At 38.5% G+C, this 553,829-nt stretch overlaps 2 protein-coding genes across 3 annotated transcripts; both read left to right on the forward strand.

Moving 5' to 3' along the window:
• The first annotated feature begins 54,888 nt into the window (after window positions 1-54,888).
• Window positions 54,889-56,331, forward strand: PRMT6 (protein arginine methyltransferase 6). Its single transcript, XM_007169498.3, has one exon. It carries the CDS (start codon window positions 55,068-55,070, stop codon window positions 56,193-56,195), a length of 1,128 nt encoding a protein of 375 aa, XP_007169560.1. The 5' UTR covers window positions 54,889-55,067; the 3' UTR covers window positions 56,196-56,331.
• Window positions 56,332-150,969: 94,638 nt separating this feature from the next.
• Window positions 150,970-485,230, forward strand: NTNG1 (netrin G1). 2 transcript variants are annotated; one of them, XM_057536007.1, is made up of 10 exons: window positions 150,970-151,064; window positions 158,357-159,114; window positions 325,322-325,962; window positions 395,486-395,658; window positions 407,362-407,388; window positions 416,689-416,754; window positions 419,085-419,144; window positions 426,946-427,113; window positions 432,618-432,752; window positions 483,970-485,230. In XM_057536007.1, the coding sequence occupies exons 2-10, from the start codon at window positions 158,869-158,871 to the stop codon at window positions 484,200-484,202; spliced, it is 1,749 nt and encodes a 582-aa protein (XP_057391990.1). In that variant the 5' UTR covers window positions 150,970-151,064; window positions 158,357-158,868; the 3' UTR covers window positions 484,203-485,230. The 2 variants fall into 2 exon arrangements, with proteins under 2 accessions (XP_057391990.1, XP_057392049.1); XM_057536066.1 differs by lacking the exons at window positions 416,689-416,754; window positions 419,085-419,144; window positions 426,946-427,113; window positions 432,618-432,752.
• The last annotated feature ends 68,599 nt before the right edge of the window (window positions 485,231-553,829 follow it).

Consider the following 553,829-nt stretch of genomic DNA (forward strand, 5'->3'; position numbering starts at 1 on the left):
GCCATGAATATTATGGTTAGTACCAATAAGAAGCCATTGAGAGATGTTAAAAAGGAGAATGAAATACTGACATTTTTGCTTTAGAAATGTCATTTTTGACTATGTCATGTGGAACAGATAAGGAGGGTAGGATTGGAGGCAAGGTGACAATAAGTTTAAAGGTTTTTCAATAGTAGATATATGAAGAAAGTGACAGTATAATTGATGAGGAAAATTTTAACAATATGACAAGACTTAGTCACTGTGTGTGTGGGACAGGGTGTGAAGGAAACAATGTAGGCAAGGATGATAACAGGTTTCTAATTTGGGGAAATAAAGAGTGGCATTGTCTCTAAACTGAGATAGGGAGCGCAAAATGAAGAGCTGGTTTGGGAGCAAAGATCATTTGCAGCCTCATTGAATCTGAAATGTCTTCAACACACCTAAGTGGAGAGATATCCAGTAGTCAGTGGACATATGAATTGGAAACTCAGGGATATATCTGACAATCATCAATACATACAGTGTACTTAAAACCATAAGAATACATGAGAAAGCCCTGGAAGAATGTGTATGGTTAGAAGAAAAGCTGGTAAACAAACCTCAAGAATACATGACTAAGAACTAAGGAGGAGGAAACTCATTTTTAATCATCTGATTCCTAAAGTCTTGCACTTAAAAACTACCACTATTTTGTTAAGCTACCAAAGACAGATATTATGTCTTATGTGCTTATGTTTGATTATTATTTTTAATTTATTATAAAATATGTCAGAGATTGCATGATTATACTATTTTTTTTATTTTATTTATTTATTTATTTTATTTTTGGCTGTGTTGGGTCTTCGTTTCTGTGCGAGGGCTTTCTCTAGTTGTGGCAAGCGGGGGCCACTCTTCATCGCGGTGCGCGGGCCTCTCACTATCGCGGCCTCTCTTGTTGCAGAGCACAGGCTCCAGACGCGCAGGCTCAGTAATTGTGGCTCACAGGCCCAGTTGCTCTGCGGCATGTGGGATCTTCCCAGACCAGGGCTCGAACCTGTGTCCCCTGCATTGGCAGGCAGAATCTCAACCGCTGCGCCACCAGGGAAGCCCGATTATACTATTTTTTATCCATTTTCCTGTCAAGTATATGTCTGCTATTACAAACCATGCCACTATGAACATTCTTGTACATGTCTCCTTGGGCACAAACACAAGACTTTCCTTAGGGTATATACATAGAAGTTGGGAACATAAGCAAAAGTTTCCTTAGGTTATATATCTAGATATAGAATTTCTAGGTCAAAGGTGTATTGGTCAGTGTTCAATTGTAGGAGACAGAAAAAAACAAGTATTTTAAGGAGAGAAGTATACAAAATAGAATATTAAGTGCTTGCAAAATCAATGAAGGGGCTAAAGGAGTGGGCTTCAGACCTCCAAAAATGACTCAGAACAAAGCCACCAAATGAACCCACCAGAAATACACCTTGGCTACAATCAGGAAGGTAGAAAGTCAGGAAGACACTACTGGAACTGTTGAGTTGAGGAATAAACCAGTACTGCTGTGATCCCAGGATCAAGAAACCGCAGCCTCTGAACTACAACTATCTGTCAACTCTGATGAAACTAGTGACCTGACATTCACTGTTACTACAAGAAAAACAAAAACAAAAACAATGTCTGTATGACTGCCTGCTGACCAAAACAGAAGTTCAGGAATTGCCCCCATATCATTTCTATTCTCTGAGTATTTCCCAACTGTATTTAATTGACAGAACCTAATGTGCTTCTGGTGTTCTAACTTCTTGATAGTCTGGGAAACATTGATTTTAGCTCTCAAACTTTAACAGAACAGCACAGTAGACCAACATGCGAAGGAATGCTGGGTCACCTTCATTGTATCCACCGCATAGCATCTGTGCATCTTATACTTGGCCACACACTGTGAAATAGATCTCTGTCTTAGTTTACTCTGGACGCCATGACAAAATAGATTCGGTGGTTTAAATGACAGAAATTTATGTTTCACAGTTCTGGAGGATGGGAATTCAAAGATCAGGGTGCTAGCGTATTTAGTTCCTGGAGTGAGAGCTCTCTTTCTGGCTTGCAGACAGCCCCCTTCTTGCTGTGACCTCATATAGCAGAGCTGTTGTATCTCCTCCTCTTCTTTTACGGACTCTAATCTCATCGTGGGACCTAGGGGATGGGGGAAGAGGGGGAATCCTCACCATCTCCTGTAAATCTAATTACCTCCAAAAAGCCCTACTTCTAAATACCATCACATTGGGGATTACAGCTAAAACATATGAATTTGGAGGAACACATTCAGTCCTTAACAATTTCCTGTGTGGTTTTGTCAATATGTATTCTCACCACTAGTGTATGAATGTGTCCACTGTTCAACATCCTCTCCTATGATTAGTATTTTCAAGGGTTATTCTTTTTTTCATTTTTATCAATGTAATAGGTACAAAACTGTATCTCATTCTGGTTTTAATTTGCATTTTTTGATTACTAGTTAGGCTGAACATACTTTCACTTGTTTGTTGGACATTTTAATTTCCTTTTAAGTTTAGATATCTTGTCTTTTTTTTATATTGAGGTGTTAATCTTTTTTGTAATGATTTATGGGAGGTCTTTGTAAATTCTGCATCCTAATCCTCTCCTGGCTATATGCATTGAAATTATCTTCTAGTATATTGTTTATACTTTTACTTTTCTGTTGTTACTTATGGCATGTCTTTGTGATATACTTTTTTACATTTTAATTTTTATGTAGTCAAATTTAATTTTTTTCTCTTTATAGTTTGTTCTCTTTGGGTTCTATTTATTATATTCCTTTCCTTAGAACTATTAAAAATATTTTAATAGTTCTAAATGTATAACCTTATAACTTCTTAAAGTTCTAAAGATTTAATTTGCACAGTAGGTTTTATTAATCTTCTGATATTAACTTGTGGGTATGGTGAGAGATAGGAATCTAATATATATTTTATTCCTTTTGGGTCATCATTGTTTGGGCACCATTTTTTCCAACTAGATCAACCTTTCCCTACTGTTGGAAATGCCACACCTGTCATATGTCAAGTTTCTGAGTCTGATTCTGAGATCTCTATTCTGTCAACTGGTCTATCCCAGTACTGCACAAAACTATCTTGATAGCTTGATAATTTTCCTTGCTTTAGAGTCTATTTTGTCTGATTTTTATATACTAGCTTCATTTGTTTAATAGTTGTCTGTTGTACATTTTTTATTCTTTCACTTCCATTTTTTCTGTGTATGTTTAAATATGTGTTCTTTAAAAAAAATAACATATAGCTAGATTTTTAAAAAATTCAATGTCTGACAATTTCTTTTACAGCTGTCATGTTAATCCATTCACATTTATTGTGATCATAGATGTTGCTGAACCCGAGTTTGTGTGCCTGATGTACAGCGAGGCCAAACAAACTGAAACTTTGGAGTTTGGAGCAGAGAAAGGTTTTTTGCAAGGACCAGGCAAGGAGAATGGGTGGCTTGTGCCCAAAAGAGTAGAACTCCCTAGTAGTTTTTGAAGAAGAGTTTTTAAAGGCAAAATTTGGGGTGGGGGCCAGGCCACAGGATGTGTGACCTTCTTCTGATTGGTTAGTGGTGAGGTAACAAGATGATGTCCCCAGAATCTCACTCTTCTGGTTCCAACCAGTCTGAGGTCTATTGCTTGTGGTCAACACGCAGTCACTATCCTTTACCTGGGTGGGGGTGGTCTGTAGAACAACTCAAAGATATGCATCAGATTGTTATCTATATCCCTTCAGGAGGAACTAGGAGCCCTATGACTCTATTGTCCTATTAACTGCTTGAACCTGCTTTTTGGAACTCAGGGAAGGCCTAAGAGACTAAAACCTTTCTTTTCTACAAACAAGAAACAGGGGACACAGAGGGGGTTTTGTACTCCGGAGAACCTTGCAGGGTCCTGCTCACTTTCGATGCCCTCCCCTTTTCTTTGATACTCCTCAATCTTGAGGGGAACAGGTGTGGGACAAAAAAGGGAATCATGTTTTGGATAGAGAGGTTAATTATAAACTCATCAGAGGAATTCAGTTTTAGGGGGACTCAGTTTCATAGATATATTTGGATATATCTATGTCTCACTTTATTCTTTCTATTTGTTTTATTTCTATATTTTGGTATTTTTCATTTCCTGCTTTCTTTTGGATTCATCAACTTTATTTTTTATTATAATTACAGTTATTCCATCCCCCTCCTTGTTTGGGAGTTATTCCCTCAATTTTTATTATATTAGTATTTACAATCCTCTTTAAGCAGATTAACATGTATAACTGATTATTAAAATGAGACTCTTTCTCTCCTGGAGTATCAGCTTAAACCACAAGACCACAACCAATAGATGCAAGTGTCCTCCATATGAAAAAACAAATAAGTTAGATCATTTGTGAATAACTTGCAAAGTTGGTGACCCAAAACTTGTTGTGCTACCTCATAGGCTACCTCCAGGCCATATGAGAGAACACTGAGGATACATGGGAGGTAGATTAGAATTGGAAAACTTATTGGAAGATGTCTTTGCAGTGTTTCTTTGCCCCATCTCCGCCAAGCCAAGAGAGATGGAATTGGGGGGTGCTCAGAGGAACACTTGGAAAAGTAACTTGTACTACTTGGAGTTTGGGGGTCACAAGGCTGCTGGAACCTGATTCCCTCCTGGAGACGTCTAAAGGTGGGTAGTGTGTGGATCCACCTTGACAGCAGGGCAAGTGGAGTGGGCTGTGGTGCAGCAAGCTGTCACTTGGCCTCCTGGATCTGTGGAGAACCAGACATGCACTGTTTTTAAGCAAACTTCTCTTACACAAGACACCCAAGAGTGACAAAGTACCCCGACAGAGAAAAATCTGTGTAGGATGAACTACCAGAAGGCAGAGCCTGGAGGCAGCAGCATAATCCACACATGGAGAGAGCTTTTCCCACATTAGGGCATGAGGAAGAGTTTCTCAATGAGGAGGGGTCCCTGAGAGACCCACAAAAAAGCCACATTAGAGAAAGAGCCAACATATATGTGTCTGTTAAACAGAAGGCCCAATACCTGAGTAAACATTGGAACCTGAAAAACACTTGAACTAAAATCTAAAATGTGCTAATAAATGTTTTATTACACTAAAAAACATCAATCACTCTAGCCAACATGAAAAATATGGCAAAGGTCATTGGAATCCAGTACTCCAACTATTTCTTGCTTTTGTCTTTCTTTGTCCTAGTTACCTTCTTAAGGGTGTACCCATAAGCTGTAAACATCAAATATTCTACAGATGATATGCAGGAAATTGTCTGTTTGTCAATATATTTGTAAAGGTTCTGTCAAGACACAGGACTTAAGTCTGAAAGCTTTATCTCCCTCTTACAAACTTTGGTCCCTCTCTCAGTAGAGGATTTGCTTGCCAGCCTGCACGTGGAACTTTCTCTGCCTGTTCCTGCTGTTTGACTCTTTAGTTTTTGGATCTAACACCTCTGTTCATTGCTCAGAAACAAGATCTTAATTGGCCAATTTACCCTATCATAATAAAGCTGATGTTGGGAAAGATTATTATAGCTGATAGCCAAGAGCTGACTGCATCTTTATTTTAATTATTAGTTTGATTGTGGGCTGCAAATACTGAATAAAATAAACAGGTAACTAAATAGATGCTTTTTTAAAAGCCCTCCATTTCCTCTGTATTTCTTAAATCACTAATGGATTCTTTGATTTTCAACATGAAGAATATCCAAAGAGCGGAGAACACATGATGCTCCCTACCGCTGCACACTTTTAGAAATTAAATATGTACCTCTGCATCATTTGGCTGAGTCACTGATGGAAGTGGGGGGGAGGAGAGTGCAAATTGTGTGGCCACCACTAGCAGCAGCCATTACCAGCCAGTCACCACCTCTGCCAAAGCTCTGTTTCTTCTTTAAGACTTTTTTCTGAAATCTGAAACTCAATTGACATTTGCTAAAGTGTAAAGCTTTCACTAAGCATTGGCTCAATTTTAGTGTGAAATCTAACTCTCCAAATTATGTGTGGATCTAGGCTAGATTCCAGCTTCTTATATTCTATCTCTATCCATCCTCAAGAATCTTCCTCACTACCACCATCTCCTTATGGGGGAAACCCGTTGGCTTGACTTATTCCTTCTTGTCTAATGTACAAGAGCCAGGTGGCCTTCTTCCCAGACTTAATCTATTTGCCAATTCTTTCTGTCATCTTTTGAAGAGGACAAAAATAGGGGAATCCTTTCTTCTTGCAACTTTGGAAATGTTTGGATTTTTTTTATAAGAAGGTCAGAGTGAAGATATCTGGGATCTCTAAATTTTCTGCCAATCTTCTGATTGTCCCTGTAATTAGTTGGAATCAAGTGCTACAACAGCAGTGCATCTTTGATTTTAAAACTAACAATGTAACTAGTTTTTGAAGTTTCACTTATATTTAAAACATTAAAGTTGAAAAAGAGCTCCAACCAAGTATAAACTAAAAAATTTTCAAAACTGTTTTTATTCTCCTAACTTGTGTGATTTGTAATGAGTGAAGATTAGAAAAAATTAAAAAGTTATTACTTTAAATTGTGCCTACCACCCAAGAACAGCATTAAAACAAAATAGACACAAAATGTCAGCATTAATTATGAGGCTGTGATTCTGACTGGTGACAATTTCAGGCAGGTATGTTAAACAAAAACAAAATGATTTTAATTTAAAAAATTATTTTTCCTTTTAAGTACAAATAAAATTTTACTTTATAAAAAAAGGGTAATGCTATGCAATTTTGAAACACAGCTGATATATATTTGGCACTTACTAAAACTTAAACTTTGTAATAAAGGAATAATTATTTGAGCTTTGAGGTTTTAAAAAAAGTTTTTTTAATGGAAGAGTAAAATACTAACACAATGAGGTTCTCCTCCCAGAAATTTGCTGGGAGATTTGATTGCCATCAACAAATCAAAGATTCAGTCAAAATCCCTCTTTCTGCTTCCAAAGAAAACAATTGTCTAAAATGTTTCTATAATTCTCAAATTGAGCTAATTGCTTCTCTGCTCTGTTTCGCTTATCTGACTGGGTCTGAGTCACACTTCCTCTTTTCCATTTTCCAAACCCTTAAGGCTGACTGGTGTTTCAGGCTAGGAGAGGCCATGCCACGGTAACAAAAAAGTCCTTCCTCAGGTCACAGGTCAGGACTGGCACAGTTCTCCATGTGGTAACTCAGAGATCTAGATGTCTTTCATCTTATAGCCATGTAATCCAGAACATGCAGGCTCTAAGGTCACCACAGCGGGAAGATACAAGGAAGAGGTGGCTTACGGGCTCTACATCCTGCAAGGGGTACACTCACACTTCATTGGCTAGAACCAACATATGCAAGGAAGGCTGGGAAGTGTGCATGGGCAGTAGGTAGGCGCTAACCATTTCTGACACATATGTGAACTTCTGCAACTATACTTCCTCTTCTTACCTGAGATTTTCTAATGCTACAGTTTTGCTCACTGTCAAAGAACAGTGTGTATGGGGGGATAGGGGGTGGCTTTATTCCAACCTTAGCATTTCTTGCTCTTGGAATACATTCAATTTCCCAGTAACTTGGTAAGACAGTTTTTAGTAAATGTTTATTCTTTCAGGATAATTTGGGTGGGGCTGAAGACAGGGATGGGGTAAGTATCTTGTCAGTAGAAGCCTGGCTGCCTCTTTTTGTCATGGACAAAGAGAATGACATGTGGGGTTCAGGCATAGAGGGGCTCTTTTAATTTATGTAAAGAGTTTGTCACGCGAGTCTAGCTCTATGGATGCGGGAAAGTTAAAAAAGACAAAGTCCTGATGTATCCATTCAGGATGCACCACTGTAAGTCTACTGCATGTTATTACTTGCCAACATATATTTTTCATGTTTTAATAAATCACGAAACTGCCTCTGACTCACTTGGAAAAAGTAGAAAATAGTTATCATGCTCTTTCAGAGAATGAATTCTCATCAGCCAGCCTAGCGACCAGCTTAAGCAGAAATGAATATGAAATTGCCAATACAGTACTGGAGGAAATGTGTACTGGTCTATTAAAAATGTCTTCACATCATGCAAGCAGCACACACAACCACCAATGGATGATATTCAGCCTGAGTTAAAATAGATGTCAGTCCAAAATGGAGAGAATACAGAGAGAAAAAAACAATAGCAACACAACAACAAAATGGCTACAAGGTGAGACCATGATATTCCCCAAGCAGGTTAGGCCAGGTGGTTCACCTATGCAGATAATCATCATTGGGGACTTTGGTTCACATCTAAAAGATGAGCAAATTGATAAAGAATAAATCATAGTGAGGAAGGCCCTCCTGCTACATGTAAGAGAACCCATGTAATCCACTGGGCTGCAGGAATCGCATTAAGTAACAACCCTGAAAGATGTTTCAAAATACACTATGGCATCTAGCTAGTTAGTTTAGTTTGGTTAGCACTGGAATTCTTAATGGCATCCAAAAGGATAAAGTGATTAAACACACACACACACACACACAAACAGGAAAGGTTATACATCTTAACTTAGTGGTTCTCAAGCAGGGGTGATTTTTCTCCCCTAGGGGACATTTGGAAATCTCTGGACACATTTTGGTTGTCAAAACTGTATGGATGCTCCTGGAATGTAGTGAGTAGAGGCCAAGACATCTGCTAAGCATCTTATGATGCGCAGGACAGCCTCCCATAGCAAAGAATTATCCCATTCAAAATTTCAGTAGTGCTACTGTTGAAAAATCCCGATGTATACATTAATAATGGTTTCTCTGGGTAATAGAATTAATAGTTATGGTTGTTTCTTCTTTGTGTTTTTCTATATTCTGGATTATTTACAGAAGTAGATGTTTGTTTTGTATTGTTTTGTTTTAATCAGGGTAAAAGACAATTCCATTTGGGAAAAAAGGAACAATTATTTTAACATATTTGAATTACTTTGAATGAATTTAAATCTAGAGACACTTTATTCAGAAAATCTTGGGAACATTAATTGTTATAGATAGATGACAGATAGCTAGATAAATAAATAGATTTCTATTATGTGACCTTCCAATTCTAATGAATTTGTATTGTCTCCACTCTTATAGCCTTTCCCCAACTTTTCAGAATTGCATTGTTATAATTCTAAAACTGAATTTCCGGGCTTCCCTGGTGGCACAGTGATTGAGAATCCGCCTGCCAATGCAGGGGACACGGGTTCGAGCCCTGGTCGGAGAAGATCCCACATGCCGCGGTGCAAATAAGCCCGTGCGCCACAACTGCTGAGCCTGCGCTCTAGAGTCCGTGAGCCACAACTGCTGAAGGCCGGGCCCCTAGAGCCGCTGCTCTGCAACAAGAGAAGCCACCACAATGAGAAGCCTGCACACTGCAACAAAGAGTAGCCCTCGCCCACCACAACTAGAGAAAAGCCCGTGCACAGCAACGAAGACCTAATGCAGCCAAAAATAAATAAATAAATTTATAAAAAATAAAAAAATAATAAAACTGAATTTCCTATTCATTATTCTTACAATAAGCCCACAATGTGGAAAGAATTCAAGTGTCAGATGGTGACTGGCTAGATCAGTAATTGGGAAAGACAATTCCTCATAACCTAACCGTCTCGAACATTGTAGGGTATCTATCATCTCTGTCCCCCAGCCACTAAAATGCTAATGGGGTCCCTTCCATTCAGTCATGTAACAATAAAAAATGCCCAAATACATTTCCAAATAAGCGAACCCGGCTGAGAACTGCTTGACTAGGTGGTTTCTGATGATTTCTTCCAATTTTATGAGTCTTTGATCTCCCACATACCAATAGAAAACCTCTCCTGATTCTTTCATTTCAATTAGACATGTTCCTCAAGTAGAGACATCAAGTTTCCCAGACTTCTCACATTGAAGGAATATCATTTAATAGATATACTTGGGTTTTGATAAATTAAACCAAAGTAAATTCAAGGGAAAAAACAATAGGTTATAACATAAAGGTCTAAGTGCAACCAGTGAACTAAATGTTTATTAATAATGTTGATTTAGTATGATTGCTAAGAGCATTTTCATAAATTTGACATTTCTCTTTACTGTTATTATCTTGAATTTCTGCCTGATTGCCTCTAATTTTCAAGTTCTAAAGTAATTGTTATAAATAGCCAAAATTTCCTAATCTCCATGACATATTTTCATACAATTGGTCAGGTACATTATTGTGCAGAGTTACTTTCAGCAATACTGCTATAGGATATAATAAATAAATTTTTTCTTCTCTCTGAGTAGAATACAGCATCTAAAACAAATTTCATATTTCAAAATTTTACTTTTTACAAAACATTAAGATAAGTTTTTATTCCATGAGGAGGATATATTTTTTAGATAAATTGTAACTGCATAGATATTTAATGACTTTGAATTTACTTTATTAAGGTACAATAAAATCCTTTCCAAGCTCATCTTTTTCACATGTCAGCTGACATGTAGGGGAAGCAGTGAAAGACAAAAGGAAATTTGAGCACCTAAATTGAGGAACTAGATGTATACTGAGCTGAGATTAGGAGGGGACCAGCTTAAGCTACAGTTTCAAGCAAAAGGGAAAGAAAAGAAATTGAGAAATGGTTCTTAAAAGAATGGACTAGGAAGCAATGAAGTGACTATTTAAGTCAATAGCAGTGGCACACTAGATTACTAGGAAGTTAATTTGGTTTTAATTCAAAAAGATTTGTGGTGTTAGGACTGAAGTCCACAGCTTTCGTAGAGGCATATAATTTAAATTCTTTTAAAGTTATAACATATAGGACAGAAGCTATGAATAATTTAAGAAAAAATTACTTTTTTCTTGGAATTAGAAACACTTTTACTGAGGACTGTACAGTAGCCTTTCTTTTTTTTAACTTTTTATTATGGGAAATTTCAAATATATACAATAGTAGAGCATTTGTATGATGAACTCTCATGTATGTATTATCTAATTTCAACCATTATCATCACAAGGCCAATCTTGCTCTTAGACTATGTTTTAATTTTGGCTAATGCCTATCTGACTGGATAAATTTAGGAGCAGCTTCCCCAGAAATCCTGAACATAGCCAGGATAATGTCTGGATTTTCTCTAAAGAATAACTTCAGAAAGATTAAGACTCCAGATAAAGACATCAAATTTCACACACCCATCTACTTTTTATTTCTCAAAAAACTCCACCAAAACGACAGCAAGTAGATTTTTTTTTTAGCATTATCCCACAGTAACTTGGGGCACGGGAACAAGGACAACAGCAATAAGGTTTGGAAGCTGGAACAGGTGGAAGAGGAGTACACAACTGAATCCTAAATGGGATCTTGGCAAAGCTGAAAGCTGATCCCACTTACATCTCTGAGTCTCTGAAGAGTTTTAGGAAAGGAAATCTCCAAATCCCGGAATGCCAACAGCCATCCTTCATCTCCACACAGGTGAATGGAGGATCATTCTCTGCAGAATCTGACCAACCTAAGGTAAAAACCCTAAAGACGGAGATGTCAGTGTCTTCACAACTAAACTGTTCAGCCACATCATCCTACAACAAAGCGCATAGATGGTTAACTTCCCTCATAGTTTCAGAGTTTCCAATCAGAGTTTTTCAACCCCCACTTTTGAATATGAAACAACTGAGTAGTACCAGACATCTGAGAAAAAACATCCAACATGAGAAACTGAGATCAAAATAATCAAACAGGAAAAACAGTTTGGAGTAAAAATGGATACAGAGTAAAGAGAATGCTTTAAAAAAAAAAAAAAAAAAAAGATCATCAATATCCTCAAAGAGTCAAAAAAAGGTATCAAAACCATGAAACAAAAATAGACTATTGGTTTTTTAATAAGCGTTTTTAGAGCAAAAAGAGAGTTATTGGAAATGAAAATAACATATGATAATAGATATGCAAAACTCAGACAACACTGAATAATACATAGGCCATAAATGGAAGCAAAAAACTTAAAAATAAAAAAATAAATGTGAAATAGGAGAAAAAAGATAAGAAAATGAGAGGATTAGTCTAGACGATCCAAACTCCAAATGATAGAAAGAAAAGAACAGAGAACACTGAGAGAAAAATCATCTGGGGAAATAATAAAAGAAAATTTCTCATAACTGATTGAGAAGCCCACCAAGTTCCAGCAAAAATGGCAAAAATAAAGCCATCCCACAGAACATTGCCATGAAATTTCCAAACACCAAGGACAAAGACAAGATCTTAAAAGTTTCTGGGGGAGGGGGAAGAAAGAGTTTATACACAAAGAAACAGGAATCAGAGTAGCCTTGGATTCTACACAGCAGTATTCCAGTAACTCACAGATTACTATATAGGGCAGCTCTGGATAAAATTCCCTAGTCTTAATAATATAAACACTGAAATCTGCTCCAACCAGAACTATAATATAGCTATTCTGAGAGGATGAGAGTTAGGTAGGATGAGAGAGAAAGAGAGAGCTATGGGAAGACAGAGTTAAACCTTCCTTTTCCATAGCAGGGAGTCAGTAGATAATGCCAAAAAACCGAAAAATCAAAAAGTAACAATATAAGCATGTTATTTAGAAACAGGAGGTTAATACCCCCCCACACACACACATACACACTCCAGATAGATAGAGAGATAGACAGAGAGATAGACAGATAGATAGATATTTAAAAAGATGTGAAAGTGATTTCTCTGAGGAGGGGAAAATGGATGAGGGAAGGAAGAGGAAGACTAATGTTTTTTCATATCAAATCTTACCTATTGTGAGGTGGATGGACCTAGAGTCTATCATGCAGAGTGAAGTAAGTCAGAAAGAGAAAAACAAATACCGTATGCTGACACATATATATGGAATCTAAAAAAAAAAAAAAAAAGGTTCTGAAGAACCTAGGGGCAGGACAGGAATAAAGACGCAGAGGTAGAGAATGGACTTGAGGACACCGGGAGGGGGAAGGGTAAGAAGTGAGAGAGTGGCATGGACATATATACACTACCAAATGTAAAATAGATAGCTAGTGGGAAGCAGCCACATAGCACAGGGAGATCAGCTCCGTGCTTTGTGACCACCTAGAGGGGTGGGATAGGGAGGGTGGGAGGGAGGGAGATGCAAGAGGGAGGGGATATGGGGATATATGTATATGTATAGCTGATTCACTTTGTTATACAGCAGAAACTAACACACCATTGTAAAGCAATTATACTCCAATAAAGATGTTAAAAAAAAAGAATGCAAAAATAAATAAATAAATGAATAATCTTACTTATTGAATTAATTTATTTGATTATTTGATTCTTAAAATTATTTGTTTACATTTGAGGCATCTATAATTTTGATTAAAATTTTTATACTGCAACATTAACTTAAAAAAATAAAGCCTTGTCCAATGTTTTTGTGTTACTCTAAGTTGATATTTGTGTAAATTTCATTTGGATATACTCCTCATATAATCAAAACACCCCGTTTTCTAACACTTCCAAGTAGCCAGCATTTCTCTGTGTGTGTGAGAAAGCTGCCACAAGGCTAATTTGAGAACAAGCTTTGACAAAAGTTATGAAAGTGAAACAAAACAACTGACCCACATAGTGTTCATTATGTCTACTGAGCACACAGATATTTAATTAGCTAAATGTGTTGACAAAGTAAGACCTTCCTGATGGCTCAACAGTTTTGCATCAGAAGATCCTACAAAACACTGAGATAGTTAAATTGTTGGATTGCTTACAGTCAGGTTCTTATATCTATGTATGTTCTGTCTCAGGAGTAGCTAAAGAGCAATACAGAGCTTTAAAAACCACTAACAGGCATTCATGAGATGATAATTTTCCGCCACTAGAGACTTAACATGAAAGGATAGCAGTGACCTGGCCACAACCCTACTCTGGGTTATGTGCTGAATAAGAAGCAGATATCTGAATGCTTTGTGGTTAAATCATGTCAAATCATTCACTTCCTCTACCTAATTTTTAAATTACCAACATATTGCTAGTAGATCTAACCATCTCCATGTGCACCAAGACCCACACCCTCATTCTCCCTGCCACATCACCGCCACCACCACCATAAAATACTAAAAATATAGACATTTGGAGATGAGTAAACTGTGATATAAGTCATAGGGAAAATAATGTATTGAAAAGCATGGCTGCTTCTACTCGGATCCCCCATTTTGGAATATGTCTGAGGTGATGTGAGAACAGTGTGTTTTTAAAAATAGATTAATGTTTTAATATTATTGAGTGCACATACTAAATCATAAATATGGACAGCGAAACTTCCTTCTACATACTTCAAAAGAAATGCAAAGATGTCTAGATGAGTTAAAAAGCAGGGCACAAAAGTAACGATAGAGGGCTTCGCTGGTGGCACAGTGGTTAAGAATCCGCCTGCCAATGCAGGGGACACGGGTTTGAGCCCTGGTCTGGGGAAATCCCACATGCTGCGGAGCAACTAAGCCCGTGCACCACAACTACTGAGACCGTGTGCTACAACTACTGAAGCCTGCGCGCCTAGAGCCCGTGCTCTGCAACAAGAGAAGCCACCGCAATGAGAAGCCCGCACACAGCAACGAAGACCCAATGCAGCCAAAAATAAATTAATTAATTAAATAAATAAATTTTTTTAAGTTATTAAAAAAAACAATAGAATACTTTATTATTTCTTTCACCAGACATTCCAATCATTAATGTTATACTGGAAAACATTAAACATCATCCTAAACTGATCTTTATGTTAATATTTAAGTTAATACAATCAAAATCACTTCAAATAGTTTATCATTTATGTAGTTCTCTTATGACTAGTTTAATCTCCTTTAATTTTTTAGACTATTGCAAGCTCTGAGCAATCAACAGTTAAAAAAAAAGAAATGAAATAAAGTTGTTTCAGAATGCATCCCTTTTAATTCTTTCATGGCTTGTTTTTCAAAAGGTAGTAAGCTATGTTCATCTAGTTAAGCTTCATTAGTTTACCATTTATCTGTGTGATAAAAGTCAGGCCTCTGGTTTAATGTATATTTCTAATTTCCTCATCATTTAGAAATTGTAACAGTCAGGGTTACAACTGGGGTGACCAAATTATCTGACACTGGATGGGGAGAGTTCTAGGTCTTTTTATTTCTTTAGGTTCAAGTAAACCAGGAATAGTCAAAGAACCCATACAGGCTCCAAAGAGTTTCACTTTCACTTGACAAATGCTCACAAACTAGTCTTTTCTATAATTTATTATGTAGTTCTGTCCAGATGTAGTAAGGGGAATACAGTTGATCAATAAAATATCTTTATTGATCACTTCTATAGATTATATCTATCCTCACCTGTTTTCCATTGTTCTAAGATTTCTGACAGAAGTTCAGCAATATCGTTTTCAAGTGTCCTGTTTCCTGAAATAAAATATGTCTGGATCAAGATACTTAAATAGTTTAGACTGCTGAAGACCTCAGAGACTACATAGAGGACATTTCAGAGGGGCAATGAAGCTAAATCATTATGCACAAACTCTTGTCAACCATTAGTTGAAGGCTTTTCACAAAGAGATTAACTCTCAATTTGTCTTGCCTGCTCCTCATAGGCTGAGAAGTCTTCATCTCTTCAAAAGAATTTGGGTTTTAATTCCCTTTCACTAATATTTGTTCTACTCTTTTTATTCAAGGTAAAGATAGTTTTTCTTAACAGAGAAGATAGAAGCAATATTGGTTCTGTTTCTTCAGCATTGGAACATACATTTCTCCTATTTTTGTTTTTCTTCCTTTAGTTCCTAAAACAGCCATTTAGGCTGTCTACAGCAATTTTCATAAACCTTAATTTATTCTCTATTTTATAGTTATTTGGTTTATTCATATTCATCCTTACCTGCTGCTCCTCAGTTCTTATTTTGCCAGGTTATTTCTAAATCTGACTTAATCTGAGAACACCCATCTTAGGTGGGTTTCCACTAGAAGACCTTGAGCAAGGTTATGCGTGACAGGTCTTCTTAGGAAGCACCCATAGGAGATGAACTAGATGAGGCAGGGAAAGGAAGTAATTCAATGCAAGGCATGTTAAAAAGCAGGATGCCACTGTGGACAACAGAGGATTAGTTCTGCTGAGAAACTTGGGAAACTTCATAGAGTCCACCTCAGAGGACCAAGAAAGCTCACTTAGTATGCACACTCTTGTCAACAATTAGTGAAGGCTTCTACCAAAGAAATTAATTCGAAAAATTGTCTGGGCTGCCTATTGCAGGCCAAGAACTCTCCACCTTCCTCAAAAAAAGTCTTAGGCAAAGAGTTGCAGGTATTTTCAGTAGGAAGCTCTTGGGTCAGGTCTGCAAGCATGGGAACTGTATGTGTTCGGTGGATATGGCAAGGATACTGACAGCATCTGCTTCTACACACCAAGATGACTAATACATCTCTTTATAAAACATCCATTTTTATTTTAATGAGATCATTCTCTATATCATTGTTAGAATGTGTTTTTGAAACTCCAAATCCTATTAAGCCATCCTCTATTATACCCTCAGATCACAGAAGCCCACTATATTTCTTTCCATTTTTGAAAGTCATATCTTTAGTGTTGATGGTAAACACCTGAGTGAGTCAATTACTCCTTTCTCTCATTACTCAAGCAGGATGATGCCACCACTTCATAGCTTCAGCTAGTGGACAAGGGTCTCAGTAGTCTCATCCTTAAGTAATATTAATATTTATTTGAATTATGATAATAGTAACATTTATTTATTAGGTTGCAAAGATCAAGGAAGTTAATATAAGTAAAATATTTACCATTGTTCTTATAAAATAGTAAAGACACTAGTGTTAGTTATTATATTATTATTACTATTATTATTATTATTAATTGCTGATTTCTCTAAACACTTCTTTAATTTCCACTTTTTCCTTCTTAATCAAAGTTACCCTGAAAAGTAGCCCCCTTCATTTTTAAAACATTCTAGGACAGGGTTTCTCAACTTCAGCACTATTAATTTTTGGAATTGGATTAATTTTTGAAGTGGGGAATTGTCCTATACATTGTAAGGTATTCAGCAATATCCTTGGCCTCTACTTACTATATTCCAGTAGCACCCTTGCCCCAAGCTATAGCAACTAAAAATGTCTTTGGACATAGTCAAATATCCACTGGGGTTGGGGATCAAATTGTTAGGAGAAAAATAGTACATGACATATAAAAAAGTAGTCAATAAATATTTGTTGAAAGAAAGGAAAAATGAAAAGAAAAAAAAAGAGTGAAGGAGGAAAGAGGGGAGAGGGGGGAAGAGGAGAGGGAAAGCAGGAGTCAAGGAGAAAAGAGAGAAAAAGAGAGGGATGTCCTGCAACAAATGGGAAGAATTTATCGTAAGTACTGACTTTCACTGAATGAAAATAACAGTAGATGATCTGACAGCTAAAGTCCCCCAATGCTGCTGCCATATATTGCCTCTATGCCAGTTTTATAATCAGATTCAGGGATATAAAACCCATGTTCTTGACCTGTGCATGCAGTCTTCTGTTACTTATATCATTTTCCCCTTTTACTCTTATCCAAATATTCTCCAATTTGCCTCAACCTTCAGGTTCATGAGTTTTTATGACAGGTGAATGTTGTCTTAACAAATGACAATACTTGATCTCTTCTGCTGAGAGCTCTATTATTTTTGAACATTCTACACCTGGCCGTATCCAACAGGGTAGCCACTAGCCAGTAGACTTAGTATGAAAAAGATAATATAAAAAAGCTGATTAATAATTTTTATTTGATTACCTGTTGAAATGATAGTATTTTGAATATATTGAGTTAAATAAAATATATTGCTAATATTAATTCACTTGTGTCTTTTTACTTTATTAATGTGTGCCCAGAATTAGCCAAATTGTGAAGTTGAGGGCACATTCCTCCAGACTGCCAACTGTGCCCGGGACTTCTGTACAAAGTGTGCCCAAGACTTCTGACATCAACTGCAAGGAGTTAGACTCCAACTAAAAAGTTAGAGGGAAAACTGCTCTCACTTCAAGCACTAACTGCAAGTTCAAGGGGTTTCCAAAACCACACTCGGTTTTGATAATTCACTAAAAGGAGTCACAGGACACACTGAAGGCTATTATACTCAGTCATTCTTTTACTATAGGGAATGGATACAAAATGAAATCAACATGAGAAGAGCGCAGAGTCCAGGACAGTTCCAAAAGCAAAGCTTCCATTGGCTGTTGTCACAGGATGTATGGCAATCCACACAGAGCACTGCCAACCAGAGGAGCTCACTCAAGCTTTGGTGTACAGAGTAGCCAGCCTCCACTCTGAGACTATGAGGTGTGGCTGGTCCCATGTTAAGATCGATGTGGCCAGCTCCCACCCTAAACAAAGACATAGATGGTATGACATCAGGTATTACATAGATAACTCCTACAAGCAAGGACAAAAGCTAAACCTCTCTTGGGGTAAAGCCAATGGAGTTACACTATTAATGTGACTACCAGACAATGTTAAATTACATATGTGGCTCATTTTATAGATCTATTAGACAGTACTTATCTGTATCTTCCCTTTACCAAAATTCTTGTCATCTATCCTATTATACTAAATCTCAGTAATATCATTAGATTCCTATAACTAAGCTGTGCCATCTTCTGTCATCTTAAGTTTTGGGTTTTGGGGGGTTTTTGGTTTGTTGTTTGTTTGTTTGTTTTTTCATTTTCAGTATGACCTATTGGAAACTTTCTCCACTGTTATTCCTCTTTCTAGGTTAGTTTAGGATAACTGAATATATTTACATGTTTTAGAATCCCTGATTTATTTTCAGCTGATCAACGTGACAGATCTCTTAGTAAAATAATTTTACCTTGGAGCTCTTTTTTTCCCATAATGAGCTCATTGTTTTGGCACTCTTAAACCATCATCTAGGAAAACGCTGACATCATCTAGCAACCAAGTTCTTAATTGAATATATTCTCCTTTCTCCTCCATGACGAAAGAGCAACCCAGTTCTTCACAGATCCTAGATATGCTCTCTAGGTTTTTCTCAGAAGTTTTATGCATCCTTTAAAAATAGTAAAATCAGAATCATGTTCAATAACTTTCACCAAGTCTCCTGTGTAACTGCCCCAAAGACAAAGTTCTCTTCCCAGTTAGCCATTTCAGGACCACATATAACTCTCTCTAGATCAATACTTTGTTGATTGGATATAAAATTTGGAGTTTATTCACCATTTATTCAATACCTGTGGTATGATATTAAGCAAGAGTGATAAAAAGACAAGAGAAAAATTTCTGCTGTCAATGAACTCTTAGTCTGTAATGGAAACCTGACCAAAAAAAAAAAAAAAAACCTACCATGGTCAATGCATTTTAAGATCATGACAGCAATCTGAAGACAGACCAAGAACTAAGCTGCTCAGTCTACAGACTGTGGATTCCCTGAGGCATTTATTTCACACTATTATTAATCTACACCTTGTCAGAAGAAAAAGAAAATTATTAGTTTTAATAAGACCTCAATTAAGAAATACCCATTCTTAAAGAATGTGTGCTGCAGCAATGGGTTAAAGCAACACAATTAGCTATGTCTTTGCAACTGGGATTTTTAAATCCTGGCTCTTATGAGGTGAAAATGGGCCATTAATTATATTTAGTTTTGGTTCATCTTCTTATATTACTCCATTCTGTCATGGGGCATATACCAATTAAAATGTATGCACGTTGTTTTTATGAACACATTAAGTGGAGATGACAATCACTAATGTAAAACCAAAACAACTAAGTTGTTCTGCTGTGTTTAGCTCTGGAGGTGGGCACTGTATGAGATTCTGCAGCTCAAGCAGTTCTGTTGATGGCTTCCTGTCCCTGGAAAAACCACTGAGGATGACTCTAATAGATGTTACATTTGCACATATGTTGTTGGTTGCCCCTTCCTTCACGCTTATTCTACCTTAGCTGCCTTTGCACATCTGTCATAATTTGGTGAATAATAGTAAATACTCTTATGCAATATGTGATGCTACAAGGCACAAACAACTGAAAATTCATTATGCAGTTGAGATTGGGGAAATAGTCACACAGTATCAGGGACCACCTCATTGTAGCCATCTTGGGCCAGATGAGGAGTTAAGAAAGCTGAGTCCTGACCTAATAATTCTCCTCCCTTACTGAAAATCTTATGGAAATTTCTTAACTTTTCTGCTTCAATCATTCATCTGAAGAGAACAGTTATATCTGTTTCGGTTACTTCAGAGTGATTATAAACAATAAGTGAAGGGTTTTTTAAAGTATGTTGAAAAGATTTTAGTCTCTCACAAGTCTGTACAAAAAACAGTTTCCTTAAGGTTTTATTGACCACAGCCTTGTTTTTAATTTCCTTAAATGAGATGGTTTTCCATACCACCACACAATAATCGGTGCCTTTCAGGGAACAGGTTTGAAATTTCTATTACTAGTTCATAGGCCTGAAGTTGTCTTCTGAAACAGAAGTCATAATGCTTTTATCACCCATCAAAGGATATTAAGGCAGCAGTTAAGAATCTTCTCAACTGTACATGATAATCAGGGAAATCTCAGAGATTTGGCTGCAAGTAGAGACCACAAATTGTTTCAGGAAACTTTTCATGTTTCTTCTTTCTTATCAACAGGTGGTTGTACTTTTTCCTTCATTACTAAAGCATTCCCTGACAAATAGCTATATTACCATCAAGTGGTAAAATAATCATCTTCTACCATTATTCAATGCCCATGGATGTGCTTTCTGTTGTTGACTCATTGCAAATTAACTCAATGGTGCTGAAATTAATCACCCAGACCTCTTTAACTTTATTTAGAAAAATAGGGACTCCTTGGCTTTCTGTCATTGGTACCATGAGGAACCCAACATAACTTTTACATCATTTATAGTTCTCTGTAATTGCCTTAATAGTTCTAATTAGTATACTGGATTTTGTTTTCTAGAGCTTGCATATTTTTAATGGTTTGCTCTCTTGTTAAATGGTCTAAATGACTTTCCATCAAGATTAACAGCCAACAGAGACAGACTGCATATCAATAAAAAGACTTCTAATCTCAGAATTATTTTCCCCATGATTTTAAGTTCAAATATTTAGTGTTGAGTTTTCACCAATTACAGGCAAATAAGCTGCATTAGTAGTGAAATCTCAAATCTCTTAAGAACATACTTTGTATGATTTTAAGATTAAATATTTAGAAGTGAACTTCCAGCAATCTAAGGTAAACGTGCTCTGTTAAAAATTAAAATGTCTAATGTTCGTTCAAGAGATACTTTTCAAATACAGTCAAAATATTAAATAATAATAATATACATAAAAGCGCTTCAAAGTGCTTTCATAAGCATTATTCATACTAATCAATCTTAAATGTTTCAATAAATGGTGGAATATACATCCTTTAAAGATTCTTATGTAGAGATAAATATTCTCTTTATGTTTCTTTTTAATGAACATTTTTACAGTTCTTTACAAACTGGGTAAAATGTGGTGGGAATTCTGATGATTTACTTCAAGGAAATCATTTGATTCCTTATGTTGCTACAGAAAAATAACAATAAAAAAGATCATGGAAGATATTCAATGGGAAGGAATCATACCATCTATCAAGATATGATATATGGTTACTTTGTTTTAAAAAAAGAAAAAGATAAATTGAAAGCTGCCCTCCATAGATCAGATATTTTGGGAAATAGTAAAGTAAAGGAAGAGAACCCAGAAGTGTTTATACATTAAAAACTCAACACACTCAACTGACAAATGTTTCTGGAGTGTTCATTAGGTGCCACGCTGTTTTAGATCTTGGAGATACATCAGTGAACAAAAAATAATCTCTAATAGACTGTAAATTATATTCTAGTGGAAGAGACAGCAATAAACAAATACATACATATAAAATAAAGTGTGAGGTAGTCCTATGTTCATGAACAAGAGGAAGATACAGGGCTGCAGAGAGGAGACACTCTTTTAGAAAGACCACCCAGAAAAGACCCAAGAAAATAAGAGATGAAAAGACATCTGACCGAAGTAAGGGAGAGAGACATGTGGATACTTGGGGTCAGTGCATTCTGGGACAAGGAAACTAGTGCCAATGCCCTCACGGCAGGGTGTTCAGCAGAGTCAAGGAACAGAATTGAGGTACCTGTCACTAGAACACAATGCAAAATCCCTCTTTTATTAGAGTTCATGTTACAGTGACTGTTAGATTTCCACACCCTGGTTTGAAATGCCTAGTGCCCAACACAATGCAAAAAGAGAAAAAGCTTTCAACAAAACGCATAAACACACTGAGTAAAAATCAATATGATCAATATGTGGACTACACTTATGTTAAGGGAAAAAAACACAACTGTGATTTATCAAACAAAAACAAAAGCACTGTTGATTTTTTCTGATGCCCTAGAAAGTTATTTAATTATATTTTCTCTGTCAAATTAAAAATCTAACTTACATTCCATATGAAAGTGAAAAAAATGCTTACAAATCCAATTACTCCTTGTGGGAAATTAGAATACAGACCTCACAATCAGATAAAACTGGACTTTCGTTCTTAATCTCCCTTAGGCATTATTAATAAAGATGTTCTCTTTTGAGGTATGTGTTTTATAATAACAGATAAAAGGCCCTCACTATATATTTTTGCCATTGGAATTTCCATAATCCTGGATTTTATGAAATTAAACCACTTTTATTTTGCTTTTTTAATATTTTAATTTACATAAGTGTTTGCCATTTCTATAATAATTTATACAAATTTATTCTGGCATGGGGGATGGGTAGATAGATAACTGCTAGATGGATTAAAGTATGTACGCATGAATTTTATGAATATATTAATTGGGAATGATAATTACTTATTCAAAACCAAAATAATTAAGATATTTTTATGTTTTCTGCTCTGGAGGTTAGTTTTTTTATGAGATTTTCTCTGTCATATAATCTAAACTATATTTAGCAGTAAAGTGAGAAAAAAACAAACAAACAAAAATCTACTACTTAAGAGTAGAGCATAGATATTATGTAATTCTGGCTCTGCCACTTACTAGCTGTGTGACTTAAGCAAGTTACTCAACTTCCCTGAGGCTTAGCATTCTCTTCTGTAAAACCAAAATAATAATTTCTTATTGTTTTAAGCATACACTATCAAAATCCATGGCACAGTACCAGGGATTTAATAAGGTGCTCAAAGATTAGTACCTATTTTATAAGTAGTAGTAGTAGTTTTTATTATCATCATTATTATTACTAATCAATTATGTCTAACTTTGTTGGTGGCAGTACAAACAGTCTATGTCCCAGGTGAAACTGTAATATGTACTTGACCCTGCCAGGATCTACTGGCTACTTTACAGAAAGACTTGCTCAATCTTGCACATATATATATATATATATATATATATATATATATATATATATATATATACACACTCCCTGATGGCTTTCAGGGGAGGGTTTTTTATTTTTATTTTTTATTTTTTTATTTTATGGCTGTGTTGGGTCTTCGTTTCTGTGCGAGGGCTTTCTCTAGTTGCGACGAGCGGGGGCCACTCTTCATCGCGGTGCGCGGGCCTCTCATTATCGCGGCCTCTCTTGTTGTGGAGCACAGGCTCCAGACGCACAGGCTCAGTAGCTGTGGCTCACGGGCCCAGTCGCTCCGCGGCACGCGGGATCTTCCCAGACCAGGGCCCAAACCCGTGTCTCCTGCATTGGCAGGCAGACTCTCAACCACTGCGCCACCAGGGAAGCCCCTTGCACTCTTAACTTACCATATGGCAGATGGCAATCTGTGATAACATGACTCCTGGGAGTTATGCTATGTTGCTACGTCATTGATAGTGAAAAACAATGACCAATACCTGCAGAATTATAAGCTCAGTGAAGGAAAATATGGAAAAGGTTGTTCTCACAACAGTTTGGTATAAGGATTCTATTATAACATAAAGGAAATTTTACTTAATTAATGTCCCCGCCCAGCCAGTGTTAGCTGTATACTTTTATGACCCACCTTTGAGAAAAATCACATTAACAAAATATATAATTATAAATTATATAACACTTCTTAAAGAACATTTATTAATCATAATAGCTTTAAAAACAATAATACATATATGTACAAAGCCGAGGATAGATATAGGAATTAAATATATGTTAAAGGTGGCATCTCAAATCCATGGGGGGAAAGATAGGCTGTCTGAAGAAAGTTTCTGAGCCAACTTGGTAACTGTCTAGAATAAAATGAAGTTGGTTCAGTACTTCACAGAGAAAAACAAGATAAATTTCCTGTTTTTCAGGAAGCAGCCCATACATTCAGTGTAACACTTCGCTTTCCCAGAGTCTCCAGGGCCATCAACATGGGGTCAAGACACAGCATATTCTGAATAAGATCACCCCCACTCCATTCAAGATCAAGAGACTAAAACAACACCTACTAGGGTTTCTAACTCCTTAATCAGAAACTCACCCTCCACCCCTCTCCAATTTAAACTCTTAAGTCCTGAAGAGGATCTCTGCCTTAAATACACTGAGGGACTTACTTCATCAGGTCCTTTATCCCTGTGTATGGCCATCACCACACTCTTAGTTAGAACAGCTACACTCTAATCACAACAAGAATCCCTACATTATCTTTTCTGTCTCATTTTCCCAAGCCATCGGATCGCTGAAATTTTTCCACTCTACTCTCTGAAATTCATGGTTCCATTATCAGCAAAATCATCTTCCCTTCACCTTCTTGAAATATGGCTCTCCCCTGTGGACACTACTTTCCCTGAAGCTCTTTCAAGTGGCAGCTGTTTATTGACCCCTAACCCCAGTGTCACTGAGCTGTAAATGAGGTAGATGTCAGCCTCGGTCCTCATTGCTGCTTTCAGACCATTCTTTCCCTAAAAAAAAAAAAAAAACAGCTTTGAATAGATCATCACCAGATTATGTCACTAAGTATTCCCTATTTTTGCTGACATATCAAATGTTCTGGACCATTTCCCCTAATTTCTCAAAAATTTCAGCCCCTGAGTCACTGTCTCGCTCTCCACAATACTACTCTTTCCTTCTTTTACAATGATTCAATAAACATGCTATAGTAGTTTGCTAGGACTGCCATAACAAAATACAAGAACTGGGTAGCTTAGTAAGTAGAAATTTATTTTCTCACAGTTCTGCAGGCTGAAAGTCCAAGATCAAGGTGCTTACAGATTGATTTCCTCCGAGACCTCTCTCTTGGCTTACAGATGGTCGCCCCTCTTGCTGCCCCTTTCACATGTTTTTTTCTCTATGCACAAACCTCTCTGATGTCTCTCTATGTCCTAATCTCCTATTTTTATAAGGACACCAGTCAGATTTGATTAGCGCCCACCCTGTTGACCTCATTTTAACTTAATTATCTCTTTAAAGAGCCTACATCCAAGTTTAGTCACATTCTGAGGTTCTAAGGGTTAGGGCTTCAATATATGAATTTTGGGGAAACACAGTTCAGCCCATAACACATGTGGATGATCCATTTTATACTCTGTCTTCTCCTTGCTTTCACCTCTTTTAATGATCCTGTCATTAAACATATATCCTTTAAATATATATGTCAAATTATGCCATTCACCCTATCTGAGCCACCCACGCTCAAGATTACACAGAAGCTTTGTTATAGCTGCAGCTCTTTTATTATCTCAATTTATTGCTTCCCATCCTCTGATGATTCCTCTTTCCAGCCTAATTCTAAAATATCTTGGTCTCAGTAATTCTTCAACCCCAGTAAAAAGGATACTATTACCTTTTCCCTGCCCTTCGATGTCCCGATTCCACTCTTCAACCTGCTCAAATTATTCAGTGCCTATACCCCTTCTCCCAGTTCATTGAACTAATTTGGAAATGCCATAACCCTGGTTAAATCCAACTCTCACCATTCTGTACCTACATTCTTAAAGCTGAACAAAACTAGTCTAACTTTAAATCCATGACCATGAACCTCAAGTGGGCCCTTAGTGCTACCAGCACACTTATGGTCCTTGTATATTCACTCCCCCACACTCCAAGATGACTGTAACACCTATTCTCTCTTCCCAACCTCCAACACTTCCTCACTCTTAAAGCCCTTGCTACTTACCTCACTGAGATAATTAAAGGTTCAAAAGATCCGGCACCATGATATCTATGTACCTGTGTCCATCTAGACCCAGGTAGAGTCTGTCTTCCTTCCTACTGGCATAGATAAACCATCCATCTTTATAATCTAAAGCCAGTCCCCCTACTTGTACACTAGGTCCCACCTCTCTCACCTAAGTGAGGACATTAGTTAGCATTTTCTGCCACTATCTCTTTTATCATCAAACTCTTGTTCCCTTCTGTACAATCTCCATCAGCATACACACAAGCTATTATTTATCCCAAATTAAAACAACAATAATTTTTTAAACTTTCTCTCAGCCTCACTTTCTCCACCAGCTACCATCTCATTTCTTTCCTCCTTCCTAACAAAATTCCTTGAGATTTCTCTAAACTGTCATTAATTTCTCTCTCTCCATCTCTTTTAAACCTACTCAGATCAGGTTTTCATCCCAACCACTTTATCAAAACTGCTCTTAACAAGGTCACCAAAGATTTCCATACTGCTAAATCTTGTGGTCAATTCTCAGTCTTCATCTTCCTTGATGACTACTATCAGCAACATTTGACGCATTATCTTTATTGGGGTTCAAGGATACTATACGTCTTTGTTTTCTTCCAAACTTAATGGTCATTCCTTGTCAATTTATTTTGCTAGTTCTTTCCCTTCTTCTCAAAATAGTAATAATGAAGTGCCCAGGTTAGAGTCCTTGATCTTCTTCTCTCTATGCTTATTCACTTGTCTCATCATCCAATCTCATTGTGCTTATTCAACATCACCACTCAGATGCCTGTTAAAAAACTAAAACAAAACAAGTCCATACTGAAAAAAAAAAAAAAACAAGTCCATACTGAACTTGAACAGATATTATATCTGTGCCCCACCACACAAAAATTTCTCCACCCATAGCATTTCCATTTAGGTTGATGATAACTCCAATCTTCCAAGGTCAGGAAAGTCATTAAGTCATCCTTATATCCTCTTTTTCTTGTCCTTGTATCCAATCCATGAGGAAATTCTGCTGGTAAATCCAACAGACTGTATCAATGTGACCACACTTCACCATCTCTGCTGTTCCTACCTTATTCTCAGGCTTCATCATATCTTTCTTGGAATTTTGCAGTAGATTTCTAACTGGTCTCTTTCTTTCCACCCCTGCTCTCCTGTAATCTATTCTCAACACAGCAGCCAAAGTTACCATTTTAAAACATATCATGTTTGTCACTCCTCCGCTCAAAACTCAGCAATGATCCCTCATTTCACTTAAAATAAAATCTAAATTCTTTATAAGGGTCTAGAGAGCTTTAGATGATCTGATCCCTGTTGTGTCTCTGGTTTCCTTTCCAACTATTCTCCTCATTCATTGTGCTCCAGTCTCATGGCTTCTTGCTCTTTCTCGGGCCTGCTCTTAACTTAGGGTCTCAATCTAGAATGTTCTTCTCCCAGAGATTTGCATGAAAGTCACTCACTTCCTTCCTGGCTTTACTCAGATGTTACCTTCTCAATGAGGTCTGCAACAATCACCTTATTTAAAATTGCAACTTATGCCTGCCACTTGGTATTCCAATTCCCCTTAACCAACTTTATCTTAATTTTAATAGCATTCATCACTTTCTGGCATACTATATAATTTATGTATTATGTTGTTTTGGGTTTTTTTTTTTGTTTTGGTTTGGTTTTTTTATATCTATCTCCTTCCCCTAGAGTGTAAACTCCACAATGGCAAGGATATTTGTCTTGATCAGTGATACATCCCAAGTACTTAAAATAGTTCCTAGTACATGAGAGACACTCAACAAATGTGTTCAATGAATGAATGAACAAATCAAACAAAAATTTAAATGTTAAAAAGACGAAATTATCAAATGCTGGAAGAAAATTGTATGTTGGGTGGGGGGTTGGTGGGTAGGTGGGGTGTATAGAAAAGTCCTTTCTATTGTATCTCAAAACCTTAGATCCATAAAAAGATAAATAAATTGAATAAATTAAAAACTAAAAAAACCTTTTGCCCAACAAGACACCCTAAGCTAAGACAAATCTCAAATCACTAGAAACAACCTTTATCTGTGATTTTCATATCACAGATAAAGGTTAATCCTTGTAATATATAAAGAGCTCCTAGAAATTGATAAGAAGAAAATCTAACTACCCAACAGAAAAATAGGTAAAGGCTAGGAACATACAATTCACACATAAATGGAAATAATAATGTCTTTTAACCATATGAAAAGATGCCCAACTGCTCTCATAATACAAATTAAAACTACCCTGGGATACTGTATTTACCCATCAGACTGATAAAATCCAAAAGCATTTTATGGATGAGCTCACAAATTGCTGCTGAAAGTATAAACTGGTATAACTTCTTTGGAAGGCAGTTTACCAATATCTGACAAAATCACAAGTGAATAGACCTCCTGACCTAATAATTCCATTTCTGGGAATTTATTCGATATGAATCTATTTGCATGTGTATGACATGAGGTCTGTAAAAGGTTACTTGTTGCAATACAGCATGCCCTAGTAAAATGTTAAAAACAAGACAAATGTTCATCAGTAAAACTTTGGTTAAAAAAATGATGATCTCTCCATCAAATGAAATACTATTCAATTGTATAACAGAATGTGGCACTCTATATTTTGATATGGTGGAAACTCCGAGATATAATATTAAGTGAATACTGCAACAAGCAGAACAATGGTATCTTGTGTTTAAAAAACAGAGTAATAAGAATATACATAAACATTGGCATTTGCTTACATGTATAAAAACAAACAGTAGAAGGATATATAAGAAATTAATCAAAGTAGTTGGAGTAAGGAGGTAGGGACTGAGAAAAAGAGAGGAAAAGGTAAGACTAAGACTTTTCATAGTGTATCTTTCTGCATTTTGTACATTATTTTTGAACTATGATATTGTATTATCTATCCTAATAACCACATGTTAAAAAATAGTTGCAGAAAAATCTCATAAGAAAATCATATCAGTACTACATCATTGAAATGCCAACTAACTTCATTTTATAAGCACCTTGACTAGACACTTTATGTATACCAAATATGAAAACAGAGAAAAAGAACATGTCTCCATTTTGACTCCAGGAAGGCTGTGGTGAGAGAGGAACAGGGACTGGTAAAGAATTCATTACTGTTATTTATTGCATACTGAAGGCCTGCAAACATGTCAGGAATCCAAATAAAACAAGGCAAGAAACAGTATTAGCATCAAAGACAACCACTGGCAGTGAGCAGTACCACTTGCAGAATGAATAAACAGGTGTATAGCCACTTAAAGTTTAATCTCCACATACTAGGAATGAACAGATAAATAAAAGAGAAGCCTTCCCACCGAGACCAAGAAAAATTGGACCACAGAGCAGTAACGCGGCACTGTTGTTGAAATAACAATCAAGATAGTGGGTGATGAAAACAGAAGGAAATCATAGAAACCGGAGGCAATCCTCCTTATATTTAGCATCTATTAGTTCCTTTCTATGTACAGTTCAAGGCCCTCAGATGAAGAGAGACCTCCATGCCAATGCTCCCTCCTTTGGGTCCAAAGGTGATGAGTACAGACAAGTAGGTTTCTCCCACTAATGACTCTAACAATAGTCTTCACCAAAATTTGAAAGATCAAAGGAGTGTAGCCAAATGAACTCAAAATAAAATTGAAGACATATGTAAGAATGAATGGAATTGGGAGTATTCTACCCAAAGAAAAGAAGGGTAAGAGAAAAGGTGAGTAGAATCAGCATCAACAAGAACACATTTGATTATCAACCATTTCAGACATTGGGAATCAGAGAATAAAAATAAAACACAAATACTCACCCCAGGGAGCTTAAGAGATAGGACAAACACATTAAAACCAAGTTTATAAACTTGTTGCTTGAGAGTCAATCCAGCACAGAAATATATTTTATTATAGAATGCTATGTCAATACGAAAAATGTTAGGCAATTTCATATAAAAATCTGGATTTTCAGCTTCTTTTCAAAAACTGGGGCACAGAGGATTGCCAAGTGTTGAAAGAAGGAACTGTTTCAGGTACACTTCAGGGATGTATTTTACACTGAGAAAAGAGGGAGCATCATGTGAGAGAAACAACCAGGGGCTTGGGGCCTACAAAGCTTAGAACAAGATGAAGTACAGTGTTGAGGCATGTATTAGTCAGCTTTGGATGCCATAACAAAATACCATGGGCTGGGTGGCTTAAACAACAGAAATTTATTTTCTTATAATTCTGGAGGCTGGAAGTCTGAGATCAGGGTGCCAGCATGGTCAGGTTCTGGTGAGGGCTCTTTTCCTGGCTTGTAGGCGGCCCCCTTCTTGCTGAGAACCCACAAGGGAGAGAGACAGCTATCTCTTCTCTCTCTCCCTCTTCTTATAAAGCCATTAATCCCATCATGAGAGCCCCACGACCCTCATGACCAAATCAAAGCCTATTTACCTCCTAGAGTCCCCATCTCCAACTACCATTACATGTGGGGCAGGGGTAAGGCTTCAACATACGAATCTGTGGGGCGGGGGTGGGGGACACAAACATTCTGTCCATACAAGAGGCCAAAGTAAACCATTTTCTGGGTAAGAAATGTGCATGTTAATGGAAGCCTGGTTAGAAGAGATATGATTTTTCAATTATCTCTTTTCACTCTTTTGTATTTTAAATTCAGTGTACTTAAAAGTCTTTCTCCACTCAAAACTTCACTCTCTAACTTACAAATATTACATCCCCAAAATCTCATCTTAAAATCCTTCTAGAAAAGGTAATGTATATTCCATTCCATACCAATTACAGACATAAAACCATGAGGTCAATTTCACAAAGAACATAATAAAATTTGTCTTGCTAATTTATATTTACCTTTCATGAAAAAATAAATATTTTTAGTGAGCAGAGATTTAGAATCTGGTCAATAAGTTGATATACAAAATTAATTAATTAATTTAGTGATGCTAAATACAGTCAAATGAGGTCACAAGTTTTACTTTAAAATTAATTACCTGTACACCTTCTTTAACAATACGGAAGCATTTCATTTATTTTTCAAAACAGCTGTTAACTACTTAATTTTTTTAAACATGCTGCTAAAAACCTTCTTTTGCCCATAAATTCACCATATTTACATTGCTATTATTCCCCACTTCAGCTCCTTCTTTTGAAAGCAGGTGGCTTGTGTTTCATAATTAGCAAATACTAAAATAGATCATCAAAACGCAACTTTGTCAAGCTCCTGAAAGAAAGAATTTATATCAGAAGATGGTAAAAGTCAGCTCTATACAGAGGTGTTGCTCTCTCATAACTTTGCATACCCAACTCTCCCTTCACAGGTCCTTACTGTCCTCATCCCTAAAGCTGGGTCTGGAACCAGGGTTAGCTCTGAAAATGCAGGAGAACAATTTGTCTTTCCTATGTTAGCCCAAAGAAGACCTCATAATCTATGTGAACCACTCTGTAGATTTGAGAGCCACTTATTTGCCATAGCTCTACCACTTACTAGCTCTTTGGCCACTTATTCTCTCTGAACTTCACTTCCTTAATCTTCAAAAGTGGCACAATAATAATGCCTGTTGCCTAGAATTATTATAAATTAAATTCTTAGTACAGTGTCCTACAAAAAGAAGGCACTCAATGCAGGTCAAAGAAAAGACAGATTACATGAATTTACTCTCTCTCCTTCCTGAAACCATACCATAATAGAGTTTTTGTTTTGTTTTTTTTGTTTTAAGACACAAAGCCACAAGGACAAAGAGAACGGAAGAACAGAGAAAGGTAAGAGAAGTTTAGAAGTCAGAAAAGTAAATGATAACTGACTAATGGTAACTGACAGCAGACCCAGGAAGGTAAAATGCAAAGCAGGTAATGAGGGAAGTGAGAAGCAACCCCATTTAACACATATAACTGTGCCCCCCACACCCCACCCCTGCTTAAGGTATAGGTGAAAATAAAGCCAAAATACGAAGATTGATTAAAGTCTTTTTAAGAACCAGTTATCTCACCATTATAAAACCACATCACCTGTGTGATGGTTTCTCCCCAGGAGACATTTACATCCTTAATGCTGAGACTTCAGGCTTCTTACCCTTGTACTTCACAAAAGTGGAAAGCCAGGCCTATAAATAACCTGTCAGGAGACTGGAAGAGCTTTCTCAGAAGAATCTGACCTCTACCTTGAAAGATAGGGACCAAAACAAACAAAAATGGAAAAGGCTTCTCAGAAGAAACAGAAACTATGCAGGAAGAAGAAATTTTCAAAATATTACTAAGACCCTCAGTAATATAATAAAAAATAATGCATCTATGAAAAAGAGAACAGAACTCTATAAAAAAAAAAAAAAAAAAGGGGCATCAGGAAACAAAAGAGAGCTTTCCGGTCTCCTCTCTAGACAATAAACACAGTAGTTAAAGCATGAGTATGCCCCTTGATAAAGATTTCCTAAATCAGCAATGCCACATATGAGTGTTTTGGGCTCTGACATCCAGGTTTCACATCCTTTCTTTATATGCATCCTCCCTAACTCCCTGTTCTGATTTAGATACCCCCTATCTGTGCATTCAACATGCCCTGTGCATACATCTTTCACAGCACATACACAATATACCTTAAATTCTGTTTGTTTGTCTATCTTCCATACGAGAGTGTGAAGTTTCTCCAGGGAAGGGACTGCATGTCACCAACACATAACATAGTCTCTGGCATATTAGTAGGTGCTCAATAAATTTTTTGATTGGATAGATAACTGGATGGGAGAACTGCTGTCACACCAGGTTGGTATGTCCCCAGGACTGATCATTCCAAAAGCTCATCATCAGTTTTGCTGGACTCCCATACTAAACTCAGACATGCCACCTAACAGAGAGAAAGAACCAGGAAAGTGTTTGAGTAGAGGAAGAAGGGATGAATGGGATCCTCCCTTCAGTAAAGAATGCCAATTTGAACAAATAATATCTAATTATACACAAAAAAACCCCAACTCTATGGAGCACCTACGGAATTATGCTTCCAGTTGCAAAGGCAACTACTCTATTACTATAGTAAAACTCCAAATAATCCATTTGTGTATTTCAAAATATTAACAGTGGTCATATTTGAAGTTATTTTCTTCTTTTTGATTCTGACTTTTCTGATGTTTTTTACAGTGCAAATGTATTACTTGGATAATAAAAATTAATTGTACATGCATAAAATATATAAAATAATATGAATTCAAATCAATGCTGAAATATATTTAAAAATTCTCACCTCTTTATGAAATGTACTTTGAACCAACAATGCATAGGATTCACTACATTTGCCCTGGCTCCTCTCAGATCTACAGAACAAATATCTATGCAAGTGAGACCCAGGCATGCATATTTCTTACAAGCTACACAGATGGTTCTGATGCTCAGGCGGGTCTGAGAGTCACCATTTATAGAACACATGAAGGCTCATTAGAGATGTATGATCTTAAGCCAAGAACTAGGACTCCACCAAGTAATTGCATTCAGTGACTTCACTCATAACTTGTAAGTGGGAAAGTAATCATTAGTTGAGTAAGAAGAGGGGTGGAAGGAGATACATAAAGAATAGGATTTCTTGGGGTGACTACTGAGCACCGTTTAATCCAGATTCAAAGTATCTATTAAGCGAAGACAACGGGTAAGATAGGATTTATCAGACTGATTTCAAGTTTATCTTGCTCTTCTATATTTCTAACTGCTAAGCAGTAATTTCTTAGAGGATTACCTCCGTTAAAAACCCATCCTCATCCTTTTTGCTAGCAATTCTTTCCAAAGTATATAAAAACCTATTTAAGTTTTTAAGAAGCTAGTTAATCAAATGAATATTTGAGTTCATTTGCTTGGTGTCCTTTGCTAAGAGTTGACACTCAAATAAGGGCTTATAGCACATGCATTTGAGCTACTAACCATGTCTGCTAACGATTTATCTTCCTTTTTTTTTTTTTCTAAACTGAAAAGCTAAAATTCTGTTAGCCTGTCACTTTATTTTTATTCACTATATTACATTCAAATAGCGTCACTATTATATTAATGTAAGAGATGATCTCTGTAATTGAATGTGAATACTATCACTTTGTACCCTTCTAGAGTTATTAATTTCTGTGTATTCATTGTATTTTCAAATATGGCTGCACAGTAAATAATACAACATAAAGAGGCTTTAACCTATTCCCAAAGCCTATGTATGACAAGGATATAAAGCCAGTGGTGTATTAACTTAAAAAATAGATCAACCTTATCTTGTAAAAATAAGATAAAAGGTAGTTCTGTCGGAGAGAAGATGGCGGAAGAGTAAGACGCGGAGATCACCTTCCTTCCCACAGATACAGTAGAAATACTCCTACACGTGGAACTGCTCCTACAGAACACCCACTGAACGCTGGCAGAAAACGTCCGACCTCCAAAAAGGCAAGAAACTCCCCCCGTACTTGGGTAGGGCAAAAGAAAAAAGAAATAACAGAGACAAAAGAATAGGGACGGCACCTGCACCAGTGGGAGGGAGCTGTGAAGGAGGAAAGGTTTCCACGCACTAGGAGCCCCTTCGCGGGCGGAGACTGCGGGGGGCGGAGGGGGGAAGCTTCAGAGCCACGGAGGAGAGCGCAGCCACAGAGGTGCGGAGGGCAAAGCGGAGAGGTTCCCGCACAGAGGCTCGGCGCCGAGCAGCACTCACCAGCCCGAGAGGCTTGTCTGCTCACCCGCCGGGGCGGGCGGGGCTGGGAGCTGAGGCTCGGGCTGCGGTCGGATCGCAGGGAGAGGACTGGGGCTGGCAGCGTGAACACAGCCTGGAGGGGTTAGCGCACCACAGCTAGCCGGGAGGGAGTCCGGGGAAAAAGTCTGCAGCTGCCAAAGAGGCAAGAGACTTTTTCTTGCCTCTTTGTTTCGCGGCAGGCAAGGAGAGGGGATTCAGAGCGCCGCCTAAACGAACTCCAGAGAAGGGCGCGAGCCGCGGCTATCAGCGCGGATCCCACAGCAACAGGGGCGCAGAGGGAAAATCGGAGAGACTCCCGCACAGAGGCTCGGCGCCGAGCGGCGCTCACCAGCCCGAGAGGCTTGTCTGCTCCCCCGCCGGGGCGGGCAGGGCTGGGAGCTGAGGCTCGGGCTGCGGTCGCATCGCAGGGAGAGGACTGGGGCTGGCGGCGTGAACACAGCCTGAAGGGGTTGGCGCACCACAGCTAGCCGGGAGGGAGACCGGGAAAAGGTCTGCAGCTGCCGAAGAGGCAAGAGACTTTTTCTTGCCTCTTTGTTCCGCGGCGCGCAAGGAGAGGGGATTCAGAGCGCCACCTAAACGAACTCCAGGGAAGGGCGCAAGCCACGGCGATCAGCGCGGACCCCAGAGACGGGCGTGAGACGCTGGGGCTGCTGCTGCCGCCTCCAAAAAGCCTGTGTGTGAGCACAGGTCACTCTCCACACCTCCCCTCCCGGGAGCCTGTGCAGCCCGCCACTGCCAGGGTCCCGGGATCCGGGGACAACATCCCCGGGAGAACGCACTGCACGCCTCAGGCTGGTGCAACGTCCCGGCCTCGGCCGCCGCAGGCTCGCCCCGCCTCCTCCGTACCGCTCCCTCCCCACGGCCTGGGTGAGCCAGAGCCCCCGAAGCAGCTGCTCCTTTAACCCCGTCCTGTCTGGGCGGGGAACAGACGCCCTCAGGCGACCTACACGCAGAGGCGGGTCCAAATCCAAAGCTGAACCCCGGGAGCTGTGCGAACAGGGAAGAGAAGGGGAAATCTCTCCCAGCAGCCTCAGAAGCAGCGGATTAAAGCTCCACAAACAACTTGACGTGCCTGCATCTGCTGAACACCTGAATAGACAACGAATCATCCCAAATTCAGGAGGGGGACTCTGGGAGCAGGAGATATTAATTTTTCCCCTTTTCCTTTTTTTTGTGAGTGTATATGTATATGCTTCTGGGTGAGATTTTGTCTGTATAGCTTTGCTTTACAATAGCTTTATTTTACTTCACTATATTATAGCCTCTTTCTTTCTTTCTTTCTATTTTTTCTCCCTTTTACTCTGAGCCGTGTGGACGAAAGGCTCTTGGTGCTCCAGCCAGGCATCAGGGCCGTGCCTCTGAGGTGGGAGAGCCAACTTCAGAACACTGGTCCACAAGAGACCTCCCAGCTCCACGTAATACAAAATGGCAAAAATCTCCTAGAGATCTCCATCTCAACATCAAGACCCAGCTTCACTCGACGACCAGCAAGCTACAGTGCTGGACATCCTATGCCAAACAACTAGCTAGACAGGAACACAACCCCATCCATTGGCAGAGAGGCTGCCTAAAATCATAATAAGGCCACAGACACCCCAAAATACACCAGCAGACGTGGACGTGCCCACCAGAAAGACAAGATCTAGCCTCATCCACCAGAACTCAGGCACTAGTTCCCTCCACCAGGAAGCCTACACAACCCACTGAACCAACCTTAGCCGCTGGGGACAGATACCAAAAACAACGGGAACTACGAACCTGCAGCCTGTGAAAAGGAGACCCCAAACACAGTAAGATAGGCAAAATGAGACGACAGAAAAACACACAGCAGATGAAGGAGCAGGCTCAAAACACACTGGACTTAACAAATGAAGAGGAAATAGGTAGTCTACCTGAAAAAGAATTCAGAATAATGATAGTAAGGATGATCCAAAATCTTGGAAACAGAATAGACAAAATGCAAGAAACATTTAACAAGGATGTAGAAGAACTAAAGAGGAACCAAGCAATGATGAAAAACACAATAAATGAAATTAAAAATACTCTAGATGGGATCAATAGTAGAATAACTGAGGCAGAAGAAAGGATAAGTGACCTGGAAGATAAAATGGTGGAAATAACTACTACAGAGCAGGATAAAGAAAAAAGAATGAAAAGAACTGAGGACAGTCTCAGGGACCTCTGGGACAACATTAAACGTGCCAACATTCGAATTATAGGGGTACCAGAAGAAGAAGAGAAAAAGAAAGGGACTGAGAAAATTTTTGAAGAGATTATAGTTGAAAACTTCCCTAATATGGGAAAGGAAATAGTTAATCAAGTCCTGGAAGCACAGAGAGTCCCATACAGGATAAACCCAAGGAGGAACACGCCAAGACACATATTAATCAAACTGTCAAAAATTAAATATAAGGAAAACATATTAAAGGCAGCAAGGGAAAAAAAAACAAATAACACACAAGGGAATCCCCATAAGGTTAACATCTGATCTCTCAGCAGAAACTCTGCAAGCCAGAAGGGAGTGGCAGGATATACTTAAAGTCATGAAGGAGAAAAACCTACAACCAAGATTACTCTACCCAGCAAGGATCTCATTCAGATTCGATGGAGAAATTAAAACCTTTACAGACAAGCAAAAGCTGAGAGAGTTCAGCACCACCAAACCAGCTTTACAACAAATGCTAAAGGAAATTCTCTAGGCAAGAAACACAAGAGAAGGAAAACACCTATAATAACAAACCCAATACATTTAAGAAAATGGGAATAGGAACATACATATCGATAATTACCTTGAATGTAAATGGATTAAATGCTCCCACCAAAAGACACAGGCTGGCTGAATGGATACAAAAACAAGACCCATACATATGCTGTCTACAAGAGACCCACTTCAGACCTAGGGACACATACAGACTGAAAGTGAGGGGATGGAAAAAGATATTCCATGCAAATGGAAATCAAAAGAAAGCTGGAGTAGCAATTCTCATATCAGACAAAATAGACTTTAAAATAAAGACTATTACAAGAGACAAAGAAGGACACTATATAATGATCAAGGGATCGATCCAAGAGGAAGGTATAACAATTGTAAATATTTATGCACCCCACATAGGAGCACCTCAATACATAAGGCAAATACAAACAGCCATGAAAGGGGAAATTGACAGCAACACAATCATAGTAGGGGACTTTAACACCCCACTTTCACCAATGGACAGATCATCCAAAATGAAAATAAATAAGGAAACACAAGCTTTAAATGATACATTAAACAATATGGACTTAATTGATATTTATAGGACATTCCACCCAAAAACAACAGAATACACATTTTTCTCAAGTGCTCATGGAACATTCTCCAGGATAGATCATATCTTGGGTCACAAATCAAGCCTTGGTAAATTTAAGAAAATTGAAATCATATCAAGTATCTTTTCCAACCACAACGCTATGAGACTAGATATCAATTACAGGAAAAGATCTGTAAAAAATACAAAAACATGGAGACTACACAATACATTACTTAATAACGAAGTGATTACTGAAGAAATCAAAGGGGAAATCAAAAAATACCTAGAAACAAATGACAATGGAGACACGACGACCCAAAACCTATGGGACACAGCAAAAGCAGTGCTAAGAGGGAAGTTTATAGCAATACAAGCCTACCTCAAGAAACAGGCAACATCTCGAATAAACAACCTAACCTTGCACCTAAAGCAATTAGAGAAAGAAGAACAAAAAAACCCCAAAGCCAGCAGAAGGAAAGAAATTATAAAGATCAGGTCAGAAATAAATGAAAAAGAAATGAAGGAAACAATAGCAAAAATCAATGAAACTAAAAGCTGGTTCTTTGAGAAGATAAACAAAATTGATAAACCATTAGCCAGACTCATCAAGAGAAAAAGGGAGAAGACTCAGATCAATAGAATTAGAAATGAAAAAGGAGAAGTAACCACTGACACTGCAGAAATACAAAAGATCATGAGAGATTACTACAAGCAACTATATGCCAATAAAATGGACAACCTGGAAGAAATGGACAGATTCTTAGAAATGCACAAACTGCCGAGACTGAACCAGGAAGAAATAGAAAATATGAACAGACCAATCACAAGCACTGAAATTGAAACTGTGATTAAAAACCTTCCAACAAACAAAAGCCCAGGACCAGATGGCTTCACAGGCGAATTCTATCAAACATTTAGAGAAGAGCTAACACCTATCCTTCTCAAACTCTTCCAAAATATAGCAGAGGGAGGAACACTCCCAAACTCATTCTACGAGGCCACCATCACCCTGATACCAAAACCAGACAAAGATGTCACAAAGAAAGAAAACTACAGGCCAATATCACTGATGAACATAGATGCAAAAATCCTCAACAAAATACTAGCAAACAGAATCCAACAGCACATTAAAAGGATCATACAACATGATCAAGTGGGGTTTATCCCAGGAATGCAAGGATTCTTCAATATATGCAAATCAATCAATGTGATACACCATATTAACAAATTGAAGGAGAAAAACCATATGATCATCTCAATAGATGCAGAGAAAGCTTTTGACAAAATTCAACACCCATTTGTGATAAAAGCCCTGCAGAAAGTAGGCATAGAGGGAACTTTCCTCAACATAATAAAGGCCATATATGACAAACCCACAGCCAACATTGTCCTCAATGGTGAAAAACTGAAACCATTTCCACTAAGATCAGGAACAAGACAAGGTTGCCCACTCTCACCACTATTATTCAACATAGTTCTGGAAGTCCTAGCCACAGCAATCAGGGAAGACAAAGAAATAAAAGGAATCCAAATCGGAAAAGAAGAAGTAAAGCTGTCACTATTTGCAGATGACATGATACTATACATAGAGAATCCTAAAGATGCTACCAGAAAACTCCTAGAGCTAATCAATGAATTTGGTAAAGTAGCAGGATACAAAATTAATGCACAGAAATCTCTTGCATTTCTATACACTAATGACGAAAAATCTGAAAGTGAAATTAAGAAAACACTCCCATTTACCATTGCAACAAAAAGAATAAAATATCTAGGAATAAACCTACCTAAGGAGACAAAAGACCTGTATGCAGAAAATTATAAGACACTGATGAAAGAAATTAAAGATGATACAAATAGATGGAGAGATATACCATGTTCCTGGATTGGAAGAATCAACATTGTGAAAATGTCTCTACTACCCAAAGCAATCTACAGATTCAATGCAATCCCTATCAAACTACCACTGGCATTTTTCACAGAACTAGAACAAAAAATTTCACAATTTGTATGGAAACACAAAAGACCCCGAATAGCCAAAGCAATCTTGAGAACGAAAAATGGAGCTGGGGGAATCAGGCTCCCTGACTTCAGACTATATTACAAAGCTTCAGTAATCAAGACAGTTTGGTATTGGCACAAAAACAGAAATATAGATCAATGGAACAGGATAGAAAGCCCAGAGATAAACCCACACACATATGGTCAACTTATCTTTGATAAAGGAGGCAAGCATATACAGTGGAGAAAAGACAGCCTCTTCAATAAGTGGTGCTGGGAAAATTGGACAGGAACATGTAAAAGTATGAAATTAGAACACTCCCTGACACCATGCACAAAAATAAACTCAAAATGGATTAAAGACCTAAGTGTAAGGGCAGACACTATCAAACTCTTAGAGGAAAACATAGGCAGAACACTCTATGACATACATCACAGCAAGATTCTTTTTGACCCAGCTCCCAGAGAAATGGAAATAAGAACACAAATAAACAAATGGGACCTAATGAAACTGAAAAGCTTTTGCACAGCAAAGGAAACCATAAACAAGACCAAAAGACAACCCTCAGAATGGGAGAAAATATTTGCAAATGAAGCAACTGACAAAGGATTAATCTCCAAGATTTACAAGCAGCTCATGCAGCTCAATAACAAAAAAATGAACAACCCAATCCAAAAATGGGCAGAAGATCTAAATAGACATTTCTCCAAAGAAGATATACAGATGGCCTACAGACACATGAAAGAATGCTCAACATCATTAATCATTAGAGAAATGCAAATCAAAACTACAATGAGATATCATCTCACACCGGTCAGAATGGCCATCATCAAAAAATCTAGAAACAATAAATGCTGGAGAGGGTGTGGAGGAAAGGGAACACTCTTGCACTGTTGGTGGGAATGTAAATTGATACAGCCACTATGGAGAACAGTATGGAGGTTCCTTAAAAAACTACAAATAGAACTACCATACGACCCAGCAATCCCACTACTGGGCATATACCCTGAGAAAACCATAGGTCAAAAAGAGTCATGTACCAAAATGTTCATTGCAGCTCTATTTACAATAGCCAGGACATGGAAGCAACCTAAATGTCCATCGACAGATGAATGGATAAAGCAGATGTGGCACATATATACAATGGAATATTACTCAGCCATAAAAAGAAATGAAATGGAGGTATTTGTAATGAGGTGGATGGAGTTAGAGTCTGTCATACAGAGTGAAGTAAGTCAGAAAGAGAAAAACAAATACAGTATGCTAACACATATATATGGAATCTAAGGGGAAAAAAAAAAAAAAAAAAAGGCCATGAAGAACCTAGTGGCAAGACGGGAATAAAGACACAGACCTACTAGAGAATGGACTTGAGGATATGGGGAGGGGGTGGGGTGAGATGTGACAGGGTAAGAGAGTGTCATGGACATATATACACTACCAAATGTAAAATAGATAGCTAGTGGGAAGCAGCCGCATAGCACAGGGAGATCAGCTCGGTGCTTTGTGACCACCTAGAGGCCTGGGATGGGGAGGGTGGGAGGGAGGGAGATGCAAGAGGGAAGAGAAATGGGAACATATTGTATATGTATAACAGATTCACTTTGTTATAAAGCAGATGCTAACACACTATTGTAAGGCAATTATACTTCAATAAAGATGTTTGAAAAAAAAAAAAAAAAAGGTAGTTCTGTCATTAAAGACAACCATGCTTGAGGCTGTAAACCATACTTGAGAATATAAAGACAAGCCTGGAAACATGTGTTAAATTTTGCTTCCTGTCCTTGAGGAAAGTCAACTCAATGGACATTTTTTTTTTTTTTTGCTACTTTATTTATTTATTTATTTATTTTTGGCTGTGTTGGGTCTTCGGTTCGTGCGAGGGCTTTCTCTAGTTGCGGCAAGTGGGGGCCACTCTTCATCGCGGTGCGGGGACCGCTCTTCATCGCGGTGCGCGGGCCTTTCACTATCGCGGCCCCTCCCGTTGCGGGGCACAGGCTCCAGACGCGCAGGCTCAGTAGTTGTGGCTCACGGGCCCAGCTGCTCCGTGGCATGTGGGATCTTCCCAGACCAGGGCTCGAACCCGTGTCCCCTGCATTAGCAGGCAGATTCTCAACCACTGCACCACCAGGGAAGCCTCAATGGACATTTTAAAAACAAAAAAACAGATTCAGTCATCCAGGTATTGCCTCATGTTGACTAGGCTGAGAAAGCATAAATTCAACAATAAAAACAACAATAATTATACTATCATTTTATAGCACTTTACAAAGAGTTTTAATATACATAAGTTGAAAATTAATTGAATTCTTAAGTATGGCCATTACGCTATCCAGATATCCTAAGGCATATAAGTGGAGAACCTAATGGTATTCATCCGAAGAGTAACACAGTAGGACCTCAAACCAGCAAGAAAATTCAGAGTGAAAATTAAATATCTGCAGAGCCATGTAGGGAAGATATTTGAATAATACAAGAATTATCCTCAAGTTTTTGAGAAAGGGACTCAGCATTATTTGCCAACCGTAGACAAACCTGGGTTAAAGGACTACCAAGTAGATTTTGAGCTCTTTGTATTGATGCTGGTCTGCACCCTCTGGAGTTTCCCCTGGTGAAATCTGAAACTGGCCCTGGCATACGGAGGGCAAAGAGAGACGGAAGAAAGAGGCAGACCACTGCAGATTGGCAAGCAGCAGGTTAAAAGGCATGGGAACTTATGTAAGAGGCTCGTCTTGGGCGGCCGCAAGATGCGTAGATCTCCACACCTGCCAGGCAGAATCTTAAGGTTTATATAGAGGCTTTAATGGGGTTCAGTCACATACACAGTCCAGATGGTCTCAACAATACTTTACTCTCTTAAGGCTTCATCCATGAAATGGCTCCGGCTATGGGAATGGTGGGCAAAATATACATTTCAAGGACAGGGGAAGGGTGAGGAGCCTTCAATTGCCCGAATCCAGCTTACAGGTCAACAGGTGGTCACATCCTCTCGATGACCTCCTCCAACACTCCATCCCTCGTAACGGGCTCTTACAATTTCACACACACCCCTCTTCTGCAATGTGTCCTGAGTGGTCAGCAAAGGGTTTCACCAGCAGGGAGGTGGCTCATTTGGCAGCTATCTGGCTGCACTGGAGGCAGATTCCACAGCAGCCACATGGGCACATGCAAGAGAAAACACGGAAAAGGTAATGTTTCTCAAAATAAGTAACAGTTTCTTCCACCAAGAGGCCCATGATCTGAACCACTGATTTATTAAATCCCATAGGCTGGAGGTCAGATCACTCGTAGCATTCACTTGTGTATTCATGTGATTTAATAAAGATGATGCCTTATCAGACTCATCAAGTATGAACACACAACATTCTATTTGGATAATGGCACAGGTGCCTCCTTTTCAGACTGTAATAATGTCCAAGGCCATCCAATTTAGGAGGACAGCATTTCTCATTAGAGAGATTTCATTGTTCAGTAAAGACAGGCTTTGCCGGCTATCATTTAAGGCTTGCTGGGTGAATTCAGTAAGGGTTTCTATGTGTGCTATAATATCCTCCAGGCCAACAAATGGAACAAAGACAGCAGCCAAGTGATTGTACCAGTGGAAAACAGAATGTGCCCATCTGACCTTGAGGAGAGGGGGTTTGACAATTTTTGTTACTTTGGGGTGGATTCTCCCCTGTACCCAGGGAAGACCTAGATAGAGCACAGTGGCCCAACCACCCAGGTGAAAGCCATGGCCAAAGATTTGCGCCACACAACCACTGGGTTCCCCAACAAATACCTGGGTGTCACAACCAATCATGCCAAACCAGTCACTATCCTTTCATGTGAGAGCATGACTACGCAGTTTTGGTGATATCCATTCCATATTCCTGGTACAATTGGGTTGGTTCTGTTTAGAGTGATTCATCTGTTCCCAACATAGGGGTGCCCGGGTTCAAATGTCCATGACCCAGGCTGAGCGACATGAACCCATCCCAAATCTGAGTGTAGCCACCCACGGCTCTAGTGGTGGTAGTTTTAGGACCCTTCTGGTCAGCAGAGTGATGGGCTGCCTGTGTAGTCTGATTGACAGAAAAAGAATACCCATGCCAAGTGTTACTGATGTTCAAGCCACAGGCCAGGTCTCTGGATCAAGTGTTGGTTGATACTTGATTGGTTGATCAAGTATTGCCAGATGAATTAAGAGTACTAGTCCTAACTTGTTCTACCTTAATATACTGCTTTAGGGCCTTCCAGTTCTCTCCCTGGAGTGGCAATGCCCACTATGGTAATCCTGATGAGCTAAAGAAGGGCAGCTTCCCACAATACCCAACAGTTGGATTGATTCCTTTGTCAGGCATACTAGTGGGCCCGCTGTAAAAAGGTATTTCCATTAGGTGTCCATCCTGTGGCCAGACTACAGAGTAGCAGCAGAAGCCTAAGGCCAAAATGACAGATATTTAGTAGAAACTTGTATGGGAAGATCTTCCCCTTTTAAGATTTACACTTGTGGCCTAATCCTCAGATGTTACTGTGACTGCAGCTTTAAGAATTTGACCTGGCTGTACGTACCATACCTGTTGGCCAGGGGAGGCAGCCCCGTCAGGCATGAGGAGATGGGCTTGGTGTGGGATGTGCCAGATCGGGACTCTCATTTTTCCCCCTCTTTCAATGGTACATGCTCCGTTCCAGGTATAGTATGTTTCAATAGGTCCAGCTTGCAGCAGGACAATAGGATCCCAGTGGAGATTGCGTAGTTCCTCCTCACCCAGAGGTATGAAGTAATTCACACATCCCAGTGGGACTTCCCATTGCCAAGGATAATGTCTTTCCCAGGCATGATGGAGCTTTATATTCTCAGCAGCACAGCACAAAAACCACATGAGAACCAAGGCAATAATTGTCTTCAAGACTTCCAAACCTTTATGGCATTGGGTATTTGGCAAGGATTCCCAATCTGGCGTATGGGGCAATAGGCCCTATAAGTTGATCATTCAAATGTATTAAAGCCTGGGATAGTACTTTACTCCACCAGACCAAGGCGGTTTTACCTATTAGTAATTTAATCTGCTGGTTTACTATCTCATTTTTGCTTTCTACCAACATAGCAGCTTGCAGGTTATAGGAGAGGTGGAACTTCCATTCAGTGTCATAGTGTTCTGCCTAGTCCTGCATATCATGACCTTTGAAATGTGACTATTCCATGGGAGTATCCATATATGGTACTCAGCTTCTCTGATCCCCTAATGGTTGCAGCCTGGTTTGCATGGTGACAGGGGAAAACTTGAGTTAGGCCAGATGTAGTGTCCACACAAACCAAGGCATATTTAGAACCCTCAGTCAGAGGAAGGGGGCCAATATAATCAAAATTTGCCAATCCCTCACCGTTTGGGAACTCCAGTGAATGGCTCCAAACTCTTTGGTAGTTGCCTTGGCTATTGTTTAGAACACACAGGACATGCTGTTAGTACATGAAACAAACCACTGTATTTCAAGGGCAATTGGGCATCCTTGACAATATGCCATCCCACCCAGGCACTAGAGTGGCCACTGTTTCTATGCACCCAACCTGCTGTATCTGCTGAAGGGTCAGTTGTTAGGGGTTATACCGGAGCAAGGGCATCAGCTTCCTGATTGCCAAGGGGGTGTCAGTGCCTTATGAGACAGGATGTGGAAGACAGTGAGGACTACTTCAGGCTCTTGCAGGCAAACCCAAATGCTCTCCATACATCCTGACCCCACAAGGGCTTATTCACAATCATCCACCCCTTGGCTTCCCATTGTCCAAGCCATAGACAGGGGTTGGCATACAGGGTGCTCCCCTGCTGCAAACAGGCATGCCATTAAGTCAACGTGGGAGTTTGAGCCATGGCAGAGGTGGGTCAATGGAACATATTCTCAACCTATCTCTTGAGAGAAAGGGAAGTTCTTACTAGGATATGCTGTTCCTTCATAGGAGGCTCTGCCTGGAGGAGTGCTGTGTACACTGCTAGGAGCTGTTGCTCTGTGGGGGGGTGGCTATCAGGTTTCTGTTCCCTTCTAGAGCTGGAACCAAAACCTAGGGGTACTCTCTTCTGTTGTTACTGCCACAGTGCCCAACCCATACCTTCCTAAATCACAGATACATCTAACAACTCAAATGGTAGCCCTGCTTGGAAGATGCCCAGCACTTTTATCTGTTTTATTAGTATTTTTGCCTTCTCAAAGGTGACTTGTTGCTCTGATCCCCAGTTCCACATGTGCCCTTTCTTTAGCAGGCAGTATAAGGGATGGAGGCAGTCAGCACAGTAGGGAGGAAAAGTCTTCCAAACCTCCCACATCTACAAAGGCTTGCATCGCATGCTCTTAAGGATTGGATAGGCTTGCATCTTGTCAATCAGAGCTTCTGGGACATTGCACATTTTACCTGACCATATGACTCCCAAAAAGTTTACGGTAGTGTCTGGGCCTTTAATTTTTTGAGGGTTCACCACCTGTCCTCTAGGTTGAGCCCTCCTACCTTTGCAAATGGCACGCTAAGTTCTCCAACTTCTTATCCTGCTCTCCCATCTTGTCTGCCAGCCCCGAAGCTAGCAGAGTAGTGGACAACCACACATCCTTCTCTAACCGCAGCTCTTCTTCCTGCTTTCTAACTCAAGCTTCAGCCTCTAGTTGGGCTTCAGTGGCCAGCAACCTGTCCACAGTAGAGGCCAGCCCCCTGCACGGCCATTCGCTCCACTTTTTTGCCACAGTAGCTGTACATTCTGTACACACACGCAGTCCACAATCATCTAACATATGGGCCACCCCTTCCCATACAGAGGTCGATGGCGAACTCTGGATTTCCCCTCGGGATGTCTCTTTTTCAAGGCTCATTTCTTTGGTCTCCTGGTTGGCTTACCAATTGTTGGTTCCTAAACCTGGGAGCTACCCTGGTGAAACCTGAAACTAGCCTCCTACACAGAGAGTGAGGAGAGACCAAAGAATCAGGCAGATCAATCCAAATTGGTCATTGGCAGGTTTAATAAGCAAGGGAATTCACATACAAGGCTTGTCTTAGGTGGCCGCAAGCTGAGTGGATCTCCACACCTGTCTGCCAAAATCTTAAACTTTATATAAAGGCTTTAATGGGGTTCAGTCATGTACACAGTACAGATGGTCTCAATCTTACTTTCTTAAAACTACGTCCTGGATATTGCTCTGACTATGGGAACAATGGGCAGAACATACATTCCAAGTGCAGGAGAGAGTATAAGGAGCCTCTGATTGCCCAAGTCCGGCTTATGGGTCAACAGTCAGTAAAGTCCTTTGAATGACCTCCTCCAACAATTGTGAGCTCCTTATGGTGAAAAAAGAGACTGCTTCCTCCTCTCTTTCTTAAAGCCCAGCACAGTGCTAGATATGTAGGAGCTCAACAATATTAAGTGAATAAACCAATTAATATTCTTTTTCTTTAAACTGAACTTCACTTTATTTTTTTCTTTTTATTGAAGTATAGTTGATTTACAATATTATTAAATCAATTAAGGTTCTTATATACAGTCAGTCTACTACAGCTTCACTTACAATTCCCACACCACAACTCTTCTGAGTAAAACACAAGCAGAGATTAGATAAAAATATGATGTCTAACTTGCTTTTTTCCTTTGATATATAGAAATAGAGAAGCTGCAGAACAGAGATGGAAGAAAGGAGAAGCTCAGGTACCTCCTCTATGCAAAGTCGTCCATAGGTATAGTATAGTATGATCCATTGTGGCTTTAGAGGGAGCTGAGAACTGAACACTATACAGCAATATAAATGAAGGAAGTACTGTTATGTGCAATCACATGGATCAATTTCAACACACATATATAGAGCAAAAGAATCTAGACCTATGACAAGTCAGCCTCTTTTTGCTTATTTTCTGATCTCTAAAGGGATTAATAATAATACCTACTACAGAGATTTTGTGAAAATCGAGTTGTCTCTGGTGCATAGAAAGCAGGAAATAAATGTTAATTGTCATCAAAATAATTAATATTGTGACTATATGTATGATGCTACACTAAATTGTGGGAAGATAAAGGAAATTGGTTCCTGCCTAAAAGGAGTTTACAATCGAGTAGAAAAGATAAATAAGTGATGGACATAACTGCTATGTGCCTTGGTTTTCCAAACTGTGAAAATAGGGATACTGATAACCACCTCATAGATTTTGAGAATTAGAGATTATTCCCTAAAATATAAACTCCATAAAAGCAGAGACTTTTGTCACTGAATGTTTTATGGTATTATCAGGATATTTCCCTTTGGGAAAGAGAAAAAGTACAGGACTGGAGGGACACAGGGACAGTTATGACACTGGTAAAGTTTTATGTCTTGATTTGGGTAGTGGTGCTATAATGATCATTCATTCTGTATGTATATTTGTATTAGTCAGCTTTGTTTTTTGCTGCAGTAACAAATAACACCAATATCTCAGTAGCTTGCAACAACAAAAGTTTTTTGTTTCTTGCTTCCATTACATGAGAGTTGCAGTCTACTGGGTTCATTTAGGCTCAGCTCACCTTGGCTTCATTCCAGGAGTCTTCTCTTCTTGGACCCAGACTGAAAAAGTAGCCACTACATACACTATATGCGGTATGATTTTTTTTTCACACGGCAGGGTTCAGAAACTCAAGGGTGACTAAGGCAAACTGTGCTGTATTAAAATCTTTGGCTCAGATATGGTGTACAGCTTGTTTAAAACTTTGTTTCTGATCTATATGATCTGGTCATCTCCCGATGCCATGAGCCATACCCATAGTTCTCTGAGACATAGAATAATTTTAAGATATTTTGCAATATCTATCAAACTTCAGTGGGAATACACCCTTGGTCTCTTTACCCGGAGCTATATTCTTCAGCTGAAAGCGTTATTTAACAGATGTAATTGAAATCCCAAATCAGTTGATTTTGAATTAATCAAAAAGGAGATTATCCTGGGGAGGTGAGAGGCAAGGAAATTATTTGGAATAGGACCCTCCCTGAGATAAAAAAGCTTCTTCTACTAGTCTTGAAGAAGTAAGCTGCAACTGTTGTGAGAGAGCCTGGGAAATGACCCTGTGGCAGGGAACTGCCAGCAGCTTCTAGGAGCTAAAATACCCTCCATCTGACAATCAGGAAAAGAGGGAAACCTCAGTCCTACGGCTGCAAGGAACAGCAACCACATGCCTGGGAGAGAATCCCAAGCTCCAGAAAGGACTAAAGCCAGGCAGACACCCTGATTACAACCTTGCAGAGGTTCTGGGGAGGCAGTGCCTGAACTCCTGACCCACAGACACCATGAGATAAAAAATGTTTGTTGTTTTAAGTTGCTAAATTTGTAGTAATTTGTTTTACAGCAGTAGGAAAAATAATAGACCTTCCATTCCATAATCTCTACATGGCCTCACGCTGGTCCTAGCAGTCTTCAGATTGTCTAGTGCAGTGGTTCTCAAATTTCAGTGTTCCTTGGAATCTCCTGAAGGACTGTTAGAATAAAGACTGCAGAACCCCAACCTCAGAAATTCTAATTCATTAGTTACAGAGTGGGGTTCATGACTGTGTGAGTCTAACAATGTCCCAGGTGATGCCGATACTGTTGGTCTAGAAACTCACTTTGAGCATCACAGGTCTACCATGACTACATTACTTGTATGCACTTTAAATGCCCTCAGTTGCAAAATGCTATGAGAACGTAAGCATCTGATACAAGCAAATGCTGGCTTCCTTTCATATTAAAGGTTTTCATAAAAGAAAAAAAAAAAGGAGAGAGGAAGATCTTATTAAATGTTATTCATTAACCGTAATACCTGATTTTCATTAAACTACCTGATTCTTATTACTCCTGGGGTAGGTGTGCAAATGCTTATTTCCATAGATGCACCAATACATTACTTTTCCCATATTATAATTTACGTTCCTGTTTTTCTGTACTATTTTCAATATAGTGGCCTGATTTATAGCAGAAATTGTTAAAATGTCATAACCAATGTTTACACTTGAAATTGTTAAAACGCCATATTCAATACACTAAGAGGGCTCAATAAATTTAAACTGAATCGCTAATTATGTATTAAATTCATAATATCCCTGTTGTCACTACTGAAACAATTCAATACACACATTTTTTAAAAGAATTACAACTACTTATAATAATATCATCAGGGAGCTATGAATTTGCTATTCATCTGTTTTAGTATTAGGTTTAATATTTGGGCCAACACACCATGGATCTAAAAGACACTACACACATCAAGAGAGTAACATATACCTAGGCTTTTTATGTTTGATGTTCCAATTTGTTTAAATACAAAAATCACCACCTTTTGTGTTCATTTTCTATAAAGGATTTTTTTTTGACAGAAGTGCCTCTTTCTATGCTGGCAGCTTCCAAGTAACTGCACCATGGCAAGAACTACATCATTTAATGAATATTCATGTCAAAGAGATATTTATAACATTGTTCGTCATTGTTCCTTTACCCTTTCCCAACACACACTTTGAGAATTATAATTAATTCTTGAAATTCTAAAGGAACTACCTTCAACTCTTATGCTAGGCTTTTTTTTTTTTTTGACATCTTTATTGGAGTATAATTGCTTTACCATGTTGTGTTTGTTTCTGCTGTATAACAAAGTGAATCAGCTATATGTATACATATATCCCCATATCTCCTCCCTCTGAAAAGACAACCCTCAGAATGGGAGAAAATATTTGCAAATGGAGCAACTGACAAAGGCTTAATCTCCAAAATTTACAAGCAGCTCATGCAGTTCAATATCAAAAGAAAAAACAACCCAATCCAAAAATGGGCAGAAGACCTAAATAGACATTTTTCCAAAGAAGATATACAGATTGGTAACAAACACATGAAAGGATGCTCAACATCACTAATCATTAGAGAAATGCAAATCAAAACTACAATGAGGTATCACCTCACACCAGTCAGAATAGCCATCAACAAAAAATCTACAAACAATAAATGCTGGAAGGGTGTGGAGAAAAGGGAACCCTCTTGCACTGTTGGTGGGAATGTAAATTGATACAGCCACTATGGAGGTTCCTTAAAAACCTGAAAATAGAACTACCATATGACCCAGCAATCCTACTACTGGGCATATGCCCTGAGAAAACCATAATTCACAAGGAGTCAAGTACTACAATGTTCATTGCAGCTCTATATACTAGGCTTTAAAACACATTTTTAAACAACAGACCTTCAAATTAAAGAGGAAAAGAAATTAGAAATAAGTATTTGTGGGAGGAAATCACATCAGGACCCAAGGTAAAATAATACAAGAAAGAAAGTTGATAGTTAAAAGCAGTATAATACTTTACTTAAGTAAAAACAGAAACAAAAACATAAGATTAATAGATAACATAATATTAATACAAAAATATAAGCTCTTTAGGGGTAAGGATTTTTGTCTTTTTGTTTATTGATATATCGCCTGTTTCTAGAATACTTAGTGCAGAGTAGAAGTCCAGAATGTTTGTTGAATAAATGAATGATTGGATAAATGCATGAATGTGTGTGATGCAGAAATCGACCATGGTTCTCACAGTCATACAGAACACATCTATGATCCTGTGTGTACTCAGGACTGCCAATCTGGAATGAGCAAATGGTTCAGATTCCAGCACAATATGCTAGATTCTTAATATAAAAGTGAGAAATAAAAAAATCTTGGTGTTCAAATATCCATTGTCTAGCATGGAAAAGCCAGATGTACAAATAGCTTTGGTACAACGGGATGAGTGAAAAAAGTTATATATAAGGATTATTGGGCCACAGAGTGGTTGAAAAAGCTACCAAAAAATGATAACATTTGAGGACTACCTAAAAAGATAAGTGAGAGGACAAAGCAGTACCATACTCAAAGCAAAGTTACAAAAATATCAAAGTTTACACTGTTTTTGGAGAATAACTTTTAACTGTAATCTGTAGCAAGAAATATATATATATATATATATATATATAGTATACTTAACTGAAACAAGTTTTATGAAGTAATACCTTTATTCATTTTATGTATTTGATATTTTCTATTCTATTTTTTTTTAATGCTGGTGAAGGTGTATTAAATCAATTTCAAGATCCATTTGAAAAACATTGGGTTTGCACATTGAATAGATGTGGTGAGTAGACCACTGGCATGAAAACACAAAGAACACTCTGCCGGCACAGCTCCAATTCTTCTCCCATCCGGGTGGTTAGCTGCTGAGATGCAATGCTTAGAGAAGGACTATGATCTGGTCCTCTTCTTACTCAAAACAACTCAGTGCGGTAGAAAAGACGAGTAAAGAAAGCGCTCTCTGTATCAAGCCAGAGTGCAGGAAAGGGAAGTGCCACAGGCCATTTTCTCTCTAATCTGGACATAAAATTAGGGCTTGCCATTATTCTATCTAAAAGGGTTATGAGAGTTTGGAAAGGAAATCATCTCACATCTGGGATTATCCTAAATTTGATCTATATCTGGATTTATCTCAGAGTTTACCAGAGTCAAATTGTCACACTGCACTACAAAAAGCAAAACTCTCTTCTCCTTCCCCTGTGAATAACGATTTAATTGTTTCCACAACAGGCTTCACTGAAGACTATTAAACACTCAATACATGTCAGGCTCTGTTCTAGTGCTAGGAACTACAATAGTGGGGAAACAAAAGTCCAAGTCTCCTGGAGTTTATATTTTACAAAAAACAAATAGACAAATTACATACACTCAGCTAATAATAAAAGCTATGAAGGAAATAAACAGTGTCTTGAGTTAGAAAATAGTATTTAAAGTAGCCAGGGAAGGACCTTCTTAGGCGGTAATATTTAAGTTGAGGCCTGACAGATGAGGAGCCACTGAAGTGCTAAGAAGAAAAACAGTTTTCCAGGTCCTGGAAGAGCATATGTAAAGACTTAAGACAGGAAAAAGGTGGAAGGCCTGTATATCTTGAGCCCAAGAGGGAGCTGGGAAGAGAAGTATGAGATAAGATGGGAAGTTACTTGAAGTTACTGGATTGTTTCAGTAACTGGAAGAAGAAGTTACTGGAGAATGACATGGCCCAATTTAGATTTTTAAAAACTCATTCTTGTAGCTCTGTGGAGAATGGATTAGACAGGAGTATGATTAGAAGTTGAGAGATCTCTTAGGAGACTGATTTCCATACAAGTAAAAATGGGAAATTAGACTAGGGTGTAGGCAGTGGATAAGGAGAAAAGAAGATGGACTCAGATATATTTTGGAAGTAGAACTAACAAAACTTATATTCAGATATTTCTTAAAAAATACCACAAGTCAGTGAATTGGAAATAGGGTAGAGGAGTCAATGCATTTAAAAGAGGGAGGAAAAGATTTTGAGGACAGAAAGAATGGGAGAAGTATACACTAATTAACAGTCTAGAAGTAATATATTGAAGCAGTCACATTTTCAACTCTAATCCCATGTCCTGCTCTGGGCCTCTATTTTCTTAAAACAAGATATCAAACTGGGCAGAGAGGAAATGCTCTGAGGATTTTTAGCCTTAAATGGTTGAGCCCAGGCCACCGAAAAAAGATAATTTACCCAATGAAAATAATGGAGCAAGATTTAACTAAAATCATTATGAACATTTCTCACTCTGGCTGCACAAATTCCCGGGGTAGCTTTTAAAACTGTATGTGCAAGCTCCACTGGAGTGGTTCTGATTTAATTAGTTTGAAGTGGGACACAGGCATAGGTATTTTTTAAAAGCTCCACAGAGGGTTCTTATGAGCAGCCAGAAAGCCCTGAGTTAGAAGTACAGCTGAGGATGTCAGGTCAATCAGCCTATTTCATTCAATGACAGATTAATAGAGAGAATGGGGTGAAGGAACTTTTCCCCCAGATAAGGAAAACAGGCTCATTGGTTTAAAAGACATAGTTTGAGACTACAAGAAAATAAAAGTCAATTTTCTTCGTGTGATTTTTTTAAGCTAGGAGAAAATTTTTTCTCACCTTACTTATGAAGAACACAGACACCCATATAGACATCACATGTATTTTAAAATGTATTTTATTTCTACTATGAACAACCAAGAGGGAAGAGATTAACAGCTGATAGTTGACTGAAAGGAAAATGAAAGAGGAAGAGGGGAGTACCAAGCTCGCCCAGACAAGGAGACACACAGGAAAAACTGAGTTGAAGCAGAGAAGTGATCACAGGGGATGAAGGATTCAGTTACCTCTGGGGGAAAAAAAATAATTGGTTACCAGAATACACCTGGCAATGCGTTTCACTGTATCACACCACTGTTGCTTTTCAACTGCTCCTTGGTTTGAACCTTTACAAGATTTAACTCTTGAATGAGCCACAGAATTACCAGAGCAGGACTAAGAGCCAAGTAACCATTCTGCTAAAATAGAGACCAGAAACTTAATTTTTCAACTGCATTGAAGATTCTTTGTTGCTGGTGAATGGGTAACTGAAGGCAAGAGTAGTTATATAGCTTGCCCTAATCATTCCATTAATTTGTGGTCTCACTGGAATCCGAACCAGGGTTTTACATTGTTGGGTTTTTACTTTGTTCCATTTACACCTTTGCATCCTAACTCCCCTGAAAACTTTGTTCCATTTACACCTTTGCATCCTAACTCCCCTGAAAACAGAGAAGAAAAACATGTAGTGCAATTTCCAAATCTCCACGTTTGGAGAGCTCTAAGAGTTGCAACTGTCCATATGAGGCGGTAGTGTATGAACGGTGCCACCCAGATAATTCTGTGTAATAAAAAATCTGGGAGTTGAGTAGACATGACAAAACATGGATTTATTAGTTTTAAGTGGGCGTGTCCACTTCAGGAAGGGAGTGAAAGCAAAAGAGAATCAAGGATCTAAGGGAAGGAGGAGGAACGTAAAGAATCATAGAATATGGGTGCGGGGTGGTAGGAGAGGGATTCCACGACACCAAAGCAGCAGGTAAAACAGCAAAGTACAGCTCAGAGAAATCTGGCGGGCACTTGCCCGGTGCCCCGCCAAAAGCGGGCGGCACGAGCGCGCACTACAAATACCAGAAGCCCCAGCTTCCTAGAGCTCGCGCCGCGTCGCGCAACGCATGCCGGGAGCCGGCCCGAGCCGCCAAGATGTCGCAGCCCAAGAGAAGAAAGCTTGAGTCGGGGGGCGGCGGCGAAGGAGGGGAGGGAACTGAAGAGGAAGATGGCGGAGAGCTGGAGGTGGCCCTGCCACGACCCCGGAGGACTAGGCGGGAGCGGGACCAGCTGTACTACCAGTGCTACTCGGATGTATCGGTCCACGAGGAGATGATTGCCGACCGCGTCCGCACCGATGCCTACCGCCTGGGCATCCTGCGGAACTGGGCAGCGCTGCGGGGCAAGACCGTGCTGGACGTGGGCGCGGGCACCGGCATTCTCAGCATCTTCTGTGCCCAGGCCGGGGCCCGGCGCGTGTACGCGGTGGAGGCCAGCGACATCTGGCAACAGGCCCGGGAAGTGGTGCGGCTCAACGGGCTGGAGGACCGAGTGCACGTCCTGCCGGGGCCGGTGGAGACGGTGGAGTTGCCGGAGCAGGTGGATGCCATCGTGAGCGAGTGGATGGGCTGCGGACTCCTGCACGAGTCCATGCTGAGCTCTGTGCTCCACGCGCGGACCAAGTGGCTGAAGGAGGGCGGTCTGCTACTGCCGGCTTCCGCCGAGCTGTTCGTGGCGCCCATCAGCGACCAGATGCTGGAGTTGCGCCTAAGCTTCTGGAGCCAGATGAAGCAGCTCTACGGTGTGGACATGAGCTGCCTGGAGAGCTTCGCCACGCGCTGCCTCATGGGCCACTCAGAAATCGTGGTGCAAGGCCTGTCCGGCGAGGATGTGCTGGCCCGGCCGCAGTGCTTTGCTCAGCTGGAGCTGGCCCGCGCCGGCCTGGAGCAGGAGCTGGAGGCGGGGGTGGGTGGGCGCTTCCGCTTCAGCTGCTACGGCTCGGCTCACATGCACGGCTTTGCCATCTGGTTCCAGGTGACCTTCCCCGGAGGGGACTCGGAGAAACCCCTGGTGCTGTCCACCTCGCCTTTTCACCCAGTCACGCACTGGAAGCAGGCACTCCTCTACCTGAACGAGCCTGTGCAAGTGGAGCAAGATACGGACGTTTCCGGAGAGATCACGCTGCTGCCCTCCCAGGACAACCACCGTCACCTACGCGTGCTGCTGCGCTACAAAGTGGGCGACCAGGAGGAAAAGACCAAAGACTTTGCCATGGAGGACTGAGCGTGGCCTTCTCTCCCAGCTACCTCCAGAGGCGGCCAGACCTGCGCGGTAGAGGCGGAGGGGGGTCGGAGGAGAAAGGGAAATCTCACGTGCAAGTAGGGGACATTATCTTCCGTCTCCCTTTCCCCTTAGGGCTCCTGGGGAGGGAGAATAACTTCAGTCTCCCTTCGAGGAGATTCTTCTGGCGATATTTATTAAAAAGTGATTTCGATCCCCCTCAACAACCGAAACAGCGTGTTTATTAATGGCACTTTAAGCCTCAAAAGCACGTGGTACCAAGCACTTGTATTTCTTTTGTTTCATGCAAAAAAGGGGGGGAAAAGGAAGAAAATGTCAGTTTGTGAAGGCTCCATGGACATCCCAGACACCTCACACCCTAAGTCTAAAACCAGGGAGGGGGTAAAGGGGTTTATAATTAGACTCCAGAAATCTCCCATATGACTAATATCTCTCCAGAGCCATATTCCCTCCCTTCCCAGGTGCCTCTAGGCTACGGTATTTCTTTCTCATTGTTTTTTTAAATAAATTTTACTACTGGTAACGTGGGAGAGGAGAATGAGGACAAAATTTAAATAGCACTTACTACTTCCTTAGGGTGCTAGAGTTGATGAACACCTTACTCCATTAAGTGAAGTTTTATTTCACTTAATGGAGTAAGGTGTTCATCAACTTTAGCACCCTAAGGAATTGTACAGCACACCTAAGAAATCTAGAAGGTACATTTAGGAGAAAAAGACCTGAAAGATGGTGAAGTAGTATGGATGTTTTAATTGTCTTTACTCTTAAGATTTAACCAAGAAAATGTTCCATAATAAAATTTTTGTGTACTTCTTTAAAATAAGCTGATACAGGAGGTTTCTTCTGACCCTGACCCAAGGGCTTATTTATCATCATGGGTGAATTATTTAAGCTTACTAAATTACGGAAAATATTTTCTCAGCTAGAAAATTAAACTCCCTCATTCAGAGGGATCATGTGATTTGGCCTACTTTGATCAAGTGAAAGTTTTTTAGTGTTTTTTGGGTTTTTTTTTCTTTTTAGCTCAGCTGAATGTGAAAGTTGTGAATTTAGGAAAATCATTTGTAATGAAGTGTGAATCATGTTATCAAATTTATTTTACCCATGTTTCCCTCCTTATCTCTGTGGCAAATAAAACATTGGCATTCGCTCTATTTTTATAGATGAAGTAAGTCTTGTGTACTGTTTGAGTTATAGATTTCACCTTTTTTAATATTGTTCTTAAAAACCGTGTTACAGCCCCTACAGAATATAGCTTAAGGATAATTCAACTATGCTTAATGTATGGTTTCTTCATACTAGTAGCTTTTGTATGCTAATAGAAAACAGGTGTGAAAAACTGGTCTTCTGAAGTACTCTAACGTAGTTGTGTTATTTTAACTGAGTTTTTTCCTTTATTCATTGCTTATTAAAATATTCAAGTATTACAACTAATTTTCTAAAATTTGGTATCAACACATGAGATCTACCATTATGAAGGGAAACATACATGTACAAAATCATCAACTTTACAAGATCCTTGAAGAGCAAGTAATACATTTATAGTTGTCACCATGTTGATGTTAGGATAGTTAACTCATGTAAATGGTACAGTCATAGCAAGCTAGGCCTGGTTTAAGGTAGAGGTATAAACTACTTATGTTAGGGTCAACTATATTTTAAGTTAAACATTTATTTATTTAGCATTTTAGTGTACAGTTTTGAGTAGATTTCTGGTGTTTGTTTTAACTTCCTATAACAATCCCTTTGCTGTATGGGTACAGTATTGCCAGTATAAGCACACAAAGGGAACACCAGTTAAAACTTTGGGTAACTGTAGAAGTAAAAGGTAAGTATTTCATAATTACACAGAATTTAAAATTCTTATTGTTACTGTTTCCCCAAAGTAAGATGGATTATCATAAAAATACAGCTAAAGCCATTAGTCATGTGGCAGCATAGCATCGTGGTTAAAATCTTGGACTCTGGAGCCAGACAGCTTATGCTGGAATCTAGGCTCCACCACTCTGTGTGACCGGGCAAAATACTTAACCTCTGTTTCTTCTCCAGTACTGCCATGCAAATGGTGTAACAATCATACCTGCCCTATAGAAATGTGAGGATACCATGAGTTAACACATGCAAGCACATAGTGCCTGGTACATAATAAGATCTCAATAACTTCTTGCTGTTGTAATTGCAGAAAAGTAATATGCAAACCTGGAGCAGCTGGACACATAGAAAATGTGATACAGAATAAATTAGTCAACATTTTGATTTTTTTACAGGTGTTGTTTGACAGTACGAGCATGGCCGTATATGACGAGCAATGTATGACACTGGACACCAGATGATCCAAAGGAGCCTAAGCCCTGAAGTGAGGATTCTTCCAGAAGGATGAGGTTGTGAGATGCACCAACACTCAGGCACTGTTCAAGCTCTGTATGAACTGGTACTGATTGCTTAGGGTCTTTTGGGTCACAGGAAGAAACTACCAGCCCTAAGGAGAGAAAAACATGGTGAAGTCCTACCTGCTTTCCTCAAAGAGCTTACATTTATTTAGCACTGTGAAACTTTCCAGATATTTTCATTAACTCACTGGACCAATGGACATTTTATTCAGTATACAATATAATAGTCATTGTGATAAGTGCTTAGGATATAAACCAGTAAAACATAGTTTCTCCTTCAAATAGGTATGTTCACAGGATAAACCAGAAAGTAAAATAAACAAAAAATAATGGGCAAAAGACTGGATGGTGTAGGTGTTAGGGAGAGCAGGTAATTATCTTCACCTTACATACTAGGAAAAAAGAGTTACACAGATTTTGAAGGATTTAGCCTTAGGTTATGTAACTAATTCTTGACAGTTTAACACAAGTCTTTCAATTCCTAGCCCACAAAAGACCCCTTAGATTAAGGAAGTCTCACTGGAGACCTGTCTCACAGGCCTCAAAGAGCCACCACCTTCAGTATATAGGATCTTCAGGTTGACAAATACTAGGCACTCACGAAGCATTCCCTGTTCCCATTTCCCTAACAGAGCTAATCAAATGTGGTACTTTCTGAGGCACCCCAGGAGACTGAATCCTCAACATAGTAGCAAAGGTAGACAAACTCTGCCATTCTACTTGGTACTTGATGCTGGACAGCAGAGAGACATCTGACCAGGTGGTCATTCATTTAATGATTTAATAAACACCAACTATCTAACAGTTAAGTAAGCAGATCCTACTCTCAAAAAACTGGGGTATGGTGGGGAGTAGAATTACCTACATCAATAATCTGCATTCATTCTTTAGCCTGGAAAGATTTCATTCCAACTAAATCTTACCCCTGCTGAAGCAAGGATAGGAAGCCAGCCCTCTTATCAATTTCATTCTTAAAATTTCGCCCAAGTGCAAAAATACTCCTTATCATCACATAGATTATGAGCTCCTCAGAGAAAAATTTCTCTATGGTGTTAGTTCCAAAAATAAATCTGTGTCCTCTATATAACTGGTTTGTTTCAGCTAACGGACACAATATTTTGGGTAGATGACTCTTCTCACACTGGCTACTAGAAAGTTGAGCCAAATTTATAGTTCACTTGCGGTTTTTTTTAGCTTTATATCTTGCTTCATTTCCATAACCCAGTTTTTTTTCTTGATTTATCCCTCTCAATAAATATTAATGTTTTGTTAGAATTTATGTATCTTTGTTCTCTTCTAACACTTTCTGGCCTTAAAATATTTTCCTACTTTTTGGAATACCTGCAATAGTTCTGAGGGTGAGGAGGTTGGAGAAAAGGCCAGAGGACCCTGATGTATGCCCCCTTTATTTTCTATGAAACGTGATGTCCAAAGTTGTTCATATGGATGGAAAGCTGATTGGATCCCATCCTTTTAGCCAACCTACAGCATTTTACACTTTGTAGAATCAAGATTTCTGAATGTGTGACAAACTCAGACATGTAGACAATCTTGAGGAAACCTTGAATATTCTGCAGCTCTTTGTAAGCCTAGAACAGGCCCTAATTGCATCTTAAACACAACCGTAGAGTTGTAGATTGCCAAACCCCTTCCAAAAGCGTGTGAAATAGTTTAAAGTGATGATAAAGAGGAAGGAAGGACATAATGAGACTATTTCTCATATATCATATGTGCTTGTAGGGAAAGATTTGAAACAAAGAATCTAAACCTAACTAAACACAAAGAGAATTTTCATAAAAATTAAGACGTCAACAGTAACATTGGAATTGTGCTCCTTGGAGAGCTTTGATAATTAAATTCATCATTATTGATAATTATAACTTTGGGGAAAGACTGGTGAGATTTCAGTTAGATAGCTTTTTAACTCTAAAAACGATCACTTAGAAATTTAGAATACATAGAACTGGGGGCAGGGGGGCAGAATTCCTCCTTCTCTTTCTATAGGCTGTCCCCTGCAAGGAAAGGAAGGACAGAAAAAAGAAAGTGAGATGGAAAGAAATCCTCCCCACACATTTTTAAATACTTTACAGGCATTCCTGCAGTCACATGATATATGTATTTGTAAAAACCTTCACATTCTGCAATATTATACACTAAAAATAACAAACTTATGGAAAAATTAGGTTGGGTGGACCATCACAACCTATGAAATTTTGTAACCAAGAGCACTAAGAACACTAATTCTAATAAAAATAGTAGCAGTTTAAAAAGATGTTAACCCTAATAAATAAACATTGCAGTAAATAAGACAGCTTGATGAAAGAGCATAAGGAAGAGTTACAGAGACAAAGCAAAATGCCCAAAGATGAGGAGAAGGCTTAATAAACCTTTCTAGGACGTAGAGCATGTGGCTGAACAGAGCCAAGAGGAAGAATGTAGGGTGTGTCATATTCCTCTTTGGCTAGCTACATTTACTTGTGTATGTGTACTCTGTGTTCTGTGTGTGCTACCTGGTGGTGTTAAATATTAATGATGGGAATGATCACGTATGAATCAATCAACTTCCACATTATGTTTGGACATTGTTCCTCTACTTACCAATATCATTTGAGTTCATTATTTTACAGAAACATACACTGTAGCAAAACATTTTGTCCTTTGATTTCCAGAAATTATAAAGTACTTCAAAATTCCATTGGGTTTATGGATCTTTTCAATGTGGGTTTTTTTAAAGGAAAATGGAATGGAGTGGAAGATTTACAGGTGGCTGTAACCACCCTTTAGCATGAATCTATTTATTTTATTATTTTGGTCACCAGGAAAGATTCAACAGGAAAGGGGAATAGAAATTCTGGCCTGTGTAGAGTGGAAGGAAAATAGTTGAGTATTCAGAAGGTGGTTAGATAGTGGGATTGAGGATAATCGGTATTTTTCTAGAGCCAAAGGTAGCATAAAAAACACCTTGGGGTCAAAGAGACCTGAAAGTTAGGAGAGAAGCGCATAAATAAAGGTTAGGATTCCCATGCATACACTTTGCCTACATCACAATATCCTTAGGGTAAGCTTTTCTGAAGTCATGGGCTCAGAACATAACTCAGATTATTTTGATCGATTACAAATAATTGCTTATTTTGATACCTGTCCTTAATCTCTCTTTTCAGCTTAGATTCTAAACTTATTCAAAGACTCTTCTATGTAAGAACTTCCTAATCGTCTCAAATTTATGAACAAACCCTTCCAACCTCCATTATCTCAAGTGATGTGCAGCTTAGTAATGGGTGGTATGGAGTGGGATGACATTAGACCTTTTTAAAAAAAACACTTGCAGCTTTGCTCTTGGTAAAACTTATATTTAAGAACAAAGTACAGAGTTTTAACTTTAACTTATATATGATGTTAGAGAAAGGATTAAGAACCCCAAATGGTAAAAAAATTCATTTTATGCATTCACTGGAACCAGACTTTTACCAGGAATTTCTATAAAGATAACAAACTCCTTATTTTAATGCAAACTCACTCTACCATTATTTATCATCTGGTGAATTATAAAAATAGGAAACCTTTAAATGGTTAAGTATATACAGTAAAAGAATTAAAAAGAGAGGATTTGGAAAATCCACAGATTAAATACACAGTCCCTGAAGAACTGAGAATTTACTCTAGTTAGAATAATTAGGGGAAAACAGAGAGAATGACAGCAATTACAACAAGGGGATTTTAATATGAAATGAAATTAGAAACTAGCAGGAAATGTACAGTTTGTAATAAACAGAATTCAATATTAGCTAGCTTTGCTTAAACCCCAACCAGGGGAATTTCATAGAGCCCATACATTATTATAAAATAGGTTCACATATAAATTAATTCCATGGTCTTGGGTCCAAGAAAAAATAGGCTTCAGGATGGTGCTCTATGTAGTTAGAAGACAGAACAATTGAGTTGCTCTAAGCAATAAGACAAGATTCTTAAAAGTAAAACTAGACCAATAAAGGATGTGGTCATTGCACCACCCCCATAAATAGTGATGTTATTTAAGACATTAAAATGATATATTATTCAGTGCTAAAATATGTGATATGGTTGTTAGGGAGATATAATTTTTCATTTTTTGATTCATTATCTGATTTATACCAGATGATAAAGCATTCATAGGGACACATAGTGAAAATAGCATATGCTGAAACTTTATGCCAAATGATGTTCTAATGCACCAGCTACACTTCTCAGCATGTAGAATGTTTTTATGCAATAATGGCATATTAATCATAGTATGCAAAGTCCCATTAAAATCAATGATGTATTAACTTTGTTTACTTCATATGAGTCATACATAATAAAATAATGTTCTGTAAAGAGTGGCTTTCATCCCAAGGAAAACTTCATATCATAAATTTTCATGTAAAAGAAACTTCTTTTGTCAGACATGCCACAGCATACATAGAGATAAATAGTCATGATACTTACATCAAGCATCTTTATTAATTTTTAAATAATTATTGAGTGCCTAACATGTGCTAGATGCACTTTAAGTACATTATTTTATTTACTCCTTGAAATAGCTCTGTAAAGTAGTTCTATTATCAATCCCATCTTACAGATGAGAAAACAAAGCATGAAGTTGGGTGAATTGCCCAAGGCCACATGGAGAGTAAGTGGCAGAGCTTGGAACTCATCACCTGAACTCTGAGCATCTAAACTACTACACTATATATCCTGTCCATGATGCCTGTGTCCTCAAGATTTAAGGTGACTTCAGTAGGCACTTAAAATAGACTCGTCATTGTCTTAGACTGGGATCTTGTAAAAGTGTTTATCAGGAAGTATTCCCAGAAAATGCTAGAAGGACAGCTGGGAAGCAGGACTAGGAAGGGAAGGAGATCTGGCTACCATGTGATATTAAGCCAAGTCCCAAGAAAGGGAACTTTGTCTCAATCCTGCAGAGATGCTCTGAAGACGGCATAGATTACACGTGCTGCTCCCTAATTAGGGACATGTGTGACCTGTGCTGTCTCCAGAGCATCTCTGCAACACTCAGACCTTCTCACCCATCAGACATTGGCTAATGACTGACCCTAGAGGGACATCAATTCCTAGGCATTTCCCAGCTCTCATGTGGGCAGGCATAACTGTTTCCACAGCCTAAGGGCAGTCCCCCAGCTAAGGGTCGACAGTGCAAAAGGTTAAGAGTCAAAGTTCTGGGGGAGCAGATGTACCCCCCAAAAAAAGGGAAAGGATACAAAGCCACAAAAAGTAGAATAAGTGGATTACTGATAGGGTATTGCTATTGTCATAAATATCCATTCTAAGATTCCTTTACATTCTAAATAGTTAAGACACATTTGTTTTATGTCCCTCTTTATCATCAGATTTTTTAAAACTGCATGAATAAAATACAAATATATTTAGAAGGAAAAAGTTGATCTCGCATTCCTCCTGGTTTAGAATGTATCTTTCTACTACGTAGACTCATACACATATTTAGGTAGTTTTTTTACAAATATGTAGACATATTATTCAAAAATTATTTTAGGTCGAAATATATATCCTGAATATTCCTTGAAGTCAAGACATGTACAAATAACTTATTAAGAGCAAATAAATATGTATGGTATACATAATCCGTAATTTATTCAACCAATTTTCTATTGATAAATAATTGTTTGCAATTCTTTGCTACTACAAATTATACTTACCCTTCTTTCTATTCTCTTCCTAAGTGATCTCATCCAGTCTCATTACTTTAAATAGTGTACCATCTATATGCTGATGACTTCCCAATTTATATTGTCATCCCTGACATTTCTACTGAGTTTCAGACTCATATATTCAACTGCTCAGTTGTCATCTCCACTTGGACAGAACAGGCATAACCTAACGTAACCAAGTATTTTATATATAATATATGTATATATATATATAATTATATACATAATTTTACCATATGTGTATATATCTCTAAACAGCATATTCTTAAGTTTTGCTTGTTTGTTTTTTCAGAACCGCTATATATGTATCGGATGTATTTTTTAAATAGCCAGAACCTCTCACTACCCTCTATCCAACTTTATCTTTAGTCAAGAGTTGATATGCTCCCTGAAAACATGATAACAGCATAGATCATCACATCAGATCATGATCATCGGTGAGTGTTTATTGAATGCTTATTATACGAGAGTACTATTTTTGGTTTTGGTATATCAAGAAGCATAGGACAAGGTCCCTATTCTGAAGGAGCTCTGTCTGAAATGGAGAACAAGCATCTCAACTTCTTAAAGACAACTAGTATGATAATATGATATACTTTCAATAACAAATGAATCACAGAGACAATTGCTATTATAAGAGTTCGGTCACTGCACAATGGGAGAATCAGAGCTTCTCGCTGAAAATGGAGGAATGGAACCATATCTTGCTGATTCACAATCATGGCAAGATCTTCCTGAGGGACTTTCCACCCAGAACATTCTTTCATTAGACTGCATGTTCCTCTCTCTCTCTCTCAGTTCTCTTCTCAAGTGTCAGCTCAGAGTAGCTTTCCTTGATTACCATGATGAAAAGAATCCTCTTTTCTACCACAGATACCATTTTCCCCTTGTTATCTGAAATTCAGTTGTTTACTTGTGTATAGTCTTTCTCACAACGTAAGATTCACAAGTGATGACATCTTGTCTGTCTCATTCATCATTGTCTATACATTGCCTAAAACATTATCTGGCACAAAGTAGGTATCCAATAAATATTTGTTGAGTAAAGGGACCTTGTGGAACTTACATTAGAGGACAGAGTAGCCATTCTAGGCAAGGACAATGGCTTGAGAAACAAGTGCTCCTTAGAGAGTTATTTGCAAACATGATCCATCAATGGCTTTCTACTGTCTACATGGAAATTTTAGTAATACCTGGGATACTGATAATAACACTAATGGACCGTGCAAATGATTCAGCTTGACACTATTAGAATAATTCCTAGCCAGTTTATAGCCATTGAGCCTTCTCCTAGGTCTCCCAATTTTTCCTGAGCACACAGAATAAAGCTTGTCAGAGGAAGTCGGTTGAATCTCTAGAAATAAGATTTTGCAAGGCATTAGACAAATGAAAGTGTTGATAGGACTTTCAGAATGACTGGCTTGTTTTTCAGGATTTCCATGAACAAAAGAGAAAGACTAAAATTTATGACAAAGAATGAAAATAAAACCAAGGTCTAATTTGTTAAAGATGATGAAAACTTTTTTTCCAACACTATATTTTGACAACAAGTTTAGTCAGATTTCTCCCCAACTACTGTTTGACGAGTGTCTGCCAGTCTTCTCTTCCCCACCAGGCCTGAGTGGACAAGATCCTACAACTGCCAAAAGGCCACTGAAGGAATTACAGACTGCTGTGCTCTTCATTCACTGTCATTACCCATGCTGCCCAGTCTGTGCCATGAGATCACCCCTGATCTTGTCCATTTGCATTAGCATGAGTCTGCATTTCTTCCTTTGAGGAAGGAAAGAAGCAGGATCTTCTCAATTACTGCTCTGAGTGGGTAAAGCTCATAAAAGATATGCTTTATGAGAGACTACAGTAAGAGGCAGCAACCACAGAGTGAGGCTACGTACCAATATATTTTGATAGGATTTTACTAAGAACCATTTTGAAAAAAATTCATCTATTTTAATAGTATTTTTTTTTATCAAGAAAGCAATGCAAGGTGATCACAGCAAATTTCAAACTGCAAGAAACATGAGAAAAAATAACATATTACCCATAGTTTCACCCCCTAGAGTATTTTCCATTACAACTTTTATGTATGCCTGTTTTTGAACTTTATAAAAATAGCATCCTGCTGTCTTCTGCAACTCTTAATTTACTTAATTGTCACACCACATGTTTTATCTTCCAAATAGCACTATTACCACTTGAAATTATTTTATTCATTTCTTTACTTCTATATTGATTTTCTCCAAATAAAAATCTACATTTTATAGAGAACAAAATTATTTTCTCTCTTATGCACTCAAGAAATTAATTAATAAATAAATGTCAGATTAATATCCTTATAAATATCACCTCATATACTGGTATTTTCATTTCTTTAGGATAGATTTCCCTAAGTATTTTGCTTATTTTCAATTCTAATAAATTCTGGTAGATTGCTTTATGAAAGGTTGTCATAATACAGATTCCCACCAAAAATATTTCAAAAAGTCTGTTTCTTGATACCCTCACTCACCTAGATTTTATTGATCTTTTTTTTTTAATCTTATGGGTAAAAATGCTAGCTTCTTATGTTTAATTTTATTACCCTAACTTCTAGCAGTTGAGAATCTTTCCTTATATTCATTGGTCCTTTGCATTTCATTTTCTGTGAATTTGCTATTTATTTTACCCATTTTCCTATTGAAGTTTACAGGTATTGGGAGGATCTTTGTTAATTAGGAGTAGTCTATCATATGTGTTATAATTCATTCATTTAATTTCCTTTACTTCATTAATTTTGGGTCACTCAGAACTTTTCCATTTTAATGAATCCAAATCTAGTAGTTTTGTAATTGCTTCTGAGTTTCTTTTCTGACTAAGAAGATTTTTCCTAATTGAAAGTTGGGGAAATGCTTCCAAATTATCTTTTATTTTCATTATTTAATTTAAAAATTTAGATATTTAATTCCTATTTAATTTGTGTTTTGTTTTTTTCCAACTTCAAGTAAGAATTGTTTTATTTTCAATGTAAAAGCATAGAATGCACTTAATGCTACCAGATTTCACTTTTAGCGTAAGTTGGATCAATGTTTTTCATAAAATTTCTCAGCATTTCAGAAGTATGAAAAAGTATAAGTTTAAAAATAGATTACATGGGAGAAAGAGGGAAAGCTATGTAAAAGAAAATGCATGGAGAACAGCAGTAGATAGATTTTCAACAAAAAGAAAGGGAGAGAGAGACAGTTTGGAAAGTCAAAAAATGCCCAGAAGATAGATACAGAAGAGTCAAAATGTCTGAGAAAGAAAAGAATCTAACAATATGACCAGCAGTGTAAGCAAAATTTATCATTATTAATACTTTAGATTCAAAAAGTATTGTTTTGTATCAGTTATTTTCCTGCCTAAGCCAACTCAGATGCAGTCTTTTTAATGATGGGTAATTGTTTCTAAGATAGTTTGACATACACTATTCTCTTAAATTAAAAGGTTAGTTATATTCTTAATGTTTGTATTTATTATTATTTATTCTCAATATTAATAAACATTTTATTTTTAAATGTACAATTTTTAATATTTTAAAATTTATTTTAAAATTTAAATATTAATTTATTTTAAAATTTATGAATACTGTTTTTGAACTTCAGATGTTTACAAATTTTTAAAAGTTTCAAGATAGCCCTGAAAAAAGAAAATATTAGATGATTGATCCAAATAATATGCAGTATTAATTTCCAGAAAGAAAACATTAAAATACAGCTGAATTCATGTTTAAATGGTATGGATAAATGCATCCTGTGGGCCTTATTTCTGCACACATAAAGGTTTCTTTCAGTGAGATTATAACCAAGAATGAAATTCTCCAAACAAAATGGGACAAGTATTTTATAGATACTGAGTCATTTGGGTTATGTTTCCAATGCCATTTTTTTAAATATATAGAAAAATTACTTTTTTATGATATCAGTTTTCTCTGTATTTGACTGGAATATTTTTGTCACTACAAGGAAGAATCCATGAGCAAATTTCCCCTAATGTGAAAGTTTCTTTCTAGGATTAAATTTGATCATCAAGGAATTTACCCATTGGGGTCCATTTTGCGTTCAACTAATTTGCCCTCTTAATCAAATATGCGTACATGTGCACACACACAGACTTTGTAGAAATACTTGAAACAGACCCAGAAGGTAACATCTGCTGGGTAAATGTGATTCCGTTCCTGAGAAACATGGTGGTACCATCCCAGTAAGCATCATGCAATTCCTGGCTCCTTTCCTTTGCTCATGCTGCCACCCTTGCCTGTCTAGAATGCCCATCTTGTCCCTTTTCCTTTGCATGTCCAACCTTTAAGATCCTGCTTCAGTTCCACCTCCCATTCTATTTCCTTTTCTTCCCTGATGGAAGGAATCTCTTCACAATCTCTCATTATACTTTACCTGCTTCACTCTTTGGGGTCTTACCTGTGTCTGCTTTCGTGTAGTTCTGTTGTCCTGGAGGGCAAAGAACTTGCCTTATTCATCTTTACATGCTGCACCTTGCCTAGGATATAGTAATTGATTGTTTTTATTCTATAACACTCTCTGTTTCTTCCTGTTCCTCACAAGGGAAGAGTGTTTTTGTACTTTAAGGCACAGTTCCTGGCTTAACTGATTTTAGAAAGGGCTTAGATGAACTTGGCATCCCATATGTTAGAAAATTCTATTACTAAAAGGAAATCAAAATACTGTATCCCAAAGAGAAGATGGTATATTTTTAATTGAACAATAACTTTGAGACTAAGTTCTGTCTGGCAAAAATATATATATATATCTATTTATAAAATAAAATTGAACATGTTACTGTTCCTCAAATAAAACCTTAACCAATTTACAACAAGTTTTACTGGGAAGAAATTCATCCAAAACTGCAATGCATATGCCAAGTTCTGCTATAATGTGTTAAAATTGCTTCAGTATAATGTTTGTGGTCCATCCGTATCTAATCTATCCATTTGAAATGTAACATTATTATAAAGTGTAATTATTTCCAGAAACCTTAAAATAGGAAGTGTTTTTAATTAGACATTTGTCTCACATTATATTAACTGTAGGTCACTTTATCTCAGAAATATTAGGCAATATTTTAACTAGATCTTGACAAAAATGCATTAAATCTATTTTTTAAAATGTTTTATTACTTGCAAGTTTCAGCCTGATGTGATTTGAAAATAGCCAAGTTATAAACCCCTGAAAATTGGAGTTTATAATGGAAATACTGACAGACCCTTAACTTTTAGAATGAATGTGCTGCTGTAATAACATTTGCTGTTGCCACCTGAGTCAGTGTTGCAACATGACTGGGGTGCTAGATGTGTTATTTCAAATATGAAACTGGTTGAATACTTGCTGAGATATTCTCCCATTTCTAAAATTTTAGAAAACTCATTTCTTGTTTTGGGAACTCCTTTTATCTCAAAAGTTATTGTAATGAACAAGATGGAGGCCCTATTTTTCTACTTCCTACAATATCTCCTTGGTTATCTCATCTTCCCCCATGGCTGGTTTGCACAAAGGCTTCCTGTTTCAGTATATTGCACCTCTATCCACCAGTTAGTTATTCAAACCAGAAAATTAGAGGTCAGTCTTAACTCATATGACATCTTTGGCACATTTGATTGGCTGTAAATACTGAGGGCTTTACTGCCAAAATATATTTTGAAACCTTTTGTTTTTTTAAATTTATTTTTGGCTGTGTCGGGTTTTAGTTGCGGCAGGCACGCGGGATCCTTGTTGAGGCGTGCGGTATCTTTCCTTGCAGTGCGCGGGCTCTTCGTTGTGGTGCGCGCGCTTCTCTCTAGCTGTGGTGCGCGGGTTTTCTCTTCTCTAGTTGTGGCGCACAGGGTCCAGGGCACGTGGGCTCTGTAGTTTGTGGCAAGCGGGCTTAGTTGCCCCGAGGCATGTGGGATCTTAGTTCCCTCACTAGGAATCAAACCCACGTCCCCTGCATTGCAAGGCAGATTCTTTACCACTGGTGAAGAAAAGTTCTTAATATTTATAGAATTACAGCAAATAAAGCAGTAGAAATGATAGAATGAGAAAATCATCATTTCGCAACCCACAATGAAATAATAGATCTCTGCAATGATTATCCATAGTTGCTAAAACCAGGGTGGGAGTGGTTAATGGAGAATTTTATATTGAAGGAATCAGGCTGACATGCTCAGAATCAAATGTACTAATCACTAAAATTGGGAAAACCAGTTACTATGTGTCTTAAAACATGATGAAAGCAACAGGAAGTTTACTTGCCTAAAATATTGAATCTGAATCTAGTCAGCCCTCTAGATTTCTGGAAAGTAAAGGGAATGAAGGAATAAGTTAACACCATGAAGAAGCAACCAACCACATCCAGAATCTGAGAAGTCTACAGAAAAACAGTGGCCTAATTTCTCCAACAAATCAATGTCGTATGAAAGGCAGTGATGATGGGGAGGGGTGGTTTTATAGACTAAAAGAGTCTTAAGAGACATAACAACTGAATGCAATATGAGTACCTAACTGGATCTGATTCAAGGGAACCATTTGTAAAAATCATATTTGAGGCAATAGGGAAATTCAAATATGAATTGTATCAAAAATATTAAGAAATTATTGTTTACTTTTTAGGTATGAAAATGGCAATGAGGTTATTTCAAAAAAATGTTCTTATCAGAGAAACATAACGAAGTATTTGTGGGTGAACTGGCATGATATATGGGTTTTGCTTTAAAATACTCCAGGAAAATAAAAGGAGAGATGAAAGAAGGAAGAAGATCAACATATACTGGTAAGTGTTTTAGCAGGGTGATGAGTACACAGGGTTCATTATGCTATTTCCTTTATTTTGTGTATATTTGAGATTTTCCCTAACAGATCATTTTTAGAAGGTCATTTAGGTTCTGCAGAAAAGAAAGACAATAACTTGGCAAAGGTGGCCATAGTGAAATACACATATTTGAGATATATTTAAATTAATAGGAATTGTTAATTAATTGGAGGAAGAGGTGAAGGAAAAAAGAGAAATCAATGGTGATTCCTTGGTTTTTGGTTTGAGAAACTGCATAAATAATAGTGCCATTTACTGAATTAGTTTAGACTACAGAGAAGCAGGTTTGGGGATGGATTAAAAACCCAATTTAATTTCAGACACTGAGACCTGTATTAGTTTTCTATGGGTGCTGTAACAAATTGCCACATACTTAGCATCTTAAAGCAACACAATGTATTATCTTAGAGTTCTGAAGGTTAGAAGTCTAAAATCAGTCTCACTAAGCTAAAGTCAAAGTGTCAGCAGGGCTGATTCCTTCCGGAGGCTCCAAGGGACAATCTGTTTCCTTTCCTTCTCCAGTTTCTAGAGGCTGTCCTCACTCCTTGGCTTCCTCTTTTCTCCTTCTGCCTCCATGGTCATATCACCTTCTCTGGCTTTCACCTTCTTTTCTCCCTTTTATAAGGACCCTTTTGATTACATTAGGCCTACCAGCATAATAATCCAGGATAAGATCCTTCATTTAGTCTCACCTGCAAAGTCCCTTTTGCCATGTAAGGTAACATATTCACAGTTCTGAGGATTAGGACATAGACGTTTTTGGGGGCCATTATTCAGCCCATCTCAAGGTCTAATATATCTGAAGTGCCTATTAGGTATCCTAGTAGAAAAGTTGGTTGGATAGTTAGATATGAATGTAGATGTCAAAAGAGGGAACTGAGAGTCTAAATTTGGAAGTCATAAGCATAGAGGTATGACTTAAAACCAAGTAATGTTTGAGTCTGAGGAATTCCAAGTTTAGAGGATGGACATCCCAGATGACTTGAGAGTGAAGAGTTCAGAAAGCTAGGCAAGCATTACAATCAGAAAGCTAGTTCATGTAGTATGGAGAACTGTGTTGATGTGGCTGAGAGGTCAAACATACGAAAAGTATTCATTGCATTTGACATCATAAATAAAATTAGTAAATTTTACAAGAGGAGTTCCAACTTAGCTGAAGTGAAGTGAGTTAAAGAATGAAATGGATCCAGTGAATAAAGACAATGTATTTGCAAAGCTTCACTGGGAAGAGCAGTGACATGTGAGGTTTAAAGGATGATTTGGGGTGAAAAAAGAGGTCTTTTCTCTTTTCTAAGAGAGGAGATAAGAGAACATGCTTGTTTGTTGATAGAAATGATCTAGTAGAAAGGGAAATATTGATAATGAAGGAGGAAAACAGAAGGAGGGAAATCCTTGAAAGGTGACAATGCGGTTCCACAACAAAGGAAGACTCTCATGGGAGAAGAGTACTTCTCTGGGTGTAAAGAAGGGAAGGCAGGCCAGATGCGCACAAGTAGAGGCTGGCAGGTCAGTTTATGGAGTTATCATGAGGCATATCTGCTTTGATAGCTCTCTTATCTTAGTCACGAGAGTTGCAAGTGGAGTGGGGGAGACTGTTGGTGAGGGAAGGTCTGAGAATTTTTCCACCAAGAGAAACTGTGAAATTCCTTTTAAAGGACCAATTTGCCCCTGACAAAAAAAGGGGAGCGGGATGGGAGGAAGCCTTCCCCTGGTGATAAGATGGATTTGGGGGGGGGCAGTTTCATAAGTCTGATATTTATAATCACATTATTTTAGTGTGATAATTAAATTATAGTCAAATATAATAAACTAACTGAATAGAAGAGAATATTTCCTTTGTGGTGATACAATAGGAGTTATGTTGGCTGCTTGAAATTCACCACTGCAGTATGGATTTAAATGTTCAACATCTTTTAATGAGTTGTTACAAAGTATACTTAAAAGTATGTAAAACTGCTAGACTCTCTCTGTAGCCCTAGATGAGCATTGTCCCTAAGCGGTGACATTAGTTAACATCCTAAAACCCCATAAAAGTAGCTGTTTTATCCCAATTAAAGTAGGACAGTCATTTCAACAGTCTTGCTTTCCAGACAGAATAGTATTTTGCCCATCCTCTCCCAAGCCATAAGCAAATGATATTTCAATGGCTGAAAGCTCAAGACTGCCTAGATTCAAATTCTTCTCACACAAGTATCAGAAAGGCAAAAATGTATTGTTCCTGGGCTAAAAATCCTTCACCTCCATCTTGAGGTTTAGGACTTTGGGTTGTAAGTGACAGCAATGAAGAGTTAGTGTATCTAAACTCTTTTGAGGGATATCAACCTTTGGGAGTATCTTTCAATGCAGAACCACAGTTTTATCATAGAACGGGTATGTGTCTCAGTCTGTTCCCTTTGGAAGGAATGAGAGGTATGAAATAGTTATCATAGAAAAAGAAATTACTTTACTGGGAAAGCATAACAGGATTGTTTGTTAAAATACAATCAGTTCTCAGAATGGAAGAAAATATTTTCAAATGAAGCAACTGACAAAGAATTAATGTCAAAAATTTACAAGCAGCTCATGCAGCTCAATATCAAAAAAACAAACAACCCAACCCAAAAATGGGCAGACCTAAATAGACATTTCTCCAAAGAAGATATACAGATTGCCAACAAACATATGAAAGGATGCTCAACATCACTAATCATTAGAGAAATGCAAATCAAAACTACAATGAGGTATCACCTCACATCAGTCAGAATGGCCATCATCAAAAAATCTACAAACAATAAATGCTGGAGAGGGTGTGGAGAAAAGGGAACCCTCTTGCACTGTTGTTGGGAATGTAAATTGATACAGCCACTATGGAGAACAGTATGGAGTTTCCTTAAAAAACTAAAAATAGAACTACCATATGACCCAGCAATCCCACTACTGGGCATATACCCTGAGAAAACCATAATTCAAAAAGAGTCATGTACCACAATGTTCACTGCAGCTCTATTTACAATAGCCAGGACATGGAAGCAAACCTAAGTGTCCATCAACAGATGAATGGATAAAGAAGATGTGGCACATATATACAATGGAATATTACTCAGCCATAAAAAGAAACAAAATTGAGTTATTTGTAGTGAGGTAGATGGACCTAGAGTCTGTCATACAGAGTGAAGTAAGTCAGAAAGAGAAAAACAAATACCGTATGCTAACACATATATATGGAATCTTAAAAAAAAAAAATGGTCATGAAGAACCTAGGGGCAGGACAGGAATAAAGAGGCAGATGTAGAGAATGGACTTGAGGACACAGGAGGGGGAAGGGTAAGCTGGGACGAAGTGAGAGAGTGGCATGGACATATATACACTACCAAATGTAAAATAGATAGCTAGTGGGAAGCAGCCACATACCACAGGGAGATCAGCTCAGTGCTTTGTGACCTCCTAGAGGGGTGGGATGAGGAGGGTGGGAGGGAGACACAAGAGGGAGGAGATATGGGGATATATGTATATGTATAGCTGATTCACTTTGTTATACAGCATAAACTAACACACCATTGTAAAGCAACTATACTCCAATAAAGATGTTAAAAAAATAAAAAAATAAAGATAGAGCCAAATGGATTTCCTGACAGAATAAAGGTGGTATGAGACAGAGGGAAAAAATAATAATAATAATACAGTCAGTTAGGTTGCAGTTTTCAAGAAACATTTTTTTTGCTTTAATTAGATTCACACAAATAATCTGCATTCTTGATTTGATCCAGGAAATAACTTGATTCAAGAGTATTAGCAAACTACCCCCTAAGGGATAAAAAGAATTATTTCTAGAAGAGGTTAATATCAACTACATATTGATTTTTTACTAGTTTTGTTTTAATAAGATAATACCTGGTTATATCTCTAAATTCTAGATGTGCTCTACTGTGGTTGCCTGTGTACCACAAATAACAACATTAATATTTTGCCTGTGAATAACACAAAGCTCTTCCATAAATTAAAAAAAAATAAATTATTCCTACAACATTTCCTTGAGAAGAAACCAAGTTTACTATTCCCATTTTTCTGGAAAAGAAAGTAAAGCATAAAGCACATTAAAAAGTACAATCCCCAAATCTATCAGGTGTCTTTGACTGACAATTTAATTATTATGCCACAAAATTTGAATGGTTAAGCGTAAAAATGTACAGTAAGTAGAGCATTTAGGAAATCATTGAATGGAAGCTCCAATTCCACCTGCTTTGTCTTTGAATTCACTTCAGCAAGACTCAATTCAGTTAAACAAGCAAGGATTGAAGTTCTCTACTATGATTAAAGCATCTAAACTTTGTAAGAAGGCAAAAATATCAATTAAATGATCATTTGCGACCTGGGCCCAAGACATACTAGGGTAATTCAGTAGGTAGTTGTGTTTTTAAATTAAAAATGATGGATTTCTATCTACGTTGATGCTGTTAGACTAAACATTTTTATTGCTATTGTTGTTGTCGTTTTGCTAGTGATAATGATGTCTCTGATTCATTGATTTTCAGTGCAACAGACAGAATTGTTCAAAATTCTTGTCTCATTCAAGAAAAAAATAACTGTAACTACATGTTTCATATTTGGTTCTAAATTGGGTAATCAGCAGTCATTACCTTCCCAGTGGGGTTCCTTCCTCCTATACTTCTTTTTATTTATTTTTTTAACATCATTATTGGAGTATAATTGCTTTACAATGGTGTGTTAGTTTCTGCTTTATAACAAAGTGAATCAGTTATACATATACATATGTCCCCATATCTCTTCCCTCTTGCGTTTCCCTCCCTCCCAAACTTCCTATTCCACCCCTCTATGTGGTCACAAAGCACCGAGCTGATCTCCCTGTGCTATGTGGCTGCTTCCCACTAGCCATCTATTTTATGTTTAGTAGTGTATATATGTCCATGCCACTCTCTCACTTTGTCCCAGCTTACCCTTCCCCTCCCCATATCCTCAGGTCCATTCTCTAGTAGGTCTGTGTCTTTATTCCCATCTTGCCACTAGGTTCTTCATGACCATTTTTTTTTTTTTTTTAGATTCCATATATAGATGTTAGCATACGGTATTTGTTTTTCTCTTTCTGACTTACTTCGCTCTGTTTGACAGACGCTAGGTCATCCCTCACTACAAATAACTCAATTTCGTTTCTTTTTATGGCTGAGTAATATTCCATTGTATATATGTGCCACATCTTCTTTATCCATTCATCTATCGATGGACACTTAGGTTGCTTCCATGTCCTGGCTATTGTAAATAGAGCTGCAGTGAACATTGTGGTACATGACTCTTTTTGAATTATGGTTTTCTCAGGGTATATGCCAAGTAGTGGGATTGCTGGGTCGTTTGGTTGTTCTATTTTTAGTTTTTTAAGGAACCTCCATACTGTTCTCCATAGTGGCTATACCAATTTATATTCCCACCAACAGTGCAAGAAGGTTCCCTTTTCTCCACATCCTCTCCAGCATTTATTGTTTGTAGATTTTTTGATGATGGCCATTCTGACCAGCGTGAGATGATATCTCATTATAGTTTTGATTTCCATTTCTCTAATGATTCATGATGTTGAGCATTCTTTCGTGTGTTTGTTGGCAATCTGTATATCTTCTTTGGAGAAATGTCTGTTTAGGTCTTCTGCCCATTTTTGGGTTGGGTTGTTTGTTTTTTTGATATTGAGCTGCATGAGCTGCTTGTAAATTTTTGACATTAATTCTTTGTCGGTTGCTTCATTTGAAAATATTTTCTCCCATTCTGAGGGTTGTCTTTTCATCTTGTTTATGGTTTCCTTTGCTGTGCAAAAGCTTTTAAGTTTCATTAGGTCCCATTTGTTTATTTTTGTTTTTATTTCCATTTCTCTAGGAGGTGGGTCAAGAATGATCTTGCTGTGATTTATGTCATACAGTGTTCTGCCTATGTTTTCCTCTAAGAGTTTGATAGTGTCTGGCCTTACATTTAGGTCTTTCATCCATTTTGAGCTTACTTCTGTGTGTGGTGTTAGGGAGTGTTCTAATTTCATTCTTTTACATGTAGCTGTCCAGTTTTCCCAGCACCACTTATTGAAGAGGCTGTCTTTCTCCACTGTATGTTCTGGCCTCCTTTATCAAAGATAAGGTGACCATTTGTGTGTGGGTTTATCTCTGGGCTTTCTATCTTGTTCCATTGATCTATGTTTCTGTTTTTGTGCCACTTCCATACTGTCTTGATTACTGTAGCTTTGTAGTATAGTCTGAAGTCAGGGAGCCTGATTCCTCCAGCTCTGTTTTTCTTTCTCACGATTGCTTTGGCTATTCTGGGTCTTTTGTGTTTCCATACAAATTGTGAAATTTTTTGTTCTAGTTCTGTGAAAAATGCCAGTGGTAGTTTGATAGGGATTGCATTGAATCTGTAGATTGCTTTGGATAGTATAGTCATTTTCACAGTGTTGATTCTTCCAATCCAATAACATGGTATATCTCTCATCTATTTGTATCATCTTTAATTTCTTTCATCAGTATCTTATAATTTTCTGCATACAGGTCTTTTGTCTCCTTATGTAGGTTTATTCTTAGATATTTAATTCTTTTTCTTGCATTGTTAAATGGGAGGGTTTTCTTAATTTCACTTTCAGATTTTTCATCATTAGTGTATAGGAATGCAAGAGATATCTGTGCATTAATTTTGTATCCTGCTACTTTAGCAAATTCATTGATTAGCTCTAGTACTTTTCTGGTAACATCTTTAGGATTTGTTATGTATAGTATCATGTCATCTGCAGACAGTGACAGTTTGACTTCTTCTTTTCCAATTTGGATTCCTTTTATTTCTTTTTCTTATCTGATTGCTGTGGCTAAAACTTCCGAAACTATGTTGAGTAATAGTGGTGAGAGTGGACAACCTTGTTTTGTTCCTGATCTTAGTGGAAATGGTTTCAGTTTTTTATCATTGAGAACGATGTTGGCTGTGGGTTTCTCATATATGGCCTTTATTATGTTGAGGAAATTTCCCTCTATGCCTACTTTCTGGAGGGTTTTTATCATAAATGGGTGTTGAATTTTGTCGAAGGCTTTCTCTGCATCTATTGAGATGATCATATGCTTTTTCTCCTTCAATTTGTTGGTATGGTGTATCACATTGATTGATTTGTGTATATTCAAGAATCCTTGCATTCCTGAGATAAACCCCACTTGATCATGGTGTATGATCCTTTTAATGTGCTGTTGGATTCTGTTTGCTAGTATTTTGTTGAGGATTTTTGCATCTATGTTCATCAGTAATATTGGCCTGTAGTTTTCTTTCTTTGTGACATCTTTGTCTGGTTTTGGTATCAGGGTGATGGTGGCCTTGTAGAATGAGTTTGGGAGTGTTCCTCCCTCTGCTATATTTTGGAAGAGTCTGAGAAGGATAGGTGTTAGCTCTTCTCTAAATGTTTGATAGAATTCACCTGTGAAGCCATCTGGTCCTGGGCTTTTGTTTGTTGGAAGATTTTTAATCACAGTTTCAATTTCAGTGCTTGTGATTGGTCTGTTCATATTTTCTATTTCTTCCTGGTTCAGTCTTGGTAGGTTGTGCATTTCTAAGAATCTGTCCATTTCTTCCAGGTTGTCCATTTTATTGGCATAGAGTTGCTTGTAGTAATCTCTCATGATCATTTGTATTTCTGCAGTGTCAGTGGTTACTTCTCCTTTTTCATTTCTAATTCTATTGATTTGAGTCTTCTCTCTTTTTCTCTTGATGAGTCTGGCTAATGGTTTATCAATTTTATTTATCTTTCAAAGAACCAGCTTTTAGTTTTATTGATCTTTGCTATCGTTTCCTGCATTTCTTTTTCATTTATTTCTGATCTGATCTTTATGATTTCTTTCCTTCTGCTAACTTTGGGGGTTTTTTGTTCTTCTTTCTCTAATTACTTTACGTGTAAGGTTAGGTTGTTTATTTGAGCTGTTTCTTGTTTCTTAAGTAGGAATGTATTACTATAAATTTCCCTCTTAGAACTGCTTTTGCTGCATCCCATAGGTTTTGGGTCATCTTGTTTTCATTGTCATTTGTTTCTAGCTATTTTTTGATTTCCTCTTTGATTTCTTCAGTGATCTCTTGGTTATTAAGTAGTGTATTGTTTAGCCTCCATATGTTTGTATTTTTTACAGATTTTTTCCTGTAATTGATATCTAGTCTCATAGCATTGTGGTCGGAAAAGATACTTGATACAATTTCAATTTTCTTAAATTTACCAAGGCTTGATTTGTGACCCAAGATATGATCTATCATGGAAAATGTTCCATGAGCACTTGAGAAGTGTAATCTGATGTTTTTGGATGGACTGTCCTATAAATATCAATTAAGTCCATCTTGTTTAATGTATCATTTAAAGCTTGTGTTTCCTTATTTATTTTCATTTTTGATGATCTCTCCATTGGTGTAAGTGGGAGGTTAAAGTCCCCTACTATGATTGTGTTACTGTCGATTTCCCCTTTTATGGCTGTTAGCATTTGCCTTATGTATTCAGGTGCTCCTATGTTGAGTGCATAAATATTTACAATTGTTATATCTTCTTCTTGGATTGATCCCTTGATCATTACGTAGTGTGCTTCTTTTTCTCTTGTAATAGTCTTTGTTTTAAAGTCTATTTTGTCTGATATGAGAATTGCTACTCCAGCTTTCTTTTGATTTCCATTTGTATGGAATATCTTTTTCCATCCCCTCACTTTCAGTCTGTATGTGTCCCTAGGTCTGAGGTGGGTCTCCTGTAGACAGCATATATATGAGTCTTCTTTTTGTATCCGTTCAGCCAGTCTATGTCTTTTGGTTGGAGTATTTAATCCATTTACTTTTAAGTTAATTATTGGTATGTATGTTCCTATTACCATTTTCTTAATTGTTTTCGGTTTGATATTGTAGGTCTTTTCCTTCTCTTGTGTTTCCTGCCTAGAGAAGTTCCTTTAGAATTTGTTGTAAAGCTGGTTTGGTGATGCTGAATTCTCTTAGCTTTTGCTTGTCTGTAAAAGTTTTCATTTCTCCATCAAATCTGAATGAGATCGTTGCTGGGTAGAGTAATCTTGGTTGTAGGTTTTTCTCCTTCATCACTTTAAATATGTCCTGCCACTCCCTTATGGTTTGCAGAGTTTCTGCTGAAAGATCAGCTGTTAACCTTATGGGGATTCCCTTGTATGTTATTTGTTGTTTTTCCCTTGCTGCTTTTAATATTTTTTCTTTGTATTTAATTTTTGATAGTTTGATTAATATGTGTCTTGGCGTGTTTCTCCTTGGATTTATCCTGTATGGGACTCTCTGTTCTTCCTGGACTTGATTAACTATTTCCTTTCCCATATTATGGAAGTTTTCAACTATAATCTCTTCAAATATTTTCTCAGTGCCTTTCTTTTTCTCTTCTTCTTCTGGGACCCCTATAATTCGAATGTTGGTGCATTTAATGTTGTCCCAGAGGTCTCTGAGACTGTCCTCAAAGGTCAGTTATCCGTTCTTCTGCCTCAGTTATTCTCCTATTGATCCCTTCTAGAGAATTTTTAGTTTCATTGATTGTGTTGTTCATCACTGTTTGCTCCTTAGTTCTTCTAGGTCCTTTTTAAACTTTTCTTGTATTTTTCTCCATTCTATTTCCAAGATTTTGGATCATCTTTACTATCATTGTTCTGAATTATTTTTCAGGTAGACTGCCTATTTCCTCTTCATTTGTTAGGTCTGGTGGGTTTTTACCTTTCTCCTTCATCTTCTGTGTGTTTCTCTGTCTTCTCATTTTGCTTAACTTACTGTGTTTGGGGTTTTGTTTTCGTAGGCTGCAGGTTCGTAGTTTCTGTTGTTTTTGGTGTCTGTCCCCAGTGGCTAAGGTTGATTCAGTGGGTTGTGTAGGCTTCCTGGTGGAGGCGACTAGTGCCTGTTTTCTGGTGGATGAGACTGGATCTTGTCTTTCTGGTGGGTAGGTCCACGTCTGGTGGTGTGTTTTGGGGTGTCTGTAGCCTTATTATGATTTTAGGCATAATAAAGAGGATTGTCCTACACTGGAGGAATATAAATGGATTGCTAATGGATTGTGTTGTGTTCCTGTCTTGCTAGTTGTTTGGCATAGGGTGTCCAACACTGTAGCTTGCTGGTCGTTGAGTGAAGCTGGGTCTTGGTGTTGAGATGGAGATCTCTGGGAGATTTTCATCGTTTGATATTACGTGGAGCTGGGAGGTCTCTTGTGGACCAGTGTCCTGAACTTGGCTCTCCCACCTCAGAGGCACAGCCCTGATGCCTGGCTGGAGCACCAAGAGCGTGTCATCCACACAGATCAGAATAAAAGGGAGAAAAAAAAAAAAGAAAGAAAGAAGAAGATAAAATGAAATAAAATAAAGTAAAATAAAATAAAGTTATTGAAATAAAAAATAATTATTAGGAAAAGAAATTTTTTTAAGTAATAAAAAAAAAAGAGAGAACGAAAGAAGAGAGCAACCAAACCAAAAACTCAATTCACCAGTGATAACAAGTGTTAAAAACTATACTAAAACAAAAACAAAAACAAAAACGGACAGACAGAACGCTAGGACAAATGGTAAAAGCAAAGCTATACAGACAAAATCACACACAGAAGCATACACATACACTCTCACAAAAAGAGAAAAAGGGAAAAATATGTATGTATCATTGCTCCCAAAGTTCACCTCCTCAATTTGGGATGATTCATTTTCTATTCAGGTATTCCACAGACACAGTGTACATCAAGATGTTTGCAGAGATTTAATCCGCTGCTCCTGAGGCTGCTAGGAGAGATTTCCCTTTCTCTTCTTTGTTTGCACAGCTACTGGGGTTCAGCTTTGGATTTGGACCCGCCTCTGCGTGTAGGTCGCCTGAGCGCGTCTGTTCTTCGCTCAGACAGGATGGGGTTAAAGGAGCAGCTGATTCGGGGGCTCCGACTCGCTCAGGCTGGGGGGAGGGAGGGGTACGGATTCAGGGCGAGCCTGCGGTGGCAGAGGCCGGCGTGACGTTGCACCAGCCTGAGGCGCGCTGTGCGTTCTCCCGGGGAAGTTGTCCCTGGATTACGGGACCCTGGCAGTGGCGGGCTGCACAGGCTCCCAGGAGAGGAGGTGGGGATAGTGACCTGTGCTCGCACACAGGCTTCTTGGTGGTTGCAGCAGCAGCCTTAGCATCTCATGCCCAAGTGTACATAATATCAACTAATAATTTTTACTGGAAATGTCTTCATTGTTTTGAGTTCCTACCATGTGCAAAGCATAGAGTTAAGTGGTTAAGGGCTAAGGATAAAACTGTGAACAAATCAGGAAAGGTCTCTGCCTTGCTGGGCAGCAAGTCCTTCCTGAAAAGGATCTGGGAAGGATATCTATCTTTGGGTCTACAAACACAAAAGTATACAAGTCTGTGTTCAAATATTACTTCATTGGAGACCTACCCAGACCACTCTATTAAAATAGTACTTCACCCCTCTACCTGATAGTATATTGTATAGAATAGCTATTAGTCTATTGTTTGCTTCCCCACCAGGACAAGGCACCATGGCAGCAAGGATGTTGTCTGGTTTACCACTTTATCATCAGGACTACAATCATGCCTATACGTAGCAAGCTCTCAATAAATATTTGTTGGATGAATGCATGAATAATTAAAGAATTGAGCTTGTTTGCATTTTTGTCTATTGTAGTCAAGTTTGGAAGGAACATTCTTATAATTTTTTTAGTCTAATTGTCTAACTTTCTTCAGATAAATTCTTAGAAGCAAACTGTTAGGTGTGAATATTTTTAAAGACTTTGATAGAATGCCAAGTTATTATTCTGAAAAGAAATTCGAATTTATATTCCTCCAGTGTAGGACAATCCTCTTTTCTTATAACTTTCCATTAAAGGGCATCATCAATTTTGTTAACTTGTATGAATTTTGTGGGTGGAAAAGATTGCAGTGGTGTTTTATTTTGAATTTATTTGTTTATTAGGTGGTGCTAGTTAGGCTAGTTTCATACAATTGTTGATTGATATTTCTTCTTCTTTTGAGAATTGTTGTTACAATTGGCTTATCCCATTATTCTGATCAGTTTTTACCTTTTTTCATGTTTTGTAAGAGTGCTTTATGTATTAGAAATACTTATCCTTTGTCACATGTGTTACAAAATATTTTTAACCACTGTATCATTTATTGTTCAGCCTTCTTTATTATGGGAATTTGGCAGTAAAACTTTTCATTTTTATGTCATCCAAACCATCAAAATTGTTCTTTAGAGTTTGCACCTGTGGTGGATTAAAAATTGCCAAAAATCCTTTGCAACGTCTCTCATCAAGAAGCAGGGTTTTCTTTGCCACTTCTTGGAACTAGCAGATCTTGTGAATTTCTATGACTAATAGAATGAGGCTGTAGTGACCTTGTGCAAATTTCTGAGGCAAACTCTCTGCAGCTTCTGCTTTTGCCTCTTTGAATCCCTGAGGCCACTATACTGTGAAGAAGTCCAGTCTAGCCATCTTGAAGATAAGAGAACAGTCATCCCATTTCCCCTAGCTGAACCCAGAGACCTTTGGACCCATGATCTGATCACAGCCACATGAGTTAATCCAGCCAAGATCAGCATAAGAACCACCTAGCTAGTCCACAGAATCATAAAAAATAATAAATCATTATGTAAATTCAGTAAGTTTTGGGGTAATTTTTTACACAGCAGTAAATAACTGATGCGATGGCTTTGGATTATCCTCAGCTAATTATTTTCCAGCTTATATTATAGAAATATATATCTAAATTTTATTTTAGTATATTATTTTAATTTTTACATTTTTATCTTCAAGTACAAATTATTTTTGATGCAACATATGAGGCAGTATTTCAACATAACTTTTTTTTACATCTTTATTGGAGTATAATTGCTTCACAATGTTGTGTTAGTTTCTGCCGTACAATGAAGTGAATCAGCTATATGTATACATATATCCCCATATCCCCTCTCTCTTGAGCCTCCCTCCCACCCTCTCTATCCCACCCCTCTAGGTTGTCAGAAAGCATCTCAACATAGCTATAAAATTGTCTCCAAATCATATATTGAATATCATATTTATCTCACTCATTTTTAATGCCACCATGCCAAAATTCCCAAAATTTGGATTTATTTGGTAACTGTCTAAGCTTTCCATTTTTCTATTTATTTATCACTGGTCCAGTATTACACTTTTAATAAATGCAGCTTTATATGTTTTTTTTTTTTTTTTGAAAAAGAACTTTTTTTAGAGCAGTTTGAGACTCATACTTAAATGAAAGGAAGGTACAGAGATTTCCCATATACTCCCTTCTCCCACACATGCATAGCCTCCCTATTACCAACATTCTCACCAGAACAGTACATCTATTATAATTGATGAACCTACATTGACAAATCATAATCACCCAAAGTTCATGGTCTGCATTACAGTTCACTCTTGGTTTTCTAAATTTTTTGGGTTTGGACAAACGGATAACGACAGGTAGCTATCATTAAAATATCATACAGAGTACTTTCACTGTCCTGAAAATCTTCTGGGCTCTACTTTTTCATCTTCTCTCTCCTACCCATGACTTTACAAAAATTGACCTTTTCATGTCTTTTCCAGAATGTCATATAGCTGAAATCATACAGTATGTAGAATTTTCAGATTGTTTTCTCTCACTTAGTAATATGCATTTAAGATTCCTTTATGTCATTTCTTGGCTTAACAGCTCATTTCTTTTTTAGCACCAAATAATATTTAATTGTCTGGATGTACCAAAGTTTATTAATCCATTCACCTACTGAAGGACATCTTGGTTATGTCCAAATTTTGGCAATTATGAATAAAAACAGCTATAAACATTCATGTGCAGGTTTTTATGAACATAAATTTCAGTTCCTCTAGGTAAATAGCAAGGAGCACAATTGCTCAATTGTATGGAAAGAATATGTTTAGTTTTGTAAGAAACTGCCAACTGTCTTCCAAAATAGCTGTAGCATTTTTCATTCCCATCAGTGATATGTATTAGAGTTTCTGTTGCTCCACATCCTCACTAACATTTGCTATTGTCAATGTTCCAGATTTTGGTCATTCTAATAGGTGTGTAGTGGTATCTCATTGTTGTTTTAATTTGCATTTCCCTAATGACATATTATGTGGAAAATCTTTTCATATGCTTATTTGCCATCTGTATATCTCCCTTGGTGAGGTGTCAATAAAGGTGTTTGACCCACTTTTTGATCAAATTGTTGGTTGTCTTATTGTTGAGCTTTAAGAGTTTTTTGTATATTTTGGATAACAGTCCTGTAAATATTTCCTCCTAGTCTGTGGCTCTTCTTATTCTCTTGACAGTGTCTTTTGTGGAGTAGAAGTTGTTATTTTAATGAAGTCTTGTTTATCAATTATTTATTTCATGGATTGTGTTTTTGGTGTTGTATCTAGAAAGCTATTGCCATATCCAAGGTCATCTAGGTTCTCTCTTGTGTTATCTTCTGGGAGTTTTATAGTTTTATGTTTTACATTTAGGTCTATGATACATTTTGAGTTAATTTTTGTGAAGAATGTAAGATCTGTAGCTAGATTCATTTGCTTTGCATGTGTGTCTAGGTGTTCCAGCACCATTTGTTGAAAAGACTATCTTTGCTTCATTGTATTGCTTTTGCTCTTTAATCAATGATCAGTTGACTAAATTTATGTGGGTCTGTTTTTAGGCTCTCTATTCTGTTTCACTGACCTGTTTGTCTGTTCTTTTGCCAATACCACACTATCTTGATTACTGTAGCTTCATATTAAGTCTTGAAGGTGGATAGTATCAGTCCTCTAACTTCGTTCTTCTTCAGTATAGTGTTGGCTATTTGGGGTCTTTAGCATCTCCATATAAACTCTAGAATCAGTTTGTTGATATCCAAAAAATAATTTGTTGGAATCTTGATTGAGATAGGATTAAATCTATAGAGCAAGTTGTATATATATGTCTTAACAAATCTAGTGGTTGTTAGAGTTTGCTCAGCTTAGGACCTTTTATCCTTCTTCTTCTTCTCCTTCATCTTCGTCTTCTTCGTCTTCTCCTTCCCCTTCTCCCCCTTCTTCTTTTCCTTCTCCTCTCCCCCTCCCCCTCCTCCTCCTCCTTCCCCCTCCTCCTCCTCCTCCCTCTGAGTCTTAAAATTAATGGTTCCTATGCTTTGTTTGGTGCAATCATGTGTCAGTCCCCAAACGTTTTCCTTTTAAGTCCAAAGAGTTTTAAATTCAAATAGTTTCAGATCAGGAGATTTCACTTAAAAATCTGGAATTTTGACTTGGACGATCTGGCAATACTGGCCTATAGTTCTCCTTGATAGCAGTCAATTCAGGTGAAGATGAATAGCAGGCATTTCTATCTCCAAGCCAGACCTCTTTTGCAAGCTATAGATCATACAACCAACTGTTTACTGACATTAACTCATCCATAGAAATTTCTTTTCTGGTTTCCACTATTGCTAAGGAGAAGTCAAGACAAACTTTTTTCATTCTTTTGCAAGTAACCTTCTTGCCTTCCTTGAATACCTGGAGGAATTTTTCTTTACAGAGCATACATGCTCAGCACTAAATCCCATGACACTCAATTTTTAATGAAAAGATTTCTTTATCATCTTTATCATGTTCAAGAAAAGATTTCCTTTATCATGATCTCTTTATCATCCCTACCTTCAGATTTGTTTCCAAAATAGGAAATGTTACTGGGATTTTTCCAGATTTACTTCACTAACTTTCTAAAACACTGAATCACTCCTTTTGGAAGAATTATTTAATGTTAACTTACAATGTCTACTTCCAGTTTTGTTCAGTTTATACTGTTTCTGAAAAATATTTCATGTAGTTTGTGTAATAAGTTTGAGACTAACCCCTAGTCTCAAGTTTCTTGCCTATTTTATTCATTTTGGTACATTTCAGCGGGCTGGGCCTTCTATTATTCCTACATCTTTCCTGGAAATGTCTTCATCAAATGTTTGATGTGCATATTACATGGTGTGTGGTTTATTAAACATCTTAATATTACTTTACGGCAAGAGGGCTTGCTTTATTTGCTTCAGACATTCCGTTTTCAAAGATAGGGAATATGCCACCTGTAAGCATTCAATAAAACTAATTACCTAGGAATTTATGAGCAATTTATTGATGGGCTTGCTACCTGAATAAATACTTCGTCTTCATGGTTATTCAATATAGTTATTTTGTCCCTTTATCTCTTCCTTAACGTACAAGTCAACAAACAATACACTTTTAATCTTGTATTTATCCTGAACATTCTAAGAACTCCTACTTAAAATTTTTTCTTTAATAGGTAGAGTGACTTTTCTGAGGTAGTTGTAAAGTATATCAGTCACAGGTATCTAGAGAAACAGAACCAACAGGATATATGTTTATAGATTTATCTTTATCTGCCTATCTCTCTCTCTATCTATCTATCATCTATAGAGAAAGAAAGAGAGAGGAGGGATTTATTTTAAGGAGTTGGCTCATGCAATTGTGGAGGCTCGGCAAGTCCAAAATCTAATGGGGTAAGCAGACAGGTTGGAGACTCAGGGAAGAGTTGCAGAATTCCTTCTTGCTTAGAGGGAGGTCAGCCTTTGTTCTGTTAAGGGCTGCAGCTGATTGAATGAGGCCCATTCACTTTATGGAAGGTATTTGACTTCACTTAAAGTCCACCAACTTAAATGTTGATCTCATCCTTAAAACACTTTCACAGAAAACATCCAGAATAGCGTTCAACCAGGTATCTGGCCACTGTGGCCCAACCAAGATGACACACAAAATTAGCCATCACAGAAGATACTTTTTAGAGGTGTTCATATTTATAAAAGTAGGTTACATGGCACATTTGGGTTATTGGAAAAGATCTATCCTTTGGTGAGCCGTCTATTTGTTTACTGTTAATGTGAACTGACTGGAATCATAGCTATTTTAAACCAGCATTATCACAACACATTACAGGAACTGCATATGCTGAAAAAAAACTGGGCAGTAAAACATATTAATGAAGAGTTATTGACAGCTTTTGTCCAGACGTGCATTTGCAAAAACAGTGAGTCCATATTTTTGCAACAGTCTTTCTTATCACAAGCCTGCATAGGCCATAGTATGTGTACAGTCTAAGCTCAGAAAAAACATGAGCTGAATATGCAAGTGTTGTTGCAGTGTTCACAGATAGCATCTGGATAAATAGATCCATATTTTGTTACAAATATACAGAAAGGAGGATGCATACTTTTGTGGCAAGCATTTGCTTGGCGTACTATAATATTTTTTGTTAAAATGCTTACTTTACATGCCTGGGGTTTTTTTTTCCCCAAAAGGAATAGAGGAAAATAAATATTTTTCTTCTAGAAATATTTAACTACTACATATTTCCGTCTTTATTCTTAATTCTTTTTTCAGTTTTGTTTTGTTTGGGGAGTAACTCCACAGATATAGAATATTTTCTAACCACATAACATTCTGCACTTAGCAGCAATACCTTGAAATATTCTTAATTTATTTCATAAATCTGCACTCAGGGATGAACAGCGCCATAACTTGGCACTGCATAAGTTAAATCACTAATTTCCCCTCTATGTAATACAATTATCCTCTAATTGACGGATATAAATTTCTACTTACTACCAATAGAATCACTACTGGTTCAGGTTTATTCACCATTTTTTGCAAAATAACTACAATTAAAAAAAAAAATTCATTTCTGTACTCATGCCACTTTTTGTCCTGAAAAAATGCTCATCTTTCTTTCAAGCCCTGCTTAAAACTATTCCTCTTTCCCCTAAAATAACCTCGGAGTGATTCTGCCTCTAATGGTTCCAGCTCAGGACCTCTCCCTTAGGGCTAGCAGATGTGCTGTGACATCGTATATGTGTGCAGTGGTGTGCACACAGGGTGGCATGACCATGTACAGAATTGTGTCATGAATGACAATTACTCTTGCCAGGCACTCAGAGTGAAGGTGGGTGTGTCATAAAAGAAAGATTTTTTTTAAGGCTCAGGAGATTCAACCAGTGTAGTCGCCGGGTGCTAACCCTGAGATGCTCTTGTTTGACTGAAAGCTGAGTGGATGGTGGACCAAGACTCAGCCTCTGGGAGGTCATTCAACATCTTATTCAGTAGTTCTTCATTATGTCCACCCATCAGGTTTTTACTTCTCTTCTCACTTCTTGAAAATTTTACTGGAATTAGTTCCTAAACTTTAGGCATCTCCTCTACTGACCACCCCATCTCCAAAAACACAAATGTGCTTCTCATCTCTGAAGTTCTTCCTGTGGTTCATGCCCCATGTATTCTGCCCTCACCACTTTAAATAGAAAAACAAGCTTATCTGAAACAGTCCCAGAATAACAAAGAAAAGGAGGAAAAACAAAAGTGTTAATTTCTCATATTAAAGAGATGAAATATTCTTGTTCTCTTACAATGTTTATGTAGGGAAATCAACATTGTAAGAGAACAAGAATCAGCTTATCTTCTCATCCCCTCTATTACCTGGTCAGGCAATGAGATTCTGGCAGGGTTGCCTGTTCTGAGCTCTGGATGGGGCAGTTTCTCTGAAAAAATGGTTTGGGCCAGAGGAGAAGGATGGCATCTCTCCCTACAGTGAGGAAGGGGCAGATGCAGTCTGCTCTCAATTCCTATTGGACTTATGTGCCATTATGAGAAACAGAGAGATGGAGGGAAAGGGAAAGGGATAGGTAGGAATGGAAGGAAGGAAGGGAGGGAGGGATGGAGGAAGGGAAGAAGGGAGGAAAAAAAGGAGGGAGGGGGGACTTCCCTGGTAGCGCAGTGGTTAAGAATCCACCTGTCAATGCAGGGGACATGGGTTTGATCCCTGATCCAGGAAGATCCCACATGCCGCGGAGCAACTAAGCCCGTGCACCACAACTACTGAGCCTGTGCTCTAGAGCCCGTGAGCCACAACTACTGAGCCTAAGTGCCACAATTACTGAAGCCTGCATGCCTAGAGCCCGTGCTCTGCAACAAGACAAGCCACCGCAATGAGAAGCCCACGCACCGCAACGGAAGCCCCACTCGCCGGAACTAGAGAAAGCCCGCGTGCAGCAACAAAGACCCAACCTAGCCAAAAATAAATTAATTAATTAATTTAAAAAAAGAATAAACTTATAAAAAAAAAAAAGGATGGAGGAAAGAAAGAAAAGAGAATAAAAGAAATGAAATAAAAACAGGAAGAAAATATTATGTATCCCAGGTTGAAGAATCCCTTTCTTTTCTTTGTGTCGGGAGATCTTGTACATTCTGAAGACTTCCACCCCAGGCAGTATTCTGATCATTCCCAAATCTCCATTACCAGCCTGTCAAGGACTATGAAGAGTTTGTGATTTTACCCTGTTTACAAGCTCACAAGTGAGCATACCAGTTTAATGGATGCTGGCAGAAGACTCTTGGATCAGAAACAAAGGACTTTAATACTCACAACACAACAAGGTGAGTATGCTTCATGTTCACGCCAGTTCCCTTTTCCCACCCAAATCCATGGGACACTGTTTAGAGGCCCAGGTGGATGCTGTGGGTGCAGTGGGTTTGCACTATAACTAAGAAACCCAAGCTTAGGAAACCCCAAACTTTTATAATGGGCTGCAAGCAAACCTGACCAAACTGTGCTCCAGGGGGGAGACATTTTCTCTATCATACTCTAAAGTTAAAAAACACGCCCTGTACTCCAGAGTGAGACACTGTCTCTAACTTCCAGGCTGTTCCCTATAACAACATCCTTGAAAAGATATTAAAAGCTGTCAATATCTCTGCCTTAAAAATACAGAAATGCTACAGATCCATGGAGAATGCTCTCCCAATAAAGCCCAGCTCTCTTGTCTGAATTCCAGGCTCACATATACAGCTTCTACCACCACCAGGATGTCAGAAAGGCATCGCAAACTCAGATTGCCAAGAGCAAACTCCCCCATTACTCTACTGCCCATTTCCTTTCTCCTTTAGTGAATAACAGCTAATTTAGCCCATCCTGAGCCCAGAGTCATCCTAGATGCTATTCTTCCTTCTCCCACTCCTGGCTAATCAGTTACCAAGTTCACTCGATTCAGTCTCATTCATATCTTTATACCCACCCACTCTCCTTCCTACTCATGGCCCTGTCTTAGCTCAGGTCCTTAACATCTCTCCCCTGGCTGTTAAAATCCTACTGGTATCCTATCATTCCAGGCCATTCCCCACACTCACATCAAGCAATTTTTAATGCTGTTGCCTATAAAATAAAATGTAAACTCCTATGTTACAGATGTTATTTGCATTCTGGCCCCCACCTGCCTTGCTTTCCAGCCTTTTCTCTCCTCTAATTGCATTTATTTATTTGACTGTCTGACTCCTTCTAATAAAATACAAACCCCTCAATTTCAGAGACTCTCACTTATGTGACTTTGATCCTTCCAAGAAGACAATGTACACTAAATAAATCTTTACTAGATAATTATTTATCTAGTCTAGTCACTGTATAGTCATTTATCTTTGTCTACTATGTACAAAGTTCTATAGATGTATACTTTTTATTTCTGATGTTGGTGTATTTCACTTAAATGTACAGACAATTTTGGACAGAAAAAACACAATTTTAGATCAACTATTTTGTTAAAACTTTAAAACCTTCAAGGCAAGAGATCATTTATTTTTCAACACCTCCCTTGCCAAAGGGGGTGTTCTGTAAATAATGTTTACTAGCCAACCAATTATTTTTACTTGCAAACTGACTATAAATATATGGGTTTTGTGACTGTTTTATAACTTAAATCAGGGTTTCTCAGTCTTGGCACTATTCACTTATCCTTGGCTGGATAATTCCTTGTTGTGGGGGCCATCTTATGCATTGTAGGATGTTTAGCAGCATTTCTGATTTCTACTCACTAGGTCCCAGTATACCTCCCCAATCCAATTTTGACACCCAAAATTGCCTCCAGACATTGCCAGATGTCCCTGCGGGACAAAAATGCCCCTGGTTTGTGAGTCACTGATTTAGTACCACTGCTTGGCACTTTTTATCTCTCTAAAAAGAATTCACATGGAGTGAAAATTGTGCACAGATTTCTCTAAAACCAATTTTTAAGAATTACTAGAAAAATACATTCCAGCAAGAAAACAGTTCATGGGAGTAAAAATGGGATAAGATGGCTCACAGAACATACATGTTAATAAATGAAATATTATTTATTATATAGACAAAACCAGTGAAGAGTATGATGCTTCAGAAACTATCTTGTGGTAAACCACATGGACCATATTAACCATGGCTGTCTTTCTTAAACCCCTAGAAAAGATTTATACCTTCTCCCCTTTTGTAGAGTAATCTAACTGTATATCTAGAGTGATGTTTTTTTCTTATTTAGAACATTGTTTTTCTTGACTCTTAAAATTCTTATGGCATTTTTATTGCCATAATCAATGTTTATTTATTGTAATGCTAATAAACGTTTGTGAGTTTGGTTGATCTTTTCCAGTAGGATGGTTCAAGAATAATTTTAACAATTGAAGTTTGCAAAGGGATTGTCATCATATTGTCTAATTTTTCTTGGTATTTTGAATAAACATCTTTAAATGTGCTGCGATATTATGCTCTAGAAAATGACTTGATTGTTCTGCAATAACAGCTTTTCATTTGGGTTATGAGTCTTAATATTCACTTACAGCATCAACTCTAGTAGTTTCAAATATGCCATTATGAGCCATTTGGAATTTTAAAAGCATTCATAAATAAATGCATAGCAGAATAGTTCCAATTTGTTGCATAAGTAATATAGATTTTAAAAATTAAAATAAAATAATATCAAAATGCATACACAGTTTGGTTAAATAGAGTAAGTGTATTTTGAGTCATTGAAATACATTCTTCATCATACTGAGTGAGGCTTTCAGAAGTGTTGCTTTTGCATTATGACAAATAGCAAATAGTACACTAGAATAACAAACGCCAGAAATAAAAGTGAAGATTTTAAATAAAAAGAGAATGTTACTTTACTTTTTTCATGAAGAGTGAAAATCTAAAACCTGTTGCCATTTGGTTTTTAAGAAGCCTAATTTATGAAGGGCATGAAGCAAAAAATATACAAAGGAATGAGAAATTTTTTATTACTTTTTATTCAGCATGCATAGTATTTGGAGAGAATCAAATTAGATCACATAGACTGAAAATTAATTGAGTATAGCAATTATAGCTACTATATCTTTAATTTCTTATATATTCAGAGACTTTATAACAGAAGAAATATCAAATACATTTATTTTCAAAAAAATGTCAATCCACCTCCCCTCCTCCCACAATTCAAAATACTGAAATCTGTGGGAACCACTCTGCTACTTCTCCTTGCCCAGATTTTCATGGTCCTTTTCAGGGTATGTAAATGCTTTACTTCTGTGCCAGGTGTGACCATGGAAATCTGTGTCCAGAATCTGAGCCTCCCTTGGCCTGGCCCTAGTATGCTGGTACAAATGGAAAACAAAACTCCTTTACTGGTATAGCAATTCCTGTGTCCTCCTAGGCTCAGAATCTGGCCTCCTTCATCATCCTCTCAGATGCTCACTTCCATTTCCTCCCCTTCCTGAGAAGCCCCATCTCCTTCTCTAACAAAAGCTTCAGATAGATCTTTAAAGTAGCTATTAATTATCACCGAAGCAAGAGAAGCAAAAACCAAGAGCCTTAGCTCCTCTTCCATTCTTTCTATTCTCTTCTAACAGTGCGAATAAATCAATATTTTAATAGGCTTATAAATTATATATATATATCCTCTACCCATATTTCTTTAATCCTCACAAAACTCTTGCAACACATATTGCCACTTCACAGACATAGAGTGACACTGAAAAAGTCTAGTTATCTTGTCCAAGGTCAAGAATAGTCAGAGCTGGGACTGAAGCCCAACTGTGTGATTCAAGGGCCTCAAACTCTGTAAAAGTTTCAGATGGAATGGAGGAGTCAATGAAGGACAAGGCACTATTACTGAATTTAACTGTAGATGACTACAGAACAATAATTTCAATCCAATGTTTGGTGTCTATGGTAGATAGAATAATGGCCCCACAAAGATGCCTATGTCCTAATCCCCTGAACCTGTCAATATGTTAAGTGACAAGGCAAAAGGGAATTAAGATTGCTAATAGAATTAAGATTGCTAATCAGCTGACCTAAGACAGGGAGATTATCCTGGATTATCCAGGCAGACCCAATGAAACTGTAAGAGTCCTTAAATGTGGACAAGGGAAGCAGAAGAGTGAATATGAGTGATGTGACATGAGAAGAACTCAACTGGCCATTGCTGGCTGTGATGATGGAAGGGAGCAACAAACCAAGGAATGCAGGCAGCCTTTAGAAGCTAGAAAAGGCAAGAAAAGAGAAGCTCTGCCAGAGTATCCAGAAAGGAATGCGGTTCTGCTGACTCTTTTACTTTGGCCCAGTGAACTCTACACTTCTGAACTCCATAACTGTAACTTAATACATCTGTGCTGTTTTTAACCACTAAGTTTGTGGTGATTTGTTACAGCAGCCATAGAAAACTGTTCTAGTATCTATATCAATTTTAAGTTTTTAAAACACTCTAACAATTAGCAAACAGTAAACCAGAAAAAGATCAAAGAAATCAGCATTCCATTATCATTAAGAAATTCTCAGCCCAAGGATATATTAAAAAATATAAATTCAAAGTTTTTTTTCCTTACATTTATTCAGGCTTATAATTATTCAATCAACAATGATTTCTGGGACAGCTATTATTGACTTGGTGTTGAAGAGATGGTGGGAGGCAAAATAGACCAAGTTTCTGTCCCTCGTAGATTTATGATCAGAATAGTCTCAAAAATTGATTCATTGGGTGTTCACTTTATATCCAAATCGGTCAAGTGGAATTTCAAAGAAGTTCACAGTCAAGTCAGCGGTGGATCAAGAGTAGATGACGTGGAGTCAGGCTCAGCCTCAGGCGTCTCTTTTGTTTCAAACCTGTTGACTGAAGAGCAGCCATGCTCTTCTTTGCTCTTTTCCAGAATCATTGTCCAATCTCTTCCTTCTTCCTCAAAACTCACCATGCAGTGGATTTGGTCTTGACAGCCTCTCCTCTTCCTTGCTGCCTCAGTTTTTCTTTAAACACTTTTACCACTAACCACTGAAGAAAAATAGGCAATTGCAATAACATCAACAACAAACGTAAGAGATCAGTTTTAAAGTCTACCATGTTCTTACCTCAGAGGCTTTGACTCATTTTCTGTAACTGAAAACATTCCCCTGTTTTTTCTTAGAGGTGTTCAGATGCTATCTTCAGTAACTGGAGATACAATTAAGGCCTAAATGTGGATTCTCGGTAGAACAAAGGCTACCCATTTGACCTCAAGTGTACATTTGTGTTTCTGAGGCTCTCCCATGAGATGACACCCAATTCACTAGGGTGCCCAATAATTACACCCTTTGGGCATTTCCCCTGTACCACACATCATTAAAGGGCAATTCTAGGAGGCCTATGTCAATAACGTTTTTTTTCAAACTTATTTTGACTACAATCTAGAGAAAGAAGTAAATTTCAATTTGTGATGTAGGCACTCATAATTGAAACAAAAGTTTCACAAAGAATACATATCCCTTATACTGAACAATGAACTCTGATTTTTTAAATTCTATTTCTTCTTCCTTTTTTTGATTGCTGGCTGAATCACAACCTGAAGCTTTCAAAACGCTGCAGTGAGCTATCATGAGGAATTGGTTACACAGTGTGACAAGTATAGCCATCACATCAGAAACTCTGGAGGTGAGTCCAGGCTCCAACACCTTCTTAGCTGGGTGAGTTAATTCTAGCTACTTAATGTCTCTGATTGTGCTTCCTGTTATCTAATTTGTGGTGGTTAATATTTCAGAAGAGAGTGGCTATGTCCCAAGGATTAAATAATATAATGTACAATGTTAGCTCTGTGAGGGCACACTTTTCATGTATTTTGTTCATTGGAGTGTGCAGTGGGGTACTAAAGTCAGCTCTCAGAGCTCACAAGAGTTGATTCTGTGCTTTTCCCAACTCCTCATTCAGTGACATCTGTTGCTAATTTGAAATCAACTATCACAGGAGAATTTACACCAGAGAAAACCGCAAGTGCCACCCATCAACCGGTTCCCCGCCCCAGCCATTATTAAATATTTACTAGCACATTCCTGCGTGTATTCCAAGCACCTAAAATAGTGCCTGATCCCGTGGCTCTTAGTAAATATTCATCAAATGGATAAATGCAAAGATGAATATAAAACATTTCATAACAACAACTGATATCACCATCAGGAAATATATGTTAATAGAATTGCCTTGGGGACTGCTCTGTTGAAAGAAGAGCCACCTAAGGAACTGCCCTTAAGGAAAATCTTGCCAATCAAATAAATGGTGCAGAATGGTCTTATTCCCTGTTCTGTCACTGCAGAGCCAATGAGTTGAACGGTGATTTTTTTTTTTTTTAAAGCCATTGTGATTTCCTTTGTAGCTTTCCCCTCTATTCTCACCTTTATCTCAGCTGCAAGTGACTAATTCCTAAAATGTCAAAAATCAAATTATGCTGCATAACAGACAAATCCTGTAAATAATTTGTATACATTTTCTTCCAATAGTGATGATGAAGAGGTGGGAAGTTTGCAACCCAATGTTAACACTTTAACTGAGAATGATGGAGAAATAAAGACCATTTCCATTAAGCAATGTATACTTTCTGATTAAAAATAAAACAGAAAATAACAACAAATATTTCCTTCCCACATATTGTCACCTTCACCAAGAACTTCTCTAAGTCTCCAGGGCAAGAGTGGGTGTCCCTCTCTTATGGGCTTCCATGGCATAATGGATGGGCTTGAGTGTATATACTGTATATTTATCACATACAGCACAATATAATTTCCTACAGTTACTTGTCTCCCCCAACGTGAGCAACTGCAGTTTAATGACTTTCTTTTGTTTACAATTTGACACTCAAAGTAATGATTGTAGCTTCCAGAATGCCTGGCGCATAATAGAAGTTAGTAGTGTTTACTAAATACATAGTCAAAATAATACACTCATGAGTTAATGAATAGTTCTTTTTATCTTAAAGATAAACACAAGAATTTGGAAAAACTAAACAATTAACAAAAAAATGATAATGAATGAAGTTTATTTTTTTGAGACCAAACCAATGCTTATTGCTCTTCAGATTTATGATGAGATGCCTGATGGACACTCACTATTTGGTTTCTCTTGCATGGCAGGAGGGAGGACAAGGATTCCATGTGGAAGTTAACTCTGGGGGAAAGCTCAAAGACAAATGAGTAGAAATGGGAATCTCTTCAACATTTATTGCATAGCCAATACTTCTACTAAACAGATACCAAGTTGAGTTGCTTTAGAATCTCTACTGAAGAATTATGTCTACTTGCTTAGATCTCAAGGATTCAGTAATATTTGACTATTTCTCATTCAGGAAGTAGTTATACCCATTTTTATCGTTTGAATACATTTCATTCAGGGATTGTTTATACTCCTTTATATTTAAACATAATTAGATATGATCAATAGAAAGTTCAATCATGTATATTCTCACCAACATGTAGAGATTAAATCACAAAACAAATAACTAAACAAAACATAACACTAAATTTCACACAGCTGAATTGGTTTACTTTCCCCTGCATTTGCTTGAATAGATGTTTAAAAAAGCATAATTTTCTGTGCCCCTTGGTTTCTGCCAAATCATAGCAGCCAATAGTCACAGTAAATCAATGCATATTCTTTCTCTAAGTCCTTTAGGTGCTTTTGAATTGTAATAAATGCAACTCTCTACTTCAGTGAGCTGGGCTGTGGTCCAAGAGAAAGGAAAATCTTGAATTTAGAATCTTGGCTTACCCACTGCTCAGCAAGATGTTCCAAATTCTGATGAAGATTCAACTAACCAATGCATGTAAATAATGAAACTGAGCTTGTTTTCATTGGACAAGACACACCATACTCAATTTGGGAGAGAATTTTCTTTTGTCTTGTTAGAGCTCAGGCTGTTGTGCCATTACTTGGACAAGCCTTTACCATGTACTATGTATCTTTGGATAGGTATTTCCTATTGTTGCTATGGTGATTTCTAAAATTTTTAATTCCAGATTCAGTAATATTTTGTGTAATAACTATGAACTTAGAAAATACAATATACTCTCTGGTATCGTTATATCCCCATCAGAAAGCTGAACCTAAAGATCACTTGGGCACATGGGCAGGGGATTCCATAAATAGGCCCAGGGTTTTATTTGTTGTTGTTGTTCTAAGAGTTTTTTTTCTACATACTAACAATTTTTATCAGAGATTTTTAGATCAATTGGTTTTTAATTTTCATTCATTTGATATAATAATTTTGGACTTGTGAAACATTGTACGAGACTTAGAAGTTTAATTATTATCTTAAAATTATAGTTCACATTCATAGAGATAATTAAACAGTAAATGCTTTATCATAAAACTCCCTATAATTTTTCCTATAAAAGAAAAACTTGGGGCTTTCCTGGTGGCGCAGTGGTTAAGAGCCCGCCTGCCAATGCAGGGGACACGGGTTCAAGCCCCGGTCTGGGAAGATCCCACATGCTGCGGATCAGCTAAGCCCGTGCACTGCAGCTACTGAGCCTGCGAGCCACAACTACTGAGCCCACCTACCACAACTACGGAAGCCCGCACGCCTAGGGCCCGTACTCCAGAACAAGAGAAGCCACTGCAATGAGAGGCCCGCGCACCACAACAGAGACCCAATGCAACCAAATATAAATAATAAATAAATAAATGTTTGAAAAAAAGAAAAACTTTCTCTCTTTGTGTTGAACTAGTAAGACAACTGATACAAAACTTAATTAAAGTTTAAAACATGATTAGAGGGCTTCCCTGGTGGCGCAGTGGTTGAGAATCTGCCTGCCAATGCAGGGGACACGGGTTCGAGCCCTGGTCTGGGAAGATCCCACATGCCACGGAGCAACTAGGCCCGTGAGCCACAACTACTGAGCCTGCGCGTCTGGAGCCTGTGCCCCGCAACAAGAGAGGCCACGACAGTGAAAGACCCGTGCACCGCAATGAAGAGTGGCCCCTGCTTGCCCCAACTAGAGAAAGCCCTCGCACAGAAACGAAGACCCAACACAGCCAAAAATAAATAAATAAATAAATTTATTTTTTTAAAAAAACAAAACATGATAGATATGTAGGGGTGGGGATGGTTGGAGAGGAAGGTGAGAACTGGATGTCAGTCTATGAAAACAAACACTTTCATTTCTAGTTTCAAAACACTATGCCCTGAGATTTATTTTAGAAGATAAAAAGAAAAAGAAGAACGGAGCCTGTTTTTTCAGTGGTTGTCTCTGATTCTTAGCAGCTAGTGAGGACAGAGTTAAAAAATCCTAAGGGGCAAGGACTGTGTTCTACTTTTTTCCTTCCCCTAGAATCTCTCATTCATCCATTTTTTGAATATTGATTGAGTGTCTGGCCCTCTTTTCAACACTGACAATACTGTTGTGCACTGTGGTTTCCAACAATGGCAGCAGCACTCTCTCCCGTCCCACAGGTGTTCCTACAATGTGACCTGGCTACTATTCTATCAGGAGGTGGAGTCTGATTTTTCTCCTCTTCAACTGGGCTGGTCTTAGAACTCGCTCATAACCAACAGAAGGCAGTAGAAATGAAAGTGCATGGATTTTGAGGTCAGTTCACCAAAAGCCATGCATCTTCTCCCTCGTTCTCTTGAAACTCTTGCTCTCAAGGAAGTCTGACTACCCTGAGGATGCCTGGTGGAGACACCGAGTGTAGGCATTCAGCCAACTGAGCTCAGTCTTCCTGCCATTCTCACCAAAACATCAGATGTTGAATGAAGCCATCTTGGATCTTCCAGATGAGCTGGTCTTAGTCAATGCTACAAAGAGCAGAAAACTGTCAAGACACACCCTGCTTAGATTTCTGACCTACAAAATTGTAACATAATAAAATGGTTATTGGTGTAATCCACTAGGTTTGGGAATTACTATGCACCAATATGTTATATGACTAATAATAATAATGGCTAGCATCTACTGAGCTCTTCTTATGTCTTAGGCACTTCTTTAATCCTCAGGTAAGTACTAACATTATCTCTGTTTACTGCAGAAGCCAAAATAAATGGGCTCAAGATCACAGAGCCTGGAAGAGATGAAGCTACAATTAAAATGCAAGACCTGTATTCTGAACTGCTATGATCTACGAAGTCCCTGCCCTCAAGGAGCTCATAATCCAGTGGAGAAATAGACTCATAAATAATTACAATAAAATATGACAAGTATCATAATATGCACTTCACAAGATGCCATGAGAATTTAGAAAAGAGAAAATATAATTATTTTCAGAGTGAGGAGGAGATGGGGAGAATACAAATGACTCAAAAAGACTTTGAAGAGGAAGTAGAATTTGATCATGTACAGATCTGGTGCTTGAGAGAGACAAGAGCATTGGCCTTCTTTCTTCTCTATCTCTCTCTCTTTCTCTCAGTGGCAGGTAAATAAGGCTGAAACAGGAAAGAGTAACAGGATGGAACAAAAAATTTGAGGAGGCAAGTCAGGAAAGGTTAACATGGACCATTTCATTCCATGCTAAAGCTTTTGTATTTTCTTCCTATAAGTGATAAGGAATCATTGGAGAAATTTTGATGAGGGAAGTAGCAAAAGAAAACTTGCATTTTCACAATATAATTCTGGTTGCAGTGTGGAAGATGAATTGAATTGAATTTAGAAATAGGTACTCAAATACATATTTTATATGAAATAATGTATTAATTTAAATTGTAATTTTGTTTCTCCCTCTCTTTCTCTACTGCCTTAGGCAATTTGCCTTATCATTCACCGCAAAACAATGCAGAATATACAAAGCAATACAAAAAAATTAGTAATAATGGTAACTAATATTTATTGAACACTTATTATGTGTGTTGTCATTTCATCCTAACAATAAACTACAATGTAAGTATTATTATTATCTCCTTTTTATAGAGGAGGAAACTGAGGCAGAGCTTATCCAAGATTATATAGCTATTTGGTAGCAGAGCTGGGCTTCAAGCCAAGGCAGTCCTGTTCCCACTGATAAAAGTTCTGAAGCAGAGTTCAGTGATGCCAGATCCCAAAGCAGGTATTTTCACCCCAATTTAGTAATAGGTGAATATGGGGTCATGGATAAGATACAAAACTATAAAGAGAAAGGGAACTTAGCCAAAACAAAAAGTTAAGGAAAGGTTTTCTGGAAATTATTATACATGAATGAATTTCAGAAGACGAATTTCTTTCTTTAAGCAGTCATTCATTTATTCATCAAATATTTTAGAGTGCCTATGGTGCCAGACACCCTGCCAAGAGAAAAAGATAATTATTCTTCCTACCTGCAACATAAGTTGTAGCATGGAAAGTTAATACACAAATAATCACAAGGTTAAAGAATGTTATAAAAGGAGAAGTACAGGGTTCCACATAAACTCGTCAAAAAGGGATCCTCACCTAATCTGGGAAGGTAAAGTTTAAACCAAGTGCCAAAGCGCACATAAGAGTTATTCAAGGGGGGACCTGGAGAAGATGGCGGAAGAGTAAGACGCGGAGATCACATTCCTTCCCATAGATACAGTAGAAATACATCTACACGTGGAACTGCTCCTACAAAACACCCACTGAACGCTGGCAGAAAACGTCCGACCTCCAAAAAGGCAAGAAACTCCCCCCGTACTTGGGTAGGGCAAAAGAAAAAAGAAATAACAGAGACAAAAGAATAGGGACGGCACCTGCACCAGTGGGAGGGAGCCGTGAAGGAGGAAAGGTTTCCACGCACTAGGAAGCCCCTTCGCGGGCAGAGACTGCGGGTGGCGGAGGGGGGAAGCTTCGGAGCCACGGAGGAGAGCGCAGCCACAGAGGTGCGGAGGGCAAAGCGGAGAGGTTCCCGCACAGAGGCTCGGCGCCGAGCAGCGCTCACCAGCCCGAGAGGCTTGTCTGCTTAGCCGCCGGGTCGGGCGGGGCTGGGAGCTGAGGCTCCGGCTTCAGTGGGATCGCAGGGAGAGGACTGGGGCTGGCAGCGTGAACACAGCCTGAAGGGGTTAGCGCACCACAGCTAGCCCGGAGGGAGTCCGGGAAAAAGTCTGCAGCTGCCGAAGAGGCAAGAGACTTTTTCTTGCCTCTTTGTTTCGCGGCGGGCAAGGAGAGGGGATTCAGAGCGCCGCCTAAACGAACTCCAGAGAAGGGCGCGAGCCGCGGCTATCAGCGCGGATCCCACACCAACAGGGGCGCAGAGGGAAAATCGGAGAGACTCCCGCACAGAGGCTCGGCGCCGAGCGGCGCTCACCAGCCCGAGAGGCTTGTCTGCTCACCCGCCGGGGCGGGCGGGGCTGGGAGCTGAGGCTCGGGCTGCGGTCGGATCGCAGGGAGAGGACTGAGGCTGGCGGCGTGAACACAGCCTGAAGGGGTTGGCGCACCACAGCTAGCCGGGAGGGAGACGGGGAAAAGGTCTGCAGCTCCCGAATAGGCAAGAGACATTTTCTTCCCTCTTTGTTTCGCTGCGCGCAAGGAGAGGGGATTCAGAGCGCCGCCTAAACGAACTCCAGAGAAGGGCGCAAGCCACGGCGATCAGCGCGGACCCCAGAGACGGGCGTGAGACGCTGGGGCTGCTGCCGCCGCCTCCAAAAAGCCTGTGTGTGAGCACAGGTCACTCTCCACACCTCCCCTCCCGGGAGCCTGTGCAGCCCGCCACTGCCAGGGTCCCGGGATCCGGGGACAACATCCCCGGGAGAACGCACTGCGCGCCTCAGGCTGGTGCAACGTCACGCCGGCCTCTGACGCTGCAGGCTCGCCCCGCCTCCTCCGTACCGCTCCCTCCCCGCGGCCTGGGTGAGCCAGAGCCCCCGAAGCAGCTGCTCCTTTAACCCCGTCCTGTCTGGGCGGGGAACAGACGCCCTCAGGCGACCTACACGCAGAGGCGGGTCCAAACCCAAAGCTGAACCCCAGGAGCTGTGCGAACAGGGAAGAGAAGGGGAAATCTCTCCCAGCAGCCTCAGAAGCAGCGGATTAAAGCTCCACAGACAACTTGACGTGCCTGCATCTGTTGAATACCTGAATAGACAACGAATCATCCCAAATTCAGGAGGGGGACTCTGGGAGCAGGAGATATTAATTTTTCCCCTTTTCCTTTTTTTGTGAGTGTATATGTATATGCTTCTGGGTGAGATTTTGTCTGTATAACTTTGCTTTACAATAGCTTTATTTTACTTCACTATATTATAGCCTCTTTCTTTCTTTCTTTCTATTTTTTCTCCCTCTTACTCTGAGCCGTGTGGACGAAAGGCTCTTGGTGCTCCAGCCAGGCATCAGGGCCGTGCCTCTGAGGTGGGAGAGCCAACTTCAGAACACTGGTCCACAAGAGACCTCCCAGCTCCACGTAATACCAAATGGCAAAAATCTCCCAGAGATCTCCATCTCAACATCAAGACCCAGCTTCACTCAACGACCAGCAAGCTACAGTGCTGGACACCCTATGCCAAACAACTAGCTAGACAGGAACACAACCCCATCCATTAGCAGAGAGGCTGCCTAAAATCAAAATAAGGCCACAGACACCCCAAAATACACCACCAGACGTGGAGGTGCCCACCAGAAAGACAAGATCTAGCCTCATCCACCAGAACTCAGGCACTAGTTCCCTCCACCAGGAAGCCTACACAACCCACTGAACCAACCTTAGCCACTGGGGACAGATACCAAAAACAACGGGAACTACGAACCTGCAGCCTGTGAAAAGGAGACCCCAAACACAGTAAGATAGGCAAAATGAGACGACAGAAAAACACACAGCAGATGAAGGAGCAGGCTCAAAACACACTGGACTTAACAAATGAAGAGGAAATAGGTAGTCTACCTGTCAAAGAATTCAGAATAATGATAGTAAGGATGATCCAAAATCTTGGAAATAGAATAGACAAAATGCAAGAAACATTTAACAAGGATGTAGAAGAACTAAAGAGGAACCAAGCAATGATGAAAAACACAATAAATGAAATTAAAAATACTCTAGATGGGATCAATAGTAGAATAACTGAGGCAGAAGAAAGGATAAGTGACCTGGAAGATAAAATGGTGGAAATAACTACTACAGAGCAGGATAAAGAAAAAAGAATGAAAAGAACTGAGGACAGTCTCAGGGACCTCTGGGACAACATTAAACGTGCCAACATTCGAATTATAGGGGTACCAGAAGAAGAAGAGAAAAAGAAAGGGACTGAGAAAATTTTTGAAGAGATTATAGTTGAAAACTTCCCTAATATGGGAAAGGAAATAGTTAATCAAGTCCTGGAAGCACAGAGAGTCCCATACAGGATAAACCCAAGGAGGAACACGCCAAGACACATATTAATCAAACTGTCAAAAATTAAATATAAGGAAAACATATTAAAGGCAGCAAGGGAAAAAAAACAAATAACACACAAGGGAATCCCCATAAGGTTAACATCTGATCTCTCAGCAGAAACTCTGCAAGCCAGAAGGGAGTGGCAGGATATACTTAAAGTCATGAAGGAGAAAAACCTACAACCAAGATTACTCTACCCAGCAAGGATCTCATTCAGATTCGATGGAGAAATTAAAACCTTTACAGACAAGCAAAAGCTGAGAGAGTTCAGCACCACCAAACCAGCTTTACAACAAATGCTAAAGGAAATTCTCTAGGCAAGAAACACAAGAGAAGGAAAACACCTACAATAACAAACCCAATACATTTAAGAAAATGGGAATAGGAACATACATATCGATAATTACCTTGAATGTAAATGGATTAAATGCTCCCACCAAAAGACACAGGCTGGCTGAATGGATACAAAAACAAGACCCATATATATGCTGTCTACAAGAGACCCACTTCAGACCTAGGGACACATACAGACTGAAAGTGAGGGGATGGAAAAAGATATTCCATGCAAATGGAAATCAAAAGAAAGCTGGAGTAGCAATTCTCATATCAGACAAAATAGACTTTAAAATAAAGACTATTACAAGAGACAAAGAAGGACACTATATAATGATCAAGGGATCGATCCAAGAGGAAGGTATAACAATTGTAAATATTTATGCACCCAACATAGGAGCACCTCAATACATAAGGCAAATACTAACAGCCATAAAAGGGGAAATTGACAGCAACACAATCATAGTAGGGGACTTTAACACCCCACTTTCACCAATGGACAGATCATCCAAAATGAAAATAAATAAGGAAACACAAGCTTTAAATGATACATTAAACAATATGGACTTAATTGATATTTATAGGACATTCCACCCAAAAACAACAGAATACACATTTTTCTCAAGCGCTCATGGAACATTCTCCAGGATAGATCATATCTTGGGTCACAAATCAAGCCTTGGTAAATTTAAGAAAATTGAAATCATATCAAGTATCTTTTCCGACCACAACGCTATGAGACTAGATATCAATTACAGGAAAAGATCTGTAAAAAATACAAATACATGGAGGCTACACAATACATTACTTAATAACGAAGTGATTACTGAAGAAATCAAAGGGGAAATCAAAAAATACCTAGAAACAAATCACAACGGAGACACGACGACCCAAAACCTATGGGACACAGCAAAAGCAGTGCTAAGAGGGAAGTTTATAGCAATACAAGCCTACCTCAAGAAACAGGCAACATCTCGAATAAACAACCTAACCTTGCACCTAAAGCAATTAGAGAAAGAAGAACAAAAAAACCCCAAAGCCAGCAGAAGGAACGAAATTATAAAGATCAGGTCAGAAATAAATGAAAAAGAAATGAAGGAAACAATAGCAAAAATCAATGAAACTAAAAGCTGGTTCTTTGAGAAGATAAACAAAATTGATAAACCATTAGCCAGACTCATCAAGAGAAAAAGGGAGAAGACTCAGACCAATAGAATTAGAAATGAAAAAGGAGAAGTAACCACTGACACTGCAGAAATACAAAAGATCATGAGAGATTACTACAAGCAACTATATGCCAATAAAATGGACAACCTGGAAGAAATGGACAGATTCTTAGAAATGCACAAACTGCCGAGACTGAACCAGGAAGAAATAGAAAATATGAACAGACCAATCACAAGCACTGAAATTGAAACTGTGATTAAAAACCTTCCAACAAACAAAAGCCCAGGACCAGATGGCTTCACAGGCGAATTCTATCAAACATTTAGAGAAGAGCTAACACCTATCCTTCTCAAACTCTTCCAAAATATTGCAGAGGGAGGAACACTCCCAAACTCATTCTATGAGGCCACCATCACCCTGATACCAAAACCAGACAAAGATGTCACAAAGAAAGAAAACTACAGGCCAATATCACTGATGAACATAGATGCAAAAATCCTCAACAAAATACTAGCAAACAGAATCCAACAGCACATTAAAAGGATCATACACCATGATCAAGTGGGGTTTATCCCAGGAATGCAAGGATTCTTCAATATACGCAAATCAATCAATGTGATACACCATATTAACAAATTGAAGGAGAAAAACCATATGATCATCTCAATAGATGCAGAGAAAGCTTTTGACAAAATTCAACACCCATTTATGATAAAAGCCCTGCAGAAAGTAGGCATAGAGGGAACTTTCCTCAACATAATAAAGGCCATATATGACAAACCCACAGCCAACATTGTCCTCAATGGTGAAAAACTGAAACCATTTCCACTAAGATCAGGAACAAGACAAGGTTGCCCACTCTCACCACTATTATTCAACATAGTTCTGGAAGTCCTAGCCACAGCAATCAGAGAAGACAAAGAAATAAAAGGAATCCAAATCGGAAAAGAAGAAGTAAAGCTGTCACTATTTGCAGATGACATGATACTATACATAGAGAATCCTAAAGATGCTACCAGAAAACTCCTAGAGCTAATCAATGAATTTGGTAAAGTAGCAGGATACAAAATTAATGCACAGAAATCTCTTGCATTTCTATACACTAATGACGAAAAATCTGAAAGTGAAATTAAGAAAACACTCCCATTTACCATTGCAACAAAAAGAATAAAATATCTAGGAATAAACCTACCTAAGGAGACAAAAGACCTGTATGCAGAAAATTATAAGACACTGATGAAAGAAATTAAAGATGATACAAATAGATGGAGAGATATACCATGTTCCTGGATTGGAAGAATCAACATTGTGAAAATGTCTCTACTACCCAAAGCAATCTACAGATTCAATGCAATCCCTATCAAACTACCACTGGCATTTTTCACAGAACTAGAACAAAAAATTTCACAATTTGTATGGAAACACAAAAGACCCCGAATAGCCAAAGCAATCTTGAGAACGAAAAATGGAGCTGGGGGAATCAGGCTCCCTGACTTCAGACTATATTACAAAGCTTCAGTAATCAAGACAGTTTGGTATTGGCACAAAAACAGAAATATAGATCAATGGAACAGGATAGAAAGCCCAGAGATAAACCCACACACATATGGTCAACTTATCTTTGATAAAGGAGGCAATCATATACAGTGGAGAAAAGACAGCCTCTTCAATAAGTGGTGCTGGGAAAATTGGACAGGAACATGTAAAAGTATGAAATTAGAACACTCCCTGACACAATGCACAAAAGTAAACTCAAAATGGATTAAAGACCTAAGTGTAAGGGCAGACACTATCAAACTCTTAGAGGAAAACATAGGCAGAACACTCTATGACATACATCACAGCAAGATTCTTTTTGACCCAGCTCCCAGAGAAATGGAAATAAGAACACAAATAAACAAATGGGACCTAATGAAACTGAAAAGCTTTTGCACAGCAAAGAAAACCATAAACAAGACCAAAAGACAACCCTCAGAATGGGAGAAAATATTTGCAAATGAAGCAACTGACAAAGGATTAATCTCCAAGATTTACAAGCAGCTCATGCAGCTCAATAACAAAAAAACGAACAACCCAATCCAAAAATGGGCAGAAGATCTAAATAGACATTTCTCCAAAGAAGATATACAGATGGCCTACAGACACATGAAAGAATGCTCAACATCATTAATCATTAGAGAAATGCAAATCAAAACTACAATGAGATATCATCTCACACTGGTCAGAATGGCCATCATCAAAAAATCTAGAAACAATAAATGCTGGAGAGGGTGTGGAGGAAAGGGAACACTCTTGCACTGTTGGTGGGAATGTAAATTGATACAGCCACTATGGAGAACAGTATGGAGGTTCCTTAAAAAACTACAAATAGAACTACCATACGACCCAGCAATCCCACTACTGGGCATATACCCTGAGAAAACCATAGGTCAAAAAGAGTCATGTACCAAAATGTTCATTGCAGCTCTATTTACAATAGCCAGGACATGGAAGCAACCTAAATGTCCATCGACAGATGAATGGATAAAGAAGATGTGGCACATGTATACAATGGAATATTACTCAGCCATAAAAAGAAATGAAATGGAGGTATTTGTAATGAGGTGGAAGGAGTTAGAATCTATCATACAGAGTGAAGTAAGTCAGAAAGAGAAAAACAAATACAGTATGCTAACACATATATATGGAATCTAAGGGGAAAAAAAAAAGGCCATGAAGAACCTAGTGGCAAGACGGGAATAAAGACACAGACCTACTAGAGAATGGACTTGAGGATATGGGGAGGGGGTGGGGTGAGATGTGACAGGGTAAGAGAGTGTCATGGACATATATACACTACCAAATGTAAAATAGATAGCTAGTGGGAAGCAGCCACGTAGCACAGGGAGATCAGCTCGGTGCTTTGTGACCACCTAGAGGGGTGGGATGGGGAGGGTGGGAGGGAGGGAGATGCAAGAGGGAAGAGAAATGGGAACATATTGTATATGTATAACTGATTCACTTTGTTATAAAGCGGATGCTAACGCACTATTGTAAGGCAATTATACTTCAATAAAGATTTTAAAAAAAAAAAAAGAGTTATTCAAGTGAAATGGCAGAACATGATGTAGGAAGAGTATTCCAGGCAGAGGGAAAACCACGATGGTAGGCAGAGAGGTGGGAAAGCACAAGGACTGAAAGACGTTGAGTTTGACAACGAAGAGTGATGAGCAGAACTGTAAGTGTGATAGGCAGGGCTCAATCCATGAAGAGTTTAATGGTATTATATAGACCTTGGTACCATTTGAAGGTGTTTAAAAATTTGATTTAGAATTTATTAAACTCACTCTGACCACTGTGTACAGACTGAATTGAAAGGTGGAAGTGTGGAAAGAGTGGGGAACATGGATACAGTATATTTAAATATATCTTGGAAATATAGTTAGGATGTGGTGATTGATTACATATCACGATTGGAAAAGGAGAGGGCAATTTAAAGCACAGCTCATCCATTTATAGATTGTATGATTGGGTAGATGGTAGTACCCAAAGGGAACATTACAGAAAAATGAAAGGGGGGTGGTGGTGAGAGAGAGGGATTGGTGGGTGGGAGTAGGGGATTGGAGAGATCATGAGTTCAGTTTGGACAACCCTAGTTTGAGGTGCCTGTGAACTCAGCAAGGTGAGAGTTAATATCTAGTTGGATATATGGAGTTAGGAATGATGTCTGGACTGAAGATACAGATTTGAAAATATCTGGCAAATAGATATGTGGTAAATGAAGTTATGAAATTGATTGGGAAGTGAGAGTAGAGTGACAAGAGAAGAAAAGAACATTTCCAAGTTGAGTGTGTTATGAGACAAAGGAGATGAGGAATTTCCTGGAGAGTTAGAAACTGAACAAGATAATATTTTGAGGTGAAAGAACTGGTTCATAATATCATTTTGCCGACATGAGAAAATGTAGAGCAAAAATTAAAGGTTTTGAATTTGGCCCTGTAGGGTGACATTAGTTTAGAGTGGAGTGTTAAGGATAATTCACAGTAGGAAGGGAATCTCTGAAGAAATTTGGCTGTGAAGGATATAAGACAGTAATTTGGGTGAGATATGGATTCAATGAGGTATTTTATTGTTTATTGTTTGTTTGGTTTTTTTTTTTTTTGGCCAGACCCCAAGACTTGTAGGATCTTAGTTCCCCGACCAAGGATTGAACCAGGGCCCTTCGCAGTAAGAGCACCGAATCCTAACCACTGGACCGTCAGGGAATTCCCTATTGTTTGTTTCTATTTTCTTTTTGATTTGTTTTGTTTTCCAGTGGAAGATTCCAGGTAGTGTCTAGGCAGGTGTCAGAGTTCACAGAGCAGAGAAAGGTGCTTGTATGTCAAGTCCTGTTCCCTCCACCAAGAAAAAAGAGTTGTTTCAAAGTATGAGATCAAAGAGATAAAAGAGATCACAAAGATCAAAATTTGCTTAGAAGGTGAGAACATGACCAGAAAATATATTGCTGCAATAATTTTGAGAAATCTTTCCCAGAGTCATTTTCTTTTCATTACTTCATATAAATCTGTGGTCATTTCGTATAGACATTAATTCTTCCTGTGAGAGTTGTGGTTCTTAATGTGGTTAATAGCTCTAATGTTTACTTAGAGTAGATGCCAGTTCAACACTATGTACATTAAATGTGCCCAATGAAAGTAAATTTTTAAGTCTGTATCTCTCCAATGTCCACATTTACTCATGTCCACATTTTAATCAAGAATTTGTCTTCTAAAAATAATGATAGATTCTTGGTTCCTAAAAACACTAAGAACACAGATTACTAGCTTCCTTTATTGAAATTCAGTGCTTGATATGTGATAGAAGAGAGATAAGATTTCTCACTGGAAAATTAACAACAAAAATAAATCCCTAGGTAGATCACTGTTGGCCCTCTCCTCACTGTGAAACAGGGAAAAGCCTCTCTGGCCAACACCAGGGATGGTAGAGGCAAAACAGAGTTCAAACCCATATGTGGTGTGGAGGACCTGACAATAATTATAGGCAGACTTTCTATCTCCTGGGCATGTCTTCCACCCACAGTTTTTCCCTACTTCCACCCCTACAACACCAGAGAGGTCCTGATGGGGTTGGTGCAAACGTCAGGCAACTTTGTTGTCCATTGTTGAAAGAACAGATAATTAAATACGGTATACATACACTATGAAATACCATGCAACAGTCAGAAGCAATGAATTAGACGTGCATTCATAAACATGGATGGACATGAATATATTCCTGCATTTTAAAAAGTGTAAGAAACCAAAAGAGAACTATAATCTACGGTACAATATCATTTACATAATTTTTTTTTCAAATATTCAAAACAATATTCCACCAGGATAGAATATACAAAAGTACATAACCTTAAACAAAATGGAGTGTTTTGGGTAGAGGAAGGGGCAAAAGAGGAAGAGGACTAGTGATTGTTGAAGAAAGGGATAATTAATTAAAATAAAATAAAATGAGGACTGATGATACTGTGCCATGAACCTAGATCTGTGATTAAAACAAGTCTCTGTACTGCCATCCAAAAAAGATAACAGACAGTATAGCCAAAAACAAATATAAAAAATTATATAATGAAAATGCAAGTAGGTTTATAGTTAATGTGATTTGCAGATTGAAAATGGCCCAAATGTAAATTTATGAGGAGGTAGACTTTCTGCTACCGAGCGATTTCAGATGAAGAACAAAATCAGCAGCCATTCCCCCAGGCTATTATCAATTCATCAATCTCTCCCTAGTAGTTCCAAAAGGCACATAGTGAAAAGGGTCATCAAGGGTACAAAATAAGATATTGAATGAAGTGACCCTTTGGTGAAAGAACAGGAAATGTGGGAGAAGGGTTAAAAAAATCTCAGTAGGCTAGTAAAATCCTCAAGAGATGGATCAATTTTGTCAAGCTAGTTTTGAGATTGCTTTCATATATTGTAAAATATTTTTGAGAGAAAAAGACCTAAAGATGTTACCAATTAATCAATACAGAAAATCTACATACTGGAAAATTTTATTAAATTAATATTTTATGCTTCTGTTGAATGTCAACCTTGACCAAAATGATGCCATGACTTTGAGTACAACAAAAGAAGGTTAAAAACGCCCTTCACATGGAAGTTTTATATTCTGACAGCACAAAGGAATGAAATACTTTCTCATCTGAAATAGCAGTTGTCTGGGAGGTTCTTTTATTCTTTCATTGACACATAGGAAATTAAGTCTTTTGAACAGTAATGCAATTGGGAACTTTAAAGATAATTATGAAACATAAAATATGTCAGTCTTCTCAAATGTAGTTGGAATATGAGTTTTCATCTCTCTCCTTCAAGAGCATTAGTATGTTTGTCTATACTCATAATTTTTTTAAAAATATATCATTTCAATATATACCAAGAAAAAAATGTCTAATAAGTGTGTAGAGAAAAATAAAATGTTTGTTTTTATAAATATTTAATAAAAGCTATACTTGAAATATATTGCTGACACCTGAGCAAAAATATTTCTTAAATTGTTGATATAATGTAGCAAAAATAATAATGTAGAGAAACGAAATCCTATAATGAAATAAGGTTGATCACTGGCCCTGGAATAAATGTAGGGATTCAGTTCTCTCCTGAATGTATTGGAGGTCACAGGCAACACAGATGGACAAGTGTGTCTATCTGTCCCCTTCTTAAAATCTCGGCAGCTAAACTGATTGCAGTGCAGCATGACTGGTACCTGAACCAGAAATCCTTATAGTATAAGTAGTATCCATGAGGTTCCCATCAGTCCTATCCAGTTTACAGAATTTAAGAAAGAACTTGTGATTCACACCAGCAGCTTGAGAATAGGTAATGAATGCCTCAAATTCAGTTGAAAAGAGTAAATTTTCATGAAGATTCATATAGGTAATCTGTATATTGTCATAATTTCAATTATAATTCACTCTCAGATTAGACTTTTCTCATCTCCTCTGTTATCTGCAGCCACATTCCACAATCAATCTGTTATCAAAAGAGATATTACTCTGATTTAGAGGTGTTGATCCTCAGAAGTACATTTCTTCCCCCTTAAAAGTTCTTGATACATTAAGGACATCAACATTTAAGCAATCAACATTTGACAATGCTCACCTGGGCCAAAGTGTTATCAATCTCTTATTATCAGGGTTCCTATTCAGTGCCAAAATTGCCTTCCCCAGTATCCACCATCATTACAAAAGTTGAACACCAAGATTACATGGATCCTACATAACACACATGGAAATAAACAGATTCCCAAGTACAACTATATCCTAAACCACAGAGACAATTATGCGATGCTCTAAAATAAAAGAAAATGTATAATGTCACCAAGAAGGCTGATCAAACATGTGAATCACATTTGAAACATCCAAAACAGACCCATAATTATAATTTAAATACCTTATTTTTAAATATCTCCAACATAAAGGAATTTTTGTATGCCAATTTAAATATTTCAAACACAGAATAGAGAGTATACCATTAAATGACACAGGCTCAGAATAATGTGCTCCCTTCAGGGTTACAAAGCCAAGGCAGTTTTCACCAAATGAGAAATCAAGGGTATCCATTCTGCACAATTTTATGGAGGATGAGGAGGGCCACCCTTCTTGGGTATATGAGCGCTCTCTTCTCTCAAAGCATGAATGCATCACACAGGTTTAATGTGAGAAAACACCTTCTTAAAGTTACAACCTGCTGCAGCTGAACGAAGAGCTGTGATTTAATTCTAATTTTGCTAGTAATTAGTTGTGTGTGAGGTTGGAAAAAAATTCAACTCTGTAGCCCTCAGTTTACAAATTTATAAACTAAGAAGTTTATATTAGATGATTTCTAATGTCCTTTGTACCTCTCATTCTTATCTTAGTTTCCATATTGTAAATTAAATAATTTTTTTCATTTATGTAATAAATGTATCAAATATTTAGAGAATGCTAGGTAAGTATGTGCTACATATTGAAGTATAAAGCCAAAGACCCCACAACATACATTTCATACATCAGTCCAAATACCCATATAAAGTGTTAGATGCTATATTAGCAGCATAGAAAAAATGTTCTTAAAGAGGAAGAAGTAATTAATTCTTTGTGAGAAAATAATCTCAGTGAAAGTATTGAGTTAAACCTTGAAGGATGAGTTATTCTCTGCAGGTTGGGGTGGACAAATATGCCCTCTCCAATTCCCTTCAACTACTATGATTCCAAAAAAATTATTTAGATCTTGACCATCAAGTATTGAACAAAACAATACAATTACTAGAAATAATCAAAATCTTATATATACCACAACGTTAAAAGTTATAAAATTGAAACTCTAAAGTCACCAGATCACCACAAATGTAATCAAAAGATGAGGCCATTGAACATTTAAACTCCTTTTCATTTGAATTTAGTCAGCACTTGGGGTGGCAAGTGACAGAAACCCAACTTGAACAATATTATGTAATAGCAGGAATGCTGCTAGACCTTAGAGGCAGCGGAAGCCCAAGGATAGAACAACAGAATATTCCCACATTCTCAAAATTGCTAATCTTGGCTTCATTCTCTTAGTCTGACTTCTTCCATTTCACAGAAACCATAGCTGCCATAGCTCAACTTACCTCCCTCCTCTCCTCACACCACTGGAAAGGGGCAAGGTGCATTCCCCAGAAGGACAGAAAGTATTGGACAAGCCAAATAATTGTTATCATGTAAACTGCTGCTATAACATCTTACTCTGAAAATAATTTTGGGAACAAGAATAGAGAAAATAGTTAGATGAAGACAATGAAAGGAATAAACATATGTCTAAGGGTAGGAAAGAAAAACAAGGGCAACTAGAACAAACTTACAGATAACTGAAAAGAAAATACTTGTCTTTTGTATTGTGGCAGTTGAAGAAACATCACTGTATTTTTTCTTCGATAATTTAAATATACTAGGATCACACATTTACTCACAGTACAATTCAAATGTTTTCCTCCGGGGCCACTCTTACTGGTGTAGGGTAGGGAAAGGATGGAGGAAAATAAATCAAATATTCATTTCAGTTTAGAGCTTCATCCAGTTACATAATTCATATATAATTTACATATTGTAGATTACCTTATTTAGTATACTATACCTTTTAGGTAGGGTCCATCTAATCTTGGATAAAAATGTTCAGAGACTCCTCTCTGCTTCTCTTCCTTAAATGCTGTCTGGGTACATGGTTGGAGTTGCAGGAGAGAGAAGGGTTATGTGGCTTTTATGTCTGCGGATTTGGCAGGGGAGATAAGACTTAGCGTCTGAATGCTGGTCCAGCTTGGGACCTGCCCACAGGGATATACTGGCCCTGCTGATGTTTTGGGACTCAGTTTCTGACTGCTGTTCATGACTTGGTGTCTCTGGCTTGCCTGGGACCCTGGGAGTCCTGCCTGCCTATTTTAATATCGGTGTGGTTTCTACCAACTGAAGGCACTTTGGTGCCCACCAGAGCCTTCCTCTAGCCCGGACTGGCAGTTCTTCTGCAGCCCCTGCCTCTGCTGGAGGTTGATCTTCCCCTGAGATGGTAGGTTTCCTGGCAAGCCAGCTGGCTCTCAAATCGGTATTCATGCCACTGGGGAATGCTACCTCCCAAACATCCATGTGGTGTGCTCTCACCTCTCCTGCAGGTTTTCACTCAAATGTCACGTTTCAGGGAAGCCTCTGTGAAATCACGGTGTTGTGACCACAGCACTTCCTGTTCTCCTTCCTGCTTAGCGTTCACTGCCATCTTACATGTAGTATATTTTTTGTTGAATGTGTGTCTTTCTCCCACTAGAATATAAGTTCCTTGAGGGTAGGGATTTTTGTCTTTGTTTAATATTGTATATTCAGTGTCTAGAACATAGCCTAGCCTAAAACTTTAAGAAATGAATAGACAAATAGAAACTAAGAAATGCTTCAGAGAGTTCTAACACACACATTCTCTCTGTGTAACTGTACTGTTTTATTCTCCTAACTAGTCTAGTTCCTGGCACATAGTAGGTGAATTAATAAATGGGATTATCATCAATTTGTCCCTTAGTCCTATATGACTCAGCTGATATGGTCCCTCAGTTAGCCCCTGGGTCCATTTCCAGTGTTTGCTTTCATTCCTTAACTATCATTGATGATTCTTCTTCCAGGCTTTTGATTCTGATTTAATTGTCTATGGCCTGATGTAGCATCCCTTCTTGTATTATGCCCTTGAAGATTCTGTATCTGTCTTTTATCTGTGCCCCAGTCCAACCTCCCTAACTCCTTGCCTGCTCAAAAGAGGAATTACCATCTAGACAGAGCTTCACTATTCTTTCCTGGTTTTAGGCTGTTAGATTATCAGCTGATTATCTTTATACTTAATTCCCAATGTCCCTGTTCATCTCATTTGGACCCTCAGGGAACAAGGAACTGATCTGACCCAATCTGAAATTTCTTTACGTAGTCATGCTGTATCTAAAATTGTGGGTCCTTGTTCCATTAAAAGACTGACCTATTATGGATCTAAATTCTGTAAGCATACCATGAATATTGCAAGGTTATTTAAGCTTGCAACTTTAAAAATAGCAAACAATAAATCAAAGCTAATTTTTCAGGAGGAGAATAATGTATGCACTACTGTTTTATAACAATTTGTGTAACTATGTACACATTTTTGTATTATTGAGTTCATTCATAAGAAGTCTTTAAACTTGTTATGGAAGTAACATACAATGTAGACTAGGAGTGTTACGGAAAAAATGTGAACGAACTTTTTGGCCAACCCAATATTTAGCATACAGTATGTATTCAAAGCTGTAAAGAGAAAATATGACTCAATGAACTCTATTTCCTGCCCCCCCTCAAATATATTTTATTTAGTTTTAATTGGAATTACCCCCCAATTACTAATGAAATTAAACATCTTTTCTTATGTTTATTTCCTATGTTGTTTCTTCTTCTGTGAAATATCAGGTCCTGTCTTTTCCATTTTTCTATTAGGTTGCTTATCTTCCCCTCCACCCCAGCTTTATTGAGGTATAATTGACAAATAAAGTTGAATATATTTAAAGTGTACAACATGATGACTTGATATATGTATATACACTGTGAAATGATTACCACAATCAAGTTCATTAAAATGTAATTAATATAAAAATAAGTTAAAAAAGAAGAAGAACAACAAAAATAATAGCAAACATTTATTGAGCTTTTCTTATGTGCCAGACACTGTGCTAAGCGTTTTCTATACATTACTTAATTTTATTTTCACAAAATTTTATAACTAGAGACTACTGTTTCAGCCCCATTTTATAGATAAAGAAACTAAGATTCAGAGAAGCCAAGATATTTTCCCAAGATCACAGATTTAGTAAGTAACAAAAGTGAACTTCGTGGCCAGTTGTGTTTGTCATCAAGGCTTATGTTCTGAAGGACCACACTAAATAGCCTTTATGATTCATGGCTACTAAAGAGGAATTTTACCACAAATTATTTATCAAATAAATGAACTGTGTAAATTCAGAACCAAGCATTAATTTACAACAAATTACCAAAAAAAAAAGAAAAAAATTCCACCATTTTTCTCACTCAGAAATATCTTATGATTTGGTAAATTCTCAGATGAATACTGAGATCATAAATAAACAAATGGATTTCAATGAGGCAGAAATACCTTTTTTTCCCTTTTATACCAATAACATCTTTTCTTTACTCATCTTTTATGCTATATTGCGTTCATAGTCCACTGATTAGAAAAGCAAACAACACAAAACTGCTTCTCTAACACCCCTTTTTATACCCCTTTACATAATGACCAGCTATTAAGCCACCAGGCTATATGTATTTTGTTTGGCAATGGTTAAAATTCTCACTAGTAGCTTAAATACATTCAGTGGCAACTGACCGATAATAATGTGCTGACCCACATTAGCGCTGGCAACCCACTCTCAAGCTGTTTACTAGGCTTCATAATATTCTAATCACCAATATGGTCAGGGACAAAATGCTGTTTATGTTGTATTTTCTCTCCCTTTTTACATGGCTCGGCATGGATAAGCTGTGAAATGTATTAGAAAACAATGTTTCTAGTAATTTTATTTCAAAATATGTTTTAGATTTTTCATGCTGAGAGAGTTACCCTCTGAATTCTTAAAGCTGCTAAGATGAACTGAATGCTTGGAATTCGCCTGTCATCTTTTCTGTAATCTCTAAAATGAGGGAAATCTTCAGGACAAAAATTGCTTTACGACTCAAGCACCCCCCCTTCCTCAGTGTTTATGTGACTGACCCTCCCGAGTTGGTCCGCAACAAGGGTCCTTCTGAGCAGTATGTTCTCGCCAATAGAATGGAAACCAAGTTTGGTTCAGAAGCAAAGGAAAGCTTTATTTTTTGATCAAATAATGGAAAGGGCCAGTTGCCCTATAGATGGCATGGTCTCCAGAAAGGCTCTGCGCGGGGCTGTTTTATCAGCTGGGGGAGGGGACGGAGTTCTCAAGGGTCTGGTTCTCAAGCAGCTGTGCTGCTCCCAGAGCTGCAGGGTCTCTGGCCACGGCCTGCCGCTGCCATCTTGGATTGAGGTGTCAAGCGCAGTGGTTCTGCTCACGGCCCCACCAAGCAGAAGTGCCGGCCACAGCGTTTCCGCACACGGTACGCTGCCGCCATCTTGAATTGAGGCGTCGCGCGCAGCTCCTCCGCACACAATCTCCGCGAGTCTCTCCAAGTTGCGGTGAAGGGCGCCGCGGTTCCGTGCTGGGACCTCTACTCCAGCGTGTGAGGTGCAAGGCCTCTGCACATGGCCCCCTAAAGGCAAGTGAAACTAGACATAGCACAAAAGAAGAGTTTAGACCTTATCACCTAGATTCCATCTTATTTTTCCTGGGGACCCCAGTGGGCTTTGTTGGTGACATTTACATGGGACATAATTTCTGTGGCCTCGTAAGTGAATGTTTTATTCTTAAAATAGGCTAGGCTGAGAAGATGGTCAGTGGAAGATAAAAGTTAGAGGCATAAATTACGGCTGCCCCAGGGACTCTAGCCACTGCAGTTTACAGCTAAATTTCCGCCATGTCAAATCACTCCAGCATTGTTACAAAGTCTATACATACACTCTTGCTTTCTCTTTCAGCAAATAGGGTCTTCCATGCCTCTTTCAGAGCTGCAACTACTTTTGTCAACAGCCAAAGCAGCTCACTGCTGTGAAAATAACTTGGAGTAAAAATCAACCAACCAAATAAAAAATATATTTGTTCCTCAAAATTGAAGTGGGAAGGAAAATACCTGGGGGATATAATATTCAAAAAAATATGGTAAGGAGGCTTGCAAAATAATGCTGTAAGCCTTGTTGGAAATATCCTTCTAGAGTTTGAAATTCCTTCAGGATGGAGGCCATTCTGACATCCTTTGATGATAAATACTTGAATGAATCTTTCAGAAGCTATTGTGTTTTGACAATTTGGTTGATTCAAGAAGAAAGTGAGGAGAAAGGGGCTGAATATTTTATTTTGTGATTCTAAGTATAAATGTATCTCAAGCTACATGCTTTCTGGCATCCAGCATTCAACTGGTAATTCATGACATTATTTTAATCATAGTTAGGCTATGATTGATTGAAATGATTAAAAGAGCCTGTTAGTGAAAAGAGAGATGGAATGTGGAATACACTTCCTGGTTTGAAAACAGAAAGCCCTAGAAACCCAAAAAATAAGGTGTTTTTGAAATTTGAATACTAAAGTGTTAAATAACAAAAATAAGTTGTTTTCATGAATTCTGAGATAAAATTAGGATATTTGTGAAGTGACTGGGAAGCTGAGATAACGTTAGGTGGCCTCATTTATTTATCATAATCATAGATAAAGTTCTGAAACAAGGGCCACGAGGCATGTTAAAAGCATACTTCATCCTCTGTGCATGAGGCGGTCACATTGCCTTTGCTGGGCTAACTCTGTATGTCTCAGTATTTATCGACACTGCAAAATGTAGGTGAATATATTAGTGAGAAGTGTTCATTCATTATATTTTGAGAAGTGTTATCTACCTTATCAGAGTAATTACATGATATCACAAAGTAGGTCACATCCTTGTTTCTGTTTAGAGATCTAAAAATTTCATCTTAAACAGTTTCTGGAAAAAACTGTCTCTTAAGCAATTTCTCTAAGGCCAAAGATAGTACAAAACATTTTATCAGAGAGAGAGACATTCTCCAAAGTTTTCAATTTTGATTTTTTTCCCTTCTATTGAATGATCATCTTTCCTGGTTCCTTCCATAGATTACCTCACACAAGCAATCCCCAATACAAAATAGATTGTCCTAGAGGACCTATCACAGCCATTTGTCTGAGACACAGAAATCATTTTCCTAAGACTTGGTGCTATTGGACTAATTAGACCTACCCAAGCTATGGTGCCTATTTAGCAAACAAAGTAGCAGGCCTATTTAGGTTAATGTACACTGTTCCATTGAAAAACATGTACAAGTTCCTACTGGGAAAACATCTTTTCTGACCTTAGTGATAATTAGTCCAAAAGCCCTTTTCCAAAAGCACTTCTCATCTTCTCCAGTGGCTTAAGGATTTGATTTTTATTAGAAAGTAACACTTTAATTTCTTTTTAGTCATTTGCATTTACACTTTGTGTCAGTCAGGGTCCAATCAAAAACAGGAGAACCATCAGAAAACTATAGATTATAGAGATAGATAGATGGATAAACGATATATAGTTTTGTTATAAGGGTTGACCATATGAATTTGAAAGCTTAAGTTGGGTAAATAGTCTCTGTAAGGCAGTTGACTTTTGTGCCTGATGCTAGAACATTGTGTTGTGTAGTGGTGGTCTATTTCCTCTTATCAGTCAGCATCAAACACACCAGCCATAGGAATAGTCCTCTTCTTTGCCTGTTGAGTCAGAGGAATAAGGAAACCAAAGTGTCCAGGCAGAAGTTTCAGCTACCAGTTGAATGGAATCATTTTTGTGTGCCCAGCAGAGCCTAAAGTCAAGAAGACAGGGAATAATTTTTTTTTTTTTTTTTTTTGCTAGTAGATCACTTAGGGTAATAGTGAAAGGAATCACTCCTGTTTCTACCATTTGATTCCTGGACCCAGGAATCCTGGTTATAGGAGAACAGCATGACTGGATGCTGATTTAGAGCATATACCACATCCAAGAAGGCATTTCACTAGTCTCTCAAGGTGTTGCCACCCCCCTAGCACACGTTTTCAAATAGCTATTATATCAATCAAGCCAGCTGCTTCATGATGACAGGGAACACATTAAGACCCAGGAATTCCATGAGCGTGAACCCACTGCTATACTTCATTTTTTGTGAAATAAATTACCTGGTCAGAAGTGACGCTGTGTGGAATACCATTAGGGTGGGTTAAGGCATCCTGAAGTCCACAGCTGATAGTTTTGTCAGGAGCATTAGGGAAGACAAATCCATATCAAGAGGAAGTATCTATTTTAAAAGAGATAAGTGCTGCCCTTTTCATGATAGAAGTATCCCAATGTAAATAACCTGCTGTAGCTGGATGATTCCACCTTGAGAATAGTATCACTTGCGGGGGCTTATGTTGGTCTCTCCTGCAGTTCTCTGCTAAAATCGGGCACTCAGCAGTGGGTGTGGCCAGATTAGCCTTGTTGAGAGGAAGTCCATGATGCTGAGCCCATGTATAACCTCCATTTCTGCTGTCATGACCATTAATTCATGAGCCCACTAAGCAATGACAGGAGTGGCTGGAGAAGTATGGGTCGCCGTACAGAATGGGTCACACCTGATTACAAAAATCGTTCTCTGCTACAGTCACTCTTTTGATGAGCCTTCACATGGAACACAAATCATCAAACTCTCTGCCTATTTGGAGTGGTTTCCCACATACCTTTTCCTCAGACCTCCTAACAACCAATTTTCCAATCATGCTCCTTTGAAGTCTCTGACCATCCAGTCAAACCATTGGCTGTAGTTCATAAATTGCATAGATTTATACATTGCATCATCCCTTCTTCCAGGAAAAATGAACAGCCAGGAGCACTGCTTGAAGTTCTACCTACTAGGAGGATTTTCTTCCACTACAGTTCTTCAGGGCCATCCCAGAGTAGGGCTGTTCTGCTGCAGCTGTTTTCTTTTGGGTCATGCCTGCATGTCACATAGTACCATCTATAAAACAAGCCCAAGATTTTTCTTCCTCAGTCAAATGGCCAGGTGAAATTCCCTATGAGACCATCATACATGTAGAGAGAGAGAAGGTAATGTAGCAGGAGTAGAGAGAATGGGCATCTGCATCATTAGGGACAGTAGGGGCAACAGGCATCTGGGTTCATGTAACTTACTTGTGCCTTCAAGAACTTCTTGGACAAGATCTTGTATGTACTAGCTCCATTTGATGATGGAGTATAGTTGCACACACCCAGATTCACGGTTTGGTTTGGAACCAGGCAGTTCATGAACCACATGCAGTTCATGATGGGCAGTTCAAATCACATGGTAAGTTGATGGTCCATGGTCAAATGGTCAGTCTCTACCAAAGACCTGTAGTAATCAAAAAGCTGTTTCTTAAAAGAGAAGTTATCACCAGAGAAGAGCATGGCTTTGTTCCAAAATTCTCAGGATATGTACTGTGATAAAGTTCTGCCAAAAGCTTTAAATAGCATCCCTATATACATCAAGTACCATTGGATCTGCTGGACCATACGTCCTAAGTGGCAGAGCAGCTCCCATGGCAGTCTGGACCTGTTGCAGAGCCTTCTCTTGTTTTGTGCTTCACTCCAAACTGGCAGGTTTTTGGATCACTCAATAAAGGGCTCAGAGTAGCATGCCCAAATGATGTATATGGTACTTCAAAATCCAAATCACCATTGGGTGATATGCCACTTTCTTAGTGGCCAGATGCAGCAAATTTCCTTCACCTTGCAAGAGATCATTTGACATGCCCCAAGCCGTTGCACCTTTAGAAATTTTGCCAAGGTGACAGTCCTCTGAATTTTTATGAGTTTCATTCCCCACCCTTTCACATGCAAGTCTCTTACCAACTTGTCTAGATAATTGCTACTTTCTGCTTACCAGAACATAATATGCTCAATGTAATAGACCAACCCAATGTCCTGTGGAAGGGAAAGGTGATCATATTCCTATAGACTAAATTATGACATAGGGCTGAAATATTGGTATATCACTCAGATAGGACAGTGAAGGTATATTGCTGGCCTTGTCGGTTGCAAGAAAACTGCTTCTTTACTGGTCTTTACTACCAGGTATAGAGAAAAAAGAAAATTTACCAAATCAATAGCTGCATACGAGGTGCCAGGATGTGCTGGTTTGCTCCAGAAAAAGAGAAAAATAACCTGCAACAGCAGCTGCAGTTGGAGTCACCATCTGATTGAGTTTACAATAATCCACTGTCATTCTCCAAAATCCATCTGTTCTTCTACACAGACTGAATAGGCAAGTTGAATGGAAGTCATCATCCCTGTGTCTTTCAAGTTTTCAACTGTGGCAATAATCTTCAAAATGTCTCCAGAAATGCAGCATTACCTTTGTTTTACCATTTTCATAAGTAGAGGCCATTATAATGGCTCCATTTGGCCTTTCCTATCATAATAGCTCTAACTCCACAGGTCAGAGAACAATTGTGGGGATTCTTCCCATCACTAAGTACGTGTATTCCAATTGTGCATTCTAGAACAAGGATAATAATCACAGAGTTGGTTTGGAGACACCCAAGCCCTATCGTGAAAAGGTCCTGAGCCAAACTTTATTGATTTCATTACCTCCATAAAATCCAGTACTAATTGGTGGACCACAGTGGTGGTTTAAATCTATGGGAATCAGTATTAATTATGAGCCAGTTTCCATTAATATCCGAAAAGTCTGATTATTTTCCCTTCACAATTTATAGTCACACTAAAAAATGGCCACAGATACCTTTGGGGGAATTCTGGGGAAAAGAGTACCAGTATAAAATTTTGGCAGTGTATCATAGTCTTTTCTCAAGGGGACCAGGCCTCCCCTTCATTCAAAAGGCTCTTGTTGTGTGAACTGGCTTAAGTCTGGGAATTGATGGAGGATTTATAACTCTGTTTTTGTAATTCAAGTCAGATTTCTGTTCACTAGACCTAGAACTATTCCACTTGTAAAGATTAAGTAACCTAGCCAATGCCAAGGAGCTCTGTGAGTCAGGCTATTCTGGTGACTGCATTGGCTCCAGTGTCCATTATAGTAACCATGCTACCTTTTGTTTTTGGAGATTAAGTGTTGCAACTTGGTCTCAGTAATACCATCATCCCCACATCCCCACTGTATTTCAGGAACCCAGTTTTGTGGGAGTAGTTCTAACTGTATGGAGAAGAGCTACCACAAAGCTCTTCAAGGATGTCAGGGAGCCCCTTACTAATTTATTTCTCATAACTGCATGAAAAGGATGTCTTCTGAACACTCTAAGCAGATCTTAGATAAGAAAAACACTTTAGTATTCCAATCACTCTAGGCCTTTGGATTCCTTACTCTACAGAATTTCAAGAAAGTTATGGCATTTTAACTTCTTTGGTATGGACTACTTTGGATCCATATTTCAACCAAACTACAAAAAAAAAAAAAGGGCCATTTCTAGCTCCTCTGCTTAAAACATTAAATCTAGACTCTCTCCTTAGGGGGCCTATAGCAATATTTTAGGCCAGATACAACTTTATATTTCTTCTACCTTGATCCCACACATATAAGATCTGTTCCTACACACTCTCTAGATTTCTGTCCAAATAAATTAGCAAATCATGCAATTCTCTTGGTGAATATTGTACCTGATCACATGTCATGATTTGTACCATACCCTTGGGGCCTGCTGGGACTTGAGTCTGGCTGTACATCTGGAAGGGCAGCAAGGGTAGTTCCCAAAAATGATAAGCAGTGCCTTGCAAGACAACTCTATTAGAGGAGGCCATTACAGATTCTTCAGGAAAAGGAAGACTAACCTACCCAGCATTTTCTTTGCCTGTGGAAGCAGCCCTTCCACCTCTAAGCACTGCTTTATATCCTTTACTTCCTATCAACGGTCAAAAATCTCTTCAGAAAATTTCTGATGGAACACTTCTCCTCAGGGTATATGGGGGCTTTATAATGTGTCAGATTGGCTAGCCTAAACTATATTTCTCAAAATTCTCTTTCCTCTACGTTTCCAATTACAATGGTCCTGAGAAAAATTCTTCTGCAAGATTTGGAGGACGTAGATGGGACGGCAGGCATTTTGTAGTGCACACACATCGCGGATGTGCTTACGCACCATGTTGGCACGAGGCAGCAGCGGTGCCTGCAAGTGCTCCAGCTATCCTGGGTCCTCCTTCCGCTTCTCTGACTCCTGGGTCAAGTGTGTGTGTCAAGATTCATAACGAAGTGTTCAGGCTTCTGCAGGACACCCACACTACCAGTCAGAGGCAACAAGAACCAGACGTGAAACTTACCCTCACGAGTTCTGCTCATGCTATGGGTTCCAGCTTATTCTTGTTCTTCCTTACTTTATATCCATCTCCCCTTCCTGATTCTACCTGGACTGTAGACTTAAGGTTCCAACACCAAATGTGAAGAATAAGCCTCACAGAGATTGCTTAACTAACTCTAGCTCCCACAATGGCATGAGATCAATTCCCTGTAACAATTATCATCTATTTATCTGGCTAGCTAGCTAGCTATGTCTATCTGTCTGTCTATATCTATCTACTTCCTATTTATATCTCCTAGTGATTCTGTTTCTCTGATGATATCCTGACTGATAAAAAATTTGGTACTGGAAGTGGGATGGTTCCACATAGACAAAATCTTAAAGATGAATTCTTTATGTTGGTTCTGGGTTTTCTGGAGTTGGTTCTCTGATGTGATTAAATTTAAAGACATTAATGATCCTGTATCCCATGATAAAGTGGGCCCTAGTGATCTATGGCATGCATAGACAATATAGGCAACACAGTGACTCAATTTATAATGTTTAAATACCTGTAATCAAGTGCCTTTAGAAGGGAAGGTTCTGTGTGAACTAGTATTTTCAGCCTTAAAATATTATAGTAAAAATACAGAGTATAATGGGGTTGGTTAATTGCTTTTTACTGTGCTGGAGAACTGGAAGCAAGAAGATAATAAGCTCACAATGCTTTAAATTTTCATCTCAAGGTCCTCATAAAGGACTTGAAAGCCTGTATGAATACCGTGAGGAAAACTCTTATTTCCTATAAAGGTGGCATCGAGATATCTGAAAACCAAACCCAAAGTCGAATCCTGTAGGTGGCTAAACTATAATACAAATTGAATTCCCAACCATGAAGAGTCTCTTTTTTTAAAGTTACGACATTGATTGGGAAGGAATGAGATCCTGAAAAGTGAGATGGAACGTGTGGGCAGATTCTGATGACCCAATCTCTTAAAATCTTTTGAGCTTTCTTTGCCAGTGGAAGCAGCCTTTCCACCCCTCAGCACTGCTATATATCCTTAACTGGGATACAAGTGACTAAGAGGGTATAATAATAAATAACAAATATCATTAATGGAGAAACTAATCAGCATAAGAGGTTCTGTACAAATTTATCTACCTTATTATACTATATTGGCTTCTGATTTCTTTTATTGATATCTTACCAAAAATGATGCTATTTGTTTATTTCCTGTGGATTCTGGTAAAGATTTCTTTTTTTCTCATGGAAAGTAGATGTAGGTGGGCTATGTGATTCCTGTGGTTAAAAATTCAGGGTTTGACTTCTGCCTTTTTCATTCCTTTGAGATATTCCTACATAACTACTTCTTCATTTGCAAAAGCAATAATAGGCTTATCTATATGTCATAGAATTTCTGAGTTTATTAAACATATAATGGTTACAAAGTGTTATATCAATACTTAAAAGTTGAATCAATCACTAAGTATAACTAAATAATAATTGAAAAGTAAATTAACAATAATTATGGCCAGATTATTATGTTCCTATGGTATTATTTATGGTTTTCATTTCCATGGTAGATTATAAAATTGAAATGTTTTTACACTACTAATATCTTTACTGATAACATTAGTTTAAAATTTTTTATTTAGAGAAATTAAATTTTCTAAATCATTTGCATTTTTGGTAGAGAAAATAACCATGATACTGTCTCAGTTATGAACTTCCACTTAGAAATTGCCAGTTGCATGTTGCATTTTCTTTCCCCTCACTCACATGAACTTTTTTTCTCTCCAACTCTAACTGAAATACTAACTAGCATTTATTGAGTAATGTTTATATGGCAAGCATATGGCTTATTGATTTAACCCTCCAAAATTTGAAAGTGGGGAGTTCTACTGTGTACCTATTATTTTAGTATGACAGTATTTTCAAACACCACCTCCATCTTGTGGAAGGGTAGAGAGTAAAGAACAGAAAAATAGAGAAGTAGTTAACTACAGGAAAAACAGGGAGCCAGGAAAGCACATAGTAAGGACACCTAGCCAGCCTTGATGAGTCAGAAAATGTTTCCAGAGGAAGTGAGACGTGAAGAATGTTTTGGAATTAGGAGAAGGTAAGTTGGGAGATAAGAGAAGGACATTCCATAGAGAGAAAATAGTTTATACAAAGCTTGCAGGTGAAAAATAAAAAGTTTGCAAGAAGCTACAAATAATTAAGCTGGCTCAGAGTATAGATCATGAGTATATGAGTGGCAATATGTGACAATGGAAAAGTAAGCAGAGTTCTTCTAAAGGGCAGAACAAAGCTTGAATGATTACACTCTATCCTGAAAACAAGAAGGAGCCACTAAAAATCTACTGAACACAAGAGGGCCTAAGTTATTTTAGGAAAATTTCTCTGGATCCCTTTATAGGATGAAATGGAAGAAAAGACTAGTGGCAGATGGACCAATTCAGAGATGAAAGGTGATTGTGACCTAAACTAAGGCACTGACAATGACCTTAAGAAGAAGTGACTGGGTAAAAGGACATTGAACTGGTAGACTTTCCAAGTCTTAATACACTGATTAGATGAGAGGAAGTGGTAAAATTCAGGATGGTTCTCAATTTTCTTACTTCAGCAACTTGGTTGGATGGCGGTGCCTATCACTGAGTTAGGGGAAAAAGGGAACAGCACCCCTTGTATTACGTATTATTACACCCATTTCAGAAATAAAGCCCAAAGATTTGGATAAATCCCAAGGTCACAAACCTAGTAGGTGGTAGAGTCTATAGGATTATACTCCTGACTCCTGAGTCCATGCTGTTAGTAGGTACTTTGACATGCTTTCCAAATCCCCTTTTGGGATTGAAGAATTTATTCTCCCAGCTGTTGGGAGTGCTGCCAGCTGACAAGCCCCTCCAGGAAATGAACTACACCAGTGATTCTCAAACTATGATCTTTAGACCAGCAGTATCAGCATCATTTGGGAACTTGTTAGATATGCAAGTTCTCAGGCCACATCCCAGACCTAATCAGAAACTCTGGCAGTAGGACCCAAGAGTCTGTTTTATAAAACTCTTCTGGGTTCTGATTCTGATGTACGCTAAAGTTTGAGAGACACTGACCTATGTTAATGAGAATTGCCTTGACAAACTTCTGCTCCTTTCTACCCCTTTGTCCAAATTTGAAACAACTCTGAAGGGCCTCAGTACTCCCCAGTCTCAGTACTCCCCATGGGCCAGTTGAAGCCTTTCTTGAGAGAGCATTGTATTGCAGCCCAACTTCTCCCTCTGCCCAGGTATGTTTGCTTTCCTTTTGCCAGCGGTGTTTAACCTACATGTTAATCTTCACTTCATATTTTGCCTCCTTAGGAACCTAACCTGCAATAGTTGATACCAGGAGTGACCAGAGATTGTAGACACTGAGATGGGATATTGGAGCTTGACCACCTGCCAGCCCCCTGATCACGAGGACCCTGTTACTGATGGTGGATGGAGCTCCTGGAAAAAAGGTAGCAGTGAAATTGTTAGAATGCTCACTGGTAGAAAATGGAGTTGGTATAAAGGAAGAAGTAAATGCACTAGTTGTGCAGTATGTCAGGTATTTGAGAAATATTAATTATTATTATAATTATAAGGATAATAGAATTATTTGGTTTTTGATGGGGCAACTGATGCTTTGGAAAAAGTAATAAAAGGTTGAGCAATTAATGGGTAGCTTTGAAAGCCTGAAGTCCTCTTTGACAGCATGTAAAGAGACTCTCATCTCTTGGAGCTGGATGACAAAAAGTGCTGAGAACTAGGCTCCAAGTTTAATTTTAAAAGTAGCAGAGCTCCAAAGAAGGCTGAATTCTCAGCATAAGCAAGTCTGTTATGTCAGGGTTAGGACCTTAAATGGAAAAGAATGGGATCTTGAGATGTCGGATGCATTTGAAAAATTTAAATCCCCAGTTTCCAGTGAACTCTTGGGATCTGCAGAAGTTGCCCACTTTTATTTATCGGAGGATAGCATACTCACACTGCTTGATGGTGATGTAGAAGCCCATGCATTTTAGGACAACACATGCTCCCTCCAGAACTACTGCCCTCCAGAACAATAATTAATGTGAAAATCACACATAATCAAACACAACCTGGCTAGGGAAGCGCTAGGTCTAAGAGACAAAGGAGGAAAAGGACTATCAAAGGTGATAGATACAGGACCTAGTCAACATGTACGAGAGGAACTAGGAGAGTGTACTTGGAAACAGATGTTAAGAGTGCTGGATCAAGAGAAACAGAATATAAAGTTAAATAAGGAAGAATGTATTGATGTGGGATCAGTTTCCTGGGATACAGGATTTAACATCCTGGTAAGGACCCTCAGGAAGAATGCTAAGATGCTTGGCAGTAGAAATGGCCCACATTAAAGAGAAGTAGAAAGGTGAGAATTGCCACGGCAATTGGTAGAGGAAGGAAGCAAAGGCTCAACTAAGTGAGCATACAGGAATGGATATATTACAAAATCTAAAAGCCCACTCACCACCTATGCTCTGAGATACTCCAGAAGGAATGAACCTGTGAGAGGGCCATTAGCATTATGAGACGTTCAGTGGAGGCTCTCCTTTATAAACCAAGGATGGAGATGTTGTTACAGAACTAGACTCTCAAATGGCAATGCAAAGATAGGATCTTAAAATGGTAAATGTAAAGTGGTGGATGTCCTAGGTTGCGTATTACTAGCTCACTCTGAGGTCAAGGCTTTCATAAGCCAGTATTCACTACTATAAATATTTGGTTAGTTAGAGTTCAGTTAGTTAATTAAATACTTCTGCGCTAGTTGTAAATAGCCATTGTAGTAAGCGCACTGAAACTCTCAACTGCCAATGTCCATCTCCACACAGGTAAAGGTTTAATTGTTGGCACAGCATTAAACAGGAGCTCATGTTGATTCTGACTGATAAGGGCCTAGGCCATACTGCTTGTTTAGCATTTTGATATTTTGAAAGGTCTTAATTCATTAAGCCCATTATGAAGATTTGAAGAAAATGCTTAAATATTCCTTTTATTGTATATATTATGTGTGTTTATATGTATCAACTCTTTTTAAAATTACATAACACCTTTTTTTGTATTATGATATATTTACAATATTTATTTGAAAGGAAGTATACCAGGATGGTATAGAGCCATAGTGTTGTGGAGAAAGTGGGGCACAGGATGTAATGAAAAAAATAGATAACATGCGCGTTAGTTACAATCTATGTTGAGAATATCAAATACATAAGCAATGTTTGATTATCTACTTTACTTACATTAATTCACAACTAAGAAACAGTTCTGTTTTTGCTAAACCTTACAGTTTTACATTAGGGCATCCCTTTGAATCTAAAATATTTTTAAGCTTTCAATAAAATATGTATTTAAATCCCTTCATTTGCTGACCTATTATTGAAAATCATTGTAAACAATAAAAACACTTTTTAATAATTCTCCCAAATCAAACAAAACCTAGCCAAATATTCCCCAAAGTGTGAAACAACAAAGGCAATAGATGAAAATGAATCAGTGATGCTGTCTGGAATTTTAGCTTAATTTTTCGCAGTTACTCAAATATTAATAACTTGAGATCTGATCTTTTTAAACCTGCAGAATCTACTTAAGCCTTTAAAAAATAAAAAGCTAAACAGAGACTTAGCCCTCATACTATAGGGAGCAAGCCCAATTTGGGAGAAGGAACTAGACAATTGCAAGACATTTTAGGATTGTTATTTCCATGCATTCCTAGAGACTATCTCCTAAGTGGGGTTACTGTAGGGAAATCGACTCTGCATGGATACTGGACTGCGTGCGAGCTGTTTTATAACCTAGTTAGACACTAACAGGTATTTTCAAGTGAGTGAATCAAGATGGTGGGTCTCTTACCACAGGTTTGAATAGACAGAAGCAAAATGTAAATCAACTAAAAGCAGGGACTGTTTTATTGTCAGTTACGGGAGAATTTTAAAAGGCTGAGAAACAAGCATTGAATTCTTAATTAGAAAATGATTATAATTTTTTGCTTTTCGAAGTATGAAATAGGGAGCAAAAAATCTTCAAAACTACACTTGGTTACTGAAACTTAAGCTGCTATCCTACTGTTAGAAGTTTCAATAGGAAGCATACAAACATGGTTTTTAAAATAAAAACTATGGTAGTAGTGTACCTCAGCTTGACTTTTTTCCTGGTTGGAATCTGCTATGTGCCTTATTTCCTTTATCTGTACAATGGGGATTATAATAGTAACTACATCATAAATAAATGCCAAAAGCAGAAATTATCACCTGGTAGGTGGGAAGTGCTAAATAAATAATAGCTATTGTTATTGTGTTAAATATTGTTATTTTGTCAAATGGGAAGCTATAGTACTTTCAGCAGAGAGCTTTGCTACCTCGTAGACAAAACAGGCATTTATGATCTTGGAACTTAGCTAATTTTTATAACACTGACTCTTTGGGGAAATGTATTCTTTGTCCCAAACAACCTATTTATAACAGTTGGGGCATACATGCACATTTTAGTTGGAAGCAATCTGAATCAGGCAGTATGCGATGAGTGTCCAAGGAGAGCTGCATATATCTAATATTTTCTATATTAGGCCTTATCCTTGGAAAGTGGTTCAGATGGCACAATGCCCACACTTCTTACCTTTCTTAACTCAGTAAGGAGAACAAGAGGCAAACTGTTGTGAGATTAGTCTGGCTAGGTAGGCTGGTGCTAGATCATATCTTTGTTTACAGGTCATGTTAAGATTTTTTTTTTTTTTCATCCCAAGGAAAAATAGAAACCCACCAAAAGTGTTAAGCAGAACATGACATATGATTAGGTATGTTTATAAGAAGATTGCGCTGGCTGGCATGGAGAGGATGCGTTGGCGGGAGGCAAGGAGTTTGGGCAAATGTCAATACAAAAGACTGATAGGTAGTTATTGCAGTGGTCTGGTGAAAATAGTTGTTTGAGTCAATTGTGTTCGTAGCAGAGATTTTCCTTCGGAAGAGGGAATGAAAATGCAGGCTATTGTACTAACACATTTGACAGTGTTTCTACATTTGTAAGGTAGAGAAATTGTAGTTACCACACACTGTAACTGTGAAGATTAAAAGTAATTTTGACACAGAGAAGCAACAAGGCCACACAGCTAGACCGTGATAGTGCCAAGGTTAAACTCAAGCTATCTGACCCTGACAGCTTCTCCCTCTAGGAGCTGCCGTAAGAATTAAATGAGAAGATGCTTATAAAATGTCTAGAACAACCCTTGTTCCACTGAATGTTTCCTATTGTTGTGATTGTTAAATAAAAAATCCTTTGTGCTTTTTAAAGCACCGTGACAACCGAGTAATAATATGATCCATCGAACAAGTCATATGCCTGGGTGTCAGTCAAACTTATAACAAGATAGTTTTAAAGTTCAGTTTGCAATTATTTGACAGTGTTTCTAAAGAGAAAGGACAAAGAGGCAGCAGCCTGTATGGTAGGGATTTCCCTCCTCAGACTATTGTGCGTGTTCCCCCTGCCTGGTTGCTATGGGGGTTTTGACAGGGGATGTGAACAAGGATGAAATTGAGTCTCAAGGCCCTTATCTGAACAAATGAGATGTGGATGCCAGAAGCTCCCTCCTAACTGGGATCCACCCTTGTGTAAGAGTCCTCCATCCTATCCTCATCCACGGAGAAGGAAACAGAGCGCCACAAACTCACTACTTTGCAATATTCTTGTTAGAGGGTTAGCTTAAAATAACAGCTCTTTGCAGTTGAGAACTAAGCCCTAGTCAGGGTTGGGGCTGCCATGGGGCACATGTATCAGGTTCAGGCCATGCTTTGAGATCCAAGTGAACCTCTCTTGACTTTGCTATAAAAAAATAAACAAAGCAAACGCATTTTGGAGCCCAGAAACAATGTTAGATCCCAGAGAGTTGATTGACATCACTTATTTTGCTCTCCACATCCACATGGAGACCTCTGAATGCCTGGACCGTGAGAGCCTTCCATAGTGGAAGCAGGGATGGCAGATTAGGGGAGAAATAGTTGATGCCTTTTTATCTTTTCCTCTTTGTTCACACACTCTTTAAACAAAACTTCCTTTTTTAAGCACCAGGTGTTTAAAAGTGTTTAATTAGGTCAAAACCTGGGGGTAGGCTAGGGAGAATTGAAGTAGGCTGCCGGTAAATCAAGTAGCCCAAAGCCATTCTGCAGTATTTACGCCCTTGAACATAGTGCACACCCCAAACATATTTGTGGGACTGATTAATTACAACATTTGGAAGGGGTGTAAGGGACCCCACACTTCCATTTCCAGGGGAGAGTTAAGTCATTTTTCCTTGTCTGAAGTTCACAGTGCACAAGACACCAGTGGAAACCTCCTGTGCATGAAAATCGTGCATTGTACCATGGACATTCAGCTGGCAGTAAGACCTGGAATGCAAAATCAAAACAGTGAATTTTACATCTGCAAAAAATGGTCTGCAAAGTGAGTCAGCGACAGTATATCTTAAATAGTACTGTTAAAGATACTGCAGTGAAATGGGCCAGGTTACATTTCCACAGAGCATCTGCCTCAGAAGCTGTAACCTCTGCACCTCTGTCACTTTACCTAAATGCCCATTCCATCATGAATCTGCCTCTACAGCTTATTGAATCATTGAGCAAATGTGCTCTGCCTCTCTTTTAAATACTTTTAATTCCCGGCAGCTTGCAATGTTACTATATTATGAACTAAAGCAAAATGCAAATTCTAATGTGTTTCAAAAAGCACAGACTTGATAATAAAAGGAGAGAAAAGAGTAGCCTCCTCCTATTGTTCAAATAGATACACAAAGAGCAATGAATAGAAATAATAAATCCCAACCAAATGCATCATTTCTTATGACCCAGAAGGAGGCTTACCGATTATGACTAAGGCAGGTGTATCCATTAAATATAAAACTGAATTTGCCACTCGAAGGGTATTATAGTCCAGCTTCAGCACAGCCCTGTAAAATCTCCCCAGAACCGGCCTTGCTATTCAATAGAGAAAAGAAGCAAAACATTATACCAAAGAAGGCAAGGAATTCTTTTTTTTTTTTTTTAAATCAGTGCAAGACTCACATCTTCAAACTTAAAATGTGTGTGACAAGTAAAGGAAGCTAAGTGTTAGTGCTGTGTTGACTGCCTAGCCAACCCAGGAAGACTAAACTGGAGTTAAGCTAATAATGTTGGGGCTTTTCAAGATAATCTTTTATACTCCTGGCTCCTTCAGCTGTAGCATGTCTATAACTGCATCTCCTGTTGGGCTCAATTGTACTCATTGAATCCTTTCTTCTTTCAAAACAGCATGGATTCTGAATTGTTTCATTTGTGTTCTGTTGTATAATCAGAATTTTTAAAAAACAAAATGATAAGAGTACTTAGATTTTAAATGGCAGTCTCCATTTTAAAAAATGATGAAAAATGATGCCTACAAAAAGTGATAAGTACCGAATTCTTTACTCCTTACCCCCAATTATATGTATTTCCTCTTTCTATGTCTTCCATACTTAAAAGTGACAACTGTACTGAGTCAAACATTGTGTGAACATTTATTGGAGGGAGACTTATTAAGTCTTTACAAAGCTTAATAAGTTTTATATTCCTGCATTTAGAGTAAAGAGGATGGAATTATAGGATTTGAAAATATAAGGAACCTTAGAGGGCATCCACCCCACAGCATTTTGCACAGGAAAGAAAGCCTCAGTTCAGTCAAAGGCAGCATGCTATAGCAAAAGAGGCAGGGTTTTGAGGCCAGGCAGTGTTGGTTTCAATTCATGACTCCATAATTTATGAGCAGGTTACTAAGAGCAGAGAAGCCTTGGTGTCTTCACCCGGAAAGGGTGTAAAAATGCCCAGTTCACAGACCTCTTTTAAGGATGAAATTAAGTAATGACCCCAAGTATCCAGCACATGACAAGGTACATTAGAAGTACTCAATATATATTCTTTGGGACTTCGCTGGTGGTCCAATGGGTAAGACTCCATGCTCCCAATGCAGGGGGCCTGGGATTCCATCCCTGGTCTGGGAACTAGATCCTGCATGCATGCAGCAACTAAGAGTACGCATGCCGCAACTGAGTCCGCATACTGCAACTAAGAAGTCCGCATGCCGCAACTAAGAAGTCCGCATGCTGCAACTAAAAGATCTCGCATGCCGCAACGAAGATCCTGCGTGCCACAACTAAGACCCAGGGCAACCAAAAATAAATAAATAAATAAATATTATAAATATATATTCTTTGCCCCTCTTTCCTTGCCTGGGTCACACTATAGTCAGTGGCAGAATGGAAGTGATAATACAGGTCTCTGGAGTCCCACTTACACAACATCTCATCTTCACTTAACTGGATAAGCTGTGGCTGATCTACTCAAAGACCCCTCATCGCAGAAGCCCAAGCAGCCAAGGAAATTTGTCTTAAATCCACCAAGAGATAACAAGGTGTGTGGCAGGCCCACATCTGTAGCTCATCTGAAAGCGCAGAGTTGCTCTTTTGTCATTACCCCCATGGATTTCATTCTAATTCAGCTCCAGCCAACTTCAAAAGGGGAAGAGCGTCCCAACATCAGAAGCAGCTGCTGAACAAGGCCAGCAATATCTTTCAGCACCAGCAACAGGTAAATACATGGAATAAGTCCCAAGAAACAGGGGTCAAAATGTTCATGCTCACATGGTCATTATGTCAGAATACTCTAGTAGGGGAAGAGGTTAACATTTATTGAGCACCTACCAGGCATGAAGCTCTGTTGTCAACCCACTTGTGAAATAGGTGTTATTACCCCCATTTACAGACATGGGCTCAGAGAAGGCAAGGAAATAACCCAGAGGAAATAGGGTAGTAAGTGTCAATGCCAGGATTTACAGCTGGGTATTCTGACTTCAAAGCTCAAGCTGGTTTCACAGCACTCACAGCCTCCCAGAATTGTTCACTTTAACACATATTGGCTAAGCCTGCTCAAATGATGATTTAAGTATAAGTAGTTGGGATTATAGAAATCTGATCATAAATCAGTGAGACTGGCCACTGTGTTTAAAGATATGCTGTTCAGACTGTATTCCATAATCTATCATGTAGCTACAATACTAACCAGAAGATAACTTAGCTAGGGAAGGACAAACTAGCAAGCTCATGAGTCAGACTACACAGTAGGAAGCATTTAGTAATTATGTTTTATAGGAAAACGTGCTTTCTAACAGTTTTTAAAAACCCACAGGTCAGAGAGTCTAGAATATGTTCACTATAGAAAGATGTAACATTAGTTTCCCCTTAAGTCTTTATCATGTGAAACTAAATATGTAAGTTTTCAAGAAGTGAGAAACTCAGGGCAGAAAAATGTTTTAAGTATTTGAAAAGAAAGAGAACAAATAAAATTACCATGCAGGCTAGACGATGCAAACAATAGAATCAATCTAAAATTTTTAAGCAGATTGCAATTTATCTCAAAAAATAATTTCACTATTATAATTGATATATGATTTGGTATGGTACAGGTGAGTTGGTGATTCTTCTGCTTGGCTGTGAAATATGCAGTTTCTGTGTTGATGTCATAGAAGCTGTATTCATTAAGGTACAGTTTGGCCATTGCAACAAGACCCAAAATAATCTCATATAACCATCGAGTATAGCAGTCCAGGGCTCATATGGTGGTCTGTTATATCAAGAAGCCAGGACCATTTATCTGTCTTTTGCTCTGCAGCCCTAAACACCTGTCTTCCATGTCAGGGTTTGAGATGGCTATGCTAGCTCCTACCTTCACACCTTCATTCCAAAAGGAAGGAGAAAAGGGGAAAGTAGGACCGAGACTCCTTCCCTTTAAGGATATTTCCTGGAAGTTTTACATAACATTTAATGGAGGCTAGGAAATGCCTTTAGCTAAAATTCTATTGCTAGGATAGAAAGGAAGACAAGTAATGGGGACACCTACTATAGAAGCTCGATCTGCTATCCATGATGTGGATCTTAATTGGGCAATTTGAAAATTACTCTGTCAGATGCTATTTCAAGTTGTAAAAATTTCACAAATGTTATAGGACATACTAATTTACTCCTGAGCAGGACGTGATCCAGATGTGTACCCTGAAAGAGAAATGTGATAAAACCAGTCAGACCTAGAACAAAGAGATGACCCTGGTGGGTCCTTGCAAATAAACTGGCATCAGCCTCTTGCTTCATTTCTCTAGAATCTGTTAAAACCACTAAGTTGTAAAGATCAACAAAGATTTTCCAATAAGTAAGACTGTCTTTTATTTTTTTAAATTATCACATAATGCTTTTTAAGAAGAAAACAAGTACTCATCACAAATTTTTATTTTGATATGATAATATACAAGTAAATGCAATAGTGATTTTGCATCAGTAAATATTGAAGGCTTACATAGTGTCTTATTACACTTTACAAATGATCCATTATGAGTGTAAATATTACACTTACAAATGTTCCATATGTCTTTAAACAATCCAAAGCAACAAACGTTATATATTATCTAATTGATTTGCCTCATATATTTATGTTAAAAAACATTGTTTTCAGCTCAGGCCATTTAACTTAATCCTTTTAGTAACTGTATGAGTCGTGTATTATCTCCATTATATCCATAAAAAATAAGATGAAGTCACTTGTCAAGATCACACAGGTCATAAGTTGAAGACTTGGAGCTCACATCACATCTGTCTCCAAAGACTATGACGTCCCCTATAGGAAATCCCCAAATCTAAACATATTCACTAATGGCTATCCTGGAATATTTTAAGGCCACTAAAAATCTTCACATCATGCTTATAACCAGTGAAAGAAAATTAAAATGAGATGTGGCTCTAAGTATGGGGCTGTCACCTCCTCCTCCTTTCCCTCTCCTAACTCATCTTAATCACTTAGGATAAACACTTCCCCTCCCCCCACCTTTTAACATATTGTGGTGACAAGTTAATTTAATCAGAAAGCTTTGGCAAAGTGTAAAATTTGTTGCAAGGATTTTTTTTCGCTTTTGTACACATTATTAATCTAGGGCAAAAGAATGTTAGTTCAGGTCCTGAACTGATATCTGAAAAAGAGTTTATTGAATTTAGAACTATATCAATCGAGGTACCATTGAATGTGACTCCTTTTTTATTTTCGATTTCAAATCAACAAAATCTTTGGATGTTTATGCTATTCCATAATATATTTTTGGATGGCAGAGTTGAAGGTGAGAAAATACTTCATTTATGTGTTCCCAGAATAGCTGCAGAAAAATCTTTAATCTCTGCTTCTTTCTAAGTTCTGTAAGAACCAATTGATTCTGAAATGACAAATGGTCAAGTTAATTATAAATTTTGTTTTTGTGTTAAGATTATATTGTTTAAAGCTAGCCTATCAGAACTACTAGCATAATATTAATTTGCAGTAAAGACCTTTACATGTAACGAAGTCGTCATTTTTATTTATGAATTGAAATAACAATTAGGCTTTATTGTTTATGTTACAAAACTGTTGACAGTTGCTGCCCTTTACTGGTTTGCAGTGGTACCACAAATCATAACTCGTGGTTAGTTGTCAAAGAGGTAAAGGTCTCCACATGCCATGCATTGTTCCAGATAACACATATGTGTGAAGATCAGCCAGGGAGCCATCTGAAATAACTCATCTTGACCTCAGGAGTCACAGAAGTGGTTCACTACTTACTGTGTATTGTCATTTCCCCACTCGAAAGTAGGTCATCAGAATTTCCCATTTCTTCTTTCGATATTACCTTACATACTCAAGTGATCATCTGTGTCCTCAGTGAGTAGTGGTCAGTGAGTAGAGATTTTCACTGATTTTCATATAACTAATACATGACATATAATTAAGAGATGAGAGTGAGGCAAGCATTATAAATCATGATAAATATGTAATGGGCACCACATCAAATGCATGCTATAATACCATTGAAAAAATTTTCCACTATTTCAAAACAACTTTTAAGAGCATTATGAGCAGGTAGGGTGTTTTAATTTGTGATTTTTATCATAATGTTGCTTTGCAGCAGCTCTACAGCTACCGGTATTACTTGCTGGTTATTCAGAAGTTGTTCCTTCCTGGCCACATATACAAATGATACTTAGTGTTTCCCACAACCCTAAATTTAACAAGTTTGATAAAACTGGACTACGGGACAATTAAGCCTTCCACTCTGACATTGGTCGTGATATTGTGGCTTCTAGGCTCTGTGGTACTCAGGCTCAGCAGCTTGCCAGCACCAGACAAAGTGTTCCAGTCTCTTATTCTTTAGCATTTTTATAAAGATGTGCAACAAAACTGAGAATCCCATCCAAGTTTCCCTGGTTTGAATTCAGTACTGAACAAGGAACAGAGATGTAATTTGTAGAGTTTGTAAATATGTGGTTATGTGACATCCTAAGTGAGAAAATGAGATTCCTTTTTGCTAAAACAAATACTATTTCATGTGTATCCCATGCCTTTCCCAGAGGTGCTCAAGAAAATCAATTGAAGTCTTGAATTAAACTGCCTTTCCCATGAAACATTGTTTCCTCACTATTCATATCTTTGGCAATGACGTTGTAAAAAATGTTATTTCATCACATCATATTCTTTTTTGAGGACCCTCAGGAAAAATCCAGGCTGGTCTTATTACAAAGAACAGTGATACTTTTCCTATATCCTAGTTTGTTTTTTTTTTTTAATCTAATAGATACTATCAATTAAACTATAAGATTTTTTTCTTTTTTACTGTAAACTAGTAAGCTTTGGGAAAAATTTGTGGTACATGGACATTATGATGTGCATGTTAAGCCTTATTTCTCACTGCACTTTGTTTCTGCTCCCTTTTTGGGGTCATATTTTATATATTCTTGTAAGTGCCTGAAACCCTTTCTGAAATATAGTGGCAGCACAAACTAAAAAACAGGCAAAGGAGTTCAAAACAAACTTCCCATAAAAATATAGAAATGAAATCTCCATACAAAAATCAATGATATTAATAAAAAATAATACTGGCTGACATCAAGTGTGAAGAGGACTGTTCTCCATATCCAAAAATACATAATATTTTCCCCAAAAGACTTAAACAGTACAAATATGGTTAAGCCTCAAAGAGTTGCATAAATATGAATTAATGTGATTTGCTGTAAGTTTCCATCAGACTTTAAAAACAATATCTTAAATCTCTAGCCATGCTGGCCTCTTCCAACATGCCAGGGAGGCTAAGGGACTTTGTACTAGTTGTTTGTTCTTTCTGGAACATTCTTCCCCTAAATATCTGTGGGACCAGCTCTCTTTCCTCCTTAACTCTCTGCTCAATGTCACCTTCTCTGTGAGGTCTATGCTGACCACTCTATTTTGCACTACAACTTGTCCTCAACCTATCACTCTTTTTTTTTTTTTTTTTTCAACCTATCACTCTTAATCCCTACTATCCTGTTCTACTTTTTTCTTGTTTCCATATGTTATCCTCTTTCAAACATAGTGGATAATTTACTTATTGTGTTTATTGTTTATATCCTTTGTCCTCCATCTAGAATGTAAAATTCATGAGTTCAATCTTTGTTTGAACTCATGGTGAACTTTGTTCACCACTGAATCCCAAGCTCCTAGAACCATGCCCATATTATGCACTCAACAAATATTTTGTTGAATGAAGAAAAGGTATGTGCATGTAAAGAACACTTAAAGAAAATTGAAATTGTAAAGGTTTTATAGGACTTCTTATTCTTAGCTAATATAAAAGAATTGTTTAACTTAAAATTATGTTTGTATAAATAAATTCTGTCAGAGATCTCACCATTTCCTCACATATCTATTTTTTTTTCTTTTTTATTTCAACAACTACCATTTTAGTATAAATCATTGTCTACCTGGCTTCATACAGTAGCCTCCCGTTTGTTCTCCCTGCTTCTACTATCTCTGAACTTGGATTCATTATGAACATAATTTCCAGAAAAATTAAGTTAAAAAATATGACACTATTCATGGATTTCCTCTGCTCAGAACTCTTACTGCTCCATATTATCTCTTGGGTAAATTTCATATTCTTCACTGGGAAATTCAAGGAGCACTGACCTTATTTTCCATTGATCTAATTTTCCAGACGTATGCCCACAATTTCCAAGCATGATACCTTAACTCGAACGGCTCTGCTTCCCCACCATCTCCTAAAACTGAGTTGACTTCTGGGCTTCCCTGCCTTTGCTCTCGCTCAGTCTCATGCTGAAACTCCCTCCATCACTTATCTACCCAAACCCTAAAAGGTCTTCCTCCTCCCACCTCCTTCAGTGGAACACTCCCTGATCTTTAAGACCAATTGTATTCATTTTTCAGTCAGTTTTAAAAATTTGTATTTCAGTTTTTAACCTTACACTGTGTGATATTGTTATAAAATCATTAAAAGTTGTCTTAAGCATAGAAATTATAGCTTATACTTCTATATATTCCAGACTACTTGGCAGAGTATTAAACGTATTATAAATGGTCCCCAAAATGCTTATTTATTAAATAAATAAATAATAAATAAATGTAAGCATTTATGCTGACATACTAACAATGGAAGGGTCACTACTATAATATGGGAAGTAAATAATATTTGCAAGGTTTTTTTTTTTTTAACCAAATATCACATTTATTCGTCACAACAATCCTATAAGATACTCAGCATTATTCCTATTATTCCCATTTTTACAGCTGAGGAAAGAGAGGCTCAGAAAGATTAAGCCCATTACCTAAGGTCAAGCAATGTATTAAAGGACTTGAATTCTGATCTTTGAGGATTTGCCAGTATATCATACTACATTTCATAATGACTTTAACTTGAATACACAGAAAATACATGCATATATATAATATGTACACATGCTTACATATAGTTTGACTAATAAGTTTTCAATCTAAAATGCTTTGGAAGTTTGACCTTTATGAAAGTCTGATTATAATAATTCACAAGGGCATTTTGCATAGATATGTTAGCTAGTGCTGGTAAAGAAAGTCCAATAGTCACTGACTGATTTTGAAAAAAACCCAACCAGAATATAATGTTTAAAAGCTTTTAACACCTCATGACTGGATCTTACAGAAGGTCTCAGAGAAATGGTGTTTACAAGTCAAATAATTCACTTCTAGGAGAGATTTATGATAGCTTATGGCTAATACATATGTTCCAGAAATTGGGCCTTAGTGAACACAGTTACAAATTAACTGTATCATGTGGCAAATGCTTGATTTCTTCCTTTCTTAAAAATATGATTTCAAGGTCCCTGGCCTTCATTCTATCTGACCTTTCAGGGAATCAAACATATATCCCACTTAATTCTAATATATAGAAATTTATATACAACTTTTAGAAATCAGAGATCCTGTTCTATTATCCAAGAATGTGAAGAGTATATTTATTTTTGTCTCAGCTTTCATTTAAATCAATCCCAACCTCAAAGCAAGACTCAAAATACAAAAGCTAGAAGAAACCTCAAAATTTAAGGTGCTTCAATAAGAATCACCTGTAGAGGTGCTGATTCAGGAACCTGCTTTATAGCAAGCCCCCAAAGACATTTTGAGATAGGATTCCCATTTTGAGAATTTAGATTCATCTAACTCAACTTCCTTATTTTACAAATTAGGTAATTAAGGCCCAGAGAAGCAGACGACTTTTTCAAATTCACACAGCAGGGAAGTGTCTTAACAAGGTCTTAGTCTCTTGGCTCCTAGTCCAGTGCTACTCACACTATTGCTCATTGGATTTTCTGAAAACATTTCTTTGAAGGATCCAAACATATAATGGTTGTAAACTAAACCACATTTAGATCAGTCTCAGATTTTCTGTGGCTGAAAGTCTGAGGTTCTGCTTCTCCGTGCTTAAAAGAGCTATGAGCATTCAGCTCTCCTTGATTATCAATCAGCTCTTAATATGAGGACAATTGCAACATCTTAACAGTAATATATATACCATGATATACGGTAACCGACAGTCTAGCTCTCTTCCTTTATTGCAAACTCAGCCTTCAGAAAATAGCTGAGGAGAGAGGTAGTTCCCTAAGTCTCATTTTACATAGATATCAAGAAAACGAGGGTTTATAAATGCAGAGGCATTTGGGAATATGTGGGGAGGGCATGTAACAAACAAAACCAGATTATACATTGTTTCCTTATCACCAATACGTCTCTTGACTTTTTGGTCATAAACCCTTAAAAAGCTTGATTAACTGTTCCATCGTCACTAAAAAAGAAAAAAAAAAAATCTGAATTCTGCTTTGACTTAGAGAAGTACTGGTTACTGTGAATATCAATTTGTTGCTGTTTCCTTCCATTATGCATAATGATTTCTAAATTTCTTGAAGTTTTGCATCTTTTTCTGTCCTGTTTTATCTTGTTCCCCAGTTCTTTTTGACAGATAGTTATTCTCCAACAGAAGTTTGAAGCACACTATTTTTGCTCTTTAGGATAACAAAAGTGCAAACCATGGTGGAATGACTGGGGACTGGTTCTTTTATCAAATGCTTAATTGGTGTCTGTAATTACTAATTACTCAACTCTGTTATTCATGTGTGGCTTATCCCTGGTTAAATGTTTGAACCTTGGGTTTCCAGGTCACCGGTCTGCTCTGCAGCCACGTTCTCCTGCTGTCCGTGCTTACTCAGGGAAATCCAACGACTTTTAATACCAATCTAAGCACAAAAGCTCATTAGGAAGGTATATCTCCTGCTGAAATAAGGCATATAATGTATTCAAAAGCAAATATAGAAGTTTTTAAAAGTATTTGCTGTTTTAGATTACTCTTCTTCTCTTAACACAGCGTACTTAGAACTGAATGGGCAGTATCTGATCCTATTAGCTTGAGACACAAAGTTTCCATTTTTGTAGGTCAATAATGGTAAATTTTTAGCGTGTTCATATGTCTCAACCTAAATAACATAGGATACTTCCTTTCTCTTGATTTTCTCTTCTTTTGCTCTCAATTCTTATTACAGATTTTCCATGTCAAAAGCTCATAAGCACTCACCACAAAGGCCATCCATATGTGGCTGTGAGCTGCACTCATACCAAACTACTTGGAAGTGCCAAAATATGCCCTATTGTATTAGGCCTCCTGATTCTGTTCCCCCTGCTTCCTGGTCAGAAGGCCTTTTGCTCCTTTGTCTGCCAGATGAACACCTACTCATCTTTTGATATGTAGGTCATGTACCACTTCATCAGCTTTTCCCAGGATTCACCAAGGAGAATCAGACATTCTTTCTTTGGGGTTCACCTGCTCCCCGTGGGTTTCAATCTCAGCTCCTACGGCAGCATTGCATTGGTTGTTTACAAGTCCGTCTTCTCTAACAAACAGCCTGTAAACTATGGGAAGGGACTGCTATTCATCTTGTTATTTCTAATGTAGTCCCTAGCACATAGGAGGTGTTTAATTCATGTTTGAGAATGAGGAAGAAGGAAGGGAGAGGGGAACAAGAAATAATTTCTATGATATCATAGGAACCTTACAATTGTGTTATTTTCTATGGGATTTCAAAGTTTGGAGAACTGACAGTTGAGTTTCTTCCTGGCTTACTGAAGTAAGAAGAGAATTCATAATGCCTCTGATTTCATTCTTCTCCATTACACATTGAGGCAGGATTGAAGAGAATTAGTCATTTACCGTAGGAGAGGGAACCTTCTTGCCAAAGGAGATGGCAGCCCACTGGGAAGCAAAGGCCACCTGGCACAAACCCATCTTACTTACTAGAAGCCAACCCAGCTTATCTCCACTGTCTCCACTCAGCATAGAAGCTAAAGGATGGAAGCCACTGAGCTGATAAAAACAGCAGGCAAGGCAATCATTTCAGAACAGTAAAACCAAACTCAAAAGCAGAAGTCAAGAAAAGCAGGGAGAAACATCTGAGTAGAATACAGCTCAAATCGATGGCACCCTGTGATCTTAGATTTCTCTTCTGTGTCTGCTATTTTTCTATTCTTGGACTATGTTTCACCATGGATATTCTCACTGCAGTGGTCCACCGAATTTTAGTTCAGCCCTTATGGCATCCCACCCCACATTTATAGGACAGTACAAGAACCTCTTGCAGAAGCTGCTAAACCACAGAGGCTGGACTCTATTGTACTTTGGGCCAACTGCCTGATAGAGATCTTGGAAGTCCTGTACCATCATATTAATTGTCTGCATCTTTGCCCCATCTTGCGTACAAAAGGAGTGTCCAGACTTCTCCATTACTTCTACGTTTCTCTTAATCAATCTCTAGTATAATATTAAAGATGCACATTACAGTTAGTCTAACTCTCTTTTCCCACATGATAATATATACTCTGCCTTGAGAGTTTTGCATTGCCTCTAGCCCCTGGCAGGTGGTGTGGGTTCCATTAACATTTATTGAATTTAAGGGAAGAACCATTGAGACAGAATTCATGGAAAGATCTCTGAATTAGGCAAGGGTTATTACTCAGTCTTCCTTCATATATTTTTCTTCTCAATTTGGAAAGGCTGCTGATTTTGTTGTTGGAGAATAACTGAAAACATGAAAATTACATTTGAGGAAATTGACACAGCTGTTAACTTTTGAGACTGAACTTTTCCAGCCAACACACTGGATTAATTGGGAGATCTCCTTTTCTCAAGAAATGTTGATGATCTTAGACAAACTAAGCACAAAAAAATACAAGTTCATAGAGGCTTACTGAGTTTGTTCAGACCACAGCATTATCCAAACCCATTGCTCAGATGCCTCTTTTTGTAGCCTTGGAAAAAAGATAAACTGTTAAACAAATATTGACTGTGTGTTCTGAGTCTCAAAAAAACCAAAATAGGTTAAAAAAGGCTCAGGGTGTCATGATTTTGACAGATTTTACTGGTTGGATAAAAACATCTAGTGTCACAGTGCTCTGAAAGCATAAAAATTAAGAAGTGATTTCTGTTGACTTCTTATGGGTGAGATAGGTTAAACACAATTAAGAAAACTATTCATGGTTCATAAAGTTGGAATAGAAAAGGCACATGAAATACATATTTGACTATGACTAAAAAAGTTCATCTTTTAGGTTGGCATACTTTCTCCTGAAGAAAATACCAAAACCCACATTTTGTTAATTTTTTTCATGTTATTTTAACCAAAGCTTCTAATTTTATTATTTCCAAACTATTTTACACAGTGCCATATATTAGTAAGCACATGGGTGCTAAAGGTCATGTTCCTTGCATCAGTCATTAACTATCAATGGCTTATACCATCTGCTATTCTTCATGTTCTAGAATCAGTAACACAGTCACTATGTGTATTTTCTTATATTAAACAATATGTTCTTTGGTCTGCTATCGGTCCTCAGAAGAACTAAATGAGGTTGTTGATATACCTATGTTGGGCATCTTGATATTTGGATAATTTGGGCTTGTAAATTTAAAGTTTCAAGATAAGTGTACTTGGTACACCTACAACAGCAGGAAAATGCCAGTATCGTCAGTGATAGAGCCCAGTCCAGACGCTTAGGACTTGTGAGAAGTTTAAATGTCAAAATATTTAAGGATTAAAAAATCCTGTTAGGTAAAGAACTTCAAAATCTGTCAAAACTACACTGCTAATGACTCTGTAATAAAACATGTCCCTGAGCAGAGTGGAGACAAGAAAGAGCTAAAGGTTTTACAACTACTAGGAAGGATGTTTCTACTGGGACACAAGCAGCAGTTATATGAAGCATCTATCACATAGTATACAACTGGTCAAATAGGACTTGTACCTGATTTGGATACTTCAGACATCTAAGTCTTAGTTTAATATAGTGGGAATTAGTTTCTGTTACCAAGAAGGCTACGACTGAGTCCTGGGAATGGGCAAAAATTATTTGCACCTGCAAGAAACATTTCTTTTGTACCTACTTTATGTCAAATACTTTGCAGTATTTATAAAAAGACACATATCTTTTTGGACCAGATACATTGCAAACTACTACTGCCCGTTTGTCATATTGAAGTTACAAGTATTTAAACAACCCTGCCAAATCTCTAAAATGAAGGTTTTTAAGCAGCTAATAACCTAGAAAAATGAACAAGAGTTAGAGACCTAACAGAATTACAAATAGATGAAAATCTAAGTTGAAGAAGAATGAGGAATGCAAGGAAACCAGCCAGAGATCTGAAGTCAGAGAACTGAAAGATTAAATAATTCTCCTCTAAAAGGAGACAGAAAAAAGTAGAGTTGAAAGTTTAAATAAAAGCAGAAAAATCATTCTTTCCAAAGAAAGTTAAATATATATACATATATTTATATATACACACACACACACACACACACACACACACACACACACACACATACACATAGGTGGAGAAAGTAAAGGATGATAGAAAAGATGCCAAGAAAATACCTAAAGTAAATTTCTGATTGTTGTGTATTATGTAAACAAATGCGCAAAGATATGTTCAGGAAAGCTGGTTTCATATGTAAATTCACAGGTTCTCAGTTTGAGGAAGTATATCAGATCCACCCAAAGAGCTTTTTTGGAGAAAAAGTCCTTCCCACCCATTCCCACTAGAGGAGAGATCATGATCTGGAGGAGAAGGGGTTTTAATATTGAAAAGTCTCCTCAGGGATTCAGATTTCCTGCTCAGAGTTTAGATCCATTTGTTTGGTTGGTGATTTACTGAGTATGAAAAGAAAAGAGCAGATGTTTGAGAGAAAAATTCACCTCTGGAAGACTATCACTCTTGGAGTGGGAGAAGCTACTTACCTGGAGAGGGTCCCCATTCACATATTGGACTTATTTCGGCCTGATGTCTGCTTCCTAGTCAAAGGGGACCTGGGAATGAGGGAAGTTGTAGTATAGGAAGAGGGGGAAGGAGGTTAGTTCTGAGACTTTGACAGCTGAAAGGGAAATTTCTCCAGGTTGGGAGCCAATATCACAAAGATCCTGGTACATCCTAGACTCCTAATCTCTGCACAGGTTCCTTTCCTTTGCTTTTTACTGGAGAAACACCTGAAAAGATCAGACACATCTGAGAATGGGAACTCAAAAGGAGTTTTCCTGGCTTGAGAGAAAAGGGCAGGAGGAAAAGGTAAGGATGAGAGCTGTCTGTGTCTCAGTGCTCAGGCCAGGATGCCATCGAGAAGTGAGGGGGCTGCTTGGGTGTTGTTTCTCAGGTTGTACTGGCTTCTCAGAAGGGACGAGGCTCTGGCAGCCTATGAGGGAGGGTTAGGTGGTGAGTGGCCTCTCCCTGTAATCAGGATATCTTGACCCTGGAGGAGCGTGGGCAGAGAGTGGACGAAGAGCCAGGCATGGCCACTGTCTAAGAATGCCTTTGAGGACTTTATCCCTGCAGGTAACCCCTTTCTTCAATAACAGTGCTTGAATGTAGAGGTGGAGAGGAGGAAGGCAAGGAAATCACAGATTCCTGCAGTGGAGGGAGTTGAGGGAGAAAGGCTTCATCACGGCCTCACAGGGGTTGGAGGGTCCAGGGTGCCTGGAATCCCCATCTCCTTCCTGGCTGCTCAGGGCCAAGAAGGATCTGGTGATAGGCTCAGTTCAACACGCTTCTTCCCTATGCACCTTCTGCCACCACCCCACCACCCCTCCGCCCCCCAGTCATGGCAAAAAAAATGACCCCTCTGCACTTAGCTCAGTGCTTCCATTGTGAGGCATGCAGTGAGTGACTAAGTGTCCCCAGTTGCCCATTTCTTACCCTCTGCTTTGTCTTTAACAAACTGGAGTTCGACTTCTCTCCTCCACACAGGACCCTGAACCGGCCCCCAAATCCAAGCAAATACTATAAACGCAGAACATGCTTTCTTTACAGTTTATCCCCCAAATTGGTGGATCACAGAGACACATTTCTTCTCAAACCAGCTGGTCACACTGTGGTTTACGCCCTCTCATCTGACCAACTTTCCCTACTGCTTATGCCCCTAACCATACAAAAGGTTTCTGTTTGATTTTGAGATGCTTGCAGATTTGTGAGATCAGAGCTTTCTCCCTATTGCAATAGTGTTTCTTTTTAATTAAAGTCTGTCCCTATGTAAGTCAGTCTGGATTTTTTTTTTTTTTTCCCTTGACATTAGTGTGTAGCTGAGAGTGATCCCGGGTAAGTTTGAGCCCCACTGCTGGGAAAGGAAGTCTTGGGGCGGGGGGCGTTTGTCTTTCTCTTCAGAATGGCGAGGAGGCCAGAAAACCACAGCTCTCTCTTCAACTTTCCGAAGAAGAATGAATTTCTAAATAAGGAGGTTTGAGGCTTGCGCTGTAGGGGCCGCTGGCTGGGCAGGGGAATTGTTGGTTGAAAAACACCGTTGCGATCACAGCTAGGAGCGAGGGGTGTGCTTAGGGGCGGTTTTCGAGAGGACAGCCAGGAGTGAGGGATGGGACGGGCGAGGTTATGAGTGGAAGGTACGTGAAGAGTTAGTAGAAATCGCGCTCGTGTGGGCAAGCTAGATGTGGCGGAGGTGAAGGGGAGTCGCTGAGCCTCAGTACCCCGAGGTCCTGGAGCGGCGGCAGCGGCGGCTAGAGCAGCAGCCGCAACAGCGAGCGGGACGGAGTTAGGACCGCTCGGAGCGCCCAGGTCTCGAGGTAGTATAAGGTTTGCAATCCTTCCACTTGCTGGCAGTTGCAGAAGATCTGCTTTTAAGTGAAACGTACTTGCCACCCCTCCAAGGGCTGCAGCTTCCCCCGGCTTGCTTCCTTCTCTTCCGAGGCCCTCCCTTGCGCTCACTCTTTGATTCGTACTCGCCCCTAAGTTTGCAGAGAGCTCGCTGCCGGCTCGGAGCCGGGTCCGGCCAGGAGCCGCGGGCGGGGTCGGGAAGCCAGTGAACCGCAATCCAGAAGCATCGTGGGCCATGTATATTTCATCAAATGGACTTTGGGTGCGTCGCGTCTCGCAACCATCAACGCTATGTGCAGTGACATTTCTGACTTGAGTGGAGGAATGCGCGAAGGAAGCCCGGACGAAATTGGTACTAGAGGATCTTCTTGGCGCCAATGCTAATTGTCCTGATTTATGTCCCTTCTGACTAAGCTCAACGTCTTCGTCTGAAATACAATGAAACCTGTGCCAAGCGGGGTAGAACCACCGGGCCGCTGGTTCTGATCCCCGGGAATCAGGAAATCGTCCTGCAGCTTAAAAAAAAAAAAAAAAAGGATAGAGGGAAAAAATAGAAAAAAAAATCCCTCAGTAAAAGTTTAAGGCGAGAAGTGGCAGAGGCAGTGGCGCGAGGAGGCGCGGAGGAGAGCCGGCAAGCAGAGGACTGGGCTGGCAAGACCTCCCGAAGGCTGCGATTTCATTATTAATATCACTATATTTTTGGAGGGAGAGGCACCTTTCTCATCTTCTCTTCCTCTCCGCCCGCCCCTATTCCCTCCCCCTCATCTACCTGTCAAAGTCACTGATCTTTTGCATTTCGGAAGAGGACGTCAACGGGAAGGAATTCCCCCTCTCGGCTAGGGCTCCGAGAGGGGGCTGCGCGCGGAGGCTCCCACCACTCCCCGGGGCCGGAGGCGAAGGTAATTGAGCGGCGGGTAGTGGCGGCCGGGCGCGGGGCTTCGGGTCCGCTGGGTCTTCTGCCGCCGCCGGCCAGGCGCAACCTGGACCCCGGGGGGTGCGGCGGCGGGGCCGCGGCGCTCGGGTCCACACCCCTAGCTCTCCTGCTCCGCCCGCTCTGAGGAGGCTCGGCGTAACAGCCGCCGCCTGCCCAGCGCCGCCCGGGGCTCCGCTGCCGAGGCCGCCGCCCGAGGCGCACCAGGCTGGGCTCGGCCGCCGCCCCGCGCCGTCGGCTGGGTTCCCGCCGGGCGCCTAGCGAACGGGCCTCACGGTGAGTGCCGCCGGCTTCCCCTTACCGCCGCGACCCGCGCGTTCCGCCTTTGCCCCTCTCCCCGCCGGCTTCCTCCCTCCCTCCCCCCGACAGCCCCCCTCCGCCCCCCCGGCCCGCCGCGCAATCCACGGGCGGGAGGGAAGGCTCCGGGTGGGCGAGGAACTTTGTGAAGCGCCTTGTGGAGGCAGCGCGCGCGCGCACACCCCGCACACTCTCACACCCAGACACAAGTCTTCCTGGTGTGCGCCCCGGGCAGGTTACATGTGTGTTTGTGCTGTACTCAGTGCCTGGACTCACAGATACACAGCTCGCTCTCCCCCCTCCCCACCCCCGACACCTGACCGCACACAACGCATCGGAGGGTTCTTTTTTTTCTTTTTCTTCTTTCTTGCTTTGCCAGTTGTCCTTGCTTGGGGAAAAAACTTGCCCTCTTGCCGGCCCTGTGGAGCTGGTGGCCACACTGAGCTTTTGAAGTTCCTTTCTTTTAATCTCCTTTATTGGTGTGAGATTAAAGCATTACTATCCCATGTCGTGCAGCTGGGGAGAAGGGAAAATTGAAAGAGGGAAAGACTTGGTGTAGGAATGCTGTCTGGAATATTTTCTCAGGGGTTGATGGATTCGGCTAGAGACATTGAATTGCTCTCCTGTATGGATCTGTGGATATCTATATATAATACAAATAATACTGAATATTATTGGGCCCAAAATAACCAATTAAGTTATTCAGACACGGGAAAACTTAGATAAGAAAAGAAACTGCGCCCTCTGCTGTTTATTTTAGTAACCTCGCTCGGACTTTTTTCTTTTTTTTTCTTTTTTTCTTTTTATCTTTTCCAGAAATCCACTCAGGAGGTTGTCATTTTACAGGGCAGGGGAGGAAAATTTCTAGCGGAGATTTTAAGCAACTTTATTTGGAAAAGCTGGAGGTAGCGTTTCCATCCTCGCATCGGGTATAGATTTCCAGAGAGTAGAGGCTTTTGTTTCCCACTTCCTCCCCCATTCTTCCCAGGGAATGGTAATGGAACCACTCATTATCATAACAGTTTGTCAATCTTTGGAATGGAAAATTCTGAGTAAGATTCAAAATTCCACTAAACATATGGTGGATCTGGCAGTAGATTTGCTCTAGAAATAAGGCCCTATTTTATGACTGAAAATACTAAAAGTTTTCTTATCTTACAGAATTGGGGAACAAAACAGAAGAATCTTCTAATAAAATCATTTATTCAAATACACTTAATGGTTCAGCTTGTTAGAAAAAAGTTTTCCAGAAATTTTCTTTTTCGCAGTAGGGGCAAGGTTTTTCTGATTTGTCTAGTCCTTGAGATCATCTCTTAAAAAAAACCTTGGGGGAATTAACAACCCCAGGTTTCATTAATTAAGTATTTTGAACTGTAACTTTGACTGCCTTAAATGCTCCCCATCCCTTTTCTCTTTGGCAAAGGAAAATCAGCTCCATAACTGTTCAAGATTCTTTTGGAAGATAAGTAACTTCCAGTTTTTCATTAAGATGAAATTTGGTTCTTTGCATGTGGATCAGCTTGCAAAGAAACAATGTCTCAAGTAGTTCACACAGCAGGTTGTCCTAGTTTAACATACCTAAGGGATCTATTTTCCTTTTCTTTTCTGGGTGCCATGAAATAAGGTCTATTTCACCACTGAAGACCAACATGAGGGAATTCAAAATTCCATATAGTTGGCTATTAATTTGGTGATACTTCCTACTGTGAAATTTTAAAAGGATAATCTTAACATTTTGTAAGAAAACAGTTGATCTTATATGCACATAAGGCTGTTTTTCCTATTTTTGTTTCGTCAGCTTTCACTGGGTAGGTGTGCTAAAATGATTCAGGTTAGGTTTTTTAGGAGGAGGCTAATGTATTTTGCTGTTTCCTTTTGTATATTTGTAAGTGGTGCATATACTTGTCTTTGCCTCTGTTATTATTCTGAAAAAACATCAAGTAGTAATGTTTAAAAAAAAATTAAACTATTACACGTTTAGTTGATATGCTTTCTAACTGTTGTAAGGATTTGTAGAGAGAGTTTTAGAGTTACAAAAACACCAAGTCACTTGGAAAGAAATAAAATTTCATACAACTCAGAAAATTAATTGTATGTTAACAGAAAAACGTGTGTGTATGAATGTGTGTGTATAGGTCAGTAAGAGATTTAGCATACCTTTAAAAATAATTTTATCTTCAGAATCCAGAGTTTTGTTTCAAAACTTTAGGTGGGTGTAGATTTTCTCAAATATGTATTCGAAACCTTGGATTTCTGAACTTCTCTACATGACAATGAAAGATTTGTTGTTCTATATTAATGAAATAGCATATTTATTCTAGACTTAGCTGATTCTGAAATAATTTTATGTATTATCCCATCCCCAAACATCCTGCAAAATATATGCTATCTAATTTCCCTAATCATTAGTCTCTTGGTGAAAACAGAGATCTTCCAAATCCTAAGGTGTGTTATTTGGTTTTATTAAGAATCTCATGATAGGCAGTTGCTCATAATACCCAATCAAGTATGAGTAAAATATGCCAATGATATTGCAGTACATGTTAAATTCCTTATATCTTGAAAGGCAGTTAAAAGGATAGAAGCAAATTAAGATGACTCCCATCTCCCATTAAGACGACTGGAAAATGCTTTCTTCACAACAAATAAATGCAAAGAGCATTCAGTATATGTTAAGTATCTCATCTAGTCAATCTCGTTATGACAGTGTTGGAAGCTGCTAATTTTGATAGGTTATGGAATTTGGATATGTCTTTATCTCCTTATATTTTTCACTCAATGGAATATGATTATAGTCAATGTTCTTTTTGTTCCTTCCCATTCAGAAACATGCATATTTATAAAATTCTTAATGTCTATGAGGAATGAGTCAATAGCTGTCTATTTCAGGTGCCCCTGAAGAGCTGAGTATTTATGGAATAAATAGCCTACTATCACCACCCCCTCCTCCTAGTGAGATTATACAGTAAAACAAATGCCGAGAGCCAGCTAGAGTTAGTGGATTTACTGTCAATATTTTCCTCTCTGTTGATGAAATTGTCAGTTGTTTTTGGAATGTAATTGTCTATAGTTTTGATCATTGTTACTTCCATGTAATGTTTAGGAGGCTTCTTTTCTAATGAAAGAAAGGACCTGTGAAATACCTTCTGCAAAGTTAACCCAAAGTGGAAGGGAATTAGCTACAGAATCCTGGAAAAAAGATATGTTCCTTGTATGCAAAGCCATTTTATAGCCCATTTTAGTCCAGATCAGTAACATCTATCAACTTGAGGGCATGATGTAACTTTGTATTTTCACAGCGGCTTTGCAAATTTATATACCAGTCAGAGGTCTATGGAGTACTCGTGGCCTATTAATGGGTATTTCTATCAAAGAGGACTTCCCAGAACTTTAGTGCACAGGTAGAGATGATAGCACTATTTGATTACAGTGAGTTCCCAAGGTTCGCAAAGTAAAGAACTAGAACCGGGGCCGCGCACAGCTCTTCTGAAGCTGCTCACATTTACGTGATACAAACACCTGAGACAAATTCAGAGCCCACGTTACTTGGCAATTAGTTCAGTTATGGGCAAGAAGGGATTGGTTTAGTATATTAAATCCCCAAATATGTCATTGACTGTCCTTCTCATAATTGGTTTGCCTGGCTATTTGCTGTGATGACCTAGCTTTTAAGAAGCTATTGGTGATTTTTTTTTTTTTTTAATGCTATTCTTGTCTGCTTACATTCTTTTTTTATGCATGTATGTATGTATGTATGTATGTATGTATGTATGGCTGTGTTGGGTCTTCGTTTCTGTGCAAGGGCTTTCTCTAGTTGTGGCAAGCGGGGGCCACTCTTCATCGCGGTGCGCGGGCCTCTCACTATCGCGGCCTCTCGTTGCAGAGCACAGGCTCCAGATGCGCAGGCTCAGTAATTGTGGCTCACGGGCCGAGTTGCTCCGCGGCATGTGGGATCTTTCCAGACCAGGGCTCGAACCCGTGTCCCCTGCATTGGCAGGCAGATTCTCAACCACTGCGCCAGCAGGGACGCCCCTCTATTGGTGATTTTAACCTAGTTGAAAGCATAGCCAGATGGGAACTGGTGCCATTAGGTAAGAGAGGTTAAGGGGTAAATAATATCCTATTTTAAAATCATTTTATTTTCTTTGAAAACTCCATAATTATACTTTAATAGAAAATTCCTGATTTTGACAGAGGCTTCTTTTCCATTGCGTGTCATGGAAGTTCACAGATTTAATTTCTTTCTAATTTTAAATTAAGAGAATTTTCTTTGAAATGTACGTGGCACGGGAAAGTAAGGCGATCCTAACGTGAAGGATCCGCACTAAGTGATGCTACAAACATAAAAGTTGGAATGAAATCAAATAATTACGTTAAAGAACAACTTAGTGACCCTCTCCTCCTGATCTGTAATATGCTGTGGTCAATATCTTTTTCTCTGTCAATGGGAGCTCATTAAATGTAAATTCTGCAGACTGACTGAGCCATGCCATATTAGTGCTTGCCAAAGCTTGAAATGTTTAATACATTAATAATATGTCTGTAATGTAATGGAAAACTGTTAATCACAACTGGTTATGTGCCAGAAATTTAAGCTATAATTGGCTGCTTCTTGTCAAGAATGTCTGTCGCACAGCCCTGCAACCGCCTAATATTCAAATGTCTTGCACTCCTTTGCATTTTTCTTTGTCAGTTTCCTAAATTCAATCAATGATGTAGTCCATAATTCTGTGTAATGACCATCATTATAATTCTGGTGTACTTTAATGAGAATTCGTTACACTGGGATTGCTGTTGTGTCAGGAAATAGTAACAGGTTCCCATACATTTCCCTAGTGTCCAAATTTTTAACATACATATATACGGTCATCCTTTATTTTGTGATTCAAGTGAGGCAAAAGGTGGATGAAGACAGTAGCCAAGAATAAATAGATTAGGGGGATAGTATTTATTGATTAAAAAATGTGACGATTAATCTCAGAGAATTCAAATATATACTTAAGGTCATATTTAAAAAATAATATTAAAAATTAGCTTGTAGTGCTCACTCATTTCAAACTCAAAGCAGTTCATTACAGGTCTTCAAGAGTGTGTGGTTCTTGATAAGTAAGTTGTTATGTATTTGAAACTAAGAATTTAAGTTAATAATTTCTGGTGTAGTAGATTTTACACTGCTTCAGTTATAAGGCCTACTTTCCCCTCCCCTTCATGCCCCCCGCAAAAGTGTTTGTTCTTATTATAATAAAGTAGTAAATGCAGTTGAAAAATGCATCTAGAAAATGTAAATTTATATTATTTTAATACTTTTCGGATTATTGTCAAAATGTCCGCTGTTTCTGAAAATATCAACTTAAATTACTAATGAATCCCAAAAAAGCAGAAGGCTGTAGTAGCCACAACACATGCTTCTCTGTGATTTTTTTTTTTTATGGTTTAGATTTCAAAATGTACTCAACACTATATAGTCTTTACAAGAAAGTGGCAGATTCAGATCTGTAGTTTATACATGTTTAGACAAACTGCTAATTATTGCTTCATAGTAACTCAAATATTCAACACTTTTCCTAATAGAAAATATCACAAATTACAGCAGTATGATAACATTTTATGAATTGAATATAATGAAAATTGCACTTGTATCCATAAAGCAATTATTATAAATTACTTTGCTATGGAAACACAATTCAGCCATCTGTTGGCATTTCATAGTCTCTGTGGCTTAGTTCATTTTAAGATGGTACATTATTTAAATATAGTGAATTCCTTTTATAAGATTTTGTGAGGATAGTGAACTTCCATATTTAAACTGCTTAGTGTGAATTGAAGGGTCTATAATGGTATTTCCTAAAACTGTAGGCTTTTTTGTCCTTTTACATTTAAAAAATAGTTAATTATTGGGACTATAACAATATAAACCAACTAATTAAGCAAATACACTTTTCTTACACCTGGATTCCAAATATTATAGTTTGGATTTAGACAGTGATTTCTTTTTTTTTTTTTTTTTTAATTTTTATTTATTTATTTTTGGCTGTGTGGGGTCTTCGTTTCTGTGCGAGGGCTTTCTCCAGCTGCGGCAAGCGGGGGCCACTCTTCATCGCGGTGCGCGGGCCATCTCACCATCGCGGCCTCTCTTGTTGCGGAGCACAGGCTCCAGACGCGCAGGCTCAGCAATTGTGGCTCACGGGCCCAGTTGCTCCGTGGCATGTGGATCTTCCCAGACCAGGGCTCGAACTCGCATGCCCTGAATTGACAGGCAGACGCTCAACCACTGCGCCACCAGGGAAGCCCTAGACAGTGATTTCTAAAGAGAAAAGTTGCCAGTTAAACTCACCAATGACTTGTACTCATAGTTATGTAGGCTGTATTATCAGTTAACCAAAAGTACTTTTAAACAGTAATTTTTATTTTCTCTTAGAATTAGTGCCATATTATTCTGCTTCATGGCCTGTTAACTCACCCTCAGCTCCTTTTATATGTGCATTTTAAATTGTGCGTTTTACTACAGAGCTTTTAGTTTTAAAGCAGCATATAATATTCGCCTTTGGGACAAATTCTCTTCTTCTGTTACAGAAAGTAACTGCAAATGCAGATGTAATAGCTATAAAAAGATATAAGAGAATAGAAAATTCTTAGGAAAAGAAAATTTGCTCCTCTGGTTTTATTTTTGAATATTTTTTCAGGGAGCCAAGTTATCTTTACCACTAAATGCAACTAAACAAAAGATGCTAAATTCTTCCAATATAATGAGCAAATACAAAGGGACAGGCTCGTGCCAACAATGCCGGTTTTCACTCCAGTTAACAAAAGCTAAGAAATGTACAAGGAATTTGTAGATTTTTAGGGTCTCTTTGCTAAGAGACAAAAGGCATAGAAGTAGTTATCACTTCTTTGTCATTGTTATAAAAGCGCTCATTTCCCCCATTGTACTCCTGGAAGATTTTCCAGCACTGCAATATCTGAGACATGTTTAAATCTAGCTGCTTGCTCTCGGTTTTGTCAAGATGGAAATATAATTTTTGAAGCGAAAACCTGTAACTCACCTGGAACACAAACATCTGTCTTTGTTATGGAAGTGTTAAATCCTTCATTTCAAAATTCTCCCCAATGTGAATGATTTCTGTGGTTTGCTCATTCTAGCAAAGTAAAGGTTGTCCATATTACACCAATTTGCTTCATATTGCATCAAACCTCCCAAATGCCAACATATCATACATTTTGTAATGCATTGATTGTGGGACAATAACTCTTATTTTTATTGTTTCTAAAAGGGTGTTGGTGCCAGAAGAAAAGAATGATTGATGGGAAGCAGACACCGAGCTATAGACACTCATCATTTTGCTTCAGATACTGATACCTCAGTGCGCCTGAGCAACCCTTATGAGCCGTGAGCATCTAGGATCACCCAGGGTTATTGGATGTACAATAGGAGAGCCATCATTTTGCTAAGTCATTATCTGCTGCTGGACATCTTTTACAAAAACCAAACTAGACCCAAGTCTAACAGATACGTTCTAAGACAATGAAAAAGCTGCAAGTTGTTGCTAATGCCTAATGCACAAGTATGCTAGGTTTCCACCAAAGTCCTCAATATACCTGAACACGTGCAATATCCGAATCCTTCACTTTTAGTTTTGGAATCTACTTTGAAGTCTCATCCTCTTTTTTTTTTTGTTAAAGATACAAACCTACCTACGTATAGACGTACCTGTATATGTAAAATAGAGACCACAGATAAGCAAACCCGGCTTTTGTTACCACGAAGATTGCCAAGAATTTAGAGATGTATTTGTCAAGATTCCTGTCAATTCATGCCCTTTGGGTTACAGTGTCCTCAGTGATGCAGCCCTACCCTTTGGTGTGGGGACATTATGATGTGTGTAAGACTCAGATTTACACAGAAGAAGGGAAAGTTTGGGATTATATGGCCTGTCAGCCGGAATCCACAGACATGACAAAATATCTGAAAGTGAAACTGGATCCTCCGGACATTACCTGTGGAGACCCTCCTGAGACGTTCTGCGCAATGGTGAGACAACCTTTTTGAATAGAATATTTCATGTTAAGTGTGGGCATGTTGTATATGCATACAAATGTGTTAAGTGTAAAGACTCAACTCAGGTAATAAGCTGAATCTGCAAGTGGCAGATCTGTGCTAAACAGGCTAGCTTCATTCTCAGTGGAGGCCTGCACCACCTGGAATTACAGTTTGCACAGTGTGATCGATGCACTGGAACTTACCTTCCTGCAAACCAAAGGTTTCACTGAGACAAGTGTACTGAATATAAATTATAAAAAAAAAAAGTCCACTGAAGTTTAAATTTCAGATTGGAGATTGGGAATATGATTAGGCTATATGTGATATCATAAGAATAAAACCCATTGGTAAACCAACTTTAAAAACACAAAGGTTTCTTCACATACATATTTAAATTAAGGCTAGTCCCATGTTCCATAGTTCAAGGCTAGAGTAGATGTCCTGGTTTTCCTCATCAGGAAACTGCTATGGTTTGGAAATCCTTGGTTAGGAGACAAGTGAGAAGGGAAGCAGAAGAGGAGACAGGGGCTAAAGCCTCATGAGAAGCTTTTCCAGAAGAGTCTTATTTGTCAACTTATGCAGCCTCTTGTTTACAAGCGTTGTGGTTTTCCATAGAAAAGTTTGGAATATGGAAAACATGTTTATTGAAAAAGTAATGATATGGAGCATACAAATTCAAATACTCTCCTTTTGATAAGCAAAGTTAGATAAATTTGTTGTTTTCATAGTATATATAAGTCTTTTTCTGAGTGGAAAGGTAAATGGGATGTGAAAAGGTAATATAGGAGTGACAAATTGAATTTTCACTAGAGATGTTGCTGAAAATATACCCATAAGGTATTCGTAAAGAGTTTGGTGATTGAAATGATGTAAATCAATGTGCTAAAGAATTCAGACAGTGTGTTCATTTGGTTTATGTTGTTGTTGTCTTTTATTATAGGTGGTCTTTATTTGATACAGGAACTGTTGTGGTCCCATTTTTCACCACGGAACAGATGTAATCATATGGCAGATTTTAATAGTATCCTTACCTGACTTTATTATCTTGAACTTGGCCTGGCATTTTCCGGATAGTAAAACTATTAATCAAAGTAGCACCTGTTCACAGTCCCTAGTGAGTTCAATTAGCATAAGATCATCTTAGACCTAGCACTGTAGAAGAGGTTTTGTAATAGGAAACAGTTCTGAGCACTAAACAGTGCTTTCACCTAAAAGCTAAGGGCTTGCCATTTTTCAGAAGTGCCTTTGGGGACTGGTTTGAATTATAGTCTAAACCTGATTTTGCGGAGAGTGAGAAAAAGAGCTTGGCTATTAGGTGTAACTATGACTAAAGTGCTCTGAAAGACTAAATATTTCAAAGAGAGGACCGTCTCTCTGGGTAGCAGGTATGTGCTTTGCAAAGAAGTTGCCTTTTAGAAACCAGAGACTTCCAGAAGAGGAGTTTATTCAAACACGTTAGGAAAACTATAATAAATCTGTAAAAGAGCAGGGACATTTTTTGGCTTTATATAAGGTTTTTAATAATCTCTCATAAAAGGTCAAACTTAAGATCTCATTGCAAATCTGGGGTGAAATTGCTGTTCAGGTGACAGGTTTGGCCCAGAACTCCTTAGCAGAGGATGAGTTCTGGGCCAAATCTTCATATTATTAAGAACACTCTAACTCTATATATTGGTTTGCATGCACTTGTAGCAATATGCCTCTTCTGGAATTGTTTAATAATTTACAGATCTAAGTAAAATAGCAAAGGTCCTTTTTCACAGTGCTGTTTGTACTTGCATAGGCCCTGTATGATGTGTTCAACATGTGATTTGAATGTGCAGCTTCCCTGGTGTCAGCCTCTGGCAAGAGAACGCTTGCTCAACACTGCTTCTGTCCGTCATGTTGAAGGGTTTACTTGGGGTCTTTAGCATGCCTCTTTCTCCCATCCTGAGTGGGAAAGGGTGCATTATAGAACTTCTCATGCCTGACTTTTACAGTGACATGGTCTAAGGTCCTTAAACAAGCCAATTCCTACCAGTTTACTGGCTAAGTGATGTTAGAGACCAAAAGAGAAAAAAGTGAAAACGATATCCCTCAGCTTTCTCAAGTGCAGTAATATGTGTACTTTACATGTTTATGTGAAACTCCACAGGACCGTGTTTTAAAAGGCTACATCTTACTGTGATACAGATATTCAGAAGTCTTGGTGGGTTTAAGTTTGTCATTGGACAGAATTGTTTTCCATGGGAGAGTGTGAGGTTTGTGAGATCTTACCTATCAATGCTTAATTTGGACTCCTTAATATACATTTGATTGGCATAACAGGTGTAATAATCTATACTTTAAATACATAGTTTGAGACTATTTGTATGCATATTATATACCAAGTCAAAGATAGTGACCTAATATAGCAGCACTTCCTCTCTGCAGTTTTGTATTTTCCATAAAACTCTTTAGTGTAAGGTTTCCTGACACAAGGCTGTAAAGCTGTTTCAGGATGCTGTCATATCAGACCTGTTTAGGTGCTCCTTAGCCCGAGGTCTAATGGGAATCCATCAAGTCATTTGTGTTATGACTTTCACATTTTCCCCTCCTTGACACACGCATCCATACCTGCTCCCGCAGGTCGTTATGGCCTATTACATCAGGGCAGCTGCCACATAAGCACAATCACTGCTTAGCCCTGATATGTAAATGTTTGCTGCAAAATGGTTTCAGTAATCACCTGCTCAGCTAGTGACACCCTTATTAGCTGTGACTACAGCAGTTCTGAGCACCGAGGGGACATTTGGTCAGAGAAATACCCTATAATTCCCATAGCCAATTTATCTTATATAAAGTTGAAGTTCATTGGCAACGCACTGAGAGTTTGTATTGCTGCTTTTTGCATTGCCTCCGTCATTATATGCCAGTGACCATCCATGAATGCTGCATTTACTTTAGAGTGAAATTTTAGGGAAAAAGGACCACATGATTCCATTTAACAGTAGATCTCTGTTTATTAACCTGGATAGCCTACTTAATAACTCTTTAATATCTAGTGATTTTAAATTTTTGTATAGTAATAGTACCAGCATTTTAAACATTAGTTTTATGGGAGGTTCTGCCATTTCTACTTATGATAGTGAAATAGGGGAATAGAAATAGATATAGATATACACATATACATATATATGCATGAATTTTGTATATTGAGGCCATACATTTTCTTTTTAGTTTAATCTGATATATTCCTTGTAAGTTGTCGATGGCTAAAAGAACTCTGTTTTTGTTAAGGGGGAAGAATCTGAAGGGTAGAAGAGGGTTAAGCATTTTTTTTTTTAGGCTGACATAACATGTTAGTATAGATCATGTCCTTCCTTCAGCCACGTAAAAGCTTCAGGTAGCACAGCTTTGTCAGAAAACACAGACCATCTAGTGACTAGAATTTGTTTCAATTTGCATAAAGAGCAAATAGGATGATCTGAACCTGTGTGTAAAGCTGAAGTGACAACACAAAGTTATGACTTGTTCTTTGTGTTTAGACAAACTTAGCTGTCATATCTCCACGCAACACCCCAGTGGCTTAAAAATGGCAAAATTATCTGCAATTATCTCCAGCCTGCAGCTAATTTTCTGGATAAGTTAAACAAAAAGCTTTCAAAAGAAGCCTACAGACAGAAGAAGTCATGGGCGTTTGTACAATTTATGGCACAGAAGTGCTGATGTCGGTAGAAATGTGAGCCCCGGAGTGCACCTGTGGATTTCAGAGCCAATCAAATCTAAATTAGGAAACAAAGATTATTAAAAAGTCTTCTGTGCATGTAATTTTGCCATAATATTCTGAGGTGGACATTAAATGCTTCCCGTGGAGACCTTTGGCATAATTAATGCAGCACGCCTTTAATTACATGTAGACGCGTATTACTAAAAAATGGAGAAAATAAAGCACTCTGAGGTGTAGTTAACAATACCCTAGTTATGTTTACTGAAATAATTAAAAGAAAGGGTATAATTTTTCTAAATAAAATGTCAGACTTTGAAATGAAAATGGATTTTCTTTAGGAAATGTACTAATGTGTGCCTGTGCTCTTGATAGGCATTTATTCAAGCACCATAGCAGGTCTATTAATGATCGTTCCATATTGTGCTATTTCCAGATAGACTCCTATTAAGAAAAACATTTTTAATTACTGTAAGCATTGTGGATCGAGCATATTTCATTATGTTCAAATGGAATTTACAAAAGTTGTACAAAGCCTTCATGTTTTATAATTTTAAAGGAACCCAGTGGGATGAATGAGTGGTGACGCATAGTCTCAGGGCTATCTGTAACTTACATTTCTGATTTGGCATCGGCTCAGGTTGCGATCTGGTGGCTATCAGGTGGCTTTTGAGAAGTTAATTTGATAAATTTAGTTACGTTTTCAATGTCAAGGCATTAATATCAATTTTCCAAAAACTGGAAATGACATTGATTTACATAATAATCAAATAATTCTGCACTCTGTTCACGTGAAACGTAATTTAATAAATGAATGAAGTTTTAATAACAGTGACATCTTTCATTTGAATTGATTTATCCCTTAATTATGCCAGAATGGAATTTTTAAAAATCTTCAGTTCCTTCATTATTAACACTTCATTATTATTTAGTTCATTATTTAGACTTACTTCTTAGAAAAGTTTAATTTATGTTTGCAGTGAATTAAGTTCCACAGAGATCAATCTTTCTCATATGTCACTATATCAAGTATTCCCTTGTTAAGGAGCCAACAGTAGCTCCTTATTATCTATTGCATCAAGTCTAAAGAACTCTACCTGGTTTTTAAATCTGAGTGTTTACAACCTTATTTCCCATTACTTCCCATCAGGACCCAATGGCATTTCCAAGGGATTTAAGACTAGCAGTCTCATTGGAAGGGGACGACTGGATTTGGGTTGAGGCTGCATTGGCATAGCATGCATGGTTTATGCAGGAGGCCTTGAGAGGGAGCTGATAAATATTATGGTGGGGCTAACCAAACTTAAAACCACCTCATGTCATTCATTGTTCCCAGACAGTGTTCTCTATGTGCACGAGTACCCTTGTCTCTGTTGAGCTAATGCACAAATATTACTATAGACTACTGTATGCAGTGTGAAGTGAACAGAACATATAGCACGTGCAAAACCTGGTGGTGGTGGTGAGAATCAAAGTCAAATAACATATGGTCCCTGCCCGCAAAGGAAGAAAAAAGAGTCCTAAGCAAAATTAATACGAAGTGGTGTGTAGACAGAGGATGGGGATGAGGACGTAGAGGTAAGACCAGCACTCATAGTTTAAAGGTGAAACATTATTTTGCTGCCTATTAAAGAGCCACTTGGAAAATATTGTCTGGTAGCCAAGTGCCTGATGTTAAACTGTGTCTGAAGAAGACAAGAAAAAAGACTAGGTGCAGCAGATGGACCCACAGCATTTAAATGACAGCCTAGTGGCCTGGTTAATGGTAGATTGACACCTTATATCTGGCAAGATGGAAGAGGAGCAAAAATTCATAGAACCTGATGAGTTAGACCTGTATATATATGTATTTCTCAACTTAGGAGATGCTGAAGTATGCTGCATAAGATAAGCATGGCTCATATACCTGGCGCTCCAACTTTACACAAAGATTAGGAGGAGCATTTAACTGAATGCACAAATACAAGATTTTAAAGGTGAAACATGAGACTTCAACATAATTACTGCCTTGTAGTGGACTACTTTGAATTACCTCCTTCAGTTCCCCAAGAGGTAGCCTTGTCTGCTCTAGAGGAATATCACTTGAAAATATGAGAACTAGTGTCCTAAAAACCCATAGTCTCTCTGGATTGTTTTGGGGTCTCTCAGGCATATTCTGTAAACTTTTGGTGGTGGTGGTGGGGTTTGTTCTGCTTAGCTCTGGAACTGTGCGTGGGTCTTAGTCTGGCATCTTGATCCTTTGACGTTAATGACTAGTGTCATCACACAAGAAGTTCCTCGTCTCATGTTTTTCTCTACCAGGAGAAGCAGAAGACATTCCTCTTGCCTGGAATAGTCTCCACTTATCCCAATTCCACCCATCCTTCAAGGTCTGTGTCAAGTTAGTTTCTCTGTATACTTCCTGCCAATTTCAGCTCTTATCATTCTCTTGACCTTTTAACTATGTGATTAAAATATATGCCTATCTATCTACTCTACTATACTGTACCATTTAGCACTTCATTACATCTTATTGATTTATTTACCCACATACACATATGTTTCATGTGTTTACCTTATCCTGACTCTTGGTCTGGATCACTACCCTTTAAGTGAGATAATATGTGAGACAGCCTCCTGTACTCTCTGATGCAGCGTAGGAGCTCAACAGAAACTATGTATTATATTGCTTTTCTACCTTACAGCATTTATCATATTCTAGGCAACAAATAAATAATAACATGTTTTTAACTGATTAATTGATCAGTTGATTGAATATAGTATTTGATTTTCTGGAATGTTTTCTATTTCTTGAGGATTTTTATCATGTATCTGGTTTTTCCCTCTGTAAATTAAGAGACAACTAGAAAAATTTAGCTAATCCATTTGGGCAGCTTATAATGATGTTCTCAAAAAAGGGGTGGGAGAGAAAAATCTACTCTGAGTTTCAACACTGAAAGTATGTATGAAGGATTCTTTTTTCCATTTCTAATTGAATCTTTTTTTTTTTTAATAAATTTATTTATTTATTTATTTATATTTATTTTTGGCTGTGTTGGGTCTTCGTTTCTGTGCGAGGGTTTTCTCCGTTTGCGGCAAGCGGGGGCCACTCTTCATCGTGGTGCGCGGGCCTCTCACTGTCGCGGCCTCTCCCGTTGCGGAGCACAGGCTCCAGACGCGCAGGCTCAGTAGTTGTGACTCACGGGCTTAGTCGCTCCGCGGCATGTGGGATCTTCCCAGACCAGGGCTCGAACCCGTGTCCCCTGCATTGGCAGGCAGATTCTTAACCACTGCGCCACCAGGGAAGCCCTCTAATTGAATCTTTTAAAAAATATTTTTCCAAGTAAAAAATTTGGAAAAGGTGAAAAACCTAACACTCAACATTGAAATCATTTTGCCATATGTCTTAAAAGTCTCTCTCCCTAAATATTGGGTTGGCCAAAAAGTTTGTTCTTTTTGGCCAACCTAATATAATATACATTTTGTTTTACAAAATTGGAATCATAGAATCATCAGATATAATTTTTCATCTTTTTTCATTTACTACTATAGCTTTATCATTTACTTAGATCATTTATATGTGCTTAGAGAATATGATTTGATAGCTATAAATATCCTATTATATAGATATATAATATTTAATTATGCTCCTACCTTGATGACTTGATGTTATTTTCATTTCGTTTTTTTTTTCTATTGGTTATAATGCTTTGATGAACATGTATCAGTATAGTTTTCTTTATTAGACCTACCCTTCTCCCATATTCCAAACCTCCCATATTAAATGCACATGTTTTTAAGATGGTGAGCTCATCATATTGACTTTAGTTGAAGCTAAAGGGTTGGGCTGTATTCTTTTGCTCTCAAGGGTGGAATCCTACTGAATGGAAGGGGCATTCTCTGTGTGAATCTTGGGGAAAGAGGTATTGGACTTAAACCAAGATGTAGGACTTAGGTAGGCCCCCTCTCCGTGGGCCTTGTTCTCTTTTGTCTGGACTTGAAAGAGCTTCTGGAGGTAGAAGGAAGACAGCTTCTGCCACACGGTAGAGAGCAAAGTCAGGAGACCTCTTTGGGAGCAACAAGCTGAAGATGAGCAAATTACACCTTGTAGACTATACCTGTGGCTTTAAAACTTGCTTTAAGTTGATCCGCAGTGAGAAATACATTTTATATTGGAACACAGTAAACACACACTTATCCACACACACACAACAAAAACAAAAGCTTTGCAGAACAATCCTTGCCCTTTTATATGTGCTATGCCCTCTGATATTTTTTTTCCCTTTATATTCCTTTTTCTTCTTTAACAAATAATTGAAAATTACATATTGATGGTTGTGTACAAATTATAAGTAGCATTGTTTTTGAACCTTGCATAAATGGAAAAATAGTGTACACATTATTATATAACTTCTTTCTTTTAAATTTAACATTATATTTTTGAGATATACTGCTTTGTAGTATTCTACCCTATGGATATTTCTTTAATCAATCTTCTATTTATAGACATTTAGGTTGTTTGGTTTTTATACTTTAAGGCTCTTAACTGGTGTTAAACTGTCCATCAGAAAGATAGTTTATCTATACTTCCTCTAGTGTTTTATGAAATGCCCTAGTAGCTAGATCCTCATCAATACTGGGCATTATATTCTTTTTTAAAAAATTGATTGATTGATTGATTGATTGCCGCATTGGGTCCTTGTTGCTGCGTGTGGGCTTTCTCTAGTTGCGGCGAGCTGGGGCTACTCTTTGTTGCGGTGCGCGGGCTTCTCATTGCAGTGGCTTCTCTTGTTGTGGAGCATGGGCTCTAGGCGCGCAGGCTTCAGTAGTTGTGGCTCACGGGCTCTAGAGCACAGGCTCAGTAGTTATGGCACCCTGGCTTAGTTGCTCTGCGGCATGTGGGATCTTCCCAGACCAGGGCTCGAACCCTTGTCCCCTGCATTGGCAGGCAGATTCTTAACCTCTGTGCCACCAGGGAAGCCCCGGGACATTATATTCTTAAATTTTCTTCTGATATAAGGCCTTAGTAGATAAATTACATAGTTTACCAAAAAGGATATTGATGAAATTATCCTTATTCCCACCACCTTTTCTGCTAAGATAATAATTTTTAAAATTTGGCATTGATATACAAACATATTGGAAGGGGAAAATGACATTTCATTTTTAAAGATGTATTTATTTGCTTATTGAAAAGATTGAGTTTTTAAATATGTTTCTTGGCCGTTTAAATTTTCTTATTCCTAACTGTAGTAGTTTTACTCCTTTGTACTTTTTGCCCCTTTTTTAACTTTTCTATTGAAGCCAACAGTTAAGTTAAAAGATATATATTTGGGCCTTTTAAACAGACACCATTGTTTGTCAGTTGATCAAGTTCAAAAATGAGTATCCTTTCTTCCAGAAGAATAGGTCTTGTTTCAGAGACTTTTCCACACCCTTCATTTTGTGGAAATTTTACATAATCTTGCACTGGGTTTTGGTGGCATGGGGGCTGTCATCTCAGGGCTAGGAAATATTCATCTGAGTGCCCCCTCAAGTCTTTTGTTTCTAATATAAAAACTTTGAGAAGTTGTCATTTACCCTCAGTAAAGCGTTCCTTTTCACTTAGAATCAGTCTTTTGGGAGAAGTTGCATACTGAAACATATTCCTTGTATAAAGTGGCTGGTGTGAAATCTGATTTGGTTTTAATTCACCAGACCAATGGGCAGACTAGCTTTTCATGTGCCATTTTTAGATTTCAGAATTTCCTTCCTTACAAAAGGGGGAAAGGATGAAAGTTGTTTCACACAGCATCATACTGGAAAAGAACTTACTGAGATTGGCAGGTTGTAAGTTTCTTCTCATCTTTCTGGGAATAGATAGATTCTCATAGTATCAGTTCCATGAAAATTAAAGACGCGAGCTGAGGAAGAAACCAAAATTGGTTTTCAATTTTTGACCTACTTTGGAACTGACTTCTAAAATGTTAAATGAAGGATTGAGCTGGATGCTGTTTTAGCACAAAGAAATAGCCCTTTTGTTCCAGAGGGTTGATGTCCTTTGAGAGGTCCAGCAGCTGACATTATCATCAAGTCATGTCTGAACAATGCTTTTTCACCATTACATATAACTTTTTGTTTGTTTTCTGTTGCTCTCTTTCCTTCTTGGAAATGATAAAATGAAGATATCAAATACACTTCCAAGCAACCCTCTCTCAAGGGAGAGGAGAATCTAATATATGTGGTCAGTACAAATTGCAGAAGAGGATGTGTGCATGACAAAGAAAATGAGCTGGTGGCCACTCTGAGGTTGGCTGTGATGCCTGGACCATGCCACATGGATTTTGATTTCAAAATTTAGAAAAACTAATCTTACATGTGGTGTTAGGAAGCATTGTCACTAATGTGTCTACTGTCTGGCTCAGGATAATGTTGTATTTAGCCATCACCGGGGTCACTTTAACAGTGCCTAGCACAGTGTAAAGCACATAGTATTGCTTAATGCACACTTGTTGAATTGAACTTGTGGAATATTTCTACAAATAATGTCATTTATTGAGAACTTTCCTGGTGTCATGCACTGTACTAAACACTTGGCCTTTGTTAGTTCATGTAAACCTCAATCTTATCATTATCTTTATTTAATGGGTGAAGTAATTAAAGCAGTAGGTTAAGTAACTTTTCCAACTAAGTAGCGGGAATAGGATAAATCCAGGCAACCTGACATACATGTCCTACTTTTACACTATACTATAAATTACCCTCTAATTTTATTTGTAGTCTGTGGAATAAAACCATCACAAAAACCTTTTTAAAATCACATTTATTATTTGGATTTTGAGCTACAATACTATGATTTTGTTATCTAAAAAGCCTTTTATCTAAGATAACCTCAGAAAATTGGATTCTCTAAACAGAGTGTATGGAATGTTGGAAATGCACGTTATGTGATGAGTGTCCTCATTCGGGGATAAGAGAACCAATCAACTGTGTTTGTTTCCATTCCTGCTTTCATTTCCATTAACGTGTTCATGTAAATGGAAGTAAGCTGTTAAAAATCATAGAGAGCGGAGTACATATTGTATTCACCATCTAAAACCAGAATAATAAGTCAGCAACTGTTGGCTAGTTAACAAAATCATATTCTTGTGGGTGAAGTGTTGAGAAAAGTAGTTAGCGTGATACTTTTGATTTTTTTTTTTTTTACACTATCAATAACAACTGTTATCATATAGCCAACTGCCTCCATGCTGTCTCTACTTGGATGTCTAGTAGGCATTTTAAACTTCACATGTTTATTATAGAACTCTTGATTTCTTCTTCCCAAATCTATTCTGACTCTGGTCTTTCCCATATCTATAAATGGCAGCTTATATTTATCTAGTTGCTCAAGACGAAAAATCTAGGAATCCTCCTTAACTCCTTTATGTCTCTCAACACACATATCAACCAATTCTGTTAGCTAAACCTTCAAAATATATCCCAAATCAGACCACTTTTCATCGTCTCTACTGCTATCTACCAGCTATATCTCTAGGTTGCACTCCTGCAGTATCTCCTAACTGGTCTCCTTGCTTCCCACATTTGCCCTATTATCAAATTCACATATGTTTTATAATATTATAATATAAAACTTTATAATGTGTGAATATTATAATGTAAATATATTATATATATAGACAGTGTAATTATATTATGTAAATATACATACATAAAATTTTAAAAATCTGTCAGATCTTTTCCTTGTTTAATTTCCTCTCATATTTTTGTGTCCCACTGAGAATTAAATCTAAACCATTACCACTGCCTGAAAGCTCCTGTGTAATCTGGTCCCTGAATACCTCTCTGATCTCTGCTCTGATCACTCCCACCTTGCTCAGTCCTCTCTACCTGCCTTCTTGATGTTCTTCATTAAACTTAGTTTATTCTTGCCTTGTTTGGACCCATGTTCTCAATATCTTCCCAGAGCTCATTACTGCCTTTTGTTAGGTCTCTGCTTAAAAACCTTTCTCATCTGACCACCTTATCTAAAATCACATCTCCTCCACACCCTTTATCCATTTATCCTGAGCCTGCTTAGTTTTTCTTCACTGAATTTATTATGGAGTGATGTTCAAACTAATTAACAACTGGGGCAGCACCAACACTGACCAATCAGAAGAGATGTCAATGGTTACACTTTACTGGGTACCTTCTGACTGAATATCAGTTATAACTGCCTGATATTTATTACGTTATATACTACTCCTTTATTTATATCTCTTTTCTCCTCCCCAATACAAGCACCAAAGAGCAAGAACGTTGTCTTGTACCTGCCTATAGTAGGGGTCAATAAATATTTGTTGAATGAATAAATGAAGTGCTAAAAGCAGATATGTTAATTTGATCATAATATTCATATCAAAGATTATTGCTGTAATACATACATGGTCTTTGGGATATATAGGCTGCTTTGGAGGTCCTTGATCTTGAAGGTATTACAAAAATTTTTTTCAGTTTTTAAAAAAATATTTAAAGTACATAAACAATATAACAAATACATGTACCACTACCACTTAAAATTAACGGTGGTAGCATATTGTTTTTGTTAAGCTTTATAAAAAAGAAACATTACTGACTAAGTTGAAATCATCTTTGTCTCCATGGCCTGACCCATTTCTTGCCCCCCTCTCCCAGAGGGAACCAGTGTCATAAATTTGCTATGTTTCCTTCTGGTCTACCTTTTAATATTTTTTATACCAAGCTTGTATGTTCATAAACAATATATAGTTTTGATTTGGGACTTTTTAAATGTTACCATCCTGAAAAATCTATTCTGTAACTTGCTTTTTTATTCAACAATATTTTTGTAAATTATCCATTTGATCTGTATGATCTTGTTCATCCATATAAAAAATATATATTCCATTGTATAAATACATTCTTCATTAGTGGTAATTTAGGAAGTTCTTTTTTTTTAGTTTTCTATAATTACAAGCCACTCAACAGTAAAAAATTTTTGTACCCATATCTTGATGCATATGAACAAGAGTTTTATTTTTCCCAAGATATACACCCAGTAGCCAATCCGTTGGTTTATAAAGTACGGCATTTTCATCAAATATAGTTGCACCCTTTACATTCCTACCAACAGTTTATAAGGATTCTCCTCTCTAAGTTTTGTTTTGTCTTGTTTACTGATATGCTTCCTCTTATTGTGTATTGAAAAAAGTTTAAGAAATCATGTTTCTCTTATCGCCTTAGATGTCAGGACACTCACAGTTCGATTTAATGATCTATTGTCGCCACCATAATTCACTCAGGATTTTTAATAGAACTCTGTGTACCATGACTCTTAATCTCTCATCTTTTAAAAAATTATTTAATGGTAAATCAGTTGGATATTGTATGAGCATCACTAATAAATATTCATAATTATGGATCAATAGGAAGAAACAAAATTTACAGAAATAAATATTGAGCCAAACTATAAGCTAACTTCTTTGACTAGATTTTTATACAGAAGGCAACAAATTTTAAGAGTGGCATCTTCCACCTAAATTGAAAGGTATACTCTGATCTGTACAACTTATACAAAAATCACAGTTTAAAAAATTATTTTTAATATTTAGCTGTATGTAATTTTTTCCCCCCAAATCACTGTCTTCATTACTGGACTGTAACAATAGCCTTATAGTGCTTTTAAACTGGAAGTCTCCTTGCTTACTTTGCAGATGATATATAAATATTGCCTCATCCATCACCGGAATGGCTTGTTTCCTAGATGAAAAACTGAGGGTGATGTGTAACAGTAATAAATTTGGACAACACGGGAAGGGTTCCATTTCCAATTAAAACCACAGCCAGGAAGTTTCCATTTAGGCTGACAGTGTAGGTAGATCAGTACACATTTTGTTCATTTGTTTGTTTGTTTGTTGCAAATTGGGATTGTTTTAGGAGTAACAACAGTAAAGGAGTAGCTTCATACTACTAAGAAAAGGCCAGTTGCCCTTTCTAGATAGGAGGTTTCCAGGATCATTGGGTCTTGGGAATTTTTTAATTACTTAAAATTAATTAATTAATTAGTTAATTAATTTTTGTTGAAGTGTAGTTGATGTACAATATTTTGTTAGCTTCAGGTGCAGGGGTCTTGGACATTTAGAACCAGGTATTCTGAAGTGGAGTTCTGTAACTTCAGAAAGTGCATGCCGTTAGAGATATTTTATTTGGATTCAAACAGTTCTCAAGGTTCAAGTTCTAACTTAATCAAGTTATTTCACTTCTTTGTTCAAGTTCCAACTTAATCAAGTTATTTCACTTCTTTGTTCTGAGCAACAGTATGATAAAGATGTACTTAACACAGCGCCCGTCACATAGGAAGCACTCAATAAATGTTAATCATCTTTATCATTGTGATTATCATTTCCATTGGTAAAAACTTGAAGTCATTCTGATTCTCATTTCCGGCTTTGAGGGCATCTTCTGAATATTTTCCCTTTAGTTTTCCTTTTTGTGAATTGCCTGGCTTTTCCTAATGTTACTAATGGCATCTAATAACTAACTGTGAGGTTCTGGCTCCAAGCCAGGTATTTAAAGTCAAAATAATTTCACAACTGTAGTTTTGAAGTAAATGAAATGTATTCTGAATAACACAGTATTAAAATAATTATTCATGGATGCAATGGCATTTACACTGAGATTATAATGGATCAATGTTTTAACAACTGCACTAGACATGCCTAGCAGCAGCTTAGTAACTCCTTATAAAAACAAAAAAATATTAAAATGAATAACTGTGAGAAGATAAATAAAACTTATTTTATTAATAAAATATTGGAATGGGCTCAATGTGTTGGCTGTCATGGAGGCCTAGAAGTGAAAGAGAGAAATTTTAGTATGGGAAATGGAAATGCCAGGTCCTAAATCAACTTTTCTGACTGCTGTATCATCATGTTATCCCCTTCCTCAAAAGCATCCAGTGTATCTCCATCACAGTCCTGATCAACAAGACAAAACATTGTTCATTGCAGCATTATTTATAGTAGCCAAGATGGAATCTGTCTTTGTTATCACAAGACTAGAAATCTAACCCCTAACCCCTTTTCCTCATTGAAACTATTTTTAAAGGCAATTCGACAACAAGATTTCTTAGACATGCAACTGCCCAGTTATACTAGGTAGTTATCCTTACCAATACATTTAACACTTCGTCTTGTAATTATTGGTTACTTGTCTCCCTCCACACTGGATTGGAAGCTCCTTGAAGACAGGGAGGGAAGGAACCTTGTTCTCCCTTATATCCCCAGCAATTAGTTTAATGCCTGATACACAGTGGGCCCTTAATATATAGCGGTGGAATGAAGAGTCCTTCTAGCAGTCTGCTTTCCTACATCTCTGCTCTCTCCACTTTTACTTTTTTGTTACTGTCCCTCAATTATCTTTTCTGCCACTTCAATTCTTGTTTTCACTGTCTTTGCCATTATTTATGATATCTAAGTAACCTCATGCATAATCTGGCAGAAGGTGACCCTTGGGGATATCTTGTGGGAGTATTTAGTTCTTTAACATAGGGGTGTCCTCTCCAGTTAGTTCAATACTCTTGAGTGTTAATGGAATTCCTTGCTCTGCAGTGCCCTGTGTGGGGCATAATGGGAGATAACAATGATAGGCTAGCTTTTGCCTTCAAGCAGCCTTACAAAGTAAACAACTATTTACAAAGAAGAAGAAAATAAATGCTATGCTAGAGCTATATATAAAGAGCTATGGGAACACAGAGGGATAGCTTCATAAAGGAGATGAGATGGTCTTTGAGCTGAGCTTTGAGGGAAGAGTAAACTGGTCTGATATGGAAGAAGAAAGAGAAGGACATTCCAGCTTAAGGAAACAAGCAAAGCCTTGTCTTTAGCTTTCCTTTTAAACTAATTTCCTTTTGTGGCTCTGTCTCAACAGTAATAAATGTTATGATTGTGCCATCCATGAATAAATCTGTTCAGCTGTCCTTATGTTTCCCAATACATGATACTGTAATGTTTTTTATACTTGGCATAATCTCCTACTCTCTAGTCTATCAATCATTAAACACAATCATGTAGGTAAAGGTACTTTATAAAAGACAAAGTATAAAATAGGGGAAAGTGCTATACAAAGGTGCTGTAGTTCTTATTACATATTTATTTGCAAGCTCAGTGGTCACAAATCTTAGGTACTTAACAGAGCATATAGGGATTCAATTCAATACATATTTATTGAAGCCTAACCAAGTAATTTTGAACAGAAAGATCACAATGAACATAGAATTCAAATACAAGCAACTTAACCTGGCTTATGTCCATAGCTTAGATACTCAGAGTGTCTTCCATAATCCTAGCCCAAACCTCAGTTTCCTTCTCCCAAAATACTGATTTGAGACTATATGACATTTTCACTGGCACACTGGATTATTGGTTTTACCATTGATTTCCATTAAAAAATGTTTATAAAACTGCTTGAATGCCCTTTTATTTTATTTGCTCTTCAGTGATCCAGAACAGATCTTCATAACTCCATGAGCCTGCCTACTGCCATCCTTAGAGTGGCATGAATTTATGCATGATCACCAAGAAGATCTTTATTCTAAAGAGTCTATCCATAAATGGCAGAACATCAATATTGCATTTTCCCACTTTATTAAATAGGTAGGATGTATAGTATAAATTATATATAATTAATTATGATCAATGTTAAAATTCCTAAGGACTCTAAAGTTCAAATCCCAGCTTTATTATACTAATAATTCATATTTGTATAAAAATAACTTAAAAATAGTTACATACATCTTGAGTCATGTTAGTAATAATGTATAGGTGAAAAACCCCATTTTACAAATGGGGAAGCTGAGATTTTAAAAAGGTTGAATGACTTGCTCTCAGTCACAATAATAAGTGGTAGATGTTGGATTATCACACGTTTATAAGGCTTCTTCTTTCTTTATTTTCTTTGATGGAAATCCACAATCATCATAGAAAATCATAGATTAGGTTCTCATTTCCACTTTAGAGTAATGTCAAGGAATGAAGGACCTCAGCACTAGATTGTATTATAATATAAATAATTTCAGGAAGCTCTACATTCATGTTTATAAGCAGTTATTGATCTATGAAATAAGACACTACATCCAGGATAGTATTTTTCTGATTATGCAAATCCTGGTTTTTTTTTATTATTATTATTATGGACAGTTTAAAATCTTTCTCTCTGTAGAAAGTTGCAATATCTTTACTTTAACTTGACATGTGATTCTGTCTATACCGGTTCATGAGCATCTCTGCTCCCTTAAGGAAAATACAAGTGGAATGACTTTGAGGTAATGTTTACCAAGGTCAACAAAATAAGCCCAGTAGTAAATCTGTTTTAAAATAATCCTCTTTTGAATTGCATCCTGGAGGAACATAAGAACAAGCACATTGTGTACTTTTTTTCATATCTGTAGCAGTTTCTTTGATCTCTCTCCTATTTGGCTCAATCCTCCAAAGTTGGGACAGGTCTGTCAGTCTCTTGACCATGGAGGGGCAACTCATAGAAACCACCTAGCAACAAAATCTCCAGAAATACCTTGAAATCACTGGCTATTTTGTGTGTGTGTGTGTGATCTCATGACATTCTAAAAAATTGATCAAATTGGTCACTAATTTCATATGTGCGCCATATTCTTGACAGACTGAAATTTCCCAAAGCCATCACAAAGTCCTCCTTATGCAGGCTAGCCTTCTTTTCCAACCAAACCTGTACCCACAGATTTGGGTGCATATAGTGAAAATAAAACTATCCATTTCAAACAGTTTAATCTACACATGTATTATTTGAGTCTGTAGTCTGTGTATTAAACTGGTCTCTTGAGTATATAGATTTTATAAAGAGTGGTGAGAGTATTTTGGAGCTTTGTGATACACAGTGCGCATGTCCTTTTGATAATGAAAGTCTATGAGGTGTGCATTTCTATAAGACCTTGGCCACCTGGGAGAAGCAAGCTTGTACTTGAGCAGGGATTCAAGGATGTTTAGATAGAGACTTAATAGTTCTGATAGGACTAGCCCTTGGCCAAGCTCCGAGTTAGCAACATTCCATTTACTGCCTACTCCTCGCCTGGTCCTTATAGCTCTCCTTACGGGTAGCATCCTCTCAGTGCATCAGGAGGGAGTAGGGGACCTCTAATGGCAAAGGCCTTAATAGGAATAATTTATGCTGTTACTCCTTATAGAAATGTCTGCATTATTAATAGGATCTCACAAAGAAGTGAATGGCTATCTTATAATGCAGTTTGAAATGGTGAGGTATCTATTTTAGGGCAAGGAGTACCTTCTGCTTTTTCTTCTCTCTAATACAACAGCCAGGACACCTTGCACCAGCCTGCTGTATCAGAGTTCAACCAGAGAGGCAGAACTTGTAGGAGATACGTATTAAGAAATGCATTGCAGCAAGGAATTGGCTTATGCAATTATTGGCCTAGGCAAGTTCAAAATCATAAGGCAGTCTGTCAGGAAGGGCGTGCAAGAACTCTCAGGCATGTTCTGAAGCTGATGTCCAGAGACAGAATTTCTTCTTCAGGGAAACCTTGGCTTTGCTCTTAAGGCCTTTCAACTGATTGAATCTGCCCCACCCAGATTATCTAGGATAATCTCTCTTACTTAAAGTCAACCCATTATGGACTTTAATTACATCTATAAAATACCTTCACAGCAACTCCTAGATTAGTGTTTGAATAGTTGGTGGCCATTGCCTAGTGAGTTGACACATCATCACATTGGCTCTTTAGAAATACTAAGAAAACCATTTTCAGAGTATTTAGCTATTTAGGTTTCTTACATAAATATATACTTTAAGACCTAAAGGAAGTGAAATTGAAAGGATATTAGAACCTAAGGAAGATAAATAAATTATTTCTTAACCATAATTCAAAAAGAGTCATGTACCACAATGTTCACTGCAGCTCTATTTACAATAGCCAGGACATGGAAGCAACCTAAGTGTCCATCGACAGAAGAATGGATAAAGAAGATGTGGCACATATATACAATGGAATATTACTCAGCCATAAAAAGAAACGAAACTGAGTTATTTGTAGTGAGGTGGGTGGACCTAGAGTCTGTCATACAGAGTGAAGTAAGTCAGAAAGAGAAAAACAAATACGATATGCTAACACATATATATGGAATCTAAGAAAAAAAATGTTCTGAAGAACCTAGGGGCAAGACAGGAATAAAGATGCAGACGTAGAGAATGGACTTGAGGACACGGGGAGGGGAAAGGGTAAGCTGGGACGAAGTAAGAGAGTGGTATGGACATGTATACACTACCAAATGTAAAATAGATAGCTAGTGGGAAGCAGCCACATAGCACAGGGAGATCAGCTCGGTGCTTTGTGACCACCTAGAGGGGTGGGATGGGGTGGGGGGGAGATGCAAGAGGGAGGAGATATGGGGATATATGTATATGTATGGCTGATTCACTTTGTTATAAAGCAGAAACTAACACACCATTGTAGAGCAATTATACTCCAATAAAAATCTTAAAAAAAATTATTTTTTTTCTTGGGCCATGTCTATGTCATGCTTCAAAATTCTAATGTGTGACAAATTTCGGTACCCAGGCAATATTTGTTTATCCTTATGATCATCTTGTGGATGATGATTTAATAGGATAATTATAATTAGCAGTCGTAATGAATGACAAATCAACTAATTATAAGCAAAAATTATTGTTACTGCTGATACTGGTAAAAAAGCAATTATTTAAATGGCAGGTATAGTATCATTAAGGTTAATAACCAGATACAAAACTAAACATAATTATTGATGCTGATCATCAAAACAAGTTGGAAATGAATTAACTGGATGTATCATTTGGTATCATTTATGTTTTATTTTAAAAGCAGCTATTATAGGTCAGGTTTAGAAAACACATTATAATTGATCAAGTTACCATTGCTGACTCCCAAATCAAATTTAGGTAATGATTTTTCACATTAGAGGGTATATTTAGGCTCACAATTCTCTTTCCTCTTCTTGGAACTCTTCAGTAAGAATAGGATATTAATAATGGAGCCATTATTACTTGTAGCACCATACAAATATTTAGTGTCCCAACCCATAATTTAATAAGACAAAATTTAATAGTGTTGAAATCTAGCCCTTAGTTTGTGATAAAATGAGATTGACTGGTCTTATTTTCTCAGTTCCAAACCAGATACCTTTTTCAGCATGACATTTTCTATATTTCAAATCAATAGCACCCTCTGTGCTCTCTTTAATATTTAAAAATATTAATGGCTGAGTTATTGATGTTTAAAAATGCTCAGTAAAATTTTAAAGTTTTTTTTCCATTTTTTAATTGTGTATATGTTTAGCTATAAGACTTCCTAATTTTCTCTATCCATTCTGTACCAGTTCTGAGTTTTGGACTTAGGTTCCGTCCATCTTCCAGCAAACAGCTTTTCTCCTCTCCTTGGCCTTTTACCCTCTTCTCAAAGCCATTGGCAGAAGGCACTGAAAGGAGATTGAAGACTTGAGATTAAGATTTTTCCTCCCTCCAGGTGTCTGGCTGCCTCAAAGACACTGGGTTTGTTTTGGTCTCAGCAGCTTGCACTGGTCTGCCTCTGTGTGTCCCAGCATTGGCTCAGAGGCTTCCTGGCTGTCTTGTGCCAAGCCCCCATGGGGCTCTGTGTCTACTGTTATCCTAGCATAAGTCACTAAACACCTGCTGCATTTACCATTCTAATTTCCATTTCCCCATGCCTCATAAACATAACTGCCCATCTACCCTCTGAAAACGCACAGCATTATTTATTTGCTTTAGTTGCTGTGTGCTATTCAGATAACCCTGACTATAAAACAAGCATCTTGCTCCTTGCTTGTTTAATCCTCAGACAACAGTATGAGGTAGGTATTACTGTCCTTGTTTTACACTTGAGCACACTGAGACTCAGAGATGTCAAATAACTTTGCCTATCATGACAAAGCTAATGAAGGACTGAGGTGGGATCCATCCCTAATTCCAAAACCTGTACTCTGCCAAGGGAAATTTTGGAGACCCTATAATAATATATTAACAACTATCTTCTATTGAGCACCTACTATGGGTCAGGCACTGTTGTAAGAACTTTTAAATCTGTTAACTCACAACAGCTCTAATAATTAGCTACTGTTATGGCCCCTTTTTTCAAATGAGGAAGGTGGGGCACAGAAAAGTTATATAATTACCCAAAGTCACACAACTAGCAAAAATCTTGGCAGTCTGGTTTTAGATTCCTGATATTTAACCTGTATGCCGTAATGTATGAAGTCAGAACTCCAGAATCCAAGACTTGAAATCGTCTTAACTATGCTGTCACTAGGAAAGAAAAGTGAACACTCTTTGGTTAAGGCATTCTTGGAATGTACAATATTGGCTATGCTTTTAGAAGTTGTCTTGAAAGGAAATGGAATTTTTGTGGAATCAAACTGATTAAGGGTTTGTCTTAAATTGTAAACTGCTTGTCCCATGTCCTTGCACTAGGGACTCTCATAAATGTAAACTCACTAATTTATACTTGAAAAATACAAACACCTAGCATTTTAAAAAGAGATGGGTACTTGGTTGGATGTTTATAGCATGTGAAAATAATTTTTCTAGGCAAACTCTATGGTAGAGAATTTGGTAGTATCCTTCTGCAATCTGTGTGCTGTGAACTTGACTCTTGAGAACTGCTGCCTTTTTAGAGAAATCACCTCATTCTGAACAGAGGACTTTTCTGTTTCCAGATTGGTATGAGATTGGTACAGGAAAGCTCCATAATAAATTAACTGGTCCCCAAAGAACATCATAATGGCTCTGTAGTAGGAACTGAAATTATACTTTACTTCCAAGCCATTATGTGATATTTGTCAAAGAATCAAGCAGCAGTGCTTCAAAGATTTATTGAGATATACCCAGCCTGGATGAATTTTTTTCAGTGCACCTTAAAACCTCTTCCTAATTCTCTATTCTAGAAGTCTCTTTCATTTTCTGCTTTATTCCTTTTCCCCTTTATGCTCTTGTTTTTATTTCTAGGCTTGGATACAGTCTAGTCTATGGTACAGAAAGACTTGTGATCCTTTAGAAATACCAATTTCAAAGCCCTGGTTGAAAGGGATTGGTGTTTCTATTTTTCAGTAATAGATTAATTGAGTAAGCTGGTACATTTTTTTGCTTGGGGCAAGGAGGCCGAGAAGTGAGCCAAAGCTTCTTTGACAACAAAATATGATCCACAACACTTAGCTTTGCCCAGAAAACTATATACTAAACCTAGCACCCTTCAATAATGCCCCAGCACACCTGATACTGAAGGTTTTACAGCTCTCTGGAACTTAAGGAAGATCATACCCATCTAGTGAAAGCAGTGTGAGGTGTTGAAGAAGTTCATATTTAGAGCAGTGAAAAACAGTGAGAAAAAAAATTGTAACCCTTTATTCTTGTCCACCATTCTGAGAGAGGTAAGCAAATCTTAAACCTCAAAAGATTTCACGAAGAAAAGGCTTCAGTGCCACACTGAATGTTTATTCCCAGTTAGTCCTGGAAGAAAGATTTGAGTTTTAGAGTTCCATTTCTGTAGATAATTTAAGTCCCATTCTAATTCCTTCAGAATTTTCTGATCTTGATTAATCAATGCATTATACTAGTCAATACTACAATTGGAAGAGGAAAATTGGGTCCTGTTCAGGATTAATGTGGCATAAAAAGTAATATGTACTATATCCCACTGCAGAAAGATATGTCAGGATTGTTTGTATTTAATATTGAGATTTTAGTCTTTTGAACAAACAGAAACTATAATTTTAGTCAAATCACCAAAACAGTACTTGAGTAGTATCTGGGTTTGAATCATCTATATTTAATAATGGCATTTATTATTTCATGCCACATTTTATTTCTGTTCTTCACAATAACCCTATGAGGTATCTATCATTATCCCCAATGTATAGATGATAAAAAAGAATCAAAGGAGTTCAGTAATTTGTCCAGGGATACAATGCTGGTGTCTGAGCTGAATTTCCACTATGGAATCTAGCATTTTTGGCTGGGTGCTTGTCCATTAGTTTACTGTGCTAAACTATGCATGTCTTCTTGCTATTTTTTTTTAATTCTTTGCTTTCTTGTCCCTCTCCTTCTTCTCTGGCCATTTTTAGAAGGCTTTTAGTTCTCCTGTAGAAGCTATAAGTCTATTTTTATTAATAAAGCTTTCCCTAACCATCTCCCACCCTCCCTGAAAGTCTGATTTTTATGACCTCCCAAAGTGCTCCCGTAACATCCTGTTTATGCCTGTGATAGCATTTACTACACTGTACTATGATCTCCTGTTTGTTTGTGCAGTTCATCTAATAGAGCAAGGATCTCATTCTCTATCTACATTATAACTTCCTGGGGTGTTTTTAAGAAATGCCCATGTTTGGGACCTACTTTTGAAGATGAAGTTCACAGATTTTTTTTAAAGTGCCCAGGTAATTTTGATTCAAGTGCAGAATTGAGAACTAAATATTAACCTATAAATTCTTCAAGGGCGAGGATAATTCAACCATATTCCCAAAATTTAGTACCATCCCTGTTACATAACAGATACTTAATAAATAGTGGTTGGCTGAATGAGTGAATGAATGAATGAATGAAATTTAAAATGCTGACTTACTATGATTTTGGCAACATAAATATTTATTTGATTAATATATGGTTGATGAATGTATGAGTGCCGGAATATCTTTAAGTATTTAAGAGCAATTATAATACTAGCTTCAAATTCAGGTAGTGCTTTCTGATTTTCAGAAGTAAGCTGTAATTGTCTAGCAAACCTCAGCACACTGGCTCTTCTAGGATGCTTCCTAAGAACTCCAAATTCAAGAAAAAGCAGTTTACTGGGATGAATGAAGTGCAGCAATAGTGCAATCAGAATGTGAGGTTTCTTTGCAAGTCTGTCCTGGGATTTGAAGGACCTTTACCTACCGGTGTGTTATATGCTGCTCAACTTCTATGTCAGGAAGCAAGAAGCATTTTAGAATTCAACAACCTGCAGAGGCATCCTGGCCTCAGCACACAGCAGACTACTGCCTTGGGCAACTTAATAGGAGAAATTGATTCTTACCCTAGGTAGCCATCAGGATATTACTAGATTTCTTAGAGCAATAAGAACGTTAAGTGGGGTTTCCAGGACTGTAATATATCCTTCAGGTCTCATTTCAATGGCAATCAATGCTCATAATCCTTCTTCCAAAACACTGGAAAACATGCTGGTATAATTAATGTCACTGAGGTACTGTTTTTCCCTTTGCTTTCTGTTTTTTTTTTTTTTTCCCCCTAAGAAAGTTAGGCAGGTTATAAGACAGATGTCTTCTATGAAAAGCTATTACATAAGTTGAAACAAAAAGCTAGTCTCTAATAATTGTGGGGTGTTGGGGGACAATGAGTAAATTTGCTTGAATGAGGTCAATCATAGAAATTCTTTAGGGCACCATATTTCAACTTGGCATGCAAATTCCAAACTCATTTACCCTATGCATGGTGATAACCACAAGTATTTCTAAGGCCAGTTTTGTAAAGATTCATAAATTTGTCAGTTGGTTATGTCTCTGCATGCGATCATAAGTAATTTTAGTGTTGACAAGTACAGATTCTTGCTGGGGGGTGTTTGAAATTAAATTCAGCAATCCAGGACAAATCAATAGCTACTTATTGAGGGCCCACTGTTTTCAAGGCTGGGCACTTAGAGGGGAAGGAAGTTGAGTAAGACAAGTTTCCTACCCTCAAGGAACTTTCTGTTGGGTAGGAAAAGTGTAGCTTTTGATCGTAAAATAAAGTCTTGTTGCAAAGAAACTAATGGTTTATAGAGAAACACAATGGTAGGGGAGCTTGATTTATCGAAAGTTAAGTGGTTGCCCATTCCCTGTGGATGCCCTTTTTTTTCCTACGTAACTGCTATCAACAACTCTTGATACGGGAGGTATTGGAAAAAAATATGATGCATACATTATTTCTTTCTGAAATTGAAGGAAAAATCACTATGCATTTCCATAGACATGAAAAGCATACTTTTACCCTAAGTATCTGAATCCAAGATTCTTTGAAGAAAGAATTTCACTCAATTAGCCCTTATAAATAACACAGCTGTATGGATCCTCAACTAAGGAATGCAAAGATTGCCTATACTTAAGGTGGTTATGATTTAACGACCTAACAATTTTTCGACTTTACAATGGTGCAAAAGCAATACGTACTCAGTAGAAACCGTACTTCAGATTTTGAATTTTTATCTTTTCCCAGCTCGTGATGTGAGGTAGGATACTCTCTCGTGATGCTGGGCAGAGGCAGCAAGCTGCAGCTCCCGGTCAGCCACGGGGTCACAAGGGTAAACAACCAGTACACTATAACCACCCGGTATCCACACAGCCATTCTGCGTTTCACATTCTGTACAGTATTCAATAAATTACATGAAATATTCAACACTTGATTATAAAATAGGCTTTGCGTTAGATAATTTTGCCCAAGTGTAGGCTAACGTTAAGTGCTCCGAGCACATTTAAGGTAGGCTAGGCTAAGCTCTGGTGTTCGGTAGGTTAGGTGTGTTAAATGCATTTTCAACTTGTGACATTTTCAACTTACAATGGATTTATCAGGACATAACCTCATTGTAAATTGAGGAAGATCCATACTCATTTGATTAGCAAAGTACAAATCTTAACATCATCATTATGTGCATTAGCTGACAGGAATGAACTATATATGCTCTTATTGTAAGGCTTAAGGATCTTATCTGAATTGAGGTGTATTGAAAATTTGCAGGTTAAATACAATGCTGCATTCACTAAAATGGATAAACAGAAAATACTTTTTTCACAATCTGTATTTGCAAAGGTTTCTGATTTTCATTTACCACATCCAGGTTACCGAAAATGCTGCCATTTCCTCCTAACTGGTTCTTTCATTCTGTCCTTATTGCCATTTGCCTTGTTTGGTGCCTTTTTACCTCTCATTTGAACAAATGTACATAGTCTAAGGCAGAGTTTCTCAGCCTCAGCACAAGTGACGTTTTGGGCCAGGTAGTTCCTTATTGTAGGTGGCTATCCTGTACATTATAGGATGTTGAGCGGCACGCCTGGCCTCTACTTACTAGATGCCAGTAGCACACACCTCCAGTGTGACAAACAAAAGTATCTCCAGACATTGCCAAATGTCCCTGGGGGCAAAATTGCCCCAGTTGAGAACCCCTTGTCTAAGGCAGTTTCTTAAGTTTTCTTCCACAGTCTCTCCTCTGTTCATGATAGCTGCCATTTTAATGGTTCTAAGCCTTGCTTTTATTATGTCACTCCCATGCCCCCAAACTTCCAATGACTTTTTACCCTCATATTCAGACCTTTTTATCACCCTCATCCCTGTCATTTTGTTTCATTTTTAACAAAGTACTAATGTACATGTTAACAAATTAAAGAGCACAGAAGAGTGATGAAAAGCAAGTCTCCTGCTCTACTTCTCCCTACAGTCTCTGGTTTACTTCTAGCAGTTTTCTCCAAAACTCTAGATATAGTTATACTTCTGTTTATTTGACTTAGCAATTTTAGGCAACATCTGTTGGCTTTCTGTTTTAAAGTTGGGGTTGTAGCTCAGTTATGTAATTTGCCATTTTCCCTCCCTTCTTTCCATTTTTTGACATTGAGGTGATCATTTATAATCATATATGGTATCCTTTAAAAAACAATATATTATTGGTCAGTCAACTTTCAGAACCACAATGTACCCTCTGAAGCTGGGTGGGACTAGAGACCCTGTTGATAATATCTTTCAACCCTTCCACATAGTAAGATGAGACCTTCATTACTTTTGCTTTTTCTTCCCCTCTTCCACTTTCTGTCAGCTATACTTTTATTTACATTACCATTTACAATGTAGACATTTTCATTCAGTCTTGAAAATAAAACCAAGCTTCTGTGCTTTATTCTCAGATTGACTCTTTAAGTTGAAAGCCAGTAAGCCAAATTTACATTATTATGATTATGCAAATATTTTTCAATGCCAGGTCAAGTAGAGAGCTATAATTTTATTTTCTTCTCTATAGGTCCAATGTCATGATCTTTGTATCACTTGAAGGAGAATGATCAGTGTCAATGTCAGATAAATTCTTTCTTCAACTCTCATCAACTGTGAAAGATCACACCATATTTTACATTAATTCATAAATAGCCTGTATCTTTCTTGAGTTTTTATTTGTCTTGTTTCTTGTAGTATTTGCCTATTTTTATTCATCATATTCTTACATTTATCATGTCTGTCTCTTTCCCCATATGCTCAGCCCTGTGCTTGGGGATTCCCTTCATTGTTTTTTCTAGGTGGGACCCATAGTTTTCTGGATCCCATGTCTTTCTAATTTTTGTTTTATCTTCCTTTTGCTAAGGTATAGGTTCAAGTAACTTACAAGAAAAAACATACAGGGAGTAAACTTTGTATGGGTCCTTGTGTAATGAAATATTTCCCTCACCTTGGTTGATAGATTGAGCATAGACTTCTAAGTTAAAAAATATTTTTGTTCACAATTCTAAAGGTACAATTAGACTCAGTCCTGCTGAAAAAACATACTTTTTTTCTTTTTTAGATGACATATTTTTGCTCTCTTATATTTGTTGTCACTATATTAGGCCATGGTCACATACAACCCCCAAATCTCAGTGACTTGCAACAAGTTAGCTGTAGGTTGGCTCTAACTTGGCCTCATAAGTCTTCTTAAGTATAGGATCTAGACTAAAGGAATAGCTCCTAGCTGGTAATACTCACTTCTTGACAAGGGAAAGGAGTTATGGTAGAACTAAATGTTGACACTTAAAGCTTCTGCTTATGTTATTTCCATTCACTTTCCAAGATAGTCACATGTCAATCCCTGACACCAACTGAACAGGAAACATTCCCTCCAAGCCTCCTCCTTCTGTAGCCCCATGCTTCCCACAGGGAGGAGTCCCAGGGAGGGTCCCCAAGGGATGGGGGACAGTGAATAAGCAGGACCAGTAATACAATGTACCACACTCTGGGAAGATTTCAGGACTTTCTTTTTATTCTTGGTGTTCTGAAAATTTATGATGATCTATCCAGATGGTTCTTTTATTCATCTGTTGTCCTGGGCACTTGGTAGATCCTTCCAATCCAAAAGACTCATTCCCTTCTTGTGGGAAGATTCCTCAATTATCTCTTTAGTAACTTCTCCTTCCTGTTCTTCACTCATTCTTCTAGAAATTAAACTGCATGAATTATATGTATCTTTTATCTTTTTATTTTTGTCAATAAAACATGTACTCCATTATTTTAGCTTTTTGCTCTATGATATTTTTCCAGGCATTTATTTTCAATTAATTTTCTAGAAAATTGGCAATAATAAATTGTCGTTTTGATTGTTTTTTTACTCAAAATATTTTGTTCTTGTTTTATGAATATAAAATACTCTTGAATTTCTGAGATGAATTGTATTATGTTCTTTTCTGTTTCCTGAATTATTTCCATTTCTCTCAAGCTGTACTTTTCTGCTTGTTTATCTTAGTTCTCTTTTCAAGGGTTTCTGACTAGAAGCACTGTGAGGAAATAAAGTCTAGTTTGGCTTTAGGAAGTAGCAAGTCAGGCACTGACTGTTCCATATGCAAGAATGCAAAGGCTCCACTTTGAGATTCCAGTATCCACATAGGAGCCTTATCTTCGCCCAGTTGACTCAAGGTCCTTTGTTATTCTTTCCACCTACACTCCAGAGAGTGCTTTACATTTTCCTGTCTAAAGACAAGCATATGGATTGATATCCACCCTTAGCAACAATGTAGGAATTGTGTTAAAATATATGCTTCTCTTTGAAGAGCCCATTAAGAAATGAAAATGTATTTGCATTTCTATAAGGTTGTGAATTTCATGCAGTTTGTATTTTATACTGGTAATGAAGACTCAGTCAACCCTTTAACTTAGTAGGTGTAATAATTAAGCTGGTCTGGCTTCTCTGTGCTCCTTCCCAATGTCAATGTGAATATTACATGATTTGATGAAGGGCCCTAGAGCACAAGCTTTCAGTTTTTTGAAATCTAAAGTTAAAGGTAATGCATTTTACATCAAGAAGCAGTAAACACATATAAACATAAATGTGCATTTAACTAAAATGCATACCATGTACAGAGCAATTTTATATTTTCTTTTTTGTTTCAGGTTTTAAAATTCTGATCTAGACTTACAAAACTTGTTTTATGACTCACTAATCATTTCATAGTGTGAAAAACAGCGCTATAGGACACGGTCCTAAGAATTAAATAAAAATGGTCTCTGGGTTTTCAAATAAATGTCACAAAATCCCTTCTCTGAAATTATTTTCTTTATATTTTAACATAATTTGAAAACTCAAGAGTCTTATGTGTATTTAATATAACAATTCTTAGCAAGCTTTATTATCTGGGTATTTTCTCCAGAACTCAAACTTAGAGGAAAAACCACAAAACTACATAAGTGACCTAATCATTGCCTAGTATAGTAATGGAAATATATGGTCATTGTCCTCATTAGGATATTTTGTGATCCGTGTTGCCTGTTTTTTTATGGCATGGAATTTACAACATATTTCAAACAATTTTCATAAAAAAGGTTTAAGCATTATTGCTTGATTTTGGTCCACTTTTGTATTTTGAAGTCCTCCTAAAGATGGCTAGAAACAAATAGCCCAAAGACTGTGCTGCAGATGCCCCTTTGGCAGGTGGCTGCTCATGCCTAAAGCTCTCCTTAATATTTTGGTGAAAAATAGTGTATCACCCTTGCACAAGATTAGTCGAGCACTCTTTAAGATTGATTAAAATCTGGAACTGGCAGAGAAAGGGATTCAACAAAAAACATGAGGCAAGTACAGTTATATTATACAGAAAAAGAATTCTGTATTCAGAACTGCTTTCTTAGAAAAGTAGAGACATGGCAGTGAATTCTAAATCAAAAATACATTTCAGTGAAATAACCCATGACTGAAAAGTAACTGTGAGCACACCCATGGTTAACATCAATTGATTATGTGTTGAGTAAATGAGGGTTTGTTTTCAATTGTTATTTGGGGAATTGAGTACCTTTCAAGTAGCTAGAAAGTTACATAAAGAACACAGTTTTAAGTGGGTTCTGTTACGCTACTGAAAAATCTTAAGTGTTGGTTAACTTGTATGAAAGAGAATGTGAAATACTCTTAGGTTTTTTTTTTTTTCTTCACTGCGGGTAGGAAGAAAGATGCCTTTTTAAAGTTTTCCAGAACCCTTCCTAAAAGGTGTTGTTGAGGATTCCTTTAAGTAATAGCCACACAAATAATCACAGATTACAGTATCATACAACTCCATTAACTAGGTGAAGGAAAATTGCAACATTTTCATTTTAATGAGATGTCAGTTCCCTCCCTTGCTGGGCCATGCATCTTAATGTCCTTGTCGTCTGCACTGACTTGGGGCTCCAAGGCTCTGTCATTACTTGGCAATTCCTTTCTCTAATTTCTTGTGACACAGGATCCTTAAATCCACAAGAAATGTGAGGTGAGGCAGAGAGAATTCCTGCAGACTGACTTGCTATATGCAGAACATTCATTTGCATTATTCATTAGATAAGAGCACTGATTTGCATCTCATTCTGGTTGTCTCCTTTAGGTGAAAAAATACTGGAGAACTCTCCATATTCCCCCAATTTTTTATAATAATAATAATTATTAGGGGAATTAAGCTTGATTGCTATCCTAGATTTTGTCCTGCACCATCTGCAATTTCTCTTAAAAAAAAAAAAAACCCACACCCTAAACACTTCCAAATCCCCAAACCAATGTGCATTTTCCCCTTTCTGTTTAAAATATTTGAAGCTTTAACATTTGATGAAAGATCTGAATACATAAATATATTTTATTGAAATGCAAAATGAGACATTTATTTATGATCTATATCTTACATTAGGAATGGGAAGGAGGAGGGGGTGGAAAAAAAATTATAGGCACAAGTACATCTCCCCAAATCTCATTTTAGAAAAATTTCTTAGCAACAGAAACATGCCACAAATTAGAAGATACTGCCGGTAATAAATTCTTCCCTTTTTGGTGGTCAAATCCAAGTGATGAAAGTTTGCTTTTTATTTTCTCTTCAGAAGCAATGACCAATTAAGATTACAGCCCCATCATTATCAAAAAAGTACTCAGGGATGTTCTACTAAGTGGGTAGAGGTCTGTGTTGGTCTCAAGAGCTCCTGTGTTAGGTACAAGAAAAATAATAAAATATCCTTCTTTTCTTGGTCTGTAGTCTCAGTTCCCCAAGGTTGCAGTAAACTTCCCAGCACTCGCCAGTTCCTTGGCACAGGTGTTGTAGGGCTTTATTTATGTTCTCTAGAAATTTTCTGGGATTATGAGGTATGAGTTCTACAGGAGACTCTGATCTGCAGTTGCATGTTCAATTGGAACCACTGGTGCATTGACAGAGGAGAAGCAGGACATCGTGTGCATGGCAGCCTTCTTTATCCTTCTCAAGAGAGAAGGGAGCAGAGGAGTCAGAGACGAAGTCTTCTCCCTGCTGATTTGTTGCAGTTCGGTTGCCCCCTGAATAAATGATGGTATTCTATTGAAGGTTGCAGCGAATCTAGTGTCACAGATCAATCACATCCAAAAATGAAATAGAATTCCTGTGGTATTAAGGTGACATTGTAACTAGAAACATGGTGTCTGGCAGGCTGGGATGGTTTGTTTTGAATAGAGGTTTTTACAAATTGCACATTGTTTCATCAACACAGGTAACAGAAGATTGAATCGATTCTTTTGCTCTGCCTTTTCATATCTCCCAAAGGCTTTAATTCACTCATGGAAGAGATCATCACTAACATTTATTATCCTTGTTCATGAGGTACCCCCCCCACACAACTGCTGTTTATTCTCGTCTGGTTCCTGTGATTATTGCTGTGATGCAAAACAACTACTTCTGTTCTTTATGGCCGAGTCTGTCACACTGCAATGTTTAAGGCTTTTTGGCATCCTCCTAAGGAACACCATTTTTGAAATAGCCCTCATTTGTATCGGACTGACTCTGGAATCCAATCCAAGGTTTGATTTTTGGCCAGTGACCGGCTAGGTCAACTTCAAATTGTGTTTTTCTTGCAAGAGTGATTGTTTAAAGATATTTTTCCACTTAAAGCACTCAGTTTTTTTTTTTTTCAAATAATAAAGTTCTTTTTCACTTATTTAATTAGGGCCAAGTGGTGACCTTTCAAAGTAACAAACATTAATATTAAAAATTTGGGGCAGCTTATGCTTAGTTGTATCAGTTTTGGGTGATCATGCCATTTGGAGGACAACAATCTTTTGTTTTTGTTAACGTCTTAATGGGCCTGTAATGCCACACTTTATAAGCAATGTTGCTGGTGAGCTGTTTCCATTATAGAAGTCTTATTGTGGTTTCAGAATCCTGAATGAACTAAGGAGATTACATTTGAATGTCACACACATTCCAAAAATAACATGGCCAAAAGACAACTGCGATTTTCCATCTTCCTCAATTCCTCTCCCTCCCCCCAAAACTATCTCTGATCATCTCAGCAAGTGGTATCACCTTTCCCCCATTTGCCTAAGCCAAAACCTGGTAGTCATCCTTGATCCTCTCTTACTCTTATCCTTGTGATCAGATTACTATTGCTGTATAACAAACCACCTCAGAATTCAGTGGCACGAAGTAAAGAAGAGTGGTGAATGGGATGAAAGATATTGTTGTAGCCATCTTCGGTAAATACTATCAACCACTGTTCACCCTTTGTCCATAACTATTCACATCCTTTTTGCATGCAAAATACACCAGATCCCTCCCTCAAAATTCGCAAAGTCTCTTCTTACTACTTTAAGTCTGGGATGTTGTCATACAGATCAGATCCAGGGGCCAGGGAGGCTCTGTGGATACAGTTCTTCTAGCATGTTTCTCCTCAATCTCTAAAGAGCTGTGGCTAAAAGATTCCAATTATCTTTCTCCCATATACCCAACATGCAATGGGGTCAGGCATAGGATAACAACTGCAAACATTCCAGTTAAAAAAAAAAAAAAAGGGGGAGGAGGAATGGGAGGCCACAGCTGTCACTGTTCAATGGCAGTTCTGAAATTCAGTTGGGCACGTCTTGTTGGTCCCTTAATAAGGGCTCAGATCTACTCCCAAGCAGCTGTTTTCCCCAGCTGTAAAATCTACCTTTCCCAGCATTTGGCTTCACTCCCTGTGTTATTCTGTCTTTTCCATAAGAAATAACCCACATTTGCAGCTGAATGGTTTTCTCTTACTGCTCCTTACCCAAAGTAGTTCATGGGTCCAAAGACCCCACCCCCTTCATTTTATGGTGTATCTCCAGCCCTTTCAGTCCAAGCTGATGCAGTTCCTTTAACACTTTTGGGCTTCCTGTATATCAATCCACTACATTAGACAAAAGATACACCCTGAAGTCTCTTCAGTATCCGTAGGGCAAAACCCTTAAGAGTCTAGGTGCCTGTTGTTTAAAAAGGCATGCCCTTAAATCCAGAAGGCTTCGTATGTATTTGAAAGGTTCATGAGGCACCATCTTAAATCTTTCTGAAGTTTTAGTGAAAGATTTTACAATCACAGTCTTCTCTTCATCCTAGCATCGAGACATTTTCCTAACAAGCCTGGATTTGATCTTTGCACTGAGGCCCTTTCTCACTTTGAGAATCTTCTGCAGGGAAACACTGAATGAACAATTAAAAAAACAAAAAACAAAAAACACCAAGACCTTTTATATTTCTGTTAAAGCTTGCTTAAAAGCTGACCAATTCCTTTTTCTTTATATCTCTCTAACTATGTCTTACACATGGCTGAAAGAAACAGATTAGCACTTTTAGTATTCTGCCTAAAAAATGTCCTTAGCCAAATCTGTCAGTTTATTAAGCGTATTTTTCATTTTCTGTATCAATGCAGCCACTGGGGTTGCCAAACTTTCTGCCATACATGACAAAGATCAGTTTTTTCCCTAGCCTCCAATAACAGTTTCTTCCCTCTCATCCCAGCTTTCACCAAAGTCTCCCTAAGGCCTTTCTCGCTTTAGCTGACCTCCTTCACTAGCTTTATTAGCTTTCACTTACTTTTACCAACTGTCTCTTTAAGGTCCTTCCTGCTTCTTCCCACTGCCCAGTTCCAAAGCCAGTGCCACATGTTTTAGGCTTTTGATATGGCAGAACTCCATTCTGGTACCAAATTTCTGTTCAACTTGCTATTTCTGCAAAAGTAACCACCACACAATTTAGTGGCACAAGTTATCTTTTTATTATGTATAAAGATTCTGTTGATCAGAAATTTAGACAAGGTACATTAAGGATGGCTTTTCTCTGTTCTACAATTTCTAGGGTCTTAGCTGGTAGAACTCAACAGCTGGGGGTCAGTTCAACAGCTGGAGCCAGAATTATCTCGAGGTGTCTTCACTCACATGTCTGGCAGTTGACACTGACTGTCAGTAGCCCAACCTCAGCTTGGGATATTCGCCGAAGCACCTTCATGTGACCTATGTGACCTGGGCTTTCTCACTGTGTGATGGACTCAGAGTTTACTGCATTGAAGCTCAGACACTTCAAAGCAAGTGTCACAGCAGACAAAGTGTGTATTAGTTTCCTGCTGCTACGGTAACAATATGCCACAAACTGGCTGAAAACAGAAATCTGTTGTCTTGCCGTTCTGGAGGCTAGAAGTCTGAAATAAAGGTGTTGGCATGGCTGTACTCCTGAAGCCTCTAGGAAAGAGTCCTTCCTCTCCTCTTCCTAGCTTCTGGTGGTCGCCAGCAATCCTTCACGTTCCTTGTCTTCCAACTGCATCCCTCCAATTTCTGCCTCTCTTGTCACATGGCCTTCCTTCCTCTGTATCGGTGTCTGTGTGTCCTCTCCTCTTTTTATAAGGAAACTAGTCATATTGGAATTAGGGTCCACCCTAATCTACCATGTCCTTATTTTGACTAATTGCATCTGCAAAGACCCTATTTCTAAATAATGTCACTATCTGAATTTTGGGGGGACACTATTTAACCCACTGCAAGTTGGAAATTGCACTGTCTCTGTAACCTAGCCTTGGAAGTTACGTAGCGTCATTTGCACCGTGCTCCAGTTGGTTGAAGCAGTGCATGATTGTGCATGAAGCACAGTCATGCCCAGGTTTAAGAGGAGGAGAGTTAGATTCTACTTATTGATGCAGGACTTTCAGGGTCACAGCGTAGAAGAATGCGGGATATAAAGTGTTTTCGTGTTCATCTTTGAAAAATGCAGTCTGCCATACCCTTACCCAGTCCGTGACCAAATTCTATTGATTCTGCTTCCAAAATATATTTCACATCTGTTCGCTTACCTCCTTTGCCACCCACTCATGCAAAGCACCATAATTTCTCATCTGAATTATTGCATTAGACTCTTATCCAATCTTTCTGTACCCACTTTTGCCTCTTCTAACCCATTCACCACCGAGCTGCAAGAAAACAGGTATTAAAACTATAAATTGACTCTTATCACGCTCTGTTTAAATCTCTTTGGAGGCTGCCAGTTGCATGTACAATACAATCTAGATGCCTCCCAAAAGCCTAAAAGGCCCTGCAAAATCTTTGTCTTTCCAACTGCCTCAATGAAAATGTATGCCACCTTTTTCTTCTTCATGTACTGGTCTCTGGTCACTCAGGCCTTCTAACAGTTCTTGGACCAACCCAACCATGTTTGCACCTCAAAGACTTTACACTTTATGCTTTGTTCTGCCTGGAAATCTCTTTCTTTGGTTCTTCATTAGGCTCACATTTGACATACTCTAAGTTTTATTTTAAGTGCTACCTCTTCAGATAGTAATGATAATAATAATTATAGCTAACATTCTTTTAAGTTAGCTTAAAACATTTTTCCAGGCCTTAGAGGTAATCGTTCTATCTGGATTATTTTTTTAAATCCTTATAACACCCTGTAAAAGAGGTTCTATTGTCATTCTTATTTTCTAGACAAGAAAACTGAGATTTTATATGATGTCCCCAAAATCATACTACCATGTGCTGTATAATGTATACCATGTACTGTAGAATTTAGAATTATACTCAGGACTCTGAAACTGCCCTTTCAACCGCTGGACCCTGCTGCCTCTACAGAAAGCCTCATTCTTTATTTTATTCTAAGTCATAGCACCTATTTCTTTTCTTCATTTTCTTGATCATTCTCTATACTTAAGAAAAAATATATATACTTATTTATTGCCTATCTTTCCAACTAGTATTAAACAATTTTTGTTGTTCGTAGCTGTATCTCACCACCCACACAGTGCATGGCACGTAGTAGATACTTACTTAGTATTTGATGAATAAGTGTAGTGATGTGTTGATAAATATTTAACCACCAGTTTTGGGTGGGGGATGTGGATTCATTGTACATTTTTTAAATTTCCATACTCCCACCTCAGAGCTGATTTCAAGCTGCAAACAGTTTAATAGCTGACTCACAAGATTCCTGAAAACTAGGCTCTAGCATAGCACTGAATGAATGAATGTTGCAAAGAACAGAGCAGCTAACCTACAGTAACTGGTTTTCAAGGGGGCAGGAGGTATCCTCTCCATAAGCCCTTGTGGTTTTAGCTCGAAACAGATCAAACACGTTTGTGAGGGTTCAGAGCGTAGCTGCTATCAGAGCTGCAAAAGGGTAATGAAGAGTTAACACTGCATCTGAGATACTAAATATCTCTACAGCAATGTAGTGAGAAACATTGAGACCAGATACTGTCATTTCTTCATCTTTTTTCACTGCCTCAGGTGTTGGCAAGGACACGTATGATTCAGAAGCAAGGGCAGGATGACTTTGTTTTATCCTTTACAGGGAAAGGATGGCTGGGATTGGAGCAGAAAGGAGTGAACAGAAAGGAGAAGGGGGGAGTTGAAGTCATCAGTATTTCACATTAGGTGTAAAAATGCTCAGTTATAGCTTTGGCTAGGGACAGAAATTTCCTTGAGAATATTTGTGAGAGTTTTATGCTGAATGATTATGCAGAAGACTGATTTATGATTGGTCCAATTATTTACCTCTGTATGTAATATGGAATGACACAGGCATTATTTTTTAAATCACTATATGCCACTCAGCATTGCTGACAACATCTTATTTGACAGTTCTTAATTATAAAAATACCACTTGAATTTTTTGATCAGCAGTGCCATGCTTGTGTGAATCTAGCAATAGATCTGAATAAATCTGTAGCATTTGGTGGGACTGTATTTATCACATTAGGTATGAAAGTCTTGACATCATGTTGGCTGGCCACAGGATGGTAAGACCAGGGGCAATGCTTAGATGTCTCAGTCACGGCCAGGATGTAATATGTCTCTTATTTAACTGACAGGTCTATACTTTGGCCCTGTAGCTTTCAGTCCCTTCACACTCTGCATAAGTAATACCTCCTATTATGCACATTCACTCAGGGATTTTGAATGAATAATCTCTAAAATACTCTCCTTGCCACTCCAGGATCCATAGTTTTAAAAGTGCATGTGTAATTAATTTTGCTTTAGAATTTCAAATTAATACCAAGAGAAATGCCTTTCTCTTTATTAATTTCTGGGTGTGAGTCTAAAGAAAACAGCAACCACTTTTCTTGGAATCACATAAATAATATTGGAGTAAGACTGTCTCGGTTGGAGACAAAAACATTATATTTGTGTCTCATGGTAATCTATCCTTTGGTTAATGGACCCAGAACCCTCTAGACAGTTCACAAATCCACATAACAGAGCAAAATTTTGCATTAGGATTCCAGACTTAGCTGAAAAATGTGAAAAATCAGATGCAGCCAAAGAGTTCCCTATTGATTACAAATGTGAGATCAAGAGTAAGTTATTTCATCTAAGGCAACATTTATTTAAATTTAAAATGGTCCTTCCTGGTAATCTCATTTTGGTTAGTGGCATACAAATCAATGAAATTTTTAAGAGTATTAATTCCATTCCATTTGAGGGGCTTCCTGTGACAGAATGGGCATCGATATCCAGTCATATTTTGGGGTGTCTAAGGGTTTGCGTGAATTTAGAAATGCAAATGAAGCTTGAGGACAAAGTTGTAAGTAACTCTTAGTTTTTTTAAAATAAGAAAATAAATAACTAGTAGTCTCTAAAGATAAAAATGGAAATCAGAATTCCCAGTCCTGTCAAATTACTCTTTGCTGGTCAAATATCTTTGACTCAATTTTGTTCCTCTACCATTTGAGCATAGTACTCTAATAGCTGTAGACGGGTTCATAAAATGTTTCAATATTTCTACACTCTTAAAAAGGACCTTTTAGGCATGTAATTTGTCAGTTGTCCAGTATCATACCTGGTATAAGAATCCCCTATAGATCACCCCGGACAGATAGACAGTTCTAGTAGTTCCCCAAACATCTAAACTGGAAAGTTCTTAATGTCCTAAGACAGTTGGAGTGAACACCTATGGCCTAGCAGGTAAATACAAGTCAAAAGTTAAAAAACAAATTGCCTTATTTGAACAGGTATTTGTGCACCAGTGTTCATAGCAGCTTTATTTGCAATAGCCAAAATGTGGAAACAACCCAAATGTCCACTGACAGAGAAATGGATAAACAAACTGTGGTATATGCATACAGTGGAATATTACTCAGACTTAAAAAGGAATGAGATTCTGATACATGCTACAACATGGATGAACCTTTAAGATATTATGCTAAATAAAATAAGCCAGATGAAAAAGGACAGATATTCTATCATTCCACTTATGTGAGGTATCTAGAATAGTCAAATTCATGGAGACAGAAAGTAGAAGGGTGGTTGCCAGGGGATGGGAGAAAGGGGTACTAGGGAGCTTCTGTTTAATGGATACAAAGTTTCAGTTTGGGAAGATTAAAAAGTTTTGGGGATAGATAGTGGTGATGATTGCACAACAATGTGATGTACTTATTAATTCCATTGAACTGTACACTTGAAAATGGTTAAAATGGTAAATTTTGTATTGTGTGTATATTTTCCTACCATTAAAACCAACAACAACAACAAGAAACGAGGTGCCTTGGAAGAAGTCAGGAGTCCATGAGCGTCTTTCTGTACTTTCTCACTCTCTAATTGGTCTGTGCCCCTGTTTGTCTGACTCCTACGTTTTGCAGCTGGCCTCCTTCTTTTCACACAGCCGTCCTGGATGGATGAGCTCCTCAGTGTCTCCTATGAGGAAAGCGGATGGACTTTTGAGAGCCTTATCCCAAGGGATGATTTCAGCGCTAATGTATTTCACTTTTTCCCCAGCAGTCATCTCCTGACCTCCAGGCCCCAGATTCCAACTGCTGGCCATAAAAGCCAGTGTCTGCGGGTTGGCCCCGCCCTCCTCCTTTCAACTGAGGGCCCTAGAGACACACATATTAGCCTGTAATCTACCTCCCTTGTCTTGTATTTGCCGTTTTTCTGGCACATCTTCTTCTATCTTCTTTTTCTTTTATTTCCAAAGTGTGTGTTTAGTTTTAAAATTTAAGATACAATTGTTCTTCCTGAATGGGTGAAATGGTCTTTGTTACAGTTGCTGTTCCATATATGAGTATATCCTGCATGCTCAGAAGTTACCAGGGATGCCATGGGATTTGATTCTAATGTTCACTTTAATTCAGTTGGCTCATATTAGACAATAAAATCTGACTAATTCTGAATAATGGAAGTTAGACTATAGTAGTTTCTTGAAAAATGAGAACCATTGACTATTTTTTAAAAGAATTAAACTTTCTTCCTTTTAAATGATTTTTTAATTGAAGTATAGTTGATTTACAATGTTGTGTTCATTTCTGCTGTACAGCAAAGTGACTCAGTTATATATATATATATATATATATATATTCTTTTTTTTAATATCCTTTTCCATTATGGTTCATCACAAGATATTGAATATAGTTCTCTGTGCTATACAGTAGAACCTTGTTGTTTATCCATTCTATATGTAATAGCTTACATCTGCTAACCTCAACCTCCCACTCCATCCCTCCCCACCCCCTCTTCCCCTTGGCAACCACAAGTCTGTTCTCTATGCCTGTGAGTCTGTTTCTGTTTTGTAAATTTTCTTCTTTTTAAATTCCATGTGTATCATAAACAAATAGGTAAAATGAGATAAGATATTGGAGGATTATAATCAGACTGGCATTATAATGTATAACAAATGCACTTAAATATATACTAATGTTTAGCTGTTAAATTCAGAAATTAAAAGTACCTTGATAAGGGGCTAAATTGTCCTTTCCTTTGGATGGTAGGATAACTTTCTTGAACGGTAGGATGATTTTCTCTCCTGTTATTTTTCTCACCTCTCTGAGCCCTCTTTCCACAACTTCTGGACTTTTGTTGCCTCTCAATATTATATGTTTTGCTTACTGCTCTTTGCTTTTCTCATGGTCTTTCTGATTTCAAGTTCCGCCTAGTTGCAGCTGTTTCTTCAGCTTTTTTTGTGCTCTCCAAGCCAGGGTTGACCTGCAAACTAATAACCATTTGTCAGAGTTTCTGTGGGAAAAATGCCTTCCAAATGCTAAATAGCTGCCTTACAAACTTTGTGACATAGCCCTTATGCAAGCTGTGGTCTTTTTACATTCAAATTTGTTGAGGTTTCTCTGCAAATTTAAAGAAAATTTACACTGTTTTCCATAAGTGCTTAGGGAAAATGAAAGTGTAGTGAAAACGTATGTACTTTAGAGTTAGGCAGATCTGGATTTGAATTCCACTGCAACCATTTATTTTTTTCTGTGTTAATGGATAGTTTAAGCCTCAGTTTACTCATCTATAACATGAAGATAAATCCTCCTATGTGCCTGTGTCAGGAGCTTAGGTTTGCCAGATAAAATACAGGACACTTAGTTAAGTTTGAATTCCATAAAAACAATGAATATTTTTCTATAAACATTTTCAATACATAAAGTTTTAGTATGGAATTTTTCATTGTTCATCTGAAACTCAAGTTTAACTGAGCATGCTGTATTAGCATTTGCTAAGTCTGGCAAACCTACAGGGGGCACTAGTATATATGTGATACCCATATATGTGTGATATAGAAAATGTGGGATTCCTTCTGCAGCCCTTAGCTACAGTGGTCAGCTCTGCTGAAACTAAGTAGGTCTCTGCTTGCTTACTGCTACTCCCAAATGCTACCCTCTGCCTCAGCAAATTACATAATCACAGAGTCCCACCACAAACAATCTAATGAGAAATCACAATAGTGGTCACTTTGGGATTTTGTTCTTCAGAAACTGTGTGATAGATGAAGTGATTTTTAACACTCAACTTAATAATATGATGATATCTTTGAAGTTCAGCATAATATATAAGAATAGGTAGACAATATTTAAAATCATCTACTATTAGGTATGGAAGGGACTTAAGAGACCATCTTGGCTACTCTTTTTTATACCAATAAGGCGCCTGACCCCCGGAGAGTTAGACAGATTTGGCTGAGCCCAGGCTGGAATTTCAGCCCCCTGACTTCAGCATCAGCCAGGTTTTCTCCTACAGAGTTTCTCCTGCAGTGTTTCCTATCTAATCCCTGCCATGACTTATTACAATACACTTGCATGCAGTGACAGGGTAGGATCCGTTTCATTTTCTCTGTGTGGCGCCTTGCCCAGGATCGTTTGGAGGTATGGATGTAATTGATAATTTGGTGCACCATAGCATGTAAACATTGCTATCAACTTTGCCACTGCATTTTTAATCATAAACTCATCTCTATTAAAATACTTTTGTATGCATTAAACTGGGTCACTTAATGTGATTATACAAAAATAATGACCTTATTCCCAGACTCTTATAAATAATACACGTTTTTTCCCATTCTCAAGGTACAGTGATATATTGTTGTTATCAAAGGTAGATTATAGTATGACTTTCATCACTACAGCTTATTTAGTTATTCTTCATTTTCAGTAACTTAGTAAAATTTAAATTATTCTTGGTTCAAACAGATTCTAAAAATGACATCTGTGGAACAATTGGAAATTTGAACATTGGCTTTAAAGTGATGTTAAAAATTATTAATAATTCTTTAGGTGTGATAATGGTATTGTAGTTAAATTTAGATACACATGCTGATATGCCTATGAATGTGCTCTTGGATTAGTTTCAAAACTGTGCTATGAGAAGAGGCAAGATTAAGTAGGGAATAGATAAAACAAGATTAGCCAGGAGATAATTGTTGAAGGTGGATGATAGGTACAAGGAGCTTTCATCATGCTATTCTGTCTGCTTTTATATATGCTTGAAATTTTCCATAATAGCAAGTTTAAAACTATATTCCTGATTCCCAAACTCTAGTCTGATTATACAGAGTTTAAATAAGATTATATCACATGAAATCAAAGATTTTAATGCTCATATTTAAGGGACAGAAATAACATTTGTCTTCAAGTCCAGTACTTGGCTTATTTTTTTCACTCTATTCATTTGAGAGAGTCATATAATAGAAAGAACTTAAAACTGGGAACTCAAGAGAGTCTAATTCTAGCAGCTCTCTGCCTTTTGTTAGTTGTGTGACCTCAGGCAAGATACTTAATCTCTTTGGGCCTCAGTTTTCTCATTATGTAAAATGAGAACATTGCACTCTGGTCTCCTGGGGCATTCAGCTCTGAAATTGTTTGACATGATATCATACTCAGGCTTTCCAAATCTACCATTAAGCTGGCTCACGGTGTCTTTTACCTTTATTCTCTCCCTATTAATGGAATAATGGGCTACATTCTGGGGACAACTGATTTTAACATAAAGATATTAGGAATGTGATACAAAATATTGTATGCTTCCTATGGATCTCCTGTATATGAATTTATTATTTAAGTCCTTCTGAAATGAGCTGATATTTCTATCGGTATTACCTACTGGACAAGTTATAGAAATTATTTCCCACTTTGAAAAGTTGAACAATGTTCTTGGTGTGGTGCTAATATAAACTCTTTCAAAATTCAAAGGGTGCACCTTTATTTTAGGATTCAAGATTTTTAAAAATAATAGCGTATTTACTCTCTCTGTATGATTTCATGATTTTATTACCTTCAGTTATGTCCCCAGCCTTCTATATGAAATCTTTTATATATTCTCATGTAGCAGGACATTGTCCTCTTCACCAATATTATTGTTTCTTTTTTGAACTGTCCCTAATTCCACAGTCTGGCATACATTATGCATGTTGTGTTTATAACATTTTTTTTTCAAACAAAGGTAATATTTTGAATATGTGAAGTGCAACTCTAACTCACTTCAGGCCTATGTATTTGTAACTTCTCCCCAAGAATTTAATTTCATTGCAGTCCTGTAATCATTGCAAAACATCTTCTTATGAAAAATATGCATTGGGTACTACTTTATAGTAATGCTAAATATATTATTTCAGTGTCACATCAGAATTCATCCTTTCAACAAATGTTTAATGAATGTTTTCTAGGTGTGTTAATTTTGAAAAAGGATCTCGAAGGAAAGAAGGCTTAGAACAAATTACCAGAGGACACAGATTTCCAATTTTAAACTGATTTTATTCCTCAGAAAATGTTACTAAAAGACACTTACTTATTCATACACACAGTCCTCCTCTTGCACAGATACTTCAAAATTACCATAATTAATTCAGAGTCCCAACTCTGGCCCCCATAGAGAGAAGTGACTATTTCAGTGGAGGCCATAATGGAATATCCTTACAAAATCCATTATCACCACTTCTTAAAACAAATCCTCTCCGCTTACTCAGTATCTTTGCAATAATCCATTTTATCAATCAATAGCCTTCTGGACCAGGATTTGTTTGTTTGATCTCTGTGAAACGATGATACTTCTATCCAGAGTCTCTCAGGACTAACTTCTGTTTGACGTTGGTAGATTGTGGGGACTTTCACAACCTGTTGGAAGTACTTGAAATGACAAGTAATAAGATCCATTCCTTCTTTAGTCAGATATGTACTTCAGTAAACGTGTCAGGTTCCCAGACACTGTTCTTGTAAGGATTCCTTTCATTTACTCTCATCTCTGACTGAGAGATGAGAGTGTGGGCTTCTTTGTTAACTAACTCATACATTCATTAGTTCATAAACATATTTTTTGAGAATCCACTGTGTGCTAGGTAAGTGCAAGAGTGACAAAGATAACCTTAGCAACCCTCATTTTCAAAATAATGTATTTTGAAATCTGGCAATTCTTGGTAGCATGTCAATTAATAATCATATGCTATGTGGTTGAGTTAGAACAGTACATGATCTTACTCGTGTCTTTGGTTTCTTTCTTTCTTTCCTTTTTTTTAATGTTAATTTTATTGGAGTATAGTTGATTTACAGTGTTGTGTTAGTTTCAGGTGTACAACAAAGTGATTCAGTTATACATATACATAAATTGATTCTTTTATAGATTCTTTTCTCATATAGGTTATGGCAGAATATTGAGTGGAGTTCCCTGTGCTATATGGTAGGTCCTTTTTTTATCTATCTTATATATAATAGTGTGTGTATGTTCATCCCAAGCTCCTGATTTATCCCTCCCCCTTTGATTTCTTTCTGAGGATACATACATGAGGGTATTTTCATGAGGATTCCCATCAGTACATTAGAAGGTGTGTCCAGGAGAGAGTTTTCAGCAGATCCTTCTCCTTTCTTGGCCTACTCTTTGAACTCTTGTTTCATTGTCTTTTTAATACTCTTTGATGAGGCAACTTTTCAAAGCCTTTTTAACGTTAAAATAATTTAGGGCCACTGGTTGTCCCTTGTTCAAGTAGTTCTCTGCTTCTTCACATAATTGTTGATGTGAATGAAGGGGCACGATTTCTCCTATCAAAAATAAATTGCCTTTCCTTCATGAACTTTTCCTATCACTGCCTAATGTAACAGTGTCTGTTTTCTGTCTCAAGAGTTTTTCCCTGTTTCATGTAAATAGAATCAATCATATAGTACGTAATATTTTGAGATTGGCTTCATTCACTTGTAATAATAATGCCTTTTGATATTCATCATGTGGAGATACATCTAAAGGATCTTAATTACAAAAATATCAACCCAAATTTAAAATTATTCAATATACACTATTTTTGAATGAAAAAGATCTTAGATCCCCACCCTCTGACCTTCCAGTCCCCTCTTTTTCTTGATACTGTTGTCTAGAATTTTAATTCTACGCTTTAAACATAATATTTCTCTGTTTTTGAAAGGAATTTAATTTAGCAAGAAAGTTTGCCGCTTCCTTTGATCACTTTTCTCTCTATATTTGTGTCCTTCCATCCCTCTGCATTTGTTAATTACTTTTTAACTGAAGTACTTTCCTTAATAATTCTTTCAACAAGAGTCTGTGAGTACTAATTTCTCTCAGCCTGTGTCTTTTTTTCTATATATCTTTATTTTGTTTTTTGTGCTTTTTAAATTAATTAATTTATTTTTGGCTGTGTTGGGTCTTTGTTGCTGTGCACGGGCTTTCTCTAGTTGCAGCGAACGGGGGCTACTCTTCACTGCGGTGAGTGGGCTTCTCATTGTGTTGGCTTCTCTTGCTGTGGAGCACGGGCTCTAGGCACACGGGCTTCAGTAGTTGTGACACGTGGGCTCAGTAGTTGTGGCTCATGGGCTCTAGAGTGCAGGCTCAGTAGTTGTGGCACACGGGCTTAGTTGCTTTTCCCGGACCAGGGCTCAAACCCGTGTCCCCTGCATTGGTAGGCAGATTCTTAACCACTGCACCACCAGGGAAATCCCTCTATATAGCTTTAGAATAGTAGTGTGCTCAGAGATAGAATTTCACATTGACATTTATTTTTCTGCCCATTTTTAAAGGATATTTTCTATTGTCTTAGGTGCAATAATACCTGTTGTTGCTAATGAAATTTTATTGCAAATTTTATCAATATTGGTTGTGGGGTTTTTTTGGTAATCAATTTTTCTCTCTGGAAGATTTATATATGTAAATATATATATGCATATACATATGCATATATATATTCTTCATGAAGTTTCAATAAGCTCTATTTAAGTACAGTTTTGCTTTATTTTTAGTTTTTCAGCTTGGCCTTTGCTATATATTCTCAGTCTGAGAATATCTATTTTTTCTGGGAATATATATTTTTGTTCAGTTTTGGAAATTTTTATCCATTCCCTTTATTCTATGCTTTGAATTCTTTTTTCTGAGGTATACTTGACAGTCTTAACTGATCTCCTATGTCTCTTAACTGCTTTTTCATATGTTTTAAAATAACTTTATCTTTCTGCATTGCTTTTGGGTGAATTTCTCAATACCATGTTTCAGTTCACTAACTCTTGTCATTGGCTATCAAAAGTCTAAAGTTTATTCCACTAAATGAGCTTATTTTAAAAAATTAATATCTTTATTTTTCATATCAAGACCTAGAGTCTGTCATACAGAGTGAAGTAAGTCAGAAAGAGAAAATCAAATACCGTATGCTAATACATATATATGGAATCCAATAAAAAAAAAATGGTTCTGAAGAACCTAGGGGCAGGACAGGAATAAAGACGCAGACATAGAGAATGGACTTGAGGACACGGGGAGGGGGAAGGGTAAGCTGGGCACGAAGTGAGAGAGTGGCATGGACATATATACACTACCAAATGTAAAATAGCTAGTGGGAAGCAGCCGCATAGCACAGGGAGATCAGCTTGGTGCTTTGTGACCACCTAGAGGGGTGGGATAGGGAGGGTGGGAGGGAGGGAGACGCAAGAGGGAGGGGATATGGGGATATATGTATACATATAGCTGATTCACTTTGTTATACAGCAGAAACTAACACAACATTGTAAAGCAATTATACTCCAATAAAGATATTTTAAAAAAAAGAGTTCTAATCTACTTACTCTTCTTAGCTACTTGTTTGTGTTTTTTATATAGTTTTATTTTTGATGCTATTGCTCCCATATATCTCTTTGAAAATCCTAAACATTTTTATGTTGAAGTTATCAGATGCTCCTGTTATTTTCATTTCATTTGGAATAAGTTTCTTTCCCATTTGTTGATTCTTTGGTTGGAAATTTTAGCATTAATTGTCATCACCTGTTTTAGAGTTTTGGCTTGAGGATGATGGTAGATAGAGAAGGTCACAAATTGTTTGAAACTACTTCCATTCTCTGGTGGATCTATCTCTCTTCTTTAATTTGGCGGGATCTGTAACTATTTTGACCAAGACACAAGGTGGTGATACTGAGCCAGTTTCTGGGTCCTTCCTATCTCTTGGAACAGTCCCTTTACATTCCCTGAGCCACCTTGAAAGAAGACCAACTACCATATAAATGACCATGTGGAAAGGCCCTGAGACTACATGGAGAGGGAGAGGGGCCCAGCTGATCCTGACTCACCAGCTGTCTCTACTAATGAACCAGGCTTGTGAGGGAAGTTATCTCTAACCCTCTAGCTCACCTTAGCCACCACCTGAATATCATCAAATGATCATAATTGACACCAGGTGCAGGTGGAGCAGAGGAGTCACTCAGCTGAGGCCTGTTCAAATTTCTGACCCACAAATTTGAGATACAATAAAATGATAATTGGATTAAGCCAAAGTTTTCTCATGCATACTTTGTTACACAGCAATAGATAATGGAAACAGTGGCCTTATCTTGAATCTACCTCTTTTCTCGCCTCATACCCATTCTCCCGTAATCTCTGTACATACTCAGCCTGACTACTAGTTTTGGGATGCTCCACTAAATTCCCCATTCCTCCAGTACAGAAGTAGACTTTAGGATTTCTGTCTGCCTGTGATCCTGGATACCTGGCAGTTGGAGTCAACTGAGCCAAAAGCAGCTTGGCCCAGGTCCTGGCTTCCATGCTGTCCTGGCTTCCATGCTGTCCTTCTGACTCCTTAGGTCCTCCACTCCATATACGCACCAGCTTTTATTCCTGAGCCACCCTTCAAACTGGAGGGAGCCATGTTTGACTGTGGTTTCTTATGGTGTGTGGGCACTTTTAGTTCCACCTACCACAGGAGAGCTGACTTCCCCGTTATGTTTTCTGTTCTCCAGACTTGAAGCCCAGTAGACTTTCAGATTTAGCCCCATTTAGTGTAGTGTGTTTTTCAATTCTAACCATAGGCATTTTGCTTATTTGGGAGCTTAGCCATGTCTCTCTTTCATTCTCTTTTTCTTTTTTTTTCTTTTGTCTATCACGGTGACTTTTTTTTATTTTTTTAAAATGAACTTTTTATTTTAGAATAAATTTAGATTTACAGAAAAACTGTAAACATGGTAGTTTCTATATATCCATATTCAGTTTCCACTATTATTAACAGCTTAAATTAGTAAGATAAATTCCTCAGAACTAATGAAGCAGTGTTAATATTTATTGACTAAAGTTCATACTTTATTCAGATTTTCTTAGTTTTTACCTAACATCCTTGTTCAGTTCCAGGATCCCAATCAGGATCCCACATTACATTTAGCTGTCATATCTCTGTAAGCTCCTCTTGGCTGTGACTATTTCTGACTTCCTTTGTTTTTATAGTAATCTTTTTTTTAAATTTTTTTTTATTTTTTTAATTTTTGGCTGTGTTGGGTCTTCGTTTCTGTGCGAGGGCTTCCTCTAGTTGCGGCAAGCAGGGGCTACTCTTCATCGCGGTGTGTGGGCGTCTCACTATCGCCGCCTCTCTTGTTGCGGAGCACAGGCTCCAGACGCGCAGGCTCAGTAGCTGTGGCTCACGGGCCTAGTTGCTCCGCGGCATGTGGGATCTTCCCAGACCAGGGCTCGAACCCGTGTCCCCTGCATTAGCAGGCAGATTCTCAACCACTGCGCCACCAAGGACGACTTCCTTTGTTTTTGATCACCTTGACTGTCTGAGGAATACCGGTTAGGTATTTCGTAGAATGTCCCTCCATTAGGATTTGCTTGGTGTGTTTCTCATTATTAGACCGAGGTTATGTGTTCTGGGGAGGAAGACCACAGGGATAAAATACCATTCTCCTTACATCATATCAAAGGTACATACAATACTATCCACATGACTTATCACTGTTGTTGTTAACCTTGACCATTTGGCTGAAGTAGTATTTGCTAGATTCGTCTACTATATTCTTTGCTCCCTCTTTTTATACTGTACTCTTTGGAAGAAAGTTAGGCATCGTCCTTTCTTAAGGAGCAGGAATTATGTTTCACTTCCTTGAGGGTGAAGTATTTACATAAATTGTTCCAACTTTGCCAATGGGAGCTCTTGGCTCCTGGGTCCCATTGACATACACCCATCATTGTGTGTGTGTGTGTGTGTGTGTGTGTGTGTGTGTGTGTGTGTGAGCATGTCTTTACTTTCTGCCAACACAGGATGCTCTAGGCTCATCTTGTATATTTCCTTCCCCAATAGTAGAATCAACCATTTCCTCAAACAACCCTGGTTCCTTTTATCAGAGAATGGTATTAGAAATGAAGATCTGGGTGCTAAGGTGTGCTTGTTGCTACTGGCGTGTTATTGCTTCAAGGCCTTCCCAGCTGATAGAACAATGAAATTGTTGTGTGTATACTAACCCCTGTTATACATATATGTATAACTATTTCTGTAGAAAGCCATCTTATCTATATTAAGCTAAACATGACTTCATACTCATGTCTGCAGTTCTAATCTATTACCACATGAATCATTCTAGCACTGTCCCATTGCTTGTCTGTGACCTCCCACTAAAACAGTGAGAAACCTGACTCCCACTATTTGATATCTGCTTTCTGAATTTTTGAATTCTAGGGTACCAGTATAGTGGTTTCAGAATATCTAGCATTTCTATTTACTTCTTTCTTAGAGTTTACTCTCTCTGCCTATATTGCCTATCTGTTTTTGCATGTTGTCTTCTTTTTCTATTAGAGCTCTTAATACAACAATCATAGTTACTTAAATTCCCTGTCTGATAATTCCCTGTCATATCTGAGTTGGATTCTAATGCTTCCTTTGTCTCTTCAGATTGTGTTCTGCCTTCGCTTTTGGTATGCCTTGTGATTTTCTTTGTTGAAAGCCAGATTTGTTGTACTGGGTAATAAGAACTGAGGTAAATAGGCCTTTAGTGTGATATTTATATTAATCTGGCTAGGACTTGGACTGTGTTTAATGTTTGCAGTAGCACTAGGTACTAGAGGCTTCAAATTCCTTTAGCATCCTTGTTTCTGTTTTTCCTCTTAACTTTGGGCTTCCCTAACTACTTCTCTTTGGAGAGAAGCCGTATCTTCGAAATCTTTGAACTATGATCCCCTGTTATACTGGAGCCCTTCTGGTGTGACAGTAAGGTGTCAGGGAAAGGGGGCATTCTATAATCTTCTGATTACATCTCTGTCTTTTGGTGGACAGGTCTTTTGGGGCTGTGACCTTCAGAACTGTTTTTTGCACGGCGTAGCTTCCTGCCCACCCCCACCCCCGCTCTTACCTCTTGCTCCATTCCCTGTCCACAGTATTCCCAGTTCTGTTAGATGAACTAGGACCTTTAGAGGGGGCTGGAGTGGATAGAATACCCTTCCTCCAGCCGGGATAATGCTCTGACATCTTTTTCTGAATATTAAGTCTTTCACAGAGAAGACTCTGGGCCCCTTGCACAAAGATTGTCTTCTCTTCCCTCTACAGAGTCATATAGGAATCTTTGGAGTGAGAGCCTGGTGCGATGACTGGAGATAAAGCGCATGGATGTGTGGGCTCACACCCACTAAGGCTTTGACTATAGAAGTGCCTCACTCTTACGTTAGTCCATACTCAGCCTCCAGCAATCCGTCAGCAATCCCTTTTAAGTGTTCCTATCAGTTCATGACCTCAGAGGCTTCTGCTGCAGGTGTGTAGATCTCAACTGTGTCTCTCTCGATGCGACTGTCTCCCGAAACTTCAGGGTGGTGGTTTGCCGTGCAACCTTAGTTCTCTGATGGATCCAAGAAGTCAGTGGTTTGCAATTTATTCAGTGTTTCCTTTTTGTAAAGATGGGAGTGATGACTTCCAGGCTCGTTGTATGTCAGAGCTAAAACCAGAAGTTGCTCATGCCTTTTTAAAAAAATGTTTATAATAATTATTATAATGTATCTGTTATGTTCAGTGTTTGGACCAGGATGCGGAGAGTGAAATTAAAATGCCCCCTTGACCACAAATCCTGAATACTTTCTTTATAATTCCCTTTCAGTATATAAAACAAGCTTCTTGCTAAACTGTTTTATCAGTCTAATATATATACACAGAAATTTACACACATCATAAGTGTACATACAGAACAATGAATTTTCACAAACTGCAAGTCACCTGTACAACTAGTGCCAAATGAAGAAACAGAACATTACACCATGACCAGAAACACCTCTCATGCCCCTTTCAACTGCCCTTTACACTTTACTAATTGCCATTAATCCCCAAAAGGTAGCTACTCTACTGATTTCTTCCAGCACAAACTACTTTGGCTGGTTTTAGAACTTCATATAAATGAAATCATACAGTATGCACTCTTTTCATAATGTTGTACTTGTTTGGTGTAACATTACGTTTTTTAGAGTTATCTGCCTATTGTATATAGTTGAGATTGTTTGTTCTCATTGTGTGACTATATAACAATTTATTTGTCCATTCAGGGTGAATGAAGATTTGGGTAATTTCCAGGGCTGTTGGAACTTTCAAATATGTGCTTTTTGGTGAACATGTGTATGTGTTTCCCTTAGATATATACCTAGGAGTGTAAATGCTGGGTTATAACTTATTCTTACTTCAGGCTTTCCTAGGCACTGATAAGCAGTTTTCTGAAGTGGCTGCCCTCTCCTGTCTCATCCCCCAGCCCCACCCCCATCAATACCCCCCTGCAGGGCATGAACGTTCTGGGTGCTCCACATTCTCACCAACATTCAGTATCTCACGTCTTCTTCACTTTTGCTGTTCTAGAGTGTGTAGTGGTATTTCACTGTGGTTTTAATTTTCTTTTCCCTGATGAGTAACAAAGTCGAGCATTTTGTTTTCTGGCCATTTGAAGGTACCGTTTATTATGGTGATTTTTATTTATTCATTTATTTATTTATTTATTGGCTGTGTTGGTTCTTCCTGCTGCGCGTGGGCTTTTCTCTAGTTGCAGAGAGCGGGGGCTACTCTTTGTTGCGGTGCGTGGGCTTCTCACCGCGGTGGCTTCTCTTGTTGCAGCGCACGGACTCGAGGCACACAGGCTTCAATAGTTGCGGCACGTGGGCTCAGTAGTTGTGGCACACGGGCTTAGTTGCTCCACAGCATGTGGGATCTTCCCGGACCAGGGCTCGAACCCGTGTCCCCTGCGTTGGCAGGCGGATTCTTAACCACTGCGCCACCAAGGAAGCCCCCTATTATGGTGATTTTTTAATCAAGTCTATCTTACCAGTTAGACTGGGAGTTCTTTCTAGGCAAGGCTCCTATCGTTCACCTTTGCATCTCTCAAAATCTGCCAATACTTCTCTTTTAAGTTGCCGTTCACCCAGCGTTACGTAGATGCCTGCTTAATGGAATGAATGTACGGAGCTTTCAGCTTTTCTTCCTGAACTGGTACCTCGTAGCCACCTCAAGGATTATTCCTGGAGCATCAAGTATGTAAGTTTTAGATTTTAAGCATTTAAAAAATTCTTAATAGGTATCTTTTCAGTGCCTAGTATGTATTGGGTACTGTGTAAGGCTGTGTTGGGAGAAAGTGTATTAGTGAATTCAGAGATAATTCTTATGCTCGGGAAGCTTTTAGACCATGTGCCAGCCTAGATTAAGTGCTGGTTTTGGATGAGTCCTCCTTTAATATAAGGTCTTGGTTTCTCTCCCCTCCCTGCACCCGCTCCCTGGTGTAACCGGATGAGCAGAAGCTGATATGCAGCGCTTTAAGGATATGAATGTGTAGGCTACTTTGAAATTTGCTCTTGAGAGATTTCTGCCTAGTAATTTTCTAGAAGGAAGAAAAAGATTTTTCACTGACATTTTTTCAAAAGTGGTATGAAGCATGTTTTGGAGATGAAAACATCCAATTACTTGGTTCCTAATTTCTCAGGAATCCTGGCCAGTCACAAGTGTCAGTGTAGGTTTTATGAAAGAAATCCTCTTCCCTGTCTGACACAGCTTTCTTTATCCTCTGTAATAGCAGAACTGCAGCCTCCACTCTGAAGAGACACTCTTCTTAGCAGTAACTATGACACCTAGAGATTTCATTTCGCCTCAAACACTTTCCCATTTTCCTCCCATATCTGTGAAAAACTCCTCTATGGAATCAGATACTTTATGCAGTAGGTATACACACCGAAAAAAATGACTTTTAGATTGTGGATAGCCACTTCCCAAAGGAAGAATATTGTAACTGTGAAGGAGATGGCACAAAGCCAAATTTTTCATGGTGCTTTGCAGGAGATCTTACTGTGCACTTATTTTTAAGAATCTCTTCATTCTGCTTTCCCTTTTGATCAACTTCTGCTCCAGATATAAAGGAGAAAAATGGACTCTTCCATGGAGAAACTGTACATATGTTTAGTATCTGGGGTATAAGTATTGACTGTTTTCTTCTTGTTTTTTTTTAAATAGTCAAACTGCTTCAAAACTTTTTGCCCTTTGAAGATGAGGTGACATGCGTATCAACAGTTATTGTAATTCTGGTTCCAGTGACTCTGCTGCAGTTGCCTCTGGTACCCACAGAAGCATGGTTTCTGCAGGGCACCCCACCTCCCTACTTTTTTACCACCCTGGGGACAGAGCTGATGCTGAAGTGCTCTGTGTCCTCTGGAGACACAAAGCGTTAAGGTCATACTTTGATTCATGCGGAAGTGGGGAGAATGCTTCTTTGCTTACTTCAGTGTTCACATTTATCAAATATGTCCCAAAGCAACACAGGAGGAAACTCATTTTCCATCTGTCACCCCATCCCAGAGGGCTGGCTGGGAGACATATGCAAGCGTCCAGCCCCAGGCTGCACTCAGACTCATGTCCCCCTTGCAGCACCAAGGCTTTCTTCCTGGATTAAGCTTATCTGCTCTACTCTCCCTTCCCTTAGGTGGAGTCCCTTCTAGGAGGAGCTTTAGTCTCTCAGGTGGGTGGGCTTTTGTAGGGGCTTATCCTCCAGTTCATCTGACAGACATGCCTGCTCTCAACAATGCCCACAGCTTCTAGGGCTCTTTCTGGAACCCCACACCACTACTGCCCCCATTCCCCTGCCCACATACCACAGCATATATTTGTGAGATTCCTTCTGTAACCAGTAAGTACAACCATTTAGAGGAAATAGAGAACATTCCCAGTTATCCAGGACCCAAACAAATAAAGCTTAAATTTTACATTTTGTGTTCAAAGGTTTCTTTCCTTGGTTTCTGAGATTCCAACTCTTTTGTTACTTTTTAAAACCTTCTGCTTGCTTTTTTTTTGTCTTCATTGCATTCACTTTTTCCTCACTCTATTTAACTGCAAACACGCCTCATGGCATTGACCCTGAGTCCTTGCTCCTCTATTCTGGCCTGCCCCCATTTGAAACCTTTACCTATTGCTGTGATTATCCTGATGCAGCAATTAACCCATTCTCTTTTGGTCGGTCACAAATTTTGACCTTTTTGGTGCATTCAGTGAATGTTTTTTGAGAGACTCCTATATGCCAAGCACTGTAGTTATGGTGGATGTGCCTCAGGGTATGCTCTCAAGGGAGACAGAAAAGGAAGCACATCATGATATAGTGGTGACTTCAGATAGCAGTATGTGAGAGGTGGGAAAGCAGCATCTCTGGGGGTGACTCAACGTGGAAAGGTAAGGAAAGTCTTCTTGCGCTGGCTGTTGCTTTTCCTCTGCTCAGCACTCATTCATTCCTCACATTGTCCTGGTAACAGCCTCTGACATATGACCTTGGTCCAGCCAGTTAGGGCACTCTATTCTGCCTTACACAACAGTAGGTCCAGGAATAGACTTATGACCTATATTGGGCTAATGAAGGCATTTCTCAGCTAAACCTAGTGCTCTTTAAGGGTCTTTGATGTCTGGAGTAGTGCTGGGTGAATTGGAGGAGCATCATATAAGCCAGTTATATGTGGCCTTCACCTCTGCTGGAATTCTGTCTCACCCCGACTTTGTCTGCCAAAATGCCATTAATACATCCTTAAGAGGTAGTTCAAATTTTGTGTCATTTAAGCCCCAGACTGAATTAGTCATTCTCTTTCCATATATATTATATGTAATATATATACTCTAATATATAATCTGTACCTGAGCATACATATGTAAATATATATCTATATTTGAGCATGTCTCAGTTGTAATATCTCTCTAATACTCTAAGCCAGCATCTTCAATAATACATATAAGAGACAAGCACGTTCATTTTAATATTCTGAAATCACCATGCCCAGTGCAATTACCACTTGACCCTTGAAAAGATTTTTGCAGACAAGAGGATCTCATGTTTGTATCCATGGAGTCCTATTAGCATGTTGCAGCATGAGAATAGAAGGTTGAGCTCATCCAGGGAATAAGTCCATCAGCTGACAGAAGGCAGGTGATAAGATCTCTCAGCAGATTAAAAAGGGAAGGGCAGCAACTCGTTAGGAAACACAGAGATATCTGCTTAATTACTTGAAAAATGTCTGAGGCAGTACATTTTATGACACCTGGAGGGTATAAACATGCCCGTAAATTTAATTAATTTTCTTTCTTCTTTCATTGCACCTGTATGGCCTAAAGGAAAAGAAGTCTAATGAAACTACAACCAAGCACTTCTGCTGGACTTCCACAATTCATTTGGGCAATATTCAGAAAATGAAATACTGAATTTCCTATCAGTTTATGGGGAGAAATGTATTTGGAAAAATGCAGCCCAGCAGTGAAATTATACCTATGTCAAATTGTGATCAATGGCTCCCTCAGCTTTATTTCCAAAAAGAACCTAAATCTCTTTATAGATATATTAAAATATATTTAATACTCATAAATCTCTAAGGAGAAAATCAGCGTGAGATATTATCGTTTTCTTGGAGGAAAACGTTATACGAGAACTAGAAGGCTTAGGGGTTGGTCAAACCTTCTAAGCAAATAATCCCATTTGCTCTCTATTACAGTAGCATAACCCACACATTTTTGTTAAAAATCTTTAAGTTTATGATATTATTTTATAAGTTACAAACAGTAGTAATGAGTATGCTTGAATACCCATTTTAATAATATTATATCATTTAATGAGTGCTATTTGCCAGAGACTAGTACTTTCTATATCTTATCTTGAATCCTCATGACAACATTGCAAGGAAAGGATTATCCCTTTCAGAATGACTCCCTAAGAGATAAGAGACTTATTCAAGGTCACATAGCTAGTAAGCATTGAAACTTGGATTCAAAACCAGATTCTTTTGGCTCCAAAATCTGTGCTTATTTAAGTTTGTTATATGAACAGTAATGTGAAGCCATTTTTTTCCTTGTTAACTCAGTGTCACTGAACATATGAAAAGTCCATAGACATACCTTATTTTCATAAAAGAATCTTGACATTATTGAGCTTTGAGTAGTGAATTATTCATTGGAGCTTCTGGACTTAGCCTGCTTTCTCAAGAATTTACAGAAGAAAACTCCAACTGTGTATGATTCCATTTAACTTAATATATACTGTGTCCACTTGTTCCTACAGTAAGCAAGAAAGGGCTTCTTGTACGGTATAGAGGGAAAGGAAAACATTGCATATTGAGCACCTACTATGTGCCCATTATATGCTCAGCCTTTTGCATGTATTAACTCAGAGCAAGTGGGTGATGGAGGTGACCACTGAGAGGCAATGCCCACTGGGAACACCCCAAGGTAATGCTCCCTCTTACCTTGGAATTCTGCTTTTAAAAGTCACTGTGGTAAGCGCCAAGCTTCACAGCCAAACATATTTTGGGGTCATTTGAAAATTGCTATTAGATAAAAGTGAAATGAAATATTTTTATTTAGCTGTTATTGTCATGAAATACCATAGTGCTGTTTTCAGTTTTAATCTCTTGTAATTTCATTGACTGTTAATGTTTAGTGGGCTCATAAACTAATTTGAATCGATCTGATTCTGCGCAATCAAGCCCATTACACTTGTCTCAGTTTTTTGCATCATGGCTCTAACATCTGGAAGCTATGAAAAGCACAACAGCCTGTCTAAAGAGACTGCCACAAGAAATCATGTTAAAGGACATATGATTAAGACTTGGCTAACCATCGGCACTAAAGCTCCAGCCATGCTTTCTCGGTTTCTGTATTTCACATCCCAGAAAACATACAGGCCTAGGGATGGAGCATGTGTGGAAGGCAGCTCCCAAAGCCCTACTTGGGAATTGCTTTTCCCAAAACGCATTCTTTTCTAGGTACCCACTAAGCCCTCCCTGCCTCCCCCGCTCCCTCCCTTCGCTTGATTTATCCTCCAGTCCTGTTATTAAATTAGCTATGACTAGTTCCTCAGTGACATTTTGGACCTAATTAGGTCTAGCTGACAAATTCCTGTGGCAGAGTCAGAAATAACTTTTGTATTCAAATTCTCGACCTTCATGCATGTCTCAGTATGACTCCATGCCTTTGTGCTTTTTCTAATCATTATTCTTTGAAGAAGCTAGTAAGCAAGTAATTCTGCCTTTGAAAGTGGGACATTTAAAAAAGAGCCAGCCTGAAATTTTATGCCAGCCATAGCAAGGGGGAATTAAGGTACCAGATTCATTCACATTTTTTGCATACATTTTAAACCTTGATTTAGATTAACATATGTTTGCATTTCTTGCCATTTAAAATATATCCTTTATACATGGTGTCAGCTTTTGTGGATTACATGGCTTAAAGGTGGCAGGAATGGTCTTTGCAGTCAGACTGTCTGCCCTGACTCCACCACTTAGCTAACAGTGTGACCTTGGGAAATTCTCAACCTCCTTAGCCTGATTCCTCGTTTGTCAGGCTGTATCTCATAAGATTCTTGTGAACATTAAAAGACTTAAAGAATTATAACAATACGTGGCACAAGGTGTGTGCTCAACAAATTTTATTTATTATTGTAACTATGCATTTGTTAGTTCTTAAAATAGCATTCTTATTCACAATCAAGTGCTATCTTCCGGTTGTGGAAAAGAAAAATATATAGAAAAGACGTAAAAGTGACATATATTGATACTTCCCTTGAGCCTACCACTAAGAGGCAATCTATGTTACCATTTTCATCTGTTTTATTCCAGTTTCTAACTTAAACTCTTCCACTTATTATCAGTGTAACCTTGAGCAAATCACTTAACTTTTCTAAACCTTGGTTACCATGTCTGTAAAATGAAGATGTTTATAACACCTACTTCAAAGGATTATTGTGACGATTAATTGAGATAACACATGTAAACTGCTTAGCTGGGTACTTGGCCTATGTTTAGGTTGAAACACCTGAATTGCCAATATTCACCATTTTTGACCCATGAAAAAGGCAGTTTCATTCAGTTCAACCTAATGTGAAGAGTTCAATATATATTAGCTTTCATGATAAGGCTGTGTGGGGTTGTGTTGATATACAAATGATTACCCTAGGGCCTCAGCCCACAGGGAGAACACAGTCCTGTAGGCAAGAGAAAATATTCACTTAAAATCAAGCAAGCAAATAAACATCTCTAATGCAAAACTGGTGTATGCCCTAACACAGGCACATGTTCAGTAGTAGTCGATTGCAGTGGAGGTAGACCACAGTGTCTGGAAAGATTCAGGGCAGCTATGTGGTAAAGGTGATATCTGAGCTGGACTTTGAGACATGCCTAGTGTCTCCACCTACCAAAATGCAAGGAAAGGGCATTTTAGGTAGAGAGAACATTTGGAGCAAAGAAAGAGCAGTAGCTACATACACAGTATGTCATTCATTTGGTCAGAACATAAGGTGCGTGAGGACTGGAGGTCCTCACTGAGCACAGGACCAGGCCCTTGGCTGGCACCTGGTACACACTTGAGCCTGTGCATACTGTTTCTCAGGTCACCCACCAAGTCTGGACCGCATCCCTCCTGGGGACTTGGATGGTGACCTGTACTTCCAACACACTAACACTTCTACTTTTCATTTTAACTGTCTGTTCCTCTATACCTGCCTCCTAACCCCTCCAGAATGATAGCTCTGGCAGGTGAGGACTATATAACTTACTGGTTGAAAGCGGGTTGAGAGATATGTATAAACCTGCTTCTGAATCCTGGTTCTGCCATTTAGAACTTGAGTGACTTTGGATGAGTTGCTTCATCCAGCTCTCAGCATCCTCATCTGTATAATGGGGATAATAACAAAGCCTAATATCTAAGATGGTTATGAGAATTAAATGGCTTAGCATAGGTATAGTTCTTAGCGTAGGACCTGGAATGTAATGCAAGCATCATAAGCATTCATTAAAATTTTGCTCTTGGTCACAGTCATACCCCTAGAATCCCGCACAATCATGCACTACCAAGCACATAATAAGCATGCCAACTATTGCCAGATGATTGAAAAATGCCCATGGACATGAATAAGATGTGGGTGAAGAAAACATGTCCAGACATGTAGGATGGCCTCTTCAACTTGGGATATAAAGTGGCAAAAATAATATTCAAAATATCCAAGTAGTAAAGTAATATATTTGATAAGTCAGATATTAAATATAGCATACTCTTTTTATTGTCTAAGAAACTTAATGATACATCATGTAAATTTCTTACCTAGTCATGTTATTTGTAATACATTTCATTTGTAAAATTATTCCAATAATTTCCAAATAGTATATTGACTAGTGCGCTGGTTCTGATCTTCCATTTGATACTTTTGCCAGCAGCTAAATGATAACCCTGTTTTCTCTATGACTTGACATGGGGAACTACATCAGATTTCCAACAACTTTCTATGAACTGATAGCCATTAAGTGATTGGGGATGAAGAATGTTGTAGTGATAAAAGCCAATAGAACACAGTCACTTACCTAATTTAGAGGAGGGGGTAGGTGATTGGGCAGATTCCATCTATGGCCTGAGTCTGGGGAATGGGAAGACCAATGGTGCTTTTTAGAATAGGAGCAAAAGAAGTGGTGGGTGAGAAAAGATGATTATCAGAATTCATTTTGGGGCGCACTGAGTTATAGGTATAGTAGAAAGCTCAAAATTTAGTCCTGAAACTCAGAAAGAAACTGAAGATGTAAGATGGGCTTTAATTTCATTTTAAGAGAAGGGACTCTTGAGTCAGTGCTTCTCTAACTTCAGCATACTTTAGAATAACCTGCAGGTGATGTTAAAAGGCAGGCTCCTGGGTCTTATCTCTCCAGATGCTGATCAATAGGGTAGGTCTGGAGAGGAACCAAAGAATATGCAGTTTGAAAAATTAGCTTAAATGACTCCACTGTGACTTTGGACACGTCATTTATTCTGAATTTCAGTTTTTGCCCTTAATAAATGGGAAAAATATCTAACTTTGGTATGGTAGAAAGGAGAGAAAGTGCAAGGAAAGCAGCTTGTGATGCAGATGGCTCATAAGTAGGCTGTAGGTTGGAAATTATGTGTATGGGGGGGTGGGGTCATGTAAATTGAGGAAGTAAAGAGTTTCTGGGAGGAAGTATGGTCATCACATTGTATCCTGTACAGTATTGCAAGTTGGTCAAGAAAGGAGAGAAATGAGAAAAGACTGCTGAATTTAACAAGTGGAAGTCATGGATGAGAGAATTGTTTACATGGACAAGAGACTAGAGAGTGAGGGGATTGAGAGGAGGGTAATGAGTGTCCTTTACTGGTTCAAGAATATAAGAATTTTTAATGACATGGAAAAACACTAGTTATGTGTTCTTAAGTAAGATATAGTATAAATCGGAATGACCCTATTTTTTGTTTAAGAAACATTTGTATGCACGCATAAAGGGTAGATGGATATGTTCTAAAATGATGCATAGGTTATATCTAGGTAGTTGCATTAGGGTGATAATTTCATCCTTTGGCTTAACTGTATTTGCTAACTTGTCTATAACTGATATATCGGTTATAACAAAAAATAAAATAATAAACATTGTTCTTGAATGATGTGAATGGACTGAGAAAGATTGGTATCTCTGGGGGTAATGGGACTGAAAAAAAGGGCTTTATTGTTTAAGATCGGAGGATATTTTTCTTGCTTGTTACACAAGGTAGAGGCAGAGTGAGGTGGGGATAAAATCCTGGGAGAATCAATTTGGGATTGTGTCAGATTAAGGGGTGAGCCCTTGGAATGGAGAAGGCAGTCATCTTATGAAAGAATGGGGAGAGAATTGATGAAAATAATAATGACAGCTTGTGGAATAAAGGTATTATTTACATGGGAATTTTGAAAACGTTAGTTCCGTTGTTTTGAGATGCTTTTATTAGATACCAAAGTTATGGATTTGATCCCTAATAGGCCAGTTAACTTCTTCCCATTTCTATAGGCTAAATAATTTAATGTTAGACTCCTGTTTTATAGAAAGATGTCTAGGGTCATAGGGATGGTGTATAAGAGAGGATGCCTGGGTCTCTGAAAACGTACTGGCATCATGCAAGGAAATCTCATGGATTTGCAGTTGCCGAAGTGCTCTAGTCTGACATAGCACCTAACATTACCTGAAGATCTGATGAGTCTGGGTTTGAGAATATAAAACCCCAAACCGAGGATCATGTTCTGGGGGCTGCTCTCCCTGAAAAGGACTGCCATCACATGTTTGCCTATCGAGATCTAAGAAACACATTTTCAAGAAAATTGATTCTTATCTGGACACTTACATGCATTGGTCACTGATTTCTAAGACTGATAATTTAGAACACATCTCCAAAGTAATGAGTCTCAGTTTCCTGGACATCAGACTGTTTCACCCTCTCTGCACCCTCACCACACAGAGAACTCATCAAGAGGACGGTGAAGTACAGTCCCCTGAGAAGCAGTTGTTTGGGTAGCTTCTGTGGTCAGACATTTGTTGGTCCATAAAGATTTTACTAAATAGGATTTGATTCAGTTTCCCTGCCTAGAATGCTGCAGTGTTAAGCACTCCCTGCTGGATTACTCTCTGCTTTTTCTTTTGAGGTATTACATGGTATTTAACAGAAGCTACAGGATTGCAGTATGTTCATTTAATTATGCAAGAATAATGAGAAATTAAATTGCATCCTAATTCACATTTTACAACTAAGGCAGCATCTATTGCACTTAAAAATATGAATGTTTATGTCAGAAAAAATCTAGTTTGAGAACCACCTGTGTGAATTGTTAGCTCTGAGACTTGAAGGCTTAGTTTCTCATGTGTTGTATGGTAGTCACTTTCTTTATAAGGTTATAGTGGGTAGTAAATGGATAATGCATATTTTTCCATCAGTATCAACCTAGCATATAGTAAATGTTTAATAAATGTTGACTACTGCTTCTACTGCTACTATTACTCTTAGCCATGTACCCAGTAGTCCATGTACCCAGAGGATATCTCTAAAGAAGAAGATTGTCCCAAGGGAAAACACTAATTTATCATTTAACCAGAATATGAGATTTAGATGGGATGAAATTGGAAGACTTAGCAATTTCCCTTTAGTGATCAAAGATTCTGAATAAGAGCTTGACCTTAGAAAGGGGCTCTCAAGGGCAGTTCTGGGATCAGCAGGTATCACAGTTATAGGATATCACAGGATATTGACATCCATCTGATAGGTCAAAGGCAGGTGAGAAGCACCTGTTCACAGGACAAAGGAAAATGGAGTGAAAATTTCAAAAAGCAAACAAAAAACGTGCCTGTCTTCAGTGATAGGTTCTGAGTGAAAAATATATAAATATGCATGTGCAAGCCTTTTAGAGAGCTAAGACAACGTGGATTAAGGCTTCACACATGGTTTTGGAATTAAACACATCTAGATTTGAATCCCAGCTAAATCACTTTACTAGCTGTGAGCCTCTGAGCAAGATATGTAAACTATATAAACCATATCTTCCTCCTTTTGTGCGAATTAATTTAGATACTGAAAGCAAATTGGCAGAGAGCATGGCATGAGGTAAGTAATAAATATGTGTTTGTTGTATTTATGGAAAATTTGACATTGGTGTGTATCCAGGCAGGCAAAATCTTTCTATCCCAAGGAAGTTCTCATGTGTATCCAGATAAAATTGAGAATTTGTGTTCTAATCCTCAATTACTCTATTGATATAGAAATTTGAATAATCCAGAGTGTTTTTTATAGAACCCTTTCTAAATAATTAACATTTTAATTAGTTAAATAGCCACCAGCGACAGTGGACAACCACAGACTGAAGAAGTACATGTGAAAAGGCGATAGAGACCACCCTTTGTGGAACCAGTACTGTTCTAAGCACCTGGCAAATAATGTTTGATGCAAACCTCACATCAACGCTTTAAGATAGGCAAATATCATCTGCATTTTATAGACAAATGAAATGAGATTCAGAGAGATGAAGTATCTTGTCCAAAGTTATGCAGCTTGTGAGAGGGAGGGCAGGATTTAAACTGGAGCCTGCTGTCTTTAAAGCCACTTTTTATCCAGTGTCAGCTGTGTAGCATATACAAATGTAATATATTATGACTGTATGATGATGTCCTAGTGAACTCTGTGAATCTTAATTTGACTGAATTGATCCCAGATGTTAAATGCTAAATGTGATGCACTGTTCTAGCGTTTTTCCCCCCTGCTATTCAAATGCAATCATTAACACAGGAAGTAAAATGTTGCATTTTTCGCTCTCTCATTGTGTAAGGGAAGAATTTTGCCATTAATGTGGCAGAAGTTTTATTTCTCAGGAATAAAACACGTGTAGATTCACATGCCTCCAGGGCAATCTTGTACAGATGTGTTCAGTACGCAGCAGGCGCACAAATGGCAGTTTCCTACCTAACCGTATTTCTAGCAACTTTACTTTCCTTATCACCTAAAGTGGTTTCTCCAGGCCACATCAGCCTAGGGGTGAGATACAGGGTAACAAACACTATATTTCTTTGACTGTCTGCCCATTCATTATTGTGTGCCCCCCATCGCCCTGTAAAGATTTCTTCAGTTATTCCAAGGAGATTTTCTCACAGTCTTCTCAGATACCAGAGACTGTTAGCCGCTTTCCTCCTTGTATGTTCTAACTTCCCGAGGTGACGGCACCTTGGAGGCCTGTGATGTCTCTGAAGCTGCCTTCATGCCTGATGCCTCCCAGCACACACATGGAGCGTTAAGGATGCTGCTTACGAAGAAGCACCCATGGTTGGTTATGTTCTTTAGAAATCCTGAAGCCTCAAATTTACTTCTGTGTTTTTTGAGTAATAGGGAAAACCCAGTTCTCCACTTGAAGATTTTGCTCCATAAACTGTAGTGGATCTGAGTAGGGATGTGGGTCCAACTTCCTCCTCCCTGGGTCTAAGTTTCAGCCCTTCCGTCAGGTTGCAGTGTGACCATGGGCAATTGCTTAATCTCCCTTTGCCTGGGTTTCTTCATCTATAAAGCAGGGCTAACAATAGTACGTAACCTCATAGGGTTGTACCTGGTCCAGAGTGAGGGCTCAGTAAATTTGGCCACTGTTACTGTTATATAAGTACCTAAACCAAACTGGCTCAGGTGTCCAGGAGAGCACAGAGATTTTAATCTGCTCTTTCAGTTTGTGCATGTAGCTTCTCTCCCTAAGACTCAGCCATGAGCTAGAGGATACCATGAGTAGTAAGCTCTTGGCTTTATTCAGAAATGCCCTGCTCTCTAATTATGTGGCACTAACCTCAAATTATGTTCATGTGCCTTATTATTCGTTCCTTAGGATTCACTCTTGCCTAGCTAGCTCCCCAGTCCCTCAAGCAAATCAATTCTGTTGGGACTGTTCCAGCAGGCATCCAAATAGACCAAGATATGTCTGTGTTTTTGAACTTTTGGCTAGAGTTACTTTTGGCTCAAGTTGCAAACCAGCATATTCTCTCTCTCTCTCTCTCTCTCTTTCTCTCTCTCTCACAAACACATATTTTTTCAGCATCAGAAACTTTCCATTATAATTTACTTGTAAAACTAACTCTGGTATACTTGACTCCTTCTTCTTAAATCTCTTTCAAAGATACTTTGTCACTGGAGTTTCAGTAGAACATCATTGTGAGATGATAGTCTTTTACATGAATCCTCCCAAATAATCTTTCAATGATGTTAACCGGTTCTTCTTGAATTACCTGAAGCCAGAATTCAAGACTAATGGAAACATTTACTTTAGTAGTTTATTAAAAACGCCTATTTATATGACTTCTAGATAGCAATCATCTATACTTCCTTTGTTCTTATTCAAATACTGTATAAGTATCAGGCAATCCACACAAGCTATTCTTGCATGAACTTTAAAACATTAATTTTGTTTTTGCTAGATGAGATTTGAATCACAAGGATTCTTTTCTAAATGTAAAATTAAAACAGCACCTCCAAGACAAAAACAGCATTATCCCTTTCACTGATAACTCATTTAAGTTTAGGCATTAATCTCTTTCTCTTCTCTCTTTCTCACTTTCTTGATTTTTCTTAATATTGAAATACTGATCAGTGCTTGCTTTTTACATACCAGGAAATTTTAAATCTGTGAGATCAGACTCCATTGTTATTTTGTGGACTATAAAATCCATTTATACAATCTCTTTTGACCTAACACATCAACAAAATTTCTATCTTGGTTATAGTAAACTCCTTGCATGTTTACAGAAAGTCAGATACTCCTGTGAAAGCATGGCTGTAATTTCCACATTAGGTTATCCCAGACACTAAGAGTCATCACATCTTCCTAGAAGCTGAGAAACGACAATAATACTTACTATCATTGACTGAGTGACTACTACACGACATCAACTGGGCTAAGCAGTTTATAGTAACCTCAAATAAATGAATAAGGCAGATAGTGTTATTATTCTAGTTTTATGCATAAGGAAACTGAGGATCAGGGAAGTTAAATATGGCACTGACATCCTTCATGTTCAGATGTTGATAGTTTTCTAATTCTGATATAAGGCGATGAGGCCTGGATCAACCAAAAACAACGTCATCAGCCAGTAAGGAGTATCTTTTGGTATCATGGGTATGTGAACACAGTGGCCAGGCCAAAGTGTAACGAATGAAGTCCTATGCTGTATGTGGTCAGCCCACCAGGTGCGGAAGCATTGCTCTCCCAACGCATCTCTGTTTGGCTGATCGGTGTTCACAACATCCAAGTTACTGCTGTCAGTCAAGCGAGGACCTCCTTCTAAGCAGGAAACTGGTAAAAATGCCTGAGGATGCGAAGAAACAAAGCCACTGTGAATTCTATTGGAAATGATGACGATCCTCTGAGAAGCTGCTGGAAAAAACCGTGGTGGTTTCATGCATTTTCCCTCAGAGTTGCTCAACTTCTGTACACCTATGGGAATATGTTAATGACCCTGAAAAGTGAATTTGTTTGTGAAGAAACACTGTTCTGTGGTCTCTGGGAATTTGTTTTTTTTGTAGAGATGGCAAAGACTGGTCCTAGAATTCTTCACTAAGACAAAATGTGGAATGCAAATTGAGCAAACTGAGAATGAAATATATGTGATAATACTAGTACTAATCCTAAAATGTGTATTTTCTTTTTATTATTATTTTTCGCTGGATTATTGTACCTGTTTTTTGTATTAACTTTATAAGCACTTGTAAGATAGTTATGAAAGCTTGAATCCTTAAGAAATAAATGACATCACAAGACAGTTTTACTTCTGGACATGCCTAGGCCTAACAGTGATATAAAGTGCCAGTATTATTGTGGGAAGAAAAGATAACTACGGTGCCCTTTACTTCAGGTTGCAGTCAGCCCACCGATGGACTGTCTACATCAGACAGAATCCTAGCAAGTCTGCAGTCCTTGCAGGATTTGTTCCATGTGTAAGACCCGGGAGAGCTCTAGGAGAATAACTAGGCTGAAGAGTGGGTACAGGGCAGCTGGAAGCTGGACATTTTTAAGGTTCTGGAAAGACTGAGTCGACAGAGTCGCATTTGAATGCTGACTCTGTATATCTTAGCTAAACAAATGCTCTAAAATTCTGTTTCCCCACCTTTTTTTTTCCTTTTCCTTTTTGACTTTAAGTATGTTTCCTCATATTTAAAATGGGAGTATTAATAATAGTATTCCTGATGTATTTCTGTGATCTTCAAATCATGCACCATATAGCAATGTGGTTTTTAAACTGTATCAAGAAAATGAGTTATTATTTCTAGGTCTGCCAAAAACTGAACATAGTTTAATGCTCAGAGCCTAGGAATACAGAGTAGCTGGCATCATTTGACTTACTAGTTGGCCTTGATAGACAACACAGCCCCATGATACAGTTATTAATCAGTTTCAAAGATGAGTGAGTTTAGCTTTCCTTGTACCACATGGAATTCTTCCTGGAATGGATAACTTTTAATGTGTTATCCATGTTATCCATTTTGACTTCCAGTGGATGAAAGAGGTATTGTGGTAGAGTGGGTGCAAGCTTGGACTTTGGGGTCAGATAAAGATTAGTTTGAAGCCAGGCTCTCATAATTATTAAATGTATGACAAAGTACTCGACTCTCAGACCTTAGTTTCCTCACATGTAGAACAAAGGTAAATATTCCTATCTTCTCGATTTTTTAAAGAGATATTGTGCATAAACTACCTGTACAATAAAAGATGAATACAGTGACCATACGGCCGTTACGATGAGCATAAAAGTTCATTCTAGTTAGTAAGCTCAGATGCTGGCGTAAACAGCCAGAGGTGCCCACCACTCTACCCAGTGGTGGCCTCTCAGTCCTGGATGTGGCCTTCCAGGATATGTTGAAAAGTGCCAAGAACACGTGAACAGGCTTTGGAGTTAAACAACTTGGCTTCAACTCCTGATTGCCATTTACCACTGGTAAATAGTGGTTAATTCAGATAAGGGATTTATGTTGAGTATATTTCTGTGTGTCTCTCCAACAGACTCCATACTTTTCTAGGATTATTCTTTATATCTTAGGGCTAATTCATCTCACATGGCTAATCATTAGCTCCTTGTGATATTAGTTCATTAAGTTATCATACATTATGAAATTAATTACAATTCTGAAAACGTCATCACTTATTAAATTACAGTACCTTTCACAGAGGGCAGGTAAATAAACAGGTTAACCCCTGAGTGGTACTTGTCCAGTTCAGGCCAGTGAGGTGTACAGACTGAAGGAGGGCAAGCTCCCAGTATCTGTTAGTTGGCCCTCAATGGCATTTGTTCTTTCTCCACTATCGTGGACACTGCTAAGCCGTGGAAGGCATACTGTTGCCAAAGAGAATGAAATGAAATTAATATGTGGCTATAGTAGAAGAAACACATGTAGTCCGTAGATTGACCCCTTCATTAGGAATCCTCAAATGAAATCAGTCTAGAGACTCACCAGGCATTTCCCTTATATCTGTGGTAATTTGTACTGTGGATGATTTTCCTGGAGAAGGAAAGAACAGGAAAGACCTCTTGATTCAGAAACTCTGGCTATCACCCTGGTATTGTGTGAACATTCAACAGACCAAATTCCAGGATTAGTCTCATTTGGTCTTTATTCCTGTTGAGTCAAGGTGGATAGAATAAAGGGCTACCATATGTAACCTTCTTTGTTTCCTAGATACTAAAACATTTCAAGGTCAGATCCTTTTTACCATAATAATATCTTTTCAAGTGAAGGAAAGTACAGATCCAAAAAGACAACATCTGAAAGATACTTGTTGCAGAATGGAGTTCTTTATATGTGAAAAAAAATCAACACAATGTTGTTTGTACCCCATGCTTAGAGAAACTCTCAAATGACTCTGCTTAAATCAGTTTTTCTCTGCGTATCTTTTCCTACTTCAGTGGAAACCAGAAGCTCTGGATCTTGTGCCTTCCTTCTTTCTCCCTTTTCTTTCTTTCTTTCTTTTTTTTTTTTTAAACATCTTTATTGGAGTATAATTGCTTTACAATGTTGTGTTAGTTTCTGCTGTATAACAAAGTGAATCAGCTATACATGTACATATATCCCTATATCCCCTCCCTCTTGCATCTCCCTCCCACCCTCCCTATCCCACCCCTCTAGGTGGTCACAAAGCACTGAGCTGATCTCCCTGTGCCATGTAGCTGCTTCCCACTAGCTATCTATTTTACATTTGATAGTGTATATATGTCAATGCTACTCTCTCACTTCGTCCCAGCTTACCCTTCCCCCTCCCCGTGTCCTAAAGGTCATTCTCTATGTCTGCATCTTTATTCCTGTCCTGCCCCCTAGAGAAATGGAAATAAAAACAAAAATAAACAAATGGGACCTAATGAAACTTAAAAGCTTTTGTACAGCAAAGGAAACCATAAACAAGACAAAAGGCAATCCTCAGAACGGGAGAAAATATTTGCAAACGAAGCAGTTCTCCCTTTTCTTTTAATAAATATTCTTGTGTTCTCTCACCCACTAATTAGTGTTACCATGTGCCTATATTGCTAACAGTTTAAAGAGAGTAGTTCCTTTGAAAATATAATCTCCTTTTAAATGCATCATCATTTTGAAGTGGTCTCATAAATTTTGTTGCTGATTTGGGATCTTAAACGGTGTATTTATTTATATTAAAGTCTGCCTGCTGTTCATCTTGAAGATATTATATTTGTATAGTTAACAGAAGTAATGAGCCAAATTTAATTTTCTTTCTACTCTGGAATGCTTTGCATCTTGTAATCACCATTGACTGCCTACTTACGAGTCAGAATCAGTGAAAGGAGTAGATGTAAAATTGCCCAATCTCATGTTTTATAATAGTCTAGTCAAAATGGAGGGTGGTACTAATAGCATTCAGCTGCATAGACATTATCTGCTAATGACAGTGCGTATAGCTCAGACTACAGAGGAACAAATTAAAGTTGGAAGCTCAAATACTGGACTTTATTTTGTTTAGAATGAAGTTTATGCACAAATCTCATTGGAATATGTGTTTTACTGTTTTGTGGAAATAACATAATTTTTATTAACTTTTAATCATTTTGATTGCATTTACTTTCAGTGACCACTAACACTATTTTACCTTTGTTTCAGGATTGTATGTGGTATAACTGGTGCATTTGCCTAAAATCCATAAATATGAGATTATGAAAACATTAAAGCATACAGACCTGTGCTGAGAATAACAACTTTCAATTTCAGATTTGTATAAACCAGCAAAACCCTGGAGATAAAAGATAAGAAATATTACTAGGCAGTCAGAGGCTTAGTCCACTACTTTTAAGCATTTGCACTTCTCTGTTTATTGAGCATTATGGGTCTCAGAATATAATTTCATTGAGCTTAAATATTTCTGAAATGATTGTTGTTTTATGTGGAGTCTGTTAAACTCAGGCATTTATGGGGCTAGCCTTTGGATCATTCAGTGATATTCAAAATTTTAGGTCCTTAAGCAAGCATCCTTGATTATGGATTTTAAAAAGAAATGCAATGTGTACAGTTTCAAAGCCCATCTAAAAAGCTTTACTGAGAAAATCAATCTTAACAATTGATAAATTACATCCCCTATTGGAAAAGAAATGTGCTCATGGCATTTTGGAAAACATTCTGCATGGTAGTCAAGTTCTTTTAGTGAGTTCCCTGACAATCGTGGTCTTTTACTATTCTCTACACCTAGAAGCAAGAACTCCCCCCCAGACAGCTTTCAAATACAGTGGTTAGGGAGTGCACATGGAATGGAAACCTTGTTTATAGATTTTGATTATGGATTAATTACTTAATTGTCTGTTGCCTGTTTAGGGTGGTTAATGGATACGAACATTTGATTTTTGACATTTTTTCCCACTCTTTTGCTCCCTTTTATATTGAGTTCTCCTCACTGGAAACCATGTAATGAGAATCACCTTTCCATCTCATGTTCCTGCCTTCACTGTTGTCTATTCTATAGCAGTATATGATTTTTGTTTTGGAGCAAGAGGTGCATTAGATCAAAGGGCAAAGAACTACCTCCACTAATTTTGCTTGTGTTGTTCTATAACTCTCTACTCTGGAGATAAGCCTTTTGGTAAATGATTTTTACCTTTATATAGGATGAAAATTGGTAATAGAGAAAGAATAACTTATAAACTTGATAACAATGAAATAATGGTCTGGAGATGTTCAGATGCTCAAGAAAGCTTTTTCACTTTTTTTCCAGACATATATGGTTAATGAAAATCATATTTAATACTTACTGTATTCTTACTCTTTGCCAAGCACTGTTCTAAATGCTGTATGTGCTGCCTCTTTTGATCTGCACAGCTATTCCATAAGCTATTTCACCTTATTGTACAAATAAGGAAACTGGTGCCCAGAGAGGTTAAGTAACATGCTTAAGGTGATACTGAAAAATGACAGAGGCAATATTTGAATCTCTCCTTGACTCCCTCTTAACAACACACTCTAATTCCCAGGAAAGCCCAAGATCAATTGGTCCCCATGGACAAAACATTGATAGTCAGGAATTACCACCTTCCATTGGATAAAGGCTAATACTTAAAACGAGGAGGCTGGTAGTGAACCCATAGCTTCCAAATTTGTCAGCACTGGAACTGCTCATGCAGTATCGAGCCTCATGTGTGAGACAGGGAGGCAGGATGCAAAGAAGTGGGGCAGGGCCTCCAACAGAGCACCGGGGATTAGCACAAATGAAAATTTCCCTTGGGAAATAACAGCTAAATGTTACTGAGCACTCTGTGTGCTAGACCCAATGTAATGCAATGCCTTATTTAATGTTAGCATCTTATAATTATTCTAGTTTTATCAATGCAGCAACTGGGGTTTAAAATGGTTAGGCAATTTCCCCAGGGTTACATAGCTGCTGAATGACAATAGCAGAACCCAAACTCAATTTGTCTGAATTCGGAGGTCATTGCTCTAGGACTTCTGGTTTAGCTCTCACATGTAAAGAGTTTAGAAGTCATCGCTCCTGTCCTTACAAGAAAAACCTGGACAAACTGAAAATCAGTGAGTTCTCTTGGACCCATAAGAGATGAGGTTACTAGGAAAATCACCACCCTCAAATCTAGAAAAACAGGCTCATTCAGGGAGAAACATGTAAGACTGCATACCTGCAGTAGAAGCCACTGGAGCCATAAACTGGTAGAAACACTTCAAAATAATAATTCTGATGAATTACTGGATGCTGAGTGTGGACTAGCATGAGTGTGAGAAATTCTGAGGGACCTCAGCCTCAGAGAGTCCCTAGCACATCCATGGGCTTTACCTCCAGAAATCCCACCAGGTTCTCATGATGAACATTTCATCATTACTCCGGCAAAGAGTGATTCTTGTGAAATAAGCCCAGAGCTTTCTTCATAACAAAAGCTTACTCTCCAGGGAAAAGACTTTTTCAGGGCTTTATCTGTGGCCCAGCTAAGGAAAGGGCATTCTTCCCATTCCAGATCCCTCTAGCCTTCCAGTCACATCCGAACTTGTCCACAGAGGTCATGTCTTCAAGGAAATATATTGGGAACACCGCAACCAGGGAAGGATATAGGGGGAAGGGGAGAAAGTAAGATATGTCACTGGAGTGACTTTGGTTAAGACCATAGGCCCCAGTAGGAAGGACCTACTAAGACACTGAGATGTAATTGGAAGATTATAGATTACTCCCCCTCTACCACACCTTACCACCACACCCACAGGGCCCCGGTATAATAACTCTGGATTTCAAGTGAAAAACTGTAAGACTCAGGCTCTCAAAGTGAAGATGGAAGACCAAGCCCATGATATCTATATATATTTTACACGCACACACATTTACACACACATACACACCTGCAGAAAACATTAAACATAGCCCAACTTTTAGCCAGATTAACATAAATCCTCAAACTAAAGATTGATTTATGTCAGTTCCTGTTCCTGATACAATATATCCATCTTTCAGCAAAAAATTACAAGGCATGCCAAAAAGCAAGGACAGACAGTCTGAAGAGACAAAGCATTCATCAGAAACAGACTCAAATATAACACAAATGTTGGAATTATCAAACAAGGAATTTAAAATAAATATGATTGATATGTTAGGTACCCTAATGGAAAAGTAGACAACATGTAAGAACAGATGGTAGAGCAGTCAGAATAATGCCTTCCTTCCTTGCCAAGGTGTCCACATTATAATCCCCAGAAACTATGAATATATTATCTTAAATGGCAAAAAGAAGTTTAAAGATGTCTTTAAGTTAAGGGCCTTGAGATAGATTATCATGGATTATCCAGGGGGGCCCAGTATAATCACAAGCGTCCTAAAAAGTGGAAGAGGAAGGCAAAAGAGGAAGTCAGAGTGATGCAATGTGAGAAGGACTCAACTACCATTGCTAACTTTAAATATGGAGGAAGGAGGCAATGAGCCAAGGAATGAAGACAGCTCCTAGAAGCTGGAAAAGGTAAGGAAATGGATTATTTCCTAGAGCCTCCAGAAGGTAATGCATTTCTTCCTACACCTTGATTTTAGCCCAGTGGGACGTGTGTTGTACTTTTAAGATATGGAACTGTATGATAATAAGTGTGTGTTGTTTTTGGCAACTAAGTTTGATATAATTTGTTAAGGCAACCATAGAATACTAATGCAGGTGGGTAATGTAAGCAGAGGGATGGAAAACTCTAAGAAAATCAAAGGAAAAGCTGGAAATCAAAAACACTGTAACAAAAATGAAGAATACTTTTGATGGGCTCATTGGTAGACTTGGCCTGCCTGAGGAAAGAATCCGTGAGCTTGAAGATAAGTCAATAAAAGCTTCCCAAATTGGAATGCAAGGGAAAAAAATGAATGAATGAAAAAAAACCCCAAAACACAGAACAGAACATCCCAAAAAGTGTGGGACCTTTTCAAAAGGTGTGACACATGCATATTTGGAATAACAGAAGGGAAGAAAGTAAAGAAAAAGATCTGAAGAAATATTCGAAGTAGTAATTGCTGAACATGTTCCAAAATTAATGACACACAATAGATCCAGGAATCTGAGAACACCAGGTAGGATAAATACCAAACACACACACACACACACACACACACACACACACATACACACATATGTAGGCATATTATGTTCAAACTGCAGTAGGTCAGAGACAGAGAAAATCTTGAAAGAAAGCAGGGGGATAAATACTGTTACCTATAGAGGAACAAGTTGAATTGCAGTGGTCTTCTGGTCAGAAATCATGCAAGCCAGCAGAATATGGAGTGAAGTATTTAGTGTTGAAAGAAAAAGCAATCCACCAAACTAGAATTCTATATCCATCAAAATTATTCTTCAGAAATAAAGGGTAAATGAACACTTTCTCAGACAAACAAAAACCGCGAGAACTCATCACCAACTGATTTGTCCCGTAAGAAATGTTAAAAGAAGTTCTTTAGGGAAGAAGGAAGATGACATAGGTCAGAAATTTGGATCTGCATAAAAAAAGAAGGCCATTAGGGAAGGAATAAATAAAGGTAAAATAAAGTTTTTTAGTTTTCTTATTCTTAATTAATCCAAAAGATAACTTTAAAGTAATAATAGCAACAATGAACTGTGTGATTATAGTATATGGACCAGTGAAATGAAGACAGCAGTGTTACAAGGGATAAAGCATACGTATGATAATCCAGACAGGTAGGGGGCTTGAAGAACCTATTCAGATTGTAGTCAGAACAGAAAAGATTGCTGGAAGCCCCTGCATGTCATTTAGGTCCAAGGATGACTTATAATGCTCACTATGTTCCAGGCACGTAATATTAGGGATAAAAAGATGAATAAGTGTGACCCATACATTTAAAAAGCTATAGTTAAGCAAGAGACATAGACAAATAAATGACTATAATCTAGATCATTCATTTGTTCAATACATATTCCTTGAGCACCTACTCTATACTAGGCAAAGTAATAAGTGCCAGAATGAAGAAGTGTAGAAGTGCTATGAAATCACAGTGAGCGGGCTAATAGTCATGTCTAGGGTTGTGAAGCAAATCTACATGAGAGTTAGGACTGGAAGGAGAAATAGAACATTGCAGGTAAGAACCTGAACAAGCAACATGAATGGCAGACATGGAGCATTAGCAATTTCTGACTTAGTAAATTATATGAATGTTTCATACTCTGTCTCAAATCAGTCCCAAAGATTAAATAGCTCAGGGCCCAAGGACTAGCTCAGACAATAAGAAACACTAGATTAGAATAGAAATGAAAGAGTGGGGCAGGAACTAACATACCATAATCTGACCTACTCATCTTGATACTACGTTTTTTTGTTTTGTTTTTAAATGAACACCCTGCGATGGAACCAAATTAAAATTTTTGATCCTGGAGTAGGAAGTCTATTTCCTGAGGAACGTGAACTCTTGGCCAGAGAGTGAGCCCTGTCCTGAAAGCCACGGTGATGATAAAGAGTTCCTCAGTTGTGTAGACTGAAATCCAATCAAATGAGAGTTATTAGTCCTGTTAGGCCAGAGACTGAAATGGGTGTGTGACCATTGGAGCCATGGTGTTCAGAGGTACTGGAGAGAGAGAAAGAACCCACTAATGACATGATGATTTGGTTGGGTTAGAGTTGGGGTAGGATAGGAGCATTAGATTAAGACCCATTGATCTGGGACAGATGGTTAAAGGATGAAAATTACATTTGATTTTGTGGAAGAAGAGCTCAATAGAAGAGGAATCATCAAGGAAACGGAGTCCAGCCTACGGAATACTAACATTTCTAGAACTGTGCTGTCCAATAACATGGTCACTATTTAAATTGAAGTTAATCAAAATTACATAAAGTGAAACACTCAGGTCCTCAATTGCACTAGTCTTATTTCGAGTGCTCTCATGTGCCTAGTGGCTACCATGTTGAACAGCACAGAAAGCAAACATTTCCATCACTGCAGAAAGATCTGTTAGATAGTAATGTTCTAAAGTGTGTGGGAGGTTATGATACATCAGAAATGCAGTTTGATATCTTCCAGAAACAACTGCAGAGCAGCTTTTAAAAATTTTTTTTAATTTTGCCAGTGAGGATAAGAAAGGTCTTGCAGTATAATTATCCAACTCTGCCAACAAATATTTGTATGGATGTTTGTCCCTTTTAAGTAGAATGAAATATCCTCATTTTTACAGATTAGGAAATTTAGTGAAGTCAAGTCACTTCACACTAGTAGTAAATGGCATAATCAGGAGTTTAAGTCAGGTTGCTTAACTCCAGAGTCTGTTCACTTGACCTTTGCACTCCAAGACACCCCAGAAGGCCAGATCCAGGACCAAGAGGCCACCAGTGGGCACTGGAGTGGGCACCTCTGGCTGTTTAGAGCCAGCATCTGAGCTTAGTAGGGAAAGTGTCCATTCTCCTTGGGCAACAGCAGTTGTTAGATATTTTATAATATTACTGTTGCCTAAAAATTTGTATATTAATGTACACCTTCTTGATCTTTGCAAAAAATTACGTGCATTTAATGCTTTTCATTAATACCCAGCTAACCATTGGTTTTCATGAGTCTAATTGGCTTTTCATTGTTTAGTTAGTGAAAAAAAGTGAGAAAATTCTTTATGTGCAATATAAACACATTGCTTTTTTTTCAGTAACTGAAACTGATGTATGTTTGACCAATTAAACAATATTTTAAAAAAATAAATTCACTGCCTATACTGGAAACAATTCCTCAATTTCTTATTTTGAAATTATGTGAAATGCCTTCATTTCACCTACTCTCTTTGTTTTTAGTTTCTTTTTTGGGGAGATGATAGTTCAAAATAATAGCTTCAAATTCATTTTGGGTTTTGTTTTTTTAAAAAAGAGCTAATTACATTGCATTGTTTTTCTTCCAACATTTTTTTACTTTGCTCTTAATTTATTTCAAGCATTTTGGGAAATAACTATTGAGATTTCTTCATTAAAAAAAGTTTCTTTCTTAACAGTGAACACAGCAACTCCTTACTAAATCTTTTGGGGTTGGGGAATTTCAGTTAAAATTTAATAGTTTTCATGCTGTGAGATGGACCTTCAACTCTCAAATGCCTAAATATTTTGGAAAGCCTTGGATCATTTGTGATTGACAGGTCAAAAATACAATGATCTGTTGTGTCTAGCCCATGTCATGCTGGAGAATACTAAATCAATAGTAATGCTATCAGAACCAGAAATCAAATGCAAAATAGTTCCCTTGGCTTCCTGCATAATGACATTTGCTCTTTTGATAAATTACTAATGGATTCTTTGACAGGAGACCTCCTGGAACAGCCAAGCCTGGATATAAATGGAAAGGGTGAAGTAGTGATGTTTATTATACAGAAAAATTTGCCTTCAGTGAACGTTCTACACAAAGAATGTCCAAATATAATCACATTGTGATAGGATATTAGTAAGAAGGCAGGAACAAGCAAACCATAACCCATGATCTTTGAGCCCTACTAAAAGTTATCTGGAGAGCCTCATACTAAACCCTTTGTTCTATAACTGGAGCAGCTCAAACAGGGCAAAGCACAGCAGTGACCAAAACAACAAAATGTCAATATTTGTACCAAGCTCTTCCCTGGATTAGTCACCCTATTTCCTCAAGACAATGTAGTGATTGGCTAAAGGGCATCACAACTATACCACATATTAATAAATTTAATTGATTGCTTGACTTGATATGGGAGATCATTTGATGCCATGAACATGTTTTAGGGCAAGAAAGGGGGAGGTACTTCGTATTACTGTCTTTTTTTTTTTTATTATTTTTTTATTTATTTATTTATGGCTGTGTTGGGTCTTCGTTTCTGTGCGAGGGCTTTCTCCAGTTGCGGCAAGTGGGGGCCATTCTTCATCGCGGTGCGCGGGCCTCTCACTATCGCGGCCTCTCTTGTTGCGGAGCACAGGCTCCAGACGCGCAGGCTCAGCAATTGTGGCTCACGGGCCCAGCCGCTCCGCGGCATGTGGGATCTTCCCAGACCAGGGCTCGAACCCGTGTCCCCTGCATTGGCAGGCAGATTCTCAACCACTGCGCCACCAGGGAAGCCCCCGTATTACCGTCTTTAAAGCCTGAACTGACTAAAAAAACTTTTGACCACCTGCTCCACAGTGCCCATGGATGTATATATGTACGTGCAAATACGGTGTAAAGAAAAATACTATTGAGAATATCCAAATACCACTTAACTCAAAGGCTTTAGAAATTTGTGGTAAGAGAAAGCCTCCCTACCACTCAGTTGCACTGAATAGTATAACAAATGCAGATTAGCTTCTGGGCTTTAGAGAATGCCGGATAATATCGCATAAGACATGTTAACAAACCAGTCCATGTTTCCTGTGTTTGTGGTCTACAAAATGACCATACCTCAAGCTTTGGATGCACACTAATTCTAACCTTTCTGTACTTTATAAGGTAATTGCTGTATTTTCTTGCATGCTGAAAATGAATAAAAGTAGGATTTGCTTGCTACAGCAAACAAAAAATCTTTTCCCTCTACCACTTGACCACCTCATTTACTTCATGTTGTGGCTGGATCTCACTGAGCTGCGTAAGTGAACATTTGTGCTTCAGAAATACCCTTGTTTTGTCAGATTCCCAAATTAAAGGGGAAAAATTTTTATACTGAAGGATTAAATGCAACCAGGGAACAAAATAATGAAAAACCTTATTTGAGAAGAAATAACTCTTTGGAATAAGAGGTTACCATATGTCAATATGTCATATACAGGGAAAGTGAGCTTTTGATTACTTAGAGGTAAGATTGCCAGAGGGTTTCTGATTTAAATTTCTAAGTCTTGATCAGAGAGAACATCAAGGGGTTTGTTGAAAATCCTAACTTGTGAACTGGACTTTTATTCCTTTGAAAAATTATACAAAATATTTTCTGCTCACATTTATATTCCATGTGGTATGTTTCTCCTTGTACATTTGCAGCTATTCTTGTGCAGGCTTTATACTTGTAACATCAGAATTGAATTTAAGCATTTCTAGAAAAAGCAGTAAGTTTGGAAATGGAAAAGTGACCCCAAAAGTTGGCTCAAAAAATGTTTAAGTGCAAAAAAGACTGAGAAAACCTAAATAAACATGAATTGGGACTACTTAAATCAATTATGGTGCATCCTTAAAATGGAAATCTGTTTATCAGTTTAAAAGATAGAACAGTTTCCAAGACATATTGAATGAAAAAAACAAGTGTCCCCACTGTTAAGTACCTTGATTTTTTCACTCAGTATTTTTATGTACATATACATAGACTCTATTTGGAATAATTGCATAATAAATTGGTAATATTGCTTTTGGACAAGGGAAGGATGCTAGGGCTCAAGTGATTGAGAGATTTGTTTCTCACTGTGTGGCCCTTTGTACTTGAATCATTTTAAGTGATAAGGCTAGGTAGACAGAATAAAAGAAAGAACTGTTCAGTTCTTTATACCTTCACTCTTTAAATGTATTACTTCTATTCCAAGTTTCATCAAAACTTAGCATCATTTTGTCCAGTAAAGTGGAAGTGTGGATGTATAATGAGTTAGGAAGGTTTTGTTTTATTTTGAAATAAAAAACTAAATTACTAACTTCCACTTTGTAAATATCTTAGAGGTAAAGTAAACGTTCAGCAATAAAGCATTTTTCAATCTACGGCAATAATTGCCAGAAGATAAAAACATGTTGGTACAATACATAAATTTGAAAGATATACCTATTACTGCAGCCAGTGTGTAGGTTAATAACTTCATATATGAGATTGTTGTTTATTTATATATATGTACATATATATATATACTTTATGTAGATAAAAACCGATAAACAGTTAGTGTTATCTACATTTAGTTATCCTGTGGATACAAAATACTAGTTAAATATATAAAACTAAAATTTTGAACTATTTTCTTTTCCTTTATGTTGCCTGTAACTTTAGAAACTCAAGATTCTGAAAATTTAAAAGTGTTGACTATTTGATTTCCCCTCTACACCCCCATCCCTTTAACTTGTTCTGAAATGTGCCACGTGTGATGTCTTGTATTATGTTCCCACATCTGCTGCACCATATAAACCAGTACTGCCGTCTTAGAAATAATAGACCCCCTTTCATTCTCTAATACAGACGCTGTCATTATGTGCGATTGTATTAGAGCTTTAAATTTTTCCACTCTATATTTCTGTTTTCAGCTTTTCATAGGGAATAAATGATCCATTATTTCAGTAATTTTGTATATTATATTTTTGAGGTTCCATTCTCCCTCTCCCCTTCCCTTCCTCCTCAGTCTCTCCCTTCTCTTATCTCCCCTTCCTCTCTTCTTCCTTCTCCTGCTTGCTGGCTCTCTGTCTCTGCCTCTCTCTCCCCATTCATAGATCTTTGGAAGAAGGTGAAGGGTGTGGAGCAGGCAGCAGGACCTTTAGTGTGGCACATGCCGGGCAGCGCATCTCCTGCTGGAGAATTTAGCTGTCACTTTGGAGCCTGCTGAATGAAACTAGTATGCAATTCACATACCCCAAGTACTGAAAGGGAAACTGCATCTGGTGTCTGCACAGTTTACTGATAAGATTTTATCTTTTCTCCTGCTGATACTGATAGGGCTATAGCCAGGTGGGCAGTAAATAAAGATTTATTATGGGCTGGACTTGTTAGCTAACAGTACTTTCTCAGAACTATATCAAAAAAAGACCCAGAAGTGTTCATCTTTCACATCCATGGAGCTCAATAACGAATGGTATGGTGGGGGAGGAGTGGCTGCAGGAATTTTTCTATCTAGTTTGTTTTATTTTTTTTTTATTTTTTGAATAAATTTTATTTATTTATTTATTTTGGGCTGTGTCGGGTCTTCATTGTTGCATGCAGGCTTTCTCTAGTTGCGGCGAGCGGGGGCTACTCTTCGTTGCAGTGCGCAGGCTTTTCGTTTTGGTGGCTTCTCTTGTTGCGGAGCACAGGCTCTAGGCGTGCGGGCTTCAGTAGTTGTGGCAGTCGAGCTCAGTAGTTGTGGCTCACGGGCTCTAGAGCACAGGCTCAGTAGTTGTGGCCACCTGCTTAGTTGCTCCGCGATCCTCCCGGACCAGGGCTCGAACCCCGTGTCCCCTGCATTGGCAGGTGGATTCTTAACCACTGCACCACCAGGGAAGCCCCTATCTAGTTTGTTTTAAACCATGAACGTTCCTTACACAATCAGCAAAATCTGAATAGATGACTAAAAATCCAGGGGTTGATAAATTTTCATCATGGCACCTGCATCTTATGCCTCAAGAACCTTAAGCAAACCCAGGGCTGTACTTGTGGATTAATTGAGCGTGCATAATTTACCACTGAAGTTTACATGAGTGTAAGTATTTTTCTCATTCTGGAAAATAGGCATTTCCAGCTTCAGGAGAAAAATCAGAATATTGTTAACGCAATGAAATGAGCTATCAGCCTATTCAGCTATTATAAGAAAAAAAAAAATCTCTGCTCTTGCTGCCAATGCTTAGTTCTTAAATTGAAATGATTTTTAAAGTTTAATTTGCTTTTCACCATTTATATATACTTCTTTTTGCTCGCATTTATTGTGTTGATTTTTACCCATGCTTGTAATCAATACTGTTTTCTTGTTCTAGTTCGATGCTGCTATATTTGAATGATTTAGAGAATGTTCATCTGGGCACATACTTTCACTGCAGTTATTTTAGGTAAACAAGGGCAAGAAGCAAGGGAGTCGGGAATAATAGTCATGGAAGCACATCAGGGTTCGAACAGCTTGTCACATGTTGTTACCCTTGTACTTTTGGGTAAATTAGCCATTAATACTAAGTTACTATTTTGTCCTCTATAATATGGGAATAGTAACACCTATACTACAAGTGGTTGAGTTAAATGTTACGACGACTGTAAAGAGCCTAATTTAGAGCTGGGCATGTGCTAGGTGTTCAATAAATGCTGTGAATTTTTGTTATTATCTTATTAAAACAATTTTTTAAAAAGATATAACAATAAATTCTAAATCTCTAAATTAGTAGTTAAAAACATTTGTTTCTATATGGTAATTTATTTAATTCTTAATATAGTAGGCTATAAAGTGTTTAGATACTGGTTACATAATGTTTAGTTGTCTATTTATGAATTTATGGCAAATTTATGCAAGTTTATGTGTCGATAGACAACCTAGAGGCACGTTAGGTATGCTCAACTTGCTTATATCATAATGTCAACATTAGAGTTTTATTCTTTTTGTTTAAGCCAAAAGAGGCCCTTGTGGAAAATGAAAGCTTAAATGCAATTGTTCATAAAGGAATACTACTATAAATTTATTAATCCCTGTTTTACAATAGGGAAATACATCCAAACCTCAATTCATATAGTATGCATAATCTTGAGAAGCTGAGTTTAAATTTGATTTTTCTCATCTACTCCTGTTTTTCCTGTTATATGTACATTATAATTTTAAAAGTATTATTTTTTATTTATGCTGAAAACTTTATTGCAGTAGCTGCTAATACTGAAATCTTAAATTTTGCTATCTCAGGGACCTTGTGTAATAAGTTATAAAAAACTCATTGAACTATAATAGAGGAACTGGGTACTTAAAGGAGCTTTTCAATGAGTCTTGTAAAATCCAAGATCCCTTTTATAATAGAGGTAAATGCATTTGTAGTAAGTTTAATTTTTCATAACACACAACACCCACGTGTAAATTGTAAAATCCGTTGTATGCTTCTTTCTTGGTGAGAATTACAGCTTTCAGCCAGGCATTGGGTTATTCCTAGAAAGGCATGTCACATATTCTGCTACTTCTCCATGGCTTTCTTGATGTGGCTGTCACCCTAGAAACCCAGCGAATTCAGAGATGAAGCTGCCTTTCTGCTTGATTTTTCACTGAGGTACATTTCAGGAGACTATTGTGAGGCTCTGGTGGAAGAAACCGAAAGGGTAATTCTCCAGGAGAATAATCTATACCTCTGAGGCTTTCCATCTGCACACACCTGACCAGCCATTTCCTGAATACTACATGGGAAGTGCAGTGCCATTAGTCACGCCACAATAGCACCCTCAGTCCTACCAGAAATAATCATTACTTAATTAGCCAGTCTTTTCGTTGTCTTTCTCTCTTTCTTTTTCAGTCATATGTTAAAAATGAGATTACAGAGCCATGAATGGGATAGGAACAAGCCTAAGGGATCATTAATTGTGAGCACAGGGCTTAGAGTCAGATAGGCGAGGTGTCTCTGTCACTAAGGAGCTTATAACTTTGGGCAAGTGACTTCAAGTACCTAAGACTCAGTTTCTTCTTCTGTAAACTTGGTATAATAATATAATCCACCTCATTTGACTGTTCAGAGCATTAAATGAGATGATACCTATAATTATAAGCATAGTGCCTTTCAGGGCGGGTTGGTAAATTCTAGATAGAGCTATACTTGGAAGCATGGACCTTCTCTTCTAATTTCTATCTGGGTGCTGTGGGATTGGGTCCGTCTTAGTACTTAGTCTTTTCCCATCTCTCCAGTTCATATGGTCACCTTTTTTTCTTGGCTTCCTGAATGTCAACATTGCAATGCCAGCCATCTGTTACTTAAACAAGAGGATCTTATTTACTCCCATCAAATGACACTTGTAATAAGAGAAACACTGTCAGCGTCAAGTGAAGTGAGGGTCTCAGCTGTGGGCTCCATCAGCCATCCTGGCCTTGAGGGCCTCTGCTGTCCTCTGCTCAGTTAAAATGTGTCTGATACCCACCTTTTCAAGTGCAGCCAAAACAAGGAAGTCAGAGGCTGGAGCCCACAGGTGAGGTTGAGTGGATATGGCCCAACCTCACCCACTGTAACTGTTTATTTAGGTCAGTTTTATAGGTTCCTGCAGAACTTGAAATTGTCACTCAAAATGGTCCCTAGTCATTGTAGTAGACTTTTGCCACTTTTTACCTATCCTACTTGCCAGTGTGCCTTACTATTTTAAAGGGAACATTCCACCATGTGTAATATCATTAGAATAAGTACCCTGTCTCCGAGTGCAGACGTTAAGAAAGGGAAAGAAATCTTTTCAAAGCTTCTTGGCAGCCAGGGCTCAGTCATGTGACCTTGACTTGGCCAATCAGATGCTTCTGTTTGAGGCCTTGACTCCAGAATAAAGATGGTGAGGATTCATTGATGATCACTTTACTGATGCTCAGTGGCAGCATCGCATACTTCGTAAGATGTTCAAGTATATAATATCTTCTGTTGCTAGGGTGGGAGTAGCAAGTGGTGCTGAAGCTAGCTTTCGGTTTGGGAAAGTGTGAGATTTTTAGCTGCCATTATAAATTTGGTGCTATAGCAGATATGGGAGGTAACACGGAGTTAATCTTACCGAGGAACTAAGATTGTATATGCATCTTCACCATCCACTTGTCCTCAAGTCTTCTGTGATTTAAGACAAACATTTTTCATTTCTTGTGGCTCTCCAATTGAGTTCACTGAATCTATAATGACAATCACAATATAAGCAATTTTATTAACCTGTCAATTATTATTCAGCCTTCTTATTCTCATCACATCCCAAGTCCAGGAGGGTGTTAAAAAATGGAAGACAGTGTTTCCTTGAATCCAAAGTGCTGAATTTTATGTTTTCCTTTCATGAATGGGAACTGGGGTGGTTGTGCATATATCTAGCTTCTTATAAAATTTTAAGAATGTTCTGATTTACTTCATCAGAAATTTAGCTATTGACTGAAATTAGGAGGTTATTTTGGGGAGTTATGCATGTATTTGAACCCATTAGAAATTACTACTTTAATTTTTCTCTAAGATAGAAGTTCCCAGAATGTGCTGTTTTGATGAGACCACCCTAAAAAAGAACTCTGTTGTCAAATAAGTTTGGAAGGAAACTACATAAAATATCTCCCTCTTGAAAATCTATGCTATATATTAGCTCATATATATTATTAAATCATATATATGTACATATATATTCATTATATATTTGAATTTATTTTACATTGTCTGACCCAAAGTTTTCCAAATTTATCTGAGTACCAAGACCTTTCCTGTAAAATAACAACTGTGAACATCCCCTGGGATTAAGTTACACTTTGTAACTATAGCATATTAGGAGATACACTTTGGGAGATGTTGCCATGATATATGTTCCTATATTGTGTTTCTTTGTGTTACCTATTTTCAACAACAGATGTCTTGGGCTCATAAACCTCCATGGTTCACTTCTGCCTACTTAATAGTTGTGGGATTTTGAGCATGTTATTTAATTTCTCTCTGCATCAGTTCCTCACCTGTAAAATGGGGATTATAGCGTCTGTGTCAGAGGATGTTATGACGATTAAATGGCTCACATATGTAAATGCTTATACAAGTGCCCAACTTATAGTAAGCATTCTATAAAGGTTGGCTATTGTTATTGGTTGTTTTTTGTTTGTTTGTTTGTTTTTTTCAGGCCAAATTAGTCTTCACTGACATCCTTTTTTTATGTGGAATCTTTTACTGAAGCTCTGTAACCTATTGTTCTTTTGAAACCCAGTAACTGATTTTCTACTTGCTAATTGTATGCCTGTTCCCAGATTTTTCTATTTGGTGATTCTTTTCTGTTCAAGAAATGTTATATTTAAAGTCACAGAAACCAATGCATGTAAACACGGTGTTTACTGAATAGATCCAGCAGGGAATCACACCAATTCTAAAAACAGGAAATTACAGACATCAAGGCCACATGAGGTTAGACTGAGAAGAGATGTCTCCTTCCATTTCTGGGGCATTTCCTGCTGTTTGGTCTGCTTCTGGACCCTTACCCTGGTTCTCTAAACTGACTTTCTTTGTTCAGTTTTGCTGTTTCCTCTTATTCTTCTTGGGTGGGTTTAGAAATCACTGCTTGCTAAGGCAATGATTTCTACCTGGACATCACTTGGCTCTGCGTCAGGGCTCCCCACAACTAACAAAGTCAATGTCTCAGTGTCTGAATCCCATATTCCTAGGAAAGAGTGTCTTAATGGCTCAGACCAGCCTATAGTTAGTTTCCCTGGCTCAAGTGTCCACTCTTGTTTCAGTTCACTGTTCAAGCTGTAGCTTTATCTGGTGCAAACATGACCACTTAGACCAGCCTTCCTGCAGGGGTGGTAGTGGTAGTGGGGGAATATCCCCAATACCAGAGATAGGCATAGGTGGTACAGAAACCGCAAAATGGCCATACATCCTGTCACCATCTTTGCTGTAAGAAGATGTGTCTTAGTGTTTTCTTCTAGAATTCCTGCTCTCTTCGCTTCCTTTTCCCACCAAGAAGAACTAAAGGATGCCAGGGAGAATGTTTTATAACCATGCAATCTCAATTTCATGGAAATTTTTCAAAAAAGCCTAAAAATCTGAAGATGACTTCGCTCAGCTTCCTTAGGTTAAAAACACAATTTTGAGAAAGCGCCTTTACTCAGTAGGGTCTGACCTGGGGTGAGGCTGAATACCACTACATATTACACTACTGGGCCAAATGTCAGTTGTAAGTCCAATCTGGTGGCTCCTTTTTACTCTCCCAGCAGCCACCCTGCAATAAAGGTTTGGTCTTTGTGACATAAAGTGAAGTTCAATGATAAGAGGTAGCTGATAACACTTGAAATTATTGAATTCAGGATCCAAAAAAAGAGATAGATGATAAGGGATTTATGTTTAGCCTTTTATTCTAAGCTATCAGAATTAGCTCCTGTGCAACCCATTTTCCTGGCAAATCAACCATCTCTTCTTGGTGTGTCACAGATCTTAGAGAAGGGTACTCTTTTGGCTCTGTACTTTTCATTCTGTTTTATTTCATTTTCATTCATCAGGACATTTATAATTAAGTTTACCTGCCTTTACCCAGGAGGCAATTATTGGTCCAGATCATATTATAATTGTCTCAGGTCTTTACTGGCTTGCCTGATGTTTGGGAGTGGCGTTTCCTCCTTTATTTTAAAGCATTTGTCCTTTTTGTTTCAGTCTGACAGTGATATGTGTTGTTCTCCTTTGCAAACAAAGGAACGAACATCCCACACTGCATAAACATTTGTGTCACACTTTCCTCCTGAAATTAGTATTCTTTTAAACTGGTTAACACATTTGTACTGTCTCTGACACCTTTAACTATGACAACTATGAAACAAAATAGGGTACAGTGAACAAATATATCACTTGGAGCCGATTAGATTAATTACTATTCGGGACAGTGCTTAGATTAATTATTTTGTTTGTGTAGTATGTTCGTTAAGTGGTTGCCTGATTGCTGCTCAGAAGATTGATTACTTGTTACATTTACCTTGTGGTTTCTGTGGGGAAAACATCTTTTAGGATTCATCACTTCTAAAAGCCCAGGGGGCTTGGTTGACATGAGAATGCTCCAGTAAAGCTGTAAAATGGAGAGCAGGCTGTGGAAAATGTGTTCTTTAAATAAACACCTACAGTGGTGGCTAGAGTAGTCATCAGATCTGTTTAACATCAGGAGAAACAATCGATGATAAAATTGATTTAATACGAACTATCTGGAAACCCAGTGCACCACTTGGATTGTAAAATTGAAGTACCTAAGTACTTCCCAAGATTTTCTTGGTCTCCAGTAAGGTAAAACAGCAAACTCTGTGATTTTGTTATTTTACCTCTTGACTGTTGCATACCTCCCTTCCCAGTTGCAATCACCTGCCAGCTGCTGCTGCTGTTTGAGTCTGCCCTCGCTATGGAGCTCAAGAACCCCCTAGGTTCCTTCTGAAGAACCCACACTGCAGCTCTTTGAGGTGCTTGCCTCGCTGTAGGAAGCTACATGGGGTTATGTGATGCAAAAGAACATGAATTATCTGCTGTGTTCAAGGGGTGGTTGCCTGCACCAGGAAAGGATTTATGATAATAGGATTTTGTTGCAATGAGGGGTCGTAACAAATTTAAATAGAAAAGTACTTTTGAAAGAAACAAATGAGTTAAGGATTAAAAATAAAACAGCGGCTGGACTAATCTCTCCATCTGGGGACCAAAAAATACACTGCTTAAACATGATTGTATATTATACCTATCTGTGACTTTGAATTCTGATGGCTGTATTAGACGAACAGTTTTAGGACTCAAAGAGGCTTCATCTGTTCCTGCCAAATATACCGTACCTTTGCCCAGAAGATAAAGACTAAAGATTATTTCTGTCTTTTCTACTCTTTGACCGTATTATTTAGGCCTATTAATCATAGTCATAAAGAAGTACAACAGTGACACAAAATACTTAGAAATAGGGCACTGAAGATGTTCAGGATCTTAATGTTACGGATTTTAACTAACATACATCCCAGTAAGTTAGAAGAAAATAACCAAAAAGTAAAATAATGAAATGAAATAAAAATTCCTCATGTTTCAGTCACAGCCTTCCCCTCTGTGCCTGGAGATTTCCAAAGGTAAGCCATTTTCAAACAAAAAGTGCTTTTTAGCATTTAAAATCATTTTAGATTTAAGATGATTAAACATCACAACCATATGTCATAATAACCATATGTTATTATGGCAAAGATAGCCTTCCTTCATAAAGGTACAGTAATTGCCAAAGGAGAAACAGCCTAGAGCGTAGGTATGGGGACATTGATAAATGAGAAGATGATGAGAGACGGGCAGTTGTTTTTGAGTTGGTTGGCTTCCTACAGCGGTGCAAAGACTAGAAATAAAAAGAAATGCATTAGCCCCGCTGAAAATGTATTTAGGGCCTTTTTGATTAAATTCTTCTTTTCCTCTGTGACATGAAAACTGGAACTAGACAGGAATTAATTCTTTAAACATTTTTCTTTCTCACTGACTGACTGCCCTGTTGTTTCTTTGTGTGTACCTAAGTTCAAGTCCAATAGAAAATTCTAGTGATTCAACTTTTTCAGCAGTTCCCCCCTCCCAAATTCCTCGTTTCTGATAGACCACTATCTTGGGAAGTGGGACTGAGACGGTTATGGGAATAAAGTTGCCTATAAAACAAGTTTCCAAATGTTGAAAACTCTAAACTCAGCATATTTAGAAATAGCCTGGAATCCTGAGAAATAAGCCCCGATTTTCAAAGCATCCCTGAAATCTTCCTCTATTGGCCTTTTCATACATTATTATATATTTTACAACTAAAAGCTATTCTAGTAAATAAGTTGCTTATATTATTGAACTCTTAAGCTCTTTGAGAAAATTGAAAATGTGTGTTTGGAACCTCATTGAATTGTTCATAGCTGTTGTTTTAATTGTAAAAGCAGCATGTTAAATGTGTCTGTGAGAGTGTGACTTTAAGTTAATGAAACTGGTTTTCATGTATTGTTTATTGAAGTCATTTCATTACTTTATGGTCACACCTCAAACATTTAAAGGTCCCTGTAATTATTTGATGGCTAAATGTGGCTGTCCTTTGAAAGTAAAATAATGTTATTGATCCATTGTTACTCCCGACCCACAATTTAGTTTAATTGCCTTTTCCCTTTATGAACACTGGCCTCTCATAATTTTCTCATGTAACCAAGGAAATCTCTCAGGAGACACTATACAGGGTGAGAGTCCTGAAGTGTTTTCTGAAGCAGCATTTATTCAGTCAGTCAGTCAGTCAGTCAATGAATAAATGTATTGAATACTTACTAGATTCCAGACCTCATGCTTTTATTTTCTGTATGAATGAAAGTCATAATACATGCCTTCAAAGAGCTCGGGTTTTGTGAGAGGTCCTGTAAATGTGCAAGCAGTTAAACACAGAGTGTTTGAAGTGAGCCTAACAGAGCCCAGAGAGGTAACCAAAAGCATCCCAGGGGAGGACTTAATGACAGCTCTCAGAAACAAAGGGCCAGGAGGAGGGTGGTCCAGACAGAGGGAGCTGCACTTGCTGGAGTGGCAGAGAGAACCCTGCTCAAAGTGTTCCTTAAACCTGGAGGAGGAGGAGACAGGGAGGGAGGCAGAAGAGGAAGGTAAGGCACAACTGGGAAAGTCTTTGGAAGCCATGCATTTGGCCTTTACTCTGCAGAAACCAGAGAGCAAATACAAGATTTAATCAGGAGAATGACTTCTCTCCAATTAGTATCATATTCTAACTGAATTAATCAGCCATACTTTATGCCTTTTCTTTATGTCCAAACTGGTTTTGTTTTTTATTTTTTATTGTCCAAACTGAGCTGGCTTCCATTTCTGACAGATTTGACTTTGAAGTGTTTTTGCTTATCTGAAAGGTCGGAAGATTTTTCTTTCTGGTCTGAATTTCTCACTTCTATCTTCCTTCCTCAGCTACCTGCTTGAGATCTTTCCCCATGCTAAATTAGAAAGGTGAATCTGCTTCAAAATATAATTAGATAGGACTTTTTTGAAAGATGATATGCTGTTTATATGATATTAATTACCTGCCTTTATAATTATTTGGATTGAATGAACCAGTTTAGAAACCAGTTTAAGTTATAATTCATAAGATTGAAAATAAAAAGTATTTTAGTTGCTAACTGTGAGAAATCACTGAAATCCACTTTTTTTTTTTTTTTTTTTTAGAGATTTATTGATTGATTGATTGCTATGTTGGGTCTTCGTTTCTGTGCGAGGGCTTTCTCTAGTTGCGGCGAGCGGGGGCCACTCTTCATCGCGGTGCGCGGGCCTCTCACTATCGTGGCCTCTCTTGTTGCGGAGCACAGGCTCCAGACGCGCAGGCTCAGTAGCTGTGGCTCACGGGCCTAGTTGCTCCGCGGCATGTGGGATCTTCCCAGACCAGGGCTCAAACCCGTGTCCCCTGCATTAGCAGGCAGATTCTCAACCATTGCGCCACCAGGGAAGCCCTCCACTTTTTAAAAAATGTTTCCAAGACTAGAGACCAACTTGGTTCAGAGAAGTATGTGAGAAAAGTCTGCCTTGTGATGGGTATCCATTTCAAATATTTGTTTTGTAGTTTAGGTATAGATGGGGAAATAAGGATTTGCATTTAAAGAATGCATCCCATCTCTTTAATATTTTGCCTCAGTGTCCCAATCAGCTCTTCAGAAATAGAGAATTGCTTCCTTTTTACTTAAGATAATGAAAGGATAAAAATCTTTCAAAGGATCAAAACCATCAATTTAGTCATTTTGGACATCTTAATAAATAGAGTTGCTACACAGCTGTTCTAGTCACTTATTTGGAATTGATTGTGAATATATCCAAAAAGACCAGCTTGATGCTACACTGCTAATTTGATCCCTGCACATAAATGCTCTACGGATGGTGGAGGATTTCAGGTGGAGGAGGGTTAAAGTACAATTTGCATGGGCCCCAGCCGGAAAAAAACCCTTCCCATATGTTAGCCATGGAGGTGCAGAACAAGGGGGGAAACACAGCTCTGTGGCAAATGCCTGCAGAAGCAGGACAAAGGATAAAAATATAGATGCAGCTAGCTGGAATTTCCCAGAACCAAAATATCTTATTCTCCCTATGACCTCACAATGAGAAAGTATCCTACATTTCCATTTTAATAATCCAGCATTCTTACCCATGCTTCCTCTTTGTTTCAGTAGCCTCAGGCCTATGGTAACCCAAAGAGCCTTTTCCCCCAAGAGTATTTCATTATTAGGACATTGTCAGTGATAATAGGACCTCCATTCCCATTTTCCAATATTGAACAAGTGGGATTAAAGCATTATATGAAAGACATTGTCATGTTAATCCCTAACTCTACCATGGCATTTTCTGTTTTGCCCTGTATAGGATCATCTACATTTGGGTTTATAGGCTGAATTTCATTAAATTAAATGCTCTTCCTGGGATTATATGCTCTTTTATTTAATGTTTTGCCCAGGGCTACTCATAATAAGTGTCTTAATGACTCTAAGAAGGGTTTTTTGGGTTTGTTTTTTTTTTCACTTTAATAGTAGCTGAGGTTAAAAAAAAGAAAAAATGATGTTGCTGGAAAAATCATCATTGTCCCATATTAATATAGGTAGGTTCATCTCTCTTAATTAAAGCATGTCACTGCATGTACTCCCTAGATAAAATGATTTTTTAAAAACTGAGTGAAAACAAAAATGAAAACAGCTTCATAATAGTCTCTCTATATTTTATTTTATTTAAAAAAGAAAACAATTGGAGTGTCAACTTCATTGTTTTTTTTTTTAGGGGCACACATGAACAAATACAGTTTATAATAGCAGCAAACACACTCACATGGCAATTTTAATGTGCCAAACACTCTTCCAAGCATTTACTTCCTCAAAAAAACCCCTATTTTAAGTAGCTATTATTATATCCTTATTTTCCAAATGAGGAAACAGGCACTGAAATTAAAGAACTCTCTTGACTTTGTACATAAGCAAGTGGCAGAGTGGGAACTCAGTGAGGACTGGAACTCAGGGGTCCATCTCCACAGGATACAAAAGGCCACTTCACTGAATGCCTCTTGACTAGAAGGAGACTCGGGCTCCATCGGTGAGCACTCTATGGCCAGCCCAATCTACAGAGGAAAAGACTAGTCTGAGAATGTGAATATCTTCATACAAAGAGAATAAAGCCATTTTGTTGTTGCTGCTGTTGCTGCATCTGCTATTGTTGTTATTATTCATTTATTTTAACCCTTGGAATGGAGGAAGCAAAGGGAAAAGGCAAAATATACAAAGTAAAGGAATACTTCAAAAGAGTCCTAAAAATTAATCACCTCTGTAATAGGGGTCACCAAAATTTCATTGGAATTTTGGACAGGAAATAAAAAACATTTAGGAAATGGTAGTCTTAAAAAATACACTATACAAATGGTTGGGGGAGACCTTCAAGATGGCAGAGGAGTAAGACGTGGAGATCACCTTCCTCCCCACAAATACATCAGAAATACATCTACATGTGGAACAACTCCTACAGAACACCTACTGAACGCTGGCAGAAGACCTCAGACTTCCCAAAAGATATATATATTTTTTTCCTTTTTCTCTTTTTGTGAGTGTGCATGTGTATGCTTCTTTGTGTGATTTTTGTCTGTATAGCTAGCTTTGCTTTTACCATTTGTCCTACGGTTCTGTCTGTCCTTTTTTGTTTGTTTCTTTTTTTTTTAGTATAGTTTTTAGCTTGGTTATCATTGGTGCATTTGTTTTTTGGCTTTGTTGCTCTCTTCTTTCTTTCTTTCTTTTAATTTTTAACTTTTTTAAAATTTTAATAATTTTTTTATTTTTTATTTTAGTAATGCTCTTTATTTTACTTTTTTCTTTCTTTCCTTCTTTCTTTTTTTCGCCCTTTTCTTCTGAGCCGTGTGGCTGACAGGGTCTTGGTGCTCCAGCTGGGTGTCAGGCCTGTGCCTCTGAGGTGGGAGAGCTGAGTTCAGGATATTGGTACACCAGAGACCTCCTGGCTCCACATAGTATCAAATGGTGAAAGCTCTTCCAGAGATCTCCATCTCAATGCTAAGACCCAGCTCCACTCAATGACCAGCAAGCTACAGTGCTGGACACCTTATGCCAAACAACTAGCAAGACAGTAACACAATCCCACCCATTAGCAGAGAGTCTGCCTAAAATCATAATAAGGTCACAGACACCCCAAAACACACCACCAGATGTGGTCCTGCCCACCAGAAAGACATGATGCAGCCTCATCCACCAGAACACAGGCACCAGTCCCCTCCACCACGAAGCCTACATAACCCACTGAACCAACCTTACCCACTGGGGGCAGACAACAAAAACAACGGGAATTATGAACCTGCAGCCTGTGAAAAGGAGAGCCCAAACACAGTAAGTTAAGCAAAATGAGAAGACAGAGAAACACACAGCGGATGAAGGAGCAAGGTAAAAACCCACCAGACCAAACAAGTGAAGAGGAAATAGGCAGTCTACCTGAAAAAGAATTCAGACTGATGATAGTAAAGATGATCCAAAATCTTGGAAAAAGAATGGAGAAAATACAAGAAACATTTAGCAAGGATCTAGAAGAACTAAAGAGCAAACAAACAATGATGAACAACACAATAAATGAAATTAAAAATTCTCTATAAGGAATCAATAGCTGATTGATTAACCGAGGCAGAAGAACAGATAAGTGACCTGGAAGATAAAATAGTGGAAATAAGGGCTTCCCTGGTGGTGGAGTGGTTGAGAATCTGCCTGCCAATGAGGGGACACGGGTTCGAGCCCTGGTTTGGGAAGATCCCACATGCTGCGGAGAGACTCGGCCTGTAAGCCACAGTTGCTGAGCCTGCGCGTCTGGAGCCCGTGCTCCGCAGCAAGAGAGGCCGCGATAGTGAGAGGCCCGTGCACCGCGATGAAGAGTGGCCCCCACTTGCCACAACTAGAGAAAACCCTCGCACAGAAACGAAGACCCAACACAGCCATAAATAAATAAATAAAATTTAAAAAAGAACAAAAAACAAAAACAAGACCTGTATACATGTTGTCTACAAGAGACCCACTTCAGACCTAGGGACACATACAGACTGAAAGTGAGTGGATGGAAAAAGATATTCCATGCAAATGGAAATAAACAGAAAGCTGGAGTACCAATTCTCATATCAGACAAACCAGACTTGAAAATAAAGACTATTACAAGAGACAAAGAAGGAAACTACATAATGATCAAGGGATCAATCCAAGAAGAAAATATAACAATTGTAAATATGCACCCAACATAGGAGCAACTCAATACATAAGGCAAATGCTAACAGCTACATAAAAGGGGAAATTGACAGTAACACAGTCATAGTAGGGGACTTTAACACCCCACTTTCACCAATGGACAGATGATCCAAAATGAAAATAAATAAGGAAACACAAGCATTAAATGATACATTAAACAAAATGGACTTAATTGATATTTATAGGACATTCCATCCAAAAACAACAGAATATACTTTCTTCTCAAGTGCTCATAGAACATTCTCCAGGATAGATCATATCTTGGGTCACAAAAGAAGCCTTAGTAAATTTAAGAAAATTGAAATCATATCAAGTATCTTTTCTGACCACAATGCTATGAGACTAGATATCAATTACAGGAAAAAATCTGTAAAAAATACAAACACATGGAGGCTAAGCAATACACTAGTAAATAACCAAGAGATCACTGAAGAAATCAAAGAGGAAATCAAAAAATACCTACAAACAAATGACAATGAAAACAAGATGACGCAAAACCTATGGGATGCAGCAAAAACAGTTCTAAGAGGGAAGTTTATAGCAATACACTCCTACCCCAAGAAACCAGTAACATATCAAATAAACAACCTAACCTTACACCTAAAGCAATTAGAGAAAGAAGAACAAAAAACCCCCAAAGTTAGCAGAAGGAAAAAAATCATAAAGATCAGATCAGAAACATATGAAAAAGAAATGAAGGAAACAGTAGCAAAGATCAATAAAACTAAAAGCTGGTTCTTTGAGAAGATAAAATTGATAAACCATTAGCCAGACTCATCAAGAAAAAAATGGAGAAGACTCAAATCAATAGAATTAGAAATGAAAAAGGAGAAGTAACAGCTGACACTGCAGAAATACAAAGGATCATGAGAGATTACTACAAGCAAGTATACGCCAATAAAATGGACAACCTGGAAGAAATGGACAAACTCTTAGAAAAATACAACCTTCCAAGACTGAACCAGGAAGAGATAGAAAATATGAACAGACCAATCACAAACACTGAAATTCAGATTGTGATTAAAAATCTTCCAACAAACAAAACCCCAGGACCAGATGGCTTCACAGGTGAATTCTATCAAACATTTAGAGAAGAGCTAACACCTATCCTTCTCAAACTCTCCAAGATACAGCACAGGGAGGAACACTCCCAAACTCATTCCACAAGGCCGCCATCACCCTGATACCAAAACCAGAAAAAGATGTCACAGAGAAAGAAAACTACAGACCAATATCACTGATGAACATAGATGCAAAAATCCTCAACAACATACTAGCAAATAGAATCCAACAGCACATTAAAAGGATCATACACCATGATCAACTGGGGTTTATCTCAGGAATGCAAGGATTCTTGAATATACACAAATCAATCAATATGATACACCATATTAACAAATTGAAGGAGAAGAACCATATGATCATCTCAATAGATGCAGAAGAAGCTTTTGACAAAATTCAACACCCATTTATGATAAAAACCCTCCAGAAAGTAGGCATAGAGGAAACTTTCCTCAACATAATAAAGGCCATATATGACAAATCCACAGCCCACATCATTCTCAATGGTGAAAAACTGAAACCATTTCTACTAAGATCAGGAACAAGACAAGGTTGCCCACTCTCACCGCTATTATTCAACATAGTTTTGGAATTTTTAGCCACAGCAATCAGAGAAGAAGAAGAAATAAAAGGAATCCAAATTGGAAAAGAAGAAGTAAAGCTGTCACTGTTTGCAGATGACATGATACTATGCATAGAGAATCCTAAAGATGCTACCAGATAACTACCAGAGCTAATCAATGAATTTGGTTAAGTATCAGGATACAAAATTTATGCACAGAAATATGTTGCATTCTTATACACTAATGATGAAAAATCTGAAAGATAAATTAAGGAAACACTCCCATTTACCATTGCAACAAAAAGAATAAAATACCTAGGAATAAACCTACCGAGGGAGACAAAAGACCTGTATGCAGAAAACTATAAGACTGATGAAAGAAATTAAAGATGATAAAAACAGAGGGAGAGATATACCATGTTCTTGGATTGGAAGAATCAACACTGTGAAAGTGACTCTACTACCCAAAGCAATCTACAGATTCAGTGCAATCACTATCAAGCTACCACTGGCATTTTTCACAGAACTGGAACAAAAAATTTCACAAGTTGTATGGAAACACAAAAGACCCTGAATAGCCAAAGCAATCTTGAGAAAGAAAAACGGAGCTGGAAGAATCAGGCTCCTGGACTTTGGACTATACTGTACAAAGCTACAATAGTCAAGACAGTATGGTACTAACACAAAAAACAGAAGTATAGATCAATGGAACAGGATAGAAAGGCCTGAGATAAACCCACGCACATATGGTCCCCTTATTTTTGAGAAAGGGGGCAAGAATATACAATGGAGAAAAGACAGCCTCTTCAATAAGTGGTGCTGGGAAAACTGGACAGCTACATGTAAAAGAATGAAATTAGAACACTCCCTAACACCATACAGAAAAATAAACTCAAAATGGATGAAAGACCTAAATGTAAGGCCAGACACTATAAAACTCTTAGAGGAAAACATAGGCAGAATACTCCATGACATAAATCACAGCAAGATCCTTTTTGACCCACCTCCTAGAGGAATGGAAAAACAAAAACAAACAAATGGGACCTAATGAAAGTTTAAAGCTTTTGCACAGCAAAGGAAACCATAAACAAGATGAGAAGACAGCCCTCAGAATGGGAGAAAATATTTTCAAATGAAGCAACTGACAAAGAATTAATCTCCAAAATTTACAAGCAGCTCATGCAGCTCAATATCAAAAAAACAAACAGCCCAATCCAAAAATGGGCAGAAGACCTAAATAGACATTTCTCCAAAGAAGATATACAGATTGCCAACCAACACATGAAAGGATACTCAACATCACTAATCATTAGAGAAATTCAAACCAAAACTACAGTGAGGTATCACCTCACACCAGTCAGAATGGCCATCATCAAAAAATCTACAAACAATAAATGCTGGAGAGGGTGTGGAGAAAAGGGAACCCTCTTGCACTGTTGTTGGGAATGCAAATTGATACAGCCACTATGGAGAACAGTATGGAGGTTCCTTAAAAAATTAAAAATAGAACTACCATATGACCCAGCAATCCCACTACTGGGCATATACCCTGAGAAAACCAAATTTCAAAAAGAGTCATGTACCACAATGTTCACTGCAGCTCTATTTACAATAGCCAGGACATGGAAGCAACCTAAGTGTCCATCAACAGATGAATGGATAAAGAAGATGTGGCACATATATACAATGGAATATTACTCAGCCATAAAAAGAAATGAAATTGAGTTATTTATAGTGAGGTGGATGGACCTAGAGTCTGTCATACAGAGTGAAGTAAGTCAGAAAGAGAAAAACAAATACGATATGCTAACACATATATATGGAATCTAAAAAAAAAAAAATTGGTTCTAAAGAACCTAGGGGCAGGGCAGGAATAAAGATGCAGACATAGACTATGCACTTGAGGACATGGGAAGGGGGAAGGGTAAGTTGGGACAAAGTGAGAGAGTGGCATGGACATATATACACTACCAAATGTAAAATAGATAGCTAGTGTGGAAGCAGCCACATAGCACGGGGAGATCAGCTCGGTGCTTTGTGACCACCTAGAGGAGTGAGATAGGGAGGGTGGGAGGGAGTCGCAAGAGGGAGGAGATATGGGGCTATATGTATATGTATAGCTGATTCACTTTGTTATAAGGCAGAAACTAACACACCATTGTAAAGCAATCATACTCCACTAAAGATGTTAAAAAAAAAAAAAGATATACTGAGCCCCATATAAGATTAAAAAAAAAAAAAGGTTGGGTTTTAAAAGCCAGAAAGACATTAAAATTTAAACACTAATTCCTAAGGATACCAGTAAGTTTTATGCTCGTCTTAGTGTTCCCATTTTCTTTCTTTTTTTTTTTTTTGGTCATGTTTTCCTGGTATATTTCTATTCAACCAAAGGTACAAAGCAGTCTGTAATTTAAAAATTTCCAATGGTTTCCATATGCATTCCTTTCACACTAAAGTCTTCACTTGGTCAAAGTGGCAAATATGTTCACTGGGTAAAATTCAGTGCTATACGTAATAGAGATAAATAGACAAAGGTGCTTGAAAGGATCATCAGTATTGGGAACTGTAAGACAGTTAATTTACTTAACGCCTGTAATCGTCAAAATTAGATCCAGGAAAGACCTTAAAAGTCATTTAGTTTAACTCTGAACTTGTTGTTTTGGATGATTTTCATAGATATAAATCCAGAACCTGTTAGAACTCATTTTTTTTTAAATTTATTTTATTTATTTTTGCCTGCGTTGGGTCTTTGTTGCTGCTTGTGGGCTTTCTCTAGTTGCAGCAAGTGGGGGCTACTCTTTGCTGTGGTGTGCTGGCTTCTCATTGCGTTGGCTTGTCTTGTTGCAGAGCACGGGCTCTAGGTGCATGGGCTTCAGTAGTTGTGGCTCACAGGCTCAGGCTCAGTAGTTGTGCCTCGCAGGTTCTAGAGTGCAGACTCAGTAGTTGTGGCGCATGGGCCCAGTTGCTCCACAGCACGTGGCATCTTCCTGGACCAGGGCTTGAAACCGTGTCCCCTGCCTTGGCAGGTGGATTCTTAACCACTGTACCACCAGGGAAGCCCTAGAACTCATTTTTAAGTGTTTTCCCTCAAATTCTACTCTTTACTTTCCCTCCCTAAAATAGTATTCTTCTGGTAATGAATAATTTACATTTGCTACTTCCGTTTTACCCTCATTATATGTTCCTCCCCCACAAGATAAAAACCTCAGTCTTGCTATTTGCTTCATTCAAACACTAATAAACTACTTCTCTAGTGTGTGAGGTTTGTGCCATAGATGCCAGAGATATTTTGCAGACTGATTTCTTTTTATTAGGTCTCTAGTTTTCTTCTTTAACTGATTATTAAAATTTTATAGTTTTCTTTATATCTTGAATCAGAAATATAATTTGAAATTCTGTTATTTCTATTATAATCCTATTGATTCAAACCCCAGAATAATGACAATTTGTTACTTGGGTCAGAAACTTGCTATAAGTACTGAGTTAGGTGAGAGGGACACCGCAGAACTATGATTGTGTGAACATTTCATTCTTCCCTTTGAATGCAAATTATAGTTTATCTAAAAATGACTGGATGCACCAGAAGATGCACATTGAAATTTTGGCCATGTTTGCATGATAGTAAACAATGATTGAAAAATGAAAATACTCATTTGATCATCTCACGATAGTAGTTTTCTGATATAACATCATATAAAAATGAATGAGCTTTTTGATCTTCTCAGCTTTCTAGGTATTTTACTTGAACTGGCCCCTGACAAGAGCAATTTCTGATAATACAGACTATAAAGAGGCTTTGTGAGGATAGGGAGAAGGTTTGCTGAAATATTGCTCTATATTTTCTGGGTCTGCTTTGGGACCTCTTTTCACACTCATTCCGAAGTTAAATTGGGGAAAAGGACCCTTATTTCATTCTGACATTCGTCAGTGAGGAAAAGGTCTACCTTGCCTCCAACAGCTGTAGTAACAGCAAGAATCTTCATAGAGTGAAGTTCAACTGTAGCATCAGCAACAAGACAAAAGTAAGTAACAACAGCTAGTAATGGATCCACCAGAGCCTCTAGGTTTTGACCAGGGTCTTCTACAGCAGTCACAATCATTATTACTACTTTTTTTAGAGCACATCACTTCTAAGAATGTTGGGACTGAGTTACCCCTGTTTTGACATCCTCCTGTCTAGCTTCTCTGGGCTCCAAACCAACAGCATCTCCACCATTGTCACCAGGCAGTACTATCATCAAGATGCTGATGTTTAGAGATCCCCAGAAGTCAATCAGGTGAATATTTTCCCTCCCAAACCACACACAGATTGCCCTGGTTTCTTCTGTTGGCATTTCTGTTGCTTAACACACCTGGTAACTGGAAACCACTAATTCAAAGCTAATATTTTACATAGAGAAAGGAAGTCCCAGATGAGACTCCTCTCCAAGTTTAGTTCTTGGGGAGGGGAAAAGCAAGGCAAAGGATCTAGACAGCCTTGATGAACTACAGCTTCAGCCCAAGTAAGTACATCTGAAGAGCTGTAGTTACTATGGGTCAGGGCCCAAATAAGTAGGAGTTCTCGTGATATTAGTCATTCTTTAATTAGCTCATTTCTTTTCAGTTTTTCATTCCTTAATTCATTGGTCCATCGAGGATTTTCTGAGCTCCTGCCATGCACTGGGCACTGAACTGGAGATGTCGAAATGAACAAGGTACACAGAGTCCCTGCCCTTAAGAAATGGGCAGTCAAATAAAAAAGACATTAGACAAATAAATACACAAAGGATTATTTGATCACAAATGGAAGAAATGCTACTCAAGCATCTAAAATTTTCATAAAATACCAGACAACTTTCAGTGGCCAATTTGATAACAATAATTTGATTTATTAACGTGTAAGAACTGCTGGAAAGTAGAATTTTTCTTCCTTTGCATGTTTCACAGAATTTTTAAAAATCTCTTCCTAAAAATTCAAATAAATATTTCAATTAATATTTTATTTCTAAGTCTGCTGTTGATCACAGGTGACAAATTTATTATTTGAAAAGATAACACTGTATTATAATATGTCATTTGTTGGTCCAAAATCTATTACATAATGGAAACAAAAGATATGTATACAGTACTCTGCCTGGGCACTGTGAACTATAGAAAAACTACATTCTAGGTGTTTACAATCATGGAGGAGAAATAAGATACGTAGTGAAATAATCACAAAACAAAATTATGAGATAAAGCCCATGGAAGTTAACATATGTAATAAGTTCTACTTACATATTTTGAAGTGAAAAACTATAATGCATGAACTGATAAAGACTTTTGGCCCTGATTTATACATCTACACTAAAAGTTTTATTAAGTTACTTTTAAAAGGCTATGGTACATGTAGTAACACATAATAAATCACATGAAATCTGAATGACTCCAGAAAGTTAGGGGCACATAAGTGGAGACTGGTAGGGAGACTAATTTGGTTAGGGTGGCCAGATGGAGCATTTGTGTGAAGGATGGGGTAATGAGGGCAGTTTAGGAGAGAGGAGCAACAGAAGGTATTTTATCATAAAAATTCAAGATATGCGTGGAGACAAGCAGTAGACCAGTTGGCTAAAATAGAGAGTTATTTTATTGTTAAAGGCCATAATGGTAGGTTGGGATCTAACTGTGGTGAACTTTGAATGCCCAACTAAGGAGTTTAGATTCTAACTGATAGTTTATGCCATTGAAGGTTTTGGGGACAGGGGAGTTTTATGATCAAAGTTGAAAAATCCATCTGGCTGAAGAACACATAATGAGGATGATATAGTACATTGTAATTACTCCAGGTAGTAGCTGGGAGTTGAGAAATAAATACATGAATTAGAAGATCTTAAAAATCACTTATGTTGACGTGAGCATATGGTATACACATTTCCCAGGAGCTTATTTGCCTTCTGTTAAAAAAAAAAAGACAAAACCAATGAAAAAGCAATGTCTCTCTCACCCCCAAAAGGGAGGGCAGTAAAAGACAAAATAAAGGGTTATCTATAAGTCCATCTGTTAGTAGTAGGCAGAGTTGAAACCCTTTGGCCTGGTGCAAAACTTTATTCTTAGCTATGAACGCTCTTAATTAGGGTAACCACTGTAGTTATGACTGGATTCGGAATCAGTCCAGTAGAGGATCTGGTGGCAAAGAACTGGAAACCAGTATTTAACAGGAATAATACAAAGTTGGCCATTTACCTATGTGTGAGTTGATACTTTTGTAAATGATTCTGATCAAAGGGGGAAAAGGCAATGGAATCAATGTTGTGTTTATTGTAAAGGGGAATACACATAACCCAAAGCTTTGAAAAATGATAAACCCCAATATATGTACCCCAAGTACATGGCTGCATTGCCACAGCTCCTAGAAGAATGGATGTATGGATATGAGAGTGACTGGGGAATGGGCAAAGCTAATAACACTTCTCAGCTGGCTTGCTTTCTTTTTAAAAATTTTTTTCTAAAATCTTTAAGACAGGTAGGTTTATACCTTTGAGACCTGTACTAATTTTTGAGGCACATTTTATACTCTTTCCATTTAGGCATTAATCAGGGAGTTGGTCTTTTTGAAGTGCGAATCGTAAATAGTGAATATGAAACATTTTAAGAATGTAGTAGGAAAGCTATTAGCACTTTGGGGATGGCTGCTTAGTGGCGTGAGAGACCTAATGAATACTCTGAGTTATCTAGCTCTTTTCATCTATGGTAATTAGCCTTAAGAAGGGAAGTTAAAAAAAGTCTTTCTAAATCTTGTACAGTGTAACTTCCCACTTAACATTTCTTTTCTCCTTACTAGCTGTACAACCTGAGGCAATCCCAGATATTCCCTATGGGAAAGATGTATTTGAGAGTTACACTTATGGCGCTTGCCTTTATTAATTTTATGAAAAAAAATCATTTTAACATTCATTTTTATATTTGGGTATTCAAGAATTCAAGGGTTGGATTTGAGTATTGCTGTGGGATTTTGAAAAAAATAGAAATAAGGTATAATGACAATAAATCATAACCCAAACATCTTAATTAAATATTCTGAAACTCCACATCTTTTTTAAAAGATATATTTTACTGTTTCTCTTAGGAGTCTTCTTATAATTTGTTGAAACATTCCAATGAATTATAGATACTAAGCTATCTTATTTGATTGATGTTGGTAGATGACAGGAGATTAATCTAGAATCCTAGCTCTCTCTTGTTATTTGATTGAACAGATCCATGCCACCTTCTTTCCTCTTTGCCTGTATACACACACACACACACACACACACACACACACACACACATTCACACACCCTTTGTTTTTCAGAATTCTTAACCGCTTCCCACTCCCACCACAATTTTGCCACCCCGTTGCAAATTTCTATAGCCAGTTGCTTCTTAAGGTGACAGTGAGGGAGACTTTTTATTGATCATCTTACCTCCCACACAATTTATTGGAGGTTGACACACTCCCTGCCATTTTTTTTTCCTTTGTGAAGGTTGAAGGAGCCATTCATTATAGAGATGGCTTCATTAAAAAAGCAACCCCAAAGTTCTAGTGGATTAAGCTCTTTAGCTACAGAGTAAAATCCTTTGCAATCTTATGGCAATCGATGCCCCCCATCCTTTCCTGATGAAGTTAAAAGACTGTATATGGATTTTCCTTTCATTTTTTATAAGTGCTCTTTGGACTTTTGTATCTTACCATGCTGTATTCTCTGAGGAGAATTCCTGGCTATAGCTCTTTGTTTTTATTTCTTTATACATTGGCAGTTTTAAAAATAGAAATCATTTTGCATCAATTTGGCTGATCTTGACATTTTCTCTATTTATATTAGTTTAAGGCATCTTTGGGCCACTTTTTTCTCATTTTTTTTTTCTGTTTGGTCTCTATGTTTGGTGCCACTTGTGATAAGGGAGGGCTGAAGCAGAGCTGAGTCCACACTTAAGTCCCTTTGTGTACCTGTGAAATTCCCTTGAGAATTCCTGCCTGTTACACCTGACTTATCTCCACTGAAAGAAAGGTTTTGATCAAATATGCAGGCAGGGCATTTTGTGTGATTTGGGTGCAGTGAGAATTTTACCTCTTTGCTTTTCTCACGAGATGATGAGAACCTTGACTGTGTCTTTACTCATCTTTCTCGCCTCCAGTGTCTTGCACGGCAGGCATCAACAAAAGTTTGTTGAGCGAATGAATGTGCAAATGAGTGAATGTTGCATGAAGTACTAATCCTGGTGTGATGATTGTATCTTGTTTCTCATTGTTCCAATATTCTATTTCACTGTCCTCGCTCAGAATAATGCCTCCCTGAATTCCCTGAAGAATTACAGAAGAGTAGAAGCTGATAAAAATGCACAACAAATCAGTGGTGGGAAAGGAAACTAGAAGTCTGTACCTCTGTACATTGGCACACTGTTATAAATTCACCCCTCCAGCCTATATGAATTACTTTTCCGGAAATTAGAGGATTTTCATTAATGAAAATTTAAATACAGCACTTCTCTTTATTTTATTAATTTGGCAATGGATTGGAATGGTGAGAGTCTGGAAGTGAGAGGACTTCCTGAAAGGGAGTCAACTAAGAGTCAACTAACGGTGGTTAACAGAATAATCATAGGCATTGAAAACTATGTCGTGAGTTGAGATTTGCAGGGCTGTAAGCCTAGACAGTGAGATAAGTGTCACATAGAAATTTCTGAAAAGCAATGAGTTCTTCCTGTCAGGTGATTTGGTTATATTGATCCTCACTGGTTTTGACATCATTTGTTTACAACTTACTCTAAACCAGATAGCTTTCTGTTAAATTCTCAATATTAGGAGTAGGAAATATGAGCCCCAAATGTGTCTTGTTCTAATCTTCCAATCATGCTCCTCTTTTGTTATAAGTAAAAGAAATTATTTGTTAATAAATATATAAGAAAATAGAGCAGAGCTGTGAAAGTAGAGCAAAAATTTGGAGCATTCTCTTTGGTGTTCTGATTGGCTTACTACCAGTGAGTGCTTCTCTTTAATTCAATGTCCAGTAATGATCAATGTATTTGAGAATGCATCTTGGAATTAATGGGCAATTTGAAACCTTCTCCAGTTCTCTACCCCTTGCCCCAAGCAAAATTAATCTTTCCAATCTCTGTGCTTTCTTAGTATCTTGTACATAATTCTAATTGCATTTGTCACATTTTAGAAGGATTTTTTAACTGCTTATCATTTTCCTTTTATTCAAATGTGAGAGTCTGTATTTCATTCATCTTTTTTTTCTCCTGTAAATATGCAATATGTGTTAGCTGAAATGGGGATTACTGAGAAGTACCAGTGTATAGTGATGTGAGAGGTAAGTGGTATATCAGGAAAATGTGCTGGATGTGCAGTTTTTCCAAATTTAGACCTATTGTCACACAACCAAGCTATTTAACCCAGTGAACTCCAGTTTCCTCGTTCATAAGATGAGGACAGTAGTTACAAAAAAGAATCAAAAGAAAGATGAGGCATAGACTGTTTTCAGAGCTTTAAAGTGTTATTCAATTAACATTATAATTTTGTTAGCATTTCAGCCAATGAGAGTGATTTTTGGGTCCCCCAGCCTCCCTGAACATGTTTCAGTGAAAACTATCAGTTTACCTAAAGTTTCAAGATTTGGGGTCTCATCCACAGATTTTCTTCACTTCATGTCGACATTTATTGAATTCCTACTATGTTCAAAGTGCTATGATGAGTTAAAGGGGTGTTGATTGCACCTCTGTAAATCACAGTCTCAATGTAGTCAGACACATTGTGGTACAGTGTACAAAAACTACAGAGTCGACATTCAGAAACTGCTCTTCAGTCATTTAACTTTATCAATTCAGCATGGATTTGGGAGACATTTAGATCTTTGTTAAAACGTCCACACTGAGCTTCTATTTTTTTATTCATAAAAAGGGATAACAAAGCCTACCTCATGGAGCTGTAATAGAGATTAATGAGATGATACATGTTAAACACCAAGTAGCATGCCTGACATACAGAAGACATTCAACCAATTCTGGCAATTTCCATCATTATTCAAGAAAGAGAAAGATCAGTGTGGGCCGGAAGAGTAAGAGATGGAATTCATAGGGAGATAGGGCATACATTGGATGTGAAGGCAATTTGCATAGAGGTAAAGCATGAACAGAGGTGACTAAGCTAATACAGGCATCAACATAAACCTAGTGCTCAGGCTAGAACCCGGGTGTCAACTGTAGCTCTTCTCTTCCCCTCATACTTATCCCTAATAGTCAATTCACTACTATGTCCTATCCATTCTGACTTCCAAATATTTCTCAAGCTTATATAATCCTCTCAATTCTCACTGTGCCTCTCCATTTCTAGCACCTCTTTCCAGCCATGATCCCTCCAGCTATCTTCAGTCCCCAGAGTGTCCTTCACTCTCTTGCCTCGAGGGCTTTGAACATGCAGCTTGCTTAACCTTGAGCACTCAGCCCCTTGGCCACCTTTCCTTCCCTATAAGCACACACCAACCACACATACACTAACTCCTAGTCTCTTTTCCTCCAGTAAGTCCTTATCATAACATTGATTGTCTGCTTATTTCTTTCTGTCCTTCACCAGAATGTAAGCACAAAAGGCACTTTGCTAACCATAAAAGAGCCCAGTTTCCACAAATTCCCAGCCCCGTGTCTAACAATATTCCTGCATCGAGCCCCCAAACTTTGCCCTTCTTTCCATTACTGTGGATGAATTGTCCCCTATTTTGTCTGAGACTAACTTCTCTCTACATGAATGGATCCCACCCCTTCTCACCAAAAGACATTGCTGTAAATATTCTACCCTTTTTCTCCTACATTACCATTTTCCTTTCTAATACCATTTATGCAAATATGCTAAAATATATCCCATCTTAAAAAAAAAAAGCTCCCTTAACTTCACATCTTCCTCTAGCCATTGCCCCATTTCTTTATTTCTTCTTACAACCAAGCTCCTTGAAAAAGTTGTCTAAACTAATTTTCTCTACTTCCTTTTATTCCATTCTCTCTCTAACCACTCTAATCATTCTTTTGTCCCACCATTCTAACAAATCAATTCTTGTCGATGTCACCACTGATCTCCACATTGTCGGATTCAATGGTGAGATCTCAGACTTCATCTTTCTTGATTTACCAACACATTGGACTCAGTTGATTACTTCTCCCTTCTAGAAACCTTTCTTCACTTGACTTTTTGGACCCCTCTCTCATCAGTCTTTCTCACTCTCCTTTGCTGGTTTCTCCTCTCAAGGTGCAATCTTTTTTTCTCTGTCTCTACTTGTATTCCTGGCAAACAAGTCTCATGGTTTTAAACGTCAACTATACGTGGATAAGCCCCAAATAAATAGTTCAAACCCAGTCCTCACCACTGAACTCCAGACTTATTGCCTACTTCATTTCAAACTTATCTTAGACAAAGTTTTCAATTCCCACTTCCTTCCCTAAACCACTGAACACACAGACATCCCTAGTTCAATGCAACACCATTCTGCCAGTTGCTTAGGGCAAAAATCTTGGAGTCCTCTCTTTATCAACTCTCCTTATTACATCCAAAACCTTGGATTCTTGTCTTTACTACATCCAGTTCATCAACAAATACATCTAGAATCCAACCATCCAAGCCACTATCGTTACCCACGTGGCTAATCACAGTAATTTCCTATCTGGTCTCACTGTTTCCACCCTTGCTCTCTACAGTCTTTTTTTTAACTGAGGTAAAATTGGTATGTAACATTATATAAATTTCAGGTATACAACATTATAGTTTGATATACGTATACACTACTAAGTGATTGCCGCTGTAAATCTAGTTACCATCCATCACCATACATTTTATCCCCTTCACCCATTTCACCCTCTCCCCAACCTCCTTCCCTTCTGGTAACCAATAATCTGTTCTCTGTATCTATGAGTTTGTTTTTGTTTTGTTTTGTTTTGTTTTTTAGATTCCACATGTAAGTGAAGTCATATGGTATTTGTTCTTCTTCATCTGATTTATTTCCCTCAAGGTCCATACACATTGTCATAAATGGCAAGATTTCCTTCTTTTCTTATGACTGAGTATATATGCCATTATATATGTGTATATGTACATGTATATATATGTCTCACATCTTCAACCATTCATCCATCAATGTACACTTAGGTTTTTCCATGTGTTGGCTATTGTAAATAATGCTGCAATGAACATAGGGGTGCATATATCTTTTTGAATTAGTGTTTTTTTATTCTTCAGGTAAATACACAGAAGTGGAATTCCTGGATCATATGGTAGTTCTAAGTTTTTTGAGGAGTCTCCATACTGTTTTCCATAATGGTTGTACCAATTTACATTCCCACCAACAGTATGAAGGTTCCCTTTTCTGCACATCCTCTCCAGCACTTGTTATTTATTGTCTTTTTGATAATAGCTATTCCAACAGGTATGAAGTGATATCTCATTGTGGTTTTTATTTGCATTTCCCTGATGATTAGTGATGTTGAACATCTTATGCACCTGTTGGCCATGTGTATTTCTTCTTTCATTTTATAAGGCCAGCATTACCTTGTTACCAAAACCAGATAAGGATATTTTTTTTCACGAAGCAAGAAAATTAGAGGTAAATATCCCTGATGAGCATAGATGCAAAAATCTTCAACAAAATATTAGTAAGCCTAATCAAATAATACATTAAAAAATCATACACCATGATCAAGTGGGATTTATTCCAGGGATGAAAAGGTGGTCCAACATCTATAAATCAATCAACATGTTACAGCACATTAACAGAATAAAGGATAAAAATCAAATGATCATTTTGGTAGATTCAAAAAAAGCATTTGACAAGATTCAACATTGATTTATGATAAAAAAAAAAAACTCTCAACAAAGTTGACATAGCGGAAACTCTCAAGAAAGTAGGTATAGAAGAAAGTGGGTACCTCAACATAATAAAGGCCATCTATGAAAAACCCACAGGTAACATCATGCTCAATGGTGAAAAGCTGAACACTTTTCCTCTAAGCTCAGGAACAAAACAAAATAGTAGTGGCCCACTCTCATCACTTTTTAAACACAGTATTGCAAGTCCTAGCCACAGTAATCAGGCAAGAAAAAGAAATGAAAGGCATCCAAACTGGAAAGGAAGAAGTAAAACTCATTATTTGCAGATGACATCATATTATATTTAGAAAATCCTAAAGATTCCACAGAAAAACTGTTAGAACTAATAAATGAATTCAATTAAGTTGCAGGAAACAAAATCAATATATAGAAATCTGTGGCATTTCTATACGCTAATAAAGAACTACCAGGGTGAGAAATTAAGAAAACAGTCCCACTTAAAATTACATCAAAAAGAATAAAATGGCTAAGCATAAATGTAACCAAGGAGGTGAAAGACCTATTCACTGAAAACTGTAAGACATTGATGAAAGAAATTGAAGAAGACACAAATAAATGGAAAGATATTACATGCTCATGGACTGGAAGAATTAATAGTGTTAATGCAATCCCTATCAAAAGTCCAATGGCTCTTTTCACAGAACTAGAACAAAGACTTTTAAAATTTGTATGACGCCACAAAAGATCCAGAGTAGCCAAACCAATCTTGAGAAAGAAGAACAAAGCTGGAGGTATCAAATGCTCTGATTTTAAACTATACTACAAAGCTACAGTAATCAAAACAGGATGGTACTGGCCTAAAAACACACACACAGATTGATGAAAGAGAATAGAGATCACAGAAATAAATCCACACATATATGGACAATTAATTTACAACAAATGAGCCAAGAACATACAATAGGTAAAGGACAATCTCTTCAATAAATGGTGTTAGGGAAACTGGACAACCACATGCAAAAGAGTGAAACTAGACCACTATCTTATACCATACACAAGAATTAACTCAAAATGGATTAAAGACTTGAATGTAAGACCTGAAACCATAAAATTCTTAGAAGAAAACATATGTGGTAAGCTCCTTGACATCAGTTTTAGTGATTTTTTTTTTTTTTTTGGACTCCAAAGGCAAAAGAAACAAAAATAAGCAAATGGGACTACACCAAACTAAAAATCTTCTGCACAGAGAAGGAAACCTTCAACAAAATGAAAAGGCAACTTACTGAATGGGAGAAAATATTTGCAAATCATATATCTGATAAGGGGTAAATATACAAAATATGTAAAGAACTCACACAGCTCAACACAGACACACAAAAAGAAAACCAAACCAAACAAAACAAAATCAAATAACCCAATTTAAAAATGGGTAGAGGATCTAAAAATTCTTTTAAAATGTAAGGTGTTTAATTCTACTCCTCTGTTAAAACATTTTCCATTGTTTTCTTACCTCTAATAAATAAAAATCAAACTCTTTATGGTGGCTCTACTACCTCTCTGCCTTTATCTCCTATTAGATGCTCTCTTGCTTAGTTTGCAACCCATAGGCCACTTCTTGGTTTATACTACACACCCAAACATGCCTTCACCTCAGGGCCTTTTTGCTTGCTGTTCTCTCTGCCTGGAATGTTTTTACTCCAAAATCTACATGGCTCACTCTCATTTTCCTCAGTTCTCTGCTTACTTGTTACCTTGTCAGTGAAACCTTACTTGATTACCTAAGTAAAATAGTATCCCCATTTTTACCCATGGCACACTCAGTTTTGTTTGCCCCACTCTTTTTTCCCCATAGTAATTACTGCTCCATGATATATTATATACTTTTTTGCTTGTTTATTGGCTGTCTACCCAAATGAAGACAACTCCATGATGACAAGACCTTTATAGGACCCCCTCCCTCCATTTATCTTTATCCCCAACACCAAGAAGAACATCTGATACATGGAATGTGTTCAAAGCAATATTTATTGAATGAACAAATGAATGAATGAGGCTGTTGGTTGACCATGAGAGACTAGGATGTCAGTCATTCCTTCTATCTCTGCAGCACAAATGTACTAGTATGGAGTAAAACTCTTATGCATGTTATATTTTATGTCTTTAGACTACTTAACAGTTTCCCTGACAGTTCTTTTGAGAGGTACTTTTTCTTTCCTTCTTCAAACTTCTGCCTTGAAATATCATAAATTTAAATAAGCATGTAGAAATCAACAGCTTTAAAGCAGTTTTTATTGATGCCTTCACAATGGTGGTCTAAACAATTGTTTTGCTTTTAGGATAGCTGGCTCTGTAATTTCTATTCATGATCCAAATGCCATTGAAAAGCCACTGAATATTACACAAAGTATGCCAATATGAAAAATGTCATCAACTGCCATTTTATTTCAAGCTGGGCTTCTGTACAGCAAATTGTTCCAAATTTGGTGAAAACCAAATCCAAGTCACCTTAAGCAAAAAGACAGATGTAAACCAGCAGATAACTTTTTAAAAAGAAAACAAACAACATGTTCACTCAATAAGAGCCATATATTATTTTATTATTTTCTTAACATTTTATAACCTGTCACTTATACTGAGCTTTTTATGCTTTAATTAAAATTATTTTATGACTTCTGCAAATAGTTTTTTAAGATATGAAAATCCCATTGCAGATTGCTATGGTTGGCTTATTTCCTCATTCACTATTGTGATTTCAAAGCTCAAGCTTTGTAATTAAGCAGGTCTCAGTTTGAAACTAAGCTTTTTGCATTCTCATCTCAGCAAGCTCATAAAATTACATAACATTTCTAAGACTCAGTTTCCTCATTTGTGAAATGGAAAGAATAAGTTTGTTATGATGATTGAAATAAAGCAGTAATGTATAGTATTCAATATTCATTTACTAGTATTTCTGTTGTTATTAATTATACTGGCAGAACGACTATTTTTTAATAGTTCATAATTTGGAGTTGTATTCACGTCCAAAATAAACTTTTTGTTCACTTCCTAAATGAAGCATATTAGTCCGAATGCATTGACTTGACTCTCTAAAGTACAGTATTACTTCTTCTTCCTTGTCAGAATCTGACATATTTCTTTGAAGTTAAAAATTAAGTTTTTCATTGATAGTGTATGCTCTGAAAAAAAGACAAGTTAGCATGATTCTGTCTTTGCTTTACTTGCAAAATATATGATTTATTTTAACTGAAAACCCTCATGTAGCTAAAGTACCCTTTATCTACAATAATATATAACCTATAGGATGTTTCTAATAGTGAGGAAATTAACTACACACCAAATGATTTCACGTCAAGTACTGAAGAACTTATTAAGCAACAGAAGTTGTTCTGTATATTCAACCAAAAAGATTTGAAAGGCAAATTGCTTACCACAAAAGTAGGCAACAATATTTAGACATAAATCTAAAATTAAGAAAATTTAAATAGTTACACTAACTTTGTTTATAAAGATACAGATAACGATTTTGGTCCCCAGGTAATATAAATCAATTTAAAATATATTTTAATTGAGATTGTAAGCATTATTATCAGACAAAACCAGTTGAAAGCCAGCAAGTCTGATCTAAACAACTTTATCCTCCTCCATCATTTATTACTTTCATTTAAAACCTCCAAGTTTTCCTTTTTCCATTTTATTCCAGATTCAGTTTATGAGTAATTAATACCATATACTCAGAGTTGTATTTAAAACAACAAAAACATGTTGGTAACTGGCAGACACCAAAAACCTCAATAAACCCAATCTGCAGATGAATAAGAGTCCTAAATAACTTAAATATATATTAAACTGATATATTCTATCACAGAGTATTATTTATTCTGGTGTAAATTATTATTCTGGTTATTTTGGTATAAATTTAAATTTAATGAAAAATAGGTAATAGAGGTAAAGTTTTCATGTATAAGGATATGACACAGAGAAGTATTGACTCTCCTGGCTCTGGTTAAATAGACATTTCCCACCTTTGGGTCAAAAAAGTGCTACTAATCTGAGACAAGAACATGATAAGGTATTAGGGCTTTGCAGGATAACACTACAGTCATGTTTGGTTCATGAATTTATATTAATGACTTCAGAATCTAGGGCATGCGCTGTCTTTTACATGCATTGAAAAAAATGACATTAATGAAAAAAGGGAATTATGGGGAGGTAAGACCTTGTTCTGTCAAGTTTAGTACCTATTCTAAAAACAATGATTCAGAGTTTTAAGTTAAAACTGTCTCTTCTAGTTAAAATTCCCTCTGACCAAATAGTGAAGCAGAGAACTTTTAAAAGTCAAATGGAAATCAGCTTAGGTAAAACATCCTTGGTGATTTTAAGTGACTCTCCAACAAGTATTTATTGAGCACCTCCTTGAGTCAATACCATGCCTTTACAAATGACGCAGTTACTTACTATCCTCAATAACAGTATTGTTTAGCTTTTTGAATAATAATATTAGTAGTAATACTATTAATATTATTCTTAAAGGGACTAAAATAGATTGCTCAGTATTTTTTTTTTAATAATCTTTTTTTTATGCAGCAAAGTGTTTCCTTCTCTGTAGCTCCTTTCAGAACATGGGATAATAGGCATTGTTTCATCCCTGAGGAGCTTGTATTAATGACTGTATTTGCTCCACAACTTTTTAGTTCTTTGCTGGGCTGATACATCAGAGTCATTGATGGCTAACAAATGAGCATTTTACAAAGAATTCCACTGGGAAAATGTCATTCAAATCAGCCCTCCAGTGCATTTTGTTGCAGTGGATTCCCATAGGTACACGGAGCAAGATTATGAGGAAGTTCACCCTTGGGAAGGTTATTTTTGTGCTTTTGGCTGGCTCTGTGGAATACCTGAATACCCTCAGTTTCAGCCACAAACTCCCAGAAGGACCCGTTTCCCCCATATGTACATAGTTAAGCAAGTGAAAGTTAATCCGTATTTAAGGAGAAGTTGTCGAGAACTGATGTTGAGACTTGATAGTGTTCAACAAGTCACTTGAAAAACCAAGCCTTAAAAGTGATACGTAATGTATAAATTGGTCTTTCAGTGCTGCTGTATTAAGAGAATAGGCATTACCATTGTATAACCATTAACTATAAATGCTTAGGGCTTCCCTGGTGGTGCAGTGGTTAAGAATCTGACTGCCAATGCAGGGGACACGGGTTCAAGCCCTGGTCCAGGAAGGTCCCACATGTCACAGAGCAACTAAGCCCGTGCGCCGCAACTACTGAGCCTGCGTTCTTGAACCCACGAGCCACAACTACTGAAGCCCACGTGCCACAACTACTGAAGCCCACATGCTGCAACTACTGAAGCCAGCCCACTGGAGCCCGTGCTCCGCAATAAGAGAAACGATTGCAATGAAAAGCCTACGCACCCCAAGGAAGAGTAGCCCCTGCTCGCTGCAACTAGAGAAAGCCCACATGCAGCAACGAAGACCCAACACAGCCAAAAATAATAAATAAATAAAATAAATACATTTTTAAAAAAGTATAAATGCTTAAGCAATTTAAAGCACTAAAGTTGGAAGCACTTAAAAGCTCTAGTAAAATTGTCTATAGGATACAACTAATCTAAAGCATCATAAATACTTAAAGATTGCTTAGCATTTCCCTTACTATCATTGTTTTTCACGCAGCTTGCTTTTTGCATGGTGATAAGAAGCAAAGATCATTAATTTCCCATTTCTTAGTAAAGGAATGAAATGTGAATCATTTTCCCCTTTCTATGAAGGTTATTGCTTTTTATTCACTTATTTTTTGAACAGCATCAGGCCATGCTAAATGGTGGGTGACCCAGAAGCTGACAGATGTCAAGACAGGGGAGTTCTGAACAGGGTGGCAAGGTGTAAGAGGAATGGGAGAAGAGAGCCACTGGGTGATGTGGAAGAAAAGGTGTGGAACTGGGAGAAGGACTTAGACTCAAGAGGTGTGAATCCTGGTGGAAGAATGGATTGGTTTGTGAATAAGGGCAAGTTATGGTAAACTCTCTAAAGTTATTACAGGCTCATGCACACCTCTAAGAATTGTTAAGGGGATTGCACTAGGGCTGTCTTTGGAAGTGCAAAATGTAAAGCAACATAGTTATTTTTGTTGGTGGTGGATTTTTTTTTTCTTTGGTGGTAGAGGGGTTTGGTTTGCTTTGGTTTTGTTTTTTAAATACAAGGAGCACGAGGGAACTGGAACAACAGCCATTCCTGCCCTCTGTCCCTGGCTTCTTGCCATGAAGTCTTCCATGGAAGTACCTCATACTGTGATTCACGTACTGTCATGTAACAGGTGCTGAATGAATATTGAAGAAATGGAGTTTTTTTTCCCATAGTTCTAATTTTTTTTAATTTGGAAAATGACTTACATACTTCCTTATAATGTTTTACGTTTATACGTGTCATCTCATCTGTTAGTTTGTGAGATCTTGGTAATTGCATATCACTCATAGTCATGTAGCCCATAGCCCCAGTTAGTGGTCACTGAATCTGTATTAAATAAATTGAGTACATGAGGTATAAACCCACCAACCTTTGTCATTTTACTTCCCCAAAACTTTTTTTTCTGACAATGTTTTTGACTTCTCTCCTGAGTTTTATCATGATGATGATTTACGATCAGCAGCTACACTAGGTGCTGGGAATTTGAGAATTAAGGCGCAGCTCTGTGCGCTCAGAAATTACAATTTATTAATATCAAACATTTAGTAAGTTCTTATGTGCCACCCATCCTGTAAAAAAACTTTAGGTCTGTAATTTTTCTACTCAATTTGTACAAAAGCCCATTTAGGTGGGTATTATTTTTACACTTTACAAATGAGGGACTTGAGTTTGAAGAGTAACTTTCCCAAGGCCACAGGAAGTTGGTGCTGGGATTCTAGCCCAGGCAGGCTGTCTTCAGGGCTCATTCTGGAAAAACAAAAAGTAACATTTTGAGATATTATGTGTTAAGTGTCCACAGAGTGTGTTAAAAATGCCATCAGACTTCAAGAAAATTAAATGCTTCAGTGAGCATGCTATTTGGATAGACTTGGTAGTATACGTAGAACTTGAGTTTGAACACTAAGTAAGGACAATAGTAACAATTTGAAACAATTATGTAACATTTGCCTTGTGCCAGGGACCACTGGTATTTAATTAATTCATTTGTGCCTCACACAACCCTATATGGTAGGCACATAACATGCCCATTTTACAAATGAGTAAACTGAGGCTCAAGCAGTTAAATAACTTGCCTCGGTCTCCTAGCTGGTAAGAGAAGGGTTTAGAGGAGCAGCCAAGAGTGGGGGCATGTTGTCCAGATGAAAGGCACACCTAGGAACTTTAGAACGAATCAAACATATTTTTCCACATTAGAGTTTTCTCTGGGCAATAAATAGGAAAGCACTTGAGACAAGTTATCTCCCACTAATGACAACTTGTTGGGGGCATTAGATACGTTGGCAAAGGAATTTCCACTTGTTTCTATGAGAGCATTAGGGTGACAATGAAATTATTTTGAACATTTATTGTTTATTGTTACATAAAAGTTACTGCTCTGAGGCTCAGCTTAGACACTTCTTCTGGGAAGCTTCCTGACCACCCCTTCATCACCCACTCCCACCTGTGGGATAAATAAATGTGCCTCTGTGTTCCCTGAGAACCCAGGAATCCTCATTTTCATAGCTCTTACTACATTGTGGTGTTTCCTTTCATCATTCTACCCACAAACGATGCACTCCAATGACAGAGGACATGTTCTCTCTTATTTTCCTGTGAATCCCCCAGCATTTAGTACAGAGCTTGGAATATAGAAGGCAATAAAAATAATAATGCTAGCCACCTGAAATTATTTTCTAACAAAATAAAATATAGATAAAACTCATTTATTAAATAAAAAATAATACTCCATTTATTTTGAAAACTCTTATCAAATGTGGTATAGAGGGAACATATCTCAACATAATAAAGGCCACTTATGACAAACCCACAGCTAATATCATACTCAATGGTGAAAAGCTGAAAGCCTTTCCTTTAAAATCAGGAAAAAGACAAGGATGCTCTCTCTCATCACTTCCATTTAACATAGTATTGGAAGTCCTAGCCACAGCAATCGGACAAGAAAAAGAAATAAAAGACATCCAAACTGGAAGGAAAGGAGTAAAACTGTCACTATTTATAGCATAGTGCTGTACACACACACACACACACACACACACACACACACATACACAAATTACTCAGCCATAAAAAAAATGAAATTCAGCCATTTGCAGCACATGGATGGACCTAGAGGATATTATGCTCAGTGAAATAAGTCAGACAGAGAAAGACAAATCCTGTATGATATCATTTATATGTGGAGTCTAAAGAATAACACCAATGAGTATATATAACAAAACAGGAACAGACTCACAGATATAGAGAACAAACTAGTGGTTACAAGTAGGGAGAGGGGAGGGAGGAGGAGCAAGATAGGGGTATGGGATTAAGAGATACAAACTGCTATGTACAAAATAAGTAAGCAACAAGGATATGTTGAACAGCACAGGGAAATATAGCCACTATTTTGTAATAATTTTAAATGGAGTATACTCTATAAAAATATTGAAGCACTATGCTGTACACCTGAAACTAATATAACATTGCAAACCAACTCTATTTTAATAAAAAAGATATAGATATTAACTAATTTTGTTTTATTCTCCAGTTATCATACATCCCTATGAAATCTCATGCACATCCAGGGTAGAAATCAGACCTCTTCCTTTTTGTCCTTAACAGCTTCTGCTGTAAATCTGATTCCATACTAAGGAGACTCTATGTGTACTTGATGATTACATCCTCCCTTGTGTAAGGAGGAAAACAGTATATCCAGGTGTTTATTTAATAGACTTCAGCATAGTAGTCAATGTCTGTCTCATCATGGCAACAGTTTCTGCTTTCTGGGTTCTATCGCCACTCTCCCCCAAATCACTTTAAGTTCTGGCCCCACCTGCTATTCATCACTTCTCATGTATCCCACATACTTGTCTACCTTCTTGCCTTTGCTTCTGCTGTACCCTCTGATTGGAAACTTCTCCTCTTACCTCCTCCACATGGTGAATGCCTACTGCAATTTCAAGGCTCAGATCACTGAACCACCACCCTCCACCTTTCTCTTGTAGAAAAATCAATTACTTCTTGGAATGAGTTCCAATAACACTGGGTATCTACTTCCATTTAATTTGTTCAGGGCATATTGCCTTCCTTGCTAGTCAGTGCAGTTGTAGGGGGCAAAAAGTAGGTCATATTCACCTCTGCATCCCAAGCGCATAGAACTGTACCTGACACAGAGTAAAAAATTGGTAATTGTTGGATGAATAATAAAATTATTAACAATGACATTCATTACCTATTATTCCCTGACTTTCCGTAGGTCGATTAAATTTTGTTTTCTGCCTTGTTGAAGAGATGGCAAAATCAGTCATTCTTAAAATTTGATTTTTAATTTTACATTAGTTCAGGTCCTCCAAGAGGCAGCTACTATGATGGGATTGCATATATAAGAGATTTAGTGGGGAGAACTCACATGAGAGAAAAAGGAGAGGAAGCTGGGGGAGGCTGGGAAAGTCGTCAGATCACCATGCACATCCCCTGTGGAAGAGAGAGAGAGAAGGAATGGAGGTTGGGTGGGAAAAGTTTTAAAACCATGGTGCAGTTTGAAGAATATTTCAGTAAAGCCAGCAAGGATCTCTGAGCTGGCAGTCATCCATCAGAGGAGCCCTGCATCTCCCAGGACCTGGTTGCCTTAGTATTCCTGCTGCATTCGGTCACTGGCTGAGAGCAGCTCTTGGGAAGTATGGAATCCCTGGTCAAACTCATAGCTGGTTTTAAGAGCCCAGCAGCTGAGGCCCCTGGTCAGTTATACTCCCTGCAGTTGGAGATATGAGAAGCCATATATGAGGTGACTACAATAGCTTGAAACCCTTGAGGGACTTGCAGCAGTAGGGATGGTCCTTTATTACTTCTACAGAGTTGCACCTAAACATACATGAAACATGCTTTAAATAATGGAACAAGAGACAGGCACTGGGAATCTTGTATTTATCTGAAATTAGTCTTAGGTAAGCTTCAGTTGTTAGCTAATTCTGACATTTTAGAGAAAAATAAAATACTCAACTGAGTAAACTTAAAGTACTACAGAAACAGACTCACAAACTTAGAGAACGAACTTATGGTTATGGGGGAGGGAGGGAGGGAGGGAGGGAGGGAGGGATAGACTGGGAGATTAGGGCTGACATATACACACTGCTATATTTAAAATAGATTACCAACAAGGACCTACTGTATAGCACATGGAACTCTGCTCAATATTTTGTAATAATCTAAATGGGAAAATAATTTGAAGGAGAATAGACACATGTATACATGTATATGTATAACTGAATCACTTTGCTGTACACCTGAAACTAACACAACATTGTTAATCAACTATACTGCAATATAAATTTTTAAAAAAACAGCAACAACAGAATTGAAGATTGTCTCCAAAAAAAAAAAAAAAAAGCAAACAAAAAATCTACATAAACTTCTAAAAGAAAAAAAGAATAAAGTACTGATGTATGCTACAGTGTGGGTGAATCTTGAAAATACACTAAGTGAAAGAAACCAGGCACAAAAGGTCACATACTGTTTGATTCCATGTATATGTAATATTCAGAAGAGATAAATCCAAAGAGACAGAAGGAGACAGAAGACACTTGGTGTTTTACCGGGGGCTGGAGGAGAGGGAAATGGGGAGCAACTGCTTAATGGGTACCGGGTTTTACGTTGAATGATAGAAAAGTTTTGGAACTAGATAAAGGTAGTTGCACAACATTATGAATGTTCTAAATGCCACTCTATTATTCACTCTAAAATGATTAATTTTATGTTATGTGAACTTTATCTCAATAAATCATATACAAACTTTAGTTGATAAAATAACAATAAAACTAATTTGAACAAAAAAAAATACTAAAGGAAATTTTGAGCACAAATGTGTTTCCAAAAACCCAAAGGAGTTTTTATACATTTGACTAAGGTCATAATTTTCTGGAACTTAGAGGTTAAATTCAAAAGGCTTCCTCAAAAGAATCACATTTAACAAATTGTTGATGCTGCATATCTTGTGGGAAAGAACATGTAAAAGTTTGTTGTATAGAATAGAGCATACCTAATTTATAGGGATTTTAAATGACAAGCCTTTTCGAAATTCCAGAAGGCTTTTTAAATTTGCATTCTTATAAATAAACCAGTCTCTCTTAGAAGCAACCTTAAGACTAATAAATAAATAAAACCCAATCATTATTTCACATGACATTTTCATGCCAGAAAGAAATGATTCAAGATAATATATGTTATACCTTACAGAAAGCAGTGCCATTAAAACTACATGATATGGTTCCTCTGCTCAATAGCCACTCTACTTACCATCCCCTGCACTCATCTTCTCAATTATAAAATCTATTGCATATCCCCACCCTTTTTTTCCTGTTGACCTCCCTCTTGGATTCACCTTAGAGTCAAATTATTTAACAACTAACATGATATCATCACTGACCAATCAGGTAAGAGACCATTTATAAACCACCAACTGGGGCATTCCAGTGTGTACAGACTGTGTCCAGCCCTGCTTACCAACTTCAATTTGAATGATTGGTCTCTAAAGCAGCAGCACAGCTGTCACACTAGGATTCCTCCTTTCTTTTCTCCTGGGTTGACTTAATTATTTCTTGACTCTCCTGACTTCTATTTCTTTTTCATTTTTCTAGAATACATCTTTATCTTCTTCAGAAGAGAAATTTGGAAAATTGACTTCTTTTACTTCTTCTGGATTGATAATTTAGCTGGGAATGGAATTCTGGGTTAAAAATAATATTCCCCTAGAATTTTGAAAACATTACTCCATTGGCTTTTGACCTCTCCTATTGCTGATGAAAGAAGTCTGGTGTTTTCTGAATTCCTGTTCCTTTATAGCTGTGTGTGTGTGTGCGTGTGTGTTTCTTTTTTAATCTGGAAACTTTTGGATCACTTTTTATCCTTGAATTCCTTAGATTTCTTAAAGAGGTGAAGATCTTGGTGTTGGGTTTAGGGTGTTGGACTTTTTAAACTTATTGTTTTGGTCAGTCTATGAAACCTCTCAATCTGAAGGTTAATTTGTTTCTTTACTTGTGGAAATTTTTCTTTTTTATTTCTGGTAATTTCTTATGCTCTGATAATTTCTGCATGTTTTCTGTACTCTCCTTTTGCAGCTCTATTAGATGTACTTGGAAATGTACTTTTGAATAGTGTATCACTTACCTCTTCTCTCATATTTGTGTGTGTATGTATGTGTGTATGTGTGTCTTTCCTTTTCCTCAATCTTCAGAGAAATTTTCTCAGCTTTATTTACAACCCTTCTATTGAGTTTATTTTAACTATATATATTTTTAAAACACAAGAGCTCTTTCTTATATTCTGTTTGTTCCTTTTTATAGTATTATGTTATGTGGAATTCGTAGAATGAATGCATGTGCTCGGTCTGCCAAATCGGCCCACAGGTCATTAAATGCTTTTAGAATTTATACTGAACACGAGTATTTTCTAGAAAAAAAAATATTACTAGTCTTTTTAAACAAAAGAAAAATGCACTTGTTTGCTATTGTTTATCATTTGTGAGACTCAGTGGTTATGTTCAAGAGTTTTGAAAAATAATTGGGGAATTTGAACCACTTTACAAATGTTTTACGAATTGTGTGATTTTCACATTGTTGGCACAAGACTGAGGAAATGGACCAACCCTAATGGGCTGGTCCATTTCCTCAACCCTAAAATAAACATCTGCTTTGTCCTCCATTTTACTCAATTAGGTTTGACTCATTTACTTGGTTAAGTGAGAAGATGTATACAAATCAATCCTACCTGAAATGTGGTTTGTGGACCACTGCATATCTATGCGTTGTTTGTTGCCTGCCCTTGACAAGTTAAGGAACTTGCACCAGAGTGTAAATCAACTAAGTTATTAAGCACACTTCTTAGTTAGCTGACATTTTTTTCCTAGCAAGACTTTCCAATGAAAGAAGCAGTGTGTTGATTAACATTTTGGTAAAAGCTACTTCTCCTATCACAGACAGGTAACAGTTTGCATATCAGCTTCAGTCCTTGGACCACACTTTGAGAAGACTGGTAGAAATCACTTAGAATAGTGCCTGGCAGGAAAAGACATTGAATAAATGTTAAGTTGAGTCTGACACGTTTTCTTTGGAATGAATTTTGAAAACAACTACCGTGATCATTCACAGAAATAATGCTTAGTTATCTCTTTAATAAAACAATAAAGTGAACTTTGCTAATTTCTCACAGTGAAAGTTTCATTATTTTTCAGTTTGGCAAAATCCCATAAACCCCTTTAGTTTATTCGGCAGAAAACAATCATTTAAGTTGCCAATGTGACAATAGCCAAGGCTGTTGCAGAGCTCTACTTGTTGCCAATCGTTGCCTGTCTGTTCTAGCTCTCTTCCTGAGAGCCCCCATCCTGAGACTTGATGCCAGCTGATCCTAATTAATACTCTGGACACTGCAAACCCTTGTATGTATTTTGCTAGTGAGATGGGTAGTGAGTGAATATATCAACATCTGTCTTCCATCATAAGTGCCCCCAGAGTTTGGAAATGACCTCTCCATCTCTGCTTGCTGATGAATGGCAAGATATTTCTGCAATGCTGTTCAGGGTGTACTATCTCCTGCATAGGAGCCAGGCACTGACCAGCCCCCTTCTGGATGAGCTCAGGGCTCCTTGGTTCTCTTCTGGAGCACTTTTGCCTGAGGGGAAAGCCCACCTGCACCCCTAGCCTACTGTCTTGTGCCAGTTCACGAAGGGTTCCAGCTAGCTCCAGATTCCAAATGTCATGTGGTGGCCCTGTCCTTAAGTCTCATTTCAGGCATCCTGGAATGGCCTAGTTTCTAAATGGGAGTCTTAACCGTCTTGGCACTCCACTTCCAGAATGGCATGCAAGCCTTCTCTGTGGGGACCTTCTCCCCTCTGACTTCTACAACTCAGTTCACACAAGACTAAATAAGCTTCACCCTAGTCCAGCTTGGTTAGAGGCTGTGACCTTCCTCAAGTACCACAGCTCCATCTTGGGACCTACCTGCTCTTCTTCCCCAGGATGCCTTGGTAGAGGCAACTCTTTGCAGAGCCTGCTCCAGTGCTGCTAAACTTCAACCTTCAAGCTCCACCTTGCCCAGTCCCTGAAATAAGGAGTGCCAAACACACATGGGTTGTATTAGTGCAAATAAGCCCTTAATTTGTCACTTATTCACTTTCAGTTTTCCAAATATATATGGTAACATTATTCCTTTGTATTTAATGATTGCCCTGGAATGAGCAAGTCAGATTGTCTTGACATGGCTGGCTTGCACTTTCCAGTGAGTCAGCCTTATCAGGCATGGCCCACTTCAATATATCTGACCCAAATACCTTGTTACTCTTTCTCTGCTCAATCCAGTTTACACACTACTGCCATATTAACTTTCTGAATTTGCTACATGGATCCTCATAGCTACTGAAGAACCTACAGTGGCTCCCCATGGCGTAACAGATGGAGTCCGAGGACTGTGGCCCGATGATTAAGCAACATCATTAACTCAGCCACTGACTCCTACACTCTAAGCTGTCGTTCAGTTTTTCAGTCACATGCCCTTAATTATTGTGTCTAATTTTGCTCATATTGTTATATCTGTCTTCTCCCTTTCTACTGATTCAATTTTTATGCATCCCCTAAAGCTCAGTTAAATGCTCTCTCTTTAGGACAGCCTTACTTAATTACCTCAGCTAAACGTGAACTCCCCTCTTCTGAAATCTTGCTTTATTTACGGTCATTTCCTTTTTATTTATTAGTGTACTTATCTCCTCTCTTTTGCGTATTAGCTCTGAGGTCAGGCAAAGCTCCTTCATGCATCAGTGTTCACTCATAGCGGCTAACACAGTATCTTTCATATGGAAGACACTCATAAATAGTGAATGAATAAATTATTGTTTGTTTCATACTAAGAAAGAGCCAAGAAAGTAACTATTATGATGGTCACTTAATAAAGTAGGTTTGTGAAGTTTGAACCAAGGCAAGGAGAATGGGGCCACTCTTGAGGAACAAAACCTAATTCTTATGATACTGAACAGCAGGCTTGAACATTCCCCCCTCCCAATAACTTATCTTAAAGTGTTTATTTACATATACTTTCAGAAACCTTCGTTATATGTATGCAAATAATGGTATTTGGACTGAAGGAAGTTAGAAATAACCTGTTTTGTCTGTAAATCTTTAGGAAATCTGTGCTTAAGACAAGTGGCCTAATAATTTATTCACTTCATGGTGAATTTTATAGCCATTCATTAAAAATTATACTTCATTGTTTGCAAAAACATGGAAAATATTTACATAATGCAAGTGAGAAAAGTAGGATAAAATTGTGTATATAGTGTAATTGTGACTGTTTTAAAAAATATATATGCAAGAAAAGATTTGAGGGAAAGATTGAAACACCTCCAAAATGTTAATAATTGAGTGTGGTGGCATAACTGTGGGTGCTTTTTTCTGTTGCAATATTTTGTGTATTCCAAGTTTTCTTTAATGAATATACTAGTCTTTGCTATATTAGGAAGTAATGGATTGAAAAGGGGAGGAAAAATAGCTAATAGAATGAAATCTAACTCACTGATAGCAATTGATAGGTTGATTAGTGCACTGACTTGGAATGGAGAACAGAAATGGTATCCCTTAGGGAAGAGTACAGTATTCTGCTTTAAATCTAGTTTTCATTGAATTAGTTATGATACACCTCAATAAGTAATTAGTATCTCATTGATTGCCAGTCACGTATATAAAACATATTTTGATATATGTAAAGATTTTGTGGGATAGTTGGGAAACACTGAGTTCTCCTAAAAATGAGTTTATACTACTTGATGCTGTAGAAAAGCATGGATTAAATTCAGAAACAATTGTGCATAACTATCCAGAATAGTCCGCAGTAGAATGGATACATAACAGCACTCCTTTCTAGAGAATTATACTGTATAATTTGATAATGTAAGAAGGTTTAACTCCAGCCCATGCTAAGGAGGTCTACTTTACTCTGTTGTGCTCCAGCTTTCAAATTTTTTCTTTCATGGGTTTTGGATTACATAGTTGTTGATGATGAATCATAGGAAAAATGAACAGCTAAAGAGTCAATGCACCTTTTTAGAAAAGCAAAAAGAAATTAGGTACCACTTATGATTGTCATTTTTATTTACGTTAACATTCTTTCTCCCTTTCAAAGGCTGTTATTGAGAGCTAAAAAGTGCATGTAAGAATGATCAAATACAACAGAAGTGAGTGCTGAGTTTTATGGCAAGAAGAAGGCAGTTTTTTTTAATATGTGAAAATAGTGTTTCTGCAAGCGATCAGCAATTCTGATTGTGGTGTTTGACATTCAGTGTTAATCCACCAGCTCTAAAGCTTATTAAAAATGGCAGTAGAGGGGCTTCCCTGGTGGCGCAGTGGTTGAGAATCTGCCTGCTAATGCAGGGGACACGGGTTCGAGCCCTGGTCTGGGAAGATCCCACATGCCACGGAGCAGCTGGGCCCGTGAGCCACAATTGCTGAGCCTGCGCGTCTGGAGCCTGTGCCCCGCGACGGGAGGGGCCGCGATAGAGAAAGGCCCGCGCACCGCGATGAAGGGCGGTCCCCGCACCGCGATGAAGAGTGGCCCCCGCTTGCCGCAACTGGAGAAAGCCCTCGCACGAACCGAAGACCCAACACAGCCAAAAATAAATAAATAAATAAATAAATAAATAAGAAAATCCTTTAAAAAAAAAAAATGGCAGTAGACACATTGGCAGCATAGAAGCAGGTCAAAAATTTTTGAAAACAATGAGAGCTTTAAGATCGGCCATGAAATTGTGGTTATTTTAGAAATCTGACTTTTTCATAGAATCCACAGGTATATAATCAAATAGCCAAGGAATAATACTCGCAATTGGAGACAATCCCAGCGGTACATTTCAAAGATCCCAAGTCGGGGTGGGGGTGGGGGTGGGGAAAGAACCTTCATTTGTTGTTTTTGCCTTTGTTCTTTTTTTCATCTGGATGTGTGGAGCTCCTCACCCCTACCCAATGGAATTAGCAATAGAATTAACTATAAAGAATAAATGTCAGCTTTTCCTCCTAAAAGAAGGAAACACATCAAAGAGACTGTGAAGATAGAAGACCTGCAGTCACTTTGTCATTTGTGAAGGTGTTTGCTGCAATTTTATTTAAGTGGGTGTATAAAGCCATGGGAGTTATTTATGTCTTAGCTTCTATTTCTCGATTTATCTAAGAGCCACTCCCAAACCCTAATTCCTTAATTATCCAAGTGCTCATGGGAAAATGAGGACTACTCGACAGTGTACAATTGGTTGAAGGTTTAAGGAGGGTCATCTAATTTGATGTGGCAAATGTCTTCTCCTACTTGCTAAATGAGTAAGACCTGAGGATCTCAGTCATCTTTCTCAGTCACAATCCTATGCTTTGTAGCATGTCTGACAAGAAAGTCATTTCACTACTGCCACTAATGGTGAGCTGTCTAGTAATACCTAAGCCTTCTGCTGAGAAAATAGGAACCATCCAAGGAAAAGTTATTAAACTAAAACTGACAGTATCTTGTCACAAGCACCCATTAATGTACACCATGGAGGATTACATGCTTCCCATTCATTGTCTTTCTGTAATTTACTTCTGATTTCCCGAAGATTATGGAGAAGTGTTATATGAATATTTGTTGTAGCCACACATTTTGAGAAGCACATAGGATTTTAAAATAAATGGGTGGACATAACAAGAGAAATGCATTGTAAAGTCACTTCCTTAGGGTGAACATTTCAACAAAATACGTGCCATTGTAAATATGCTATCTTTTGTCTGCTGGTAGTGAGTTTCTTTGCATAGAAGGGCTTACAGATAAATATTAATTCCTGGTTATCAATGTGATTCATTGTGATACCCATAATCTCTCTTATTTCAATTCCAAAGATTTTGTCAAGAGAAGTGTAAATCTCATCATCCAAATGTATGCAAAATATTAATACATTTTTTAAGCCAACAAAGATTTGGGGTATTCAAATGACAGTTTACATTGTGTCCTTCACACTTATGTGCAATGATGTTTATACATTTATATAAACTTCTTAAATCTGTGCAAAGTTGTATAGCTACTTACAGCTGCAGTTAGTTTTCTGAGCAATTTTGAAGACTCCTTTTTGCACATATAGAATTCTTCTTGATACAAAAGAATAATAGAGGTATTCATTTATAAAAGCAAAAATAAGTTCTACCAGCTGTGTAGGCTGAAACCCAGCAAAATGTGCATACTGTGTTTATGGCTTTACATAAAGTATTATAATAATTATTTACCTCCTTTTTTATATTTCCCCCTCCCCCCAAAAAAGGGTAGAGATAATATATTATTTTTAAAAAATTGACCTAGGGTGTAAGTAGTGTATCATTACTTTCTTAATCAGGTGCAGCATAAGATACCTAAGTTTCATGGCCCTTGATTAACTACTGGATATTCTTTGAAGCGTTAGTACCTCAAAGATTTTTACTGCTTGACATCCCTGCCAGAAAGATAGCTCAACTCATTTAAATTGGGAAGAATGATGGTATGGGCAAAAGGTTGAAGATGTAAATTTGAGAAATATCTTGAAGACCTTGAATGTGAGTCCAGGAAATTTAACCTTTACTTTATTCTCTAGGTAAGAAGGTAATGGTTGGGAGGGAGCACAAAGATTTAGTTAGCCAGATGCTTGTTTGAATTCTGGCTTTACTATTAGTTGAGCTCAACAGTCTGCAGTCCTCTCATCTGTAAAATGCGGGCAGTACTTATCTCTTAGATTATGATGAGGAGGAGGATAAATGATATAAGGTAATATAAAATAAGCTTTGCAAACTGCTTGGAACTTATGAAAAACTTGATAAATGATAGCTATCACTAATGAGAAGCCATGAGAGGATTCTGAGCATGGGAGTGATGTGATTACACCTGTAATTTAGGAAGATCACTGACAATAGCATGTAGTATAGAGTAAAGGAAGGCTGAAGGAAGGTAGAACAGAACTGTAGAGGTTGCAATTATTTAAGCACATGTTATTGAGAGCCTGAAGTAGGGTACAGAAGAACACATAAATGACATTATAAGAAATAGGATTGGGCTTCCCTGGTAGTGCAGTGGTTAAGAATCCGCCTGCCAATGCAGGGGACACGGGTTCGAGCCCTGGTCCGGGAAGATCCCATATGCCATGGAGCAACTAAGCCCGTGCGCCACAACTACTGAGCCTGCACTCTAGAGCTCGCGAGCCACAACTACTGAGCCCACGTGCCACAACTACTGAAGCCCGCACACCTAGAGCCCGTGCTCTGCAACAAGAGAAACCACCGCAATGAGAAGCCCACGTGTCACAACAAAGAGTAGCCCCTGCTCTGCTCGCCGCAACTAGAGAAAGCCCTCACACAGCAACAAAGACCCAACACAGCCAAAAATAAATAAATAAATAAATAAATTTATATTGAAAAATAGGATTGATGGAGTGGGATAACTGATATGAGCATGAAGGAAAGGGCAAAGAAAAAGATGATTTCAAAATTGGAAACTAAGTGACTAGGAGGATGTTGACACAAATTGGGAAGCACAGTAAAATGATGAAGTAGACCTTGGAGTTTCCATTGGGACATTGAGATCAGGATATCTGGCTGGGCCATTGAAAAAGAAGGGCAGTGGTATAGTGGAAAGGTTTATATATTTGAGAGGTGTCTGCACTGAAGTACAGATTGAAGCCAAGAAGTAAGATGAGTATTGTGATTTTGTAGGGGAAAAACAGAACTGAGAAATACCAGCATTTATGATAAAGTAGGAGAAGAATCAAATAGAGGTGAAAATCATGTCCTAAAAGTCAGTGAAGGTAAACTATGTTACATGCAATCAATGAAATATTATTCAGCACTAAAAAAGAAATGAGCCATCAAGCCATGAAAAGACATGGAGGAACGTTAAATGCATGTTACTAAGTGAAAAAAGGCAACCTGAAAAGGCTACATACTGTATGATTCCAACTATATGACATTTTGGAAAAGAAAACTGTGGAAATAATAAAAAGATAAGTGGTACTAGTGGTGAGGGGTGGGGAAGATGAATAGGCAGGGCACAGAGGATTTTTAGGGCTGTGAAAATACTCTGTATGCTATTATGATGGTGGATATATGTCATTACATATTCGTTCAAACCCATGGAATGTATAACATCAAGAGTGATCCCTAAGGTAAACTATGGACTTTGGGTGATTATGTGTCAGTGTTAGTTCATCCTTGGTAAAAAATATACCATTTTGGTTAGTGATGTTGATAATGAGGGAGGTTATGCATGTTTGGGAGCAGGAGGTATATGGGACATCTCTGTAGCCCCCTCTTAATTTGGTTTTAAACATAAAACTTCTCTTAAAAATTAATCTTATTTGTTAAAAAGTCAATGAAGCCATTGCAAAGGATTGAGGAGTGAGTGGGGATTGAATAAAATGAAACAGGTGTAAAACACTGTTTCAAGAAGTTTTGTAGTGAATGGTAGTGAAGTCAAGAAATATTTATATTCTGAGGAGGTTTGGATTCATTTATTTTATTGGAAGGTTATACATTCAGTCTTATTAGATTAATTGTTTTGAAGTCTCTTTTGAATCAGGCTTCAATGATTTTCTTTGTCTTAGCTTCCTTTCTCCCTAATTTCTCAGACAACTTCCTAGACAAAAGTCAAGATAACTTTTGTATGATACAAATATACACACGAGTTCTCGCTTTAATAAAGTATGATCTTCTCTAGTCAGTTGTTTCTCCCAATGACCCCCATGATTATTTCAAAATCTTTGCATTCCTCCTTCCTTCTCTTCATTCCCATCAGACAACCTACTTCAGTGAGAAAACACAGGCCATCAGAGATGCTGATTCTTTCAACTTTCCACCATCACATCTATAAACATATGTGCCTGCGAGTCTCCTAGTTTTTCTTTTCCTCCTTTCACAATGGAGCTGGGTGACCCCTCCATCTACTGTGCTGGATTTCTCTCCTCCCTCCTTTTCAAGAACCTGTGCTATGAGTCATCTCCTCGCCTTACATACAGGCAGCCTCACACTGACTTCTTCATATCAGACATCAAACAGGCTCAGGTCTCAACCAAACACTTTTAAAGTTCTCCCTTTACTGCTTATGTTTCTCCAACTCCTTTTTTTAAAGAGGTTGTTAATTCCATAGCTTCATAAAGTTTGGCCAACTTTTCACATACAGTGCCACTCATTGCCTTCTGCCTTTGCAAGTTTCTTTGCTTGGAATGATTTCCTGCCTCTCAAATCCCCTGCCCCTCCCCAAGCTTCTTTATACTCATCTTTTCAGTCTCAACTTAAATATCACTTCTTTGGAATAGTTTTTTTCTCAACCCTAGTTTAGGAGTTTTTCTTTATTATACCTACTACCCTTCTAGCTACTTCTCATGCTTCTTTCTTAAGAGATTATAAATTCCACATGGAAAGGATAATCCGTCTTGTTCATTCTTGTATAATGAATTCTGCATACAGCCTGGCATAGAGTAAGCATTCAGGAAATTTTGTTGAATATTCATCATATATGCTCATTAATAGATAGATTCCCTAGTACTTATAATGTAATTTATCAAAAGAATAGATTTGGATTCAATTGATTTTCACATTAATTGATTTTTATACATTGATTTTAGGAGTAAAGCAAGGAATATTTTCATGTGAAATCATATTTCCCACTAAGCACAATTATAATTTCAAATATGTTTTTACTGAAAAAGTGTTGACCTCAACATATGATATAACCATCCTTAACATTTCTGTATATACTTCAACAAGCATTATCTCTGCCATATGTATTTAATTTTTCAGTTTGTGTATTTAATTCTCTTATACCACTAATAACTTAGTCAACCAGACACATAATGCTTATATATACACATACTGAAAAATAGAACAGAATCATTTCACAGTGCATAGGCATTTCCCATGATGTGATAACACGTTCACTTATGGCTTGAGAACCTTGCTGATCCTGCCTTAATGCAAAGATTTTTAGCAGAGCAGCCCAGCTAGAAGAGCCAAATGAAATGCTAGGAAAAAAGAGAGTAATGACAGAAAGGTACCTGAAGTGACAGCTTAAAGACTTGGGCCCTGATCCTAATATGGTCACTGATTAGCTGTGTGATCTTGGATAAGTCATCTGACTTCCTTGAATCTACTTCATTTGCAAAATTGAATTTTTAATTGAGGTGAATTTATGTCAAAAGTGTACAATGCCTTTGAGCCTACATTTCCTAAGCATTGTGAGGGAAGGCAGGCATAGTCCTTATTCACAAATAGCTTATCTTCTTCATATGGACCCAAGCCAAAACAGTCTATAATTAAACAAAACATGCTGTTGTACTTGACATGATTAAGTGCTTAATGAACAGAAAAGACCATCCATGCTATAGAGTTTAGAGAATAGAACTTCTCATTAAACGGTAAGACTCTTCCCTGTCAATACAATAATATAAGATCAAGTATAGAGGATCTAATTATGTGCTGGTATGTAGAACCTACTCATGAATATTCATTGGGTAAATGAATGACAAACCAGGTGGATAAATCAATGAATTAAAAATGTTTAAAATATTGATTACACCTGAAGAAATATTCCAAAGTGTTTCATACATATATGTGTATATGTATATATGTATATGTGTGTATATATATATAATTATACACACACATAGATAATGTATATGTACTTGTGTCTGTGTGTGCATGGGTCTTTTTCATAAATATAAAGGTAGCATTTCACATATGAGGAAAATGAATTTTTCAAGCAATATAGCTGACTTAATTTATTAACTACTTGAAAACATTGGAGTTTTTATATTATAGCCCATACCAAGATATGTTACAAATGATTTAAAGGTTCCATGATGCCATAAATGAAAGAAAATATATGTGAATATTTGTACTTAGTGGAGTGAGAATGCATGTTCTAAATTCTATCTAAAACCAACGGTAGAAGCCATAAAGGAAAATACAGATAAACCTGACCATATTAAAATTTCAAATCTACTACATCAAAAACATTCATAAGAAATATGCAAATGACAAACTTGGGCCATTTTGCAATGGATTTGACAGAGCTAACAGTCTAAAGAGCCCTTTCAAATAAATAATAAGAAAGATACTTGCAACCTAAAGATTTTCTAAGTGAAGGCTAAAGACATAAATTTAAAAATTTACAAGAAATAAAGAAGAGGAAAGCAATGGGTCAATAAACATGTGAAAAGCTGTTTTACTTCATTAGTTCTTAAAAATTCAGATAGAAACAAATGTTTTGTGTCGACAAGGGTGTGAAGAAATGGTCATTCATTTTCCCTGCTGGTGGGAATATAATTGTGATCTTCCTGACAAACTATTTAGAAATACCATAAGTATTAACAGATCTTCAAATGTGTTACCCACTGATCCAGCAATTCCATCATTAGAAATTTAACTTAAAGAAATAATCAGAAACGTAGGCAAAAATAAATGTGCAAATATGGTCACCTAGGATTTATTTATAATCAGGAAAAATGAGAAATAGCTACATAAGCATTTTGGCCGGGGAAGATGAAAAAACTGTGCAGAAATTTTTTATAATCTTTTCTTAAAAGCAACCTGTCAGTGTGCATCGAGAATTATATATATTTTTACGTATTTATACTCTTTGACATATTGATTCATTTTCTAGGAATTTCCCCTAAGAAAATAATAGGAAACACAGATAAAGCCAAATTCATGAAGATATTCATTGCAACATTACAGCAATTTAGAATCCATTGTTGGCCTATGAGCACTGAGTAAGCAAATTGTAGAGTCCTAAAATAGAAGAGTATGCAGCCATTATTGATGTTATTTATAAAATGTTTTCAATATCTTGGAAATACGTGTATATCAGATGTTAAAGTGAGAAAAAGACTGTGTTTCTGGGTTCAAACCAGCACTCTGCCATGATCTACTATGACTTCTCGAAGCTTCCATTTTTTTAGTCCGTAAGACGGGGTCATATTGTGCATTCCTTACAGGGATGATGTGAGGATTAAACAAAATAATGAATATAAAGTACTTAGCACAAGACACATACCACGCAATAAAAAAATTTTTTTTTTTAATGGGGCGCATGATTCCATAAAAGGATGGTTGTAACTCTCTGAGTATACAATGAAAATAATTCACTGTAGCAGTAATAGTGGTTATCTTGGAATGGTGCAAGTATAAGTGATTTTTCTTCTGTATATATTTCAGATTTTTCTACTTTCATAATTTTTAAAGTATATTGGTTTTGTGTTTTGTTTTGTTTCCAAATGGTAGAAAGCAGACAAAGGACTGTGAAAAGAAAGAGTAAGTCAGACAGGCAGCAGCAGCCGGTACCTGGGCCCCCAGAGCAGAGCCGCTGTCAGCCAGCACCGTCTGCTACGCGGCAGTCAGCGTCCTGGCCAATGAGGTGTAGCCTGGCGGCCAGAGCAGTGGTTCTGCAGTTGTGGTGTGTATCTGAATCATCTGTGGAGCCTGAGGACAGCAGAGATGCCAGGGCCCCACCTCCAGATATTTTAATTTGGTAGGACTGAGGTGGTATCCAAGGGCTGGAATTTTTAATAGCTACTCCACCTGTGATTCTAACTCACACCAAAATTTGAGAACCCTTGGGCTAGAGCATGGTATTAATGAGGCCAAAGTTCCAGACTGCATCCTCAAGGGTCTTGCATAGGTAGCCGCTTGGTGTGCCTGCAGGCTGCATGCCCGTTCACTGCCGTATGTCTAACCGAGGCCGGGCCAGTTCAGGGCATGAATGGAAAAGAGCGCATTATCTCCACCCCTCTCTCCACTCCACCGCCCGCCCCCGCCCCGCCCCTGCAGCTACACACACTGTGAAACAAATAACCCCAAACACATGTCCTATTATTGGTGAGTCAGTAATAGCACCTTTGCTAGACCGTAAGAGGACATGTAAATATATATATATATATATTTTTTTTAAATAAATTTATTTTATTTATTTATCTTTGGCTGCGTTGGGTCTTCATTGCTGCACCCTGCCTTTCTCTAGTTGCAGTGAGCGGGGGCTGCTCTTCGTTGCGGTGCGCGGGCTTCTCATTGCTGTGGCTTCTCTTTTTGCAGAGCACAGGCTCTAGGAGTGCGGGCTTCAGTAGTTGTGGCTGCTATATATGGCGGTTGATAAAGCTGAGACAAAGCAGGTGATCTGAAAAAGTAATCAGTGTGATGCCATTCATGTTTAAAGGTTAAGATGGTTTTGCTTTTTCAAGAGAGTTACAGAGATTAGTGAGAGTTCACAATTGTTTAGTGTTCATTTGGACTCCTTCAGCATTTTCCTCATGTTTTTGTTAGTATCATTTATTTATCCACTGTTTTGTAACATTACCTTAAAACATAATGTGCTATGGGTCTGAGTTCATCTGAAGTTCAGGGTGTTCCAACATGTAAAACGACCTGACCTGATGGGACTCAGAAGTTTTTTCATCCAATCTTAGTGCACCCAGTAAGTGAATTCTTTGCAACACTCAGCCATCTGATTTTTACTTGCCCTTTTGCAAAGTCCATTCATGTTTGCTTTTGAAAATAACTTTTAATTAAAGTCATCCCATGGATTTTACACTGTGTTCAGTTTTCAGAGTCAGAAAGCAGTTGTGTAATTACATTAGGGCTGGTTGGGATGTGCAGGACGAATTGTTTGTACTCCTGCCTTTTTAAAAATGGAGCCCAGTGGAGCGAGTTATGTCACTTTGATATTCCTGTAGATATTGCTCAACCTTGTTTCTTTTCTTCTGGTTCTTTTTAGATGTGATTATTTTAAGTTTTGTTACCTATACCTTTGGTCCGTTCTTTTTGTTCATTCGTTGTGGAAATATCCAACTTCACTTTGCTTCATATTCACAGATCCTCTTGCTTCTATGGTGGATTAAATAATCCAGTTTTTTTCCCTGGATTGGAAGTCTCAAATAGCCTTACTGTTTGTCACTAGTTTTCCTGTGCCATAATGAAGATGCATCTGGTGGCATTTGGCTTATGCAGTTGAATCCTGAAGGGAGCAATAGGTTTGTGGCATAAATGTGAAGAGAAAAGGCCTTGATATCTGTCCCATTTAGTTTCAGTTCCTCCTTCTTTGAATTACAGTTATGGGAACACTATATTTCTTCATCTTTAAAATGAAGACAATAATATGGATTTTGCAGGTTTGTGTTGTAAATTAACAATAATGTTTATAAAGAACCAGGGATATAGCAGGCATTTAATAAATTATAGGTATTACAATGAATGCATATAGAAATATATGTATAAAGTAAATAAATGATGAAAAGCAGAAAAAGCTATCTAATATACGAGACGACAGACTCGAGATTCAAAGTTGTTTCAACTAGTATAATATTTAACAAGTATAAAGATACAGTATCCAATTTAGGTTCCAAAACTGAGCTACTAGTTGCCTAATTCAATAGATATGTTAACATCTTTGTTTATACTTTACTGCAGTATTTGTCCCTGATTACCCAGGTTCTGTCATCAACCTTTTGAACTTTCCATTTTATTATAGTTTTCCATGATTCACTGGTGAACACCAGACTCACATATTCTATTACCAAGCATCACCCAGTAATCCTATACAAACTTTTGACAAGAGAACTCATTGAGTTTGCCTAAATCTTCCTTCAATTAACCGCTTCCTTCAATTAATTGCCTGGCTTGATGAATGGTATGTTACCATTTACACAGGCACCCAAACCAGAATCTAGACTCTTCAAGTCTCCTTACTGCCACCACCACTCACTCAGCAAACCAAGTCCTATGATTTTTATGTTAATTCTTTTTATATGGCATGACTATTTATTCCTAATCATCCCCCGGCCTCTTCCATAGTTAGTGCCTGTCATAATTCCTGCCTGGATTTCAATAGCTACTTCACTGGACTCCCTGCCTCACTACCCTGGCTCCCTGCCAAACTGCCCTCAAACCTTCTGTCAAAGTTGAGTGTATCACAGATTTTGAGTTAGATACACCTATATTTAAGTTCCACTTCCATCTCTTATGGGAAAATTATTTAACTCATTTTATGTGGCTGTAAAATAAGGATAATAATATGCATACCATGTTTGTTGAGAACATTACATTTGAAAGTGTATGTCACAGAAAGGAACCTTAATAATTGCATTTACTGCTATTATCTTTCCCTGCAAATTTGTCTACGTCACATGTCTCCCTAAAACCCCTTAATGATGCCCAATAACTTTTTTTTTTTTAATTTATTTTTATTTTTGGCTGTATTGGGTCTTCGTTTCTGTGCGAGGGCTTTCTCTAGTTGCGGCGAGCGGGGGCCACTCTTCATCGCGGTGCGTGGGCCTCTCACTATCGCGGCCTCTCTTGTTGCGGAGCACAGGCTCCAGACGCGCAGGCTCAATAGTTGTGGCTCACGGGCCTAGTTGCTCCGCGGCATGTGGGATCTTCCCAGACCAGGGCTCGAACCCGTGTCCCCTGCATTGGCAGGCGGATTCTCAACCACTGCACCACCAGGGAAGCCCCCAATAACTTTTAAAATAAAATTCAGTCTCATCTGCTTAGCTGACCAGTTCTCTCATGGCCTGGTCCCAACTCTAGATTCTTCTTTCATCATTGACCATTTTATGCCCTTCCCTCTGGACTGTTCTATTTCTAGGCTATTTCCTGGATCCATAGCAATCTCAGGTCTCTCACCACTCTTTGTACCCTCCTGTACTTAGAAGACACTCTCTTGCCTGGTGACTGTGTTCTCTCCCTTTAGAACTCACATATGACCTGATGTACAGAGATTTTCTTTGGCCTAATCGAGGTGACCAACCATTCTGGCTTGTCAAAGATGGGCCTAGTTTACAACCGCTGTCTCCCTGTAATTATTATTAGCACCACCTTTCACACTCAGAGAATTGGATGATATATTATACGGTCACCCTACCTAAATTCCACTTGTTCCCAGGTCCAGCTAAGCATCCCCTATTTTCTGTTTCCATAGCATTCTGCATCCCCTTCTGCTTTAGATTTATCACAAAATAAATTTTTCATAAAATCTCATTGCTTTATGAAATCTCACTTACCTGTCTCCCACTGGACCATGAGCTCCTTGAGGGCATGAATTTCATCTCAATTTTTTTCACATTATTCATTCCTAGCACAGTGCCTAGAAAGCATAAAGAGTTGTATATTAATTACAGCAGCCTATCTTCCTAATTCCACTTAAATTACCTATGAAAAACTAAAAAAAGGAAAGATGCTTCAGCAGCACATTGCAAAAATGAATGAGAATTCATTTGGGTCTCTATTGTGCCTGAAATACCAATGGGACAGATGTGGATCCCATAGAGAATTACCTTCATTACCATGTTGTCCTCCCTGCTTTGTTTTATACTGTAGATCCAGCTCCCACTTCTCCATTCAGCTCTCTCTCTTGCATTTGCCCTCTGTCACCTGCCATCAAACTCTACATTAAGTCACAAAAGACATATAAATGCTAATTAGTTTTTCCTTTTGCTTTCAATCACAGACCAGCCCTCCAAACTTCATTCCCTGTGTCCCACTGAGTAATTATAACAATAGCAGCTAGCATTTATTGTGAGCTTACTGTATGCTGGACCACTCTAAGCACATTTCATATATTAACTATATCATTTAATAGTGTGAGGAGTAAATAGTATCCTTTGTGCTACAGACTCATTCTGAATTGAGACTTCCCTCAACTAGCCCTGAACTTCGTTTCCTGACACACATCTTTATTTGATCTTGCTGTGTCCATCTCTATCAGTGCTGGAAGTCAAGAATTGTCTTCCTGGTCTTGTGTTGTGAACCAAACCATTTTACTCCTTGAAGGGCTCCTATGCTAACATCTTATCCAGGCCCTAGAAGACAAGTTTTAAGAAGAGCTGCTCCAGCATAAGCAACATAACAACCAAATGCAATAAGCACATTGTTTGGGACATGATGCAACAAACTAGCTTTAAAAGACAGTTTTGAATCACTAAGGGAAATTTGAATATGATCATGCAATATGAGATATTAAGGAATTATTGTTAATTTTGTTAGATGTGATAATGTCATTGTGTTTATGTGTTAGAAAAAGTTAAGGATGCATTCTGTGGATTTAAGAGTGAAATGAACTGATGTCTGCGGTATGCTTTAAAATATTCTAGCAAAAATTATAAAAATGAAAACAGAAAACATCAAATGGGGTTACTGATAATAGAAGAGGACACAGATGAGCAGACTATTGACAATTGTTGAAGGTGGTTAATGGGTACAAAGTGGTTCACTATTCTATTCTTCTGCTTTAGCATATGTTTGAAAATCTCATATCAAACATTTAACAAATGGTGGTTCCTGGCAACCCCACTCTAGTTGTGCTGAATCAAGATCACTGGGGTGGAGCCCTGGAATCTGCATTCTTAGAAAGCTCCCCAGTTGATTCTTCGGTGCCCCGAAATTTGAGAACCACTGGTTGAAATTTAAGACGGCAGGATCATTTCTCTAATATCTTTCTCTCCCCGGGACAACAATTGCTGCTGCGCAAGATGTCCAAGCAAAACCTTAACTTCAAGGATGAAAATATCAACGCATCAATCTCAAAGATGAATAGCAATAGCAGCAATTCTGCCACACAGAGCCAAGTTGTAAGGGTTCAGAAATAAACCTGATCTATTTCATGAAATAGAGGACATGGCTTTAGAAATTACCTACTTTTTATTCTTAATGAAATAAAAGAGGACATTGTCTCTGCTGAGCAAAAGCAGGCCTGGGTAAGAAGAGCATGCTACGTAATGAAAATGACAATAACTGAAATAAAAATCTTATTTGAAAGTAGTAAAAAGCAGACTTGACATTGCAAATAATCAAATCAGCCATACCCAGAATACTGAAAAAATGAAATCACGGGTTTAAACAATGAGACAGAGTATAATGGGCAGAGAGGTCAGTCATGAAGATAAAACCTATAGACTCAACAAATGGATCAAAATTAATCATTTAAGATGTAATAATATGTATTTTAGAATTCTGGGACGAAAAAGACCCAAAAATAGCAGTTGAAAGAGTTTATCATGTTCCAGGTAACTTGGTAATCAGGGTAATGACAGAAACGGTTTCTTGTTATAATTTTTAAATTATAGAAAATTGTGCTGATGAATTTCATAAGTTTGAGAACAGAAAAGCTAGGTTCCTTCAACAGGAGTTAACATTACCTTTCTTCATAGTTCTCATCTGCACTTTCTTAGGCCTGAAGATGATGGAGCAACTCTAGTATTCCTGGGGGGAAATTATGAGATGTTCACGTAAGAACGCATCCTCATTTTAACCTTGACAAAGTCAGGATTCATCTTCCAATCAGTGTCCTACAGTTCCTGTTTAACAGGTGACAGTTGTGACATAATTGTCTTTGCCTGCACATGCACAAACCTTGCTGGAATTCCTGTTGACACGACTAAACAAGGGTAGCCTCTTGATGTTTCAAAAAACAAACCATTTCAGGTCAATAGGAGGAAGGAATATGAGTCTCGATTCTTGTCTAAAAACTCTCTATTGGCATCTGCTAGTAATATCAAGAAAATATAAGCATCAAAACTTGCAAAATAGGTATTAGCAACTTGGGAGAAAAATCCTATAGATGGTAAAAGCACTTTATTAAGAGTGTTGCCCTGGGTTTGTGGGTTCCAGGAGGTTCATTATACTATTTTCTCTACTAATATGCATCTTGGAAAAATTTTGAAATTAAAAGTCTTTTAAAATTGGAAGAAGTGGAAGGAGCAGGAAGAGAGGGAAAGGAGATAATGCATTCCCAATGCTCCCTGATTGCTCAGATGATTTTGGGTGGAAAAGCGCAGTGGTTGAGAATCCACCTGCCAATGCAGGGGACACAGGTTTGACCCCTGGCCCAGGAAGATCCCACATGCCGCAGAGCAACTAAACCCGTGCACCACAACTGCTGAGCCGTGTGCCACAACTACTGAAGCCCACGTGCCTAGAGCCTGTGCTCCGCAGCAAGAGAAGCCACTGCAATGAGAAGCCTGCGCACCGCTACGAAGGGTAGACCCCCTCGCCGCAACTAGAGAAAACCCGCGCGCAGCAACGAAGACCCAATGCAGCCAAAGATAAATAAATAAAATAAATAAAAAATAAATAAATTTATAAATACTGAGAGATCACCTGAAATCTGGATTTTTTATAGTTTCTCTTGAAAAATTAGAGAATGTGGCAGAACTGGATCTAAATTCCTATGGGGAAACAATCAGCTGGAGCTGACTGGTGATTGCTCCCCTCACCCAGTGCCTGAGTTCCCCAACCCCCAGACCCCACACTCATTCCTTTACACACAGTATACTTCATCGATTGACTCTGCCTGCCTGACTCCTATGATCTTTGAGTTTGTGACCTCGAATCTAGATGATTGTTGTAATTGAGACAGCTGTTTACTTGGAGACAATAAACCGTGACAATTGCAGACAACGCTTAAGATTTTTTTTTTAAGTTAGAAACAGCAGTTAGATCTGTTTTGTGATATTTAGTCCTATTAAAAGCAATCCAGATCAAGCAAGTGCTCCATTTCTTCTTTTTAAATTTGGGAGTTTTATCTGTGTCTTAAAAATTAACAAATTTTACATTCTACTTTCATGTTCTGTTAATACCCTGAACTAATTATTGGCGTACGTATTTTAAAAAGTGAAATAGCAATAAAAATACCACATTATGTTTAGATTTATTTTCATATTTACTCTGAAGTAGCAAGAACTCTTATTATCTATGAAAGTCTTAATATACCATTGTTTAAGTTGATATTAGTACTCACCACTAACAGCTTTCAGTGGTTGAGAGTGGTTCTATGGGGGACTAGACTTCATCCTGGGCAAAGAGCAAAAGAAACAAAAGTAGGGGAAGAACCAGGAACAGCCTCTCAGTTCCCATACATTAGGGTTGCATTTTGGTAGGGAACATTCACCCCAAGTGGTCTCCTTCCTCTCCTGGTTGTCTCCAAACTCATTTGATGTGCACATCATCAGTAAAAGGTAGGGAACATGTACCCTCAATATATGTATATTCTTTTATGTAAAAATGGAATACATGTTTTACACTAATACATTTTAAGCATTATAAAACATGTCAAAAGAAGCAATTTGTAGCATGAGGTAACACATGTGGAAATAGATGTTCCAATATTTTCTTCAACTCCCCTAACGGGCTACTTTGGCCCTCTTCTTAACTGTATCCACCCCAGTGTTTCCCAAAGTCTACTCTATGCAACAGCAGCTCAATGTCATTTTAATAACAAAGGATTTAATTGTCAAGTAAGTTTGGAAAATGCTAGGTTAAAATTAGGTAGGTTTCCTTGCCATGTGATTTCTCATCTTTAATACAGAATCGCACTGTGAGTTCTTATGAGGGAGAGCGCCTATAGGGCTAACATTCCTTGAAGATCTCTTTGGGAAATCCTGCTCTATTCAAGTTTTCTAGAGATCATCTTTGCTTGCTGTTTGCCATCCCTTTCCATAGAGTCCCATATAATCACCAAAAGATCCTGGACACCAATTCTCAACCTCTGAATTCCAAACCTTTCATCTCACTGACTCTCTTCTTTCTTAAGACCATGTCCTTCCTCCCCTTTGCACCAAGAACCTTGTGTCTTTTTTAATAAGTCCTGTTTGGGTCTTAGCCTCAGCTCTCTTCTTATCCATGCAACTGTTGTATCTTAGCTTTAGGTAAGACTTGCCTGCCTAGATCCACTCCAGTTTCTAGGAGGAATCCTGGTCTTAGATAAAAGGGATTTAAAATAGATCTACTCCACAATTTGGAACTTGCCACAAACTCACTCTTCCTGCTTTGTCTTGATTATGTATAGGAACACGTATTCTGATAAATTTTTTATTCCTAGGACCCAGTTCCCACTGTACTCCATTGATGATAATCCGGTGATTGCTAACCTTCCTGGCATCTGATCCTTTCAAGAACTTTAAACTCTTGCTATACAGAGAATATGTTTATCAGGGACTGAAACAAAGTAAAATATCAGTTAGGTTCTGTTCAGGAACTACTGTAGTGTACCAATATTTTGATCATAAAGAAACAACAACTTAGATTTGGTTCTGCCCACTTTCTGCGACTACTAGCTGTGCAATCTTGGCAGTTCACTTAAGTCCCAGTTTCCTCAGCTGCAAAATTAGAATAATAACAGTACATTCCCCATAGGATTGGTTTGTTTGTTTGTTTGTTTTGAGAATCAAATAATTTAATTCATATATAAAGTATTTGGAATAGACTACTTAGAACAGTCCTGGCATAAAATAGATTCACAATAAATGTTAACTTTTGTTATTATTGTTGTTGTTGTTTTAAACAAATTAAAACAACATTAGGTATTTAGGTATTTTTCTGTAGCATTAGATATTGTTTCTGAAGAAAGTTGGACCTTTTTTGTAATTCAATAAAAATCAAATGTTTGTGTTTCATTTGGGGATCTAAAACTGCACATTTTGTTTCCGGTTTTAATATTTTTTAAGTTGCTCAATACTGATTATTCTTATATATGTCAAAATAGTACAGTAGAAAAGTAGTGTCAACCCACTTTGGTCTTATGTGTTCAGGTCCCTGTAATTATCCTGTCCATTTTTTTTTTTTTTAATGTGTCTCTTATTTTTATTTATTTATTTATTTATTTATTTATTTATTTATTTATTTATGGTTGTGTTGGGTCTTCGTTTCTGTGCGAGGGCTTTCTCTAGTTGCGGCAAGTGGGGGCCACTCCTCATCGCGGTGCGCGGGCCTCTCACTATCGCGGCCTCTCCTGTTGTGGAGCACAGGCTCCAGACGCGCAGGCTCAGTAATTGTGGCTCACGGGCCTAGTTGCTCCGCGGTATGTGGGATCTTCCCAGACCAGGGCTCGAACCCGTGTCCCCTGCATTGGCAGGCAGATTCTCAACCGCTGCGCCACCAGGGAAGCCCTGTCCATTTGTTTTTGTTTACTACCTTTTATATGGTGTCAACATACCAGACTGTACAGAGGTGGTCTCTCTTGGTGGAAAAGCTTCTTTTCGACAGCAACGCCACAAATACTCACAATCATATTCATCACTTCTTTAGATTAGCCTGGTGTTTGTTTTGTTTTGTTTGATATTTCTTGTACTATAATAGTAAAATATGATTTGACCATCAGATGTTAATAAATTACTGCATTTAAAGTTTGGCAAAATTTATTTTAAATCTTGGGCTGTCCACCATTCAATAAGTAGTATAAATATTTTCCCTCACACTGTAGGCTCATGAGCCATCAAATACTGTACTAAAACAATACTGATCCTGCAGCAAGATAAAAAGAAGGCTAGCAATAAGGACAATGTGATTTTACACTTTAATATCTAATATTAGATCCAAAGTCCAATATAAAATAATCTAATATTTAAAATTCAATATCTTCTGACTTCCCAGTTCTGAAATCATTTGAGTAGACCAGTGCAATCCATTCAAGACAAGTAGATTTTCTGCTGATATGGCCCTGAACTAATATTGAGGAAGATCTGCAATTGCCTAAAATCAATCCTTATATTGGTTTCTGTAAGTGAGAGTTAACCACAGCAGATTAATGAAATTAGAAGATGAGAAATAAAGGAGACATTTATTCAATAATTTTAGTCATAGAGCATCCTGACTACTAACTAAAAAGATTTAACCAATAAATAAGAGAGTTTTTTTGTACTGGGAATACATCCTGTGTTTGCAAAATTATAATGTAGATACTAGCAACTTAGTCCCACACTTAACCTTCTTTCATGAGTATGTATCTTTTCCCTTCCCACTACATTTATTTGCACTTTGTCATCAAAATGGATCTGTCTTAAAAGTGCATTGCGTGATCCTTTCTCCCATTTAAACTATTATCCCATTTTCCTTGCTTTCATTTCCAGACCTCTCCAATGCATGCTTTGAAGCCCTGCCCTCCCCTTTTTTTTTATCTTTCCACCATTCTCTAGTAAAATAGCTTCTGCCTCAGCACTCTATTATAACAAGTTTCCAAGGTCATTGGCAACCACTTTCAAGACAAATCAAAAGATTTTTCTTATTCCTTATCTTCTCCCAAATATCTGGCACTATTGATCATATACTCTTTTTTTTTTACTACTGGTCTTTTGAAATATATATTTTTTTTTTCTTTTTTTTTTTTTGTTTTGTTTTGTTTTTTATTTGTTTTTTTTTTCCACACACACACACTGTATTTTATTTTTACAAGAGATAAATAGACTGACACCAAGCATTGTACATGGATGACCACAACAAAAGCAACAATGATTGCAATTACCAAACATGAAACACACTCATACTATGTCATAATATTGACATTCAGTCCAGTAATCCTCCACTGTAACAGCTCCTTTACTTTGCAGTGAAAATTGATTTGTATATTCTTTGCCTCTGAGTCCTTGTGGGATTTTTTTTTTTAATTCAGACAGAAAGTCACAAAAATTATACTCATCCTCATCAGTTCACTCAGTCCCATGTAATTAATTTTTTTTTTTCATCTTGATCTTTTGTTAGCACTTTTATGAGTTCATCAGTTTTTCATTAGAGTTCTGAAAATGCTTATTCATTCAGTTCAGCAGTACAGTCAGTTACCAGAAACCTGTACTTGTCAGAGTCTTTTCCATGAATTTCTTGAAGATGAAACCCTTTTATAGGAACATACTTGCAAAATCATCAGAGTACACCCAGAACTGTCTGTAAATGACAGAAGACTTAAAAATGACCATGGTTAAAGATTTGATGAAAGTTCATAATAATGCAGTTGACAAGAAAATTAGTTATTTCTGAGATATACATTTTAATGTAATAACTAGGATTATTACTTATAACCTTATACCAGAACATATAAGATTTTTAGAAGTTTCCTGTAATGTCTGAAACATTTATATTAACATATTTCCATACATATTTCCATACAAATACAAATATAAGATTTTTAGAAATTTCATGTAATGTCTGAAACATTTATATTAACATATTTCCATACATATTTCCATACAAATACAAATATAACATTTTTAGAAATTTCATGTAATGTCTGAAACATTTATATTAACATATTTCCATACAAATAACCCAATGAAAGTTTAGTATTAGTTGTTTTGTTTGTTTTTTTATACTGCAGGTTCTTATTAGGCATCAGTTTTATACACATCAGTGTATACATGTCAATCCCAATCGCCCAATTCAGCACACCACCATCCCCACCTCACCGCAGTTTTCCCCCCTTGGTGTCCATATGTCCATTCTCTACATCTGTGTCTCAACTTCTGCCCTGCAAACTGGCTCATCTGTACCATTTTTCTAGGTTCCACATACATGCATTAATATACGATATTTGTTTTTCTCTTTCTGACTTACTTCACTCTGTATGACAGTCTCTAGATCCATCCACGTCTCAACAAATGACTCAATTTCGTTCCTTTTTATGGCTGAGTAATATTCCATTGTATATATGTACCACAACTTCTTTATCCATTCGTCTGTTGATGGGCATTTAGGTTGCTTCCATGACCTGGCTATTGTAAATAGTGCTGCAATGAACATTCGGGTGCATGTGTCCTTTTGAATTACAGTTTTCTCTGGGTATATGCCCAGTAGTGGGATTGCTGGGTCATATGGTAATTCTATTTTTAGTTTTTTAAGGAACCTCCATATTGTTCTCCATAGTGGCTGTATCAATTTACATTCCCACCAACAGTGCAAGAGGGTTCCCTTTTCTCCACACCCTCTCCAGCATTTGTTGTTTGTAGATTTTCTGATGATGCCCATTCTAACAGGAGTGAGGTGATACCTCATTGTAGTTTTGATTTGCATTTCTCTAATAATTAGTGATGTTGAGCATCTTTTCATGTGCTTCGTGGCTGTCTGTATGTCTTCTTTGGGGAAATGTCTATTTAGGTCTTCTGCCCATCTTTGGATTGGGGTGTTTGTTTCTTTGATATTGAGCTGAATGAGCTGTTTATATATTTTGGAGATTAATCCTTTGTCAGTTGATTCATTTGCAAATATTTTCTCCCATTCTGAGGGTTGTCTTTTTGTCTTGTTTATGGTTTCCTTTTCTGTGCAAAAGCTTTGTAGTTTCATTAGGTCCCACTTGTTTATTTTTGTTTTTATTTCCATTACTCTAGGAGGTGGATCAAAAAAGATCTTGCTGTGATTTATGTCAAAGAGTGTTCTTCCTATGTTTTCCTCTAAGAGTTTTATAGTGTCCAGTCTTATATTTAGGTCTCTAATCCATTTTGAGTTTATTTTTGTGTATGGTGTTAGGGAGTATTCTAATTTCATTCTTTTACATGTAGCTGTCCAGTTTTCCCAGCACCACTTATTGAAGAGACTGTCTTTTCTCCATTGTATATCTTTGCCTCCTTTGTCATAGATTAGTTGACCATAGGTGCGTGGGTTAATCTCTGGGCTTTCTATCTTGTTCCATTGATCTATGTTTCTGTTTTTGTGCCAGTACCATATTGTTTTGATTACTGTAGCTTTGTAGTATAGTCTGAAGTCAGGGAGTCTGATTCCTCCAGCTCCATTTTTTTGCCTCAAGACTGCTTTGGCTATTCGGGGTCTTTTGTGTCTCCATACAAATTTTAAGATGATTTGTTCTAGCTCCGTAAAAAATGCCATTGGTAATTTGATAGGGATTGCATTGAATCTGTAGATTGCTTTGGGTAGTATACTCATTTTCACAATGTTGATTCTTCCAATCCAAGAACATGGTATATCTCTCCATCTATTTGTATCATCTTTAATTTCTTTCATCAGTGTCTTATAGTTTTCTGCATACAGGTCTTTTGTCTCCCTAGGTAGGTTTATTCCTAGGTATTTTATTTTTTTTGTTGCAATGGTAAATGGGAGTGTTTCCATAATTTCTCTTTCAGATTTTTCATCATTAGTGTATAGGAATGCAAGAGATTTCTGTGCATTAATTTTGTAACCTGCAACTTTACCATATTCATTAATTAGCTCTAGCAGTTTTCTGGTGGCAGTTTTAGGATTCTCTATGTACAGTATCATGTCATCCGCAAACAGTGACAGTTTTACTTCTTCTTTTCCAATTTGTATTCCTTTTATTTCTTTTTCTTCTCTGATTGCCGTGGCTAGGACTTCCAGAACTATGTTGAATAATAGTGGTGAGAGTGGACATCCTTGTCTCGTTCCTGATCTTAGAGGAAATGCTTTCAGTTTTTCACCATTGAGAATGATGTTTGCTGTGGGTTTGTCATATATGGCCTTTATTATGTTGAGGTAGGTTCCCTCTATGCCCACTTTCTGGAGAGTTTTTATCAGAAATGGGTGTTGAATTTTGTCAAAAGCTTTTCCTGCATCTATTGAGATGATCATATGGTTTTTATTCTTCAATTTGTTAATATGGTGTATCACATTGATTGATTTGCGTATATTGAAGAATCCTTGCATCCCTGGGATAAATCCCACTTGATCGTGGTGTATTATCCTTTTAATGTGTTGTTGGATTCTGTTTGCTAGTATTTTGTTGAGGATTTTTGCATCTATATTCATCAGTGATATTGGTCTGTAATTTTCTTTTTTTGTAGTGTCTTTGTCTGGTTTTGGTATCAGGGTGATGGTGGCCTCATAGAATGAGTTTGGGAGTGTTCCTTCTTCTGCAATTTTTTGGAAGAGTTTGAGAAGGATGGGTGTTAGCTCTTCTCTAAATGTTTGATAGAATTCACCTGTGAAGCCATCTGGTCCTGGACTTTTGTTTGTTGGAAGATTTTTAATCACAGTTTCAATTTCATTACTTGTGATTGGTCTGTTGATATTTTCTGTTTCTTCCTTATTCAGTCTTGGAAGGTTATACCTTTCTAAGAATTTGTCCATTTCTTCCAGGTTGTCCATTTTATTGGCATAAAGTTGCTTGTAGTAGTCTCTTAGGATGTTTTGTATTTCTGTGGTGTCTGTTGTAACTTCTCCTTTTTCGTTTCTGATTTTATTGATTTGAGTCCTCTCCCTCTTTTTCTTGATGAGTCTGGCTAATGGCTTATCAATTTTGTTTATCTTCTCAAAGAACCAACTTTTAGTTTTATTGATCTTTGCTATTGTTTTCTTTGTTTCTATTTCATTTATTTCTGCTCTGATCTTTATGATTTCTTTCCTTCTGCTAACTTTGGGTTTTGTTTGTTCTTCTTTCTCTAGTTTCTTTAGGTGTAAGGTTAGATTGTTTACTTGAGATTTTTCTTGTTTCTTTAGGTAGGCTTGTATAGCTATAAACTTCCCTCTTAGAACCGCTTTTGCTGCATCCCATAGGTTTTGGGTCGTCGTGTTTTCATTGTCATTTGTCTCTAGGTATTTTTTTATTTCCTGTTTGATTTCTTCAGTGATCTCTTGGTTATTTAGTAACGTATTGTTTAGCCTCCATGTGTTTGTCTTTTTTACGTTTTTTTCCCTGTAATTCATTTCTAATCTCATAGCGTTGTGGTCAGAAAAGATGCTTGATATGATTTCAATTTTCTTAAATTTACTGAGGCTTGATTTGTGACCCAAGATGTGATCTATCCTGGAGAATGTTCCGTGCGCACTTGAGAAGAACGTGTAATCTGCCGTTTTTGGATGGAATGTCCTATATATATCAATTAAATCTATCTGGTCTATTGTGTCATTTAAAGCTTGTGTTTCCTTATTTATTTTCATTTTGGATGATCTGTCCATTGGTGTAAGTGAGGTGTTAAAGTCCCCCACTATTATTGTGTTACTGTCGATTTCCTCTTTTATAGCTGTTAGCAGTTGCCTTATGTATTGAGGTGCTCCTATGTTGGGTGCATATATATTTATAATTGTTATATCTTCTTCTTGGATTGATCCCTGGATCATTATGTAGTGTCCTTCCTTGTCTCTTGTAACATTCTTTATTTTAAAGTCTATTTTATCTGATATGAGTATAGCTACTCCAGCTTTCTTTTGATTTCCATTTGCATGGAATATCTTTTTCCATCCCCTCACTTTCAGTCTGTATGTGTCCCTAGGTCTGAAGTGGGTCTCTTGTAGACAGCATATATATGGGTCTTGTTTTTGTATCCATTCAGCCAGTCTATGTCTTTTGGTTGGGGCATTTAATCCATTCACGTTTAAGGTAATTATCGATATGTATGTTCCTATGACCATTTTCTTAATTGTTTTGGGTTTGTTTTTGTAGGTCCTTTTCTTCTCTTGTGTTTCCCACTTAGAGAAGTTCCTTTAGCATTTGTTGTAGAGCTGGTTTGGTGGTGCTGAATTCTCTTAGCTTTTGCTTGTCTGTAAAGCTTTTGATTTCTCCATCGAATCTGAATGAGATCCTTGCCGGGTAGAGTAATCTTGGTTGTAGGTTCTTCCCTTTCATCACTTTAAGTATATCATGCCACTCCCTTCTGGCTTGCAGAGTTTCTGCTGAGAAATCAGCTGTTAACCTTATGGGAGTTCCCTTGTATGTTATTTGTCGTTTTTCCCTTGCTGCTTTCAGTAATTTTTCTTTGTCTTTAATTTTTGCCACTTTGATTACTATGTGTCTCGGCGTGTTTCTCCTTGGGTTTATTCTGTATGGGACTCTCTGCGCTTCCTGGACTTGGGTGGCTATTTCCTTTCCCATGTTAGGGAAGTTTTCGACTATAATCTCTTCAAATATTTTCTCTGGTCCTTTCTCTCTCTCTTCTCCTTCTGGGACCCCTATAATGCGAATGTTGTTGCGTTTAATGTTGTCCCAGAGGTCTCTTAGGCTGTCTTCATTTCTTTTCATTCTTTTTTCTTTAGTCTGTTCTGCAGCAGTGAATTCCACCATTCTGTCTTCCAGGTCACTTATCCGTTCTTCTGCCTCAGTTATTCTGCTATTGATTCCTTCTAGTGTAGTTTTCATTTCAGTTATTGTATTGGTCATCTCTGTTTGTTTGTTCTTTAATTCTTCTAGGTCTTTGTTAATCATTTCTTGCATCTTCTCAATCTTTGCCTCCATTCTTATTCCGAGGTCCTGGATCATCTTCACTATCATTATTCTGAATTCTTTTTCTGGAAGGTTGCCTATCTCCACTTCATTTAGTTGTTTTTCTGGGGTTTTTTCTTGTTCCTTCATCTGGTACATAGCCCTCTGCCTTTTCATCTTCTCTGTCTTTCTGTAACTGTGGTTTTTGGACCACAGGCTGCAGGATTGTAGTTTTTCTTGCTTCTGTTGTCTGCCCTCTGGTGGTTGAGGCTATCTAAGAGGCTTGATGGGAGGCTCTGGTGGTGGGTAGAGCTGACTGTTGCTGTGGCGGTCAGAGCTCAGTAAAACCTTAATCCACTTGACTGTTGATGGGTGGGGCTGGGTTCCCTCCCTGTTGCTGTGGCGGTCAGAGCTCAGTAAAACCTTAATCCACTTGACTGTTGATGGGTGGGGCTGGGTTCCCTCCCTGTTGGTTGTTTTGCCTGAGGCAACCCAACACTGGAGCCTACCCGTGCTCTTTGGTGGGGCCAATGGCAGACTCTGGGAGGGCTCACGCCAAGGAGAACTTCCCAGGACCTCTGCTGCCAGTGTCCTCATCCCCACGGTGAAACAGAGCCACCACTTGCCTCGGCAGGAGACCCCCCAACACCAGCAGGTACGTCTGGTTCAGTCTCCCCCAGGGTCACTGCTCCTTCCCCTGGGTCCCGATGCACACATTACTTTGTGTGTGCCCTCCAAGAGTGGGGTCTCTGTTTCCCCCAGTCCTGTCACAGTCCTGCAATCAATTCCCACTAGACTTCAAAGTCTGATTCTCTAGGAATTCCTCCTCCCGTTGCCGGACCCCCAGGTTGGGAAGCCTGACGTGGGGCTCAGAACCTTCACTCCAGTGGGTGGACTTCTGTGGTATAAGTGTTCGCCAGTCTGTGAGTCACCCACCCAGCAGTTATGGGATTTGATTTTACTCTGATTGCGCCCCTCCTACCGTCTCACTGTGGCTTCTCCTCTGTCCTTGGACATGGGGTATCCTCCTTGGTGAAGTCCAGGGTCTTCCTGTCAATGATTGTCCAGCAGCCAGTTGTGATTCTGGAGCTCTCGCAAGAGGGAGTGAGTGCACGTCCTTCTACTCCGCCATCTTGGTTAATCTCCTCCGAAATATATTTTTTTTATCTAGGATAGGAATTGCCTTTTCATTTTCCTGGAGGTCAGATTAAATTTTTATGTCTCTCCTGTACATACATTCAAATATTTAGACTGCCCTAATTATATATATAAACTCAAATGCGGGTTATAAGCTGCCAATAAAATCAGCTCTAAGTAAATGATGTGTTCACACTTATAACCAAATACATGGACTCTTCCTTCTTCTAGGAGAGTTGATTAATTCCTACATGGTTGGTCCAGAAGAGGTTCCTCCAGAAAGAGTAACTCTATCCCCTACCCCTAAATTCTGGAATAATTTATTAATACTGGGGTTGAGGAATTTCTAATTACCTTTCTGGAGGCACTTAAATGCATCCTTGTTGCAGTTTGATTTTTGACCATCCAGTTCATATTCTTTTCATGTAATTTTAAAAGAACTTTTTGGTCCTTGTGGCTGTTCTCCTTTTGGCCTTCCCAACAATGAAAAACACAAATCTCAGACAATTCTTCAAAGACTCCTTATTACTCTATTTCTCATCTTAGGCTTCATTTTCACCAGCTGGTCAGGCTATGTTTTCCATGCCTTCTGTACTCAAGTTGCCCGAAGCAAACACATCAAGGACTTCAAGTGCCTATGGGCATTGATGGCAAATGTTATTTCAGTCTAGGCTACAAGAAGTAGAAGGACCATTATGAAAGTTCACTTGCCAGAGAGTTGTTTCCTTAATCACATCTGGTTGATTGTTTAAACTAGTATTGTCTAATAGAAATATAAGGTGTCCATATAAGTAATTTTAAATTTAACAAAGGGAAAAAGAAACAGGTTAAAATAATTTTAATATGTTCTATCTCCCTAGAATATCCAAAATATTATCATTTCAACATGTATCTGTATAAAGTTATTAATGAGGTATTTACATTCTTTTCTTTTTGTACCAAGTCTTTGAAATCCAATGTGTGATTTATACTTACATCACACTCATTTCTAACTAGCTACATTTCAAGCGCTTAATAACCGCATGTGGCTTGTGGCTACCATACTGGAAAACATAGGTGTGAACTGTTAAAAGGAAAAGAGAATGGAAGTGGAAGAAAATGAATCTATGTTGCCAACTATATTTCAGTTTCTGTGTTGTGTGTTTTTTTCTTTTTTTAAGGTATTAGCTACTTTAATACTTACCTGAGAGTGAGATGTAGTCTCTGTTCTATACTTGAGCAAACAAAGGCCCAGAAAAGTTAGATAATTTCTCCAAGTTCATTTTGCTCATAAATTCAAGAGTATGAATTCAGTCTCAGGTATGATCTCTTCCCATCTGGATTTTAATTACACTGAATTCTGAGTTGGCTGGCAGGGTAGGAGGACTGTGGGTTTTTTTCTTTTTTCCTAGATTGGCCATATCTACTCTAATAGTTTTTTTTTTTTTTTTTTTTTTAAAGAACTAAGGGTTTTTTTTTTTAATTAATTAATTTATTTATGGCTGTGTTGGGTCTTCGTTTCTGTGCGAGGGCTCTCTCTAGTTGCGGCAAGCGGGGGCCACTCTTCATCACGGTGCGCGGGCCTCTCACTATTGCAGCCTCCCTTGTTGCGGAGCACAGGCTCCAGATGCGCAGGCTCAGTAGCTGTGGCTCACGGGCCCAGCTGCTCCGCGGCATGTGGGATCCTCCCAGACCAGGGCTTGAACCCGTGTCCCCTGCATTGGCAGGCAGACTCTCAACCACTGCGCCACCAGGGAAGCCCCTACTCTAATAGGTTTGATCCTGAGAGATAGATAAGGTATTCAGTAAGACCCATCTGGGGATGTTTTTATATTTGTCCTGGGACCTTGTATAGTTACAACATAAATAATAGGAATAGTGTTTTTACATTTGGATTCTCAGGAGATTGACTGGTTCTATGTATTCTATGAAGAGATTAACTCCATTTTATTAGTCCACTTTGAAGAACTGAATACTAAACTATTTGGTGGCAACACTTGACTCTAAAAAGAAGGCTTTTATGAGAGGACAAGTTGGAAAGGTCATAGGAACAACGATGATAGTGAAGACAGTGATGATGATAATAGTAATTGCTGACATTTACTGAGGTCTTACTATGTGCCAGGCACCATGCTAAGCTTTTTTATACATATGCTCATTTATTCCTCACAAAAACGCTATGAAAATGTACTGTTATTAATCCTATTACATAGACAAGAAAACGGAGTCATAAAGAATTCACATGGGGTTGGGATGTGAATTCTGAGAAAAACGGTTCTGTGCTCTTCTTCACTACAGGAGAGGCTGATACTCCTTGATAGAAAAACTATTTGTTTCAACTGTCTGTGCTTGAAAATAATGATTCCATCTTTGTCCAACACTAACACCCCCATGCATCACTAGTTTGCACCTCACAAGGCTTATCTTTAACTTATTCTTAACCTGCTCCTATTTTTACTGGTTTCTGTTTACCTTCTAATACTTAGCCCTGTTCCCTCTTCCATTTGCATTTTTACCACTTCATTTGTAGTTGGCCTTCCACTTTCTTGTGACTGCTTTGGGAAGGGTAACATACCTTTTTCATTCCTTGGGTTGCCGTTCCCAGCTCTAGTCTCTTGTTGAAAATATGGTTGGGTCCACTTAGCTCCTTAAGAATATTCACAGCTCCTTGCACTGGCTCCTGAGTATTCTGTTTTGCCCTCTAGGCTCTTGGGACTTTATTTTTTAAACTAGAATAATATGTAAGGAGGATATTTGGAGAAAACAGAAAGACTAGCTAGATGTGTAATGAAATAGGAAGGCAGTAACTAAAAGAAGATAAAGAGAGGAATGGCGAGAAACCAAGAGAGATAAGGAAGCCTATGCAGGCCAAGTTTGAGACCAAGTTAATGGGAGCTTGGAATGAAGTAGGAAAGATTTGGAAATCAGTAATTATGACATGTGAGATATTTAGAGAGAAATGAGGATGGAGAACTTTAGAATGTTTTGTTGAACATTATGAATTAAATCTCTATGGCATTTTCTTGATTTTCAGTAACATTAGATATCAAACTAACATTTTGCAAATGGAACTCTGCTGAGATAGGCAGTAATAGAGGGTCAATCTTATACTAGTTGCAGACAGATACCTTATTACCAACATTTTCATTCTCTTCCAGGTATTAAACCTTGGTGTCACCAATGATTCTTTCTATTCCTTTTTTCTCCACTTCCAATCAAATTCCTGCAGAATCGTGCATCACCGTTTTCTTCACTTTAGTGCAGTTCCTTGTTCTCACACCTAGTTAATTAAAGCTACCTCCTAGCTTACCTCCCTACTTCCAGTCTATTCTCCCTTTCATTATATCCTGCACTGTAGTTATCATGACATTCCACTATTTCTAAGGATGTCTCAGTCCCTGTTCTAGACGTCTGTGGAAATAGACTCACCTAACTCTAGGCCAGTTTTGAATCCTTTCTGGCTTCACAATAAGACCTCTTGATTTGGAAGTGAAGTATGAACTAATGTTTGAGATTCAGGCAGTGTCTCTCTAAATAATGAGAAAAGTCTTCTTTGCCTGCTGTTCTAGAAGCAATCATGCAGCATATAGAGAGTTGAGGACATTAGAAGACGTAGAGTTGCTTCCTCAATTTTTGAGAATTTTCATATTGTGTTAAACAGAAAAGCTAATTACAGAAACAACTTGCTTTATATTCATCTGTTTGATCATCATTTATTGACTGTCTACTGTGTGCCAAGAATTATGCAGGATACAGAGATGAATAAGATATGTCCAGGATTATTTGCATGTCCACTTCTAGAATTCTGACTGAACCTTACTTTTTGATTCTTCTTCATGACTTGAACAAGATTACTCTTAACATTAAGATTACTCTTAATATTGGACTCAACTTGATCCTTTTGTTTTCTCAAGAAAGGAATCTGGAAAACCAGTGAAGAAAGCTGTGTATGAGATACCTGCTATAAAAACCACAAACGACTTTCTGTTTTTCCAGTTAATCAAACCCAAACACTTCTACCCGGCTTTCAGTGCTCTCTAAAATCAATTTCACGTGGTACATTCAAACTTATCTTCCACTACCTTACAGCTCATGCCTTGGCCTATCAAACATTAGGTTCATTTTCGTCTTTACAGATACTTAACTTAAATAGGTTCCATGACATATCTGAACCTTAATTTCTTCATCTGTAAAATTAGAATAATACTTGCCTCATAGAGAATTGTTAGGATTAAATGAGATGACAAATATAAAGCCCCTCTCACAATTCCTAACCATAAAAGGTGTTCGGGGATCATTGATCCCTTCTCCATTCCAAAAAGAGAATGTCTTCTTCACCTATGCAAACCTGAGACATCTTTGAAAGCCAGCACTCTGCCTCCTCTAAATCCTTCATAATGACTTTATAACTTTTATACCTTTCTTTAACAATAAATTTTTGCACATATTTTCTGAAAACTAGACAATTCATTTTTATTTAACCTACCCAAATAAAAGCCCTCTATAATAAAATGTTTTATTTTCGAAATGATACATCTTTCCAATTTTGTCTTGCTGCTACATTATAGCTGATAAGGAAGAATCAACCTTATTATAAGCTAATCTATAACATCTAACATAATGCTTGGCACATGAGAAATGCTTAATAATTTTTGTCATTTAACTTGTTTTGGTTCCTGATAGTGGCTCTGGTAAACTAACAGCCACTCCAGCCTTACAAATAAATGGAGATTATGTTTATTGTTGGTAATACACCAAGAGAGTTATGTATCTGTTGATGTGAATAAAATACATTCACATTATAATGAAATAGTGGTTATTATAAATGTAATAAATATTGATATATCAATTTAGTTCGTAGATATAATTATGGTATGAACCATGTATATATAGTATGAACTTGGGCAAGAAAACTGGATTTAGAGAAAATGTATTTCAAGGTTGGAAATGCTGAGAATAGAGCATCTTAGTGGAAAAAAAGAAAATGAAAAGAAGGAATACGAAGGAAGAAAGAAGAGTTGTTTTAGTTTAGCGAGCCCTAAAATATACTACCTGTGTCCCAGACAGTGGCAAGACCAGGTTTTAATAGCCTAGAGCCTATGCAGTTCTGGAACCCTCTTTTAAAAAGAGAAATGCAAAAAATGTAAACACAAAATTAGGTACGAGGCCTGAGAAGCAGCTTGTGTAATTGAGTGGCTCTGAGGTATAAGCTTCATTAGTTTCTTAAGAATCAACCTCTGGGCCCAGGTAGAATTTTCAGGATCTCTGTAATTAGGACAGCCGTTTAAGCAGTAACACAATAAACAAAGACCACTTCCCTCTTTTCCAGCAAAATATGTGCACTATCTTTTTGTCCACCAGTTTCCACCTTACACATTTTACATTCTTTCAAGGATTTGCATTACTGAGGCACTTCCATGCCTGTTTTGTTTTAAATTACAACCACCTCACTTGCTGCTTCTTCCTTCCTAATTTTATTTAGTTCTCCATAATTGTCCAAGAATAAATAAAACTCTTGGTATTTAGCTACTCCTGTAAACTCAGAAGGATGCTGTGGGTTGGATAAGTAAGACAAGATGGGATAAGGAAGAGAGATCTTCAGCTCTAAAGCCACTAGGAGAAATACTGCTGTGACTGATGGAGAATAATGAAGATCAAATGAACACCAGGAAAGGACTGGGACATAATTGCAGCTCATGCCATTTGTCTTTGTCCTCCAGCCTCACCAGAAGTCCCAGTAACTATATCAATCACACACACAGGCATACTGCACTTGGAGTTGGACTCTTTGTTTTTTGTTTGGTTTTATTCTTTTTTTACACAGTGTATTACGTCAAACAAATTCCATCTACAACTTAGGGAGCTAGGAAGTTCTTTAAGCTTGGTTATCTCTTTGATCCCAAATCACCAACCTATGGGCAAATCCCTCCAATCTTATTCCATACTTTACTTAATTTATCCTGTTTCCTCCCTGGCTTCCTGTTTTTCTGCTTTCCTTATTTCCTTTAGATCCATAAACTTCTATTGCACATTTATTATGTACCAGTTCTTCTCATAGAACTCTAGTGGAGGAGACATAAAAATAAACAATTGAAATTAATATGATGAATCATATGATAATGCATATGGTCCCCTGTATATACACATATACTCATAGATTGGTACAATTGACTCAAGAGGTGTGAATATGAGTGAGTAAAAAAATAAAAAATACAGAGGCCAAATCTTGAAGGATCTTACAAGCTATGCTAAGGAATTTGCATTGTATTCCTGAAGGTAATGGGAAGTCTGTTAAAGAGCTTTAAGAGGCGGCGTGATACAGTTAGGTTTGGATTTTAGAAAGGATACTGTAGCAGCTATGTAGAGAATAGATTATAAGAGGACAATATAATATGAAGAGAGAGCATTTAAGAAGCTATTACATGGTTCTGAAGAACCTAGGGGCAGGACAGGAATAAAGACGCAGACGTAGAGAATGGACTTGAGGACACGGGAAGGGGGAAAGGTAAGCTGGGAAGAAGTGAAAGAGTGGCATTGACATATATACACTACCAAATGTAAAATAGGTACCTAGTGGGAAGCAGCCGCATAGCACAGGGAGATCAGCTTGGTGCTTTGTGTCCACCTAGAGGAGTGGGATAGGAAGGGTGGGAGGGAGATGCAAGAGGGAGGAGATATGGGGTTATATATATACGTATAGATGATTCACTTTGTTATACAGCAGAAACTAACACACCATTGTAAAGCAATTATACTCTAATAAAGATGTTAAAAAAATAAAGAAGCTATTACAGTAATTCAGGAGAAGAATATTTTTTAAATATTTAAAATATTAAAAAAAACTAAGGACAGTATTGGCAGTGTGAACAAAGCTGTGGTGATGAGTTGCATGTAGAGAACTTGGCTGGTGAACAGATTGAAGAAAAAAACATATGAAATCATTCCCACGTTTCCCACTTGGGAAATAGAAGAATTTGGTGTCATTCTCAGAGTCAAGGAATACAGGGGGAGGAGCAGGTTTAATGCTAGCTACTAATTATTGAGCACTCATTGCCTGCCAAGGAGATGCTAAACACTTAACATGCATTATGTAATTTTATCTCAGATTAACATCATGGAGTACATATTATTATATGAATTTAAAGAAGGAGAAATCAAGCCTCAAAAAAGTCAGGTAGCTTGTCCAAAATTACATAATAGTTAAATGGTAGAGCTGGAATTCAAACCTAGGCAGATCTAACCCAGATCTGCCTTGGCTCTTAATAAATAATACACCAGTGTTTATCAAAGTGTGGTCTAGAGGGGATCTGCAACCCAATATATTGAAACAGAATTCCTGATGAGTAGGGACTGCACTCACCAGGGATTTCTTATACAAGTTAAAATTTATATGCCATTGCATACATAGTATATATTATGACTCGGTGGAAGGAGAATGACAACTTCACTTTTTAAAAAAAATAAAAGTAGAACTACCATATGACCCAACAATCCCACTACTGGGCATATACCCAGAGAAAACCATAATTCAAAAAGACACAGGCACCCCAATGTTCATTGCAGCACTATTTACAATAGCCAGGACACGGAAGCAACCTAAATGTCCATCAACAGAGGAATGGATAAAGAAGATGTGGTACGTATATACAATGGAATATTACTCAGCCATAAAAAGGAACAAAATTGGGTCTTTTGTAGAGACATGGATGGACCTAGAGACTGTCATACAGAGTGAAGTAAGTCAGAAAAACAAATATCGTATATTACCGTATATATGTGGAATCTGAAAAAATTTGTAGAGACGATCTTACTTACAAAGCAGAAATAGAGACACAGATGTAGAGAACAAATGTATAGATACCAAGGGGAAAGTGGGTAGGATGAATTGGGAGATTGGGATTGACATATATACACTATTGATACTATGTATAAAATAGATAACTAATGAGAACCTACTGTATATAGCTCAAGGAACTCTATTCAATGCTCTGTAGTAACCTAAATGAGAAGGAAATTCAAAACAGAGGGGGTATATGTATATGTATAGCTGATTCACTTTGCTGTACAATATAAACTAACACAATATTGTAAAGCAACTATATGCCAATAAAAAATAACACTAATAAAATAATAGGATAATAACTCTACTACAAGATTGCATTAATTTGAATATTAAAAACATTATATTTAAAGTCTGAAAAAAAATAAAACATGGAAATTTTAGTGTATGAAGAATACTACCTGGATTACCATAGGGGTGGAGAGCAGCAAATATTTTCAGACTGGGATTTGATGCTGGGATAGTTTAATTCACAATTCTCAGCCTGGATAAGGCTAGTGGTGCTGCAACCACTGCAGGGCAGTTTGGATGAAATATCATATGCAGGAAGGGTGGTGGAGTAGAATAAATTATCACCCAGCTGAGCCCCCCAGACTCCTCCTCCTTCATACTCTTGTTCAGTGGGCTTTGACACCTACATCCAAATCTGTTCCAAGCTTGAAATGTCTCTGTATCTTTTCCTAAAAACACTTGCACATTTATTTTTGCATCTTACTCCATAAAATTCTGTTTTTAGTATAAAAATATGTTTAATTATGTACCAAGGGGTGAAACTCCAGGAAGTTGTATAGGGTTGTTAGTGACACTGATTACCCTCAAGGACACCTGATGCTCTCTCTGAGAGCATGAGTAACCAATCTGAGAAACATGTGATTGTTGCTTGTTTAGGTCTAAACTTCACCACTAAATTGTAAATATTTTATCATATGATTTCTGTGTTTTTCACAATACTTTAAAAATAGCAATGGTACCCAGTAAACAGCTAATGAACTTGGAAGAGAGACATTTGAAAGAAATAAGGAGTATGAGAAATCAGAATAGACACACCAAAACCCAATCACATTTGAGTGTCACATTGGGAAGATACCTTCCTGCCTCTCGTGATTAAGTGATCACTTCAACAGAGGATGTTTTGGTCTTCCTATACTCTCTTAAAGTTGGTGGTTTTCAGAAGGTGGACGTCAAGCAGATCTTGGACTTACTTTCTCATGTGAGAGAAAAAGGAAGCAAGTTTTGAGAATCAAATCTGATCTTTCAGGATTCAAAATGCTCAAACTAATTCTCACAATGCATGATGGCATCAGGGTGCAGAACATTCCTGCCTTCGTGTTATTTTATTCACCTTGTTTCTTTCAAATTACTTTAACTTAGACTGCTGACAGCTTGCTTCAGCTTTGTGTTATTTAAGTGTCTGTGTTCTGGTCTATTTTGAGACTATCTATAAGGCAAAATACTGTACCAAAGATTTTTAAGTAATGTTTATTAAGAAAATAAATTTGTAAAAGCAATTGCCCTACCAATTACAATAGTGTCAGCTTACTACAGTGTTTTCTGTAGATATTCACTTTTGAACCCACTTGATTCTATGAATATTTATTTTTTCTTCAGTACATACAAAGTAATGATTTAGATTGCTATATAGGAATCCATTTTTGTGGCTTGTGGCTTGAGACTTTTATTGGCTCCTTCTTAGAAACTTGGTTTTCTTGACCTCTGCAGCCTTCACCAGTTTGAAAATCCTAACCATAATTCTCTGGGGATTTACACCGGTGTCTTATTATGGCTCGTAATCTGTGATACGGCTTCTAGAATTCTTGTTGTAGAAAAGTTAAGCCCTCCCGTCTTTATTCTTGAGTTAAAAAGTCCACACACGGTTAGTGTTGTCAGCAAGCAGATGGAAACAGGCAACAGCTTCGGTCAGGCCTTAAGCCTGTGTCTATGGCAGGGAGGGATCTTTGTGATGGGCAAGGGGTTCCATTAGAAAATGGAGTAGTAGGTCTTTAACTTCAGAGTTACAAAAACAAAATTCTGTATTTTCTGTCATTCTTAGAGTGGCCGTATTTCCCAAACTAAAAGTTGGGATTCATACTCTGACAAATACATAGGTACTTTTGTAACACCAGTTTCAGAATATTTTAGTTGGGTCAGTCCCATAATATTCAGGCTGTGTTGTTACCACGTATATGCCCTACATTGGGACCCAACATGCCAATCAATAGGGCAGGTTACAAAGTGAGATTTCAGTGCCATTTGAAGAGATTGCTGCCCTTGTTTCCAAAGATACAATGGACAACTGGAAGCACACTGCTTTATGGGCCTTTCTCATCTGAGGATATATAGAGTCTATCCCCATAGCTGTGGGCATCAAGGCTTGTCAGTATTGGTGGCACTGATATTTATCTTTCAGATTTCTGGGGAAGATACCCACTATCTTGGATTGTTCTTACCTCTGGGTCTGATTTCTCTCTGTTCTCCCTTATGTCAGTAACAAAGTTGTAAGGCCTGAAGAGGGCACCTCAGCATGACTAATTAAACATCAGCTCCCATACTCAGAGTAGTCTGAGTTTCATCCAAAAATTCATAAAGGATGGGCCTTTCCCCTTTATTATAGCCAAGAAAAAATCTATAAGTTCCAAGACCAAGAAGTTCCAAGAAAGGACTGGGAGTGGGGGTCCCTCCAACCAAAAATTACCCCTCTGATATAAAGAGGTCAATCACCAGCCTCCCAGAAACTGTCCTGCTTGGTTGGCTCCCAATGAGCTGTATTTAAAGAGGAGAAAAAGCCATCTCCTGAAGGCGATAGCCCAGCCTAGCAGCTAAAGCATGTTGCTCATGGTCTGTCTGTCTGAGAGGTGAGCAGGGGACTGTGCTACTGGTTTCTTCATCCTTCGAAAGCCTTGCACTGGCAAAGCCATAGTGATGTCCATTTCAAAGTCACAGTGGGAACAGGTCTGGAGTACTATCTCAGAATGCAGTTTCTGCTCCCCTTGCCTTTGTGTCTTTTTTTTTTTTTTTTTTCCTTACTGTCCCTTACCAATAAAACAAGCAAGGATGAGCCAGATGCAAATGGTTGGAAGGCAGCTCTGTCTCAGTGTTTTTCACAATCTATGTAAGTGTTAACTCAAATGCTTCTCACAGCCACTTGTAAGTACATGCCTGCTTGGCATGTAACTTACAAGTTTGTAACAGATCTCCCATGAGAATTCCCTATAGTTCCAACTGTCATTACCAATATTTTGCCAATAGGTAAAGCCTGGAAAAGCAAGTTCACAATGGTAGGAACCACAAGTATTACACTGTATACTGCTTATATAGGATTTTCTTTTTTAACTCTGAAGGATCTAGCAGATCTTAGGTGAAAGGATGTTCTTTTCATAGTGTCACTTACCAGAAGGAAAACACTTCTGTCCATAGAAACAGTACAAACATATCTAAAATTTTACTTATCCCTCTAAGTTCTGAAAGGACATTAAAGAAGAATAATAACATTGCACTTTGGCTACAAAGTGCTAATTAATAACTAACTTCAGTTCTCCCAGTGGTAAAATACTACATTATTTTTTAAATGAAATTAAACATCACAATCTTCTTCTAATTGTTATAGAAATATTTAGCAGCAATATCTGTTTAATTATTTAGGCATCTCTTAATGGCATAAATATTATCAGCACCGTCATAAATATTTTCTGCTTTGTCCATAGACAATCAGCTAAGGATCTGTTGCTTGTAGGACTTAAATTAAGATCTATTTAAGGCTGCCTGCTGGCCACAAAATAATGCTTACATTTGCTAATGCCTGAAACTGCTAGATTTAGCAACAAGAAGTGTTCTTTGCTTTCACAAGTAGGAAGAAGTTATTTTTCTTATATAAATTTTATTGTTGCTGGTATTAGAGAGATTTAGGGTGTGGTTGAAGTAGTTGAAATTTTAATTAATCTAATCCCTTTAACAGCAATTGTTTTCATATTGATAATTCTCTGTAACAACAGTGCTGTACTACAGATCACACCCGTATGAAATATTTACACTAAATATTTTAGCATATAATCTCACCTCCAGCTTTCTCTTTCCAGAATGGTAAGATTTTCAGCTTTGGTTTTCTTATTTTCCTCTTTTTTCTCTTTCACCCAGCATGCAGGGTTTCTTCTTAGGGAATCAGAATGATTTTCTTTTTCCTCTGCTAATTTTCTCTCAATGTCATTATCTCTCAGTAAGTTATGTTAATGGCCATAAAATCATTAATCTCCTAAAAGAGCACGGATGCTATGAAATAAGAATAGTTCAATTTCTTGTTTGTTTGTTTGGGTTTTGGTATCTACAGTCATTTGGTGTAGATTTTCATTTGAAATGATTTGTTTACTCATCAATTTCAATAAATTGTTATGCTGCTGAAATTATCACTAGGAGTAGAGTCAGATGAAGGACGAAACTGTCATTTTGGTCAGCCTCTGATTATCTCCTGTGTAAACTGGGAATTGTTCTTAATCTGCTCAAATGTCATATTCTCGAGGCGAGACTTTCTCTGACCTCCCAATATAAAATTGCAGTCAGTATCCTTTCTCCAACAGCATTCTCCCCTTTAATTGGCTTTATTTTTCTGTATAGCAGTTATCATTCATGTAACATTATAAAGCATTATACATCTGTGTTTTTTAGTGCATCTCTCCCCAACTAAGACGGAAGCTCTGCTAAAAGCAAGGATTTGGATTTTTCTACTGTTGTATCCTGAGAGCCAAGACAAGTGCCTTAAATATAATAATACAGTAGGCAGTCAATAAATAATTATTGAATACATGAAGCTTAAACTACCAGATCAGTGCAAAGAAACAAAATTTTCCCCTTTCCCTGGCATGCATTTTGATGGCTGACAACTTGATGTAGGTGTAAGCATTTATCCTGGTCTGGCTATCTTCTCAGCCCAAGTGGAAGGGTGTCCCGCTCCAGAACAAAAGCAGACAGTGCTGGATGTGGCTATGTCTTCATTAAACAACTAAAACTTCGGGTTGTGCCCTGTTGTTTGGCATCCATCCACATGTTTACAACTTTAAGAGTAATACAAAGCAGAGAATCTCAAAGGATGCTCTCCAGGAATCTATACTTATGTGGTATATAAATAGGGGTTACTAAAACAAAAAGGGGATCCGTGGTCAAATAAGTTTCTGAAACTAGGTAATATATGAAGCTAAGGAAGGTTCTTAACGTCAGGGCATCTCAGAGGTATGATAATGCTCATTAGGGCTCTCCAAGGCAAGAAGACCTTAGGCTGTGTTTTCCAAACTCATTTGGTCATAGGCTCTTCTGTTCTACCAGTCAACTCTTGTTTCCAAGACTAGATTGCATCATAGGGAATTCCATTGACTTAGGAGTTGAATGGGCCAGGTCAGGTGCAGGAAAAGTGGGTTCCGGCTCCACCCCTTACTCACTCTGTTATATGACCTTGGACAAGTTACTTAACACTTCTGTATGCCTCACTTTTCTCTTCCGTAAGTTAGGGATGAAAAGGATTACCCAGGATAATGTATGTAAAGTAAATGATCTATAAGTGCTAAATAAACACTGGGTATTGTCAACACCTTTTATCAAATGTAGAAACGAGTGCTTTTTAAATAGATATCTTCAAGCTTATTTTCTAAGACAGGTTTACTAGTATTGACCCACACCCAGAGTCAGCTAGCTGTGCCTCCTTTTTTGTCACAGACCCTGTCCGCATCTGAGGAGCTCTGTGTATCTAAGCAGAAATCAAAGAAATGCTATATTTCAACAAGACTTAATACAAATGTCTGATAACTCACTTTGGTGTATCCCGCAGAGTTGATTTCCTGTGTTTCAATACCCTTGACCTCAGATGAAGACGCTTTTGTCAGGAGAAAGGTGGTAGCATCCAAGTTAATGATTGTGCAGATGGCTACCTGCTGACAGAGTTTGAAGTGACCATATTTTTTCCAGTAAATTTCAAATGAAGGTGTGATTTGTGTAAATCTGACCCCTTCCAGTAAAATGTGCATTTCCATATATTTAGAATTTATAAATCCTGACAGATTCCACAATATTTATAGCCCTCCATAAAAAGCCTTTGCCAGTTTGCAGAGCTCTGCATTTGGCTCTCTGGTATGCTTAAGAGAGTTTAAATAATAATAAATTTGGTGATTTATTCCACCTGGAACAGAAACTTATTTTGCCCCCATTGGCTCACTATGAGGGGGATACTATAAATAGTGCCACAGATGCTGGGATCAGGAATAGGGAATTGAAATTCAAGAGAGAACAGAAACATTTCCATTATCACTGATGCCTTGAATATATTTTTAAAACATTTCTGGTCCTCAAATAAAGTACCTTCTCTCCTTTCTCCTACCCCATCTCAATTACACTCAGACCCCCAAACCTGTTGCCAGCATTAGGATTCAGTTGCATTAATGGAAAAGAGAGAGTGAAAGTATTAGCTGACTAGGCAGGAGAAAGTTGCCTCTAGGGAGGCCAAAGCAAGTCTCCAATGTTCGTCTTACATTTCACAGGAGTCAGCTGGTAACTGAGCATTAATGTCTAAAGTGTAAATTCATTATTTGAGATCCAGCTCATGCATCCTGCAGATATGATGAAAAGGTCTCAGTTCATGAAAAGGAAAAAAGAAAAAATCTAGTTGTACTTACAAGAGAAAGCCTAAGGACAATGTCAGAAGATCGATTCTTTCACCCATTCATGCTTATAATTACCCAGTACAGGGTAATAGAGAAATACCTGAATAGTTGACTCCAAATGATACCATTTTTTAAAACACAAAATAAACCAAAGTTGGGGAGCCAGTTGTTTGCCATAGAATCAGTCTACCAATGAAACCTGAGAGCAGCCATTTAGTTTCACATAAGTGGTGTTATAACTTGTTGTGATATACGACAAGGAGACTTATTTTCAGCTTCTTGTTAGAGTGGACTGTGAAGGAATTAGCCTTTGTGTGAGGGAAAATAATAATAATGGCTAACATCCACGGAGAGCTGACCGTGGGCCGGCACAGAGTAATACATCAAGTGGCTGTGACTGTTTGCAAAAACCTTCTAATTAAGTACTGGATTCTCCTGTCCTGATAAGTTGGAGCATACCCCCGCCCAAAGTCTTTCCTGAGCAATCCCCTTGCCTCTAGCTAATAGGATGGCAGATGTTGGGACCAAGCCCCAGAGCCTGTAGTGTACCACATTTTAATGATTTGTGGTGAACAAAGTAAATGCTTTAAAAACAAGCTTTATGAAGCAGGGACCCAGTTAAGTATGATGGATTTGAGGTGAAGCAAAAAGAAGCTGGGTGTCGTATGGGGGTATTGTTTCCCAAACAGGACACAGGTATCTACGGTTCATTGCTAATTCTAAAGCTTTACTGGAAAAATGACTTCTTAAAAAATTGTGCTCTTGAGGAATGTCCTTGAGGCATGGAGGAGTTTCCTTGCTTTTCTATAGCATCTTTGTAAGAGGATGCGGAGGTATTGAGCTGTTAGACAGCTGCTCAGTGTCTTTGTGCTTCTGAGATCACATTATGGGTCTAACACACATGGGATAAATAAACTGTTTTCATTTCTTAAAGACCATGGAAGGAAATAAGACAAGAAAATTACCATATTGCCTCTTTTTTTTTTTTTTTTTTTTTAAGCTATTAAAGAGGAGAATCCAGTTAAGGCAAATAAAAATGATTACTGCAAGCAGGTTGTTGTTGGTTTTTTTTTTTTTTTTTTTTCTTTTTCTCCTAGCCTCCCACTCAGCAACAGCAATATGGCAAGACTTGTGTCACACCAGTGTTTTGATGCACCCTCTTTTGCTCTTCTTCCACAGGGCAACCCCTACATGTGCAATAATGAGTGTGACGCAAGTACCCCGGAGCTGGCACATCCACCTGAGCTGATGTTTGATTTTGAAGGAAGACATCCCTCTACATTTTGGCAGTCTGCTACTTGGAAAGAGTATCCCAAGCCTCTCCAGGTTAACATCACTCTGTCTTGGAGCAAAACTATTGAGCTCACAGACAACATAGTTATTACCTTTGAATCGGGGCGTCCAGACCAAATGATCCTGGAGAAATCTCTTGATTATGGACGAACGTGGCAGCCCTATCAGTATTACGCCACAGACTGCTTAGATGCTTTCCACATGGATCCTAAATCCGTGAAGGATTTATCACAGCATACGGTCTTAGAAATCATTTGCACCGAAGAGTACTCCACAGGGTATATGACAAATAGCAAAATAATCCACTTTGAAATCAAAGATAGGTTCGCGTTTTTTGCCGGACCTTGGCTGCGCAATATGGCGTCCCTCTACGGACAACTGGATACAACCAAGAAACTCAGAGATTTCTTCACTGTCACAGACCTGAGGATAAGGCTTTTGAGACCTGCCGTTGGGGAAATATTTGTAGATGAGCTACACTTGGCACGCTACTTTTACGCCATCTCAGACATAAAGGTTCACGGAAGGTAAGAAAACGACTGTCTGACTTGAATGAGAATGGGTGTGTCCAAAGAAAAGGCCAATTTGCTGCTCCTGCAGCCGTAGAGTGACATTTGTCCCTTTCTACTGTAACATTTTCTCAGGAACGCCAGCCTAGAGGTAGGTTCTGAGGCGTTTGAGACCCTTCTAACTCAGCAGTAATTTGTGATCCCAGACTTGCTGTCACTGAACCTGAAACTGGCAGGATTTCTTAGAATTTAAACCAAAGGCCAAAAAAAAAGCATCTTACTTGAGAACAAGGAACTCCCTAGGTCAGGGCGTGGTTTAAGTCTTTAAGGTAACGAAGCCAGGGGAACAAAGCCAGCTGCTCTGTAAAAGGGACTGAAAAACAAGAAATACATCTTACTATTGTTTTTTTGTTTTTTGTTTTTTGTTATAATCTTGCTTTTTTTTTTTTTTAATCAGTTCAAGAGGAGTATTTTTTTTAATTAATTAATTAATTTATTTATGGCTGTGTTGGGTCTTCGTTTCTGTGCGAGGGCTTTCTCTAGTTGCGGCAAGCGGGGGCCCCTCTTCATCGCGGTGTGCGGGCCTCTCACTATCGCCGCCTCTCTTGTTTCGGAGCACAGGCTCCAGACGCGCAGGCTCAGTAATTGTGGCTCACGGGCCTAGTTGCTCCGCGGCATGTGGGATCCTCCCAGACCAGGGCTCGAACCCGTGTCCCCTGCATTGGCAGGCAGATTCTCAACTACTGCACCACCAGGGAAGCCCCCTTACTATTGTTTTTGAATGCAAGAGAGAGTTTCAGCATGGTTCAACTCTCTGTTTATGTTTTGTTATATCGTACCAAAAAAGTTCTGGAAGTGAAAGTTATATCTCTTTACATTTATTAAATCATAGCCGAAAGCATTTAGGAAATACACTGCATTTGTTAAAGAGGGGCAAGCTCTACTTTTCAGGTTTTGGATGTTATTATCTTAAAAGGATATGCTATCATTTAAAATATGAACCTGACTCAGGCTGCCTTCATTTTGTCAGTCAATTACGGATGCACCAGAGTTCAAATGCATTAATGCTCCCAGTCAGGCATATCTTTGTTTTGATAATATACCAGAGACACAATTGAGCAAGTTTCCAGGGATTTTGAAGACATTTAAATGAAAAACTTGAATAATGAGAACCAGGACCACCAACACAGAGATTCTCAACCAGATTTTGAAGTGTGGTATGCTACCAGAATAGCCAACTGATGGGAGTTGAAGCATGAGATGATGAGTAGGGAAAACTAAAGGTAAGAGTGGAGTAGAGAGCACATTGGGAAAAAAAACAAGGAAATGTGAAGCAAAGCAATAATCGTTCTAAAAATGCCAAGAGAGCTTTCAATCAAAATATATGAGGATAAGAATATAAACAGTACATACATCCTATAGGTTTAGTTAATCATAAAAGCTAAACAGATAAGTCCAGATTCATTGATTACTGGCTTCCAGTAACCCCTTAGGGCTGCCTAGTCCTCAGAGACTGGAGAAGTGTTGAGACTCCCTGGGCTTCAGAGAGTTGTCTCAAACCACCTTTAATAATAGTGTTGGTACACTTGTGCACTAGAATGAAGAAGTGGCCACTGCTGTTAAGTAAGAGCCAGAGTGGGCACGCAGAATGGGGTGGTGGGCGTGACCTCAGTAAGGTGGCAAAGGTTTCAGAATTTTACCTTATGGAATCTGACTTACGGAGAATAGCAGGAACTGATGGCCGCCTACTCTCAGCTTTGTTCTGGCTTCATGTTTCTCATGGAAGAGTCAAGAATCTTTAGCTATGGAGCCTCTTTTAAAACTTTTAACCAAGGTTTGGTGAAGTTTGATGAAAATATCTTTAGAGCAAAATCATATTTCCGAGAGAAATATGCACTGGTTCAATATTGAGCTTGTGGGTTCTAGAGTTCATATACGACCAGGGCATGACACGAGAGCAGTGTGGAGCTATGACGTTAAATATGAGTTTGTGATTTATAATAAAATGCAGCTATTGTACTCATGAATATTTTAGCAAAAGATCAGTTTCCAGTATCTTATTCTTGGGAACATACAATATATAAAAACAGTTGATGTTGATATTATTATTATTATTTTTTTTTTTTTTTTAAGAAGCTCTGGTGGGCACTAAGGAGGCTTGGTTTCTTTTTTTTCTTTTAATTTTATTTATTTATTTTTGGCTGTGTTGGGTCTTCGTTTCTGTGCGAGGGCTTTCTCTAGTTGCGGCAAGCGGGGGCCACTCTTCACCGCGGTGCGCTGGCCTCTCACTATCGCGGCCTCTCTTGTTGCAGAGCACAGGCTCCAGACGCACAGGCTCAGTAATTGTGGCTCACGGGCCTAGTTGCTCCGCAGCATGTGGGATCCTCCCAGACCAGGGCTCGAACCCATGTCCCCTGCATTGGCGGGCAGATTCTCAACCACTGCACCACCAGGGAAGCCCTGATGTTGATATTATTAACAATAGCATACCACAACAAAGTAACAAGCATTCTGTTTATCTACAAGAATAAATGTCAAAATTAATAAGCTGAGATGTGAATTTGAATCCTAGGGTGATCTATATTGTTAGGTAGAATCATCTAGGTCAGCTTACTTACAGTTTGAGAAATCCTTAATCTAAGCCAAAATCCTTATAGCCCAACTTCCCCTAAAACTCTCATTTTTCACTTATAAAAAAGGCAGTCTTGTGAGGTTTTTGGCTGGAAAATAAACATTGTTTGGGCTTATTTCTGTTATTAGATATTCATTTTTGTTCCCTCTGATTATTTAAGAGAATGTAAAATACACTTTAAAGCTAAAAGCATTTTGGTGCATTCTCTATTGGAGTCGGACTTACTGTCACTTAAAGGTGCCATGTTAGAAATGTAGAATCCCACCAGATTTTTCATTTTTCTTTTATCCTTCATCCTAGTAGTATCCTTCAACTGCATTTCAATGGTTCTGAGGAGTTTGGAGGAGCCCTCCTCCCTTCTCTGGGGCTCACCTCCACTGTCTTTTCCCGTTCACCAGTCAACTGAAAGCTGGTGAGGAAGCAGCTGGGCAAAAGAGAAAGGTCCAATAGAGGTGAGCCCCTTCCATAAGGTTCCACTCTGTCACCTCCAAACTCTGTCCAAATTCCTCAGGGCAAAACTGATGCTGGCATGTACTGTGCTAGGTACCAGATGGCTGGGGTATTTTTAGTCTTAAGGGAGGGACTAAAGAAGCAAGGCCTGATGGCTCGGGCGTATCTCCAGCTTCTAAGTTATATAAGGAAGATGGAGCCACTAAGGGAACTGTTGAGCTGTTGCCTGGTTCACAGCCCTTTCCGCAAAGAAGCTGATATACGCTTGAAAATTGCAGTTGGGTTAAAATCCTGAGTCGTCTTTTTCCTACATAGTAAATAATCTATAGGAGGATTGAACATTAATTGATGATCTCTAAAAGAAAGTACTAAAATTTCTTTTCAAGAATATCATAAATATAAACTTTCCAAAATATAACTGTCTTTGCTTCCCTCAACCCATGCCCTCTACCATCCTTGATGTGATTGCAATGTTTGACTTACTTTTACATGTCTATGTCTGATCATTGTAATGATATTTTTCTACCTGTCACTCCACCCCCACCCCCACCATGATGTGAGAATTGGCGTGAGTTATTTGGGGAAAGTGGGTAAATTTCCTTAGAATAGTGGACACATAATACTACAAGTTTTTTCACCTTGAAATATTAAGCTACGAAACAAAAACAATTGACTGTGAATTCCAGTTTTCTACTTCCTGTGCCCATGTGTATATGGCCTTTATGTTTTATACTGACTTGTATTATTTGGTATAAAAATGATGTTTTGATTGTTATTAAACTAATGTAGCATTTATGTTCTTTTTAGCATGTGACACATCTGATACCAATTTTATTGGTGACAACTATAATCACATCATAAAAAATTTATGCCTCTTTTGCTACATACATATTTTGCTTCCATTTACTCACTCTTATTGTGTATTTATTAAGATAATGGAGGAAAAAGAGGGCATATGGCCGTTGGCAATCTCAGCAACTCCATGTTACTTACATTGTTCAATAAACCTAATAATCTTCATGGACTAATTCTGACTTATGGATGTCCTGCTTCAGTAGATCAGAGTGATTTTCTCTAGTGAATAATAGACGAGTGCAGTGTGCCAGTACCTTAATTAAAGAGTGGCTCTCTTAGTCTTGCTCTCATTTTAATTTACAGGGTAATACTACAATAATATTACTAATGGAAGTTACATTAAAGGGCATCAAGTAGCATTAACTGTATTAAATTATGGTACTTGTGTTAATTAACTGCTGAAGCAAGATGGTTCTAATGGCCAAAAAGGTCATCTAATGCATAAATAAAATCTACCCAGACGAGGGGTGAGAGGAGAAATGAAGAGTAGATGTTTGTTCTGAACATCTTTTTATACAGACAGGGAGTTAAATGCACAGGGCTGTTAAATGTAGATAATGTCCAAAATGTTTTCTTAGTCACACAATTGGAAGTTTTGACTTTTAAGTGTTTTGTTTCTGTTTAAACTTTCCAGATTCAAATTAATTGAAAAGTAAACATTATATTTGTCAGATACATAGATTTTATAGAATATAAATTCAACATTATTGTTTCTTTGAGGTGAAGGGCTTCAAGGAAGTAATGCAATTTATTGTAATAATTGTTAAGTCTGAAAGACCAATGAACATTGGATAATATGCTCATTTATTTGTAAGATATACAGTTGGCAATGTATCAAGGTACTGGTTTCAGACATAAGATAACAGAAATTTTTTTCAACCTCAAAAGATTTAGGACAGAATTGTAAGAACTTTTCTCAGTGGTAGAAAACTGGAATGCACATCTCCATTACTTGCCTTGTTACACAATATTCCTAAACATAATTATCAATAATTTTTTCTCAGTAGTGTTTACTCATTTCTTGATCCCTGCAGGGCCTACCCAAACTCCCTATAGGCGGTTGGCTGTCAGTTACTATTTATAGAATTGACTTCGCCCTCGATGCCTCCATTTATCTTTAAGAAAAGAGCCAGGGAGCATTAGCACAGAAGCTCCACTTCCACACACTTTTGGGTGCTTTCTTTGCTTCACTGCTGCCCCAGCTCAGATACACAGCCTCCCTGCCTAATCCCAGGACCTGGGAAGGTCCAGGGACAGAAATATTCTCTTTGGGTATCAGAAGTGAGAAAGGTCCCCTATACTCTCACCCTCAGAAGGAATCAGATATATTTGTTTAAATGTCGCCGCCTTGGTATTTGCTCTAATTGGGACAAAGTGAGGTTGAAATTCACTTTCTTGAAGCAAGGCTTTCAAATGGTTAGTGCACAAACTTGTGATATTAGGTAAACAGGAACACCGGTGGAAGTTTAAAAGTAAAAAAGCAGTTGGGCATTCTTCAAATTTTCTCAAATAATTTGGAAAACACATGTAATATGGAAGTGCTCTGCCAATTATAAAAGACTTACATTTATTCTGTAATTTCTCTTAGTCTTTTTCCTAGCTGCAATTTGAATAAATCCACCAAAATATTTACCCTTCGTCTCTCCTGTGAGAGGCGTCCTGCAGGGTGCTTTTGACGCATTTGGCCTGTCATTTTTCCATTCTTCCCAATTAGTCCTAAATACTGAGGTTGGGCTTTACTACTGCTTAACAGACTCTGCTTTTGTAACACCTTTCTTCTTTCTGTTACCCAAAAAGACTCTACCTCGGCCCTGGGACGGGTGCTGGGCTAGACAGTGGCTATATGGAGATGCAGGAGACATAGTCAGTGCCGTCAAGGAACTGATATCCAGAAGGGGCCGAGACATGTAAACAAAAAATGATGACAGCTTGGGTTAAATGCTTTTACCGTGTGAGTGTGTAAAGCGCCCTGGAAACAGAGCAGGAGATACTAACTTAATCTGGGAAGCCTCGCAGAAGCTTTGATGAGGATGACATTTGCATGGTATCTTGAATATGTGCCTTAGAATGCCAAGCAGCCAGTGCAGAATGGATATTCTAGGTTACAAATTATGCTTAAAAACAGCACAGCATGTTGAGGAGCTCCAAATAGTGAGGAATTGGTGGAGTGGACAAATCCTGGGAGATGCTCTTCCATCTTCTTTCTCCCTATGGACATTTAGTATCTCCAAGAAGCCTTTAAGGATTCCTGCATCTTGGCCTCTGAGTTCCCAGTGTCATAGGAAATCTAAGATTATACGGGTTCTCATATAGCAACTAAATGTAGGTGAGAAACATTCTAAGGCAGTGGTGTTAGAGGATAATCCAGTGTGGCTGTATTAGCAAGGAAATACAGAGAGAGACAAGGAGAGCAGTAACATTGCTTAATTGTGGAGCAACCGTAACTCCAAGTCCTGATGCTCAAGTGGAGAGTCTGTAAAAGCTCTCCAAATTCCACAAAAGCAATCAGAGCATAAGGGTTTAATATTTGCTTACAAAGTCAATAGGACTTGGCAACCAATCAGATTTCAAAGAAGGAAAGACTTTAGTAGGGATCCAAGTGGGGAATCCAGTAAAGGATTTGAAAATACCGCTCTGGTGTTCCAGAGAAAGGTTTGCATTAGAAATGTAGGTTTGAAAATTATCACCTTATATGTGATGGTTGAAGTTTAGGGAATGGATGACATTGATATGATAGGGTGTTTTCCCTTATAATTATAAATGACTATGGTCATTTATAGAACAGTTACAGAACTCTGTGGAGTACTGTCATTTAAGAGGTAATTTTTGAAGGTAATTAGAAAAATCTGAGAAACAGAAGGAAATCAGAAAAGAGGGGAATGAGGTGATTCTAATAGCCCCTATTAATGTTTAAGTGGTAATCCTTTACATTTGTACAGCACTCAGGTTACAAGATTCTTGTCATACACCTTCTTTCCTTTAGTCCTTACAAGTAACTTGCGAGGCAGGTGCTGTTTAACCCCATTTTACAGATGAGAAACTGAAGACCGGAGAAGTTCCATGACTTTTTTTTTTTTTAACATCCTACACATAATAAAGTGACAAAATCAGGTTGCTAATTACAAACTTCATGTTTTCTCTTTATTATGCTCTTGTAGCCCCACTAACCTGAAGTGAGCTCAGTACATATAGCAGACTCAGAATATTCCCAAAAGACCCATCTTTAAATGGCAATAATGAACCAATAAGTCTTGTGGCTCTACCCTTCTTGGAATATTCTGGAAGGCACTTACTTCTCCATGACTTTTGGCCCAGTACAGGTATCCCCATTTTGCTTTTACAAAAGACCTACATTAGTACCTGTTTTTGCTAACCAAAAGGAGTCTAAAGAGGATTTTCACCTTTATTTAAAAAGGAGAAAAGCAAAAATAGTGTTCAGCGATTGTTCTGCAGCAAGCCCTGTTAGAGGCAGCGTGCACGCTGAGCAGCCTGGTGAGAGCGGCACCACCAGGCTCCTTCCCTGGGAACTACACGCAGCATCTCAGCATCAAGCCTGCATAGTTTGGAACTGTGTCTGTGAGCTTCTGTGCTCTTATCTCAACTTATTCTGTGCATCTGTTACCAAGATGTGCCCTAGGGTAACTGCTTCTTCGCTTTACTCCGTTTCAGCTTACGAAAGGTTTCATAGGAGCTCCCTACTTTCAGATAGCGGAGGAAACCTGCATTTCATTATACCAGATTGCAGTGTGTTTATCTGAACTCTAACTTCTTACTTCATTTTTAGCAACTTTATAATGTGTGATTGGGCTAATTTGTCATATTGTGTTAGGTTTTAACAAAATTAAGATAGTTGCTCATTTTCTGAGGGGGAAAATAAATAGATGAACTTAATTTTTTCCCATATTTTTCCATAGACCTTTAATACCTGCAACTACTTCCACTTAACGGGCATCATCAAACACTAAAACAAGCCACAAACATTAATGGATAAACTTGGAAATGGCCAACTACCTTAGTTTATTTTAAGAAAGTTTATCCTTCAGTTGAGAGCAATCAAATTTTCCTTTTAACTTCCATATATTAGTTCACATTCTCTCTTCTGGAACTATAGTGAATGTGTGCTACCTCTTTCATATAATAAAATTTCATAAATTTGCAGTCAAGGATTCTATCCCTCCAAGTCTTCTTTTTTTTTCCAAGTTAAATTTAACCATTCTATCAACCAAAAATTTTCATTTTAATTTCTTCTTTTTGAAGGAAAATGAAATTCAATAAATAAGAGCATTCAGATGAAAAGCTTAGTAACCATAATTAAAAATAAAAAACAACATAGAGCATTGCTACTTAACTCCAGTGAAAATGCTTTAAATAAAGATTTATGGTGTGAACCCATGTTAAGAGGACAACAGAGTGCCATTCTGATTTGGGGCATATTTTTTAAATCCTTGAGGATTTCTTGAATTATAAAGAGAATATATGCATAAGCAGCTCATTTTCCTCTGAGGTTTATACCGTTATAAGGAGAAAAAGTATCTAATAATTTCTCCAGTTAAATTATGAACTTCATTAGTGTGCAGAAAAACAACCCAGTTTAGGAACTTGTCTCTTTATCCTTAACTCCCCAGTGCCAGAGATTTTTTTTAAACTAATGGGTCATTAAAGGAAAGATGTCTCCTTTTAAGAAACATAAGGATATTTAGGCAAAATACCACATAATAAAAAAGTGAGATAATTTTCTCCCTCACTTAATTTATCATTTTTAGAGGAAGTTATGTTCTGGCTACATCTGTATGCCCAAACAATGGGAAATAGGGATACACTCAGCTTTTCCATCCACCTTCAGGACCCAAGTTCTTTATTCTAATTCAGTGGTTGTCATCTTTGGAAGGTCTTCTTGGTTTTTTGCCCCTAGGTTCAAAGGTATTTCCTGACACATTAGGAGTTCATGGCCATTGGTCGATATTTAATGTAAGAGTTTTTGTGGCTCTATGTGATCAGCGGTTCAGTAGAGACACTCTTTCCATTCATTCTCCAAATACAAGAACAAAAGTGTTAAGGTCCTGGCTTTTATCATAGTAATTTGATTGTGTGGATAGATATATTGATTTCATAACAATATAAGTATATACTCCAATTCATTAAGCCACATTTAGAATAATAAATGTTAGTGTAACCAGAATTAACTGCACTGCATATAAATTCATGATTGCTAGTTCTGCCTCCTTTTTATAGGTAAGAAAACTGTATCTGGGCTTCCCTGGTGGCGCAGTGGTTGAGAATCTGCCTGCCAATGCAGGGGACACGGGTTCGAGCCCTGGTCTGGGAAGATCCCACATGCCGCGGAGCGACTGGGCCCGTGAGCCACAATTACTGAGCCTGCGTGTCTGGAGCCTGTGCTCCGCAACGGGAGAGGCCGCGATAGTGAGAGGCCCGCGCACCGCGATGAAGAGTGGCCCCCGCTTGCCACAACTAGAGAAAGCCCTCGCACAGAAACGAAGATCCAACACAGCCATAAATAAATTAATAAATTAATAAATAAAAAATTTAAAAAAAAAAGGAGGTACTGTTAAAAAAAAAAAACTGTATCTAAACAAGATCAACAATCAGTGGCAAAGAGGAGATGGAATTTTGTTTTACTTTTTTATTTTTATAAAAATTTTTTTTTTACAATTTTAAAGGTTACTTTCCATTTACAGTTATTAAAAAATATTGGTATATTCCCCATGTTGTACAATACACCCTTGAGCCTATCTTACACCCAATAGTTTATACCTCCCACTCCCCCACCCCTATATTGCCCTTACCCCCCACTGGTAACCACTAGTTTGTTCTCTGTATCTGTGAGTCTGCTTCTTTTCTGTTTTATTCACTAGATTGTTGTATTTTTTAGATTCCACATGTAAGTGATATCATACAGTATTTGTCTTTCTCCATCTGACTTCACTTAGCGTAATGCTCTCCAAATCCATCCATGTTGCTGCAAATGGCAAAATTTCATTCTTTTTTATGACTTAGTAGTATTCAGTTGTATGTATATACCATACCTTCTTTATCCATTCATCTGTGGATGGACACTTAGGTTGCTTTCATATCTTGGCAATTGTAAATAATGCTGCTATGAACATTGGAGTACATGTATCTTTTCAAATTAGTGTTTTTGGGTTTTTTTAGATATTTACTTAGGAGTGGGATTGCTGGGTCATAAGGTAGTTCTATTTTTAGTTTTTTGAGAAACCTCGATACTGTTTTCCACAGTGACTGCACCAATTTACACTCCCACCAGCAGTATACAAGTGTTCTCTTTTCCCCACATCCTTGCCAACATTTGTTATTTGTGTTCTTTTTAATGATAGCCATTCTAACAGGTGTGAGGTGATATCTCATTGTGGTCTTGATTTACATTCCCCTGATGATTAGCAATGCTGAACATCTTTTCATGTGCCTGTTGGCCATCTACCTTTCCTGTTTGGAAAAATGTCTATTCAGTTCTGTTTGTTTTTTTGATGTTGAGTTGTATAAGCAGTTTATATATGTCGGATATTAATTCCTCTTGGTCATATCATTTGCAGATGTTTTCTCCTGTTCAGTAGTTTGTCTTTTCATTTTGTCGATGGTTTTCTTTGCTGTGCAAAAGCCTTTAAGTTTAATTAGGTCCCATTTGTTGTTGTTGTTGTTTCTCTTATTTGCTTTACTTTAGGAGAAGGATCCAAAAAGATATTGCTGTGATTTATGTCGAAGAGTGTCCTGCCTATGTTTTCCTCTAGGAGTTTTATAGTATCCAGGCTTACATTTAGGTCTTTAATCCATTTGAGTTTATTTTTGTATATAGTGTTAGAGAATGCCTAGAGACAAATGAAAACAAAAACATGGTGATCCAAAGCCTATGGGATGCAGCAAAAGCAGTTCTAAGAGGGGAGTTTATAGCAATACAAGCTTACTTCAGGAAACAAGATATCAAATAAAGAACCTAACCTTACACCTAAAGGGACTAGAGAAAGAAGAACAAACAAAACCTAAAGTTAGTAGAAGGAAAGAAATCATAAAAATCAAAGCAAAAATAAGTGAAATAGAGACTAAAAAAACAATAGAAAAGATCAACGTAACTAAAAGCTGGTTCTTTGAAAAGATAAACCTTTAGGCAGACTCATTGAGAAGAAAAAAGGGAGAAGGCCCAAACCAATAAAATCTTAAATGAAAAAGGAGAAGTTACAACTGACACCATAGAAATACAAAGGATCATAAGAGACTACTATGAACAACTATAGGCCAAAAAATGGACAACCTAAAAGAAGTGGACAGATTCTTGGAAAGGTACAATCTCCCAAGACTGAACCAGGAAAAAATAGAAAATATGAACAAATCCATTGCCAGTAATGTAATTGAATCAGTAATTTAAAAATTCCCAACAAACAAAAGTCCAGGACCAGATGGCTTCATAGGTGAATTCTACCAAACTCTTTAGAGAAGAGTTAACACCTAACCATCTGAAACTATTCCAAAAAATTGCACAAGAAGGAACACTTCTGAACATTCTTTGAGGCCACCATCACCCTGATACCAAAATCAGGCAAAGATACTACAAAAAAAGAAAATTATAGGTCAATATCACAGATGAGCATAGATGCAAAAATCCTCAACAAAATACTAGCAAGCCAAACCCAACAATACATTAAGGATCATACACCATGATCAAGTGGGATTTATTCCAGGCAGGATTGCCAGGATTTTTCAATATCCATAAATCAATCAGTGTGATATACTATATTAACAAATTGAAGAATAAAAACCATATGATCTTCTCAATAGATGCAGAAAAAGCTGTTGCTAAAATTCAACATCCATTTGTGATAAATACTCTCCAGAAAGTGGGCATAGAGGGAACCAACCTCAATGTAATAAAGGTCATATATGATAAACCCACAGCTCACATCATACTCAATGGTGAAAAGCTGAAAACATTTCCTCTGTGATCTGGAACAAGGCAAGGATGCCCACTCTCACCACTTTTATTCAACATAGTTTTGGAAGTCCTATCCACAGCAATTAGAGTAGAAAAAGAAATGAAAGGAATCCAAATTGGAAAGGAAGAAGTAAAATTGTCACTGTTTGCAGATGACATGATACTATACATAGAAAATCCTAAAAATGCCACCAGAAAACCGCTAGAACTCATCAATGAATTTGGTAAAGCTGAAGGATACGAAATTAATATACAGAAATCTGTTGCATTTCTATACACTAAAAATGAAATATCAGAAATAGAAATTAAAGAAACAGTCCCATTTACCATTGCATCAAAAATTATAAGATACCTAGGAATAAACCTAAGGAGGCAAAAGGCCTGTACTCCAAAAACTATAAGATGCTGATGAAAGAAATTGAAGACAACACAAACAGATGGAAAAATATACCGTGTTCTTGGATTGGAAGAATCAGTATTGTTGAAGTGACCATACTACCCAAGGCAATCTACAGATTCAATGCAATCCCTCTCAAAATACCAATGGCATTTTTCACAGAAAAATTTGAAATTACTTATGTTTTGGTAAATGAGTTCATTTTTGAACCTCCACTTGAAAAAAATTGGAAGAATGAATAGCCTAGGTTTAAAATGTGTGATGTAAGTGTCTCACAAATATCATTGGTCCAAAGATCCCAATCCAGAATATTATGTAATTGGGATAGCGACTGTGTCAGCTCTTTCTTGATTTGTGACTGGTGCCTAAGACAACTGATAAAGTGCTAGGAATGTATTGAGAGGACAGAGGACAAAACATTAGGATCTCAAAATCATTTTTTGTCTTATTTTAGAAGGAAACATTGGCTAGGAGTCAAGAGGTTCTAGCTCTAGCTGTGCTAATAACTCTGTGACCTCAGAGCAAGTCCCAACCAGTATAAGCAGAATCTCCTCATCTTCAAAATGGGAGTGTTATACTTGATTTGTGTTTCTCAGAATTACTCTTTAAATAAAGGCTGTAATGGTCAAAGACTTTGGAAATGTTGTTTGCAATATTTTCTTCTAGGAGAATCACAATATATATTAGCATATTAAAGGCCCTGAGATGTCCTACAGTAAAGGAATGTTTCCATTTTATTTAACCAGAGCCTCCCAAACTTACTTAGTCAAAAAGAAACCCTCTATTAGTACCCCAAAGAATTAGTGTTAACGGAACTCAGGTAGGGTAACAAGGTCTCTTCAATCTCCAGTATCGTTGGGCTCTTCATATGATATAAGGAAATAAATGAAAACATAGTGTGCGTGTTTGAACTATTTTCAGTGCTAAGAACAGCAAAGGTATTTGATATTTCACAGCAAGGTCTAATTTTAGCTATCATCCTTTGATATCATTGCTACGTTAAGAGAAAAAATGAGACTATCTTAGTGAAAGGCTAGCTTTGATGGGGAGTACCTTTGTTTTTTTACTGTTGCTCTTATTTTTTGAACATTGGAGAGTACTGTGTATCTTTAAGAATTATAGGAAATTCACTATTCTATTGGAATAGATAAGGATATTTTTGTTTTGTTTTTAAGCTAGAGAAATTGTGATGGAAGAGTCAGCAAAGATGTAAAAAAATGAAATGCCAAGTGGTACAATCTGGTGCATTTTAGAGATAAATAGAGATGCTGGAGGATTTCTCTTCCTCTCAGATGTAGCTCCTCAAACTCTCATTACAGCAATAAACTAAAATCATGTGTATAAAGGAAAATAAGATTAACTAATACTTAATGTATTATTTTTACTTTCTTTCCTTTGCTCTGGAAGATATTCTTGAAACCACAGGCTGATTTTAGTTAAATGTGGGTCTCCTTCCTTCTACTCCTGAGGAGTGTTAATGAATAACAAATGAAAGCCCAGTAAAACTAAAATAGTATACAGCTAGGGGATATCAACTTGTCTAGGAATTGTGTGGCTGCCCTGGCTGCTTTTACTCATTTGGTCCTGCTAGAATATCAGGGAAGCAAAGCTGTTACAACATATTGGTGACATACATGTGTACTTATAGATCCTCCAGTGCTACTTAGGTCAGGGGACAGATGGGGGTAGGGTGGACCAAGAGATGATGGGATGGGGGAGTCTAAGAGGTCAGCAGTTTGGCAAGTTGGGAGGAGACAGCCTCATGAACTCCTGTATTGGAATTAAATAGACAGTGTGTATGCCAAACAGAGAGTCATAGCACTGCAAAATCGTTTCTTTTAGAACTGAAAAAAAAACATGAAAATAATGTAACTCCCTCTTTTTCCGATGTGAAACAAAATGGTTAAATGAATTAACCAAGGATGATATTGTTGAATAACCAAAATTTAGATCCAGATAGAACTTGTGTTTTACTCACTGATCTGCCCTCAGTGCCTATAACTGGGCCTGGCACATAGTAGGCATTCAGTAAATACTTAGTGAGGGAATGAGTGAATGGGTGTGGAATACCCTTTTGAGCATCAAGCAAACCAACCATTCTAAGAATCTGTACTCTTCCCATTAAGCATCCTGTGGCCATCTTTGTGTATTCCTTACATAAAACTGCAAGGGAATTGGGGCTAAGCACAATATTTTTGGTAATGCCACTTTATCCAATATACTAAAATTGCAAAGCATCAATCTTCAACCAATTGTCAAAAGTTAGAGAATAAAACTTATCTACCTCAGATATCAGAGTAATGTATGTATTCAGGATAATATCACCCTACATATTTTCTTCTATTATTTGTCTGATTGGTGTTTTTAAGACCAGAAAGACTCTTGGTTCCTTTTCTGGTTGAGGACAAGTCTATGAAAAGAATTGGACTCTTCTGCCCAATAAATATTTAGTAAAATCACCATATGTCCCAAAGTTGCCTTCAATTGATATTTGTCGCCTGGGTTCAATAACCAAGGAGTTTAAAAATGTATAAAAACCATCTTACAATTTGTAAATGAGGGCTTTAAATATTGTTAAGGTCAGGGTTGGGGTTGCAGAGAATTTGAGCTGAGAAGACATGGAAACAGGCCGTGACCTTTTGTGAACATACATCTTTATTAAAATAATTCAAGTTCATTATACACTCTTAAGTAGCAAAATAAGATTAAAATTATTAATAGTAAATGGCTGATTATGAGAACAAAGGAGAGAGAATGAAAGAACATAATGTATGGCAAGCTCACAGTGGTGGAATTGTGGGTAATATTTATTTGTGTCTTTCTATATTTTTCACATTTCATTCATTGAACATGTCGTCAGAATAAAATCAGTTTTAAAAATAATGTTAAAATTCAGCAAATTTGCAGGATACAACATCAACACACAGAAAGAAGTTGTGTTTTTATACACTAACAATGAACAATTCTAAAAGGAAATTAAGAAAACAATCTCATTAACAATACTATCAAAAAGAATAAAATACTTAGGAACAAACTTAACCAAGAAGGCAAAGACTTGTACACTAAAAACTACAAAACATTGTTGAAAGAAATTGAAGACATGTATAAATGAAAAGCAATCTCATGTTCATGGCTTGAAAGCTGTTAAGATGTCAATACTACTTTAAGTCAATACTACTTAAAGCAATCTGTACAGTCCATGCAATCTCTGTCAAAATCTCAATGACAGTTTTTATAGAAACAGAAAAATCCATCAGAAAATTCATGTGGAATCCCAAGAGACCCCAAATAACCAAAGCAGTCTTGAAAAAGAATAAAGTTGGAAGTCTTACACTTTTTGATTTCAGAACTTACTACAAAGCTACAATAATCAAAGCAGTGTAGTACTGGCATAAAGATAGACATATAGAGCAATAGAATAGAACAAAGAGTACAAAAATAAACCTCACATATATAATCAAATGATTTTTGACAAGGGTGTCAATCCCATTCAAAGGGAAAAGGACAGTCTTTTCAACAAATGGTATTGAGAAAGCTAGATCTTCCTGAATTGGGGATAGAAATTTACCCAGGCAAGCACCTAAGAGGCCAAAGTAGGGAGGTTCTCCTCTCTGATGATGCCTCACTTCCCCAATTCAGGATTTCCAGGTAGTTCTAAGCACCTCCCAAAACTACACCAAGGGCTCTCCTTTTGATAATGGCCAAGCATTTCATATCATGCTAACTCTTCTGAAAATAATGACTACAAACTCCAGACTAAATGTAAAAGCAATTATTTGAAGGCCCTAGAGAGTGACAAGAGGCAGGCTGATATTGGAGGGGAGTCAATACTTGGAAGACAGGAGAGGTATTAGGTGAGATTCCCTTTATTCTGCTTTTCCCCAAGGGCAGGCCTCAGTCTATGCAATGCATGATGGGGAAAAGGAGGTGCAGTTAAAACTCAGATGGAAAATCTTCTGATCTTATTGACTTGAACAACCAGTGGACAGGATGAGGCAACCACAGCAATTAAAATGTCAAGAGAGAAATATGAAAAGGAGAGAGTCAGAGAGGGGGGAAACCTAAATACTATGCATAATCTCTACCTAAATCTCTGGCTGATCCCAGAATCATTAATATGTGGGGCAGTCTCCAAGCAACCTAGCGAAAGCTAAAAGAACTGAACTTTCAGCTGCTATTGCAGAGGAGACAGCATATGCAGTTTGAATTTAGCCACTTTCACTGCATGCTAAAACAAATGAACAAAAGCAATACTCTAAAGAAGAACATAACAGACTCCAAATTATTGGATTATTGGTCTCTACAAATTATTATTCATGGTGTCCAGATAAAATAGCAAATTATTCAATATATAAAGAAAACAAACAAAAAAGATGACCTATGTTGTAGAGAAAAGACAACTGAGACCAAACTCAACATGACTAAGATGTTGGACTTAGTACACAAAGATTTTTAAAGCAGCTGTTATAACAATGCTGAAGGATATAAGAACTGTGATTTTAATAAGTGATGATATGAAATATCTGCAGGGAAATAGAAACTATTAAAAAATCAAATGGAAATTCTAGTACTTAAAAGGCATAACTTTTAAAATAAAATTTCACTGGTTTACTTAAGAGTACGTTGGGGCTGCCAGAAGAAAAAGTCAGTGAGCTTGATGATAGATCTGTAGAAATTATCAAATATGAAGAACAGGGAGGAAGAAGGCAGAAAAAAAATGATCCAAGCCTCATGGGCTTTTAGGACAATAGCTAAAGGTTTAATATGTGTGTAATACGAGTCCCAGAAAGAGAGAAGAGAGGGAATGGAGCAGCAAAAATATCTGAGGAAGTAATTCCTGAAATTTACCCAAAGACATAAAGTTGCAGTGAACCCCAAGCAAGATGAATATTAAGGAAACAGCTTCCTAAGCGTATCATATACAAACCACTGAAATCCAGTGATAAAAGGAAGATCTTGAAAGCAGCAAGAGAAAATAAAAAGATACATTATGTATAAGTAAACAGCAATTCAAACAACCATTGAAATCTTCATCAGAAACAGAAGATAGTGAAACATCTTTAGAGTGATGAAAAAAAAAAAAAAATACTGTCCATTTAGAATCTGTATCCAGTGAAAATCTCTCTTACAATGAAGGCTTATTAAAATCATGTTCAGATAAAAGAGAACTAGGAATTCATCACCCTCAGACCTGCACTAGAAGAAATGCTAAAAGAAACTTATCAGGCTAAAAGGAAATGATATCAGATGAAAACTTAGAACTTTAGGAAACAATGAAGAACAATGGAAATGGAAGATATATAGATAAATCTAAAAAATTAGCTTTCCTCTTTCTTTCTTTAAAATGCATATCACTATTTAAAACAAAAATTGTTGACAGTTTATTATACGTATATAGAAATAATGCATATAATAACTACTGCATAAAGAATGAGAGAAAGAGATACATAGACCTATATACTTGCAAGTTCTTACATTTAGCCTGAAGTAGTACAATGTTAGCTCTAAGTAGATGGTGAAAAATTAAGGCTATATAGTATAATCCCTAGAGGAATCATAAATAATAGTAATTCAATGAGGTATATCTTAAAAGCCAGTCGAAAAATTAAATATGGAAATCTTAAGAAATATATAATCAAACCAAAACTATACCACCCAAGAACAGAGGAAGGAGGAAGCACAGTTATCTAGGGAGCCTGTCTACCTAGACATCCACTTAGGGTGATTTGGGGTACCTGATATTTTTAGAAAGTAGAAAACAAAAATACAGAGACTTACATTTTTCTTCCCGCCTCCACTCTGCCACCCCCAACACACTGACTTGCGCTCCCTCAGCCCTGCATCTCCTGGCGAGGTTCAGCTTAGCCCCCCGGTCCCCCTCCTGTAACTCCTATATGCTTCATCTGTTACTAAACTTTTAAAAAACTTAGGGAAAAAAAGTGCTTTCATATTTGTGGTGTATGGGACCCTCTAAAGTCAGAGCACAAAGCAATAACCCATCTTGTGGCGGCCCACGGCAGCAGTAGTGGAGAGGAGGTATCTACAATGACAAAATTTTTCATCCTAGGGAGCCAGAAAGGTGATGCTGCCATTAGTAATATTTTAGAAATGGAGAGGGATACCTATTGGAGATGACAGCTCATATTTTAACTTAACTTGAAAGTGTTAATGGCCTATGGTTAATTGAAATTACGAGACTGTTTTTTTTTTTAATTAATTAATTAATTAATATTTATTTTTGGCTGTGTTGGGTCTTCGTTTCTGTGCGAGGGCTTTCTCCAGTTGTGGCGAGCGGGGGCCGTTCTTCATCGCAGTGCACGGGCCTCTCACTATCGCGGCCTCTCTTGTTGCAGAGCACAGGCTCCAGACGCGCAAGCTCAGTAATCGCCGCTCACGGGCCCAGTCGCTCCGCGGCATGTGGGATCTTCCCAGACCAGGGCTCGAACCCGTGTCCCCTGCATTGGCAGGCAGATTCTTAACCACTGCGCCAGCAGGGGAGCCCATGAGACTGCTTTTTACCAGAGAGGAGAGACTTAGATGTAAGTATTTGTTAGTGAATGTATGAGTAAATTGGCCTATTGATAATCTACAAATAAATTAGTAAATTGCTATTTTACACTCTTTAAATTTTCACCCAAGTACAAATGTTTCCTTAGAAATAAGCAGATGGCAATCATTATTATCTTTATTATTACTGATTGCAGCCCTGGTATTTCCTAGTGGCACGAGAATACCTAGAAAGTGTTCTTACCCCATATATAACCCTGACTGTATTGAGACCATTAATATTGGTATCATAGGACAGTGGTTTGACTCTTCAATGAGTTTTCCAACCATGGAAAATATACCAATAATATAAGCATAGAGGATAAGATTTTGGATGAACATTATATTATAAAAATATCTTGAGAATGTTTTATTTCCTTTGGAAAAGTTTTTTTTTAAGAATAAAAAAATAAATAAATGGTGTTTCTCAGGAGATCTTGAGGACTCAGGAGTAAGTCTTTAACATCATGTATTTTTCTGCACTCCTACCCAAGATGATCAGATCAGTTGAGAAATCTCATCCACATTCACTACAGAAGCAATTTTTTATTGCCCAACCTCATGGCTGACTACAGATCAGAGAAAACCTAAGGGTGGAGTACGTGCCCTTCTTTGTTCAAAGGCTGATCTCCAGATCACTAGAACCACTCAGATGCTCTTTGGTTCTGACAGCTCTGCCACTTCTCTAGCCATTGTGAATTTGGGAAGTCAGCAGATCACAATCTAAAATGCAGTCGTTTCTGTGTTCTAGAGTGACCCATTTAGAGGAAGAGATAAAGCATGCTGAAAATGAGAAGTATGTAGTGTTAATATCAAAGGAGACCATGGCAACCACCTTCTTAACCTCTGCAGCACAAATAATGTAAAATGTACCAAAATCCCATAATGTATGACAGAAATTTATATGAAAAATAGGCCAGGCAATGTCAGAAATACACTATAATCAAAAAAAGAAAAAAAAAAAAAAAAGAAAGCAGTCCATTTTGGAAATAGCAGTAACCATTTGATTAAACTTGTTAATGCAATGAAGACGTTTTGCACTTTTAAGAATAATTTATGTGTGTGGCTTAAGAAAGAAAAGAATAATCAGTTATGTTTAGTTAAACAGAAATGAAGTTACAAGCTTTTTGAGAACATGATAATTGGTAAGAATAAAAAAGAGTAAAACCTCATTTAACTGGTAATCAAATCAGGTGGATGCTAATCCAAGAACTGTAGTATGGGAAATAATAATACCTACCTTACCTCCTTTTCAAGAATTTGAAAAATGAAAAATACAATACAAATAAATGTAAGCACTTAAATGTTTAGTGCTTACTAGTTCCTAGCAGTGTGCCAGTTGCTGGAGATACAAAGAAGCCAAGGTCCCTATCCTTAAGTTGTTACCATCTGGATGGGTTGATAGCCACTTCACAAGGAAAATTATATAGCAGTGTGGTCTGTGCAGTGTTAGGGATGTGCATAAGGTTGCTATGGCAACAGCAGGAAGGAGGAGGAGGAGGAACACCTTTGGAATGGGGGAAGCTTTCTGGAGGACTTCCAATATTCTCTTCTTCATCAAGGTTATTTCTAAACAAGTACCTCCAGATGTTAGGTCAAACCATATGGAATTGTTATTATCAATCAGTTAAAGATGGTTGAATATTATGTAATGATTGAAAATATCTAGTGCCCTATCTTAGTACACACTTAGACATGTTTTCCTTCTCCTTTCCCTAATATATCTAGATAATTCATTCACAGTAGACTTGGTGCCAGATACACAGAAATATTAAGTAAAATGTGGATTTGTAAGACTGTATGTTGTTTAATCAGACTGTATGACAGGCTCAATTTTTAATACAAAGTTAATCCTGTTTTCATTAAATATAAATGTTATTTATGGAAAACGAGAGTCCTGCAGAAGCAAGAGGATATCTCTCAGGGTTACACATTTTGTACTTGCTTAATATTGATGAGTTTAAACCAATAGGCTTCTTTGCAATTTGATTATTTGCTCCTTTCCTTGATGTTGATTGTTCTATTAGATTTTGCTACTAACAAAAGCACGTGTAAAGATTCCAGTATTATTTTCCTACCAAAATAAGATGCCAGAGGAAATTACTACCACAGTTGAGTTTTTGACACAAACTAAGATAAGAAAATATTAAGTTGAGGCACATGCTCGTTAACTCTGGCTTACCTGGAGAGGCAGCAGAGGTTGGCTGGAAGCAAGACGCACCTGGGTTCAAATCCCAGCTCCTTCACTTGCTACTTGATAGATTTCAGAAAAATTGCATAACTTAAATATCTCAGAGTCTGAGTCCCCATCATGTATAAAGTGAAACAAATGCTATCCACATTAATGAGCTATTTTAAAGATTATTAATGTATGTAAAGTGGAACTACATGTTAAATAAATGGTGGTTATTATCATGGGCCCAGGAATGGTAGTGAAAATTAAATATTGTGACTTCAAAAGCAGCTTTGTTTTTTTTTCAATTATCTTGTATTAGTCTCACTACAACATATTGGCCCTATCAACATTAGCCATTAAGATTTTTCTTCTTTTACTTAACTCTTTCTATCTCCCTATATTTTTGGACTATATTTCCTATATTGCTGAGTTTGTATTTATACTAATATATAATTCATACTTTACTGTACCTTCATTAATGCACATATGTTATCTGCCTTAATTGTTTCCTTTCCCTTTAAAGACTTCAGCAGGTTAAATTATTGTTACCATATTTCTAGAGTTCTCTGTTGGTAGAAATCCTCATGAAAATTAAAACCAGGAATTGCAAAAAGAGCAGAGCAAGTTCAGGTTTTCTCAGGTTGGCCCCTTGAGTCCTGGGTAAATGCAGCTGTATTATACCCCATTTCCTCTGGGTCACAGATGTGTATTTATCCTCACCAATGATGGATGGCCTACTTTGACATTTTGCACGGATGACTCTTGAGAAAGAAGACTATAGTTATAAAAGATTCATTGGTTCATCCTACAGTCCTAACATTGTCACCTCGACACACAGTGACAGTATTATAATGTCCATTGACCCTGCTGATCAGCAGAAAGGAAAAGAAAATGTCTAGGATCACCTAAGACAGAAAAAGAGTGTGGCAATAACTAATGCAATTTTTAGTTTTGTTTTTCCTTTGGCTTCAGGGAAACTGCTTTTGAAAGGCAGCAAAACCCCTGTGTGCTGGGAAGGTTCAAGGGTCACCAACTTAAGAAGCATATCCAGTTCAGAGGCAAATCCATGGGTCATGAGGGAATTAGAGTAGAGGTTTAGCAGGTGCAGGAAAAAATTATGTGAGCTCAGAAGAGTGGACAATTAAGTGAAGAAGATATGATACAAAAGGAATTATATATTATATAAATGACATTCAAAACCCAATTAAAATGAGTCACTCTGTAAATCATCTTTTTTGATTAGTAGTCTTATTTCACCTCTAATATATATTGAGTATGTTCTATTAGGCAAAGTGGACTTCTTAAAAATAAGTATTTTGCTGGATTTGGGAGTAACTTACAAACATTCTAACATTTAAAAATAAAATGTGGCTGACCTATCATTACCCAGGGAAACTCTGACATGCAAATGATGAACATTTTTTTTTAAATGTATGACCGAAGCATTAATAGAACCATAATTACCATACCATACAATTACCATAATTATAAGATGAATGTCAAAGTTCAGAATTAAATGCTTTATACAAATAAAACAGTAAACTATAAAAATGTAAAACATAGAGGGGGGCTCTGTACATTGAGATACGTGTCTTTACACTCAACTAATTAGTCGCTGCTGAATGTTTTTGCTTTGCTCAATGGCATGTGGTACATAAATCATTGCAATATGTTAAATGCAAATGGTTGTTAATAGAGGAACCATCTGGTCCGTGCTGAAGAGTTTGTTAAAAAGAATGTGGTGAAGCTACTTTGGATAATGTTGAAAAACTCAAATACCAAATTTCTAAAATGAGCTGCCTGTGTTAACCCCAACATTACTAATACTCTCCTGGCCTTTTGAATTCTACAAATTCATCCTAAACCACAGTCTGTGCTGTTTTCATGCAACCCCAATGGATACTTCTAAAGGCAGAATATCCTACAGAGTCTTCACACTGCATGGGGACCTGCAGTGTCCTAAAATTGTGTTCAGGGATTTAGAACAACCAATAAATAATCAGACGATCCTCTCTAGAACATCTTTGCTAACATGAATAAGACAGACTCTCCATCCCGGTCCCTCCTGGAAGCTATTCCTTTATAGCTGTAGATCACTGGCCAGCTGCAGGCTGATGATGAATTGCCGTGGGTATCATCAGTGTTTGCAACCTCCCTCCTGTAATCCACAGTACTGTATTTCTCCAAAAGATCATCAGTGCAAAGGGGAGCCATGATTTCTCCCCCAACATACTTTATTAGATGCTGTCACAAAGCTTCCTAATAATGTCTGCCAGGCTCACCGGTGACAGTGTAAAACATGGGAAAATTAGTAACAGGACAGGAATCAGAGCCCTCAGGTTTCCAATGTCATGTTCCACTTTCTGGCAAAAAAGGGAATGCTCCTTAATCCTACCCCTTCTAATCAGTCCCTGGTCAAGGTTGCTATCATATTTAGGAGCCAGCTGCCATGATGATCTATTATATTAATATCCATTGGAGGTGTGCTCAAACAGTGTCATACTCAAAATAGAACTTTGGCCATGAAGGAACAGGCTTAGAAATTAACTGTGTGGATGAAAATCTTTAAGCATACAACTTCACTAAAGCCAGATGCAAGGTTTGATTATTGGCCTACTGCTAACTTGGCTTTCTCAACCCTACATTTTTTTTTTTTTTTTTCTTTCCTTCACCCTACCCCCTTTCTCTTTTGGCTGTTACACTGTCTGATTTAAGACTGTGCTTTTGGGGCTTCACCTGCGGGAGAAGAGGCTGCAGGAGAGCTCATTAGCCCAGCAGATGCTCTGTCCCTGGATGAATTATACAGTGAAAAGCTTGTTTCTGAGAGCCACCAAAAAGAACCAGGGCTTTGTGGAGGTGGGCAGCCCTGCAGTGCAATACAAGCTTTTTATTTGTTAAAAAGGGATTTTGTACTAAAAAACATTTCCCTTTGTTTGTTCTCATGAAAAGAGGAGCCTCCTGAAGGCTGCATGCATTTGATGACTCCATTTCAAAATGAACACTTGTCAGTTTCCAAACAGGGCTGCTGTACTTGAAAGTCACACAAAACCATTCGGAGATGCAGAGACTGGCACGATAATCAGACAAGCAATACCTTAAAGGCAGAATGTGCTGGCTGTGAATTTGAGAAGCTCAAATATTGCATTGAATTCTGACAATGATCCTGAGCCTTTACAAAGCCCATGCTTTAGACTTGGAGACTAGAAACAAAAAATTTCTTAGGTTGTCTAATTATATTAGTTTATTGAGCTGTAACACCACTTTGGTTCCCAAAACACCACTTTAATTTAATTTAGATTTTGTTACTTCTTTCCCTCCAAAAGGAAAACTTCACCATAGAGGCGTATTTATTGTTTTTAATGCTTATGTTTGGAAACATCCACTAATTCACTTTCCCACTTAATTACAGGGAACAGGAGGATTGATTCTTTAAACCTACAGATGATATTTACCAAAGTTTTTATGGAAATATAAATGGAAAGTTTCTTTGATCCAAAATTATGGTCTGATTTTTCTGGGGTTTTTTTTTAGGAGAGGAAAGGGCACCGAGGGAAATAGGAGGAGCCAACAAAAGCCAGCTGCAGAGACACGGCATTCATCAACCTTGAGTCTTTTGTATAGGGAAGTGCATTTGGGTCACTGCTGCTTTCCTTCTCGGCAGGATCCTATGGGGCCTCCCCAGTACACTCTGCTGATATTCAGTGACACACACACCAGCAGGGAGAGAATTCAGACACATTCCATCTGTTGGTGTTTTCGTTTTTTTCAAATCCACTAGATGAGGTGTTTGTCAGCAAACTTGTCACTCTGTTGTATTTTTGAGGCTTGAGCCCTCTTCTTGAGCCCAAAGTTATCTTAGAGATGCGAAGTAGAATATCATAACCTTCCCATAGCACTTTTTGATGCTGGAAGTGTCCTCAATTCCAAAACACTTCTCTCACTTTTGTTCTGAAAACTCCTCTGGGTCATAAAGTTCAAGTGAAGCATGGATTTATTTATTCTCAATGATAAGGATAATTTTTTAAACCTTGCCTTCTCCTTTACAATGTGATATTCTGCTTTAAAATAGCAGAAACGGTTGATTTGTGAATCAAATATCTAGTTTTCTTTGAAACAGATCAAAACAATATATTTTATTTTGCTGTCAGGAAAAGCAGTCTCATACCATTCAAATACTGATACCCGTTCCAAAATGTCACTTCTAATATTTTTGTCTTTCTAAGAAGGATAAGATTCAATAATTCAAAGAGAGAATAGGGACTGCATTGTATCATAGATCTAATCATGAAAATATCTCCAAATGTTTGAGTTCGTCTCATTTATTTATCTGGAAATTAAAATCAGTGTTCAAAAGCTGTATAGAAGATCTGGGTAGTACCAGGTATTTTATCTCCACATTGTTTGATGCCAGAATTATTTATCAAAATAAAGGAAACTAACATTTTAAAACAGGTTATAAGCAGGAACTGCTTCTTGTTATGTAATGTTCAGAATAATCAAGGCTTATTGTTCTTTGTGTGAACCCCAAAAGCCCAGAGGGTGCATTTCCAAGTGCTGTAGATGATGCTGGAGGGCAGCGTGCTCACAGGTCACTGGACTGGCGTGAGCTGCCATGGCATAGAGTCACAAATACAGCAGCAAGGGGAAGCTGTATTTACTCTGGCCTTCTTTGAAATGGCATTTTTCTGCAATGGGAATGTCAGATGGCATTTTATATTATTCATGATGGCAACCCCTCAGCCCAGAACTACTGTTCTAGAAAACCCACCCACAGACTGATAACTGTCCTCATCTCCAATAGTCAGAATGCAGCCTTTTAAGTACCTTAGAGATTCTTCCCCCCACCCCGCAATCCCCAAATGAAAAGTGTGCTGCCTGCCCTAGGTTTGTGCTATTCTTTCTTTCTCTTTTAAAAACTTTCTGAATTGAAAGCTTTTCATTCCTACATCATGTATCTGACATGGTGAGCAATACCCTCTTCTCATTTCCAGATTGAGGGTACAGTCTTCTCAGAATTGAGAATGTTCATTAGTTCACCTGGCATAGATTGTGTAGTTTCCTCACCTGTTTTCTGAGAAGGGGTTTCGCGTGATGCTCAAGCCCCAAGATATCAGAAAAAGCGCAGTTGTGCCAACAAGCAACAAACAAAAAAGCACACCAGAGAAGCCTGGATTTGGGCTGGGGTCTGGGGTCTCCCTGTCTTCCTGCCACTGTGGCAGGTGTGTTGCAGTCTGACTTGCCCAGGCATCGTAATTTCCCTAAGTGTCAAAAAGAAGAAATGTATGAGACTAAGAAATACTGAACTACTTCCAGCCTGAAGTTGCTGAAGGTTTTCTCCATCAGTAATACAGCTCTGGGGGAAGATTGCTCCCTGGACACGGGCTCTATGAGGAAACTGCATTTCTTTGGCTTCCAGTATGAATTTAGTATTGTTGGCTGGCCAGGGGCAAAAGGGGACTTAAGTCAGCCATTTTAGCACCCTTGGGCTTTGCAGGCTGGAGAAAAAGACCACTCATTTGAGAGCAACCCAGATGCCTGGTGAGAGTTTACCCTGAAAGTGTGTTCCAGACAACAGAACAGACACGACTTGTGGCCCCTTCCTTGATGACAGCTTGACTACATAGGCTGGGATGGCTGTTCTGGATGCAGAATATATTTCTCTCAAGGTGCACTCACAAATCTGTTATATATTTAGATTTTTTGGCAAGTTAAAAAAAAAATCTTCAGGGACGTCAAAACAAGTAAAAAATTTATATCCAAGATAAAATGTTCAGTGCCTGGTTTAAAAAGAAGCTTTGATCAGGCTTAGGGGACCAGAATAGCATTTGGAAGTTATTGCAAGGCAATCTTTATTTAACACATTCCTTCAAAATTGCTTAACTGTGTCTTCAGTCTTGCCCCCATAACAGCCAGGACTTTCTTATCTTGTATTTGCATTTGTAAAGAACCCACGTGTAGTAGGAATTCATAAAACAGTAATTCCGTCTTACTCTCCCCCATCCCTGCCATCATCTCTTTCCTATCCTGAAGAAAAAGTTTCCTTTCATTACGGGTGTACTGACCCTGCACTGATCCTTCAAAAGATGACTGCTGGAACTTGACTCAGAGTCAAATTTCAATTTCTTTCCTTTTTTTAAATTTGATTTTTTAAAAAATATTTATTTATTTGTTTGTTTTTATTGAGGTATAATTGACATACAACCTTACATTAGTTTCAGGGGTGCAACACAATGGTTTGGTATTTATATGTATTGCAAAATGATCACCACAATAAGTCAAGTAAATGTTCATCAATATATTTAGTTGCAGAATCTTTTTTTCTTGGGAACTTTTAATATCTACTCTCTTAACAACTTTCAAATATGCAATACAGTATTATTAACTATAGTGGTTAAGCTTTACGTTACATCCCCATGACATTTATTTTATAACTGGAAGTTTCTACCTTTTGACTGCCTTCACCCATTTCACCCATCCCCAACTCCCTGACTCTAGAAATCACCAGTCTGTTCTCTGTATCTATCTGAGCTTGGTTTGGGGTTTCTTTTAGATTCCACATATAAGTGAGATCGTACGGTATTTATCTTTCTCTGATTTATTTCACTTGGGATAATGCCCTCCAGGTCCATTCAAGTTGTTGCAAATGGCAAGATTCTCTTTTTCATGACTGAATAATATTCCTGTGTGTGTGTGTGTGTGTGTGTGTGTGTGTGTGTGTGTGTGTGTGTAATTTCTTCATCCATTCATTCATCAATGGACATTTAGGTTGTTTCCATATCTCTGCTATTGTAAATAAAGCTGCAATGAACATGGGAGTGCATATGTCTTTTCAAGTTAGTGTTGTCATTTTTCTCCGATACCGAGTAGTGGGATTACTGGATAATGTGGTGGCTTTATTTTTAACTTTTTGAGGAACCTCAATACTGTTTTCCATAGCGGCTGCACCAATTTAAATTTCTACGAACAGTGCACCAGGGTTCCCTTTTCTCCATATCCTCACCAACACTTGTTATTTCTTGTCTTTTTTTTTTAAATTTTTTAATTTTATGTAACTTATTTTTTTTTTTTAGATTTTATTTTTTTATTGATTAATTGATTGATTGATTGATTGCTATGTTGGGTCTTCGTTTCTGTGCTAGGGCTTTCTCCAGTTGTGGCAAGCGGGGGCCACTCTTCATCACGGTGCGCGGGCCTCTCACTACCGCGGCCTCTCCTGTTGCGGAGCACAGGCTCCAGACGCGCATGCTCAGTAATTGTGGCTCACGGGCCCAGCCGCTCCGCGGCATGTGGGATCTTCCCAGACCAGGGCTCGAACCCATGTCCCCTGCATTAGCAGGCAGACTCTCAACCACTACGCCACCAGGGAAGCCCGTAACTTATTTTTTAATACAGCAGGTTCTTATTAGTCATCAATTTTACACACATCAGTGTATACATGTCAAACACAATCTCCCAATTCATCACACCACCATCCCCACCAGCCCGCCGCTTTCCCCCCTTGGTATCCATACGCTTGTTCTCTACATCTGTGTCTCAATTTCTGCCCTGCAAACCGGTTCATCTGTAAAATTTTTCTAGGTTCCATATATATACGTTAATATATGATATTTGTTTTTCTCTTTCTGACTTACTTCACTATGTATGACAGTCTCTAGGTCCATCCACGTCTCAACAAATGACCCAATTTAGTTCCTTTTCATAGCTGAGTAATATTCCATTGTATATATGTACCACATCTTCTTTATCCATTCGTCTGTTGATGGGCATTTAGGTTACTTCCATGACCTGCCTATTGTAAATAGTGCTGCAGTGAACATTGGGGTGCATGTGTCTTTTTGAATTATGGTTTTCTCTGGGTATATGCCCAGTAGTGGGATTGCTGGGTCATATGGTAATTCTATTTTTAGTTTTCTAAGGAACCTCCATACTGTTCTCCACAGTGGCTGTATCAATTTACATTCCCACCAACAGTGCAAGAGGGTTCCCTTTTCTCCACACCCTCTCCAGCATTTGTTGTTTGTAGATTTTCTGATGATGCCCATTGTAACTGGTGTCAGGTAATACCTCATTGTAGTTTTGATTTGCATTTCTCTAATAATTAGTGATGTTGAGCAGCTTTTCATGTGCCTCTTGGCCATCTGTATGTCTTCTTTGGAGAGATGTCTATTTAGGTCTTCTGCCCATTTTGGGATTGGGTTGTTTGTTTTTTTAATATTGAGCTGCATGAGCTGTTTATATAGTTTGGAGATTAATCCTTTGTCTGTTGATTCATTTGCAAATATTTTCTCCCATTCTGAGAGTTGTCTTTTCATCTTGTTTATGGTTTCCTTTGCTGTGCAAAAGCTTTGAAGTTTCATTAAGTCCCATTTGTTTATTTTTGTTTTTGTTTCCATTACTTGAGGAGGTGGGTCAAAAAAGATCTTGCTGTGATTTATGTCAAAGAGTGTTCTACCTATGTTTTCCTCTAAGAGTTTTATAGTGTCCAGTCTTACATTTAGGTCTCTAATCCATTTTGAGTTTATTTTTGTGTATGGTGTTAGGGAGTGTTCTAATTTCATTCTTTTACATGTAGCTGTCCAATTTTCCCAACACCACTTATTGAAGAGACTGTCTTTTCTCCATTGTATATCCTTGCCTCGTTTGTCACAGATTAGTTGACCATATGTGCGTGGGTTTATCTCTGGGGTTTCTATCTTGTTCCATTGATCTGTGTTTCTGTTTTTGTGCCAGTACCATATTGTCTTGATTACTGTAGCTTTGTACTATACTCTGAAGTCAGGGACTCTGATTCCTCCAGCTCCATTTTTTTCCCTCAAGGCTGCTTTGGCTATTCGGGGTCTTTTGTGTCTCCACACAAATTTTAAGATTTCTTGTTCTAGTTCCATAAAAAATGCCATTGGTAATTTGACAGGGATTGCATTGAATCTGTAGATTGCTTTAGGTAGTATAGCCATTTACACAATATTGATTCTTCCAATCCAAGAACATGGTATATCTCTCCATCTGTTGGTATCATCTTTAAATTCTTTCATCAGTGTCTTATAGTTTTCTGCATACAGGTCTTTTGTCTCCCTAGGTAGGTTTATTCCTAGGTATTTTATTCTTTTTGTTGCATTGGTAAATGGGAGTGTTTCCTTAATTTCTCTTTCAGATTTTTCATCATTAGTATATAGGAATGCAAGAGATTTCTGTGCATTAATTTTGTATCCTGCAACTTTACCAAATTCATTGATTAGCTCTAGTAGTTTTCTGGTGGCATCTTTAGGATTCTCTATGTATAGTATCATGTCATCTGCAAACAGTGACAGTTTTACTTCTTCTTTTCCAATTTGTATTCCTTTTATTTCTTTTTCTTCCCTGATTGCCGTGGCTAGGACTTCCAAAACTATGTTGAATAATAGTGGTGAGAGTGGATATCCTTGTCTTGTTCCTGATTTTAGAGGAAATGCTTTCGGTTTTTCACCATTGAGAATGTTGTTTGCTGTGGGTTTGTCGTATATGGCCTTTATTATGTTGAGGTAGGTTCCCTCTATGCCCACTTACTGGAGAGTTTTTATGATAAATTGGTGTTGAATTTTGTCAAAAGCTTTTTCTGCATCTATTGAGATGATCATATGGTTTTTATTCTTCAATTTGTTAATATGGTGTATCAAATTAATTGATTTCCGTATGTTGAAGAATCCTTGCAACCCTGGGATAAATCCCACTTGATCATAGTGTTTGACCCTGTTAATGTGTTGTTGGGTTCTGTTTGCTAGTATTTTGTTGAGGATTTTTGTATCTATATTCATCAGTGATACTGGTCTGTAATTTTCTTATTTTGTAGTATGTTTGTCTGGTTTTGGTATCAGGGTGATGGTGGTCTCATAGAATGAGTTTGGGAGTGTTCCTTCCTCTGCAGTTTTTTGGAAGAGTTTGAGAAGGATGGGTGTTAGCTCTTCTCTAAACGTTTGAAAGAATTCACGTGTGAAGCCATCTGGTCCTGGACTTTTGTTTGTTGGAAGATTTTTAATCACAGTTTCAATTTCATTCCTTGTGATTGGTCTGTTCATGTTTTCTGTTTCTTCCTGATTCAGGCTTGGAAGATTACACCTTTCTAAGAATTTGTCCATTTCTTCCAGGTTGTCCATTTTATTGGCATAGAGTTGCTTGTAGTAGTCTCTTAGGATGCTTTGTATTTCCGCAGTGTCTATTGTAACTTTTCCTTTTTCATTTCTAATTTTATTGATTTGAGGCCTCTCCCTCTTTTTCTTGATGAGTCTGGCTAATGGTTTATCAATTTTGTTTATCTTCTCAAAGAACCAGCTTTTAGTTTTATTGATCTTTGCTATTGTTTTCTTTGTTTCTATGTCATTTATTTCTGCTCTGATCTTTAAGATTTCTTTCCTTCTGCTAACTTTGGGTTTTGTTTGTTCTTCTTTTCTAGTTCCTTTAGGTGTAAGCTTAGATTGTTTATTTGAGATTTTTTGTTGTTTCTTGAGGTACGCTTATATAGCTATATACTTCCCTCTTAGAACTGCTTTTGCTGCATCCCATAGGTTTTGGATCATCGTGTTTTCATTGTCATTTGTCTCTGGGTATTTTTTTGATTTCCTCTTTGATTTCTTCAGTGATCTCTTGGTTGTTTAGTAACATATTGTTTAACCTCCATGTGTTTGTGTTTTTTACATTTTTTTCCCTGTAATTCATTTCTAATCTCATAGCATTGTGGTCAGAAGAGATGCTTGATATGATTTCAATTTTCTTAAATTTACTGAGGCTTGATTTGTGACCCAAGATGTGATCTATCCTGGAGAATGTTCCGTGTGCACTTGATAAGAAAGTGTAATCTGCTGTTGTTGGATGGAATGTCCTATAAATATCAGTTAAATCTATCTGGTCTGTTGTGTCATTTAAAGCTTCTGTTTCCTTATTTATTTTCTGTTTGGATGATCTGTCCATTGGTGTAAGTGAGGTGTTAAAGACCCCCACTATTATTGTGTTACTGTCGATTTCCTGTTTTATAGCTGTTAGCAGTTGCCTTATGTATTGAGGTGCTCCTATGTTGGGTGCATATATATTTATAATTGTTATATCTTCTTCTTGGATTGATCCCTTGATCATTATGTAGTGTCCTTCTTTGTCTCTTGTAACATTATTTTGAAGTCGATTTTATCTGATATAAGTATTGCTATTGCTACTCCAGCTTTCTTTTGATTTCCATTTTCATGGAATATCTTTTTCCATCCCCTCACTTGCAGTCTGTATGTGTCCTTAAGTGGGTCTCTTGTAGACAACATATATATGGGTCTTGTTTCTGTATCCATTCAGCAAACCAGTGTCTTTTGGTTGGAGCATTTAATCCATTCATGTTTAAGGTAATTATTGATATGTATGTTCCTATGACCATTTTCTTAATTGTTTTGGGTTTGTTTTTGTATGTCCTTTTCTTCTCTTGTGTTTCCCACTTAGAGAAGTTCCTTTAGCATTTGTTGTAGAGCTGGTTTTTTGGTGCTGAATTCTCTTAGCTTTTGCTTGTCTGTAAACTTTTGAGTTCTCCATCAAATCTGAATGAGATCCTTGCTGGGTAGAGTAATCTTGGTTGTAGGTTCTTCCCTTTCATCACTCTAAATATGTCATGCCACTCCCTTCTGGCTTGTAGAGTTTCTGCTGAGAAGTCAGCTGTTAACCTTATGGGAGTTCTCTTGTATGTTATTTGTTGTTTTTCCCTTGCTGCTTTCAATAATTTTTCTTTGTCTTTAATTTTTGCCAATTTGATTACTGTGTGTCTCAGCGTGTTTCTCCTTGGGTTTATCCTGTGTAGGACTCTCTGTGCTTCCTGGACTTGGGTGGCTATTTCCTTTCCCATGTTAGGGAAGTTTTCAACTATAATTTTTTCAAATATTTTCTCGGGTCCTTTCTCTCTCTCTTCTCCTTCTGGGACCCCTATAATGCAAATGTTGTTGCGTGTAATGTTGTCCCAGAGGTCTCTTAGCCTGTCTTCATTTCTTTTCATTCTTTTTTCTTTATTCTGTTCCACAGCAGTGAATTCCACCATTCTTTCTTCCAGGTCGCTTATCCGTTCTTCTGCCTCAGTTATTCTGCTATTGATTCCTTCTAGTGTACTTTTCATTTCAGTTATTGTATTGGTCATCTCTGTTTGTTTGTTCTTTAATTCTTCTAGGTCTTTGTTAAACATTTCTTGCATCTTCTCGATCTTTGCCTCCATTCTTTTTCTGAGGTCCTGGATCATCTTCACTATCATTATTCTGAATTCTTTTTCTGGAAGATTGCCTATCTCCACTTCATTTAGTTGTTTTTCTGAGTTTTTATCCTGTTCCTTCATCTGGTACATAGCCCTCTGCCTTTTCATCTTGTCTATCTTTCTGTGAATGTGGTTTTTGTTCCACAGGGTGCAGGACTGTAGTTCTTTTTGCTTCTGCTGTCTGTCCTCTGGTGGATGAGGCTATCTAAGAGGCTTGTGCAAGTTTCCTGACGGGAGGGACTGGTGGTGGGTAGAACTGGCTGTTGCTCTGGTGGGCAGAGCTCAGTAAAACTTTAATCCACTTGACTTCTGATGGGTGGGGCTGGGTTCCCTCCCTGTTGGTTGTTTGGCCTGAGGCAACCCAACTGGAGCCTACCTGGGCTCTTTGGTGGGGCTAATGGCAGACTGTGGAAGGGCTCACGCCAAGGAGTACTTCCCAGAACTTCCGCTGCCAGTGTCCTTGTCCCACGGTGAGCCACAGCCACCCCTCGCCTCTGCAGGAGACCCTCCAACACTAGCAGGTAAGTCTGGTTCAGTTTCCCCGGGGGTCACTGCTCCTTCCCCTGGGTTCCGATGCACACAGTACTTTGTGTGTGCCCTCCAAGTGTGGAGTTTCTGTTTCCCCCAGTCATATCAAAGTCCTGGAATCAAATCACACTAGCCTTCAAAGTCTGATTCTCTAAGAATTCCTCCTCCTGTTGCCGGAACCCCAGGTTGGGAAGCCTGACGTGGGGCTCAGAACCTTCACTCCAGTGGGTGGACTTCTGTGGTATAAGTGTTCTCCAGTCTGTGAGTGACCCACTGAGCAGTTATGAGATTTGATTTTACTGTGATTGCACCCCTCCTACCGTCTCACATTGTGGCTTCTCCTTTGTCTTTGGATGTGGGGTGTCTTTTTTGGTGAGTTCCAGTGTCTTCCTATTGATGATTTTCCAGCAGCTAGTTGTGATTCTGGTGTTCTCACAAGAGGGAGTGAGAGCACGTCCTTCTACTCTGCCATCTTTGTTCAGGCTCTATTTCTTTTCTTTTTGATAATAGCAATTCTAACAGGTATGAGGTGATATCTCATTGTGGTTTTGACTTGCATTTCCCTGATGATTAGTGATGTTGAGCATCTTTTCACATATCTGTTGGCCATCTGTACATTTTCTTTGGAAATGCCTATTCAGATCCTCTGCCCATTTGTTAATTGGATTGTTTGGTTTTTTGCTATTGAGTTGTATGAATTCTTTATATGTTTTTGATAATAATCCTTTATCAGATAAATGATTTGCAAATATTTTCCCCCATTCAGTAGGTTGCCTTTTTGTTTTGTTAATGGTTTCCTTTGCTGGGCAGAAGGTTTTGAGTTTGATGTAGTACCATTTTTAAATTTTTCCTTTTGTTATCTTTGGTTTTGGTGTCAAATCCAAAAATCATTGTCAAGACAAATGTCAAGGAGATTACCACCTATGTTTTCTTCTGGGAGTATTATGATTTCAGGTGTGTAATCCACTTTGAGTTAGTTTTTGTGTATGGTGTAAGTTTGCATGTGGTTGTCTAGTTTTCCCAACATCATTTATTGAAAAGACTGTCCTTTCCCCATTGTAAATTCTTGGCTCCTTTGTTGTATATTAACTGGCCATATATGTGTAGGTTTATTTCTGGTCTCTCTATTCTGTTCCATTGATCTATGTGTCTGTTTTTATGTCAATACCATATTGTTTTGATTACTGTAGCTTTGTAATATAGTTTGAAATTAGGAAGCATGATGCCTCCAGCTTTGTCTTCTTTCTCAAGATGTTTTGGCTATTTAGGGTCTTTTGTGGCCCCTTACAAATTGTAGGATTGTTTATTCTCTCTCTGTGAAAAATGCCATTAGAATTTTGATATGGATTACATTGAATCTGTAGATGGCTTTGGATAGTATGGACATTTTAACAATATTAATTCTTCCAGTTCATAAGCATGGAATATCTTTCCATTTAGTTGTGTCTTCTTCAATTTCTTTCATCAGTGTCTTAAGATTATTCCAATTTCTGAATTCTTTGTGGGTCTGGTTCTTTTTACTTTTTCCACTGACTCTCACTTATGGTAGTTTGTTTCCTGTAAGCTTTGTGATTTTTTTTAAATTCTAAGCTTATAATTGATAGTATTCTATAGTAATTCTTTAAATAATAAAATGGATTTATATTTTCTTCTTTCAGGCACCTAGAGGAAACATAGACACAGGTCTATTTAAATTTATAATTCAAAGCTTACAGTTTTAAGGACCATGTAAATAAGGTATATTCAAACCCCAGAGCCCCTTAGGACTGGGCACTGACCACAAACAATCAGATATTTATTGACTTTAACCACTACTTAGAGCCAAGCCAAGAAAAGTAACTTTCCTTACCAACTGTCTCTGGAGCATTTTTAGGAAGTGTGGATGTGCATATGAATATATATATATATATATATATATATACGTATATGCACACACACGTTCATTTACCCTTTCCCACAAGACTAACCCTTCCTGGATTCCATATTTCATTAGGCCAATCTTTGATCCGCTGGGCTCAATGTCTTGTTCCAGTACCAATCTAACTTCACCACTACCACCTAGACCATAGATTTCTAATAATCCACTGGCTTCAATATTCACCTGCTTCCCTGGTTTTATGATTTATTCCTGACTTCAGTGGATTTTTTACACCCTTTTGCAGTCTCAAATGTGTTTATCAAGTATCTTTAGATCTTGTTTTGAAAGAAGGTTTTAGTGTGCTCTAGACTGCTGTAAAGGCAGAAACAAAAGTCTTTATAAATATTTTGGGCGGTTTCCTTCATTAAAAATGAGTACCATGAGACTAGGGATCTAGTCTCTTCTGCTCACCTTTGTAACCTCAGTGCCCAGAAAGCATTTCCCAGTTCTGGTTATACTTAGGATCATACCCAGTGCTTATGCATTTGATGTGGGGCCTGACATAGGCATTTTTAAAAAGCTTTTTAGGAAATTTAAATGAGCAGCCAGGATTGAGAAACATCGATCTGGAATATACCTGGCAGGGAGTATATCCTCAACAAATATTTATTGAATGAATTAATGAGTGTTGAGAAACCCCCCAAGGAAGAGTTGGCCTATTTTCTAAAGGGAGTCAAGTCATTAGAAGATATGTATTGTGTCCTTTGGGAAAAGGTAGAAAAGGCTGATGATCATCCTGGGGAGAATTTCACCTAGCCTCTCTCCATCTGAGCCAGCAATTCCTAATCAAACAAATACCAGCAATTCCTAATCAAACAACACTTCCCAAATCAACAATTATGATTTGTAAATATCTTCTCTGGCAGGCCCCATTTAATCAGAATTGAACTTGACAACTGTGAGTGTGGACTCCTTTCCCAGTTTACAGAGCACCGGCCTACAGTATATGAGTGCTAGATGGACCAGAGGAGATGAGCAGACGTGCACTGAGCACAGGAAAGGAAAGAGAGGCTAAAAGAAGGCTTATGATTATAACATCTTTTCTAAATACCTTAATATCTGTTTGTTAAGTGTTGGGCCCCAGAATCTCCACACAGGTATATAAGCTTAGACAGGCTTTAATTTTAACTATTTCATTTATTTCATAGACATTTCATAGTTCCTTAAAAACTTGAATTAATTTCATCTTTTACTTGACTGATCTGATAGAAATCATTGAGAAATGACCAGAAATTCTGGATCACAAAGTTAACGTTTTAAGAAAGAGGATGGGCTAGCTTTAAAAGCTAAGAGAGAAGGAAAGAAACTGGAAAAAAGTGTATTTTTAACATAAAAATATAAATATAATGTTTTTGTCAGTGGTATTTAACAATTTGTTCACAGTGACAACAAAAAAAAATATTTTATAATAGGCTTTCTTGTCCTTAACTTTTCAATTATATGTGGTTATAATGGTGAGTTGGTACAAAATGAAGGAAAATATTGATTGGAAACATTTGAAATATAGATGAAGTCATTTAGTTGGATAGAATACTGAAGTTGCACTTTGTTATATCTAAGGAACATTTAGAAACTCTAACAGTAGAGTTAATAGCATTATATTTTACTCTACTGTGTAAGTCAAATTACTTCTTTTAAATTTCTGACTGCTCTTAAATAATGGATTTTTTCATTCAAATATATGATTAAGATTTTTAAATATATCGAATTTAAAATGAACTATTCTTGTGAACTCCATTTTAAACACTGTGAGAAAATGTTTACAGGTCCTAAGAAAGCAGTGAAGAGACATTTTAGATACAACAATATGCAAAATCTGAAAGTAAATATCAAATGAATGGAGTTTTTATCTTTGTGAGGAAAAAAAGTAATTAGGAGAAACTATTACTCTCTTGACTAAGGCAACACCTCAATTTGAGTTATTTTTAAAGTTCAGTTCATCAAGCCTTCTTGGTGAAGGTGATACTGCAGAGCTGAGCCCTGGAAAATAGATGGGTGTGAAGACATAGTATGTAATTTGTTTATCTTGACATCAGTGATTTCCTATTAGAGGAAGCTAGAATTTATCAACAACCAGTGGCCACTTGCACATAGGTTTGGTCGCGAGTGGAGGCTTTCTGTTCTTTTGTTCTGGATGAGTCTGTCAACAGTAAGATGTTTCTTCATCTCCGGTTCATCTGCTGCATGCATAGTGTTGACCTGGCCCACTGAAAATTTGGTCTTCTTTTTCCAAAGTAATTTCCTACGAAAAAAGTCTAAATTAGAATCTGCTTTGAAAGTAGTGAATTCTAAAGAACATCTTAAGAGGACAATCAAATCTTTCCAGGAAAAAAAGGCAGAGAGTTTAACAATATCCACAAGCTGATGTTGCTTGAAAACACACAATTTGAACTGAAACTTGAGCATATTTCTACCCTTTAGACATTATAAACTTGCCATCACACCCTGCTGTGAGGACAGCGTTGGTGCCCCAGAAGTAAAAGGGTTTAGCTGTGATTAAAGGATCGAGGTCCGTGCCTTGAATTTGCAGATTAGTTTTTGCTTAGTTTTCCCTGTTAATTCTAGGCTTGACAGCACCCCCGTCATTTAACCAAATGATGGCAAACCCCTACAAGGCCAATCATTGTCTTGCAAAAAAATCATAAAGTACTTTTGAAAATGCTGACATCTCTATCACAAAATGCTATTCCAATTTGGTAGAAACCTAAACAAAGCAACTAAAAACACAGCACAGCCTCAGTGCTGGTGGAGTAATAGAAATTTGGTATTTGCCTGACTTCTGTGGTCACTGCTGTGAGCCTCTGTGTTTGTCTTTTAGTCGCTCATGACAATGTAATTACATCCTGCCTGCTCGATTTTTCTCGTAACTGAAGTTGATAAGTATAAAACCACAGTTTATGATTGTGAATCACAGCCTGAAGCAAGGTGGCATGGACATGGATTGCAGAGAAATATGAATAGCAGATGATAAGACTGATTGACTCAATCTGAACCCTATCACAGACCAGTTAGGGCAACAGAGAATCAAAGAAACACCAAAGATCAATCTTAGCTTCCCAGGAAGAGACCACGGATACAAAGTGGACAGGTCCAGCCATCATATAAAAGCTTCATAGCCTCATTAGCCTTATTCATAAGATGATCCTTCCTCTGGGAATTACCCTTTCTGCAGCCTTGAGAGTAGATACCAGAAGTTAGGGGTGGCATTTTCTATTTTCTGTCTTTGGCAAGCCCCCACCCTTCCCATTTCCACGACTTGTGTATGTTCATGAGTTGAAGCTTCCTGTTTCTGTGACTAGAAAACCTAGAGATGTTTTCATTTACAGTCACTGCCCATATCATTAGGTTGCTGAACAGTTAAGAACTGAACACATACACTGTGCTAATTCACCTTCAGGTCTTAATAAAAAATGCTAAGGAAGAGAAGGTGAAAGAAAGGGAGGGAGAGAAGTGGGAATGAATATTTATTGGAAACAATATTTTTCTCCAGAACCAACTACCTTTAGGTGATCATTGCTATCTATAAATGCATGCATTATGTAAATCTGAAAAGGCCAGGCCCAATGTAGTCCTCAAATGTATTTTATTTGGTTAACACAGTGTTTTGATTACTTTTTAAATTTAAGTACCTTATTAATTAATTACTTTTAATTTAAGTACCTTTATTAACTTAAGTACCTTATTAAGTACCTTATTAACCTTATTAAAGATCCTAAACTTTTCAGGTAGTTGCAGCTCCTGCCATACCTTGTTGTCTTCTCCAGGGTCTGCTTACCTGTCTGACAACTGAAGGCAGTGGAGCAGTGACCCCTTGGTCTACACCATCCAATAGATTGATTTGGAAACATTGACTCTTTGAGGGAAATGCTTACTGGGTACATATTATATGCCAGGTCCTGAACTTGACATGAGCAAAACAATCAATTTTATAATTTAAGGCAGTGGTACAGACCATGAAGAAAAATAATTAGGGTAAGGGAAAGAGAATGAGAAGATAATCACTTTAGGAGGGATCTAAGGAAGGCTTCTCTAAGGGCAGGATATCAGAGCAAGAGTTAAGTTATGTGAAGGAGTGGACCTTGTAAAGATCTAGGGGAAGAACATTCCAAAAGGAGGAATAGCAAGCGTAAAGACCCTGAAGAGAAATAGGAAGTAGACCAGTGTGGCATATGTGAGGTAGAAAGTAATAGAAACTGAGGTAAGGGACTTGAGCTAATGCTAGATTATTTAGGTCTTATAGGCTACTTCAAGACAATGGGAAGCCTCTGGAAAATTTTTAACAAAGAAATCAAGTATTTTGCTTTATATGGTAATAAATAGATAACTTCTAGTTTACAGGTAGCACATATTTTAACTTACTTTAAATTCTTAAAATATTTGCAAAATTAAATAATGCTCCTGAAATTGTATCTGTATTCTTAATGTGCTCAGCTCACCAGTATGTTAGAAAACATTTATTGAGCACCTACTATGTGCAAGGTCCTATGCTGAGTTCTGTTTACAGTATAAAGATCACTTAATACATGTTCACTGGCTCAAAAAGCTTAGACACCACTTTCTAGCATCTATTCACCAGTCACTGAGTATTTTCTACTATGCCTCCAAAATACATTTGTTACGTTTTTCTTCCTATTGTTACTAAAAAGCAAACTTCAGAACCTTAGTTTTGTTATTGATCAATATATATGATGCACAGACTGACACAGAACTCCTGTCATTCCTTTAACACTTTTATTAATTACATCACTTCAAAGAAAAGCATGTTGTAATATGGAAGTTCACAGCTCCAGAAAACAAAGGGCAAAAGACCTTTGAAATGGGTTTGAGAAAACATATCTTTTAATCACTGTCAGCACTTCCTCATCCTGCTGAAAGCTGATGTCATTTTTGACACTCAGGAAATGATTTCTGTATGGAAGATATGATAAACCAGTGTGCATCCTGCTACAAGAAGCCAATGAAAGACAGTGCTTGCTTTTTCACTTCTGAGGATCACTTCATAGTTGTTGAGTCATATCAAATTAGCAACTTGGCTCCTGTTATCCTATTTTCTGGAATATTAGAATATGACTGACAGGGTCTATAGAACACTCATCAAGGACAGGCTAGTTTATATATGACAGAGACAAGCACAAGGACAGAGAGAGTCCTGAACAAAGTTGCAGGAAGGGTCATCTTACACCCACCCCTCACTCATCCAGTGCTCTTGTACAGCCATCAGGAATTCCCTGGACACCTCACAAAGCACCCATCCCTGAAACCCACCTATCAGAATTACTCTGACCTCTATCCCCTCTCTTTAGAGCCCTCCCTCTGATAGTGTCCCAAGTCTGTGTGCCATGATATTTCCACCTCAATAACGTAATTGCTTTTTAAAAGGGAAGGTTATGTCTTACGCAAAGGAATAACTTGAGTGGTGGAAATTCTAGATGCATTAGCAGGCAGCATAGGAGAGATACAGGCAAGAGGTCTTTTGTTCCCCTTGGAATATCATCATCTGATGTCTTATATGAGGCAGACCAGATACATGTGATTGTTGGGTACATGTTACTGCCTAAAACCCTGGCTGGATGTGTTAAGTGCTAGGCCAGGTGTTCACTAGTTAACCCTCATTTTAGCCACACTATCGTATGGCAGGATCTAAGTAGGAAAATGAATTTGTCTGTGCATTATCCTAGCACATGTGAAGGCAAAGCTGACAGGCACATGACGTGGTGTGTTGGAAAGAACTTTGGAGTCTGAAGACCTAGGCGTGTGTTCCGTCTCCACTGCTTACAGAAGGAGAGGTGTGCGGCAGGCCCCTCAGCCTCTGGGACTCTTACGTCATCTGTAAAATCCCACGGAGTTGTTGTGAAACTTAAATACAGAATATATGTTAAAACACTTTGCAAACTGTAAAGCACAAGGCAAATGATGCTATTTTCATTTAAGCAAAAATAGGATAAGGGCAGACGAAGATTTCAAGGTCTTCTGTTAGATTTTTTTTAAGTTTCTCTACCTTTTTTTTTTAATTAATTTTTATTGGGGTGTAGTTGCTTTACAATGTTGTGCTAGTTTCTCTACCTTTCTTAACAATCTGTTTTTATTATGTCTGATTATTTGTGGATGTGCTCTCAGGGGACCTTTCTGAGCAAATATAAGAGGTTTATCTGAGTGCCTCATCTTTCACTTTGTCTGTTTCTTGGCTTTTTCCAGGCTTTCTCTTGTCATACAAGAAGTTGGCTATGAGTACTCCTGAAAAGCCTTTTGTGTATTTTGCCAAATTAACAATCACGGTTCCATCATTTCGTTTCTTCCTTTTCAAAAATTAAACAAAGAATTAGAGTTAAGGGGCTTTTTCTTTATTTTGTAAATATGAGTTTATCTAATTGTACTTTTCAAAATAAAACATAACTCATCTAAGTTTCATAAACGTATGATACAGTGAAGGCAGGGCTTATATTTTGGATTGTTTTCTGGGGAACACAATTAAAAAAAGCCCTATTTGAAGTACAAATACAGTAGAACAGCATCCTGATATAATCCTGTGAAGGAAATAAGGCACTGTACAGTCTTTGTTTCCAAGAGCTGTACGGCGTGTGTCATCACAGAATCTCACAATCGTGAAGGATATGGAGGGTCCTCCAGTCCAAGAGGATCACCATCCACAATACACAGGAAACATGATTTAATCTGCAATTTAACCTACTTTCAACGTCATGCCTAATTTGATCACTCCTTATCTGAACCATATTTTGCACTTAATAAATGTTAGTTAAGTAAAATGAGTAATTAACCCACTATCCTTTCCCCCTTCAAAAAAAGCTTGCTAATATTATCAGTCCCTTATCTGATTAATTCCATTCACTCCATGCTTTTATTCGCTTTTCCCCTTTAGAATGTGGATGCTCTTTTGCTATTTATATAGAGTTTGCCTATCCTTTAAACTTCAGCTCAAGGCTAATCTCCACCAAGAGACACTGTTCTACTTTGATCTTCCTTCTTATCTGAACTTAATTCAGTTATTTCAATTAAGTACTTATTCACTTCATACATAATATATATTTCTTGAGACATTGTATACAATGTTTTTATTATTAAGGTATAATAAGACATAACCACATACCTATTTTACATTTTGCATTTTTGTTTTGATCATGTTATTTTGTGTTGTTGTTCTGGTAGCCTTTTGGATTGCTCCACTGTGACCAGTGACGGGGATAACATAGAATGATGCTAAGTAAATATTTGTGCTTCACTGAATAATAAGAATGTGTGTTACTATAATAAACTGCTTATACTTATTTTATTGAAATATGATATAATAATATTAAATAATAATTTAAGTCACTTCACTCTAACATGATTATTTCTACTTTTGCAAATTACCGTCCAAGGCTTTTCCACCTCTGTATGTATTTTATACAACCATTATCAGAGTACATTTACCGTTTTGTATTCTGTCATCTATATATGCCTAATCATTTTGCTAATTTTACATAATCTCATGATTATAATGTTAACTGCATAATAATATACAGCATAATCAATACTCCCTTGTATGGGTAAACCATAGTTTTATCAAGCTATTCATTCGTTATTAAACTTTGACCATTTACAATGTGTCCAGCATGGTACAGAGTACCTCAAGTGTGTAGAGAAGCTCCTAGTGAGATTGCTAAAACTGTACGCCTTTGTTCACACTCCAGAAAGCATCACCATCATCTTTTTCTTCCTGTCATTTATTGAGAAAGTGCTCTGTGCCAGGCAATGTTCTAAGTGCTTTGAATGCTCATCTCATCTGAATCAGGTATTAATATGCTCCCTTTACAGTTCAGAGTGGTTTAGAGTGCTAAATTACCTCCCAAAGGTCAATTACATAGTCAAATACACAACCTGAAGTCCCAATCCAGATCTGTCTGATATACACCTAATTATCTTGCTACTTTCTGTCACCCCCATCCCTCATTATTTAGAAATGTATTTTTACATTTAGTACCTAAAGCACTGATGAGAAGCAAAATAATTTTGCACAATGCACAGTTATACATTTACTTTAATGAGCATTAGAAAAATATTGAAACAATATTGCATTAAATGTATTATTAAAATTAATTTCACTTATTACTTTTTACTTTTTTGAGTGTGTCTAGTTAGAAACTTTTTAATTATATATGTGGTTTGCATCTACGGCTCACATTACATTTCTATTACAGAGTGCTGACCTAAAAACAGTAGAGATCCAATATGTTGTGTGGGTCTATGGGGCATAGTTCTTCTGAAAGACTTCACTAAGAATGATCAAAGTCAACCCTAGGATCTGGTCTTCATTCACACTATAACCCCACAACGTCAGCCTGTAATAGGAATTGTAAAAACAAAAAACAAAAAACCTGATGATCTCTACAAATAAAGGAGAGCCAAAGGGCCACCGATGTGGTGAGTGATTTACTGATGGTACACATTAATCCTGGTTGGCTCTCCAGGCCTCATAAGAAACAACTGGATCCCAGCCCCATTTCTGAGAACTTAAATGATAATTTTTATAGCTACTTTATTTATTTATTTCTTTATTTTTGGCTGTGTTGGGTCTTCAGTTCGTGCGAGGGCTTTCTCTAGTTACGGCAAGTGGGGGCCACTCTTCATCGCGGTGCAGGGACCGCTCTTCATCGCGGTGCGCGGGCCTCTCACTATCGCGGCCCCTCCCGTTGCGGGGCACAGGCTCCAGACGCGCAGGCTCAGTAGTTGTGGCTCACGGGCCCAGCTGCTCCGTGGCATGTGGGATCTTCCCAGACCAGGGCTCGAACCCGTGTCCCCTACATTAGCAGGCAGATTCTCAACCACTGTGCCACCAGGGAAGCCCGATAATTTTTAAAAATTATACACATGAATGAATATATTTATTCATGTGCATATAGGTAAACCAATATAATTTTATATATGCATATTTTACAGTCACTTACCGTGTGTGATGTCATGATGTCTCTAAGTATAAAAATTCAAATTCAGCCATAATACGGAATAGACAAAATCTTCAATGAAACATAATCATATTTTTGCATATTTTTTCTATATGTCACTTGGCACAAGATATGATTTGTAAGAACTACTTAACATAATCCCTCAGGATCTGAATTCATAAGAATTTAAAATCTATTTTAAAGGTCTAAAACTACACCAAGTTTGTTTTGCTTTGGGGAGGGCAGAATTTAAGCATGCTACTGTCATGCTCAAGCATTATTTTATTTTACATTCTTTCAAAGCTGTGTTAAACAGTATGAAATTAACCTCTCTTGTTTCTCCAGCAGCAAACAATTCAACAGAAACTCAATTTTCTTTCAGTTCATAAATGTGCTATATTCCCCACTGTGTCAAAGTACCATCTCTAATTTGCCTCTCCAGTAAGCTGATGACAGATGAAGATTCTGCTACCCATGTCTGTTCCATGTAACAATAGCAGTTGACATAGATCTCTAACAACTCACCTGGGTAGCTCTGTTAGTGTGGGGGGAAAATAAAAACATAGCAGACAGTTAAGTAATATTTTTGAATGGTATTGTAACCATGTCCACTCAGATGGTAATTTAATCGTCACAGTTTTAGACCTCCCACACAACAAATTGTTCCCTTTCAGTGGCACAGTAGGGAGAAAAGTGCAGGATACCAGCTGGCAGTTGCTGCTGTGGAATGCTACCTACAAATATAGATCGGAAGTTGTGGGTCATCACTCACATCTCAGAAGGACTTTTTTAGGATGGCTACTGAGCAGATGTAAGGGCACTTTTAATTAAATATAGACCCAAAAATCTGTCTCAGAGTAAAGTTTGTTGTGACACATTCTCTCCAGAGACCTGGAAATTCATAGCTAAAATTAACTTTAGAACAAAAGGGTTTAAAGTCAAGGATGATGTTCCAAAGGGCCACAAAATGCCAAACTGATGGAGTTATAGATCTGTACACAAAAGGTTCTATAAGGCTCTGTGTGTTTGCGTGTGTGTGTGCTTATATTTAAAGGCACTCAAAATGAAAGGACAAAGCCAGACTTCAACTCTTTTCCAAGTTATGAACATATAAGCTCCTGGGATAATATGAAATCTTCCACACTTTAGATTGAAATGATGCAGAATTAATTCATTTTGTCTACTAGGGATTTAAGATATTCTCTGATTTTTAATTTTTTTCTGGGAAATTTTGGAGAAGTTATATGGAATAATTTTGAAATATCTATTTTAAAATATTTTCAGTTCATTTTTTACACAAAAGCTGTATACCACTAAGTTTTTAGTCATGTAGAATTCTATTTTAGTAATCCAAAAAGTCTAGGTTTCTCCATCAGATTTACTGTACAACATCTTGATTAAATATTTACAAATTTCTTAAAATGTATATTGCTTGCTTGATCTATTGAATAAGCATATATTCATTAGTCTTCTTTTACAAAAGACTGCTAAGCAGAAACAATGTCTTTTATCTGTTTCTGTGTGTCTAGCACACTATGGGTGCTTAATAAATATTTAATGATGTTAAGCCATATGATAAATCACTACTGTTCTACAGATACAAATGGAAAAGGGGCTGCATCCTGAATGCAGACTTGGGCATTCTAAACCTGTGCCTGCCAAAAACAGAAAGTATACATCTTAATATTTGCCCCAAATTGATTTTTTTTTTCATACAGGACCCTGAATAATGGAAGTAGGAAGTAGAAACATGCAGATTTGAAACTCTTTGAAGGACACTGAGTTTTCTGAATATCGGACGCCAGCATGCCTAGTTCATGTCAGATACTCAGTAAATAATTGTTGAGTGGATGATTATCCTTAGGGCCTAACAAACTTCATTTGTACCTGTGATTAGATTTACCTTCAGAAAACATTTCCCTGGGTGATTCTTAAACCCTAGAATATTCCTGTTGCATCTCGATCAAGCCTGGAATGTCAATGGTATTCCCATAGAATGAAAAATTCCCAAATTTTTCTCATTTGTAAAACAGGCAATTCTGCCACAAAATAAAAAATATGTATTATCAATATATGAGCCTTCTAGATTTCCCCTAGTTTCTAGACTTCTGGAGTTACCCTATACTAAGATCTTTAAATAAAAATGGCTGAAACATCCACCCAACATAGAGAAGGAAACCCTTTACTCTATCCCCATATCCCCATTATTTCCAGGGTTCTTGGAGGATTTTTCTATCTCCTCATTACTTTTTATTCCATTTTCCTACTTCTACTGTCTTCATTTTGTCTCTCCCCTCTTGCTTCCTTTCCCTTCCCTCTTCACCACATGAACATACAGTGTGTGCAAAGGGATGAATTGCAGTCCACAATCTCAAGTGTGCAAAATACATTTCTTTATTTCCTTTACCTAAAAAACAAAGTGGTGGTGGAATTCTTTAGTACAAGTTTGCTCATTTCACCTTCCTTCCTAACAACTCCATGTGGTAAGTACTGTTTTCTATCCCCATTTTACAGATAAGGAAACTGGGGCTGAGAGAAGTTAAGTAACTTACCTAAAGTTGTAAATAGAGATTTGAGTTGAATCTAAGGCTCCAGGTCCACTCCTACGTTTGACTTCTAAGTCTATGATGATTCACTGCCTCTTTCATTAGAGCTACCATAAAAGTGATTTACACAGTGGGCAGTATCCGTCTACGTCCTTCACAGGTATTATTTTATCTGATATTAACGTATCGTTCCAGCTTCCTTTTGATTAGTGTTAACCTGATATATTTTTCAATCCTTTTGCAGGTAGCATATAGTTGCTCTTGCTTTTTAATCTGTATCTTAATTGGGTGTTTAGTTTTAGATTTAATGTGATTATTGATATGGTTAGGTTTAAGCCTAACATCTTGCTATTTATTTTCTATTTGTTCCATTCTTCTGGTTCCTTTTTCCTCTTTTTCTGCATTTGTTTGGATTGGTGTAATTTTTTAAGATTCCTTATATCTCCTCTGTTCGTTTATTAGTTGTATCTGTTTAGTTGTTTTAGGATTCCTTTAAGGTTTATAATATGTAACTGTAAGTTATCACGGTCTAACTTCAGATGATATTATACCACTTCAGATGTAGTACAAGAAGTATAATATTAGACTTTAATTTCTCCCCTGCCAGCCTTTGTGCTTTTGTTTTTATACATTTTACTTGTATACATCTTATAAGCCTCACAATATATGATTATTTTTGTTTTAACAATCAATTATCTTTTAAATAAGAAAAAATCTTATATATTTACCCTCATAGCTATCATTTCCAGTTATCTTCATTGCTTTGTGTGTAAATCCGGATTTCCATGGAGTTCTTTTAACATTTCTTATAGTTTGTGTCTGCTGGTGAGGAATTCTTTCAGCTTTTGTATGCTGGAAAATGACTTTATTTTACTTTGTTTTTGAAAGATATTTTTCTGGGTGTTGAGCTCTAGATAGGCAGGTTATTTTTTTCTTTCGTTACTTTAAAGATTTTGCTCCATTGTCTTCTTACTTGCATTGTTTCCAAAGAGAAATCTGTATGTAACATGTTTTTTCTTTTATTACTGCTTTTAAGATAGCCTGGTTTTATGTATTTTGATTATGATATGCCTTGGGGTAGGTTTCTTTATGTTTCTTATGCTTAGGTTCATTGCACTTCTTGGATTTTGTAAAAATTAGAAAATATGGGGGATTATTTCATCAAATATTTATTCTGTCCACCCCTCTCTCTTCTTTTCTTTAGGAATTCTAATTACACATGTCTTAGGTCACTTGACATTGTCATGTAATTCACTGATGCTCTTTTTTTTCTTCTGTGTTGTCTAATCTGCTAATCCCAATTGAGTGTACTTTTTCATTGCAGAAATTGTATTTCTTTGTCTCAAGAATTTTGATTTGGATCTTTTTTATATCTTCCATCCCTCTAGTTAACTTTTGAACACATGAAATACAATTATAATAACTGTACATAACTGTTTTGATGTCCTGCCTGCTAATTGTAATATGTGTGTCAGTTTTGAGTTGGTTTCTATTGATTATTTGCATCATTTTTCTGCTCCTTTGCATGGCTGGTAATCATTGATTGTATGCCTGATATTGTAAATTATACCCTGTTCAGTGCTGGGTATTTTTGTATTCCTATGAATGTTCTTGAGGTTTTCCTGGGATTTAATTAAGTTATTTGGAAACATGTTGATCCTTTGGGGTCTTATTGCTGTGATCTATTAGGCTGGTCTGGAGCAGTCCTTAGTCTAGGACTGATTATTACACATTACTGAAGCAAGACTTTCCTGACTATTTTATCCAGTGCCCCATGAATTAAGAGTTTTTCTCATCTGGCTAGTGTGAATAGGCACTATTTCTAGTCCTGTGTGAGTTCCAGATACTCTTAGCCAATCTTTTTGAATGTTTTTCTCCCTCCCCTCCTGTAGTTTCTTCATCCACATACACAGATCAGTGTTGTACTGAGTACTTGAGGGGTCCGTGTGCAGATCTCCAGTGTTCTTTGTGAAGTTCTCTCCCCTCCAGTACTTTTTCTTGACTCTAGCTGCCCTAGTCTCCTGAACTCTCACCTCCTTCTCCTCTGATCAAGGAGTCCACTGGCCTCAGCCTGGGTTCCCCCTGTCTGTACCATGGTCACAAAACTCTCTCAAGACAGCAAGCCAAGGCAGTCCGTGGATTCAGTTTGTTTATTTATTTATCTATCTATCTATCTATCTATCTATTTATTTATTTATGTTTGCTTTCTCTTGGGAGTCATTGTCCTTTCTTTCCTGGTGTCTGGTGTCTTGAAAACATTTCACAGATTTCATCTTTTGGGGAGTTATTTCAGGTGGAAGAGTAAACACTGACCTTGTTACTCCATTTTGTATGGAAGTTGAAGTCCCGTGTTTTTAATTATGCTTTCAGGTGATTTCTGGAATGATCTAAAGGGTACTGTGGATCAGGCATTTGTATATGGTAGATTGATTAACCAAAATGCCCTTATTGGATATGACAGAGTTTTAAAGTTACTATTATAGTGTAAGCCAAATGTGTTGACGTATTTGTGTTCTGAGCCACGAAGGGATCATTCCCCACAACTAAACCCACTTTAGTGCCTCCACCATCAGGTTAATCGTTTGACTGGGAATTGATAGCAAGCAGGATTTTTAGCTATGCCAACAGGAAGTAAATGTAAAATTCACTATTTTAGACATCATACCAGCTCAGAATCAGTCTTTTGGGTACTTATGCTTTTGTTCTTTTGACTGTTTTTTGTGTTCTTTAAGTGCGTGTGCCCAACCTCCTTCTTCCTTCCTGTCCACCATTCCCTCCTTTTAAAGAGAAGAAAACAGAGAGTAGGCCACTAGTCAGGACATTTGGCCTTTAATCAGTTGCTCCTAGCTCATCTCTGCCTAGAAAATAATAATAGCAGTGACAGTTATATTTAACACGTATTGACTATTTATGTTGTGCTAGGAACTCTTCTAAGCACTTTTATTAACTCATTTAATCATCACAACATCCTTATAACAATATTACTGTTATTATCCCCAATTTATAAATGGGGAAGTTAAGGCATTGAGAAGATAAGAAAATTGTTCAAGGTCACATAGCTAGTTAAAAGGAAAAGGATCAGATTCCAACCAGGAAACCCTGCTCCATAGCCCAAGATGCCACCACTCTGCTGTGTTCCCTTTCTTCTGCCCGGACTCCCTTCACTTTGGAATTTACATCTGCTCTAAATTCTGTTACTTTCCTGAGTTTCTGACATGCTTTACTCTGATGTTCAATTTGTATGATGTGGAGATTTCTACCCTGGTTGTTGACATACTACCTGTAGTGAACTTTATTGAATAATTTCTTTGCTGTCTTGGTCCCAACCTTCAGTCTTCTCTTGCTGCTTCCCAGTCACCAACCCAGGTACACCTAAGTGCCTACTCTTTATACTCTTTCCCTACTCTTCATATTCACAGCTCTGTTCACTCAGAACTATTTGAGTACTACCTCTCCTTAAATTATTACAGCCTTTGCCCACTTATTCATTGGTTCCACAGCAGAGCCCCATTTAGAAATAACAGTGAGGCAGGAGGATCAAGGAGACGCATCTCTGCCAGGGAGAGATTAAAGTGCTCTGAGCCTTCAATACGTGGCTCCAGGATTTCTCCAACCTCTCTCGCTTGCTTACAAGGGGGTAATTAGCTTGCTTGCCACATGCCTGTTTTTTCCAATCATGGACACCTACTTCCTTAAAATGAGATTGTTAGATTTAACAACACTTTAAGGAAGGTTTGGGGAGCACTGAAGTACCATGTTGAAAGTGAAGCTCTCACCTTCAGTTTTAAACAGCTCCCAACTCCCAGAAGGTGTCACAGAGTTGTGATGTGGTGGCCAGGGCAGGGAGGAACATCTCCATCACCTCTAGCTGGAATCTCCAGACACCACCATGCCTCATAGTCTGGGTTCCCCACTTTCTGGCTCCAGAGAGGGAATAAAGACCTCCTTTCTCTCTTCAAAGCCCACTTAATTTCCGGTGCAGGAAGATTGTCTGAGAATATTCCCTTACTTCAAGAGAAATTCCCACCCCTAACCAGAGAGTGAGGCCAGACCTTCTGGCCCACGTGAAAACAACTGTGCTATTTAATAATGCATTTCTTCAAGTCTGTCTGTTCCTCCACAACATCATCTTTGAGGCATCAAAATCCAGTCAATGTGTGTGTCAAGCTCAGTCTGGTTCCTCTTCATAGCGTTTTCTCCAAGAGGATAAGATATCAGGCCACCACATTCCTCCTTATTTCATACACTCCCCTAATTTCCTATGAGCACATGCTTGGGCAAAAAGGTGCACGTATCTCCCAGGGGCAAGGGAATTTTTCGGGCATCATAAATTGTGAGTTAGTGGTGAGTCTCCTCAGAGACTTGGATCTGCAAAGGACACACCATATTTACATCACTAACCAGAAAGCTTATTATCTCAAGCCGAAGCAGCTGCATTTGAGTTATTTCACAGGATCAAGGCTCTTTAAAGAAGAGTGGGTGGGTACTTGCATTCCATTGCATGAATGAAAAGCTCACCAAAGGGTGCTTTCCAGAACCAAGGAAGATTTTGCCAACCAGATATAATCCATTGCAGATATTTCTGGCAGAGCCCCCAAATGACAGTTTTGCAACTTCAATAAATATTAAGATGCATTCTCTAATGAATATCCCCATTTAATATAAATGCTTATTTTTAAAAAATGAAAAATGGAATTATTTTGAATGCTTCTGTTAAAACTGAAGCTCAGACAAATGAAACGACATCCCTGAAGTTACACAGCTTCTTAAGTGGTGGCCAGTAGACACAGGTGAAATAATGCCAGTTTCACAGAGAGTGACTATGTCAGTAATGGAAGCACACCGCCCCCTCCTCTGGTCTCAGCATATTGCCTGTGACCCTTAAGGATGTTTCTGATGAGGTGAAAAACTGAGGGCACAGCTAGGGGAGAAGATCAATCCAGAGACATAAAGGTGATTGCTTTAGGAGAAAGAGCCCTTCCTAAAGAACCAGTGTGTTGGAAGTGATCAGAATGAAAAAATCAGGGTTCAACACCAAGTCTAATCACCAACAAATGCAGAAACCAGGGTGGATGCACAACAATCCTAGTTAAAAGTGGAGATTAGAACCGGAGGTACATGAGGCAGGGGAACAGCCTTGGAATGAAGAGTCACAGCCCCAGGAATTGGGAATAAGGTTGTTAAATGAAGGCACCATTGCAGGAGAGCAGAACTGGGGGCCTGCCAACGTCAGGACCATGAGTTGAATGCCGGGGAAGGAGAAAAGCCCAAGGTACAGGTTCACGGATCAGGACAGACTAGAGACAGAGAGGCTAGTCTGGCACAGCTGAGAGTATTTTGACAGGCTTAAATCCCTAGAGCCACCACAAGAAGCACCTGTTCCTCCTGGCGCTGTCTAGCGGATTGTGGGTCCAGCCTGCTTGCTTCCGGGCAAGGTCCTGACACCAATCAATGGTGACTGCACGGTCCCACACAGACACCTCCATCGAGCAGAGGGCACTCTGTCGGGCAGATTCACTGTCAGCCTCCTATCTTACTCTTTGTCATAAAGCTCTTGTGTTTACCAGTGCATTAAATATAACCCTGCAAGAGAAAATCCTCATTTTCATGCTTGAAATATAGTATCTAATGGCATATCTATTTGACTTTTACTACATGCCTTTCATTCCTCTAAGTGAGGTAATTGACCTTTACTTTGCTACCCTGTGGATTAAGAGGCTACACCACACTCTGCATCTGATATTTCCAGTCCTGCAGGAGAGGCGGCTTTGATCTGCTTCTGTTGCAGCCCTGCTCTTCGGGCAGGCCTTCAAATGAAGGGAAACCTCAAGGCGCAAGACTGCTTTGTGGCAGTTATTGTAACCATCATGTGGATTTTATGAGAAAAAGCACAGGTCACTTCATTTCTATGGCCATCTGTATGGAGTCTAAGCAACGGGGGCCTGTAAGGCTTCCAGAACCTTCCACCTCAGTTTCAGATGACATATCCTCACTCCCTGCCTCCAGTGTGTTCTTTAGGGATCAGCAGCATTTTTCAGATTTGGTTCAAGCACCTGAAAGTTTCAAATAGTGTCCAAAGTACACAGTTTGTAAGAGAGAAGAAAATATTAGCGTCACTGGTAAAAGCTTAAGCTCTCTTGTGAACCAGGTGTACCCAAAAACGCTTTGTGTGATAATTTATCACTAGTGTTATATAGAACTCTAGAAGTCAGAGAGAGCCTGGGCTTTCTCTGTTGCCCTTTTAGCTTTCCTTTCCACAACCAAAACAACAGCAAAAATAATAAAGGCGATGATAACGATGGAGACGATGATGAGACTAATAAACATTTACTGTGTGCCAGGCACTGTTTTTAAATGCTTTGCAGATAATAATATATTATTCTTCATAGGAACCTTATGAGTTAAGTACTGTCATTATCCAGTCTTACAGATGAGGAAATTGAGGCATATAAGTTATAGAACCTGCCCAAGGTCACACTGCAAGCGAGTAGTAGAGCTAGAGTCCAGACTGAGGCATTTTGGACTTGAGAGACAGAAGTTTGGATCCTACTGCATTTGGACAAGTTGTATATATAATGAGGGTATTTAACTAACTAACGTCTTGTTTCTAGAGAGTCCTCAGGCTTGATCAGTTAGCCTCTAGAGGTGCAGGGTTCTCCTGAACACCCCAGGAGGATTTCAGGAACCCTAGGGAAAGGCAGTCAATCAGTGAAGCCCTGTTACATAAAGAACAAAACTCGATCCCTTCCACGTACTGGCTAAAGGACTAACAGACAGAGAATAGGTATTGGGAACTCCTTACTCCTGGGAAGGCAGGTGATTGATTGCTGAGGTCTTCGACCTAACAATCTAATAGTGTCCCTTCCTGTGGTCCATCTTGCAGTCTAGAAAGTCTTCTCTGGCTCCTTCCCTCTGTCTTCCTGGTTCTGAGCTTCCCTCCCCCCCACCCCCGAGACAAGGACTTGGATGCAAATAGTATATTTGGGAAATAGTTCCAGAAAGCACTGTGAGGGAATGAGGAGTAAGTAGAGCAGGAAGGAAAGTCAATAAAGTTGCTGTTTTCAGAGCTTTCTCCTTGAGAGGCAAGGAAACTGGAGTATTTTTCCTCAAGCATCCAGCCCTCATTGGCTGAAGGTTGCTCCTGGGAAGGTAATCCACCTCTAGCTTGTTCAACTTGCTGGCCAAGCACCAAGCACACTGAGGTCAGAGACCAGGAAGCTGGCTGTGGGGGAACTGTCTGCTGTCTGCAGGGGTAGTGATGCTTTTTTTACACACTTTTAATCTTTTCTTACCCAGAACCCTCTCCCCTTCTCTGTTCCTTCCTATCAAATGATTTTGATAACCTGTTCAAACCAGAGCTGACGTCTTTGGCAACGAAAAGCAGGGTAGAAAGAGCTCAGCGTTTAAGCACTTGAAGAAAAAATGTTGGCTTACTTTGTTTAAAGTATTGCTAGTGGGATTCAGGGAGAGGGAAGCAGGGAGGTGTGTGGAGAAAAACTAAACCATTATGTTTCCATATTAAAACAAGTTTGGTTTTATATCCTACATGTAAACAATCTCCATCTGAGTTTTATCTTCATCTGCAAAGTGAAGATAGTGATACCAGCCTATCTCTCTCCTACAAAGTTGCTGTAGAGATGAAATAAAACACCATTAGGAAAATGCATCCTTTGAATGTGCTTTTAAACACAGAATAAGCCCAAAAATGCTAGCTTATTTGTTATTGTTATTACTTTTTCTGATCCTGTGTTTCCACATTTCCACAGTGAGGGTATGGGATTGGATGATTCTTCCAACAAATATTCATGAAGAGCCTACTGCCCACCAGGCACCATGAAGGATTCCATTCAGGAGCTGGGATTTAGCCCTGCCCATGGCCTGCCCTCATGAAGGCCACAGTCCTGGTCCCTCTCCTCCACACTTCAGGTCTTCACGGTCCACCAAGGCTTCTTCTCATCCTTCTGTTAAATACAGAACAAGAATGAGAAGACCTAGTGACCCTGGGGTAGTTAAGACAACAGGTCCCTTCTTTCTGTGGATATTGTTCAACTGGAAGTTTTGCTTGTTCTGTTTTTCTTACTTTTTTAATGGTTCAATGCTCAGAAATAATAAAATCTTAGCCACAGAGTCTCATAAATTGTAAGTGTTCAGCAAATATTTCATAATGATGGATGATGACAGTCAAGTGGGGACTAAAATTTATGAAGTTAACCTAGTCATGAGCCATCTGTGGTGGCACTTGACATGCTCTCTCATTCAAAAGTCAAACCAAATGAAGTTACTCATCGTCATCTCTATTTTACAAATGAGAAACCAGTCTTAGAGAAGCAGTCTCTAGCCTAAGGTCAAACGGTTTAAAAGTGATCAACGGAATATTCAAATCCAGATCTTGTCTAACTCCAAAATACAGCACTTTTCACCTTAACTTAAAAAGTGAAGTGAATATACACTACCAAACATAAAATAGATAGCTAGTGGGAAGCAGCCACATAGCACAGGGAGATCAGCTCGGTGCTTTGTGACCACCTAGAGGGGTGGGATAGGGAGAGTGGGAGGGAGACGCAAGAGGGAGGAGATATGGGGATATATGTATACGTATAGCTGATTCATTTTGTTATAAAGCAGAAACTAACACACCACTGTAAAGCAATTATACTCCAATAAAGATGTCCAAAAAAAAAGTCACTTCATTTTACAAAAACCAAACAACAACAACAAAAACAACAAAAAAAAACTTTTAATAAGAATTGTGTAAGGTTAGAATTGAAATGAACTTTGAAATTATCCAGCATATTCTGATGCCCACCTCCTGGTGATAACATTTCTCCATTTTCCAATTCTAAATCCTTGACAGAAAAATCTGGTTGGCCCAGCTCATCTTTTCAAGCTAGACCATAAATTTTGGGTTGTTGATCAATGTATGTAATGACAGCTTTGGGGTCTTACATCCAAGTCTAGTTCAATCAGCTCAGGAGGTGGTTAAGTCATGGAAAAGTAACATGGTATTTTGGGTTAGGATCTTTTGGTTGCTAGTAACAGGAAAATAATTCAAACTAGTTTAAACAAATAGATACTATTTTGGCTCATTACTAGGAATCCAGGACACAGCTAGATTCGGACAAGCTGGCAGCATGGGCTACACAAAGTCATCAGGATATTATTCCTGTCTCTTAGTTTTGCTCTCCTCTGTCTTGGCTTTATTTTAAGCCAGGATGTTCCATGTTGTGGCCAAGACGGCCATGAGCAGCTCCAGGCTACCTACTACCAGTGTAGCAATACTATAAGGAAAAAGAATTCTTACTCCCATAATCTCAGCAAAGCCCCAGGACCAGTTTTCTAAGGGATTGAGTCATGTTCCCATCCTTGAACCAATTATTGTGTCCAAGAATATAGAATGCATTGGTAGGCTGAGCCCAGCTTCTCTGCTCACCCTTGGAGCTGCAAGTTGAAATCCCCCACCTGATCCTCTTAGCCTGAGAATGAGAAAGGATGGTCCCAAAGGGTTGTTACCAAAGGAAGAAGAAGGGATTTGGGGTGTGCAAAAACACATGCATACCCACCACAGTTTAGATATTGCCAGAAGGTAGGGTCAGTCAGGCAGCCAATGTAGGGCATTTTTCAAACACAGACCAAATCCTTCACCTTTCAAAGAAATGAGTCACAGAAGCCAGTTTAATTCACCAAAAATGATCAGCTAGTTAGTGATTGAGTCCAGGTCTCTTGATCATATATCATTTGACTCTAAAATATGACCCTGATCCATATTAAATTACTTTAAATTTCATTTCTCATTAAAATATTCTCACACATTTGGTACAGACCCTATCTCTGAAGATTTAACCGTATCGATGGAAAGACTGAATGTGATTATGACAGTATCAGTACTATCTAGTTACTTTTTCCTGACCATTTCCTATCTAATGGATCTTTTCAGAGCTCGTTGCTGTGCTTCATTTATATTCTCAGAGTTCTTTGTTTCTTTGCTTTAAAGCCCTTGTTTCTAATCTTAAGTGAAACAGTTCAGTTCATCAGTCATAGCAAGTAAGATCATGCTCTTTTAGTGGGCGGGTTTTTTTTCTTTTACCTCTCTCTTTCTATTTTTTTTTTTTTTTTGCCTTTAAACTTCAACTTTTCCAAGGCTTATTAACAAAAGTAGGCCACCAAATAAGGGGAAAAAGCCAAAGGCTTTGCTAGGTGCATTCTTCTCTACTGGACATTATTTTATTTCTCAGAAAAAGGAGAATTAGAAGAAAGCTATTACCCCCAATTTTCCATACCACCCATGAGAATCTAATTCAATTTCCTCTCAAATTTTGTAGTGAAAAGTAAAAGTATAGAATAAGGTTGCTGTAGTGTATTCTTTTGCACAGATTTGACTTTTATTTCTAGTCATAAAGCTATTTATTCAGCCTGATCCATTTCTAATCAGACTCTAAGGTAACCATTTGAAGAAATAAGACCTTTTTAAGTGGATAAGTATACATATTTAAGAGATCTCAAAAACTTACCTGACAGTCCAACCTGATGAAGGAATCCCACAGTGTCAGATGGCTCAGCGCTGCAGCAGAGCCTTACTGAACTCTGTGGCTTTGCAGAGCACAAGAGAACTTTAGGTTTATTCCTGCCCAATTTTTCTTATGTCCCAATTTCTCCAAGAGGAGAATTATATTTTTTTAATCCAAGGAAGTATATAAGAAGTTATCATGATATAGTTCACATCAAATTGGAATTTAAAAAATAAGTGAAAAATATATTTCACTTTTGTGGTTCTATAAAGAAAAAAAAAGAAAGAAATCTAACTTAGTTGGTTACTATAAACCACAGAATGGACAAGTATGTGTGAACATAACTTGAGCACGACAACAATCTTTATAATTGCTTCTTATATCAGGAATATATTCAGTTTTCCCAAAGAGGAAGGCTGAATGTCTGTCTTAAACAGGGTGAGGCTTCTTTTCTGCATGCAAGAGGACATGGGGAGGTCGATTGCTGGGGGCTCACATAGTGTGTGAGGACATGGTCGGGCCTTGGTTTCCTTCTAGCCTCCTAGTTACCTGTCGTTAAGCAGAACTTCCATTCTTATGATTGCAAAGCTTTAAGTCCCTCTAGCATTTCCGTCTGGACCCCAGACAACAGAACAGGAGGAAAGTGCAAAGAGAAAGAAGCAAAAAGCCAAAGGAATGATTCCATTCAAGCTGTCCTTTTTTTTTTTTTTAACATTTGCTTGTGGCCTTTTTTCAAGTTTATTTATTTATTTATTTATTTTTGGCTGTGTCGAGTCTTCGTGTCCGTGCGAGGGCTTTCTCTAGTTGCGGCAAGCGGGGGTCACTCTTCATCGCGGTGCGCGGGCCTTTCTCTATCGCGGCCTCTCTTGTTGCGGAGCACAGGCTCCAGACGCGCAGGCTCAGTAGTTGTGGCTCACGGGCCCAGTCGCTCCACGGCATGTGGGATCTTCCCAGACCAGGGCTCGAACCCGTGACCCCTGCATTGGCAGGCAGATTCTCAACCACTGCGCCACCAGGGAAGCCCCAAGGTGTCCTTTTTTAAAAGCTTTCCTGAACACCCTACCCAGTGACTTCTGGTCACACCTCATTTGTCAGAACTACCTAATTTGGCCAACCCCAGAGGAAGGGCAGTCTAGGGAAATCGGTGTTTTAGTTTTCCCACATGTTTTATAGAGGAAGGCAAGAGAGAAGGGAATGTGAAGGACTTTTAGATAGCCATGAATTTGCCATTCCTCTCTATAATAATAGCTATAATAATAGCTAATATTTATTGAATACTTACTATCTACCACAATCTGTGATACACATTTAATGTGGACTATTTCATTTAATCTCCATAGCAATCCTATACTATAGTTACTAACAGTAGTCCATATTATAGGTGAGGAAACTGACACTCAGTTGGGGACACCCAACAGGCTCATGGTAGAGCTAGGACTTAAACTCAGGCCCTTCGTGTCCAGAGTCCAAGCTCTTAATACCATGTTGCCCTATCTGTCTTATAGAATCTGGTTCTTTGAACAGTGATCATTTGTATTTCTGGGATTGGAGACCCCTAGATTTTCTGTTTTCTCTAAAAGAATTAGAATGGTTTACTATACACATATTAAGCATCTAGGATCATCTATTAATTGCTAATTGGTCTTGGATTAGTTGAGTTTTAATTTAACAAGCTCTTTACCTGCCAGTCTTCAGATTGATTGGTTGTGCAGAGAAGCGTGACAGTCTGGATTGCGATGATTATCTTGCTATGTCTTTTATCCTTTGGCACCTCTTGTCTAACCAGATTTCCCTTGGGTGTAGTAAACGGGTCACAGAGCACCATCATATACCCTTTCCAATCTTGGACAATGCATTATCTCAAATTTATAAGCTCCTATTTTTACTTTATAGTCATGGTACTCTTGTCTCCCTGGCAAGCTTTAGAAATAGAAAAGGACTATTTTTAATATTACATACAAGAACCAGCAGTTTAGTGAATCATGTAATCTGATGCTTCACTGTGAGTAAGTTTAAAGTCTCAAGTAAGGTTTAAATGGAACTTTTAGAGGGTTTTAAAAGTGCCATAAGGATGTCTAAGTCATTTATTGCAAAATGTGTAAGAAAGCTTTCTGGTCCCTTTTCCATCAATTTTTGGAGCAAACCAATTGCCTTATATAAATGTTTTTAAAAGATCATTTTAAAATCCCAGAGTCAGTGAAGAGCTGATCAAGATCTCAGTTTTTATTTTACACTCCCAGAGAAAACTGTATAACAGTACATTTCTCTGCTTCAAAAAAAATAAGTTTATACCAGTCGGTTTTCAAAAATAATTCTTCCAAGAACAAAGGTTAGGAGAGTGGAGCCCCCATCAACCGGGGCCCCCATCGCCCACGAACTCAATATATTGTGAAAGAATGAGCTCAAGAGCCATATGGAAACCTGCCCTCTGAATTTGCAGGGTGGCTTCCTAGAGTCCTAACACCGCTTCTTTCATTTATGCTTCTCCCATAATACAGGAATCCAAACACAAGTCGGATGTCCAGCCTCTTTGTTGGTCTGTTGGTGTGTCACTGCTTTCAAAAAATTATAAGCAGATATCGATTTCACACTGAACTTTGACCATTGCATAGCTTATAAATACACACCTTCTGAAAACATTTTTGCTTACCAGTGATCAGTAGCATGAGACTCTAGATTTAATTAATGAAGGAAGAGGTAGTAGAATGCTGGAAAGGTTGGAGCCCTCTCTTTCCTAGTGGGATTAGGATCAGACCAGCCCCATTTGATATTTGAAGATCCAGCCTTTTGCTGTAAGACTGTGCTTAAAAATACAAATGATAATAGTAGTAGTTTATATTTATTAAGTGCTTATTACCTATGAGGTGCTGTTTTCAGATATACTTTCAGATGTGTGTAAGAAAGACTGACATTAACAGTGCCTTAGACAAAGCAGAAGTTTATTTCTCTCTCCTTGCATTTGGGAGGTCAGTGCTCCAGAGCTGGGATGGTGGCTCTGCTCCATACACCCACCTTGACCCACCTTCCTCTGACTGCAGGGGAGGTTGTCTGAGGGCCCTGGTTCCACTACCGAAGTCCACGTGGTCTGAGGTGACTCAATACCCTGTGCATGTTCCAGGAACTAAATGAGAAATGGGAAAGGAGTGCAGGCCCAACAGGAGTGTCACAGACACCACTCCTGATAACATGCCATTGGCTGGGATGTAGTCACATGGCCACACTTAGCTAGAGGAAGTGCTGGGAAATGTAGTCTTTATGCCTGTGACCATATGCCCAGTTAAAACTGTTCTGGTGTGGAAAAACAAAGATCAGTTAGCAGTTTCCGCCTTATCACAGTGTATCATTCAACCCTCCCAACAACCCCTAAGGTAGGTATTTTACTATCCTTGTTTTACAGAGGAGTAAACTGAGCTTGAGGAAGTTGCCTAAGGTTCCTGCTAACGCCATACTACATAACCCCAGAGCCCAAACTCTTATCCACTGTTTTCTGTCATCTCTTTTGGGTAAATGCCCTATTCCATTTAGTTTATTTTTTCATTTCTTTAATGCACAATTCAGTGGTGTTAGTATATTCAAAAAGTTGTGCAGCCATCATCACTATCGAATTCCAGAACATTTTCATCACTCTAAAATGACTGTCCATTAGCAGTCACTCCCTATTCACTCCTCTCCCCAGCTCCTGGTAATCACTCATCTGCTTTCTGTCTGTATAGACTTGCCTATTCTGGGTATTTCATACAAAGGAAAACGTATATCATGTGGCCTTTTGTGTCTGGCTTCCTTGATTTAGCATGTTTTCAAGGTTTATCCATGTTGTAGCATGTACCAGTACTTCATTACTTTGTGTTTTTTCTATTGTTATCTACATCTTCTTTATTCATTCATCAGTTGGTAGACATTTTGGTTGTTGCCACTTTTTGGCTATTATGAATAAAGCTGCTATGAACATTTGTGTACAAGTTTTCGTGTGGACATGTTTTCAATTCTTTTGGGTAAATGTCTAGGAATAAAATTGTTGGGTCATATCGTAACTTTATGTTTACCTTTTTGAGAAACTACCAGACTGTTTTCCAAAGTGACTGCCCAATTTTACATTCCTACCAACCATACATGAGGGTTCCAGTTTCTACATATCATTGCCAACATCTGCTGCTGTCCGTCTTTTTTAATTATAATCATCCTAGTGGATGTGAAGTGGTATCTCGTTGTGATATTAATTTGTATTTTTTCTAATGACTAATGATGTTGAACATTTTTTATGTGCTTACTTGTACTTACTGGCCATATGCACGTATCTTCTTTGGAGAAGTATCTATTTAGATCCTTCATCCATTCTCTAATTGGGTTATTTGTCATTTTATTATTGAATTATAAGTTATATATTATATATAATATTATATATCATACTATATATATATTCAGTTTGTGAGTACAGCTAGAGCCTTAGTGTTGGTCAGGTTTAGGTCAGAGATTTCCACACAATATGGTGGAAGGGAGAAGGTGTGCATAAGGATCACCCCCAGGATTTTAGTTTTCTTGTTCAGCAGGACTTTGACCCACTGGTGAGCTCAGCAGTCCTTTTCAACCTTTACTGTGCACATAAATCACCTAGAGATCTGGTTAAAATCCAGCTTCTTATTCAGAAAGCCTGGGGGAGGCCTGAGATTTTAACAAGCCCTCAGGTGATCCCAGAGCTACTGGCCCATGGGTCACACCTTGACTAGCAAGTGTTAGAGAATTAGTATTAATACGCTATTTAGACCATGGGTCTACTTCTCCTCTGAACCAGTTTGCTTTGTTCTTCCTCAAATAAAGTGATGTCCTAGAAGGAGCCCAGCTTTTGGAATTGACCCTTGGCTACCACTTACCAGCAGCGTGTTTCTTTGAGCAAGTTACTTTACTGCTCTCAGACACACTTTCCACATCTGTAAATCACAGATACTTATTCCTCCTTCTCAAAGTGGTGACGAGGCTGAGGTGAAATAACGTACATAAAGCATCTATTCAGTTCCAGGTCTATAGTGGGCTTTGGTAAGTGTTGATTTTTTTTTTCCACCTGCCTTAAATGATAGGGGCTGTACCTCTGACTGTTTAGTACAAATACATCCTTATCAATGTAGAGACAACTCAGTGTTACTACCCTAATTTCCTATATTGTCATGATTAAATAGAGTATTCAGTCTTGGTGGTCTGTAGTTAGTCTATGTATGTTTCATCTCCTTTACTCAACAGATTGCTTGTTCTTGGAGATTAGGACTCTACGTTGTCTTCTTTTTGAATGCATGAGACCTCTCACAGTGTTATCCATAGAATATGTTATTAATTAAAGCTTATGGAATGAAGCAGACAGCCCATTCCAGTAGCAGCGGTAACAATAGTGACAGTAGAAATAATAATAATAATTGAAACTAACACTTATTAATACCTTTCTGTCAGACATTATGCTAAGTGTATGCATGGATGATCTCATTCAGTCCCCAAAACTGTTCTTTGAAACACATTCATTTATTGTCCCTGTGGCAGCTGAAGCCTGGCCATACTTAGGAAGACAGCATGACTTCTGCATTGGTAAGAGCTGAGTTCTAAAGGCTAACTGCCCGTAGTTCGAATCCCTGCTCCAGCTCATACTGCCTGGGAGACGTGGATTTCTTAGTCCCTCAGTATTCAAATGCATCATCTATAATTATTAATAGTGCTAATTCCATGTAACTATTTTGTAGTTTATATGAAATAATGCGTGAAATATGCAAAAAGCACTTAGCACAATGCCAGGTGCTTGGAAGTATTTAGTCAAGGTTAGCTCTGTTTATTTCTTTGTTAAGTCACTCATTTATAGCTTCACAACAAATAAGTGGCCGAGGCAGAATTTGAACCCAGGCTGTCTGATTCAGTGTCATAACTCATAATCTCTAAGTCATTTTGCCACAAGTCTCCCATTTCAAATAATGTATTGAAGTAGAAATCGAAAATTCATGTGTCAAAGTGAAAAGAGAAAGGTCAAGGGGCTGCAGAGGGAGAAAAAGTATGTGAGAGGCATTTTATAATTTGTCACCTTTTGAAAAAGACATCTCCAAATGCCTGATATTTGTGCTGACTTGTTTTCTACAAGTATTTGTGTAGCAAGTGCTGATCCAAGGAAGGCAAACCTGATCCAGGTTTTGTAGTGCCTGAAATGTATGCCCTTTGGGAAGGGGGCTTATTAAGGAAAAACCTTCATTAATTAAAAAATATAATAATATCTTATTGGTGAAAATAATATAAAATCATATGACTATATGAACACATTGTTAAGGTCCTTCTCAAGGTTTTGGAAGGGCCGCCTGATACTTAAACTTCATTCACTTCAGGGTAGATCCTCCTATGGCATAAAAGTAGCCAAAAAGCAGCAAGCCTGATTTCCCTTCCAGTTTTGTTTCACAAAGGGTCAGTTTTAAACTTCTTTGTCTTGGTACTTTTATTTGAAACACTACTGATAGACTACATATACAGACCTCTAACTCACAGGAAACTCTGGTGGATAGCATGCTTCCCAGAATAAATATATTAAGTTATTAAAAAAAAAAAACCAGGCAGACTAGATGGGTTTTTCATACCTACTGGCAGGTGGCACAGATCTAAATGTTGGAGCCTTTTTACAAGCAAGATTAAATTGACTTGTGACAGCTGCTCACTAAAATACAGGAAGTGCAGACCTGGTTGAAAGCAAGAACACACTGGTTTTCATTAAGTTTGCATCACAGAATAGAGCTCACTATTTTTTGTTAAAGGTCTGTCTTAGCAATGCCCTTATTTGACAGTGTGTGCAATTTGTCGCTTACACACAAGTGGATCTTTGAGGTACAAGCAAGTCAATTAGTTCTATCTGCAGTGTCTTGGTGTGAGTTCTATACGTGTAAACAGAATCGGTGAATAGGCTCAGCTCTCCAGAACATCAGATCTGTGACCGCTAGTGAATCCTGTTAGGTCTCCACTTGTACAGTTCCTCCCCCACCTAATGTGATGGCAAATGTGGCAGCTGGATGGCCAAGGAAATGGATAATGAATCTGTCAGAGATGAGTGGATGTCACGGGAGTCTGCCCTCCACCCCATCACAAGGCCGGAGTTCATAACACCGGGAATTGAGAGCAATCTCCCAGCATTGTGAAATACATTTTTTTTCCGTTGGAGGAAAAGCCACTCTGGCAAACGCTCTAAATAAAGGATTTCAGAGTCTGATTGGAATGGGATGATGAGAATAAACTGAGCTGTGGAAAATGAAAGGGAGCCATTTCCAAATACAGGCCAATGTCGTTGTACCTCAGCGCCCACCTTCACAAGCTCAGCCCCGGCACAGCAGTTTTCACAATGACTGAAGAAAGACAGCCCAGGAGCTGAGCTAGGTCAGCAGATTTACTGCTGGAGAAGTTAGAGCTGTAGCCAGCACGCAAGCAGCACTCTGCCAAACTTTAGCCGAACCAAGGTGGCCATCCTTCCAGGAAGGAGTTGAAACTAAAAGATGCACATTCCAGAATAATTATGCTACCCAAATGCTCTCCTCTAAGTTGCGTTCTTCTCCTGGGTCTTTTAGGAATTTTTTTAGGATAGCTCTTGTGTTAGCTTTCAGACATTTGGCAAATCCTCTGGAGTTTAAATTAAATTAAATTGAGTTTACAAGGTCTCACCAATTTTAGAGTTCCTTTTGCCCAATATAAGGTTAGCTATGAAAACCAGTGGTGAGGGTAATTTTCAGCACACATCATGGGGTGTTTGACTTAGTACAATGCCTATTAATTCTCTATTCTTAGTCCATTGCTGTATGCATCATAGTAGAACAGGCACATGAAGTCCCTGCTTTCAGGAAGCTTCGTTGTTTATTAGTCACTTATTTGTCAGATATTTTTTAGACACTTATTATGTGCCAAGTAGCTTGACCCATGCTAGGGATGTTACAATAAATAAGGCAAATATGACTGCTGCTCCCAGGAGCTTACAGTCCAGTGAGAGTGACAGAAGAATAAACAATTACAATACAGCCAAAGTCTAGAGCAAAGATAGTGTGGACTTCATCCTGTGGCTGGCCTTGCCTCACGTCAGAGGAGCCCATAGGAAAGGCATTCTGGTGGGTCAGAGAAGGATTCAGATAGTTAATCAGCAGATGGTTTTTGAATGTCACCTAGGAGCCAGACACTGAGATTTCCAAGTTGACATCTGAATGGTAAAAATTATGCAGGTAAAAGAGGTAGAGTTATGTTCTAGGCATAAGGAACAACTTAAAAGATTACCCAAAGGCAAAGTTTGAAGAACTAATTGTAGAATTGGTAGTGGTGCAAATAAAAATGGGGAAAGAACAAGAGATCGATTTCAAAGGGACTTGTAGGCCATGTTATAGAGCTTGGACTCTATTCTGAGAATAAAGGGAAATTTTTCAATGGTTCTAAGCCAAGGTGACCCAGGTATTTTTGTGTAAATGATTATTTTGACTATTGTGATGAGATTGGGCTAAAGAAGAGTATGAGAGGAGGCAGAAAGGTCTCTATAGAAGCCATTGTAATAAACCAGATCAAAGATGATGATGTCAACAGGGACGTGGCAATGGCTAGAACTGTATGTATTTGAGAGTTATCGAGGAGGAGGAATTTCAGAACTGCATGAGAGACTGAGTAAAGACAAATTAGATGTGGTAGGAACGGGAGTGGGAGTGGTCATTCTTGACCAGCTGACTGGAAGGTGATGCAATGTACTGAGAAAGAAAACACAGAAGGATGAGTAGGTGGGGGAGGGAAGCCAAATAATTCAGTTTGGGATATGCTGGATTTGACATGTTCAGGAGAGAGATCCGTGATGGATGTTACAGCACCAGGACTTATCCACATGTTGAGCAGATGATCTTCACCTAGTGATAATGGAAGGAGAGAGTTCTGTGGATTCCCATGGGTAACAGAGAATCTGAATCTCCTAAAATAGTTCCAAATGTTTGAGTTTATTTTGCATGTTTTTACTTTTTTCTAGGGAAAAAAATGATGCAAATTTGCTTTAGATTGCCTGTAACTCAAAAGTAGTTGAGGACCACAGAGGAAATTGAAGGGACAACCTGGATAGGAGTGCCCAAGGAGAGTCACTTAGGCTGACTATGCTGATCCAGAACCCAAAGAACAGCACATGAAGAGAACAGCAGAAGAGGGTTCTGAAAATGACCTTGAGAATCCAGTGGGGAGAGTGTGTCAGGGGAAATGGAGTGGTCCCACAGAGTCAAATCCCCTAAGGAGATAGATAAAGCAAGGAAGGAAATCCATTAGATTTTCACCAAGGACGTCATGGGTGGCCTTGGCAAGAGAGGTTGTGGTTAGTTGGAAACAGTGAGTGTGTGGGAGATGACAAAAAGGAGATGGCAAGCGTAGAAAACTCAAGAAGGGGAAGGAGAGTGTTAAAGTGGTAGCGAGAAAAGAAGACTAGGGTACAAAGTAGATATTTTTCTTCCTTAAGATGAGAGAGATGCAATGAGTAAAAATTCTAAAAGCAGAAAAAGCCTTAAGTAACAACCAACCAAACCAAACACACAGAAACTTGAGGGAATCAGAAGCTTAGAGAGATAGGGTGTCTACAGTAGGTAAGATAGATATTAGGAAAGAGTAATGAACTGAGTTGAGCCTTGAATGATTAAAAAGCTTTGGACAGGTGAAAATAAACCATTAATTGAAAGAAATCTGGGAAAAATAAGACTAAATATTCATCTATTCTTCTTTCACTTCCTTTTGTTATTCGAAAAATATTTTCTCAGCAAATATAAAGTCTTTAGAATACAAATTGCCTATAACTCAGAGACTGACTACCAGTATGAAAGTATTAATAGCTACAAGGTATATAATCCAATTTACAATTACTACTTGCATTCTTGGTCTTCACACATGAAACCAGCATATTCTTTGGGGTCACATTGTTCATTTCCTCATTTGGAATTTTTAAACACCAGATAGGGTGCTAAATCAGTATAAGCTGGTGCTTCTATCACTTAAGTTTCTAACATCTTCCATATTTATAAACACACCCATAAATAAAGGTGCTAATGAAGGAAGGAGAAAGATTCTTTAATAAGCAGCTTAACGCAAGTAACTCCCTGCATGTAGGAGATTTTTACAAGACCTAGCTCATAATTAAACACTGTCTATTTTACTTAACTGAATTTTTTTCTCTTTTTTAAAGATTGTATGAATGTTAAAGACTCTGTTTATGTGTTGATGTTGAATAAGTATTGTTTAAATGGTAGCCTTTCAGCTTATTATAATTTACAACTGTACAGAGGGCAGAGTGTAGTTATAAGTACTATGAAGTGTAGTCGACCCCTGAGGAAGCTGAGGCTTGGTCTTACCCAGGGAGGTTTGAGTGGGTGGCTATTGCTTTAGGGGCTACACCTTTTACTTAGAAGAGAGCCCAGCAGCCCTCAGAAATAGTCTTAGCCATTCCTTTGTTTCCTCACCATAAGTACGGGTCAGTGTTCCAAACAGACCATTGGTGCACAAGAAAGAAATTTGGATGTTACCGTACAGACATTATAGAGACCAACAGCAGTTGTTAAAGAATCTTATTTTCCTACCTAAGAAAGAGTATTGTTACTTTTCCCAATTCATGACATCTGCCAAAAAAGAAAGCAAATGTAAAGCACTATATTTCTTCGTTTTTATGAAACTTGACTTTCTGTATTTTTGTCCTAGTTCCTAGAAAAGGCCAGACTAGTTTAAAAATGCACACACACACATGCACACACACACACACACACACACACACACACACACTTTCAGTTTCTGACCCTGACAGATCTTGGCCCTTTATCTCCAGGTCTGGGTATCAGGTTGTTTCCTTTGTGTGGACACATCTCTTCCCACGTACATTGTTCTGCCCTCTGGTCATGGACATTCTGTTGACCTAGGCTTTATTTCTCCAGAGGATATGGCTCATACTTTGTATGTTATAATTTATAACCTCCTACCTCAACAGATATCAAGTTGGCCTTTGCAGTTTTACAGTCAGAGACTTTAGATACAGGAATGTATTTTTGTAGAAATTGCATATTCCATTGTTGCCTCTCATATATTACAGCTTTATTCACGGGCACCAAAGGGAAGGCCTTGGCTAATGACCTCAAACCCCTGCCACACATAGGTTTTCATTTTCTAGTATTCTAAGCATCTTTTTTCCTGAGTCCTTTGACCCATTTATGAGAGACCTTTGTGATTATTTTATGTGAGTAGGAAATCTGAGGATTATTCAGGTTACTTAGAGGCCTTCGTGGAAAAGCTCTTCTGCCTGAGGAATGTCATTTCAGAGCCCAGAATGAGAACATCTGTTTATAACCTCTTGGGGTCTATAAAATAAACCTGAATAGCAAATTATCTCAATGGTTATATTTCTTTTTAAACAAATGAGAATTGTCCTTCTGGTTTAAGGAAAAACAGAAGATGACATTGCTCTTCAAAGCCAGATGTATTGTAGATTTGATAATAGCACAGAAAAGCCTCTCACTAGTGGCAATATTTTGGATATCTGTTGGGAACCCCCTGATTTCAGAGCACAGTTGCCTTAGGGGAGCGTCAGACCCCACTCAACTGACTGACTGGTTTTAGGATTCCTCAAAGTGTGGGATGAGGTCAGGCTGTATCATAATCCCTCCCCCACCCCTACCCCCCAAGGACACTTGTTTAAAAGATTCTGAGGGTCAGGCCTGCAAATCTACATTTTACTAAGTCTTTAGGTAGCGCTCAAGCACTACAAACTGTGAGAGCCGCAATCCTAGAAGACAGATGGATAAAGCCTCAGTGATCACCAAGACAACTGGATTTAACAATGAACTCTTGTCTCTCCTCTGCCTAGGTGCAAATGTAATCTCCATGCCACTGTGTGTGTGTATGACAACAGCAAATTGACCTGTGAATGTGAGCACAACACTACAGGTCCAGACTGTGGGAAATGCAAGAAGAATTATCAGGGCCGACCTTGGAGTCCAGGCTCGTATCTCCCCATCCCCAAAGGCACTGCAAATACCTGTGAGTAACTTTTGCTCGGTAATACTGTATTTTGTGCACGATGAGCTGAGAGTTCCTCTCAATTTCACTTGCAATTGTGCTTTCACTCCTCTTACCAGTAGCCCCATTCCTCTTCAAAATGCAGCTAAAGCTTTCATCCCTATTTTGTCACTTGTAAGCACATTTTAGCACTTGGATCATCTGTTAAATTCAGTCTTCCAACATTCACATCAATGTGTTGGGAAATGATAGAAACCACAGGAGAAATTTTTTCTAAGTGGATGAAACAGGAGCTGCTTTTTTTCCTTCCCCAAATTAATTTCCTATTAAAATAACAGAGTTCAAAACTCCCAACCCTGACTTAATTTTAACCATAAACTACTTCCAGAAATTCTCTAAATGTTTACAATCCCATTTCTCATACTGGGTAACCTAAGAGATGCTTTGTCTAGAAGATGTTTCCCTCTCCAAATTTAGCTACAGCCTGACTTTGCTCAGTGAAACGGTGGGCTTTTCCCAAATGCCAGCAGTTGATGTCATGCCTGGCGTGTATCCTGTTCGGAGAGGCTGCCTTTCGATAAAGAGCGTGACTGTAGGCCTGTAGGGACCACAGTAAGAAAAGTGATGTTTGTGTGCATGTGAAAAGAGCACAGGCATTATCTGTGTTCACAGGAAGCATGAGAGATGCCCCGTTACCGCTCATGTGGGTGCCCCTCTGAAATCCCTGAACATCCCTAGGAAAACACGTTCTGACACGCTCAAGGAGACAAGTAATTACTTCCAGAATAAATTGCCCAATTCCATGCATGGACCAATTAGCCACTCACAAAAGCCCAAGGTTTGACCTCTTTTAAAAGTAGAGAAGGGTGAGGTTGAGAATACACCCATTCAAGTGAGAAGTAACAGAAATAGCAGGAAAGTGAGCAGTGAGAGAATGAGACCTTGAAAAGCCACCAGCTCCGTGTAAGGCTGAGAATGTTATCAGGCACTTCAAAGCAGCAGCTGTGAGAAACCAAACCCCAAAAACTCATAGCCAGGAACCAGGACCTTATCAAGTTAAATGTAAAAGTAATGGACCGAGTAACAGGCTATAAAGAATGGGGGCATGAAATTATGTTAAAATTTCTATGAAGCAGGAAAAAAAATCCGTCAAAGGTTAAAAAAAAAACATCCCTCTTTGTAAAGGTATTCCGTTTCTTTCTGTGTTAAAGAAAAAATTGACAGCCTAGCTCCTAAAATTAATACATAAAGTTCTGTTGAGCAGAAATGATGATTTTTTTTAAAGGCGATTTTATTAACAGAGACTCCGTGGGCTTTCCTCAATTGTTGAGAGCCATAGATTCGTGAATTCAGGAGGAATCTCAGGAGGTTATTTGTTGCCATACCCCGTGACTAGCTAGAATTCCTATCACCACAGTTGTCAAATTTAGTTTAAAGGTTTCCTCAAGTGAAAATGACTCAGATTTCATTTTTGATGTCTGCTGCTCCTTTAGTGGGACAGGATAGAAAAGAACAATGTTTACAAACACTTGGTGGCATTCTGGCTCGTCCTCAGGGCAAGCCAACTTGTCAGGGCTTCTAGAAAGGCAGCTGGGAGAGACTGCTGTTGAAGGCATTGGCTTCTATTCTAACACGACACGGTTTTTTTCTACCCATAACTGTGCTTCAAAGTCTTGCTTATTTCAAGACATTTTCACTGGAAAGACCTTCTTGTGCCAGCCAAGCTTTTTCACTGGAATGGATTTCTTGTTATATTCTCCAAGGAAATGACTTACCTAGCCCTAATATAATGCAACCTCTTTCAATTGTCCATGTGGATTCTATTGTCTATCCATCCCTTAGTTTTTCTTGGCCTTCTCTAGACTCTTCCCCATTTCTGTTAAAATATGAAGGTGACAGATAGACACAATGGCCAAGGAGGTTGAATTCAACGTTTCAATCCTCAATATGGCAGAAGCTAGATTGAAGATTTTAAGATAATCTGCAATGGTCCAGTCTTTCAATGGAAAGAACCCCTTTAAAGAAATCTCCACCACATCAGACTGCTTGCAAATGTCCAAGGATGGAAGTAGGCAATTAAGTGGTTTCATACACAGGTTCCAGAATCAAATACCAGCTTGTCCATTCACTAGCTCAGTGACCTTGGAAAAGTAAAGTATCAATATTAACCTCTCTAACACTTGGCTTCCCATCTGTATTGTGAGGATAATAACAGTTCTTACCTCATAAGGATTTTGAGAGAAGTGAATAAGCTAATGCATGCGATGTGTTTAGCATAACACCTATCACAAAATAAGTGTTCAAAAATAATTTTATTTTTAGGCTTTTTTTCATAAGGCAGACTTGTCAATTATTGGACAGTTTTAATTGTTATAAAACTTATTTCTTAACATCAATACTGAGTGTCTCCTAATTTCCAACCACTTTTTCTTTTTAAGTCTTAAGACACTGTATCAGTCCCAGTTTTCTTCCTTGTCCAGGTTAACATTATCAGCTCCATTTCTCATATGATAAGATTTTCAACTCTCTTACCTAGTTGTTTGCCCTGGAAGTCCTCTGCTTTTGTGGAAATTTAAGACAAATACAGGACTTCTAGCACTGTTATGATTCTCCTGTCATTTTCGCTTTTTCTTACACACATGCATACATGCACACACTCACGTGTTCATGTGCACACACATACATGACTCGAGTTGGTACATTACAAGTCAGATATTAAGAGGGACACTCAGGATATGCTGTCTCCTAATACAGGAATACAAAACCTAAGAAGTAAAAAGGAGTGGCTACAATCTCTGATCCCTCAACACCAACTCTTTGGTAGCCTAGAAATAACACTCATATTGGATAATCTCTGGATTTAGCAGAACTTCAAGCAGCCAGGATTTTTGAATAAGAAGATCAGTTCCTGCCCACTCTTAGCATAAAAACTAGGAAGGCTTCATTACATCAGGAAATTTTAAGATCTCCCTTCCAAACCACTCAGCCCATCACTCAGAGGGTCCTTAAACTGGGACCTTGCTGGGAATACTATGGCTTGGAAGTCCTAAATTCTGGAGCAACTCCAAGGCCAGTTTTGTATGGAGCATATAGAGCCAGGAGAGAAGAATACAGAGCCCCAGCCCTCTAAAACACTGCCACCCCAATCTGTGAGACACACCACATTTCCCTATGCCTTTCATTATAATAGACTCGGCAGAAGCGGAAGTAATAAGTCTTGTGATGATATTTTTATTCATTGTGCTTTTTACTGAAGACTCAATGTGTTTTCTTGGTTCTTTAAAGCCATATATATGTGTATCAATATATTACTTATTTTTCAACAAAGCTTATGTTTTATCTGTAAGACATCTTTCTTCTCCCTATTGATCTTCCTTCTATTTTTGATAGAATTCTATTTTGAATGTCCTTTGAATTTCATTTCTGTTTTCCAAGTAGATAGAAACTCTGTCCAACTTCATGCTTAATCATGATTCTCTTGATTCCCCTTGTCTAGCTCATGAATAAAATTCTGATCCCTCCTGAAATTCTGATCCCTACTTATAGATGCTGAAAACTTAACAATTAACCTTTAGGAATAGTAATTCCAAAAAAGATAATATAATATTATCTACACCTCTGCTTGCCAAACTGTGTTCTATGACCCTTACAAGAATTCCATGGCCAAATAAGTTTGGAAAATGCTGTACATTATACTGACTCTTAGATATTCACATTACCTTATTAAAAACATTTGAGAACCCTAAAATAAGTAATCTATTTTATCATGTGTTTCCCAAACTTTATTGTTCATGGAACGCTTAAAAACTTTCTATAAAACACTCTTTTGGGGACATGCTGCTGTAAATAATTTCCTCAGCTTACTGATAGAAATGTCACGGAGACAGACAGAAAGCCCAGCTAGTTCAGCTGTATTGAATCTTTTACTTTCCTCTTACCTACACAGTCTAATATTCTTCCAAGAAAGAAAATTAAGTTGGTCTGACATTGACATTATTTGTTTGTTCAGAAATCCAACTTGAATTGTTACACAATATCTAGGTCTCCTCTGAGCGATGGAAAGTAATTTAATGATTGTTCTATTATTTTCTCTGGTATCAAATTTGCATTGACCAATTTATATTTTCCCAGATGTACATGTGTATGTCATTATCCAGACAATTTCCTAAGTGCTTTACATGCATTAGTTCATTTTTAACTCACAACAATTGTATAAGGTAGATGCTACTATTTTCATGTTATAGAGGTGGAATCTGATGACTACTAAGGAAAAGTATCTTGTGTAAGGTTTAGCTACCTAGTCAGAATGAGAAGGAAGGTTTGAACCCAGGTGTGTCTTGAGCCCAAAGACTGTGCACCTCAATATATTGCTTCTCAGGTTAAAGTTCAGTGACTTCCTCTGTCCTCCATTGGGGTGTGGACTCCATCTGAAACCTGTTTGAACAAGTCAGTCTTCTCTAAACCTGCTCTCTCCCACTTTTCTTCCTAGATTGCTGCTTGTTATTTCTCTGCCTTCAAAGACTCCCCTTCTACCTTGCTTTAAATTTTCATTCTCAGTGTACAGTTGTTTTCCTTGATATTCCTATCAAATCTTGTGGCTTTAGATCTTATTAATATTGGTTTAATGCTAATAAATAAATTATAGCCTGAATCTTTCTAATGAACCCAGGCCATTTTTTTCAGCTGTCTATGAAAATCTCAAGGTCAACATGCAAGATACTGAATTCATTTCTTTTCCCCAAATCACCTTTTTCTTCACTTTCTATTGAAATTCTGCTCATTTTTTAAGACTGCTCCTCAATGTGAACTCCTCGATGCAGCCTACCTAGACTGTCCTATGCAGAATCAGCTGCTCTTTTCTTGATAATGTATGTATATCAAGATAGATTCTTGGTAATGTATGTGCACTTACAATTGGTTGACTATAATCAAAATTACCATGATAGTGATAATAATGATAGCTAATATTTATTAAGCTTACCATAGCTTTTTATATTTTGTGAAGTGCTTTATGTACTTTCTTGCATTAAATCCTTACAATGTCCCCATGGGGTGTGTACTATTTTTATCCCAATTTTACAGATAAGGGAACATAGGCACATAAAGGTTGCCCCAAGATCCCACAGCGAATACATGACAGAGCAAGATTTAAATTCAGGTCATTCTGACTTCAGCACCTAAAATGTTAGCAATTTAAGAATGGGACCATATTTTATTCTTGGCCTTCATAAATGTTTGTGGAATTAATTATTTGGTGAATGAACAAGTAAACCTATACAGTCTTGAAATGTGCTTGTTGATGCATTGACCTCCCATCGATCTTCCCATGTCCCCTGGAATATGTGGCCTTCACAGTTCAGCAGTTCTAACACAAGGGCCTTCAGTCTCGCATAGGAAGAGACCAGCTGAGATTTGGAGGAAATACAATAGGTAAGAGAATCACTTATTTTTCATGGGTGCTCACGACCCATCCAGCCATCTAGAGATGACATATTGGCTGGCTGGTTTTTATAGGCCTCCCTAAGTGGCATTCATGGCCTCAGTGACTTGACCATTGTTGGGCTCTGACTACCAGTTTTTCAGGCTCAATACCCTGATTCTGTCGGCACAATAAGAGAGGACCTTCCTCTAAGAGCCTTATATATATGAACCAAGCTGTAGGGTCAATATATAGAACCAGGATACCTACCAAGTTATTCATGGACAACCACTAGTCCACAGTCACTTATCTGATGCTTATGGGACCAGATCTGATTTGGAATTCAAATTTTTTAAATTTTAAAAGGTAATACAGTGTACATACATTATATTACATCAATACCCACAGCAGAATATCAGGTAGCACCACTTAATCAAACATCTTAATATTTCTGCAGCAAACCTACGATTATTTTCACTGAGTGAGATAAAGGAGGAGAAGACCTCATACCCCTTCCAGTCAGGTTTTGTCACCAAATTAGTTCAGATCACATTATGTCATGCTGCAGCTAAATTTTGGGAAAAAAACTTTGTGTCTTCAGAGGTTTTTTTGTTGTTGTTTTGTTTTGTTTTGTTTTGTTGAGGATTAGAGATAAGAGATAGGGGCCTATAATAAATTGATCAATAATATAGAGTAGCTGTTAGAGGCCCAAGCTCTAGATCCTGGACCTGTGGATTCAAATCTCAGTCTCCTTCCCAACTGACTGCAATGATCTTGGGCAAGCTCTTTGTGTTTGAGTTTTTCCCCGTCCGTAAAATAAACCTGAGTATTGACATCGTAGGGTTGTCACAAAAATTAAATGAATTAACACATGTAAGATACTTAGAACAGTGGTAGGCACATAGTAAGCACACAATGAAGTTAGAAGTTAGCTGTTATTATCATTATAATTGCACTGAAATCTAGCATGGGACCCATCCCAGTCTAAAGAGCAAATTCTCTCTTTGGAGACAACAACTGTATGGGGAGATAAATTGTGCCCAAATGCCAGATTATTCATCCACAATAAGAAATACCTGTTACAGTATTCAGAATATTTAATTCCTTATGATCAGTGTATTCTCTCCCCTGTAATTAAGTCTCCTTGTAGAGCCAGATACTAATCAGAAGGTTGCTTAGTGAGCATGGGAATTAAATTCAAAAATTTAAATGATTCCAATGCTAATAACATCATGCTGAAACATCGGACACATCCATCCTACCCCAGGGTCAGCCTCCCTAATGCCAACAGAACACTGAAGGCCTGAAAGTTTACAGGTTACCCCTCCCTCTTCCTGAGACAGTGCTAGGCCAGTACTGCCACCACATGCCTGAAGATGCTCTTCTTTGTAGGCTTTTACCTTCTGACTAGCTTTTCTTCCAATCTTCAGATATGTTAATACACTAAGTTATCAATAGATTAATGTCACCTCTGTCAAATTTGTCATAGACACTCAGGTCCCAGAGCCATTCTGTTGTTCTAAGATGACTTAGCTAACTCTGATTGGATCATTTATGTGTTGATTTAACAGTACAATTCTGTGAAGGCAATCTTATTTCCTTCACTTTCAAGTTCCTGGGAGACAACTCACCGTACCTCCTATCCACAGCAGTTTGGACCAGGGAGCCGGGTTGAAAGGACGTTGGAAGTAGTTCCTCTAGAATACAAATGAGGCTGCAGAATGTTTTCTTACTAATCGCCTACTTCTTTTTCAACTGGGCTTTTTGGAGTTAGAGCTCCCAGTGGCTGCAGCCTGGCTAGAAGAAAATCTAGTCACCTACTTGATAGGCTTTTTTCAAACCACCTAACACAACAATGGTAATATTTTCTCTCAGTTTAAAGCATGCTGAATTCTTGTCTTTTCTGCCTCCCTCTTGATGAGAAGCTGTTGAACTTTCCATTGATTCTCAAAAGGAGTTATGACTTTTAGCACTGCATTCATCTGCTTTGAAAAATCAGAGTGTTTATTTTTGAGGTCTCCATCAGGTTGTCTTCCTTAAGCTTAACTATGTCCCCTTTAGCCACATACTTGGTAGGAGGGTTAGTAAAGTTGGAAGAAGAAGAAGAAGGAGACAGGGGGAGGGGAGAAAGAAGAAGAGGGAGGGGGAGGGGAGGAAGAGGAGGAGGAGGAGGGAGAAAATAACAAACTATATAAGTCTACTAGGGTCTCATCCCCCAACTGCAGTAGAATTCCTTAAAAAAATAAATAAATAAATATGGGAGTAGGGAGGGCTGGTTGAGGAGGGAAAAATTGTAAGTATCTACAAGCTTAGCACTTTCACATTCTTTGGCCCTTTGGCTTACTCAACACGTATGTGTATCTCTGACTGAAGGAGCATATCTATTCTAGAAGAAGCAGAAGTCCTAAACTCATATAGCACATATTGCAGGACCTTCCCTTAAAGCTCATTCGTACCTGTGTTTCATTTCCTCGGTGTAAGTTTAGCAGTGTCTCAGTAGATGGGGATTAGGAATTACCTGCTCTAGTGTTGACTATAAACGGGTCAATTTGGACGAGGGCCTTACTTCTCACTGTGCCTTCAATTTTCTCTTCTGTAAAATTAAAGTGCTGAGTACGATTATTTCTTAACTCCCTTTCAGCTCTCCATTTTTGGTCACTCTTTCTGAATTAACTTATCTGGTATCTTCCTTTTTTCTTTCCTTTCTATCTACTTATCATCTATCTTTCCCAAATATTTTTGAGGTTGTTTCAGAGATAGATTTAAGCTAATGAAGCTTAAATTACAGGGCCCCTCACTAGACTCCTTCTAAATTAAAAAAAAATTTAATTTCATGTCTGATTTTATACTTTAAAGTTAATATTCCCAAAAAGAGCTCCTAGATTTGTATTTGCTTTAGGTCCCACAAAATCTGCATTTCCCCCTGGATAGCTTAGGGCAAACGACAAATAAAAATAAGAGCATACAAATAGGAATATAAAAGGAAGGTGGGAGAAAAAAAGAATAGAAAGAAAAGAAGCCGTGGTGAAGGGCATATCTACATATTGTATAACTCTTGCTATTAGAATGGAGGAAATTTCCAAAGAGAACAAAAATATTTATTGATGCTGCACTCTGAGAAATGTCTCAGTGGACCATTTTATAGGGGACAAGATCGTACTATGACCAAAAGTGGTATTTTCACTCTGAAAGAAACCTTCTATCAGAAACAGGTGATAAATTGCTGCTCAAATATACATTGAGCAACTCTTCTGTACCAGGCATTGTCCTGGGCAGACAACAGAGATACAGACATGACGCTCGCCCCCTCAGAGGTCTCAGGCAAACACACCGTCATAAAGCTAAGTTGGTAAGTTGCTCACAGAGGCCTGCGCAAAGAGGTGTGTCATCACAAAGCACACTGGCTAATTCACGTCAGGGAGGCAAAGAAGGAAGGGAAGAAATAACTTCTGAGCTCAATTTTAAAGGCAAAAGCATTCTTTACATAATAGTTGTCACTTCACAGGGAATGGTTAAAAAAACTGCCAACACACATCTAGACAATTATCCTGAACATAATCTGACTATCATTCCTGTGGCTTATGGGCCACCATCACTGCTGTAAGATGGAGTTGCATTCATTGATTCAGCACTTACAGACCCCAAAGACACCCACCTTTCATGAAATGCATTGTAGCCTTCCTGTGTTAGTTTCTTAAGCGTTTGAAAGATTTCTCATGACTTACTCATAGCCTTTTCAATGCATATAGCTGGTTTATTAAATTCTTTAGTTGTTTGTAGAGAACCCAAAGCAAGGTGTTTGAACATTACAATAAGAAACATTAGGGAAAAAATAACATTTGACGGTATACTAATGGACATCCCTTGGTGTTCAGGTATTTTCAACTTCAAAAATCTTTATTCCAATGAGCAGTTTAAAAATCTTTTCTAAGCAATTCCCATTTCACAACAATGGAATAGAAAGTGACTCACCTGGTAGCACCTCACAAAATTTTAAACCACAAAATGAGAAAGAGCCTGAATTGTAAACATCCAAATGTTAGTTAATAGAAAACATCTTCATGAGGAAAATAGGATCTCATAATGATCTTGCTTGGCAAGGTTTGTATAGCTGCAATGAACATTTCTCCCAGCACTGGCATCCCCAAAGGAATGGAAACATTTCTGCATCTTTCTAAAGTATTCAACTGCAGCAAGTACTGCATCAAACAGTTTACAGGTTTGCTCTCCGCTGTGTCTGGCCTAACCTCCTGAGAACTTTGCCTTGCATTATGCATGGCCCTCTAACTCCATGCAAGTTTGAAAACACATGAAAAGCCTCTTCCTGCCATCCCAACTTCCATTCTCTTTGACGGATTATGAAGGCATAGCAGTTCCTTGTAATGGAGCAGGATTTTCAATCATGGGGAAATTTGGAGCTTCTGCAACTGATACTAAAATTATTATGCTGCCATCATACCTCACTCAACAGGGGATTTGCAAAGGAAAAAAAATAAAGATTCAGTACCAAGTCAGTGTCACACTGTGGCAAAGATAGTCTACTGAAATGTCGGGTTAGGAATCCAGCAGTCCTTTGCAGAAATCGCATCCAGCTTGAAATTCAGTTCAGACAAAGTTAAAACATGGAAATGAAAATTTAACTTTCCAGTTTTGGTTGATCAACGATCAGTAATTAAGCTGAAGCATCATAAGCTCCGTGCATTTAAAATCAAGAGACTTTGAATATATCTAATAACTGAAAATAAGATTTCGTCCCTTCCAGGGTTTTTTAAAACATCTTGGTAAGCTTTAATTTCTCCTTCTCCCCTCCTTACTAAGAAATAGGGAAATATCTCTTGGTTTTAAAGAATACAAAGCTAGAAATCTCGGAGCAAGATACAATGATTAGTTAAAATAAGCAGAGGGCAGTTGTTCAAAGATTAAACACTAAAATAGAAATGTAATGATTCCTACATTTACCACCTGTTAGCACGCTTCACGATGTGGAGGACAAGTCAGAATGGCTCATTAACAGCTATCATTTATTGACTGTGTACCATGTGTCAGACATTTTTATGGATTATCTCATTCAATTCTCACAGCAGCCCTGTGCAGTAGATATTATTAGCCCCTTTCAGATGAGGAAACAGGCTTAGAGAGGCTGGGAACTTGCTTGAAATCACCCAGCTAGTCAGTTGCAAAGCATGACTCTTACTCAGTTCTGTCTTATTCACATCTCATGCTCTCACCCACACCACTACCTGAATTTAGTGGAAATGTTACAAATCTCTGACTTCTAATTAGTAGTATCTATCCTGGTGTTGCTTGCTTGATGACCCAACTATATCAATAATAGTAATCATAGCAAAGATGGTTGGTTATAACACATACTACCTGCCAAGCAACGCTTTAAGTACTTTAATTATATATATATATATATATATATATATATATATATATATATATATGTAATCCTTGCAACAACTCTAAGAGGTGGAGAACAGAGCCACAGAGAGCGTAAGCCACTGGCCCCAGGGTCACACAGTCAATGAGTATAAGAGCAAAGCTTCAAACCGAGACAGCCTGGCTCTCATGCCCCTACTCTTGGCTAGGGGTTTTCATCTGGATACAGACTAAATTCATGTCCACATTTATACCAAGTTCAGTCACATTCTGAAATGGTTCTACCACCTCAGCAGAGCTTGGCGATTAAAGTAGAAGCTGAAAAATCGATGAAGCCCATGGTCGATGTGAACAACCTAATGTACTCTTGAATTATTCTGCTCAATTTAATTTCTATTACAGAATTTAATCCAAATATCTGACAAGTAAAAGAAGACTAAAAATGATGGTTATATGTAGTTAATCAGATAAAATGCCAAATGACTTTCAACACCTAACACAGGCATATCAACACATTTAAAGAGGTCTATTGCATATGTGGATATATTTGCACAGGCCCATATAATGCATACTTGGTGCTTTGTGCCCAGAACACAAGCCTAGCTTAATATCTGTTTTGAACCACATACAAATTTTCATTAACCTTATAAGTAAGCACAAAATGTTCGATATCACGAAGCTGTCTTGAATAAGCTGTTAAAGTTGAACATTAATTTCCCAACTCTGATGAGTTCAAGGAGTTCTAGAATAAAGCAAAATGGTCTCAATGGATGGATATATATTTTGGGGTTTTTTGGTGCTATTTTTCTAATGATCTGAATGTTATCAAGTGTTTATGTTTCTGAGATTTTTATATTATGTTAAAGATGTCACATACTAATAAATGTCTAACAGCTTTTCTTTACTGTTTTCTTTCTCTCCAGGTATCCCCAGTATTTCCAGTATTGGCAGTAAGTAAAAAAAAATCACCAATCCAAGTCTAGGCCAGCTTTGCTTTGTTGTTCAGCTCCTCAGATCTATTTTCCCAGTGTCCATTTCTGACGTAGGAGAGTATTTCCTTTGTGAATTGAATCGCTGTGTTTGTTCTCTGCACAGATATGGTGAGAGCACAGATAAAGTAGTTATCTATGTATAACTCCTCTGTGGCTATGGCAGTGCCACCGCTTGCCTGACTACTGTTGATCGATGAAGGCTACCTTTACAGAGATGCAATTAGTTACGTAACCATAACTCATTTAGCAAAAATATAAACAGTCCTATTTACCCATACCTGGTAACCAACAAACAAATTGAACTCTCTCCCTAGGACTGAATACGGATTTCTACCATAATTTAGAAAAGCAGAGAATAAATGTTTTAGGCTTATTCATTAGAACTGAAAGAAATCACCATGCAACCTGGGAGCGGGAATTTTATTAGTGCATTAAACTTTAGCCTTTGTGAAGGCCTGAAAGAGGTACGTTTGTGATCATTAGTCTTACTAGAGGAATGAAGGAAAAAAATCATCAGTATGTCCATTTCTCCCTCCTAAAATACAATTATCCATGTTTTCCTGACTACTTAGATTCAAGTTTGATAGAGAAGGGGTATGAAAAAATACATGCAAAATTTGAGAGTAAAGATACTAGAAATTCCAGCAAGAAATATTTTAGTGGAAATATCAGCAATTGAAAAGAGAAATCTCTCTTCAACATTCTGTGGAACATTTCTCTAGCACCATTGCAAAGGGAATTCTACCAGCTGTCATGGGAGAAACAGGCTGTAGCTCCCTCTTTACATTTAAAACAAGGACACCAAACACCAAGCCTGAAATACTCACTGAGGAAATGCCCCATAACTTTTCAGAGCCGAATCTCACATATTTTTAAATACTGTTCCCTTTCCCTCTGATGGCTAAAACCTTTGGACAGCTATTGAATAACTGATTTGAAATAAAGTACTGAAGAAGCCAAGATTATGCACTGTAAATGAAAAGAAGCATTTTCACTGGGGTCTCAACCCTCACAGTCTTTGTCATAGGTGCTGAGCCACGCAGGGTGATATAAGTGTAAACAGCAGTGGTTGGAGCATTCCAACACCCAACATCCATCTAAAAAGCAATACACTCATAATTTGGATAAAACAACTTCCCGCTTCTTATAAATGCACAGTCAGGTCTCCCAATTTATAAGTCAACCTAGTTTACTTAAGCTTGAGAATAGGCCCGCACGTGGGTTTGTTAAGCACTAGACGTGTTAAATGCCATGAAAATCAGCCGCTTTGTAAATAGAAATAGGAGTCGTGTTCACATTCATTTAGATACCAGACTAACGCTGCAGCTTCCTCTTTGTGATCTTGTGGAAATGGCATCAGTGCTACAAACTTGCAAATGAAAACCTTCAGATCTAACAGTCTAATTTTTCTGTTGTACTAAGTATCTCCCTTGGCATTTGCCTAACTGTATAAATATGCCGCATTGTGCTCCTTTCAGGCCTTGACAATTGCATTTGCGCATACATTTTGGAGCAAAAGGGAACCAAATGGAAGCAAGCTGAGACAGATGATTGAGGCTGCTATGGTGATCTGACCTGTCAAAAGTTTCAGAAATGGATGGATGGAAAGTAGTTCTTTGGTGCTAGGGTGTGTTTCTGTTCGGAGTGTCAATCGTGTGTTGCATGGAATTTCTGACTGTACTGCTCACTCAACATCTCATTCGGCCGCCTCCACCACATGCCCCATCTCTGAGCATCAGCAGATGTTGACCTTTTACACACTGAATCGGGAAATTCCAGTTTTGCTTTGTTTTATTTTGAAATCAGTGGTGACCTGAAAGGATGCTTTGTTGTGCCTTTGGAAAATGTATTAACCTTTATTATCAGGAAACCAGGAAAATTTAACTCCTTAATACCTAACCAAAACCCTCTAACAAATACAGTGATAGCTTGTACCCCGCCTTCATGATGCCTCTGGCTGTTCTGCTTGGAGTGCAATGGGTGTTTCCTCAGAGTTCTCAGGCAAACAGGATATAAACGCTTTCAGGGGTCACCCAACATCACACACGACTAGCTTGCTTATTGCCTGGCTTTAAGGTCAAGAGATTTACCATGAAACCATCAAACATGATTGTATCTTCTAGGCTGCTTTAATGGCATTTACACATTCCTTCTTTGAGGACTCATAAGGTGCTCGCTGTGTGCACTGGTGGATGGATTCCTTTGCTCTCCAAAGGGCAAGAATTCATGCATGGATGACTCACTGCCTGTTCTAGAGGGCACAGAAATGGGGTTTCCAAGGTACAAGCCAGAGAAGAGAGAGCTGCTTGGATTTTTAACTAAGTTTGGGTGTTTGCCAGGGCTTTTCCCTTTATCCCAAGGAAAGAATCAATGAACATAATTCCACCAAGTACATAGAAAGATGCCATTATAATAGATGTAACACCCGTGAGATTCCCATCATCAAAGAGTATCTCAAGGAAAATGAATGATGCATATTATCGACATAAATTATTGATGTATGTAACCATAAGTTCATATACATATGCTATATACACAGTGACTGAATATTTTAGAGGCCTATTAGATTTCAGTATAGATTTCAAACTGTCAACACCTGTATTAAGGTTCAAATGCATAGACAGAGTGGTCATCCTTTCCGATCATCTGCTAAAAATGTTTTTGAAACAAATTTCCCATTAAGGTCATTTGTACCTGCTGCTGTCCATCTATTAGGAAATAGGTTTCCCAGTCATCCCAAAAGTACTTGATCTAAAACTCAGTCATTTTGATGTGCTTTGGCCATGGCTGAAAAAATATTGGTGATAATGTCAGCAATTAATGAATCCCAAAATAGATCTGTAGCCATTTGAGCCTTATGAGCTCTGTTTTTCCTTTACCTGATGTAGTAGTAATTCATTCAGGTTTCATTTTTTATGTAAAATGTATCATGCACTTATAAGTAAACATTCACAATTTTATCCAAGTGAATATTTGTTGATGCTGATGATCCAAATTAATATTTGGTTTGGTGTGGGTGTTTTTGTTAAAGTGATAAACTAATCATTATGTTCGAACATATATTATCAGATCCTTAGCCTTGAAAAGCAAGTGATTTCACTAATTATGTTAAACAGTATATTATTTTAAAAAAACATAATTAGGACAACAAGGGTTGGCCTAATGTGCAAATAGCTTTGTGTGAGTGATTATCACTTAAAAAACAAATAACAGAGGTTAAAGGTAACAAAGTCAGAGGTTAAAGACAGATAATCCACTGAAAATTCATGTCAGGAAACACCCTTTAAAAAAACTTGGAATTTTTAAATAAACAAAACCATTTCTTAGAATAGTAACAAAAGAAAAGACATATGTAGACACTTTGTGAGCCCAAGTGTACACTGTTTCCTTAAATTACCTTCAAATGATTGACATCATGGTTTATAAAGTGTAGAAATTGATGGAGGTGTTTGGCTGTCCCCTCCTCTTCAATCTATTCAATTTGAAACCACAGTTCACTTAAGGGAAATATTCCATTTTCCTGCTTTCTCTTATAATGAGCATTGCCTTCATCACAGAGTTAAAAATTCATCTCTAATTTGATTTAATTGGCAAGACTATTAAACAAGGGAAGTGCTACCTGCAGGGATTCATCAGCCTGTTGAGAAAGCTCAGAGATGTTTTCATACTTGAAAACATTTGATGCCAGTTGGAGACCTTGTAAAAGTTGTTTTCCATACAGCATCCAAATATTTTTGTTCAGAACTGATTTACTGTAGAAACCTGGATCGTGAGGAAAATAACAAGGTTAATCATTTCCCCGCTCAAGGGTTATTAGTAATCTTGTTCATTCTATCCAGAGAGCTTCAGTGTTTGTTTGTTTTCCTCCCTTTGCTTTAATACTTCTAAATCCCCAAATAAAAGTTTCATTTGAATCGCCCTTTAGCTAATTAGGTTTTATATAATGAAGAAAAAAATTATCAGGCTAGTGTAGCTATATGGCAAATTGCATGGTGTGCTACATTAATTTTGAACTGTTTGCTGATGTTCTAGAAGGAAAGCTAAGGTCCCAGGTGAGATGCCTTTGGGACTTTTTTATATCATGTACCCAGTATTCTCATCACAGATCCATTTCATATTTGTGTAACTAGCATTTCACATTCATGAAACCTTTATGGTTATCCAAAAATTGAATGAACATTAGGACATAGCTGCTTCTTTAATCCTGAAGAATAAATTAAATATTCCAATGAAGAAAGGGGAAGTATCCCCTACCTTAAAAAAAAAATCCAAGAGGTTTAGCAATCTTTAGCGAACAACAATTGCCCACCTTGAGCAATGTTGACTTTTTTCATGTATTAACCTTTTCCCAGGTGACTGTAGAATGTCAAGCCACTTTTTAAGTGTGAGCTGATATCTGTACCTTTGCTGTTATCTCTGTGTGCGGGCATCTGGAAATTCCTAGCTTAAACAAAGATTTGCCAAGATCTCTGAAGGGTCCTATGATGAACCTTCCAACATGTAACTGTGAACTAAGAGTGGGGTATCACCGAAGACTTCTTAGATTATCAATAAAGAGCTGGCCAGCTAACTGCTCCACTTCCTGGAAACTGGAGGGAAATGTCCCCACATGTCTACAGAATTCCATTTTACAAATGGTGAATCGGAGGCTCAGAGTGTCTGAGTAACTTACCAAATGTAATACGGCCAGGAAGGCCTGTCTGACTCTGAAAGCTGTGCTCGTAACATTATACCAGGTGGAAGAGGTTAGAAAGAAAAATTCTAGATTTATTAACTCCTACTTCAGACTCTTTCCAATCTAATACATTGCACCTTAGGCCTGTTGATCCCTGAATTGACCCATTTCTGTGCAGGGAACTTTAGTGTCCTGGAGAAAAACAGAAGTTCATTTTCTGTTACCTCACTGTGGGGTCAACAGAAGCTACATTAAAATGTGCCCTTCTTCTACCACCATCAATGATAAGCATCCTCAGTAAGCTGAGGGAGAGGGGAAATGTAAAGATGTTCCATATATTATAGAACATGTGACAGTTCATGAAATTAGCTATGCAAATTGTGAAACATGCTTGTACATATTCTATGACTGTAAAAATCCAAATGTTTACTTTATTGACATAGTCGCTCATAGCCAAAAAAAAGTCTGTGTGCCATCTCAAGGACAGCCTTACCACTATTACATTAAACTGTATCTTCCCCAGCAGTTTAATGATGCTGTATTTCTGAGAGTCGGCAGCTCACTGTAAAGATGGTAAGATTACCTCCAAGGCCCTAGGGGTTTCTTCTGAAGAGCTTTAGGATTTTCTGTAGATTCCTTTGTAGACATCAATAATGTGGTTTCCAAACTCTCTGAGGAACAAGAGCAATAACTCTACAAATCCAAAGGGACTTTGTGACTTTGTCTCTTCCTGACGTTTTCCTCATACACCCCTGGAAGAAGGATGTTTAATGAAGGCTCACTAACATCCTCTCAGCAGTGGCTTTTCATATCCATGGTGGCACCCTGTTCCCCACTGTATTTTAGAACGAAAAACTTATGTAAAAATTAGTCTTTTTAGGAAACTTAAAGAGCCCTCATCCAACATCATCATTTTACAGACAAGGCAACTAAGGCTTAATTGAATCACCTAAGTCATCTGGTAGCCAAGGCAGGATTCTAGCTCAATGTCCAATTTCCAAACTAGGACCCTTTAGAATTCATCCACCTTTCTCATTTAATTAAATGACTAATGTATGAAACACTATAAAGTAGACTATTCTAGAAAAAAAGAAAAAACATGGGAAAGCATAGTCACAATTTACTTTGGTTTTAAAGGGTATCCACAAATTGAGTTAAAGCTGCCGATGAATCATGCTAAGGGAGTGAATGTGTGATAGAGGACACTATTCTAAAACCCTAACTCTAAAGCTTTCTTGATGTAAATAAATCTGCTTCAAGTTTCCTTTCAGCTTGATTCACTATGGTGTCAGCAATAGATTGTCAAGTTTAGCAATTCTAACCTAGTTCTCTCCAACTTACAGTGCAAGGAGTTTTCCTTGGGGCACAGAGGAGAAAAACTTTCTACCAAAGTCTAATTTTTATAACTAGAATCTCAGTTTTTCTGATTCATGATAAGGAGTTTCAAGTGCCACAACCAAATTGTCACATAACAGTTTTCTGAGTCTCTCCTTAATGGAAAAAAAAAAAAAGTCAGGCAAGATATATATATATATATCTGATTCATAGTCTAAACTGATGTGATTCTAAACTGAAAGAAACTTGAAAATTAACATTTTATCGTTAAATGTTAAAAATCAAATCTTTTCCACGGTATTCCAAAATAATTCCTATTGCTTTCTGAACAATAGTACTAATCAATGTAGGCCCTAGAACCAGATTATTCCCTAAAGTAATTTGTATCTTAAGTGAGATTTTTACATATCCAAATCACTTGCTTTGGGAACAATTAAGATTTCACGAAATAGGGGGAGCACGTTATTACCTCTACTTCAATTCAGTAAGAACTCTTTATACTACAATAATATGTTTATTACAACAGCAACCACAAATAGAATAATAAGAGCTAACACGACATTGTAAATCAACTATACTTCAATAAAAAAAGAATAAGAACTGACATTTCTTAAATGCTCACTACCATGACAAGCAAATACTAACTCATTCGTTCAGCCTTGACAACAACCAGTAGGTAGTGTCATTATCCCATTTTACATATAAGAAAGCTTAGACACTGAGAAGTGAAGGAACTTGTCCAAGTGGTAAAAATGGGATTTGAATCCAGTCCAAGCTCTATTTACATGCACCATATCTTAAATAAATTTCCCCTAAATAGATATTTCCTAGGCTTCCCATAGATGTAATTTGAAATTTTAGCAATGACAATAGAGTAACAGCATAAGATGGGCATTTCAGATATTTTGTTTCTTTTTAAAGGGGGCAGTGGTTGAGTATGTAGTCTTGGTCTCCATATTCCTCAAGCCAAAGTCTTTGGCGATCATCAAGATGAGTTCAATCCATTTTCCCAGATGTATGGGACCAGGATCCTTGAGAAGTAGGGATTTCCAAAAAAGGCTATTCTTGAAGGATTGGCCATCTATAGTCCCACTGGACACATATGATAACCCCTCCCCTTTCCTCAGTAATAATTTCTTAACTCCAGTTTGGGTTTCACTATGATAGTCAAAGGTCCACTGTTACAACGTGCAGCAATAACTTTCCCTCCACACAGGGGATTCTTAATCCCCTAAATCCCCTAGATTCTCCAAAGGGCATGTGCTTCATTCCAACAGGCTTCATCCTTCTGTGATATTACTTTCATTTCATCAAGAAAGTCAAGCCACTGAATACTTAACATTAAGTTTACAAACATCATCCCACATATGACCTGTGTTTACCTCTCTTACGGAAAAAGATGGAGAGAACCATTTAAAAGAACTAAATTTTTCTTAATTTGATGCTAATAATATAAATAAATATATTTTCTATATAAAACTATAACAGTGGTTTGAAATCTCTTCTAAATAAACAATTTCTAGAGACTTCCCTTGTGGTCTAGTGGTTAAGACTTTGCTTTCCAATGCACAGGGTGCAGGTTTGATCCCTGATCGGGGAGCTAAGATCCCACATGCCTCGGGGCCAAAAAACCAAAACGTAGAACAGAAGCAATATTGTAACAAATTTAATGAAGTCTTTAAAAATGGTCCACATAAAAAATCCTTTAAAAAAAAAACCCCAATTTCTAGAAATCATTTGTTTTTCAAAAGTGATCATTGCAGTTCAAGTAGGCTTAACATTCAGTCAATAACTTGCATATTTTGCCTACATGTTATCAAATATCTATTTATTTAGTAACACCTGGATACAGATGTGGAAAATTGTTACATTCTTTATTCATTCATAAATTTTGATGGATACAGCAATATCAATATTAAGATTTCCTTTGCTTTTATGTGTATACACACACACACATACACACACAGAGTAACAGTAGTTCAGCTTTTCTAACAAATGTTAAAAAACCAAAGTTATAGTGAAAGTTCCATGTCTTGCAAGAATGTTATTCACTATAATCTAATTATGGAGGAAACAATCTGATAATACCTGTTTACAGTAGCCTAGCCACTTGATATCAATTACAGTTATTAGATATTTACTGAGGCCTTCTGGAAGGCTTTGCCCTTCCTCAAAGGGATTCAATCTAATTACAGAGACAAGAAATAGACATAAAATTTAAACTATCAATATTGAAACTTACGCCTATCCACATATCAGTGAGAAATAAGGAGCACATAAGGTAATATGCTATAGGAGTTTAGAGGCAAGAACTCTCCTTGTGGACTTGGGTGGTCCCAAAGGACCACACTAAAGATATGGTTTTGAGTTGATCTCAGTGAATGGTAGATTTGAGTCATGAAATGACTGCTTTAATTGTCATGGCCTATGTACCTTAACAAAAATAGCTTTAAAGCACCCAATCTTAAAGCTGGCTCTTCCCCTGCTTTTCCAGAGTCATTTTTTTTTAATACAGGTGAATCTAAGAAAGAAATAACATTAATTCTTAAATTAACAATGCTTATAATTGGATTGGAACCAATAACTTTAGAAATATATTTTGAGCTAGAAACATCATGAAAATATATATTAAAAAAAAGAAAATATATACACACCCATACATACAAACCTTAGATATGATCGGAAGCACCTTGGACTATTCTCCTTAAGCCAGAACCACCAGTCATCTTTCTCTTTCTTTCTCTGAGAAATCGCATAAATAAAAATAGGAAATAAATCCACTTCTTTGCAGAGATAATGGCTCACACTTAAAACATACCCTAAAGAGTCTCTCCTGAAGACTAATGTAACAAGCTCGTATCTGTAAATATAAATTGCAGAGAATGGAATCCTCAAGTGAGAAATTATTTCTTTCCTGTTATCTTCTAGTTTCAGGCACCAGCTTCATATAAAGATTTGAATTGCTGAAGTCCCTGTTTGGTTATTTGTAAGAACACTCTACTTTATTGCACAAGTTAATGTATATAGCTTTGTTAGGGAACAGGCTATATATTTAATGTCCATTCAATGTTTTGGGAATCATCAATTGCTTGCTCTTGTTTGGTGTGGGAGTATGTTTTGTTAAGTGCATCACAACCAAGTTAAAAAGCAGATGTGTGGTTTGTGTCTTTGTCCATACAGTTTTCTGTTTAGACCAAATGACATTATAGCTGAAAGTAACATACCCTGATTTTTCCCGGTGCATGCAGATCCTCCAAAGTTTAATAGGATATGGCCGAATATTTCTTCCCTTGAGGTTTCTAATCCAAAACAAGGTAGGAGCATGTAAAATTCCTACTGATATAAAATCCCACATGTTTAGGGGGAAAATCCCATATTCTATTTTTTAGCACTAAATAAGAGCATTATCATAAATGCCATGTCTTTGAAAGAATCATAATTCAAATATTTTTTTCTAATATGAAGTGTCCCAGAAATATTATAGTAAAAGATGTAGAAAAAATTAGAAAGCATAAAAGTTATAAGCGCTTTATCAAATTTACATTGAATGTCAGCCATCCCAAGAGAAGCCTAGAGTTTGGTTGCCATCACAGTGGGGAGTATAAATAATATATCATAAAAACTTGTGAGTGACACAGGTTTCCTTCCACTGTCTCACTTTTACTTTGCTTTGGTAAACTGGCTGTTATGTCAGTTGTATTGAGGGTCAGGGAAAATACATAAAGGCAGTATTGCAACCCCTAAAAGACCTGTTTTTGTTTTTGTTTTTTTTAAACTGTCATTCCATATTGACTGACAGGAATTTGGATCTCTCTCTCTCTCTCTCCCCCTTCAACGTCATAGTGTATTTTCTCTGCCGAGGCTTTCCCTCTTTTATCCTTTATGAATTACCAATAATTTCTGCCAGGATTAAGAACAACCTGTTTTCTCTCTGTCCTTAGAGCAGTAATTATTTTCTGACTTCTAACATAATAAATAAATAAATAAATAAATAAATGAAAGAAACTGACAGACAGCAGTGTGATTACACAGGAAGAAATAGAACCTTTAAAAACTGACCAATAAAATTCATAAGATTCAGTGTAATGTTAAAATTACATTAACGTCTAGCCTATAGATATACATAGACGTATATAAATAGTTTATATTGAAAGAAAGTTGTCTTCTTTTGCGTCTTTCCTTCTCACAAAAAAAAGGCACACCTTTGGCTTCCACCTTCCTTTGTTATATACAGGATGTTCCTTTTAAGCTCTAATGAATACAGATGGAGGAGGAAATGAGCAAAAGGAGGAACCAGGAAATATCTGCTAAGCAAAACAAAATATATTAGCAATTTGTTGAGGAGTCAAATTGGAAGGGCTGCATTTTCAGTCCTTGATCAGAGTGATGAAATCAAGACTGTCCTAGATACATATATTACTAGCAAATAGAATTATCTTAATCATCCGCTCCAAATGAATTTTTTCAAGTTTCTGCATACATATGTGGAAGAAGAAATACAGATCAAGCTCAACCCATTAGTATAATTCTATGAGGATTGTGGGAAGGTTTAGTGGCTTTGTTCCTTGGCAAGTTCAATGAGAGCATCTTCAGTGAACTGTCACTCAGTATTTCCCATTGAATTTCATAGCTCAACAAATTATACAAGACAGGATCTAAGACTTAACACTTCTCCACAGTAAGTTTTGTGCTGAAGAAGATTATGCATTGTTTAAAACCTGAAACAGACCCATTTAATTATTTTGCTTTGTTTTCTGTGAGTGTCACAAGACTAAAAGCTTTCAGAAATATCTTTAGTTAATGCCAGTTGCACTTTTTTACAATGTGGATAAAGAGTTCAAATAAATTTATTTGAGAAGCTCACAGTTGAATAAAGTGCTTGAACTTGACATTTTAGCTAAAGGTGCACTTTCTAGCAGAGGTCAGTTCTGTGCAAACATAATTTATCTGGTCAACATCTGCAAAGAACATCAGGCTCTATCTTGTTTTTGCTATTTTCACAAGCAACACTTCAGGAACAATTGGAAAAGAAAGGCAGGCAAACTTAGACAGAAATTCCTGCCATTAACAAACTGATATCATATAGGTAATAAATGTTGAGAAAAAGACTACATTTTTGAAAGGTGGACAGATTCGAGGTGACTCTGAGACTGAGATCCAGAGTCCGCTGAATGGTTGACCATTGTGACTATCTGTCATTTCTAATCAATTCAGCAAAAATAATCTAACTGGTTTATATGTAGATGAGATTATGGTTACACAGAGAGAAAGACATGGTGAATTGAGGCAATGATATTGCTAAGTAACTCAACAACGCAACTACTATTTTAAGAGAAGAACAGTAGGGGATCCTAATATCCATATTGTTATTGGAATAATCTCTGCATAACTGGATTCTTGATTTAAATGGTAATTCTTTTTGCCTCTGAAAATAAAGCCTCTAAACTTTATTACTGACAAGGTCAAACCATTTTCAGCCAAATACAAGACTTCCTTTGTGATCGAAGCAAACTCCCAGGAACAACAAATACAAATATTCTCTTCATATAGGGCCACTTTTCAAGCGGGTTGATGATAAGTAATTACAATTTGAACGTTTCACTACTGTTTCTAATGTGCTGTTCATTCTTTTAAACCTATCCAGTTGCTCCCAAATTAGCTTTGTCAACAGTTTCTTCTGTTCAAGTTGCAAACCACAAGAGAGGTAGGAATTCTTGGATTCATACAGTGATTTCATGGTGTTATGTGTTGTGAAACATTACACTGTATGAATCTGGAATATCTGTGAAGTGTACCCATCAGCTTATTGGTGAGGCATGTTGACTGATAACGATCAATGCATCAAACAGTACTGAGAATGTCATCTGTAAGAGGAAAAAAAATGCTTCACTCAGAAATTTGACTGCTGCAAATTTAAAATGCTGCAATATTTGTTTTCTGAAAGATTAATGTGTGAATAAGAATTATAACACTTTAGGTTCCTGTTTGGAACATGAATGTTAGAGTATTAACATTGTCACTCATTTGCATTGAAAATAAGGAAACTCACTTACAGTGAGTTTCAAGGATGCTTTTCATGAGAACAGAATGGTAGGTTCATGTATGGTGCCCATTTGACAAATGAAATACCTTGGAATTTCTACTTCCAAATATTGTTTGAAATGAATTTGAACAAATACCAGTGAAGAACTACACTGGGTTAAGCATTGATTATGACCCAAAAATAATAGTTACATTACTTTCTTTAAATGAAAGTGAGCAGAATCTCATCTGTGACTCATGAATGGCCCATTCCAGCTAGCATCTGTCATTCACAGACTGAAGATTTTTCAGGAAACATAAAGACTTCTGTTTTTATTTCACCATTTTCCTTTAAATGTCCTATGTGACAGGTGTGTCTTGTTTTCCACCCTTGACTGTTGGGTATATGTCATGTTTTAGGGAGTTTTTGGGTTTTTTTTTTCATGAAACACCTCTTACAAAGAAATATATTTATTAACAATACCTGAATTTGGTTTGACCCACTTGGTGAAAATGACCATAATAGCTTCCCTATTCCTTATTGAAAAGAGTCAAATCATTTTCCAGATTTTAACCAACTTGAATTGTTCCTTCTGTGTCATATAGAGAAAAGGAGGAAGCTGGTCAGAAGATGGAAAAGGGAAACCGATGATATTTAAACCATGTCTTAAACTTTCCTCACAATGTACTTTTACATCTCAAACATTGGCAGTGCCCTTTTGAGGGGAATCCAAGTGGATTTGAAATTTGGGGAACGAAGTTCCTTAGGAACAGAGCAGCCACAAGTTCATAGGGTGTCAAGCCTATTTGGGCATGTGTGCATATAATAAGCTAGTCGTTGATGCCACAGTAGGGATGTCCCTCCTTATCTATGATATGCAAACCTACACAGAGAAACCAAAGAGGTGAAGGAGAAAGGAAGCATTAGGGACCTTATAGAGTCCATCTTTTTTCTGTCACATCAAGCACTGGATATACAAGAGGACTCTTGACCTGAAATTTGACCCCGTATCATTGAATCTCTAGTTTCTTGGGGTCACAGCACTAATGAGATCTGAACACATTTCCACAGGCAGGAAGAAGCCACCTAATGAAGGAGATTTATCATAGAATAATCCAGATTGTTATCAAATGATGTACATGGAAGGGCTTCAAAAGCTACCTAAGGTTGCAAGACAGAGTTGGGGGTGGGTAAGAATCAGGAAAATGCTGCAGCCACTTCATTCCCATCCCTGGGGGAGGCCCCTGGAGGCTTGCGACTTTGCTAATGCAGTGAAGGGAAAATACTTTATAAGAATTCTAATTCCTTCGCCTTCTGTCTATCTAAAGTCTTTTTTTCCAAATCCTTTCTTTTTGAGTGACTACAGTAAATTTCCACCAGCTCTGACTTTGAATAAACTTTCCTCATTTGGCCCCAACATATATAAATAAACCTAGCTGTGCCACATTCAGAGTACTTTATCTTATATTCCGTAACATATGTCATATTACGGAACATTGGTGATGTAATAATGGAATTAGAGGCAACATGGGGAACAGTAAGAAAGAAGACACCAAGACATTTAACAAACACCCCCCTTCCTATTCTTAATATTCTTTTTCTTTCATTCTCTTTCTCTCCAACCTTTTGTTTTTCTATAACTCTTACCTCCCCAGGTCTTCCCCAGCCAGTCTCAGTCAGAAAGTGTCTTTAAACCTTAGAAGAGGTTTGGATCTTTCCTGATCTAGAAAGACAACTGTGAACTCTCCTTCTTCTAAAATGCTGCTCGCTTAACTAGTCATTTCTTACGTACCATATTATCATAACTGCCTTATATGATGTCATATACGTCAGATGGGGGATTTTGCTCCCCCAGGGAACTTTTGGTTGTCACAGCTTGGGAGTTGCTACTGCTTCTAGTGGGTAGAGGCCAGGAATGCTTCTGAATATCCTACAACATATGGGAAAACCATGGATTATTTGGCCTAAGATGTCAGTAGTGCTGAGGTTGAGAAACTCTGCACTGGACTCTTCAGGACTGGGCTTCATGGTCCAACATGGCTCGTTGGTCTAGGGCTATGATTCTCGCTTAGGACTGGGCCTCGTTCAAGTTGTCCCCTGGTATAAGGTGGTCCTCAATAAATATGCATTGCCAACGCATGCCATGCTTCACCATGAAAATGTGTTTTAGAGAACCCTGTTAGCTTGTTTACACAACAGTAATTAAAACTTGTCTGAAAAATAAAATATAGCCTACAGTGTGATTTGAGATTGCAAAAGTGTATAAAACCATAGCAATTTTTGGAAATCTCCTTTTTCCTACCTAAACTAATCTGCATAGACATATAGTCAATTTTCAGCTAAAATATTTAATAACTCAGTTATAGTGTGATGTATGGCTGTTGTTTTTCTCAACTCTTTAATATTTAGGATATAGCCAGACTCTGACAGAATTTGAATGGTGAAGGAATGAATTTAAACATAACTTTCCTCTGTGTCTTCCTCTGTTTCCCAAAGTAAGATGCCTCAGGATCATCACTGATTTGTTGACTCATTGATTCATTCATTAGACAACATTTTTTGAGTGCTTAGTATTTTGAGTTCTGTTTACATCTGTGGACAAAATGGACACAGTCTGCACACATGTATTTACACTCAAAGTATAGGGGAGAAATTTTTTTTTTAATTTAGTTTTCAGATACTCTAGGTTTACAAAAAAATTAAACAGGATTAGTAAATGTGGGAGGGGGGATTCATGTGTTTGGGTCAGGAGCTGTTATTTCAGATAGAGTAGTCACAGCATTTTCTTTGAGCAGGACCTAAAAACAAAGTGAGGAAGCAAGTCATAGGGAAGTCTCGGGGAGGAGTAGACCAGACAGAGGTAACAGCAAATGCAAAGGCCCTGGGGAAGTGCTTGGCATGTTTGCAGAGCAACCTGAAAGTATTGTACAGCGAGTGAGGAGGAGAGTGATAGCAATGAGCCCAGATCAATTGGGAATGAATGAATTCAAACTCTGCCTTTTATTCTGAATGAGGCAGGAAGCCATTAGGATTATGGGCAAAAGGATGTCATGACCTAATTTAAGTTTTAAAAGAGTCACTCTGACTGCTGTGTGGAGGAGACTGTCACAAGGATGGAAGCCAGGGAAGCAGTTTGAGGACAACAGCAATAATCCAAGTGCCCTTAACTAAAGATGAGATGGTGAGAGGTGGTGAGATTTAGAATGTATTTTAAACGTGTAGTCAAGAGGATCTGCTGATTGATTGGTTGGGGGCGTGGGTAGAGAGGGATGAGAAAAAGATTGGTGTCAAGAACAACTCCAGGAATTTTGACCTAAGCAATTGGAGGAATAGAGTTGTCATTTACTTAGACAGAGCCGGCTACCCATGTAAGTGGCAGGCTTGGGAAGGTAACCTATGAGCTCAGTTTTGAACATGTTAAAGTTGAGATATCTATTAAATGTCCAAATGGAGACATTAAGAAGGCAGTTGAATATATTAGTCTGGATGAAGTCTCACTAACTAACTGGGAAGTTGGTCCAGGCTGGAAATAACTATTTTGGAAAGGTCAGCATATTGATGGTTTATGTAGTCATGAGGTTGGGTAAAAAACCCTGGCTCTTAGTGAGCCTAAAGAGCCAAGAGGTCCAAGGGCTAAGCCCTGAGTCATTTGAGAAGATACAACAAAAAGCAGAAGAGAGGAAGAAGCAATGGTAGGTGGGGAAGGAGGTGAACCAAGAGAGAGTGGTGGCCCAGAAGCCTCCTGATTCAGGAAGTGTTGCCAGAATGCCCTGAGGGCCTCATTGAAGTTTATGGTCATGAATTTAAAGTGAGACTTGTTTCAAAATAGTTGGAAAAAAACTCCAGCCACATTTAGCTGCTGGGGTGTAGGCATGGAGAAGTGGAGAGTTGGATTTAACCAGGATCAGATTTTCCCAGGAGACTGTAATTGGGGGCGGGGAGTTGAGGGTGAGGGAGATGAGAGCATATAAAAGGAAATGATTGTAAGAATGGACCATGAACTCTGTATTTTGTAAAAAGGGAAAGGAGGAAATGGTAGGTCAGTGAATTAGAGGATCAAAGAATTATTGAACTTTTAATATCATCCCTTCAGGATCTTAATAAGATAGTGCAGCTCTAACTCTATCATTAATGATCATTCATGGATTCTGGGCCTATGTGGAAAGAACAGTTCCTAAAGAGTGGGAAATTAACAGAAAACTGAAAAATAATACAGCAGTCTAATAATTACATCTGAAATGTCTTGCATTTATATAGTGCTCTCATGTGTTTCAAATCACTTTCAAAGATCTTTTTATCATTTTATATTCTCAAATACACCATGGTCAGAGAAGACAGCTTTATCAAAGTCTCAGAAGAGTCTTAGAAGTTTTAAAGGTATAAAGTTACTATTAGCTCATTTCTTAGGTTATAAGACATTTAAAGTATCCACTTATCTTCTGGAAGAAGTTTGTGATATTGAGTGTTTAGCTGTGTATGGTTTTGTATATAATTATTTATAGAATTTACATTATTTAACTCTCCTATCAAAATTAATAAATTGATTTTCAAACAAAACCCAGAAACAAATAGTGAATGTCACAGAAATGCATACTATTCATTAAATTCAAAGAATAGTAGGTAACAGTGTCTACAGAGATTCATGAATTGGGTCTTGATTGAACTTGGATGTCTACAGACACGTTTTTTGGTGAGTAAAGCTTTGTCAGATGAAGCCCAGCATTGGGTAGATCTTATCCACAAAGGAACCATTCAATACTTCCAATAGTATTGGCTATTGGGTAGATCTTATCCACAAAGGAACCATGTTATGATACTTCTCCAGCCCTGTTCTCTCCCATTTCCCAATGTCATGTCTTTGCACACTCTATTCCTTTCACTGGAAATGCTCGTTTCCTCCTTTTTTTTTTTTTTTTTTGTTAAATAAACCATACTGGCCCTCATGGAAGATTTAGTTTTAACTTAGTTTTTCCTAATTCTCCTCAAGTGAAATGAATTTCTCCTTATATCACTTTGTGTCTCTGTTTGTTTTTGTTTTTAAGCACGTCCTCTTTTTTTTCTAGTTATCTGAGCACATGTTTGTCTTACCCACTAAACGAGCTTCTTGACAACAAGGACTTACGTCTATGTGGTTCTGAAAAGTTCCTAGGATGAATTTATGCACATAAAAGATTCTTTTGAAAAAATCTGGATTAATTATATTAGGTACACCAAGAACCAACCTAGGATGGGGTTATGTGAAGAACAGTAACCACTTGGGGGCCTCTTCTAGAGAGGGAGAGCCTGAGGACAGGGTGTGTGTGCCCATGCCTCCGGAATTCCAGGCAGCTCTGAAGAAGTCCTTGGGAAGCAATTAGATTCGGGACATGGGTCTCCTCCCTGCAAGTACTACCCTGAGGTGGCTCCAGGCCAGAAAGATTCTCCCTGTTCCGAACCCTCAACTAAGGAAGGTTGGAGAGGCCCTTTAGGTTTCCTAGGGAGTCAGAAATGCCAGCTTAAACAAGGTTGAACTCAGCGAGATAGAATGTATGGGGGTGAAATGCTTGTTTTCTAAGAGAATTTAATTTGGTGATATGTAATTCTATTATCTTTCTTGTTGCTATTATTATTATTAATTTGGCATGCCTTAACTACAAAATTTTTGCAGGATTTTCTTACCCCATCGCCCATATGGCCTCCTTCTCCCAGAACTCTCCTTCTCCCGCTGGTTCCTCCAACTCCCCACCCCCACTCCCCACCCCTAGCACACATGCACACCGTGACAAAACTAGCCTCCTGTAAAGGCAGGGGCTTGCCTTCAGGAACCTCCCATTCTTCTTGCCTTTCTTTTAAGCATCTGGGTTCTCCAGGGTGCTAACCCTATTCCTGGGTGTCTTCCACTCTTCACCATTTCCAGTGTCCTCCTCTGCTTCTATCCAAATTTGATTTCATTCTGTTGGGACCTTGACCTCAGCTCTCTACTGTAGTAACTGGCTCTCATACAAATGAATCCACACTGTTCTGATGAGTGTCAGTATGTTAATTTATTGGGTTAGCCAAAAAGTTCGTTTGGGTTTTTCTGTAACATCTTATAGAAAAACCCAAATGAACTTTTTGGCCAACGTAACAGAAAAAAAAAAATAAAACATAATCACCCTTCCTTATTATTTTGACAACACTTACTCATTTTTACTCTGGTCATCAAATGCAATACTTCCAAAATTTTAATCTAGGCCAAAAGACTAACTCAGTACCTCACATAGTGCCTGACACATAGACCAACCGAATATATTACTTATTGAGTGAATGAATAAATGAGCTCAAATAGTGACTGTGTTTGGCTTCCTGGTGGGATAAAATAAAAGCCAGACACTAATGAGCGGGATATTTTTAGGCAAACAAGGTTTGCAGTTTCATAATTGACCTCCCTTGTAAATGTGAGCTAGGCCTGCCCCCATATTTGAGGAGATGAAACAGATTCCCTACCTAGTTACTTCTCACACATTTTTTTCTGTCTGATCTAGTAGCTATTGCACCAATAGAGGCTTTGTTTTTACTTCTTTTAAAAAGGTTGAATTAGATTAATGACTTGCTTTGGTTGAGGTGCAAAAGAGAGACGATCTAGTCACTCTCCACCCTTCCCTACGTCTCCTCGTCTAGTTCTTATCACCATCACCCCTAAGCCTCAGAGGCACCTCCAACATTTGGGGGAGACAAAGGAAAAGCAATCTGAGGGTACAGTAGCTGCCTGACTCTTCTTTTGTAGCAGACTTAGCTTGAAACTTGCAAGAAAAGGAAATCTTAAGAGCACTTTTTTCATACCAATCATCTCCCTGTTTTTTGTATTCTCTCTCTCTCACACATAAGCAAACATGCAGATTTGGCCTGATGAAAGGCTTACAGAAGTCATCTTCTCCTCTTACCATTTGGAAAAAACAAAAATAAAGAGTTGTTTAGCTGTCTAGATCCCTATTAAATTTGCCGTGATTTCTTCTGTGAAACTCTGACTGAGTTACTGTCTTGACACAAATGATAGTAAGACTCTAAAGAAAGGAGCCATGGGTGATGGCAGACTCAGGCCTTAGATGCCGACATTCATCCTTCCTTCTTTTTTAAGATTGCAAATATGAAGAGAAAATGAGGGGAGTGATGCAAAGACAGTGAAGTTTTCAATGTGCAAAAATTAGACTTTTGCATCAATGGAAACAGAGTCTTCCCAAATTTTAAAAGGTATACACCTGCAAATGCTTCTGTTCATATTGTCTGCCAAGAATTAACACTCTCCGATCATGTTCTGAATGTCCAATCTTTCTCTCCTGCCTGAAACAGATGCTCCTTCCATGCCAGTCACAACCACCTGCGCTCACCATGTGTCATGTGGAATCACATACATGTAATGCCATTCCGCCATCTTTTCTCCGCTTCTCATTTTATCCAAGCATGTAGTGTGCTGTTATTCTGCGACTGTATACACTCTGTATACATTTCTGTTCTTCCTTGCAAGATTGTGAATGCTTCGGCCACTCCAATCGATGCAGTTATATCGATCTGCTAAATACAGTCATTTGCGTGAGCTGTAAACACAACACTAGAGGGCAGCACTGTGAGTTATGCAGGCTGGGCTACTTCAGAAATGCTTCTGCACAGCTGGACGATGAGAATGTGTGCATAGGTCAGTTCCATTATAATTTCAGCTATTGTTCTGTGCCTTTCACGAGATGGGGAGCTATTTAAGGTGGAGAGGCCGGTGATTTGCACCACAGCTGAGCCAGAATGAACTTTCTCAATGGAGAAAACATCCTTGTGGTAGACTTAAAGATTTCACTTGTGCTGATTGAAATCATAGTTGGGGGATGTATTTTGAATCCTTGTCTAATTGTTGCTTTAAAGATGATGAGCTGAAAAGTCATGTTTAAGAGATGAAGTAATTCTTTTTGTTTTTCTTTTTTTTTTTTTTTTTTTTTTTGCATGAAATCTTAACACCTGGTCATTTCAACCTGATCTTAAAGTCTTAAGTTGTACACTCAGCTTTCAAAATGTAAACTCATTATAAGGTTTTTAATTATAGATATGAGATTAGGATACAAACTTTTGTAAATAATTGGTAATCAACTAATATTGATTTAAAATATTCCCATTTGGAATTGAAAGCCATTAGCAATTGGTAATGTAGAAGTTTGCCTGGCTTTTCCATCCATAGTAATGAAATTCCACTTATTGAATTTTCCTATAGCCCTCAAAAGGAGAAGCAATTTTTCAAAACTATTCAAGACAATTAATTCTCTTAGCTTCCAAAGTTCATGAGCCCTGGAAAACTGGGGGCACAGAATTCCCTTGAGCATTCTTTCCACCCCCCCGTGATGACTGATAATGTCAACTGGAGAGAACCAGGTGCCCTTCCCATCCAAAGAAGCTTCTCCTACCTTTTGCATAGTAGAACCTATCTTTAAGAAAGGGAGCTGATGAAAGATAAGAAATAAGAAATGGAATTTCACTTCATAATGTACTTTGAAGAAGTGCATATATTCAAAATGGTGAAGGGTATATATGTATCTGTTACCACACCAATAGGTAATACATAGGCAACCAATGTTAAAGGTAGATTTTTTTCACATAAAGACTAGATAGAATACACAAGCTGAAAAATGAAAGGTGATCTTTTCATCAAAAAAGAAATCAAATCAATCTGCAATTCTGGAATCATTGTCTTCTGATTGGATTGTCAAGGTTATATAGTTATTTGCCAAGTGTCATTTAAAATAGCTGGACAAGTTTTTTCAGTTAAAATGGGCCAAGTTTTTATAATACTGTTTATGTCTATAGTATGTTCTAATTTTCAAAGTGCTTCCTTATTATTTGTGAATTAGTGGAGAAATCCCTGGACTTAGAGGCTGGAGAGCTGGGTTCAAGTCCCAGTTTGCTATTTAATAGCTGTGTGTGCCTTAGGTAAGTTGTTGAAAACTCCTGGTCAAATTGGTGTCATATGGGATGCACAGGAAACACTTGGTAAACTGTGAACTGACTTGCAAGTATGTTTTTTGTTTGTTTGTTTGTTTTGTTTTTACTTAATCCTCATTAACAAAACCATGGTGGTAAGTACTCCACTGATAATTTCCCCTATTTTCTAGTTGAGAAAAGTAAGGCAAATTGACCCAAATCATACAGCTTTAGTAAAGAGTTAGTTTCCTGACTTCAAAGCTTTTGAACGCTTTCTCCCAACTACCCTGACACAATTAGCAAAGCTAAGCTTGTCAGACTTTTACTTATGGTATGTTTTTAGGGTGACAGCAGCAATTCCACTATGAGCTTGTGAACAGAAGTTCAATTGCCTTTATAACATTTGGGTTACAAAGATTTGAGAATATTAATAAAAACCAAAAGGCACATAGCTGTCTGAATTCTGAATGCAGTTACATTTTGCTGAATGTCATTTGTAAAAATATATAAATGTCATACTGTAAATATGTTAACAAGGGAAAAGGTACAATAAATAGGAACACTAGGAATACAGGAATAAAACCTAATCAGTTTTTTCAAAATACAAAACATTACAATAAGATGTAAATGTTTTGCAATATCAATTTCATATTATTTTCAATAAATCAAAGAAAAAGACCTTAAAAGAAAAGATTTTATTCCATAAAATTTCTCATAGCAGGTAACTTAACAATATCCCGATATATTTTACACAAAGTATTCTATTCTAATGAAGTCCTCCCCTGTTCCTGTTCTAAAGTAATCTATAAACTACAAAATCCACACTTCCTGTCTAATTCTAAGAGGCATAGTTCTGTTATAAATCCATATTTGATTATCCACAGACAAGAAGTTGCCATTCAGCTTTTGTCTTTTAAATCATGTAAAATACAGATGAATGGAAAGCTTAATATACATTATTGTATTTATTTCTACTTAAAAAAAATCAAACGCAGTTCTTTTCTCCCTTTCTAGAAACTTCGTTAATTAAAGTTATAAATCTTGGAGAGGATTTTATATTATTGAGGTAAACATACCCCTATTCAGTATTTTGTACTCTTCAAACCAAGTGGATACAGATAAACACAAAGATGAGTATTTTTAGATACCATTAAAATTAGCTACAGTATACCTCCGCATACCAAAATTCCTTAAATTGTTTCTCTTTCCTAAGGGGTAAAATTGTTTTTAAAGAATGAACTGAAAAATTTGGCTAGCTGGTATATGCTACATACAGTCTATCTTTTGTCTTTAGTTTCTATAAGCGTACAAAAGTTTCCTAAAAGAGTTATAGCTTCCACTTTTCCCACTTGAGGGACCAAGGGCAGAGCTGTCAGGCTGCCTGGGCATGAGACGGAGGCTGAGGTTTGCTCTCTGAAGGCCATTGGAAGCCTGTAGCTCCATTACCAGGGTTTGCCCTACGGGGCAGCACGAACCTATTCGCTATTTTTTACATTTAAGTTCCCCAAAGGGCTTGCGGCAGGGCTGAGAATTAAATTTGAGAGGATATACCACAAGTAGCTAAGAGTTCATTTTAATGCCATTTTGTATAGAAAGCACTAATGAAAATGAATGGATATTTACCCAATTCACTTTCACAGAATTAGGCACTCATCTCTGAAAATTTGAGCTTCATCTAAGCTGTCTCTAAACTTAAGGGGGAAAAAAGGCACTTCGCCATTTCTTTAACAATTGGCAATGAAATCCACCACCCTGGCTATGAGGGAACAGCACATATCTTTGACACAATGTTGACTGTGTTGAAATAGATGTCTTAAACTATTTGCATCATTTTATATGATGGCAAATATAAAATGCACGCTATTCCGTGTTGTCACAGTGATCGCTGCTTTGTGATTCCTGGTAAATTTCCCCATTTTCATACAAATTCCAAGCCAGCCATGTTTCCAAAGATGCATGTGATTAGCCTGTATGATGCAGCAATTTCATGAGGATGACATCCTTGCATGCTTCCATTTCACATAAACTCGAACATTAAGCAGGAAGCTAGAGGATATGTGACCTTGGGTAATCACTGCTAATAATCCCTGATAACAAGCTTGACATCTGAATGAAATGCAGGGCTCAGCAGTTGCTACTAAACATATCTCCCATTATGATGTATTATTGTTTTCATTCCCCTGGAAACCCAAGATCAGGTAATCAGAGGTACCTTCTGTAAAACAAAGCAAACATAAGACACTTCTAATACTTATAAATCAACTGTAGTATAACTTTTTAATCAGACTTCCAAAAGTATTTCATGTTGTTTTTTGGTCTAACAGTCCTGCATATTCTTCCTAGTTTCATGGAATAAAATATAATTCTCCAAGGCCATCCTCATCACCCCAACATCTACCATTGACCATCGTTCCAGAAATGATATTTTTTAAACTAAATTATTTGTATGTAATGTGGATTGTAGACCCCACCTCTCCTTGTCACTTATTTTCCTGACTAACATTACACTTACCACCTTTTGTATGACAACCACTGAGATGTACCGTGGTTTAGATGTTCCACATTTCTAAAAATTTTGTTTACTTTTTTTTTACATCTAAAACTTTATATTAATCAGTTGTTACGGGCTAATTGACTAACACGGTATATGAATTCGTATTGGCCAGATGTAACTCTACTCCCCGGCTTATGAAATGTTGGTGATTCATTGTCAACTTATACACTTTAAATAGTAAGAAACATATTATAGTAGTCTTGCTATAGGTATATACTTATAGTGTGTGTGTGTGTATGTGTGTATTTTTAAAGCCACAACAAAATTGCTATTTAAAAATGTTTTAAACAACTGCTGTATATACACACATTAAAATAGAAAATGCCAATTTAAAATAAAACTCCAATTATTAAGTGCAAATCAGTCCAGACAAGGAGAGAGCATTTTAGACTTTATTTGGTTTTATTTTTACCTATGTATGTTACTCTTAGTCATACAAATATTTGTATCTTAAGAATGCTGAACTTCAAAATTGACTTACTCAACATGAAATAAATAATGATTCTAAGGTACTCCACATTCTTTGAAGAAATTATCTGATTAGTCCCTATGACAAAAACAGAACCAAACCTCTCTATTTAACAGTAAACCCTGAATCTCCATGGCCAATCTAAGATGCTAAACTTAAAGTTAGTAAACTAAAATCCTCAGGGTTTCTCACAGTTGGTTGCTTGGTTAGTTGCTTGGTGTGATTTTATTTGGTTTTTTGACATGAAAACCTCCTAATGGGACCATTTTAAAATAAAGGAAATCAAGAGACAGAGGGGCATAATAACTTGCCCAGTATTATACAGTGGGATTACAAAGAAAGTAACTTTGACCTACAAATTCCAAAAGCTGGAAAATAGCTGCTGTTACCTTTCAAGCTAATGGAAGCCTAAGGAATTCGTATTTCTGATTCAGGCTTTAAGAAAAACAGAGCTTCAGAAGTAAAAATATCCTGCATAATAATGTGTGAGGAATCAAGAAATTATTCTATTTACTTTTTATTACACAAAGTTATATTGTTCTGTCCATAGACATTATAATGATACAAGTCTTAAATTACGCCTATGTTGAAATTTATTTAGGATTACAAAATTCATTTTCCTTTCATGATTGTTAATCTAGGTTGCATAAAAGCTATACTAACTTAACATGTGTAGCAGATACAATATCTAAAGGCTCATCACAACATAGTATAAATATATATATAAAGCACCATCCCAAATCATAAAGTAAAACTGACTTTGAATGAACAAAGTGCATTCATATTCCACTTTAACAATGTTCAGCAGTTCTCAAATTTTGAGTGTAGCCGATAAGCTCATTTGAATAATTTAAAACAGATTTTACACTGATGGCATATTGATTTATCCTTGATATGTAAACTTCTCATTGCGTTCATTAAACCATCTAAAAATGCCCTAACAAATGGAAACTCCATTACGATCTGTTACCAGTGAAGAGCATGATGTCTTATTTCCTTGGAGGTTTTCAGATGATTTCCTCCCATAACAGAAAAATGATATCATGGAAGGCTGAGCAAATAAATAAATGGACCTGAAATAGCCATATTTGCCAAAGCATTTCATTAGTGGACGCCTTTCTTTAAGTGATGCATTTAAGTAAGCAACACTCCTGTGTTGATACCTTATAAGCCATGCGGACTTGTCTCCAGCCTGTGTGTTGTCTTGTTTCTACAGAGTGTTATTGTAACCCTTTGGGCTCAGTCCATGATCGTTGTAATGGCTCAGGATTTTGTGAGTGTAAGACTGGAACAACAGGGCCTAAGTGTGATGAGTGTCTGCCGGGAAATTCCTGGCACTACGGCTGTCAACGTAAGTAACTCTGGGAGCTGTCCTCTGCCTGCTGCAGCATGGCTGATTCTGCTTGTCTAGGCCGGTGCGTGCAGCTTCTCAGAGCAGAAAAAGGCCCAAACCGCTGACAAGCTTTAAAAACTACATAATGCCTCAGCCTATGGATAGGAAAGAGAGCAATCCATCAGCTGTCCAGCTGGCTCCTTTGAAGCCCATCTTCGTCCCCTCTGATGGCTGGAGAAACTTACACTGAAATACTGTACGCAGATCCATGTACCTGGCCAGACCATAAATTAAGTGGCACAATAGGGACCCAGCTTAGAAATCTTACTGCAAAATGAAGGGTGATGTGTATGCGGTTAATATATTTCTTGAACTACCCTGGAGCTCCAGAGTTCATAAATTAAATGATATCTACATAACTTATTACCACCCTTGTATCATACCCATCACTGAATCTGAACCAAAAACCTAAAGGTAATAAATCTAAGGGATATTTAAATGCCAGGATTAAATAAATGATGAAAATCAATATTGATTTTAAGCCTCTGAGGTTAGGCACCTTGCAGTGAGCCTTAGACAGATGCCATTTGGTTCAGCTTCATTTCTCTGAGGATTATCAGGCGTTCTTAAAAGCTTGTCAAGGCAGGTGGCATGTTGGTGTATTCAGGGAACAGAAATTTTAAAATCTGAGCAGAAGCTTCCTCCTGTCATTCATAACCTTTTTTGCATTTTAATTCTGCATTAATTTTCCTCTATCTGTACACAGTCAGCTTACTAATATCAAAGAGCCACCAGGCAAAGCCTCTGGAGAGCGCAGTCCAATACAAAATCATGCAAGCCACACATGTAACTTTAACTGTATTGTTATCCACATTTAAAAAAGTAAAAATAAATAGAAGTGGATTTTAACAACTTGTTTTATCCAAAAAAAAAAAACTGAAATATTATCATTTCAACATAGAATTAATGTTAAAGTTGTTAAGGATATATTTTACATTTTTCATAGTCCTTGAAATCAGATGTTTAATGCTTACAGAACTCTCAATTAGAACTAGCCATATTGCAAGGCTTAATAGACACATAAGTCTACCATATTGGACAGCACAGCTCTAGAGGTTTTTTGCTTACTTTTCACTTGAAAAATTGTCAGCATGCACGAACTATCTAAAGCAGGTTTCTACCAGGGATGTACAGAATATTTTATCTGCTACTTATGGAATGTATAGTTATCTGGAGGCTACATTTCTACATATTATAAAGCCAAAGTGAAATTTACTACCATACTAATGCCATGGACAGCAGTGAACTATGGTGATAATTGAGAGATTTGGCACTGAGCAGGCCAAGGTTAGGATGGGATCTAGAAGCTGGAGGGTGAACATCTCCAGCCGTGCTGGAGAATCATTAAAAGCATCAAATAGTGAGAAGTCAGGCAGCACTTCTGCACATAAGCTCTGGATAAGGCCATGGTTTTAACGTTGTACACACCGTAGGTTCCCAGAAAGCACCTTAAGGGTCTGAATGAGTTTGGGATCCCAAAAACAATGTGAGGAGCCAGGACTCAGAGGATAAGTCATCAGTCCTGGAACATCTAGATGTAGAGGCCCAAAGAAGGCTGACAGTCAGGAGGAGAGAAGGAGAGACAAAGGAGGGGCCGAAACCAGCACCAAGATTCAAAGCATAAGGAATGAGGAGACTTTATAATGAAGAAACACCTTCTCAAAGGGAAAGTCTCATGTAGTTTACCTGATGCAACAGGACCTAATGAATGGGTTCCTGAAGTGTAATCAGGGAAAGACATTGGAAAGGAAAATTAATCTAGCCTTAGAGGAAATGTATGCCCAAAAAAGGGCCTAACTTGATTTTTCTGTGTTAATTTCCTGAAGTATTATAAAAAATGTAATGTCCTCAAATTTTTCCTTCTGGCATTGGAAGACTGGATTTAAGCATGACCCTACCACATAAAGGCTGTATGGTGTACAAAACCCTCCATGCCTCAGCTCCAGCACCCTACATCCTTGGTATGTAGATCAGTGAGATTATAGGAGTAAATGCTTTATCCTCTTGAGTATTTCTTTTTTATTTTTTTTTTGAATTTTTGAATTTTATTTTATTTATTTTTTTATACAGCAGGTTCATATTACTCATCTATTTTATACACATCAGTGTATACATGTCAATCCCAATCTCCCAATTCATCACAGCACCACCCCACCCCCTGCCACTTTCCCCCCTTGGTGTCCATACGTTTCTTCTCTACATCTGTGTCTCTATTTCTGCCCTGCTAACCGGTTCATCTGTACCATTTTTCTAGGTTCCACATACATGCATCAATATACGATATTTGTTTTTCTCTTTCTGACTTACTTCACTCAGTATGACAGTCTCTAGGTCCATCCACGTCTCTACAAATGACCCAATTTCGTTCCTTTTTATGGCTGAGTAATATTCCATTGTATATATGTACCACATCTTCTTTATCCATTCGTCTGTCAATGGGCATTTAGGTTGCCTCCATGACCTGGCTATTGTAAATAGTGCTGCAATGAACATTGGGGTGCATGTGTCTTTTTGAATTATGGTTTTCTCTGTGTATATGCCCAGTAGTGGGATTGCTGGTCATATGGTAATTCTATTTTTAGTTTTTTAACAAACCTCCATACTGTTCTCCACAGTGGCTGTATCAATTTACATTCCCACAGTGAAAGAGGGTTCCCTTTTCTCCACACCCTCTCCAGCATTTGTTGTTTGTAGATTTTTTGATGATGCCCATTCTAACTGGTGTGAGGTGATACCTCATTGTAGTTTTGATTTGCATTTCTCTAATAATTAGTGATGTTGAGCAGCCTTTCATGTGCTTCTTGGCCATCTGTATGTCTTCTTTGGATACATGTCTATTTAGTTCTCTGCCCATTTTGGGATTGGGTTGTTTGTTTTTTTAATATTGACCAGCATGAGCTGTTTATATATTTTGGAGATTAATTCTTTGTCCATTGATTCGTTTGCAAATATTTTCTCCCATTCTTAAGGTTGTCTTTTCATCTTATTTATGGTTTCCTTTGCTGTGCAAAAGCTTTGAAGTTTCATTAGGTCCCATTTGTTTATTTTTGTTTTTATTTCCATTACTCTAGGAGGTGGATCAAAAAAGATCTTGCTGTGATTTATATCAAAGAGTGTTCTTCCTATGTTTTCCACTAAGAGTTTTATAGTGTCCAGTCTTACATTTAGGTCTCAAATCCATTTTGAGTTTATTTTTGTGTATGGTGTTAGGGAGTGTTCTAATTTCATTCTTTTACATGTAGCTGTCCAGTTTTCCCAGCACGACTTATTGAAGAGACTGTCTTTTCTCCATTGTATATCCTTGCCTCCTTTGTCATAGATTAGTTGACCATAGGTGTGTGGGTTTATCTCTGGGCTTTCTATCCTGTTCCATTGATCTATATTTCTGTTTTTGTGCCAGTACCATATTGTCTTGATTACTGTAGCTTTGTAGTATAGTCTGAAGTCAGGGAGTCTGATTACTCCAGCTCTGCTTTTTTCCCTCAAGACTGCTTTGGCTATTCGGGGTCTTTTCTGTCTCCATACAAATTTTAAGATCTTTTATTCTAGTTCTGTAAAAAATGCCATTGATAATTTGATAGGGATTGCATTGAATCTGTAGATTGCTTTGGGTAGTATAGTCATTTTCACAATATTGATTCTTCCAATCCAGGAACATGGTATATCTCTCCATCTGTTGGTATCATCTTTTATTTCTTTCATCAGTGTCTCATACTTCTCGGCATACAGGTCTTTTGTCTCCCTAGGTAGGTTTATTCCTAGGTATTTTATTCTTTTTGTTGCAATGGTAAATGGGAGTGTTTCCTTAATTTCTCTTTCAGATTTTTCATCATTAGTATATAGGAATGCAAGAGATTTCTGTGCATTAATTTTGTATCCTGCAACTTTACCAAATTCATTGATTAGCTCTAGTAGTTTACTGGTGGCATCTTTAGGATTCTTTATGTATAGTATCATGTTATCTGCAAACAGTGACAGTTTTACTTCTTCTTTTCCAATTTGTATTCCTTTTATTTCTTTTTCTTCCCTGATTGCCGTGGCTGGGACTTCCAAAACTATGTTGAATAATAGTGGCGAGAGTGGACGTCCTTGTCTTGTTCCTGATCTTAGAGGAAATGCTTTCAGTTTTTCACCATTGAGAATGATGTTGGCTGTGGGTTTGTCATATATGGCCTTTATTATGTTGAGGTTGGTTCCCTCTATGCCCACTTTCTGAAGAGTTTTTTATCATAAATGGGTGTTGAATTTTGTCAAAAGCTTTCTCTGCATCTATTGAGATGATCATATGGTTTTTATTCTTCAGTTTGTTAATATGGTGAATCACATGGATTGATTTGCATATATTAAGAATCCTTGCATCCCTAGGATAAATCCCACTTGATCATGGTGTATGATCCTTTTAATGTGTTGTTGGGTTCTGTTTGCTAGTATTTTGTTGAAGAGTTTTGCATCTATATTCATCAGTGATATTGGTCTGTAATTTTCTTTTTTTGTAGTATCTTTGTCTGGTTTTGGTATCAGGGTGATGGTGGCCTCATAGAATGAGTTTGGGAGTGTTCCTTCCCCTGCAGTTTTTTGGAAGAGTCTGAGAAGGATGGGTGTTAGCTCTTCTCTAAATGTTTGAAAGAATTCACATGTGAAGCCATCTGGTCCTGGACTTTTGTTTGTTGGAAGATTTTTAATCACGGTTTCAACTTCATTATTTGTGATTGTCTGTTCATATTTTCTGTTTCTTCCTGATTCAGGCTTGGAAGGTTATACCTTTCTAAGAATTTGTTCATTTCTTCCAGGTTGTCCATTTTATTGGCATAGAGTTGCTTGTAGTAGTCTCTTAGCATGCTTTGTATTTTCGCGGTGTCTGTTGTAACTTCTCCTTTTTCATTTCTAATTTTATTGATTTGAGTCCTCCCTCTTATTCTTGATGAGTCTGGCCAATGGTTTATCGATTTTGTTTATCTTCTCAAAGAACCAGCTTTTAGTTTTATTGATCTTTGCTATTGTTTTCTTTGTTTCTATTTCATTTATTTCTGCTCTGATCTTTATGATTTCTTTCCTTCTGCCAACTTTGGGTTTTGTTTGTTCTTCTTTCTCTAGTTCCTTTAGGTGTAAGTTTAGATTGTTTATTTGAGATTTTTCTTGTTTCTTGAGGTAGACTTCTATAGCTATAAACTTCCCTCTTAGAACTGCTTTTGCTGCATCCCATAGGTTTTGGAATCTCGTGTTTTCATTGTCATCTGTCTCTAGGTATTTTTTGATTTCCTCTTTGATTTCTTCAGTGATCTCTTGGTTATTTAGTAACGTATTGTTTAGCCTCCATGTGTTTATGTTTTTTACAATTTTTTCCCTGTAATTCATTTCTAATCTCATAGCGTTGTGGTCAGAAGAGATGCTTGATATGATTTCAGTTTTCTTAAATTTACTGAGGCTTGATTTGTGACCCAAGATGTGATCTATCCTGGAGAATGTTCCGTGCGCACTTGATAAGAAAGTGTAATCTGCTGTTGTTGGATGGAATGTCCTATAAATATCAATTAAATCTATCTGGTCTGTTGTGTCATTTAAAGCTTCTGTTTCCTTATTTTTTTTCTGTTTGGATGATCTGTCCATTGGTGTACGTGAGGTGTTAAAGTCTCCCACTATTATGTGTTACTGTCGATTTCCTGTTTTATAGCTGTTAGCAGTTGCCTTATGTATTGAGGTGCTCCTATGTTGGGTGCATATATATTTATAATTGTTATATCTTCTTCTTGGATTGATCCCTTGATCATTATGTAGTGTCCTTCTTTGTCTCTTGCAACATTCTTTATTTTAGAGTCTATTTTATCTGATATGAGTATTGCTACTCCAGCTTTCTTTTGATTTCCATTTGTATGGAATATCTTTTTCCATCCCCTCACTTTCAGTCTGTACGTTTCCCTAGGTTTGAAGTGGATTTCTTGTAGACAGCATATATATGGGCCTTGTTTCTTTATCCATTCAGCAAACCTTTGTCTTTTGGTTGGAGCATTTAATCCATTCATGTTTAAGGTAATTATTGATATGTATGTTCCTATGACCATTTTCTTAGTTGTTTTGGGTTTGTTTTTGTAGGTCCTTTTCTTCTCTTGTTTTTCCCACTTAGAGAAGTTCCTTTAGCATTTGTTGTAGAGCTGGGTTTTTGATGCTGAATTCTCTTAGCTTTTGCTTGTCTGTAAACTTTTGAGTTCTCCATCGAACCTGAATGAGATCCTTGCTGGGTAGAGTAATCTTCGTTGTAGGTTCTTCCCTTTCATCACTTTAAATATGTCATGCCACTCCCTTCTGGCTTGTAGAGTTTCTGCTGAGAAATCAGCTGTTAACCTTATGGGAGTTCCCTTCTGTGTTATTTGTCGTTTTTCCCTTGCTGCTTTCAATAATTTTTCTTTGTCTTTAATTTTTGCCAATTTGATTACTATGTGTCTCAGTGTGTTTCTCCTTGGGTTTATCCTGCCTGGAACTCTCTGCGCTTCCTGGACTTGGGTGGCTATTTTCTTTCCCATGTTAGGGAAGTTTTTGACTATAATCTCTTCAAATATTTTCTCGGGTCCTTTCTCTCTCTCTTCTCCTTCTGGGGCCCCTGTAATGCGAATGTTGTTGCATTTAATGTTGTCCCAGAGGTCCCTTAGGCTGTCTTCATTTCTTTTCATTCTTTTTTCTTTATTCTGTTTCTCAGCAGTGAATTCCACCATTCTGTCTTCCAGGTCACTTATCCGTTCTTCTGCCTCAGTTATTCTGTTATTGATTCCTTCTAGTGTATTTTTCATTTCACTTATTTTATTGTTCATCTCTGTTTGTTTGTTCTTTAATTCTTCTAGGTCTTTGTTAAACATTTCTTGCATCTTCTCAGTCTTTGCCTCCATTCTTTTTCTGAGGTCCTGGATAATCTTCACTATCATTATTCTGAATTCTTTTTCTAGAAGGTTGCCTATCTCCACTTCATTTAGTTGTTTTTCTGGGGTTTTATCTTGTTCCTTCATCTGGTACATAGCCCTCTGCCTTTTCATCTTGTCTATCTTTCTGTGAATGTGGGTTTTGTTCCACAGGCTTCAGGATTGTAATTCTTCCTGCTTCTGCTGTCTGCCCTCTGGTGGATGAGGCTATCTAAGAGGCTTGTGCCAGTTTCCTGACGGGAGGGACTGGTGGTGGGTAGAGCTGACTGTTGCTCTTGAGGGCAGAGCTCAGTAAAACTTTAATCCGCTTGACTGCTGATGGGTGCGGCTGGGTTCCCTCCCTGTTGGCTGTTTGGCCTAGGTCTACCCAGCCCTGGAGCCTACCCGGGCTCTTTGGTGGGGCTAATGGCGGACTCTGGGAGGGCTCACGCCAAGGAGTACTTCCCAGAACTTCTGCTGCCAGTTTCCTTGTCCTCATGGTGAGCCACAGCCACCCCCTGCCTCTGCAGGTAACCCTCCAACACTAGCAGGTAGGTCTGGTTCAGTCTCCTCTGCAGTCACTGCTCCTCCCCCTGGGTCCCGATGCACACACCACTTTGTGTGTGCCCTCCAAGAGTGGAGTCTCTGTTTCCCCTAGGCCTGTCAAATCCCGCTAGGCTTCAATGTCTGATTCTCTAGGAATTCCTCCTCCCATTGCCGGACCCCCAGGTTCGGAAGCCTGACGTGGGGCTCAGGACCTTCACTCTGAAGGTTTGTGAGTCACCCACCCAGCAGTTATGGGATTTGATTTTATTTTGATTGTGCCCCTCCTACCATCTCATTGTGGCTTCTCCTTTGTCTTTGGATGTTCGGTATCTTTTTTGGTGAGTTCTAGTGTCTTCCTGTCAATGATTGTTCAGCAGTTAGTTGTGATTCTGGTGTTCTCACAAGAGGGAGTGAGAGCACGTCCTTCTACTCCGCCACCTTGGTTCCAAAAACCTCTTTAGTATTTCTTGAGTACCTACTATTAATTAGGTATTGAGCTTGCAGTAGAGGCTAAAGGATGAAGAGAGGTAGCTGCTTTGGACATGTGGACATGAAGTTCACAATATGGAGTGAGAGGCTGACAAGCACCTAACAGTTAGAAGGTGATCAGAGCCAAGCGCTATGTACCTGATTTTAGTGAAGCCCAGATGGGGAGTAAGGCTTCCCAGAGAGGTGACATTTGTTTGAGTACTCTAGTATTGGTGGATGCTTTCCAGGATGGAACTGCTTGGGCAAAAAGGTACATGAGCTAATACACTATGTTCCAGAAATATCAAATGGTTTTGATATGATTAGAGGGTAAAGGGTGTGTGTGGTGTGTGTTGTGTGTGTTGGGAAGGAGGGAAAATGTTGAAGAAGCAACCAGAGACCAGATCTTGTAGTTTCTTGAATGCCAAGCTACAAAGTTTTGTCTCATCAGAGAATAGGTGTGAGGACCATCATACAGGGGAGATATGGGATCCACCATAAAGTTTCAAGCAGAGGAAAGGATAAAATTCTGTTTTAGAAAGATTATTCTGACTATTCTGTAAAGGAAGGACTGGAACAGGGTGAGACTGGATTTACTATATAAATTTCATATATTTCAAATACACCTTTGAGCACACAATCGTTTTATCTCACTCTGAAATCTTCTTTTCTTTCCTCGACCCACCCACACAGGACTGATATTCTGTGTTAAAATATAGAAATCCTTTTGCCAGTTGGTAAATGGCTATTGCCATTTAGGATCCCTAAGTGCCTTCCCTAGGATTTCTTAGGTGCCCCCCAAGATCTAGCAACTAACAGGGTAATACCTGTCAGTGGTGTGCCTTCAGCACCAGCTGGTACTGGATACCAGTACTAGAACAGGTATTCATACTAAGTAGTTAGTGCTTGTAGGTTGATAAATATTTTTCATATCATTCCTTTGTCTGCATATAGATGAATACATTCAAAAATGCCTCTCAAATCAATCTCTCTCTCTCCCCGCCCCAGTCACTCCCCATATCACATGTGCACGCGCACACACACACACACACACACATGCTTCTGCTTGCCCTGAGTTGAACCCATCCTTGGGTTGGCCACATTATTAGTGGCAGTGATATTAACCTGGCAAGAAGAAATCAAGGCCAAGAAGAAACACAGTGGTCAAGTAGGGCCGATAGCAGCATTCGCAGCAATGAGCAGGGATTAAGTGCACATTTAGGTAAGCAGGGCCAGGGAGGAGATGTCGTAGGTATCAGGACAGAGTCCGAGGGATCCAGACACCAGGTTCCAATCCCCCAGTGGACTGGCAAGAGGAGCAATGTGGCACTGCAGTCCAAAAGGACTTGGATTTGGGAATAGAAAATAAAGAAAGAGATTCAGTTGCTGACACTGTCGCTTACATCCTATGAATAGAACTAAGTGAGTACACACTTAGGCTCTGGAGTCATACAGACCCGGGTTTGAATCCCATCTCCACCCCTTACTACCTGCAGGACTTAAAGGAAATTACTTGGGCTCCCTAAGGCTAGTTTTTCATCTAAAAATTAGGATAATACTAGGACCTAACACATATGGTAATTGTGAAGATTCAAGGAAAATAATGTGGAGCTCACGGTCCATAGTAAGATCTCAATTATTATTAGTTAGTTCCAAGCACAAGTTGATTTGTCAAAGAACGAGGTAAGAATCCATGTTTAAAACTAATTGTACAATGATAGTGCAGGAAGTGCAGCAAGAATGGCCACTATTGCGTATCAAATTGTTGACCTAGGGGATTCTAAAAATCCCTTGATCAGAGACAAGACTAATTCAAGCGATTGAAACAAAGGTGACCCCAAAAGCAATTGTGTGTCTTCAGCTGGGGAAATCAAGAACTCCAGGCTCATTAGTGAACTTTCTCCTGAGGGGGCCACTGATTGTGTGCACCATGAATGTAAGCTGGTCTCTCTGACAAAAGGTGAAACACTTGAAAACCATCAGAATGAGTGGACTTTAGACAGCATGGGATGCGCAATTCAGGAAAGAAAGCAGAAATTAAAAGATTTCAAAGAGGACAGGCAGAATCAAACTTAGTACTGAGGTTGCTCCACAGAAGAATGAGATTGAGGAGAAAGAGATTTTTTTTTAATGCACCCCTTTGAAATCCGAGAAGAGGCATGAGCCACATCCCAGAGAATAAAACTGAACCTTCTAAAGAGAAAGTAACGTTTCGTGCTTCACACAAAATATGGTTGGTTAACCTGTATTGGAAAATAATGGAACACTTGTTAATGGCACCAAGAAGACTAGACATAGGTCAGGTGTGTGATTTTTTTGGTTTGGAAAATGAAATAGGAATACTCACACATAGAACCAGTGGGGCTAATGAGGAGATGTATTGTCTTCCTGGTGAATGTATAAGCTACACTGGAATATCATGCAATGTCTATTAAAGCCAGCAATTTCCCCACATTTTTACCTAATTTATATGAATACTAATGGTGCTTTCAGAAGAGCTTATAGTGTGAATATTTGGGTTAAAGTCAAAATATTTCATAACATAGCTAAATGTTATGATTTGGAAGATAACAGAGCATGTAGGAAATCAAGAACTAAGCACACATAGCAACAGGAAGGCTGAGATTAAGTTGCTGGGCCATGGTCTATAGTATCAGAATATGTGTTCTTGGAAGGGATCAGTACATACATTACCAAGAACAGGAAAACATGTATTTAGTAGGAGGCTCAATGGCCTGATCAAGAAGATTTTTCAATTAAATTTGAGAGGAATATAGTGAAAATACCCTTATAAAACTGTAAAACCAGACACTGTGGCAAACCACAAAGTTAAAAAAAGGCAACAGTTATTCTCAGGAGAAAAATAAGAGAAAGTTTGGGGAACAAAATTCCTTGGCTTATGTGTATCCTTTCCCAGTGATTGCATAATAAGTACATTTATTTTCTACTGCTGCTGTAGAAAATCACCACCAATTACCACAAATTTAGTGGCTCAAAACAACACAAATATATTTTCTTACAGTTCTGTATTTAGAAGTCAATAAGGGTCTCACTGGGCCAAGATCACAGTGTCGACAGGGCTGCATTCCCAGCTGGAGGCTCTAGGGGAGAGCCTGTTTCCTTTTCTTTTCCAGCTTCTGGAGGCCACCTGCATTCCTTGGCTTGTGGCCCCTTCCTCTACCTTCAAAGCCAGGAACTTTCCATTTCTCTGTGCCTTTCTTCCATCACCACATCTTTCTCTAACCACAGCCTGGACACAGTCTCCACTTCTAAGGACCCATGTGATTAGAGTGGAGACACACAGATAATCTTTCCATCTGAAAGCCCTTGAGTTAATCACATCCCTTTTGTCATGTAAGGGAACAGGTTCCAGGAATTAGGATATAGACATCTTTAGGGAGACATTTTTCTCCACCTACCACAATAATCATCAAGAATACCAGCTTTTAATTCCAGGGATAAATATGCAGGTATTATGGAGATGGAATGTAACGCATGCTTGCAATAAAGATATTCAAGGGTAAAACTTTGAAAGAAATACATAATATGATTAGAAAGGAGAGATGTATGTCAAGAAGGTATAGACTTGCACTGTGAATTAGAGACAGTGAAATATTTTTCAGTGAAGATCAAAGATCTTATAGAAAAGGTATCGTGAGTGTATATTATAGACAATACAACCATTTAGAGGATATAGATATTGTCCAAAGCCAAATTATGAAATCTAAATGCTCTGTAGTCTTCCAAAATGGGGAATTCACACATCAAGATATCTGCTAAAAGATGTGTCCTGCTAATTGTTGGCTTGCATTGATGAGAATTTCTTCACCCAAAAGAGTGGAAGAAGCAGTCAGTGAACTACTAGTATCACTTATTGGTAGTAGAGAGATAACAACGTCACATAAGAGACCAATGCTATTAAAAACCTTTAAGGGATACTGTCCCAAACCTTAAGAAGAATACAAAATATTCTTGGGGGGAAAACGTAAGATCTTAGACCCTCTTTCAAACACAAAAACACACAAGTTAATTTTTTAAATAAAATCACAAACTGTTTCCAATAGACTACCTAGAGAAAACTGGGAGACTTCTAAACTAACCAACATGGCTATATGAGGATTTCTTATGAGCTTTTGGTGAAAATTTATTAAGTCCCTACTATATACTAGGCACTGTGCTACAAATTAAGGCTATAAAAACAAACTGCAAAAATGTAGAATGGTGTAGAGCTGTGTTAACAAGTTGTTCAGTTGGCAAATATGTGGGAATCTTAGCTTCCATTCAAGTTCAATTCCATACAATATTTTGTCATGAGTGGCTAAGAAGCTAACACAATTTCAGACTAAACAAGGACCAAAACAGTTTTAGTTCCCCTGACACATGCCCTGGACTGCCCACAGCAAGAGTCCAGTCGTTGGGAAAAAAAAACATTTTAATGAAGCAGTGGTATAGGAGGGTTCTGTCTTTGACGAAGGGTTTTTCATATGAAAGAGAGTTTAAAAAGGCTGGTAAGTACATGATTTAACGTGTTACAGTTGTCAACCAGTTTTAGAGGACTATTACATAAAAGAAGGACTCGTTATTTCAGGAAGATAGAATAGGGACCAGTGGGTAAAAAGAGAGAGTTGGGTTTTCAGCTTTGTATTTTCCAGCAATTATTCTCTCCAGCTGTTTGAGAATATACAGTAGAGTGCCTTGAGTTATGATAAATCCCCAGACTCTGGAAAAGCTCAAACAGAAGTTGAATGGGCTCCTGTGAGTGATGCTTTTTGGCGAGTTTCTGCTTAAAAGGAAAGTCAAGTGAAAAGATCTCTAGGGCCTCCCCAACTTTCCAGCTCTGACTTTCGGACCAAGACCATGGGGCAAAGGGAAGGTAGAGTGAGAGACCCAGCTCAATTTGTATTAAGAACCCCAGTTCAGCTGCCCAGCTGTCCTCTGTAATCTCCTTACCAACAGACAGACTCTCATACTCTCACTAGCCTTGTTCTCAGTCCTCACTTCTGGTTTCCAAGAATCAGACTTAAGACTTATATAACTTCTTTTTCCTAGAGATTACTTGGTTCCCATCATAGCTTTTCTGCTACCATAGTTCAGGGGGATTTCTTTTTCTTTCTTTCTTTCTTTTTTTTTTTTTTTTGGTCTGAGATTAACTTCTACAAGCCTGACGACTTGTGATCATTAAGATGATGCTTCCAATTGCTTCTCTGAGATGAAGATTATACCTCCTTGGGCAAATACCTTAAACCTAACTTGTAATTTTTCAATTGCTCTAGTCGGAGTCTCCTGCCATTTGCTGTGTTACACTGAAATGTCCAGTTCACATTTTACCAGTTGCCCTCACATGTTGAATCCATTGACAGGTGGCATGTCACTTAAACAAGGATGTCTGTGATGCTTCAGAATATTTACAATCCTAGACACATGATTTCACTCATGTGGTTCTTATATCTCTGTTGTAAAAGTGAATGGCATCACCGAATTCCAGTTTTTAATTTCCTTGCTGTCAACTTGAACACCAGTCTCATTTCCCTTGCTGAGCCCCACATACATAACAGTGATGAAAAATAAATACTTGGAAGGGCACTTGATGTTACTGTTTTCAACTCCTAAGTGTGGGAATGAAGTGCTCGTTAAATAGAACCAGTAGGAGCCTCCCAGAGGTAATTTAGAAATGAAAATATTAGAAAGAAGGAAGATAGAAAGTGGTAATTTGTAGGTATTACAGATATGCTGGGTTGTCCTCCTGGGGGGAAATGGCTCATTTTGGCAGCTAGAAGAGCAAACCCAGGGTTGCTCCCAGTTGTGAAATTTCTCCTGGTTCAGCAGAACAGTGCCAAACTACTCAGTCATGCTAATAGCCATCACTTTCCAGTGACGGTTCTGTTTTCCCTTCATTCTTTAACTTGGGTTTGATAGGAAAATCCACTGACCTCTAATACATCAGGGACCCAATGCCAGCTATGAGCAGAGGAGTTGGGGTTTACACACGCTGCGGAGAGTGCTCTAATGCTTCGCACCACTAATGGCTCGCTCGGAACCACCACAGAAGCAAAGGCTGATGGAGCAGGTGGAAGAAAGTGAGTTTTTCAGAATGCCCTTCACAGCAGGATCATATCCTAATACATTCAAAACCCGAGGCTCTTGAATTGCTGAAGCTCAGCGTAGAACAAATACAAATAGTGGACATACTAACAGCAATTCCAGGCTCCCTCCTGATGTTCTGAGGTTTGCCTACTACTCTGCTAACCTGTGCTCAGCTTAGAGAGGCACCTCAGTTCTGGCCTAGCTGGGCAACTTTCCGTATTACCTTGGCAACCCACCCTAATGTTCACCCCTTTATTTGAAGAGAATCTTGAGAATGACAAGTATGCACAAATTCTACCATTTCTCACTGTAGAACCATTCAAGTTTAACAGTGAAAGTTGTGCGAAAGGCCAAAGCTCATGAAGAAATGCAGGTACAGTTGTATCTACTGGGTGCCCAGAATCAAAGCAGCAACCTGGGCCTATCTGATAGTGAAATGATCCGATGGCCAAGCAGAAACACAATACATGAAGTTCTTTCCTTACTTTAGACAGTGCCTAAGTGGAGTTTCACCTTGAGCCATCATTCTTTACACACTAGTGAATGCGTGTGTGTGAAAGAGAGAGAATTTCAAAATCTTCGAAAGTTACATAAAGAAAATGTCTAAGTATGAACATCAGCTCAATTGGAAAAGGGCCAACCCACCTGAAACTTGTAGGGGAAATGTTTTCATTTAAGTAAAGGGCCAGTCCTCAGCCACCATCAGAACCGAATTCTGAGGTATAGGAGACGCAGATAAACCAGGGTGGGGATCCCTTGTAACTAAGTTCTAGGAGTCAGCACAGTGACTTGATCTGGGTGTGACTGTTACCACCTGTCCAAGGAATGTTTGCTCCACCACCTCAGCCTTTCCTATGCAGCTCCTCCTGTGAAATTCTAGACATGGTTTGGATGTTCTAAGGCTCCTTCTTGGTCTGAAATTCTGTGATCCTGAAGTCTCAAGCATGGTCTGACCTGTTTCCATAGGCACCAATTTCTGAGGAACAATAATTATTTTAAAATAATAAAAATTGTTATTTATTGTACACTTTCTATGTGTCAGGAACATGTATACATTATCTCATTCTACCAGAGAGGTCATTTTTTCCCTTATTTTATAGACAGCAAAACTGAGACTTAAAGAGGGTAATTCTCCCAAGCCAAACACCTGATAAGTGGCAAACCAGTGAATATTTATTGCTAATTGAGTTGCTATTGCATTTTTAGGATTTTGTCATTTTTCCTCTGCAGATGGAGACAGAGGCTTTGGTGATTTATTCTAAGAGTCAGCAAACTTATTTTGTGAAAGGCCAGATAGTAAGTGTTTTAGGCTTCCTGGGCCAGACAGTCTCTGTTGCAACTACTCAATTCTGCTGTTGTAGCCTCAAATCAGCCATAGATGACACTGAAATGAATGTGTCTGGGTTCCAATGAAACTTTATTTGCCGACACTGAAATTTGAATTTCATATAATTTTCACGTGCCATGAATTCTTCCTCTTCTTTTGATTTTGTTTCAATCACTAAAAACCTTGAAAACCATTCTTAGTTCATAGGCCATAGTAGACAGGACAGATTTGGCCTGCAGACCATAGTTTGGTTTATTTTAAACTCACACAGCAGTTAAAAATGAAGACACAGAGGACCTCTTACTTAAAATGGAGAGAATATGAAGCAGGAAGCAAGAGAGAACATTAAAAAAAAAAAAAAAAAACCCAAACCATGCATTTCATTAAAGTGTGTCCTCTATCTTGATATGAGTATCACAGGGAGTCGTTCTTACTGATTCATATTTACCAGGCCCTAATTGACCTTAAGAAAAATGTTAGGATTTTCAGCAACATGAAGGCTTTGTCCATATAATTTCCAGAGCAAGATCACAGACATAGTCAGTGCCAACTGTTTAAAGGCTTACAAGCCAGCCAAGTCAATTTTGCATCAATTTAGTACAATCAGCAACTAATGAAAGCGAAGTCTGAGTGGCCATAATACAATCAGGATTGCTCATGTTGGTGTGAGGAATCGTTCTGTTGCATTCTGCAGGAACAACCCGTCACCTTGAATATCAGCAAAAAGCTCTGCTAAGGGAGAATCACAGTAATAACACTGGCTACAACATTAAGGGCACAGGAAAAAAAATACATACAGAACATATCGAGAATTTATTTTTTTATCATCAACTTTGATATCAGGTGTAATTATTCTGAATAAAGTGCACATCAGTGCTGTGAACCCCTGCCTTTTCTGTCCAATGCTCTTTTGAGCGTGAATGAGTCTATCGAATCCAGGATATTTTAAATCACGTAGCTCTACCTACAGGGATGGAATGTCATGACCCATCTCTATTTAAGTGCTGCATGCTTTCCATCCCATCTTTGTCAAGTTTTCTAGTTTTAAAAATTACAGTCAACCTTCAGTTATCTGTTGCTGCAAGGTGTGGAGAAGAGGTATGTGTAAACATAGGGCAATCGATTACCTTGATGTAAATTCCAGTAAAGTTGGATTTCATCTGGAACGGGCACATGTACACAGAAATTCAGACCCACACATGGTTCATCTGCTCTGCGTCCAACCTCAGTCCCCACCTCATCATTATGCTTCAAAGTCAAGATCATCCAGACATCACTGGATATTTTAAAAGAGAAACAATTGCTAAGATGTATTTTTAACAATATTCCTTCCCATATTCTGCAAAAGTATAGGATTAATATTATGTATTGTGGTTATTTCTTCTAAGCTATTATACAACTCTTTGGGGGAAATGAGCATATGTCTCAAAGACAACACACTGCAAAAATAAGGAAATATTGATGTAATTATTTTTAAGAATCACCTTTAGACCTCTTTTTAATTAGTATTATTAACCCTATGGGCTTAGTCTTAGATTAATCTATGTGCTTCATCATGAAAACCAATAATATGGACAACTACATTGTTCACATAGATTTTGAGTGTAAAAAGACAAAGTTTGGGAGTTTACAGGAGGGCTTATTACCGAATAATTTGGCAATATATTAATGGTGTAATGACAGAGATGACAATCACTGCATTTTCAACGATTTTGTTGATGCAGCTTTTACTAGTACTCATGTGGAAGATACTTGGGTGTATTATGAGGTCTTTCATGAGATATCACACCTCTGTTCTTTCTCTTTTTAATGACATTTATTGTTTTCTTTCTAATTTTATAAGCTATACATGTTCATTGCAGACAACTAGAAATACATAAAAGCATAAAGTAAAAATTAACAATCACCCATAATCCCCACCCCCCAGAAATAACCATCATTAGTATTTTTATATATTTTCTGTCTGTGTCTACATATTTTTTTAATTGACCTATATCACTATGTTAGTTCCAGGTGTACAGCATAGTGATTTGATATTTCTACACATTTACAAAATGATCACCATGATATGTCTAGCTGCCATCTGCCTGTTATTTCTTTAAAATGAAAATAAAGTTGCTGATTTTGCAACAAGGATGCTAAACTACGTATGGACATATAGATATAATGTATGAATTCTACCAGGTTATATCGGACCTTGAAATTTGAAGTCACAGTTTTACTAAAGACTGTCTGGTGTCTTAGGACGGAGGAGACTATGCTTAACCTATTGATAGGCACATCTAATAAGACATGATTAAATCAATCATGTTCAATATGTTCTTCATATACAACAGATGAGATCAGATCATCCCATACTCTATAGAAAAACTCTGCCCTTCATTTCATCTTTGGTTACTAAGTTCATTTTAACGAAGGTAATAGAAGGGCTGCTTAACAGAGCCTTGCTAAACCTTTTGAATTCTCCTCCCCAGCAAACTAGGCTGGCTTTGGGTTCATGCAGTCATTCATTCACTCATTTACTCACTCATTTATGCATACTATCATTCACTTAACAAATAGTACAATACTAGTTATGTGTCAAGAATTGTGCTAAATTTGAGCACCAAGAGACAAATAAAATGTGATCCCTGCCCTCTAATAAGGGCTGACAGTACAAGAGAGGTGTCAAATCTGATAGTGCCTCACTCTTGTTGAAATCTGAGAAGACTGACTTCCAGTACCACTTTTCTAGCTCACTTTTCTGATCATAGGTACCCCTGCTTTGACCTATAACCTTAGAATCTTATATCTGAGTTGGCGTCTCAGAGGTATCCTAGTTTAGCACTTTGGTCATAGGTTATCTCTCCTAATTGCAATGAGGACAATGGTCACTATTTACTAAGTGCGTGCCATGTGCCAGGAACTGTGCCAAGCCATTTATACTGCCTTGTTTAATCTGCATAAAACCCCATTAGCAGTTGTCCCCATTTTACAGATACATGAACTGAGGCTCAGAGAGGCTAGGTAACCTGTATACAGTCATCTAGATTCTTACAACTTAAATGTGTGATCCTTCAACCAATAGCATCAGCACCACTTGGGAATTTGTTAGAAATACAGAATCCCAGGCCACACCCTAGACTTACTGATCTGCATTTTAACAAGATATCAGGTGATTCATGTGCACATTAAAGTTTGAGAATCAAAGGATGAGATAATACGCATGGACTTAACCTAGGAGGCTGACTTCAAAGTCCAAGTTTTTTTGTTTGTTTTTGTCACTCATTGTTCATAGAATAATGGTGGCTGGGAAATCAAGGGCATACATATGCCTTGGAAAAATTTTATAAGGGGCAGGAACTCATACAGTATCTCATGTCATCAGTTTTTACCCGCATGTATTCTACAAATCCAAATCATATTAAAATAAGGAGGATCATGAAAACTTAAACAAGTAGCCTATCTGTTTTCTTTCATCCCTATAATTTAAAAGTGGTTAATATTTGATAGGTTAATAATAAATATTTTAATACAGTATATTGCATTTGGTTGTGAATATATCAAAAGGAAATACAAAGTAAGTTCCAAAAGATAAACTTTTATTGGGCACATAAAATAATAGAACATAAAATTTGATAGCAATTACCATTTAATCTATTCATGTTTGGAAACGTATTGAAAGAGAAACTCATAACTCAGTTAATTGTTATGAATTATTAATTGCTCGTTTGAAAAGCGATGAGCAGAACTGCACTTGTTGAAAAACTTTCTCAGTGGCTTTAACCTTTGTGTCATTGGTTTTATGAGAACAAGAGGGAAAGAATGACAGCAAGATTCTAATCGTCCAAAACTAGAAAGTGACAAGACTGTGAACATCTCAGTGACTATATAAAGGTTAATTGAGATTGAAATGAAATAGTTATCACTGGCCCCACTCCAGCATACTTAAGGTGATTCTCTGGGGGGTGGACCCTGGCATCGGTATTTTACAAAACCCTCTAGGCAATAACAATATGTAGCCAGGATTGAGGACCACACTTTCAGTAATTATACATTATCAAAGAGATTTAAACCACACATGAATTTGACTCAGGATATTCTGAACCCCAAGTGAGATGCAAGCTGGGCTCCAGTCTGCCATCCCTAGTTAGACTTTGAGGCAGGAGGGCACACAAATAATGCTGATGCCAAAAACTCGGCCTCTGTACACCAGTGCCAAATCGAATATCAGAGGCAGAGTTTGGGATGAAGTAGAAAATAATAGCTTTATTGCTTTGCCAGGCAAAGGAGGACACAATGGGCTCCTAACCTCATAAACTGTGTGTCCCAACCCGGGAGGATTTGGTGAGGGGTTTTATAGCAATAGTTCAAGGGTGGGGTTGCTGACAAGATTAGGGTGTGTGCAGAGCCTGCACTCCTTTAACCTGGTCTCAGGTAATCTCTTGATGAGCTTCTCTGGTTCCTTTAATCTGGCCTCAGGTGGTCTTCTCTGGAATTAAGAATGACATCTTCCATTTGTTGGGTTTTAGTTCTGAAAAGAGCTCAAAAATATTGTTATGTGTATCCCTGGAGGTGGAACCAGGACCCTGCCCCAAGGCTGCACTATTGTTTCTTGGCTGTTCCTCCTATGTCTCTGCATCCCTGATTAGTAACTGTTGTCATAGTGTCAGGACGGCAGTGGTCTAAGGTGCCAGACTCAAGCTTCTGTCTTCCCTGATTAGCAACTGTTGAATCTTTGGAACTCGGGGGAGGTCATGGAGGCTGGAGTCTGTTCCCTACAAACAAGAAACAGGGGACATGGGATGGCTTTCGTACGCAGGAACCCCACAGGGTCCTACTCGGTTTCCATGACAGGAGCATTGTAAACCTTGGGTGGCTTTATAAAGATGTATTTCCTAGATGGCAAGTGATTTCTGATTCAAACAGGCAGACAGATCAAGAATACATCTGGATTTAAAGATACCTGATGTAAATAGCCCCTTCTTTCTCAAAAAGAATCAATGTTATGAGTTCCTTTTGTTGAATGAAAAAACAAAGCTTCAAAAAGTGGAAGCTTTTTTTTATTAACTAAATCCAGGGATTTATTGTTTACTGTCAGCAGCGTAACTGCTTTATAATTGATTTTTCTGAAGAGAACTGAAAACTTAAGCCACCTTAATTTCCTTTATCTTGACACACATGATTAGCGTTACTCTGAAATATATTTTGCCAGGTTACCAATTACCATTTTTTTTTAATGGTTTTACCTTTCTTTCCAATTATGTTGAATTTCTTGAACTCAATGCAAGCCTTTTAAGCCCAAGGAATTTATTTTTAATTTTAATTTTAATTTTATTTATTTATTTTTGGCTGCATCAGGTCTTCATTTCTGCATGTGGGCTTCCTCTAGTTGCAGCAAGTAGGGGCTACTCTTCATTGTAGTGCAGGGGCTTCTTATTGCGGTGGCTTCTCTTGTTGAGGAGCACAGGCTCTAGGTGCACAGGCTTCAGTAGTTGTGTCACACAGGCTTAGTTGCTCTGCGGCATGTGGGATCTTCCCGGGCCAGGGCTCGAACCCGTGTCCCCTGCATTGTCAGGTGGATTCTTAACCCCTGCGCCACCAGGGAAGCCCCCAGTTACCATTTTTTAAAATCCACTTCCTCACTGCATACTTGTCTTGATAAAATATTTCTAAGACAGAGAGAAAGCTAGTGTATAAAGATAAAAATATGGCTGCTTTATTCCTGTTGATAGCTTTATCCTCTTCAAAAATATTTTTGTATTCAGTTATGTTTTTAAAAATGAATGGGATTTTTAAATGTATTAACATCTGTTAATTTTTAAATCTTGGGATAAAGAAGTAAGAACATTTTGGGCAATGATAGAAATTTAAAGATAATGAAACAAAAGTAATATGTGCAACTTAGACTAATGTGCCTAAATCCTTATAGATGCAATCAAATATTTTGTGTGCAAAAATGTCAGTCCTGTACTAATAGTTACTCTTATTTAGCCTCAGTTTGCTCATGTAAAATGAAAATAAGAATTGTATCTACCTCACTATTTGTGAGAATTAAATAATATAACAATATTTAACCCAAGTTCTGTCACACAGTAAGGGCACATAGTGAGATAATAAAATTATAAATGATGGTACCTGCCCTCACAGTTTCATTGAAAATGGTGGGGATTGGGTCAATGAATTTAAAAAAGCAATCAAATTACAAACAAATGACTGACGTGACAAAGTGAAAGCTATGATAACCATGGCTGCTTCCTTTAAAAAAAACAGTAAGTCTAAAAATGAATGGCATTTAACACTTGTTGTGTCATTTTTTGTGTGGTTATTTTAGGTTGTAATTGCCATGTGCAAATGCAAAATTTCAGTTAAGAGTTTGTCTAAAATCAGTTACTTTTATTTTGCAGCTTCCAAAAAGGGAAATAAAGCCCTTCCAGTAAACTTTTATCCATTAAATTCACCCTAACCTTGGCAGCACTTTATCAATTTCAGGATCATCCTAAATCTTGGAAATTACCCTGTAATGTTAAAATGCCTGCCTGCTAGCTGGGTCTTGAATTATGGTGACCCCTAAACAAACTGAAAGCTAGAGCAGGTTCTGTACTTGGACATAAACCAGCATCTCAGGAGTGGTGATTGGACAGTTATAATACACTGAGTCACCATCAGACCTACTGGATACTTGACTATTTTCAGCTTGATGACTGTTGACACCCTTATGGATTTATATGTCAGAAATGTATTAAGCTCCTTCTTTTTTTTTTTTTTTTCTGGTTTTTTCCTTTTTTTTTTTTTCTTCTTTTTGGGACTCCTCAAGAGACTTTCCACAGGGTTATTTGGCTATTCCTAGCAAGTTCATGCTATGTGCTATTTTTCAGCAAAGTTAAGATTTCTCTTTTTATACTAAAAAGATACTCAAATTGAGGTTCTTACTTTGAAGGAAATAAGGTTGTTAATTCCTGCAGAAGATTAAAAAATAATAATAAGATGAGTAACAATTTAACCACACGTCACACTGCCCTTGAAGAAGGAAGGCTAAATTCTATAGTGAACCAAAAGACACTGAGGAACAGAGGATATGTTAATATTTCTGCAGCCCTAATAATGTCACTACAACATGTGAAAATGAGAAGGAAACATAACCCCCAAAGAGTAAGGAGAGTATGAGGGAAGTGTGACTGTCACTAGCTTACATGGGGCTCACTGTCAGGGTCAGCCAGTCTTGGTTTAGTCTGTTCATTTGAAATGTTCTGTCTCTCTACACACTGTATTGGCATATTACTTTATGTTTTAACATGAATGTACTAGTCATTGCATCTACATACTGAGTGGGGAATCACCAAGGGAGAGAGAAATGGTGTAAGAAGTACCACTCTGATGGAACATGGCAGGAGGAGAGACCCTGGGTGGAGGGATTCATTAATAAATAACCAAATATTTATTGACCATTTTTTATGGACTTCACACCATGATAGTGAAAAAAAAAAAAAGAAGAAAAGAAAGAAAAAAGGAAAGTTTAATACAGCCTGCACCCTCAAGGAGTTTACCAAACTTAAGGAGATTGGAATAAAGCAGATAAAATCACAGAGTAAAGCAGAGGTTTCCTGTCCAAAGTATATAAGGTCCTCCTAATGGCTCTGGCTGTGAAAAGAAACTGGAAACTATTCTAGGTGTGCTCTAGCTGAGTAACTCTCTCTTGTATAGGGGTTGGAATCCTGGCTCTGCTTCTTCCCATGTATCTTGTTGAGCAAATTATATAATCTCTAAAACCTAAGATTTTACTTCTCTAAAAGAGATGATTCCACCTCATAGAGTTGTCAGGGAATTAGATGAAATGCTTATAAACTATTGAGCACAGCTCCTGGGACATGGTAAGCTCTATACGTGATCGCTGTTTATTGATACTGCTCTACTATAAGCAAACCCCAGTAGGTAACAGGGAACCTTGATGAAGAGTTGGGAAGGATGTGCAACTAGCAATGAGTCATTAAACATGTAAATGGAGATGCCAATCATAAATGTTGGTTTTTTAAGCAATATTTGACATTAACTTTTGTCTGTCCAGTAGCCATCAGGGGAATGTGGGAAGTCTCTAATTATGGACAGAGACCTTAATATGGGTTCCCTGATGCTCTAAGATTCAATAGGGAATGAAAGCGTAGGAAAGATAAAAAGCTGAAAGTTCTTCCTATATTCAGAGATACCTGATGTTGCAGGTCTGCTGGTCCTAGGGAAACGACTAAGATCTAGACAGTACCTGAGTCCCCAGCCTTGCTCAGGATTTGTGAACACTTCCCTCTGGGTCCTCGGAGTAAGAAGATGGAGCTTCCATTAACTGTGTCTCACTTCCCTGATACTAGTTTCCATTGCAAAACAATGGTCAGCATTAGCCATTTGTATAGTAGAAGACAAGTTCTCGCTTGTGTCCGCTTTCAAATTAGAATTGTATTGTTTTGTAAGACATACAGTGAACTTCAAGTTTGGTAATGAATCTGAAGGTAAAGTTAGTATTTTCATTTCTCTTTAATCCAGAAGACAAGGCACTGCCTGTTCCTAGCCCCCAATTTAACATTAATACAGAAAATAACAATGCTTTAGACATGGATTTCTGTCTAAAACTTCATCCCAAAACTGACAGTCCAAAAGGATACTGCAAACACATTTCTTTTCAAGAGAATACAGGAGTTCACTGGGGATCTTTTCTTTCCCTTAGCAGGTACCTAGTTTCCAGCTACAAAAGTATGCATTACTCACCAAAGAATACATTTGAAAACACAGCTAGAGATCATGACTGAAATCCCCCAGGTGGTCTCTTCAGTTCAGCATAAATCTATTTCTGTTCCTCCGGTGTATTTAAGCTTTTCCTGCTGACCATGTCTTTCTTTTCAAGCTGCCATGCCTTTAATAAACAGGAAAGATGAATGCCATATATGCAAGAGTCTTACAAATAAACACAGCCATAATATAAATACTTCATAAATTAAATTGCATTCAAAAATATTTCAATAATAAATATACCATATGCCATAAGCGTGCTTGGACATTTCACACATATTATTTCATTTATTCTCCCCAATAACTCTGCAAGGAAGTACTAGTATACCCATTTTATAGATGAGGAAACAAACTCAGAGAGTTTAATTTGTTCATAGCAAACAGTTAGTAGGTGATAGAGCTGTTATAAAACCAAGATATAGATCTGACTCCTTGCCCCAAATACCACACAAACTCAATACAGTGGGTTCAAAATAAACCCACTTTAAGCTCAATCCTCCTTTAGAGCCGGGAGGGTAATTGGAGCTTGCAATGTTCTAGTCTTGGACCACAGCCCAGCTACAGGATCAGTTTGCTTTCAGTGAGATGGAAACAAGCCTCAATACTTATTAATAGGAGTGTTCATGAACACAAACACCACCACACAACAGAGAAAGAGACTTCTGGATAAAAACAAGCATCAATTGAGAAAGGTTACCAACTCTCTCTCATCATCACTTTATCGTCTGCCAACAGGAGCAAATTTATTCAGTGCCCTCTATGTGCAGTGAATTTATTTCTCAGAATCAACAACTGGTCTAACCATGCACACTTGGAACAAGCAAGTTATACTCTCAGGTTCCCAGCTCACAAGGTCAATGCTTAGATGCATGCAGAGGAGCGTTCCTGCTGTAACGTACAAACACTGCTGAGACTTAGCATCTCATATAGGCCTAGGATGTTAGAAAGAATGTGCCATCTTTCGAGGATGCAAATCATGTGATTCAAGACAAAAATCCTGTGCCTTTTCACACAAAAATATCACCCAAAATAGCCATTAAAATATTTTCTAACCAATTCTTCAAGCCCGTCAAAACTTTAAATCAATAGACATCAAACTGTGGCCTGATTAGCAGACCCTATGTCAGTTCACAAGTTAATACCCCAAAGAAGGAAATGGCATACATAAACAGCTGTCAGATATTTAGTCACTGGATCGTATATGACATCTTATTTAATCTTAACAATGTCCCTATAATAGAAGGTGTCACTTTCTGCATTTTCATATGAGGAAACTAAGAATTGGAGAGGTGACACAAATGGTCTAAGGTTACGAAATTAGAGGAGAAGAGAACGGGACTCAAACCCAGCTCTCTTCCTCTCCAGGTCTCTCCAACATGTATTCATCATTCAGGTGTTGTGCACAGAGCACTGAGCTACAGCTACTCAGTACTGAGCCCCGTAGGGAAGCCCAGGCGAAAAGCGAGGTGTGATGAGGAAGACTGCTGAACATCAGACGCTTGCATACTGATTCTCAGAAGCAATAAAAGTCATTATTCCCAATGTTGTCCATTAGCCTAGCCCCTCAGGATCAAACAAAACAGACTGTCGGGTGCTGGAAACAGGAAGGTGTCCATCTTCTCTCAAGCAGCAGGCTTGTTCTTCACCAGCTGTGTTAGTGCTCGTGAAAAGAAATAAATGCCTGACTCACTCTTAGGGTCCAATATTCTCAGCCAGGCAAGGCGACTACAAAGTGACTCTGCTGGGCAGCAATCTGGTGGAATGGAAAGTGACTGCCGTTGCATTGCAGCCATTCTTGTGAAATGAGGTGACAGCATGGCAAGAACAATACGTTGTCATATCAACTTTCTTGATGTCATGTCAGTACTATATGGTCAGGCTCCCTCTGTTGCCCTGGAGACAAGAAATGGCAAGAATTCTCTTCATTATCAGATCATTAGCTGCTGGTGGCAGACACACTGTCTCAGCTCTTGTGTCCTGTGCCTGTCATCCCTTTGGAAGGGTGTATGAGGAGGAGTGGAGATGGCTCCACAGAGTGGCTACAAATACTGTAAACAGGATCTTTGAAAACTTGGCTAGGTGTCACAGAATAGTCCCCAGTGAGGTTTGGAAAGATGCATCTATTTCTAGAAAGGATAAGAATATTCCCCGGGCCATAACACAGTGACCCATCCTGATGGGAGACAGGTCATTTTATGTTAGAAAGTGAAAACCATCTCATGGAAAAGGGGGATGAGCAATGAAGGACAAGGAGATGAAATAGGGCAGTGGAAGGCACCCTGGAATCACTTTGGGCTTTAAGTGGGGTGAATGGGTCTGCCTACAGTAAGTAGAAGGACAATAATGTGACCCACAGGAAGCCTTGATGCCCTCCATGGGCTGGTCTGATAAGCCATAGGCTAACTTGACTGTAAGCTACTTGAGTTTAACAAAAATGAAACTCCTTGGACATCAAGCAGATGTCCACATCCCTGCTTTCAAACTTTAGGAGAGAGAGCAGGATTTGGGCACAGTGGGCACAAGCAAGTTTCCTCTCACCCAGACTAACTTTGGAGTCTGTTGTAAGTCCACACCGAGTCCTAGAAACCCTGGTATGGGATCACTCTCGGTCAAGTAAATCAGACAGACCTCTCTGAGGGCTCCCACCAGAAGCAAGTGGACCCACCAAGGGCCCCAGCCTACTTGCTTACTGGGACTTCTGTCTGGATCTTAGAAAGGCTTTTATGTGGCTGCTGATAACACACTGTTCTTCATCCAACTCTTTACTCCCGAAGTAGATTCAGTTACCTGGTACTAACCAGGGGACCCTATAACCCAGGGTTAGAGGTTCCATTTTGTTTTTATGTTGGTCAACAAATACCTCTGTCTGGCTACACATTGCAATACTATTGCTTACATAACATGATGTAAGACTTTAATCCCCAGTTGGATGACATGTGTGTTTTGATATACCATTAGCTATCAGACCACCGTGAAACCAATCTCCATAAGACCATACTGGAATGCTAGGTCTTTAGGCCCATGGAATTACACATTTGGAGTATGATGTGTCATGTAACTCAACGTAGAAATGAATCGGTGATTATTCTGCACAAATTCTACGTACAACACCATCCACCCATTTAGGAAATGGCTCCCTTTTTGTTTCATTATGAATCTAATTACAGGCACATCTAAGTTGTATTATTTGAAGAAAATATAAACCTCAAGCCTCAGACTTGTGTGGCTAGCACCATCCTTTTTGTATTGCTTTTTTTTTTAAAACTTTTTCCCACAGTTTTATTGAGATATAATTGACACACAACGTATTTGTCCAAGGTGTACTACACAATGATTTTATATTCGTATATGCTACAAAATGATTACCACAGGAAGTCTAATTAACATCCGTAACCTCACACAGTTACACATTTTTTCTTGTGATGAGAAATCTCAAGATCCACTTCTCTCCCAGCCACTTTCAAATATATAACACAGTATTGTTAACCAGAGTCACATGCTATACATTAATCCCCATAACCTATCTGTCCTGTAACTGGAAGCCCACACCCCCTGACAACCTTCATTCTCCCCACCACACACACACACACACACACACACACACACACACACACACACACATTATTTATTATTTGGGTCATCTGATTTAGTCCTGACAACAATTCTTTGAAGTAAGTATTATCATGCCCATTTTACAGATGAAGAAAGAGAGTCTCAGAGAGGATAAGTACTTTCTCGAATGTCTCAGCCTCTAAGTTGTTTCGGTAGGAATTCGCCTGTAAATTAGATGTGTACACATAGAATTGTTCCAGTCTGTTTTCCTTCACTGGAAAAACATTTGTGTAAAAAAAAAAACAAAAACGAAAGAAAAACATTTGTTAGGAGAAATAAAGGCCAGCTGGCAACATACCCATGTTGGAAGGAAACACCATACATGCACCTATCGTTTGGCTTATTTTCCAGTATGAATTTCTGGGTGTTTTTGTACCAAATTCCCAATCCAATGCTTTAACTACAAAGAGCAATACATATTTGGAAAAGTCTGGAAGCAATGGGTTTGAATTCCATTTGCACCTTCCACATGTACCCATGTGCATGGCACTCTGCTCAGTGCTGAAGATATACATAGATACAAGCACTCATCCAACATAGTTACAATGAATGTGTTACACTCAACTAACAGAGAATTTGAGAGTATTATTTAACATTGTGCTTAAGTATAACACGAACGTGTCTATCAGATAGTCATGTAATGTTCTAAGAGGCAAATAGATATTTTGTTTGAGGGTTTATCTAATGATAATTTATTTTTTATTAAGATTTTTTGTAACAAGAAAATTGCAACATTCTTTTATAAATATTACAGTTTGAATCCTACATATGCTGCCAGAATAAATTATTAATAGCAGTAGACATGAGTTCATAGTGTGAGGATGTGTTCGCCTCCTAAAGTATTAGAAAATTATGAATCTAATACTTTGCCATAATATCTAAGAAGCAGAACATTAATTTCTTGGCTTTTTGTGTAATGAGTAGCGTGAGGAAGTTTTGCTGAAGACTTTTTTTTCATTTATATATCCCAGACTCCTTAGTTAGTGATATTAGGAAATGGACCCATCCTCAGGATTGTATGTTTTTATTCATTTTATTAAAGGGAAAGTCTCGGTTTCCCATTAAATATTGATCTAAAATTTGCTCTAATAGCCCAAGTGCAGATAAATTCAATTCCGACATGTTCTCATCTGAAAATTTGGGAATGTTATTCACCATATGTCTAATGTCAACTATTAAAACACACAGTACAATAAAAAGCTAGTTCAAAATCCCCTTACTTTCAATCTGTTAGTCAGATTAATGCGGATGACACATTAGTTCCACCGTGATACCACTCCGCTGGCAATCTTCTAAAATTAGGAACTGCCAATCTGGGGAAGCAAAAGAACTCTATATCATTTTAAATTTAACTTCAGCCTACTGTGAAGTCTTTAGAGACAATTAAAGGAGATCTCTAGCCATTATATTCAGCCCAGTAGTCTTAGAGTTCAAAAGGTGAAAAGCACTTTTCACGATAAATAAACTGAGAGACAAAATTGTTTTCAATGAAGTTTCAATTTTAGTGAAAATAAAGTATGTAATTACATTGTCCGTTACTGAGGTCACTGCCTTCATTGACCATCTGGCTTAAAACTAAAAAATAGGTATCATTTGTGACATGGGCAGAAGTGAGCAGTGGCCACAGCTTCCTTTTTAAAGACCTGCAAATTCAGTTAATTCACACATTAATGGTCCTCATGAAACAGTTACCAAAAAATCGCCTGATGGCCTTTTGAAGCCGAACAACTCAGGGGAAAGAAAAAAATATGTAATGTCTTACCATTACCATACCTATTGTTACCGTTTTCCATATGATGGATCTTTGCATAATATTTTTGCATGCCAAAACCTGGTAGGCCAAATTTATCATTCCAATTACTGTAGTTCACCTATAAATGGAATCCCATTTGTTGAATATAAACTTTGTTTTTAAGTTGGAAGTGTTATTCCCCCAGTAAGAAATATAATCTAATTTTTGCCTAATTTTGTCCTACTTCCTACAATCTCAGAAAGCATCAAAATAGTTTGGAAAGTTGGATGAATGCTGTTTTAAAATCATTTTCAATGCATATTTTTTATTTTATTTCTTTTTATTAAACTCTTTACCTCTGAAAAAATGTTATTATTGGATTATTATATAGCATCAGTTCACACTATTATTACCTAAAGTGTATCAAAGAGAAAAAAGTTAGAGCAGTTCATTGCTTTTTGCTTTGGCAACTTTGAAAGGACTTCTAAACATATCGTTCAAGAAGACAGAGAAAGGAATTGCATTAATTTGGTTTGAGTCTTAAACCTAGGATAACTTTATTCCTATATTCTATGTAAAACCCAGGTTCTGTGGTGTTATGTCTTGTTTTCCTAACACAGAGGCCACTAGCTTCAGGTTATGCTATTCATTCAGCCTCAAAATAGAATACATACTTTCTGAAGATCCCATTCTCTGCATTCATTGCTGTTAGAGAGTCTTTGAAAATACCCTTGCCAGTATATATAGATGTCAGCCTACATTAAGGAAAGGAAAGGAAGGGGCGGGAGCGAGGCAGGAGTAGGAAGTAAGTCGCCAAGAGAAAAAAAACTGTATTTTCCATTTGATGTTATTTCTATTCAGTCAAGTCTTTTGAAATTATTCACAGTAAAGATTAATGATTCCTTACAGGTAGGGGTAAGCCTTAGCATCCCCACCAGTTTCTCCTGACAAAACCCATTATGCAGTGATGCTAGCAGGAAACCAGCAGGGGAGAGTTTGTTAAAACACCTTCCAAAGGAAGTTCTGTAACCTAGAATCTGGCACAAAGGAGCTCTTCCAACACAGGGTTTTGGAATGTTGAAGAGACGCGCCCACAGCAGCGTTTTCAGACGTAGCACCCCAGGTACTCCCAGAGCAAATTATTTGCTTGTGGATTTACCAGTGGGCGATTTTAAATTACAAATCAGTACCCCTCCTTCCCCAATAGCCAGATGAGCACTGAGGGAGTGCAAATGAATTGATGAGTTAAAGTACAACGATGGATCCTCTTGTCTGATTTCTGTCTTCGTTCTTTTCCGTTTCTTTCGAACATTGAGAGTAGAAAACAGTTTGCTCTGCTCAGAACACTTCTCAGCACAATGAGTGTGCAGGCTGAGACCCTCCTCAGAGGTGCAGATGGCTGGTCCTGGTTCTCATCACCACACTCACGTCATGCCTAGTGCTACACGACTAAGCGGTGCCCCTGCACAGTTCCATGCTGACAATTCACCAGGAGCGCACTCTCAGGCCATTATTGGCCTCTTTTGCCATGACATCATTCCTCTGCTCTTTCACTCAGAAAGAGGTGAGCTGATAATATTTTATCAGGCAGGACAGATATTTAGAATTTGGAAAAACTCTGGCAATTAAATCTCACAGAGAAATCCAATAGTTCCTGTTTGTGATATGAAATTATTTCTTCTATGGCCCATGGTTTAACATTGACTTCTTATGAATATTTATATTCCTAGCATCTTAGCTGTACTGCCAGGGAAAAAGGCAGTTCTGTTGAAATAATAGTTGTAATTATTTGATAGGTTCCTTTTTTTGACAGCAGTACATCCTTCAGCTTTCACTTTTATACCAAACTGAAAATTAGGAGGTAACCTAGCTGTGGAAACCGATGCTGGAAACTGACCATCCATCATGAGCAACGATTCTTTCTCTGAGGGGAATTTTCTGCTGGATTGCCAAGTGCATAATATTCCCCTGGAGCAAGTCTGCATGAAACAACACTGCTGTGACACGTCCCGTGATATTTAACTCTAAGGGTCTGGCAGCCAATGCACGGGGGTGCTAATTGTATTCTCGAGTTTTCATCACGGCTTAAAGCCCGGAAGGTCAGAAGAGTTTATCTAATCCTGGGGTAGAAAAGCAATTAAAATCCATCCCAGCCAGGAAAGCTTCCACACAATCCATTATCCCTGCCCTATTTTTAGGCCCATAAAGGAAGGATGCTGGGTGAAACAAGCCATAGAAGGCTTCAGTTTATTTAATAAATGTGTATTGAGCATGAATTCTGTGCCAGGCGCTGTTCTGGGTGGCACATTCTCTGGGTGAGAATATGGTGGTAAGAAGACAAACATAGACCCTGCTCTCAAGAGCCCATGAGCTGGTGGGAGGCAGATGGGAGACAAGGAAAGGAATAAACAGTGGGCAGGCGGACACCACTTGAGACTGGCAGTCAGCCCATGCTTTTCTGAGAAGTTAACACTTTGGCTGAGACCTGAGTATCAAGCAAGAGCCCACCATGGAAAGTTGTGGAGGAAGGGTATTCCAGGCAGAGGAAACACCTCCTGAAAAACCCGGAAGGCAGAAAGGAGCTTGGCCAGTTCAGAAAATGGAAAGAAGCAAGTGTGACTGGGACACAGTGAGTGACAGGGAGGTGGCGTGAGATGAGGTAAAAGAAGGAGATGGATATGCACCAGATCACAGGTCCCTGATGGCTAGGACAAGAGGTGTGCATTTATTCTAAGTGCAGTGGAAGTTAAGCAGTAGAGTGGCATGATATGGGGGTTTAAATTTAAAAATAATAATTCTGGCTACTGTGTGGACAATGGATTGTAGAAGGGGCAAGGGAGGGAGGGTAAGAATGGGACTAACAAGACTACAGTAGTCCAGGTGAGAGGTGTTAGTGGCTTGGACTAGGTTGGGAGCAAAGTAGGTAAGAAAAATGGATGGATTAAGGACCTATTATAGTCTGAGTCTGCCTTTGCTGAGAAACTCAGTATTAAATCTAAATTTTGAGGCATCTGCAACAGAGATGTGCTTTTTCTGTTTTCTATTGCCCTTACCACATGGATGCCTTATAATTGATTAGTATTTGATTCTCTTTGGTAGAGAAGGAAACGGACAAAAAGTAGTAGTCTTCACAGCATTTCAGCATACGGGTGGAGAGCATAGCAATCAGACAGAATAATGAAGGGATTAAGGCCACAGGACTAGGTGAGATCCCAGGTTTTGGCACCTACAACTTGTGTGACCTTAGGTTATCTACCTTCCCTGAGTCTTGGCTTCTTTTTCAACAGTAAAACTGTTGAAATGAGAGTACCTACCTTATAAAATTGTTAAGAGGCTTAAATAAATCAATGCATGGAAAGTACTTAGAACAATGCCTGGTACAAACTAAGTGCTTAATGAATAAATGTTAGCTTCTGTTATTATTAGTTTGGTTTAACTGAAACCCCTCCCCCCAAAAAGTGACACATATACTGACCTATCAATAGAGACTTTTCTTTTTAGTTACCAAACAGGAGGTAGGATGGTGTAGAGAATTTTTTTTTAATCTCTTATAAAAAGAAGAGGAATTAACCCTAACATTTAAGAAGCTCTTGTTACCTGCCAGATGAGTCATAAACAATCATACCTCATTTAAAACTCTCTATAATCCAAATAGTTACCATTTATTGGTAGGCTTTTTATATGCAGTATCTATTTTCATCTTCAAAAGTACTCTACCATGTTGTGCCTGTTTCACCGATGTGGAAGCTGAGGTTCAGGGTGGTTACTTGCCCTGATGGAGCCCTATAACTAGTGACACAAGGACCCAAGATTTGATCCACCTCTGCATGACTTCACAGCCTTTGCTATTTCTTATAAAGAGTAGGTGAGAGACCAGCTATACCAGGCTAATTCCAGTTCTCTTAGCTTCATCATCAGACAAGCCAGGAAATGAGGTTCTCCCTTGCTTTCCCACTGCCAGCTCAAGTCTTCATTTGTGCCTTGACTGGTTTCTATTCAAGAATGTTCCCAGGGCTTCCCTGGTGGCGCAGTGGTTGAGAGTCTGCCTGCCAATGCAGGGGACACAGGTTCGAGCCCTGGTCTGGGAAGATCTCACATGCTGCGGAGCAACTGGGCCCGTGAGCCACAATTACTGAGCCTGCGCGTCTGGAGCCTGTGCTCTGCAACAAGAGAGGCCACGATAGTGAGAGGCCCGCGCACGGCGATGAAGAGTGGCCCCCGCTTGCCGCAACTAGAGAAAGCCCTCGCACAGAAACGAAGACCCAACACAGCCAAAAATAAATACCTAAATAAATAAATTTATTAAAAAAAAAAAAAAAAAAGAATGTTCCCAGCTAGATTCCTGGTCTAGTTAGCATGGATTGATAATACATTTTGATGTCATTAGGCAAGTACCCATCATCAACATGAATTCACTACGTGCTTCTTAGGAAATAAACTGATGAAGGTTGGAAATCACTGCAAATCCTTTACTTTTTTCATGTGGTCATTTGATCTTTTCCCATTATTCTCATAAGATTGCTCTTGGCAGTATAGTTAAGGATCTATTGATATTAACATTCAAAAACAAATCTATCACTTGTCGTTTATATCTTGGTCATACCAATTCATTTACCTCGAAATTTTGGCATCATTCTTCTTCCCTGACTGAATTTTTGCCATAAACTTTCATCACATTAGTTATGTAATGCTAGGAAAAATAATTCGCAATCTCAGTTCATGGTACCTTTGTTTCTTTTTTTTAAAACTTGTTCTCAGAAAATGGATGAATTTAAAACAGTAAATGAATAATCCGTAATATTAATTAAAACATTTTTTAGGCAGTTAAGCATTCTATCAAAAGAAAGTCTAAGAGTTCTCATCAGAAAATTTTCAAGAACTAAAATCTACTTGTGTTTTGAGAGATTTTTTTCAAGCGGTTTGCTACCTCGTCTATACAAGAGCCTGGTTATGTCCTTAGGAGTCACTTCCAAATCGTAGGACTTATTTATTCTTCACGTCATCAGTAACCCTAAAAATTGCCAAATGCCCACAATACAGTAAAAATGCAATGTATTCATTTTTAGATACATTTCCATTTTGATGGATTTGGGAGATTTAAGGTTATTTTGAAATTAGATACTTCCTTCTTAGACTATAAAAAAGAGGCTTCTGATCATTATTTTGGAAATATGAAAGCAATGAGTGGCAGCAAGTTAATGGCTTCAGTATTCAAGTTTAAAGCAACTTAACTTACCTTCAACTTAACATCCTGTGAATTATATTTCTTCTCTTCTACTTAACATAAGCAGAGACATAATCCTTTCACACTCTAAAAACCTCGTTGCCCACCCCTACCTCTGTGAATCTTTTCTTTCTTTGCAGTCTGTGAATAAACTGGCCTGCTTTGTCTTGACAAAGCTGGGCCAGACATAGGCTAGCCTTTTGACTAGAGCATTTAAACATTGTAGGTTGATTTAAGAGGCATAAAAATGTATAACCAGCAACATCATTGGCACAAAGGAATTGCCTGGTTGAACAGGTTGGAGATGTATCTGAAACAGACCTTAATAGGTTAGAGTGATATTCAAAAGATCTGACTAGTTAGGGACACCTGGTGTAAAAAGCAAGCACTGCACAGAAATGAGTGACTGGGCACAGATAAAAGGTCTAATGCATTAGTGATAGGTAGCAGGAGTCCAGGGAAAGAGGGGTGAATGAGAGCATAGAACTTTAGATTAACCAGAGGCCTACATGGAGCAAAACAATTAGAATGCTAGAAGATAAAACCAGATAAGACGATCCATGTGGGATCACACAGCATACCAAGCAGCACAGCCAGTGACAAGAAACGTTTTCGTTTGAATCAAGGTCTTAGCTTTGGCCTCAGGACAAGTCTGAATGTGAATTTGTGGGGTGGCCTGTTCACCCTTCTGTGCTCTTTTATGGGGAGCACATGGGAGTCATTCATCCTTCTGATTCTTGGAGTGAAATAGCCTGGATAGGAGCTAAATCCAAGAAACAGTTCAGCTTAAGATCTTGAAGGTTTTAAACTTCAAATGCGATCCATAACTCCAAAACAAACAGAGCTGGAGACAGCCCCACTTGGCACTGCATCTCCAGGTAGGTTTCTATGGGTATTTCTCTCCCAATCGACCCAACTCCATGATTCCCCTCCTTCCCTGTCCTCCTTGCCCCTCTTTCCCAGCTGCTCTCCTTCGCTCCATGACAAAAGGAACAGAAACAAAAGGTATTAAAAGCTAAGCTAAGGGACTTTTCTGAAGTCACTACTTGGAGTTAGTAATGAAACTCAGATTTATTTCAGTTTATTCTCAGGACCGATTTAACTCTTACATGATCTTAGGAATGCAGATATCGCTAGAAGAATCATGAAGAATTTCCTCTTATGTACCAGAAAATAGTATAGATGCTTAGAATACAAAGATAAAAGATGGCCGAGTGCACAAAGTGAGGTCTGCTACCCTCAGGAAGTAATGTTTATAGATTGCCCACCTGCTCTGCACAAAGCACCACATTGCTCAGTGCAGACAATGAAACGAGGCACAAGACAACAAGAGCCCTGCCCTCACATTGCTTATGCTTTAGTTGAGGAGATAAGAAATACACATGAAAAAGGAGTATTTGTTGTAGGTTTTGAAGAGTCAAATAAAACTTAACATTTACTGAGGGACTTTATGTCACGCATTGTTGCAATTGCCTTATATGTCTTAATTAATTTATGTAATCAACATAACAGTCCTATGAGGTTATCTCCATTTTATAAGTGAAGCAAAGGTAGGTCAAGTGATTTGCATGGGTTCACCCAGCTGGTGTTTGGTGGAACCAAGATTTAAATCCAGGCCATCCAAATTATATTTACCTTTATATCTATGTCCAGATCTAGATCCAGATCATCTGCCATAAGGTTTGAAAGGCAGAACTGATGTCTGAAGGCTGAAAGAGTCAGAGAAGCCATGGGTGTTGTCCATGAGTTAGACATGCAAAAATACGTGGGGAGTTTCGGGAAGGAGAGGCCAGGAGTAGAGGCACCAACTCAGAGGCCAGGATACAGCAGTCGAGGAACAGGAAGGCATCAGGGACAGACAGTGCTTTGGAGTCAGAGTAGTTTAAGTTCTGGTCCTGCTGCTGTGCTCAGTCACTGGTGGGGCTTGGATAAGATCCACAGGTTTCCTATAAAATGGAAATGGTAATAATAATAATAATAATAACTACCTATCCTGCCAGGTTAGTGGAAATATTCTCCAAGATGACATGTAAAAGTGTTTAGCCTCTTATTTATAATTTATTTTAATTTTGTGTGTGTATGTGTGTGTGTGTGTTTAAGATAGTGAATAGATTAGCCAGGAGTAGCAAGTTCATACTGGGGAATGAAAGCAGACAGTGGGGAGATTCTGATGTCCCCACATGGTGGAGGATTCTGACTTCAGAATTATCCATTTAGCAACCATTGAAGGCTGTGAGAGAGAACTCAATCTGGCTATAGCACTCTTGTGCAATAGAAGTGCTATAAATAAATAAATCCCTTTGATTTAGGGGATAGAGAGTAAACACCATAGGAAAGTATTCTAGAAGAAGAAATGAAGCAATGGATACGGAATATGTGAATTTTTCTATAAAATTCACTTGTTCGTTCACTCAAAAATACTCATACTCATTGGATATTGGATACTAGGCACTCTTCAAGGCTTGCACATACAACTGGGAACAACACAGTCAAAATCCTTATCTTCACAGAGCTTATATTCTATAATAACTCCTTATTAATATAAAGATTATATATATTCAAAGATAAGAATTAGAGATGTCGAAGAAAGTGAAATGTGTTAGAACAAGATATTTTCAAAGCACATCATATGATTTCTCTTTAACCAGCCCACCCAAATCTTATTCATCCCTGCTTCATCTAACCTTGCTATGCCTTAGTCTGCTTCAAAGAGAAGCGCTAACATCTTTTCACTGTTTTAAGTAATGTTCACAGCCTCCCAGTTGTATCCAAACCAATTTATAATTTTTTTTTTTTTCTGCCGCTGGATCTGAAAGCTCCCACACATTGCTTGCTAGCCTCTTGACTTCCGTCTAACTAGCTCTCCTCTCTCCTGAGATACAACAGCCTTGCTCTTCTTAGGGAAAGCCTTAAAACACCCTTCTACATACTTGCAATGACTTCATTCCCTCCTTTTTAGGTCATCTACTGTATAGGTTTATTCTCATCCCTATACCATTTTCTTAACCAATTATGAAAGGATTCCTTTGAATGTTGAGAAAGGGCTCTGAGTACCTCTTTCTAATGCCTCATGTTTGAAGTTTAGTTTTAGTAAAAGTTATGTTGCGTAGAATTACTTCATGTTACTCCTGAGCTAGTCTAACATCCCTGTCTTTTTTAAACACTTTCTTTAATAAGGACCTTTGTCTGTTTTCCTCTTCATTAAAGAAAACTAAATAAATTGCCATTGTTTTTTCATGTAAGGGACTATAGGAGTGAAAGATGATATTTTTCAAATCGAAGAGTATTTAGGCACCAAAGAAGCCGAAATTATTAACGATGAAAATGAACTAAAAGACACAAGAGCATCCACTTTGTGAAGTTACATTATCTAATGAGACATAAATACATGAAGCTATAAAAATAAACACTATTTCTGTGGCTCTTCCATTCTGTCTTTTTATTTTAGGGCTTTGAGCAGTGCCTGGCACTTAAAAAAGCACTTCATAATAATCATTGAGTTGAATGATCTCTCATGCTCACAACAACCCTGTGAAATGGCCTCTGTTACAGATAAAGAAACAGAGGCGCAGAAATTCAGATTGGAGAGCCACGAGTGGTGATGTCAGTATTCGAACCCAGACTTCTGGACAACACCACAGTAAACAATTAAGTACTAAACTTTGCAGTTCAAATTTTGAGTGTCTCAGGAGTTGGGGAAAGACAATGTGAGTTGCAATGGTACGTTGTGACTTTATTGAAAAGGTATGCTTATGACTTGTCTATAATCGTAACCCCTTTGTCCTTTCCTAACCTCACTAATGTATCTTAGATTACTTAAATGCCTGGTCCCCAGTGCAGTAGCAAATACATTTTTGAAAATTAGCAGTCATTTTGTTTGGATCCCGGCATCCCTAAATGACTCGTCATCATTTTGCACATTCTCTTGATTCCATAATGTTTTTTTCCTCACCTTGAATTTATTGACACCAATTCATTTTGCCTTGACATTGGCATTAACAGGGAAATGGCTTTGTTTCATCCTGACATTATAAAATCACCTCCCAAGACTTGGTTTGACATTGTCAGGAGGTGGTTATGGTGACAGCAAGGCCACAGACGGCAAGAGTGAATTACAGTGATTCCCAGGGGAAAAAAATCATTAAGAAATTTACTGCTGTGTGATTTCAGTAGCTATTTTTCACACTTAAATATCCCTGCTGTTTAAAAATCCTGAGAGGGCTTAGACCGTATTTAGAACACTCCTGCCAAGTATATATAGGAAAAATCAAGTCTCTAAGGAGACATTTGGCTATAGCTCAACAAACAGGAACCCCAAATTATATTTTAGCTTTACAAAGTGCTCAAAGACATTGAAATTCTGTCTCCAAAAAAAAAAAAAAAACCCCGCGCATGTGAATTAATGACACAATTATCTCCTTTCAGCCACAGATACTTGAATATCTTAATGCCGAATATCAAAGGCCTGTAGTATGGCTCTTCCTCCTACTCAGAATGTGAACTGTTTTACAGATCTGTCTTCAGCATTGAATGGGGCTGTGTGGATTGTCTTTTACAATTCTTAAAGAACACCAAGTCCTTTTTCTTGCATTCTTCTAAGTGCCATGATGATCTCTCACCTCCACCCCAGTGCCACATAGAACAGCTCCAGCTGCACTTTCCTTTAGCCTGTTTTCCAAATTTAACTAGTCACGTTCCAATTAAAAGAAACATGTCACTAAGTTCCTTCAGGGCCACGTTTCTTTACCCTCATATTACCCACAATGCCAAGATTATGAGAGGTAATACGTTGTGACTAATGAAACATGAAGGGAATGCTTCTGATCTTTTAACTCATCTGCCTACCCTTGCTTCTTCCCCTCCCTCCATCCCTTCCCAAAGCATATATTGTATCATTAAAGGAAGAAACCCCAAACTAATCACCATTCTCTTCTAGCTAATATTCTTCATTATGGAATCACTTATGAGAAGCCCTGACAAATCATGACATACAAGCTGAGCTGCCATGTCAAAGCTGACCAGCGATTTTTCGGTGTGCCCCTAGATAGCTTCCTCCCGTTCCCCGCCAAATATCTATCCCTTCCCTTAACTCCAGAGCATGAGTTAACCCCAGCTTAACTCTGCCTGTCATGCTCAGCAGAAGCCTTACCTCCCACTCCACGGAAACTGAAAGGAGGCCACCAAGGAAAAGTTCCTTCTACTTCCTGCTCTCCAACCTATGAGCTGTATATCCACTTGTATTGATATCAGTCTACTAGTAATAGATTTGTATCCACCACTCAGAAGGAGGCAGAGAACAAAGGATGAATTTTATTTACTTGCTTAATAAATATTTATTGGGCATCTATTTATGCCAGGGACAAGGCTGAATATTCATGATACGGCCACAATGAACAGGTCACAAATATAGTGCAGACATGTACAAGTGTAGCAGGTATGAGTCTCCCACAAACTCAAGTAGTATGAAATATGCTTTCTTTAGGTTAAATCTGACTATGAGCCCCTCTACTGGAAAGGTGGTGGGAAATTCAAGTACAGTCCTCACTATGGCTTGATCTTCAAATATAAAAATGTCCCCTCATTTTGCATCAGTTTGCACTAGTTCACAATGAGATGGCCCTTGGGCTACAGATCACTTTAGCTCAGGAGACCCTACTGGTTCCATTCACACCCGAGGCTGTGCAGTGTTCTGCAAGGCAAGGAATCCTTGTGTCTAAGTTTCTCTTATGAGTATAGGATTGTGTATGATTATAGGATTGTGTATGAGTATAGGATTGTGTATGAGTGTAGAATTGTGTATGAGTATCAGATTGTGTATGAGTATAGGATTGTGTATGAGTATAGGATTGTGTATGAGTATAGGATTATGCCTTTCCTGAGATAGTTTTTGTAGACATTTAAGATAATTGGTAGTTTGACTAGAAATATATATTAATAACAAATACTGAAATGTGGCAAAATGTGGTCACATGATTCATTTATTGAAATTACCTTTATCATCTCAGTAAAAGATACTTTTATTTTCTCAAGTAAAATTCTTTTTATTAACATTTTTAATATTTTCAAAGGACTATACATTTATTCCAGGCAATTTGGAAAGAGTAAAAAGTATAAAGATGAAAATTTAAGTTACTGAAATCACTTGCACGCCTACCAGCCAGAGATGAACACTGATCACATTTCGTTAGAATCTGTCCCAGTACTTTCTCTAAAGTTTATGTTACAAAAGGTAAATGGCGAGGTATATGTTGTATTTATGGGGGTCACACTAGATAAATATTTGTACTGCTTTCTCTTCTGACATAATGGCATGTACTTTGAAATGATGGTTTATACCCTGAGGTATGTTGCCATCGTGTGTGACTACGCCTCCCAATGAACGCCGTCTTTCGCCTTGGGCAAAAGAGTAGAGGTTGCACCTTTTTATTAAACTAGACAAGTGCATTTTCTGATACCAGATGAGAAACTCTGTGATTTCTCAGCACCGTTTTTATGAGCACCTTGCCTGCATCTGTGTCTGAAGGTGTTGACCTAAATAGGATTTCAATACATCATTAAAGATCGCTTTAGGAAAGGTGCCCAGCCTTTGGCTTGTGGGATTCTCAACGAATTAATTATTTCTCAACATCAGCAAAGGTTTTTTTTTCAGTTTGCAACAGCTAAAAACTTGGGGGTGTTTGGGCAGTGCCTCTAGCTCCTGCATTCGAGTCACCTGTTATCTCATTCACGCTAGCTGGGTTACCGCATACTGCAGGCATAGGCTCCTTCAAATGAACATGGCTTTCTTATGATGTTTTGAGTCGCATTTCCTTTGATTGGACAAGAGCAAGTGTCACTCCCATAATCAGTGCTTTGATATTAGATGAATAAGAATAGAATGGCTGCTCTCTAATGTCAGAACCTGCTGTACTAGATTACCCAGACATGTCTGACCACCTGCTGACAGCTCCACATTGTTCCCTACAGCCCCTTTAGCTCTGCTCCTTGGCCTCATTACACTGAAACAAAGTAGGCTGGATGCTGTCACACGGGGATCATGCCACCAGCATCACTGTCCCATGATGGATACAGGCACAGACAGGAGTGTAGGTTGAGAGCAGGAAAGCAAGGATGTTTTCACTTGATGGCTCCCAGGTTTCAGTGTAGATAAATACTGTATCCCCTGCTTTACCATTGCAGAAGCTAAAGGTTGGCCAAGGGGCAGTACACCCCTGGTATTCTGAAAACACACCTTATGTACTCTGATTGGTACAGGAGAATGCTCATTGAATGCAAGTATACAAGTCACCTTTGAGAAAACAGGCACTGCTGGTCCAATCTGACCTTGCAAGTACACAGCAATTGAATTCAAATATTCAATAACTGCCTGTTTGACCCCATGCTGTCTCAAGATTCACATCTACAGAGGACATATACAGATGATGTCTTTGAGCGAGGAAATTTACTTCCTTTTCGCTTCAAGTACCTTGCATTAGATACGTAGTGATTAATTCATTATTCTGGCAGATATAAAAATAAGCACCCTGCTCTTCCACTCTGAGCTTCTAGCATTAGGAGAGATTGGGAAGGTATTGAACATTAACAAAGTATACTTAGGTTGTGTTTTATATTTTTTAAAGCACCACCACATAATTCTTCTTGAAGCTCCCAACAACTGTGAGGTGGGTGAATAGGACAAGTGTTATTATCCTCGCTTTAGAAGTGAGGAAAGAGAAGCACAAAGAGGTTAAACGATTTTCCCAAGTTCACCCAGCCCATTAACCACAGAGACCAGACTTGAATCACAAGTTCTTCACCTAATTCTCTTCATACCACCTCATGCTTTTAGTGAGGAGAAAAACTATCTCTGTTCAGTGGGGCACCAGCAGGCAAAACCGGTCAAGCCAAGCAGCCACCTAAGTCATCACCAGGACTATAATATTGGAGAAGTCCAACTGTTATCATGTATTTGATGAAAAAGAGGAAGAATTCCTCACTCTTTGCCTTTTAAGATGATAGGCTTTCCATGAGAAATATTCATGCAAATCACAGAGCTCGAGAGAACTTTAGAAACACCTACTTCAAACTCTTTCTCTAACTTTATAGCTGTCACTAGAATGTGAGGTCCGCAGAAGCAGCTGCATGGTCCGTCTGGCTCACACTGTGGGCCTAGCATCTAGAACAGTACCTGATTGGGTGATGGATGGATGGATGGATGGATGAATGGATGGATGGATGGATGAATGGATGGATGGATGGATGGATGGATGGATGTCACTAAGTGGTTTCGTGGTATGTCCAAGGCCTTACAGCAAAGTGATGACTAGTCAGAACTAGAACTCAGGTGTTATGACTCTTAATCAGTGTTTTTTACCACTAAGCCATATCCCCAATCATGGCCAGACATAAGTAAGAAAAGATAGGAAAAATGTACCTAGAATTCCCCAAAAGGCCATTAGACAACAGTCTATAAAGTGTCTTCTATATACCAGGAGCTAACCTGCAGGTTCAGTTTTACCTCTCACATCTCACAACTTAGTAAAACAGCCGCCAAGGCTGAATAAATGGGTCATAATCACAGCTCTTCATCTCCCTGCCACAGACTCTCAAATGCCTAAATCAGAACTGAATGTTGCACACATGCCTTTGTTATTAGCCTGTTTGGTGGAGGTTATTTGCTCTTTGACGTTTCTTTGAAAAGGACGGGAACATTTGGAACATCTTTCCCTCAGCAATCCTAGGCTCGTTTCAGGTGGTGAAGGTAGAGGTCACTTTATTAATACAGCCATCAAGGAAGGCTGTCATGGTAACCCATTGCCTCGATTCCTTGAAGTGCGGGAGACAAAGCCAAAAAAGAGAAACTTTCAAGTCTATAAATACAGACCCAGCATTGCTCAAGCCTAGCAGCTCACAGACAGGGCAAACCTAAATGTATAGCTTTGAACAAGACCCAAACAGAAGATAGAAACCCTCCCTGTGGTAATGTAATGGGTCATCATGACGATAACGGGAATAAGTGACCCTTCAGGTCATAAAGGAAAAGAAGACTAGAACAAGTAGCTATACTAAGTCCTGGCTGCTGCCCTCTTTGCACATTTGGGTTCCCTCTCTAGGTCTGCTTTTCCATACCTTCCAGAAAGGACTAATAGAGGGAAAAGGAATCAAGGTCTTATAATTCACATTTTGACAATAGTTTGCAGTTTAGGAAGAGGAAAAAATGAATGACAATCAAGAAACTTACAAAAAACAAGTTGAAGGAGCAAATGATTTAGCCACATCCCTGTGACTCTCATTATCGAAGCTAGAAGAAAAATAAAAATAAAAAGAAGTGAAAGAAGGAGGAAGAAATGCTACTTGTCCCTATTCTTTCACTGTGAAAATTCCTAGTGTTTTCATAAACTTGTAGCAACTGTGGGAGCTTATTTATCTACTATGGTGGCTTGCTTACTGAAGCTATGATCAGAGCTATTAGAACACCTTGCTGACTTCAGCCTTTCCATCAGGGTTCCACACTTCATATTTTTGCAACATAACTCTGTTTGGGTCTAACATTAATACTATAACCTTATCTATCAAGGGTTACAGATTATCTTGGTTTGAAAACATTCCTAATATTGAAACATCACAGGATTATAGGATATATGGTGTGATATTGGGTACACCATAATGAATTTATTTCTATCAATAGTAAAATGATCCTTTAGAATATAGTCAAGCTATTACCAAAGTAGTATTAGCTTTTTCTGTATCTAAGGATTATATTTTATTATAATAAAAAGAATTGTGTCTAGCAAATAACAATTTGTATCCAATACTAGATCAAGTTTTGTGTAAGAGATTTAAAAATGAACCTTCATTTGTGCTATTTATTGAGATAGCACATTGTTAATTTGTCAATAACAATGTAGAAAGAATCGGGACATGCTTAATGTAAACACTTAACAAAATAAGGTCAGCGTTTTCAGTTTGAGGCAAATCCACACTGAAGGGCACCAAATAAAGAAGTGATAACTGCAAAGTGCTTATTGGGTAGAAATCCCTAGTTGGATTTTTAATCTGCAATGATATGCAAGATGAAATGGAGATAATGCCAGGATTTTGTAAATGGGTGTTTATCCTCATGCCAGTTCTATCAACTGGTGGTAAATGCCTGAAACTGTTACCAAGTCCAATCTCATACTGCTTGCTACACAACAGGCCAATAAATCGAGACAGGAGCTGTTGGGGCAAGGAGTAGCAACTTTATTCAGAAAGCCAGCAAACTGAAAAGATGGTGGGCTCATGCCCCAAAGAACCATCTTGCCTGTGTCAGAATTCCGGCTTCTTTTATTCTAAAAGGGGAGGGAGTAAAGTCAAATATTTCCTGGTTCTGGTCAGCCTCTGGAACGGATGTGTTAGTTTCTTCCTCCCTGCAGTCATTCACAGGTGGCCCTGGTCAGGATGTTTCCTGTGAGCTAAACAAAGGTATTGTAGCTTAACGCTCATTACCTGGGAGGCAGTGTTCCCAGAGATGGGCCGTTATGTATAACTTCAGCTTATAGGCGACATCCCTTTAGTGATTAGCTTGTAATAGAATACAAAATGTTCTTATTACAAAACCTTGTGTTGAAAGGAATTCTGAAGTTTAGTGCAAGAGAATGCCATGATTAAGTAGCTATGTTTTCTACATAGAGGAAGAGGAAATCAGAGCATATGCAACATATTTGCCGTTCCCAAGCTAGACCTTGATATTTTTGGTACTTTATGTATGAGCTGATTTGCATTTGGAGCTCTGCCAGAATGTGTTGGAACTCTAGAAGATGTGAAATTTAATGCTATCAACAAAGCCCTCCGCCCAGTGTGGTATGAAAACAGATCAGTTGGTCAATACAAATGAAAGTCTACTGAGGATCTACAGAGGAGTTATTTATGTTGTCTTGGGGAGCATAGAATGCATTTCACACTGTGCAGCACATTCACTGCACTTCTCCTGACTGTCCTCTTCTATGTGAAGAGCAGTAATCTGTAAATTGGGAGACCTGGATGCTAGATCTAGAGCTACCCTTGTTTTCGGTTTCCTCGTCTAGAGCTTGTCTAGATAGTTTTTGAAGTTTCCTCAAGCTTTGATTTTACTATTTCTATCAGAGCAAAGTAGGATGAATTACATGACAAGGGTGACTCTGGTTCCTCTTTAATTGTGAGCAATACTAAATGGTCTGTCTTAGACCATTTAGATCCCAGTCTTCTGATTTAACTCCCCCAGGAAGACAATCTGCTCTTATATTTCAGCTTTGAGTACTACATTCTTCTGAATTCCTATGGTTCTGCACCTGAAAACTCACTCTCTCTGATCTAAAGTCACCAAGGCATCGTCATTCTCCTTTCCCCAATATACAGAAAGACAACTGCCCATCTTCTTTGCTGTGGCTGATACCCTGATCCAGACCTTCAACCTTTTATCACCAACATTAATTGAGGAGTAATTCTTTGTTTGGGGGGAGGAGGCTGCCCTGTTTATTGCAGGATATTCAGTAGCATCTCTACCCACCAGATGCCAGTAGCATGCCCTCCCCCGAGGTGTGACAACCAAACACATCTCCAGACATTGTCAAATGTCCCCTGGAAGACAAAAATCATCCACTGTTGAAAACTACTACTTTAGACTGACAACCAAAGACCTGTATTAAATGTGAATTCCTCAAATTCCTCCAATCCTTTCTCTATTCTAAAATCCCTTCTGCCAGATTCTATCAAGAGCATGCAATGCTTATTTTGCATATTTCCTTTATCCAGCTCAAAGTGCCCTTCCTCTCATACTCTTCCCGTCTATTTATTCCTAGATACAGCGAACCACAGCAGGAAGACTTCTATGATTAATTTTATAACCTCATTTCATCACTGCATTTTGTTGAGATCTTTTTTTCTCAGCATCATTACTGGTCTTTCTTTCTCTGCCTATGGCTTAAATGCTGATATTCTTCAGGGTTCTGGCTGCAGTCTTCATTTTGACTTAATCTGTATTCTAGTAGGATGAGGTCTTCTATTCCTTTCTCTTCACTTTTTGTAACAATGACCACTATCGCCCCTGCTCCAAATCTGCATCTCCAAGCCGAACTACCTCCTGAACTGTTAACTAGTTTTTCCAACTAATAACAAGACCCCTGCAGAAGAGCCTACAGATCCTTCCAAGTCAATAGGTCCAAAAAAAAGTTTATTTTCTTCCCTGACCAAACATTTCCTCCAATCTTCTTTTCTTAATAAATTGCATTATGATGCATCCAAATGCCAAAAACAAGAACCTCAGACTCTCTCTTACCTGTTTCAAATAACCTGTCTCCAAATCTGTTCCTTCTTCCTTCTCCCCATTGCTCTAACCCAGACCAAGCCTATTGAAGTATCTGGTCACCTTGCCTCCAGCCTGTCCTTTCTCAGGTCTAGCCTCACCTTTTCTCCCCCTTTAAATCACCACCCTGCCCATAGGTCTGTGACAGCTTCCCATTGCCTATTATCTAAACTCTGTAGAATGTTACGTAGAACCTTCAGATCCAGGCCATGCCATTCCTTCCTCATTCATCATTCACCAACATTTTCCATGTGTCTCTCAGGTTCCAGTCAGAAAACTGAACCCACACTATGTGTTTCAACAGAGAGAGAGAGTTTACTAAGGGGAATGGTTAAACAGGTGCCTTAGAATTTAAACATGAGAAGAGGACACTGACATAACACAAAGATAGTAACTGTGTAAGTAGGGAGCAGTTATCCCTCTTGGGCTGAGGAATTACAGGAAAGAGGATGGGGTTATTAGAAACTAACAGTTTGCATATGGACACCAAGGGGGGAAAGCAGTGGGGGGGGGGGGGTGGGATGAATTGGGAGATTGGGATTGACATATATACACTAAAATGTATAAAATACATAACTAATAAGAACCTGCTGTATAAAAATAAATAACATTTAAAAAAGAAAAACAAAACAACAACAACAACGAAAGACCTCATGGATAATCCTCTCACTTCTCTCTGTAATTGATTTATCAATAAATAACCACTGATTAATGATTTAAAAAAAAAAAGGAAACTAACAGTTTGGAGGAGAGACCCCCCAGATGTGGGACCCGTACCTCTTAGGAGGGGTAGGTCCTGGCTGCTGCTATTACCTCTGAAATGCTGGGCAGGGGACCCTTGGAGCTGGGGCTCAAACCTCTAGAGAAGGAATGCTGCCAGGTTGGTGCAGAAACCTCTAAGGGTGAGATTGAAACTGGTTCTGAAAAGGCTGAGCCCCAGAGCCAACTGCTGCTTTTGGGATGTAGGGCCATTGCTGGGGCAATACTCTTAGGAAGAGCCATGAATCAGGAAAAGGGGAATCTCTGCTTCCTTCCTCCTACCTCCTCTGTTCCCTCTGGTGCGCCCTGTTGGCAGAAACCAGGAGACAGCTTGCAGGGTTTCAGCCTCAACAACAGAAGGAAAGGTGGATTTAGAGTTGAGAGACAAATGGTTAATAACCAGCACAATGTATTTTCACGTCTTCTTGCCTTTACGGATATAGTTTCCCCACCCATAATGTTCTTTCTACCAATATCTGCCTGATGCATGTCATTGTTCAAATACAATCTCCTTTCTATAGTCTTCTCTAATCTTCCCCCAAATAATTATTTACACCAGCATCTGAGTTCCCCTAGCAGTTGGCAAATACTTCCTTTATAGTTTCTTTTTTTAATATTGTATCATAATTACTTCTGTGTATGTTCATTTGTTTGTTTTCTGCAAAACTGTGAGCTCCTTTAGGGCAGGCAGAGTTACAGCCATACAGTCTAGCAGGGCACCTGGCACACAGCAGATGTTGATTGAGCTGGATGGAAATGATAAAAGCATTTTAATGAAATTAATATTAGATGATTTCTTGTATATATTTTATCTTCCCAACCAGATGTGAACCTTATAAGAGCAGAGATCATGCTTTCTATTTCTTTTATTTTTTTCATGGTGGTCAGTACAAGGTTTCATATGCTGAAGAAGAGCTCAATGATATTTGTTAACCACCTAGTTTATTCATTAAGCACCACAAATTTGATTCAAAATGACATGAAGATGGAGCATAAGTTTATGAATAGCAGGTAAGATTTGTAGTTAGGTTTAGATGTACTTCTAGCACATGATTCCAACAGAGAGATCTGTGCATATGGTAAAGTTCTGTATTTGTTTAATAGGACAATCAAGAGACCAAATGTAATCTGTCTTAAAGTGAATTCTAAAGTAATTAAATATATTCCAGGTTTCATTTTTTCTGCTTATCTCTTACAGAAAACATATTGCCCCAACTGATGTGATTATTAATCCTGGGTTACATCTGGTCCTTGAATATTTATTAAATTTCTCACAGTCATCAACATCAAGTAGTAGATTACTTAAATGTAGGAAAGTTATTGAATTTTAACTTAATCACAAGCTTCTTGAAAAAAAGAAACCTCTGTTCAACAACTGATTTACATTCAGGTCCAAGAAGAAGAAAAATAGCTTTTTTTTTTTCTTAAGGGGAGTGATATTTAATTAACTATCGATTCCTTCTCAATTATTCAAGGCAAGCAATTATCGATATTGATGGAAACAATATTTCCCTATGTGTAGTGCCCAAATGAAAGGAAATATCCCATTCAGTGATCTGCTGCCTGGAACAAGAGATGCTGAGAATCTTTAACTTTAAATGGAAACAGTTATTTGGATCTGTTTATTCCATGTTGCCCCAATTAAACAGATATTTCCTAAAGTGTAAGCAAAACAAAATCCTGAAAACCTATGTATGCTTTCCAAATTAACAACCACCAAAAAAAGAGACTTTTTGTCAGTTTTGACCATGAATTTAACCACTCTACCCTTGTACACTTAGCCTCAAAGCTACAGATCTTGACATTTTAAACCATGACTCATAAAATACTATAATTTGGGTCTAATATTCATGGTTTCGAAGCCACCCAATGAGAGGTAGCTTACATAATCATTAGAACCCCTGGAACACTACCTTGTATATCAATATTTTGAGCCTGAAGGATTTATAGGCCTTAATAGTCACTTCTAACATTTACAGATAGCAAATGTGGGTACATTTGAAAATTATACCAATCCATTATGCAACTATATTAGAGGTCGCCAAGGAATCGTTGTGGAAGGTGGGAAAATAGGGCCCTGTTTAGGGCACTTTGTTATTAACTCTGTGAGCATCCACCACCATCTTTTTTCAGCTCATTTGCACACAGAGCATTAGCACGTTTGCGTTTAAGAAGCTTCTTTTGAAGGTGACATACTATTGAACATTATTAATGGACAAGGCAATATTCTCTATTGAATTATTACTTGGGAGATGAGGGTTTTTTAAATACTTTACACTTGATAGTAATAGTAAGTGTGTGTGTGTGTGTGTGTGTGTGTGTGTGTGTGTGTGTGTGTGTTTAATTCATGTGGTATCCCTGGGGAAATTTGACTATGACATTTTTAAAAAATGAAGAATGTTATAATTTATAAGAAGCTACTTTTTCTGCTCTGCGCCCTGCCCCCCCCCTTCCAGAGTGGTTCTATATATTAAGCGCTTAAGCAGCATATGTTGCTGGCAAGTGTTCTTGGCTCTTTTGCTCTTTGGTGTTGTTTTAATTTCTCTGTGTTCTATTTATCATTCTGCTAAATCAGTGAAACCTTGATTATCTAAAATAATAGGAGACATGGAATTAATGAGGATAACTAGTTTTTTGAAGGAATAAGAAATTATTAGAGATGCAAGTTACATGACAGGGACTGTGAATGAATTTTAGTATCTGACATTGCTTGCTTGATTTATTCCAACTGATTCTATAAGTTGATGGACAAAGTGAAATTTTGATAATCAGGGTTTCACCATTGCATTTATTATTCTTCCTGGAAATCAAGGTAACCTTGGACTCTACTTGCTATATTTACAAGGCAATAAATATCCTAATAGGCTGTTAGGGGCAAATGGGACTGCTCTTCCTCACATTCCTCCCGTGAAAAGCTTTCTCTCTTCGGATCTGGCTGCTGCCTCCCCAGGAGCATGCTGCCTGCCCCCTGCCCCGTGCTTGCCCGTGGGCTCCTCCTCCCTTCCTGCATGCAGCCCTGGAATCACCTGCAGGGAGAATGGCCCACCCCTTAGAGGTTCTTGGTCATTTTAGCAATACTGCTTTGCATTTTAATTCCATTCATCTGGCCTCAAAGTTCTGCATTCTTGTATCAGGCACTATCCTTGAAACACCCTGGAGGTCACAACAGGTCCCGGTTCCAGGAAGAGAAGATACTGCCAAACCAGGAGTATCACATTACTTTGTATTTGATAGCCTGAAATGGACAATGATAATATCCAAGATTGCAGCACAAATCTATATGAAAAGAATTAATATGATCAAAACAAAGGCAGCAAACTACATTTGTTTGGAAATTGGAGTCACGTGCTTAGTTTGCGGAGGGGAGGGGGGAGCACAAGATCGATAGAGATTTTTTTAAAGCTGAAAACATGATGTAGCAGATGAACTTAAATTGATTCTGCTTCTCCTCCCCGCGCCCCCCCCCTCCCTCGTTCTGCAGCGAATGTCTGCGACAACGAGCTCCTGCACTGCCAGAACGGAGGGACGTGCCACAACAACGTGCGCTGCCTGTGCCCCGCCGCGTACACGGGCATCCTGTGCGAGAAGCTGCGCTGTGAGGAAGCGGGCAGCTGCGGCTCCGACTCGGGCCAGGGCGCGCCCCCGCGCGGCTCCCCCGCGCTACTGCTGCCGCTGGCCGCTCTGCTGGGGACAGCCGGCCCCCTGGGGATCTAGGCGGCGCATCCAGCCACCAGACGGGTCCGGCCGTGGGGAAGCAAACACAGCCCCAGCATTCGCTACTAACATAGGAAACCCACCCTCAGACACCCCCCACTCAAACACAGTGTACAAACTAAGAAGGCCCAACTGAACTAAGCCATATATAACAGCCGTGGACAGCACACCGGAGTCAAGACTGGTAATTTCCGACTCCAGAGGCGTTGGCAGCTGTTGATATTATCCCTGCAAATCACATTGCCCGCTGCAGAGCTTATCGCCGATTGGAAAGGCTGTGACAGACCCCCAAAAGGAAAGACAAAACAACAACAACAACAACAAATCAACCAACCTAAAAACATTTGCTACTCGCACGTGGTGTGCCCCCCGCACCACTCGGCCCCGTGTGTGAACCAACCAAACTGAAGCATCCTTTGCTGGCAGTGCATTGTGGGTCTAAGGAAGTGTGTTACAAGCTGCCATATTGGCCTGCTTCAGTCCCTGAACCCCTTCCAACCTGTGCTTTGGTGAACGTTGCTCTGTAACCCTTGTTGGTTGAAAGATTTCTTTGTCTGATGTTAGTAATGCACATGTGTAACAGCCCCCTTCAAAAGCTCAAGCCAGTCGTACCCCGTATAGCTTAGCAGCACTGGGTCCACCCAGTGAGAGCACACATCCACTATCCAAGAGTGGCTGTAGGAAAAAAAGAAAGTGTATCTATCCTTTTGTATTCAAATGAAGTTATTTTTCTTGAAATACTGTAATATGTAGATTTTTTGTATTCTTGCCAATTTGTGTTACCAGACAATCTGTTAATGCATCTAATTCGAATCAGCAAAGACTGACATTTTATTTTGTCCTCTTTCCTTCTATTTTGTTTCATTGTGCAGAGATTTCTCTGTAAGGGCAACGAACTTGCTGGCATCAAAGAATATCAGTTTACATATATAACAAGTGTAATAAGATTCCACCAAAGGACATTCTAAGTGTTTTCTTGTTGCTTTAACACTGGAAGATTTAAAGAATAAACATTCCTGCATAAACGATTTCAGGAATTTGTATTGCGATTTCTTAAGATGAAAGGAGCAGCCAGATTCACACTCACTTTACTGATTTCTATGTGGACTGAATACACTCAGCTGTTGAATTTAGTACCCAGAAAGGTGGATTGGTGTTCACTAGCTCAGACAACTTCTGCAAAATATGAGACTATTTCCACTTGGGAAAAATTATAACAGCAAAAAAAAAAAAAAAAAAAAATCTAAGTGATTGCCAAGATTATGCCAAAGCCTGTTGGCAGAGTACTAAGAGATTTTTATTTTTAAGTCATGCTATTTTCACAGATTGATGTGATCATGTGATTCTAGGGATGCTGATCTATGTATCTTTCCAATTACAGTGTTTACATGGCGTATCATAAGAGGCAACCTGGGGAACCAGGAAAGTCGCAGGGAAATTGAGTGATTAGCAATCTGACTTTGAATATATTCAGACTAAGTATTTACAGAAATATCAAAATATACAGCAGCAAGTAGCCATAACTGCTGTTCCTGAGAATAAACTTTGTTTTAAGTACTGCCCAAGGTGTAATAAATTCTTGTTTCTGCCTTTTATTAGGCCAATTACTGTGCAAAACAGCAAGGCGGGGAGAGGAGGGGAGAAGCACTGCAAAGTTTCAAAGTGACTAAAACAGTGTGTATTCCATTCCCAGCACACTGTTGTCCTACAGGTTACAAATGTGTTAGAAGCAGCATCTTCTGGCATCAAAAACAATTAACAGCCCAAGCCAGAGTCTGAAGGACAGTGAAGTCCTACATGACTTGGTAGAGCAATAGCCTATGATGGTGTTAGGTCGGAAGCCCACTTCCAGTCTGAATTCTTCACCCTCCCGCCACTCTTTGCTGCAGTTGGGGTTGGGGGAGTCTTCTGATAAATATCCTCGGTAAAAACTAGACGAAGGAACAGCGTGTCTTACTGGTTTTGTTCCCAGAAAAACAAATTCAAAGAAGGCAATAAAAGGTAAACAGGTAATGCCTGTGCTGCCTGCCATCCCACGTCTAAGTCGATTGAATGTTTGTTATTCAAACCCACAGTCTCTTTTGATGTAAGAAATAAGAAAAGATGGAAATAAATTAGAGCTCTGGCTTAGTGCCGGAGTGGCCAACCAGAAACTGGAGATTTGCATTAGAAGCATAAACAGCAAATTATATTTCAGGCTCACCAAAGACTACACGTGAAAATGCCGATAACGTACAGTTTGAGATTACTTATAATGAGGTGGATTTCCAATATTAAAATTGGAGTTGTCTTATAGTTTATTAGCACAAACCAAAGGCAGACTGTGTTATTTCCAGCAATGATGCACTTTATCATTATCCACTCATGGCTTTGTCACCATGCTCAGGAATCAGATTGCACATTTCAATACATGGTATTCGAAAGCTAATTCTAAAATTTAGTGAAGGCCTGATCTAAATCAATTCATCTGCATTTTATCTTTATGAAGCTATAAGAATCTAAATTGATGAGAAATATCTTGCATTCAGTGTACTTAGATATAGTTTTCTGAATTTCCTGAAGTGATGTGATCTGCTTTTAATAAATTCACTTTTAGGTATATAACAAATGGAAATGAAATGTTCTTTTTAATTTGGATTCTCAAATTCTTCTAAAGGGTGTATTACTTTGGTGAAACCCCAAACCAGCAGATTTTATTTGTCTACTGTTTTCTAGCATTCTTGCAAAGCTGGTTCCATCTGCAATATTATGTCTAAGGACAGGATTGGGGTGAAAAGTGGATACTAAGTTGTTCACATATTTAAGGTCCTAATTCTTGCTTTGTCTCTACTTGGATTAGCCCTTAGGATTGGTTAATCTATCAACTTTACCACAAAGTACAAATACAATTTCTTCCATCAACACCTTTGATGAACATAAAACTTCAAAGAAATCTTTGTCCCAAGTTTCATCTATATAGAAAGTGCTGGTATTTATAGGAAAGTAATTAGATTCAATGTGGGATTGATTCATTTCTGAGCCTGTGCACAGGGTAGAGGGGGAACTTTAGTCCCAGAAAAGAGCGGCCCTTGCTTAGTGGGGCCCATTCTGACCCTCCTCCCATTTTGTCTCAGTAGCCAGGAACCTAGAATTCCCTACCCAGGTGTCCTCCACCTACTTTTAGGGTGTATACGCCTCTTCTGGGGGTCCAAACTCCTGAAGGCAGGCAGCATAATGAGTGCACATCCTTAAGTGCAAGAGGTGGCAAAGGGTGAATATGCATGGATAGATTAGTGACTTGGGCCTGGGAGTATATGCTGGGGAATTCACACGCGAGTGAGAAGAGGCTCCTTGCAGTGAAACCCAGAGCTCAGGGATGGAAAAGAAGGGGCTAAGGGGTGGGAGAGAGAGTAGGGCTGCCTCAGGAGCAGGGTCCAGTACAGAACTCTGAGCAGTCTAAAAGATTCTAAACCTATACCTGGGTTTCCGATTGTTATGAAAGTATTTGTGTTAAAGCAGCAGAATGGAACATAGTGTTATTTAACACTATGTTAGCTTGATGTATAACTTTTAAATATTTAGACATGTGGCCTATGGGCTTCCATTGGTACTTTTGTCCTGGCCGCTGCCTGGTGGGTCTGCCTGGAGATGAACACTGCATGAGGTGCCCTTGAGTCAAATGACTAAATGGGTCAAATCACTTACCCAGGTACAGGTTGGGAGAAGGCATACCGGTCACAGTTCAACAATTCCTATAGTTAATGATCCACTTCACTTTTTCTCCAACCTGTGGCCTTACTGAATATAAGAACGTTTGGATGGACTGGGGGCAGCTGTGAGGAAACCCTGAAATCAGATCTTTTGTCCCATCATCTTCACTCTCCGCCATCAATAATCCGGTATTATTGGGACGTAAGGACCCCATATTCTGAGATGGGATGCTCTGTGTTATATGGGAAATGGGTTGTTGCACTTCACCTGTTGTTAAATACTAAATAAAACACCTATCTAACAGTTTATCTGCTCAGAGAGTTACACAGAATACGTGGGAGCTTTGAACTACATGTTCTATATATTTGTTATGCATTGAATTCTATCTGTTTATGATCTGATGCAATTTAGAGCTTCAGCTTCTGAGCTAGAATTTCTTACCCACCATTTTGATTCCCAGTCTTTACCAATAAAGATGACAATGGTGACAAAAACTAAGCTGCATCTTAGAACGACCTGAATAACTAGGTAAAACTCTAGGATTTTTTTTTTTTTTTTTTTAGAAAATCTAATAGGGCACCTTAATGGCATATAGGAATGAAAAACACAGGTAAGGAGCAACCCTAGAATGTGGATCCAAATATGTGGTTGTGAAATTTCCTTTCTTTGCCTCAGGAAATCAGAACTAGATTCTACTCAATTTTCTTTCCAAGAAATATCAAATGTCCACTTGGCATAAATATTCTGACAGTTCTGACTATTTCCATATGGAAGAATTTTTTACTTTTAACTATGTTTTCCCTTTTTTTACACTAAAAGTAGTTTTTTCCTTTAGTTACCTAAAACAGTTGCCAATAAATTCTCAGCGTAAACTGCACATAAACATAATACGGTGTCAGAAAGAGTTAAGAATGCCAGTTATCATACTTAGAAGTTTCACCAACAATCTTGGGAACATGGAGAATTTTTATTCTTTACAACACCTGGTAAGGTGTGACTCACATATTATCATCTTCATTTTGCATCTGAAGAATCAAATAACTAAGAAACAGACTTATCCCTTGTATAAATCATGTTATTGCGTTTAACTAGAAAAGAGAAAATAACATCTGTGAAAACTGTATATTAATATTGAAAAATGCAGTTATTTGAGATCTGTTATGGCAGGAAAATTCTACCCCTAATACATTTTTAGAGTAGGTCCTGGAATATGTCTACCAAGAAGGCTTAAATGATTTTAGGGCGTGTTGTTTAGATTAATACAGTTGAGCATTTAACTATTGCTGGAATCCCCTCTCTGCCTTTTCCCATCACCCAAGAGCTCTTTTTAATTGACGATTGAATTAAAATGGCGTAGTAACATTTAAAATTATGTGATGTTTTTATTAACCTGAAATGATAGCTGGTAAAATGGGCCATTATTCTGCAAGACCTAATTATGTTAACACTAAAGATTTAGCTAGGCTGGCTGGAGCAAACTGCAACGAATTGGAAGTAAAAATAGTATCATTTTCTTAACCTAGTCTCGTTTTTTCAGAGGTGTCGCTTTTAACTATTATTTAATTAGTGAACTATGAAATCTATGGGGAAAAGAACCTGACTGGAAGAGAGAAAAAAAATAATTACTACCCCTCCTACATCTGTCTGAATACACGCCGAAATTCCTGTGTGATGAGAATGTGTCGTTATGTTAAAGACACAGTGTACCATGGTGTGTATCCTCTAACCACCTTGCCCTGAGAGTACCACATTACAGCTTTGCTCTTACCGGGGGAAGTCATTCTAATCTAATCAAAGAAAGAAAATGGCAGAAAATCACACACCTGAAGTCCTGTTAAGAATAGGTGATTCTTTTTGCCCCAGACAGGCAAGAACATAATGTCATCTTTGTTTGTTTGTATTTCGCTCTGAAGGAGGGGTCGCTCCTGTAGGGGTATGATTTTCCCTCTACCCACGTGAAACGTGGCAAGAAAACATTCTCCAAGGAAATAGCATTTTGCCATTTACCAGTCGTGCCTACCCCATGAAGCCCTTAGTAATCGTTTTGGCTTTCATGGTGTGATAAACACCTAAAGGCAAGAGATTAGTGGCATCACTCTTCGTCTCTTTTTCTCTTCCTTTGGAAAAAAAAAAAATGGGTCCAAATATAGAATAATGACATTTGCAAGAATCCTTCAGTTAGTTGATGCCTAATTATGAAGACTCCAGCTACATATTTAGTTTATTAAATTAATAGTGTGACAAGTATTGGAGCAGCTTTACAGCCACTTAAACTTGTGTTTACATCCTGTGTGATTACAATTCATAATTGGGAAAGCAGTCAAAACTAAATGCATTCTGATCAATGGTCCCCATTCTGCAAATAGACCCAGCACAACACGTTACAGTGAGTGACTTAAAAGTGGGACTTCTGCATCTAGAGTTCCAGCTAGACTTGGGAAAGACAATGGAGGGTTTCCAGCACTGAAGTGCTTTAACTTAGGTGTAAGATTTTCTGTATAAGTGATTTTTTTTTCTGGGCAGAGGGTCTATTATACTCTCTCTTATTTTTAATTTATAAAAGGCCTGAAAATATAAGGATGACTGCACTAAAACCTCAGGTTAAGATTTACCCTAACTATGGAAGGTTTTTTAAAAATAATAAACTGTTGAAAGAGGATGAGTGGAAATAACACGTTGGTACTTGAAAGCATGTATTTTCCAGCAATTGGCTCTTTTTTCATCTCTTACTGACCTTATCTCTCCTGAGCTGCTAAGGGCATCTATATTCTCTTTTGTAGATATATATTTTAACATGTTCATGTTTGTTCTGGAAGCCACATGAAGTAAAAGTGAAAATAACCTAGGTCAGGAGTGTAGTGTGAGTGGCAAATGATGAAAATGTCTCGGCAACTCTGCTATATTCTCAAGGTAGCATGTAGTGTCAGTGGACACTCACTTCCTCTGGGTCCCTGGGTCAACCTTCCTTTAGGCTTTGAAGAATATTGGTTCCAATAAAGAGTCCCAAATAAAGCTCTTGGGAGAATCTGAATAATATAAATATATGCATTAATATGTTGGTAATAAAAGCCTCATACCTCATAATCAGTTCCAATTAAATGATAACTAAACTCTGGAAATTGGATATATATCATTTTTCATTCAATCTGAATATGTACATATTTCTATGTAAATTCTCACTTTAAGGCACACAACGTATTTTCATTTACAATCACATACCTGTACTATTGAGTAAGTGAGGGCTACCTCTAACCAAAGGCAGATGCCACTAGGTTGATTTGAGACTTGCCTATTCGAAGATGTTGCCACTGAGACTTAAATCCCTCCGCATTAGTCAGTTTCTGTCACCTGAAATATGAGTGCACTCTGAAACAGTCAGAAATAATGTGGATTCTGATGCTGTTCTCAGGGCTGTGAGAAGCACAACCACTCTGACTTCTGTGTTGCAGACATTTTACTAGAAAGGGCTCAAACTTGTACACACTTGTACATTTAAAAAAAATAAAATATGTGTGACACTGGAACACACTCAGATTGAATGGCACGAACTTATTTTCCTTTTGGCTGGTTTGTTTCATTTTTATGGTGACTCTCGCTACAAGCATCAGACCAGGAGCAAAGGTCTTTCTAATTGTCTGTATGGTTCCCTGAGTTGTGAGTACTATTCTCTCTGTTCTGTTTGGGGTCCCTGATTTACATTCCCACCCTGTGCCCTAGACCTGTGCTATCCAAATCGGGAGCTACTAGCCACTTATGGCTTTTGAGCACTTGAATGTGGTTAGTCCAAACTAACATGTCCTGTGAACATAAGATACTCACTGGATTTCAAAGAGTACAAAACAAATGAGAAAAGAATGTGAATTATCTCTTTAATCATTTTCATACTGATTACATGTTGGAATGATAATATTTCGGACACACTGTGTTAAATAAAATATATTATTAGAATTGATTTTAACTGTTTCTTTTTCCTTTCTAACGTGGCTACCAGAGATACTTTAACCACATAAATGGCTCACATTATATTTTTATTGGACAGCACTGCTCCAACCACCTAATTTTTCCATCTCTAAAATAGGGCTAATAGTATTCACTCTCCAGAGTTCATGTGAAAATCTAAGTGAGCTAATGAACGTGAAATTATTGGCAAATTGTAAAGTGTAGGAAGTGTCTAAGAGTTTTGATGACCATGATGGTGATAATCATGATGATATTTTCAAGCTCTAGTTCCACCTTTCCAGATTTCTCTGGAAATTCTCAGCCAGAGGTCTCACCAAAACTTTCTCTAAAAGTGCTCCAGGGCAATGAATGCAAGGTTTTAAAAGTTTTGAATGTGACATATGACCTGAACAAGAAGTTTACATTTGTAACAATATCAACAAAGAGAATACTAATGGTAGTAAAAAATCATAGTAATAGCAACCACACAGGTAATCTTTGATGAAAGCCTTGAACCAGGAACTGTGTTAAGTATTTTTACCATCTTTATTCTAAATAATGCACTGCGTTTCTATTAGTGCAGTTTATGAGCATATTGCTGACATTTTCTTTCTGCACACTTAATTGTTTTTAAGTTCTGTATGTAGACAATGAATGAAAGATGGCAAAATGTGACTTAGCAACAGCAACTCAGGGGACAAAGGCAAAATGTGAGTCGACAATATGTGCATAAACTTGCATAACAGAGTTCTAGCATCATAATGTGCACGGTGTTAGGATTTCTATATAGGCATTCTTCATTTTACTGCGCTTCACTCCATTTCTCTTTGCAGGTAGTGAATTTTTTACAAACTGGAGGTTTATGGCAACCCTGAGTCAAGCAAGTCCATCAATGCTGTTTTTCCAACAGCATTTGCTCACTTCGTGTCTCTGTATCCAATGTCGGTAATTCTTGCAATATTTCCAATTTTTTCATTATGATTATATGTGTTATGGTGATCTGTGATCAGTGATCTTTGATGTTACTATTTCAGAAAAATTACAACTCACAGAAGGCTCAGATGATGGTTAGCATTTTTTAGCAATAAAATATTTTTAATTAAGGTATGTACATTTTTTTTTTTAGACATAATGCTATTGCACACTTAATAGACTACAGTGTAGTGTAAGCATAACTTTTATATAGACTGGGAAACCAAAAACTTTGTGTGACACTTTATTGTGATATTCGCTTTATTGTGATGGTCTGGAACCAAACCCACAAGGTACCCAAGGTATGCCTTGTAGTTGGATTCAAGTGTTGACCCTCTCGTTAATTTAAATTCTGTCTGCTTAAAGGATGGTTTTCATGAGATAACACTTTTGTTATCTCACTGCTCCATTCATAACCTCTTGAGATAAACTGCTCACTCCATAGCCTTGAACTCAAACCCCACCTTCATATTGTCCTCAGTGCACCTCTCTAATCCATGAAGTCTGAAAATGCCCTGCGCATTATCATCCTCTTGACATGTTTAGGTCTTTTTAGAAACCTGGAATTCCTTTCAACATTCTTCACCCATAAAAATCCTACCCCAAGTCAAGTTCCTCCTCTCCAAGAAGCCTTGTCAATCAGCCTCACTACTTCTACTCATGCTTAACGATCTGACTCACCACTTAGCTCTTGTTACATGTGATTTATACTGATTTACTTGTTATCTCTCCTAATAAATTATCATTGTTAATACTAACGTTACACAAATAGACACACACACACACACACACACACACACACACACACACGGGATCTTGCTTATAACAGGGCTCCATACATTTGTTCACAAATATTTATTGAGCACATATTCTGTGCCTGGCACTGATCTAGATGATTGAAGCAACAGAGTCTAATACAAATTTGAGTGTGTGTCCCTCTCATTATATTTATTTTTCTATTTTTATCATTATTTTTTAAATTTTTATTTATTTATTTATTTATGGCTGTGTTGGGTCTTCATTTCTGTGCGAGGGCTTTCTCTAGTTGCGGCAAGTGGGGGCCACTCTTCATTGCGGTGCGCGGGCCTCTCATTATCGCCGCCTCTCTTGTTGCGGAGCACAGGCTCCAGACGTGCGGGCTCAGTAATTGTGGCTCACGGGCCTAGTTGCTCCGCGGCATGTGGGATCTTCCCAGACCAGGGCTCGAACCCGTGTCCCCTGCATTGGCAGGCAGATTCTCAACCACTGCGCCACCAGGGAAGCCCTAAATTACTATATTAAATAATATAAAATAAACTGAATTTCTGAAGAGAAAATGTGTATACATTAGATTTACAGATTGAATATCATTTTAAATACTTTAGGGGAGTATTCCTAATTAAAACCTGTAGTGTATGCTTCTTAAAAAGCAAGCAGTCCTTTATAATATCATCAATGTATCCCAGTTTACCTTTTCTAATTTCAGATTTTGATATACATTGCTTTTTCTTAAAATAGAAACATCTGTATTCCTCATTCTTTGTCGTACTTTGCCCTTGAGCAAATCGTTCTCGACTTGAGTGTGCATCAGAATCATCTGGAGGGCTTTCGTAAAACCGTGTGCTAGAGCTAACTCCTGAGTTCTGACTCAGTGGTTCTGAGGTGAAGCCCAAAGGTTTGATTTGTTACAAGTTCCCAGGTAAGTTTGATGCTGCTGGTCAAGACATCAACCTTTGAGAAACATTGCTTTAAGCTAATTAAAAACCTCACGGCAATTTCCTGAGAAACTCACAGGGCTTAACCTAACCCCTTCCTTGAGACTCAGTGACCTAACATTAAAATGGGTATCATGATTTTTACCCCACAGGCTTGTGATGAGAATTAAATGAGATAATGTACATGAAACTGTCTTATCTGAGGTTCTCATTCAGGAAATGTGATTTGAAACCACATACTTTCAATTTAGCCATAAAATAAGGCAAAGGCATTTATATCACTAGATTCGCTCACTCCAGCAATTCAAGCTATCTATTAGAAATTCTGGTCTCTAAATTCAACTGATTTCACCTACAAAATGATAAAATAATAGAATCCTACGGTCGACAAAGACCTTAGAGATTTTCTGGAAGGAGCAGTTAAATGTTTTGGACCAGGTAAATTGTCAAAATTTTTTGTTTACTTTCTTGATTCAATAAAGCGATCAAAACAATTGAACTGGTTGCATGCATCATTCCTCAACTTGAATATTTGGTTCTTCCTAAATTGAATTATTTGACCAAAACAAGCTCCATCCAGACTAAAAGAAAAAAAAAAAAATTCTCATTTTTCTTGTCAGCTCATGGTTGTAGCTTCCACATGGAAACTCTGCGGCCCTGTGAGATCACACTTAATTAAAGCCCAGTTCCTTCTGACTCCAGCTTGCCCTCTAACTCACTCTGTGGCCTCGCTCTGTGATGTTTCTCTACCCACTAGAAGGGCTCAGGGGGCTATTAATGCAAGGAATCAATGATCAAAAATTAATTTTGAAGCCTATGTTAAAAGCCCATTAACAGTGCAGCTTGCCTAACCACGAGTTTGAGCAGCACAGCCGAGACCTTCCAAAGGATTTGAGAGCAAAATTTTGCAGATAGAATGTATCTTGAGAATAATGATGCATGTCACTAATAACCTAGTGCTAAGTTATAAGCCTAAATTGGAGACTTTACAGAGGAATACACAGCCTCTGTAATTTCCAGTTTGGTGTAATAATATGGAAATGGCTTTTGATGCCGGGATTGGATCAGCCTAAATGAGCTGGAATTGATAGCTGCCTGTAATACCAGGGGCAGGAGAGAGTGATCACGTCTGTGTCCTTGCTGACTTATCTAGGGCTCTCCAGACGTGACAGTTTTAAGGAGTGAGACTTTAAATGTGTTATGGAAACGCACTACAATATCCTTCAGCACAGAGCAAGGTACTTCTAAAGTTGCCTCAACAAGAATACAGAATGGGGAGGCTCCTTTCCAGGAAGGGAAAAGGGCTTTTGTTCCCTGTAAAAAGTGAAAGGAGATGGTAAATTCAGAAAAAATGTGATGGAGGTGTTCTGAGGGCACAGGGAATTAACTCTTCCTCTAGGAGAACCACAAGCCAGTACACCCGCTCTGTCCCCTTGAAGTGATAGCATTCCAAAAGGCGGACACCTGCACCCTTTTGGGGGGCAACATAAGGGACACTCAAGGGCAAGACAGTTACACTCATGATTAACATGTTAAAACAGCAAAATTCAAAGCCTGTGGTGACATAGGAAATAAGGAGCTTCTTTAGTTTCTGTATAATCGATAACATCTAAAGTATTACCTAACAGTTTCACTAAGAAGTTGTCACGGCATGGATAAATCATCAGGATTTGTGGAACCGTGGCAATTTTAGATTAGCCCAAATGGAATCAAACTTGATGAGGTCTTTACAAGGCACATAAGACTTCCTATTATTTGTTTGCTTCAGCCTCATCTTCTTGCCAACCTGTGCTCCAGCTGAGTACGGTGATGGCAATTCCCTGAAGGCACCAGACTCGGATGTCCCATGCACCTTTGCACTTGTCGCCCCTTCCATCTGATGGGCGCCTCTCCACTGTGTCCATCTAGTGAGCTCATCCCTTAAGACCCAGTGGAGCTGCCTCCTGTTTCATGTCCCATTCCAGTTATTTGCTGTGTACCAACCACCCAAAAACTTATTGGGATAAAACAAGACCAGAAAGGATGGTTTGTCCCTCCTCCACAATGTCTGGTATCTCAGTTGGGAGTGACTCAAATGTTGGAAGACTGTCAGCTGGGACTGGGAGATCCACTGAAATATCTGGCATGTTTTCAGGGAGGTTGAATGCCAAGCTCAGCTGGGATCATCAACCAGACTACCTACACATGGCCCCACTGACATACCAGCCACAGGGTTGTCAGGTGTCTTATATAGAGGCTCAGTATTCCAGCAAACAATATGGAAGCCAGAGGCCTTTTAAGACCCAGCTTCAGAACACATATAATATTACTTTTTTTCACATTCTATCACTCAACACAGTCACAAGATTCAAGAGGAGGGGACAGACTCTGCTTCTCATTGGGAGAAGTGTCAAAGAATTGAGGACGTTTTTTCTTCTCTGATCCTCCCAAATAGGGTGGTACTTTCTCCTTTACCCACCCCTGTACCATGGGATCTCTATCAACGCCTGCTTCTGGCTGTACTGTGTGGCTTCCACACTAGACCCTGATATGCTAGCAGCATCGTATTTGCAAGGCCTGGCAAAACTCACATAAGACATTGGACAAAAAGTGCTTAATGAGCACTTCTCAAATGGAGGTTCTGTTTTACGTTTAGATTCCAAACAAAAACTCTTCCACCAAGGGGTGTGTGACCCCTGCCCCAAGCGCAGCCCCACTGTGCTGTGTGGAGGAGCAGTGTTTGTGAGCAGAGGGCATGGTGGCCAGGAGAATGTAGGCTCAGACTTCTCAGCGAGAGGGACCGCCAGAGGCCACAGCCCACGACCTTTTTAGGGCGAGTTATCAAAGGCAAATGCCAGTAATGATCAAACACCCACCAGGGCTGTCAAAGGCACAATCTTGCTGTCATTCTCCTCTGCCATTGCCATCTCAACCTTCCCCTGGAATCCAGCCTCACGTGTCCAATGGCCTATGGGACATCTACCTGGATGTCTAATAGATGTGCTCTACCAGCATGTCTAAAATACCAAACTCTCATGTGCCCACCTCCTGCAACCCCCATCTGCTCCTCCTCAGCTTTCCCATCTCAGGTCGTGGTACCTCCTTCCCCACCCCCGTTTCTCAGACCCCAAGCTTCTGATCTTCTCATTCTATCGTACCCCCAGTCAGCAAGCCCTTCCAGCTCCACCTTCAAGTTCCATTCCAAACTCAGCACCCATCCCGCCTGGTCTACTGCAACAGTGTCCTTACTGGTTTCCTTTCTCCCAGGCTCACCTCTCTTCAGATCTCCTCTCAGCAGGCAGAGTGACCCTTTATATGAGGAAATATGGCCGTGTTCCTCCTCAGCTCAAACCCACCAAGAGTGTCTCCTCACACGGAAAGTCCAAAGGGATTACTAAGACTCACAAAGCCCTACATGCATAGCCCTCAGCTACATCTCTGCCCTAACTTCCCACCACACCACCCCTCACTCTTTTCACTTCACACACACTCTGCCTTTCCCTCAAGCATACTCCGAATCAAACCTCTGCACTTGTTGCTTCCTCTTCCTGGAATCTTCTTCCCTAGATATTCTTCATAATTCATTCCCGACTTGGCTCAAATGCCTCCTCGTTGGAGAGGCCCCTCTTCCTCACCAGTCACCTTTTTTTTTTTCTTTGATGTGGACCAATTTTAAAGTCTCCATTGAATTTGTTACAATGTTGCTTCTGCTCTATGTTTTGGTTCCTTGGCCGCAAGTCATGTGGGATCCCAGCCCCCCCGACCAGGGATTGAACCTGCACCCCCTGCATTGGAAACCGAAGTCTTAACCACTGGACCACCAGGGAAGTACCAGCAGTCACCTTCTATTCCTTCATCCAGCTTTATTTGCCTTCTTACCGCTTATCACTACTGACGTTATATTTACTATTTGTTTGTTTATTGTCTATCTCCTTCCACGAGAATGGCTGCTGTGTTTACTGCTACATTCCAAGCATTCAGAACAGTGTCTGGCATTATAGAAGGCACTAAATAAATATCTGTGGAATTAATGAAGGAATTAATGAATGCTCCTGGAAGAAAGGATCACAGTGCTCTTGCCTGCAGAACCCAGATGAGGCCTTAGGACCCCTCTGATCTGTGCTCCAAGTGACCACTAACAATCTAAAAGTATTTTGGTTCAAGAAATGAAAAGGATATGCCACCCCTGAATGAAACTGTGGGATGCTTTTGTTTTTGTTTTGTTTTCTTGCTTTACAACAAAAACAGTTTTGTCTCTATATTCCCAGTACCTAACAGTGTCTGGAACTAACAGTACTTGATAAGTGTTCTCTGAACTCAGGCTCAGTAGACTAGAAGTACACAAGATGCCTTGATGACTTACCATGTGTAAAAATTAACCGGTGAAATGGTAGCCCCAATTTAATTCTGCAAATACTTCACTGACACTAAGTATGTATCAAGCATAGTGCCTCAGGCACCGTGTTTCTCCCCTCTCTGCTCCGTGGCTCATTTGAGGGTTTGGAAGCAAGGAGAAGGTGGTCCTCACTGCTAACCAGCTAGCTCCAGAGAAAAGTGTACTTGGATCCTCTTACCTTCGTTAGCACAGCCTCTCTCCCGGCACAGGCTGAAGCGATGTGGCCGGTGACTCCATGCTGCCATCTCTCCCTGAATTTCAGGGAGATGAGACATAGTGCTGTCTTTACTCTGTGCTTACATATACAGTATAACTTTTAAGGAAATTAATGCTTGAGTTTGGACAAAAGCCCTTAATTTACATTTGACATTCCCTGTCTTCGGATGTTAACATTCAGTCACTCAGGTGGTGTGATCGTTCAATAGGTCCCAAGATACTGTGCTTTCTGCATTGCTTTTTGCCAGAATGGCCCTCTTGCGATAGGTCCTAAATAAGGACAAAGTGAGACGGGGATGCTGGTTTGTGTTTGTAAAACTTCTTTCAGCCCAGGCTTTCCAAGCATGGTACAAACATTACGAGAAATTATTATCCCCACTTGACATAAAGAGGAGAAATGTTTGATTTCTTTAGTAATAGCCTCTTATAACAGTTTCCAAATGTAATTACATTGGTTGGAAATGCCAACTTGTGCAATGAAATTATCAGCACATTATGTGAAACAAGTAAAGGGAAACAATACATCCTAGGACATATCACGTACAGGAGGAGTCTCCTCTAGATCCTGACTCCCACTCTAACTGGGGGTAAAACACCAGCATCGCCATAATGAAGAAATCTGATTCATCTTTTTAGGTCATGGTCGAATGTTCTAGCATTATCATTTGAACATTATTATTTGGACCCTGACTAAACCTTGCTGTGCCTCAGTTTCTTCACTGCTAAATGGGTTTAATAATTCTACTTCACACTGTTATCATAGGAATTGAATGTATCACTACAGATTCCATTATGGAGGTGCTATTCAATCAGAAGAAACAGAACCAAAGGAATGACCATGGAAAGGTTTCCAATACTACCTTAATTTCCCAATTATAGGCAGAGTTCAGCATTCTAAGTAAAATACAGTCATAAGCAATGACACCTGGATCCCTTTGCTTTCCAAGCCTTCCCTTCTTTTTCTCAAGACCTCTTTCTTCTTGGTATAGCTGCCTACAGGTAAGACCAACTCACAGTCTCTAGATGATATTCCATCCCTGACCTACTCCTGTCTCTATGAGATGGGAAATTGTTCTCTGAAGACAGAAATGTGCTTAAGTACATACACACATTCTCATCCCCTTTGTCAATAAAGCCTTAAGGAAAAAAAATGTGTTTTTCAAGATGTGGCCATAAAACTATCTGGTAGGACCTTATAATCTCAGGGCCAAGAGAAAAAAAAATAGCACAAAAAGGGAAATTTCAACCAACGTTACAGAACCACAGCAGTAAAGAAGCTCTTTCCGGAACAACATAATTGCTGAGCCACGTGACCTTCGCTGCCACGTGACCTTTGCTGCCACGTGAAGAGCGAGGAAATTCTCTAAATTAGATCGGTCAGAATGGTGAACCCGAGAGGTGCCTCCTGATTGAGACCTCCGGCGGCAGGGCAGAGGACCAGGCTGGGAAATCAAGCAGAATTGAAGTTCCCCTGAGAGAGCAGCAAAGAGCCAAATGGTAGGTGTTTATAAGTTTTGCCAAGTCTCCTCTTGCTGACAGACTGTTGCTTCTCAATTGAGTATTCCACTTCTGTTCTATACTTCTGTTTCTGTGTCATGGCCTTGCAAATATCATAATGTAATCACAGCTTGTTTCCGTCCTCTGAACCTGTACTAGAAGGTAACTCCCAGCTATGTGTGTGTGTTGGGATTAAAGACAAAACAGGCTCATAGCCTCATGATACTCAGATGCACTTCTTTTGAAACAAGGCATTTGGGCTGAGCAGATCTGGGCTTCAGATGTACCTGGGAAGAAGAATAGGTGATGTCTCCCTGACCTTATTTACATATGGCCGAGCTGGAGCTCAGGTGCTGTTCATTAATGGTGTTAAGAGGCACCTTCCCCCACTCAGCCAGGAATGTTTAGGGCTCAGATGCTACCAAGGAGTGGGGTAAGGCAATGTCCTCCATCCTTGTCCCTCCCCAACCCCATGTACCAATTTGAGTCTCCAATTTATTAGAATGCTAACTTGGAATGGATCACACCCAAAATCATATTCCAAGAAAGGATATAAGGGTCCATGGGAGGAAAATGACTTTGGAGTCAGTGTCACAGCCTAAGATGCAGGGGAGAGGTTTGGAGTCCAGTCCAGTCAACCTCCTGCCGTTGGGGGGGGGGGTGCCTTGGGGAAATGGCTCTGGGTATATTCAGAGTTCCAACAGGAAACAGACGGCATGCTCTAGGGGGGGCAGTTGAGGAGAATTTAATGAGGGGCCTATGTTCACAGATGTGAGCTAAGAGAAAAGGAGTGGTGAGGTATCTGGGTTTGGGGAAGAAGCTACCACCCCTGGGCCAGAAGGGCAAAGGTAGTGAGCCATCCCCAGAACCTGGAGAGACTGGTGGCTTCGGGAGAGGTGTGGGCTCCCATAGAGGAACCAGCCTCTGCCAACCTGCATCCTGCAGGAGGGGATCCTGGGGGAAAAATCCAATTCTTCTCTGCCCTTGAGTCTCTGTCAGTGAGAAACTCTGTCAGTGGCCAAACTCAATAGGGATCAAGAGGGCAAAGGAGTCTGTGTGATCCATGAAGGATTACCCAAGGCAGAAAGAAAGCAGAGAAGAGTGGTGGGTGGGTCTGTAGGTGCACATGGAGAACATGCAACATCATTCTTCTTGCTCCCCAAGGTCCTGGCCAATTGGGGAAATCTGAGACTCTTCACGGAAGTCAAGCCAAGTGACTTAATTAGGCTTATCTCTGAGACGCTGTCAAGGCCTGTTCTGTCTTTGTTGGCAGCACCCCAGAATGTTGACAAGTTTATGGTTCTACCAATAGCAACTAGGACATTTTGCAACACGGTAACCAGTGCAGAGGTGGGTGGTGAAAACTATGGCCAGCAGGAGTGGGTGATCCTGCTGCAGTGGCCCCTCTGCAGGATGACTGGAGGCCAGCAGTTTCTGAGCCCGGCCTCAAAGAACACATACAAACTCCCAGTTCCCCAAAACGGACATCTGTAGAGCAATGACCAGAACCGACATGTAAGCACCCTAGGGGAACCTCAAAGATTCTGGAGGCGTGGGAATAGGGCTCAGCAAACTTTTCTGTAAAGAGTCATATGGTAATATTTTAGGCTTTGTGAGCTATATGTTTTCTGTTGTAACTATTCAATTCTCTCATGGTAGCACAAAAACAGCTACAGTACAGCTACAGACAAGTAAACAAATGAACGTGGCTGTGTTCCAATAAAACTTTACAAAAATAGGTGGCGGGCTAGATCTGACCTTCAAGTAGTAGTTTGCAGACTACTGGCTTAGAACATTGAGATTTAGGGGGTTCATATAATCCTGACCTCATTTGTACCTGCAAGATGGTGAGGCTGGGGTCGTATCTGTTTTATGTATTGACATATCTGATTTCTATTAGGTCGTAAGCCACATGAAAACAGGAGCCGTGTCTTATCATTCTGGGCATCCTTAATACCCAGAATGACACAAATGAATGAATGAATGAATGAATGGATATCCACAAAAGGGTTACTATAATTTGTAGTTCCATTGCAGTTCTTGTTAAGTTAAACCTCCTGCCTCGTTCATATATTAAAATATTGAATGGTCAGAAGATAGGTAGAGAAAAAAAACTCTGTATGGGTCCTAAATCTCTCTTAAAATTGAGACAGTTTCATGTGCTGACTGGTGCTGCTTTACTTTAATGAAAGTGGAATAGGTTAGCTCAGACAAACAACTGTTGACAGTAGAAAAGTAAACAGGATCCTAATTAATGTCTTTGCTAATGAGACTCCCTGGATGGGTGTTTAACCATGACACATGAATTAGGTGTTTATTCCTAACATATGCTCAACTTACGGGGTTGGGTATTTGGTGCTTTATTTATCACACATGGCCTTCAAAAACTCCAGAAAAAAAAATCCTTGCAACTCTGTGTTTTTTAATTTTTATTGGAGTACAGTTGATTTACAATGTTGTATTAGTTTCAGGTGTACAGCAAAGTGAATCAGCAACTCTCTTTTTATGATCTTGTATAAGTTCCCTTTCTATTTTCCCTTCCTCTCACCCCAGGGTATTTATGGTGCACCTGCTATCATTAGTGGTCTCATAAAAGATAACTTTGGAACTGCCTGTGAGACATTAGTCTTAGCATCCCAACCACTAGTGCAGATCCAGGACTATATAAACCGATTTGCAGTGAGGTGGAAAGAGCTGGAGAGGAGAATAGCAAATAGCTTATGTAGTATAAAGTTTCACCACCACCCTCCTTCCCAAGTGATAAGCAAAAGCACATATGCTTTCCATGTAGTCTGAGTCTTCTTTGTGATGAATGGAATACAGCCAACAAAGAAATGGAAGAGTGCTTTTGCTTTTTACTTAAACAGTAGTTTGAATCATTTGACCATAAAATCTTGAAATAAGGGAGTTCTTAGCTTTCCCACAGCAGAAACAAACTTTTGGGGATGGTGGAGTTTAGGGAGCCCAAAGACTCTAGTAAATGTGTTTCGACATGAGTGGTTGGAAATATCTATGATCAAGCATCAAGAAAGAGATATAACCTTCTAGGTCATTGAATTCATTCAATAAATATTTATTGTGCATTCACCAAGCACCCAGCAGAGATGAATCCATATCTGGATGCTGGTACTTCATCCAGTCCTTTGTTGAGCCTACCTACAAACTGTTTTGCAAGCTTCTTAGAAGGTATGTATTTGATATTTGATTGATAGTCATCACAGAATCAGAAACAAGTTCCCTGGACACTGACACTCTTGTGTCTGTGTTTGTGCCATGTTTTGCCATGCCTTGCCTTGACATAGCTAGCCAAGGGAAGGCAAAAAAGAAAAATTGTAGTTTATTGACAGGCAATTGATAAAGTATTGTTCTCATTTTTTGGTGAAAACAAAAAAATTTTGTAGTTTATTTCAATCTAAGTAAAATGTGAATTTCATCTTTTTATTTTTTAAAAGGGCAATATTTAATTCTTCATAAAACCTGTGGTCCAAGTATTCCTATTTTGCTAAATTATAAAATGACTTTCTGTTCTCCCACCTTTTCCTGCTGAGACCTGGCACTACCTAGATCTTGCCTTCTGCCCTTGCAACCCCTGGTGTATGTCTATTACTCAGAGCACCAAGTGGAGGTCAACAAGTTACTGAAAAAGGCCAGACAAATGAAAGAAATTCTTACTGCTTCTCAGTGAGTGTTGGCCTGAAAGCACAGGGATTCGTTTTACACTGGGGGGACAAGTTATTGTATGTCAGCCTATGTATGGCAATACATACAGTAAATGAGCCAGACTAATAGCAATATTAAATTGTTTAGGTGCAAATATATTTAAAACTCTATGAAATAAAAAAGGTACCATCCTCATTCTTCTGCTAAAATTAATTCTTATGAATAGTATGACATGAACACAGACCATGAAAAATACTGGAATTTTTGATCAAATAACTAACGTAACTAGAGCTGATTGGTGGCAGATAGTTACATATTGAAAGGCAAACTTAAATCAACTACTTTCATGCTGTTTCTGGATTTCTCATTTACTTTGAAAAATAATTGTTTGGTTCTAAAGGAGATCTAAGTGTAAATAGTAGAAGACATACTCAGCTGTGGGTGCTGAACCATCAATGAACAGCATTATTGAACCATCAATGAACGCCATTATTGATACCATCAGCTGTGAATTAAAAGCTCTTTTAGTAAGAAAACAGGCATATTTTCAATTCAGATTGACATTATTCAAGGTACAGACACAACTGACATCCCTTCAGTAATACTGTACTAAGATATATCACAGGATCTGAGAAAGTGTCTGATACTTAAAGGAAGCATTAAGTCAAACACTGGGAAAAATACATTCCAACTGCCACAGATGTTCTCAGCAAAAGTGTGTAGGATGTTCAGCTGATAGAAAATTCAACATAAAAGGACTAGTTGATGAATTATGTTCTTAAAAAAAAATTACCCAGGTTTCTGTGTAGTGTGATTCTTTGTTTTGAATTTGCTAATTGGAGATAAGATACAAATGCCAGTCCTCGTTCAGCTGTTATATCCCTCTGGGTCATCTTTAAGAGAATCATGTGGGAGAGAAGGGGTTTTTAGATGCCATTTAAAACTCTCTTTGGGGAAATGAGGCAGTGGGCTAAAGATGTGGATTTGACAAAAGTGTTTGAGAATTAGAGAGCTCAAAATCTGATCCTGTGATTGCATGAGAGCATTCTAGTTTGAGTGTGATAGTAATAGAAATATTGATTAATGTAGTCACACAGCACAAACATTGTTTGATTTAGGTAGCAGGTTAAGACACTAAAATAGAGACCAGAACTCAGATGATCAGTCAAGGGGCAAAGATTGCACAAGAAAACTCAGCACGTGGAATGTGATTCCTACTTGTCAAAGAAAATGCCAAACCCTAAATTAGAAGCATCAGCAACTGAAAGAATGTTGGTTATATATCACCTCCAGCCCTCTTACCCTAGATCCATTATTTTGCAGATAGAGAGACCAAGGTCCAAAGAAGAAAAGTGATTCCTCTGGTCATATTTTTGTATTCATTCATTCATTCACTCAATAAGTATTTAATCAACATCTATGATGAGCCAGGAGCCATGCTAAATAGTAGGCAGCAGTAGATCTGTTACTGAACAAAACTTGGGTCCACCTGCCTGCACACAGTAAAGCCAATCTACTGACACCAGGTCGTGGTGAAGGAAAGTGCAGCTTTTATTGCAGGGCACCAAGCAAGGAGTACAGGCAGCTAGTGCTCAAAAGGCTTAAACTTCTTGATGACTTTCAGGGAAAGGTTTTTAAAGACAGAGTGAGGAAGAGGGTTGTGGGGTGTGTGATCAGCTCATGGACATTCTTCTGATGGTTTGGTGGTGACGTAATCAGGAGTCAACATCATGAGCCTTCTGAGGTCTATGTGCTTGTGGGTAGCATATAGTTAACTTCTTCCACCTGGTGGGGGTTTCAGTTACTGCAAAACACCTCAAAGGACATGGCTCAAGATATTATCTATAGCCCTTGAGGAGGAACTAAATGTCCTTGACTTTGTTTAATTGCTAATCTATTATTATTTTGTCTTGCTTGACTATTTTCCTCTCTTTCTGCATTTTCTCACTTCTCTGATTAAATTTATTCTTTGGAACTCAGGGAAGGCCATGGAGACTAAAGTTTTCTTCATGCAAAAGGCAGGTGGAGGACATGGGGGGATCTGTCCCAGGAAGACCCCATGGGGTCCTGCTTGGTTACAGATCCAGCTTTGTGAATCCTGAAGCTTATATAGTTTTGAGAAAATAATGTAACTAATACAAATTGTAAATCAACTATACTCCAATAAAAATTTTTTAAAAGGAAAAGAATGTAAAATTAAGTCAGAAAGTAGGTACTCATGTAGAATAATAGAAAAACACAAATGAAAAAAAAAGTTAAAGCCAACAATCAATCATCACAAGCCTCACAAAATCCAGAAAAATAGAAAAACATTTTTATTAATTGCCTAGCACACTTTTTTCTTTTTTTAAATTTTTATTTTATATTGGAGTATAGTTGATTAACAATGTTGTGTTAGCTGTCACACTTTTATAATATCTTTTCCTGACAATTTTGGCTGCATATTCATTGATCACCTTTTCAATGACAATAATTTTTTATTATTTTCTATAGACAGAAAGGAGAAATATTTTAGTCTTTCCTTCGACATCATTGACCAAAGTTTGTTTCTGATAATTGGCAATTTGGAATGATTTTTTCAGCTTTACAACTCATTATTGGTTATATAATATAAAATTTCAGAATTGCCATCAAATTGGGGAAAACATTCATCAAGGAGAGAACTTCTCATTTGATTTGGTTCCAGCAAAGAGAACAAAACCCTCTATGACTTTATACAACTAGTGATTGGAAGAATTTTTCATAGACTAACTTCTGGCACCATATAGTTCAAACCTTGTTTCTCTTCTACTACCCCCTTACTCCTCTGCTTGAAGCTGTAGGAACACACTCATTTCAAAGCACAACCTCTGGTCCTTCATCATTATATCCCAACCCCAAATGAGTGAGCTGAGAAGACAGTAGGATCCTATCTGGAAGCCATTCTTAGACTGGATCAGCAAGCAATAACTTAATGATACAAAAAAGTGAATGTGAACCACGTAAATATCTCTCATTAAACCAAAATTAAATATATATGCAACTCAGCTCTCCCTTAGCTGAATTCAAAAATCACTGCTGGACCTACTAGAGAATGGGCTTGAGGACACGGGGAGGGGAAAGGGTAAGCTGGGACAAAGTGAGAGAGTGGCATGGACATATATACACTACCAAATGTAAAACCGATAGCTAGTGGGAAGCAGCCGCATAGCACAGGGAGATCAGCTCGGTGCTTTGTGACCACCTAAAGGGGTGGGATAGGGAAGGTGGGAGGGAGGGAGACACAAGAGGGAAGAGATATGGGGATATATGTATATGTATAGCTGATTCACTTTGTTATAAAGCAGAAACTAACACACCATTGTAGAGCATTTATACTCCAATAAAGATGTTAAAAAAAAAAATCACTGCTGGTCACATCAACACTTCTCAACATGAGGAAAGTGTCACGGAGGGGAAGTCAGTGGGGAAAGACCTGTAAGTTTAACTGATTGTGTTTGAAATATTTTACTTATGCAAAGTTTACCAAAAATAAATGGCCATGTGAACTTTTGTTAAAGACCCCACAAGTAAAGGGACAATGCAAGTTGGGAACCTGAAGCCTAAACCACACTAGCTTTATGGTAAACACACCTCAGGTGGTAGTGATTCAATAATGAACATCAAGAAGCCATTTGAAAACCATCTAGTGGCTCTCAGTCTAAACCAGTAAATCGGCAATTACCACACAATGTGTTATTTGCTGACATGGAGAATAAGCATGTGGTCTACTTGTAAAAACACTAGAAAACATATCTGTCCCTCAGACCTGTCAGGGAACAAGGGAAACTGGTTATAATTGAAAGTAGAACCCAGTCCCATATCACTTTTTTTTTTAATTTTTATTTATTTATATTTATGGCTGTGTTGGGTCTTCATTTCTGTGCGAGGGCTTTCTCCAATTGCGGCAAGTGGGGGCCGCTCTTCATCACGGTGCACGGGCCTCTCACTATCGTGGCCTCTCTTGTTGCGGAGCACAGGCTCCAGACACGCAGGCTCAGTAATTGTGGCTCACAGGCCTAGTTGCTCCGCGGCATGTGGGATCTTCCCAGACCAGGGCTCGAACCCGTGTCTCCTGCATTGGCAGGCAGACTCTCAACCACTGTGCCATCAGGAAAGCCCCCCCATTTCACTTTAACCAGTGCCTAGAGCCAGATAAAAGATATTTTCCAAAGGCTGTATGCTATTCTTTTTTTATATATAAATTTATTTGTTTGTTTGTTTGTTTGTTTTTGGCTGTGTTGGGTCTTCGTTGCTGCACGCGGGCTTTCTCTAGTTGCGGTGAGCAGGGGCTACACTTCGTTGGGGTGTGCGGGCTTCTCATTGCGGTGGCTTCTCTTGTTGCAGAGCACGGTCTCTAGGCTCGTTGGCTTCAGTAGTTGTGGCACATGGGCTCTACAGTGCAGGCTCAGTAGTTGTGGCGCATGGGCTTAGTTGCTCCGAGACAGGTGGGATCTTCCTGGACCAGGGCTCAAACCTGTGTCCCCTGCATTGGCAGCTGGATTCTTAACCACTGCGCCACCAGGGAAATCCCTCAAAGGCCGCTTGAGTTTATGATGAGCAGAGTTTTAGTTTATGATCCACATGATGGCCGCTAATGAAGGACACAGTGAAGCTAATTGATAAAGGAGTCTTGTTAGATTTTCAAGAAGTGATAAACTAGATAGAGCGGCCCCCAAATTATTTATCATCTGCCAAGCAAATTTTCCAAAAATTACAAGTTAGAGATCAGCATCTTGTCCCTTAGACAACTTCTGTAGCCCCTGGAACCCTGTCACCCATCTATAACCCACCTATAACTGCTTTGTATTGACCACTCACCATCAACAGGCTCTGGTCTAAGGGCTATATACATGGTGTGTCACATTTCATCCATTTGACAACCTTCATGTTTGGGATTCTTAGTCTCTTTCCAAATATGGAAACTGATGCTTCAGGAAGTTTAAATGCTTTGCCCAGGATATACAGATAGTAAGTAGTGAAATGGGATTTGCGATAAAGACTCTCTGACTCCAAAGCCTGTTTGGGGCTTACTACGTGTCAGGCATGGTTACCCCCACAGGAGATAAACAGGTGAAGATAACAGTTCCTGTCCTCACAGAGGACCAACTAACAAGGAACAACAACAAAACCCCAGGCATGTCGTATCTCATGGGTGATAAGGGCTGTGAGAAACTCTGTTCATCCCCAGCTATCACTGCCCCCCCGACCCCGACCCCCACCGCGCTCATTCTGCTCTATCACTCTAGACTCCTTACTTGTTCCTTAAATACACAAATATTCACATCTCAGGGCTTTTGTGTTTGATGTTTTCTTTGCCTTAGAACAATTTCCTCCTAGTTTCCATATAGTTTATTCCTTACCTTGCTGAGGTCTCTGCTCAGGTATCATTTCCTTAAAGAGAACTTTGACCAAACTGCCTGCCTTTCACTATCTTCTTCCTCTGTTTTATTTTTCTTCATATCACTTAGCATTACCTGTATGCATGAGTTTACGTACATTTACTCATTTATCTGCATTGACTTTCCCACTAGAATTTGTACTTCACGAGATCAGGGCTTTTTTTTTTTTTGATAAATTTATTTTTATTTATTTATTTTTGGCTGTGTTGGGTCTTCGTTGCTGTGCACAGGCTTTCTCTAGTTGTGGCGAGTGGGGGCTACTCTTTGTTGCGGTGCACGGACTTCTCATTGCAGTGGCTTCTCTTGTTGCAGAGCACAGGCTCTAAAGCGCAGGCTCAGTAGTTGTGGCACACGGGCTTAGTTGCTCCGCGGCATGTGGGATCTTCCCGGACCAAGGCTCGAATTCGTGTCCCCTGCATGGGCAGGCGGATTCTTAACCACTGCGCCACCAGGGAAGCCCCAAGGCTTTGTTTTATTGTCTCTCTGTCTCCAGTGCTCAGAACAGCATCCAGTCTATTGTAGGTGACCAGTGAATATTGGTGAATAAATGGATGTGCCTTCTGTGTGGCCTGATATCATGAATGGTCAGTGAGATAGGCTGTCCCTGAAAAGCAAAAGCAAAAGAAAGATACAAGTCCCTATAGACCTGTCTTTCCATTAAAGGTCTGGATCTATAGTCTGAGTTGTTAAGAGTCCCAGAGAAGCCTCCTGCTTCTACAAGACAACATTCTTTTTCTTGGTCAGGTAAACTCTTTGCCTGTGAGAGGGCCAGATTTAAGACCAAAATTGAGATTCTTGGCAACACATTTGGTCCTCACACGGACTTTAGTTCTTTGCCATGAGTCACACGTACCTCTTCTTGACAGCAAGTCTGACTCTTAAGATATACTTATTGTGTTTCTCTGGGAAGCTGTTTGTGATACTTAGAACAACTTTATCTGCCATGTTATAAAGTAGACATGTGCTATGGAAAAGTGGCTAAAGTTAGTCATATATGCCTAGTGGAAGTGGGACTAAGGATTTACTTGGCTAAAATGCTGGCTTTGAAACTATTGTTCCTTGGGCCCTATAATGATAGCCTCCTAGTAATAACGCATTTAATGATGAGGATGCATTCCAATGAAACCCTTAAATGCAACAATTCATCAGAGGAGTAATGACCTAGAGAGTGGCAGGGTGTGCTCCAGCTTTGGTGACTAGTAAGTTGCTTCCATTTTCCTAAATTGCCTAAGAACAGAATGGGTTCAGAGAGGCCAGTGTGTACAGAAGCATCACTGCAGCTCCATTCCCCAGTTGAGGCCTCAGCCTCATCCCCTATAGCCATGGCTACCAAGAATTTGTGTTATTAAAAAAATACCATTACCTTTTAGAACAATGATGTACTTTATAGACACCGGATGCTCCTGAAATCTTTGCTGGTGAAATCTCATCTCTTGCCATCTGACCCAACCCTGGACACACAGTATGGTGGGAAAATGCATTTATACTCCATAGGCATAGATATTGATTTAAAGGCTTAATTTTGGGAAAGGATTGCCATCATGCCACAGCAGTACAGGAACACTTCCATGCCCTGCAGTCGTCAGGTACTGATTTACGAGGTCAGAGGTAGGGCTGGGGAGATAAGGTCCCCTCTGCTCCCGGGGCTGTACCACATTCAGTCATAAGGATGGAAACAGCAAGTTGTGCCTTCCTGCGCTCACCTATTCTCATGACTGGGCAAGGACCTCTCTTCTTCTTGAGATAAATTCCCTGCATCTTCAGATGCTGCCTTGTCCACCATCACCTCAAAACATAGACATTAACTGGAATTGAATATTCAGTAAATTCTTTGAAGTCTGAGGCCAGAAATCCTCTAAGCCCACTCCAAACTCTGGTCAAAGGATCTTTGCATCTAAAGGTCTATAGACAACTCTTATTTATTGAGCCCTTTACTATTTGCCAGTGAGGTTGGAGCATAGTAGGCAAAGGACAGAAACGTACCAGGTGAGGGCAAACAGGTAGTTAGGGGCCAGATCAAAAAGAAACTGTTCATGAGGATTTGGGACACCTCCTTTTGCATTAGGTCACAAAACTTGTTATTGACAAAGCTGGGACAAATATCCAGGCCAGTCTGATCCCACAGCCCAAACTTTTAACAATGATGATGTATCCCTAACTGTAGTTATTACCGTTATAAGTCAATTGCCTATAGAAATTTCAGTCATTTGTATTTTATCTTATTTCTGTTTCCAGTCTAATTTCTCATTTTTTTATATCCTTTCATAGACGAATTTCTTAAAATAGCTATCTCTACCCATTGCCTCCCAGTTCTCACCACCCTCTTGCTCTCTGTCTCTTAAAATCTGTTCTCTGCTCTCAATAATCTTTCATGAAACCCCTTCCTCAAAAAGTTCTAGTGTGGTTATTGAACTTCTGCTCTAATGGGATTATTTTAGTCCTCATTTTTCTCAGTGTCTCCACAGTGTTTCATACCCTTTCCTTCCAGAAAGCCCCTTCTCCTTTAGCTTCTGTGACACAGCAACACCACCTCCTTTGCTCCTTTACTGTCTACTCTTCCTTTCCTGCCCCTAAATGTGTGATTGAGCTTTCGTTCCCAGTCCTCTTCTCTAGGTCATCATTTTCTCCACTTTAGTTACCACCTAGACATAGGTGATGCCTATGCTCTGAACTCTGTCCTGAATTCTTCACTTGTAATTGGCCCCTGGACCAAATTCTTCTTTCCTCTCCAACTCATTGTTCCTACTACATTTCTTATTTCTGTTAAAGGCAACTTAATTCTTCTAGTATCCGAGACTGGAAAACCTAGTCATCCTAGACACTCTGCTCACCTCTCACCGGTAACCATTCAACAAATCCTGTAGATTCAGCCATGACAATATTTCTCCTATCATCTCTCTTCTATTCCACTGTCAGCATCCTAATTCTTGCTCTCACTATCTCTAGCCTGGATTATTGAACATATTTTTCTGCTTTCCAATAAACTGACATGAGAGTAGTCTTTCAAAAATGTAAGTTCTGAGCACATATGCCACTCCCCTACTATTTAAAAAAAAACACTCCAATTTATCCTCATTGCCCTCATAACAATATTGAGACTCCTAACCACGATCTGTGTATCAATCAGGACAGGATACAGTCTGCTGAAGTAACAAACAATCCCCAGTGTCAGAGCCCTTTAAAATAATGCATTTATTTCTCATTCACACAAAGTCTGATATGGGTTCAAATGGCCCTCCAGGGACACCATCCTCCATGTGATGGCCCAGCGTTGAATTTTCATGTCAACACATGTTTTTGTAATCTCATAAAAACAGAACCAGATATAGAGTTAAGCACCAGTAATTAAATGTTTCTTCCCACACGCCTCCCATTAGCCAAAGGCGATCATGTGGCCATGCCTAACTTCAGGGAATGCTGAGGGACAGTCCTCCCATGTTCCCAGAAAAAGAGGGCAACAAGACTTCAGTGAACACTAGTAAGGCTTGCCACAGCTCACAAACATTTGCATGGTCTGTTCCCTGCTTATCCAGCTAAGCTCATCTTTGGCTACTCCATCTCCCTTTCACAATCTAAGTTCCAGTGTTCCTGAGATAATTTCAGTTTTCCTAAATATGAGATGACTTCCATATTTTTTTTTAAAATTCTCAGGCCTCAGAGTTAAGGTCATCTGTCCAATAAACCTTTTCTGACCCCTAAAGAATATGTTAGGTACCCTAGTAACATGTCTGCATAGACCCTGCATTTATTGTATTTCCATGAAGTTTTCCTTTCGTACTATAACTGCTTTTTGCATTGTGATTTTATCCTCAGAAAACTGAAATTGCCTTGAAAGTAAGTAGCATATCTTATTCATAGGGCCACCCATTTAATAGGTGCTCAGTAAAAATTGGCTCAATAACAGCATCGTCTATCACATAAAGTCCAAGATTTTTGGCTTAACCATAATCTGACTCCTACCACCTTTCCAGAGTTATCTGCATTATGTGCCTTCATGAACCTTATTTTATCACACAGTTGTGTTACTTAATATGTCCACTACATGCCCCACATTTTCCCATCCTTGTATCTTTGTTCACACTGCTTCCTTCCTGGAAGCTTTCCTAACTACTTTTTTTTTTTTTTTTTTTTTTAATTTTCAAGTCCTACAGATATTTCAAAGACCAGCTCTAAAGACAATTCTCTTTCCATCCTGAAATAATGTCTCCCTCCTCTGAATGCCCATCAAATTTTACTCATAGCCTGTAATACCACTTTATCATACAAAGTGCTCAATAAAGGTTCGTGGGATGAATGTTGAATGTTTTAAGTAGTATAAAATCCTTTCCATTTCCTCCCCACCTCAGAAACAAGAAGTAGACATCAAAAATCTATGAAATATTCAACACCCTATTCAGTCCCTATTAACAAGCTGCTGGAACAATGACCCTAGAGTGCAGAATTATCTGTGAAACTTTAAATGAATTATCAACAATCCACATTTTGCCGAGGAAAACCAATAGGTATATCGTATTTGTCGTTTTGCCTATTCTTTCTTCCTGTTGGACTTATTAATGCCTATATCATCAGAGCTATAATAAGCCTTAAAATTAATGTCTGATGTCTTTTGTAGCTTAAGACTTAATTTATTCCCCAAGCCTTAGACTCTGGCACAATTAGGTTTTGATACATGGGCATTTCTGCTTACTCGGGACTTAGTAGTAAAGGACTCCACATTTTGAACAGCCTCATAAATATATATTGAATTTAACTTTCTAACATGCAAAACCCATTTTCCTGTTGTTTGGAGGCTTTTCTGGCTTGGGGTAGAGCAAGTTTCTATAAGTATTTTTGTTGTGTGCCATTAATTAGTTCATAAATCAAGGTGTCTTAGAATCGCACAGATTACCCTAAAGCCAATACAGTTAGCATCGCAACGTACAACTGCATTCTTTGATCTCACCTGGGTCTTGCAAAGGTTTTATCCCAAGCGATTAAGATTGCTAGGGTCACTTGGACATTAATAAGAAGTTAGTGATACTTCAACAGTTTTTACTGAATTCCTTTTTTAAAAAAAAAAAGTTACTTTTTTTATTATAAAATTTTATCTATGAAATTATGAGCCACTAATTTTCCAAAGACTAATGAGCAAATGTTACTATCTTAAATTACTCATTTACATAAGTTTTCCCAAAAATCGGTGGAGAAAAATAGAGAAAATACTGATGAACTAAAAGATAAAAAGTTGAATTAATGTCTCCCAAGCTTCTTCTACCCAGAAACAGCCACAATTAATATACATATATTTTATTACATCCCTTAGGCCTTTATTTGTGGGGTTTTTTCCTTTCTCATTTATGGTCAAAATGCCTTATCTGCTTTGTTGCCCACACTCATCTGTTGGTTGTTATGCATATTTTTTTTTAATTTATTTTTTTTTTATATTTATTTTTGGCTGTGTTGGGTTTTCTGTGCGAGGGCTTTCTCCAGTTGCGGCAAGCGGGGGCCGCTCTTCGTCGCGGTGCGCGGGTCTCTCACTGTCGCGGCCTCTCTTGTTGCGGAGCACAGGCTCCAGACGTGCAGGCTCAGTAGTTGTGGCTCACAGGCCCAGTTGCTCCGCGGCATGTGGGATCTTCCCAGACCAGGGCTCGAACCCGTGTCCCCTGCATTGGCAGACAGATTCTCAACCACTGCGCCACCAGGGAAGCCCTGTTATGCATATTTTTGATGAGGGTGTGAAACTGTGAATTCTCTCACTCGGCCGATAGAGGCAAATAGGAACAAGACACTCAGAGGATAAGAACTCTCTTACACTGGATATTCTCCAACACTTCTGGTTTCACCAAAGCAACAAATGGGTCTGGCTCCATTGCATCCTTCCTTGGTGTAGCCACTCTCCCCTCACCCAGGCACATGCAAGGAGTATGCACAGAGGCCATGCACTACCATTCCTGGCCTGATTGTCACTTCTGACTTTGGAATTGACAACTTCAATGAGGAAGCAAAGCCACATATTGGAGAAAAATAACAAAAGGTTGAAAAGTGACTTTGGCTGAAAGCAGGTTAGCCTAGAGATAGATTCATTTATTTTTCTTCACCTCCAGCTCCCAAGCTCTTAAAGAGTTAAATAAAACCAAAGTGATCGTCACTGATCATGCTTCAGGGTAGTGGTCATTAAAAACAAGTATGCACGTTATCCAGATACTGTGTCTGGTTAACTACCCCAACTCCCCCCAACCCTCCTAGAGTATGATTGCACAGAGGATCTTTAGATGGGCCTGAAAAGCTCAATAATACACCCCTGATTTAACAGGAATATAGAAGATTAGGCCCATTCTCATTTCAGGTCATCCCCAAAATATAGCCCCAAGCTTTCTTGACATCTAGACCCACATAAACCTTACTTTCTAATTTACGAGGTAAATTCCAAAACTTATAATACTTATTCTTTTCTCAGAGATGGTAAGACTGATATTTTCTCTTCAATCATCCACTAAAATAGATTAGTCACATTAAGGATTAAAAACAAAAGGAAGCAGAAAACAGAAACATTTGAAATAAAGATTTACCAAATATGGGCAACAGAAACTTCTTTATGAGAGATACTGGCAAGTCTGGCTGCAGTACAGGGTTGGATAGAAGAGATTAGCATGCAAAACTGAACAGGAGAATAAAGAATGGAGAAGAATTGCAGGGGAGCGGAGCAAGAGACATGTAGAAGTATTCAAACAGGTCAAACAGATACACACAGGGGAGTCTTCAGGAAAAACAAAATAAGCTGATATACCTTGGGGGGCAAATATTATAGCAGAGCATGCCATATGTCAATAATTAAAAGAAGAGGAGAAAGAAGGTGAAGAGGCAGAGTGAAGGAAGAGGCTGAAGAGGAAGAAGTGAAAGTGAGAAGGAAGTAGATGGGGGGGAAACTCCCAAGCATTCTGTATGCTTCCGCATGAGAGAAATGGACTCGAAGCTGCCTTTCACATTCTTACCAAGGCCTTGAAAAAGGAACTTCAATGAGGGAGAAAAGCAGTGGCCATGTCTTCAGTTCAACTTGAAGTATAATTTTCAATGTGGCCTACGATGAAATCTGTAGTGCAGATGCTGTAATGTCTCCTCTTATGTTTTTCCATATATTCAGCATCTATTTTTTTAAATAATTCTCACTCTTTAAGTAAAAAACAATTTTCTAGGCCAGAGAGGCCTCCTTAAGTGACGACACTATGACCATGGAGAATCATGAATCCATCCATCCATTTATGCAGCCATTCTTTATTCATTTATCGCCTGTTCAATTATTCTTTATCAACTCTTATTTATCCATTCTTTATTCCCTAAAGGCCCTGATATTAGGCATGAATAGATCAATAAGATGAAGACTTTATCTTTAAGGAGTTTACTCTCTAGGAGATCATTACATTCCTATTCTGGTAAAAACACACAAGTTCCTTGTTTTTGTCTTAATCCTGAGGTTCCTAAGGTTATATTGCACATGCACATGCACGTGTGCACACACGTACGCACATATACACACAGCCCTCTTCAGAGCAATAACCTAATAATTTTTATCAACTTAAGGGAAAAAATTATATTTGTACATTTTTCAGAGTTCAACAGGTTTTCTTTTACTAGAAGAAATAAATCATGCCAAGCTCCCAGCCTTACATTGCCTGGCATGCAGTGAGTAGCTGACTTTTACTTCCCTTTTCTCTTCCCCCTGTAAGAGCTGTCTTATGGGATGTTCATGTCCGCCCACCCTGTGAGTTAAGCTGAATAGGGTTTGATCACTCTCATTAACATATGGAGAAAAGAAAAATCTAAGAATAACCAAAGTGACAGAATTGGGAAATCCATGACTTCTGACCCCTAATCCAGTATTCTTTACACTCAACACGTAACAGCTATTGCTGGGACAAATATAGGGGGGAAATTGCAGTGCAAAAGAAAATCCAGTTTGGAGTTGAGTAGTTAGAGCTGTTACATCACAGTGATTTTTCTGAGCCTGCTTCTACATAACTGACCACTTTCAGCTCACTCTCACCTTGATCTCTCCAGCATATGAAGTCCTCTACTGCGACAGCAGCAAGCCTTTGGTTTGCCGGCATCTCAGAAATCCCATGTCAGATAGAAAGAGAGCACTTTCTCAGTGACAACCACTGCCATTCCCTTCTTATGCCATCAGCATAAAAACCAAAGTTTTCATAATGGGCTTAAGGTGAGATGCCATGAGGCCCTCAATCTTCTGCCACACCCCCCTTCTCTCTGCTCCAGCCACACAGGCCCCCTTGCTGTTCCTCAGAACAAGCTAGGTCTACTCCTGCATTCAAGCTTTTGCTCTCCTCTTTTCTCTGCCTGGAACACTCTTTTCCGAAATATCCTCATGGAATCCTTCCATACTGCCTTCAAGTCTTTGCTTAAAGTCACCTTTTCCATAAGCCTCACCCTGCAAATGTCAATTACCCTGCCCCTGCCATTCCCCTTCCTCTACTTTTTTTCCATAGTGCTTATCATCTTCTAAAGTATATATTTACTTACTTAATATATTTATTATTTATCATCTGTCCCCACCTCCTTTGCCAATCTTATTCAAAGATATATCTAAAGTGGCACAGAGGAAGTGTTTATTAAGTTTTTGTTGAATGGATGAATGAACACATCCCTAAACAGAAGTCAAGGATTTGATTAAGATGGATACATGGGAGATATTGTTCATATACTGAGATTCATAGGAGGACTCAAGCCTTTCAAACCGTACTTTTTATAACTATTACAGTTACTTAAATATCTTTGGTTCTGTTTTTTTTTCCCCTCAAGAAAATAATTCCCAAAGGGATCCGGAGTTCCCTTAATCCTGCATTGTCTCCCTGTAGGATCCATTTTCCCCCAGGGCTGCCAGCGCTGTGGAAGCAGCTTGGGTGTTGCACTAATTGGCGCTCGTTCCTGCCCCAACCTGAGACAGCAAACGCCTTCAATCTACACGCAGTCTACTTGCAGACACACTTCAGCGCCCAAAGCCGGTACACCTGGGCTTGCCTTGCCAGCAGCATGTTTTCCTGTTCAATCCGTGTTAACATTCAGTGCAATCTGCCCTAACTGGCACGTATTCTGTCTGATAAACCTCATTCTCCCGCTTCTGGCTTCTGGCTTCTTTTCTCTTATAGAAACATTATTTACTTATAACATTTGTAACAGACATCTCTACAGCCAAGAGGGAAGCGTACTTCTCCCTAACAATCCCCACATAAGATATTAAGGGTGATATTTCCACTGGCAAGATATAGGCTAGGAAACTAGCATAGGTTTGACAGGAACCGGAGCTGGAAGGAGAAGAGATGGAGATCCTAGGAAGCCCCTGCATCAGGGTAGGCTTGCTAAGCCATCTCCTCACAGAGCCAGCTCCGCATGCCTCAGTCTCCAAAAGCACTCAGAGTGCGTCTTCCTTCATGTGACTCTGATGAACATTTGGAAGTGGACAACGCTGACCTCTGATCTGTTTGACTGGGCCACACCCCACAGAATATATCTTGCCGGGAAAGGAGCAAAAAAAAGCCTTTAATTTTCTTTAATTTTCCATGGTTTTCATTTCCATTTGAATGGTAGGTGTCAGAAGACCTCTGTGTCTTACCCTTGTCATCACATCCTCTCCACAGTCAGCCTCATGCCCATGAACTATACCTTGGAGTCACTTCTGGCAGGAACCCATCCTTCCTGAACTGCCTGGAGATCACTTCCTAATTCACATTTGTTAGCGGTATAACGAAGCTCCTGTGTGAACATTTTTAAGGCAGGGGACATGTGCTTTCAGGATGGTGCTTTGCTAGGCACACAATAAATAATTATTGACCAAATGCTTAACCACCTAAATAAGACGTTTGTAATCTTGCCATTATGTTGCACATCTGGAAGGCCACAGGATCCATTATTGGAGAGAATCCAATCTTACACTTAGCCAATCACAAACATGACTGGGAGCCAGAGAAGGGTGCAAACAGTATCTTTATTGCTCTCCTTGGAATCAGAGGGAAGCCTTCCATTCTTCCTCCCTCCTTTTTCCTTTAGGTCTCTCTGCTCCCCAAGGTCCTGGCTTCATCTAGTTGTGGCTCCCATGGTACAAATCTATGGGATGCATCCCTGGCTTCACTTATAGAAGTGGAAACTAGGTAGATAATCACACTCTTCAGCATAAAACATTCAAAAGATGGACTTTCATTTGCTAATATCTATCATCTCTCAAGCATAATATTAAAAGCTACAAATCAGTGGAGTTCTGACTATGTGCCAGGCACTGTGCTAAGCCCCTGACATGTATTATCTCCTTTAAAGTTCATGAAACCTAAGGGTTGAGTACTATCATTTTTCTGATGATTTCCTAAACTAAAAAGGTGAGATGTGGAGAGTCATACAGCTAAGTATTAGTAAAGAATTCAGAATCCAAACCTAAGCTGTCTAGTCCTAGAGCTGGCATGCAGTAGGGTCTAGAGCAGTGCAGAGGAGATTAAAGGAGCTGAGACATGCAAAGAACTTAAAACATTGCCTGGAAATGGTGAGACTCTGCAAAGACGTGCTTCCCACCAGGGACAAACGTGGAATGGAACCAAATGGTAAAAGGGAAAGGAGAAGCGAATGTTGCCACACACTCATTATTTGGAGAGTGTATGTAAAGAATGAAGGTGAAAAATAAGTTGCATTGGGAAGATTTCTTTCCCTTATCAAATATGTATAGAGTAACTCTTATACTAAGGGCCAGGCCCCATGCTAAGTGGAAAGATTCAGCCTAATTTTTGCCCCAAAAGAGACAGAGGAAGAGACTGATAAATGGATAAGCCCATGAAGTGGCATAGGCCTTATTAGAACAAGATTTATAGAGAAGGAGGGGTTGATTCCTACAGGGGCGGGGCTCAGGTAAGGAAGGACTTCACAGGAGTGCCATTGGCCAGAATAAAGACCTCCAGTTTGTAATACAACTGCCATAACAATAGGGGTATGGGAATCAACATTTTCCTCAATTCCATCTGCCAAGACTGGAAGCACCCAGAAGCCACTCACAGAAGTCTGAAGGATATTCCTGGTCACATCCCCCCTCATCAGTACAGTGGGAAGCAGACGTTCGCTACCATATGCTTAATGAAGGGTAGAGATTAAATCCAAACAGGCAGTCACATAAACCTGCTTCAGCTTTGAAGACTAAATCATCTCTTTCTTTTGTTCTAGAAAGGTCATGTTCACTGTAGATATAAAGAGGGTGTTAGGCAGTGAACTTGGGTTTACATTTCAGTGTTGTTTTGTGTACATAGCCCCCAAACTCTAATAATTTTCTATCATACCCATATTATCACGTTTTCCTGTTGTTGATATACTAAGCTAAACTGACTTATTTCCTTATCTAAATTTTATACTTACAGAGTTGGAATAAGCTCTGTAATGTGTTTATTCATTAATGTGACACAGTGGAAAGGATGCTGGACCTGGAGTTGGATGGTTTAGCATCCAATCCCTGCTTTTCCATTTACCAGCATCACTTTAACGTGGACTGCTCATCTATAAAATGGGTTTTATAGATTTTATAGACTCCCTCTTCCGAGAGCACTGGAATCACAACTAACTGCTGAACAATCATCGACAGGAAGACACTGGAACTCACCAAAAAAGACACTCCACATCCAAAGACAAAGGAGAAGCCACAATGAGACGGTAGGAGGGGCGCAATCACAATAAAATCAAATCCCATAACTGCTGGGTGGATGACTCACAAACTGGAGAACACTTATACCACAGAAGTCCACCCACTGGAGTGAAGGTTCTGAGCCCCGCGTTAGGCTTCCCAGCCTGGGGTTCTGGCAATGGAAGGAGGAATTCCTAGAGAATCAGACTTTGAAGGCTAGCAGGATTTGATTGCAGGACTTCGACAGGACTGGGGGAAGCACAGACTCCACGCTTGCAGGGCACACACAAAGTAGTGTGTGCATCAGGACCCAGGGGAAGGAGCAGTGACACCATAGGAGACTGAACCAGACCTACCTGCTAGTGTTGGAGGGTCTCCTGCAGAGATGGGGGTGGCTGTGGCTCACTGTGGGGACAAGGACACTGGCAGCAGAAGTTCTGGGATGTACTCCTTGGCGTGAGCCCTCCCAGAGTCTGCCATTAGCCCCACCAAAGAGCCAGGTAGGTTCCAGGGTTGGGTCACCTCAGGCCAAACAACCAACAGGGAGGGAACCCAGCCCCACCCATCAGAAGTCAAGTGGATTAAAGTTTTACTGAGCTCTGCCCACCAGAGCAACAGCCAGCTCTACCCACCACCAGTCCCTCCCATCAGGAAACTTGCACAAGCCTCTTAGATGGCCTCATCCACCAGAGGGCAGACAGCAGAAGCAAGAAGAACTACAGTCCTGCACCCTGTGAAACAAAAACCACATTCACAGAAAGACAGACAAGATGAAAAGGCAAAGGGCTATGTACCAGATGAAGGAACAAGATAAAACCCCAGAAAAACAACTAAATGAAGTGGAGATAGGAAAACTTCCAGAAAAAGAATGCAGAATAATGACAGTGAAGATGATACAGGACCTCAGAAAAAGGATGGAGGCAAAGATCGAGAAGATGCAGGAAATGTTTAACAAAGACCTAGAAGAATTAAAGAACAAACACCTAGAAGAATTAAAGAACAAACAAACAGAGATGAACAATACAATAACTAAAATGAAAAATACACTACAAGGAATCAATAGCAGAATAACTGAGGCAGACGAACAGATAAGTGACCTGGAAGACAGAATGGTGGAATTCTCTGCCATGGAACAGAATAAAGAAAAAAGAATGAAAAGAAATGAAGACAGCCTAAGAGACTTCTGGGACAATATTAAACACAACAACATTCGCATTTGAAGGGGCCCAGAAGGAGAAGAGAGAGAGAAAGGACCCGAGAAAATATTTGAAGAGATTATGGTTGAAAACTTCCCTAACATGGGAAAGGAAATAGCCACCCAAGTCCAGGAAGTGCAAAGAGTCCCAGGAAGGATAAATCAAAGGAGAAACACGCCAAGGCACATAGTAATCAAATTCACAAAAATTAAAGGCAAAGAAAAATTATTGAAAACAACAAGGGAAAAACAACAAATACCATACAAGGGAACTCCCATAAGGTTAACAGCTGATTTCTCAGCAGAAACTCTACAGCCCAGAAGGGACTGGCATGATATATTTAAAGTGATGAAAGGGAAGAACATACAACCAAGATTACTCTACCCGGCAAGGATCTCATTCAGATTTCACAGAGAAATCAAAACCTTTACAGACAAGCAAAAGCTAAGAGAATTCAGCACCACCAAATCAGCTCTACAACAAATGCTAAAGGAACTTCTCTAAGTGGAAAGCACAAGAGAAGAAAAGGACCTACAAAAACAAACCCATAACAATTGAGAAAATGGTCATAGGAACATACATATCGATAATTACCTTAAACGTGAAAGGATTAAATGCTCCAACCAAAAGACACAGGCTTACTGAATGGATAAAAAACAAGACCCACCTATATGCTGTCTACAAGTGACCCACTTCAGACCTAGGGACACATACAGACTGAAAGTGAGGGGATGGAAAAAGATATTCCGTGCAAATGGAAATCAAAAGAAAGCTGGAGTAGCAATACTCATATCAGATAAAATACACTTTAAAATAAAGAATGTTACAAGGGACAAGGAAGGACACTACGTAATGATCAAGGGATCAATCCAAGAAGAAGATATAACAATTATAAATATATATGCACCCAACATAGGAGCACCTCAATACATAAGGCAAGTGCTAACAGCTATAAAACAGGAAATCGACAGTAACACAATAATAGTGGGGGACTTTAACACCTCACTTACACCAATGGACAGATCATCCAAACAGAAGATTAATAAGGAAACACAAGCTTTAACTGACAAAATAGACCAGATAGATTTAATTGATATTTATAGGACATTCCATCCAAAAACAGCAAATTACACTTTCTTCTCAAGTATGCATGGAACATTCTCCAGGATAGATCACATCTTGGGTCACAAATCAAGCCTCAGTAAATTTAAGAAAATTGAAATCATATCAAGCATCTTTTGTGAACACAATGCTATGAGATTAGAAATCAATTACAGGGAAAAAAACGTAAAAAACACAAACACACAGAAGCTAAACAATAGGTTACTAAATAACCAAGAGATCACTGAAGAAATCAAAGAGGAAATCAAAAAGTACCTAGAGACAAATGACAATGAAAACACGATGATCCAAAACCTATAGGATGCAGCAAAAGCAGTTCTAAGAGACAAGTTTATAACAATACAAGCCTACCTCAAGAAACAACAAACATCTCAAATAAACAATCTAACCTTACACCTAAAGGAACGAGAGAAAGAACAAACAAAACCCAAAGTTAGTACAAGGAAAAAATCATAAATATCAGAGCAGAAATGAATGAAATAGAAACAAAGAAAACAATAGCAAAGATCAATAAAACTAAAAGCTGGTTCTTGGAGAAGATAAACAAAAATTGATGAACCATTAGCCAGAGTCATCAAGAAAAAGAGGAAGAGGAGTCAAATCAATAAAATTAAAAATGAAAAAGGAGAAGTTACAACAGACACGTCAGAAATACAAAGCATCCCAAGAGACTACTACAAGCAACTCTATGCCAATAAAATGGACAACCTGGAAGAAATGGACAAATTCTTAGAAAGGTATAACCTTCCAAGACTGAACCAGGAAGAAATAGAAAATATGAACAGACCAATCACAAATAATGAAGTTGAAACTGTGATTAAAAATCTTCCAACAAACAGAAGTCCAGGACCAGATGGCCTTACAGGTGAATTCTATCAAACATTTAGAGAAGAGCTAACATCCATCCTTCTCAAACTCTTCCAAAAAATTGCAGAGGAAGGAACACTCCCAAACTCATTCTTTGAGGCCACCATCACTCTGATACCAAAACCAGACAAAGTACTACAAAAAAAGAAAATTACAGACCAATATCACTGATGAATAAAGTCCTCAACAAAATACTAGCAAACAGAATCCAACAACACATTAAAAGGATCATACATCAAGATCAAGTAGGATTTATCCCAGGGATGCAAGGATTCTTCAATACACGCAAATCAATCAAGATGATACACCATATTGACAAGTTGAAGAATAAAAACCATATGATCATCTCAATAGATGCAGAAAAAGCTTTTGACAAAATTCAACACCGATTTATGATAAAAACTCTCCAGAAAATGAGCATAGAGGGAACCGACCTCAACATAATAAAGGCCATATACGACAAACCCACAGCCAACATCATTCTCAATGGTGAAAAACTGAAAGCATTTCCTCTAAGATCACGAACAAGACAAGGATGTCCACTCTCGCCACTATTATTCAACATAGTTTTGGAAGTCCTAGCCACAGCAATCAGAGAACAAAAAGAAATAAAAGGAATACAAATTGGAAAAGAAGAAGTAAAACTGTCACTGTTTGCAGATGACATGATACTATACATAGAGGATCCTAATGATGCCACCAGAAAACTGCTAGAGCTAATCAATGAATTTGGTAAAGTTGCAGGATACAAAATTAATGCACAGAAATCTCTTGCATTCCTATATACTAATGATGAAAAATCTGAAAGAGAAATTAAGGAAACACTCCCATTTACCATTGCAACAAAAAGAATAAAATACCTAGGAATAAACCTACCTAGGGGGACAAAAGACTTGTATGCAGAAAACTATAATACACTGATGAAAGAAATTAAAGATGATACCAAGAGGTGGAGAAATATACAATGTTCTTGGATTGGAAGAATCAATATTGTGAAAATGACTATACTACCCAAAGCAATATACAGATTCAATTTAATCCCTATCAAATTACCAATAGCATTTTTCACAGAACTAGAGCAAAAAAATCTTAAAATTTGTATGGAGACACAAAAGACCCCAAATAGCCAAAGCAGTCTTGAGGGAAAAAAACAGAGCTGGTGGAATCATCCCTGACTTCAGACTATACTGCAAAGCTACAGTAATCAAAACAATGTGGTACTGTCACAAAAACAGAAATATAGATCAACGAAACAGGATAGAAAGCCCAGAGATTAACCCACGCACCTATGGTCAACTGATCTATGACAAAAGAGGCCAGGATATACAGTGGAGAAAAGACAGCCTCTTCAGTAAGTGGTGCTGGGAAAACTGGACAGCTACGTGTAAAAGAATGAAATTGGAACACTCCCTAACACCATACACAAAAATAAACTCAAAATGGATTCTAGACCTAAATGTAAGACCGGACACTATAAAACTCTTAGAGGAAAACATAGGAAGAACATTCTTTGACATAAATCACAGCAAGATCTCTTTTGATCCACCTCCTAGAGTAATGTAAATAAAACCAAAAATAAACAAATGGGACCTAATGAAACTTAAAAGATTTTGCAAAGCAAAGGAAACTACAAACAAGACGAAACAACATCCCTCAGAATGGGAGAAAATATTTTCAAGCAAATCAACGTACAAAGAATTAATCTCCAAAATATATAAACAGCTCATGCAGCTCAATATTAAAAAAACAAACAACCCAATCCAAAAATGGCCAGAAGACCTAAATAGACATTTCTCCAAAGACATACAGATGGCCAAGAAGCACATGAAAAGCTGCTCAACATCACTAATTATTAGAGAAATGCAAATCAAAACTACAATGAGGTGTCACCTCACATCAGTTAGAATGGGCATCATCAGAAAATCTACAAACAACAAATGCTGGAGAGGGTGTGGAGAAAAGGGAACCCTCTTGCACTGTTGGTGGGAATGTAAATTGATACAGCCATTATGGAGAACAGTATGGAGGTTCCTTAAAAAACTAAAAATAGAATTACCATATGACCCAGCAATCCCACTACTGGGCATATACCCAGAGAAAACCATAATTCAAAAAGACACATGTACCCTGATGTTCACTGCAGCACTATTTACAATAGCCTGGTCATGGAAGTAACCTAAATGCCCATCAACAGACGAATGGATAAAGAAGTTGTGGTACATATATACAATGGAATATTGCTCAGCCATAAAAAGGAATGAAATTGGGTCATTTGTAGAAACGTGGATGGATCTAGAGACTGTCATACAGAGTGAAATAAGTCAGAAAGAGAAAAACAAATATTGTATATTAACACGTCTATGTGGAACCTAGAAAAATGGTAAAGATGAACTGGTTTGCAGGGCAGAAATAGAGACACAGATGTAGAGAACAAACGTCTGGACACCAAAGGGGGAAAGTGGCAGGGGGTTGGGGGTGGTGGTGTGGTGAATTGGGAGATTGGGATTGACATATATATACTAATATGTATAAAATGGATAACTAATAAGAACCTGCTGTATAAAATAATAAATTAAATAAAATTCAAAAATTTAAAAAAAATAAAAATAAAAATAAATAAAATGGGTTTTATAATAGATACAGAGCGAGTCACTGCTCTGGAACTTGGAGAGACATAAGATTGGCATTTGAGAACTCAACCAGTAGAATTCCACACGATGGATGTGACAAGCATCTATGGTAGCAAACCAAGAGATCTCTGTGACTTGTAGCTTTAGAAAGATCCCAAATTCCGATCAGGTTGCTCTCAGGGAGGGTTAACTTGAACATAATTAAGATTTAGTAGTAGAAAAAAATCAATCATATTGAACCCTTTTTGTAGAAAGATTTTGTGAACAAGGAGATAATCTAGGACAGGCCGGGGCTTGGGGAGGGTCAGTCATCCAGTATGGCCCATGGACCAAATCCAGCTTGTTGCTTGTTTTTGTAAATAAAGTTTGACTGGAACGTTTGTTTATATATTGTCTATAGCTGTTTTTGTGTTATAATTACAGAGTTGACTAGTTATGACAGAAATCATATGACCCACAATACCTAAAATATTTACCATCTGGCCTTTTACCGAAAAAGTCTGCTAATCCCTAATGTAGAAGATCAGTCTTTGATCTCTTCTGGCTCATCTCCAGAATAAAATATACTCCCATTGGTTCCCAAAATGGGGCTGAGGGGTCCTGGTTCTTATCAGTATCCCCTTGTGTGGGGTGTAATTATAAATGTCCCCTAATGTGGATATAGTGATAGAAACTCCAGAGTTTCCAAGTTTGAATATGTTTACGGTGAGATGCCTGATGAGTCCAACACAAGAAGTTAGAGCACCTGATAGCCACATTCCCATCTTAGAGATGAATGCATCAACCTATCAGAGCTTAAAACCGTTTAATATTCAAATATATAATTCCCAGGTCTATTCCATACCCCTAAAGCAATCTTCTAATAATTTGACTTGCCCTAGAGAGCTGCTCAAGTTGACATCTTGCTGCTTGCCTATTGTATTGCTCTTTACACATGGCTGAATTGCTGTTCTGGCTTATCTTTGTCAGTCTCTGTGAACTTAGTTTTTGTGCCTCAGTCCCTGAGTGAGAGACGCACTCTCAACGTATCAATACATTCAGGGTTCTGAACCCATAATGTTGTCATGAGAATTATGTAAATAATGAACATGGACCCAACTTGGTAAGCTATAAAGATCCACTGTGCTGCTTTGATTTCCAGTGTGCATATTTAGTAAAAGCTGGGGGCGAGGGGTGGGACTATCCTCTGTGGAAGGGGCTTTGCTAATAGTGGAAGTAATGTCATACAGTTTGTTAACACTTTTTTATTGAGGTGGCTGGTAGAAACTTATATGCCAGTTTCAGTTCAAGTTCTTATTTATTTATTTATTTATTTATTTATTTATTTATTTATTTATTTTTAAACTTTGGGTTTATTTATTTATTTATTTTTATGGCTGTGTTGGGTCTTCGTTTCTGTGTGAAAGCTTTCTCTAGTTGCGGCAAGTGGGGGCCATTCTTCATCTCGGTGCGCGGGCCTCTCATTATCGTGGCCTCTCGTTGCGGAGCACAGGCTCCAGACGCGCAGGCTCAGTAATTGTGGCTCACGGGACCAGTTGCTCCGCGGCATATGGGATCTTCCCAGACCAGGGCTCGAACCCGTATCCTCTGCATTGGCAGGCAGATTCTCAACCACTGCGCCACCAGGGAAGCCCTCAAGTTCTTATTTAAATGGCTCGTCAATCTATCCTGCCCTCCCCCTTAGCCCCCTCCCAACCCTGAGTGAAGCCCTCGTCATCTCTGACCTGGGCCTGCAACATCTGCCTGCCTCAAGTCCAACCACACCAAGTGATCTCTCAACCACCAAGTAATAGACTGCTCTACCCAAACGTGAAGCTCAGTATGTTGGCCCCATTCAACTTTTTTCAGTAATGTACTTTCAGACTCCTCCACATCCGGGCCCCACCCCTCCAGACATCTCCAGCCACACCAGCCATGATCCAGCTACCCTCCACCATGTACAGATTCTTCAACTCAGTATTCCCATTAACTCCTTTACTATGACAGGCTGCTGGTTGTTCCCCACAGCTCACTCTTCCTTTTCTCATCTTATTAAAAATACACTTCCCTGCCTCCCCGTCATCCCACCTGCAGCTAGACCTGGCTGTGTGTCTATCCTCGAAGCCAACGAAATGTAGGAGGAAGAGTGTGCAACTTCTGCCTCACTTGACTAAAATGAGCTAGCTTGCCCTGGACCTCTTCTCTTCATCCTTCCTACGATTGGAACTTGCCCTTAGCAGCAAGCCAGCTGATACTCCACCAATCCCAGAGGACTGTGGAGATATAAGTTGAAAGGATCTTGGTCCCTGAATGACCTGGTGGAGCAAAGCTGCCCTGTCCACTGACTTCCCATCTTCAGATTGTTATGTGAGAGACAGATGGACTTAGGTCAATTTCACTGTTTTGTAGATCTTTGTTAAAGCACTTAGTCTTTACCCTAACACACTTGCCTTCATGTGTTCTAATTCTTTAGGCTGCCCCATTTCTGTTCACTTGGTAGGCTCCAGTTCACCATTATTGTGAAGAACCACGATGCCCTCAGGATGAAGCAGAATTAATCCTTCCTTGCCTATGCGCTCCACAGCTCATTTACTTGATTATATCACCAACACCAGCCTGCTGTAATTTGATTTTTGACAGTTCAGATATATATATATATATATATATATATATATATATATATATATATATATATATTTTGGCTGCGCCGTGCAGCTTGCAGGATCTTAGTTCCCTGACAAGGGATCGAATCCAGGCCCTGGCAGTGAGAGCGCCGAGACCTAACCACTGGACCACCAGGGAATTCCCTGTAATTTGATTTTTGGCTTGTCTGCTGCATAACCATACTCTCCCATCAGCAAGGTGAGAACCATTTTTAGTTCATCTTTGAATCTTTAAGCCAAAGTTTAACATGTGGTAGGAAGTCAATACATTTCAAAAAGTAAATGAATAAAAGCTCATCTCCTCATCTTCTAGCTCAGCAGTAAGGAGCATTTGAAGGATCAAGAAGCAGAAGACAGCAACTAGAGAAAGTGGGTAAATTAGAAGGAAGGAGGGAAGGGTAAGGCATAGACCCTGCCCTCCAGGTCTTCTGCATCCTCACCAGCACCCGGCCCTCTGTAGGACACAATAACCGCTTATTGATTGGACCCAATCTTTGCTTGTCATTATTGCTTCCTTCTGTCGGATCCCAAGGAAACTGTTATAGGAAGTCACTCAGGAGACTAAAAGAATAGTGGGGGCAGGGTGTCAGATTGGCTGTTAATTAACAACACCCATCACTCAGATCATTGAGTAAGCACATCTACCTTAGACGTATGCATGTGTTTGGACATATGGCTTTATTTAATTCAATATATTTCAGTTTATAACATGTTTCACAATTACCTGAACGTTATTAAAACCCATTTCTTTATACAATATCATCGGATTTTCAGACAGAAACTTTCAAAGGAGATTTCTTCTCTAACTGATCCTATTTCTTTCCTATAGTCATGTCCACTCATGATACTCTGTAAATACAGCACATGTTGTTGTATTAACACATGCTAGTGAAAGAGCTGGGAAACTCAGTGGCCTTTAATTATTCAGGATTTAATCATGCAAGCATGTACAATCAATATTTGTTCATCTTAATCTGATTACCAGCTAGTGGTGTTCAGTACCTCCATCAACAGGATAACAGTATGACACATCTCATAGACTTTCCCTGGACTCTTCTAACAAGCTTATCGGGAGGATTTTAATCAGCTAATGAACTCATCAACGGCATTTTCAGGAACCAGTGCACCTTCCTGCACTTCCATCCCATGACCATATTTTTCTGACATCTTGTGGCCACAAGGAACATGACAGTCTATAAACCCAACATCTCTGCCCAGTGCGAGCAGTATCTTTGAATGCTAATGTCAGCATTACAGTTAGAGCAAATACAAAACTGCTTAGAAGATGTGTGACATGTAATTATTTCATCTAATTAAAATGGAAACTAGCCTTTTCGTTTTATATTTATGAGTCAAGTTGGAACATGTGGTTCAATTCTTCTATGGGAAGGAATGGGGCCTCTACCCAGGCTATACAACATCTGGCTTGATGTCAACTGCCCTGGCCACAGAACATTTCTCCTGTGAAAGATCCACCAACACAGAATGTGGCTCACTGGGCTGAGGAAAGAAAAAATCCCTGTGGTCAGTTCCTCTGGGAAAGAGGATTTCAAGCTGGGATTGTTGGAACCAAGAGTGAAGAATCCACTGAAAGAGGAGACTGATAAAAGGATTTATTTTCAACATATATGGTATAATTTCGTGGCTCACAAACTTTTCTTTTTAGCACTAGAAGCATTTTGTTTAAAACCAAGTTTAGTGTGGAGTCCTATAATATAAAGCCGGGGGAAAAAAAGGTGCTTTGATTGAATCAGGGGTTCTGAGCTCCACTGGCTTAGCTTTCCTCACCCCCCTGAAAGACCTCCCCAAACCCATACCTTTAAGGGAACAGCTTGATAACCAATGGAAAGATGGAAAGAGTTTAGATTTGAAATTGGGACTCCTAGCTTTGTATCCCAACTCTATTCCTTAGTAGCTGGAGCGTCATTTCATAAGTCATTAACCTTTCTGAACCTCAGGTTCTTCATCTATAAAACAGGGGAAATAATATTTATTCCACAGGGTTATTGGGAACATTAAAAAGAGGCAGTAAAATGAAAGTGCTCTGTAATTACTAGACAAATGATCATGTTGTCATCATTAGGCAACCATAATAGGTAGTCACACAACCAAGAGGAACAAGCGCCAGACAGTGCCTTGCATTGTCCTCTTGCCAAGTTCCATGGAAATCCGGAGGAATCTATTGGAAGTCTTGATTGATGAATATGTGTCTGAATAGCTTAGAATAGCTAAGACACAGCAGAATGCTCTGAACGCTAGAATATAGAGTCTCCAAACACATGTTGGTTCATTATCATCACGTTGTTTGTGAAGGTCAGCTTTCCCTGAATCTGTTACCCACTCCCACCTTATGTGATAATCAAATCAGAAGATCTATACATATATGTCTTAGAAGAAGGTACAGATACAGAGTCACAGAGAGGATGTAACTTGTCTCTGAGCATACAGCAAGCTCATGACTGAATTGGGACTACGTTCCATTTCTCTTGTCACTCCAGTGATCATTCACGTGCCTAGGACAAGCCTGTCTTATAAAGAATACCTGTCTATGTCAGTGAAGGAAGGGAGGCGGACTAGTCCTGCCCTGGAAAAATCCAGTCATGATAACCACAAAGTCAATTCCAGAATCACTTCTAGGAGCTGGGAGCTGGCTGAGGACAGCAGATAACACAGCATTGAAACATAGCATTTGCTTCCCTTGCGAATTTAATGAACGGGGAATCTGTTCTCTCTGCTGGGAAAAGGACCAGGAGATATTTCTAAGTGTTTCCAAGGGAGGAACACTCTTCACTGATCAGCAGTAGGATGTCAGCCCTTGGAGCCCATGACTCTGGGCACACAGCACCACGAGTGTGTGATACCAGGTGAAGAGATGAAAGGAGGTGTCGCTATCATGACAGCCAGCTGGGTGTTACCGGTGAGCTAGGATGTGGTCAAACACAGGCCCTGGCTTATCCCCCAGCACACCTTGAACACATTAGAATAAATTCTCAAGGAAAGGTATACCATTTCCAGTGGACAACTTTGCAAATAAGCTGTCTGATGTGTGATCCTGACCCCAAAAAGAAGATATAGGCAGAATCTGCTTAACACCTTCATTTTAAGCTGAAAATTATATGGTTGTATTGTGCCATTAAAGATAATTTTAAAGAAAATGGATATTTAATTTAAAGATCATTTCCGGCAAGGCTGAGCCCTATCTTCACCAGCATTTGAAGCTATTATATAAACCACCAAAATCAGAACCACGGCAATCTTGTCTATTAATGGTCCAGGCACTAGTGCATTTTCTCTCATGCTCTTTAATATTTGCCATTTCCTTTATTTGAACCAAAAGGAGAAAAAGCTCAGTCGCAGAAATAGAACATGTCACACCTGAATTCAGTAGAGTCTTTTTTTTTTTTTTTAAAGACTCTTCCGAGGCAAAATGATACATGGCTAATAAGAAACAGGGGTGCCTGGGGGCTGGCGAGGAGGGGCTAAGTGCACATTAGAGAATTCAGGATTCAGTGACAGGGAGATGCTGTTTGTACCCTTGAAGAAGGAGCTATTGATTCACTTTTAAGGAGAACAAGTTGGATCCTGGGCACTGCTGAAGGTGGAGCAGTTGCTTCTCTGAGGCCACCGCACGGAGTGACCTTTGCCCAGGGCCACAGCAAGAACAATGGAGAGGCCCCACTCCGAAATTAGTCACTGGGGCTGTTTGATTTGTTTCTGTGCCAGATGTTTTCTCGTTGATCCCTGCCTGGCCCATACGTCCTCTGTGAACAAGAGAGCAAGCAGAGCCAGCGGCCGCCACTTCAGAAGCAGCCACCAGAGTGGGCTAATGGAGTCCTTGGCAGGAGGTTACTGTCTGATTGGTTCTTCAAGCATTCCTCTTAGAGATCAAGGGCATTATGTAGACAGCACACCTGCCCACTCCCGGGGCCAGACTCAGGGCAGCTAGGCAGCCTTGATTCCCACTGAGCTCTAGTGAGCTTCACGGAGCCCCTCAGCTGTGTCCCTGGACCTCTCCCTCTTTTCATCTCCTTCACAACAAGCCCCTGTGGAATTTAGTAAACGGCCACGGCCATGTTCAAAGTGGGACCTAACCCGGCCAGCAGGTTTTCTGTTCCCACTAGCAATAGCTGAGGATGGGGGTGCTCTGCCATCCTCCGAGTGAAGGGTGGAGGGAGGATTACCATTTTAAACTGGCAGGTAGAGACAAGAGACTTGAGGGCTTGTTCATCTGGGGAGTAGGCTGGGTTTGTCCTTTGTATCAAGAACTGCATTGTGGTGTAAAAGGCAAATACACCTTTCCCAGCTTCTCACAAAGCCTGTAAGGGATATCTCTTTTGTCTGCTCACATCATCCCCTTCTTCTGGAATATCTGCCTCCCCCTGTTCCTGGGCACCTTTCTCATGCTGGAAATCAAAGAATTTCTCTGCAGTTTTCAAAACAAAACTAGGCCGAGAGTCAGTCCTGCTCCAGGAATGCGAACTGTAGGATGTGAGTCTCATGGCAGAAGCCAGAGTGCCATGAGCAAGGCTGGGTAGACACCAGCAGTGGGCCAGCCCATTGCCAACCAGCGACTCCGGAGGCCCCGCTGCAGCTCTGCCCTTCCCGTTTAGCTGTCTGATCCTTCTTTCAATTACACAGGATATTCCCATATTCTTCTAGTAAATTACTATTTTTGCCAAAGCCATTTTGAGTCTCTGTCCTTGAATCTAAAAGAGTCCTGACCAGTAAATTGATCACATCAAATGGAAAAACAGGACAGTACCCTGAATCACCACATTTTTGAAAGCTAACTCTCTGATTAACCAATTTGCCAAAAATCAATTCCTCAAATAATCTATCAGTATTTACTTGGAGACCTACTCACAAAGCTGAGGACTTCCCCAGACTTTGGTTTAGCAGTGGCTTCTCTGAGGCTGTCACTAACTTTCAGCTATGATGTCATTCAGACTCTTCTAAGTCGGAATGTCAGTTTCCTATGGATTTCATATCTTGAATGCCCAGGATGTTTTGAGGAGTAGAAGTTTTATATGCAAATGAAATGTTTCCCTTAAATATAGTTTGCCAACTTTCTAATTTACCACCTTATACCCCTATTTCTGCCTGTTTCTTTTCTTCATCTCCTACTGCTGCTGCCTGTACCCCATCTGTATCCATGCCCACAAAACAGCTGTGACAAACTGCTTGAGATCCAGTTAAAGACGGCATCTGACCAATCTTAGTAATTTGATCATTCACAAGTTAGTCTTCAGGTGAAGTGTGAATAATTTATTTCCAATGACTTGACCATGACCCCAAACACCTTACCATTAAGGATAGGCTAGAAATCCAAGAGGGACCTACATAACCTAGCTTTTATTTACTCCTTTACCCTTCCTGTTCAGTAGTCTAGGTCATTTACCCCGGTAGTAGGTCTCCCCAGCCTCCAAGACAAATTCTGAGCCTGATCTGTACGATCTGTCCTGTTGCTTTGAGAGGGCCATGGCTCCCTCTCGGACTGGGCAGGGTGATTGCATTACCTATGCCCTCATTATAGCTGTTACTTCTTCACAGCACATCAGTCAGCTGCATTGATTAATTTTTAGTTACAGCTATTTGTTTACTATATCCTTCCCCACTAAGCTGAAAGCCCTTGGGAGCAAGAACAAATCCAGTCCGGCGTCATCACTGTATCCCGGGTACCCGGCCAGTCGATGGCACCATTTGGAAACGATCCTATCTTCAGCTTCCTATCCCGACCCTGCTGCTGCTCGCTTAAGCCTTCTGTCTTCCACAGACTGAGGGTCAGACCCCAGTCATCCATGCCTTCTCTAGCAGTGCTGGCTCTTCTGATGGCCATGTGACTGGAAGAGCCTGGTCTCACCTGCTGGACAAGCCCATCCTAGCCTTCTGCTTCCAATTATTTGACCTGAGCAACTATTTCCTTCACCTGTCAGGTAAATCTTGGCCACTTCTGGGTCTACCCAAGAGAGGAGAAGGAGACACCTGACACCCATTATCTGCCATGACAAGAGAAGGGGACTCAGGGAGATGCTTCAGAAAGCGCAGGGACTGCTGCTGTTGAATGAATTGAGGTCAGTATCAGGTTCTATCATTTTTCGTGATGTGACGTGTTGTGAAGAGGAGTTAATGATAACAACTGTTTCACAGGGGCTGTTGTGAAAATAAATACAGGAGCAAATAGAGAATGCCTGGCCCAGAGTAGATGCTCATTAGTACCCTCTCCCCCTCTGCCCCCTGTTGGGTCACACTTACCAGCTAGCTAAAGAGATTTCACACTTAGAGTCTCTGCCTGAGCTCACACCCTTGGCCCCTAGGACTTCCTACCCTTCTCTTGCTTTAAGGGAAAATTTAAAAGCCCTGGAAAAAGTGTGAAGGGCTTTAAAATTACCATCCAGTCTACACTCACATCAGGCCAAAGTCAGGCTGGACACAGAGGTGCTGCCTACAGCTTTCCCTGGGACCTGGTGAAAGCCAGTTTCCTGATTTCCCCACTGACTGAGGGGTCTTTGCAGCTCTGCACAGCAAGCCCACTTCCTGAGCAGAGCCCATATGTCCTGGGCAGCCCACCTCCTCTAGGCTGCTGCCCACCTGCTTTATCTGACCTTGACCTCTTAATTTAGGGTGGACAAATTTAGCAAAGAAAAATATAGAAATACAGAGTATCTATTTAAATTTCAGATAAACAACAAATACTTATTTCATGTATGTCCCAAATATTCATTGTTTACCTGAAATTTGCATTTAGCTGGGTGCCCTGTATTTTATCTGGCAGTGTGTGACTTTGCTGGTTTCATTCTCTGATGTGGCTTCCTAAATACCCCCTCCCCCGCCTCTCCACCCCGCCACCCCAGGTCTCTCTCTGTCTCTCTCTCACACACAGACACACACACACACACGCACACGCACACGCACACGCACACACTCTTAACCCAAGCAGATCCATGGAGAGAGCTCAATAAAGTTAATCCTCTCCCCACTCTTGCCTGTCTGCCTCAGTCAGGAGTCTCTAACAACAGTCCTGTTCTTACTTGTTTATCCAGCTGCTAGCCTCACTTTTACATGTCTGATCATTTACACTGGGCACTAGCCTGGCCCAGGCCCATAACAAACCATGCCCTTGGCCCAATACCAGCTGTTTCTGTAGCCAGAATGGGTACCGTTTTTCCTTATGCACCAAAATGTAAGAAGAATAACTTAGCCCTTTCCATTTCAAGCCCCTGTTTGCATCTCCCTCTAAAAAAGTGATCACCCAGCAAGTAAGGAATCATTCAAGGTCCTGCACTATTTTGTTTTCCCCCTCTTTTCTAGGCACCAGTGATATATTCCAGAAAACCTCTCTGGCCCTCACTTTCGGTCTCTGCTGAGCTCTTTGCACTGTTTTCTTAAGGTGTTTTTGTTGTTGTTTTGGCTTGTTTGCATGAAGTTACACTCCAGAGTGCCTCCCTGAGGTAAAATTAAGGAGGGGCAGACTGTATTTGGAATTCTCAAGTTTGAGAGTTGGTAAGTCTTGGATCTCGGACTGGAAGAATGCCAAGGTCTGGTAGTATATCCAAAATTCTTTCATTTGACTTTATGATTTCCAGAAGCCACAGATTTTCATCTGAGACTAGAAGAGCTACAGTTTAAATTGTCAGAGATCCCCAAAACACAAAGCAAGCTCCAGGCCCTATGACCTCATGATTCTGAAGGGAAAGAGTGAGAAAAGATCAGAGAATCTGAACCAGTGCAGCCTGCCAGATGTCAGAGAGAAAGAAACACCTGCTCCAGCCACATTGAAGACAAAACAAAACAGTGCTCAAACTAGAGAAAGAAGGAAAATCTTTTGTCATCGCACACGAAATGTTTGGCAACTGAATGAACTTTTGCATCAAGCTCATTTTGGTGAGGGTTATGAATACAAACATCAAAAGATTTTTTTCAGAGCACCCAAGAGAGAGCAGATGTTAATTAGAACGAAATTGCAGCAAGGCAGGCTGAATTTTGTTTTGTCCTGGTGTTGCATTATTAGTTCATCACATCCACTTAGTCAGCACTGCAGCCTGTGCAGAAAAGAATCTATGCAAATAGTCTGGGCTATAGAAGCCATGATCAGAGTGTGGGCCTGGGCCACAGGCATCAGCACAGCAGAGGAACGTGTTAGAAGTGCAGTTTCTTGGGTCCCCCGTCAGGCCCGCTGAACTCAGGCAATGGAGCCCAGCAAACTCTGTTACGAGCCCTCCAGGTGATCCTGATGTACGAGAACAACCGCTCAGATAAACAACACGAACCTTCGTGGTTCGTGGTGATTACCTGGGAACTCATGCTCTCTAAGGCTTTTGGACAAAAGAAACGGCCAGTGTTTTTTTCGTTGTTTTTGATTTTGTTTTTGTTTTAAATATGGCAGGAGTCTAACTTGGTCCCTACCTTGCTTCGCATCAATGTCAAAGCCCATGTGGTGTTAATTCCGGACACACAGTTATTTATTTAGTTACCCACAGATAACAAAAGCATTGTTTTCTTACTCCTTACCCTTGTCTGGAGTTCTGAAGAGGGGGAACCAGAGGTAGAGAGAGAGAGAGAAGGATCCAAATTCCTGTCTGTCAATATGGAGCAACAGTAAACAAAAACAGGTCTCTTAGGGGTTGCAAAATTGCCTTTACATATTTTCCCTGACTCTGAATACAACTGACGTACCAGTCAGTTTACTTAAGAAAAGCAAAAGGGGGAATTCCCTGGTGGTCCAGCGGGTAAGACTCCGCACTCCCAATGTAGGGGGCCCAGGTTCATCCTTGGTCGGGGAACTAGATCCCGCGTGCATGCCACAACTAAGAGTTCGCATGCCACAACTAAGACCCGGTACAGCCTAAATAAGTAAATAATAAATAAATATTTGAAAAAAAGAAAAGCAAAAGGGAGACAGTGAAAGGGCACCTGTGCCACTCACAAGTTTTTAAAACTTATTTATACTCCCCACTGTGATGGCAAAATAACTCTAGGTTTCTCTTGAGGCCGATTGATATTCAATGTAAATTTGATAAAGTGCTTACAACTTCTATGCCATCTACTTTTTTCCTACATACTTCACTATAATATTTCTGAGACACTCTTTACATTAGAAAAAAGATTTGAATTATGATTTTTTCAAAGACATGATATTCATGAAATGACTCCTAATTGTTACCAGCTGGGCGGCCCCTTTCCCACAAGGTGAGGGCTCCTAAAATGATGAGGAAAGCATCCGAATTTTCTTTTTCAGTCAGTGAAAATCAAACACTTTTGAATGAGGATTAAGCTGGCCTTCTAGAATGTCTAAATGTCTCCGTTTTCACAGTGGAAGACTTGTGGCTTTGGTCTCTGTCTCAGAGGTCAAGACGTGAGAGTGAGGTTGCTGTGCTTGAGATCTGCTGGATGGCTCATTGCCCCTGACTCAAGCCCCATCTCAGCACATACAACCTCCATCTAGATTATTTTTGCCCTGTTATATGGCTCTTAATTAGAAACCCATACATTTTTAAACCTTGGGTAACTGTACTGATCTTAAGCAACGATTCTTGGTAGGGGCCTGATAGTGAATGAGTCATATACTCTATGGCCTTCCCAAATATAACTTTGCATTAAAAGCATGCTCACAAGGTCCTAAACTTAAGTGTGTTTATCACATATTAAACACACACACAGAGATTAGTGAGATTTGGGGTTTTGTCTGTGAGATTGGTGAAACAGGCTTTCTGCTTTACATTTACTTTTGTGATCAGGAAAAAAAAGTAGATTTAATTTTAAAATAATAAAACTGTTTGGCTTCAGAGTAACTCCCCCCAAGTATTTATTAATTTCTGTGGTGGTTTTAGCATATGTTCACCTTCCTCCTCCCCCAAGTGTGGGCTGGAGCTAATGTTTCTCTTCAGAGAAATAAAGTAGGGAAAGGGAAGAACAGTAACTTTACAGTGGAGGGTCCTGGAAGGTACCACCTTAACCAAGCCAAGGTGAACATCACCAATAATAAGTCATGGTGATGTCATATTGATATCATGTGATGGGAAGGTCAACTCAGTGGCATTCTACCCTGAAATCCATAACCCCAGTCTAACCATGATAAAACATCAGACACACACAAATTGAGGGACATTCCTCAAAATACCTGACCAGGACTCTTCAAAAGTATCAAGGTTGTAGAAAACAAGGAGAGACTGAGAAAATATCACAGATTGGAAAAGACCAGCCAGCTGAATGCAGTGCGGCATCCTGAACAGGATCCTGGAACAGGTAAAGGACATTAGTGGAAACAGTAGTAAAATGTGAACAAAATCTGTCCCAGTGTGAATTTCTGTGTTTTGAAAAATATACCATGGCTGTGTAACGTGTTAACATTAGGGGGAAAGTATATGGGAACTCTCTGTACTGTCTTTGCTTCTCGAATGATTTCAAAATAAAGTATCATGGACATATATACACTACCAAATGTAAAATAGATAGCTAGTGGGAAGCAGCCGCATAGCACAGGGAGATCAGCTCAGTGCTTTGTGACTGCCTGGGGGGGTGGGATGGGGAGGGTGGGAGGGAGGGAGATGCAGGAGGGAGGAGATATGGGAACGTGTGTATATGTGTAGCTGATTCACTTTGTTATAAAGCAGAAACTAACACACCATTGTGAAGCAATTATACTTCAATAAAGATGTTTAAAATATATATATATATAATAAGGCTGGGGCATTTATAAAAGCACTAAGCCATCCCTCTGCCAACCACAACTTATGTACCTAGGCAGCTATTATCTGAGGGCATTGCAGTCAGTCCTTACAGACACAAGAGCTCTCATAACTTTGAGTATCCTTGTGACCATCTCCCACAGGAGCAGCACATCCTAAGAAGATGTGAAATCACCCTCTGCTTGAGGAAGAGAGGAGTTGGGACAGGAATTCTGCTCACAGCATGCCCTGCGTGTCTCCACTGTTGAGCCCCCCTCTCACGGACCGCCCCACTGTGGCAGGCACGGCACCTGTCTTGTGGCTGCCCTGGAAGAGAAAGGGTGCATCTGAATATTCAGCCATTTCATCTCTTCCAAGCGAGCCCAACCAGCCAATCTGCTTAATTCTCCATTTGTCATAAACACAGGACAAGGACATTTTAAATGCTCTTTTTGTTTGGTTTTCTTTTTTTCTCCCAGCATGAAAAGAGCTTTTTTACCTCTGAGGGTTTATGTTCCATCATTTCATGGGCATTGATCTCTTTGCCCCATAGCCCAGTATTTCAAATGCATGAAATCTCACTACACCTTGCCACTGTATTTTATTTTCTATCCTACTTCCCAGGCAGAGCTTCTCTTTTTTGGAAAACAAAGGATCCTGCCAGTACAGCAACCTTGCTCACAACCTATTTCAGGATGACATCTGACCCAGGAGGTTTGCATTTTAGCTCAGCTGTTGCTGGTACTGTCATCACACAAGAGTCTCCCGTGAGCAAAAACCCTCCTATGCCCCTGTGGATCGCAAAGGGTGTAATTGAATAGACAAGAATGGTAACAATGGGCATCCGGTATCTACAGGGCACTTCACCTTTGGCGACCACTGGCACTTCATCTTTATGATCATTTGCAAATATACACTGAGGAGACTTTGATGAGGAGATAATGAAAACATTGAACCAGACAAAGGAGAACCTGTCTCAAAGGTTTTGGCCATGAATTCTTACTAGGTTCCTGAGGCAAGTCAGGAACAGAGGAAAAGAATGGGAAGAGATTAATCATGTAAATATTTGGTTCCCTAGTCTCCACCTAGTCTCCGGTGGAGACTCACATGTGCTCCAAGGAGCTCTGACTTTTCTTTTTTTGGGGGAGGGGGGCGTGGGGGGTGGGAAATATTAGGACATGCTCAGAAATGAGACTCCTGAGTCATTGTGGGTTGACCTGGGAGACGAGATCCTTGCTGACAACGTCCATTGAGCCATGCACAAGTATTGAACTCCAGCTCTGCAACTCAGCAAGATAGTGCCTATGATTATATAAGACGGAAACTCATTTGCTTCAAAAACAAAAACAAGAACAAAACCATATTTATCTTACTTGTTTGCATGCTTAGCTTACAAGTCACATTTTCACAATATTTTTTTTTTTTAAAAACCACCATAATTCCAACATTCAGCAAGTCAACTCTTTGTTTATTCAAGTGCCCTTCTAGGAGTTGTTCATGTATGGTCATTTTTTATAAAATTGTAATCATAGCAAAAACAGATTTTTAAATTTTGTTGTTTAGCTTTAAATGACACAGCATTTTTCTAAGCTGCTCTAAAATATACATAATTACTGTTTTTAGTAACTGTACAATATTCTATTTTGTTGGTATACTGTAACTTATTTAACTAGCCCTTCTTACTGGGTATGAACTGTTTTCCAGTTTTTTGCTATTATAAATCAGAATTCAATGTGTGTGGCTTTTCTCTTTTTCTGGATAATTTATTTGGGATAACTTCCCAGAGGTTGAATTTAGAGGCTAAGGAATACTTTTTAATTTTCATTTATATGGCTCGTCAGTAATTTTCCAGAGGCATTATCTATAATACGTTTCCTTGTCTAAATGAGTTGAGAAGACTGGAGATAAAAGTGGAATAGACATGCAGCCTTGTTTCTGTTGAGCACCGGAGCCATATGTCAAAGTGTCTACTGGACATCTCTATTTGGATGTTTTGTAAGTATTTTAAATTCAACATTTCCACAACTCCAGTTGTCGTCTTCTTCCCACCTCCTCAAACCTGCCCTCCTCCGGTGCACCCTGGCTCAGAGAAAAGTGTCACCATCCACCCCATTGCTCAAGCCGGAAGCCTAGAAGTCATCCCTGATTCCTTCTTTGCCCTCACCTCTCCCTCCATCTAATCAATCATTATGTGCTGTGGGTTCTGTCTCCTGGGAAACCCTTGAACCTGACCATTTCTCTAAATATCCACAGATCCTATTCTAGTCCAAACCCCGTTGTCTCTCACCTGAACTACTGCACTAGCCAAGTAACTGGACCCCATGCCTCTGGTCTTATACCCTTCTAATCATTCTTGTTGCACACAGGCAGATCTTTCTAAAGCATTTCATTCCTGTGCTTAGAATTCTTTGTTTTCCCATTTCCCTTTGCATGATTCTAAACTCCTCATCCAGATTCACAGGGCTGTGTGGGATCTGACCCTTTCCAATCTCTCCAGTTTCATTATGAGTCATTCTCCTCCTTGTTTTCTCTGCACTAGCCATTCTTGTCTTATCTTTGTTCCTGAAATGTCCCTTGCTCCATCTTGCCCTGGGGCTTATACATGTGCCTTTCTCTCTTTTACCGCCCCCTGACCCCCACCTCCTAATCCTCCTAAATCCTGCCCACCCTTTGTATCACATCTTAAATAAATGTCTCTTCCTCAGAAAGGGCCCTGGCATCAATCACTCCCACCACCTGGACTGTCGTAGTGGAGTGATACGCTCTCATAACACTCTATGCCTCTCCTCCAGTAACGTTTATCTCACTCTGTTATTAAACATCTGTCTCCACCCCCAGATTGTTAGCTGCATGAAGGGAAGAACTGGTTTTTGCCTTGGTCATCACTGCAACCTCAGTGACCAGCATGCATTTGAGACATAATAGGTACTCCATCTATATTTGTTCAATGAATGAACAAATGAATGAAGGGCCTAACCCTATTCTCAGACCCTACTTTTAAGATGTTTCCCATCACATTAAACGGGATATTCCGAGAATCCTACTCCCAAATATATTGCTTATGATTCACACCTCCACATTTTATACTAAATGTGCACTAAACTGCAATAGGAATATTTTAACAGTTGATTTTTCTCTCCCCAGGTGGATAGATTATTAGTACAACAGCAGACCAGTGACTAAAGGTAAGGCTAATCCTACATATTTTCTCCTCTTCCCTGCTTCTCAGACTTGTCCTTTTGGAGAGGAGTGATAAAGCGGATGGATTTAGTTTTTATGTCAGTCATCATCAGCTGAATGGAGGTTTTCTGTGTGAAAGGAAAGGCTAGCATTAAATTGATTGATGGTTCATTTTTCCTATTTGCTCCTTGGTCACTGGAGTGACACAGGGAGAGCTGTCTAGTTAGAGGTGTGTGAGACAATGGCTCTGACAAAGGCTGTTACACACACAGAATTCATCGCTTATAACCGATCCCTGGAAATGAGCATATTCACACGTAGTCACTTGCATGTTGAACTGGCTGGGAAAAATCCATCCTGCACTTATTCAAGGGCTATAAGAAATTAACATTAGCATGTAATCTCACAAGGAATATTTGTAATTGTATTTCTCTAACAAATGGGAGATGACAAATAATTCATATGTATATTAATAATTTCACCTTTGAGCTTTCTTCATTTCTCGTCACACCAGGTCCTGTAAGATATGCAAATATGTGATTTCCATGCACTGCTGTAGTTGTATGCGGCACAGGTGTTGTATCCTACCAGACTTCAGCCTTAGAGCCTATTGCTGTTAAAACTTCCCTTATTAAAACATCCACGGTTTTTGCCCTAGAAGGTGAAGCTCCAGGCAGAAAGAAAGAATTCACCAAGTGGATCCAATATTGTCTACCAGGGTTTATTTTCCCCCTGGGACTTGCACACAGAAAATTCCTCTGCCACCAGCCTGCCACCGGAAATGGCTGCACCCTCTTGAATGCTCCAGCACAAGTGGGGACAAAATCTTCTGCCTCTGGCTGTCCTTAGCACAGCTAAGCCTGGCTGGGCCTGTCAAAAAAATTAAAGTACAAAAGGAGCACACAGGAGGTATAAACACAAAGAAAGCAAGAACGATAAAATGCCCTGCTTAAAAAGTACAGATTTCTGAACCTGCCTTAGCCACCTTGCTCTGGAGGCTCAAGGGTCCTTCTCTTTCTATAATTTTCTCCTGAGGATGATGTTATGCTTTAACCTGAAAAGGGAGCAGTGCACCTGACTTCCTGGCTTCTCAGCAGTGGTGTCACTAGTTACAGATGAGCCTCCGTCCAAAGTCTAAATGAGTTTTCCCTTTGTTCCTCCAATGCAGACAGTATAAAAGTATCTCACCCCTCTCCTTCCAGCAGGAAACGTGAGTATATGAATAAGAGCAACCATCTGTTGGATTCTGGTTCCAGGCCCAGCATCGCAATAAGAGAAGTTTCTTAGCGTAAAGGGCAGAGGTAGGGTGAGAGGCAATAGGGGAGAACTTGTTTTGTGATTCACAGGAAAGCGCAAGTTCACAAGAAATGTAACATGAGTCCATGGGGGTCATTGGTAACCAGGTCTCTTGTTTCTCTCTCCCTCTCCCTTTCCCTCACCTTCTCTGTCACTCTTCCTCCCTATCTATCATCTATCTATCTATCATCTATCTATCTATCTACCTATCTTTGGAACTGCTAATAGGAATGTATACAGATGCCAAATGTGGCAGTTATCTTATGCCATACCTACTGGCCTGCTGGTGGGAAACACGCTCTAGAGCAGCGCTGTTTGCAGGGATGGAGATAGTCTGTATCCAATGGTGCTGCCCAAGATGGTAGCCACTAGGCTCATGTGGCTACTGAGCACTTGAAATGCGTGACTAAGAAAGTAAATTCTGAATTTCATTTAATTTTAATTAAAGTTAAATAGGCACACATGGCTGATAGCTAATGTTTTAGGCAGTGCAGCTCAAGAGGCGAAATGTGTCAGGGACCCAGCTGAAAGTAGGTGCAGCATCTCTGCCACAGAGGTGAAGTCCCACCCCCACCAATCCGCTTGTCAAGCCATCTGGCCCAACAAAAGGGACTCTTCAGGACCCCCTGTTTATATCATGAGACCTGCACACACCCTTGATGATGTGCTCTCACAGCACTCTGTGATTTTTCCTTTGGGGCACTTTTCACAGCTGTAATTTAGAAACCATTTGTGAGGTTCATTCATTATTTATTTTGTTGAATAAACAGATATTTATCCAGTGTCCCAGGCACTGTTTCAGGCACTGGAAATGCAAAGTGATCAAAGTAGGTAAAGACCCTCTCAGGAGCCTGCTTTCCAGTTGGCAGAGCCAGACCATAAACAAGTAAAGGAATAAATGTATTTATTTATCACTTCACTCAAGAAATTCCAAGAGTTTTATGAGTTTTGTGCCAGGAACCAGGGATGAAAACCATATATACATTACTCATATTGCAATGTCACATCATTCTTTTCCCACCATTACCATAGAGTAAGTAGTCAATAAATATTTGTGGGCTAAATGATTTGCAGATAGATGATGGCAGGGGCAGAGTTAGGGGAGACTGTGCACCTTCTAGCCCACCCTCTGTATTCACTGTTGCCTTCACACTGACCTAGCCGCGGTCAGGTTTTATGAGCCATGGCCCACCGTGCAAGGAGGCAGGTGAGTTGCTATGAGCGAGGTAGAATGGCAGGAGTGCCCCTTGGCCACCCTTCCCATCAGCTGACCCCGTGCCTCGTTGATTGCGAAGCTGGAATGTGGTGAGGAAGCAGATGGAGGGCGCAGCGGAAGAGGTGGTGTCGTGGCTCACGCTGGTTGCTGAGCTCCATGGGGAGATGGATGCTGACAGCTCAGGGGGGTGGTGGCAGGAGAAGCCGTGTACATCACGAGCTTGCTCCGCATTCCTGTAACAGTAACGATGAGGGCAACTGTATCCCTGTTCTCCCCCAAGGAGAAAGGTCGGTTATGCTCCCACCCCCCTTTCACCTCTTCCTCCCGGGCAAGACAACGTCCCCAGTGTGCCGGGGTCTAGCAGGTGTATGGGGAGACTTCACATGGGGATGAGACCTGTACATCCTCTGGTCCAGGATGGATGGAGGGGGGCACCCTTTCCCCAGGAGCCTGAGGTAAGCACAAGATCGAGGAGGCAGAGCTGTAGCTGCCCTCCCTTTCCGGTCCCTCCTCCGCGGAGAACAAGGCGCCGCCTGCTCTGCTCCCGCCCCATTTCCATCCCGACTCCTCCCGCTGCCATCCACTTACTAAAAGGCCAGGCCCGAGCCCCACAGGTGACGCACACCGAACAAACAGCAACTTCAGCCGTCTTCAGGGCCCATCCTCCACCTGCAAGGGGTACCTGAGTTACCAGTTACGTGGAGATCACAATGACCCCAAGCGATCTGTACGAACCGCTCTCTCGCCGCCACCCCACTCCGAACCAGAAGCAACTGGAGAGTGAGACACAACTTCTCACGCGGCAAAGGTGGATTCGAGACATGCAAGACCAGACTGAAACCCTGCGGAAGGGCACCGTGACCGCTGCTCAGGGCTGGCCCTTCAGCCTAAACCCGGCCTCTGGACTGAAAGGTGAGACGTTCCCAGGCTGCAGCACAGGGGGGAGGGGCAGCTGAGATGCAGGCAGGGCTGGAAGGAGCAGAGGAGCAAACCAACAACAAAGGCGGCCGCATGCCAGGCGGGGAGGGTCTCCTTCCAGCCTCGGGGCTCCCAGTGAAAATCCAGCAGAAGGCAATGTGCGAAACTCCCGCTTTTCCTAGGGGTCCGGCCCTCCTGCAGCTCGCACGCACTCCCACCTTTCCCCTGTCGCATGGCCTCGCTGCTCCCTGCCATGTGGCCTCCAATCCTCTCCTGTGCTTTGCACCTGCCGCCCAACCGAGTGATCATCCAGGGCTTTAGGGTCCCCGGAGGGAGGCTCATCTTCTATGTTACCTCCGTTTCTAGAACCTGCTGCGTCATCGCGGTGGAGACCAAGAGCTAGACCCTGCACCTGGGGAAGTAGGCGGGGTGGAAAGGGTGGAGAATGCTGAGGACTGACTGTGCCCCACCACCTCAGCTCTTACCACGTTCCCTCTCGCGGGTGCTGAAGCCAAGGCTGAAGACGGAGCGTGGTGGGAGGCAGGCCTCCTCTGTGGGCTGTGCAGCACCGCCTCCTCTCAAACCAGACCCTGGACCACCCTCTGCCCCAGACTCTCAGACATCCATCATGTCCCTGACTTCAAGCCCCACAGCGTGGAGCTCCCCCCGGGGGAAGGAGAAGGTCCAGGGAGGGGCTGGGAGGAGACAGAAACTCAGCTCAACTGGCACGTCAAGGTCCGGGGCCTCACCTCTCCTGGAATTAAAGGCGAGGCTCTATACGCAGAGAAGGGAAGCCAGCTGAGTGACCTCTGCGTGGAAATCGGGGCAGACGTCTTTTGCAACAGAATCCCAGTGGGAAACATGACAAAATTAGTCATGGGAACGACGTCTCCCTCAGAGGAGGTAAGAATCAGTGGCTTGAAAATAACCGCAAGGTCATCTGGTCCAGCTGCCACCAGCTGCCTGAATTTTTCCAACAAATTTTTGGACAAGCAGTTATCCAGCCTCACACAGCAGCTCAGTGCGCCACGTGGCAGCCCCTCCTGTTGGGGGACAAGATTTTAAAGGATTTTCTTATTTATTTATTTATTTATTTATTTATTTTTGGCTGTGTTGGGTCTTCGGTTCGTGCGAGGGCTTTCTCTAGTTGCGGCAAGCGGGGTCCACTCTTCATCGCGGTGCGGGGACCGCCCTTCATCGCGGTGCGCGGGCCTTTCTCTATCGCGGCCCCTCCCGTCGCGGGGCACAGGCTCCAGACGCGCAGGCTCAGCAATTGTGGCTCACGGGCCCAGCTGCTCCGTGGCATGTGGGATCTTCCCAGACCAGGGCTCGAACCCGTGTCCCCTGCATTAGCAGGCAGATTCTCAACCACTGCGCCACCAGGGAAGCCCGGGGCAAGATTTTAAAAGCCCCCTGGGGGTCCAGCACTTCCAGGGGCAGCTCATAGTGGGCAGAGGGCAGCACACAGGGGCCTGGATCCAGCACATTCCTCCATCAGGCTGGTGTGTTTATACTCCCCTGATTTCCAGCAAAGACCCTTGGTGAGATCAAGATTTCTTTACTTTGGCCTGCTTATGTGGCTGCTTTAGTGAACCAGCCTTAAAATGTTCCCCAGGGGAGGCCAATCTTTTGTTGTTACTGGCTTTTATTCTTATGAAAGCTCTGGGAATCATGATTTCAGAACCAGAAGAAACTTAGTCATCTCGTCCAACCTCCTCATTTTGACTTATGAAAACTGAAGGGAGCCATGAGCCTTGGGGTGGAATTCAGACAACATCCCCGCTGTTTCCACCCAGTGCATCCTCTGAGGTTGCAGCTCCTGTAGCTCTGGGACCCTCATAAAGGTGCTCAGTGCCCTCCCTTCAGTTTCCCATTACCTGATCCACTGCAGCACTGGCCCCGTTGACTCTTCCCTTGTTGTCAAAATCCTCCTTCCTTGGGCTTTGCATCACTGTTCCTGGTTTCCACTCACCTTCTTTCCAATCTTCTCTGCTGGATGTTTTTCTACCTGCCCCGTAAATGCAGGTATTCCCTATGCTGCATAGGGCCATGCTCTGGCCCTATCTTGCCACTCACTCCAAATATTATTTCTCTTGGTTACAGTCACTGCCTATATATGGATAATTTATCCATATCCATCTTCAACCCACAGCTCTCTCCCCAGCTAGTGGTTGTACTTCAGAGCCATAGATCCTACTACTTACTGACTGTTTCCTTCTCAGTATCTCATAAGCATCTTCCCTCCATATGTTAAAAAATGGAATTCATTATCCACTCCCCCCAATCTTGTTCCACTCCTGCATCCCCTACCTCCCCGATACCTGCCTCTAACTCTCATAACACTCAAACCCAGAAGTTATTCTAGACTTCTCTATTTCCCTCAACTCCTACTTCCAATTTGTGCCCACCATGAAGAAATGATGGAAGGAGTACAGCAAACGATTGCAACAAGATTGAGGAAAGTGGACTTGCTTCCCAACCTTGAGGGATGTCAAGAATGTGACAAAGAACAGATTCTCAGACTCTTCTGTTAAGGTCAGCAGACAAACCAGGTTTGCATTACCTCCTACCATTGCACAGGGCAAGGTCTGGGGAAAGGGTGTGCAGCTTCCGTGCTCTCTTTGAGGGCATCACCTTCCCCATGTCTCCACGTGTTCACAGACCTAGGAGCTCTCCAAACCCTCTCCTTTTGGGTTTTTTTATGGAGGCCTCATTACATAAGACATGCTTGATTAAATCATTAGCCACTGATGACTGGACTCAATCTCCAGCCCCTCTCCCCTCCCAGAAGACTGGGGCTGGGGAGGGGCTCAGGACTGAAAGTTCCAACTCTCTAATCATGTGGTTGGTTCCCCTGGTAACAAAGCCCCATCCTTAGATGCTTTCCAAAATTTATCTTATTAACCTAAACCCAGCTATGGGGGAAATGGGCTTGTTATGAATGGTAAGACATCCATTTCACCTGTATGGCTCTGAAGAGACTTCAGGAACTGAGGACAAGAAATCAAATATTACAACAAAAGATGCCCCCGTTCCTCTTATTGCTCAGGAAATTCCAAAGGTTTTGGGAGCTGTGAGCTAGGAACGATGGAAGCAAAATCTATGAGAAATATATTTTGGTCATCTGAATGAGCAAATAAATATTCTTATAAATCACAATATCTCAGGCTGCCAAAGTCTGTGCAGCTCCTCCTTGACCACTGCCTCCTCCAAACATTTCAGCCACTTAAGTCTACTCACCTTAAAAATAATGTGCTCATTCGGGCAGCTTTGCTCCACTGATTGTGCCTCTCACAGCTACATTTCTTATCTCCTCTCTGCTTCCATTTCCTCACCTTCCCTTCTTCTCTCACTGCATTATCTGCCTTATGCCCCAATACTCCCCTGAAACTGCTCTCACCAGTGGCCTCCATGTTCCTAATTCCAGTGTTTACTTTTAGTCCCTGCCTTGCTTGATCTCTTCATAATATTTGGCACAGCTGACTGTACCTTCCTTTGTACCCTTGGCTTCCTTGACACGATCTTTTTCTCCTAACTTCATGGTAGGCTCTTTTGCCTACCAGGCCTTGAAATGTTGGAGTCAGGTGGCATTCTGCCCCAGCCCTCCTTCCTTATTCATCTTAACCCTTTCCTTGTGACCCCATCCACCCCAGTGACGTGGCTCACCATCTGTCTATAAACTAATGGCTCTTAATATCTGTTGCACCTGCTCAGGCTTGCTCCTAAGCAGGAATATCACCACAGGGATGTTGCCTATGTATACGTCACACTCAGAACCTTCTCCACCTTCTCACCCTCACCACCGCATCACTCTGCATCCCAAACCCCACTTACTTCAGGAAGCCTCCCAGGAGATGACACACACCTGCTGTTCAAGGCTGACCGTGAGGTTCATCTTTAACCCCTCTCACTTCCTAACCACCCAAATCCACCCAAATCCTTTTCAAACAGGCTCTAAGTTCATGTCCTTCTCTCTAATGCAGACTGCCCCAGCCTGTGACCATCATCTCTCAACTGCAATCACTACAGCAATCACCTCTCATCACATCTCCCTGTGTCCACTCTTGACCTTTTCCAACCCATTCTCACACTGCATCCAGAGAGGACTTTATAAAATGTGCACAGGACTATGTCACTTGACTGCTTAAAAGCCTTCGACAGTCCCCATGGTTAGGGTAACACCCCCACCCAACAACCAAATCAACATGGCTTAATTTCTGTCTCACAATGCCATTTCTCAAACCCAACTCTCCAGCTTAATTCAACATTTTCACTTCTTCAAATGCTTCAATTCTTTCTCATGTCTAATTAATTAATTACTATTCCCATCCATTAGACTTGAAGATCCATGAGGTCATGAATCTTTGTTTTGTTCACCACGGTATATACAGCAATAAGCACAGTGCCTAACACATATTTGGGAAAAATATGATTTATTTATTCAGAAAATAGCTTTTAAGTACCTAATGTGTATCAAGCTCTATTCTATTCATTGCAGCACTATTTACAACAGCCAGGTCATGGAAGCAACCTAAATGCCCATCGACAGACGAATGGATAAAGAAGTTGTGGTACATATATACAATGGAATATTACTCAGCCATAAAAAGGAACGAAATTGAGTCATTTGTTGAGACGTGGATGGATCTAGAGACTGTCATACAGAGTGAAGTAAGTCAGAAAGAGAAAAACAAATATCGCATATTAATGCATCTATGTGGAACCTAGAAAAATGGTACAGATGAACCAGTTTGCAGGGCAGAAGTTGAGACACAGATGTAGGGAACAAACGTATGGACACCAAGGGAGGAAAACCGTGGTGGGCTGGGGATGATGGTGTGTTGAATTGGGCGATTGGGATTGACATGTATACACTGATGTGTATAAAATTGATGACTGATTAAAAAAAAAAAAAAAGAAAATAACTTTTAAGTACCTAATGTGTATCAAGCTCTATTCTTGGTTCTTTGTGATATGGAAATAATGATTTTTTAAAAGAGAGACAAAACTCCTTGCCCTTAAAGGAGTGTATATTCTAGTAGAGAGAGACAGAATAAACACAATGAGAAAAATATACAATATATCTGATGGTGATAAATTCCACAGAAAAAATTTAAGTGGGGGAGGAGGAGGAGGATGGAAAGAGAAAGAAAGGGAGGGAGAGGGAAAGAGAGAGAAAAAACCAAGTGGATATTTGGAGGAAGAATGCTCCAGCAAAGGGAGTGGACAACTTCAGATGTCCTGGATGAGCATATGGCTTCAGAGTTCATGGGCCAGAAAGGTCAGTGTGACTGGAGCAGAAAGAGCCAGGGGAGAGCCATGAAAGGTCAGTGCAGAGACACAAGGGGCTCCGTGACACAGGAGCTGAGGGAGCTTTCATGCTGTGCGATGTGGAGACACTGGAGTGCCTTCAGTAGAGGAGTGCCATGGTGTGTCAGGGATTCCAGCAGTCTCACTCAGAATGCTATGTTGGGAATAGACTGAATGGGAGTAAATATGGGAGCAAGAGTGCCAGGTAGGTGGCTTCTGCCGCCATCTGGATGGCAGCTCCAACCAGGGTGGTAGCAGAGAGGTTGAATACCATACATATTTTGAAGGTAGAATTGACAAAGTTTACTGATGAACTGGATATTACATATGAGAGGAAGAGGAAGCAAGAATGATTCTAACAGTTTTTGGCCTGAGCAAATGGATAGATGGAGTTGCCACTGAGATGGGGAAGACTGTGGAAGGAGTAGGTTTGAACATATTAATTTTAAGCAGCCTATTAGACATTTGAGATATTTCATGCTGATCAGAGTTGCATTTTTTTAAATTAAAATATCACTTGTCAAAATGCCTGATATCTTTTTGCATGAGTCTCATTCTTTTCAGGCCCAAGGCTCTGGCCCTATCCCAAACTTTATAGATGTTGTAAAACTTGTCTAAGGGGATACATTAGTTTGGTACCGTCTGTGGTGCCAGATCTCCAGAACTGCTGCTGTCTAGATTTACTCTGAGCATCGTTTTAAAAATTTAATAAGCAAAACATTCCTGGTTGTGCAGAAGGATTGGAACTACTCTTCACTCTAAAGCTTCCCAAACTCAGAGGTATTAGATGAGGTTTTCTTGGCCAAACCATGTGCCAGGTCCTCTGATAAACCATCTGCTAGGAATCTGTCCTTCCCTAACACTGAGCCAAGCTCTCCAGATGGGGCTGGGAAAGGACTCCAGTCTGGATAACGAAGGCAAAGGGATAACCATGGGCATGTTTTCAAATCATTGCGCCTGGGCCAGCAAGGACATCCTCAGCCAATGCCCTTTCAGGCCTTCTTAGAGTGGTAAAATCATTGCTGGCCCAAGGATGGGATATTTAAGCTCAGCAAGTCCCTGAAAGAACCTCTGTGGGTAAATTGGGGGCAGATGTTGCCCCCCTGAGTAAAGTGAAGAAAATCACAAAACTCCAACCTGCTGAAAGACAAACGTTTTACCTCAAATCTACAATGCTAAACGAGTGAGTGCACTTTCTTTCCTTAAAATAACTTGCTTGCTAAGGAAAAAGATGTGCACAGTTCTCAGACTCAAAAGTGCATCCAAGGAAAAGAGCCAAGTTCTATAGACAGTGCATAATCCACCTGCAGGTTCTTGGGACAGACCTTCGGGGGATTAAAATTTTAGTGTCTCGATTTGGAATGAGTGGTCCCCTCTTGAAGAACTTATGAAACAAGGGGTCCAGCTGAATTCCTAGGGTAGTCCTGGACAGTACCTCTCTTGCTATTCTCATATCAAATAGAGGAACAATATTTCTTGGTG

Source organism: Balaenoptera acutorostrata, chromosome 1 (assembly GCF_949987535.1).
Source record: "Balaenoptera acutorostrata chromosome 1, mBalAcu1.1, whole genome shotgun sequence".
NCBI lineage: Eukaryota > Metazoa > Chordata > Mammalia > Artiodactyla > Balaenopteridae > Balaenoptera > Balaenoptera acutorostrata.

Bases quoted from the DNA above. Each gene is read 5' to 3' on its own strand.
- PRMT6 (XM_007169498.3), top strand. From the start codon at position 55,068: ATGTCGCAGCCCAAGAGAAGAAAGCTTGAGTCGGGGGGCGGCGGCGAA.
- NTNG1 (XM_057536007.1), top strand. From the start codon at position 158,869: ATGTATTTGTCAAGATTCCTGTCAATTCATGCCCTTTGGGTTACAGTG. The intron at 395,659-407,361 runs GTGAGTAACTTT...CTTTCTCTCCAG, and splicing joins CAAAGGCACTGCAAATACCT to GTATCCCCAGTATTTCCAGT. The intron at 427,114-432,617 runs GTCAGTTCCATT...TTGTTTCTACAG, and splicing joins CGATGAGAATGTGTGCATAG to AGTGTTATTGTAACCCTTTG.